Below are 529,118 nucleotides of genomic sequence, written 5' to 3'. Positions count from 1 at the left end.
AGCAAGCGCAAGGCTGTTTGAAGTCAACAAATTGCTGTAAAGCCCAGGTCTTGAGCGTGGCGAAACTTGAGGCTGACTCGTAGACATGTGCTTGTGATCGAGTCCTCGAGATCCATGCTGAGTTCAGTAAATATCCACGATGGGAGCTAAGTACAAGTCACGATCCCTGGAAATCCTACGTTTGAGTGTGCCCGTATTACCTAATGCGCGTAGGTATAGTATACTACAGTGATTGGGATGACTGCCAGCGTCTCTGTTCCTTGAAGAGTGGCTCACTACCACTACTCAGCGACGAGACGAGACAAACCGAGAACACAGGTCTAAGCAACTTTCAAAACCAGTCTACTAAACCCTGTTGATCGTGGCTAGCAACCTACTCATGTTTCTAGTTCATGTAACCCACGTCTTAAGGCTACAGAGGGAATAATTGCACAGAGGTTCCACGTGCAGATCTGCCGAAGTCTTCCATCTGCTTGTGTTTTGACTCCATTTGAGCAAATATCTACAACCAGGAATACCAGCCTTTCCTCGCCTTTTTCTCTTTCAAGCCGCTAACTGTTGAGTGACCCCGAGTCAACTTCAGTTGGAACTACTAGTACCTTACCTATGCTTTTAGGGTGGCTCGGGTGGGTACCTCGAGCACGGACAAGTTTCTCTGTGTCCTGTAATGTAACCACGGCTATTGGTTCCGTGGACCTCGGTATCTGATTGAGGTACAATTCCCCAGATCGTCCAGGTTGGGCCAGCCGTGCGAAGTGGAATCCACATTTGAATACCTCTTCTCGTTCCAAAATATAATCCTCTGGGACCAGATTGTATTCAAACCTTTCTATGTACATCTCCCTGTCATCTCTTCCCAGAGTATCAATCAGACACCATGCCCCACAAAACTCTTACTCGTGACGAGGTTGCCACAAACAATACCGAGGACTCCCTGTGGTTTGTTATCGACAGCAAAGTCTACGATGTCACTGATTTCCTTGATGCGCATCCTGGCGGAGAAGCAGTGCTAAAGCAAGGTCGGTCGACTAAGCGTGCCTCGAGTAGTAGATAATAGCTCACCACAACTGCAGTTGCTGGATCCGACGCCACGGAAGCTTTCTACAATCTTCATCGACAAGAAGTTCTCCAAAAGTACTCGGACCTTTGCATCGGCACTATTGATGGCGAGAAGTCAAAGGTCATTGAACACAAACCGGGAGACTTAAGCCCTGTTCCCTATGCAGAGCCAACATGTTAGTGTGGTGATGATTTCGAAGCAATGTTACCTATTCTTGGTAGACTATGATCGATCAGCTGCTTACGTCTCTATTATCTAGGGCTCACGCCACAGTTCAAGAGTCCGTACTTCAAAGACAGCCATCGCAGATTACAGAAAGCCATGCGAATATTTGTCGATACTGAGGTGTACCCCGTTGCACAAGAATGCGAGAAGACAGGAAAGCACATTCCCCAGGAGCTTATCGACAAGATGTCCAAGAAGGGCATATTGCACATGCGGCTGGGACCCGGAAAGCACCTAAATGGCGTCGATTTGATGGATGGTGCTGTGAAGGGAGAAGAATTCGACTATTTTCATGATATGATCGTTGGCCAAGAAATGACAAGGGCTAATGCAAGAGGATTTCAAGACGGAAATTTGGCAGGTATGACTATCGGTCTCACAGCAGTCTTGCAATTTGCGAACAATGAAGCGTGGAAGAATAAGATTGCTCAAGAAGTCTTTTCTGGCAAGAAGAAGATCTGCCTGGCTATTACAGAGGCCTTTGCTGGCTCTGATGTTGCGGGAATTCGAACGACGGCGGAAAAAACACCAGATGGGAAGCATTACATCGTTAACGGCTCCAAGAAATGGATCACAAATGGGGTGTTCTCGCAATATTTTGTTGTTGGCGTGAAGACTGACAAGGGCCTTTCTGTTTTACTCATTGAGCGAGGCCCCGGGCTGGAGACCTCCGCAATCAAGACGAGTTATTCTGCTGCTGCTGGAACGACATTCATTACATTCGATAATGTCAAAGTGCCCGTAGAGAACCTCTTAGGTGTCGAGAACAAGGGAATCCACGTCATATTGTCAAATTTCAATCACGAGCGTTGGATGATGGTCTGTGGAGTTACTCGGATGAGCAGGTCTGTCACATGCATGCATCAAGAGCCAAATAAGATCTCTGAGTGCTAATGGAACATAGACTTGTGACTGAAGAGTGTATGAAATGGAGCAACCAGAGGCTGGTGTTCGGAAAGACCCTTATGGACCAACCTGTTATCCGCCAGAAGTATGCTTCTTTCGCGTCTGGAATACTGTGTTGAAGCTGACCATCTAGGCTCGCCAAAATGATCGCACACTGTGAAGCAAATCAGGCATGTAAGTATTGGTGGTGTTCATTATGGCGATTGGATATCTCAAGATATCGTTGAGAATTATTTAATCCCCTTCCCCCCAGCCCTGACCACATCCCCTTTCCAGCGGTGAAAATCCTAACATAACTGTTTCTTAGGGCTAGAGAATATTACATACCAAATGACTCTGATGCCATACAAGCAGCAATCTACACATCTTGCTGGCCCTATTGGTCTGCTGAAGATGTTTGCCACTCGCTCTGCGCATGAGATTGCCGATGAGGCTGTTCAGATCTTCGGCGGTAGAGCCTTGACGCAGACGGGAATGGGTAAAACAATTGAAATGTTCCACCGGTATGTGAAAGGACATGGATTTTGCCTTGGCGAAAAGGTACATACTAACTGGATCAAGGACCTACAAATTTGATGCAATTTTGGGTGGCGCGGAAGGTAACATTCCCCCTTTGCCTAATTGAGACAGTACTAACATGACTACAGAGATTCTAGGTGATTTGGGTGTTCGGCAAGCAGTCCGTAACATGCCTCGTAGTATGCTGTGAAAAGGGGAGCGAGATGTGCAGCCATGGATGATGGATGTAATGGTAGCTCCTGAAGGCCACAAGTGAGCTGATGCCAAGGAGTCCTATAATGATGGCGTTGTAGAGACACGGTAATGACATTTGGACGTCCGAATCAAGTACTTTTTCTCGGGTTTCAACTGCCGGTCTTCCGGAGTGTCCTGATTGCCAGATGTCTGATAAAGCTGACGCAGCCACCTGCCGTTCTTGACTGCATTTTCGAGATGCTGAACAGAGTACAGCTATAGTTCCCTACTCCATTTGGACAACAGAAATCTGTGATTGGTGCAAATTGCCTCAAGGTTGGAAGCGAGGTGGTTCTTCCCTTCTAGCAATGGTCCCCACTGCCAGGAGTGCATGATTCTCCTCCTTAGCTGGGAAACGAAAGGTGGTAACGAAATCAGCTCGCTAAACCTTGGGGACGAGGAGTGAAGGTTTATACATAAGAACTCGCAGCTTCTCTGCGAAGAGCAAACCACTGCAGAATGAGTAAGCATCAGGGCTATGTTCGTAGGGTATCAAGATTCGAGGCAAGGCATAATAGAAGGCGTACTGCCTACAGTGCCCTATAGCTCTACAAAATGTGTTTGGCCCCTCTTCCTCGGCTGTCGATCAGCTGTCGCGCGAGAAGAGGCGGACGAATCCGTGGGGTAAATATGTGAATACAGGTTGATGCTCTTGAGATTTAGGATTCTAAGACAGTATACCGTCGTTTGAGGTGTTACTTAGGATACCTTGTAGGCCTGCATTAAATACCGAGAGTGAGTGGGAAAGGACGTTTTCGAGCCTATTGCACTCAATTGACGTTGATATAAGAATTCCTTGGGCGTCGCATCGGAGGTCGTGCTTTGGAAGGATCGAAACAGCCTCTAGACAGAGAAAATATCATCTTTTAATTAAACTCAATTTTTAGAAATAACCAAATAACTACGCCTTATATAGTAAAACAAATCCCGGGAATCGATTCCTAGAGGCTTCTTACTCCTATAGTACTAACTTCAGGTTCTCCTTAGCTTATTATAAGTAAGAAAAGTATAGATAAGAAAATTCATATATTAAACTTTAATAAGAAAGCGTATTAACTTAAAGTAGTATATAACTTAGGAGCTAAATATAAGGTTAGTATACCTTATAGAATAGTAATCTTATTCTTAGACTTAATTATTACTTATTTTAAAGTAGTAAAGAAATAAGATAAGTAAGATATAGTCTAAAAGGTAGTCTAGTAGCTCTAAGTTAATATTATAGCTTAGTATAAGTAATAGATTATATTACTATATAAACTACTTAATAAGAGTAACTCTCTAGCTTAAGAGATATATTCTATTATAACTATAGGACTATAGGTATATTAGAGGAAATAATTATACGCGTTAGTAGCTAATAGCGGAATCACTATAAGAAAAGCTACTATAATATCTTTTATATCTATAGTAAGAGCCTCCTAAGTTAATAATATTACTATAAGGGAGATACGACTCGCTATTAATAGCGAAACTATAAAGAAACTACTCCGAGACTAGCTTAAGCTAAATAAGTATATTATTAAGTAAGCTAATATTACTATTACTAGTATATTAAAGAACTATATTAGCTATAGTAATAATAGTAGTTAAGTTACTACGTTAATACTAGCTACCTTACTATAATAGGTAAAGTTAGTAAAGCTAATATATAGTAGAGATATCTTTATATATACTAAGAATATAGCTATAGTAAAAAGACTAATCTATAAAGAGAGGGAATAGTAAAGCTTCCTAAGTAAAGAGGTAGAAGTAATAGTACTAATATAAAGTATAATAGTATTAAGTATCTTAATTAAAAGTATAGATATAATAAACTAGGAATAAACGATTAATACGCTATTCTATAATGACTCGAACCTACTATACTTAGTAAGCGCTATTAAGAGAGTAAAGTAGCTTTTTAAAGTAAAGCTAGGAAAGATATATAATATAATAGTAATAGAATTATATAGTAAGGAAATCGCTAATATATATATTATACTATAGAGAATAATCTAAGAGAGCGCCTCAAAGGCGACCTAATAATATAGCTAAAAAGCTTAAGTAGTATAATACTTTAACTACTATAGCTTTAATTATATAGTATATATATATATACTACTATAAGGAAGTATAGCTTCTATAGATCGAAAGAGCACTAGACTAAGGAATACTCTGAACTAAAAGTTACTACTATATATAAGTATAGTAACTATAAGAGTAATTACTTAATATTCTATAGAGAATATAAGTAGTAGAAGAAGATTATAAAGAGAGTAGTATAAGAAAAGTAATAACTAATAAAGGAACTACTATTTCCTAATACTCTAATACTAATACTATGGGTATTAGAGAGAGGTAGTAGATAGTTAACTCTTCTACTAGTAATACTAATACTATTATACTAGTAATAACACTAGAGTTAATATCGGAGACTAATAGAGGGGATACTATAGATATAGATAGAAACTAGAGCTTACTAATCTTTAACCTCCTAAAAACTCTAAGGTAATATATTCACTTTAAAATACTAGAGAATATAGAAAGAGTATTTAGAGAATCCCTAGCTCTTATAGTAGCGGACTTAGAGCTAGCCCCGGAACTAAGAAGGATACTAAAGCTAGTAGCTTATAAACTCTAGAGCTCTTTAGTTAAGCCTATAAAAGAAAAGGAACTAAGTAATAAGTATACTATAGTAATAAGGCTTAAGATTATTAGTAAGTTTAAAAAGCCTTAAAAAAGCCTTATAAAGACTATATAAGACTACTAAAACTCTAGAGACTTATAGACTCTGAAAGAGATAAAGACTTTAGCTAAGAAATTAATAACTTAATTATTAAGAGTACTATAGTTAATAAAGTTAACTTAAAAGGAATAAGCTTAAGGGCTAAATTAAGAAGAAGTAGAATCTAATATATCTACTAACTCTATTATAGTATTATTAGAGGCTTAGTTAGTATTATTATTAGGCTCTATAGGTATAGTTATATAGTAGAAGACTCAGAATTCTTGCTAATAAGTATATATTAATATAAAATACTTTTTATTCTATAGTATAATATATAGAAATTATATAACATGATAAACCTTCTACTACAAAACAAGAAAACTTAAAAGTATAATATTATTATAATCTAAGAACTATAGCTTAATAGTTATAATAAGAGAGCTACTTATAACTTATCCTAAGGATAATTTAAAGCTTACTTAGCTAATGCTAAGAGACTACTTATTAGCTTCTTTATTTATAGCAAAATCTACCTTAGCTTAATCCGTGTTATAAGAAGAGGACCCTATATAAGCTTAGTATATATTATAGTTAAGTTAAGATATATAATAAAGATAATTATAATATATATATATATATATATATATATTAGTATCGTACCGGTAAACAAATAATAAGTGTATATCGATATATATTAAAATCTAAGGTTTAGTTTAAAGGTATTTAAAAAGTATATATTATAAAGAGTATCTAAGGGTTAGAATATATATTATTTCCTAAATAACTTCTAGTTTGTATCTGAAGGTAGTTCTTCTCTTAATTAAGATTACTTATCTCTTTTAATTACTCTCTATACTTCTATAGTATAAGTCTACGAACTAATATTAGTAAAACTTCTTTTAGAAATAAAAGGTTTCTAATAACTATAAAAGGAATAAAATAGAGAATATAGATATAATAAAGTAATAAATATCTAACTTATATATATTAATAGCTAGAATATCTCCGGTTACTATCTAAAAGTACCTCTTCTATTAAGTAAGATTATAAATAAATTATAATCTATTATTAAATAATATCTTGGAATATAAAGAATATATATAAACTTATAAAGAATTAAATAATATTATTATTAAGTTAATATAAAGTTCTAGGAAATCAGAAGACTAATATTCTATCTAATAGTAGTTAATAATATAAAGGTAGAAGATAATAATAATAGCTAAGTAATAATAATAAATAATATTATATTATATCTAAATTAAGTCTAAATCTAATACGCTTATTTATATAAAAATAACTTTCCCCTTAAAAACCTTCTCTTTTCTTTATTAAACAATAATAATAATAACTATAAGTTTAGAATAAATACTATTTACTTTAAAGATTCTTATTAATTATAAGATTTCTTTAAAAGATATTAAATAAATAAAATAATTTAAGAGTAATTATATCTTATCTTAAGATATAATATAGTAGTAGAGTTTTTTACTAATATAAATTAGTACTAATTCCCTACTCTTCTAATGCTTTTTTAATTATATTCCATATATAATACTATAGATATATTAATTATTAGAAGAAAGTTAGTAAGAGACTATATAAATTTAAGAGTTCTAATAGCTTAAAGTAATAGTATTATATTAAGAATAAGAATAAATACGAACTTATAAGTATCTCTTTTTAAAATCCTATTTATAACTCCTTTAATTATAACTCTAAGTTACTAATAAAAGTAGATCTTAGTTTATATAGCTAATAAATATTATACTTTTACTAATACTCTTACTAGTAAAGACTAAGTTATTATTAAAGAAGCTACTATTACTCTTTAGAATATTATAACTATTACTAAAGCTTTTATACTAAAGGATATACTATTAGCTATATTAGTTATATTAGCAGAGATATATACCTTATATAAAGAAATAGTTAGAATTATAAAATAGAATACTATAAGTATTTCCCTTTTCTTAACTAATTTTTCTTATTTCTTTTTATAAGATATAATTTAATAGCTTATATTATAAGAGATTCTTATAGCTTTATAGTATTTAAGAACTATTAATAGGAAGCAGAAGGCTCTACTAAGAGGTCTAGCTATAATAAAGCGTTATAAGTTAAAGATAAGGACTTATAGTACTTTTAAAGATAATTCGAAAGAAGATTTAGCTAATAGTTATAGTAATTCTAGTTCTAGTTCTAGCTCTAGTAGTAGTAATAGCTTAAGTAGTAGTTTTATAGTAATTAATTAGCTCTTTAAAGAAAAGAAAAGTAGTAATAATACTTTAGTACTTAATTTAACTTCTTTATTTCTTTTTTCTTAAGAGAAAGAAGAAGTTACTAGAGTTAGTAGCTCTAGCGAGAATAATATATAAAAGTAAGAAGGTTCCGGCTTTATTTTAGATTAGCTTTATAATTAGTTCTTTATAATAGTATCTTCTTTATACTTTTTATATAAGAGTAGCTCTTTATAGTAAAACTAGTAATTAGTCCTTATTAAAGTATTATTATCAAGCTACTTATTAGCGCTTTAAATTAGAGAGTAATTATCTTAAAATAAAAGTTATTCTTATTGTTATATCTTACTTTATTATAAAGAAAGAAATAAGTAATAAAAGAGAGTTATAAGGAAATTAATATAGGAAAAATAATCGAATATATTAAAACGCTTTTATTATAAGTCTAAATTAACTTTAGTTAACCTCTTAATTTACTTTTCTACTTTTACTATTAACTAGTTAGTATTAATAAACTATTAGAGAGCTTTATTTAAACTAGCTTTTATTATAATATTAGTAGAGTTACTTGCTCTATTAATCTATTATATCTCTATTAGTTCTTTATACTTATATAATTAATAAATTATTATAATATTAATTATTAAACGTTTCTCTTTTATAGTACTAAGCTTAATAATATATTTATAAAGAGATAAAGAATTAGTATAAACTATAATAAGAAGCCTTAGGAGGCTTAGCTTATTAGTTACTATATTAAGTATAGTTACTAGAGATATTAATATATTAATCTTTACTACTATAGTATATAATTCTAAAGTAAGTACTACTTAAGTAACTCTCTTATACTTTATAGAACTTATATATATTAGGTTACTAGATAAAGAGAACTCTTAAAACCCGTTTAATTTAGTTCTAATAGTTAATATAAAACTAATCTAGAAGCTAAGGTCTTTATTATTTATAAAAGATCTATTAATAAAAGCGTAGATCTTTATAGAATATAAGTCTATAAGAATATACTATAGATCTCTTCTTTAGTTTTTTATTTACTACTTAAGATATAAATTTAAGGCTTTAATATTATTAAGAGTTAGGTTTTAGTATTATACTACTACTAATAAGTCGAATATAGCTTTTAGTTAATAGATTATTATAAGGTAAGCTTTATAAGCTTATTACTTTATATAAGCTTTCTTATAGTCTCTCTTAGTAATATTAACTTACTTAAGCTTTACTTTTTAACTCTTCTAAGATATGTGACGTGAAGTAAGCAAAAGGTGGTTTAAATACTTAGAATATCAAGGTATAGAACCAGAAGGGTTCTGCCTGAAGGTTATATACACGAATAAGGGTTAGTAGCCTGAGGCACTTAAGGTATCACTTGAATTGTCACACTACTCTTTTTTTTTAGGAAAGCTTGTCTTTAAGCGTATAACTTGTATATGTCCTTTTATACCTTATTTGTGATTTTATACTAACCACTTTACTTGATTAAAGGTATTATCACGAACCAGGCTTAGTCTTAGTACAAGTCACGGGTTAGCACTATAATACTAATAGTACTACCAAGTGGATAGCACCAGTCGGTGTTTAGTACCAAAGGGTTAATAGTACTATTAAGAGAATAGCACTAATAAGAGAATAGTACGAATTAGCGAGTAGTACTATACTCCACGCTTATTGTTATAATAATAGTTATATTAATCACAGTAGATATAGGTCACGTGATATGCTAGCTTACTAGACAGGCTTATAGGCTTACGCGCCTTATAAGACATCTTGCACAGCTTGTATAGGAAGTCAGAAGTTCTATATAACAAGTAAGTAGTTTCTTAGATAGTAGAGCTTCGTGCTTAAATCAAATAGCAAGTTTATACTTAGTTTACTACTGCTTATAACGTCTTAATTCCTATTAAGAATCGAGCGTCTTGTTACCTTACTTTATAGCTGATACTAACCGACGAGTCTATACTCACGACACCGACTGAGTTAGAAACGTTACACTTTAAGCACCTCACTTGAAGTATCGTTAGTAAGATATAATAGCCCCTAAGGAAGGATCTGTCGTAGGAGAAAGCTCCTAGACTAGTAAGAAGGAAGATAAGGTTACTCTACCCCGAGTTAACCTACCGGATACCTTCTATAGTTAACGATCTAAGCTAGGACAGTTCGTACTCTAGTACCAGATGTACCTAGCCTTTAACGGAGATAAGTTCGAGGCCGAATCCCTTAAGGTCTTGTAGATCGCCTCGTTCCTCCGTGACACTGTAGCACACTGGATCGAACTAGCTCTCAGCGACTACCTTCTTAACTGATATGTGACCGGAGCTTGCTCTACTACTATAACCGAGAAGAGTCGCGTCATCTTCCGTACTATCGCAGGATTTACTACGGCTATTAAGGGAGTCTTCGGAGACCCTAACGAGAAAGAACAGTCCGAGAAACACCTGCTTAGTATCCGCTAACGAGGATCCGTTTACAAATATACTACCGAGTTCTACTATCACTCTATGCGACTGGATTGGACGGATAGTGGTTTAAAAGCCTAGTACTACAAGGGCCTAAAAGACCATATTAAAGACGAACTCTCTAGGGCCGATAAACCCGATAGCCTAGAGGAAATAATTAAAACAGCTATAACTATCGATAAACAGATCTAGGAACAACAGAAGGAAAAAAGAGGGTATTTTACCCTTACTTAATATAGGAAGCCTTAGTTCCCGGAACGACATAGGAAGAGAGGAGGAAACTTCTAACCCCACTCTAACAATAAACGGAGTTATCATAACCCGATGGAAATAGATAGGGCCGAGAGAGGAGGCAAGGGCTAGGCTGAGAAGCAGAAACGACGAGAGAAGGGCTTATACTATACCTGTGGTAAGGCCGGCTACCTCGCTAGGGATTACTCTCAGAATAAGAACAGAGGGAAAGCCCCTCCTAAAGATAAACGATAATTCGCTTTAGCTGAACGAAAGACCGAGCGCCGCGAAGCGGTAGTGCTCGAACGAGTTAGCGAGGATAACGGTTAGGAGGAAGTCCTGACTGAATCCCTTGAAAACTAGCGAATCAGTGATATAGAATCCCTGGACACCTAATAAGAAAGCTAGGTGACTAATGATCACTAGGCAGACCGGCTACCTATTATTAACGAAAATTAGGCCCTCCGCTCTTATAACAGAGAACGACGAGTCTGGATACACGTGGGAGATAAGCTAGACTTAGCGGAAAAGCGAAAGACTCACGATACCTTAGAGTGAGGCCTTAGTTGCGTTGTTATCTACTGAGACGCTGAGATCATCGTATTCTAAGAGAACACTGAGTATATAGACTAACGATCTAAAAGATACACGGCTAGCCTTATAGAAGAACCCGAGCCTCAGGAATATAGCTAGCTAGACGACTATCTGGAAGTTAAAGATACGTAGGTCGTGACTGTAATAACTAGCGGAAAACAGTATTAGAAGCGAAGATAGTAAGTATAGGAACTCCTCCGATTCTAGAGGACGAGAGAGGAACCTATATAGAGCTAGGTTAACCTTAAGGAGGATATCCTGTACACTCTTATTAGTTATAACTAAGGCTTAAGGAAGTAGATAGACGAGATAACGGGAGAAATCGTCGAGGAACAAAGGGATTTACCTGTAAAACCGCAGGAGTACCCTGATCACCTCGATTACCCCGAACTCGCCGCTACCGGAGAGATGGACTAACTAGTGGTCTAAGTAGAGCTAAATAGGAATATAGCTAAGGCCCTGATCGACTCAGGAGCTATAAGAAGGTTCATTCACTCACGACTGGTAGAACAACTGAATATACTTATTATACGTAACTCACGCCCTTACAGACTCACCCTATTAGATAGGAAAAACGCAGGGGTTAACGGGTGGGTGCGAGATAAAACAGCGAGTATTAAAATGAAGATACCTGATAGTCACACGGAGTACTTATCGTTCGACGTTATCCTAGTTAGATAACACGATATTATCCTCGGAACTATATAGATAAACAGCTATAACCCTAGTATCGACTGGAAAGTAAGAACGCTTACTTTTGATAGATGCAACTGTTGCCGCAGTTGACTATCCGGTGAAAGGGAGGCTAGCGCCGCCTCCTTAAGGATAACACTAATTGACTTTACACGGAAGAGTCTGATTCCTAGCTAGAAGGAATCTGAAGGTTATCCTAGATAGAAGGATAACGTACGGGAACAGCTGCCCGTACCTTATAGGAAGTACGTAAAGATATTCAAGGATCCATAGGACATAAGGGCATTGCCTGAATATTAACCCTAGGACTACGAGATCAACTTTAAAGAAGGGTTTATACCTATTGCAGAGAAGCTTCGCTACTATAATTACGCTACCACGAGAACGCTTAAGGAATAGCGGGAATAAGGAGTAAAGAAAGGATAGATTCGGAAGTCTAAATTACTATGCGCGGTTAACATGTTAGTCGCTAAGAAAGTAGGGGATCCTAAAGGAAGACCTTATAGCGACTATCGTATGATTAATAACGGGACGATAAGGGACATGTATCCTTTGCCTAATACTTAGTACCTGCGGGATAGGCTAGCTAGAGTAACGGTATATACTAAATTGGACTAATGTAACGCGTTTAATTTAATCCGAATTAAAAGAGGGCACGAATAGAAGACGGCTTTTATCTTACCCTTAGGCTTATAGGAATACACGGTGATGCTATTCGGACTTACAAATGCACCGGCCACATACTAAAGGCAGAATAACGAGATTCTGAAGGACTTTATCGGAAAATTCGCAATATGCTACCTGGACGATATCCTAGTCTACTTGAGAACTATCGAGGAACACTAAGGACACGTCTTATAAGTCATGGAAGCCCTACATAAGGTAGATTCTAGACTGAAACTATTAAAGTATGAATTCTCAGTCAAGTAGGTCACCTTCCTAGGATATATTATAAACCTAGGACGGATAAGTATTAACCTAGAAAAGGTCAGAGCGGTGAAAGAGTAGGAGTCACCTAAGAACGTTAAGGATATGCAATCCTAACTGGGATTTGCTAATTTTTGTCGACAGTTCATCTGAAACTACTCTAAAATCGCCGAACCGCTTACTAACCTGACTAGGAAGGGTGTCTCTTTCACCTAGACTAGCTAGTGCGAGGAAGCCTTCTAACGAATCAAGAAGGAATTCACTAAGGAACCAATCCTTTACAGTTTCGACGAGGAAAGGGAAAGTATAATCGAAACCGACGCTTCGGATACCTGTACTAGTGCAGCCCACCTACAGCGAGACGAGGAAGGCCGACTACACCTAGTCGCCTACTATTCCGAAAAAATATCCCTAGCTGAATAAAATTATAATATATACGAGAAGGAGCTCATAGCTATTGTTAAAGTATGCAAATATTGGAAGATCTATCTGCAAGGAGCTAAGTATCCAATTATTATCTATACTAACTATATGAATCTTCGAACCTTCATAACTACTAAGGTCTTAGATAATCGACGGTTAGCTAGGTGAGCTAAGGAACTTGCCTCTTTTGATCTTGTAATTAAGTACGTGTAAGGAAAAGACAACGCTAGAGCCGACGCCCTAAGCAGGCTGCCAGGGTACAAAGGAGACAAGATTTATAATAAAACCGCCTTACTTAAGGAATTAGATAATAGGGACTTAGTCCCCCACATCCGAGAAGCAGCGGCCTTAGAACTTAAGGGACCCTGGGCAGAAACACTGAAGAAAGCTCAGGAGCTTAAAAGGTCTCTCCTAAAGACCAACAACTACACCGCGGTTAAGAAAGGATACGTGCGAGTAAATAGGAAGCTATAGCTCCCGCCTAGCCTGACTAAGGAATATATTTAGGAACAATATAGACTACCTGCATACGGATATTAAGGGGTACGAAGAATATACCTAAGGATTTCGCGATACTACTAGGGCGAGGGACTTCGTGTAGTAGTTAAGGAGGTAGTTGGAAATTGTGATGCCTGTATTAGGAATAAGCTAACTAGGCACGTACCTTATAGGCAGATGATCATAGTACCTATACTACTATAACCTTGGAAATCGATATCATGGGATTTTATTAGACTATTACCTATATCTAAAGACCCGGCCACAGGAGTTAGCTATGATATAATACTAGTTATCATAGAGAGACTTACTAAATACATGAACCTAGTACTAGTTAAATTAACGCTTACGGCTGAGGACTTAGCGCAGGTATACCTTAAAGAAGTAGTCTCTAAGCGTGGAGTACCGGAAGAAATAGTATCCGACCGGGATAAGCTGTTTACATCTAAATTCTGGAAAGCATTAACGAGTTTCCTCGGAACTAAACGAAAACTCTTAATAGCATTTCACCCTTAGACAAATAGAGGAAATGAACGGATGAACTAAGTCGTTGAAGTATACTTACGATACTATATCAACTACTAACAAGATAACTGGGTAGGACTACTACTACTTGCAGAGTTCGCCTATAATAGCTCGACCACGGAAATAACTAACGTAACACCATTCTTCGCTAACTACGGTTACGAACCTGTCGTATACAGAGAACCTAACCTAACAGTTGAGGATAATGATGCGGCTCGCATCTAGGTCCAGAAGATTCAGGACCTACACAAGGAATTATCCTAGGAACTCTAGTTCGTAGTAGAAAGAAACGTATACTACTACAATAAAACGCGTAGCTAGGAGCTAACGCTACAGGAGGGGGATAGGGTTTATCTTTTACGGAAAAACATCAACACGTAGCGGCTAAGCGACAAATTAGACCACAAGAAATTAGGACTGTTTAAGATCAAGCAAGTTAAAGGACCTTTGAATTACGAACTCTAACTGCTGAACACGATGAAGAAGGTATTCCTAGTATTCTATATATCCTTATTGGAAAAAGCACTACCGGGCGTACTACTAGCCCCAAAAATAATCGCAGAACCTATTAATCTAACGCTGTCGGTATGCGGTTCACAGTACGCATATCGCATATCTTGTTTAGACGGGTATATCGACTACACTGAGTTAGTTTGGGATCGCGGGGCGACACATAGTCTTTGTAATTCGCATTTTCATATCTGGTACAGGGTGCTATGATTTTTCCACTTAATTCAATCTGTCGCCTAAGCGTAATATGATCGACTCTTTTAGTTGAGCGTTCGGGTGGTATGATGAAAGAAGAAGACGGCCGTGGGCAGTCGTCGATATTTCCTTAGGTATACTTAAGCGTGAGGACACGCTAGGCTAGAAGGGGGATAGTGTCACGAACTAGGCTCAGTCTTGGTATAAGTCACGGGTTAGCACCATAATACTAATAGTACTACCAAGTGGATAGCACCAGTCGGTGTTTAGTACTAAAGGGTTGATAGTACTATTGAGAGAATAGCACTAACAAGAGAATAGTACGAATTAGCGAGTAGTACTATACTCCACGCTTATTGTTATAATAATAGTTATGTTAATCACGGTGGATATAGGTCACGTGATATACTAGCTTGCTAGACGGGCTTACGGGCTTACGCGCCCTACAAGACGTCTTACACGGCTTACACAGGAAGTCGGAAGTTCTATATAACGAGTAGGTAGTTTCCTAGATAGTAGAGCTTCGTGCTTAAATTAAATAGCAAGTTTACACCTAGTTTACTACTGCTTATAACGTCTTAATTCCTATTGAGAATCGAGTGTCTTATTACCTTACTTTATAGCTAATACTAACCGACGAGTCTGTACTCACGACACCGACCGAGTTAGAAACGTTACAGGTATCTTGAACTATTATAAGTATCTATCGAGTAGTTTTAGAGTCAGGAGGAGTTAGAGCTTTTAAGCTAGTAGAGATTTAACAAAAGATAAGAGAGGCGAAGGTAATAAGCTTAGCTTAAAGAGCCTCTTGAGTCAGAGAGTATAGAGGCAGTAGACTAGTATGTTTCTAACTAATCTGCTAAATCAGTTACTTTATAAAAAGGTCGAAATTACAAGCAAACTAATATTTATTATTAATAAGAGACTGAAGCTGTAAGGCTATCTGTATAAGCTTTAAGTCTATTAAGAGAGAGAACAGACAGGCTTAGCGAAAAGGTCTATAAGTAGTCGGAAAAGGAGGGAGAAAGAGAAGGAAGAGCTAGCTGTAGTTATAGCTAATCCTTAAAAGACGTTGTAGTCATTGAGTTTTACAGTAAGGTGTAAGCTAAGGTTTTAAGGGGGTATTAATACCGTCGATTTAAAAGTTTGCAGGTGAGTCGATTAAAGGAAGAAGAGTTGTTTAAAGGAGGTAGCCGTAAAGTCAGATATTAGTATTTGACCTTAATATAATATAACGTGAAGCAAGTAAAAGGTGGTTCGAATACTTAAAATATCAAGGTGTAGAACCAGAAGGGTTCTGCCTGAAGGTTATATATACGAATAAGGGTTAGTAGCCTGAGGCACCTAAGATACCACCTGAATCGTCACAAGATATATAAAAGCTATTCTTTTCTATAATAATAGTATACTTATTAAATATTAATAATTTAGATTAGTTTAGAACTTATATTAGTTTAGTTATAAAGCTAGCCTAATTAATTGCTTCTTATTTTCTTACTAAGAATATCTTATCTCTTAGAATAAGAGTATTATTTATTTATATTCTTATAATTCTGAACTTATTAGTTCCTTTAATACTTATTAAAAAGCACGAGTTATAAGTTAATATTTCTATTTAAAAGCTCTTTATATAGTACTTATAATATATATTAAACTAATAGTTTCTAGACTTAAGTATATTATATAATAAAAGTACTATTATAAATATTATACTAAGTAGAAACTCGTTAGTAATCTCTGTTAGTAGCTATATAAATATCTTACGAAGAAGCTTTATTACTACTTAAGTATAAGCCTAAGTAATATCTTATATTATTAGCTTTAATTTAGAGTTATTCTAAATATATTCTAAATAGCTAAGTACTATAGCTAAGTATATAATAAGTCTTTAACTAATCTATTAGATTATTAGTAATTAAATTAAGATCTCTTATTTACTCTTATTATTAAAGTATTAAATAATAAGCCTAGATTTCTTATATAAGCTTACTATCTCTTTACCCTTAACTTAGTTTACTATTCTAGACTTAAAGATACACTAGTCTTTTACCTTAGGGTTATCTTTATAAATAAGGATAAAAACACCTCTTTTAATAAGGGCTTTATATTTTACTTAATAGGATCTTTAGAATAGTAGTCTCGGGGTTATAATCTTACTTTTTAATTATAGCTAGATAAAAAGCTCTTAATCTCTTATCTCTTTCTCTATTAAGAACGCCTTAGTATTATATACTATATATATCTTAGTATTATAATTATTATTAATTATTAGTAATCTATCGATCTACTCTATAAATAAGATCTTAATATAAATAAGTTTTAGTATTAATTCAGATATCTTCTAAGTTTATTATTCTTAATATTAAGTATCTTCTAGTAATTTTTCTTTTCTTTACTTAATACTAAAGCTATTTATAGTAAATAGTTAAATAAAAGTAAAATAAAATATCTATATTTTATTATTTTTTATATTAATCTTATAATCCTTATTATTTATTCTTAAGAAATTATAAGGTCTTTTTTACTTTTTAGATTTCTCCCTCTAAATAAGTACCTTATTATTAATCTAAAGATTATAAATATAAGTAGTTTTAAAGCTATTTCAAGTAGCTAATATATTATTAACTTTTTATATAGTATAAAACTTATATATAGCCTTTATAGCTTTCTTAATAGTTACTACTTATTATTTAACTAATAGATTAAAAGGATCTAATTCTGTTATCTTAGGGTATATACTAAAAACTAGTAATATAAAGACTAAGCTATTAAGTCTAGCTATATTATTTATAGCTTTAATAGCTATTTATAAGCGTTCCTTAATGTTAAGATCTTTATATTCTTTTATAATAATTTTATAAGTATAGTAAAGTAAATAGTAATATCTCTCTACTTTACTAATAGAATAATATACCTCTACTAAAATAAGTTTAGAGATAGTTCTAACTAACCTAAGTGAGCTCTAAAACTCCTTAAAGTTAAAGTTTATTCTATAGTTATAAACTGTAAAATCAGGTAGTTCTAAATATATATTAATCTATATAGCTTTAAATATATTAAATATAGATTAAGTAGATACTAAACTAGACTCTTTTCAAAGCTATCTCGCTACCTTAAATCTTATTACCTTATTAACTATATAAAGGGTATATTAATTACTAAATATTATAATATTAATATAAACTATATAGTTAAAGTTAATATTATTATAAAGTCTAAATCAGAACTAATATAAAGTATCTATATACTTTTAATAATACTTATATATCTCTTTTACTTATTATATAATATCAGAATCTAGTATATAACCTACTTAGTTTAAAATATATTATAAATTTTATACTAATAAGTAACTAAATCACTTATAAAGTCTATAAATCTCTATTTCTATTAGGTGATAAGCTAATATATCTCTATCTAAATACTCTAATAATTAGTAATATTAATCTAAAAGAAGCTATATATACCTACTTTTCCGGATAATTTAAGTACTTAATATCCCCTTAAACTAAGGTATTAGTAAGGTTATTATAGTAGATCCCTAGCTTATTAAGCTATTAAAGGTATATTAAGAATAGTATATTAGTATCTATAATTATAAATTCTAACTATCTAATAAGTATATTAATTATAATATTTCCTAATACTACTCTTATACTAGCTCTGAATTAGATCTAATAACGCCTCGCTTCTCTTTTATTAAATATAACTTTTTAGGTTTATTATAAAGCTCGTAACTAATTAAGACTACTTATATTTCTTTTTAACACTCTAGTATTAATTAAAAGACCTTAAAAAACTATCTTAGACTATTAAGTAATAAAAGCTTTTATTATTATCTTAAGCTTAAGTTACTCGATTATATTTTAGAGGATATAAATTACTTTACGCTCCTTAAGGTACTAAAGAACTTACCTTATATTATATTCTATTTTTAACGTATAAAATATAGTAATAAAATATACTATTCTATCTTTATCCTTTATATCTGCTTTAGTATTATTAGAATAGTTATTATTATCTTCTATAGAAGTATTAGAATTATCTTTTTTATAGTCTTTATTAGGTCTCCTGAACTAGTTCTAATTAAGCTCCGAATCTAACTCCTCTTTTTTAAAGTATATTATATATATCTTATAAGACTTATCTATAAGCTTAATACCTTTAGCTTTTTATTCTATAAAATACCTTACTTTTAAAGCTACTTACTTTTAGTTAGAGTAATAGTTACTATAATAGTCTATTTTCTTATAGATAATATATCTTATATAGCCTAAGAATACTTTAAATCTATCTCTATATTTATTCCTTAGAGATAACTTTATCTTTTAGTCTAAGTAATAAGTATTACTATCTATAATATATATTTAAGACTAATTTATATTATTCCCGGAATATCTCTTAGATCTAAATCTAGAATCTTATATTATTTTTACGCTTATAGCTGCGTAAAAGCTATCTATTAATATAAAAAACATCAGAGGTAGCTTAAATAAAGCTATTTTAAATAAGGGATTTCCTAAAACCTCTTATACTAGCTTATTATATAATATTTCGTTATTTTATATACTATTATCTTTAAGACCTAATTAGATACTTTATAGCTCTCTTATGAAGTTTTCTAACTATATTAGAGCTAATTTACTTTTTTAAAGTAGCTTATTTTAAAATATAAAAAAGGTTATACTAAACTATCGACTTAAGTATTAATTAGCTCTCTTCTCTATCTTATAATTATTATAAGTAGCTCGTACTAGCTTATTAAATAAGTACCTCTTATTTTAAAAGTACTAGTAGTAGTATAATAAGGCTTTATCTTAGAGTATAGATAGAAATACCCTATACTATAGCATAAACTCTGCTAATACTTATTAATAAAAGTTAGTAAAATTATAAAGCTTCTTATTAAGATAATCTCTAGCTTTACTATATTAAAGCTTTTTAGTATATATCTTACTAAGGCTTACTAGCGATTTTACTTATTCTAAAGAGATTAGTTCTATAATATACTAACTTAGATAAATAAGCTCTGAATATAGTCTATTTTAGCTAAGTACTTAAAAAGGAGGTAATATCTTATCCCTTAAGTATATTATAAGAGCTAAGGTAGGATCTAGTAAACTATTATCTCTTAGTTTTTATACTAAAAGCTGATTAGTATACTATCTCTTTAGTCTTATTAGAAATAACTCCTTTCTTTTAATATTAATAAAAGAAGAGGCTTTATAGAGATCTTTACCTTTTATAAAGAGTTTAATATATAAAAGTCCTTAAGAGTCCGGATATTAAAATAAAACTTATTCTTTTAAAGGATCACTTATTTATATCCTCCCTTAGCTATTTTAATACTTTATCTTTATATTCTTAAGGGCTATAATCTCTATAAATAGAAATAATATATTAAGCAAGTTTTAATAAAGTATTTATTATATTTAGTTCTCTCTTTAATTATAAGTCTAAACCTTATCTAAAAAGAGGCTAAATAATAAGTCTGGTAGTAGTTTAGTTTCTTATCTATCTAACTAAGTATTCTCTTATACTTAAACTACTATTATAAGAGCTTAAGAAATCTATAATCCCTTTTAATATTAAATATAAACTTAATTCTTTAAAAGATAATCTTAGAGCTTTTATTATTACTTACTTATTATCTTCTTAAAATTATCTGCTATTTAATCTGGAAAGTATTCTTAAAAGTCTTAAAATAATATCTTTTCCTTAATACTCTTCCTTATAAAATAATCTATAAATCCTTAAACTAGACTATTAATATCTACTACTATAAGACTAGCTAAAAGTGCTTTAAAAGCTAGTGTTCTATCTTATATTAAGGTTCTACTACTTCTTACTTTTACTTTAGGTTATTTTATAACTTAGTTTATTAAAGTCGCTATTATACTAGAGGCGATTTATAAGTGTTTTAAAAGTATCTTTTATATCTCGGAAATATCTAATTAAATAGCTTCAGAAATATCTTAATAACTATTAAAGAGTAGCTATTATTTTTTAGTAGTATAGAACTTACTTTACTTAATTTTAATAAGAGTTCTCTAGTTACTCTATAAAGCTTACTTTATTTAGTTTTAATAAAAGCTTACTAATATTAATTTAGTATTATATCTTAAGAGTTAACTTTATTGTATTTAACTTATCTATTTTATAGTATAAAGTAACTACTAATTAGTATTAGTATTATATTAGTAAATAAATAATAAGTATATATTAATATATATTAAAATCTAAGGTTTAGTTTAAAAGTGTTTAAAAATTATATATTATAAAAAGTATCTAAGAGTTATAATATATACTACCTCCCGAATAACCTTCGGTTTATATTTAAAAGTAGTTCTTCTTCTAACTAAGATTATCTATCCTTTCTGATTACCTCCTATACTTCTATAATATAAGTTTACGAACTAATAATATAACTTATATAATATATTAGATTCGTATATATATAGAGTTTAAGAAGGAATACCTTAAGAGAGTATATTACTAGAACTTAATATTACTCTTAAGAAATTCCGGAATAATAATTAAGTAGTAGTAAAAGACTTTAATATATACTATAAGAGGTAGTTTAGAAACCTACTACTTCTAAATAGCTGCCTTACTATAAGGGTATATTTAAAGGTAATAAGAAGTATAATAGTAGATTATAGCCTTGAACTTACTCTCCTAGTAAGTATAGTTACTCGACTAAGAGTAGATATTTAGTCGAATCTATAAAGTACTATAATCGACTTAAGTTAATATAGTATTAAACTTATAGATAGACTAGCTACTTATAAAGTAGTCTTAGAGTTAGATATAATATTAGACCACTTACTAATAAAGATAGTAATCTTAATAGATTATTCTAGAACCCTGATAATCCGCTAATAAGACTATAAAACTATAGACTAAGCGACTTTCTAAAGAATACTATAAGAGCTCTTACTCTTTATAGCTGAAAGTAACGCTATAATCACGCTAATAAACCTTAATAATATTATTAATAAGGTAGTAGAAGTAATATAATAAGTAGTAATATTAGTTATAATAAAGAAGAAGTATACTAAGAGAATAGTCTTAAAGTTTATAAGAGCTTATAAAGAGGTAGTAGATAAAGTTAAAAGAGCTTAGCGCTAGTAGAATAAAGTTAAGAGTATTATTTAAGATATATAGGAGTTTATAATAGTAAAAAGAGCTAAGAAGAAGGCGATTTAAGTCGCTTAAAGAGATATTTATAAGGAAAGAGTATCTAATATATAAGATAAGAAAGAGTTGTAGTTACTAGCGAGATAGATAAGATAGAGAGGTACTAAAGTCTTAGCTTTTACGCTAGATATTAGGAAAAGTAATAGAAAGTTAGTAGAAGATATAGAAAGTAAAGTAGAGGTACTATAAGCTACTTTCTTCTCTTAACTTCTAAAGGTAGACTTAATAGATATATACTTTTATAACTACCTTATACTAGTAGAGAGATAGATTCTAATTAATAAGTAAGAAGTCTGAGAGGTATTAAGAGATACTTCTTTAGATAAAGCTCTAAAAGAAAATAGAATCCCTAATAGAGTCTTAAAGGCTATAATAGATTTTTTAGTTCCGATTTATACTAAACTCTTTAACTAGTTCATTTAACTCTAATACTATTTATAAGTTTAAAAGATTAGTTATAATAGTACTAAGAAAGCCTAAGAAATATAACTACTTATAACTAAAGTTATATTATTTAGTAGCTCTTATAAATATAATAGGAAAAGTTATAGATATTATCTTAGTAAAGAGAATATAATATTATATGGAATAATATAAGCTTCTTCTAGTGTCTTATACTAAGAGCTAGAAGTAGTTATTATATAAATATATAATATACTTACTCTTAGAGAAAGTATATATAATATAAAGGAAATATAAAATAATAAGCCTCTTAATATTTAATATCTCTAGAGCTTTTAATAATATCTCTTACGAAAGATTCTTTTATAACTTCTAAAAGTGTCGCTTACTAGAAGAGATTATTTAGTAGATAGCTAGGTACTTACGAAGTAGAACTATATATATAAGCTTTATAAAGGCGTTAGTATAAAGTTTAAAGTCCTTATTAGAATCCCTAAGGGCTTACTACTATTACTTATCTTATACTTATTTTATAATATAGACTTATTAGAGATAAGTTGTTTAAAAGAGCTAATAATAAGCTATATTAATGATATTAGCTTTATAATAGAAGAAGCTACTACTAAATCTATAGTGTAGAAACTAGAACTCTTATACTTAAAAGTAAAAGAATTAGCCTAGTGATATACTTTAATATTTATATTATAGAAGTATAAGCTTATATACTTTATCTATGAGAGTAATAAAAGGAAAATCTTAGTATAAGATAAATTAGTTAATCTTAGAAATAGTATAGAGATATAAGTAAAGACTTATACTTACTACTTAAGAATTATCTTAGATAGCGAACTAAATAATATAAAGTATATAGAATATATTAAGATATAAGTAGAGAAATCTCTAGCTCTAAGTAGAAAGTATTAAATATAAATATATTAATATTAATTAAAGTAATTATTACTTTATAAATATTCTATAGCTATTCTACTTAGTAGATTTTAAACTCTATCTATAGGAAGAAGATAAACTAAGTAAAATAACTAAGAATACTAGATATCTTATAAAAGAAAGCTCTATACTTAGCTACTAGAGCCTTCCAATCTATAGCTATAATAGTACTTAATACTAAGATAAAGACATTTAATATTAAAGTATAGCTTACTTAGCTCAGCTTAATTACTATACATCGAATTAGAGCTTCCTTAATATACTAAAAGATAAGAATACTAAAGGAGAGAGGTATAATAAGTAAAAAACACTGAAGAAAGTTATTACTTTAAGAGCTAGAGGAGAGTATAAGATATATTATATTACTAGAGATATTTAAGAGACTTAAATAATAAGTACTAGTAGTAGCTAAATCGTAGTAGATTCCCCTTATATATATTATTAAGGATACTAAGATAGTAATAAAGTCCTATAATAAGCTATAGTAAGAGAACTTAATATTATATATATAAATCTCTACTAATAGAAGTAATATTAAGAGATAAGTAGAAGTAGCTATATAAGACCTAAAATAAAAGAAGAGGTATTAACTAGATATAGGTCTATCTTTCTAATTTATAATCTATAGCGCTAAACTATGTAGTATTTAGATAGCGCTAGATATAACTCTAAAAGATAATAATATAAGAAGACTTATTATCTTTATAGATAACTAAGTAGCGATTCTATCCTTAGTATATTCCTAGAAGTAGTCGAGCTAAATAATCCTACGGAAAATCTACTACTTAGTAAACGTCTTTTAGTGTTAGTAGGTCCTAGTAATAATACGCTAGATTCTAGCTTATATTAGTATCCCGGGGAATAAGACTGTAAACTAATTAGCTAAGGAAGCTATAAGGTAGAGGTACTAAAATAATAAGAGCTAGTTAATAATAATAAAGGGAATATATCTACTATAGCTCTTTTAGCTAATCTCGTCGTATAAGAGATAGATTAAGAAGAAGATAAGATACTAGTAGACTAAACACTAGAATTAAGGCGAGATATCACTTCTTTATAAGGAAACTTAGAAGAAGTTCTCCTAATATTATATTAACTAATATATTAATAAGCTTTATAAAGGTTTTATAAAAGCTAAGAGTTTAGTGCTAATCTAGATAAGAACTAATAAAATCAGTTTCCGCGGATACTTTTATATAATTAAATAATTAGATAACCTATAGTATAATTATAAATAAGTATACTAAATAGTTAAATATATTATTAAAGATTATAAATACTTAGATAGATTAAGAGATAAGTACTTTATAGAGGTCTATACTAATATAAAAGTATATCTAAATAACCTCGAGCTTATTCCTAGAACTATAGCTTTTATATTAGCTATAAGTCTTATAAACCCGATAGCTTTATATATGAACTCTCTACTAGAGTAATATTCTATACTTTTATAAGAGGCGGCTAGAGCGGCAATTTGGTGATAATATAATAGGGAAATTTAAGCTCTTTACTAGAGAAGGGCTATAATAATAGTAATATATATTAAAACAGGAGCAGAAGGCTTAGGGAGTATATAAGATTATATAGAATTATATAAGTTTTTAATATTATTTAGATTTCTTTTATTTATACTAGTTTCTTTTATACTCTGATTAGCTCTAGATACAGGGCTAATTAGCCCGTGATTATATATATAACTAGTCTGTAATAGTATATCTGCATAGTGCTAGATAGTAGCTAAATAGACTATAGATTCGAAAAAAAAAAAAAAAAAGCCTCTAGACAGAACCAAGGACGCCGTGTCGAGGTAAAGGGGTGCCCTATTGCTAGATGATGGTTGAAAAATGAAGGAAAACGGCAAAATTGTTATTTAAGGCGAATCGAAGAGCAGTAACCTCAATTCTATTTGCTGCATGTTAGGTTTTTGTCTTGCTTGTTCTGTGTTTAGGTTCAGACGAACATCTCCGCAATAATGTATTAGTAAGCAGGTGGACACAGCCGCCTGCCCTGGAAGAGTCCGTGCTGGGATTTCTCAAGGCTCATAATCCATATTCTTTGTTCATTCCTGGACCAGATCGCGTTCACGCTTACGTCGACGGCATACCATCGCAACACTGCTACAAGCATATTGATGTTACTTCGATAGTCGATTTTAGAGGGCACACTCGAGGATCTGCCCTCCTTGATCTCGATAGTCACGCGGGAAGGTATCGTTCGCGCTCCCATCCACATCGAGTATTTCAACCTCCCAAAACTTCTCTTCGACCTCAACGCGCATACGAACATATCGAATTGTCGAACTTGATCTCATATCTAACACGCAAAGATGGATGCACCTCAGCGTGCGAATGCTGCGCAGCTAGCAGCAAGAAACATCAAGGCAAAGCCGAAAGGGAGGACAGGCCGTACCGTGACAGGGTCCCGATCTGACTCGATACCACAATTTGCCCAACCAGCGCAGAACGGAAATGGACTCTTTGGTGGAAGCATACAAGGCTCAGGCTCCTTTGACTTCTCTGCTCCCGGGGGGATGACTTTTGCGGCCCCTCCATTTGGTAGCAATGCAACACCCTCACCGGACGTGTCAGACAGCGAAGGCCGATTCCCGGGAGATGATAGAGCTATGAAGAGACAGTTTGGAGGTTCATCAACGATGCAGCAGAGTCAGCCGGCCACGGTTCAGTCTGGTTCATTCGGCCAAAGTTCGGTCAACCCATTTGGAACGTCAACAGCACAAGCAGCTCCGGGTGGCAACATATTCTCATTTGGCAGCTCAACAGGGCCAGCAACTTCAGATGCTTTCAACCATGGAAATACGCCTACAAGCAACCTGTTCTCCTTTGGTGGTATTTCACAGCCTGCGCCAGCAAGCCCCAGCGTTAGCTTCGGATCTGGACCACCTGCAGACAGCAAGCCGGCGGGCAGCCCTTTTCAATTCGGCCAGCAAGCCACGAAACCTCAGTCATTCAATTCGCCCTTCAACTTCAGTTCTTCCGCGCCTCAAGAGAAACCAGCGACTCCTCAGCCTCAGAAGTCAGCCTCGCTCTTCAATTTCGGCTCAACAGCAGAACAAAACACCCCGCAAAGCCAAGCACCAAAGTCCCCTTTCATTTTTGGATCGAAAGTAGCGCAGGAGAAGTCTGCAACTACCCCGTTTGTATTTGGTCAAAATCCAGCTCCGGTATCAAATTCTGGCGTGAACTTTGGCTCCCAACCTGCGACTGCGCTTCCTCTCAGTAACCTATTTGGACCCTCTACTTCTCAACCAGTACTGACTCCGAACGTCTTTGGCCCGACTGCACCAACGAGTAATCTGTTTGGAAGCACAACTCCTTCTATGAACAACCTGGGTGGAAGCAGAGACGAAAGCCCAGCATCTACTAGCAACAACTTGTTTGCCAAGCCACCAGCTACTACACCCTCAACTTCTGGCTCACTGCCGACGTCCAACATCTTCGGAGAGCAGCGGCCTCCGGCGCCTAATAACATCTTTGGCGGCTTGAACAAACCGTCGTCCACAGCCAACGGGCTTGGTAGTACAGGCAAGACATTGACAGCAGCGAGTAATCTATTTGGCCAGGCCAACTCCGAGCAGTCAGGAACGAACGACCCTTTCGGAGCTCTGAACAAGCCAGTTGATGAATTCGTGAAACAGCATCAGGGCAACAGTGGCTTCAGAGGTAGTTCAAATAGTGTTGAGAGCGTGACTTCATTAGCGGAATCGAGTTCTCCATTCAAGAAAGCGCCCTCCCTCTTTGGTCAATCTTCTCCTTCAGTAAGTTTCTCGCCCCTCCCTTTCGCTTACCCAAATTCCTGGCTGTTATCGTCCCACCACAATCTGCAATAGCAAGCGCGCTCAATATCAAGGAGCCTCTCGCTAACTGCTCAAAGAACCATAACAACAATGGCGCGACCAATAGCGCCAGGCCACAGAATCTGTCTACTTCAACACCGCCTTCTTTCCAACACATTCCCAAGATCTCTTCTCCATTGACAGACGCTCCCATGGCAGCCAGTCAACCTCCACCAAGCGGGATGTTTCCCAATCTACTCCAGCCAAGCAAGGGCTTACAGCAGGAAACTCAACACAATGTACAGGTGAACTTTCTTGGTTCCTCATTCCCTCTATCAGCCGATCATCCAGCCTTGGCCTCTGGACCCGACCCCTTCAATATCACAGACGAGCAGGTTGCTAAGGTCTTGCCTGGCGACGTGAAAGATGACCCGCAAGTCAAGGCGAACTGGATTACAAAGTACCGGATCGATGCCATGAATCAAGCAATGTCGGCCATGTTTGAAGTGCTCCCTGCAGATGTCAATCCTCGTCCCACATTACTTCGCTATATTAAGCTGCGAGGGAAATTGGTAGAGGAACACAATGCTTGTCAGGAACGACTCAGCCGGAGCGGCAGAAACAGCAGCAATTTCGCAAGAGACACTGCTACCAACCCATTCCGGGTTGTTGGCTCAGCCACTACGGGTCAAACACCTACCAAGCGCAAGCTGATTTTGGATGAAGACCGAGAGAATGAAAATCCTACCGAGCGAACGAAGGAGCAATCAACACAAGGAGAACTTCCAGCTACTTCTGATCCCAAGCCTTCATGTAATGGCAACGTTAGCAGTGCAGCCAGCAATGCTTTACAGGAGCCCGGTTCTGACAAACCGGCGGCCGTCAGTCATAATGGAAATCCATCATCCAACTTCGCCACTCCTTCCCCGATGAAGAACAAAAGAAAAGCCGAAAATCAGATTACCAAGGACACCGAAGAGGTGAGCCCACTGAGACAGATCAAGACACCTAGATTGAATGGTAGTACTGTTGGATCCAACACTTCAAACATTTTCAAAAACATTCTCGACAGCCCTTCACCATCAAAGTCAAGTAGCCCCACAAAGTTCAGCCCAGAAAAGAAGACTGCTCCTCTCCCGGAACCAAGAGAGGAAACTTCTAGGATCAATCCGTTCGGGAAATTGCCAGTGCCCGCCTCGCCTCCTAAATCCAGCTCCTCTCCAGTTGCATCAGCTCCTTCGGCCACATTTACCTCTAAGGTAGCATCGCCATCCCCAAGCGTTTTCGCTCCACTGAACACCCCGGGTGCGAATACAACATTCGACCCCGAAAAATCCAAGACTCCCGGGTTGTTTGGCACTCCAACTCCTGCCGAGTTGAAGACGTTCATTCCAAATGTTGCAGGCCGCGTCCCTAAGAATCCATTCTCCTCTAAGCCTACAGGTGGAACCACGAACGATACCGTGTCGGCAGCAAAGGGAAGCACTCTCAAGCCACCTACCTTCTCGACAGTGCCTGTGGATTTCCTTGCTCAGTTCGGCAAAAAAGCTTCGGAGGATAAAGAGGATAATGAGAAGAAGCTCCTACAGAAGGCAATTGATGCGGACTATGATTCTGATGACGGTGATCTGGAGGATTTCAAAGCGAAATACTATGAGAAACGTAGGAATGAACTGAAGGCATTGGAAGACCTGGCAAAGAATACGCGTAATGCTTTCGTCCCCAACTCTGACAAAGCAGACTCAGACAAGTCTGTTTCAACGAGTTTGACGCCTGAATCCTTAAACAAAGTTGTCACATCGAAGCCATTTTTTGGTCAGAACAGCGCCAATCAAGGTTCGGGAAACAGCGTCTTCAGCTCTTTGAACGTCTCTAGGACTTCAACCCCAGGACCTCTGGGAAGCAGCACCGGTTCTGTTCTTGATGGACATGTATCGACTAAATCAATCTCGTTCGGTGGCAATATTTTCGGCCACCTTTCTGATGCAGATAGTGGGAAGGGCAACGATGCTGATGATGAAAGCGCAGATGAAGAAACTGATGGAGATGAAGAGAATCGAGATCCCAACTATCAGCCAGGTGATGATCCCAGCGGACCGGGTACACCGGCTTCAGAAACCGGAGATGGAATTGCTTCTGCAAAGAAAACGAACCTTTCCAGTAGTTATGGCACTCTCAAGGCAAACCCATTCGGTTCAGGTTCTAGCACACCAGGTGGAAGCCTGTTTGGTAGAGTAGGAAGTAAAGAACCAGCCACAGAAAGGGAGCAAAGTGGCACATCAACTCCGGGACGCAGCCTTTTCGACCGAATTGGAAGCAGAGATACTCCAGCAGAGAAGGAACATGGTGGTAGTACTACTCCTGGGGGCAATCTCTTTGATAGAATCACCAAAGATAGTAATGGTAATCCTGTTCGGCACATCTCTACCGAGGAGAAGGAGAACACTCATCCAAGCACATCCAATATCTTCAAGGATGCTAGCAGCCCCTTCAGCAATCCTTTCAAAAAAGCCACTGGAGCGCCTACCGACCAGACTTGGAAACCAGATAGCCCCATAAGATTTGGCGCAGCAGCAGATACCGAGACGAGTGTTTCAGCACCCACTGTCAGCATCACAACGGCCACACCTACGAAAACAGGCAATTCTTCAAATATCTTTGGCGGACCCACCTCGGCTCCTGCATCCAACTCATTCGGTAGCAAGGATCCAAAGCCTACTCTGTCCAACCTCTTTGGCAGCTCCAGCAGTGCGAAGGGGCCATCCTCAGGAAATGTTGGCTTTGGTTTCGGAGCACCTAGCGTCACGTCCTCACTCTTCCCATCTGCTACTGGCTCTGCAAACACCTCGAGGGCAACCTCTCCAGGCGTTACGACTGATGCGGACAGTGGTGTGGATGGAGATCCTGACGCTGAGGTCCACGAGCAGATCAACCTGACATCTGGTGGCCCTGGTGAGGAGAATGAGAAAGTTCTGTTTGAAGTCCGTGCAAAGGCACTCATGTTCACTACAACCCCTGAAGAAGGTAGCAAGTGGACGACGAAAGGCTTGGGACCTCTCAGAGTTCTCCAGGATAAAGATACGAATGCTGTTAGAATGCTACTTCGTGCTGACCCCCTCGGCACAGTTATCCTGAACAAAGCGCTTCTTTCCCAAGTCAACTACGAGGCAGCGGCAAAGACAGTTAAGCTTCTCGCAAATGCTGGTGATGGGAAGGGCTTGGAGACATGGCTCTTGCAAGTTAAGACAGTGGAGTTAGCAAAGGAGTTGGCAGAGGTCCTGGAGAAGAATAAGTCATTTTGAGAAATGACGTGGATGGTGCATATGGTCATTGGTCCATTCACTGGTTGATCTAGGGAGGGGATCTGGGGTCAGACTTGTATTTCCGCCGGTATCTTCATGTGGGATGCGTGTCTTTCAGTGCGGTGACCCAACGTGGCTCCGTGTTTCGGTTGGACAAGAGGTCATCGAGGACTGCATGGGTGGCGTTGCATAGCGATTGTTTTCTATCCCCGCATTATAGATGTAATACTACGTTCATGATTTTAAGAGAACTTGACTTCGAGCGAAGAAATGGCCGAGTGGGCCTGTGTCCCAACGGCATCTCCTGCGCTTATCTCGATGCTCTGTGTAACCATCTTCATCTTTGCTCTCAGCCGTTCCGTCCTGTCAGAAGGGTTGTCAAATAGGCACTTGCCCATCATGAGTGCATGAGATTCCAAGAGGAGATGCATTTAACTAGCCACAACCAATCCGAATCCTTGCATTCTCTCGATCTTCAGAGTTGACAACTGCCTCTAATAATGTCGAAATTAGACTATTTTCAGGCCAGGGGCCGGCTTCCCAAGCCACCCTAACGCCGCCCCTGAATCGATGAGGATCAGAGTATTCCTCTACCTCTCTATCGTACAAACTCCAAAGCAAGGCGATATCAATTAGAATAACCCAGCTAAAATCTAATTTTGAGTATCGAGGCTCGTTTCTTGACGCAGATTTTGGACACTCTCACCATCATCTCCGAACTCAGTGACGATCCAAAGACAGAATTGCTCCCACTCGATAGCCCACTGCTGCATCCTCTGAGCTCTCATCCCACTTCCAAGTGAAGCTTCCTTGATGCCGGCAACCCATTCTGCTTGGGTTTGGTCCTCGAAAGCTGCCCATCGGACACTGTTCTCAGCCAAGGAGCCGAGACCAGCCAATCCAAGGTTTTCCCAGCCCTGGAGAGCTTGCCAGAAGTCATGGGTCATTCCGTTAGTACCCTGCCCCAGAATAGCTGGATCGTCGTTGGAAAGAGAGCAAGCAACGCCGCGAGAAAGTAGTGCTGGGAGGGGGTGAGACATGACTGATGCGCAGAGACGGAGGATTTCGTTAGAGATCGGACAACTCTCAACGAGAATCTTCTTTTCCTTAACCACTTTACAATAGTCAGCGTGTGTATCTTTGAATAATGTTAACTCTGCTAGTTGGAAATCTGACCACCAAAAGTTGCAGAGTCCTTGAGACTTGATAGAGAAGGGCTACTTACTGTCGATGAGGAGAGGGTGCTTGAAAAGGGAAAATCCATGGCCAATTCTTCTGGTGCCGAGGAGAACAGCGTCAAAGAGGTTCTGGTCAGTATCGTTCCCATCACCGAGTGTTTCTCCCGCGTGGAAGAAGAATGGTAATTCGATTCCCTCTTGAACGCACTGCTTTTTGAACCAGAATAACTCTGGGAGTAGGTCTTTCAGCGGTCGACCCGGATCCTCTTGACCAACCAAATCGTAACCAGACACCAGATGGGGGTATGCGAGTTTGATTGCAATACAAGCGTCCATGTCCTCAACGATCTTTCTAGTATCAAGTGCTCGGAGTCCTGTAATTGATGTCAGCGTCAAGAAGGCAGATATTCGGACCTGAATGCCAGAAGTTCCTGGCAAAAAGCATACCAGTCCAGATCATTCGAGTTCCCCAGAACTCTCTTCCTTCCTCGGAAGCCTTGAATTTTTCAATTTCTTCACCAAATATCTTGAACATCCTATCATATGTCGGTTCTGGCTCTTCCGAGCCTTCGCGGTAGTAGTAGAAGGCAAATGCCAGTCTCAAGTCGACCCATCTGACTCCATCGGCAACTAATTGCTGCATCATTCGTCTCATGAATAGCTTGAAAATAGGCTCGTAGAAGATAATTGAGTTGAGAATGATAAAGCAGGATTGGAACTTCCTCCATACGGCGTCAACACCGTGATGGTGCTCAATCGACTCGTTGAGTGTGATGGTAGTTCTCTCCTTCAACCAGGATAGAAAGCCATTTCTTCCGCCATTTGGGAAAGCATCTGCTGCTTTGGTGAGGAGAATCGGGGTATGTGGCACATATTCAGGACTCCAAATTGAGGCATCAATTCCTGGAATGATTGTTAGTGACTGTCCAGTCTTACGCTCGCGACAGAACTTACCTTTCTCGGCCTTAAAGAATCGGAAGTTGAACTCGCTGATTTCAAGATCCGTTTGGGTGGCCAATGGTTTTGGACTTCGGATATGCATTCCCGGTGTCTTCAACAGAACGTCATACAGGTAGTCGAAATCCACCATAGCATCCATATGGGCGTGTAGCAGAGCGCCCTTTGGCATCCGCCTGATGATCTGCCATAATTTTGTCTTCTCCATCCTCTCCTTTGCCAGAGAGAACATCATTCCAGGGTATACGTTTGCGCCTGTCTCCTGCGCCATGTGGTCTTCGAATTCTGACGTCCATATCGTACGCTTCTCCTCGTCTCGGATCCTGTCAACTATTGCGCAGGCTTCTTTGGCCATGGGGGAGAGGGTCTCGCGGAAAGCATGGTCTATGACTGTCAGCCTGAGTACTAATCTGGTGCGCAGTACGTACCGCTCCGCTGCTTCTTTTCTTCTGTAATCAATGCCTCCTGGCCAGAAAGATACTGTTTGATGAATGGCTCATCTTTCGCAGGAATATCATGTGCAACCTCTGCCCATACATCTTCTGGCATGTGCGAAGGCCAACCAATTCGTCGAGACATGCCTGTTGTGGTTTGGCGGGGTTGTTAAGTATTATGGGAGACTTTGGTTGATGTTGCGACGAGGCACATTTAAAGCCCGTACAATTTATGGCAATTGCTGGTGCTTTACAACACAATTGTCTTAGTACCCACGATGCCACCTTCCTATAATGAGATGGTTGAATCTCATGTTTGAAGATGAATGCCGTTTTAGTATTTTCATGACCAATTTTTGACGGGATCCGCCGATAGCCAGGATAAGACGAGTTATACAGAATTCCCAGGCAGCATCACTAATGTACAGTTCACGTAAACCTGAGAGCCAGATGCGGAACGGGGTATTGATGAATTGTAATATATGTGTACACGAGGATGTTGCATGCCCCCAGCACTCTACAACTTCGCCTTGGTTTGAGCCTTCTTGAGGATAGGTTCCATCTTTGTAGCTTTCATGACATCTCCCTTAACCTTCAGCTTTCCTGACATGAAGAGTCTCTGTGCATTTGCTTTCCCAGAGACCAGCTTGCCAAATTCTTCGTCTGATAGAGAGAGGGTTACTGTCATTGTGCGTGTTAGCTTGTATTCTGTTGCGTGTATACTGTCTTGGCTCTGCTGACTACGCCATTGTGAGGCTTCTAGTCCGAGGAGCATATACCTGTTGGCTTCTCTCCTAATCCCTTTCCAACTTCCCCCTTATTCTTGAGGTCGATGTGCCAACTCTCCGTCTCGCCGGCTTTGTTTTTCAGCGTGAAGGCGAATACGGCATTGGCTTGCTTGACGGCGTCCTTGCGCTCAGCATCGGAGGATTTAAGGGTATCGTTGATTGCATCAAAGGCTCCAGAGGCAGGGAAAGAGTCTATGAAATATTAAAACTGGTCTCAAACGGGGTGTACCAAGATTTCCATGTGTACCGTTCTTGAGAGACATGATGTATTGACGTGACGTATGGTTCATTCGTTATCTGTCGGAGGCTGCAGAAGGGAAGCGAGGGGATATTTAGACGTGGTAGAGAGAATTTGAAGGAGGGAGGGAGGAACAGAACAGCCTGCGGGTGTAATCAACTGAAGTCGATGCAAGGTATTTGTATGGTAGGTAGAGTACGCTGCGGCAATAATGCAGGTAGGATTTTTGGCTTGCTCGTGCCTCTCCGGAACACTTGTACTGCATGTGAAAGGACCTCGGCACAGCTGGAGCACATCCACTGCGGGCCAATCTGGGGTAAGGTAGCTACGAGTATCTAGACTAAGGTAAGGTAGCGAGGTATTTTAGGAAAGCTTGAGGCAGGTCGCAGCGATTAATGAGACTGTCCAGTTACTGTGCTGCAGTTGATATGATCGTTGAGACTAAGGTACTTTAACTGTATTGTAAGAGTGGACAACAGCAGACTGGAGAGTTGATCCTCGGCAGCCCTCGCTGCCTGGCTGCCTCGAACATCAGTTAGGTACCTCCGCAGTGCTGTAAACACAACTTGCACTCCAAGCCGGGACCGATAGCTGCGGACCTGCCATTTCTTTGTTTACCTAGGTCGGTTTGTTTCTGCTCAGGCGAAAACACCATTACAATATCCCGGAACATGTCTCAGCGCCTCACGGCACAGTTACAGTTTCACACCAACAGATTCCGGCAGCATCACAGTGCCTAAGACAAAGGAAGTGGTGTAGATTTGCAGCGTTGTTGCATAGCTCTTGTGCTTTTGGTTTTGCTTTCCCAGAACGGCATTTGGTGTCATGCTTAATCTCGTCAGTTCCTATACATATCTTTTTCTGAAGAACTAAACGTGGAACCTCCGATTTTGACCAGACTGTAACGTTGGTCCTTCACACACTTGTTATCGAACCCATGTTGCAGCTGGAATTCAGAGGCAGGGAAATGCCCAGTGTTTAAGTCTTTAGCCTCTGCAGACCCAAAGCCTGTAGCCTGAACCCTGGCACGCAAGGCTCGATGCAGAAGGACTTAACAATCTTCAACACAGTCTCCCAGCAGGCAACCGAGAACCATGGATGGCGGGCGGCTCTGGACGAGATTCACTCGTAGAAGGCTGGGTATCTGCCGGATACGGCAAGTGGAGAGGCATCTGGTAAGAACGCTGCGGGTGCGTATATGATACAATTAAATGCATAGTCTGCGAGAGACGTGGCATAGGAGACTGTGGATGATTGCACAGGGCAGAGCAGATTGGGCGGCGGCATTCGAAATAGGATACTGGTCATGGTCTATTGGGGGCTTGTATAGCACAGGCATGGCGAGGTATGAAAGGGAGGCTTCCAAATGTCTGAAGCAGAGGAAGAGACGTAAGTCAAGCCAACAGGTATTCTTGGAATATGCCGACCCATAAAAGCTCGGGGCGCCATGAATTGTGCCGGCGAAGGTGACTGGAGCTTGCCTTGTCTTCTCTGAAGATTGCGTTCCGGGCAGAGTACGCCAGTACCTGATTTTTTTTCAGCAAATGCTCGGTGACGTTACTGTCGCAATGTCAGCTAAAGAGCTAAGCTTTTACACATAAGTTTGAATCTGCTGGGCATATGGCAGAGTCTCAAGTGGGACGTCCATACTGGAGTATAAAACCCAGCCGCCTCGCAAACGCCTTTGTCATCGGGTAGGACTATGAGAGTGCTGTTTGTGTCTTGTTGAGCGTCGACTTCAAGGAATATTAGAGCATGTCGGCGCCTGATGATTTGTCATGGGGATTGAGGCTAGACTGGCCGCTGACTTCTGGTAGGTATCGCACGGCCTTGATCGATGTTCTACCTACCAGTAGCTTACCGTCGCCCTGTCACCATTCAGCAGGCCAACTTCCCGCCGTTGTCCCCACATAATCTTTTCTGTCTATTGCCCTAAGCTTCGTGTCCTGCCCAGCGTATCAATATTCATCTTCCTCGAGCTCCTTGATGTAGATACGGGGTTCCCCAGCATTCGGGCGATACTGCTCGAGCTCCTCCAACAGCTCTTCAATATCTCTTCGCACTTCCCCATCAGCATCCAAATCTCCTAACTGAACCTCGTTAGAACGGAACACTGTAGACAGGGAGTTACACACCTGACTTGCAATCTTTAAAGCTTGCTCAAGCGCATTTTTGGCTCCGTAGTAGTATGAACATGAGGCGAAGAGTTGGAGTGTCAAACATCTGGGAACGCGAGGGAGGTTGCGCTGGCGGAGGAGATCCATACACTTCTCTCTGCAGGCAACGTAGCGTTTTCTTTCGTACTCAGTTCGTGCCTGGGGAGTGTAAGCGTTACGATTTGTTTGTGGAATGAAAGACACTGCGTACCGCTTGGAACTTCTGCTGGATCTGTCGCTCACGGGGTGTCTTGGGCTTCTTTGAGCCTCCTCTGTCTCCGTCCTTTGTTGCTGGGCTTGATGGAAAACCACTAGGTTTTTTCTCGCTCTCAGTAGTGTTCGGAGTATTGGCTGGGGGTGCTTCGATGCAGTCTTCGAAGACTTCATCGGCGTCTGGAGACATCATTTTGTTGCTGTCCTGGACTTGTTGTGATCCTGAGTTAATATCGAAGCCGGAGGTGGTTTTGTTGCTTGTTACTTCACCTTATTTGTAGTATCGTGCTTAGGCATTGACGACTTTGTTTGCTCGTTGAACGCTAAAGAGGCAAAAGCTGCTGTCGCGAGCTTAGATTGACTTTCTCGTTGCTGAATTCATCAAGGTAGGATGGCATAGCAGATGAATCTGGTGATACTGCCGAGCTACACAATTGTAAATTGTACAGTTGCAAGAAAAGTAATACTTGACGCTACTTGAAGAGGCCACAAAGTACAGCAATCTTATCGAACAGCGTGTTTGCAATAACTTGGATGCTAACACTTCGGTCTGCCTGCTTGGAGCTATCGTTTGTCTGCAGCAGCAGAAGTCTATGCTCCCGCTTCTCCCATCCAGCTCTCTTGTGCTGCATGTCGCACTTCCCTGGCCATGGCTATCTTTGCCATCATCGCTGGTCGCATCGACAAGATTTTGCGTAGTAGTCGCTCACTCAGCAAGGAATCCCGAGGCACTTCTGGCAGCCTGGTTCCAGGTTCCAGTAGGTCGACGTCGAGCAGATGGACGAATGGCCTCGATCTTCGGCGTAACTCTCCTACCTAGGTGAAGCCGATCAGTAGATACTGACCTTCTTCACAGTCCTGGCAAGCCAGAAGTTGCAATGAAGCGTTCGCGTCAACGAGAGGCAGTGTAAGACTCGTGACACAGTGGGAAGAAACACTGGCAAGCCAGGAGGTTAATTCCCAAGGTAAAAAAATAAGTATAATCAAAGTTCCAGACATTGTCTGGATTTCAGAGATTAAACTGAAAAGAACAGATCTAGAATCTAAGTTAGCAAGAGAGCATCTGAAGGGCAAAGGGGTACTCACACTACACTTGATCTAAGCCAATAGGCAAAGAGAGCTAAGGAAGAAAAAAAAATTGAATCAGGAGAAGGAGGTTGAGGCTATATAGATATTCTATGAGGCCCGTGCTCAACTTGCCTTGCAGCAGGCGCTAGGGTGTTTGTGCTGTTTGTGCTGTTTGCTAGGTTTGCATTGTTTGCTCGGCTCGCTCAGGCACATTTTCTGTTGCAGCTGTCACGTGCTACACCTTCCATGTGCAGTCCCACCTGTGCCACCTAGGTAGGTACCGAGTAGGTACCTTCAGGTAGGTAGGTGTAGTCAGTCAACCAGCTTGAGCGATCACGTAGCATATCAATTGAACGGATTTTTGAAATTAGAAACCTGATACCTAGGATACCGCGTTCTCCACCTAACATCATCGAGACCACTAGTGCTCCTTCCGAGTATTTAGGTACAGGGGAGGACGCCTGATTCACACGTGAAGAAGGGCTTCACTCACGAATCGAACGAATGTTGGACTTTGGTCGAACACCTCCAACTTTCAATTGCTATCCTACATAATTCACGTTGAAAAACGCTATATTCAAAGCTTGCCCGCTCCGATTGCCAAATAAGAATCATATTTCTGTGAAGCATGCTCTGGACGAAACACACACCGAAGACGCAGTCACGCAGTACTTCCTTCAATAGTCAATACGGCATAGACCTCTGGCTCCATACAAACGATCTGAGAGCCGTTATGACCGTTTGGTAAACCACATTCAAAAGGGATAATCCCACACTTGCCCATGTGCTTTATACAACTTTACCATCAGTCCATTCCAGCATAAATCCACTTGCCCCACAAGACGATCTTTGAGGAATGATTTCTTTTAGGCATTTACCAAGTAATGGATCCTAGAAATCATGAATTTTCATGACTAACATTCTTCTAGATGCGTATCAGCCTGGCTCAGAAGAAGTGTGTGGAGAATATCTAACTTTGTAATTTGTGCCTTCTGTGCATCATTTATTCTTGGCCTTACTTCACATAGCATGTTCGTTAGAGTTTCAACCGCCACAAAATGCACGAAAAAAGCTGCTTGATTTTGACATCCTGTATCTGCAGGTGTTCAACTATTACAAACCTTCTTCATATTCTTCAAGCCAGGGGAGGTTCGAGGCCGCTTTCAATAGTTCCCGCCTCCTCTTCCTCTCAGAATCCTCCGGAGCATCCTGCATCTCTATATCAGCAGATTTCGTGGCGCCAATTTTCCTGCGCTCATACCTGAAGTCGGCTCTAGCCTTATTCTCCAATGCCAGCTTCGCTTGCCCGACCTTCTCTGACTCCAGTGTAACTTTGTTATCGGCGGTAGCTGCTCCACGCAGTGCTTTCAGCTCCTTGAGATATCTTTTCTCGGAATTTGTATACAACTGGCCACCCGATATTATCTTCTGAAGCTTTTGATCACCGCGATCCAGTCTGCCACTTAGCTTTTGGACGTCTGATAGCATCTGCCCCATGGGCGGTCTATCTCCAGGACCTTGAAACTCGGCCTTGGGGGCTGGTAGCTTTCTAGATCGCTGGACAGTATATATCTGGCCAGTGAAGAAGTGGTCCAACAAGAAGTAGGCCCGCGTAGGATTTTGAGCATAAATGGAATCGAGTCAGATTCGCATGGCATCGAAGTTGAAGAGGGTGGCAATACATCCTGGCAACGGCTCTCAAGGGCATTCATACGATTCCATGCTTTCCTAAAACCAAGGAATACAGTTTCGGACTGATGGGGTAGAACCATGTTGGCTGTCACAACCCTTCTCTCCTTTCCTTGTGGGATGCTGACAGTGTTAACTCTGGACGCTAGAGTTAGCCCACCAGATCTTAAGCTGCTTTCTATACAGTGTAGCCTGGGCCAAGAATGGAGTACCAATCATCATGTCCTCTCCAGTGATAGCTGAATTCTCCACAAGGTACATAAGGAAGTCAATGCAGGCATCAAACCTCGGTAAATCAGGAGGAAAGTCCAGTGAAAGGCCGACTGGAGTAGCCGGAACTGACAGCAGCGCTATGCGGTGGAATTTCCGATTTTGAGCCTTCACGTCCTTGTGATGGATGGCTTCCACGGGAGGGACAAGCAGCGACTTATTGTACTTGTTGCCTTTCGACGTCCAGAATCTCTCGAACTCTTTATTGAGTAGCGACTGTTCGGTGATAACGAAATCCAAACCAACATATCCTCCGAAGATTAGATTCCAACGGTAATCAAGATGAAGAGTTGTTGATCAGTGTACTGCATTTTGCGCTCGAATTTGGAAATCGAGCCCTGTTCAAAGAAGTCATTGCTGCCTTGCGAGGGGACGACTGTCTTGGACTGGAGCTGATTGCCCAAGTGGAAAATGGCATCATTTTGGTTCGACAATGCCGTTGCCAAATCACTCTCGACAATGAGCACAGTTTCATCTACTCTCAACAACTGGAAGTGGATGCCAAACTGCTTGAGGTGGGCCATAACGGTAGGTCGCGTAAAAGTGAGTCATCGGAATGGTACTACCTCCAGTAAAGAATGGAGCGGACTGGAACTGTCTCCTACTAGAGCATGGTTTGATGCCCAGCCCATGTTCTCGCGAACCAAGTACGAAGTTGCAGGGTAAGGTGAGATACTCGAGGACCTTCAAGCCTGACGAAGTAGACTCTGAAGGTAGTCGCGTCAGTTACCCTCGACCTCATGATGTACGAGGAAGCGAGGCGGAGTAAATAAGGGATCTACCTAGGTACCTAGGTAAGTATTTTGAAGTCACAAATATCATGTGTTTTGTTACAGTATGTGGAACCGGGGGGTGTACTTGGGCCGTTAAACCCAAACAACGCTCGTGGAGCCGACCTGACTACCTCACTTTAAACCCACCTGGGCATATGATTAGGTAAATTAATTATATCTACCTTGAAGGAAAAAGCAGGTTCCGCCCTACCGTGGGAGGCGCACTTTCCTAGAATAATAATCATATCACTATTATGAAATTTTAGTGACTCTCAACTAACAGTTAATTGATAGTAATAAGAAATTCATAATAGTTAAGAGGTCATTATTTCAAGAAATTGCACCTCCCACAGTAGGGCCTGCTTTCTCTTGTAAGGTTGGTACCTACCCAGCTGCCTAGGTAGGTAGGTAGAGCACAGCCACATTTCATGACCGAAACAAAGGGAAGAATCACATGATAAGCAAACAGAGCAAACAGTTTAGCGTCCAGGCCGACGCACGGTCCAGGTAGAATTTTTATATAAGCTCGACTTTCATTCGCATCTTCCTCTCTTCTTCTTTTCTCTTTAGCTCTCTTTGCCTATTGGCTTAGATCAAGTGTAGTATCTGTTCTTTTCAGTTTAATCTCTGAAAGACATCTAAGGATGTCACATTGATTATACTTATTTTTGTCTTCTGCGGGATTGCCTCTGGGCTTGCCTATGCTTTCTCGCACTGTGTCACAGGTATTACACTGCCTCCTGTCGACGCGACCACATTTTTTCATTACGGATTTTGGCTTGTCCAGGGTCGTGAAGAAGGAATTAGCTTTCGGTTTTTAGAAGTTCATGTGGGATACAGAAGTGCTGCATGTTCAAGTGAGATCGAGTTGGGGAGGCAGAAACTTTTGCTGCAGAGGGTGGTGGTCTGAGCCGCGCTGGGACGGAGACTTGGGACAATGGAATGGGTAATATGATATCAAGCTATGGTGTCTAGAATATGGAGAAGAAAGGATAAGTAAAGCCTCAAAATTGTGATGACTGTAATGCTGTTCCAACTATAACTTTGCCTCTCGCAGATGAAAGGAAGCACCGCCCTAAGGACGGCTGTTCAAGCACACCGTGCGACCACACCTGTGAAGTCTCATCGGCACCGCCCAGTCCTTCTGCCCCTCCAAAACAAACAGCTTGCCCATCATGACAAGCTCTGGAATGGTTGATCCCCGAATTTTCGAGCAGCTTCAAACAAAGATCGATGATGACGCCGAGGTCAGAGACCAGATTCGAGCCATTACGCAAACTCTGGAGAGGCAAGGCCGGAATGCGCAGTCGGTTCTGTCAAGAGCCCATTCAACTCCAGCTGCAAACCGTGAGGTTCCCCTCCTTCTACTGAATTCCTCTAACATTCACAGTTGGACCTGTCCTAGTCGCTGCTGAAACCTACATCAGGGAAGAGATCGAGAGCATCAGCAAGCTTGCTGCGATCTCCTCCAATTCCCCATACTACAAATATAACGGCCTCTGGACTCGAGACGTACAGAATGTCATTTTCTCCATTTTATTTTGTGGTTGGCTGGGGGGCATGAGCTCGTACATTAAGGCAGACCAAGGCAAACTCCTCACAATTGAAGAAGTTGGAGCAATTCTGAATGGTGTGCCGGGTCCTTCTGCCACAAAACTCATTACTGACCCTGCTCCAGTTCCTATTAATCTCAAAGACCGAGATGCCTTCCATATTACAATCGAAGAATACCTCCAATCCCTCATAACCCTCATTGAAGAGCTTTCCCGACTGGCTATCAATTCAGTCACTCTTGGCGATTACCAACGACCTCTACAAATTAGCCAATTCGTTAAGGATCTACATGCTGGTTTCCAGATCTTGAACCTCAAGAACGATTCGTTAAGACGCAGAAGCGATAGTATCAAGTACAATGTCAAGAAGATCGAGGATATAGTCTACGATCTGTCGCTGAGAAATCTGGTTCCAAAGGCTGGGGCAGAGACATGACTTGGGGCATTAAAAGAGGAAGTTAATGACTGATGATAACATCAAAAGGCATGGGAGTCTACCGTTGCTCGCATCTTGAGGCGCAATAACATGGCTGATGAGAATTTACAATGGAAGAGCAGCTGGCTCTGGTCAGCAGGACCGCAATTAAGGACTGAAAAAGGCTACGGTTTGCAAAGGAGCAGCTATAGGACATAGCTCATAGAACTTTATAATACAATAAGCAATAGAGCATGGAATTCGGCCATTACGCAGCTCCATACCAGCCATCATTTGATCATTCGAAGCTCAAATTTCTCAAGGTACGGAATATCGAATCTCCGCCCCGAGGTCCGATATGAGGGCTCCAGCGCGTCCCATTTCAATCGTCACTTTTTATTTCAAAGCCAAACAATGCCACTCATTGATCCAGTAACCATGTCGAGCGCAGACGCCTCATCACAGGTCATCACAATAAAACCCTCGTTACCAATTGAGCGTCTACCTAATGACATTGCGCGGTTATTCTCACAAGTTCATCCTGCGATCCTCCTTTCCGCATTCTACGTGCGATTCCCAGCTCTAGTTGCAGACCCGACATCTACACTGCTGAGCACATTACTGCCTCTGGCAGCTGTACAGATATCGTATGCCGTTGTTTGCCTGCCTGCAGTTGGGTCAAACACGAAGTTCGTCAAGAAAGCCAAGCTCAATGCCCCGAAGAAGCCAGTTGGGGATGTTGCGAAGAGGTTACTGGTGAGCTCCGACCAGTCTTCATATTCGTCGATGAATGATTTGCTAATCACACGACATACATAGACATCATTTGTTTCTCTGCTTTTCACGGGTTTCTCCGTTCCCATCCTCTGTATCCTCCAAATCCTCTTCGGCGCCCCTCTTACAACCCACCTTCCGCACACCCTTCTCTGCTCCGCACACATTGCGCTGCTCACCGTCTTCCCTCTCATCTACGTACACGGCTCCGATAGTCAAAAATGGAGAGAAATAATATCGCTGTACAGTCCTATCGACGGGTTGTTTGGTGGTACCGTGGGATGTCTTCTAGGAGCTTGGGTTGGTGCCGTGCCGATTCCGTTGGATTGGGACAGAGACTGGCAGAAGTGGCCCGTAACTATTGTTGTTGGAGCCTATGCTGGTTATGTGCTAGGGAAGACGATAGGAGCTTGGGGGTTGAAGGGAAAGAGGATTGAGCTGCGTTAGAAGCGTGACCCAGAAGGGTGATTTGGGTTCAAACATCATTGAAATGGTTTGACGGAGACCGGCTCTTACTTTTTCAAATCCGATATCCTCCGGCTCAGGAGCCGCGCTTTTGGTCCGTTGCTCTGAATCACCGGCCGTTCTTGCATGCTACTCTTCCGAACTCATGTCTCCTATTGCTGGTGAACGTGTTGATATATTTCTCTTGCCTGCTTCCACTTCGAACGCGACATGTTTTCAATCCTTCCTCCGATGCTCTTTTTCAATTTGCTTTCATTGGAAGTCCGTTTTGGCAAGCGGAATGCAAAGCAAAGCATCCCACCAGCTGACGTTCTGCGTATAGAACTTTCACGCAACGTTGTGTCTGCGATGCTACAAGAGCTTGATCAAAAGTCATTCCTAGTCACTCGGCTCTACTTCTCATCTCTGTTGGTAATACAGTGTCTGTACTACTACCAATTCGGAGCCACACCCAACCTGTTCAGTCACTTCCATGTGGTCGATCAATTTCTCAACAACTAGGGATGTTTCGGCGTTGTACCCTGACACATTTTTGTTTGTAGCAAGTTAGGATCTCATCAGAACTTGAACGACTTCTGACCTCCCTAAGCATGGCAATGCACACTGGGTAATACAGGTCTGAGCTTTATTCTTGACTTTCGGCATTGGTGTTTATCTCGGTCCATTGATGGGTTTTGACGAACGCATGGTCTTAATATTTCGTGTTTGATGCCGAACAGCAAGCTCCTATCACTCAGACAAATATCACTGGATGACGCTCATATGTTCTCTCATGATGTGGAGACCAATCTTGCAAAGCGAGAAGAAATTGGGCATGCCTTTCGAGTTCAATTTCAGAGGCATCTTGAGATCAGTGCAGATGCCTCGGTCATGTAAGCCTGGCCATGATTATGAGGTGCGCATTGCAGATGACTGACTCCGCCCAACTGGGGTCTATACAGAATGCCTCGATTTCCTGAGAGATGCCATGATAAGACAACACAGATCCCGGAGTGAGTGGTCTAGTCAGAGTCGAGGTTCTGCTAATTTACAATTCAGGTTCGACGAGGCCTCATGATCATGCCCGCGCCCTCAAACTTATAAGTGCAATAATTGAAGTGGAAGTCCGCAGCTACGGTGAGGGCGCCCAAAAGCCAGTACCAGCTACACGCCTTCCTATTTCAGCGCCGCTGCGCAGTCCAAATTGAAGCTCACCCAACTCAAACTAAAAACAGCCTGATCACAAGCCTTGCAAGCAGATCAAGATAAAGGTAACAAGCAAGATCGACCAGTTCCAGAGTTGTGAGTGGTTGAACTGAAGAGGGGAAATGCCCCAGGACTGGCTATTACTATTACAAGAACCCTCGTCGGAGCGTTATGTCGGCGAGCCAGTTCGTCACTTCCATCCATTGCTCTAGAACATTGCATGTTTAGAGCGCATGGGCTGCCAGGGTTGGCTATGCTGTAGGTGTATCGTGAACCTGGAATGGATGGGGCGGAACATGGGCTGATAGAACAGCCAATCATTGATCCTTTGGATGAGAGCAACCACAACACCTCCAGCTCACCTCGTGCTGGCTGCCGTCACACGATCATGGGTGTGGATGGCACGCGTATAATATCCGAGATCCAGGCTGTGAAGAGGTCGGTGAGCTGTCTATTCCTAGAATCGATATCTAGGGTAGATAGGTAGGTAGGTATACGTAGGTAGGGTACCTTACCTACTTCTGATATGCGTCGTGGAGTGCGCTCAAAACAAGCTTTCCATTTCCATTGGCTTCATGACCGGCCAGAAGCTAAGGCACCTTAGTAGGTAGGTAGGCTTTCATTCTGTCAACAGCGGCTGTCTCCGTGCCCGTGCTGGTATAATGCCCCCCCCCCCATGCGGCCTTGAACAACCTGAAATTAATGGCTTGGGAGAACTGCAGTTGGGACATGATTCGCCCAGTCGTCTTATCGCCTTGGCCGGCCTCGGAAAATGCTCGACTGCTCACTGCAGGTGCTCACTGGCTCCCTATTTCTTACCTTGCCGTGCCTTGCCTTGCCTTGCATTGTCTTACCTACTCTACGTACCTACCAAGGTGGTAGCCAAGGCAAGGAGACCTCGGTGTTGTCCATGCAGGTGTGCGTGTGCGTGTGTGTGTGTGCGTGCCCGTCCCTCACGCCCGCCCTACTGCTTGTTGTAGGTACCATTCCATCAACCTAAGGTATCGACCTACCGACCTACCGACCTACTGTATCAACCTATCAATTTGGCGCGCGAGCACACCAAGCACCAAGCTTCTTGCCAACGGCCTTGCCGAGATACTAGCTGATGCTTCATTCAACTTGGCTTTCTAGGTGTGGGAACTTACGATTCTGGACCTTCGAGAACCAACTGCACTGCCACTGCAATACCACCTAAACTTAGGTAACTTAGTAAATAAATACACCCAGGTATCCGGGCTTCAGTGTGTAACCTACTAACTTCCATTCCATTCCCACGAGAACTGACATGATGCCATATATAGCTGCCCTCTTGTGACATGATCTGTCAGCTTCCAGAAATAAATATTGTAGGCGAGGCACTGGACTGGCTGATGGAAGGATTCGAAACGTTGTCCAGGTACAGAATGACACGCCGTGCAAATCTGTGCCCCAGGATGACCACTTTTGGCACCAACTTCAGAGCTTCGATGTTGGAAACAGGAAGGCAGATCTACTTGGAGTCTTGGGCCGCTCACTTGCTCAGAGCCATTGTGTTGGATTGGAGGGTGCATGGTGGCTTGAGACGCTGCAGGCGGGAAACATTGGACCAACTCTGCCCAAGAGCCCGGCCAGGGCACGCAAGGCTAGGGTTTAGGATGAATCTCATACGGTCATACCTACCACAGTTCCTGGCGGGCTAAAGGTCTTGTAATTTGTATAGAACTGGTGCTGACCGAATGTTAGTACCCTGTAGCACAAATCCATCAACGTGCTCGTCGCTTCTGGCTGGCTACCTGACGCGCATCGATACGAGGGGATCAAGTAAGTGTATAATATTGAGGTGCGGGAGGGCGACCAAATAATACGCACGCGTAACAGGCCGAGAGCTCAAACTGCAGGTGCAAAGGATCCCTGCCACCTAAGTTACGGCAAGTTATCTGAAGCAAGCAGCGAATCGAGGAGATTCAAAGAATGTGTGCAGGTGTGATTGTGGGTGTGGGTGTGGGTGTGGGTGTGGGTGAACATGAGAGGTGGGCCCCTGTTGGCTGTAACTACCTACTATCTGCCCTGGGCATAGTTGACAGCCCGCACCTGCATCCATCTTCCCTTCCCATCCTCCCCTCCCATCACTAAGGTACCTTTACCTTTACCTTACCTACCTTGCCTATCTTGCCTACCTTGCCTACCTTGCCTACCTTGCCTACCTAGGTAATCACTGCCGGAGTACAAACACAATGCAATGGAACGGAATCTTCTCCGCAGGTCTCGCTGCCCCAGCATGGAAGGTGCTCCCCAGGCTGGTCTTTCTCAGAGACGATCCTTGAGGTGTTACCAGGGCATACACACCTACCCTCCGTACATAAATACCTACCTTAGGTAGCCCGGGCTGCCACTCGGGCCCTATAAGACCGTCGCCTCTCCTCTTCCCGCGACGCATTTCCCTTCCCCACCTCTGCTCCGCTATTTCGACTCTTGTTGGACCATTCCATTACTGTACCATCATGGACAAGGAGACATATGCCGTGAACGAGGCTCCAGAATCGCCAGGCTACAATGGCCACAACAACTATGTTGATCCTGCCACTGGTATTGAGACTAAGGCTGGTCGTATCCAGGAAGCTGCCGACGTCTATGGTGACCTCGCAACAGCTGAGGAATATGGCTATGTGACTCGAGGGTACGTCCATGGGGTCTGATTCTTCTGGGATATTGCTGATCAGAACAGACTGAAGTCTCGACACATTCAGTTCATTGCGCTTGGTGGTACCATCGGGACAGGTCTTTTCCTAGGTATCGGAAGCGCCTTCACTCGAGCTGGTCCCCTCTCTGTCCTTCTTGGCTATTCCTTCACAGGCGTCGCTGTTTATGGAATGATGATGTGCTTGGGAGAGATGGCCACTTGGCTCCCTCTTCCTGGTTCCATCCCTCAATTCTGCGCCAGATATGTCGACGATGCCTTGGGATTTGCAGTCGGATGGAACGTAAGACACCACCTAACCCCAAACCATTCAATTTACAGAGCATCGTTAAAGCCAAAGAAATTTGGTGATTGCTTGTTACATAGCTCACAATTCTTGCTAGAACTGGTACAACTCAGCGATCACACTTTGTGCCGAGATCTCGGCGGCAGCTATCGTCATCCAATATGTACGTATTGTGGAGTGATTATCTCCTCTTTTCAATGTTCCAAGATTTGCGAGAGACTTGTGATATCTCCTTCCTTAAAAATTGATGGTAGAGGAATTGCTAACTCCCCTATCACGCAGTGGAAAGGAGCCGAACACATTAGCGTCGCTGTGTGGATCTCCCTTATTATCGTCCTCGTTATCTGCTTGAACATATTTGCCGTTCAAATATATGGAGAAGCAGAATTTATTTTTGCCAGCGTCAAGATCATCACTATAGTCGGTCTTCTGATCATGGCGTTCATTGTTGACCTAGGCGGCGGACCGAAGCATGACAGATTAGGCTTCCGCTATTGTAGGTATCCTCGGCAGCCCCTCTTTCAATCGTCTGAAGAACGTTCTTGTATTCCCGGTTGACTTTCCCTGGAATGGTAATTGCTGACATTCGTGTCAAACAGGGAAGAATCCTGGTGCGATGAAGGAGTACGACTCAACAGGAGCAACAGGCCGATTCCTCGGCCTATTTTCCGTGCTAGTCAATGCCGCTTTCTCATACGCCGGTGTTGAGTTGGTCGCAGTCGCAGCTGGGGAAGCTGAGAATCCCCGAAAAAATATCCCCAAAGCAGTGCGTCGAGTTTTCTGGCGTATTTTATTCTTCTATGTCCTTGGCTCACTGGCTATCGGAGTTCTCGTTGCATCAAACGACCCTCATTTATTGAAAGCCCAAGCGGATGACCTTGCCGGTGCAGCTCGCTCCCCCTGGGTTATTGGCATCCAAAATGCGGGTATCCCAGTTCTTCCTAGCATTATCAACGCTGTCATCCTGACGTCGGCTTCATCCAGCGCGAATGCCTTCCTGTACACTGGATCACGTTACTTGTTCGCTCTTGCACAGAACAAACAAGCCCCCCGTTTCCTCCTTCGCTGCAGCAAAGCCGGTGTACCATACTACTGTGTTGCCATTACTGCATCCATCTCCGCACTCACTTACCTGTCCGTTAAAGATGGAGGTCCGACGGTAGTATTCAATTGGTTCCAGAACTTGACGACGATTGCCAGTCTGTTCACTTGGTGCTCGATCTGCATTGCATACCTCCAATTCTACAAAGCTCTTGAAGCGCAGTACGTACTCCGCAGGCCCAATCTCTTCTCCTGTCCACCCTCTCGAGGAAACCGAAATTTTCTCGAGACGTATCCTACCCCTGTCATTGCCCAAGATGCAGTTACTGACTCTCTCCGTTGCGTATAGAGGTGTCGACCGGAATACTCTTGTCTTTAAATCTCCTTTCCAACCTTACACCGCTTGGGCGGCCTTCTTATACTTTGCCATTATCATCATCTTCAACGGATTCAATGTTTTCGTTGGCCAGCACCACCAGAACTGGAACGTAACAGGTTTGTTGCCCTACTCAGAGTCCTGAGGTGCAGCGGAGCTAATACACTCGCAGACTTCCTTGCCGCTTATATCGGTATTCCAATCTTCTTCCTCCTCTATGCATTCTGGAAGATCTGGAAGAGAAGCCCCTGGATCAAGTCGGCCGATGCAGACATTACGACTGGCAAGGCAGCCCTGGATGCTGAAGATGGCCAGTGGCCAGAGCAGATCCCAAAGAACATTTTCCAGAAGATCTGGTTTTGGCTCGCTTAGACTGTTGGATTTATCGTGCTTACATTTCTCTTGCAGCTCATTTGAGACGTTTCGGCCCCTTGGTGGAAAGGGTGACATGTAACCAAACTGTCGTTCGCATTTCAAGATTGCTCAAATGGAACGAGCGAGATTTTGAACCTGCGCTGTTCAATAGACAGTGCCAGATGTCCACCACAGCTCAGCTACTTGGTTGTGAAGATTTGCAATTGGTCAGTCATCATCAAACTTAAGGATAATTGAGAATCTGAATTTTCCGCTACTCACATCTCCATCAATGTGCTTCAAATTCGTGGCCATAATCCAATATGACAATCCCTCCGAACGTTGAACGGGGGTGAAAATTCCACACATATTCACATTATGATCTCGGAGACTTGTAGCGGGCCATTGGAGCCCGGCAGATCAACTACGACCAGAGTCAACAGTCAGCGTCCACGACACGACTATTCCAGAGATTAAGGACCTGCTACACACGTCTTCGGCCCAATGAATGAATTACGGGGGCTCTCTTGAGAATTTCGTATCAATAGCGTTTCAAGAGTGAGCTTAAGAGAAGTGCAGCCACAGCGATGTCCAGTGCTCATCTGGAGAAAGGGGGATTCTTTGCACGTGGGTTGCTGCTTGTCTGGGGTGCTTGGTATGGTCTCGGCAGGTGTCAAAGCAACTCATATCCCGAGTATAGCATTCTACCTACCTAGACATCCTTGGAATGAGCGACTCGGACATTGTTTTCATGTCGTTGAGTTTCCATCCTTGAGCAAGCTTTCCCATTCTGACCAACACACTTGGACGTTGACGAAGTCGTCGAAGGTCTCCACATCAAAGCATTACCATGCCAGTCTGTCTGCCATGCACAACACGAGATAATACCATAATTCGTCTCGTGTTCTGTAAATGTTCTAGAATGTTTTATCAAGAATCAGACTAACAGATACATGGCCTGGTCTCGTTCAGATCTAGTCCTTCCTACAGAGTAGAGAAGATACTTGGTCAGAACAATGTCTCTGCTGCTGAAGTCGAGATGAACCCCAATGCTACCTGAAGAAATCATCCATTCCTGAACAGTGGTATCCCAGTAACCGTCCAGTATTGGTGACAGTGTCTTTCGCTCGGAAAAGAACAGGTCATACAATGGGAGATTTCTTCCAGGTGCAGCAGCCACCTGGTGGACTCGCAGTGAGAATCTCATTGCTTATTCTGCTTACAAATTTGTCTGATATAGAAAAATTCGTGTACGACAGGCCAAATCAGGACTCAAACAAGACTGACTGGCTGATCAATAGTCCTTCGGTGTAATCCGACTACCAAGCCTTTGGATCTTCTGTCTGTTGCAATTTGGTCGAAATGGTTATCCCGGCAAAGGTATAGCCGGGTATAGTGATGGGGGTTGTGTATGGAAACTTTTCGCTTGGATCTATGTCGCCGTGGAGAATGTCAATAACGGAATTGCAACTCTTTTGACCTGGATAACGTGCCGCTACGATTGCTGTGACGTTTGGATTACTACCTCAAGCATCGTGTTCGTGACACCTGGCCTGTGTAAGTGACGACAATGGTGTTGTTCGAGAGTTCAACAATACCTTCTCCAGGGCGGTAGTGCTGTCACCTTCAGCTTCAAAAGATGTAAGATCTGCACCCTTAGAAGCCCAAGCTCTCCAGATCATGAGGTATACATCGGGTGGCAATGAAGTACTGTTTTTGATTGCTACCTCTGGGTCACTCGAGATGAGAGTGTTATTGAGAAGGTACTAGAGAAGTGTTCCATCCCGCTGCATACGAATCTTGAGAGCATCGTGGAGTAACAACCTATGTTAGGCGACCGATTCTTCTCTGAATTCAGCACGTTGGATAACACAGGAAAATACCAGAGCACGTACGCTGCATCTTTTCCAACAGCCATGTCCATATTCATGGTTCTGGTCTCCTGCGAATGTGAGAATCTATAATCCGTTTGTCGGATCCCATCGTCATTTCCGAACACTAACACAATTTTTCAGTGCTTTCAGTGAAAGGGCGTCGTTAGAGTTCTTCAAAAGTGTTCCAGCAGCAGCAAGGTCCGAACCACCTGCAGTTGTGCATGATCCTCGCGAGCGTCGACATTTGCAGAACCATAAGTAAAGCTATCGAGAAGTTGGCTGGTCTCAGGATATTTGGATTTGCGCTTTCTGGGTCGATGGGAGGGAAGTCAACATCCTGGCCAAGGTTGAAGTAGGTAATGCAGCATAATCCGGCGTACCATGTCATCCAGGGGCTCTTCCGGCAAGAGCGATTATTAACAGCCACTATCAATTCGACTCCCAGAACGATGGATCAGAGACGAAGAGGCCAAGAGGACCTGGCATATTTCATGTCTAATCCGGCTTGTACTGAGTCTACACCAGCGTGAACAGCACGTCACCGGAGATCTGAGAGTCATCACATAGGGCCAATATGGCTTTAGATATGAAAAAGGGTATTTTAAGCAGGGTTGAAGGGCAGATTGTGCCCTTTCAAGCCACTCATATCGCTTATGACATACCCTTGGAACCCCAAGTCATTTTTGAGAAATCCGTTTAATGCCCTGAGTTCTGGCAAGTACACCAGCTATTGAGACGATTGTACGAGCACATTATCGAAGCTACACCAGCAGCGGACTGAGCTCGCGAACGACCACATGTACAATTCATGCATTTTTCTCGGTTCAGAACCCAGTATCAATTATTTCCTTGGTGTTAATTGCAGAGAGGGCTTGATCTTCACGAGAGAGAAGACTAGATAAGCCGGGAGAGCAGAGAGGGGCCCGCGACTGACCTATCATCAATGTTGGAGGGGAGGGCATCAATGTTCGTTCCATTCCTGTGAACGGATGGGTTTCTTTTGGATCTCTTGCTCGCTTCCAATCTAGTATGCGACCTGTGCTATTCTCGTTAGATTAGTTAATGGTAGCTCGTTCTTCTCTCTTTAGCTCTCCCAATATTGACTCATGACGTTCACCTACCTATTAGGACTGTCCGAACATCCATGGGCTTCCGTCGTTCTGAACCGGAAAAGAATTCGTTGTGACTTTTCCCCGTGTTCCTGTAGGTGTAAGGTATTTGCTGCAATGGCACCAGAAAATCAAGGCTGCTCCACCAGGCTAAAATATTGGATGCTTGGTGAGGCGGCCGGGCCTAGTTGATACTCGCTTAGGCTGCTGCATTGCTGCGGTTCATGTTTCAAAGCAAACACGGCATCAGTCATTCACCAAGTCCTATGGCATACAGCTCTCCTCCGCACAGTTTCCCAGGAGAGATGTTTTCCCGTCTTTCAGCAGTACATTAAGGGTTATTCTGAATCTTCATCTTTTAGAAGAACCAAAGTGTTTTGATACAATGATCGCGACCTTAAACCAAGAATGTTTGTTCCTTGTGCAGTCAAACATAGGTAGGTAGCTAGCATTGCTCTCCACGCCCGCCCGAGGCCGTTCGCTGCCCATGTCCGTATCTTCTGCAATTTACCCAGTCAGGAACTATTTTGTTGCAAAATGAAGTTGCCAGTGTTTCCGCATAACTGTATAGATGCAAGAATAGCGGATCGACGTATGTAAATACAAGTATATCAAAGGTGAGCATTTAATAAACAAGGTTGTGTAAGATTGCAGAGAGAGCGCGTGCGTACTTCGCTGTTGATCTGGATCTTGTCCTCATTAAAGCCGATGCAGAACGAAGCCAAGCAAGTCAAAAAGAGCATGTCTCCCACCACATCAATATTACGGATATTATATACTCCAGATGATATACATATTTACACTTGCCACTGTCGAAATTATGCAGTCTCTCCATCCACACGATTCAATATCTTCACATCCTTCTCAGGATCAGCATTAACCACAACCTCACCCTCAGTCAGCTCAGCCTTAACAACCTCTGTCTTCAGCTCGTCCTTAATGCTCTCCTGCTTCAATTTCCTCCCAATAGTAACCTTGCCCCTCTCAGCAGCCTTACAAAGGCCCCTCAGCCCCAGCTCACACTCACCACACTTTCGTCCAACAGGAAGACAGACAGTCTGTCCCAATCCTACTAACACCCAATTAATCTCATGCCAGAACTCTTTGGGCAACCAAGCCTGTAATGCCAACCTTGATTCCTCCGGCCCCTTCGTCTTATGCCATCCCCAGAGATTCGTAATACGGTGGACATGTACGTCAACGCCAATCCCCTCATGTTTTCCCCAGGCGACGCTCAAACACAGATATCCCATCTTCGGTCCCACGCCAGGAAGTGCCATCAACCCTTCAATCGTGTCCGGTATATCCCCATCGTACTGATCTCTCAAAATATCTGCCGTGGCTTTAATGTACTTGGTCTTGTTGTTGTGGAATCCAACCGCCCAGATCAACTCATTCAAGAGCTTCGGATCAACGGCCAGAATGTTCTCCAGATTCAACCCACCTGGCGCCCCCTCCTTGTACGGCGGCAGTTCGGTGTATAGTCTATTCATGGCTTGGAAATTCGTGGTATCTTTCGTCTGCGAGGACAGCATCAAGGCTATAAGGGTGTGGAATCTCTTCACTTTCGGCGACACAGTCTCTTGTGCCAACCTTTCGCAGCCCATCGTATCCACAGCAGCATGTTGTGCAGCACCGGACGTCCGCATCTCTTTTACAACAGCATAAACCTCAGCCCAATCGTTCGGCGGATGAATCTCAATATCGCCGGTCTCCTCATTCTTGAATTTGCGAGCAGGCTTTCGGACCTTGCGCTCTTTCGCAGGAGAGAATGCGATTGTCTCTTCGATCTCGGTCTTGACTCTTATTTTGCTTGGTGACAACTTCGTGGGGGTCCGAGGGGTAGGACGCTTGCGCTTTCGCGAAGGGATCACATCTTCTATGTCCAAAGGTTCCTCGAAGTCCTCATCCTTGACATGGCCATTGCCATTGAGGCTGTGGGCGAATCGCGAGATGGAGTTTCTGGTGCTTCGTCGTGGCGAGACTGATGTTGCATTCAGGAGTTTTGAGGTTTCTTGAGAGATCTTGGATGTCCGCATATTGAATGAAGGTGGGGCAACTGCAGGTGCAGTGCAGTGCAGTGCAGTGCAGTGCAATTGAATGCGTTCCGATCTGGAGGTGGAGGTGGAGGTGGAGGTTCAGATGGGATGGGGGGTGGGGACTCGGAGAGGGATTTGTTTCGCTTTTGAGCTTGGCTGCAGTTGTATGCAACCCCTGGATGATCAGCGGATCGGGCCGTACTTACAGCAGCAGCAGCAGCAGCATGCCAGCAGTAGTACTCGTACTGTAGAATGAAGGACGTCAAGACTTGACTCGCTTACATACTGTACGTCCAAGCTGGGCACCTGCAATCAAGGATCCACTTGCAAAGGATCCATCCATCCATTCATCTATTCATCAATCAATCAATCAATCAATTAACAAACAGGCACAGCGAAACCCTCCAATGTGGAATGTGGGACATTGGCACTGGTCGATACCCAGATTGTATGTGTGGATGTGGATGTGGATGTGGATGTGGATGTGGATGTGGATGTGGATGTGGATGTGGATGTGGATGTGGATGTTTCCCTGCCTCGTCTATTTCCGCATGAAGCTCCAAGCTCCCATGGCCAATAGGTATAGGTAGGCTGATAGGTAGGTAGGTAACCTTAGTTACAGTAAGCGAACGGAAGCGAAAGATGAGCTGCTTCGGAAGATCTTCTTGTGCTTGCCTTAGGTATTTCGGTACTTAATACCTTGTTTTAATAGGGGAGCCCCAGCTCTTGAAAGCTAAGGTATTGAAAGATGTGTTGGGTGGAATGGTGTTTGTGCAAAGAAGATCGCTCGCTGCTCTTCTCCCGGTGTTGCAGCCACATCCACAGTACAGTCCTTCCCTTCCCGAACATCCTTCCTGGCCTAGAATCTACTGCAGCTGAATTTTCCGACAAAATGTCCGACTAACTTCCCTCCGACATGCGTATCATTCTGTTACCAAGTTTCATACCGTAAAGATGGACTTTCATCAGATCTCTTACATTGTTATTCTCCTATAAGAGCTTCTCCCGTATCTACCAAGATCTTGTATCCGGTCGCTCTGCCGTACGAAAATCCTCAGACGGTTCTGTTCAGATGCTCATCATGGATCTCGATAAGAAGGCAAGTAACAGCAACGAGGCCACGAAATTTCTGTGGCGTCTCTCCCGAAATGTAGCTGAGGCTGTACGATGTGTCCCCAGACATGACTTTCAAAACTTGCTTCTTCTTACTGACCCAAGGCAGTTCCGGCCGCAAGGCCCGTTGAGGGTACCAATCCGTGTCTGCGTTGTTGGTGTTGGTGCTGGAGTTGCAGGACTTCGGTGCGCAGATCTTTTGCTCCGTCACGGCTTCGCTGTCACTATTCTCGAAGGCCGGGACAGAATTGGAGGGCGTGTTACGCAAACAAAGCTCTCCTCTGGTCATTTGGTGGACCCCGGGGTGAATTGGATTCATGGGACAGAGTGCAATCCAGTTACAGATCTCGCAAAAGTCACAAACACTCCAACACATGATTGGTATGTTTGTCACGAGATAATCCCGCGCTAGCAACTTCTAGTCCCTTACATGATATTCGGACATTTAAGGAATAAGAAATGGACGCTGATCCGTGATCAGGGGCGAGGCGTTCAACGTCTTTGACGCAGATGGGCAAGTCTTGGAAGATGGGAAGAAACTGAATGGAGCCTTGTGGGGCATCATCGCGCAGGCATTTTAATATTCTGCAGAAAACACAGCCACCATTAACCCGAAAAAAAAGTCTCCATGATTTCGTCCTTGATAAAGTTCACGAAATAATCCCTGTAAAGGAAGAGTCAAGGGAACGCAAGATCATGATGGAAATGACTGAAATGTGGGGGGCATTTGTTGGAAGCCCAGTGCAAACTCAGAGTTTAAAATTCTTTTGGCTAGGGGAATGCATTGATGGTGGTACGTACTTACTATGGCACTGCTCCCTTCTGGAAACTTTCAATCTCATCGCGAGCTCCAATATCAGATATCTGTGACATTGTGCTCAGTACTGACATGGAGTAGAGAATCTCTTCTGTGCAGGAACTGATCAGAAGATACTGGAAACAATCGCACAGCCGCTCTCCATAACGCCAAGCTCAATCTATCGACCAAAGTAATATCAGTTTAATCTGACTTGGGGAAGGTATTAGTGTTCGGTGAGGATGGCAATTCCCTTGTTTTCGATGAGGTGGTCATCACCTGTCCACTGGGCTGGCTACAGAAAAACAAAAAGATGTTTCAGCCCTCGATTCTCCCAGGCAATCGATGCCATCGGATATGGCTCTTTAGAAAGGGTACACGATATCATCGCAACTGGTAAACTGGAATATTAGCTGGTACAGGTGTATGTAACATACTCAAGAGCCTTTTGGCTAGGCAGCGATGAGCATCCAAACGATATGCCACACACTGGTTTCACTCAGTGGATCGCTCCAACATATGCCAAAGTAACGAATCCACAGCACTGGAATCAGGAGGCTGTTGACCTAGCTACTCTTCCCGGAGATTGTGCCCACCCTACTCTCCTGTTCTACTTGTATGGGGACCAATCTATATCCTTCGCGAACAATCTTACAACAATGCCATCGCAAAAAGAACGAGACGAATACCTAATACAATTCTTCAAGCCGTACTACTCATTGCTTCCACATTTTGACGAGTCTTCAGAAGACTGCACCCCCGTGCAATGTTTGGCGACCACTTGGATTGCTGATGATCTTGCTGGAAATGGTAGCTACACTACCCTACGAACTAATGTTATAGAGCCAGACAAGGACGTTGAGATCATCAAAGATGGCCTTCCGGGCTGTAGTATTTGGTTTGCGGGTGAACATACTGCCCCAATCGTTGCGCTTGGTACTGTGACTGGAGCGTATTGGTCTGGCGAAGCCGTTGCAAATCGGATTGCAAGCTCATATGGCATGTCGGAGCTTGCTGGTAGACCCGTGTCGAGTATTGAGAATCAACATCCAGAATGAGCAGGCCCAAGGAGCTTGGGCAGTCGCTTCGACTGAGCATCGGAGTTCAATGTGCGGCTATGGCTTTATGAGAGAAGGATATGTTGGCTGGTGTGTCGCAATTCTCAGATGAGTCAAGAAAGTAGGGGCAATAGACATTCTCCTTAACATATCAAAGATACCTACTCTACCCTTGATACATGTCACCAAAATACATCTTCTTAAATGTCATCTCATTATCTTGAGAGCGCTAATTGTGTGCGAAGCGGAATTTGAAATGATCAGATAAATGGCACTATTACGGTCAAGTGGCAATGTCCTACAGAGATGCTAGACGCTTGAAACGGAAAGGTGACTATGGCATATGGCACCAGCCTCCGAGTCTATTCCAAAATGAAAGACTCGCCGAAAATCTGCAAACTTAAACAGTTGTAATATCTAAATAAGGAACGTATTATCAAGCGTGCGGGAGAAATCAGACCATGACGCTGTTTTGAGTAACTTCTCCTTGATCCTCAGAACTGTGCAAAGACTTCGAGACGGTTTCACAAGCACGTGGAATTTCTTTATCTCTCCTTTGGCAGTTCCAAGCGGACAAACTCGGTAAGAGATATGCTTAGATCGATATATTTTCGCAGATGCAGCAAAATAAGACGATGCAGAAAAGGTTCAGACGGCTATGAACGAACATCAAACGGCCTCGGACTGTCTCCGTGAGCACTTTTGATCGAATGTGGCAGGGGGAATGAACTCTCCACTGATTGATCTGCGAAACAAAAAAAGATGCATTTGCCATTGCGTGAAGACTCAAGAGCCACAAGGAGCTGCTTGATCGAAAGCTTTACGACAGCTGGTGCAGGATGTATGGCGTTCCCATCACATGCATCTGCCTCTAAGCTGCTGTGACAGGACATGTGGGGCTGGCGCCAGATGCAAAGCATCTATTATCGTCGAAAGACGTTGCCCAGCTTTGACCATGGTGATACCAGACATGCCTAGCAGATGGTGATCTGGTAAATACGTGAAACTTCGAGTACCGCATTTTATGAACCAGGGTAAGAAGGGACAGCTCGTTGGTAAGCACACCACGCCAGATATTGATGCTTTCGTGCAACAACAAACGTGATGTAAAATCCAGGTGCTCAAGAGACAACTTCTGCACCTGGCTGTTGGTGTTCCGAAGATATTTTGGGCTGTGCTGTACTCTACTCTGTAGCATCTGGACTTTACCTTATCGTGGATGAGACAGCAACCCTGGCGACGATCAGCGAGATCCCGGGGAGGAGTGGAGCTCCGCGTTCCAGATGCAACGCATACCTATCGCGCATGTTCCATGAAGAGCGAGCGTGTTTGCATGATCGCCTGTCACGATGGAATTCTGCCCATCAAGATCAAGATCAAGATCAACATCAACATCAACATCAACATCAACATCAACATCAACATCAACATCAACATCAACATCAACATCAACATCAACATCAACATCAACATCAACATCAACATCAACATCAACATCAACATCAACATCAACATCAACATCAACATCAACATCAACATCAACATCAACATCTCGTCCCAGCAGCTGCAGACATGGTGTATATCGGAAACGTGGACTGGCGCCAAGAACTGCCTGAACATGGACGGGGAAGATGATAAGCTTCAATAGATGCAGCCTAGCCCGTCTGCCCGTCTTGGTCTTGGAAATAGGGTGCCTCTTCGTACAGTATGTGAGGCGCTCCTGTCCACCAGCTTCAATGCCGTGTCGCAAACTCGTGTGTGGAATAATGGGAGGATTGAGATGTATGCCTTTTCCTTTTCCTTTTCCTTTTCCTTTTGCTCTTCCTGTTCCTATTCCTTGCGCCTCTCGGTGCGGGAATCGGAAGTTTGCATGGCGGGCGCCATGTCTTTCGGATCACCACGTTTCCGTGTCTTGTTGTCTTGTGTCTTGTGTGTCTTGTGTGTTGTGGTCTTTGTGACTGCCGCAAAACCATTCCATTCCATTCCATTCCATTTCCAAATAAACGCCCGCTGGCTTGGGAAGCCTGGCTCCTGGCTCCTGGCTCCTGGCTCCTGGCTCGCCTGGGAAGCCTGGAAGAGCGGGAAGCACTGCGCTATCCCTCCCCTGGCTAGAGCCCACGAGCTTATTTGGTCGCGTCCCGTCGGGTCTGCTGCAGCCTGCAGGGTTTCTTGGTGGGCAGTGGCACGGTGGGGTAGAGGGTAGGTAAGTTAAGGTAGGCGAGGTAGGGTAGGGTAGGGTAGGGTAGCTCGGGTAAGGTAGGTAGGTACCTTAGGTATCTAAGGTATCTTAGGGAGTTTTCCTCCATCCCATCCCACCATCCTCTTCGTCTCGTCTCCCTCTTCCTCTTCCTCTTCCTCTTCCTCTTCCTCTTCCTCTTCCTCTTCCTCTTCCTCTTCCTCTTCCTCTTCCTCTTCCTCTTCCTCTTCCTCTTCCTCTTCCTCTTCCTCTTCCTCTTCCTCTTCCTCTTCCTCTTCGCTTCCCTCCCTTCTCTATGCGAGAATCCTGCCTCTTCTACCTACTTTCCATTGTTTTCCTGGCACAGGAAATCATCACGCAACAGAACGGAACGCAGCTCGAGAACAGAATGCGACGCGGGGGCACCGCACTCCTGGAATAGAACTTTTGATCCTCCGCCATCTTGGCTCTGTCACCCATTCATCGATTTGCGCGCGCCCAAGTGCTGTAGACCTTGGCGAGCGGCAGACAGGCCCCCCTCCCTTGCACAGACACACCATGGTTGCGACGAACTGACGTTCAGTATCGGCGAAACTTTGGAGAGATTAGCGCAGTCACATCCACTTATTCTTGTCCTTCACCCCATACCCCATGAGAACACGAGCCCCGGGCTTTGCTTTCGTACCTATATCTCTGTTATCCTCACTCTCTCAATACCGAAATGGCCGCCCCAACAGCTCCAGATACTGATCCTCTCTTACCTGAGAAGATGGAGTCGTCGGACTGTGAGTACTATGCCGACATCTCTAGGTCTTGTATTTACTGACCCTCAAAGTCACTTCCGCCATCCAGACATCTGCCGGGAAAAGACCCCAAGCAATTGCCCATCGAGGTTACAAAGCCAAGTATCCAGAAAACTCCATGGGCGCATTCAAGGGTGCGGTAGAGGTTGGCGCGCATGCTATTGAAACGGACGTTCACCTTTCAAAAGACGGGGTGGTGGTACTTTCACACGTAAGAAGCCACTCCACTCCCGAGAGATACTCTTGTTGTCGTGTAGCTGAGACTTGCCAGGATGCCACGCTGAAGCGATGTTTTGGTCTGGACGAGAAGATCGCCAACTGTGATTGGTCTTACCTCGAGTCTCTTAGAACGTTGAAAAAGCCTCATCAGCCGATGCCGAGACTGGTTGATTTGTTAGAGTACTTGACTAAACCTGGATTAGAGGATATTTGGATATTGCTGGATATCAAGGTAGGCGGGTAGAGACCGAGCCTTTGGGGATGAAACACTAACATAGGGGAAGCTTGACGATGATCCTGATGATTTGCTTAGCAGGATGGCTAGTACTATCAAGTCAGTCAAACCCTCCAGGAGGTGGTCAGAGAGGGTTATCTTGGGCTGTTGGAGCGTAAGGCTCTGTATCACAAATCTCCTCAGAGTGATGAATAACCGAGTTCAAGGCTAAATATCTCCCGATCTGCAACAAGCTTCTTCCTGGCTTCCCAATAACACATATCGGCTGGAACATACCTTACGCGCGTCAATTCCTCGAGATTCCTGGAATATCCTTCAACATGTTCCAAAAGATGATGGTCGGACCTGGCGGCAACAAGTTCATGACAGACGTCAAGAAAGCCGAACGTGCTCTCTTCCTCTGGACAGTCAACGACGACAACTCGATGAAATGGTCTATTAGCAAGCAGGTTGATGGTGTGATTACCGATGACCCAAAACGTTACTTGGAACTCTGCCACGATTACAATGGAGAAAAAGTCAGCATTTCACTTAGGGGTTGGAGCACTTTTGTCATCATCAAGTTCATGGTGCCGTTCTTTCAGCTGTTGGTTAGGTACAAGTATGGCACGAGGATGAGTAAGGGAAGAGTGAAGCAGGATATTCTGATTGGTGGTGGACCAGGACAACTTCATGAAAGAATGGAGTGAGTGAATGGCCAGCATTCACATCTTGTGTATTGACTGGGGTTCAGCACACTAGATGAGACATGATGTGGGCATATTGCGGCGTTGATGAAGGACCATAAAGATACGATTGTAATGACTTATGAATACGATACCGATACTGGAATAGGTTCCTGCAGGGGGACGACGTTAGGATACACCATTGGAATGAATCAAGAAAGCTTCCAGAGGTCACTTCCCTATTCACTGCGGCATGATACATGGTCAAGGTAACGTAGTATCCCTCGGCCCTCTAGCCGTAGTCAGTTGATTTACACGCACTTATTCACCTTCCGGCAAACCACTTCAACGATTGAGCATTGTATCTAGCAGGTTCGACGATACAAAATCTCCAGTATCAAAGCACCAAACCAACCAGCTCGACCTCTCAACCCTAGAAACCTTTGTTGACCCAAATTTGACCGAGGAGCCGTAATCACGAAGAGAGACACATAATCACATGTGTACCAAATCACACGCCCGCTACAGCCGCTGTAGCCACAGCCTATCTACCACATCCCACTGCTCTGCGTACCTCTCCAAACCCCGTCTATCCTGCGAGAAGACTAAGACTCGAGATACATATTTCTCTTTGTGCCCGAGGTGCAGAGGTGTGGATGCTAGAGAGATCAAGAAGCCGGGAGCTCATGTTGAGAGTTCGAGCTCGAGGTTGAGATCGAGGCTGGGGTTGAACACGGCTCTGGAGATGAACACCAGAACAGAGAGTGAGGTTACAGACTTGACGATGGCCGGGTGGAAGCAGGCTACAGTTTTGGCGAGTAAGGGTGTTGGTCAAGGAGGCGGTCCTGGATATGGGACTGCTTCTGAGCCTGTCGCCTGGAGGGATAGGGATGAGGATAGAGATAGATACTTAGAAACAGGAGCCAGGCTTCAAGTTTTGGATGGCCGAGAAGAGAGGATCAACGCACAAGGATTCCGATTGCGCGAGAATCACATGATTGGCGATAGCTCTCTCACTGGTGCAGAGCTCAAAGAGAAAAGGAGCGGATGGAAAAAATTCGTTGGCGGCATGGGGTACAGAACAGGTGGCGCAAGGAATGATGAGGTCAAGAAGCAGAGTTTGAAGGCTGTTGTCGATGTGACTATGGAGAAGGAAAAAGAGAAGGCCCAGCGAGAAAGAGACAAGGAGGAAGCTTATGCACAAGCCGCCCTGAAATGGGCAGAACGAGAGAGGGAATTGCAAGCTCAAGGTCATACACTTCCTGGAATTCAATCGCCAGTTCAGAGTCTATCCCAGACTACAACTTCTCGGCGGGAGATGGAAACAACACCAGTGAGAAGCTCACGCGTAGGAAATTTCCAAGCGGTATCTGGATCTATTGAATATCGACCTCCGGCTAGGACTTTGACGCAGATTTCTTGCACAGAGCCGGGAGAAGGAGAAAAAGAGAGACAGACAGTTGACAGAGAGCGAGGTGCAGGTGAGGAGTCTGAACGTGTAATATCGTGTGAAGAATATGCTGAGGGTTATAGGGGGGTCATTGGATCGAATCCGTGGGGTGGGTAAGTGGGGCAACGTTGGGAGAAGTAGGGAGGAGGATGGAGACACGGCTACGATTCTCACAACTTGGTCTATGGTTTTACCTCGAAAACTCGCTGTCTCACAAGGTAGTGGTCACTCTAAAGGTGTCTCTGCGGGCAACACTACGCAAACTGTGGTGAAAATCCCAGAAGAGACGCAACCATAGCGCCAAGGGGAGTTGTCCAGACCTCAAAAAACTGGCCATCCTTTGGGTCACAGATGGTGGAGCACGAGAACTTGTATTATGAATCGAATGTTGAGTCGAATCAAGTGGCAAAATTATTGCCGTCTCGGGAAATCTGATGAGAAGAGGCAGGTAAGAGAAGTAAGTGCTGCTCATCAGAGGCTGGCGAGTCAAGGATGGAAGAGGGCACATCAATTGCGACATGATACAAAGAGACATGAGAATAATTATATGACATATTCTCATGGTGATTATATGAAATCTGAAATGGTGTCTTGAATGTCTCAAAGTCTTGGTGCGATTTCAATACTGACTTCGTAAGCGAAGGCTTTCACGGCAGGAGATTCAACAGCCCTCACCTGATTGCACATTTCTCCCGCTTGCTTTAAGTCCTCTGCATATTACAGCAGAAACTTCAAGTCTCGAAGCTCATTTGTTTTGACTCGACTAATTACCCAATCAAATGTTTTCTGAATCAATCTCGACCGAACAATAGGGCGCCGAATTCGCCATGTCAGTCATCGGTCCGACGAAATAGTCTCTCGAAATCCGATGTCTTAGTCAACGTCTCATATCGGCACCCAAAAAAGAGCCTACATGATTCGGAGCAACTAGCAGCTTGGTCCCCGGATGTGCCATTTGTATCCCCGAATACAAACACGTGATCTTCGCCAAATTCGTGGTGCAAACGCGATCTCGCAACTCAAAAATCGGGAGAAGCTTTCCACGTTCATCAACATCACACTGGACGCTTTTCAATCTCCCACATCCAGCTCTAAGCAGATGCCACCACGCCCAATAGAAATATGCAGATCCCACACCTCCCCATCACCGCCCTCCCAGCATGGTGCAAACTCAACGATGTCAATTTCCTTGACATCCGAGTTCAAGATCTGGGTTGCTCAAAAGGCTTTGGACTCGTCACTTCGCGGGCACTTAACTCCAAAGACGTGTTTGATGTTCCGACGCTGATGATCGTGCCCAGTGAATTGATTTTGAGTGCTGAGACTGTTGAGGAGTGGGGAAAAGTAGATACTCATTTTAAAGAAGTGTTGGATAGGGCTGGTGGGAAGGTATGTTTGAGTGTTGTTTACTATGCTTCGGGGACTTCACGCAGCCAAGCTAATCCAGGGCTTCTTGCGATATAGACTACAAGGGGCAACGTTATGCTTTTCCTGTTAATGCAGATTACGATCGCGGTAAAGCACCATGGGATGAATATCGGCCTGTCGAATCCCTGGACAGAGTACGTGAGGTTACTGCCATCCGAGGTACCGCTTCCTACTCTGTGGACTGAGGAAGAGAAATTCATGCTCGCTGGAACTTCTCTGGAGGTATGTGGGTCGTGCTTTAGTTGCTGGCTCCTTTTGGAAGCTGACACATGGTAGTCTGCCGTTTCTGCAAAGACAACTTCACTTATACAGGAATTTGAGAACCTTCGCGAGCAGACCGTCGATATTTCTTGGTGTCAAAAGTGCTGGTGGGATAACGCGGATCTGACCTATCAATACTGGTTCTTGCTGGACGCTTGTAAGTGTTACCGGGGAGTCTCTTCCCCTTCCAATATTTCCATGATTTAGATATGCACCTACATCCTGCATGGCTCTTGGTAGAGATACCGTATAGTTGGTTCTTGGATTTCCCAAGGGGATGTGGGAGTGTGCCAAATCCTTCTCGAACATCAACTTGTAAACAAATGGCATATTCTTAGAATAGTGTGTAATGTGTAATGGCTAATCTTCTCGCGCTACCTAGGGTACAGATCACGCTGTCTTGAGGTACCAAATTCTGGAGAATCAATGATTCCATGCGTTGACATGGTAAACCACTCTTCACAACCGAATTCGTACTATGAAGTAACTTCCGACAACAATCTGATTCTCGTACTCCGACCAGATGTTCGAGTAGACTCTGGCTCGGAAGTCACCATAAGCTATGGGTCTTCGAAAACCGATGCAGAAATGTTATTCAGTTACGGCTTTATTGACGAGGAGAGCAATGCACGTGGTCTGAACTTGTCACTTGACCCATTCCCAGATGACCCACTTGGAAAGGCAAAGCTGGCTGCCTTCTCGAAGCCGACAACTCTGCGGCTTTTCGAAAAGGAAGGGGTTGTCCAATGGGAGAGCCCTTTTCTCAATTTTTTGTGCCTGAACGAAGAAGACGGTCTTGAATTCAAAGTCCTACAACAAGTTGACGACACTCAAGGCCAGTTGAGGGTCTTCTGGCAGGGATCAGATGTGACAGATGCAACGCACAACTTTGATCTGCTCACAAGCGGCCATCCACTCAAGGATGTTTTCAAACTCCGAACTATTGCCGTGTTACAGGACCGAATTCAGCATCAGCTGGAATGCCTGTACGAAGGCGATCATGCAATACAAGCATTGGGATCTACGGGCTTGGTCTCCCAAGATCGCTTTAAAAGTGCCTTGCAGCTGAGAAAGAGCGAGATTTCAATCCTCGAGCAAGTATTCAGAGCAACAGATAACGAGGTGAGATATGGGGGAAAGGAAGTTACAGATTCGACTCATGTCCCAACTGATGATGCCCACAGAAATCGAGCTTACTAGAAAGCGAAGTTGTGGTACGGTATCTCGGATCGATGGAGGACGAAGAAATACCGGAACTAGCTGCGACCAATGAGGAGGAAGATTTTAGTTGATGAAGTCCGAGGTGGCCCGAGGTGGCCCGAGGTGGCCGTAGCTTCCACGAGGCTGCATGGATCTTATGCAGTACCAGGGCAGGCCTGCGATGCTTGATAACCTAAATTTGGAGGGCCGGAACACCCAGCAGTCGTCCACAGATCGATATGGACTACGAGTAGCTTATGGAACCATCGACGAGGCTTGTCTATGAGCGTATGATTGGACTCGTTGATATCACACAGTCACACTGTTGAGCGAGCAGACTGACAGACTCGCAGCGTCGACTTTCGACAAGGCATGGGGATCTGCAGATCAACAGATGACATTCCAGACGGAAAAGCAGATAAGCCATAGCGTGGGGACGAAGATGAGGGGTACAGCACAGTGTGGAAGACCTTTGGAAGTCCAACAGAGTCCACAGGTGTTCGAGATCTCAGCCCTTGCGGCCTCCAAAGGGCCCCCCCGCCTGATGCAGTTCAAAAAAAGCTTTTGCAGAAGTGCAGCATCGTCACAATGCCCATGGCTGTGCATCGTCTCGAAATGCCGAGGTCTTTCATTGGATCCAAACGAGGTGTGAGGAGTCAAAGGTAACCTAAAATCTGCTACTCTCCGTACTGGATTGTAAACGCCGATAAAGCAGAGGCGAATGGAAGGCGTCCCAAAGTGGGCGGGGCGGGGCGGGGCGGGTCTAAAAGTACCGCAACCTCGGACAGCTGTTTCCCCGCATCGTACTCTACTCTACCTAGGTAGGTACTTTCGTACCTAGGTAACCTTAACTTACGGGAACGCCAAAGCAGCTTCTTCGACGATTTTGCATTCTTTTGGCGGCTTGGTCTGCCCATCCACTGCCCAGCTGTGCTGTCGTCACTCACAAAATTTACATCATGATGGCATCGACGTCCAGAATTCAATAAATGGATCGTGAGGCCACCGCTAACTGAAGCAGGCCACCAGTGTTGGCTTCTTTTCACCAATAGTAACCGCCGCCTCTTCAGGGTACAGAGGATCTTGACGACAGCATAGTGTGCCTCCACTGGGCAAGTTCAAAGCTAACGTTGACGATGGTTCGCCCCGTCATCCCTGATCAGACAGTTAATTTACATCTGGAAGTGTCGTGTCTAGAACCGTGTTTTGCTACTTCCACACCAGAAAAATAGCACTAGAGGAAAGCTATACAGTGGTTAGCCAGGTAGCAAAACTATTACCACGCTCAGTATCATTCTGCTGATATGATTTCGGCATCGACGGCGCGGGTGGAATTGAGCCTGAATCAAGGCCGCCGTCTATTTCAACTCGACACAGGCAGGCAAAACGAAAGATGTTCGAGCGACTAAACGAAAGACAATCTGAATCGCCATGCTTCTTCATCGTAATGTATGTACTGTATGGACGGAGCCATGAAATCGGATATAACGACGGGTCGAGAAGTTCTCGCCACTTGAAAGCAAGATCTTGGAATCCATCCAATGCAGCAACGACAGGCCTTGCCTTGCAGGACGATCTCAACTGCGAATCCCCCAAGCCCCAAGCCCCAAGCCCAAATTTCGTGTGGGGTCGGATGATGACGGGCGCCAAATAGCTGGGGGACGAGGGAACCTGGCGTTTGCTGGGCTGCTGGTGCGTCGACTTCCCACAACAATCTCAGTAAAGTGAAGTGAAGTGAAGTGAAGTGAAGTGAAGTGAAGTGAAGTGAAGTGAAGTGAAGTGAAGTGAAGTGAACAGAACAGAACACTGACTTCCCTCGCTTTCCCCCCTATTATTACCAGTATTTATCGTTGGATCTGCAGCAAAGCGGCGCGGCGTGCTCGCCTCTGATTTTTCTGCACGAGGTTAGAGTTAGAGTTAGAGTTAGACTGAGACTGAGACTGATACGATATGAAAAGAGATCTCAGAGAGTCATGGCCCATAAGAAATCGCACCGCACATTATTTAGTGAGCAGGGCAGAGTAGTGGTAATTTACTGTAACTGACGACGTTTGTTTCTGGCTTGGGTCGCAGGGCAGGCCCCAGAATCGTGGCATGTCTCGACAGCTCGTCAGTTTCTCGCCCAGCCAGCCCGGTGCGCCGTCCAGCGCTGCCCCCTCCCCCCTCCCCCCTCCCCCCGCCTTCTGGAGGAGATGGGATGGCCCACAAATGAATGCCCCCTCCCCGTGTAGCAGCACTACTACTACTGTGGTCTGTACGCAGCGTAGTAGTGCCTCCAGTCCTGAGATGAGGCCCGCGCGGATTGGCCAACCATTCCCCAGGTTGTGCCGTGATGTGATAGGTGTCCCAGTGTCCCAGCTCGTCGAGGACCCATATCATATCCCCCCGGGCCCCTCCATCCCCCGATAATTCCATCCCCACACATCTCTCGCTCTCACCCACCAGTACTCTCCTCTCTTCCTCTCAACACGTTTTACCGGCAGAAACAAATCTCTCGCCTTGCCTTGCCTTGCCTTACCTTACCTTGCCCCATCAAGAAAAACATCCCCGAGCCAAGAGGCTTATCTCTATTGTCACGATTGCTGTGCAGGAACTGTCGGATGGGTTTCGTGTTTTGATTCCAAGCCCGATAGCGCGCACTTGGACGGCTCCCGACAGACAACTACGGCAACGTTCGTCGAGCCTGGGAAAAAGTCTCCCTAGCGACCAACATGCCTGGAATACTGCCCATGAAAGTGATCAAGGTGGGATCAAACTCACAGAGTCGAATCGCACAGGCCTGTGATCGCTGTCGCAGCAAGAAGATTCGCTGTGACGGGATCCGGCCATGTTGTTCCCAATGCGCAAATGTCGGCTTCGAATGCAAGACCAGCGACAAGCTTAGCCGACGAGCTTTCCCAAGAGGATATACCGAGTCGTTGGAAGAGCGAGTGCGCTCGTTGGAAGCCGAGGTTCGAGAGTTGAAGGATTTGTTGGATGAGAAGGATGAGAAGATTGACATGCTGTCCAAGATGCATTCGAACCGACGGCCATCCATGTCATCCGCTCCGCCGTCCGTTGAAAGCCGGAAGGAAATGTTAGCAACCCCGCCAAAAGAAGACATATTTCGTGTTCAAGCGTCGCCGTTGTTACTTGGAGTCGAAAACTCCGATTCATATTTTATGGGCGCGTCGAGTGGTAGAGCGTTCATCGGTATGTCTACCAAGTGTTCAGTTACTGGCAGAAATTAATCGTTTGCAGATGCTTTCAAGCGCAGGATTCAGGAGAGTGGCAAATCACTCGTGGGCCTCAACACAGATGCTTTCCTGAACATTCAAGGAGACTCGACGCCGGTCTCTCAAAGCAGCGGTTCCAGGACTCCCAATGCTCCTCCACGCATGTTTTCCGATCGATGTGTAAATGTCTTCTTCCAGGAATGGGCACCCCTTTTCCCTGTTCTCCACAAACCTACATTCCTTCGTTTGTATGAGGAGTATATGACGAACCCAGAAGATGTTACCGATCCACACAAGTTGGCTCAACTCCACCTAGTCTTCAGCATTGCGGGAATTTCCAGCGATATCCCCGATAAGGAGAACGTCGCACTTTGCGAAAGTCAGTGGCGCCAATGTCTCGAGTCGATTCTTATGGATAACACGCTAGCGACACTCCAATGTCTTATTCTTGCCCTCATATATTGCATCGCTAAAGCCGATTATACTCGTCTCCAACACTACAAGGGTATCGCTGTTGGTCTTTCACATCGACTTGGATTACATCAAAATCAAAAGCGATTTTCATTTGGCGCTTTGACCATCGAAACTCGCAAGAAGGTGTTTTGGACTTTATATACCGTTGACTGGTAAGTTGACTTTGTATACAATAGTGACTATTCTGACATTCCAAGTTTCTCTGCTGCTTTGTTAGGTCTACCCAAGCTCCTCAAGGAAACAGATATCCATGCAGAGTACCCATCCGACACCGACGACGAGTACGTAACTGAAAAGGGATTTCAACCAACACTGCCTGGCGAATTTACCAAAATTTCGAGTGCTTTGGCTCTCTTCCGAGTTTCTCGTATCTTATCAAAGGTTTTGGACCAGAACTATCCTGCCGCTGCGACACATGACCTCTCTCTTCAGTCTCTTCTGGCTCTTGAAGGGGAGCTGACTGAGTGGTCCGATAAGCTACCCAGCCACTTGAAACTTACTTTCGCTCAAGACAAGCCATCAACTGATGTCACCGGAAGCCGTTCTGCGTTATTGGTAAGCATATGTGGGCATAAAACAGTGAGTTTTCGCTAACACCGAAAGTCTCTTGCCTATTACTACATTCGAAGTCTGATACAACGCCCTGCTGTTGGCTCTACTCTTGGGACCAAGTCATCACCATCAGTTATATCTCTCGCCGAATCAAGCAAACACATCATCCAGATTGTGCAACTCCTCGAGGAGAGAGGCATGTCTTTCTCGTTCTGTGTGAACAAGAACGAGATGCTCACCCTTTGTGGATTAAGTCTCCTATACCAAGGGCTGGACCTCAAGCAAACAGGGAAGCTGATGCAAGACAGTCAGCGCCTGGTAACAGTCGTCAACAAGCTACTCGAGAAGGCCGAAGCTCCTGGTGCTGCTGATTTCAAGAAACTCAGCTCCTCGTTGTTCAAAGTTGACACCCAAAAGAAAAGCCCAGCTGGCCGAAGTCCCAGCGTTATGAATGCACCGACAAGCTCCAAGTCCTCCCCCACCGCCACTAAACACCAAATTCGCCCCCATATCTACCGACTTGGCAGTGCAAGCATAAGCGAAAGTGACCTACTATCACAGCAAGAGAAACTCAGACGAGCTACTGTACCCAACATCAACATCAGCATGCGCCAAGAGTACACTCCACATGGACGAAGCTCCTTAGACTCAATTCGTTCCGAATCTCCCATGTCCAAACACGACTACCGAAACTCGGCTACTCATGTATCGACGACCTTGAAACCTCGCTTGCTGAAGAACGATAGACCACCTAATCTGGACTACCTTTCCCTCTCCAATACTCCAGTAGCCTCGCAACCACAGTCCCCCGTTCAATCTCGCGCACAACCACCTGCTTTGAAAGCACACACTCCGATATTCCCCAATAATAGTTACTCGACGGCAAAGTCATCTGGCGTCTCAGTGTCAGAATGGGAGGCTCTTCTCGGATCACTAGACGGCGGACAAACGAACCTCTACGATGCAATATATGGTGGCCCAGCTCTCTCACTTGCCGATACCCACTCTTCAAATTACGGCGATTGGTCTCCAGACTCTCAATGGGACATGACCTCTCTGACAATGAACGATTTCGGAAGTGCACCAGGTGCAGCAAGGAGCGTACTGAGTTTTAGCGAAGAAAGCCTAAGTTCTGGTGAGGATCTATCGACTAGTGAATTGGGACTGGGAGGAAGGCAGGACTACGGACATGCTATGATGGGATCTGGGACTGTGGGAGATGGATATCTGCTTGAGGGGTTGGATGCTACTTTTGGATTATGAGTTATGATTTGAGCGTGGGAAGCTTGGTTGGTGTTTCGGCGTCCTTGAATATGGAACTGGAAACCCGGAACATGAATGGGGAGTTGTTGAGAATGATTTGTATGTTGTGAAGGTACCAGCGGGGAGAGTTGTCAATAGGAGCAGAGCAGTCACAAAACAGACGTTTGAATTTGTGCTGCGATTATCCTTTGAGGAGCGGGTTTGGATCATGCTACGGCACCAAAACGATATTGTCTTTGTCGAGTTTGCTTGGAAATTCTGTCGATTCTGCGACCCTTTCCCCGTGTCTGGTATGGTTTTAAAGGGCTAGATCATCTTCGTGTATATCTAGTTCTCTGTGTAACTTACTCATGAGTATGATATAGTCTATGAAGCAGTAAAGCCTGCTTGCAGGTACCGATTGAATTTCGGCACACGCCCTGAGCTTAAGTCACGATGAGCAGCAAACCATCTTACTAGCTCCAGGACTTTTAGTGAACGCCATACATCGTACGAATAATGATTCACAATTGCCTCAGAGGACGCATCATTTTACCGAATTCCCGATGTTCTGTCTGTCGTCGTAATGAGAAGTTTGCATGTCACAAGGAGGGGTTGAAAAAGAGATGACGACACCAGTTTTGAAGCTCTTAGTAGCTTTCTTGAGCTCGAGCTTGTCTTCAATAATTGTATCTCTCGTTCTTCACACGACACTCTGAGATTACTCAAACCTGAATTCAATTCAATCAATTAATCCTTTACTTCCAAAATCTGCTTATAATGAGTAACAGAATGCTCCCCAACATTCGTCTTATGGCACGAGCCTTCCAACGGGTCTCTCCCGTTACTACCACATCCACATCCCGCCAGCTAAGCAACACACCCTCTGCACAAAAATGGGAAGGACGCCAACCGGAAGAAAATGCAACGCGTCAGAAGGATTCGCATAATGTCCAGCACGAAGCGGTGAAGGAAGGCAAGGCGGAAAGAGCTGGTGTGAAGGGCGAGGAAGGGAAGAGTCGTGGGACGAGCCAGGAGGATGGGGGAAGTGGGGAGAGAGCGAAGAAAGAGTTTCCGGAGGCGCCTGGTGAGTTTTGAGGAGTTCATCCCTGTCTTCTGTCTTCTGTCTTCTGTAACCAGGTGAGAGCTGGCTATCTTGGTCCTTATTTTTGAAATTTGGAATGCCAGTACTTTGCAAGTGAGACCCTTGGCTCTCAGCGGCTTCTGCTAACGACTTTGGAAACTCAACTCCAGGCGCATGAACTTGGCCGGGATTCTACATCTTGCATCGGGGCGGTGGAAGGAATTTTCTCCTTCCAGTCCCCATTGGACATAAGAGCCAAGGCGAACATCCGCATCTGATGATGGAGAAGTGGTGCCATTCCCGAAACTCCTTGTACAAAAAGGCTTGTCAGACATTGGCATGTGTATTCCGGACACTTCTCCTATCATACAATACATTCGACTGTTGCTATTGGAAATACCTTGATGAAACTGTGCTGATATTTACTTTCATGGCAGACACTATTGGTATGCAGGACGAGCGCGGGGGAAAGGCGTAGTCAGATCTGCGGCAACAATAATGCGGGAATGGGCTGATGGCGGGGTTGTGGTGTGATGTTTTCAGACGTTTGGGAGAGGAGAAGTTTGGGGATTGCGGGGGATCGCGGGGTGAGTCTGCGATCCTTGCACTGAAAGAATTATCGGAAGAACCTTCTGGGATGTTTTGACTTTCTAGTCTGCAGGGTTCGCTGTTGGATGGTGGAAAGTGAAGGAAAGAACAGTAAGGGCTGCTCAGCCAGAGCCATGTAAAGATGGTTGCAAGATGGCTTAGATGCTCAAAAGAAGTAATATATTCCTCGCAACCATGCGTATCCCCGAACGCCATTGCTATGCAACCTTTATCCTTGTTGAACGCCAGACTTTTGGAAACTGGGCTTCAAAGTCATGCTCTGCCCACTTTGAAAGAGAGGATCTGTGACTATTAGCAAGAAGCTGGGAATTATTTCAATGGAACGAACATCGTTTTTGCCAACCATAACAATATCATCCTCTGCAACTCTGACTCCACCAGCTCCTTCCACGTAAGCCAACGGCGCGTCTCCAATAACTTTGCGAGCACATTCTGCAACGGTGGTATTCTTCTTAACCAATACGCAGTCTCTGAAAACAGCGTTGGAACCAGAAGCGCCAGATCCGAAGCTCGAAATGTTCCTTACGGGGAATACCGGAACGAGACCAAGGAGTTCGGCAGCCCTAGACAACACCTGCACCACACCCGTCGACCCGAATCGGTAGAGAACCATATCCTTGAGGTTCTCTATGCGGTTCTTGAGTTTCTCGTCAAGCTCCTTCAGTCCGCCACCCGAGGGGTCTCCATCCGCGATCAGATCTTCTCGCGTGTCCACAAACTCGCTGCCTTCCGTGTACTTCACGAAACCCTGCTTGGCCAGTTTCCGGAGAAATACCTCGGAGATAGCGGAACAGAGCACGATAGATTGAGGGTCTTGCATTTTGGCGATCTTGCTGATGTTCTTGTCCGCGTCTGCGTGGTCGATCTTATTGAGGGCTATTACTGTAGGGAACTTCTCGTCTGTGAAGGCATTGACTACCTTGTCAACCGTCTCATCGGACCAATGCTCCAACGGCTCTTTCAACCCCAGCTTGTCCAGTGTTCTGGCGACTACTGTGGCTGTTGATCCGTATCCTGAGAATTGCCCTTGCAGCGTCTCCACTGCCGTGGCTTTGACTGCTATGTGCCGTCTTTTAATAGATCCCCATTTCGCCATCAGATTTCCTCTTATCCATTGCACAATCTCGGATCTCAGCCACACAATGTCCTGCGAGGGATCATACCCTCTCGTGGCCTTGCCTTCTGCATCTGTTGTCCCGCTCACATCGACTACGTGGACGAGCGCATCTGCATGTCGTAGATCGTCGAGGAACTTGTTGCCCAATCCTTTCCCCTCATGTGCGCCGGGAACGAGTCCTGCTACGTCGAGAAGTTCGATGGGAACGGAGCGTCTGCCGTTGATGCACGCGCCGTAGTTTGGCTTGCATCTGTCCGAGAGATTGTGTCGCGCGCAAGCGCATTCGATTTGTAGGTACCCGATGGCACGCTGGGGATCTATGGTGGTGAAACTAGGCAGTGTACTTCAGTAGCTGTATCAGGATCCAAAGGACGGTCGAGCCTTACGGGAAATTGCCTGTCACGAGGTTGTGAGCTCAAAGTCCTCTCTTCATTGCAGGTTTCTCGGGTGGTTCACGCACCGACTTTGGAGCTGGCATCGGTCAAGCTGTTCAAGGTGGTGGATTTACCACTCGAGGGCTTACCGACCAGACCGATTAACGGATCTCGAGGCATAATGAGGGTGGTTGCTAGGGTTTGGAGTCCATTGAATGGTAGGTTGTAGTGGGATGGTGGGGTGTAGAAATGAGGCGATAAGAAATGGAAATTTGTCGGTTAGTGACAAGATGTACCGATCAGGGCCATTGGTATGTGTTTATCTGAGAATAGGTAGCACGGTAAGGTCCTGGACATTGACGAGGCTGGGGAATCCTATCTGCATCACTTTCGTGATCTATGACTGTCTCGGGGACCAAGAGCTCATGATGCATAGCTTGACGGTAGAAGGGCTCAGGTGCGGGTTATCATATGGAGAAGGAAGCAACGGCAATCGAAGCCGAGATTTTCGCCATAGGTATCTCGGTGTCTCAAAGTCTTTCCAGAAGTATGAGCAAACCTCGATCCCCTCGGATGTCCATAAGTCGCGCAAGTACAGCACAGTACAGTGAAGTACAGTACAGTAAACAGACCAAGACTCGTGGCACGGAGAAGGTGCATATTCAAATCGGTCCCAATCACTTGGATATCATCATAATGCTCTTGTAATGGTGCCAAGCTTGTTTTAATATCGCGTGGTCTGTTGTCCAGGCCGTCGTCTGATCTTGGGACCAGTTAATTTACGCCCTACCTACCTTACTTACCTTGGTACCTACTTGCGCCGCAACAAATGCCCATAGCTCGGTACTGTACAGTACTGGGCTTCAGCCCTGGAAGCTCTGGCCCCTCTGCTCTGGGCAACATTATTGTACAGTAAATGTAGTCAGCTGGATGCCGATGATTGCCCAGGCTGGCATTTGCATGGCTCCTTGATCAATCATCATCTACTCGTACCTACTTTTCGGTTTTGGGAGGGGCCAGAGGGGCAGAGGGGCAGAGGGGGTTGGAAAATTTGATGCTTTGGAAGCAGGCGGCATCCTAGTTCTTGGCTGGATTGCTCGCTGGCAGACTGGGATGCAGGCAGGGGCTTTGAAGAAACTGATAATGAAATGAAATGAAACGAAATGTTGAAATGTTGAAATGCTGAAAGGGCTGGGGCTGACCAACGGCATGGATGGATACCTAGGTAAGGTAAGGTAGGTATGCCGGAACTTGGCAGCATGGCAAGTCTTGGTGTTTACCTACCTACTGTACCATAAACTCGTCCTCTCGCCTCGCCTCCCCTCCCCTCGAGGTCCAGGCGACAGCCGCAGTCCACGATTCGACCGATCAGAGTTTGATCTCTCCAGCAGACGCCACCAGTTCGCTCCACATGCGTGCAGAGATACCTAAACTTACCTTACCTTACCTTACCTTACCTTGCCTTACCTTACCTTACCTGACATCCAGAGATCCTGAGCTTTCCCCAGTGGCTGACGGCCTCAGCCACAGGACGAAACGTCTTCTGCTTTAAAAATAAGTTTAAAACTGGGATCGGGACTGGCTGCCATCAAATCAATTTCACGCTTGCGGGAGATGCGACCATTTACTTCGTACCTTGGCACTTGGCTCGCCTGGTGACGCAGTTGTGGCTGGAGCATTCGCCTGGAGGAGCAAGGGTCAGGTCAGGTCAGGTCAGCGCTTTGGATGCCCTCATGACAGAGGATGTAGAGGCAGTCCAGCAGTACTGTACTGTCCTGTACTGTACACGTCTGTTGATAACATTGAATTGGGAAGTAGCGGAGTACAGTACAGCAGAATACAGTACAAGCAGAACAGATCATTTCGACCCGGAGAATCTTCACAGCCAACGCTTCCCACCTCCACCCCGAGTCCCCGTCATCAAGCTGCAACTTTGGTTAACTTACTGTACCGTAATTATGATGATTCGTATATGAGAATGGAGCATAATTTGCCTCGGCGCAGGGTATTTCAGTCAATAGTAGAAGGGTACTGAGAGTCCCCATGTGCCCAGTAAAAAGAACAGGGAAGGCCAGTGGATCGCAGTGATGTGATCTGAGGGCAGGGGGCACCAGGCAGTCCGGAGTCCTGAGTCCTTCACCTTGTCTTGTCTTGCCTTGCCTTGCCTTGCCGACCGCACACGTCATACCTGGGAGCGGCAGCCCGACTCAGCACAGCACAGCACAGCACAGCACAGCACAGGGCAGGGCAGGCAGTCTGTCAGCTCTGCGTTGCTTAAATAAAGGCTTTTGGCATTCCGCATCTTCTTCTTCCCATCTCATCAACAAACCACACCTTTACACCCATCTCAACTCGCAATAGCTCAAAACCAGCTTTCCCTCCCACCCAAGAACAACTACCAAACACAACCTTCACAATGGCATTCACAGCTAGGTAAGCATCTACGAACCTCTAGCCAGATGAGATCATTACGGTTGAGCAGACACCTGCCCTCGCCGGATCGCTGCGGATTTTACTCTGAGCTGACATTTTCACAGCGACATCTGCAAGATCATTCTTGCTGTCATCCTCCCACCTCTTGGTGTTTTCCTTGAGGTAAGTCATGCACCCATCAAGTGCAAAGGATCTTCATGCTAACAAATGTACAGCGAGGCTGCGGTGCTGATCTCCTCATCAACATCCTGTTGACAATTCTTGGTTATATCCCCGGTATCATTCACGCTCTGTACGTACATTCCACCTGCTGCTGCACCTTCAGAACTGGAGTTCCATTCCCCTTCCACAAAAGTTTCCATACTTCGGAAGCAAATGCGGGTGTCGCATTCTCGCAGTCCTCTGCTAACGTTCCTTACAGTTACATCATCCTCAAGTACTAGAGTGCCCATGATGTCTTCTCTATTACGACTTCCTCAATACCCTTGTACCCGACGAAGCCCGCCTCACATAACCTTCGTCGCCCTTCATTCACAGCTCGGCGTTTAGTGGTCTTCAATATCCCAACAAGAGTGGTTCTTGGCACGGCATGTTCGGCATCTGATTCTGGAGGTCTTCTCTGGCGGTACTTGATTACGCTTGGCCGCAGCGAAATTGTCTGAGGACACTGGCTTAGGAAACCTTCAGACTTTGGACATGGATTGTTCCTCTGCCCATGATTGCATACGGCTGGAGGGTTGAACAGTTTTTTGCGTGCCCTTCTTGTTTGGTTTTCTGAAGCAGCAGTTTTTCATATTTTTTCTGCCAGCATCTCTACGGAGTGTGGTAACTGGGGGATAACGGACGGTTTGCTCTATGGATAATTTAATTGATTGAAACGATTCCTGATACCCTCTAAAAACCGTCTTGGTTATTGTTCCGAGCGTGACACTGTTCTAGACTTGCGTTGTAATGGGCTGATCTGATTAAGTTGCGAGCGGAAAGCTTCCATGCTGCAGAGCTAAGCCCTGCAAGAGAATTGTGTCCAATGGTCTTTATTTGTGAATGGGTGAGTAATAGTCATTCTGTGGTTGGGATGACAAGAGTTCGTATTACGAAAGACCTAGTTTTCTCTTCAGTGGCTGGAAATGAGGCATTCACGGTGCATATATGATCACGTATTGGTACGTGGACTGCAATGGGTACTTGAATGATGAAGCTTGCTGTCCTGAGTGCAATGCATGTGAAGAATAAGTTTAACTCATAATAACTGCCATAAGCTCCTATGTGGCCCGGATTGCCCATACACTGTAATTTTTCAAGATCAAGTCATTTGAGAATCCCAGTACTAGAACTCGAAACCAAAAGCTACCCGCTGTCCAGCAATATCCAATTGATTTAATCGCCAGGTTCCCTCAAGAACTCTGGAGGCAAAACTCTATAGCTGTAGCAGAAAACATAAACACATCTAGTAGATTCAATCAATACCTTGTCACAATCTGAGAATACAAACACTGAGGCTTTGACTTGATCCACGAGATCCACGACGCTACTTAGCGAGCCTCGAACTCTTGGCGCACAGCATGTTTTTACCGAAACTTTTTCGCAACCTCCTAAACCCACACCAACCCATCTCAAGCAAATTCGAATCGGCGTAGGATTAAAACTTCTTTGCGACCAATTCCAACAAAATGGCACCATCCACAGTACGTACATGAGACCAGCTTTGCTGTTGGCCCGCCTCTATGGTGAGGTTGTGGCGTGATGCAGTAGGCTAAGTTCATCGATTTACAGAAATCCTCCAAGGGCAAGCAGGCCAAGGTCACGAACAAGGTATGCATAGTCTTCTACCCTCCAAAAGACCTCGCAGATTGCTATATACTATCTCGGATATCTGGGATGGTTGTGACGGAACCTGCGCTGACGGAATGTCAAGTTCATCATCAATGCTTCGCAACCCGCCAGTGACAAGATTTTCGACGTCTCCGCCTTCGAGAAGTTCCTCCAGGACAAGATAAAGGTTGACGGTCGTGTGGGCAATCTCGGCGAGACCGTCCAGATCTCCCAGATCGGCGATGGAAAGATCGAGGTTATTGCGCACACCCAATTCTCTGGCAGATACCTCAAGTACTTGTGAGTCTACAATACACTGTACGATATTATCAGGTTGCACAGACACTGATTTATTTGACTATAGGACAAAGAAGTTCCTCAAGAAGCAACAGCTCCGTGACTGGCTCCGTGTCGTCTCTACATCCAAGGGCGTTTACGAGCTCCGATTTTTCAATGTCGTTGCTGACGCTGATGAGGAGGATGATGAGTAAATGTCGGTGGATCGGATCACATATAAGCCGGATGGGTGACATGATGGGTACAATGGACGTTCACGTTGCATAGATCGCCTTCAATGAAGAGCTCTTCGACCCTCTGAATATTCTGTCTGATGTTTGCCCTTGATTTTGATGTGATCCTAGTTGTGACTATCCTGATTGCAATTGTCGAGAAGTTGCGTGCAACTGGTTCTTGAGATATGGACTCTGATATCGGTACTTTAGAGTCTGGTCACCCGGAGTACTTTCAGCTTGTCTTTCATAAAGCTACGAGTGACAAGGCGAAGTGCTTGCATAGCTGCACTATTCAACCATACCCACGACGCCTGTGACTGAATAGCCCACTCTTCATCGAAGACCTAGACTCCCTCATATGGCTCGGTCATGATCATGTTTCCATGAGCATCAGACTACGAGCTTTGCCACATACCAACATAGCCAAATTGAGATTGTCTAGTCTATTCATACACAGTATATTCAATGTCCGCATGAGTTGTATATCCCAAACGCCTCTACCATCCATCTACCATATCATCACAATATCCGTCAACCATATATTCACATGAGTATCAGCACAAGTCTAAGGCAATGCCCTCATAACACCTTCGAAGGCAACGAGCGCCATTGCGTTTGCAGGAAATGCCCTTAGAAAGCACGGCACGAAACCTCGCCAATATCCTTTAAGCCCATTCTCCTTGTAAACAGCCGTTGCAGCACTCCTCCAATTCGGAAATCTCCTAACCCCATCCCCGAGCCCCCCAGCTAATGGGTCGGTCATGATCCGCTGCTTAACCACATCACTAGGATAACTCGTAAGCCAAAAGACCTGTGCGCTGAGTCCACCTGCCCAGAAGTTGATGGCAGGCGCACTAAGGCTTGTTTTCTCCGACAAGAGACGAGTGAAGATATCGTAACTGCCCCACCAGAAGAAAAAGAATGAGCGGAAGAGGAGAGTAGCAGAGAGACCGTGGTAGAGGCCCGAGAGGCCGTGGAATCGGTAGATTTTCCGTAGGCAGTCAATAGGTCCTTTGTATAGCCGTTCGGATTTGACAGAGGAGTATTGGATTTGCAGACGGGCTTTGATGTGTTCCACGGGCGCAGCTATGAAGCTGACTGTTGCCCCAGCCATGACACCTGCCATTGCATGCCCTACCGTGGGGAGTTTGTGGAGCTGTGAGTTTGGGAGGGGGAGGTCGCGTTGGGCGAAAGCGGAGGGCGAGGCGGCCATTCGGTGCGGGTTGAAGAGGGTTCGGTGGAGGAATTTGCGGTAGTAGGTTAGGGAACCGAGCATGAGGCTATCCATGAACATCCATCCTACTAGAGGAGGCGTGGCGCCTTTGTACAGTCCTGCTACGCCTTCTTTCTTGACTGTCTGGAGGAGGCATTGGAGGGGGCCAGAGAAGCGTGTTGAGTCGGAGGTTTGGAGGCGGACTTTGATGGTGTCGAAGGGATGACCAACTAGATGTTTGAAGTTAGTTGTCTATCATTGGCAATCCTTAGATTGGTTGGTGGTGCGTAGAGGACTTTCAAAGCTGGGGTATGAAATATACAGCTTGGGGTAGATAACGAGGGGAAAGACTTACCTGTAAGCTTCGCAACACCAGAAAACACTCCTGCCACAAAGCCTTTATAGTTGCTCTGGCTCTTCTCCTTCTCCGCCATCTTCTCAATTGCGTCTCCTTTCACTTCATGGTTTTCCTTTTGATGTCGGAGGTAAAGTTAAAGGTGTTGATGGATATTCTGCGAGCATGTGCGGGCCAATCAGATGAGGGTATTATAGATGCACTAGGATGTCATGCTGACAACCCTGTGGGGCGTTCTGCAAGACTTCAACACTTGACTTCATCATCTCAATTCAATGTCCCACAGGTCTTCTGTAACCTATATATTTGTGCCAGGTAATTCATATGGATTTGTGGGTTCTACCTTGCATCCCGGAGCCAAGGTAGGTATCCTTCCTCACTGCTTTCCATTTCATTTTGGATCCTAGATGATGATTTGCAGAATTGGGCGACTCCTCCTAGGTAAGGAGCATTTGGTACTGCGTATAAATTAGGGTAGTCACCTTAGGTACCTACTCCTCGATATCTTAGCAGTGAATTCCTTGGAAAAACTGGGCATACTCCGCTCAGGAGCTCCTGCTTGGTTAATATCATTGTACTTCTGTCCTTCCATTCACTCCTTCCTCTTTGCTTAAGGTGCAATACCTGTGGCTCTCGCTTAATCACCCACCCCGCGTCTCCTCATCTGTCTGTATAAACACAACATAACACCAGTCAGTCCTTTCTCCTCAGTCAGCAGCAACAAAACAACCCCACCGAGAGCACTTCGGTGTGCTGCAGCTTAAAGCTGTCACAGATCTCCCTCCCCCTACTCTGTTGCTACATACTTTACACGACATATCGAGTTATCAAAATCTGACATCGAGGCTGTGAACTCTTTCGAGGACTTCACGATCAGTACACACTCATATCGTAATTCTATGCAACCCCAAAAGCTTGCTCGAACTCCACCATAAAAGAGGCTTCCTCAATTCTCGAACTCCACTTCTCGAACTCTCACTTCTCGAGTTCATAAGCTTTGATCTTTGCTATTGTCCCACTTCTGCTTCCTCGCCCAGTTCTCTCAACTTAGCAAAGCAAACCTCTCCGAACAATCAGGTACGTTTTCCATGCCTCAAGTTTCACCTATGATAGGTACTTCCTCTGCTCATGTGCTACCGTCCCTTATTGAACTCCTAATTCTCTCTTCTGATATCTCAATTCCAGTGTGCGCACCACTTCAGCTTCATTGTTATTCTCAAATTTGGGCATTGTATTGACTTAGAAGCATATCAGGCAATAAACCCCCTGGTCGATTTCAGGAGCAATGTCAGCCAGGACACGCTGCTCTTAAAATCACCTTACGATTCGATTCTAAGACGATTACGTACCTTGAAGGCCGTGCATCTCGGGTCTACGTCTATATTTCTGAGTACGTTTCTTGCATGGTGTTAAATCTACAGATCTCCATGTGCTTGAACTTATGAGGATGTATTCTTCTTAATCTACCACTGAGGCTCTAGTGGCAACTCTATACACCATCGTATTTGATCTATCTAACTGGCATTTTCTTCAGAATTCGAGAGCGAATATTCAGGATGGACATTTCGCAAACAGCTAAACGATTGGCTACCGTCAAGCGCAAGATGGCTCGCAATTCTTCGTCTGAATCCTACTGTATGAAGGCTGAGGCTAGTCGATCCAAGGTCAAAGTGGAGGCTGAAGATTGCATTGAAGCATCACCACTTCCACAGGATCCGTATCACCAAGTATATCTACGTTCAATATCAAATAGAAGTGAATAATCTGACTGGCGTCCTAGGCTGACGATAGTTATACTGAACTTCGAGTTAAGCGCAAGGAACAAATTGCAGAGCTAGAGAAAGCTACACTTCAACGGCTCAAAGTGCTGATCCAGAGAGATGGGGACGTATGCCCAGAATACAAGTCATGGTTAGAGCACGCAAGTGAGTTGCCGCTATGATCTTGTCAAACGTACTTCTTCAGCTTCCTTGGAATGATAACTAACATTCGTCGCAGATGATATCAACATTTTGAGTCAGCTTCCGCGTATTCCCATCGGTCTTCTTGGCTACACCGGGTCTGGGAAGTCCAGCCTAATCAATGCTCTTGTCGACGAGGAAGCCCTCTTGCCAACAAATGGAATGAGAGCCAGCACGTCGGCCGTAGTTGAACTCAGTTATAATCAATCTCATGATCCTACTAAGGCATACACAGCTTTTGTGAGTTCTGCAGCCCAGCGGAATGGGCTGCAGAGTTTAGAATCTTACGAGATGATATCGAAGGCCGCCCTGAGGGAGAAAATCTGCTGGCAAGTTCGACTTCTGACGCGGGCGTGGCTCTTGCAAAGTTAAAGGCCGTTTATCCCAATAAATCTACAGCTGAATTCCTTGAAATGACCGAAGACGAAGTCGTTCAGGACGCGAATCTTTTCGAAATATTAGGCAAACACAAGATGATATACACTGCTAATGCCAAGGAGTTCAGCAAAGCTATCGCTCAGTATATTGACAGCGCCAACAAGACCTCCAAATCCGGCAAATTCCAGTACTGGCCTTTGGTTCGACTTGTCAAAGTCTATATCAAGGCAAGCTTACTCAAGGAGGGACTTGTGCTTGTCGACCTTCCAGGCCTAGGAGATTCTAATTCTGGTCGAGCCTCTATAGCCGAGAACTATGTCAAGCACCTGAAATCTGTTTGGGTAGTGGCCGATATCAATCGAGCTGTGGACGACAAAGTGGCTCAGGACCTTCTCGGGGCATCTTTCAAAAGACAGCTACTTCTCAACGGAAACTACCACGAACGTTTCGTGACTTTCGTATTGACTCGAATTGACAACTTGAATACCGACGAGGTCATCAACAATCTGAACCTTCACAACACGGTCCTCCAAGAAGCTACCGAAAAGGAGATTCGTTTGATGGATGAACTTGAGAAATTAGAGGAGCAAGTTCAAGCTATCGATGACGAGTGTGAGATCGTAGGTTCAAGCACCGGATCTAAACGTAAATTTGCGAGCATGAATGAATCCGCACGCAAAGGTATGCTGTTATTCTTCCTTGGAGTCAATACCGATGCTGACAATGTACTAAAGACAAGAAAAAGCTTCAAGTCAAAATTTCCAGAGTCAGGTCACAGATAAGTGCGTCCAAACTTGCAATGAGAGTGAAATGCATTCGCGAGCGGAACAAATACACTCGGGAACGTCTTGGATCCGACTTCCAGTACGGCATCGCCTCACTTATTCAAGACCTTGCAGATGCTGGAGATAACAATGCGGACAACGTCTTTGATGAAAGCATGTATCATTCCATGTACTCGTAGGCCCGATTATGCTAACCAAGATCCATAGCCTCTGTTTGCTCACACGGAGCGGGCTTAAAGACATTCTGCGTATCATCAAAAGCTTACCAGAAAGCCAATGGCCGATTCAAGAGAGATCCAGAGATTCAAGGATTTCGGAATATATCGGACACTGGCATTCCTGGTCTTGCCGAATTCGCAAAACAATGTACCCTAGGATACCGGGAAGTCGCCGTCGACACCTTTCATACGGAGATGACTTTGTGGAAGTCCGCAGTGATGGCTTGGGCGGAGCAAGACTATCGCGACGCGACCCTCAGCGAAATGCAGAAGGAAGGGCTTCTAATACAGCTTCATCAATATTATGAGAAATTGAAAGAGGTAAATACTTATCCATCTCCCGATTTCCTGGAGCACTAATAAACATTTGATAGAGTGAAAAGCGTGCACGAACCAACATGGCAGGAAATGTCCGACGATACATGCAAAAAAATATTGCTCCACAAATGTATCAAGCCATAGCAGCCGGCGAAGAAAAGGCTACAAATCTAGCAGAGGAGAAGGTTAAATCAGACATGGCGGCGGGTACTTGGAAGGCCATTATTAGGCGTGAGGGCGGACCATACCTCGCAAGCAAGAATGGCCCCTACAACTGGAACGAGGAGCTTGTTTACTCTTACATGGATAGATTTTCATCTCTGTGGACGAGTTTCTTCAAGGACAAGCTGCGATTCTATCATGGAAAGTATTCTAGTATCATGCTGATGGCACTTGACGAGTTTCAAGCCAATTTTGGCACATTCGTTATGGACATATGTGGCGCTTATCCGCCAGTCCAATATATTCTGGACCAGATTCCCCTACAGAAAAGCAGGATCCTACGAATTGTGTCGGATGCCTTAAGTGCAAGACAGGAGAGAGCACATGATGCCCCCAGGACTCTACGCAAGGCTATCAAGAAGCACATGATGCCTTTTTATACCGAGGGACGACAGCAGTCAGGTATGGAGACGATTTTTTATTTTATCAACAAGAGCTAATGGCAGCCAGGAAAGGGTATGCTGGTCCGCATCAAAGTCAGCTTTCAGCAACACTTAGATCAGAACTCTCATCAGATGTACGCTGATGCCTCTGAAACCATCCTGGACGAGCTTCGTGAGCTGAACAGAGCACTCCTACCAGAAACATCCGAGAAAATCCAAAAAGTACTAGCCCAGCTTCTGAAGGCTTTAGAAGAAGCTATCCATAGTGCTACGATGGACGAAGTTGAGCATGAAGAAGTTGATAGCGCCAAAGCTGTTCTCCGTCATCGAATTATCCGGGAGCTTCAAGAGCTGGATGAAAAGTGCTCGCACGGAGTGATCAAGGGAGTAAAAGACTCCGAGGTCATTCATTCGTTTAATCTCCTGGATATCTACGGCTTGGATATGGAAAATGAGTACCTCGAGTTTAATGACGACGATGTCATCATTCTAGACGAAGACCCTTTTAAATCCTGAGAGCTTGAGTTCGGTGTCGTGTAGGAGACTGACAGCTTCAACGTGGCCGTTCATGGATCTTCTCTAACCTCACCTCTCAGTGTCTCGATCTGACTTGCGATTCTATGCATCGATTATACATTTGCGGGCGTTTCCAGAATTAAACACATCATAAAGTGCGCAAGGGTCGCGGGGTAACCGACTGGGGATTCAAATGTACAGCGTGGACTCCTACGACAAAGAGGCAGAGCAGCGTTCCTCTTTTCATCCCTGGCAGAGAATGGCTGAACCTCCAAAAATAAACTCATGGAAAACATTGATTGCGGAAAGGCTACTCATCGCAAATATCAGAACACTCATAACCTGTTGTCTTTCAATTGTGACCTCTCGTGCTGATAAATACTGTCTTAAATGGTGTTACCAGCCTTTTACGGAACACCGCCTAGCCAATGAGATCAGAGATAATATGGTGGCCATGCTCGTTTCGTTGTGAGATGGACACACGCTCGCCACGTATATCAAATGTTCGTCGATCTGGGTCATCGGAGTCACGACTATACCTGATTCTGAAATCTTCAACTGAACGACCTACTAGCTAGGGTTGGCGGAAAGTCTATGTTAAAAATCTAACATCGTGATCGACACGAGAGCTGAACACAACGGAATGCAAACCTAATGAAGCCTCGGAAAATGCAAGTACCATCAACCATGGCCAAGCAGGTATAAATGAAAGAGAGAATCCGCCCACCTGGATGGATCCGCCTCAAGATTGATATGATACCATTATGCAGAATGTTGTCTCGAATGCTTAGATCCCTCACGACTGTGCTGGCATTCTGGCACAGCACTGTGTCGTCCCAGCAGCCAGTCAACTCGCTTGTAAGCCGTCGCTTTACGGAATACTTGATGCCCGCGGCGACCGAAACTCACGAGTTCGCGCGTGTTCCTAACACGAGTTTTGTCTTGTTGTCGCAGATGTCTAACAGCCAACTTGTCAAAATCGAACTTGACCCGGACTCGTTAGAACCGATTGCTCTCCAGTCGTTCCCTATGGGCAACAGTAACTCGGGCTTGCATGGTGTATACCCATCGCAGCTATACCCAGGCTTCATGGTACATATGAATCTTGTGACATGTCTCGAGGATAGAATGAGATGTTCAAGTCTCTTTGAGATGAGCTAAGTATTGATTAGTGGTTATCACTTCAAGCCGACAATCAGATCCTACTGGTGGATCCAGGATCAAATCTCACAACAAAGCCAACCATCATACAGAAAATTGATGTTCCTGAGCCAGGAATTGGCCCACACTCTGTCTTTGAAATCGGCAACCGTGTCTGGGCTGGCTTGAAAGTCGCATCCAACCAGACTGGGAAATATTACGTATTTTCGGTAGATGTCTCCAAGTCATCCACAAATTCATCGGACCCGAAACTTTACGAATGTCTCAAAAGCCCTGTGTTCATCAACGAAGAACCAACCACGAAGTTCATTTATGCTAACCAAGATGCCGAGTCGTCAATCATGCGTATCGACGTTGACAGTGGGAAGACTGAGCAGATACCGATTCCGCCTGAATTTGGTAACACCCCAGTAGGAATGACAACAGCATATGGCCCATTGGAGGGAGTATGGTTTGTTATAGCTGGTGACTCCAGTGGCGGCTTGGGATCTTTTGGCCACATTGATTCTAGCGGTGAGCCAGAATTCTTCCAGCTCAAGGAGCCGCTACTTGGGACAAATGCTGGGCTCTTGCACGTAGCCGACGCATCGAGCCTAGAAGGGGGCCCGGCTTTGTGGCTTCTTTCAACATCGCTACTCAGTAACAAATCGGCAGACGCTTTGATTCGTGTCACATTCGACCAAGGCGTCACATCGATACTTGGTGAATTGTACATTTCCGTGCCAACTCAAAATTCCTGGGTACACCGCGTGGCGCCTATGGGTGATACTGTACTTGTGTCTCAGCTCCATACCTTTACACTGGCGCAGCTCACCTACAAGAACACGATCGCCGGGGAATGGCTCCCGGCTGAGCAGGTTGTAGCAAGTGATTTTACTGATCCCAATGAAACAGGATAGGAAAGAATTTGGTATCGAAGAAGAAAGAAGACATATTGTAATTTTTAAAGATAATTTATGTGATCGTTGATACAATAAGCTTGCGCGCCGACACAAAAGCACATTTGGTAGGTGGCTTGGGCATCTGCCCTGTTTACCTTCTTAAGCGAGGCGAGGAAAGGGGCAATATATCAAGAGAAGTTCACGGTTCTCTTCCATGCGAGAATTGCGCTCGACCAAATGAGCTGAGAAATATCATGCGGATGTTGAAATTCAGCAACCTTTATTTATGTCCAAATATCAACGTCTTATGTATTCATGTTTATATGTAACATCTGCAGCCAAATCGGACGCCAAGGCGAAAACGATTTGACGCTTATCGATACTAGTGGCGGACTCCTCCCTACGGCGAAACTGCCCCTCCATGAATCGTAGCTTCAATGTGTATCTGCATTTCATAGTTGCGTCGAACAGGTGGATGGCCCGATATGCCAAGCTGTCAAAGGGAAAAAGTACCAGATTTTGTGAAAACACGGGTATCATAACTTTTCATTCACGCCGAGCGTCTCCGCTATGCTCCCTGATATGGTCCTTTTCAAGAACGCCGCCTGATGTAACCACGCATCCCTGCCCCAGGAAAGATTACAGTCACTTTAATCTGCTAATCTTATATTCTACTGTCCGACTCTAGTAAGTACGCTTTGGCCAAGTCTTTCGCTAGTCCCAGCCGTAGGATCCGCAAAAGATCCTCCCCTTTCGTACTTGCGGAGACGCCCTGCCGCCAATCCCATCCGCGTTTACTATCGCCCTTCACCAATACTCCACTACTGCTCATAGATTGCTTGAGCTGCGATGCATACATTGAGCTTCCAACCATGGAGAAGCTACTGGTTCCACTAATATTAGAGGTCGATTTCCGCAACATATCCATTGGAGCCGATCCTTTGAGTCCTTGCGCTGATGCAATGACTGTCTGCAAGAACTCTGAGCATACAGAATTGACACGTTCTCCTACAGTCTCAAGATCCTCGATAGCCTTGAGCAGAACATCGATCTGTGACACCGTGATGGCAGAGTCTGTCTGATTTACCAGCACGAGTGCCTCACCGAGCAGAGCGAGGAGAAAATCGACGCTGACAACTGCTCCACGTTCTTCGTCATACAGTCCTCCTCGAATGTTATCATCGGAGCTGGTTATGACCGCAAGGAGGGATGATGTCGCTTCGACTTTGCGCGCAATGGGACCCAGATGTGACTTTGCGCCTGTGTGTGACACGTCTTCGTCACGGAGGTTGTAGAATTTTCGAAGAGTTGCATAGCCACTCAGCATCTTGTGTAGGAGTGCAGCAGCTTCGTCATCCATTTCAGAGATCTTCGTCAATGCATCTTTAGGCGATGAAACAAGGCTTCGCAAGAAGTCATCCAGCTCAGGTTCTGGAGGATACGCAGTTGACTGGATCAGGGAGAAGGAGATAAGTAGATCCAACACGTCCTTGACCTTCTGGACCTTGTGAGATAGTGCGTAATACCAGAGAGCCTCACCGTATCGGTGTGAACCTTCCGCGAGTGTATCGGCGTAGGACTACTCCTGATCAGTCATGTTCAAGAATAACAACTGGTCTCACTTACCTCTGCGATGCGCTCAGCGTGCCGGGTTAGGTCGAGATCAGTGAGCAGCCTCCAAAGCTTATCAACAGTGCTTGAAGAGTCCAGCTTAAAGCCATTCAAGAACAATCCTATCATTTCCACTTGGCGGTCTGTAGAATCGAGTCGACCAAGCACTGCAATAGCAATTTCCCAGCCCTCTCGAGCTATAGTCTGTCCAGAGCTCGTAGAAGCCTTCATGGGACCTCGCTTGGCTAACAAGCGTGCATAGGCGATAAGGGTTTTGTCCTTGACCCCATCTTCCCTAGGCGGCGATGAGTTGTAGCCAAGAAGATCCAGGTCGTCCTGGTCAAAACTTCCCATGTTGATAAGATTTTTCTCTTCTGCTGGAGGCAGCCAGCCACCCAAAGAAGCTATTTCTGCTACTGCGGAAGACAATGGTCCCGACCATCCCTTGAGAAACCCAACAACTGCTTCAACATTGCCTTCGAAAAGTGTTACCAATCCAACTTCAACCATATCCGCACTGTTGACTTTGAAGTCCGTCGTATCTGCCGTTGCAATCTGAAATGATCTACGCAGCTTTCGACGATATGAAACCGCATCAGACTCTCGTGATGCAACACGATAATTGCTCTGCGATCGGCCCAGTGCTACACGTCTGTCATCTCTGCCTTCATCCCACCATACCAGTAGGCCAATGGTAGCTTCGCACCAATCCTGTGCATTTTCGATGATCGCATTGGAGTCACCCATGACCAGATTGTAAAGTGTGATAAGGTTCTGGTAAATATGCCAGGGAACTTTGCTTTCTGCCTTCTTAGCATTTTTGCTATACGTACTAGCAATAGAAGAAGCGCCGAACCCTTCCGGTTCATACAGAGAACCCATCCGCTCTCGATTGTTTCCCTCCGCAAATGTTCTTAACTCCTCCAGCGCCTGGGAGACATGCAGTCGAAACAGTGTCCAGTCACTACTCTTCGTATTCCAGTCCCCGTGGACTGCCGGACATTGCGAAAGTACGTGGGTTGCAGCGCCGACAACCTTTTCGACGTTGGCAAGTGCTGGACCGGTAAACCCAACTTGTCCAAATTGACTAAGGGAGGTTTCTGTTTCATTTCTCGCAGTACTCCAACCGGCATGTTCCAATAGATGCTTAACAGCAGCAACTTTCCCACGAACAAGACAACTAAACGCAGTATCCCAGAATGATCGGTGATTCGACGGACTTGGTAAGTTATTTTGCACCACGTCAAGACTTGATGGGTAAGGGTTATGGTAGTCGTGCATCCATTCCAGCAGCACCTGCGGAAGTGGCACAACTTTGCGATCAAAAGACTTTGATATCTTTCCAGGATGCTGTATCTTTAGGGCGAGACCGGCTAGGAAGTTGGCTTTCTCGAAATCGGATGCTTTAGAACCTGGGCCAATACCTGCTGTATACTCATCGGAATCGTAGACAGCGATCTTGTTTTGGTAATCTTCCCATAATCTGACAAGTTCTCCAGAAACTGTTGTCAGCGTTTCCTCAAGCAAGTCATCATCCTCTGTAGCGCCGATGCCGTCACTAAATAGCCTTTCGATTGTGACTTCGGTCTTGAGGATCAGGTCGTCTGCTTCTTTGAGCTGCGGTTGTGGCATTCGACTGGACAGATCTTTGGCGATGGATTCAAAATATGAGGGTTCTGGTACCGATGCCGATTGCATGATTGAGCTATTGAGTCCAGGCGCCCCTCCTTCCCTACTTCGTTTCAAGCCTCCTGGTGTTGAGCGTAGCAAGTCGGCAGTACTTCGCTCACCAAATCCACGGCCAATTGCTCTCGAGTCTTGAAATCCTGATCGATAATCATGCATGTCCGCATCTTCTTCATAACGAGCGTTATCATCTGCCATGCGATCGGCGTCTTCATCTTCCGCATAGCTTTGCTGACTTTCGTTGTATTGCCCATCGTCTTCCTCGTCCATGTACTCATCCCCCTCGCCTCCCTCGCTGTCCTCAGACGGAGCTCGAAAGCTTCGCTGCGGGGAAGATTGGTACTCATGGCTGAGTCCAGAGCGCTGACCAGGCGCGGCACTTTGAACTGCAGATCGCAAAAAGTTTGGGGGAGAGGAGTTCGGATTGAATGCGGTTTGCTGAGAGAATGAGAGAGGCTTTAAGGGTGTGCCCATGGAGCTTCCGAATGCTGATGGGGGAGGAGGGCCAGCTGGTGTAAAAGACCCAGCAGAAGATGGGGGAGGTCCGGCTGGGGTTGTTGAAGGGTTCGCGCCATATGAGAAGATATTGCTGGATCTTCTGTCTGGGGTTGAAGGCGGACTGGAGGAGAAGGGGACTTGGAAAGCCATTGCGCTGTCGAGGGCTCACCGGTGGAAGACCTTTTCGTGTTGATTAAGGGCGCAGAGCAGGTAGACAATCGGATATCCTCAAAACAGTCATCACCTCCGTGATGTGGTTGGTACCTGGCAGTAGCAGGAGGAAATGTGGTCCAGGTGAAGCGATTGTTGCTACAGTATTGACAGCTTCACCAATGAGGTTAAAATCTCGCGCGACTTTCTTAGCGCAAAACTACGCGTCTTCTGTAAACTTGACGACAACGACGCGCCTACAGCAGACTCACTTCGTTTCTGACCATCTGAGGCCTTGAGACTTAAGTTACTTCTTGAATCTAATCGCACCTGCAGACTCTATCCATGGTTCGATAATGCCTAGGTATGTTAGCAGTCTCCGCGCCGGGTAATCTAACATACTGTCAGGGAAATCATCACGGTTCAGGCCGGCCAGTGTGGCAACAGCAGTGAGTTTGAACCGAATTAAGTATCATCCGCGGCAACTGATGCCCCTTAACAGTTGGCAGCCAGTTTTGGCAGCAGCTGTGCCAGGAGCATGGCATAAGCCAAGATGGAAATCTGGAGGACTTTGCAACTGAGGGAGGTGACCGGAAAGATGTGTTCTTTTACCAGTCAGACGACACGAGATATATTCCACGAGCTATCCTGATCGATTTAGAGCCTCGGGTATGTCTGCAAAAGGAATATGGTTGTTGAGGGTGTCTCTTTGCTGACCTATGTAGGTTCTGAATGGCATCCAGACTGGCCCATACAAGAACATATACAACCCCGAGAATTTTTTTGTTGGGAAGAATGGGGTGGGAGCTGCCAACAATTGGGGAGATGGATATCAAACTGGAGAATTGGTTCATGAAGATGTCATGGAGATGATTGACCGAGAGGCGGACGGCAGTGACTCCCTTGAGGTATGATGGCAAAGTGATTGACATTTGAGCCATACTGATGTTAAGCAGGGATTCATGATGCTTCACTCAATAGCAGGAGGTACTGGTTCAGGTCTGGGTTCATTTCTGCTGGAACGATTGAACGACCGCTTCCCAAAGAAGATCATCCAAACATACTCGGTATTCCCCGATACAACAAATTCCGGCGATGTGGTAGTCCATCCGTACAATAGTCTGCTTTCGATGAGAAGATTAACACAGAATGCGGATTCGGTGGTGGTCTTGGATAATGGTGCCTTATCCCGCATAGCAGCGGAGCGGTTACATGTCCAAGAACCTTCCTTCCAACAGACGAATCAATTGGTATAAATACTTTCCCTGGCTTGAAAGATGACTTACTAATGAGGGATCAGGTCTCAACAGTCATGTCAGCTAGTACGACGACACTCAGATACCCTGGGTACATGCACAACGACCTTGTTAGCATTGTTGCATCGCTGATACCAACGCCTCGCTGCCATTTCCTTATGACCTCCTACACGCCATTCACGGGCGATAATCTCGAACAAGCCAAGACTGTACGGAAGACCACGGTATTGGACGTCATGCGCCGACTGCTCCAACCCAAAAACAGAATGGTATCAACTGTTCCAGGCAAGAAGAGTTGTTATATCTCAATCTTGAATGTTATTCAAGGTGATGTTGATCCCACCGATGTACATAAGAGTCTCCTTCGAATCAGAGAGCGGAAACTGGCGACATTCATCCCTTGGGGTCCTGCCAGCATTCAAGTTGCCTTGACGAAGAAGAGCCCATACATTCCTATGAACCACCGAGTAAGCGGACTAATGTTGGCAAATCACACCAGCATTGCTACAGTAGGTCCTACAAGTCTCCATCTCAATCAAAGCTAATATGTGGTTGTAGCTATTCAAACGAATCGTCAGACAATATGATGGAATGCGGAAGCGTAATGCCTTTATGGAGGGCTACAAGAAGACCGCACCGTTTTCTGATAACCTGAACGAGTTTGATGAGGCACGGGAAGTTGTGACTGATCTCATCGCAGAGTATGAGGCTGCAGAAGATTCAGACTACCTGAATTTCGATGCCGCGGACAAAGCAGTTGCGGGAGAGGCTGGGGACAAGCGAGTCTCGTAGATTCCTATATGGATGGAGCCGAGAATTTTGGGCATGGAAGCGAGGTGGCGTTCTTTGTGATGATTAATGATACCAATATGAAGGATGTCCAGGGGAGTTTCATTCACGTGTCAATGGAATTGAGAGATTGTTTTGATCTACCCATTTTGTCCTTAGGCGTCAATTCTCCACCCCGCTATCAAAAGCCAAACGTCATCCTACAAAACCATTCAGAAAGAGCACCAAGTGGTGCCACAGGGAAGCTTCTGCTCGCTCCTTGCCGATCGGTAAGCCAGGGACCCAGCGGGATAATGTCATACCTACCTTACCTAGCTAGTTCATCAGCTCTTAACGTGGTGGCTACTTGCTGATGCTTTAAGTACAAATATTCCAATCACCCAATTTCCTCTGCTAAGCAACACATACATCACATTCTCAATACGTCATTTTCATACCGTAAGTTCTCACTACACGCAAGATATTTACAGCAGACAATCTAATACAATCAACCAGACCAAAATGCCAGGAGAGAAGAGCAAAGCCGAGATCATCGCCGAGCGCGTTGCAAACCTCCCACTTCCAGAAGACCCTCCAGTAGCCTCAGACTGGAACTCCGCAAATGCAAATACAGTTAATGTCAAGGCCGGTGAAAGACAAGTTGAACTCCCAAACAGCGCGGTTTCGGACACTGGATTGGAGGGAGCGGCCACCAAGGGCAGTGGTGTCAGAGAGGCCGATGGCGCTGGTCTGGGTAATGTTGGAAGGGAAGGCAAGGACAACTTAGATGGGTTGCCAAAGGATGCGACGAAGAAGTAAAAGAGAAGGAGAAGGTTTTGCGAGGTTGTTTTGCGTGTATCATAATGAGGTATCCACAAGACTTGGTGCTGAGCTCTGGAAGGAGACCTCACGTGGATTTCAAACAGCACAATCAACAGGGCAGAAATCACATCCAATTCGTCACATGCCGTACCTTAGTGCATTGGTCGTTGACTATGCAAATGAAACTCTCTTTATGTCGACAATGGAACATGATTCCTTGCTGCCCCTGCCCGCCGCCCTCGCTCATGCTCTCCTTGTCATGACAACGAAAGGTACGTACGTACCTTACCTTACCTTACCTTACCTTACCTTACCTTACCTTACCTTACCTTACCTTACCTTACCTTACCTTACCTTACCTTAGCTCGCTTAGGTACCTGAAGGTCCACATTGAGGTGTTGAGCAAATACCGTACTGGATCATGGCACGTGTCTCCGCCACCCCTCCTTTCCCAGGTGCGGTGCCCCTGCCCCTGCCCCTCTCCCTCCACTGCCCCTCCACTGACGTCTGAGGAGATCTCCCACGGCTACTCGTACTCGTACCCCTCCGAGCCATCCCAGCGTAGAGTACCTGTAAATTTACCTACAGTAGGTATCTCTTAAGTTCTTAACATCGAGAGTTCCCTGGCCTGGACAGGACATTAAATTAGCCAACTCTAGAATTCCAGGTCCAGCTCCATCGCTCTCGACCACTGCTATCTCGCAAGGAACCTGAGCTCTGACTGGCGGCGGGGAAAGTAAATCTACTTGTAAATTACACTACAGTTCTGTACAGCACGTATTAACTTTCTGGGTGATGTCATGGAATGTTGATCCTGTATCGTGGGTAGTGTTAGTGTTAGTGTTAGTGTTAGTGTAGGTAGGAGGCGATGCTAGTCCAGCAACTAGCACTGGGGGCTTGAGAGCTGAGCTGCCTTGATGAGGGGCAGATACAGTATTGCGGTTTGACTTCTGGTTACAGAATTGCTACCTTGTCTATCCATATAAATTCTATTCACATAGGAACCACTCTTCAGAACCATCACAAACCACACAATATATACCCACAATGTCTACTCGTAACCCCACCCATGGCACAAAGGTAAGAAGGGAATCTCGCTTCCCGCCCTCGTTGTCAACAAAGCGAGAGTTGGGATTACGCGTTCTGACATTCAAACCAGGTCACCGACCCGAATGCACCACAGATTCACGAAGGAGCAGGCGCCGTTGCTTCCGACTCCCTGGCAGCAGAGTCGACTCGAGCAGGCGGTGGGTTCGCCGAGAATCGTAACAGCGAGCCCTTAGGAGTCTCTGGATCAAACTCCACATTTGCAAACGAAAACATCTCGGGGCCCAGACGCCTAGACCCTGCTCTTGACGCTGAAGCACGCATGGCCGAAGAGGACTGGGCGGAGGAGAAGAAACTGGGTGCTACTGCTTCATCATACCCCGATTCTACTGGGGGCCAGCGTGGCTCTTCTGGAAGCAGTGGAGAAGACTCGAGCAGTGCTGGGATCGCGCCGTCGTACGTGAACAGCCAGTACCACGACACTGCCGGTCCTAAGGGAAGAAACTTGCACGAAGGTGGTTTTGAGAGCCGAGACGCGAACAACGCCAGCTTCAACTCGGAGATTGGGTCTAAGAACGACCCGAGTAGATTGGCTGAACAAAAATTCCAAAGACAGAATGCCGATTACGATGGGGATGCTGCCTTTCCTAAACAGAAGGGAGAGCTGGAGGACAATGCCTATGAAACTCTGAAACGGGATGCTTCTGCATGATTTGTTCAGCATTGCAAGGAAAAGAAAGTAGGATATTAATGACACTTTGTCAGAACCTTTGGTTACTATCTTATGTAAACACTGTAAATTGTACATCCAGCCAAACAACTTGAACGCCTCGCTAACGATCAAAATAACCATCCACCTTGTCTTTCCAATCTTTCACCATGCCCCAGGATCAATTTCAGTCCCCAGGTCTCTGTTTTCCAAAAATGTCCGGCCCTTGAGTTGCTCTGGAAGGTATTCTTGTACGACTCTCCCTTCCTTATAGTTCGGGTTATATTTGTATTCGTCTCCGTAACCCAGCTCTTTCATAAGCTTCGTCGGCGCATTTCTCAGGTGTATTGGGATCGGTAGGCTGGCAACTCCAGGTTCTCGCAACGCGGCGTAAGCGTTGTTAAGTCCCCGGTATGCCCTGGTACTTTTCGGAGCTAAACAGAGTGCAACTGTGGCATGAGCTAATGCTATCCTACATTCTGGCATTCCAATCTTCTCTGCAGCTGTGTAGGCGCCTGTTGCAAGACTTAACATGCTGTTGTCGGCTAAGCCAACGTCTTCTGATGCGATGACGACCATTCTTCGAGCAACGTACAGAGGATCTTCTCCGGACTGTAGCATCCGTGCCAGGTAATAGAGAGCCGCATCTGGATCGCTGCCACGTACTGACTTATGGAATGCAGATATTGTATCATAATGTTGATCTCCAGCTCGGTCATAGACCAGTGTCTTCGTCAAGGAAGCCTTAATCTCGTCTTTTGTAATTGATGGCCTGGTTGACAGTCCCATAGCCAACTCTAGGAGGTTCAGTGCTGTCCGAGCATCTCCATCCGAGAAAGCAGCTAGGTATTTTAGAAGTTCCGAGTCCACCAAATCTGACGTCGAATAGTTCTGGCCTTCTGCGGAAAGTGCACGCTCCAATATCTGGAGTATATCATCGTCAGTCAATTTCGAAAGAGTAAAAGTCCGACAACGTGACAATAATGCATTCTGAACTTTAAAGGATGGATTCTCCGTCGTAGCCCCAATCAGCGTAACCTGCCCAGATTCTACCGGTCCAAGAAAAACGTCTTGTTGTGATTTTGAAAAGCGATGTATCTCGTCGCAGAAAATGATTGTCTTCCGTCCCGTCAGACCCAACTCTCCCTTGGCCTCTGCAAATATCTTCTTGCAATCCGCCACTCCAGAACTTGTGCTGTTGATCTCCACGAACCTGCTGCCCACCATGGAAGCTATGCAGCGCGCAATTGTCGTTTTGCCCGTTCCAGCACTTCCCCATAAGATCATCGACGGCACGCGATCCTGTTCAATCAAGCTCCTCAGCACACCATGTTCTCCAACCAGTTCTTGCCCGCACACTTGATCCAAGGACGTTGGCCGCATTCGTTCTGCCAATGGCGCAGCTTTTTGGAAGGCATTGGTCTTTGGCTTCTTTGAAGGTTGGGAATCCTCTACGCTTGCTGGAGCGTCCGCCTCTTTCGCTTCCTTCGCCAGAGGGGTGATATCTTCGAAGGATCTCTTCCGCGCGGGTTGAGTTGGAGTAGCCACTCCATTGCTCTGAGCCTTGGGCTGGAAGCTCAAGGTCGAACCAGGTTCTACCTTGGGAGTTGGATATACGGCAGCTCGTTTGGCCGCTGGAGTCTGGAAGAAGGTTGAGACGGATACAAGTGGTTTCTGGGAAGCATTCTGTTGCTGAGTGAGTGGCGGAGAACCAGTATCGAGAAACAATTCGCAGGAGGAATCGATGTGGGCGTTAATGTCTCTTGATCTAACGGCCTTACTGCAAATTGGACAAGCAACCATCCTGCTAGGGCTAGGACTTGCTGTGGCGATGCGAACGAGATCTGTTGAGTTTTTATCTGAAGCTTCGAGACGCGTGCTGGGCAACACGGGTGACGCGTTGAGCTTAACGCTGCTCGTCTACAGAGGCTGGGCTGGACGGACGGACAGCACATGTTCTTAGCGTCTGCTTTCCTGGAATCGCTAATCACTGGCTGCTGGATGGCGTTCCTCCCCTTCCATTCACGTAGCGGATGGCAAGGAGTGAGTTTCAGGACCAAAGAATACCTAGGGACAGGCAGGTAGGCATGATTCCAAGAAATGAACGTACACCTTCTAGTCCTGACCTTCGGCGGTGCCAATTCTATAAGTGCATCGAATGAGGAATGGCTGTCCGACAGATTGAAAACATAGGTACCACAGCATCTCGAAATTGACCACCATCCCCGACTCCAACTCGACACGCTGAGCCTTTGAAGACATCTTCATGATCACTCGAATTGGTTCTATCAGGCAGTATAATTCAAACCCAATCATAACATTGGTCTAGTTTACGAATGGAAGCTACCTACGCGGCCCTCGAGTCACGCCTGTCAGTAAAGCTACTGCACTCCTTAATCCCACCATACGAAGAATATTCAGGTTTTGATCGCAAATATTATCATTCCGTCTCTCACTTTACATCGCGCTATTGTGCATATTGGAAAACTTGGATAACTCTGAATTCCGATCAAACTTCAACATGGCGGTCGGCTTGGGCGTGAGCTACCAGCAGGTCCTGGGTACTCTCTTTGCTTGCTTGGTATCAGGGGCTGTCTATGCTATTATCAAAGGATGGAAATCGAGAGCGTTAATGTACAGATTACGAAAAAATCCCGTAGGCCTTGTAAGTATGGGCAGACCTTCCCATCCTTCCAATGTTTCATTTCTAGTCTGCGACATGCTGCAAGACGACTCACTAGACCAAGCCCATACCCAAATGGAATCCCATAACTGGCCATTTACTCGCTCTTGTGCCGTACCTCTCGCGCCTACCAGCAGATGCACATCAGAATTATGTTCTTGCGGAATTAGGCAATGACTTTCCTCAGTCTGACTCGGCGTATTACTTGGACATATGGCCGTTCCTCAGGCCAATCCTCTTGATCTCTTCGCCATCTTTAGCAATTCAGGCTTGCCAGCAATACGATTTGGAGAAGCCCGAGAGTATCATCGATTTTTTCCAGGTAAGCTCGCGTCCTTGTAGACTCTGAGCAACATCTAGTATGCGGAGAGACTCTAGGAATCTCCTCTATTCTGTCCAATTTGTCACAACAGTGAACAAACTCGGGTTTCTTTCAAATGGACGGAAGTAAGGGTTGATCGCTTCTTGGAGCGATGGAGAGAAGGAAGCAACGCTAATACAATATATCATAGCCGTTTGCAGGAAGGAAAGATCATATGTTTACTTCCAATGGACCGGAGTGGAAAAAGTTGCGTTCAATGTTCAGTCGAGGCTTCAGCGCCAACTATATTCTCAGTCAAATGGATCATATAGTTGAGGAAACGACGGAATTTGTATCCATCCTGAGAAAGCACGCCGAGAGAAAGGATATATTCTCCTTTGATGACCTTCTCTGTAATTTTACAATGGATATCATCGGAGCTGTGACGCTCAACGCCAGACTTCACTCACAACGGCAGTACAATCAGCTGGCGTACGCTAGTACGTATCGGGGGAGCCCGTACTCTCATCTTTTCGAACTCTTCACACTTTCTTGGAGACAGGTCATATCCTCTTCCTAAAATGTCCCTGACCAGGAAATCGCTAATTCATCCGTTACCTTAGTGAGAAGCCAGGTTCGGTGGCATCTTTCTAGTGGCGAGTTCAACCCACTCAAACGATTCAATCCTCTTCGTCCGCTGATTCAGTGGAATAATGGACGTCTGATGGACAACTACATCTCGAAGGAGCTAGATGAAAGACTTGCAGAGAGGCGACGGAGCAAGGAAGCAGTGACACGCTCTATTATTGACATCGTAATAGAGGAATACATGTCACAAAACGAAGTCACAAATGAATCCCAGGCGTTGGACCCTACCTTCAAAAAATGGGCCATTGTCCAGATCCGACTGTTCTTGTTTGCAGGACACGACTCTACGGCAACAAGCTTGTGCTATGCCTACCACTTGCTTTCACAGCATCCAGAGGCTCTTAAACGAATTCGAGCTGAACATGACGAAATTTTCGGAACAGATCTTTCAACTGTCGCTGCTCAGCTATTGGAGCAACCACAGAAGACCAACCTTCTTCCTTATACAAACGCGGTCATTAAGGAAGCTATGCGTCTGTGGCCTGCCGCTGCTGGCATTCGGGAGGGAACTGCGGAAACAATTCTTCGAGACGACAATGGAAACGAATATCCAACAGATGGAATAGCAATCCTTATTCTGCACAATGCACTTCATCGAAACCCAAAGTACTGGAAAGAGCCGGACGCATTCATTCCAGAGCGTTGGCTGGTGGGTCCTGAAGACCCCCTGTATCCTGTTAAAGGAGCTTGGAGACCGTTTGAATTTGGTCCCAGAAATTGTATTGGGCAAACGTTGGTGATGCAGGACATGAAAACAGTGCTTGCAATGACATTGAGAGAGTTTGATATCTGCAACGCATATGCTGAGTGGGACGAACTACACCCAAGAAAGGGGTTGAAAACTGTTTTGGGAGAAAGGGCGTACCCCGTTTTTGTGTCATCCGTTCACCCAGCTGATGGATTTCCATGTAGGGTGGCACTTAGGCAGTAGCACAATGAGTTTAGAACTTTGCGATCGACAAATCCAGACTTAACAGAAGGATTGACTATCATCGTAGAAGACAAGCAGCGTCCTAGTCTTGCATCCTGTGTCCTTTCAGCTGGTGTATAGTGCATTACAAAAGTCAAGGATTGGTCTGAGATTTTGTAAAGGGAAGAGGATGAGCGATAACGAGTTGGAGACTCGGTTAAGACCTTGAGTCAGAAACTTTACAAACAAGGGGCTAGCAACCAGGGGGGGCGGCCTGTAAATCCCCAGATTCGCAAACGAGATTTTTTACTCACATTCTCCACATTACTGACTCTTTGATACTTCCAAGTAAGCCATTGTGGTATCATTCAAAGCAAAGGATGCCCGGGTAGCTCAATCGGTAGAGCGTGTGGCTCTTATAACTGGAATATCTGATTATTCTATCACTAGAACACCTCAAGGTCGTGGGTTCGAGCCCCACCTCGGGCTCGATTCCCGAGGTTTCCAAGTTTGGAAGCTTCTACAATTTTTTTGGGATTTATAGAGAACTCTGAAGATATATTTTCATCGGAATTTTCTTTGCTCCTGGCACAAGCGAGGCTTGATAGGCGATGTTCTAGTCTAAAACGGGCCTGGTGTCTTGGCACCTACATGCGTACTACTGTAGAGGCTCCACTTAAGCGGAAGCTTCCTTCTTGTCGGGTCCTGCATCCTTGCCTCCACTGAATGTTCGTAAAGCAAGACTCACCAAGTATCTCTCCCGGTCTTCTCAGTTTCTTTCGAGCGCAAGATCCTACCTTAATCTCTTTCGCCTTTAGACCCAATTCAATCTGATAGATCGTCCCGTACAGTACATTATCTGGAGGTGTCCAAGTCCTCCCCTCGGCAGATGGCATGGGCAGGGCGGTTCCGCCGTGTCCCCATTCCACACCTCGTCCTGGGCTGCCTACCTCAGGCTTTACTGAAGTCATGCGAACGATGGCGAAGACCCAGTGGCCAACTCCTGAAGCTTCTGCTTAGTGGCAGCAGCCCAGAATACCTGAAGCAACTTTGAGGTGATGTTGATAACGTCTGTACGGCAGTCCTTTTACCAGGTCGTTGACTGGAAGTCCACCATCACCTATCATTTGCCATATGGTTCCGGGGCTTATCGCACATGGCTACAGAGCAGGAATCTTATCGCAATATATAGATATATTCTTCTCCTGTAGCTCGCTTGTTGATCAAAGTGTTGAAAATATAACAACATCAGAGCTGTTCTCCTCCAAACGCAGCCCTTAATCTGGCTGAGCATACGCTTGAAAATAAATTCGCTCAGAACAGAACGCAACAAAGGGCATGTCATTAGAAAGCCTTCTTTAATTCTGGGCAATGATTGAGTGTCTCTGAAGGCATTTAATAGCAACTGGAGCAGGATTCTCGAATTTTGAAACACGCTTGTGTGAAGGCGGCCGGAAGTACACGGCCAGAAATATTTTCTACCAGTGGAGGTCCTTTTCAAGTCACACTATTCAATTGCTACTTTTGTTCATGATACTGTTTATCTCCAGCGAGCCTGCCTAAAGTCGTTTCAAGAACACCCCAGCTGTATAATTCTACCAAATCCAAGTCCAATCTAAAGCTCGCAAAGCCCACCCCCTTTGTCTGCCACTAGGACAACTAGAGAGCAACACCCCGTCATCTAACGTCAGTAGACCCAATATGAAGCCTGAATACTTGTTTTCTATCGCTGATACTTCTTGATTTTTTGATTTAACCAAGAACTTCCTTCCGAGCTTCGTTCTACTTTCTTGACTATCTTGGATCCTTCCAGCTCCAACCATAACGTCCCATATGGCAGAAGATGATTTCCATTGTGCTGGATGATGTTTCAGCAAACGATCCAACCTGAAAATTTTCTGCAGTTCAAAAGTCCACAAACCTTGACGACGGTTTTCGAGAAGTCTCTTACTCCAAAGTTGTCAATGCAACAAACAAAATGCTGGGGTGGCTGCAAGCTGCTTTTGGCAGTGCACCGAGAAGGGAATTTTGAGATTTTGACTTCTTAGGGGTCTCAGACCTTCGTTGCTCAATGGACCAGTATGCAGCAATCAAGTGCGGCTTCAAGCTGCTTTTCCCGTCACCGCGAAACCTTGTCGCGACAAACCTTTAGGCCAGACTCAGTCATCAAATTACTTTACTGAACGGAGCTTGGCCCGTTGATTCGCGATCTCTTTTGACAAGGCCATACATCACACCTGCGGCAGTAAGAAGCCGAGTAACTCTCCTAGCAGATCCTCATGATCCATTCCTGTACGTCAAAGCCTTCAGCGAGGCCGTCAATAACCCAATTATGTTCTTGCATTCATCTGGGTCGACAGGTATGCCAAAGCCGGTGGTAATCACGAATGGGAGCTTCGCGATGTAAGACAATGACAGAAATTTCCCACAGGTTGAAGGAAGGACGATTTATGATCTGACTGTGGGACATCCAGGGCGAAATACAACGGATGTACTCACCATTCCCACTCTTCCATTGGGCGGATTCCTCTACCAGATCATGTTACCGATATATGCAAACAGTATCCCGGTTTACGGGCCACCACTTTCGTCACCTACTGCTGCCTTGGTTGCAATGCCGAGGTCCTAGAGCGGCAGGATATTCGTGTGAGTCTGATTTGTCCCTGTTACCGATCTCATTCATGCGAAAACTTGTTACTTGTTGACTGAAGATTGATTATACTGACCGAGTCGACTTTTCAGGGATCTATGATGCCACTGTGGCTTGTGGGACAGCTTCTACATAAGCCAAAAAGTCTCGCTCACTTGAAAAAGTTAAAGTTCTTTCTCTATCCATGAGGCCTATTATCGGAGAATTCTGGAAAATAAATGAGCAAGTACATGAGGCTTGGGCAATTCTACGCCTCGACAGAAACCGGCCGTGTCAAAACAGCTCGCTCACTTACCAGGTGACTGGGTGTCGATATACTTTCACCTATATATAAAAATTCGTTTGGAGGCGTCTGCGGACGACGCTTACGAACTATTTCTGTTGAAGGATGAGACTACAAGGGAAACCATGACTCTCAATCACAACATTTGTAATCCTGAGTAAAGAAGAGTGGAGAACGGAAGACTTGTTCAGCGCCACGCAATGAAACCCAACTTGTGGCGCGTTCATAGGACAAATGATGACTTTGTGGTTTCTCAGATGGTGAAAAGTTCTACCCAGTGCCAATGGAGACCACACTTCTAGCGCATCCGATGATCTTAGGAAGCCTAGTGACAAGGACCCAGACGGGTTTAAGCTGCTCTCTTCGCTGAGCTCAAATCAGATGATGAAAGTGATCCCCAGGCGTTCGAGAAAGTATGGCCTGCTGTTGAAGACGACAATACTACCGCTCCAGGACAAGGTCGAGTCACAAAATCTCATATTATCATACCAAATCCCAGAAAGCCTTTTGTTCAATATGGAAAAGGAACTGTTGTTCGACGATTGATGGAAGCTTTTTTGCTGAAGAAATTGACAGCATATATTCCAAGAAGCAAGAGGCGCCCGATACCATGCCGCAAATGGTGCTGCAAGCTGCAAGCTTCCTGCCAGATAACATCAAAGGCTTTGATTGTAAGGTTGCCACACGGAGCTTGGCAAGATCCGATATTGGTGATGCAGACAGCTTCTGTGTTTATGGACTCGACTCACTGCAAACTATCGAAGCAGTCAAGCTGCTGAAGTCGGGGCTAGGCGGTCACCTAAACACCACACACCATTCATGGCTATTCCCTAGCACGTTCTACAAGCATCCAAATATCGTTGAACTCGCCGATGTTATGCTGCTGTTTCTCGTACAAGGTGCCGCGCCCCAGCCGCGGACAACAAGAATGTTAGAGATTGATGAGACGATGATCAAGTTTCTGCGAAGATCACAGTCGCCAATCACTACGATGATATCAGGACAAGTCTGTGCCGCCATTACTGGTACAACAGAATATTTCGCTGCTGTGACTCTCTCTGAAATTCTGCAATCAAGTTCGGTCCCCCTAGGGTGTTTTGTCTCAATTAGTCTGCGAAGGCTAAGCAGAAATGTCTATCGGAACAGGAATCGCACCATCGAGATATCACTAGAATCACGTTCCTCGCAGTCGACATGGTATTGCCAAATTTGGGCTGAGTAACGCTGGGTTCAAGACTTGAGAGCCAATTGTGACCTGGTGTTACACAATGCCAGGCAGATTGATTTCAACCAGACAGCATCGTCTTTCGAGGACAGCATCAAGAGTGTTTTGAATTGTTGCCTTCAGTGCCGGCAGTCCACGCAAACCACGAATTGCTTTCATATCTTCTCTCAGCTCCGCCGGGCCCTAGGTTCGTTCCGGTCAGACTTCACGCACTGTTCCCAAGGACATGGTCTTTGATTTCGATACAGAGCTGGAGATGGGATATTCCGAATCGAAGAAAACTGCAAAGAGAACCCTAGATAATGCCGCTACCTCTTGTCAAGTTCCAATCTCGATTCTCCGACATGGGGCAAATCTGCGGCTCCACGAAGCCTAAGGGCTCCCATTGGTCCAGTCGCGCGATGGTTCCTGGTATCACCCAGACGTCCAGATCCACCGGTCTAGTCCCCAGTGGTGTTCAACAAATGGACTGGATGACACTTAAACTGCCCTTCATGGTCTGAAGTTCGGAGTCATTGGCAAACCTTCCTACCATAATGTATTTGACCCTCACAAGACACCTTGGTCAGATCTCATGCCCTGCATCCAGACATAGTGTGGCCCGGGGACGAGAAGTACCCCTTTGACTGAATGGATCGAAGCCTTGCAAGAGCTTGATACTACAGACCCAAAGGAGTTGGACTTGAAGCCGGCTCTCAAAGTTATGCCCTTCTTCTCTTTGGTTGCATTACGTGGACAACAGTTGGCTTTTGAGACCGTATTCACCGAGAAGGCGAGCAGAAGTATGTCCGAGCTAGAAGCCATTGATGCACGACTGGTTAAGATGTTGTTCCATGATTTAGCGTGCTTGGCAGGGGCAGTGTCTGTGCCGAGTGTGCCCAAACCCATATATCCATCTCACCAGTATTCAAGTGGAAAAAGCTGGATCAAATCATACTCGAAACAACAGAATTTTAACGACCTGATGTGCGGTACAGTGCTTGCCATCAGTCCACAATAATGGAGCCGGCGACACTGCAGTTTTGGGTTGCCGCCCAATGGAGAAATCTTCAAGAGGTTGCTGATGATACTTTTTCTGCTGCTAACCGCTAAGCGAAGATACGTTCCGCAGCATATGAACAGGAACCAGTCGGAATACAGTCTCCCGATGGCGAAAAGGAAGGAAGGCGATCCGCGTAGATGGTCAATCAAGTCTTTTTAAGTTTCCAACAATTTTTTGAATTCATGCCAATCTTCCCTTGCAAGAAAGTCATGTGCCACATACCACATGACATCAGCTTTTAGCTCCAATGCTCTAAGGTAGGAGGGTAGGTAGCTAGTAACTGAGGTGTACACCGATTCGGTAGCGCCGCCCGTTCACGTACAGTAACTTTACCTACCTCATTATTGTGGCTTACCTGAGCACTTTCCAGGTTGATTGATGTAGGGTCTTGGCAATATTAATCTCATCTCACCTCATTTTGAAATCATCCTCTCTCTCACGTCTGAACTAACGAACTTGAGGAACTCGGATTTTCCAAGCACAACATTCCTGGGGACACCATGCCAGATCCTTCGGCTTCATGTAGACCGCCACACCGTGCCGTTACGCGAACATACAGAAGACCCTACAAAAAGTCGACTAAGGTACCTACCTATGCCGCCCTCTCACATGATAAGATGTTACTGACACTCTCAGGGCTGCTGCCAATGCAAAGCTCGGAAGATAAAGGTATGGTGACGCATCAGTATAAATATAGAATGGCCTCTGCTAAGAGAAACAGTGCGATGAGACATATCCATGCTCGAACTGTCGGAAGAAGTTTGTGGACGCGACTTGCTGCAGATATACTCCTTCGCCTCTGCTAAAGGAAAGCCGCGCGGAAATTTCACAAATAACTTCCTCCAGTACAAGTAGTACCTCGAAATCGCCTCTCCATCGATCTCTGTCCGTCACACCAGTTGGCGTCAGCTCATCAAACATATTGGAGCTCCGCTTGATACATCAGTACGTTCTCCGAACGGTAGCCGTCTAGTATTTTCCAACTGCTTCAGACGTACTTTACTCTTATAACGTGCTTCCAGGACGAACACATAGGAGTGATTGCTGACTCTCGGATCGGCTAGCTACACCAAAAGCGTATATAGCAGGCCGCCACGAGTCCCAGGGTGTGCACTCTACCACTCACTATGGGACTTCGAGATCCCGCAAGTGGCGTTCTCCAGTGAACTTGTCCTTAACGCTCTTCTTGGGTTGACATCATTAAATCTGCATTCTTTGAACCGAGATGATCAGACACTATCCGCGTCAGCATTGTCGTACTTCCACAAAGCTATCATATTGCAACGGACGGCACTTGATACGATGGATCGACAAAATGCCGAACCAATGATACTTGCAGCAGTCTTACTAGCACACTACAACTGGCTTGCTTCTTGCAGCGACGGTAACCCTCATCCGCAAAAGCTAGAAGTGGAAACATACAACATGTGCAAGGGCATAATGAATTTAGCTCACGAGAGCGGCCCTTGTCTTGAGAGATATAGCGCCATCCCGGACGTTGTTGTCGAATTACCTCCTGGTTCATTGCTTGACCAAAATTTCATGGATCTTGCTTCTGAAGACATGGAGATCCTGCTTAGAAGCCTCCATTATCGCAAAATTCATCAGGAGAGCAAAGACGCCTGTCAGAAATTTGCTGATGAAATAATGCAAATATATACCCTCATCGCTTCTGGTTCCAAGGACAATGCTGGACTCGAGCAGATGATTGTCACTGTTCTGCACAGAGTACCTGATCGCTTCGTTCAGCTACTTGAACTTGGCGATCCCACAGCATTGGCTCTCCTTGCTCGGAATATCATGTGTCTGGATCTTCTTGATGATTCTTCAGCGTGGTGGGTGCACGGAGCTGGCGACAGTCGAGTCCCTCCGAAGGCAGTGAATGGTTTTTGTAGCACCATTCCAATCGAATATAGGTGGGCGATGGACTTTCCCCTGAGAGTTATCGCCAAGGAAGTGAAGATAAATCGGGAGAAGGAAAAGAGTTAAGTCATTCAAACAAATACCAAGACGGCCCCTGAGTAAGCTTGCTTTGGATCTACACATAATTCTTGAGTTGAGGCACCGCATATGAGAAGACATCTTTCGCATCATACTCCTGCTTCAGCGCCAGAACATCTAGACAATTCGAACCATAAAACCTCGACAGAGGCGCCGTGTCTGGCTTCGCGACAGGTCGGTCCAATGAAATGTATGTACCTGGTAGCAGATTACCGCTCTCGGTTTTGCCAAGGGCTACCCAAGTTTCATCAGCCCAAGTTACCGCAGTTTTTCTGTTCTTAATATCGAGGGCGTAGCCTATGATCTCTAGCATGAAGTGTTCAACTCGTGTACCGAACACGGAATTGGTGTGAGAAGTTGCCGATGCACCTTTCAGTTCGTGAACTACAAACATGCAACCAGGATCTTCGGCCATTGTCACCAAGCTGTCAGCAATGACGTCGGCTACTTCGCTCGTGATCCTTCGAAAGCTGTGTGTGTAGCCTTCTCCATGAACACTCTCGGGGACCAACGCAGCATTTCCTTGCAAATATTTAGGAACAGTCGACACGGTAATGGTGTTCATGACAACTGTTGCTAGCGCCCCGATTGTTTGCACCCACGCCTGTCCGGTTTCGATATCTTCGGAGCTCCACATGAGAGCGATACACATGGCTTTACCCTTGGGAGTGTTGAGAATCAATTGCTGTACTACCAACTCAGCAGGCATTCCCTTTGCTGAAAGTTCCAGGTAGCCAGCGTTGAACTTCTTGAAAGTGCTGGTGAGATCTTGAGAATCGAGGATCAGGGATCCTGTCAGAACCTGTTGACATCTTCAGTCCCTGCGCTCGTTATTCCATCGTTGATCCATCTAGAGCAGGAGAGACGTACTTTCTTCAGTGGATAAACCTTGATCTCGAGCTCGACGATAACACCAAACAGACCCCCGCCGCCTCGGAGTCCCTTTAATAACCGCTCATCGGCATCAATCACATCTCCTTCAGCGTTCACGAGCCTAGCACCAACAATCTGATCAACTCCCAGACCCCATTATCTTGAGAATGGTCCGTAGCCTCCATAAGTAGACCAGCCCACATATCCAACAGAGCCCACGGCTCCAATAGGTGTGGCCAATCCCTCTTTATCCAAAGCCGTGGCAAGATCAGATTGCAAAATACCTCCGCCAATCGCTGCCGTGTTCTTGTCACCTGAGATCTTAACATATGATATATCCCGCATGTCGATAGCCAAGGCATCCTGGGCGAAGGCAGCTCCGGAGAGATTGTGGCCGCCAGTACGGATTGTGAATTTGATAGAGTTGGAGACTGCAAATCTGACTAGGGCAGAAACATTAGTTGCCGATTGGGGACGTACAATTGCTAGTGGAATAGCGTCTTGATCACGGGCAAAGATCTTTCGTAGGGACGTGTAGTTTGGGGAGGAAGGGGTTGCATAGGGGATGTCCGGATGCTTCTCCAGGAAGCCCTCGAGGGTGGCGAGGTTAACGTCGGCCATGTTCAATCAAGTAGTGGTGCGATGACAAGAAACAGAGTACTGTAGAATTGAGGATTTTTGGGCGCAGCTGGTAGCGTTCTTATACTACAGACCTACACCACAGCTCAACGGTGTATCGGTGTCCAGCATGTATTATACGATTGGTCTTACCTAATCAAAAAATCGATTGGATTCACGCATGAGCAAATGAGATCACTTGCACGAGCCTAGTTCTTACATCCGCTAACATCAATAGAGAACAGAAAACACTGGTGTGCAGGAAGTGTCCGAAGAGGGGTTGTATTTCGTTGTGGTTGTCGTAAACAGGGGTCACCAAAGGCGAACGCGAAACGAAACTATTGGCCACACAGCGTGATGCCAAGACATTGTAATTGTCAACCCTGAGGTATTCGGTGAGGGCGGTTGTGAGGGTGCAAGTGTAAGTACAAGTGCTGACATACCTATTACGAGTATGGGAAATTTCTTGGAGGTTCAATGTGTAGCCAAAGGGGCGTGGGAGCCGCCGTACTTAGCAAGAAGAAATGCAATGCGAGCCTGTTGGCTTTCGGCTTCTTCTCCATGTCACCTGTGACGTGTACACTTTTGATCATTGTGTTCTTGTAATACATATGAATGAAGGATGAGAAAGAGCCGACATATGTTGCTGCTTTCAAGAATCCAAAACCATCACAAATGCTGCTACAGGAGCGTCTAGAATTGGATCGGCACATTCAATACTTCCCACTGAGTTTCACCAAGCCGGCATCCTCGTTCTCTTTCTTACTCTTCTGACTCCACTCTGGTGCCTCATCAATTCCATCATCCTCTTCCTGGTCGCCCTGCTCCTTCGTGTGATGCACAGTGGTGGTGTTGTGCTCAGCAGGCGAGTAAATTGTGTACAGAATCTTAATACACACATTAGTCACTCGATTTTCCGAATGCTATTGAAAGGACCAAACGCTTACTAGAGGTGAGTCTCCAGTATTGATGAACTGGTGCTGCGTTCCAGCAGGTACCACCATCAAGTCTCCTGCTTCCACATCTTGATCCTTCCCGTTGATGGTAGCTTTGCCTTTGCCCGATGTGAAAGTCAAGGCTTGGTCAACGGTATGGACTTCGTCTCCGATGTCTCCTCCCACAGGAATAGTCATCAGAACTACTTGAGAGTAAAGTCCTGTGAATAGCACTTTTCGAAATTCTCCAGATGATGCTGGCAATCTAGAGGTCATCTTCGGGAAGTAAGCCACTAAGAGCTGAGTCAGTATTACTTTGATCTGCTTCTTGGGCTATATATCCTCACTCTCGTGAGCCGGTGGACTCGAATTTGGCTTCTGAGATGCCATAGTGCGATTTTGTATGTGGATGGCCGCGAATGCAGGGGTCTTGTTGGATATACGTAGACGAGCTCGCAGAAAAAGAGTACGTGGAAATCTTGAAAGGGACATGAAGTGCGAAAAAGGTTGATACTTATCAATCGAGAATGAGAAGGGAAAACAACGGGAACATACGAAATGATTCAGGAACACCTGCGATTTGAGCTGATTGGTGATGTCATGACATCCCTGGATCGCTTCGGGATTCGAGCGTGATGAGGCATGTCATTGAAGTATCCCGGCTTCAAGTTGAGGCTAGCAGTGCTATGTATCCCTGAAGGATACAGAATGAAAATCAGGTACACGAATTGAAGCTATCGGCTTAATTGTGCCCCTCCAGTAGATATCTGCTTCTTCGTGATAGGGTGATGAGAAGTTCAGAAACCTTAGAGAAACGACCGATGTATGTACCATGATCGGGCCGGATCAATGATTAGCCGCAGCTGTTGAATTATTGGGATCTTTCAACATCCATCTGCCGTCTCTCCTGGATACACCACGAACAATGAAGACTTTTTCCCGGCCATTGTTGAGTCTTGTTCGTAATGGCAAAGCTTGGGTATGCTCATCTTGTGCACAAAAGACCCGCCGCAATGTCCTCACGCCATCCTTCAAACCGTCCATAATCAGCCGGACCATATCCAATCCCTCGAAACCCAGACAAAGTGTTGCGCCAACGATGGAGCAATTGCGAGCGCCTTTCCATAAGAAGAATGCTTCAACATTATACTACACTCTCAGTATTATCTTAGGGACTGTGGCCTTTTCGTATGGTTCTGTGCCAATGTACAAAATGGTCTGTTTGTCTCAAACCCCGCCACAAAAGCATAGTTAGCTAATATTCTTCAGATCTGCCAAACCACAGGCTGGGGAGGCCAACCGATTAAAGCACCTGGCCATGGAGGAAGTGATGATGGCGGCGACCCCTCTACTCGACTCAGACCAGTTACATCTGCCAAACGCATACGCATCACCTTCAATGGATCTGTATCGGATGTCATGCCCTGGAAATTCGTTCCGCAACAACGTGAAGTACGGGTCCTTCCAGGGGAAACAGCTCTGGCATTCTATACCGCGACAAATCGATCAGACGATGATATCATTGGGGTAGCGACATACAGTGTGACGCCTGCGCAGGTGGCTCCATATTTCTCAAAGATCCAGTGTTTTTGCTTTGAGGAGCAAAGGTTGAACGCAGGGGAGACGGTGGATATGCCCGTGTTCTTTTACATCGACCCGGACTTTGTCAATGATCCGAATATGAGAGGTATCGAGCAAGTTACGTTAAGCTATACGTTCTTCAGTAAGTTATTCTAGGGATCAACATGTGGAACAGTGCTGACCAGGAGCAGAGGCGAGATACGATAATAACGGGCAACTGAAACCGTATGCATGAGCAAAATTATGTCGTATGTTCTGTAGCATATGCATTGGGTGGCGCTGGGAAACAAACATTGGTGCTGGGCATTTGCTGGCCTTCAAGCATCTATTTCTACTCTACCCTATGCTATCCCTGATACCCTTCTGCCTAGAATCCATGTTTCTTTCACTTCTCCAGTCTCGCTCAGTACAGCAAAATCACCTCTCCTACCAATACCCAGAGTACCCCGATCCTTCGAACCCATCGCATGTGCGACGTTTTCAGTAACACATCTGACCGCTTGCTCAACTGGGATCTCAGCCCAAGCCATAAGGTTTCTTACGCACTCATCGAGACCGATGCATGTGCCGATGAGAGTATCAGTCCCCTCAATTGTCACTTTGTTCCCTTCTTTGAGCTGGTTGAATGGTATCTGGGCGTGGCCAGGATGGATTCCATCAGGGAGACCGGAGAGCTCGATGCTGTCCGTGATGAGAATACAGTGACTGGGTGCGGATCTATATGCAATTCCGACGATACGCGGATGCAAGTGTATGGAATCAGCGATGATGGAGAAATAGGGAGGGCTAGGATCAGTTATGAGACCTGGTCATGCAAATAAGCTGCTTTGCTGTGTATGGCATGATGGGTCAGTCCGACATACCTGGAAGTCCTGGCTCACGATGATGCAGTGGATTCATTGCGTTGAAGGTGTGCGTGATGAGATTTGCGCCAGCTTTCATTCCATCCAATCCTTGTTGGTGGTTCGCAGCGCTATGGCCCATAGAAACATGAATGCCATATTGCTTCGTCAACGAATCGATATGCTTGAGTGCTCCTGGAAGTTCAGGCGCCAGAGTCAAAACTCGAATGGAGTTCTCCAGATTCTCCTTCCCATATATCGATTCAAGTGATGCAGATTCAGGGATGTGCATATTCTTGGCATCATGAGCACCTTTCTTCGACGGTGCTAAAAATGGCCCTTCAACATGTGCTCCGAGTACTGAAGCTGAGTCCGGGGCGCCCTGTGGCTTGAGGAACGGTAAAGCTCCCCTGAAGACTTCGGGTGATACAGTAGGTATCGTAGGATAAAATCCTGTTACTCCGGTTGAAGGGAGGTATCGGGCGAGCTTTCGCACACCAGCCTGATAGGCCACTGGTTCGCTGTAGTGGGCAAAATGAAACCCCAGGGCGCCATTAATCTGAAGTTCCAGGAAGCCAGGAGAGATTATAGTGTTCTTCAAGTCGACCTGTTCGGTATTTGGAGGAAGAGGAGAGTTTGGTATGATCAGTCCGGATGAGTCGATTGTGAGCGGAGTATTGACCAGCGCGCCATTTATGCATTGCTGGCAGTTTATAAATTGCTTTCCTGGAGACATTTTCAGCCCCTTAATAGCTACGTAACAGGTCTTTTATACCGTCAAATCTGGTCATCATTAGTGACCTTAAAATGAAGATAGCAACAATAGCGTTGTGAGGCTTACCAAGGCAACCGAATGCAGGCAGCTCCAAGCCTTTGATGTTTAAGAGTTACAGGGCAAGCTTGGCATCTATATAAACACAAATGGGTTAAGTTGATCTTGTATTGCATTTGTATTGATGAACACGGAAACAGGAACGGGACCGAGTACGCAACGTTACGCAAACGAGGAGAGGCGATGTTACCCCGCTGAGCCCACTATTATCGGAATATTTACGTGACAGGGATTCGACTCTCGCTTCCACAGGTCGTACAGTAGTGGGCAGTGAAAAGGGGTTGAGCTCCACCTCGGGTCTGGCCTGTGCCTTTCAAGTAATCCGATTCGTCGTTTCAAAGGCAGATTTTACAGCACAAAAATATATGGTTCAGGTAATTACCGTGATAGATCTGTCCTGGAAAAGCATCAAAAATGAAAATGCGCTGGTCAGCCACAAACCTCCCAATCGGGATGAAACGCTGCTCGCTGGAATAGCGTCGCAGAAGAGGGCAAGGGAGTGCTCGATTGCCACTTCCATTGTAATCAACACTGCAGGTTATTTGTTCGGCTTTGATTCTTTCGAAATTCACATTACTCATTCAAACTCTTTGTTTTCTATTCTATCCTTGTAGTCGCAGCAGTCTTGATGAGTCGTCAAGCTTGCGTAAAGGCGAGTCTTATCTGAGTGATCTGGCATAGAATGCCCATATGGCGTCTGAAGATCAGAAGATAGTCTCCGGTGGCCACTACTCTGGAAAAGCTCATATACCAAGCAACCAGAAAATTGTGGAGAGTCTCGACGCAAATAAGTAGGAACGGGGCAGGAAAATCAACAAAGGCTTGACCAGTGAAGAGCACAAAGATCATGTCAAAGGAAAGTAGACTACAACAGCAAATATGGGGGTGAGGCAAAGGGGGAGACGGACGAGAGCGAGGACGACTCATCTGGGTCTGATACATGTACAGGCGATCTCACCGTGCACGACTCAACCAATCACGAGGAATTTAGGGACGAGGGGACGAGCAGAGAGCCGGAAACACCTACCAAGAATCCAACAAGTGCAAAGAGGGCTACAATCGAAAACGGATCAGGGCGCGTGGAGAACGCAACCTTAAGGTTGTGGCAAGGGCCAACTGTCTCGAGCGAAGGATCTAGTCAAGCAGATGAGGAATCATGATGATGAAAAGTCAGGACTAAATTGCAAGTATAGGAGACTCATGCAATGGAGCCCAGTACGGCACACACAGCTTACAAAGCATGATGCGAAATTCGCTATGGAGAGAACGCTGAAAAATGGGCACTTTGCAAGGGAAGCAAGCCTTATATAGAGTCAGAGTTTGATTTTCAGTGTCACATAGATCTAGTATTGGGCATAGCAGGGTTTCAGAAGGACCATGTTACGAGACATATGCTCTAAAAGAAGCCAGTATGCGCTGTAGATGATGAATGAGATACGAGTAAGTTCAACAACCAACTGTTTACTGTAGCGAGAGCCCAGGAGCTTCTCGCGTAACTGGGGTGCTGGCCAATGCCATCTTCACTTTGTCATCAGTTTCTGACGACTTGTGACTGTGAAGCTAGACGAGTGTTAATCGTTTATTACATGGCTGAAGAGTATAGTTGCTTTGACGGGAATCGAAGTCTCCATGCTTCATGATGACCCATGACTTTGACATGGACTGGTGTCGGTACGGCAGGCAGCAGGTTATGACGTCGCTAAGCTCGCAAGAAGACACGGCAAAGAGTTCTTTCCTGGAATCCACAGCTGTTACCAATGAGTCAGAGAATACTTGCTTTTTCTCATAATTGATGCAGACAAAGTCTTGAAGAAAAGACTCGTTGCATGTATCTCCAAGCAAGCACCGAACGTGATCCCGCTCCTGATTAGCTCTGTAGGTGCGACCAGACTCCACACAAACCACACTTTCAACGTCACAGATATGCGGTACAAGACATTCACAAAAAGCGAATGACAAGTAAGCCTTTCAACTTGAAAGACTCTAAATTCACCTCTTGAGCCTTCCCCAGAACCAGACCTCAGCATAAAACGATCGCCATGCTCTCTGCCACTCCTAGGAGCCCAGGCCTATCACAATGTCTCTGTCGATGACTCGTTCGAACCACTTCGGCCAGGTAACGAAAATTGGGGATGATAAAAAAGAGGACCTTCTTGACATACGAGAAGCAGATCATTTCTTTTCGAGGGAGCGGAGAGGACGTAGCCTTCTTGATTTACCGATTGAGATACATTTAAGAATTATCAGCAACGTGTGTGAACTGAGTACCCTAAGTCTCAGTCTGACTTGGTACGTCATTCATCTTCCTAAATTACACATTTCAATCCACCAGACGTTCTCCTGCAGAGTGTGCACCGAGTTCGAGTGTTATAGATGGCAAGAGAACTTGGAACAACACTTACGTCGTCCAGTCATCCTGCCACCACTCTCAATCACATTACAGCATCCATCAACTTCAGAACTCAAACTAAGATTCCTCCAGCCGAGAATTCTACACCAGACTCTCCCCTTTGACGCACAGCTACGATCTATCCCTCTCCTCTGGCTCACCCTCCTCCCTCACGCCGCACCCCAACCCAATCGGCTGCCGGCACTGCGTTCCCGTCCTCTATTCCCCAGCGCATTGCGAGTTACACTACCACATCCGGTGCTTCTTTCCGCCTGAGCTCACGTATTGCGGTAATTGCGACCTGTTCACTCTGTCCGAGCAGAAGAATTTCAGTGATTCGAAGGACATTTGTGGGGGGTGCGGAGTGGCATATAGAAGGAGGTATGCTAGGGGAAGGAGGTTCTTAAATGTTAATCAGGGTGAGGTAGGGAGGAAGAGGGGCAGTAGGTTAGTATCTTAGGGCACTATATTGGAATTCGCAGCTGACGACATCAAAGGTGGTTCAATGTATCTGGCTAGTTCGCGACTAATGACTGACTGTGGACAATTCGGGGTTGCCATTTGTATTTTCAGATTGAGATTGCGGATGAAATTGGCAGGGTTGGAGTACATTTTGGAAGTTGAGCACGGCATTGGATTTGGTTGACATAAGCACAAATCATTGGGGGTGTCTGGTACTTGCCAAGGAGTGGACCTTGAAGCACCGATGTCCGTTAGCCTACGATTTGGGATGATGCACAGCAGCCTGTTTGAGAAAATGATCCACATTGACCTTGATCAGGAAACTCCAAGTGAAATTTTCTACTACATGTGCTGAGATCTATTTAAGTCCTATATCCAAGCTTCGTCCTCTCAAACCCAAGCCCCATTGATGCTCCACATACTCCGACTCAAAAAAATAAAGAAACTAGGGGTATACAGCGCTCAAGATATTTCTCACCCCCTGGCCCTATGCACATGCCATCATTTCAATGTCCTACTTCCAGCTCCGACGATGGTGCTTATGATCTCTTCTCGAATATCGGTACAGTAATGTCCGAACATATCATTTTGGTGCAGTCAAGGTGTTCATCTGAACACCTCTCTGAGATTCCTCATCTCCAGTCTCGTTGTACATCAACTTCTCAGCTCTGTTCTTGCTTGTGCGGAACACAAAGTTGGCTTCGTGCCATACGCCTTGGAAGCATACGGCTGGATGCAGTATTGTTAAGCAGCCACAGGCGATGATGATCATTACTCCTTCGAGAATCATGAAAGACACTTCGTCGTCCGTGAAGAGATGGCTGTTGAAACCTCCTGATAGCTCTGCAACTCGATAGGTGCTTCGGATGAAGATGGTAAGTGTTGCGACTGCCAGACCTGGATATTCTTAGCCAATCTGTGTCTTTGAATTGGCATATATATATCATGAGAGCATACCGATGAGGAAAGCCTTGAACAGGAGTGTGTTGACAATGGTTAGGTACCGCGGGTTCCATTGTCCTTGGTGCTTCCGGACTCTGATTCCAAAATCCGTAGCAGCGATAGAGAAGAGTGTGAGAGAGACGACCTGGAATACCAGACCAGCCATCATGATATTCCTGCCAAGATCACTTCCACTCGTATCATCTGCTGTACTGGCGATACCGCCGCCAAGGGCTTGAAGAACAAGACAAATGACATCGCAAGTGACGAAGAAAAGTGTATATGTTCGAGGTTTGAAGCGTGAGAGGTTCTCGCCGTAGATGTTGACGATACGTGCGAGGCAGAGGTAGATCTAGTTGGGTTGAATTAGCGAAGTAAACAACGGAATATATCGGCAAAATTACCGAGGCGCTGAGCAGAGCTGGGGCAATAGTCAAAGTGACAAGATACATGAGGAAGTTGTTATCATTGAAAGGATCATTGTGAAGCAAGACTCGGCCAACGTAACCGATGACTTCGAGGAGCAGACCCATGACCATGGCAACCATGTAGCCCCATGTCTTATGCTTGATACCCAGGAAGATTTGTGCAACGAGGTAGATCCCGAATATCGCTGCAAAGAGCACATTGCCTGGTAATGTAGGGATGTACAGGAAGCTTGCCAAAGATAAGTCACAGGTGTCAAGGGTGCACAAGTTGGGATTTTCGAGAAGTGTCTGATTGCCGTATCCAGTGCCATGGCCGTTTGAGTGGGTGAGATTCGACATGCTGAAGGGATAGCTGGAAAAAGCTCTAGTACTGAGCGTATTTGAAGAAGAACTGGAGGTATTTGGGGGCGAAGTGTGTTCGTGCAGAAATATGTTTTAAGTGTTGTTGTCAAGGAGGCACCAGAACAGTGGTTTAGGGGAAAGAGGGATTGAACGGTGTCTAGAATGCATCCTGAAAATAAAGGGACACACGACTTGACTTATACTTCTCACTGGAGGCAGTGCACTGGATCAAGACAGCAAGTAGCAGGAATTACATACGTGCTGCATGAACTATGAGCCGTCCTTCTTCGCAGTGATGATGGAAGTTCGGTTCCAAACTGACTGGGGCCGCGTATTGATGTCGGCGGGTCGGTGATTGGAATGGTGTAGTTCTCGTTCCATAATTAGGTAAGGCATCGTGAAGCTGCGAGCTGGCCAATAAGAGCGGCACATGCAGCTGAGATGCGCATTTCGTAATGCCGCCCTTGCTTCTCATTCGCGGCGTCGTTCGTGCCCTGAGCCTCCTCCAATGCTTGGTCAATGGATTTTCATTACCAGGATTGTTGCTTCCACAGCGCCGCATTATGTCCTAAACAGATATCTGGGACAGGCGCTGGAAATGGATGTTGCAGATCTTGGATTTGGGCGGCGGAGTACTGAATTCCTTTGTTTGGAACTGCTATGTGGCCCACTGGGAATATGATGATTTCGATGCGACTGTGTCTGCAACACCTGGAACAGCTAAACCGAGCTATGTTGCTGTCAACAGCCCTGACCAGTGAAGTCGCCAATTTCTTTACCTTGCAACACGATACAACATCCATGACCGGCCGGTTTTCCATGTCATCAACGAGCGAAGCCGGCCGGTTCGCTAAAATCTGACAACTTGAGCTTCTGGGTGAGACATCCTGCAAGGCGGGTTGAAATCCATCCGGAGGATGTCAACGTTTCTTTCAACTGGTGCCTACCCATCACTTTAGACGAAAGGACCCTAGAGATGAGGGTGTACAAGTCAGCGACGACATCTGGGTATCCCGTTCTTGGTACATTGATAATTCGAGACAGGCCGGCAGCAAAAAAGCTTTTCGGGGAAGAGGTAAAAAGTATTAACTGGTCGGTATTTAAAAAAACTGTCTCCTCGGCCTTTGGTCTGACCGCGGTCTAGTTAATTTGGGCTGCGCGCGCTCAAGTGAGACTTCTGACAGCGTCATACCCGGCAACCAAGGAGCAAACAGTAAAATTTACCTAGGAAGGTAAGGTTAAACGAGATGATGTAGACCTCACTCACCTTAGGATCACTAGTCACTACGAGTATCCAGCAAAGCTCACAGGCGCAGGTTAAACTCAGGTCTCCTAGTTAGAGGGTTTCTGTAGTGGTGAGTTTCGTATGGATGTTTGAACGGCGCCAAGAAGCTGATTACCATAAACGGCACGTAAGAGAACGTGGATTAACGTGACGACGATATTGAACCTCCAAGACAAATCGCTAGTGTCAATACCAAGATCAAAACTCGTGCCTAGATCCTTGAAGTTACTGGTCTCATTCTTAGTTGCCTTTTTCGCGATTCTCGCTTAGTCTTGAATAATTTTCTGACCTCTCGACCAACTCACCAAAGGAAGTGATCAAAGGCTCCTGACTTAACCAGAATTAAATTCATAAGCACCACAATGTTCACGGACTGTGAATATCGATCGATGCACTACCAATGCTCCCCCTCACTTAAAATCTGCCCATTCGTGCAGGGAACCCAGTTGCGAGTAATTGGGAATTGCTTACGGTTTGTTAAATGATATTTCATAATCTAGAGACATAGACAGGAGCTACCAGTGGAAGTCTTCTCCATTTTCCGTCATGCCAACGCCAGAACCAATACCTCAGGTACAGGGGGTTGAAATGTGGGAATCTACTCGAAAACGATAGCAGCCTTGATGGCCGTCTTGTTCTTCATAGCCTCCAAGCACTCGCCCCATTGCTCAAGCTTGTAGGTCTTGTTGACGATTCCCTCCACCTTGACCTTGCCGGAATCTAGGTAGTCGATGGCGGCGGCTTTTCGAGGTCAGTACTCATTCTGCACTGGACTAAAAGGGAGACTTACGGAACATGTAGGTCTCCGAGAATGAGCCCAAGATGGTGATCTCGTCACCGAAGATCTTGCTTGGTGGCCAAGAGACGCGGGCAGAAGCGGAGTAGACACCGTACACGACTAGCTTACCTCCGCTTTACAACACGTTAATGATACATGAGAAGAGAACATTTTGGGGGGAAAGTACCGTCTGACGTAGTTGATAGCATCTTCCAAAATCTTTGGTGATCCGGTCGCTTCAACGACGATGTCGAAACCGTAAGGGTGGTCGGCCTTGAGCTTCTGGAACTGGACCTCTGGCTCTGAGCGCGAGAGCTCTATGTATTCCTGCGATGGATTTGAGTTTTGATTTAATAAGGAAGAGGGAAAAGTACTTACATCACCAGCACCGAGCTTCTTCGCGAGCTCCATCTTGAGACCTTGGGGCGCCGCAACGACGACGTGGCATCCACCATTCTGGCGAGGTTGTTAGCCGAACACCCAAAGAAGCATATAAAAGCTGGAGGTTGGATCCAATCACACGCAGAATATCAATTTGACGTGATGACATGAAAGCATTGCAGAGACTAAGGCTCTGGAGAGGCAGCACGTTTAGGGAACCTGTATCCATCTCGGCTCCTCCCCTCATCAAACACGACAAAATGATGCCTAGCTCTTCTGCTCTGCTCGCTTGTGTTACAGGGATAACAGAACCTCAAACCTACCTGACGAAGCATCTGAGCCAATACCAATCCAGTGGGACCAGCTCCGAACATGAGTACAGACGAACCGAGCTTAGGAGCAATTTTGTCCAAACCGTGTGCAGCGCAGGAGGCAGGTTCAAGGAGAGTGGCGTCGACGTCTGAGAGGTTGTGGATCTTGAACACCTTGCCAGCTGGGTAGGCGCAGTATTCCGCGAAACCTCCATCCATGGTGACACCATGAGCTTCGAAGTGCTCGCAGAGGAGAAGTTGCCCACGTCTGCAGTAAAAGCACTCATTGCACAACTCGGAGTTGCTTGAGAGTATTCAGTGAGTGTTTGTTTCATGATGGAAGTGTACATACTCTGCAACGACGCGTTCACCGACAGTAAAGCCCCTGACCTCGGCACCAATAGCAGCAACTACACCAACAGTCTCGTGTCCTGCGCACTGTCAGGATCTGAAGCCTTCACAATCAAGACTTTATGTGATAGCGATATTTCCAGAATATGACAGTTACCAATACGAGTCGTGTCCAGGGGACTTCCCTTCTCATCAGGCAACTTTTTCATGCGCAACGCTACCATGTCCAAGTTGTTGAGAAGCGAAGGCGCATACATAGCATGCAGATCTAGCGCTCCACTGTCTCTGAACAGGTTCATGTAAAATGTGCGTGCAATTGTTGTAGGGCATTGCAGGATAGGGGAGAATCAGAGTCCATTCGTGGCACGTACCGGGAATCAGTGGGAACTGCAATAAATATGTGTAAGCTTGTGCTTGTCGGAATGGGGTTAACCAGAAAGAGGCATTGAAGTCATAAATGGTCCAACAAGGTGGATGGTCCCCCAGGACTACCCCCAATTTAAAGTGGAGAGCACCGTAAATATATATGAAGAGGGACCCAATAGTCAACATACCTTTGCAATAAACTCTCCCTCATGGATATGGAGATCTGTACCGCACACCTGAACGACATATTAGGACTTCGGCTTTCTCCAACGACGGGGGACCAAACTTACACCACAAGCCTTGACTTTGATCAAGACATCGTTCGGGCGAAGCTTGGGGAGCGGGACGGTGACAATACCATATTCTTCTGGCTTAGAGTACCTGTTCTTCAAGGTCAGTCATGATTCCGAGGATCTCCGAATAGCTTCTTCCCACACCGCAAGTTTTGTTGAGCTTCATGGAATCTAGGAAAGCGGGGTAATCTTACCTCAATGCCTTCATTTCCTTTGGCAAGTTAGACATCTTGTTTGATTTATGCTGTTCTTGTTGTTTGGACTGTGGTCGTGGGAAGACGTTGCGAAAGAGGCAGTTGAAAGGCTCGAGTAGGATCTCAACAGCTGTTACAAAAGAGGGACGACGACACTCTTGCCTTTTTAAAGCAATCCCCAGTGTGGGAGAGCTTGGACTTTTAGTTCATTATTCCGTCCAGGCTCTTACTCCTTACCTTATCTTGCCCCTCAAGCCCCCGAGGCGCCCCCTCCCTGGCGATCAACCACCCCGCCAGCCCGCTACCTTATTCGCCCTGTCGAGCTGGGAACCTGGAACATCCACTGAACGTTGGCGGGCAGTGGGTCCCCCCACCAAACCAGCCATGAAACCTCAGCCAAATGTCCAAGGCAAGCACCCCACTGGCACAAAGCTGTCGTGACACATTCCAATTGGATCAGTGTCGAAGATCTGAAGAGCACACATTGAGGCTCGTCTGATATGGAATGGCATATTGCTCGTGTGCGGGTGCCCAGGAGTGGAATTGCACATTACGGTTGCCATTACTCGTAAGTCTTCCAACCCCACCCTCCTCCTCTTCAGAGGACAAGCCCATCAGCGAAAAGACACATTCGAACTTCGACGAGTTCGGATGTAGCCTCTTGCTTCCGCGCAGAAGCTGCAGAGACTGACCACCAGGAGCTGTTGGGAGAACCCCCTCTTTCCACTTTGCTTAGCTCCTGGCCTGAACTATAACAATCCAATGGAATGGGCCGATCCAGCCACGAACGGATTTTACATGTCATGAGATCCTTTCAAATGAACCAGATTGCATTTGAATGAGATGTGGGATTGGATGGCACTGGACACCTCCTGTCTTTCCGAGACTTTTGGTCTGCTGGATTATTGCTTTTGCAAAAAGGGTCATTCACAGGAGTCTGGGCAGGAACCGCACAATAGGGATGCCTCCATGCCAGGCTTTGTAATCAATACGGGGGTGGAGAAATACTTGAGGGTTTCATGGGGGTGAGGTATTTAGCTTTTGGTGGCTGTTGTGAGAGGGGAAGTTCGAGCGAGCTGATGAAAATCGGTTACTCCTGAACAGCTCCGCTCAGAAAAGCTCTCACATTCTGGCGTGAGAGGCTGATGGAATGGGGCTTTTCAAAAATGTCCGATAGTCGGATCTTCGTACAAAAAAACGCATTCATATGAGGAGTGATGATCAGCGAGAAAACGAGGGCCGACTGGTTGTATTTTCACGAGAAAGTGACCAGAAAGCTAATGGAAGAAGCTCAATATGCTATCTGACAGTTCTGAAGTGTCAACTTCCAACCTCGACCTATTCGACCCCGGCGATTTCTATCACTCGACTAAACGCGCTACTGTCTAGCCCAACCATTGAAGAATTTTTGGGAATTTCTGTCGGATGCATGAGCAAGCATAACGGAAAACCATTCTAAGAAGCAGGAGGAGCTCCACCACGTCCGGCACCACGTCCGGCACCACGTCCGAAACCACCACGGCTAGTTCCATGTTAGTATTGTGTATGAGCAAAATGTACATCCCATGCAAACTTACAATTGAGGAGCGAACTCTCCAGATGGTGCACCCTCCTTACCCTCTCCACCAGCGTCACGTCTGCGGTATCCTCCTTCACGATCTCCGCCACGGTCACCGCCGCGTCCACCACGTCCACCGAAAGGCTTGCGCTCGCGCTCACCCTCACCACCCATCATTCCACGGGGAGGAGCGTGCGATCGTTGTTGCTTGATGTGGGTAGCAGGAACAATCTCAGCGGGGAGGTGAAGCCATTCGCGGAGGTAGTCGAGACCCTCAGGAGTGAGGGTATAGTAGTAGTATTGCCATGAGAATTGGGTCTTGACGTATCCGCGGGAGGTAAGGGACTGGCAAGCCTTGACGACGTAGAGGTTCTTAGTGTCGATATCGTTGTGCTTTGGGAGGTTGTAGTCCTTCTTTGCGACAAGTACGCCCTCACGGAACAAATACTCGTGAATCTTCTTGCGGTCTGCCTTAGGAATAAGCCTGTAGAAGGTCAGTTACTGAGCATATAATCGAATTATGCGGCTTTGACTGACATCTTGGCGGTTGTCGAGTTTGGTGGTTGGGGAGGAGTTTCAGACGATCAAGAAGTTCACGATCATTTTGGAAGTTTGCTCTGGTGGGATCCTTTCGCGCTAAGAATTTAAACGAGCTGTGGCTGAAGTGTGAGCTGTGAGGCTGCCCAGGCTGCCTAGTTCTTTAACGGATTAGCGCAAAATAAGCCCCAGCCGCACTTGCAATGTGATGATGCATCAGGCCCCTCCAGAAAATCCATCTTCCTCTATGGCCGTTGACACCTCCATCATCTGCAGTGCAAATCACCGCTCAAAATGGCCCAGTCAACTATCAACATTCTACTGACCTCGTTCCCTGGTCTCAGTCTCCCAGCAACTCTCGCGCTTCCGCTCCCCGCCGAAACGTCCATCACAGAACTCCAGGAGCGCATTCACCAACGCCTCCCAGCACACAACAGCCGCCTGATTCTCACAACAATATCAAATAAGCAGCTGCCTCTGACATCTGACGAATCCATCTCTGGTCTGCTCTCTAATTCTCAGAATGACTTCCTCTCACTCCGACTTGCGCTGCCTATGTGCGGTGGCAAGGGTGGTTTTGGATCCCAATTACGTGCTGCAGGTGGTCGAATGTCTTCAAAGCGGAAGCGCAACCAAGGCGAAGATAATGGCTCAAGCAGAAATCTGGATGGACGTAGACTGAGATCAGTCCATGAAGCAAAAGCCCTGGCTGAATATCTGGCGATCAAGCCCGAGATGGCAAAGAAAGAGAAAGAGGAGCGGAGGAAAAGATGGGAGCAAATCGTCGAACTTGCAGAACGTCGAGAGGAAGAGATGAGATCCGGAAATAAGGGCAAGGTTGATGGGAAATGGGTTGAGGATAAGGAAGAAGCGAACGAGAGGACGAGAGAGGCTGTGCTTGCAGCGATGAAGTCTGGAGATTACAAGGACAACTTAATTGAAGTGTCAAAGGCCAGCCCTTCAGGATCAGCCGAGTCGGATAGTAGTGATGAAGCATTGGCAGGAACGAGCTCCAAGGATACCACACCCCCTTCAGAGTCAGCAGCGAAGCCAAAACCCCAGAAGTTCTTTGGTTTTGACGACGACGATGAGTTCATGAGCAGTGACGAAGATGAGGATGAAGAGGAGAAGGAAGCTATTCAGGTAGAAATGGAGGAGGATGAAGAGGTCGAGGAGGAAGCTGAGAAAGAACCAACACCTCCACCTCCACCAGCTAAAGGCAGGAGTAAAGGTAAAGCAAAGGCACCGGTCAAGGCAAAAGCAAGAGGAAAAGGCAGAGTTACGAAGCCTTGAAGAACGTGTATCAATTCTGGTTTGGCAAGCGTGGCGTTCATGGACAGTAGGGACGTGAGGCAGGCGCACAATGAATTGTGCTCAAAGCTTTGATCTGTAGTAAAGAACTATTCCATGTTGTACAAAAGCGATTGTATGGTTGAGTTGTTTCTGGATACATCTGATGTGATTCTTAGGTAGCCTTTAGGTTCACGGGTATTGTACCCTCTACCAATTCCGTCTTGCCCCACCTTTGATCAGGTAGGACAGTCCACCCCCTCCCTATCAGCCTCTCCCTACCCATGAATGTCGGGTATCTTTCACCAAGTTTTATTTACATGCCTTCTTCGTTCCATCGTCCACTATTGCGTTTCGTCCCTATCCCTAGAATACTATAATGAGATACCTCACCTGTCAGGCCGTCTGCCGGTCACGGGTGAGCTTCATATCTAGAAAGCCCATCCTCTCCAATTCTTTTCAAGCCAAGAATCCTCCTCCTCTTTGTAGATTATTCTCTTGTACCTCGGTGAGGCTTTTGATTACTAGCGAGATGACGGATTCGCAGTTTCGGAATGTGAAGATCAATAGGGAGAGGTTGTGGAATGATCTCCATGGAACTTGCGAATGGGGGACGGGCGAGCGATGGGGAGAGTAAGTTATCTTTATTTTGAATTCTTGGAGTACCCATTTGTATCTGTGTCAAATGATTCTGCTGCTGCATGAGTGAGTTTTCTGTGTACTCTGGTGCTATTCGGTCCGTGGATTGTGATCAAGTACTTCAGCCAGCGCAACAGCTGGGATAGCGTTTGCTTATGGCAGTCCACCATTGCTGTTTTCTCGTTAGAAACGGTTCTGTTCACTCCATTCTATCATGCATTGGCTTACGGTCTACTAGAGGAAACACGGACATTGGTATGAAGCGCCTCACATTGACAGATTCGGATAAGCAAGTTCGGGATTGGTTTGTCAAGACAACAGAGTCTCTTGGCTGTAAAGTGTCTATCGATGAGATGGGTAAGTTTCCTAAGGCTTCAGAATAATCTAACAACCAATTCCAACTCTACAGGAAACATTTTTGCAGTGCGTCCGGGGAGGAAAGCTGGGCCACCGACTTATGCCGGATCCCATTTAGATACTCAGGTCAGTCAAGCAAGTACACATCATTGGTAACAGCACTCACATAGATAGCCGACCGGAGGACGCTACAATGGCATTCTGGGAGTTCACGCCGGTATCGAAGTTCTCAAAACCCTGAATGACAATGATATCACCACGGAATATCCAACAGGGGTGATCAACTGGACCAATGAAGAAGGGGCTCGGTTTCCAATCTCCATGATTGCTTCAGGAGTATGGGCGGGAGCCTACTCTCTTGAGAAGGCTTACAATCTTGTTGAGGTTGGCAGCGGAAATGCCACTCAGAAGTCGGAGCTGGAAAGAATTGGTTATCTCGGCTCCCTGGAAGCTAGTTACAAGGGCAATCCAATCGGGGCACATTTTGAGTTGCATATTGAGCAAGGTCCGATTCTTGAGAAATCGAATGGCAAGATCGGAGCTGTAGAAGGCGTTCAAGCCTACCGCTGGGTAAGTTAATGCCGTGCTAGTTTGAGCGAACTCGTGATTTTGGAGCGACACCTTCTAAGATCAGTGAACTAGTTCCTCATCACGGTCAAAGGTGCCGACTGTCACACCGGCACAACAGACTTCACCAACCGTTCAGATGCCCTACTTACAGCTGCGAAGCTGATCCTTTATAGTCACAACAAGGCTACTGAAATGGGCTGCTTAGCTTCGACCGGCATTCTCACATTGAAGCCTGGATCGACAAACACCGTTCCAGGATTCGTCCAATTCTCCCTGGATATAAGATCCAAAGAAGATGCTCTCCTGCTAAGGCTTGAAACGGCGCTGAAAGAAGGGTTTGCGAAGGTTGCTGCTGGTGAAAATATCGGTGGACTGAATTCTCTCGGGACCAAGGGTCGAGGCTGTATTGTGGACTGGAAGCTGGAAACGGATTCCCCTTCAACGCAATTTCATGAGGACTGCATCAGATGCGTAGAGCAAAGTGCGAACGATATGCTGGGGACAAGTTCTGCCCCTACAGTGCAAAGAATGACGTCTGGTGCTGGTCACGACAGGTATGATCCGATGACTGCAGTCAGAGCCACTGACCATTGCTAATCATTGAAAAGTGTCTATACTTCAAGACGTGCCCCAACATCGATGTAAGTAAGCTGATTTCTGCTTTCAGACCTAGGCTCACTAGACTCCCAGGATATTTGTGCCCTGCAAGGATGGCGTAAGTCACAATCCAGCGGAATACTGTAGTTCCGAGGATTGTGGAAATGGAGCGCAAGTCCTACTAGGAGCAATACTGCGATATGACAAACTGAGAGTAGAGAAAGGAGCATAGAAACACATTTATAAGTCCCTTCCCATTGATAGTACTCGCATAGCCTACCCACTCGAATCAAAACGTCCCCTCTATCATTCGCATTTGCGTTCGCCGAAATGACTTGTATGGTACACAGCCCTTGTTCAACTGCTCCTTTCTGCGTCATACGTATTTACCAATCCACTCAAAATCCTTTACTGATCCAGACGAGTAGGGAAGGTTCCGTTGTCTGTCAGGGTAGATGATAAGCCTAGATTACCACTAGAAATAGGCCAACACTAACCGCGCTGATCATCCCATCGTTCACACCAGGCACTTGGGCACAATGACTTATATGCCAAGAAGAACTGTAACCCCTATCAGAACTGCTTCCCATCTTGCTACAACAGCTCATACCTGACGGCATGGTGCAAAATCCTCGCCCTTCGCTAGGATGCACTTGTGGTAATCGACATAGTTTTGCCAGCAGTGCTTGGTCTGGTTCTGGTTCGGGAAGCGGGCATCAAAGCCTATAAACAAGAGGTCAATTGCGTGCATTCGAGCTCCGAGAGGGAACCTATTTACCAGCTGCGTAGAAGTTAGCCATCAGGCCATTTCATTTCGGGGCATGAGGATTGAGGAGCTGTTGACTTACCAGTCACGAACTTGAAGGGCTTGGTCTCACGGTCTGAGTCGGACATCTCTGCGATTGGGCTTGAGGGATTGAGTTGAGGGGTGGAGTTGTTTGTGGAGGAGTTCAATTGGAGAAAGGAAGAGGTGAAGTCGTCGGGCGGCCAATCGATTCGGCTAAGGCCCTAGCGCGGAACCGAAATACAGAGGAGCTTTGAGTGGCCCCGAATTTGGGCGTTGTTGCTCCCTTCAACATCACAAGAATCTATCTACTCTACTGAATTGGCAGCAATCCGCTACCATGCAGCCCACTGCAACTCTCAAGATGTTCCAGCCTACCAGGCGGATGATGGCGATGCCAGTAAGTATCAGCCCTCCAGAACTATCGCATCCAGACCAACAGAGACTGATAAAGCCCATCATCAGAACGAAGAGCACCGCGGTACGTAATTCGAAAATAACCCTTGGGAGCCGCGCAATGGATTGAAGGGATACTTTGCACTCAATTGGCACGATAGAGAATTAGAAAGACGGATAGAGACTGATTCCACTGGCGTTACAGCTCACACCATTTCCCAACGACTACGAACCCTCAAGAAGATTCCTCCGGAGTTGATCCCCCTTGGTAAAGATAACGTCCATAAGATCCACAATATGCATTAACAGAGGTCAGGAATCGTCGTCGGTGTTGCTGTCGGGTTTGCTGGTTACTCCATGGCACGAAAGCTCGTTGTGGATAAGCAGATGCGCCTCTCTCGCCAGAACAGAAAGGATTAGATTGTGTAGCAAAGGGGCAACAGGAGGCTAGATTGTGATTTTAGGGAATGGAGATGTGAATGCTTGAGGGATCCCAAAACAAGAAGCTGTAAGCTGTACAAAGTAAATCAGGGGATCATTTGGTATCAATACAGAGCATCCCAATGACTATGATCCCATGCCTAAACGGCAAGCAATGCATTGGCTATCAATCTGCCACTCCTCGCTTTAACTCCAGGCCATTTTCCGTTCCGCCAACGCCATTGAATTGCATGTGACAACCTCCTCAGTTCCACAGCCTGGAAAACCCTCAAGCTGGTTTGGGACCAGCGACATCCAGTCCTTCCAAGCCCTGCATAGGATCATAAGGAGCATCATCTGCACCTGTTTTTGCTCTATCTGCTGCCATCTTATCCTCTTCACTCACAGCGTTCTCTGCGAGCCAGCCCTCCTGTGCCATGTGAGAACGTGATCAAAAAGTAAAGGACCAACGAGGCCCCCAAGGTTTCTGCCACTCACCTGCTCCCACAAAGCTGTCTTGCTTCCCAGTCCCTCATTCACGTTCTTCGGTGGCTTTGCTGCGGATACCTTGATTACCTTGCCAAACAGCTCGGCTCCCTCCATATTGTCAATGGCATCCTTCGTGTCTTCTGGATCCTCAAACTCTACATGCCCGAAGCCTCTATGAAGCTCGGTAGAGTTTGGCCCGTCAGGTTTTCTGTGCTATATGAGCTTGAATTTCGTTTATAAATTTGCTACGACGGGTAACTCACGGGAGAGAAACATCTGCAATCTCTCCGAAAGGTAGAAATGCCGCATGAAGGTTTGCTGCATTTACCATAGGTGCTAGACCACCCACATAGACCGTCGCTTTCCAACGTGCCTGGTCCGACATCTTCGAAATTTTGTCGTGACTAGAGAACGTTTTGGGAAGATATCGAGCTTCTCATGCTCTTGCACTCACGCTTCCATGGGGCGTTGAGCGATGTCACGTGTGCATGGAGTAGTCCGTAAATCTGGCAACTTGGAACGCTGAACATAGCTCGGATCCTAAACACAACTTCACTTAGGACGTCGCATTTGATTTCCATTTGCGTGTCATTCTCTAGCTGCCGGGTATTTCTTTACGTTTTGTTCTGTTTCCCCGCGACGACACAACGATAATTCATTGAGCAAGCTCTGGTCAAATCAACAGATCGACAGAATGGTACGCCTTCGAGAGATTCCTCGGACGGCAGCTTTTGCGTGGTACCCTGGACCGGATTCGCCTTTGGTAGTGACTGGAACTAGAGCTGGTGCGGTCGATGCAGACTTTTCAGACGAGACAAAGCTGGAGCTGTGGGACTTGAGCCTGGACGACTTGGACCAAGGCGTGGAGCTTCAGCCTGTTGCGAGCATTAGCTCAGAATCACGGCAAGTTTAGTTCGGATATCCTGAGTTCAGACTGACTGACTCCTGTATTTGCTAGATTCCACGATATTGCATGGGCACCTGCGAACGCCGATCACCCAAGGGGCATAATCGCTGGAGCTCTCGAAAATGGCTCTTTGGTACTATGGGACGCAGAGAAGCTTATGAAAGGGGCAGATGATGCATTTATGTCACAGACAACTAAGCATACAGGAGCTATCAAATCACTGCAATTCAACCCCTTGAAGCCGCAGATTCTGGCAACCGCAGGCGCAAAAGGGGAGCTATTCATTTACGACATTAACGATATCCAGAACCCCTTTAGATTGGGCACAGCCGCAGCGAGATCGGATGACCTTGAATGCGTCGCCTGGAACAGAAAGGTGTCTCATATTTTGGCGACTGGTGGAAGTGGTGGTTTTGTAACTGTCTGGGACTTGAAAACCAGAAAAGCGTCTCTCACATTGAACAACAATCGGAAGGCTGTGGGAGCTATTGCGTGGGATCCCAATAATGCTACGAAACTTTTGACCGCGACTCCCGACGATACAACTCCAGTCATCCTTCTGTGGGATCTGCGAAACTCGAATGCGCCAGAACGAACCCTGCAAGGTCACGATCAAGGGATTCTATCTCTGTCATGGTGCCAGCAAGATAGCGACCTTTTGTTATCTTGTGGCAAGGATAATAAGACAATCCTCTGGAATCCACAAAATGGGGAGCGTTTAGGAGAATTCCCTGAAGTCACAAACTGGACTTTCCAGACTAGATTCAATCCGCACAATCCGACCTTGTCTGCTACCGCTTCGTTCGATGGCAAAATCTCTATCCAAACTCTACAGAACACCAACCCTACTACAACGCAGACTCCTGTCCAGGGCCCGGTTGATGGCGAAGACTTCTTCACCAAAGCTCAAACTCAACCCCAAGGTGCTTCATTTTCTTTGACAAGGGCACCAAAGTGGCTGGAAAGACCTGCTGGTGCTTCATTTGGTTTTGGAGGAAAGCTAGTAAGCTTTGGCCTGTTGCCTACAGCAATTGGTCAACATCGATCATCCAAAATCCAGATTTCTAATTTCTCTGTTGATTCTGATGTTGGATCCGCTACCGAAGCATTCGAAGCTGCCCTTGTAGCTGGTGACATTGGCAGCATTTGCGAATCCCACATCTCGAAAGCGAAAAGTGAAGACGAAAAGGCTGACTGGAGAGTCATTGAAACTTTAATTGCTGAGAATCCACGGAAACGGGTTACCGAGTACCTTGGTTTCACAGATGAAGTTGAAGAGGCAAGCAATGGTGCTGCGGATAGCGACTTGGGTGACTCGAAGTCAGGGGAGGCCGGGGAAACTACCAACGGTACTGCTGCAAAGAACAGTAGACTGTCTACTCTCTTTGCAGACGGTGTCGATGGGGAAGACTTCTTGTCGAGCATTGCAGCTACAAAGGGTGCCAAGACTGATAACCCGTTTCATTTGTTCTCCGAAGCCGATTCAAATTCCGAGAAGCAGATCACAAAAGCATTAATGCTGGGCCAGTTTGAAAGAGCCATGACGATTTGCCTGAAGGAGGATAAGATTGCAGATGCTCTCATTATTGCAAACTGCGGTGGAAAGGAGCTGCTTGAGAAGGCACAGTCATCCTATCTTTCCCGGAAAACTGAAGGCCCTAATTACCTCCGCCTACTGACTTCCGTCATCGGCAAGAACTTGTGGGATGTCGTGTACAATGCAGATCTCTCCAACTGGAAAGAGACAATGGCGACACTGTGCACCTATGCGGATCCAAACGAGTTCCCAGATTTGTGTGAGGCACTAGGAGACAGGGTAATGGAGAGTGGTTCTTTCAAGGATGCCTCATTCTGTTACTTAATAGGATCGAAGTTGGAGAAGGTGATTAATATCTGGATCACCGAGTTACAGGAAGCAGAGAAAGCCGGTATTGCAGACTTGAATGGAGATTCTTCTTTTTCAATTCATGCCCGTACTCTCCAGAACTTCATCGAGAAAGTCACCGTCTTCCGCGATGTCACCAAATTCGAGGACTCGGAGCAGAATCAGACCTCGGACTGGAAACTCGCTCCACTGTATGAGAAATACACTGAGTACGCCGACATCGTCGCAGCTCACGGGCACCTGTCAATTGCGGAGAGATACCTCGCTCTACTTCCAACTCAGTATCCGGCAGCAGAAGTAGCCCGGAACCGAGTCAAACTTGCATCAAGAAAGGGAGCTCCAGCAGCTAAACCTACTCAGCCAACTTTGACCACCAGAGCCCCACGATCTCAGCAGGGCTACCAGCCCTTAGGAACTCCTGCTGCGACACCAGCTCGTACAGCTCCAAATGCATTCGCACCTCCAGTTCCCGCACCTGTGTCCAACCCATACGCTCCCCCGACAAACACATATGCCCCTCAGCAGACAGGTTATCAACCACCTCAACAGGCTGGCTATGGAGGATTCAATTCTGGCTATAATGCCCCTGCCGGAGGCTATGGAGCGCCTCCCCCAGCTTTTGGTGCCCCCCCTCCCCGAAATATCACTCCGTCTGGTCCACCACCTTCCCAACGGAAGAATATGGAGCAGTGGAACGATACCCCTATGGTTACCAAGCCACCTGTTGCGCGACGAAGCACACCTGCAGCCGCTCCAATTACTTCGCCTTTTCCCAACCAGCAAGGCCATTCCATGCCTCCACCAGCACCTCCGTATGGGTCAAGAGCAACTCCAACGCCTCCTCCTCCCCCACCTAAAGGCCCTGCTCCACCCCGCATAAGCTCGCCGTTGACGACAGGTCATCCCCACTCGTTCCAACAACCAGGTCGTCCATCTTCAGCTGCTAATCAGTACGCTCCTCAGCAACCAAACTCACCTGCCCAGCAATACGGACATCCCGTTCCAGCACCCACAATTGCTCGCGGCCCATCTCCTTACAATGCACCACCAGCAGGACCTCCCCCTTCGAATAGATATGCCCCTTCACCTGCAGTCCAGCAGTACTCTCAACCGCCGTCACCACAATCTCAAGTTGCACCCCCTCCTCCGGCCGGAAACAGACCTCCACCAGCCAATCCTTATGCTCTAGCTACCAACTCGCCTCAGAATCAATACGCTCCTGCTCAGCCCCCACAGCAAGCAAACCAGGCGCCACCACCTCCCCAAGGACCACCGCAGGGTTCCCGCCCACCAACAGGTCCCCCACCTAGGGCTGCTCCAGCAGCAGCTGCTGCCCCTACTAAGACCAAGCATCCCGCCGGAGATCGATCTCACATTCCAACGAATGCTCAGAGGATGGTAGAAATTTTCACTTCCGACATGCAGCGAGTTGCTTCAAAGGCACCTGCTTCATTCGCTGCTCAAGTCAAAGATACTCAGAAGCGACTGAACATTCTGTTTGATCATTTGAACAACGAGGAGCTCATCAACCCCGATACGATTCAGAGATTGAGCGAACTTGCCGAGGCATTACAAGCGAAGAATTTTGACGTTGCTGCAAAACTACAAGTCGATATCCAACGAGAGAAGACAGAAGAGTGTGGTAACTGGATGGTAAGGCGAATTCTACTCTCAAAGGTTCCAATACTGATGTCTACAGGTTGGTGTCAAGCGTTTAGTCAGCATGAGCAAAGTAACCCCTTAGAGCTAAGACCTTGGAAGGAGCAAAATGGGTGACGGGTCAGTCATATTGCAGTGTGCAACAAAAACACAGATTTGTGCTAGATATTTTCACTGCTTTGACTTCTGGTGATTTTGTGATTCCACATCGCCTGGGAGACGAAAGCTGGCGAACACCATCAACCGAGAAGATTCCTTATTTTTCAAGACGTGAAGCCAGATCCAGCCAGGCTATCTGCAAGATAAATTACATGGATCACTGGATGATCTCAGTGAGTGCTAGAATATTTTGCCAAAGTTGGTGCCTTATTACAGAATCAAAGGTGTATACTGAGAGACGCATTGGCTTCGTGCTGAGGAAGCTCTCCTCTCTCTACGGATACTGGCAGAGCATTGCAAGCTATTTGTGCAGTATCCTATGGATAACATCAGGTACGTCCTGGCCAAGCGCTGTAGCCATGCGATAATTCTTCTGAGCAGCTGCTCAATCAGCCGAGAAGTAACAGCAGTTGCTGCTGCAGTGGGTCTCGGTGTATGATCAAAGAGACTTCGTAGGCTCCCAGATATGAAAGACCTACATGTTCCCTAGACATAGCGAGTCTTTGGTAGGATCCAGGTCTCTTATGCTGCCTGCTGCTTCTCAGCGGCTCATGTAGAGTCATAAGCGAGACCGTGTCAACAAGGATAAGGCCTTTGAATTTGAAGAACCTGCCAGCAATGGTAAAATGTAGTTTGACATTTGGATATGTGAAGAGAATTGAGCCTTGTACCTCCAAGCACAAGGTTGTGCGCTGCCAAATACTTGATGTTGTATTGACCTTTGTCCATGCGGCGGAGCATCAGACAACAACGTACCAGCTCATTTGCTAATGTGGTTTGGAAAGACTCACTACTTGACATAGTCCACAACGATATGTGAACCTTGAACATGGCTGGAATTGAACAGGAGCCTAGTCGACTTGTAAATCTCAACAAGGAACAAAGAAATTGACTTGTAGAGTGTTTGAGAAGAAGGGGGGTGGTCACGTGTCTCTTCAACCTCGATTTCGTGGCTGCACTCATTGGAACACTTGCAGGGCGGCATAGCGACACGGTTCGAAAGGTACCTACATACCTCAGTAACAAACAAACGACAAACAAACGCCGAATCGTCAGTGCCTTTCTTTCTCCTCCCCCTCCTACTTCTCTCGCCCTCCTGCCCTGGTGCGAGCAGCCGACACTTGGCCTGACCGCTCTTGTAGTTGATGGAATATCGTTTCACGCCCAGCACGTACCTAGGCACTCGTAGTGTACTCCGTACAGGGAGACAGGGAGACAGGGGATATAGTTGTAGCCTGAGCCAATGAACAGTTAGTGGTTAGAATGCCGAGATCGGGGCGTCCAGCAGCTTTTTTTTTCGCCTGGTTCCCCTCGATTTTTCATGCCCCTGCCTGCCCTGCCCTGCCCTGCCCTGCCCTGCACCTCCGGACCCAGGACCAGGACCACGCCTCTCCCTCCTCCTCCTCACCCACCCACTCATTACTGGGTACTTACCTACCTACCCTCCCTTACCGTCCTGCACTGCATTGCACCGCACCACAAGGCATGCACTGCAGGTGCACTTTCTTTTCCTCCTCCTCCTCCTCCTCCTCCCCACAATTGAAGTAGAGTCATAAGCAAGCAAACCCCCAAACACCCGCATCCGCCCTGGCATTCTTACTCATATTTTTCATTCTTCCCTCAAGTGAATACAGGACAAAACAAAACAAAACAAAACGAAGCCCATCCTCCTCGTCCTCTCCTCTAATTGCCAAACCGTTCTCCACTCTGCCTCAATCTCATCCACCTGATCGATCACCCTCTTCCTGTTCTTCCATTACAACAATTTCACATCTACACATCAACCACCATGTGCCCTTCGTGCGAGCCTGAAGCTATCGCCAATGGCAACGGCCAGGCCAATGGATCTTCCAATGGAGCCAATGAAGCTGCAAACGGTGTTGACGGTGAGTTCTCCCCTTTGGATCGCGATGGACAATTACTAACCTCAATCGAAAGCTCACCCAGGCTTCACCGCCGTCGAGACCAAGTCAAACCCCCACCCCACGCGACACAACCCATACCAACCCGTTGGCGATTTCCTGAGCAATGTATCGAGCTTCAAGATCATCGAGAGTACGCTGCGAGAGGGTGAACAGTTCGCCAATGCGTTCTTCGACACCGAGAAGAAGATTGAGATAGCCAAGGCCCTGGACGATTTTGGTGTTGACTACGTGAGTCACACCAAGGGAATGTATATACAGCAGGCATGCTGACAAGAGGAATACAGATCGAATTGACTTCGCCAGCTGCATCCGAGCAATCAAGAGCTGATTGCGAGGCCATCTGCAAGCTTGGATTGAAGGCTAAGGTTTGTCGCTTCCCCTAGGAGTTTTGGTTCAATAGGCTAAGTTGAGTAGATTCTCACCCACATCCGATGCCATATGGACGATGCCAGAATTGCTGTCCAAACTGGTGTCGATGGAGTGTAAGTCACAAATACATGCTTCGTATTTTCCTTTGCTGATATGCCTCAGTGACGTCGTTATCGGCACTTCTTCTTATCTTATGGAGCACTCCCACGGCAAGGACATGACCTACATCACCAACACTGCAATTGAGGTTATCAACTACGTCAAGTCGCACAACATCGAAATCCGATTTTCCAGCGAGGATTCCTTCAGATCGAGCTTGGTTGACCTTCTTTCAATTTACTCCACAGTCGACAAGATCGGTGTAAACCGTGTTGGTATTGCGGATACCGTTGGATGCGCATCTCCAAGACAAGTTTATGACCTGATCCGAACTCTGCGAGGTGTTGTCAGTTGCGATATTGAGACCCATTTCCACAATGACACTGGTTGTGCAATTGCCAATGCCTATTGCGCTTTGGAGGCTGGTGCAACCCACGTCGATACCTCAGTCCTGGGTATTGGTGAGCGAAATGGTATCACTCCCCTCGGTGGACTCATGGCGCGCATGATTGTTGCAGACAGAGAGTATGTTATGGGCAAGTACAAGCTGCACAAGCTCAAGGATATCGAGGAGCTGGTTGCACAGGCTGTTGAGGTCAACATTCCGTAAGTTTCTCCCAAACCTTCCTCAGAATTCAAATTGACCGATCAATCAGCTTCAACAACCCCATCACCGGATTCTGTGCTTTCACCCACAAGGCCGGTATCCACGCCAAGGCAATCCTCAACAACCCATCTACATACGAAATTATCAACCCAGCTGATTTCGGCATGTCGAGATACGTTCACTTCGCTTCCCGTCTGACCGGATGGAACGCCATCAAGTCAAGAGCAACCCAATTGAACATCGAGATGACCGATGCTCAGTACAAGGAGTGCACAGCCAAGATCAAGGCATTAGCCGACATCAGACCCATCGCAATCGACGATGCCGATTCGATTATCCGTGCATTCCACCGTGGCTTGAAGATTGGCAAGCAGGTAGATCTCCTCCCTAACATGACCGACGAGGAGAAGGCAATGCTGGCCGAGAAGGAGAGAGAGATCGACGTCCCCGAGAAGAGAGCACTTGATGCTGAGGCCGAGCTGCCTACCGGCAAGAAGGCAAGAAATGGCGTTTCAGCATAAAGACCATAATCTTCTGATCTACCTAAAGATCTCTTGTTTTTGCATCAACTTCGAATCACACGGCGGACTGGATATCTTTGGGACAATGCAGGGTCTGCGAATGTCCATAAATGTTCTCTCTCTTCGTATATGGTTGGCTGGCTGCCCCAAAAGTCTAAAAGTGGAATTCTGCTTAAGATCTATCACGTGGATACCTCAAATCGCTGGCTAGACTCTTGCATATGTTTTCAATCTGCGGGTTTTTGCGGATGGCGTTACTCTCTAGTTAGTTTGTTGCTTCGTTTTGCTGGCTGTGTACATATAACGACTCTATCCAAAATGGACCGCGAGACGCAACGGAAGGATGAATGGATGGATACTTTTGAACCAGATATCCGAGTCACTTGTGAATATTGCATGTATGAGGAACTTCTTATTGTCAAGAAAATGGCGTGAATCTGTGAAGTAGCCAAGTTCGTGTGGAAAGTGTACTCAGCCCTGAAGTGAAATATCACCCTAGTTCAATGTCTGCGTCGGTTCAGAGAACCTCTAGGACCGTGGTCTTATGCCAGAATGCTGATTGATACTCAAGTCGGATTTCCGCCCATCAGCTTTGATCTTAGACATGGTGCCAGGAAATTGATATGTCAAGCTTGATCCTTCTCCAGATGCAGATAGTTCCGGTGCATCCTAGAACCTATCACTGGTAAGAATGTATGAGACTACTAATAAAATTACACTAAAATGGATACATGCGTCCTGCTAGGGGAATTCTGTGGTCCTACTGTGGATGAGGCTTGATGTTTTGTTCATTTGGCCTCGATTAACATGGCATGCTGGGGAGATGATATTCATCAAGTCCCAAATATGCCCAAATGTCGCATCCAAGACACGGTCATGGGAAATAGAATACGGTTTATTTTGAAATTGTATGTATACATTTCCTGTTAAAGAGTAGGGTATCTACGTGTCTGTCTAACATAACTTACAAAGCCGCCCCTCCTACATTACTCCGCTTCTTCTCTGCCTTTTTCACACCCTTCATAGACTTCCTCGGCCGGCCTTGTAACTTCCCCTTGGTAGGTTTACCCGCAACATACAACCACGCATTCATCGGTCTCCTGGAAGCGATAAATCTCCCTTCCGGCGAAAACACCTCCACAGCAGGTACGTCTGCATCGACATCGACAACATCGTCGGCGATCTCAGACGAATCTTCAGACTCCCCCCGTGCAGCCTTTGAAGCACGGTCAAATTCCTCCTTCCATTCGCGCGCAAAAGAACGAACCTCTCCCGGCTTTTTTCGAACCTGCGCAACGAGTTCCACCCATCCACATCCTTCAATCAGGATATCTGTTGCAAGGACTTTGTAAGGCAGATTCTCTGGCCTGATGCCTAATGCTTTGCGTGAAGTGATTGGGCCAGTTCGCTGTCGCGTGACGTCCCATTTTAATGGGAATACTCCTGCAGATTTGATCTTCTCTCCTGTTCCAGAAAGAGATATATTTACGAGAGCAGACTCACGTGTTTGCGTCTGCGTGCCAATTGCTTTCTCTGTCGAAGTGACGTGCGCCTCGATAGGTGTGAATGAGTAAGATAGAAATAAGACATTAGGATCCGTTGCCGTGATGCGTATGAAACCGCCGAGAAGAAGTGACTGCCGTGGACGAATGGTCTGTTGTTCTGGCTGGATGCGTGAGCGCATTACCAGGCTGGAGCGGTGTTCTGGCTGGACGTGGAGCTCAAGGTCCCCTCGCGAGAGGCCGGGCAGATCAATGAGCTCGCCTTTCCCATTACCGAAGGGAAGGCGGATGGGTGAAGCGGTTGTGCCTGGGAGAGAGGAGACGAGTGGCATGGAAGGGTAGTCGACCTCGATGGGGGCTGGGGGGAGGAGGGAAGATGTGTCAAGAGATGAAGAAGCAGAGGATTCGAGTTTATCAAATGCTTCTTGTAGCTCCACATCTACTTCGGATTGAATTGCGGTGCTGTCTGCAGTGTCCGACGTGATTAGACTCTCCGGTTCTACTTCCATGCCTTCCGAGTTTGCCTCCACCATATCAAGCACAATCTCCTTTGTCTCGTCCAGTGTCACGGCTGTCCTCGCAGGCAAGATAGTACCCACCTTCTTGTCCGAAGTCTTTCTCCCTTTGGGAAAGACTTCATGGAACAATTGGCTCTTTCCAACATTGACCTTCCCAACCATCCACCCTGCACCACCTCTTGACCAGATTTCCTCTTTCAGCTCTTTCGTCCACCAAGCCTGCTTTGCACTCACACATCTCACATTTCCCAGGCGAACATCTTTTGCTGATCTTCCCAATGCATCACGAAGAACTTCTCTTAAGTATGGCATCATTTGATCAACCTGTATCTTCAAGGGCGCAAGTAAATCGGACCGTGTGATGATGAAGCTAACTTCCGTTCTTCGTCCATGGTAGAACCTCCCTGTCTTTGACCTTCTGTTCAGCGATCTCTGTGGCGTAATATGTAAAAGTTTCTGTAGTCCTGGCACAAGAGACATGGGGAAATCCGCTGCGTCAATAACATGGTAGACATGGTTGTATTTGTACGGCGATTCGAAAATGGTATCTTGAATAGATTGTATAGATGGGTGGTGTATGGAAACACCAGTTTCATGATGCTTCAACTTGTGGCATCTGTCACATACAGGTGGCTCTGGATCTTGTACTGCGAGGGGTTAGCAGAGGTTCCACCACTTTCATTTCTTGGTGCTGACCTGGAGCTTCTAAATCTCCTAAATTCAAGCTCGCAGCTTCCGTTCCTGCTCGTTCTAGAGCTGCTTTCACGACCTCATCCTCCGCAGATAATTCCTGCGTCGATAATCCTTCTACAAAAGTCTTGACAGATTTCCTGGTCAGAGTATAGTATCCGGGCCCTTCACTATCGACTGTCTGCGAGAGGGCTCCGCAACCTGCGCATTGCTGTGGTAGCTCTTCTAACGGCGACTTTCGAGCTTTCGGAGGTCCTTGTGCTTGAATCGTTGGAATCGAAGAGACGCTTCTTCTCTGTGAAGCTGGCGAAGTGGACTGCGATTGTCTATAAGTACATCGAAGTGGTATTGAAGTCGTCCTCAGGATAGCTGGACAAAGAAACGTCGGTATTTCAGCAAGAGGCATTACGACCTGCCTCGCCACTCGTCGAGCAATGCGTGTACTTGTTGCCATTTTCCATTTGGGTGACTTCTTTACTCAGTGATTCCTGCCTGTGTGAAGCTGGAGATCTTCACAAGGCCCCTAAACTTTTTTTGACAGGGATTCATTCGGATGCAGTAGCGTCAAGGCTTAAATAATTTACTTGTACCTACATGCTGTCGAACGACACTGCAATCGGATCCTGCCAGCACTGAACAGGTCAAGCATATATTCAAGATGGTGGCTGTTATAAAAAGAATGAGAAAGCTGAGAGCTGTGCGTATTCCCTGTCCAAAGTGCTCCCACAATGTGAATGCTAACTTGCGGTATGTAGAAGGTAGACAACTTCTCGAGTCATCAACATGCCTTCACAACCCAATTGACACAGGATGTAGTTACTCGCCATTAGAATAGGTCCAGGAGCAGCAGTTTTACCACCCGAAGTAACGAGGATACATATGGACTTTGCGCGCGATATAGAGGATGGACATTACGGACCCAGGTACAATCTCCTGAGCTTCAACAAATCCATCAACCCTTACTGACATCGCACCCAAGGAAGTTCTGGCGCAACTGTCTCCCTCGATTAAAATACCACAATCCTGCCGTCCCTATGACTGTCAATCGTACGAATGATCAATCCGGCCCCGCGCTCCTGACGATTCACTTCACGAACCCATCAGCAGCAGCAAGTACAAAGCCAGAAATCTCATCCACGACGACGAAGGAGACATCCAGCGCACCTGTAGCAGCTACGAAAGCTGGGCTACCGACGGAAAGAACAGAGGTTGTCAACATGAAGCATAGGCCCGAGTCAGAAATCCTTGATCAATTGCTGGCGATTACGAGAGCGAGAATTGTGAAGCCCACAGCCGAGGAGACGAGACAAATTCAAGATATTGAGGACCAGAATGCTAGAAGTGAGAGGGATGCTATTATGATGGCTGAGGTTAATGCGAAGAGGAAACGAGAGGAGGCTATCTTAATCCAAGCCAGAGGCGACCCCGATGCGTTGCTGGGTTGATTTGCTGAGGGAACGATGATTACAAAGTGCATGGTATCGGCGTTAGCTGTAGAAATATGTGTACCATTACGCTCAAGCATACGATTCTGTGAGCAATTTGTCCTTTGAGAAATTTCTGATGATGCAAGGGTGTTGGGCTGTATCATTGATTCCATGTCACAAAGCTGACCATCAGCTATCACCCAGGAGTGCCAGAGCTCTTCTTGCTAAACCCTCCAAGCATCTATAACGCTATGCCTTAGACTCCTTTTTATTGGAACGCCTTCCATGATGCTTCATTTTAATCCAAACCCCTCGCTCTCATTCACCGCACGCCAAAGCATATGGTCCAGCTTTTCCTTAGAAGAATAACGCCATAGTGACAACATGTTGAAGCACGTCCGTGCAACAGGGAATCTTGGACCATCGTCCCCAAGGCATGATAGCTTAATCACCAGGTTGGTCGCACCCATGGCAGGAATACGATCACTTCCCGTGATGAAGCTCAGTAATTTTCGTTGATCTTTTGGGTTGGCAGCCTCGAAGGACTGCCAAAACCATTGCACCACTGGCTCGGCCTCTGCAGCATTCGGTACCTTCCAATTCTCACAGACCGATACTGCTCGAAGGGAAGTAATATCGAGGGGTTCATCAGAGCCTCTGATGAGAAGCTCAATTTCTTCAGGTCTGAATAGCGACAGAGCGTTCCCTCCACAAACTGTAAAAAAGCCTCTTTTGAACGGTTCAAATTGACGAGCAACAGCAGTGTCAAGAAGATATCGAACATACAAGTCGACGAAATCTCTTCGGTTGGCATTCGTTACTGGTCTCTTACCTCCATCTGGGCAGAGGGGTACTTGAGTTAGCTGGCCATATCGGTCAACATCTGCAACAAAGTCCCGGCAAAAGGTCGCTTCGACATCGCCATCAAATTCAAGGAGTTGCCGAAGACCGCGAGCCAGTGTTGGTCGGTACTCGGCCAAGTCTTCAAGTGAGTATGTCATAGAGGGCTTTGCATGAGATGTTGCGCCGGGCGCAGCTGCAGGAGCAGCAGCGAGTAACTTTCGAAAAGCAAAAGGTGGAAGTGCAACGTCGAGTATAGTAGAGTTGTAGATTGCCAACCCAAGGACAACACCTACAAGGAAGAACTGATCTGTTGTCTCAAAACTGTTCGGATTGAAGTAGCAGAATCCAGAGTCATCATCATAAGAGAACATTCCTGGAAAAATTAGCATACTTGCGATAGTAGCAGAGAGTCCTTACCATGCTCAGGATTAAAAACATCCCTAACTAGGAGCAAGAACCATTCTTTCCGTAGACCACCGGCGTCAATACCTTCTTCTCCTTTGAACTCAATACGTAGACCTTTCTTGATTTCCTCTCCGCCTGTACCCACAACTTCGCCTACCCCTTTCAAACTATCTTCTACTAGACAGTCTCTTCTAATCTTCAAGACCAGGTACTGATTTACGGTCTTCCGAGTCATAATGCTGTCGAAGAATGCCTCTCTGGCCTTCACTTCCATTTGTCGCCTAGCATCGTGTTCCATGATCTGAATCTTAGCCCATATGCTGAGGAAAAAGGGATATTGGCAAAAGGCAAATTTGCCTCGCTTAGACTCCCACGCCTCGAAATCCGCGATCAGATCCGAGTAGTCGAGGAGAGTATTGTAAAAATCGCTCGTTGGCAGGATTTGTCCATGATTATGTGCCCTATCTCGAGCGGCCAGGCCAGCACTATGAGCTCCTATCAAAGTGGCTAATGCGGGGTTTGCTTCCCCACGCCTTGCCAGGCCGCTATTATTTGCTGAAAATACTAATGCCATCACTCTTGCTGCAGCTTTGATTTGCCAATCATCGTTGTAGATTACAGGTTTCGGTTTGCCATCGTGCTTTTTGCTTGACTGACCCGGAGTTCCCAAAGCTGCATGGAGGGCTGCCGAAGTAGCACGTCCCGATCCACCAATTCCAATACTCGGTACAAGATCTGCCGTTGGATCTTGGTCAATTTCCCGTTTCTTACCATGCTGCCTCGTGAGCCGGTATGTGACAAAGCTACCAATCAAATCCGCTATTCTCTGAAACTGGCCATCTGAATATCTTGCGAACCACGAGACAAGGTGGTGATGACATTCGTTTGGCACATTTGACAAAAGTCCCAGAATCCGTTTGATGATGCCCGAATGCTGTCCCGAGCTACCTCTGCTCCCTTCAGCCTTCGCAGGTGTTGTAGCTGGCGCACCTCTACGTGCACCTGTAGCAGCTTGTCTACTAGGAATTTCTCGTTCCCGTTCTCGTGACTTCGAGCGGCTTCTGTTTCTCAGCCTCACTACGTTATGCGTAGGATATAATAGCGGGTTTGCGAGAATGATGAGAAGAAATCGAAGATCGCTTGGCTCTTTCAAAGGTCGTCCGGGTCGTTTGAGCAGACTTTCGATAGCTTTCAGCAGGACCCGTTGGGCATGGAATTGTGCCTCCATTATTCGATCCTCGATATCCTCCATTAATGATTCCGATAGAGATTGGAGCTGTGGTACTATAGTCTCTGTGGCTGATAGCTCATCCAACTTCTTCCGCCACGTTCTCCCTGCGCTGAGAACCAAATGATACCATTCATTTACATCAGACCATTCAACTCGAGGAGATCTCACGGTTACAATATCTGTGGTATCGTTTGAGGAATCTCCAACGCGATGTGTACGTGACCTCTCGGGGCTTCGCAAATCGGATCGATTACCTGTCCACCAGGAGCCATTTTCAGCAAAGTCGCCAATTAGAAGTGTTTTTGCGTCAAGCTCAGACAATTCTGTATCCTTCCGAGCAGTTCGGTCAGACAAAGGAGCTGTCATGTTTCGCCTGATGCCTTCACTTTGAGTCCTTGGTGCCATGCTTGGCCGGACTGTGGTAAAAGAGCTGTTGATACATTCAAAAGAACCGAAAGAGGCAATGATGTAGTCTTCTAAAGGCTTAAAGATATTCCTCGCAGCATCAGGTCGAATCTGCTGCGCCTGGCCCGCTTTGTCTCTTTCGCCTAGATTGCCTGCAGCTCGAGTCCCCGAATGAAGTTCCCTGTTCCTGTGTTCCATGTGGACATCGAGAAAGCTTCCTGGGGAAGACTTTGAGTACTGAAGAGCATTGACTGGGGCCGGACATGATGCGCGTTCGCAAAGATTTGACTCTCCCGGGAATCCGTTCCTTTGAATGATAGGTCGAGGAGGGACATGAACAGCGGTGCCAGTGGCTTGAAACCCGAGACCGCCTTCCTCCATATTGCTTTGCTCATACTTCTGTCTATCTTTACTCAAAGGTGCGGTTTGCCTCATTGGTGGTTCGGGGGAAGACGGGACTGGACTTGAAGTAGATCCTCCATCATGCTGCAGGCGTTCTAAAAGATAGGCTGTAACGCACTGGTCGACAATCTGTCTGGTTCTTCTAAGAGATAATGGATTGACTGGACGCCATCAGTATTTTGCTTGAGTCAGCTGTAGAAAAGCGTACCTTTCTGAGCATGACTTGATCCAGGATATGTACCAGCTTTGGCAGTGACAGGAGCCCGATGTCCGTCCCCTCGTCTTGCCTCCAGCGCAATTGGCTTCAGATCATTGATTGTCAAGCAAACAGTACACCTGAACACCTTCAACTCCTTCGGCCACCGTACCATGGAGTCGCATGTCATGCATTTGCCAGTCGTCAAGTCCTTGTCGGGTACCTTTTGCTTTGGTGTTGGGTTTTGCGCGATGTTTCGAGCTGCGATGGGGGAAACAGAGTCGTCGTCTGTGGACTCGAACCCAGATGCCGTCGCAGATTCCCCATGACGCTTCTTTTTCGCAGAAAACAATGAGGGAAACGGGTGGCTCATTGAGCGTCCATGGCTCGAAGTTCGTGTAGGCTTCGTGGTGTTCGAAGCAGCATGGTTCGAGTGAGAGGCAGGAGGTAGACTGGGAATCCCATATGCATTATTAAGTATATCGGCTTCAGATATTCTGGGACGTAGTCGCGCAGGAGATGCTGGTGGGTCATTGACTGAATTGGATCCCGTCTCTGTTCGTGTGCTGGGCGAAAGCAGTCTGCTTGACCACGGAGGCATTGCACAACTCTGGGTCCTGAGATGCTCGATTGCGGTCGCACATAGAGTGTTGACGGTTCATTGAAGATATCAGGAGAATACCAGGCACATATGCAAGGTTTCAGAACTGTTGCTGATTTGTAGCGGGGTTCGTTTTTGTCCTCGTATTTGCATACTGGGGCACTATGAAGCTGAGGCACGACCGTTGGAGGGCGTGTTTCCCTCCTTTTAGGACGCGCTTGCCCAAGCTTTGGGTTTGCGAACAGGGAAACACCGTTCTACGTACCTATCTCCAACATCACTCTTGGGTTGACAGTGTCTCTGTCAAGAGGGAGATCCTAGTTCACGAGAATCAGTAAATCGACAAAACGTTCTGGGCCTGATGCGGACTGGATACACCCTGGTTTTGATTCGACCGGCTGCTAGATATAAGCCATTCTTCAGTTTGGCGTGATTCTTCGGTAAATAACGCCGACTCACCGACTTTTACTATAGACCCTACTAAAATATAATAACCTAGAATTGTAACCTTTATAACTCTATTAAATCTCTATTGATTTTCTTCGGAATTAGGTTATTTTAAAGCTCTTACCTTAAATATTCGAACCTAAGCCTGCGAGCTATCTGATATTATAGCTCTAAACCTACTAGCTTAGAAAGTATTAAATATCAACTGAATATTATCCTATAAAGTTGATATTAACCTATAAGCTCTTACTAGAGAGTTTAGAATAATATATAAGATAATATATAAGCGGAAACAGACTCTAGATCGTTAGATATTACCTTTAGAATATTATTACTATAGCTCTTTACCTATTATTACTAATAATATAAGTGAATATATTAAGGCGTTACTTAAGAGGGAGCTAGATTTATATTAGGACGAAATTATAGCGTATCTATAGGAGGCTTATAAAGTTGACGTATTAGTTAATTAAGTCTTTAAGGCTCTCTAAAGGCTTAATTATACTAAGAAAGTACTTAAGGTCTCTATAAGTTAAAGGAATAACGAATTAATCGCGGCTTAAAGGCGAAAGATAGTGTTTTAAAAGGCCTAGGACTTATACTTTATTAACAAATTAGCCTATAATAAGCGTATAATAAATAGGCGTAGAGGATAGGCTCTTAGGGGAGCTTCTATAGAGGTTTAGAGAGTACTTAAATAGTTAATAAAGTAGTTGATTCTCTCTATATACTTACTTTATAGTTATTATTAGCTATTAATATACTAAGGCTTAATTACAGTTGAAATCTTCACTAAATAGCTAGAAAAGAGTATCTTACTTAAATACATAGAGCTTAGAATTAAAGTAGTAATAATAGATAACACGTTAATCTATAGTAACTCTTAAGTATTAGCTCTTTATATAGCTTTTAGTCTTTAACTTGAATATCTCTCTTTATATTACCTTTTTTTTAACCTTATTAAAGAGAGCTTCGCAGATCTAAAATCGTAGATTAGGAGATACTAGCGCTAAAGTAAGTATACTTAGGAGGAATTTAAAGGCTTTTTAATAATAACTGTAAAGTTAGTTAAAGTAAGAGCTAACGCTAAACGTAGAGCTAGAGGCCACTTTCGCTATTCAAGTTATTAAAGCGTACTAATTAAAGAAGGTAACGAAGTTAATATAGAATAAGAGTTAATTAAACAGAAACTATATAAAAACTATAGCTATAAATACTACTGAAACTTACTCCTTGTATTCTTTATTATTACTCTTATCTTCGCCTTTATTAAGTTTATTATTTTCTTAAATAAGAGCCTGTTAATTATACTACTTCTTAAATAGCTTTAATTGCTTTTAAATCGTCTTTAAAACACTACTTTTTATTTTAAGCTCTATTACCTCTGAAATCGATATATCTTTAACTATATTAATATCGTATTCTTATTCCACGAAGGTTTTAATAGTAAAATTAAAGTAAGAGGCTACTAAAGCTATAATTGGAGGTATAACTTCACGAAGGAACGATTTTAAAGTAAATAACACCTCTTCTACCTTTAAACTACTATTATAAAATAGACTTGACTTTTGTAGATCTGTTATTAATATAAAGTTACTTTCAACTTATTCCTTATAAAGGTAGTAGTAACCACTTCTTTACTATACCTGATTAGGAAGAGTCTAGAGCTCGGTAAAGCTCGGTAAGACTCGGTGGAGCTCGGTTAACTCTGAAGGGGTTTACCGACAGTTACCTACTTAGTTATACGTAAAGGGAAATAGCTCTACGCTACTACAGGAGTTTACGTTAAGTTTTACATCAAATGTAATTAGTCCTAATCGGGAATAGCCCGGGGAATTTATCTATATAAGCTCAAGCGCCCTCTACGGAATCGAGGGCTCCTCAGCTTAATATTCACGCTATTAGAGAGGTTATCACCTGATCTGTAGTTATTTCGCTTACGTGCTAGCTAATACTAAACTATACTATTATATTATATTAAGCTTAAATCACACTACTAGTAACGGCGTAATAATATCCTAACGACTTATACTTATCACTCTAAGTGAGCCTTTGTTTTTCGACCCTTATTATCGCTACCTTACTAGCGCTACTCACTCGGTTATACGATAATAAACAACTTATACGAAGTTATAAGACTACGCTTGGCTTAGCGTTATTTAAAAGCTGGAATCACCTAGCTTTACTATTAGTTAGAATTACGAGGCTAGCTAAAAGCAGATAAGTACTTATTATTACCTAATACTCTTATATTAACCCTGAATATCTAACTAAGTCACGGGACTTGGCTATACAATCCGACTACTGAGCGTCGTGCTAGTCGTTAAGAACACTCCTAACTCGGACTAGCTTCTTATTCGCTATTAGCTATTACGAGAGCTAATATCCCTCTTAGAAACGTTATTATATTACAACGGCGAATAAGAGCTACTTCAGAGAGCTAAGCGAGCCTATTAGCGTGCTCCTAGCAGCAGTAGAAAAGACTGTTTTTATAGCCTCTATTCTTTAATACGCGCGGCTCCCTGAAAGAACTAATTAAATCCTTAAGTTTAAATATACATTTAACTTATAAGCGTAAAACGCTAAAAAGAGTTATTTTAGTACTTATTACAACGGTTATTATTCTGTAATAGGATAAGATACGCTAGTACGTAACGTAATAGTTACTATTTTATATTATAATAATAAAAAGAGCTTTTATTAGGCTTATACGCTAAAGGGGTCGTTTTTATAATCGACTTACCCTTTAAAAACCCTATATTATTACTTAACGATATCTTAGTTAAACGTTAATCGATTTCCGCGATTTTAGTAGCTAATTAATAGTACGAACTATAAGTTCTTAATACGATACTTAGGATAGTTATAATAATAGCTCTCCGAGTAGAAATATAACTTCTACGGAAAATTAAGACGAATCGAACTAATTAAGAGTTAATAACGAAGCTAAGTTATTCTCCTTAGTTTAAAGTACCCCTGCTAGAGTATAAATACCCGGCGCTAGTAATATAGATTAATCAGAGGTAGAAGAAGCTTCTATAGCTAGACCTAGGTCTCGCTTATAATAAAGAGATTCAGCTAATAAGAGTCTAGTAAACTAAATCGCCGAACTATATAGTATAATACAAGAGTAAGTTAAAGAGAATCGCTTATTACAGCGAGAACTACAAGAGCTAAAAAGCTCTAACTCTAACCCTAATTAAGTAAGAGACGAAAGCCCCTTAAGGTATATTCGTGAAAATACGCTTGAAATAAATATTATAGAACGTACTAGAGGTAAGTAAAGAGATAAGGAAAAAACGCTTATAACACGTATTATAACTCTATCGCCTAATTAACTAATCAGAGAAGCGAATACTACAACTCGCTTTATAACTCAAATTTAAAAAGAGCTTCCTAGAGCGTCTCTACCTCTAATTTCCCCTGTAAATTCCTCTTTTATTAGAGATACAATTAGAGCTACTATCATAGGGGCCCCTAATAAGTTTCCTAGATATAATAACAAGTGGCGTAAAACCGGAAAAATATATAATCTAAAGCTGCTTATAAATAGCGTAGACCCTACGTTTAAGCGATAAGAATTATTAATTATTTCTAAGCTAAAAGTAAATTAAGACTACTTCAACAATAAGTTCACTTATATAACCTATATATATAATATAACAGAGGGTAAAGCATAAGAAGCCTTATTTATAAAGTATAATATATATAGCAGGGATCCTTATATATATTATACAGAGCTAATAGCTGATTTATATAAGATCTTTATTATAAAGTAAATATCGATATACGAAGCTGAATATAATAGCTTACGTATATCATCTACTAACGATTTTAGTGATTTTAAAGCTAAATTCCTACGCCTTACTAATAAGGCTAGAAAGCCTAGGGATTACTTAAAAGACTACTTCTATATAAAGTTATATCCTGATCTTAGAGCTACTATAAAACTTATAATAAACTTTATTAACAGATTCGACGAGTTTTATTAAGCTGCACTAAAATCGCACGAATAAGAGAGGCTAATAGCTAATTAAAGAAGAAAAGAGTCTATTATTATAACTAGTGGCTCTAAAACCTCTAGATCGGCTCGTAGAGAGTAAAGAATATAGAATTGTTATAATAACGATTATATAAAAAAGACTACTGAAAAAACTATAGCTATTACAGCTATAAAGCCTAATTAGGAAGTACGCTATTATAAGTGTAATAAGGTAGGGTATTTATCACCTTAATACCCTAAGCCTAAATCAGGTGATCTTAAAGAGCTAGATCAAGAGGAAGTCGACGAAATCAGCTAATTAGAGAGCGAAGCTAATTTAAAAGAAGAGGCTTAAAACAAGACCCTCTTTTAAGCGAATATAGCGATATAGTAGATCTAACTAACTTAGACCTATTAACGCTAATAGGCGGTCTATACTTTACCTACCCTTATCGCCTTAGTAAAAACAGATATTCTATCTAATTACACTCTTTAATCGACACAGGCGCTAATAGCTTCGCCTTCTTAAATAAGCTTTTTACTAAGAAATTATAATATCTCTTTAGCGTTACCCCTTAATAGTTACTACAGCCTATTATAATAAAAGGCTATAACGGAATCACTAATAATCAGATTACGTCTTATCTCTCTCTCTCTTTTATAATTAATAAGCGTAGAATAGTTAATATGCCTTTCTTTTTACTAGAATTAGGTAATTATAACCTTATTCTAGGCCGTATTTAGTTAGAGTACTTTAAAGTATTACTAGATATAGCAGGAAAAGCCTTGATTTAGCCTAGCGAGCTTCCTAAGAGCGTTAGACCTTTTTATAAGGAAATATCGATTAGACGAGAGTAACTTAAAAAGAAGCTAATCGATAAAAATCATTAAGATAATATTAATCGACGTCTAGAGGCTTAAGAGGCTAAAGAGCTTAAGCTAGTACCTATCACTATAAGTGAGAAAAGGAAGCGAAAAGCGAATCGCCCTAAATTAGTAGCTAAAAATTCGTTTAAAAGCGAGCTACGCGAATAGCTTAAAACTATAGAAAGAGAGTTATTAGGATTTTCTAGTTCTAGCTCTTATAAACTAGTTACCTTATATTATAAACTAGTTACCCTACGTTACAATCCACTTACCCTACTAAAATCGAGAAATCCTACTAGCTCTTCTTTAGATATTTTTACTATTAGCGCTACTACTTTTAGTCGAATAATAAATAGAGATAAAAAGAAGGGAACTAAGCTATTTACGATTAGCTTATACGAAATCGATCGGCTAATAGCTAAGCTTTCCCCTAAGGATTAAAGCGAAATAATAGCGAAAGTACCTAAGTTTTTAAAGGACTTATATAACACTTTTAGTAAATAAGAGTCTAATAAGCTACCTCCGTATAGAGACTACGATCATAAGATAGTTCTTAATAAACCTCATAACTTAAAATACAGTCCTTTATATAATATATCACAGGAGAAGCTAGTCCTAACTAAGGAGTACTTAGAGGATAATTTATATAAAGGCTTTATAGAGCCTTCGAACGCTCCCTTTACTTCACTAGTCTTATTTGTTAAAAAACCAGGGGGTAGCTTACGCTTTTATATCGATTTTAGGAAGCTAAACGAGATTACGCGAAAAGATCACTACCCGATTCCTTTAATCGATAAGACGCTAGCTCGTATTAGTAAAGCTAAGATATTTACGAAGCTAGATATTTAATAAGCTTTCTATCGAATTAGAATAGACCCTAATAGTAAGGAGCTAACTATATTTAGAACGCGTTACGGAGTATATAAGTGTAAAGTACTACCTTTTAGTCTTATAAACGGACCTGCTACTTTTCAAAGGCACATAAATAATATCTTATTAGACTATTTAGACGATTTTTATACTACTTACCTTAACGATATTCTTATATATTCCAAAGATATTAATAAGCACGAAGATCACGTGCGAAAGGTTATTAAAAGGCTAAGAGACGCCGGCTTATAAATCGACGTTAAAAAGAGCGAGTTTTTAGTTATATGAACTAAATACTTAGGCTTTATAATTACAACTAAAGGAATAGAAGTCGATTAAGATAAAATCTCTGTAATAAGAGATTAGAAAGACCTTAGCTTAGTACGCGGAATATAAAGCTTTTTAAGCTTCTGTAACTTCTATTAACGATTTATAGTAGACTATAGTAAAATCGCTAAGCCGCTTATTAATCTTACGAAAAAAGAGGTACAGTTTAAGTTCGATAATAGCTGTAAAAATATATTCGAGAAGCTTAAAAAGAGCCTAATTACAGCACCTATACTATATTACTACAACCCGGAATTAGAGACTATAATCGAAACCGACGCTAGCGACGGCGTAATAGCAGGGATATTATCTTAAAAACACCTAGACAGCGAATTTTACCCTATAGCGTTCTACTCTAAGACTATAGCCCCTGCTAAGTGTAATTACGAGATATATAATAAAGAGTTATTAGCGATTATAAAATCGCTTAAAAACTGGAGATCCGACCTAGAGCGTACTTACTAGCGTATAAAGATCTATACTAATTATAAGGCGCTAGAGTATTTTATAACAACTAAAGCTCTAACTAGTAGATAAGCGCGTTAAGCCGAAGCGCTAGCTAATTATTACTTTATTATTAGCTATTGTAGAGGTTCCGAAAACGCTAAAGCTGATATTTTTATAAGGGACGAAAGCGATACTAAAAATCAAGACGCTATAAAAGTAAAGTATTATCTAAAATCGTTATTATAACCTGATTAAGTCGAAGAGGCTATAAAAGAGGATTTATAGCTAGCTTCTATAAGCACTATTATAAACGACTCCTACTTCATTAATAGGCTTTTAAGAGCTAATAGACAAGAAAAGTCCTATGAGCCTCTAAGGATAGAAGTAAAAGAAAAGCCTAATAGTAACTTCTTACTTAAAAACGAGCTATTATTATATAAAGGAAGACTATTAGTCCCTAACGTTACTAATTTACGATATCAGCTAATTAAGGAGGCTTATAATCAGATCTCTATAGCTTACCCCGGTAGAGATAAGACCTATTAGCTTATAAAGGCTTAATATTATTAGTCTAATATACTAGTCGATATCGCTAACTACGTTAATAGGTGCTACGATTATTAAAGGACTAAAAAATCGACGGATAAAACGCCGGGGTTATTATAACCTTTACCGATTCCTAAGAAGCCTTGGCGCGATATTAGTATAGATTTTACAGAGCTACTAAAGGATCGACACGGCTACGACTACGTAATAGTAGTTATAGACCGTTTTATAAAGCAATCGATTTCTATTACTTGTAATAGACGAATAAACGCTAAGTAGATGGCTACGTTATTTATAAAATACGTTTATTAATACTATAGCGCCCCTGATACGATTATAAGCGATAGAGGCTCTTAATTCGTTTCTAAATATTAGTAAGAACTATATCACTTATTAGGAACTAAATTAAAGCTTTCTATAGCGTATCACTCGTAAACCGACAGTTAAACAGAGAACTATAATCGCTACTTAAAACAGCGATTATAAGCGTTCTTAAATTACTATCAAGATAACTAGTCTGAAATACTACCCTTATTAGACTACGCGCAGTTAATATTACCGCACGCTAGCCTAGGGTAGCTAAGTCCTTTTAAAGTACTTAATAGCTATAAGCTTAAGATATCCTTTAATTAGGAGTAATTATCTAGTGAAGCCGCTAATAATATTAGAAAAAATAATATAGCTGCTATAACTAGATCTAAGACTTTATCAAAGTCCTTAAATTCAGACGCTAGTAATAATGCTAGCTTAAATAATCGTCAAGTATTAAGGTCAACTACTTAATACTTAAGCAAGGAATATCAAGGTAAATAAGTATCCAGACTAGATTCTACGCTAAGTGGGACTAGTTATACGCTAGTGCGGGAGCTAAAGGGTAGCTCTACCGTGTAAAAGGGTAACTAAAGTATAGGGGAATATAGCTCTACGCTATATAACGGGAGCGATATTAGGTTACCAGATTCCACTCAGATATTAATTCCATACTAAAACACGGCAATTCCCGCGTTAATTCCAGGATCCGGATCCAATAATAAACCTCGCTTAGCTCTACCACCGTTCAACGCTAATACGTAGCGTACTAAAGATAATAACATAGTTATATAATACAAACACACTTAAAGGAGTAATATAATAAACACCTCACGGCGTATATATGACATAATAAAGCGTGCGAAGGTATATATAAGTAAAGCGCAGGCCTCTTAAAGAGAGTATATAAATCATTCGAGATAAAATATTAATTTTACTATAAGAGATTATATATAGTTATATATAGAAAACCTTAAGTCGATACAGCCCTTAAAGAAGCTAGACTTTATTAAGCGAGGTCCTTATAAAGTTATACGATAAGTAAGCTACGCCTATAAGTTGGAATTACCTCCTTCGATAAAAATCTACCTTATTATTAACTCCTCTCGATTATAAAAAGCGTATAAGCGAGCTAATGATGAATTAAATATCACCGACGCTATAAATAACGTAGAATATAAAGAAGACGAATACGAGCTAGTTCGTATACTAGCTCATCGTTATTATAATAATATAATATAATATCAAGTGAAGTAGAGAGACTACCCCCCTGATAATATATGGTATAATATAAACAGCTTCGGTAATTCAGCTAAAGCTATATACAACTATTATAAAATCAACAGCGGGAGACCTCTTAGCTAATTAAAACTCGCCTTTAATACTCTATTATAAAATAACGATTTTACTTTTACAAGTAACTATCTTATAAGCGAATCAGAAGCCAAGGATTAGCTAGAACAGCCTATTACAGCTATAACCCCAGTTGACGATTCCGAGTCGACTAATATCGACGAACTAGAGCCTAGATTCCCTGCTCTAGAGCTTACGCCGCAATAAGCTTTAGAAGCTAGCGAATTAGCTTCTTTATTACTGGCGTATTTACTTTACCTCGCTAAGCCTATAACTTGATTCTTTACTAAGCTAGATAGCGTAGCGAACCCCTTTTATTAGGTATTTAACGAAAAGCTCCTAACGCTAGACGCTTATAAGTCGAATTATAAGCTACAAGGCTTAAAGCCTAATAGGGAGCGTATTATAACCTACGTATAAGCCTAGAACTGAAAACTCGTCGAAATCGCCTATATTATAATACAGATAAAGAAAGTTTAGCGAAAAGCTAGTCCTAATAAGGAATAAGCAGTCCAGGAATATCTAGTGAATATACACCATTTGCAGTTATAAGACTACTAGCGTTAAAAAGTACTTTGTTTTATTTTGCTTATTAGTTTGATTTTATACTTATTTTTACTTACTTTTTATCTCTAATATATAATAATCACTTCTACTTTGTTTTTTCAATCGTTTTATTACGCTTTTAGGCTTATAACTCGATTTTTTTAAAGGGGGGGGTGATATAAAGGTAGTAGTAACTACTTCTTTACTATACCTGATTAGAAAGAGTCTAGAGCTCGGTAAAGCTTAGTAAGACTCGGTGGAGCTCGGTTAACTCTGAAGGGGTTTACTAATAGTTACCCACTTAGTTATATATAAAGGGAAATAGCTTTACGCTACTATAGGAGTTTATATTAAGTTTTATATTAAATGTAATTAGTCCTAATCGGGAATAGCCCGGGGAATTTATCTATATAAGCTCGAGCGCCCTCCACGGAATCGAGGGCTCCTCAGCTTAATATTCGCGCTAATAGAGAGGTTATCACCTGATCCGTGGTTATTTCGCTCACGTGCTAGCTAACGCTAAACCGTGCTATTACATTCCTATAGTTAAATATGTAGTAATTAAGGCTCTAAAGCTGTATATTCGTATACTAAAGGAGCTATATTTAGCTAAGGGTAAGAGGCTAGCGAATAGCTACTTAGAGGGTTACTAGTATATAGAGACTACGTCAGAGGGGGCGGTATTAGCGGATATTAATATAAGAAGGTATTTAGAGGCTAATATAGTATCTACAAGAGGTGTTAAGCTAATTAATATCGTTCCAGAGATAACGATTTATTATAGTACGTCTTTTAGTGCTTCTTTTTCCCCCGCGCCTTTAATAACTAAAGCTCTAAACGAGCTATAAGCTCTTTTAAAAAGTTAACTCGATAGAGAATAAAAGGTTTATTAATTATAGTTAATTTATCTTTAATATCACGTCTTTAACACTTTAAATCATCTAAGGAAAGGTAGTAGTATTTACTATTATTAATAAAGTAAAACTTCGTAGTATAACGATAAGAACTGACTTTATAAGCCTATTATACTTAAATAGTAGTTATAATCTCGTATATAGTTCCCTTTTTAGCCTCCTGATTCTTTTTAACTTCCTTTAAAAGATAAGTTATTATAGTATATAGCTTCTTTACTATCGAGCTTTCCTTCTCTTAATATATACGCTTTAGAATAGTAATAACTAGAGCCTTTAGAGTAAGAGAGTCTTTTTAAGGTAGTCGAACTATATTTTAAGGTATCTATATAATACTAAAGTATATTTAAAGCTTTTCTTGCTTTAATTTCCCTATAATTTAAGCTCGTTCGATAAAGTAGTTAAAATCGGCCTTATTAATAATATTATATTCTGTAGGGTTTTAAACGTTTTCACAGGTGCTATACTAGTAAGTATAATCTCTCTGTAGTAGAGAAATACCCCTTAACTTAATCGTAGTATCTACTAACTGTTACGAACTCCTTAGCGCTACGGTTCAGTTAGCACCTATATGATAATAAAACTATTAGTAGTACTATAGGGGCATTAGTACTAACGAGGGGGCGGTACTATCGATAAAGTAGTACTAGCTAGAGGGTAGTACTAGCTAGGGAATAATACAAGGTAAGCGAGTAGTACTACTATATACTTACGCTTTAGTAGTAATAATTACCTAGATCACAGTAGATAATAGGTCACGTGATAGATCCCTAGATCCCTAGATCCCTTTATAGGAAAATAGATCTAAGGATCTAAGGATCTAGTATTCTAAGGGATCTAAGGCGAATAAAGGTTCTATATAAGACTAGTATATCTACTATTAGATAAGAGCTTTATGCTTAACTTTAAATAGTATTCTAATACTTAGTAACTATTTTCCTATCTATATAATACACTTACCTCTTAATTATTAGAGATTAACTATAGCTTTCTGTATTTATAGCGAGTAAATACCGGACTATTACACTTTAAGTACCTTCTCGTTAAAGGTACTGACTTATAAAGATAATATATCCTCTATTAAAGGATCGTTAAATAACTACTTAGCTCCTACTAAGGTCTTTAACCTAAAGAATATACCTAAGATCACTGCCTTAGATCTCTATAGCAGAGACTAATCTAAGCTTAGAGTATACCTTATATAAGTTAAGCTCTATATAAGCTTTAATAGTTACTAGTTTACTATAGAGACTAATAAAGTCCTTTAAGCTTTATCTTTTCTCCGGGGATCTACTTTTAACTAGATTAAGACCTTCCTCTTAGACTATATTCAGAACTGAACTAAGGATAGGAGAGTCTCTATAGTAATAACTAAGGAATCCTAGAAGATCTTTATAACTTTTAAAGGTTTTAAGTATAGGATTAACCGCGTCTTTAGCGATATTAATCAGAACTATACTACTAAATAAAATATCTAGAACCTAAAGTAAGTCGGGTTAGCGACTATATATACTACTGCCTTCTAGTAATTCGCGAATCAGACTAGCTGGAATAACAACGCCCTTCGGGTATAGTATTATAAAGGGTTAAAAGATAGAGTAAAAGATAAGATAGTAAGATTAGATACGCTTATTAACTTATAAGAACTTATTAAGATAACTATTAAGATTAATAACTGAAATTATAAGAGAGCACTTAAGAAAAAAAGCTAATACTACTCCGGAATATATATATACTAAGGAAAAGGAAGTAATAATAAGAAACTATTCTACCCTTAGGAAATAGAACTTAATACGATATTCCGGAAGCTAAGTTATTAAGGAAAGCTATATAGTAGCGGGCTATCTAAGAAAGTTATAAGTAAGTGATAAGAGAAGAAGCTATACTTTAAGTATAGCTTCCCTAGTTATATAGCTAGCTCTTATTAATAAAAGAAGTCGTGGATAGATAAGAAATATACTAATATAATAGGATATAGCTCTTATAATAAACTAATATAATAACTCGCCGCGATATATTAATATATAACTATAGATAAGCTTAAAGAGAATTATATCTATATCTAGTTAGGCGATCCTAATAATAGTAAGTAAGATTCTGCGAGTATTATAGATTAGCTCGAGTAAACTATCGTTAGCACGCCCCTTAAGGACTATATATATTAAGATAATAATAGCTTTAGGCTAAACGATAATATAGAGCTAATACTAAGTAATAGCGAGGAAGAAGCCTAGGAACCTAATTAGACTTTAGAACTAAGGCTACCTTAACTTAAACTCTTAGGACTAAGAGTAGGTGAAACTTAGGAAGTTACCTAAAGAGAAGAGAGCTTATATCAAGTTAGCTATAATACTTACTACTAGACTAATATAGCTACCGGGGTTACTTATTAAGAACTAAGCCTTATTAGCTTAGGGGGTCTACTATAGGGGGTAAGGTACGAAGTAGTCTACTAGGATTATAAGTATATTAGATAGAGAATAGCTAGCAGCTAGGAAGGACTAATAACTTTTATATAGCACTTACTACTCTAGAATACTACTATTCTTAATACTAGTACACTACTAGAGGTAGGCGAGGAATAAGAAGTTATAGTAGAAAACTGATATAATAGGATATAGGTCTATATTAATAATAATAGTTAGTACTATTACGAGATATATAACCTAGTAATATATACCGAACTCGGAATAGGGCTCGTATATAAGATTAGCCTAAGCTATAGTAATCGAAGGGTATAGGAAAGTGTCCTCGATTATAGTATATATTAGGAATATTTCTATATACAGCGACTTACTGCTATTAGAGATAAATATCTTATATTAGAGGTTAAAATTAAGGGAGTTAAGCTTTAGGCGATAGTAGACTCTAAGGCATAAGGGAACTTTATATCTCCTACTATTATACTTAAGTACTACCTAATAACTAAAGTAAAGGATAAGGGATATTATCTAGTACTAGCGGATAGTAAGGTCGCCTCTAATAGACTAATCGAGGTCCAGATTACTTTAGTCTATATAAGTATTACCGGATACTCCGAAATAATCTAATTTAATATCATTAGGATTAGAAGGTATAATATTATCCTAGGATTACTATAGATAGAAAAGTATAACCTTATTATTAATTAGTAGATAAGAAAGCTTAAGTTTAGTTATTACTAAGACTACTATTATTTACTAGGAACAGAAGCAGTAAGTATTCAAGAGGTTAGCGCTACTTCTAAGGAAGAGCTCGGATACTAAGATAAGGGTCTACTAATAAAGGATATACTATTAGTATATAAGAAGTTTACAGTACTATTTAAAGAAGAACGAGGTATTAAGGCCTTACTAAAACACTAGGACTATAATTATCAGATCGAGTTAGAACTAGGTACTAAACTAATATTCTAACTACTTAGGGAATATTCCGCGATAAACTTAATAACGATTAAGTAATATATTAATAAAAACCTAGCGAAGGGATTTATCTAAGAGTCTAAATCTCTATAGGGGAGTAATATCTTATTCGCAGAAAAGAAAGATAGTAAACGATAAATATATATTAACTACTATCGATTAAATAATACTATAAAAAAGGATTATTATATACTACTATTAGCTAAGGAGCTACGGGATAGACTCGTTAGAGCTAAGATTTTCACTTAGCTTAACTTAAGAGAAGTATATAACCTCGTTAGGATAGCTAAGAGTAAAGAAGAGAAAATAGTATTTCGCACTCGTTTCAGTTACTATAAGTATACAGTTATACCCTTCGGCTTAACTAACGTACTAGCTATATTTCAGTGTCTAATTAATAATATTTTACAGCCTTACTTAGACGTAACGTATATATACTATTTAGATAATATACTAGTCTACTTTAAATCAGAGAAGTAATATATAAAGGATATTATAGCTATTCTCTAGAAGCTAGAGGATACCTACTTATTACTTAAACTAGAGAAGTATAACTTCCACGTGAATAAGGTTATCTTTCTAAGCTATATAGTTATTGCTATAAGATTAGCTATAGATCCTAAAAAGATTAAAGTAATTATTAAGTAAACAGGGCCTATAAATATTAAGGAAGTATAATTATTCCTTAGGTTTATTAACTTCTATAGGCGATTTATTAAAGACTACTTAAAAATCACCGGGCTACTTATAAAGTTAACTTATAAGGATAAGGAATTCTACTAGTCTAATAACATATAAAAGGCGTTTAAGGCACTTAAAGCGGCTTTTATCGCGGAACTAGTACTTACTTCCTTTACCCCTAATAAAGAAATATATATAGAGATAGACTTTTCAGACTACGCTATTAGAGCTATACTTAGCTAGCTAGGTAAAGACGGAAGATAGCAACTAGTCGCTTACTATTCGCGGAAACTATCACTAGTAGAACTTAACTATAATATATATAATAAAGAGTTACTAGTAATTATAGATATAGTACGCGAATAGAAAGTCTACTTTAAGGGCGCCGCCTATGAAGTATAAATCCTAATAGACTATAAGAATCTTATTTACTTTATAACTACTAAGGAACTAAACTAATAGTAGGTTCATTAGTACGAAACACTCTTTACTATTAAGCTTCGAATTTCTTATATTAAGGGAACGGAAAATACTTAAGCTAACGCTCTAAGCTAGAAACTAGAATACCTTATAAATAAAACCCATGAATCTTATACTATACTATAGAAGGATAGTGATTTATTAGTTATTAATAGCTAATAGCTAGCTGCGATAGGATAGCTAGTTATAGAGAAAATCTAGAAAGGCTACGCTAATAACCTAGTTATAGCTGAATAGCGACACTAATTAGGCGAAGGGTTCTCCTTCTCCTTAGAAGGAACTCTCTTATTCTAAGGACGAATCTATATACCTACTAGGGATAGGATTAAATTCGTTATGTACTAGTATAAGCTACCTACTTATAGATACTAAGGGGTAGCTAAGATACTATCTAAGTTATCTAAGGAATACTACTTCCTAGGAATAAGGAAGGTAGTTAAAGACATAGTAGCGTCGTGCGATATATATATCCGGAATAAGGTATTATACTATACTCCGTATAGGCTTATAAAGTCACTAATAACACTACCTCGCCTATAGAAATCAATCGCTTTAGATTTTATAGTCGAGCTACTACCCTTGAAAGACTTAGTTATAAGAATCGTATATAATTCAATCTATATAATAACAGATAGGTTTATAAAGTACACGTATATAGTACTAGTACTTAAGATATAAAACATGCCTATAATAACGCAAGTATTTCTTAGGATAATCTTTATAAGCCACGGAATACCAGATAAGATTATCTTAAATAAAGATAAGCTCTTTACTTTAAAGTTCTAGAAAACTCTTATCGCGCTCTTAGGAATAAAATAGAAAATATTAACTATATTCTATTCTTAGACTAATATACAAATAGAATAAATTAACTAGATAATAGAAACTTATCTTTAGTACTATATGAACTATAAGTAAGACGACTAAGTGCAACTGCTCCTACTTACCTAGTTTATATATAATAGCGCGGATTAAGAGACTATTAGAGTATCACTATTCTACGCGAATTATAAGTATAATCCTACGGTATATAATTTACTAATAACTAGTTAAGGGACCGCGCAAGAAGCTATACTATAGGCAGATAAGCTTAAGTAGCTCTATAAAGAATTATTAGCTAATATTCTCTTTATTACATAGAGATCTGCGATCTACTATAACAGAAAGCGTAGTATAAGACTAACGCTTAAAGAGAGAGATAAAGTCTACTTACTTAGAAAGAATATTATAACTAAACGACTAAGTTATAAATTAGATTATAAGAAGCTAGGACTATTTAGGATTACTAAAGTTAAAGGACTAGTCAATTATTAACTAGCTCTACTAAAGATAATAAATATCTACCTAGTATTCTATATATCTCTCCTTGAACTAGTACTGCTAGGAGTACCGCTTACTCCTATTACTAAAATATAACTGATTAATCCGAACGCTAAATATAAGGTAGAGGCTATTCTTAACTATTAGTATTTCTATAGTAAACTAAAATATCTGATTAAATAGAAAGGGTACTTATAATTAGAAAACACTTAGGAACTTAAATCTAACTTCCGCTACCTTAAGCTTCTATAGGGATTTTATTAAAGAAATCTAGGTTTACCTAGAAGAAAGGGGATCTAAGGTTAGGGGCTAGGCCCTTAAAGAAGGATATTAAGTAGGTATTAGGTTTAAAGGTAGGGAACTAAGAAGTAGGATTATCCTTAATAAGCTTAGAGGAAGGCGTTAAAGGGTAAGTAAGAGTCACGGTTTTTCTTATCTTAAACTAACATATAAGTTATTCAGGAGTAAACCTCTTAATATACCCTGAGGTATTATAATTATAACACTTTAAGCGAATATACTCGGAGTATTATTTTAAAATAGATAAATCTAAGAAGCAGGTATAGGAAAGGCTATAGTAGAAGGAATAAGGCTTTACGAGTTACGTAGCACGCTCGATATAGAGCGCGAGCTAAATACTCTATTTTTTCTTTATCTAGGCGACACTCGATTTCTTTATAATACTAGATATAATAGATAAGGAAGATAGTTATTAGTAACTATCGACGTTTCTTAAGGTTATACTTAAGTGTAAGGGACCACGCTAGGCTAAGAGAGGGATAGTATTATAAACTCCTTAGCGCTATAGTTCAGTTAGCACTTATATAATAATAAAACTATTAGTAGTACTATAAGGGTATTAGTACTAACGAGAGAGCAGTACTATTAATAGGGTAGTACTAGCTAAGGGGTAGTATTAGCTAGGGAATAATACAGGGTAAGCGAGTAGTACTACTATACACTTACGCTTCAGTAGTAATAGTTACCTAGATTATAGTAGATAATAAGTCATGTAATAGATCCCTAGATCCCTAGATCCCCTTATAGGAAAACAGATCTAAGGATCTAAGGATCTAGTATTCTAAGGGATCTAAGGCGAACGAAAGTTCTATATAAGACTAGTATATCTACTATTAGATAAGAGCTTCGTGCTTAACTTTAAATAGTATTCTAATACTTAGTAACTATCTTCCTATCTATATAATATACCTACCTCTTAATTATTAGAGATCAACTATAGCCTTCTGTATTTACAGCGAGTAAATACCGGACTGTTATACTAACGTCTTTATAGCTTCTTTAATAGATTTATAAGTAACTCTAACGCTTAGCTTATTTATTACCTTTTTTATTATATTACTTATTCGCTTACTATTAAGGTACTACTAAATCTTAAAGTTTATAGCCTATATTTCAATCTGCGAAGGTGTAAGAGACTATATAATAAGAGGTTCTAGCGGAGGGAGAGCTTACAGAATCGATAAAAGCTTAGAAAGTAAAGGGGGAGGTAGTAATAAAGGCTCTACTAATCCTATAGCTAGCATAACTACTCTTATACTTAAATTAGGTATAGAAGCTGAAGTACTAATAATAGAACCGATAAAAGAACTACTAGCTTAACTTATACTAAGTTAAGGGTTATTTTAAGTACTACTAGTAGTAAAGGAAGTAAAGTACGTAGAGCCTTCTTTTTAGAAGGTTTCCCTTAACTATTTTAAGCTTTCTTTAAAGGTATATTTAAGAATATTAAGTAGAAATAGAGAGGGGAGTTTAAGAGCTTTAAAATAACCTAATTTAGAGGTAAATTAATAGGGATTTAATAGAGTTATAGAGGTTATAATTCTAAGTTATTATCTTTTAGTAGGGTCTATAGTAAAAGTCGGTAAGTCGGCGTTATTTACTAAAGAATCACGCCAAACTGAAGAATAGCTGTAGAGGGGCACTTAAGCAGGGGTAGTCTTCTAACAACACGCTTGATTATTGGTACAGTTTGTCTTATCGGACGGGGTTGCAATAGATATATCCCAGTCAATATTTTTCGGGTCTACGGACAAAAGAAAGGGGTTTCTTCGCTGAATCGGCTTTTCGAAGGTGGGTAAGTCAGTTGGGAGAGCTTGAGATTCCACACTTGCAGACCTCCACAAGCAGACAGCGGTGAGGAAGACCAGGGTTCAGAGATCAACAACATATCAGATCCATCCCGGCTGGCTGGCAAGAGTTAAGTGAAGCAGATGTACATTTTCCCTCATCACCATTAAAGATTTTCCTGGGTTCAATTCTTTCATTCATTCATCCATGTATGAAATCAGCAAACTCGCCAGATTGCTTTTGCCAGGCCACACACCAGGGCAATATCCACCCTTACATTTCGAAGAAGCATAAACGAAGCAAAACTCTCGCTAACACATCTATCTGTATCGTTGGAGGTTGAGGGTGTTGTGTCTCTTCCAGGTCTTTCTGCGGCCAGCGGTTGTCTTGTTGTATCCGTGACCCTTGCCCAAACCACGAGACTTCTTGCCAGTTGCCGTGAGTCCACGGGACTCGCGGTGCTTGTGGACTGGGTTGACGATCCAGTTGATACGAGCATCGCGGCGGATGGCCTTGTGTTGAGGGTCGACGAGGATGACCTCGAAGTACTTGTAGGTGGAGTCCTGGTTGATCCAGTACGAGTTCAATACACGCAAGTTGGCGCAGCGACGTCCGACACGCTCTTCAGCAGTAGACTTCAATGATCGTTGGTACTTGAGTTGGTTGACACCCTGGTTGGTTGGCTTGCCTGCGTAGAAATAGGTCAACATTGCTCTTTCTGACCCAAATAATCCCAGAGAAGTATCTTACCATAGGTGGCACCCTTTGGCACTGGGCGCTTGCGTCCTCCACGGCGAACACGGACCCGGTAGATAACATAACCTTGCTTGGCCTTGTAACCAAGACGGCGTGCCTTATCCGGACGAGATGGGCGGGAAGCACGGTGGACGACGTTCAGTTGTCGAAGCTATATTATGCACTCTCAGCAAAGTTCAACGAGTGTATAGCAAGGAGCATCATAAGATGTCCACATTTGATTCCACGTCCACAATATTTCAATATGTCCGGAGAGCAAATTCGAAGTATTGGTTCGGGTTTCCAATTTGCGAAAGGATCGATTTATCTTACCTCCCAGCATCGAACACGGAGAAGGAAGCGGAGGACATCGGACTGCTTCTTCTTTTGCAATTCCTCGACATACTTAAGGGCACCCATCTGCGAGAAAGCTGTCAGCTTTGCGTTGTTTTAACAATGAAGTTTGAAATCTTTTGACAAGCTCGAGGTTGAATGCGAAAGAATCAGAACTCGAGGTAGAGGAGCGTGGAATACGCAGTGGCAGATCTGAACTAAGGAAAATATTGCGAGTTCCAATCGCGAGCTGGGAAGTTAACTGACCTTGACTGAGAGATGGGGTGTATGGGTGGTTGTCGTGGTTGTCGTTGTAGTTCAGCCGTTGAAGTTCTTCAAAATGGAAAACTGTCGTGGGAGGTGGCTCGCTTAACGTTCTTATCAAAGACTAGCGTCAAGCTTTGACCATTCAGAATATGTAACTAATACGAAGTAGGAAGGCTGCTAGCCTAGCTTGGCGGCAGCTCCAGAGGCAGGACACAAGTCAATGTTGAAACCCTGAACAATACAAGATCAATTTAAGTTTGTGCAAACTACCTTCTAAGTTTTCTTCCAAAGTCTGTTTACTTTCACATCAGTTCAGCCGGTTTCGGGATGATAGAACAGACACAGATGGACAGAAAATAAAGGTTTTACATCATCGGTGCCCCAGATTCATCATCCCCTGACACCGGCAGCTTCTAGAAGACGAAAATGAGAATTGCACAAACATAGTCATTAACAACATCTCACAGATGGTTGAAAATGATTCAATTGTTGTGGCCAAACATAATTGATTATATCCAGCATAAGCTATCCATGCTTTGGCATAAGGTGCCTCCCTACAATACTAGCAGAATGCGATCCTTTGGAATATCCACTAAAATTTCATCTGGAAAATCTTGAACTAAGGGGTATGCGCACCAAGTGAAGAACACCCCAACGCCATACATGAGAATCTTCCATCCATGAACTAGAATACCAGCCAAATAGCCGCTCAAAAATGCTATACATATTTATGTTCATGACTTCTCCTTCTGAAACCATGGGAATTTCTTCTTTCCCACCTCCACAGGTCCCGACGAGCTCTCTAGCTGTAAACTTCGCTGATACGATTCCTGAAGATCGTTAGCATGGAGCAGACAAAGTCAAACACGAATACAAGGGTCTTTACTTCGTCATCTACAGGCATCTTGCAATCCAAAATCAGTTCTCGGGCTGCTTCGTGCTTCGATAGATTTGGATATGGTACTACGTGGCTCTTCATGATAGGCAAGATGACCTCTGACAGAATCTCGAACTTCTTCCAATTGATGCGTTCGTTGTCCGATCCTACAAATGTCCTGCTTCCTTGCTCGGCAGAGACAAGATCCCTTCGGTGAAGGGGTATGAACGGAATCCGAGGTAAGGAGGAATTTTCCCACGCTAGACGATAGGCAAAATGGCTCTTTTGAGTGCCCATGAGTATGACCAGTCTAGCGAAACGCTTCTGAACATCCGCTGGGACTAGGTTTCTCGTCAGTGTCAGTCGATGGATGGCGCTTCCGTTGATGCCGGCGAGGACAGCGGCGAGGCCATTATAATTGTTCAATTGCCGCAGTTTCAACGCAATCATCATGAATTTCTCCAGCATCAGGGCTCTATGCTTCGCTTTGTCTCTCATTAAGATCATGTTCGTCACCCATTTAGCAATGTGATTGAAGTGGTTGATCAATCGGTGGACATTGGTCATCTTCTCCTTCTGCTCCAGAGGCAAGCTGACATGACGTACAAGGTCTCGCAGTCGAATCGACGAGAACATGACCCAGTCTATCCTGGTCATCTCATCCGCAAAGTCGTCGTCCGACGTGTCCATGAAAATGTGGTAGCGAAATTTTGTAAGAGGTAAAGTCCCTTTTGGTATCATCGTAGCCGCTTCTCGTTCATAGTCTTCTACGGTATGAAACGAGGGTGATAAAGATTGGGTAGCTGAGAGAGGACGGCCTGATATGGACGAGTCGCCTCGAGATTCTTTCCGCATCATCTCCTCGCCTCCCTCATCATCGATGTGGAAGTTACCGATCTCGTCCTCAAAATCGCTTTTCGTGTGCGTCCTTTGCCGTACTGGTGAGGAAGTTGGCGATGGCGGTTCTTCATAACCCCCGGCTTCATTCTCCACATCTGCATCTGTCCTGGCCCATCCTGTATCATCATCCTCAAATACACGTGACTGGAGCTGCAACTTCATCTCTTGAGCAGCGGCAGCAAATACAGGATCATTAAATAACTGTCCAATAAAAGCATCCAGCTTGGCACTCGTAGTTGGATTGGCGAAGTCCCCAGGATAATTTGAAACCCATTTTGCGACCACAGTTATAATCCGCAGTTGAGTCGTTGTCCTTGTTAGGTAGTGTATATTCTTGTCATCTGCAATACGTTCCAGTCGGTTGATGATTGCGTTGAATAGCTCTGACGGGGCAGCAAATTTTCTGTATAAGCAGAGGAAGATGTCGGAAAAATTGTTATCAGCCCTTGTCATATTCTGCCCTAAAAGACGGTCTACCAATTCGTCAAAGGTAACTCCAACCACTTTAGCAGGTTTGTCAAAAAAATTGCTGTCATCACGCTGCAGGATTGGGATGTCGTCCGAGTAGCGGTACGACGAATCGTGATCCGATTCTTCCATGTCGAGGAAGGAATTATCGATTAGGCCACCGGCGCCAGGAGACTGAATAGGAGAGCGCTGTCTTAAGACCTGACTACCAGTACTCGACTCAGTGGCTTGAAAGCTGTCATGTCGAAACGCGGGATGCGAAGATAATGGCGGTGCTTCGTGGGGCGACGGTAAGGTAAGCTGCTGATTTAAGTGAGTCCGAAACACGGGTTGCTGTCCCCGTGAAGAATTGTGGGTCGGCGAGGAATACCCTCGGAGGAGGGAGTACTCCGAACTTGCACGACTATGCTTGGAATTCTGACTCAAGGGTCTAGATAAAGGATCAGGAGGTGTCTCCAAAGTTGAGGTTGCTCGACGTCTGGCGCCCTGGACATCGGCAACTGATGTCGTTTGGGCAGACGCCGCTTTACAAAAAGAGTGTCAGCCCTACTCTAGGATTCTTCAATGCGACACGAGCAAACTGGTACACAGAGTTCCACCAGTGCGCGTTTGCGAAGTCAAAATTATGGAGAAGTTCGGATGCCAAGAAGAGCGAATATGGAGAAGCACCCTACTTGTGTGCCCACAAGTACAGGAAGAGCATATTTTGCTGCTGAGAGTGTACAGCAGAGTAATTTGAGGTGAAAGGAAGTAAATATCCAGTGAGGAATAGCAAGAGAAGATCGAGACTCACACAATTGCCCACTCCTGTTCGCCATGATAGCTCTGAGCATGGAAGAGAGGCAAAGTCGTGCACTTTCCGGAACATTCTCAGCTGTTTTGACAGCCTCAACACACGCGTGACAAGCTGACTCCATATTTTCAACATCTATTTGGCGTGCATTCTCAGGATTATCACATTTGCAAGATACCAAGATCGTTGGGAGAGAGGAATGGACGAGGCCGTCTAAAATCATTAGCACATTCACAGCAAGACCTTTCTGTTTTGGAGAGACTGACTTAGAGCTTGAGGTAAGTCAACAATGCTCTCCCTATTCATGACATCATATAGAAGTAGAACACCGTCCATCCGCGGCACAATGTGTCCGTTGATTTGCTTCGGCCATTGTATTCGCACATCGGATTTAATGTCGAAGGACTCGATATCAAGCTCAATCAAGCTAACAGTATAAATGACATTGTCAACGGACATGCGTTGGCTTGAGGCAATGGAGGTCGGCACCGTTCGCGAGCCAAAGGCGCGTTGGATAAGTGTACTTTTCCCAACACCTGCACTTCCAATAACCGCAATGTTGATGTCAGCCATTCCACTCCGTGCTTGGGGCTAGAAAGTATTGCCAGTCAGTCGACGTGCTCACGCAATCTTAAATGAAGGGGAAAATACATTATTGTTCACTGCTGTTTCGATCGAAAGGCCCAGAGGAGCTGTCGAGGGAGTTGCATTTGCATAGGTAGCTGATCTCAGTTCGCGGCCCAGAGACACTGAGTGAGGAGTTTGATAGTTTTTGAAGAACGGATCGTCCTTGATCGAAGCCACTGAGTCTCGGTGGACGTAGGCGCGTAAGTCGTCTTCGAACGGAGGCTGTTCCGTGATTCTGGCTGAAGGTAGAGGGGCAGAACTTCGAGACACCAGGGTTGGTCGCAGACTGGTCCGTGGAGTTGAGTTCGATACCGTACTCGGTATTTTTATCGTCCGCTCTCCTCTTGAGCCTTTGGTAGTTCGATCTCGTTTCGACCTCGTCCTCTCCGGGGGGCGGCCTACATCTTCCATAGCTCTTGCTCTGCTGCTGTACAAGTAAATTGACTCGGGAGGGTGCAGCTTTCGGAGACCATGCCGGACACAGGGGAAATTGAGCTTATTCGCATCGCCTACAAGGCCGACACGGCATTATACTGCCGAGGGAACGGAAACGAGAGTTCGTCGTGGTCAATCAGGAGAAAATATGCTTGTGGCCGACGATGCAGTGGAGTTGTAGAAGCTACGTCAAGGAAGTGTGATGCGTAGAGAAGAAGTTGATCTGGCCCCACCAAAGAGCAATGTAATCCCGCCTCGCGCCTCTCTGTCCAAGACAATGGACAAGAAACCACATCGACCACGACTACAGCCCCAATACAATCGTGTCGATCTTGAGGCCGTTCACGTGGAGCTCTAATTGGGCCTGACAGTCATGGCATTACTCTAGGATGGCGAATGCTGGTCAAATATCCAAAAGAAATCATGCAACTGCAGCTGCTCGTCTCAATTCAGAACATTCACGTGGTGGACTAATTGGCAAAGAGAAGCCTTAGCCTTGGCTAGCAACTACTTCTTCGTGTTGAATCGTACAGTTCAGATTGTGAGACTCTGAGACACCATTATCAGCATCAAGCGGAAGCTATGAAGAAGCCTTCCACGTAGATAGACTATCTGTTGGTATCGGCTCCTCCCAATTGTTTCAATATGTGAAGTGGCCTTGGGGCGTTAAGAACAGCTATTTTCCCATGCCTCGCCTCACCAATCCTATTTATTTCGGATTTGTCTTCAAGTCATATCTCAATAATCGGCTCAACTCATGATAGATCACACGGAACACAAAAGAGGCTGAATCTTGCCGTTCCTCGACAAACTTATGTACGACGCCCTGCATCTCTCTGTACCAAAACCTAGCTTACTGTTCACCTCGAAGTGGAGACTGGAAGGTTCCGATGAAGCGATTCGAGTATAAATTCTTCCAAGAAATACTGACTAAAGGGGACTGACTACAGGGGACTGACTACTGCACATGAAACTTGGGACATAGCTACCCGTTAAGCTTTGGCAGCTTGGAAGTAGTTGATATCATGATCAAGCATGGTCAATAATGGCACTTCGATACGAGAAAGCCAAGCAGATAAGACGGGAGCGTCCGTAGAGTCCGGAAGATATGCAGCTTGCCATCATCGAGTCAGATGTTTTGAAGTTGTCAGATATGAGCCGAGTCTAGCGTTGAGATGTTCCGGACGAGGCGTTGTTGAACATGTGTGGTGTGAAGCCGATGAAAGCACAAACTTCTTGTTAGAACCTGAAGGTGGTGGAATTCTCCGGAGTAACCTTGCATGTGAATCTCGGAGACAGTCTAGCAGGGCCGGACTTCAGAACCTCTTTCGAAAGTTCGTGGTGGCGCGGGGTAAGTTCAGTCTGAGACGATGGGACTTCTCTGACGACGAATGTTAACAGGAAAAGAAAGGTTCGTCAGGTCCGTCTCCTGGTGATAGGTAAATTTGAAACCCTATCGTGCCTTTGGCGTAAGTAGCTCGAATCGCACGCCATGAGGCGTTACTGGCGCAAGTCTACCAAACACCAAGAAGTTGGGTTAAATAACGTCTTGGGCAAGCAACGAATCATTCGACTGGCAGTGGGCAGCCACCAAGCCGCAGAAAGGCACAAAACACTAAGAAAGGACGGGAAACTTGCTTCCGAATCTTTGATAACATGAAGATAGTGGAAACAAAAGTGTGCAAGAACCGTAAAGAGCATTTTTTGGAACGAGTACAAGGTAGTCCTTAGCATTCCAAGTGCGCGCTACAGAAAGTCGGGTTAGTTGTGCAGCGCACTGTACTGTAAATTTCAGACTGAAGAGGGGGGGGGGGGGGGGAAGGGGAAGGGGAAGGGAAAGAAGGGGTAAACTTACTTTAACTGCCGAGACTTCCATTTTTTGGTCATCAAGACCGCCTCGTGCACGGCCGTACAGTAGGTAAATTACCTACCTACCTAGGCATGCAAGTCGAAGAAATGATCGCGTGGTCAAGGTCGAATAATACTGTCACACACCCAGAAAGACTCTAGTCCAGTACCTACCGGTAGTCCAGTAGTCCAGTCCAGTCCGTGAGTCTGTACAGTAACGTCCGTACAGTACTGTACCTACTGTAGGCAAATTTAGGTAGGGGAGCCAGGGATTCTTCCCCACACTCCAACTTTGCATGCCCCGGCGAATTACAGTCGACCATCTCACAACGATCTGTATTCTAGGCCATGGCTCATTTCGATGCCCCTGGGCCGGGAATCCTCATGGCCATCCATCCATCCACCCCTTCTTGCTGAAGTCTCTTCGCGTGCCTCTGTCACCACATCATTCAAGATCAAGATCCCATCCAAGGTCCAGGAAGAGCTCAATCAAATGTTCCAGACATGGGGAGACAACGGCTGCCATCCTTGACAATCGATGCATTCGCACTACCACTGCTAAGTATGCACTGTGCTGCTTCAGGACATTGTTCCAAGTGCATGCCCAGCCCAGTTTAGAATGCTCCCACGCTCCCCAAAATGGAGCGTAGCGAGCTTTGAGACAGCACAGGCAGAGGGGCGAGGGCATCATGCGATGCGATGCGATGCGATGCAGCATCGGCAAAACTGGGGAGCAGACCCAACAGATCTGCGCAATCAATGCTAAAAACGGTCATGAGAATGGGCTTCTCAAGGACGCCGACGCCATATCAAGCGCTTGTTCTCATGCCGAGATCTCGTTTCGGAGGTGGCGCTTTCGCCCAAGAGAGCGCCGCTGGATTCCACGGCTCCAACCGCATCGAGAAACATACCCACATTCTAGATGAGAATAGTACAATAGCTCGTGCCTCCCATGATCCCATCCTAGCTAGCTAGCTAGCTAGCTAAACGTTTGTTCGCCCTCTCTTGATGTTCATCTCTTCCGAAAACTCCCTGGGCAAAGGATCTGTCTTTTGAACTAGCCACCGCTATTTTACCCGACTACTAAACCTTCGATATCTGGAGGGTACATGTACAACGGCTCGCCTCGCCGGTCATCGCTCACGGCCAGGATCGTATTTGCTGGGCTTCATACTTGACTTCGTGCATTTATTTGCTGCGATTCGTGCTATGTATCACGGACTACAGATCCCAAGATCGCCCTAGAACTGCTTTTGTGTCGCCGTTTTCGTTCCTGTGCACCCTTGAATTATTCATATAGTTGGTGTTGTTGCTGCTGGATAATGGCAACAGTGACGAGTTTACCAGCTGCTACAAGCAATTCCTCTGTGAGTTTAGCCGTCTATATGGCAATAAAAGCCAATAATTCAAATACGCATTATAGCAGCTCCCCATGATTCTAACTTCCTTCACAGATCAAGCCCACACGAGCAATGACCCATCCACTTCGCGACCCCAAGGGCAATGGAGGGAAAAGAAAAATCAAGAAAGGAGAGCCATTTGATCCCGAGGAGTTAAGTCGTCGTCTCACGGAGCATCTTACCGAGCAAAAGTTGAAGGCGGAGCAAAGAAGGGAAGCCAGAGCTCTGAAGGCTGCGGCCCTTGCTCAACAGAATGTAAGCCATACTCTTCACAGATTGATCCTGAACTGATCTGCCCCCTCGTTCCGTTCTCTTCTGTTTTGCCCAATGGTCTTGTCATGCAGCTATTCGATCAGAGATGACAGCTAACCTAGCTCAAGGTATATCACCATGTCCCAGCCGTGGCTGCTTTGGCGTTTGAGAGAACAACAACGCCTGAGGCGATGCGACAGGTACACAAGCTTTCCAAACCAGTGATCAAGGCTCAATTGGAGCGGCCGAGTCTCGAAGAAGCTGCCCCAAGACAGCCATTCACAAATCTCCAAAGGACCCAAGCAATGGACCAAGCAAATCTGGAGAGGGAAATGTTACGGAATCGCAATCAATTTCAGTGGGATCATGACATGGAAGAGGCAGCCCATGCAGATATCGAGAGAGACTTGTACAGACCACCGCAGAGAACATTCACCTCAGAGTTCGCGCATTTGAGAGGGAGACATAAGAAAGGTGCCCCGCGCCCATTGAGCACCGGAGATGTTTGCTGGGACGAAGATCTTCCTCATATACCGACAAAATCACAGGTGCCTTTGAAGCCACAAAATGATGGACATGATCGACATGACTGGGCACAACGAGAAGAAGTGGGAGAAATAAGAAAGAAGGAGCGGACGAGTCCATTCTTGCGGAAAATGGAATCTAGTTGGATTCTGATGGGCAAGAAAGATAAAATATCGCCGAAGCAGGATATTGGGAACCTTGGATCGTTGCCAGACGGACATAGGAAGGCTAATTTTCTGGCTCTATTCAAGCGTCATCCAAGCTGACATGACGATGTGATGTATTTGTTTGGCTATGGAGTTTCAGGGAGCCGGGTAGGCTGCGATAACTGCAATATCTTGCAGTCTTGAGATTTGGCAAACTCGGAATGAGTTATGATAGACTAGCCGATACTTTCCATTCATCTTCCGAAAGAAGCGCCGGCTGATCCAGTGATGCCCTTAGATCCTTCGTCTCAGGTAATGGGCGTGACGTCGAATTTCTTCTCGTGGTGAGATGTCGGCCAGAATCTTGTTGTGAGCAATATCGGTAATGTGGTGAAAATTGCTGCCCCGGCAAAGTCCCGCCACAGCGATACATGCATCGGCATAAGGGGAGTTCTACAAACGGCATATTAGCTTTTGTTATTTTCCGAGTCATGTCAGAAGGCTTTCATACAATACCTGTTCGTTCTCCTCACACATGATACTCAAATATCTGTCCTTGGCGGCGCAATTGGAGTGACTACGCAAGACTGCATACCCCAAAACAGCGTCCTATCCTCACAGCTCCCCATTGAGTAGCTGTTCGACAACCTTTTGGTTCTCTGCCGCAAGCTCCTGCTCAACTACCTCCCTTGCAGATAGGCCATTTTCTGGAGAGAGCAAGCGCAGTATAAGCTTTGAAAATTCCCTGATAGCCCTGCCATCCTTGGACCCCGTATTCCTTAAGTCGTCCAGCACCTTTACTCCTTTCTCGAGGCCGCGATCCGAATTCCAAGGCTGTTCCTTCCGCCTGTTTCCATTCAAGCTCTGCTGTATGCTGTGTACTGGCGGAAGTGTAGCTTTATTAATTCGGTCGAGCAATAGCTGTAGCCGTGGGAATCTCGTGAACAGCTCCTTGAGCTCTTTCGACTCGTCCAAAGCAGCAAACGGATTGGCAGTTGCGGCATTCGAAGCATTCGTTGCGCCAGCAATTGTTCCTGGTCTAGCAACAGGTGGCTTCGGCGGTAAGGTTGGATGTGCTTTCAGCTCCACAGTTGGCTTTGGCTCCTCTGCGGGATGTGTCGCTTTGTGAATGGTAGAGCAAGCTATGGAGCAGCTTCAACGGATTAGCTTCAGCTTCATGTCTTACTCCATCATTCAGACTCACTATGGTAAATAGCATCGGCTACACTTGTATTTATAATCCTTTTCGTTACAGACTCCGCAAAGCTTCTTACTGGGCGGCTCAATTGGAGGTGAGGGACTTTTTGCGACTGGCTCGGTAGCTTCACCGAAAGTCGTTGCAGGGAGATCAGTGTTGACTTCGGCCATGCCTAAGCCTGGCAAACTCTTTATTTTCTCTGACTTCGTCAACTCCTCCAATTCCTTCTTTCTGGCGTCGTTGTCATCTGGCGTGGTGATAGACATGTTTGTTTTCTTGAAGAGCTTCGCTGAATCGCCTAAAAAATTGAAGTCGCGTGTTGACGAGGTGAACGCGCATTGCAGGGATCCATCGAAGTTTCGTCATCGGAAGGCGAGAGCTTACAAAATCCGAGAGCCTTACAGATCCAATGAAAAGCTTCTTTATTCGCAACACTTCGACCGCTGCGATATCCAACGCAAACATGGCTTCGAGGAGAGTATCCCGGACTACTGTCCTGTTGTTTACGCCTAGTCGCCCAGCAAAGGCCCTCATATCCCAACACCGCAACTCGGCCAGATGTGTGCATCAAAGCACCCGACTTCCAGCCATGGCAGCTTCAAATGCCCGTACAAGACCGACCTTACATGCTTTACATCAACCTTCAAGGATGCTTCGGCCAGCAGCAGTCACTGGCAGTCGTAGTATATTCATCCAAACAGAGAATACACCCAATCCAGATGCCCTCAAATTCCTGCCGAACCATCCTATTCTACCTCCCGGTCTCTCTTCCCCGTTTCTCGAATACCTCAATCCTCGAGCAACTCTCGCGCCTCCACATCCCTCGCCTCTTGCGGCGCAATTGATGAACATCGATGGGATTACCTCTGTATTCTACGGAGCAGACTTTATTACCGTCACGAAGGCGGCAGACGCGAATTGGGCGCATGTCAAGCCAGAGGTGTTCAGTCTCATTACAGAAGCTGTGACGTCGGGAGCACAGATTGTCAACATTACCGAAAATAAGTCGGGGGAGCAAGGCCAAGATGGGAGCGAAGAAGATAGTCTCAGTTTTAATGAGAACGATAGTGAGGTTGTTGGAATGATCAAGGAGCTATTGGAAACGAGGATCAGACCCGCAATCCAAGAAGATGGCGGAGACATTGAGTTCCGAGGTTTCGAAGATGGAATGGTATTACTGAAGCTCCGAGGAGCATGCAGAACTTGTGACTCGAGTACAGTCACATTGAAAAACGGCATTGAAGGCATGCTGATGCACTATGTGAGTTTTTGGGAGGAGCGCAATCATAGACTAGCAGCTGACAATAACTTTAGATTGAGGAGGTAAAAGGTGTTACCCAAGTTCTTGACCAGGAGGAGGAGATTGCGGCTCTTGAGTTTGCAAAGTTTGAGGAAAAGCTCAGACAACAGAAAGGGCCAGATGCAGCCCCTTCAACCATCGGTAAAGGGTCGTTGGATACCGTGCCAGGATAAAGTTTGGCATCTACTGTCGTCTGTGGGATCAGGTATCCGTAATTCTAATGCTCAACACGTCTAACAATGCTGCAACGCAATGCTTTCGAGACGATCCCGTGTGGCAGTAGGCACGGATTAATGACCAGCTGTTCCTTTTCTCACAGGCTATCACGACAGAGACTTATACACCTCCCGTGCCGCCGGGTGAGCCGAAGTCTGGCAGGTGCTTTGGATGTGGATATGGCTTCAGACGTTTCTTGAATTATATTGCACTTGGACCACCTGTTGTTTCACAGCTTCATAATTATCCATATGAGGTTTCGTGCATTATTTGGCTGCTTCGGATACCCTTCCTTCTGCTTCGACGCCACTGTTCCACGAAGGATGTTGAGGCGAGTATGCTACCAAGCCCTAGAACTGGACGAGATATTGAAGCTCAAAACTTTTGCTATCATCCCGTTGCTAGCTCTTGGACTTGGAATTGACTCAGCACCCGCTTAGACTCCCTCCTCGCCAGCTTCGAGGCAATGGCCCTGTTGAGGCATCCTCAACTCTACAACCACCTCCAGTCCTTTCGGTCAATCGGTCCAATGGCCATCGTCGAGGGGTGCGGTGAAATGATCCGGCAGCGAATCACAACTCTGACTTACTACCCACCCTCAAGCATTCGAGCTGCAAGATCCAAGGGGTTGCAGCTGTAGGATGATCTGTGCCGGAATCCTTGAACAATTTGCAAAATCACTTTGCAATGTGCAGAGCGGCACTGAACAGTCTCCCTCACCAGCACCTCTGTCATATTTAAATAGCTAGTCCAAACACAAACCTTCCGTTTCCAGAACAGATTTCATGAGATTTTTTCTCTCGCTTCCATAGCTTCGTATCTACGTATAGCTCGTTGGATATACAAGTGTCCTTCCTGTGTTGGAAGCTTTTAGTCACGTAGTGCCGCCGTTTTCCAGGACAACCCCCTGCGATGAGATGATAGGCTCCCTTCTGTGCAACGGAACAGGTTGCGATCAGACACTCCCCCGCAATTTTTCAAGGTCGGGTCCTTCGCAAAAGCCAATATGCTTCCTAGCTGAAGTGCATCTGCTGCTCCACTACAGCAAGATGGCGAATAATAGACACCCCCAAGCATCCAGTGGCCACTCACTTAAACGAAAATCCGGGGAAGTTCACGGCGGGCGCCATCAAGTTGATTCACTTTCGGCCGTGCTTGACAGATGCGAGTGTGGCGTCACGGCGTGAGCCCAGAGGGCCAAAGGTCCAGAGGGAGAAAACATGGGCAGCATTATTGGGAAAAGAGGGAGGGGTGGATGGGTGGATGGGGATGGGAGGGGATGGGATAGGGTCCAGGAGAGGTCCCGATCCACCCGCTGGCCGCTTAACGACGCTTGAGGAGAAGCCCAATAATAATTATTGGGGGGGAGGGGAGGGGAGGGGAGGGTGGCGGCAACTATGCTGCTAGTGAGCTACTGTATGGGTGAGCACAACGTTCAGGGTCTAGCTACAGTAGGTGTGATCCAGTGTGGGGTTTCACCCCAAGATCCCCAGATCATTCGGCATCATAAGTGCAGAACTCAAAACACAGCGCACCCGTTTTGCCTCGAGTGGCCGTCACCATCGCCGTCGCCGTCGCCGTCGCCGTCGCCGTCTTCCAGCAGAGCATCGGACTCGGCTTCCGTACGTAAGACGGAAAACCAGATCTCCAATAATCTGTATTCTGGTCAAAAATGGCGGAGGTCTCGTCCTACGCGAGCATATGGTCGTCACCTCACCCTCACCTCACCTCACCTCACCTCACCTCACCTCACCTCACCTCACCTCACCTCACCTCACCTCATCTCAGCTTCCCCTCTGGCCACCCCAGGCCAGGCCATCCCATCCCATCCCATCCCATCCCATCCCATCCCATCCCATCCCATCCCATCCCATCCCATTCTATCTCCCCTCCTCCTCAGACAAGGCGTGTGACTTCACCATGCCCAGCAGAGAATGCTCGCTCCAGAGCAGAACAGAACAGAACAGAACACTAACAGCCACCTCACGATTGGTGGAAAGCGAGCAGGCAAGGGAAGGGCGATGAGGGCATTCCAGTTGTGCCGTCCCAGAATCCCAGTATCCAGATCTAGACTGTCGTACAGTACATTTATTCAGTTGCATACATTTATGGGGAATAGATTGGGGAGCCCCAGCTCTCTCTGGGCCGTATCGCTTCGCTAATTGGGGGGGTTTCTGAGCACGCGAGAGATGGCAGACGACAAGAGAGAGGCAGAGGCAGAGGCAGAGGCAGAGGCAGAGGCAGCGCAGAGGAGATGCCCCCTGTTCTGCACTGCACTGCACTGTGCACGCAACCCGATCTCCTGAAGTTCCGAGCACTTTCATGCATCCAAGCCCTCTCCCATCCCCAGAGCACCAGGAGCAGCCAGGAGCAGCCAGGAGCAGCCAGGAGCAGCCAGGAGCCCTGTCGCCCCCGCCCGTAGCTCCATCGGCTAGTGCGTTCGTAGTGGTTTTTGCAGGCTCAGGGCAGCCAGGGCACCAAGCTAATGTGCTGTGCATCGCCCAACGACTACTCTACATCGCATCCGCATCCTCTTTCTCCTGCTTCTGACTTCTTGTTTCTTACACTGCACGACTGCTCTCTCCTTTCTGGAGAACATCGGCTGGAAACTCCCCAATCCCCTCTTCCAACGGGTCCTCGATTGTGGATCAGCAGCGCCGTAGTACAAAGAGGGACGGACCTCTGCTTCGTGAGGCATCCGGACGGAACCACTGACTGGCGTGATCATACCCGTTCCCCCCAAACCTACGCCTCCCATACTTCCTCTACCTACTCCAGACCAGCTCGCCCTATTACTCCTCCAACTGTCTTCGAACGCGATAGCAGCGGCTCTCGAGAGTGAGCTTCCCCATAACCTGATCATGGGCTACGCATAGCCCAGGCGAACCAAGCCTCCACCCAACAACGCACTTTGCGCAAGAAGGCTGTACGATCTACTGTTTCTTTACTCAACTCTGGTCACCACGGCGAATTAGAAGGTCTTTGGATTGAAAACATAAACTGTGCAAAAGCGAATCCGGCAAATACATTAGAAGGGTTTACTATTTACACGGCAATTGCGGTTGTTTGGATTTGTGGTGAGAGCGCGCCTTGGGTGCAGGTCACCTGCAACACATATTCTGTCCCTCATAGAGCAACAGCTAACATGATCATGGCCATAGATACCACTTCCTTATTTTCTTCTGCGGATTTCAACTTATTGGTTCTAATAACTCGGTGGTGGTAAGTGCGCTACTTCCATGCCGTAACTCAGCCCTTCACATCACCTCCTCACATATGGTGTATCTACCACGAGACAACAAGGAGATACGTTAGCTCTTGTGACAATGATCTTGTTATCTGGGTTGCAGCCTCAAGGTTGAAATCTGATGCTGAGATCAAATTAAACTAGTGTTTAATTCGGCCTCCAACGGCTATGTCCTTGCCTAGGTTACTCAGAGCTCTAAATGAGAGGGCTCCGACCAACACTCTACTATCAGCTCCTAGCGTCTCTGAGAAATTTCAACCTACAAGAACTTCTCAATGCCCAATGGCGTTACGAACTGTACAAGCCACCAGTTGATATTTTGTTCAGTTTATACGTGTGCGCCAAATAGCTCGTCATACTGTAACTGTTACTGTACTTGGCAGACATTTATTTTTCATGACGTTGAGATTTGTCTTGGTTGCTTTGCTGATACAGTACTGTTTCTTCCAGAATATCGGCATAACTATTAATACTAGCTCTCACAAGACTCAAGACAGCGTCAACTGCGATACCAACTTCATTGAGGCCCTCCCCTCTAATCGACCTATACTCTCCTCTCATCACTACTTGGCTTTCATATAACCTGATCGTCTTGTGTACACCTTTCTATCACGACTGAGGCGTCTACTGGCCGTTCACTTTCCACTGGTCATTTTCTACCTCTTCGCTTGGTGATATCGCTCCTCAAATCATCACCTCACGACACTCGTCGTCACTCACTATCTAGTCAGCAATCGCAACCACAACCGTTTCAATCAGAGATCGGAACACTTTAACAAGTTCCTCTTTCAACCTTCGGAGGAGTTTCCGAGATCCTGGCTTTTGCGCCATTCTTTCACCCGGATACTAATTGACCGTCCATATTGCAGACTTTGACTCTGTTTCAAGCCACGGGTATGTGAAGCTCATGAATTACATTTCCATTGCTCCATCTTCCCCATCTTCCGTCAGATCGATGTCATTATGCAATGCACGACCTCCTACTTCCCGTTCACGACTCTCTGTTCGCGGGCGACTGCTTCCCCATACATATCCGCCAGCGTCTTTGGCTTGCCTTTGATGTTTGCTTTTGCAGCAGAGACGTACACTTGGCGTTAGATTTTCAGTTTTTTTGTCTCCGAAGATCACGACCGTAAACACTGTTGCGCAGCTACTGCTTGCTTCACCTTGCGGAAGCTGTCCTCCTTTTTTCCATTTTCAAGCGACGTATCAATACTCGCCCACTCACTACCCATTCGTCATTCACTCACTCAGCCAACCTTTTGGTGTAGATCGAATCTGCCAACTGACAACTTATAGCAACCATTTCTGAATAAGAGGTTCCCATCATGGCCTCCAACGCCGTCAAGAGTGGAGCCGGGGGAGGTAAAAATGCACCTTCAAATACTTCCTCCATGACCTCGAGCAATCCATCGATCTTACTCGATAAGTTCAACGGTCGCCGGTCTACACCTGATTCGGAAGCTCTGGCAAGCTCGGATGATGAGGTTGAGCGACAAGATCATCCCCAGCCAACGGCGCAACCCCAAAAGCCCACGCGTCGAGCTTCATGGCTGAATGATACGACAACGCCCACAGGTCCTCAACCCCGCAAGAGCTCGTTTGCCTCAAGTTCCATGTCGCCAACCACGTCGCATCCTAGTACGCCCTCTGCAGAATCCAGTACATGGGGTGCTCACGGTCAAGGAAGCTCTGGAGTTGGCCGAGGTCACACTACAGTCTCGACTGCATTCCCCTGGGGAAGTGGAATCTGGAATAATGATTCCCGGAAGGAGCCTCCTTCGAGATTGACTGAAGTGCTACCATCTCCGACTTCCATACACCCCCCCTCTGGAAATAGTTACTTCGGCGATATGAATAACACTCAGCGCGATCCACCATCAAACCCCAATATTCCTTTCGCCATCCCCCTTCATCCTACCCCGAAGACCTATAGATCGCAGTCATACTCCGTAGGACAACTTGATCCAGACTCACCGGCATCAATCGCTTCTTCTGGTACGGCGCAAATGTTCACTGGCCGTGGTAGACCACTTCAGCATTCTGGTCTGCAGCACCGCCCATCAAGACCGAGCATGCTTAGCGAGATGTCCAACGAGGGTGGTCTGAGTAACCTAAAGGAGGTTGATGATGACGACGATGAAAGCACGAATGGATCCAATCATGGAGTGACATTGCAACAGTCTAATGAAGCAAAGACGATTGAGATTCTCGCTCGAGAAAATGCCATTTTGCGGCAACAACAGTACCATTCCCGCATCCGACCACGATCCTCAACAAGCAACACTTATGGTTTGGGAGGTTACGGACTCCAGGAAACTCTTCCAGAGGAGTCCGATTACGCCATTGATGAGCTTGAGGAACTTCAGCAAGATATGCAAACAAAAGCTATGCTAGGACGTAGAATGAGCGAGTACGGTGCCGCTGGTCAGCCTCGGATGTCTCCATCTTATACTTCTTTGGAAAACCGCAAGCTTGAGAATGTCAAAAAGGCTTACTGGCAAAGCTCACCTGGATTCGGTGGACTGTCGGATATTCCACAAAGTAGACGTCATTCTTTTGCTGATGTCCCTACTCGGCAAGGCTCGATCAGCTCCGTGGGCGACCCACTTTCTGCTCATGAAAACAGTATTCAAGACACCATATCACCCAAAGACTACCAAAGCAGGTATCAGGATGGCACTGGCTATACACTCAATGATCATGGTATGTCAATCCAGTTGCGCCGCTCATCTCTCTATGAAAACAAGCCCCTGAACACCCTTTTCGAAGAAGGATACAGTGGAATCATTGACTCACAATATAAAACAGCTACATCTTATTTCGGTGGTATCGCAACCCTTCCTAGAAACGTCGATGCTTACGGCGCCCCTGTCTATCAAACACCAGCCTACCCATATGCAAATCCTACCGGCCAATATGGAAGTGGCCGTTCAGCTTCACCACATCGAAGCATGTATGGTGCTCCTCAGCCACGACAGAATCAACTTCTGTATATTGTGCTGTTCAAGTGCTCACGTGCAGATGTGTTCTACGTCCAAGAAGGAACTGGATTAGCTGTTAAACCTGGAGATCTAGTCATCGTTGAGGCTGATCGAGGGACAGACCTTGGCACTGTTGCTCGAGACAACGTTGATTGGAACACCGCCAAGGAGCTCAAGGAACATTACGCCGAAGAGCACTACAAGTGGTTGATGATGTACTCTCAAGGCGCTGCAGGTAATCAGGACGGCACTGGAGCCGGACTGATGGCGGCTTCCAATGGTCTACAAGGAAGTGCTGTGGGTGGTATGGGCCCTCCGAATCAACACGGAATGCAAGAACCAAATCCTGGCGAAATCAAGCCGAAGATCATTAAAAGACTGGCTCAGCAGCACGAGATACAGGCATTACGAGACAAAGAAGGCAATGAGGCAAAGGCCAAGAGAGTATGTATGCAGAAAGTTAAGGAGCATGGACTGCATATGGAGATCCTTGATGCAGAATTCCAAATGTAAGCATAGTTAGGAACGAAAAGGAGGGTCTACTAACTTGTCGCAGGGATTGGAAGAAATTGACTTTCTATTACTTTGCCGATGCATATATCAACTTCAATTCCCTTGTCACCGACCTCTTCAAAGTCTACAAGACGAGAATCTGGATGTCCGCAATCAATCCAGCTTCATTTGCCAGCCCATCGCTTGGCCTTCAAGCTCCAAGCGGTATAGGCCCAGGTGCTGTTGGCGTTACTAGAACCCCTACAGAGAGACGCCCACAAGCCCTTGATCAGCCATCTTACCCACAAGCTTCTCGAGGCTATCAAGGAGCCTTCGCCCAGCCATTTGCTCCTAGTCTTGACCGTAACTCAATGCCGCCACCAACGTTTCAGCCGCCTGGCTATACCTACGGCTATACGCCATTCAATGCAGCTCCACGTGCACCAGGCAGCTTCGTCCCTCTTGACCAATTCGGTGGCTTTCCGTCGCAAGCTGGTTACCAAGGACTTCCGCATCGTTTTCCATCGCCTCCCGAAGCTGCTGATGCAGGGGAATTTGGCCGACATGCAAGTGGTATCCCGACTCCCAATGATGGTTGGGTTTCAACGTTTCAAGGTCTGTCTTTGAACAGTCGTTAGGGAACATTCAACGACAACTAGTAATGGCAGCACTCAGACAAGACTGCAAACCTTCTCTATCTCCATTCATATCCTTGCAGTCTTGCATTCTCTTGGTGTCACCATTTCACATGCATTTCTTCTACCGACCCTCATAGACTCATACGAATGTCCACATTCTCCAGAAAGGACCGTCGCCATAAATTAGATCTCTAGACCTGGACCTGCAGAAATTCAACTTAAAGTGCCCCTTGGGTTTCGTCCCAAGATGGCCTAATTTGTACTTCCAATGACATACAACAGACATAATAACTCGTCGACCCACGCCAGATGTCTCTATTCACCATCTTGTTCTACTCCGGCTTTTCGAACTACATGACGATATCCGACGTCCGATTTCTCGACTGGATGGCCATGTAAAATACAATCTTTCGCCACCACGACTTTCACCGTGGGATCGTGGTGTCTAGTCCTCCCATTACATCAGAATCGAATCTCAGCAACCTAACTGATCCCGTTGGTCCCCCAGACAGATCATTCACCTTCAGAGATCTAGGAATTTTGTTTTGCGTTCCAGGCTCGTCACCAGGCGTGGTCACGGCTCAGGTCAGGTTTGGGTGGCAAGATTGATTGTTCTTTCGTTGTTTCTTTCTTTCTTTCTTTCTTTCTTGTCATTCTTGTCTTTCTTGCACATTGTTCCAGCAGGTGGATTTTCGCGCATCAAGACGGGGCGTTCTTGCTTTTGTGTTTTTGTGTTTTATTTTCCCACAATCGTTTACGAATCTAACGACAAAATGGGTACACTTTCGCGGGGAGAGAGCTTAGATGGATTTCGCGAATCAAAATTCGGGCACGGGTGCCACAGGCAAGTGGGACGGGCATGGGATATTTAAAAGAGAGACACGTTGGGTAATTTGAAAGGATAACGGGCCTTCGACTGATACCTTATTCTCAGAATGGCTTTTGTTTTTATTTTTTTGTTTTTTCTTCTTCTTATATGCGTGCGGGCTTGTGAAGGGAAGGAAAATGCGAAGATAAATAAATCACCTGGCACTAGCAGAATCTGAATGTAGATATGTGCATTATTTCCGATAAGGTGTCTCCGTCTCCCCACTGCAGCGGTCACTTGACATGCGTGCGGTTTTCCTTTCCAAGTTCTTTTCTGGTGAGAGTTCCTTGTGCGACGCTGATACTGTCTGTACCTTGGGCTTGGGCTTGGGCTTTGGCTTGGTGTACTTTGGCAGCGAGCTGGCTGCTGGCTGCTGGCTGCAGTGTGTTCCATTGACACAAAAAGGGAAGGAACGACGGGACGACGCGACGACGCGACACTTCACTTCACTGCAGGTGACTAAGACCAAGATAATCACTCCCTCCATCTTGTTCTGTCGCGCATCGAACTCGTCAACAATCCAACATCTGATCCCTAGCATCGCCACGCAAAAAAGGCAACATGGTTAAAACCACAACGAAGCGGAAATCCGAAAGTGAGTTCCTTCCAGATACCCTTCCAATTTCCCTTTTCACGTACCGCTACAGAGTGGAAGACCGGCGATTAACAAATAACAAGGCGCACTGCCGGCCGGTACAAGCAAGCATCGCAAGACGTCTGCCAGGACGGAAGATGCGTCGGATTCGGCAGTTGGAGAGTCGAGCGATCAGCTGTTCGTTGACCAAGAGCTTGTCGCGCCCAAGCATATCAAGAAGAGCTCTATGAGAACGCGCAAGTCAGAACCAGTAAAGCGCACTTCACGATCAGATGAATACGAAGAAGATGAGGGTCGCATGGGAAGCAAGTATGTGCAGGACCATTCGTCCAGAGACCACGTTTTTGTTGTCATTGAGCTGCCTGGACCATGGGCTAGCTCTCACTGCGATTCCGCCAGCTAATAATGCATAGGCAATTCCTCGCAATGGTGGAGTTCTACGGCGAGAACAAGAAGAACATACGAGCAGCTAAAGCAGCTTCCAACTACCTGGGCACATTGGGGAGCAAGGTTGACGAGGCAGAGGAATCAATAAAGAATCGTCTCCAAGTTCTGGGCATCGAGGCGTATGGACCAAGAAAGCTCACACTAATTTGGTCCGTGAACTGACATTCTACAGAACTAATAAAGATTCAGACTTCACAAAGGCCTTCCAAGATGCATACGCAGCATCGCGCCCACTTCCCCATTCCGCGAGTGATGGATCACAGGTGATGGGCCAGTCGAAAGACGTCTCATTCGCTACTTTATTTGAGCGAAGCCAGGAAATCATTCAGGATGCCAAGCTCATCGTCGAAAAGTTTGACAATGCTCGTCGAAAAACATCTGGGATCAAGACTTCGCAGTTGACGGACAACAACTGGGAGGACGAAACCATGCAAGCTACCCATATTCTGGCGATTGGACACAAAATCGGCTTGGACAAGTACGAGACAATGTTAATGGGATCTAGTGGGCCAGACATTGAGGAGGAGGATTCGGTCTCTGCCAACCTCATATACCCAAATACTGATGGCAACGTGTCCGTTCCCTGGGGAGGCATTGCCAAGAAGGGTGAGAAGACAATGCGAAAGCTGCTTAAGGCTATTGCCATGGAGACAGTATAAAGCAGATAGACTATTACTGATGCGAAGAGATCGGGTATGTTAATGCTTCATGACACCAGTCATTTGCTAGAGCTGGGCAATTTGATAAGCTGTTAGTGTATTGAGATGCATTCAGTATGTATATTTGCAGCTAAAAGACAGTATTTCGTCAATAGCCATTGATGCTGCCTCCTTCTCCTGCCTAACAATCGCCAGCTCCAAAGTAGCAAGTTAAGTGTTTACATGAACAGTCTAAATCTCTTCTCGTTTTTGCAATGTGATGCTGACATGCTTCTTTTCCCAAGCCTAGAAGACCTTCTGAGAAGTCCATTCGAACTGTCTGGTTGCCCTTGGAAGCTCCAAATTAAAATTCCACAATAGCCTTGCTATAACCACACGCAACTCCAATAAACTGAGCTGCTGCCCAAGACAGCCATATCCTCCGATACTAAACGGATGAAATGTATCATAACTATCGTTTCCATATGTAAAAGAGTAATCGGCGGCCTTGGCAGCCATCGCTGAGGGATAAAGTCACCAGCAAGATCAAGGTTCTCCTTCCATCTGAACGTCGAGAGGTATGAAATCCCCACCGTCATATCGTCTGCAATCAGATAGCTTGCAATTATAGCTCCTCCTTTGGGAATCCACGGCTTATGTTGTTCTGATATCGAAGGACGTGGCCGCATCCCCTCTTTCAAGACCGCTGTCAAGTACGGCAGGTCTTTTGTCGTCCGTCTACAGATCTCTGACTCTGAATTGAAAGCTGAGCTGACCCCACTGACCAGTATCTCCATTTCCTTCGCATGAGAAAGCAGATTGTTGAGCGTTCAAGCCAAAAGCAGCGGTCAACGTCTCGCTCTCTGTAACAATCAGTGCCATCGACTTCATTATCCTTTCTGCTTTCGATATCCCTGTTCCTGGCCATGCCTCATTATGTTGAAGGATGTATGAGATTGTGCTCGGTCAATTTGTCTTTCGGTGCAGTCGTGATTTAACGTTCGCTTCCAAAGGGGACAATACCAAGTTGGGTCCGGCAAGTGCTGATTTCGGCGTGATGTGCGATACCAGTTTCTTGGGGGTGGGATAGCAGCTCCGCGCTGCAGTCACTATCATAGCTTCAAAATGGAGAACGACTGTAACCCATGGGTGATAATTCTGCTGCTCCAGACAGCGAATCGATAATCCCCATCCGAGATTACTGATGATGTCTGATGTAGTGCAATTAACCCAAGGCACGATATCAACCACCCGCGCTACAGAACCATTCTCAACTTCCTGCTCGAACTTGCTAACCAAACTATCAACGTAAATGCTGACAATTGGCTCATACAAAGCAATAGCCTTCTCCGGGAAAGCCGGAGCAAGCACTTTCCCAAACTGCGCATGGTCTCCAGTAAAGCAGAAATCAAACTGCCTACATGGAAACCAGGAGGTTTCCCCACTACCAGGAAGGTCGCATGAAAGCTTTGTTTTGGTAAATAGCTGTCCATACGGAAAGGTCGGTGAACGACAGTTCAGAAGGGACTGATGCGAACCACGGGCCATAGTGATCGTGTAGATCCTTTGACAGTGTGGGCAAGACGGCCCATGAGCATATAGTGGAGGAAGGGAGCGTAGAGGGCTCTGGATAGTAGGAGGGCCGGGAAATGCGGAAAGTGGTTGGAAGTAGATATTGTAGAAGGCTGTGCTGAAAACAGACTGTAACTTGGTGAGCTTCTTGTATTGAAGTCTGACTGGACTGGATTACAACGTATTGTCAATATGCAAAATGACAATGAAGAACAGGATTGTATAATAACTCACATTCACCATGATAGCAACGTTTGCAATACAACGACTTCTTATTTTTGGACGTTGAGGGCTGGTCGAAGTACTTGTCTGGAACAAATGATACTGAGCATGTTGCTGACCTTTATTGCCAAATGCAGTTCCAGACGACACGACCAACGGACTTCACCGAGCGTGAAACATCCTTATCTTGTTATACTGGATCCCAGATCTCATGAGGGTCTTTATATGGTTCCGCTGCATGCCGGATGTGCAAAAAACCATAGCCAGTTCTTGGTGAGATTTTAGAGGATAAAGTTAGCCTCGCTAAAGGCCCTGGTATGTAAACATTGGTTTTCACGTGTGATGCCACATTTGGCCAAAATGTCAATGAAGAATCTCAAAACTATTTGTGCCTTCAGAACACATCGTCTCCCTGATCTGTTAATATCGTGTGCTCAAGAATTCAGTGAGTCATTTGTCGCCACAAGATCGTTTCCTCAGAAACGCCGGATTCCGAAGAAATGCACATTGTGTCACAAACAAGACCAAAGCCTACGTCTTCTTCGCTCAGGAGCACGCTTGTAAATGCTACAGTAACCTTGTGCACTGTATCAACGGATGTATCTGACAAAATTCGTCCAAAGAAAATCCCTCGATTTTAGATCAAATGTTGATGAACGCAAACCAGCTAGCATATCCTATCCTTGAGCCTCAGCAGTTCCTTGAATAATTACAGCAGCCATCTGCTCCACTAACTCGCCCAGACATCGTCCCTTTTCCCATTCATCGCACCACGCGGGAATCTGCTCGTCGTAGAACTTCCAGGTCTCTGGTTTCACGAAACGTGCCATGAAGTTGTTGAATTGCGGGTGCCATCCGGAGCCGAAAGATCTAAAAATGCTGGAAGTGTGTCCTCATCCACTTCTCTCAACTCAGCTATGATCAACCCATGCAGCCGCGTAGACATGAATGCATGCCAGAAATCTGCTTTGCTGGTCGAATATGTATATTTGTACTTGAGAACATGGGATGTGAGGTCGTATGCTCCAGATTCGTAGCTCTCTTCCCTGGCTTCCGTGCCCATAGAATTATTACTACACCTTATTCCGAAGTGACAATGCTCAAGAACGTAATCTGGAACCGAGGATGGCTGAACACCATCGACATCTAGGGCCAACTTCCATGAGAAATGATCACCGACTCGTCGTGTTCTTTCGACCTGCAAGGATGGAGAGGGTGATTCTTTGGTGTCTTGCTGAGGGAGGAGTTTCCAGCCTAATTTCCGATACTTTTCGACGTGTGCTTGGATTCTTTCCATCTCGTTGTCATCCTCCTGACCAGTACAGAGTTTGAGCTGCCTGCGAGGCTCAAGGAACGTTAGTTCTGGAAACATCGAGTAAGCTGCATTCCATGACATAAAGTTCATGACGGCAGTACTAGTGAAGCAACCTAGCATACAGCTAACAGGTATACTTCTCGTTGAAATAATTTGTATTTTGGTCTCATTGCCACTGTCTTTTTCGCCGCGAAGATATGTATCGGTCTATGATTTCCAAACGAGTCAGCGCTACAGGAGTGAAAAATATGCCTATATAGTGAATTACCTTATATATTCCTGACAGGTCATAATTATGCTCAATGGTGGATGACTTCTCAAATCGATATTCCTCGTTCTGTGCCAAATAAGTCCCAAATGCTGCCGCTGCTTCTCTCTCAACATAAATATCAAGATCAGAGCCTTTCCAGAAATCATCATCGAAGAACTGAATCACGAAGCTTCCCGAAATCACTTCTGCAGAGTCAGTTTTCTATGTCGTAGAAGCCGGCTGATTAGAGTAAAACATGCATGGCGTTGGCACTGGTAGTTCGCGGAGGATAATCTTGAAAGCTGTACTTACAGGCATTATAACGAGCCATCATCGTCCGGAGACCTTGTGGATGCTTCACAAAGTGCTTTAAGCGTCGATTGACATTCCACCTCTCCTTAGCATGAGCAGCGAAGTCGCCATGCAGACTCTTGGTAACGCGTCGAAGAGCAAACAGAGAAGCAGTGTCCAAACGACAGCAGAGCGCGTTGAAAATGCCATATTGCTCAAGAATATCGAGCAGCGTTGGAGCTACACGCGATGGTGCTGGTTGGTTGATATTCGCCATTTCGAATTTTGGTCCACTATCATGTTCCTAAAACGAAGAGAAACGGAAGGGAGTCGATGAGGTGACAGGTGATCACATGATCGGTATCTCCTTTTCATGCCAACAATTCGTCCGGCAGGCTCAACCTTGGGACTTTTGAGAGATTTCTTGTATATTTGCGCTACGTAGTTCCATATAGTGGCGAATACATGGAAAGTTCGGGGGCAACATTCCAAAATCCGAGAAACCGCGTACGCTCTTTTTATTGCAGTCTGATATGAGGGACAGCTCCTCAAGTTCACATTTATTTCACCCCTTTGGGATGAAAGGAAGCATAGATAATTGAAAGTTGACATTATAGTCATTCACCTGCAGAATCAAGTCGAATTTCCGCAGAAAAGTGATTTATCCTACACCCCATACAATGCAAGAACCATAATGTGGTGAAAACACCATGCAATCTAGTATCATCTTGCCTGCTTCATATCTACGCAAGTTGACCTCTGACAACTCCCAATGGGAACAAATTGGTGTGGGCATCAGTGAAGAAGCCAGCTGGATTAGCCTCGATCTGAGCCAGCTTAAAGCCAGTACCAGTATCCTGTCCATTGGTACCATTTAGGCCGGTGGTGAATGGACCAGTCATACATCCTGTGCTGACACGTTTCTTGTCGTCACCCTGCGGATTGGGGAAAGCAAGACGAGGTGGGCCCGATGCGCCACGAGCTGCCTCATGGACTTTGAGAGTGTTAGCACTGTCAAATCACACTCTCAAATCAAACTCCGAAGATCAGAAACTCGATTTCTAAAACATAAGTCCCAAGGCGTGTCTTCGATCCAAAAGCCAGATGTTGAAGAAAAAAATAGGCAAAGAAAATACATACTGTGAGTAGCAGTGCGAGCGGGTGAAACATATGTGCCTGCTACATTGAGAAGAGTAATTTCCTGGTGGCAGGGTTAGTGTCTTGTCAGAATTATGCAATAGAAGACTCACCCAGCAGATTCTCTCAGTCTTGGAGTTTACTCCGTAATGGAAGTATCCAACAGCATCCGCAGGACCTGGTACAGAAACAGTCCCGTTGCGGACTTCCGCGCCAACAGCTGTGATGTGGTACGTGCTGGTGAATTCCGGTTCGTCTTTCTTGTCATCATCATCACCCTTTGGTGGTGGGTAGTGCTCGAGGTTTTCGCCAGTTCCCTTAGGATAGTCGACATTTTCCCATCCACCCTTTGGTGGTGGATAGTGCTCAAGGTTCTCGCCAGTGCCCTTGGGATAATTGACATTCTCCCAGCCTCCAGGAGGAGCTGGGTAATGTTCAAGGTTCTCGCCAGTACCTTTGGGATACTCGACACTTTCCCATCCGCCCTTGGGCGGGCCGTACTTAATGTCAGTGGGAGCTGAGAGTACCGGTGCTGCGAGGAGCGTAGCGACTGAAGCGACTGTGCTGAACTTCATGGTGAAGTGGTGTTGATAGTGAAGTGTGGGAAACGTAAAATTGCTTTTGGTGGATGTGCACTTAGATTTGTAGGAGTATATGAGAAGTTGTTATGGAACAAGAAGAGCCGTTGAAGGTGGGTTCTGGCTCTCTATATAGAAGATAATAGCTTAAAAGGCAGGCAAAGATCATGTACAACATAGTTGCCGAGTTTTCGAGATCTCAGTGTCGTCACTGAGGCTGAGCACAAGGAAAGCCAAGCCCGTAATCAGCTACGAATATTGACTTCCTGCATTTTGGAAGACATTCTGCTGCTTGGCTAGAAGCAGTCAGACCCTGGCATTGCACAGAAGATCCATTTCCGGAGGACGAAGGTTGACTAAAGCACCCCGCAAATCCTGCCAAGTGAAATACGTGATAAATAGAGACGGCAACATAGGACATCGAGGTGACGGCGGGATAAATAGAGCGATCTTTCAGCATTGGCGTCCAGAGGCATCGTCAGATGGAAGACGCGATCTTTGGAGAGACCGTCAGCCAAGCGCATTTTGGCGCTAAGGGAGCTATTAGAAGATCACCAACCTAGAACCGGAATAAGCTTATTCTCCTAGATCCAGAAACAAAGACTCTTTTGATCTCTGCCAAGAAATGTTTTAGCTCAATCCGACCCGTGGAGCGATAAACGTTTGCCACATCCCGTACTGGGTGATGCTCATCGCGGGGTTTCCATCATCCGAATGCTCGGCGCTGGGCATAGAAAAGAAACATGACAAATTGACAATCGCACTTGCGATGAAGATGTAGGCTTTCTGATGCCATAGGACACCTAATGTAGTCAGGTTTTGTGTAATTTCTTGGATTGTTCCTCGCCTCTGAATTGCTCGACTTGCAACGGGAAAGGCTCGTGAAGAGTGTAAGTGCTCAAAGCATTCGAGCAACCCCACCTCAGTTGCACGAATCGTCGATGTCAAAAACGCATTCCAGGACTTTTGAGAGCGAGGGAACCCGGGGCTGAGCAACGTCCAGAAACCAGTCACCTGCTCTTTGTGCAGCCATCGGCATAGCAACTTCCGACGATTCTGGAGACGAATCGAAATCCTTGGTAATATTTCTTATTTCATGATCCACCATAATATCTGACAAGTAATCGCTCCCGGTGCTGTACAAGATTGTCTCGGACTTTGAGCGCACGGCAGAGCTTCCTCTCCTTCCACCCTAGATCATTATCAAGAAGCAATTGTGTGTAAGCAAAAACACTGGCATCGAACAATGCTGGCTTATCGCTTCCAAAAAACCAGGAGTCTTCTCCAAGTAAGATAGAGAGAGCTTCGAATGCTTTATCAGCTTCGCTGTATAAGTCGTCCATATCTATAACTGGCGTGTGTTTCAACAGTTCCGCCTCGGCTGCACTTCGCAGCTGATATGATATTGATGCTCGAACGATTGGATTCGAAGAAGTTGAAGCAATATAGAGTGGGTATGCGACAGCGTCGAAGTTCAAGGGTTCGAGGTAGAGAGTAAAAAGCTGGGTAGAAGTTAGAATATACGCAAAACTGCAGACGAGGCTGCACACACCCAAGCATTCCGTATTCGGTGATCTAGCAGAGACTGGTAAGCTGAATACCGCATGCTAGAGGACTCCTCCACGATACCGCCATGTTCTGTAGCATAGTTGACGAATTTATTTGAGGGGACAGGAAGGAGCGATTCTTGCGAGCTGTCTGAGCTGCGTACTGCTGGAAGCAGGAATGGCAAGGCACCGGTGGGAGAGGCGTGATTATTCGAAGATATGAGGCGATGGTCAATTCCTGCAATGTTCAAGAAAGTCTACAAGCTGTTAACGTGGACATGTAACGCCCTCTGGAGAAACTACATGAGACGAACCTGCCACTTCAGACAGCTGGGGTTGAAAGATGGTCTCCCCGCAGCGGCATCCTGACCTTTACTGAACACATAGAGACTTGGTGTCCTCGCGGACTTTGGCGCACGTTGTGGGAGCGGATTCGCTGGATATACCACGACTGGGACCAGGTCGAATAACTTCTTGATAGGAGGTGGGATTGAAAATATCTCTTTCAATTTCCCCGTTTGTCGTGCGAAAGACGTCTGGTTATCATCGCTGGAGCTCAGTTCATCTGTCTGGCTCTTCTCGGAAGGCTTTTTGGGCGGCATTGGGGAGGAATTGGAGATCTATCCCGAGTAGTGATGCGCGTTCGCGACTTTCAATGCTGCAAGAGCTAGAAGGTTTCGGGTTATTCTGCCAGCAGACCGCTTTAGGTCGGAGCCACGGCGCCTTGTTCCGAAGTAACGCCCGCGAAGGGCCATGGCCATGTCAGACTAAAGTCATCTACCGTACCCTCCTTAAGGTATCTAGGTACCCAGTAATTTACGTAGAGGTAGATGTATATCGTTCTGTGTAGGTATCAGGTGGAACGGGCAAATTCGAAGAAGCGCAATCACTTTTCAAAGCCCTCAACGAGTCTGCACTATGAACTGCTGTTCTTTCTTTAGATACTGTGGAAGTCCAAGATTATTCGTTATGGCCACATCATTCTTGTTAGCAGAGAGAGTCCTCAGTGGTGCCCACCTGGGGGTACTGTAAGACTTGAATCCCTTGCCTGGGGCACCCTGAATCACTACAGTACAGTACTGTATCCATCTTCATTTCATGACGGTCAGGGCAGTGAGGTGGAGATGGGCAGTGGGGTGGGGTGATGCCCACGTTTTTCGGCCTCATTATTCGCCTCAATCATGCAAGAAGAAGTTGTGCCGACCGATATCATCAGATGTCCCAAGATACCTAGTCAAGCACACATTGCCATTGCCATTGCCATTGCCATTGCCATTGCCATTGCCATTGCCATTGCCATGCCATCCCATCTCAATAATGCAAGAGTCGAGGCTTGAAGCCTCTCTTTCGATTTGTAGCGTGGCTGGCCAGCGCCAGTGCCAGTGTGCGCAGTCTAACCTCCACACTCCACTCCCGCCCCGCCCCGCCCCGCCCCGCTCTCCAGCTCCATCTCCATCTCCAGATAGGCAGCCTGCAGCCTCGCAGAGTCGCAGCGCAGCGTAGGCGGGCGTGCATGTGGGCGTGGGGAAAGCACAGACGACGGCGGACAGTACGGCACAGTACCGCGAGCAGTACAGTACAGTACAGTAGTAGTGGAGTGGAGTGGAGGTGGAGGGGCGGGATTCTGCCCGCCCGTGTTCATATTCATATTATTCATACTCCGTAAAGGAAAGGTTCATGTCAGGGCTGTCTGCACTGCACTGCGACTGCCTGCGGTGCTGCATTCGGCAGTGAGCGCCAACTGATACTGTACTGTACTGTCACAGAGACAGACAGACCACAGACACACAAACAGACAGAGCGAGCGCCTCCTGCAATGCAATGCAATGCACCCTGCTTGATGCGGCCTCTTGCTACCTAAGGTAGGTAGTGCCTGCAACCTCCTTTCTCTCTCTTGCTCCATTTCTCCATTTTACAATAGAATATATTATATTACCTACTGTATCTTGCCTCGTCGCACGACCTCGGCCCCCCCCCCTCTCTCTCTCAATCAGCATCTCTGCGGAGAAACTATTATTTCGAGCCAAGTCCGAGTCCCACCCACATCAAAAACCCCCGGCATCTGCCCTCCGCTTTAGCCTGATCCATTCCGGCGTCAACCCGAGGTTCATAAAGAGGCAGACACCAACACGGCTGCCTTTCTCTCTCAGACTACTAGGTACCTGTTATCGTACGTCGCACGATCACTTCTTCCTTCGTCGAACCGAACCTCACCTCGCCTCACCTCACCCTTATCACGAAGTCCTCGCTCGAGTATAACTGTTGAAATCTCGAGAAGCCCAGGGATCCCGTTCGGATATTCTGTTCGGCTACTGCTCTGCCAGCCTCGAGCATACATATACCGAGTCGCCTCCACCCCACCAAGCCTTTATTTTCACGATAACTTCAAAGATGGAAGCGCCACTCTCCTCTCCCCGCCTGCCCTCGCAGAACCAGGGTTCTTACTTCTCATCTGCGAATACTTCCACTCAATCCAGTGGTCCAACATCTGCACCACAATCCCAGACCCAACAACATCAGCAACAATTACCACAGCCGCCTCCCGTCCAAACTCGAACGAACGACGCAACGTCGCCCTTCCTCCGAGACTTCAATTTGGTAGCCGAGGCAGCGAAACGAGCTCAGATGCAATGTCTGATGCGAGATTTGGAAGGTGTGGCGATTTGATGTGGAGAGCAGGAAGTGGACTTTTCGGTCCGTACTCGGTCGGGGAGGAACTTCGGGACGGAGAGGGGCGAGGTTATTGATGAAAGCTAAGGGTCTTTTAATGCAGGCCAGACCTGAGCTGGGGACTGCTTGAAGGCAACGACTTGGATCCAGTGCTCGTATCTGCGTTCGGATCTTGTCCTCTCGTTTGCCGAGCACAATCGCTAAAGTACTGGTTTGGAGCGTATTAGAAGGAAATGAAGGGAGATCTCGTTCAATCCACACGGAAAGAGGAGGGATTCAAGGGATATCAATCGTGCGATCATTGCAGCATATCAAGGCGTTTTATTATCCGTGGGGTTCCTGGAGTTAACGGGGAATATATATCATATCAGCGCCGCTTCATTTTTTTATATATATTTATATGCTTCTATAAGCCGCAGGGAAGAGGAAAGAGGAAAGAAGAGATGCCATTCTTCAGGCATAGGGATATAAACATAGTCAGCAGCAAAATGTGTTCCGTGTTACCAGACACTAGAATCACTACAATGCAAGTCTCGAATCCATGACTTTTCACATTTGACCACGACAGGGGATGCTTCCCAGCTCAAGCATAGGACTCCGGCTGCTAAAATGGGTTTCATTCCCTTTAATACAATCAAAGATTCATGTATCTGTCCAACGTGACTTCGTGTATCCTTTCCATGTGAGCAACGAATTACTGAAAGGCTTCAATTAATCTGACCGACCTCCGCTGGCGAGTCGCCACATCAATCGACGAGAGTCTCTGGAAAGAAGCAAAATTGACTGCCTCGCCCATACATATCTCAAATAATGTCCTTTCCACTGTGCTTTCAATCTAACTTGAAACTTGAAAGCTAAGCGACCACCCTTCTCGCTCTCTTGCATCAATCTAGTTTCCCAATCCTTGCCTTTCTACCTGCAAACCAACGACACTAAACAGTTTTTTCCAACAACTCCGGAGGTACACCTCACAACCAACAGCTTTCTTGGCATGAAAGATTTTGCAAGCCCATGCCAAACATCCTTACCATCTTGCTCACGCTGATCTCACTTCACACTGGCTCTTTCATCTGAGGGAGCAGGTGCGCCATGATATTAGACTTTCAGACTCGTCTAAGAACGCAACAGCATCACTACAATACCCTACTATATTGTAAAAAGCCTAAAGACCTGTATATTGTCGTTCCAAGTCAGACCATATCATCCGGTCTCTGAAACTAGACTTTATGTGCTATTGTCCAAGAGGACAGCATGCAAGTTTCCTGGCAGGAGGATTTCGACAAGATTACCAGCATCAACAACCGACGTCGTGCAACCGAAAGTTAATCTGGAGACGCTACCTTCCCACAACCCTGAAAACTTGACGTGTCAGTCCATGGCCCTACTCATTCGAGATTTTACGATACCAGAAGTGGTAAGGCAAAGAGATGAAGCAGAAGCACTAGTGTGGATGTAGTAGTATTCCTATTATCAGCATCTAGGTCGTGGTCAGCGAGCAAAGGATAAGCACATGCTATCCATCCATCCACCCATCCAGCCTAGCCACCAGCCAACCAACAATGCTCCAGCCAGCTAAAAGCTCATGCACAGCAAAGGGCTTAGGCAGAAACACCCCTCCATTCCCATTGGCCCCGAGTCTAAGCTACGCAGCGTAATGGTCTGTCAAAACCAGACCGTCCCATAATCTCATGAAGCCAATTGTAACCTGCCGTAAAATCAGAAACAAGAGAATCACCGCTCAGCCTTGTGCGCTTCCTCGCCAGAACCGAACCCCATCCAGATAGACCCGACCGACTACCTGTACGACTGCAAACAAAGAGGAGCGACTCAGATCCAGTACACCGTATCCACAATGTATGCATGCTAGAGCAGAGAGGAAATAAAACAATGAACGCCGTTGAAGAATTTGTCTTCTATGAGTGATAATTTGAAACGCTATCCGCCGATGCTACTGCTGCGAAAGTCTGCTGCCTATGCGTATGCGTCGTTGGTGGGCTTGATCTTGACGAAATCGTCTATACTGACAAAAGCGCCAGGGCCACCAGCTTCTCCGAGCTCTTCGAGAAGGATCGTACTCTGCTGAATCAACTTTTCAAGGGCAGCAGTTGATGATTTGCCCAGAGATACTGTGAATAGTTAGCCTCAAAAGTGCGATAGTGACATTGTGTAGCTCAGCTTACGTAAGATGGCAGAGTTAAGCTCCTCCGCAACTGCTGCTCGTCCACTGGGATCCAGAAGATGCGCTACCTCCTTGGCATTCAGTGGATCTGTGTATGCCATCAATGCAAACGCTTCTTCAAGAGCCTTGCCAATCTCTCTCCGTGGATCATCTTTGTATTCTGCTTGGAGGTCTTGTCCATATTTTAAGGTGTCTTGCAATAACCTGTGATATTCCATGTGATTCTCAGTAGAGTCCTCTGTATCCATTCGGTCCCAGTTGTTGGCTTGACTTTGATGATCGTCTAGGTCCATTCCCTGGGCAACCTCGTCATACCAGTCTCCATTGTGACCATTGCTCTTCTTGACACCATTCGAGTGAGTCAAGTTCTGCATTTCTGCGCCTTGACGAATCATCTCGATGAACCTGGAAACGTTTTAGTAACTTTCTCGCACCAAAATAAGATCAAGTCTGAGGCACCCACCTTCTGCATTTCAGTCGGAATGAAACATGCTCGTTGTCTTTCAGCACATTCGGATAGAAGGCATGGGTGTATTTGAGAGCTTTCTCGATATCGCCTTCTAGTACCGCCTTCCTGATTCCTGTATTCAAGTTAGACCCAACCTCATACGCCTCTAGCAACGAAACTTACGTTGTCGATGGCCTGCATCTTCATCCTCTTTCACGTCGACGCCTTCTATGATGGCATTCGGGTCTAAGCTCAGTGCTCTCTTTTCTGAGTAGACTTCTTCCGCAAAAGCTCTGGCAGTTTCGACGTAGCCGTCGTGTGTGAGGAACTGGAGAACCTACGAGAACGAGTCAAGTAAGCGAAGGATAAGAGAGTAGAGCGCACGTAAACATACCAACGACTGAATCAAGTCGGTCTCACTCATCGGTGGCGCAAGCTTCTCAGTGCTCGTCATCTCAATTTGTTGTCTAATTTGCTTTCTTTCTTGCTGTTTCTCAAAGTCAGTCATTGTGTTCAAATCTCTTGGTTTCGGCAGCAAATCCCTCTCAGGTGGCGGATGTGGAAGTGGCGGAATATCGGCTCTATCATCCTCTAAGCTGTGCGGCCTAGGGGGTAGGTTTCTTTCGATTCGAATGTCACCGGGTCCTCTCAATTGATTGTCGATTCTGATATCGTTCGCCAGTCCTCTGAGACGTTCGCTTGCTGCTCTATTCCTGGCAATTCCAGCAAGCAGACTGTCAGCTGTGATCGTTATCCGCTCTCCATCATTCGACACAAAACTCCGCTGTGAATCCTCCTCAGCCGCCATCTGGGATCCAATAGCTGCAAGTGTTGGGAACAACTCTCCACTTATACGATCTCCTAGATCATCCAAAGCACGCTCACTTGTGGCAATTCGAGTCCACTGTATCGCGCGAACCGGGCTCGTGGAAGCCAACAATGATGCTCGATGCTCGTCGATACCCGCTGCAATACGTATCATGTGCCTTTCGTTGTTATTCAAAGCCCTTCTCCTGGACTGCCTTTGCAAAGTTTGAAGCAGTAGTATTGTACGAGCGCTCCTAGGGGGATTCTCATTTACCGGATCTCCCAGGCTGAAAATAAAGTCGATTGCAGTGGAGCTGGTCCGTTCCAAACGCCAAGTACCGTGGCTGCTTCCTGAGTTGTCAAATGAATGAGTCGACGGTGATATCAAAGGAGGTGGCTCGTCGCCCGAGTCTTCTTGCTCGTTATCAAGAATCTGTAAGTACGCCGCAGCTACTATTTCGGGATTTATTGCTTGTATTGGTGCTTGTCCAGAAATGCTTGAAACAGCCGAAGAGGGATTGCTGCTGTCTGGACCAAGAGAGTTTTGGGGATAAGAAAGATTGTTACTTGCCGACATCATGCCATCTATGTCAAAGACAAATGGACTTTGCCCAAAATTCACTCGGATGTGCTCTCCCGACTTCTTCATACCCACCGAAGGATAGAGTTTCTCCTTGTTTATATCACGGAAGGCGGTACCTTCGAATCATTAGCAAAGATCAAGGCTGCCAACTTTGGCAGTAACGAACCTAGATGATCTCCATTTTTCGTGAAGAAAGCAGAATTTGATCTAAAGTTTATGCCGCATCCTATAATATCTCCAGCGTTAAATGGTGGCCCGTAGTGTTTACCTGAGCTGTTACAGCAGAACGAGTGACCGTCATCTCCGTGGTAAGCCCAAGACTCTGGTTCCCATCCAGGTAACCTTGAAAGTGGGACGTTCTTGCTTGAGAAACCGATGCCAATAGAACTCCTACACGTCGAGTCAGAGATGTAGCCTTTCGAAACCTCTAATATCATTATTGACATACTCTTCTCTCTTCCTTGATATTATTGTCACCTCAAAATAGTAGATACCACACTGAGGAGGCATGGGATGATCCGCCCGTATAGCACAAGCCTCCAGGTCTCGATCGCGATCTGACTTTGGACCCGTGAACTTGACTTCTTGCCCATCTGACAAGACCTCTAACCCTCCATACTTGTCTTGACTGTTCCATCTTGATGGCAACTGAGCCAGGGCTTCATCTTCGATAGGTGGTGCTTTCTCAATCAAGTCATAGGTCATGCCTCGATGTGAAGGGGCGATCTTGGTATGTAGATTTATACTGCTGGCACTTGTGGACAGAGAGCCAGGCTGAGATGACTGCGTTGAGTGCCCTTCCTTGTGTGCCGCAACCTTCGACCTGTGCGCATCCTCCAACCGCTGTACATATTTCGACCCCTTGAGATATGATGGCGTAAAGAACTGATCGCCATGTCCGCCACCAATACCGCCGTACCCTTGCCCGTTAACCAGAGGTCCAAAAGCGCTGGAGAAACTTGGTAATTGTCCACCACGCCCCCACGACCCAGAACGCCCATGCATACCCCCATTTGTATTGGAGTCCATATCGTATGCTCGGGAGTCGTGTCGCGAGTGGCCGCTCAGGTTGTGGTAGGAGGTGAAGTCGTAGCCAGGGTCGGCTTCGGGGTGTGCGAGGTGGGCAAATGCCCCTGATCTCATCACTTGTGAATATTGATGAGGGCTTCCTACAGCTGCACCGGAAACGACTGAGGCGTAAGATGACCTTCGTGGCATGAATCCGGACGCCCCAGTTGGCATGTTGGAGCTTGACATGTCGAGGCTGTCAAAGCGTCTTATTTTGGCCCTTGGTCGGCTATCAAGGGGGACGAGATTGCAGAGATTGCAGCAATAGATGGTTGGCAAACGGTTTCCAGCTCTGTGACTGTTGAAGACGCCCTCAGATCAAGGCCGGATTGTGGTTGGGGGTTGTAGGCGTGGTGAATGTCGTTTCATGGCCAGAAGACAGCGGTAGTTTCAAAATAGATTACGGATAGCTCTACCAAAGCTGCAGACTAGCATACGCATTCATTTTGATATGTTATTATTTTGGAAAGTTGAGAGTTTTGAGAGATGTTAGGAACATATCATGAACGATGATGGGAGGCCGATGCGGTTGCGACTAGCTTACAGTGGTGGGTCTGATCACGAGACGGTTCGAACGACATATTCCGTTCTCAATAGAAGTAGTAGGATGTTAGAACCTTTCGGTGAAACTTTGTTTTGTGGAGTTATTCTCCCAAATGGATTGCTTATTTTTAAATAGGTTATGGTTGTTGAATGTACTATGGACAGTCGTCCTCAAGGTCGGTAACCCGAGCCTGATGCGTCAGTCGGACCCTTGGATATCGGACAATGACAAGACTCACACATTCCATTTACATTAAGTACATTTGAATGCTCATGTCTAAATACACTCGTTAACTTTATCACGAATTTAGGAAGTGTCACTCGATTGCGGTTCCACCCGTGCTGTTCAGTAAGGAATAACTATCAGCTGCAATCTAGACTAGGATGTGAACCCCCTTCCTTCAATCCACCTTCGTCCTCACAATTCCTCCATTCTGGAAGATCCAGCTTGGTTTTTTGCAGACAGTAGTTTGTCCCCAGACGTCAAGGGTCTTCTTCCTTTCCACAGTTCAATTCTGCTCAACACTTGTTCGCGAAGAACCACAGCTTGAACGATGCGAACTGCTGTGACCATATATCTCCAAATTGCCGTGATATTCTTGGGACGACTACAAATGGTCTTCTCCAGCCCACCTTTGAAACAGGTAATTGCAAAACATGGCCTTCAAAGTAGGTTAAAGCCAACAATGCCCCGACGAGAGGTCATGTCAGAAGTGTATAGCCCTCGAGCTTCTCATCAAACGCGTATGCAATTCAAACGTAGGCCACCTGCAGCTTCGATATAGCTTGTAGTAAGTGAAGCAAAGGCCCAAGTAGAATACAGAGGCAATGTCAGACGACACAGTTTCGGCAGTGAATGCTTCGTTCAACTACTTAGCTATCCCAAAATTCCGGAGGTTGAAGAATAGGGTTGCATTGCAGGGGCAAGACGCGGGAAGGGCACAAAATTGCGAGAACAAGAGGTGCAAAAGACAAAGACATCACTGTACATGTCTTACCATGAGCTAGACAATGAAGAATAAAAGTAGTGAGCATGAAGACTGTGAGACCCAACTAAACAACACCTGCGAGAGAACATTCTTGCTTTTGTTCTTGAGCACTCATACAGCGATGCGTATTTGTAGTACAATGCGAGCCTGTTCCACTACCAGTTCCAGCCAGTGCCAGAGCCGAATAGAAAACGCCATAACTGCCACTCCCGTTCACTGAGAGCACCCATGCCTTATAATATCAACGCCCCTAATTTTCCTATGCCCATAAAGTAATTAGCCGGTCGGTAGTAAGAGCTTAACTCCCAAGTAACCCTCTAAGTACTTGAGACCCGACGACAGTCATTAGTAGAAGAGACTTGGGCCACATTATCTGCTCAATCCCACTGTGTATGATAAAGTTGTTTTTGTTGTTGGAAATAATGTACTGATACAGTTCTGAAGAAGAAAAATCTATGGTCGGATTACATCTTTTAAGCGGAAGTCTCGACGGCGGGAGCTGGTGTGACAGGTGTGGCCGAGGAAGGTGGTGGAGGAAGCGAAGGGGCAGGCGATGAGACGAGGTTGCTGACATTGCTCTTCATGTCGACATCGACACCATTATTGCTCTTCTCGCTCTTCTCGCTCTCCATCTGGCTGTTGTCCTTGTTCTCCTTGCTGCTGCTGTCCCCTGATGTAGAGCTCTCGGAATTGGCTTGGATAGTGATTCGGGGTGGTGCAGTCCATCGTGGAATCTCCCACACAACACCAGTGAAGCTTTTCAACTTGAACGACCCCTTCTGCCACTTGCGACATGGCTTTCCTGACCGGTCGAGAGCGCGAAGACCGGCATTGATCGCACCCTGGTTGGCTTTTGGTCCGAGTTTGTGGGCTGCGGTACCATTTGCTGCTCGAGGCGCGCTGGCTGAGTGATCGATTGAACCGTCCTCTCTGTAAGAAGGGTGCATTAGCAAATTGATTCTCGTAGAAGATCGAAGCTAGATGAGCAATGGCATGGCCATCAAGTAAGATAACAGATGATGATTTATATGCGTGAATAAACAGTGAGGTAGAATATATACTTACAATCTTGCCTTCTTTTTGGGTCCTGGCTTGCCTCGAGGCTTAGGGAGCCCATCAGGACCTAGAGCTGGTCCAGATCTCTTAACACCTCTCTTCTTGACAATCTCCGTAGGAGGGGGCATCGAGGACGGGACAGGAGTGCTAGCAGCAATAGGAGTGTTGGCGGCAGACTCGGAGAGAGCGTCGCCATTCGTGCTGTTCGCGACGGGCAGCGTATTGGCGATGGTTGAGGACGATTCCTTTGATGGGGATTCATCCTTCTCGACCTTTGCAACCTTTTCCTCGGCGACCGGAGCAGGTCCAAATCGTGTAAGGAGTTTGGGCGGCAGCTTCAGCGTAACCATCATGGTCGCCTTCGAGGATTTTCTTCGGCCGCTAGCAGCAGCAGTTGTCTTGGTTGAAGGTGTCATGGTGGTTGTGCTGTTGGATGAGGAAGAAAGGAAGAGGGAGGATGGATGACGAGAGAAATTGCCGTTGGTGTTTGTGGACAGGGCTGGCCTAGCTGGTTCGCTGGTTCGCTGGCTCTTTGAAGTCGTCAGTCTGTCCCAGCAGCACTTCTGGAATTATTGTCCCCGGCGACGACAGGACGCGGCGATGCAGGAGAGGTATCGCGATGATGCGTCGGGGCAGTGGTGATTACGGATGAAGGGGGGGATGGAGATACGAGATGGATGAAGAAGGCGAAGGAGAAGGCGAAGCGGAGCGCCATTCTCGAGGTCTCAGGAGGGGAGTCAGGGCATCTTCTAAGAACGAACCGCGCCGACTGACTTGAGTGAGGGTTTGGCGGGTTTGGCACACTTTCCACGTTGCTGGGAAGGAAGTACTGGACGATGGGGGCACGGGGGCACGGGGCACGGGGCCAATCAGAGGCGTGCTGGGGCTGGTGGTGCCGCAAGCGAGCGATCCTGAACCAAGACGTGAGCCAGAGCCAGACCTCCCGACCTCCTCTTCCAACCACCACCCCGCCCCGAAAGCCTTTGTTGCCCCTACCACTCACTCCTGCCCACCCTGCTTTGTGCCACCATGGCCCACGACATCATGTCCGAATCAATTATTCACAGTACTTATGCCAATAGAGGTCGAAAATGCACCGATCGAGTGATTCACATGAACATCTGTCCCTACTTCTCTACTTCTCCTGGCGTTGCTCGCATCCCAGGAGTGGCGGGCCTCGCTCCGTTCCATCGTCCATTCTGTTGGCTTGCTTGCTTTCCACGGGACGCGCAAAGTTTGAGGACTGACCGATCTAGGCAAGCATTCGGAATCTTATTGTCAAAGTTCCCACTTCTTCCGTCGGACGACTCTCTTCAGGTTGAAAGGAAGGAAAAGCCAGTGGAGGCTTCTCTCTCACATCATCCGGATCCGGATTACATCAAGCGCATCCCATCCTATCCTACCTTGCCTAGGTATTCTATCCGGCGAAAGGGGAGGCGTAATCTCGGACAATGTACGCCACGCTGAGAGGAACCTAGAAGATTTGATTGATGCGAGCGACATTCTTCGGATCTCGAGCACGCAGCGCTGAGAATCGAGAGGTGTCTAATTCAGGGGCTGGGGACAAGTAATCCCGCATATCTGCCTTTCAGCTTACAGATCAGCAACCACACCAATGCAAGACTGTGAAATTGGCGATGCAGTGACCTTTCAGGCAGCTGGACGGGTGATTTACGATGTTTCTGTTATCTCATCCACGACTTCCTGTGCGGCCCAAGATTTACTGGAGATCACAGACACAACTACACCAGCTCTATTGAAACAACCGAAAGAAATGCCCCAACGCAGAGCAGAGGCATTTCGTTGACTCTACGGATTTGCGCCTGATCACCCCTTCCATACCCCAAACTCCCCCATTGACTGTCGGTTCATGATAACCTCCCATCCTGTGTGCAAAGAACATTTTTACAAAACTCCCAAACCGTTGATTATCATCCTTTATGCAAGCCAAATCATCACCGGTGCCCAAAGAGTTCAAATTCATCCTCTTCATCATCAGCATCATCTTCATCGCAGTCTCCCATTACTGAATCCTCATCTGATTCTTCATCGTCCCCCATTTCATCTTCAATGTTCTCGAATGAAGTAACACTCCGTGGCTCATCCCGCCCCCAGAAGTCCATATCATCCTCATCTGCTGAATCGTCACTCTCGACAGCCTGAATTGGAACGGGCTCGTTGAAGAAACCGAGTCCTCGGACCGGAGACACAGATCTGCCTATGCGTGCTCGTCTGGCGTAAGGCTCATATCTATTCGAGTCCCCTGTCGATGACGAAGACATGTGAATATGTGCGGAGTGCCTTCTGTGACGAACTGGTCCAGGAGGATGGTTGATGGGCGACAGGAAATCCCTATTTGGATGATCGGGAATTGGAGCCTGGTCGACTTCTCTGCTTTCAATCGGTGGCACTTCGACCGCGGGATCGCTCAAAATTGACAATTGAGCGGTGTTATAAGAATCGCAAATAGCACATTTCAACCCGAGCCAGTGGTAGGTGACGGCGCTCTTCGCATAACAGTCGTTGCACGAGACCATGGCCTTCGTGTCCCGAAACTGGGGGGGCATGGGTTGGGCATCGATTGCTCTGTCTAGATTGCGAAACTGTGTTTCCATATTGACAGTACTCTTGCTGCATATGGGACATTTATAGGACGACTTCATATGTCGGTCGTAGCATGCTCTGTGGATCCCATGCCCGCAGAGCATGAAGACAACAGGCGAAGGAGAATCAAACATGTATTCTCCACATATAGGACAATCGCAATCGGAGACTCGTTCAATGCATTTGTGGGATTTCTCGTTAGCCATCGACATACAAGTACCACAAGTCTAAGACTGTCAGCAACTCAACCCGGTCATGGACTTGGGGACTATGATACCTTGCAGTGAAAAACATCCTTCCCCAGACCACGGCCTTTCCTGCATATTCCACAGTCGTTACAGTGGTATATGTTCTTGTCGGCATCGTTATCCCATAACTTGCAGACACCGCAGTAGTACCATGCGGTTCTCTCTCCACAGTTGACACAGAACTCACCAGCTCGCTGAGCACACGAGCATATCATACAGAGCATATTCTTTGTAGCTTTCCTATTCAATATATGATCTTCGGCTTCATCATGACACAATCGACATGTGTACCACTTGTCACATGCAGAGCATTGCAGCTTCACATTACGTTTGTAGTGCTTGCAGCCAAGTACTTCGACCTCGTCCTTCATAATCACATTCCCGTCATCGTCTGTTTCTGGTGGATCCGGAGGAGCATAAGTCCGCTTCAGATCATCTTGGGACAGGTGAAATGTGTGTTGTTGATCTGCATTTGCTGGTTCAGGAGCCCCGTTCATCTGCCATATGAATGAGCTTAGTGAACCGGGTGTTGTAGGCCTCTCCTGACTGATCATATTTGTTCGAGAAGGCGCTATGGGCTGCTGTTTCGCATGAAAAATCTCCTGAGCCTCAAAATACTGCTGTGTAAGAAGTTGATGCATAAATCGAGCTTTTTGGTCCCCTGAAATGTCCATAGACTGTATTCGGATTATTTGCTGCCTCAATGCTCCCATGCCATCATCTTCAGGCAAAGAGCTGTTCCTCGGACGATTATTCGAACCAGACTGGACTCTATCCTGTGTGCTGCGCCTAGATGGACCCTCAGCAGGACTCATCCTCGCACTAATCGCATTGTGGTTGCTGAATGTAGTGCTTGCAGCCGAATTTGCTCGAAATCTGTTCGGAATTCCAAAGGACGGGTTGTCCGACATGTCATCGTCGATCTGACCATAGTCTGATAGCAGAGATGATATTCTCTGTGGCATGGCACCACTAAGTACAGGTGGCGCACTTGGGGGTCTCCTCTCCTCAAGAGCCCGAAGCTCGGTATCAAGCCCTCCATCTTCTTCGATCGGGGACGATGTCAAGACCGCCTCAGTTATCCTTGCCGAACCATCACCATCTCCAGATACTGAAGCCCCCAGGGTCCCCAAGCGCTCAGCTATATCCTCAACAGCGACTTCATGGGTGTCTTCGAGAGCGGCTCGCTGATTCGTGACAGGGTCAACTTGACTGTCTGGAGGGTTCGAACGGGAGAATCGGCGGGCTTGGCGTAGAACTGGATTGATGAGAAAATCGGATACAAGAGAGCTCATTTGGTGGGCATGTGTCTCATCTGGACATCGGCAGGTATTCTGTTGTTCTGGAGAGATTGTTAATGTCCTGTACCCAACTATTTGGTCGTCTCTATGGCGGCGGAGAGCTGCCGATGACGCTACCCCCCTGCTCTGGCTTTAGCTTGTTTTGAACCCATCCTCCGTGCAAGCACGTGTTAGACGGACAGCTTGCAGGGGTCGTGCTTAAGGGAGGTGAACCTCAATATTTGGAATGGATTTATGCTCCGTTAACTCTAGAACTGTGAGGCCAGAAAGAACCGTTGCCTTCACCATAATGTCGAGTCCGAGCTCCACAGAGCTGATTCATGCATATCGTCAACTCTACCGCGGCCTCCTCCATGCCGTCCAATTCTCGAAACCATCCAGATATATTGCGCGCGACCAACTGAGGAACGCCTTTCGCAAAGGAGACCCAACTACCTTCGACCAGCAAAAAGTAACTCGGACAGTGGAATTCCTCAATTATGCAGCTCAGGAAAGAGGTCTTGAGCACAGAATTATCAAGAATTTATTTCTGACGAAATATTGGGAGAAGAGGGAAGAACACGTGCTGTCAGTATCACCACAAAGAGGCTGAGTTCTTCTGGCTAACACTTGACAGACAAAAAATGGCAAAACTTCCCGCTCAGAAGGAAATTAGGAGGACAGCTAGGACGCATTATGAGATGACCCTGGCTATGCTCAATGATAGTATGGGGCTCTGTTTGCGATGAAACTTTGACCTTGGAGTAACTAGATTCACACCTCTCGTTACCAAAGACTTAGGGTGTGCTCCAGCTATAGAGCTGCAAGGTCCTTTATCCACGGAGAAACATGACCCTCACCAAGTGGCCACCTAAATCAGAAAGAAGGGCTACCAGGTTGAAGGGGTGTGGATGATATGAAGCTCCTGGAGTAGTAGGGAAATGATCCATGTCTAAGCTGAGAGTGCATATTGGACACATGAGATTGCGGTAGCCGGAACAGGGTAACAACACTGGATTACTATGGATATACTTGATGACTTGGAATTCGGGGTTTTTATCAAATGCCACCAAGAGGCGATTCTGAAGAGTTATTTTTGGTACTTATTTGATGTGTCAAGAGCGTTGTCATAAGGCCCTGTAGACTTGACATTCGTCCTTTGTCTGTTCTTGGCAGATTTGCAAGCCTTCAACCTGCCTGACTTCATCCCTCGCAATGATCTGCCGCCTATAGCTTCTTCGACCTGTCCGTGGCCTACTAATCCTTTCTCAGGGGTTTCAAGGCTCTACAAAGATCTCCCCAGATACCGTACATCTCTGTGCTTCAGCTCTGAAATCCTATTCCAAGACGATCGCCGATTTAGAAGGTTGTTCTAATGCTCATATCGTAACTTATGTCATCTTCCAATCTCTATATCGATATCTGTCATTGATCACCGAGGTGAATCTCCCTCCTTGTCTCTTCCGCATCCTTCCTCAATTCCTTGACGACAGACTGCCATAACATCAGCCTACATATATGGAGAACGATAATAAGGGCCTTCATACCGCAAGTGCTTCTGGATTGACGCCGTTTTCGATCAACGAGATGCAGATTGAGAGTGTCTGGCGATCGAGGTCCGCGTTCTAGACGTAATCAGGTACTGTGCTCAAGTATGCGCCAGAGGGCAAACCAATAACGTTGAAATCTCATGGAAGACATCGATGACTTCAAGTGCTTGTGCAGCACTGGCCTGCTTATCTTTCTTGATATCCGGTTCGGCAGGCATGTTGAGATGTGGTGAAGTTAGGTATGGAACGGTTTTGTTGTGGTTCCCTAAGTACCTACTCTACCTTAGCCTATGATCGACGATGAATGTGGCGCGGGACGCGACTCCGCATTCGGATCCTCAACACCAATGGGCACCCCGCATTGCTGACAGGAACGAAGATAGCCCCCACGTCAGTATTAATTCTACTCGTAGCTTAAGTCATCTCGGCGGTGAATTTGCTCTCGTAAGCTGCTTGGAGGATCTCATATATCTGATCGTCACTTCTCACATTCTCATCTCTTCTGTCCCATAGACATTCGGCATTATGTCGATCTCCTCTGGTTCAACGATAAGACCGGCCCTCACAGGGTCCTGCCAATGCGGCAAAATCACCTACTCCAGCAGCGTGCTCCCATCAAGTCTCACAGCATGTCACTGCAAAACATGCCGAAAGTTATCGGGAGCACCCTTCCTTACATTTGCCAGCTTTCCCACCTCTGCAATCACGTACAGTTCAGATGTTTCGTCCCTGGCCAAGACGAGCTACTCGGAGCTGGGGGACAGAGCACATTGTTCTGGCTGCGGAACCCCGATTTCTATGCGGTACAAATGCCAACCTGAGAACATAAGTATCACGGCTGGAAGCATTGATGAGGAGAGCTTGAAGGCTCCTTTGCCCAAGGTCTCTCAACATATTTTTCTGTCCGAAAAAGCGAGCTGGTAGTAAGAACTCCTGATTCTTTTGGGCTCTTGTTAAATATTGCATGAGTATAGATTGACAAGAAAGTAGTGAGATGCCAGGAGACGAGAAGGAGAAGTGTCAGAAGTTTGAGAGGTTCTCGACGAACTTCCAGAAGAAAGTGGACGGTTGGAAGAAAGTGTTCTTGTCACCAGGATTAGGTTGAAGTAAAGTCTTTAGCGAATCATAGGGTAGCATCATGCTGAGAGCAAAGCCAGATCGTATTGAAACTTATCGCGAGCCGTACGAACCAAGGTACTGCGCCCGAGTGGCAGGGATTGCATAATCAATAATCCATCGACTTATACCAAACTTCCAATATACACCGTACACCAGATACTTGTTTTGTACTCATCCCTGTCTCAATGCTCTCATCCTTTCACTGCTTCGACGAACAATTCCCGCATTCCCTTAAGCAGTACTCTCAGGTCCCTACTTTCGTTCAATTTGTCCAACACTCTCTCGATCTGCTCCTTCTCCAACTTAGGCTTGCAATATGGAATTTCGTATTCCCACTTGGACGTATCCAACTCAAACCATGCCTCCCTAGTCCAGTCCCTGTCATCAATGTGTGTGAACATAAACTTCAGTCGGTCGTTCAACCCCGCTCCTTCAAGTGTCATGCACAAATTAGAGGTCCAGAAATCCATCTCTGGTATGTTGAATCGGGATTGCGCATCGATATGTTGCGCATGAGCGCGCTGTGCTGCAAGACGTATGTCAATTTGTTTCTGCGTGTCTGCAATTTGCTGCTTTAGACTATCTCGAGTTGCAACATGGCCATCTCGTTGTGCGCTAAGGGATGCAATAGCCGTCTTCATCTCGTTGGTCTCGGCCTCCTCTTTTGCAACTGTCTGTTGGTGGGTGCTGGATTTCTGAGAGAGGATCTCAATGTCTCTCCTCTTCATGCGCTGGTCCTCTGTGGATTTGTTAGCTCCATGTCGCCCGCGTTTGTGTCAAAATACCGACCTTTGAGCTCGGCAACGTTCATGCGAAACTGATTTCTCTCCTCCAAGACACGCTTGCGGCCCTGCTCAATAAAGGCATCGAATTTGACTGTGAACTTCGTCATACGGTCGCGCAGTTCATCGAATCCGAAATTGATACTTGGCAAGGAATCTGCCATTGAAGGCGCGTCTGCGGAGGAAAGAGGGGGCCGCATTGCGCTGGTAGAAAGTGATGGCTCGAACAATGTAGACATTTTGGGCGTGAACAGTGCAGTGTTTTCTAGTGATGTAGTTGGATGCGAAGGTTGTGTATGTTTCGAAATCTTGATGCGCAGGTGTTTTGATTCGCGTTATCGGTTGCCGAGGGGACCAGATTGAACTAGACCCAGATTGGTAACGCGCTCCCGCTCGATAAAGACTGAATAAATTTCTGAGGCGTCCGAGTTCACTCTTGAACATGACTTTGAAACCGGTCGACTTACAGCGCATGAGTACCGGCATCGTGATTTGATACACAACACATCGAAATGAATAAGATAGTCTTTTCTGAAGCTCGAAGACCTCAAAAACCAAATGGCTGATCACCGGGTTACTGACTTGGCTATTGGTCACCCTGGTCAGGCAACTTATGATACCGAGGAACAGGAATGGAAATTTTCACAAACATTAACAGACGGTTAGTTATGCTAGATCAGAGTCCATACTTCTGCTCACATTCTGTAGGAGTATCTATCAAACAGCTTCTTCCGTTCAAGGAGTGGGTTCCTCCTTCCGACCACATTCCATCCAAGGGTGATGAGAAGGCTTCACTCGTTATACAAAATCAAACGAGATGGCTGTCCAAAGCTTTGCCAGAAGCGATTCCTGCAAAGTCTATTGCAGCTAATCTTGTCCGGAAATCTTGGGAAGCATCTTCCGAGATTTCCAATGAGCTTGGCTCCCTCTTGGCCATTGGGTACGCCCATGATCCAGAGCGCGTGTCTGGAATCCGAAAACCTCAAATTATAGCTATGTCCTGTGGCGTAGCAGGCCATGTGCTTCGATTTATCAGACCACGTGTTGAGACCCGCGGTTGGGGAAAATCAAGCGGCGCCAGGCTTTCATTTCTGAATGTGGATTTCCTCGATGCCGGGCACTGGATGGGCACTGGCGGCACCATTCGTCAGATTGTTGCAATAGAAGGCGAGAATGAAAAGGATTGTTGGTTTGCGGTGCGTCAGGCTACTGTTATCACACTTTTCCGTCCCATCTATGGCAAAATCCATAAACATCCTGTGCCCACCGGCTACTCAACTTTTGCGTCGTCCATGTTAAACGCCAATCCAAGAACCTCTTTGACAGCTCAGAGAACTGGATCTAAGAGCCATGCTGATGTCACATTCAACCCGTGGTTCTCTCGCCAAATCGCAGTGGTTGACACCCGCGGCTACTGGACTGTCTGGGAGGTTGATACAAGAAACAATCATAGCAAAAACACATCTGAAACCCTGGTCCCCAAGAAGGCTGGAGGGGTCTATGATTGCTGGGCCAATGACGGATTCTTAAAGGTGCCGTCACTTGGTCATTTTGATGGCTGGTATCGAATTCTATGGGCGTCCAACCTCAACACAATCGTTGTGTCTAACAGGCGTCATGTTACGGTCTTTGATGTCAAGGCACAATCAACACCACTTGGCCAGGTGGAATTATTCCCTGCCGGTAACAATGACTGGATCATTGATATCCAACGTTGCACCAACAATATGCATTATTTGTATGTTCTGACAACGACCCGGATATTTTGGCTGGAGATCATTCCGGCAAGCGAAAACAATGATGATCATGTTGAGGCTGGGGGTAGAATACTTTTGTCATACTTTCACTTTATGAGTGTCGATGATGAAACTCTTAAATTGGCTACATTTGCTAGTGCTAAGGGTAATGCTTTTTTCCATATCCTGGCAGGGATTGAGCTGATAATATCCAGTATCTGTTGCCATAATTTCTGCAAAGAATCAAGTCGTCACCTACTACGACTTCCAAAAGCCTCAATCCCAGGGCCGTTCTTCGTCAAGTGGCACATTCAGTCTGCTTCTGTCCTCCGATCCAAATGGAGATCGGAATATACTCCTCCACTCGGTCAAATTTCTACCTTGTCAGCTGATGTTGAGCGCCAATCACTTTTCTGGACCAGGCCCGAGGTATGCCGAAGATGGCGTAGAGTTTTTTCAGCTTTGGGCAATCACAACTGACTTGGGTCTACTCTCCACCTTGACTGCTGTAAAACTTCATGGAACCAAAAGTCGTGTTGTTATAGCGCCAGACACGAAGCTGCTCCTATCGTCCCGGTTTCTCGGACCCAAGTTCGTCAATGAGGATGACGATTTTGTGGTTCCTGATGAAGTGCACTCGAAAACTATGTTCAGAAACAAAGCAAGCCACTGCATGTTACACCCGCCTGAGAAAGATGATCTTCGCTTCCGACTAAATTGGAGGAGAATTTTCCAGAAAGTCTTTATTGATAAGCCGCCTGAGGAAGACCTGCCGACTCATAATCTCGACCGAGAGCCGGGCTTGGATTTCCCGGAACTTCTTAGCCTTGCGGCTGATGACATTTCGCAAAGAAAGGATCTGGAAGAACCGATGAGCATCACTTTAGCTGAGATAATTGGAGATCTGAGGCAGAACGAGGACCTAGACCAAGCTTCTCCAGTTCTTCTTGCCTTCTTAGAATCTTTAGAACAGGAGCAAGACCCGGAGGACCGTTGGAGATTAACCGTAAAGGATCGCACAATGGGCACTGGTATAATGTTTCCGAAGAATGTGGAATCTAAATATCCAGATCCGCTTAAGATTTTTGATCAGCTGGTCGAATACTGGATGACAAGTCTACCAATCGACGTGCCTAATCTTGTGCGGCACGCAAAGTTCAAGGTCATTCGACAATTAGCCATGGATCTATGCCTCAACTCAATCGGAATATCCCTTCAGGACAAAGCTTTGGATCACGTTGCGAAATATGCGCCGATGGATCATGGAATTGTTGCAGCTTCGTTCAGCAAAGATGGTTGGCTCACCAGGGAAAGTTCCCCTCTGGTGTTCTCTTCACAGCTACTCGCTACGCAAGATGAACCAGGTTTGACCTTACCCACACCCATCCAGACTCCGTCGCTATACTCCCAAGCTACATCGACATCTGGAATCATGGAGGACCCTGTAATTGCAAGATTACGACAGTATGCGCCAACTATCAAGGCAAAAGCTGAGTTCGGCGCCAGTACCAATGGATCCGTACTGTCCCATTGGCCTTCTGCTTTGGCAGACCCTACTGAATATTCCTACGAAATGGCAAAGAAGGCATGGGCCGCTGCAAATACCGGAGAAGATGACGTGCGTTCTAGCAGGAAAGTAAAAGCAAGAAGACGGAGGAGGACGGAGGAATTTGTGAAAGCAATTGAGCCAGCTGTATCGCGACGGTTGACCTTGACGGCAGGTAGCCAGCCTGCTATCATTGAAAAGATGTTCAGCTCACAAGGAGTTAATGAAGTTCCGATGACACAACCAGACAGAGGCACTTTTGGAAGTAGAGCTGTACAGCAACTTAAGAAAAAGCCAAAGAAAGTAAGGACGGCTGGATTCAAGTAGCCATAAATTGGTTGCGGCCTTTGTAGGTCATAGAATAATTTTTGGGGGGAAAGAACTCTTGCTTCTTGCTTATATCTGAAGTCTTTTCGCTAGTTAGTGAAGTTCCGACTATAATCAATGTTACCCTTCATTCTAGCATAAAGCAGCACTTCCAGGATTGCCATGTCTGAACAAACCGTCGCACTCAACATTTAGAGAAGCGCCACCAGCAATCAAGCCGCAAGACTAGGGAGCCGGAAAGCGGACTATCTCGTTCAAGGCACTGAATAAATACCTAGCTTGCTGGTAAGAATCGTGGCTTTCGTTTTGACTCTTGAATTGTGACATTGCGATATGTAGGCAGATAAATGGCAGTTTGTTTTTGCTATTGCCCCTCATTTACCCCGCCAAAGCTCAACAAAGCTCTCCCAGAACATTCCCCAATATCTACCACAAACCACGAACTCACCATGTCTGGCCACTGCCATGACGAGCACGACCACTCAGGTCACGGTCACGATCATGCAGGACACGATCATTCTGATGACATAACCCCAGCTCTTCAATATTCGCTATACCAACACATCAACTTCGACGACATCACCGCACTGAACGAAGCAGAAGTCGGTTCTGGAAAGGCTATCGTCAAGAAAACATGGGCGGAGAGATTGGAGTCCGAACCCGAGCTTGTTAGCGATGCTGATGAGCAGCTTCTCATCCACGTTCCGTATGTTAGAAGCTATTCTTCATTTCAAGTACTTTGAGTACTTTGGTCCTTGCATACAAACGATGAACTAACCATGCAAACACAACAGCTTCACTGGCCAAGTAAAACTTCACTCAATCTTGGTCCGGACTTCACCCTCTTCCTCCGCGCCCCAAACCCTCAAAGTTTTCATCAACCGTGACGACCTCGACTTCTCGACCGCCTCAGACCTCTCCCCAATCCAAGAATTCAAGCTTTCGCAGACATCTGAGGTACAAGATATTCAGGTCAAGAGAGCATTGTTCGGGAAGGTGCAGAGCTTGACGTTGTTTGTGGAGGATAATTATGGGGAGCATGAGAGCAGGATTAGCTATCTGGGATTTAAGGGAGATTGGATGCAGTTGGGAAGGGCTCCGACGAACATCTTGTATGAGGCCGCTGCGAATCCGAGTGATCATGCCGTGAAAGGGACCTCGATAAATCAAATGGGAAGTCATCTTGGGGGAGGGCATTGAGCAGGTGTTTATGTCAAAAATTTCTATGAAATTGGTGCCAGACAAAGATAAGTCATACATATGGTTAGTTGCTGCCACTGCTTCTTTGCCACGTCACTCATCAGCACAGAAACACTGCGATGATGCCACTCTGCTAGAGAAGCTGAAAGCATAGAATGTTAGCTCGACAGAAGAATAGGTGAAGCGGTTCTTCGTAGCATCTTTTGAGAATTTCTTGATGTTTTTTATAAAGTTTCATCAACTACATGAAATCACTCAAGTAACCTTCCTCACGATTCTGGTTGTTCGCCTCATCCGAATCCTGTTCTTGGAAAAGCTCATCATAGGCATGGTCCTTCTGCCACTTTTTCTGCTTTCTCTCCTCGGCTACTCTGGCCTCTTCTTTCTTCTACAACAAGACTTAGCAATGCAATAATATGCTGAATGGTGGGTTTACGTACTCGTTCTAATCTGGCGGCTTGATCTTTCTTCCTCACAGCCTTCAGCTTCTCCTCTCTCTCCATTTGCAAGTCTGGGAACTTCTCGACTTTGGTCTTGTTGAGACGATTGACGATTGGGTTCTCCCGTTGTGGAACGAGGATTCTCTTTACCTATGGAGCTACTTTTGAACAAGGTCTTCTCTAGAAGCATTTGGAGACAAACATACCTTCCGAGGATCCTTGAAGCCAACTTGACCAACTGCCATAGAGCCATCTTTCTTCAAATTTGACCATGGAGTGTAGATAATTGTGACATTGTCCTTCTTATTGCCTTTGAAAGGAATTAGCATCACGTGTCTCATATTTCGAAGCTCGTCTGTGACAAACCTTCAATTGAATTGGCCTTTGTAAGCTGTGCACAATCGGTCAAGACTCCCTCATCAATAGACTCCCAGCTTTCGCCCTCTTTCATGCGAAGGTAAATGTGTGCGCTGGATAGTTTGTCTGCGTGGAACCATACATCCTCTTCAAGGCCATATTTTATCAAATCCTCGTCTACAAATCGCAAATATGTAAGCAGATACCCGAGACACCGCACTTTGCCAAACCGACGGATCAGGTTTACGTACTCTCGACCTTGTCTTTCCCAGCATAAATCTCAGCGGAAGGTGATACCGTATTGGATGTAAAATAGTAAACCATGGTGGCTCAACTTGAACACCGCTCTCATCGCCGTTCCATGTCCATCAAAAGACAAAGGCAGTTTTGGCTACCGAGGAATTTCTGATACCTACTGTATTGAGTGTCACGCGCAATTCGGCTGCCGTAGTCACCCCTGTTCGCCAGAATATTTACTCAACTCCAAGCTCGGCAGCTTCACAACCTCACGCCAGTCATCAAAGCCCACGCATCATGGCACCCAAGCTGCCGACAAGCTGGGCGCAACTGCCACCATCATTTCTCCTTCCCGACGCATTCCTCCCGTTGACAGCAAAGCGCGGCGTCAAATATGGCTGGACGACAGCACCAGCCCGAGCGAAGCCAGCTCGATTCAACCAGAAGACTGCTGGTCTACCAGTCCTCGAACACTCACCTGCCGCGGCACTCAAACGGAAAGAATTCACACTACCATTGAGGACGGGAGCATTGGCCGTCAAGAAGGGTATGACCGCTCTGTATGATCCCGAGACGGGAGTCAGGACGCCTTGTACGGTTCTGCAGTTCGATAGAGTGCAAGTGGTGTCTCATAAGACGAGGGAGAAGAATGGCTATTATGCGGTTCAGATTGGAGCTGGATGGAAACATCAGGATAATGTGACGAGGCCGTTGCTAGGACATTTTGCTGGTGCGAATGTTGCCCCGAAGAGATTCGTTTCGGAGTTCAGGGTCAAGAATGAGAAGGGTCTCCTAAAGGTTGGAGAGACCATTGGACCGGAGTGGTTCCTTGAGGGACAATTCGTTGACACGAGATCGGATTGTAGAGGAATGGGATGGGCAGGTGGAATGAAGAGATGGGGGTTTAAGGGTCAGCCTGCTTCGCACGGAAATTCGAAAACGCATCGTGCTATGGGATCTTCTGGTGCCTCGCAGGGAAGTGGTTCGAGAGTTTTGCCGGGAAAGAAGATGCCGGGTCGAATGGGAGGGAATCAAGTTACGATACAGAACATCAAGGTGTTGAAGGTGGATGCCGAGAAGGGGTTGTTGATTCTGAATGGGTGTCTTGCTGGACCAAAGGGATGCATTGTTAAGATCCAGGATGCGATCAAGAAACCATGGCCCGTTATACCAGGAGAGGAGATCAAGGAGGAGTTGGAAACAGCAACGGCATAGAAGAAAATCTTTGTACAGTAGATTATTTGTACAATACATGTGGCATAGACCTGGCGTTTGAGAAGAAAATCCCAAGTACGCCTTTGCAATGCATTCAATCCCGTTCTCTTCCAAGCATACCGTCCCAGTCCAGTTTCCTCAACATTTTGCCTATCTGCAGTCTCGCTCCTTAAACATCTATGATAAGTTCGGCGCATAGCTCCCTCTCCCGACCTTTTTCGGCTCGTCCTCACTAATTTCAATGCCCTTGAACGGATCACTCCCATCCAACAGATCAATCTTCCTCCCATCTTTGGTCTCCAAACTCCACTCCGTCGTAACAAACATGCCCTGCCTTCCCAATCTATGACTCTTAAACCTCATCGTGCCACTCTCTGCACTTCCTTTGACTGCAAAATGAATATCGATCTTGCCGTGCAACATGTTCATCTCGCCCCAAATCCACGGCATCTGGCTCTTGAAATATATCTCTTCACCTAGGTATTCGCGTGCCTTTGGGGAGGTGCGCAGAGCGTACATGGTCGAAGAGACCACGCTGCTGGAGGACTTTTGGTAGTTGAAGATGCCGAGGGTGGAGGAGATGAGGATTACGAGGAAGATTGGGATCGTGCGGACCCATTTCATGCCATTTTCGGGGATATCTGTATTTCGTGTTAGTCCACTACGACTTCTGTCTTGTATGTGGAGGTAGTAGGAATACATACCAGGCAATTCACGATCAGCTCTCCTTGCCATTAACGGCCCATCACCAGGTTTCGGCGGCGCGATCAAAGTCCTCTTCTGTGGCCTTAGATTCCTCGAAATGACAGGGCTAGCTCTAAAGAGCGCCCGCGAGCGCAGTAATCGCTGAAATGGCAACATCTTACAGAAGCCCTCGTCGGCGAAGTGCTGTTCTGGAGCTTGTGGTGGAATCGACTGTGAGTGGTTCGACTTTTTGGTGTTTGCTTGGTTTGCTTTTGGCGAGGCTGCCAGGATTTTATCAGATTTCGCATCTCTTGCCTTGCGTTTTCCTCAACAGCCAGTCTTAGACTTCAAAGTGCGAAAATGGCCACAGCAAGATTTAGAAAGACGTTTAAGTATCCAACGGATACGGATTCCGAGGATGACGGTCCGGAGGCGATGGATGAAGACGGTACATTTCCCCTCTCCCATGGCCACTTTTCAGCCTTCTCTTATTCTTACAATACCTTCACATAATTCGAAGCAGAGCAAATATAGCAAAGGCACACCGCGAGTTCATAATCAAACTGCTAATGTATCAACAGAACAAGACCATCTCATCCAAACAATGCAACAAGATAACGCAACCCGCAACGCCCAATACTCACTCCTCCTCCTAGCCATCTCCCTCCTCAGCACACTCCCATACATCCGCACCCTCTTCACACCCCACACAGCACTCCTCTCACTGCTTAGCATAACCTCGTTGCTCTCTACAGCCTACCTGATCCACATCCTCCCACCTCACATCACAGGCCTCCAATACCTCGATAAACTCAACAGCTCCTCCTCATCCTCCTCCGCGCCTCGCAGTCTCGCCTCAAGGAAAGCAGCAATGTTGCAAGCTGGCGGCGGTGGCGGACCAGTCGAGAAGTACTTACCCTTGTTGAACTGCGGGTTGTGCGTTGTGCTTGTTGGTTTAGGAGGTGTCGTGGGGAGGAGGTTGGAGGCGGGTGGAAGTGGAAGCGGGCTTTGGTGGGGGTTTGAGTGGCTACCTGCAGGTGTTTGGGGAGTCACGGTGTTGGCAAAGTGGGTTATGGGGGGTGTGGATCCCGAAGGAGAGCTGGGGAGTTTAAGATATGAGTTGAAGGGTGCGTAGGGTGGTGAACATTGTTGCGTGAGAAGAGACTTTGATAGTCATGGGAATGTCTCGTATTGCGAGGAGTATGGAGTCTGACATGTGAAGATGATATGATGTTATGTTGGCATATACGTGCCTCTAGATACTGCGACGGTGGTTCTGGATTCTCAGTCTTTGCAAAGCAGAAAGGCTGATCCATTGTGCATGCCTCCAGATGTGAGCTGTGTTGAAATTGTCCTCATTTCTGTCCCTGAAGTGAAATCACATCAGCAATATCATTTACCTACTTTGAAACAACAATCACCTCACATAGATTGTACTAGGTTAGTTTCCAATCTCATCGCAGCGCCACGTAGCCAAGTCATCCATCCCTCACAATGATCACTCGCTTAATTTCAAACACTTGTTGGGACGACAACAAAGACAAGATTTCAGCGCTCTTTGTACGAGCATATTCTAAGATAAAGCTAAGCAAACTTTTATCTTCTCTTATTCCACCCCTTACATATCAATGCTTTCGTTGAACCGCAACACACCATTCGCTTTCAGAACTCCATCAATACCTTCTGGTAATCTCGGGAATGGATCATCTAAGATCCCAAAGTCTACTTGTTGTTCTGCAGATTTGTCTATAACGAGTACGAGACCTTGTGCTTTGATTGCTTCGACCAATGCTGGTACCATGTCCTACATAATCATTAGTACTCCGTTAATCCGCAAGGATGTAGCGCAGGCTTACCAGTAGCCGGGAAGAACATATCAAGCCCATGAAATTGTTATTCTGAGCTATTCTGACGGCTTCCTTGATGGACGTTGTTCTTCTCCCACTACTCAGAACCGAAGATGCAGGTGCCGATTCACCCTCGCGGCCCAAGTCATTACACAAGAAGACTGGGTAGTTTGGTTGCTTCCAGTTTAGAGCCGTGCACACTGTAGGGTTAAACGAGCTGAAGACGATGGATCTCGTGGCATCTGGGGTTTGCTCTCGCAATGTCCTCGCGTGGTCAAACACGACTCCTAGAATTGCGTCGCCGAATGTGTTGATGTTCACTGTAGGACCAAGTCGCAATGCCTTCTCTTCTTCCGCGGATGGATACAACACCTGTAGATTGACGTGCATCCCTGAGGGTAGAAGTGCTAGGGCATCTTGCAGCGAGACTGCAGAATTCGATAGCACGCGGTGCACATCAGCGATACTTTCGAGTGGCTGATTTGGTAGGTCTAATAGATCTCCGGCTTTGTTTGCGTGACGTGAACTGGCACTGATAAACTGAGCATATGTCAACCTGCTGACCGGAAACTCGATGTCCATGTAGTCCATGGTCCATCTCGGCCAGAGAACTGGCACTCCGTCACAAGTATGCTGCACAAATAGCAGGACATAATCCCCTGACAAACTAGACCCAGTGATGAAAGCACTCGGTCTATGGTCAAACTGGCTGGTGGCCTTCCAGTAAGTTTCGAAGTCGGTAATTTCCAAAGGCTTCCCTCGGAATGGTTTAATCACTTGGAAGTTGAAAGTGATCTGTCCGATGGCTCTTAGTCTGGGGTCGAACAGAGGTAGAGAGCAATGGCCGGAACTGCTCATCAGTGCTCGGAAAGTACTTGGGAGTGCCACCGTTTTCGCAATGACTTTAGCACCATATGTAGGGAATACATCGAAGTCGATGGCAAAAGAATCTAGATTATCAACTTGGAAGGAAACGAGGCGGGTATCTTCTTGAAACGGAAGTAAAATGTTCTTCGGTATTAAATCGGATAGTTTCGAAGAAATGGTGAGACGGGCTGCAGGATATTTGCTGTCGTGGAAGAAGGTCATCGGTTGATCGCCGTTCTCGTCAAAACTGATTTGAATGAAGGTCTTCGTATCGAGGAAGTTGTGACCATATCGTCGAAGTGGGATGATGGGGGGTGGTAATTCGAGATCGGGAATGGCATCGACATCCAGACTCATAGGAGCCGGCGCACTGCTCCCAGTCAAAAGGGCAGTTGTTTGTGATGTTTTCCGACCACCTCGCACATCTGTGGGTATCGAAGAGAGGAGTCTCATACACTCTAAATGGCCCTCCCATGCTGCGTAGTACATAGCGGAGAGTTCTTTTTCATCCAGGATGGTCGTTTGAACGCCGACATTAAGTAGAGTCTGCATGCAAGGTACATTGCCTTCGCTTGCGGCATGGAAAATAGGTGTCCATGAGTACAGCTTGTCGATTTGGTTGAGATTTGCCCCGTACTCCTTTAGTAGGAGAAGAAGTTGCGGTGTTTGTCCTGAACGGGCAACGAGATGCTGTGGATATAAACCTTCGGCATCTGGGAGAATATTGGCGCCATGCTTGAGTAGAAGTTCGACAATAGCAACCGAACCATGCTCGCAGGCCAGATTCAGCGGAACATGGTCTGCATCAGATGTGGGGTCGATTCTAGCAGATCGTGCCAGGAGTCTCTCAGCACATTCAAAGTGTCCATGGATGATGGCGTGTATCAGTGGCGTAAAGTTGTCGTGGTCGATGAGGTCGATGGTAGATTGATCCGCTTGCTCACGTCAATTGAAGATCCCACGGAATGTTTAAATAACTTACCATTCAACAAAGCTTCAACCATATCCAGGCGCCCGTGCATACACGCATAGTGTAATGGAACACGTCCATACACATCAGTTCGGTTCACGGCGACACCTTTTTCCAGTCCGACTCCTAAGACAAACGCATTACCATATATAGTTGCTTGATGGAGGCAGTTGCGTTCGTTGATATCATCTTCGGATTGCACATCGACCAGTCCAGTGTCCAACAAAAGTTGTAATGAGTCCAATGGTCCTTCGTTGATTGCTGCGAGAAATGTCCTAGTTATCCGCTCTAGCAGAGCAATGTCTCGGGAGCCATTCGGGTCGGCAGTTTTTAATCGCAACAGAAGGTCTTTGAGAGGCTCAATATTACCAGAGATTACTGTCTCGAGTAGGAGCGTATCGGCGTCACCCTCGTCAGTCCCCAACAGATGCTGGCTACTGACAATGTGGTCCGGACTCCTTTCGAAGCTCACATTATCGCCTTCAGACCACGCACCAAGCTCCTGTAAACTCGTAGTAGCTTGATCTGACAGCTCACTGATGACAGTTGCATTGAAGAATGGTTGAACCTCGACGGCGCGCGAAAGGTAGAGCTCCTTTGTTTTCGATTTAGAAGTTTTGTCCCATTTCTTCAAAATCTTCGAGAATGCAGTTCCGTTGATTTCGACGAACTGCTGAAGCTTGTTGAGATCGTTGCCGAACTGTTGGAAGCCTTCCTCAAGGGTCGTAAACTTGGCGGAGCGTCTAGATGTATTTTGATTTCGCGACTGAAGAACCTTCTTCTTGTCCAAAAGAGTCTTAAGTCTGATTTTGAGCTGGTCGGGTTAATCGTGGCGATCCGACACTTAGTAAGAGAATCCACATACCTCGGCCTCCTTCTGAAGGTAAAAGGCATTGACTTTCTCTAACTCACGCTCCTGATCCGCCGTCAGCATGGCGAATGAAGAAGCCTAATGCATTGTTTGACTTACAAGTTGAAAGAAGAAAGATGCTTTGTTAGCCTGCAAGGCCGCTTGAGAATCGACGATACCCGCCGAGCGGTGGACATCATTCAGGGCCAGGAGAGTGGGTGTCGCAGAAAGCTTTTTGATGAGCTGACAGCAAAGAGTTAGCCCACATGCAGCGCCTCTTGGACAGAAAGAGCGCATGAACAGCCTAATACGACATTGCTTTTTCTTTGGTTGGTGAAGGCAAACGCGGACATCAACATACCTTCTTGAGCGCCTTGTAGTTGACGAAGCTTGCTGCATACTCCGGGACCTCGAGCTGCCTTTTCTGAATCTGCTTGCCGAACTTCCTAATACACGGAGATGCTATCAGTTTCTCTCGCCTTCTCTCATGTAACATACAACAGCTGGAGTTATGTAACATGCAGCGTGCCGGAGAAGAACGTACATGGTGCGGTGTTGGCACCCGCAGAGCCCTGCGGGGGCTGGAAACGAGCGAGAGCTTGCAAAAGAAGGGGAGGGAAGAAGTGGTATTTCAACAATCCAGTAGCAGATAAGGTCACATGCAGGTGTTCATGCTCACTGGTCTGGACTCGACTATTGGAAGGACAGGACAGGACAGCACTGCGAAACAGAGTTTAAAGAAGCAGCTCAGGAAGTCCAATATGACGTCGAATCCGAGTTTTGGAGGTCAGAAGGTGGGATGAGGGTCCAGGGTAGGGTAGGGTAGGGTAGGGTAGGGTAGGGTAAGGTAAGGTAAGGTAAGGTAAGGTAAGGTAAGGTAAGGTAAGGTAAGGTAAGTTAGGTGAGGGAAGGTCGTGTCGCAGTGCAGTAGAGCGCCAGACTGACAGTGCGAACGAGCTCCAGGCCGCATGTGACGTTTCCGTTGGCAGGTGAGGCTCGCTCTAGTGGCTCCGGCGAGTGGATGGCCAGCGTCGGAGCACTGTGCTCTTCAGTACTAGGGATGGCCTAGCCCTGCATGCATACAGTAGAAGCTGTCTGCAGTGGGCAACAAGTGGGGGTTCAACGATGGATAGAGAATGGAATGGAGCTGGTTGACGAGGTGGATGGAGCGGTGCGGTGCGGTGCGGTGCGCAGAGTTGCTCTTGTTTCGTCTCAAGAGAGGTTCTCGGTCTCGGTCTCGCCTCGTCTGTTTTCCTGTTGACACTAAGGTACGGATATCTAGCTCAATGATTCAGTCAGTGGGCAGGGCAGACACTAGCACTACGTATACGTACCGCAGCGTCCTCAAGTGACAGTTCCCGAATCGTCGTCCAGCGGGAAAACCGAAGAGGTCTTAGTGAGGGGTAGCAGCGGCAGCAGCATGCTACAGTACTGTAAGAAGAGACAAACAGAAATATTATTGCAGATGCAGATGCAGATGCAGATGCAGGGTGCATGGGCAGGCGAGGCAGGGCAGGCAGGGCACCTGAGTGAGGTGGTTCAGCCGGCTCCACAGCATTGCAAAAGGAAAGAAGCCTCTCGCTTCCGAGGGGCAGGGGCAGGGGCAGCCCATGGATTAGGATTGGTTCTGCACGCCCCTCAGTCCCCAAAATTTTCTTCTTTCGACGGATTTCAGCCAATGATAAATGACTTTCACCCCACGTGGGCGCAAGGCTGACGTTTTCCGAGATGTTAAGCAACAGGCAAGGCTGCCGCTGGCGCTGCCCCTCTCTCAAGGCACTCACCTCACAGGACCTGAAGACTTGACTGACTACTACGAAGGTACCTTACCTACCTCCGTACTTATGTAAACACGCAACAGCCGCATCTTGAGTCAAGCAATGGACCTTATTGTGAAGCCATGATTAATGACCGGCTGCCTGGGTTTTAAGGCACGCTGGATGATGTCGAGCGACCTACTCCCTTCCGCCCGCTCTACAGGCATGAGCCACAGGGGATGTGGCAGGCGAGTCTAAGTCATGTGATAGAGAGAAATGCCATCCTCATACCTTAAAGAACCTGTGCATGTTTACAGCAGCTGGCGAGAGCATGCATCTGAGTGTCTGTTAAGACTTGTGCATGTTAGCCCCATCTCTGTAACTCTAGGTCTTTTTTTTTTTTGGAGAGGTCGTTCGATTTCTTGCAAGACATTAGGTACCAGCTTTGGGGCCGTTGCAAACCGACTCGCATGCCACCCTTTTCTTTCACATTCCTGCCCTCTTAGCTATGATCTTCTGTCCCCGAAATTATGCCTTTACTACTATCCAACGATCTGTTCATACAATCTCTGTCTGCTGCGTCTTCTTCAAAGGCGAGATCTTGATTACATGATCAGTCAGCACTTAAGAGCCAGTGCCTATCATCAGAATACACTTGATTGGTTGCTGAAAGTGCGAGCTCTTAGTCCCTTGAAGATACGCCGCTTCCTTCCCACTACACACCATACTTGACCGCAATAAGAAGTCCTTGAAAGGACGCGAAATCCTTTCTGTCATGTTTCGTAATAGAACTTGATGCACAAGGATGTATGGCGAAGAACTTAATGAAATCACTGGCTCCGGTGGACGAGGTGCGTGCGTCGGTCAGCAATACGGTGACAAATTCATGTGCTCGAAGAAATACACTTCCAGGTTGTACATGGGACGATTAGAGTTGACCAGGTCGTGTGCCGTTGCGCTAGGCGTATAAATGTAACCTCCCCCACGTCGAATGTAGGTATCTCCTCCCATATTTTTCCTTCCCGTCAAATGCTCCAGCCAGCAATCATGGATGAATCATCGTGGTTACACAGCGTTATCTTGGGGCTCAAGACACAAGCAAAGTCATCTCCTTATTTCACGACGTTCCTCTTGATTAGCCTTTCGGTGCTCTTTACACGCCTGAGAACTGGATTAGAGAAGTCGAAAATTCAGAACCAGGTCTCTTCTTCCGAAAAGAACATTCCTATACTGCCGTACTGGATACCCTACGTTGGGCATGCTACTGAATTTGCCTGGTCCTTCGATGATCTGCTTGCCAAAGGACGGTCAGTTCCGGCCCTATCCTGCTCAAGTCATTGGTGGCGTCGCAGGTATAATAGAGTGCTCAAATCGATAGATATCTGCGGGGGGGGATGGTTCCAGAACTGAATATTGATTGATCTCTAGGGACACAACCAAAGATGGAATGTTTGGTCTTCATATGCTGGGATCGAAGCATGTAGGTGTTCGGGCAGTAGCCATTGGTCCCTAAACATCTGGCTCAGGAATACTTTACCCCCGATAGTTCTCTCGAGACACACGCAATTGAGTAATTACTAACCTCCCTATCATCGCAGTATATGGTCCTTATGCCTTCGCTTGTCCATCAGTTATTCGGCAAGCGGTCCACTGTTCTCTCTGGACAAGACTTTCTAGGGTGGATTTTCACGAAGTATTTTGGCGATGGTGGAGCAACCGCAAACATGGACTCTAAAATGTTTCAGACAGTCCACCAGAGTATAAACTCGTTACTTAAAGAACCATTTCTTTCAAGCGCCACCGAGAAGACCGTTCGGCTCGTTGAAACACATACACCGACTTTGATCTCATTCGGTTCCAAGGCTACGGCGCAGGCAGTATGGGAAAGCATGGCCAATATTGTTCGAGATGGAAAATCGGCTGAGGTGGACCTTTTTCCGTTGATGATGAATTTCGTTGCGGATGTTGCTACCAATGTTCTCATGGTGAGTCCTGTTACGTCGGCGTATCCAGTATTTTCTTCTGGTCACTTCTCTGTACCACGAAATAGAAATGAGCTAAATCGACGGATAGGGAGATGCATTTCTCAAAAACAACCCTGGAATTACGCAAGACCTTTGGGAGTTCGACAGCAAGTTCAATGCTCTGCTGAATGGCATACCAGGCATAGCCCCCGGTCTTGGCAAAGCGAAAGCAGCCAGGAAAAGGCTGAACTCCGCCATTTCCGAATGGAATCATGCGGCGATGGATACAATGAACGGAAAACAGGTCGATGAGAAATGGACGGACATGTCTGATATCTCCGAGTCAATGCGGAACAGACTTGTGTCATTGCAGAACATCGACGCACCTGAACCGTTTGCTATCGCTCAGAACTTAGCGATTTATTGGGGCTTAATGGTCAATGTAAGTTTGAAATGTAGTTTTGGTAATACATGATGGAGCAGTTGACATAGAACAGGCTAACAAAATAAATTTCTGGATGTTGCTTCATATCATCTCTTCCCCGAAGCTGTTTTCCACCATTCGAGAAGAGATCGCGCCGTTTGCCAAGTTCGCCTCTGATGCGGAGCATTTAAAGGTGGACATAGACAGCCTCTTGAAGCACTGCCCAGTACTCAAAGCCACCTTCTTCGAAACAATGAGATTCTACACCTCAGGACTCTCATACAAGAAAGTTCTTCAGGATGTGATATTGACCGAAAGCGCGGAGGACGCTGCCACGTTTGGCAAACCAATGCCGCAGACTTACCATATAGCGAAAGGAAACTTCCTCGTATGTAGCTCTTACTATGTCTTCTAAAGAAGCGGAAGAAAGAATCATGTCCGAACACTTGTAAAGTACTTTGACTCACTCATGACATTTAGGTCATACCACACGCAGTGATGCAAATGGATCCACGCATCTGGGACCGCCCTACCGAGTTCAACCCTCACAGGTTTCTCGTTCCCGACGGAACGACTCCGAATAGGATGCGCGCAGAAATGGGCAATTTGCATTCGTTTGGAGGCGGGGCTTCTGTCTGTAAAGGCAGGTTCTTTGCAGAGCGAGAAGCGTTAATTTTTACTGCTGGCCTGCTGGTCACATGGGATTTCAGTCCTGTTGATGGCGGTCAGTGGAAAATACCTGGGAAGTCGTATAATGGTACTGGAAGCGCGAATCCGAAGGGCAATGTACGGGTGCGGATGAGGAGACGAGTGTAGTCTGGCGTTGGGAATTGAAAAGGGAGTACTGTATCGAAATCGGATACTGGTTGTCGGTTCGGTTCGGGTAAATGCATATCATCCTGATTGATCTGGTATAGTGTGCAGCAAGACGATGATCATGTTCCATTTATGACTCGGCTCTGTACATGTACATGCTGAAAACTTTGGCGAACGCGCAGTGAGCAGTATCTGATTTGACTTGTTTGATTCGATAAGGACTTATCAGAACAGGACACGTAATTGTACTATTGCAGGACTCAATAGATTAGCCATGTTGAATAAGAAAGAATGGAAACGTCAAGGTGTATATATTTAGCTGGCGTTCAACATAAGAGGGCGGGTCCCATATATGAAGCTATACCCAAACGCAAACCGGTAACCAAGATGCGCTCGGAGCAATTCACCAGCGGTTGAAACACAGTCAGAAATGTTACAGCTTCATAATGTCTTGAGCATACTGCCAACCTGCGGCACGAGCGATATTTCCAAGATCGTAAGCCGCTTGCAGCATGTGCATGGAGTGCTGGTATGAGTCGAGTGGTGGTACAGCAGTGGCTTGCATTGGGTAGAGATGCGGGAAGCATGCATATTGGGTGTGTAGCAGCACCCAGGCAGGGACATCATGGCCCTGTCGAGACGACATGGCAATAGTACGCTAGGTACGAGTAAATAGATAATTTGACAACGAATATTCGCAACTTGCTCAAAGACTTTCAATCATTGGAAGTCCAACAGTTATCATATCAGGATCACGGGAATTCTCCAGATGTTGTAGGTAAGGTATCCCTAAAGGTGTCTGCTGTGCTTTGTCCCCGGGGCGTTCCGACAAAGGGGGTTGATTTCCGCGGTAAGCGAAGCTCCAATGACCTCACTTAGCGGAAATCCACCTCCACCTCCACCTCCAGGGCCGCCCCTCCACCCTGCCTCCCTGCCTCTACCAACCTTAGCAGAGGCAAGCTTGAGCTATTTGCTTGTGAAAAGGGGCGCTTGCTGACCACGGATGATCCCTACTTCTTCCTGTTAGGGAGAGCTGTTGGTCTTGTACCTTGTACCGTACAGTATTGTACAGTACCGTGCCATATCTACTATCTCTCAACCCCGCAATCTACAATCTATCAACATTCCTCGATCAACATCCTCAACTCCCACCCCTTCGCGGCTGCGAGACCGCAGTTGACATCTTTCTGTCCGATCATCGAATCGACAGACTAATGGACTATCCTTGGAATTGCTTGGTATCCAGACCGCGCTGAGGAGACTCTGTCTCCCTCGCAGTGCCCCTGTACGCTTGAAATGATGGCTGTGAAGCCTGGTCCGCGAGACGAACTAAAGAACGATGGAAGTCCTGCTGCTATTTCTCAATCGAAATATGGAGGTCAGAAGAAATGGGTCAAACGTTATCGTACTGAGGTCGCGGCGTCAATGTCGTCGATTCTAAGTACTTTCGTTGCTGTGAGTGCTCCCTCTCCTCGTCCCTGTTCCCCGTGACCTTTACCTTTACTGATACTCCATAGTTCCCACTGGACTCAGTCAAGACACGAATGCAGACCTATAAGTACGAGAGTTTCACGGATTGTGTCCGACACACATACAAGACGGAGAGGTTCCGGGGATTCTTCCGCGGCGTCACGGCGCCCATGGCAAGTGTCACTCTTGTCCGTACGATATCATTTTCCGTCTACCAAAGATCAAAATACACCTATGCAGAATGGTTCAAGCGAAATTTCGGGGTCGATCCCCTCGTGCATGTGAATACACCAGGCACATATCCAAATCTATCTACAATTGCTTGTTTTGGAGCTGCAGGAGCGACGGCTGGGTCTTTCATCACTCTGGTAGCATGTAAATTAACCAAAAAAAAAACACGTAAATTGAAAGTGGGCTAATCGTGTCCTAGGTCCTTTCGAGTTGACCAAACTCAGCGCCCAGGTCTCTGTTCTTATGGCTGATAGGAAAGTTTCGAGTGTTTCCGAACCATCAACCGGAAGAGCTATAGCTGCAAGCTACCAGAACAAAGGAACCTGGAAAACAGCGAAGAACATCGTGAAGCATCGAGGATTCGCAGGGCTGTATTCCGGGTTCAACCTCCATCTCCGTAGGTACCTCGGTTATCCCTTTGGATTCTGCACTGACCATTGATAGTGAGGGATACTCTAGGCACAGCGATTTATTTCATGACATACGAGAGCAGCAAGCAACTTCTTACAACTTACCGTGGTGATAAGTCCCCAACCAATCCTTTTGCTGTGGTAGTAGCCGGAGGGCTATGTGGCGTTGCGTCCTGGGCGTTGATATACCCGATTGATTCCGCGAAGAGCATCTACCAACGAAACTGTCTCACGCACTGCAGAGGCGAGAAAGTCAAGAAGGCACCGAAGATACAGTTTTTCAACAAGAGGATGTACCGCGGACTTGGCGTTTCGATGGGACGAAGTTGCGTCGTGAATTCGATTTTCTTTTCTGCTTTTGAATTTATCAAGAAGCAGATAAACTCCATAGAGGACTAGATTGTCCTTTGTGTTGATATTGCAAGGAGCATTTTCCGGTGTTATGGTACCTATTCTTGTACACAGCTGGATTTCAGGGGACTTGTGCCAGCAGCTGGGCACTGAACAAGATGCGGGATTTTGATATGCGAAGAGTACTAGGATGGCAAACAGCAACAACTAGGCAGCACGTGGGATGAGCTTTTCTGTGGAGTTCAGAAATAAAGATACCAAATTTATCACAAAACCAAAAGACTGATTCGAAGCGTCCTGTCATGTATGATACCCTGACCCCCCTTCTGAGTTCAACAGTCTAGCGTCTTTTGAGGGCATTGCTGTTTGAGTGTTATGGACCATATATTCTGGGATCATATGTTCAATTGTGAGAATATTGTTGCCAAATCAGAAAATCTTGATTAGTGGAATGCCTCCTGAAGTCTTGCTGATCTGTAAAGAGCAGCAAGACTTTGATCGTCAGACCTGCACAATGAAACCGCCGCGAGGTAGGCAATCAAACCGGGAGGGAATGACTGGTCTTAGCGTTGCAAACAGGTATTGTCGCACAGCTTTCAAGATACACTGCGTAAAACAACCCATCTAGGCAATCTCACAATCACAATACCTTATTGTTTACTCCACACCTTGAAACTTCTCATGCCAGGTAATAACAACTATCCAGCACACCAGTTTTGGCAAGAAGCACGTGATAGTTTACGTTTGACGCTAAGGTAAAGTCGAGGCGTCTTGTGCGCCCGAGAGTTCGCCCCGTCATTCCTTCCAAGATCATTAACTTTAAAGAACACGTTCCTTGCTATCCACCACGCAAAACCTGCTGGTGCATACATAGGAGACTGTATCTGACTGCCAGCGCTTTACTTGCACTAACCTTGTGAAGTAGACAACTATCATCCATGGTAAGAAGCTGAATATCCGTCATCAAGATGGTGGGGAAGAAGAAAAAGGCGGCCAACCGCGCGAAGGCGGAGGCGGGCACGGCAACGAAGGCTTCACGCCGTGGAGGCAACAAGCAAGAGCGTCGAGCTCAAAAGCTTGAGAAGAGAAAGCAAGAGAAAAAGAACATGACAGCGGAGATGTGGGCAGCGCCCGCGCCCACGCATCTCGTGGCAAAGCTGGATCTGCCGAAGGTCCAGTCCAAGTATCAGTCTTATTTCGAGTTCGCAGACAACCCAGAAAAGAAGCAGAAGAAGTTGGAATTACAGGTAGGTTTTTTGGTCACTGTGAATTGACTGCAACTCATTCTCCCCCCACCAGGTCACCAACCAATCTCTCGACAAATACCCCGGATATGCATTCGTTGCTGTAGGAGATCCCATTTTGACCAACGCTTGCAAAGAGCTTTCTCGGGACCAAGGTGCAATGATTTTTATTGTTTCGGTATGAACGCTCTCCCTGTGTAGTATACTCGTGTCTGACAGGTTTCCTTAGTCGCATATGCAAAAAGAAGACAACACCAAGATATCGGAACATGTCCATCGAACAGGTTACTATTTTCGAGAGTCTATCGTTGAACAAGCCCGGGAAATTGTTGGCGAGACTGTCATCTCGAAGCCAACAATTTTACCAAACACAGTGGAACCCATACCCGAATCACAAGAAGAGATCAACAAGCAAGCTGATGGGGCGATACGAGATCTTTTCCCCAGGATACCAAATCCCGACCGAGTCATGATCATTGAACATGCGTTCAAGAAGGTATGTTTCAATTCTAGTGATTCTCGAACATGGTGCTAATTGTTTAGGGTGCTGTTTTCCATGGTGAGCCAACAGTCGGTTTGCAACCCGGCATTCCCTTGTCACGCCGAGTACAGCTCGCAGTCCTTGCCCATATCAGACATACTCACACAAGATATGACAAACTCCTCAGGGAGACAACCTGGATGAATGCTCGAAAGGCAGTCGAGCCTGTGTGCTTGGACGTCCTCATCAAGTGGCGTGGGGACGAAGAGACCGGACGAGATCAGATGGACGAGATACTTCGTGAGGTTGTGATAATAACCGACTCGGAAAACGAAGACGATAGTTCAGAAGAAGATAGCTCAGATGAGGAAGGTGAAGTCACCTCCTCCAGCTCCACCGAACCACCATCCCAGCCCAACTCCAGGAACCAACAAAGACCCCAGATGACATCGGCTATACCAAGTTCAAAAATTACAGGTCTGGCGAACCGAACTAACCAATCTGCGATTTCTTCCCGCACCAGAGCCAAGGATCCTAGAGACAAGAAAGAGCAACGTGGTTTCAAACGTTACCAGGCTGCCTGGCAGGATGCCATCAATAGGCGACAGGCTCCTCGTTCCCATACTGGAACCCCGTACCAAGAACCAGAAATTGACCGACCGCGGTCAGTAGTAGCAACGCAAGTCCCTGGTTCTCGTTATGTACCAAGCGAATCATCACGACTGGTGAGTAGAGGCCAAATGTTCTGCATCTATACTTTGCGGGAGGACTAATGAAAGCAGGAGTCGACATATACGCGGTATAGGCCTTCTGGAACACTGAGAAGTGAGGTAAATGTTCCCCATTCTGAGCATGCTGTGTACTACCAGGATGTGCCACATCAACAACACCAAGGACGCTCTCCAGCTCCACCATTCCAAGCTGTCCCGAAGCACTACGGGACTACTGGCTCCCAATACCCGGCTATGGGAGGTCAACCGCCACAAGTAGTGAGACGGTCCCCAGTAAAACATGGTCTTCAAGACTATCTTGTGCCTTCCATTGAGACAGCTTCTAGCGATGTCTCGTCTCCTCGTATACATGAGTGGAACAGGCCTCGTGGCCATGATATCAACCACCCACCAGCGGCTGGACCCCGAACTCATACACCTGCGCCTCACCATGTGATTGTCATCGACGATGACAGTCCTCAGGTAAAGCGGCGCCGTGTAGTTCGTGAGGATGAGTCTGGCCAATTTAGGCCTCTTCCGTCTCGTGACCCTCCTTTTCATGTCCCAGCTTCACATTCTGATTCATTGACATTGAGATCTTCGTCTGTTCAACCCGGAGTTCGCGTTTCCACTCCTATCGCTCGACACTCAAGAGCACCGATTCAATCCACTCAAGGTTTGTTAAGGGACACAGAAGCCTTCTATACAGATCCTCTTACTGGAGAACGGCTTCCTATATACGACGCTCCAGAACCTGGGTTTTTGCCAAAGTATCCTAATTCATTGAAAAGAGGTGAAGGTGGATTCATTACGGTTCAACGGGAAGACGATTATGACATGCGACCCACGGGTCATCCACAAGCTCATGATGATCTCTATCACCGTCGGCCGACCAATATACAGAAGGGCAGTGAGATTTCTGATTCATATGCCTCTCGTAGCAATGCTCGGCATCCTGAGTCTGTTCACTATTATGAGCAACAAATGAGGCACGCCTCACCGGCAGTCTCTGCGTCTCATCAACCATCTCGTTCTATTGACATGAGCTCAGGTTCTGGTGGACCAGATCAGAATTTCATACAAAGTTTTTCTCAGTCTCGCCTTGATGGCCCCTCATATTCAAGAGATGGTTACAGTATTGTTCCTGCAAGATCTCAACAGAGTGTTGCTGCTCATAGCAATCTCCCCTATCATCAGGGACATCAAGCTGGGTCATATTTACCAACCGCTTCAAGTCGAGCAAGGTCTCCAATCAGATATGTGGAGAGACCTCCGTAAGTCCCAAATATTTTTGTGCTGTGTGAATTTACTGATCAAGATTTACAACCTAGGCAAGTCCAGGAGCCATCACAACAACCGCATTACTATGATCGCGATCATCCGGCTCGTCAAGGTCGTCACACCTACTGCGAACCACCAGCCCCTGTATCAGAACGACAACCGGCTTCTTTTGAGGAAGTGCCAGTGTATGTTAGGACGCTACCTCCCGCGAATAAGCGTTCGGTGATTTACCTCGAGTAAGGACATAAGTAGAACGGGGATTCAATCCCTGTATAAAGAAAGCAATACGGAAGCCTCTAGCGACTTGTGATGTAACTTAGGTGCAAATGGGCAGTGGAGGATGTATTACGTTACAGGGTCCCACGGAGTTTTTGGGTGGTTAGATGTAATATACCCGCAAGGGAACTGGGCTCGCTTTTTGCATACGGCTCAACAATGAGGTGGACATTGGAACAACATATTTTGGGCAGCAGCATCTCAGTAAGGAGTACATGCATTTGGACGGGAACGGGAACGAATGAGCATTTTTCGGCGTTAAGAGCTCAATTGAGGGACGATACCCACAGTCTTGGATGCATTTCAATAGGTGCAAGCAGCTTCAATTGTACGTAGCAGGCAAATGGGAGAGATGCGGGAATTATGGAAAGTTCCAGATCAAGAACATTAATCACAATCGTTACTTCTTAATCTGACAGTCACTATATGAACAAATTGAAGCAGTCATCTCACTTTCTAGACATTTTTTCTTGGATGTTTATGTTGGAAATCAAGTTCCTTCCGCTAGGGTATTGATCTTCGATAAAATGATATGTACCTGCCCCCAACGCCTTCCAATGCCCGTAAATTGAATCACTAATCCAATATTTATGCCAACATTGCTACCCTTTGTTGTTCTTCTCTTTCCTGTTGCCTCACCTTCGCCCTCTCCTTTCTTGGCAAGTCGGTAGTAGGTACTTCTGGCAGAGGGATGCCAGTGACCTCGGCCTCGAGCGCTGCGAGTTCATCCTCCACTTCATCTTCGTCTTGATTCGATATCTTTCCGCCGAGCATATCACTCACCTCCTATACATGTATTAGCCAAGCTCGCTGTATCGAAAAAATGTCACTGACCTGCTGATACGCAACCGCTTCAGCCGTCTCTCCCATCAGCTTCTCAACATGGTCCAGCCCTCCCATCTCCTTATGTATCTCCTGTAGCACACTCGTCCCCTGTTGCAACCCAAAGACAACATCCTTCTGCACTAAAGCAAACTCCACACTGCTTGTCAATTTCTCCAGCTGCTCTAGCTGCGCATCCGTCTTCTCGAGTAATGATTCTTGGTACTTCTTGCGCCGCAAGGCCAGTAATGCTTTCGGTTTGTCGCCCTTAGCAAGCATCTGCTTTGCTATTTCCTTCTCTCGGTCGGTGAGCACTGTGATGCGGCGCTGATATTGGTGTAGCTTGTCTCGCTGGTTCTTCATGTCCAGGATTGCCCTGTCCTTGATATCAACAACGTTAGTCCTCACCAAGAATGAGCGTCTTCTTACTTATCCTGGGCGGAAATCTTTGATGAGCTTGCTGAGTTCCCCATATTGGTCGCTGGCCTGTGTATATTGATCCAAAAGCACGCATCAAGCGCATGTCGCAAGAATGGAACAGAGACAAGTCATGAAGCCCAGATGTGTGTACGCTGCCTCGGCGGCGTCATCGGCGATATGCTCGCGTGCCAGGATAAGGAAGCGATAAGAACGGCAAGTTCCGGCGCAACCCAAAATTGTTTATATTTTTTTCTGGGGTCGAGAAATCACTCAACTTCTGAGTTTCAGTGGTGACATTTGAAGGCCAGCCACGAGTTATCTTGTTCCTAGATATGATGGTCTCAAGGGGTCCAAGATCCAGCTTGACTCAAGGTCTTGACAAAGAGGTATTTGACCATAATACTTCACCGTCAAAGCTCCTTGATCCGGTGCTGATACCCCGCTAGATCTACCAGGTCGTTCGCAAGCTGGCCGATGAGCAAGCACAATTTGAGAATGGCGGAAAACGGCTCACTACTTCAGTTGTTTACGACAGTATCAAACGATCAAATTCCAGTCTGAAACGAAGAAGCAAAAAGCTATTAGAGGATTCCATCGATCGGGTATTGAATGTCATGAAGGAGGAGCTTGACGATGACAGTGACTCTTTAGATGGAGACTTCGACGGCATTGAAGAGCCCGTACCTCAATTGAAGGTGGGTAAACCATTATTTCCGACACAGCAGACTTCTGACAGAGCTAGGAACATAATATTATGAACAAGAGCATAACTCGAATGTGGGCCAAACCGAGCTCTGCCAGCATGACTCCTATGAGAGAAGGAACGCCGCCTCTGAACGGGACCTTGACCCCAAGTCTACCTATTCAAACCCTTCCAGCGGTGGAAACGGATTCACCAGCTAAACCGGAAAGGCAAGCAAATGGAGAGCCCAGCAAAAAACGGAGAAAAGCGGATACAAGGAAGGATGTTGACCGGTCGCCTCCAACCGATGTGTCGCTGGAGAACCTTGGTGGAGTTGGGCCAGTAATCAAGGAGCTTACTGACCTGGTGGCCATCCCCATGTTGTATGCGGAGGCATATATAAAGACTGGCATTCAACCTACAAGAGGTGTGCTTCTCCATGGACCTCCTGGATGCGGAAAGACGATGATTGCAAATGCTTTTGCGGCAGAAATTGGAGTGTCCTTTATTCCAATTTCTGCGCCATCTTTAGTTGCTGGCATGTCTGGAGAGTCGGAAAAGAAGATCAGAGATTTGTTCGAAGAAGCGAAGCGGATGGCCCCATGTCTAGTGTTCATTGACGAAATCGATGTTATCATGGGCAAGCGAGAAAGTGCACAGAGGGAAATGGAAAAGCGCATTGTAGCTCAAATGTTGACATGTATGGACGATATGGCGTTGGAGAAGACTGGTGGAAAGCCAGTCATTATTCTGGCAGCTACCAACCGGCCAGACAGTTTGGATCCAGCTCTTCGCCGAGCTGGGAGGTTTAACAAGGAGATCAACCTGGGTGTTCCGAATGAGGAAGCCCGTGATAAGATTCTTCGAGCTTTAACGAAGAAGCTTACTATGGCAGAGAATTTTGACTACCGTCGGCTGGCCAAACTGACTCCTGGATTCGTGGGAGCGGACTTGAATGATGTCGTTTCCGTAGCAGGTACTGATGCTATGAAGCGCATGAATGCTGTCTTGAAGGAGCGAAGTGTGACAGCTATGGACATTGATACAACATCCCCAACACTGGATATTCCATCTTCACTTCTGGAGCTCAGGTCTCTGGTTGCCAATGCAGGAGAACTACTACCAGATGGCGATTTCTCAATCACATACGACGACTTCTTGACCGCAATCCCAAAAGTCCAACCATCAGCGAAGCGTGAGGGGTTTGCAACTATCCCCGACACTACTTGGGCACATGTCGGTGCATTACACGAAGTTCGTGAGCAGCTAGAAATGGCAATAGTCAATCCCATTCAAAGCCCTGGAAGATTCGCACGCGTGGGCATCACCATGCCAGCCGGAGTCTTACTCTGGGGACCTCCTGGTTGCGGCAAAACGCTCCTTGCTAAAGCCGTCGCGAACGAGTCGAAGGCAAATTTCATCTCCATAAAAGGTCCAGAACTACTGAACAAGTATGTTGGAGAATCCGAGCGAGCTGTAAGACAAGTCTTTGAGCGCGCCCGCTCTTCCGTACCTTGTATCCTATTCTTTGACGAATTGGACGCTCTGGTGCCTAAGAGGGAAGATTCGCTTTCTGAAGCCAGTAGCAAGGTCGTCAACACTCTCCTGACAGAGCTCGACGGTCTAGGAAGTAGAGCAGGAATCTACGTGATCGCCGCAACCAATCGCCCTGATATGATCGATCCCGCGATGCTCCGTCCAGGCCGTCTTGGTCTCTCTGTCTTCGTCGACCTACCCACCAAAGAAGAGCGCGTCGAGATTCTCAAAGCGCTGTACGTCAAAGCACTGCCTGGGTCACCAGAAGAGGAACTAGCTGCTTTGAAAGACGTTGCTGAGGATGGGAGGTGTACAAATTACAGTGGTGCTGATCTGTGGAATCTGCACCAAGCAGCTGGTGTGGCAGCTATCCAGAGGGAGAAGAAGTTGGGTATTGAGACGGAGGATTTGAGGATTGAGAAGGTCGATTGGGAGGTTGCGCTTGGGAAAGTTAAGCCGAGTGTTAAGGATGCAGCGAAGTATCGGAGGCTTAAGGAGAGGGGTATGCAAGGTTGAAGTGGATTAATAAGTAGAATAGATTCATGGTCTTATTTGGTTGATTCTCTATTCTCTAGCTGGTTGTCAATGTGATAATGCAAGAGTAGTCGTTCAAGTATTTTCTTGACCATCACTTGGGGTCAAGCAAATTAGATGCGTCACCCTCACTTGCTTTATGCTTCCAATATTTCAACCCTATTTTGCGGGTTCAAGCCTCTTCCAAGCAAGGGCAGAGCCAATGGTCCAAATGAATCAGTCCCCAGTCCTCGTTTGACAAGGGAAGTAAACAAACCCTGCGACATGCAACAAAAAAAAACCCTTGAATATTCACTTTCCCATGGACAGACGTGAACTCCTCAGCAACTATAAACATCTTCGCTTAGCAAAGTAAACATGCCTGCGATGTGCAACAAAATGCTGTTCAGCTAAGCTAATGGAGTGAATACTGGATTGAAAATGAATTCCGCATCACCGAGGCTGAATGGCTTTGCTTACGGAATGTAAACAACACTGCGATGTGCAACAAATGTCTTTTGGTTTGCAGTAATGGGTGGATGACTGTAAGTGAACTCCTGGCGCATGAGTTGACTGTGAGAGGTGATGCTGGGCGCTCAATTGGTGTGGATTGATATGTTTCGTAGACGCGAAATTGATATAGATATAGTAAGCGTTACCTCAATTTCAGAGTTGCAGAGAGCCTAGCTATAATCCATAGCTTCTGCTGATAAGATGACTGTTGTGAGGGCTCTCTGATGTTTAATTCAGAGCTGCATGGCCAGGATGAACTGCAGAGAGTGGTGGTTGTCCCAAAGATTTTGTCAAATAGTAGCTTATCCAAGACCACAGCTCAAGTACTCGGGGTTCGACTAGAAGTAGCTATGCGATTCTAGAAACGAGAAGCGATGCCGAGATCTCATGTGCTTTGTCCTGGCTGATATCGCCAGACTTCTATGAAGCTCTGAACATGGAGCAGGATTATAAACATCTGAGAACAACACTCTTCTTCCGATCTTTTACCACTACCTTTCTATTGCAGCGCTTCGACTGTTTAGAAATCGAAAGGATGCTCCAGAATTGGTCATGGGCAAGGCTTCGAAGTCGCTACAGTAGAAGCGGAAACGGGAGACTCTTCGATGTAGCAAGAAAGATCTTCATTTTTCAGAGCTGTAATTGTTGGAAAGCTGGGTGAGCAGTTCAACGGTTAGCTCATTCTTCTATCCTATCCTGCCACATCGCAAATTCCAAAATGGCCGTAACATACCAACGCCAAGTTGACTGAGCAGATCAAAGAATAAACATTTAGCACATGAGAAAGTTAGAAACATCTACACAAACGATCGACCAAAGTTGCAATTGCAAGTTGATTCATAAAATACTTTATGTCGTATTGCATTTTGCACAATGCAATGCTTATTCTTTTCTTTCATCCACCTCCAGCTGATACTGATGCATTTCACAATATTCTGCATAGTACCAGTGCTTTTCTCTCCCGCTCTCCCAAGTCCTCTCCCCATTGAAATCAATGCTTGTTTCCGCCATAGTTTATCCTCTACCCTCCCTTCACATCTCATCTCAAGCCTTCAATATCTCAAGATTCAAGCTCCAAAACTTACTCAAATCGACGCCTCTGTTGTATTCTCCCCCTCAAACCCCAAAGCCCTCAACTTAACCAGCCTGGACTTCTCCCTCTTCGCCTCCTGCGCCTTGCGCTCCTTGGATAACCTATGCACCAGCTCGACCTCGGCCTTCTCGTAGCCCGGCGGCGGGTCGTCGTCCTTGTCTAGATCAATCTCGCCGAGCAGGAGGACGTTCTCGCCGCGAACGAGGAAAATGCCGCGGGGTATGTCGGCGTAGAGACCTGGTTGCGCGGTTTCACCGGGTTTGGTGGGCGTTGATGTCCGCGAGGAGTTGGGAGGGGGGACAAAGAGTCGTTCGATTGTTGACTGGAGGACTAGATTGGCTGAGGGAGGCGTGTGTTAGATTGTGTGTATATATGTGGAGTCAGTTATGGTGGAGGGAGGGATGTACCAAATTGATCCCAACTGCGGAGTACACCTATTAGTTTCCTGCCGTCGCGGAGGGCTACCATGAGCTTTTCTGTATATTTGGTTAATGTTGTATCTGGGTGATGATTCGAGAAGTGAAGAGAAAAATGATCGGAGCTAAAATGAGTTCTCGAGAGGCAAAAAGAGAAGCCCTTACTATCTGTCAAATCTAGCAGCTGAGCAGCAGTTGTGAACATCTGCGGAGGCAATTGCTGGTTCTGCGGCGAGGGGCCGAGTAACTGCTGCTGTTGCTGCGGCGGCCCTCCAGCATTATTCTCGTCCAGCGTGAGGTTCTCCATCTCCAGCTCCCTTGCTTGTTGTCTGCTGGAAGTCTTGGTGTCAAGTCAAGGATATGTCAAGCGAAGGAGAACGGTGGAAGAAGTGAAATGGAATGGTCAAATGAAGAGAGAGGCGGTCGCTATTGGTTGAAACTGCGATTGGGCTGGGCCATCACGCGTGCCTGGCTGCTGGATCGAGTTGAGGTGATGGGAGACGCGTTGGAGATGGACGGGATTGTCAAAATGACGATATCTCGGAGTGGGCCGACGGACAGACCTTCGTTTTTGATAGATGCACGTGCTTGCTGTTTCCGGAGGAGGATTGTTGAGGAGATTTCGGGGTCTGGGATCGGCTTTATCGAGGATAGTTCATACTGTGGGGTGCTGCAAAGTCGCTCGAATCATAGTAACTTGTTGTTGGTAAAACGATTTGGCTATTATGCTTACCTTGGACTGCGCACGTTGTGATTTGAGAATTTCTCCGTCGCTTAAACATTCGGCGTTGAAGCAGTCAACAAGAGGCAGCATTTTGGTTGGTTGAGGAATTTCAAAAATTGATCATGTCGTCTAGAACTGAGAAATTTTGAGATTTCAAATATGATCTAAATCAGGACTCGAAATTTTCTTTTCGCAATGCCTTCTTAGGGTTCAGATTAATTTGTAAAGCAAGCTCTAATGCTAGCAAATAGCACGCCTATTTTGCCTCTCGCGTCTCTCCACAGAAGTAGCAATACATTTGTAATGCAGGGCCGACATGTCCACATGCGGACCTTCCAGTGCGTATTAATAACTCCTCGACGTATTGGCCGCTATCTGAAACGCCTGCAATGCAAAGTGACAGAGAGAAAAATATACCAAGTCATTTTGGGAGGGCGCTTTTGGGACTGTATAGCAATAGAATGAATGAATGGCCATGAAGGAATCCCAATTCAAAAGGACAGCCAAAGTCATCAAGATCACGGCAGAAGTCCATTCCGTCTTGATTTGTCTTCTATGCAGTTTTGAAGAAAGCAGAACAACTTGGACTCAACAGAAGCAAAATAAGCCCACGCTTCGTATGAGATGACCCTTGAACCAAAATCTGGCTGGAATTTTCACCGCGTATTCTTCTTTTTTTTTGGTTTCTTGTGTCGAACCCGGTATCCTATAGCTCGATCATAGTTGGTGCACTGTGCGACTTCGTATATTTCGACTTGATGGAAGGGAGAAGGAGGAGGAAGAGGTGGAAGAAGAAGTTGCTGTGCGCCGTTCTATGAACTGTGATAGAACAACGGGCCCGCGAGGCTACCTGGCAATGGTGGAGCGTTTGAGAGCTTCTAATAACTCTGGGCGGGCTTTGAGCGCTTCCGATGCCTCTGCGAAGTTTGCCCACTGTCGATTCCTCTTGTGCTTCTCTGGCCACTCTGTCTCCTCACTTGTGACAGTAACCTCGTAGAATTGGTAGAGCGCCTTGGGGGCCTCTTTCGACATCTGCTTCGGGGCTCGGGTTTCCATGATGGTACCAAGATCGTAGTCGACTGTGCAGACAATTCCGGCCTCTTCCCATGCCTCGCGCTGCGCGGCTTCGGTACACGATTCATCAGACTCCCAGCCGCCCTTTGGCAGAACCCAGCCTGCGCGTCGAGTCGATTGGATCAGAAGTACGTGGGTTTTCGCGGCATTGAGAGGTACCACGCCTGCGACGAGACGTTCTCCGGTCTCTGCGTAGCCTAGAAGAGCGAAGGTGGTGAGCAAATGGTCGCGCCTACAAGAGCTGGGGGGAAAAAGTTTGCCCCACGTGCAAGCAACTTTTCTTTCTCAAAGAGGGGAATTGGAGGAGTAAAAGGACTATAAACTTACGCTGCTTTGTTCTCCCTACCCGAGACTCCATGGAGCGACTTGCCGCCATGATGAAGGCCTTGACCTTCGTTTGGGTGCGAAGGCACAAGAGCAAGAGGAGAGCGTGGTTGCAAAGGTCGGCTGTGGGATGGAGGGTGGGCTTCTTAGTGCTCGGGAAGCGTCATTCTCTTGGTAAGGCGACTGGCGAGTAAGTTTTTTTTGGCGACCCCAAAATTGTCGACAGGTAAATGAAGTATTGACTGGAGTTCTGCGTAATGTTGTAGAAATAAGAATGATATGAAAAGAAGAGAAGGAGAAGAAGCGGGTGGTGGTGGGCGAGGAAGGGCAGTTTTGCAGGTAGTGAGTGATGTGATATCGAACGACGAAAAAGACAGGGCATGAAATGAAATAGCAAGACCGCCCACCGCGCAAACCAGAATGCCTACCTTTCTACGACCAACAGAGCGCTAGCTAGAAGGGTCCAGGACTAGCCGGCTCACCAGTTCAGTAATTCACCGGAATATTCCTCTGACCGGCCTGCTCTGCTCTCGTGTGCCCTGCCAGTGCCAGCCTGTGCCAACAGCTGCTGTTCCGCTGGCAGGGCAGGGCAGGGCACGTCAATCGAGTAGTGGGACTACTACTGGGACTGGGGACTAGGACTGTACGAGTACTAGAAGCAGAAGCAGAGGCAGAGGCGAGACGAGCTCAGGCGGCGGCGTCGGCGTCGTGCCAAAAAGAACGGAGACAAATTGGGAGAGGAAGTGGGATAACACAACCACAACCCCCCCCCGCTCCCCTCTCCCCCCAGCCAGGGGCCTGCCAGTCCCGCTAACTTCGTAACGAATAAGGAGACCGATACCTTGTATTTCCGGGCCTTTGGTCCTCTCCTTTTGAACAGTTGCTTGACCTAAGTTACCTAGCTAGGTATGTACCTAGGTACCTAAGTATTTACCTGTCCAGTCTACCCAGCTATTTACCTAGGTACGTAGGTACCTAAGGTAGGTACTGAAATATATTCACTCGCAACAAGTGCTCTCGTTTACTGCCTTTGTCATATTCGACATATTTGCACGGGAAGGAATCCTTCATCAAGGTTTGCACTTCTGTTTGGGTCCGACTCGTCTAGCTCGGGCTCGAAATCTCACTTCTTCCAAGGAGTACTTAATAAAGTCAGGTAGGTTAGGTAAATTACATGACCTATTCTCTGTCGAGGGGCCGGAAAAGGATGAAGTTTGGCAGTAAATTACCACTACTGAAGCCAGTAACTATCTGCGACTAGGTAGAAGAAGAGCTTGAAAACATGCTTGTCGTGGCAGAGTGGGAGTGCATCACCGTGCAGCTCGTCTTAATGCAGTACCTAGGTAGAGTAAAGGTAACAAGCACTGTGGGGGTTCATGGCTGACTTCCATTCCCTGCCTAACTTCGCAAGTATCCTGTGAACTTTAGGTAAATTACTCGTCCTCTCCTCTCCTCTCCTCCCAACAGCTCCCTCTCCTTCAGATCTTGGGTACTGAATTCGGATCTTCAGCCCATCCCACCATTCCATCCCATCACATCCTTCTACGCCCGCCTGCTGTTACTCGCTCGTCTCTTCGCCTCCAGGCCCCTTACGATAGGTTGCTGCTGTGTACTGTAGGGTAAGGAATCGGCGGACGGCGAGGTTGGATCCTAGTACCCCGCCTGCCACTGCCACTGCCACTGCAACACCACGGAAGCAAGATGGGCTAGAAGCCATTATTGCCAACCACGATTTGCAGCACTCAGAGCACTCAGAGCAAACTGGGCTAACGAGTTGAGGCGACCCAGCTTAAACTTACCTGCCCTCGCTGCCCTCCCTACCTATGGGAAGCTCCCGACGGTTCCAAACCTCAGTTGGCCGGGCTTGGTTGTTGTGCTACCCTAGGTACCTTACCCTGCCCTACCTTACCTTTCCTTACCTTACCTTACCTTACCTTACCTTACCTTACCTTACCTTACCTTACCTTACCTTACCTTACCTTACCTTATTTCAGGCGATGCGGCTGCGATCACGATACTTATACTCTCGGCTTCAACAGGCAGCTTCGCTTCGAGCTTCTAACTTAATTACAGTAATTTACAATATCAATTACCTTAGGGAAGGTACGGTAAATTACCTACCTAGCACAAACACAGCAGTCTTCTGATTCAGAGGCAAGAGTCAGGGTTAGAGTCAGGTCCAAAGCAACAACGGGACTCGGACCAGATCTACACCTTCACCTTCACTTCCATTACGGCCATCTTTTCCCCTTGGCCACTCAGCTCTGCTCACCGCAACTAGACTTCCTCACTACCTACCCTCTACCTTACCAACCTGCCCTCCCACCGCCTTGCCTTGCCTTGCCTTGCCTTGCTTTTCTTGGTGCCTCCTGGTGCCTGATCTCGGATTGCCTTACTGGTAATGCCACTCACTATCTTACCTCCTTTCACACCGACCGCTCTAGCCGCAAGTCTCGAGTTACTCCCACTCCCACTCCCACGGTTCTCACGATAATCCCTCCATACTAAGGAAAAGCATCCAGCCTCGCTAGTCTTCTCGAGTCACCAATCTCGTGCATGTGCCTGCGCCTGCCTGGCTGAGTCTGACTCTTCAACTAGGTAGAGGCAGGCTTCCGGCGCTCTAATTATCACCATACCTTATACTTCCATACCCTCTTCATCGAAAAGGGTAGCTTTTCTCAAGCTCAAGCAGTCCCAAAATTCCGAGTACTTGAAGCGCCATATCAGATTCGTCGCCGCGTTGCTGTCCGACCCACCGGTACGAGTAAACGGTGCATAGATACCTTAGCTGCTCTGCGCTGCGCTGCGCTGCGCTGCACTGCACTGCACTGCACGCAAACTTTCTGCAGCTCACATCTGCGTCCTCGCCAGTCGGGGGTCGCCTGCAGTGTCTGCACCATGCAGTCCCAAGCTGCGACGTTATTGTCACCTATTGGTCAGTCCACCTCCCGTTCTCGCCTGCTTGAATGCTTCTCCAATTGTTTGGCCTCGTGGTCGATCGTTTCGATGTCGTTGATTTAGACATCTTCTGGAAGGCTTTTCTACCCTGGTCCGTATGCGAGGCACATCCCACTCTCATGTGCAGCGCTACAACGCTATTACCAGCATTGCGATGTGCTGCTGAGTTATCGATCTGAACCCTGAATTGTCCTTTTTTGATTGGGGCTGGCCAGTCGCCCTTCTCCTTCTGAGATCGATATTACACAATTGCAGTGACTGATCATGATGCCGGCCCAAAGTCATCGCTCCAAAGCAATCGATACTTTAACTGCTGCATGGTACAAAGTCTTTCTTGGCAAACGCTCCTGCAAATGCACAATTTATACCGTGTGTACTGCAGTGCTTTGAAGGGTTTTGATACCCGACAGCATTTGAGGGACTGAGATTTTGGCCAGTGGCTATTATCTATTCTACCCAACTTGATATGTCCGCAGCTAAAGCATCTCAAGACGCAGTGCACTGCAATAAAGTTCCTCCTGTTGGACAGAAAACTGGGTACGATGGCTGACTTGAAGCAGGATATAGTAACAACAGATGCGGCTATTGCTGCAATAAATCAGGAAGTGAGTTCCGGACACGTAAACACCCACCCTCTTTGTCAAAGAGTATCAGAAACCCCAAGGACACATTTCCTTCATTCCCTGTTTCAATATTTCGAGCATTAGCATGGCCTACAAACGTTTATCCTTGCTGCATATGGAGCCTAATATTTACTTTTTACCTTCCTTTTAGGCTTCTCGTACTATGTAACCACTACTTCCTTGACTGCAAAGTTCTACCAATCTCTCCTTGACCGCGGCTGGAGGAGATCTGGAACCCTGTTGTACAAACCGGACCAATCTGCATCTTGTTGTCCACATTATACAATCAGACTAGACTCCGACCAATTCCATGCCTCGAAAGACCAACGACAAGTCCAGAACCGGTTCAACAAGTATATTCTGGGAGATACCTACATCAAAGAGGCTGCCAGGCGTCATCCACTATCACGCGAGCAAGCCAAGAAGCGTAACAAGGACTTCAACGTTGCGGAGCGTGTTCATGAGTGCGAAAAAGAGCAGGTGAAAGTGCCGCCTGAGCCTGCCCATACCTTGACTGTCACGCTTGAACCAGATAACTTCACGGAGGAGAAGTACATTTTGTTTGAGAATTATCAGCGCGTTGTGCATCACGAGCCGCCTCAAAAGATCACCAAGCACGGCTTCAAAAATTTCCTCTGCTCCTCGCCACTTCCTAGAAGCGAAGAAGTCTTTGATGAGGGGCGGGTACGGCGACTCGGATCGTACCACCAGTGCTATCGGATTGACGGCAAGCTCGTTGCTATCGGCGTGCTCGATCTCCTCCCACAATGTGTGAGTGCCGTCTACTTCATGTACCACGAGTCGGTCCATGAACACGGCTTTGGTAAGCTTGGGGCTATGAGAGAGATTGTCTTAGCCAAGGAGCAAGGATATCGATGGTGGTATGCAGGTTTTTACATACACAGTTGCATTAAGATGCGATACAAAGGAGATTTTTCTCCACAGTATATGCTAGATCCAGATTCTTATGCTTGGGATCCCCTCGATACCGAATTGAAGAAGAAACTGGACAAGACGAAATTCTTTAGTCTATCACGCGAACGATCTGGTCTCGTTGAAGACTTGTCAAACACAACGAAGCAGCCGCCGCATATCACAGACACCCCAAACGAAGCCAATATGGTTGACGACTCCGATGAAGATGATCCTCCACTCTCAGACCCAGACACGCCTTTATTTGCACGCTCCATACCTGGAATTCTCACCATAGATCAGCTTCAGCATCAAGTTGACTTGGACAGCATCAATATTCAAGTGAGAGGCCTGCGAGCCGAAGCTCAGCAGCTTCTCTGCTGGGACACAAGCGACATAAACAGCTCGAGCTCCATAAAATGTATTATCGCAGAGCTTGCTGCGGCGGTCGGCCCTTCGTTGGCAAAAGAAATGGTTGTCAGCTTTCGTTGATGCTCGACGAGTACTCTCGGTATTCTGTAGCGTACTGATAAGAGGAATTGGTGATCAGAAGGTGGGTTGTTGAAGATGCGCATTATACAAGATATTGCTACAGATACCTTGAGTGGCAGGATTGATCATCTTTACGGGGTTACGACTAATGATAAACGACAGCAAAGGCCAGATTTTTAGGTCGCTTCACTCAGTTAAAAGCATGAAAGGAGACACAGCACAGGACGGAATTGCGAAACATTTTTTACACAGCTCCAGATTTTACAATTTCCCTGACTTCAGGCACCTTTTGCTCCAAGATTTCGAGTGCTTCCTCCCACACTTGTTTCTGCATCTTCTGTCCTTCAGGACCAAGGATGTTCTTCTGTACCGCTCTTTTGATAATTAGTATTTTGCCTGCAGCCATGGAACACAAGTGGCATTTGGGTTACTTACACGAGATACTCCTCATGCGACTGAGAATCCGAAATATATTTTCCATTCTCCTCTTTCGTCGTTAAGGCAGGGACAACGAGTCTCCTCGCACCACCTTCTGTACTTTTCATTGCACCCGCCATGAAAATGTCAACGGCCACACCCATAATGGCGCTGGTGATATGTTCCCGTCCCAGCGAGCTCTTGACCATGCCAGGACACATAGGGTTGACGACCGTTTGGACTCTGTTACAGGCTCTCAGTTTCAGATTGTTTTTCGTGGTGAGGAGAGACGTACGTTCCGTCTTTATCAACGGCCAGCTTCGCAATTTCGTTCACGCAGTATTGGATTAGCAGTTTACTAATTGAGTACATGTTCGGAGATCCTTTGGGCCAATTCTCTTCTCGGCTGAAGTACGTGAAAAAGTCTTTCTGCGGCCATTTCCCGGGGGAGATATCGATACCTGGGTGATGATGAGCAGCTTAACATGGCAATTCCGGACCTACGACAGAACTCCAAAATGTCCGCATGTCAAAGTCTCAGATGGATGGGCGGGACGTACCTCTATGTAAGCCACTCGTTACTACACCAAGATGTCCATTCCCCCTTCCAGCAACCTTCACCCAGGGTAACAACAAGATGGCCAGCAATGCAGTACCCAGACAGTTTACTGCAATACTCTCCTCGTACCCCTCCTTCCCTGTTCTGAAACTCGTCGCTAGAAGTCCTGCGTTCAACAAGACGTAATCCACACTCTTCACCTCCTCCTTTACCTTATCTGCAAACTCCTTAATACCAACAAACGTGCTCATATCCAGAACCCTCACCTCAACCTCACCGGCATCTTGCACGTGAACTTGTGTCTCTATGGACTTCTTGGCCTCTTCGCCCTTGGCAAGTGTTCGGCCTGTGATGGTCACTTTGGCGGCGCCCAGGTTGAGGAAGTGCACTGCGGTTGCCAGACCAAGACCAGATGTGCCTCCTGTGACCAGAACGGTGTGGTTGGTGAATGTTCCTGGCGGTGGGAGAGGGGAGAGGCAGAACTTGTTGGCGTAGATGAGTTTGGGGAGTTTGAGCATTTTGAGTTTTGTAAATTTACCACGGTATGGAAGAACAGGACAGGGCAGGCGTCTTCGCCAGTGAGAAGGTTGGGTTTGGAAGGATGTAATACCAAGGTATCAGGCTTCAGGTGCAGGAAGGATTGAACAACAGTGGGATCTATGACAAGATGCCAGTTCTGGGAGATGCTGTCCCATTTATATCTAACGAGCAAGTGCTGTTACAAATGCGCAAGCAGTCCTGTATTATTATGCTGCTCGGAGACATAGTGAAATGTGGGGCAACAATTGTCCCGGTTCTGAGCCTTTGCTTCCAAATCCATTGCCATGATCAGCAAGTGAGAATGAGACACTTGTCCTTGGAAACATAATTGCTCCGCTTGATATTAGTAAATTTGAGAAGTGGTTTACTATTTGTGGTTTACGAATGAGCAAAGAGGGGGAGACACAATAAGCGTAATGTCTTCGCAGCCTCGTCACGTAGCCTTGCGCTAGCGGCCGCGGCAGTAAACATTTTGAGCTTGAAGCTTCAACTTGCTTCCAGCGACTCCCCATACAATACTTTGTTTCGCGCCTCAAGGTCCATTGTACTGAGAGGAACTGGACAGTGAATTCCTCAAGGATAACAAAGAGGCCAAAATGGCACCCTCACCGACGCAGCAAATCCTGCTCAGTCCAGCAGAGCTCTCCTACCTCCACAGCTCCCTCTCCCTCACCCCACCAATCCGCCCCGACAGCCGCGCACCTTCTCAATTCCGGCCGCTAATCGCAGAAAGCAATATCCTGCCAGGTACCAATGGTAGTGCGCGGATATGTTTCGCGGACGGCACGGAGGCAATTGTTGGTATTAAGGCTGAAGTCGAGAGGTCTCGTCCGAGCTATAGTATTGTTGGTGAGGAGGTGGATGGTGAAGGCGGGAAGGAAGGAGAGAAGGGCTTGAATGAGTGGGTGGAGATTGCGGTCGAGATTCCGGGATTTAGGGATGATGATTCGATGCCGGTATTTCTGAGTGCGTTGCTTGGGGAGGCGCTATTGGCGGATGGGGGGTTTACGAAGAGGCTGTGGATCAATGAGAGGTTTCATTGGAAGTTGTACCTGGATGTGAGTTTCTCTTGCTATATCTCGGATTTGGGAAACTATGTTAATCGTGTGGAAATTCAGATCTTACTGCTATCACAGCCGCTATCCTATCCTCTTCCATTACTTTCACTTACTACCCACTTGGCACTGCTCTCTACCAGACTCCCGAAACTGAAGTCGGAAGGCGATGAGGATCCGCTGTTCGACGATGACTGGGATGCTTCCGTCTATGTGTATCCTCGGGATTCACAAGCTGTACATGCTCGGCCGCCGGTTACGCTACTTGTCATGGCTGTGAAAGACAACATCATATTTGATCCGAGTAAAGAGGAGCTTGCAGTTGCAGAGGTGGTTCTGGCTGTATCCGTTGGAGAAAGGTCACAGGGTCGGGGTGGAAGTGGCATGGATATAGACGGAAAGGCGAGGGATTTGAGATTATTGTCGGTTCGGACCATTGACCCACCATCGAGGCTGACGGCTCCTGGTGTGCCCAATGCCTTGAATACGGCTACAGGAGGAGCTGCGGCCATGACAGAGCAAGCTGCGAGTCAGAGGGAGACGATGGAGGATGAGGGAGTATGGCAACCACCTAGAGGAGGTGCAAAGAGGAAGTTAATAGCTGCTATGATCCAGAAAGTACTAGAACATGGAGGGGTAGCTGAAGAGGTATTAGACGGCCTTGATGCCGTTGAGTTGGGTTAGTTGTACAGTACAGTTTTCTACAAAGATACCCACCATATGCAACCCATCCTGCTCCAAGTCCTACCAAATTCCGAACCACTTCTTCAATGGTCGCTTTTCTCTCACGACCGGCTCACTCTGCCTTTCTCCCTCCACACCTTCAGCACTTTCAACAGGCATACCAGGTCCCAGCAACTGTTTATCGGTTTTCGCGGTCCAGCCTCCAAAGCTCTCATCTCTGTCCAGCCCATGCGCCTTCCTGTACGCAGCCCTCTTTGCAACGTCCTCCACCTTGCGCTTCCGTCTCTCCATTGTCTCCGCAGTCACATAATCCGAATTCATCTTGACGACTTCCAGGAACGTTCGGAAGAAAGCAATGGGGTGCACGAAGAGCTGTGACCATGCGGGGAGCATGTCTGCGAAAGGGGAATTGCGCTTGAAATTGGTCACCCAGACTGTGCCTGCCAACCCGAATAATGTGCCCTGCGCTCAATTAGCTTCGAAACGTCTCCAATAGCTATGTGGCAATCAATGTTTGATATGGGAGGCTTACGAGAGTGATATACAAGTGTATAGCTCTGTTATTGACAAACCAATGCATGAACGTCCCGTCCGGCGGCATCATATTCGGGTATTTCTTCGACTTCTGCGCTGCTGATTCTTCCTCTGACAATTGCGGACCTGGGTATCGCGGCGCTTCTTTTCTCAGACGTGCGCCATGAGATGGAGGGACGAATTTTGTGGGCTTCTCGAGAACGAATTGCTTAGCAGGTTGTTTTGCTGGTGCTTTCGGTTTGGGCACTTTTGAGGCATGGCGGATGGTGAGGGCTGTTGAAGAGGGAGTTGAAAGTCGAGTGCGCCATATTGATCCTCTTTGAGGCAATAGGAAGCGTGGTATTGAAGTCGTGGGAGGCATTTCGGTTGATGGCTGAGAGCTCTGTGACGCTCTTGATTAATTTTCAAGGTTTCATGGTCAACTTGCTCTGGCTGGATCTGACATGACTACGGTCGCCTACAAGTCCACCTTGGGTGGGACAAAGCCGAGAATCATGCGAGAAATCTGGGACTGGAGACTGGGACTGGGACTGGGACTCTGGGACTGGAATTTCTCCTCCGGACGCACCCGGGCTTTTGCAGGCTTGCTCCAGCCGCGAACCAAGAAATGTCGGCTTTGACAGGGGGCTTTACAGTCTAGCGGTGTTCCGCCAATCACAGGCCCTCCATTACAGGGCGAGCTCCGCTTATTCAGTTCATCTGCAGTGCCTTTGTGGCTGGTGCTGGCACAGGTGCGCTAGGCTCTAGCCTTGGATCTCCGTGTCATCTGTCGGCCTGGTTGGGAGCTACCAAAACTTTTCTTCCTTTCTCCCATCCTCCAACTAATATTTAAAACCTCATATCCGCTCGCTCTTACTACACACCACACTTTCTTCCACGCCTCACATTCTTTCGACCCTCCACCTTACACACCTTTTAATACTTCACAATGCCTTTCAAGGATGGTACGTTACTCCTTTGCTTTGCTGTTGTTGCTTTTCCCGTCTGGCAGGCTGGCTTTGCTGGGCATGAAAGGGGTCACGTCACAGGGCGAGCGGAAAGCCATTGAGTTGTGCGAGCAGGATGGGATGATGCAAGAGCTGGACTGCTGGTCAGATGTATTATGATCGATGGGTCGACGGTTTCTAGTTATGATTCAAGACGTTCTGCCGCGGTTGTTGGGGGTACTTTCGTCCTGCACGCCACCCGACAGATCCGACCTTGGAACAGTCATGATACCACCAACGCTTTATCAAACTCCGAGATAGTTGGCACAAGTGGGCTAAGGATCGAGGGGATACATCTGTTCGAGTAGTAGCCGCCAATTCTCTCTTCTCTTGGTTGCCGCCAACTTGCGACCGGCGGTTCGCCCTGATTTCCTCAATTCAAGACATAGGAGAAGAATTCTTGCTGACGGAATTTTGATTACAGGAGACGCTAAGAAGGGTGCCAACCTCTTCAAGACACGATGCGCCCAATGCCACACTCTCGGTGAGGGTGAGGGAAACAAGATCGGCCCTAACTTGCACGGTCTGTTTGGACGCAAGACTGGTTCCGTTGATGGCTTCTCATACACCGATGCCAACAAGGCAAAGGGAATCACATGGGATAACGATACCCTGGTATGCACAATGTCTCTGGAGTTCTATTGGGGAACTGTACTAACGAATGCCATAGTTCGAGTACCTTGAGAACCCAAAGAAGTACATTCCAGGAACGAAGATGGCATTCGGTGGATTGAAGAAGGACAAGGATAGGAACGATCTGATCACGTACGTTTGCCTTGTCCCATACCTATCGTAGTGTAGAATTCGGGAATACTCACTAACACAACCCACAGCTACCTCAAGGCAGAGACCAAGTAGACGCGGCTGGACTTGTATGATAGAATAGACACTTGTACTCTAGGTTAGATAGCATTGATGGGACGGGTTGCGCTGCAGCTGCGTGCGCGCGGCGCCGTGCAATCAAATATCAGATTCTCCTCTTTTCCAGTTCTCCAGCACAAGACAGGATATGAACGGAGTTTTCTCTTTTTGCTAGACGGGCTTGGGTTGAGTGTAGGTTGATTGTAAATATACATACAAAGCGTTCTTCGTTGTTCCTTGGGCACATGATCTGTTTGAATTATGCGTGATTTTGTTGTGTCGATGATTTCATTACTCGCGAGTTATGCTGTTGCTGTGGAGCTCAACTAGTGGTTTTGCCACTTTTCATGATTCATGTTTGGCCATGCGCATTTACCGCCGGGATTGGGATATCCCATACCTCCAGGTTGAAGCACTTTGTGTGACCTCGGCCGTCGGTTTATTGATCCTGATATGCTGTATTTGTTGTGGTTCCATATGACAACTTCGTTTGCAAAGGCAGCTTTGAACCTGTTCTCATATCATCAACTCAGCTATGGCATTTATGGTCATTTAGGTCGAACCTCTGAATGTTAGACGGTGTACGATTCAATGGTTGTCTTGATGACATCTTCTATGCCCGGGTATGTCTCAGCTAGATAATCATTCTGGCGACGGAATTTTGCCAAAACGTGTTCTCCGCGGTTATTTCTCAATGCCAGTCCAAGCAGAGGCATCTTACTGATGATCCATTTGAGTCTGGCTGGGTGACTGTCGGTAAGACTTAATTACTTATGTTCTTCTAAATGAGGAGCAATTTGCAGGTAAAGTTTTCTTTGGTGCTTTCCCCCTTGAAGCAAAACTACCAAGTCTGAGTAAGCGAATCTCCTTAGTGACAACAACAACAAGTTACTTCAGCATTTCATTTCTAAGCATAATTTCCCAAGATTTCTTTTGTGGATGAATAATTTGGGTAAGTCCCCCATTCTCGGCTGTTTGAAATGTCTCGTGTACATCAGAGAAGTCTACCTAGACTTCTTCATCAACCCGCAATGAAAATGGCGAGGTAGCCACTAAATAACGCACCTGGCACCTAGAGTCAACGCTCCTTCCTCCCAAGAGACTTCACCTACTCCTTCCTCATACCACTAGGCCACTAGGCCAAGAACATCGGCTTCCTGGCTTCCTGGGCAAAAAAATGGAAGCCGATGTTCTTGGCCTCCTAGCCTTCAGTTTTTTGCCTCGCTTCAGTTAAGATATGATAAATCTCATGAAGTAGCACGTTATTCATGTCTTCATGATCGTTTTTACCGCCTCGGCCCTGAAGTCTTTTGAAAGAAGCGAAAGCGCTGTCACACCTTCGGAAAGCTCAAAAATTGTGGTCGGTTTAGGCAGACATGACTGTTCACGTATTCGACAGCGGAAGCACATTCACATTCTTGCAACCTTGTAAAGCCCCTTTCAACAGAGACCTATGGCATCATCACGACTGGCGACGATGATGTCTTCCAAAAGCAGTTCAATTGTAGCTCAAGGGATGTCAATGCGAGAAAACTTGTACATTTGTTCTATATTTTTGTTGTTGTTTCGGGTAGCTTTGAACAGAAGGAAATGTAAACAAAATTGCAAAATGAGAGGGGAATATCCTCAGCTTCGTATGCAGCAGGGTAATGAGAACGACAAATGAAATTTAAAGACAAAAAGCATGGGGTATATTAAGCCACCGAACAAATGAAAGAATTCGAATCGCCAGCCACGGTCTGTCCATTCTGTCTCCTCCCAATTCCTGCTCCCAACACCATACTTTAATTTTCCCGATTCAAGCTGCAGCCAGGCACTATTACCCAATCCCAATTCCTGTTCGTTCGGTCCAGAAATCGATCATCGGGGCCCGGCTGTAGTAATATGCGTGTATCGTTCTATGCAGCCGGAGTTGCTTCGGCCACGACAGCTGGAGCAGGCTCCTCGGAAGCGGAGGACTCATTACTCTTCTTGGCCTTCTCTTCCCACTTCTTCTTCTTCTGTGATTCGCAGGATTGTTAGCACTAGACTCTTCACTTTACTCGCTAGCAATTCTCAACTCGCAGTCGGAAATACAAATAGGCTAGAGGAAATAATTCGGAAAAGAAATGAAAACAAACGAGCAAGCGACAGTCAAATCTAACAATGAGCAGCAGAAAAACAAGTAAAACCGAGGCCAGAATCTCATTTGCAACCCCGAAACACTAAGGAAGAAAATACTAACAGCCTCAGCCGTCTCCCTCTTCTTCATCTTCTGCTCCTCGCGCATCTTAACCTGCTTCTCTTTGATGATAGCTGGGCCAGCGCGGACAGCGCTCCACACGCATTTGGAGCCCTCCTTGATGCTAACACCCGCGGCAGCGAAGTGCTCTTTCGCGGCCTTGAAGTCCTTGCGGGCGTAGGTTGCGCGGCGTTTGGCGCGGTAGGCTTTTTCTGCTTCGGCGGCGCGCTGGTACGAGGTTTGAGCTTTTTGGCGGTCTGTTCGGAGGTTCAACTCTGTTCCAGACGTTCCTGGGCGACCGGAAGCGCTGGCTGGAGAGCGAGGAGAGGTTGGCACTGCTGGTGCTGCTGCTGCGGTTTCGTCGGCCCTGAGAGTAAGTGTTAGTGTTTCCGCTTTAGGTGATTTTGAGCAGCTGCCGTATCTTTGTCTCTCAAGATGGCAGGTAAAGAATTTAATCGAAGTTACAAGACAGTGTGTATCTCTCGACAGTACTTACATTGTTGTGGTTGGTGGAAGCTTAAGATGGGAGGGATATTAAGATAGACTATGAACAGGGTGGAAAGGAGAGCGCAGAATTGAACGGGAATCTTGGGATACTTATGGGCTCCCGGGGACAGGGAGAGATACCTGAGAAGTTAAAAAATCCAAGTCAAAATTTAGATGTGATTACCGACTCACGTAGTCTCGCCATATCCACTGCCAGCGGCATTGGGTCAAGAAATTATCTTTTCATGCTGCACGCGCACCTGCCAACGATTGCACACCTGACAAGGAAAACGCGGTGTGAGTTACAGTTTTGCCAGCAAGAAATTGCTAGTTTGGGTAATCATGCATTGACGATGAAGGAAACATATCCCTGTTTGGGTATCTATTAAGCAGGCGAGGAAAGGGGTCGGGTGGAACGGAACAGGGAAGAGCGTGGAGCAACGTGATGAGAGTCATTCGGAACGCGTTCTCGGTTTCTGCATTGTTTTGGAGAAGGGAACTCCACGTCGAAGACGTGTTGGTTAAGAAGTGCGGGTGATGATATTGTCAGGGATGGTCTGCACATATGAAAATGCCGAGATCCAGCCGTTGTCCAAGCTTCAAGCCGCTGACGAACGAATTGTTTGATTCAACGATTGTAACTTTTTGATCGTGATCTTGGGGACGAAAAGAACTACTCGAAACTTCGAGCTTTGAACATCCTCCGGACTCTGAATGGGATGAAACATTAACATGAGTCGAGGAGGCTGTTTTGACACTAATATTTGTTCCCACGAAACGATGTCGTCGAGATGAAATGTCACAAAAACAACACAAAACGAGAGTGCAAGGTGATCTATCGGTGTATTGAACGTAGGAATTGATTATCCAGCGGCTAGATCGATATGGGCTTTTTTGCGCGCTCCGTTCGACTTTTCAGCAGTCTGCTTCTTCGAATAGAGTTGCTCGGCCTTTTCTAGCGTCGTCGAGTTTGACTTCAGCTTATTGATAGTCTCGATATACTCGTCGTATGGGTCAGAATCAAATACAATTCCACCTCCTGTAAAAGGATATCAGTAATGCGGCTGGGGTAGGCAAATATGGAGCAGAAACGTACCAGCTTGCAAGTAAGCCACACCGTCCTTCACCACCATGGTCCTCAATGCGATGCATGTGTCCATCTCACCTTCAACTTCGTTACCCTCGGCGTCCACGCTAGCATAGCCAAAGTATCCGACAGCTCCGGCATATACTCCACGTTTTTCCTTTTCCAATTCTGCAATGAGTTCCATTGCTTTGACCTTTGGAGCTCCAGATACAGTTCCAGCTGGAAATATAGATCTGAACGCATCGAACCTTGTCATACCTTCCCTCAAAACACCAGAGACTTGAGAAACCAGATGTTGCACGTGGCTAAATTTTTCCACGACCATCAACCGGTCTACTTTGGTAGTGACTGGGTCACAGACTCGGTTGATATCATTTCTTGCAAGATCGACCAACATGACATGCTCAGCTCTATCCTTCAGCGACTGTCGCAACTCATCAGCAAGCGCTTCGTCCTCCTCGGGGGTTTCTCCTCTCTTCACGGTTCCAGCAATTGGATGTGTAATGACTCGACCGGCCTCTTTCTTCACCAAGAGCTCTGGTGATGCACCAACTATCTGGAATTCGGCGCAATTAATGTAGAACAGATATGGCGAGGGATTGACCGTCCGAAGATGTCGATATATATTGAACGGATGTAATGACGTAGGCCTGGCAAATCTCTGAGATGGAACGGCTTGAATAATATCCCCAGCTACGATGTGCTTCTTCAAGTCCGTAACATGCTTCTCGTAGCCAGCTTGACCAATGTTGGAGGTAGCCTGTTGACCAAGCTTGATAGAAGGCTGCTCAGGCAGGATCTTTTCGTTTGAGTTCAGCACCTCCACAATCTCATTGATGGCATCTCCTACTTGCTCATAAGCTTCTTGAAGCTTCGACAAATCCTTCGGAACCTTTAGGTAGGTGATAACTTTGATCTTCTCATAGAAGCCGTCAAACGAGACGATCGTATCAAACAGCATGAAGAGTGACTCCGGTACTTTCAGTACATCCTTCATGGGCCTTGCTGTCTTTGGCTCAAAATACCGTACGCAGTCATACCCTACATAACCAATTGCCCCGCCAGTCAAAGGTGGCAGCTTCAATTTTGGAACGTGTGCTACCCGACTCTTCGACAGCTCCGCCTCGAGCAACGGTAGAGGGTCAACAGATTCGCCATGTCCTTCTCCTGTCTTGATGATTTTCCTGGGTCCAGCACCAACGAAACTGTATCTTCCAACCCTCTCCGTTGCAGCGCTCTCGAAGAGGAAGGAGTATTCGGACTTTGAGTGGGCGGATATTTTAAGGTATGCTTCAGAGGGTTTGATCAGGTCGGAGGGTATTTCTGCGAAGACTGGGACTAGATTGGGAGGATTGGGTTTGCCGGCTGCTTTCAGTAGAATCTCTCGGATGGTCTCCAGGGACGGTTGCAGTTCTTCCTACATACCAATCAGCTTTCCATTGGTGAGTGTGAATAGAGTCATACAGAAAACTACTTACTCCCACACCCATTGTGTCTGTTTTGGGGAAGCAATTCCAGATCTGAACGGGGATTGCTGATATTATTTTCGGGCGGCCGAACGAAAGCAATGTCTATGAGTTTTGCGCAAGGTTGAAGGGAGAAGTGAAGGTACGGGTTCAAGAAGGTATCCAGAGGAGTTGTGTCACTTGCAACTCACTCCACAGATAAATTTCCCGACAAATCGGCTTACAGCGGCCGCTAGCGTATGCAGTCCAGCCCAGCCTGTATGCGTGTCTCGCCTGTCCAGCTCCTGCTCCCCTCGCCAACGACTTGTTCTCGCTTGAATGCCTCAAGCAAGAAACAGCTCATGAAAGTGCTATCAGTGTTGGTCTGTTCTGAGCATCTAGTTGACTTGCGACCTGGAGACTCATATCAGCAGATCAGAGATCGATACAGTCAAGAATCACCCTTGAGCTCCGAGCACCCAAATTGCACTGCACCCCTCGTATCAGTTCGAATCAAACATCAGATGTAACTCTGGACTACATATCAAATGTCCTATCACCTAGGAATAGCCCACTTCCCGGTCCTCCACCGCCAACTTACATCGCCGACCAGCGCTTTACTTCCAGAATCACTAACTGAAGATCTTACGCAAGATAGCAAGGATGTCTTGATTGATAGGCTCAGCGACCTGGTACTTCGTCTCTCGAATGTTACTTCTCTTCAAGATGGCGCAGTCTCAGCTATCCACAGAGAGGTTGATAAGATTGAAAGTCTGGTGAAGGGAGTTGAGAAGGCGAACAGTCCGGACCACTTATTGTCAAGGGAGAAATCTGGACACTCTTTGAGCGAGGATGATTTCTGGGGGTCCCCAACTCCCTCCCAAAGACTGAAAATGCGAATCCCAGTCATATCTCAAAACTTGTCACCTAAATCAGTATCAAAACCCGAGTTAGAGATGTCTTCAAGTCGGGCGGTTGAAGTGGCTAAAGCCGCTGAAGAACTTGCCACAAACTTGGCAAGTACTCTTGAGAAGCTGCTGGTTAGAAAGGAAGAATCTGATGTGAGAACTGGTTCGTCATCAATGATCTCATTTAGTGACTGATTCATGAACTCCAGCGTATACACGATCTACTAGTTACACGAGGAGAGCGAGCTGCGGAGCGTATTTTGGATCTTGAATATCGCATTGCAGAAATGTAGGTTTTTATTACCAACTTATATGTTCAATTCCTAAATATGGTTCTCAGGGACGACAATTATCAAGCCAACCAGTCAGAACTCAGATTTCTCCGGATCCAGCTCCAAGCAATTCAGGTCCAGTGTACGAACTGTATTCATCGCCACGACGATGATCCTGAGCTTACAGACAGCATCATGAATTGGAAGATCGACTGGGAGAACATTAACGGGCACGCTCAAGATAGGCGACAGCAGAAGAGCCAGGTACCATTGATTCATCAGATGAGTGACGCATCGACATTTGTTGGTAGTCTTAATGGCACTTGAATACTCTGAATGTCAGTTGCCTATTTCGTGGCATCCAGTCACTTTGTCCGAAATTGTACGACTTCCAGATAAATTTGTTTGTTGTGTATATGAGCCATTGTGTGCTGGATGTACTTCTAGCAACTTCCACTTCACTGGGTATATCTACTCAATTCTTCATCTCACAAGAAACATTCTTCACACCAAAAATCTCAAACTCCATGGCGAACTTCACCTCCAAAGTCGAGAAACACGTCGACGACATAATCGCCAAACACGAAAAGACCCAAAAATCTCGAGAACGGTATACCAAGACAGCTCGAGATGCCAAACGCAAAATCGCGGCCTCGAAAAGCATGAGCATTCCAAAGTGGGAGGCGTATTGGGAACTACTCGATAAGTGGAAGAAGCTTGCGACTGATAGGGATATTGAGCAGGAGCTGCATCCTCTTGGATTTGCGCCGCCTCCATTGGATCTACCTCCCAGACCAGTCCGGCCGGATGACTTGGAGGATGTGTATGCCACACCTTCTGGTAGACCTTAGTGATTGTCTTAAGCGGATGGACTTCTGAATGAATAGGCACTGCATTGTGTAATGAGGGACATATGATGTAGTTCTAGTCCACAAATAAACGTAGTAGGTTGGGCATGGTATTGTAAAGAGTCCATTTTTCGAAGGCAACTTGTTCCTGTCCTTGTGACAGATGCTTTTTCACCTCACCACGTGAAAATTTTCCGCCTCGTGATGACCTCGTCCGAGTACTGCCCAACTCTCTGCTCACAACTCAGCATCGCACTCCTCTGCTCCTTGTCTCTTTCCAGCGCAACCCAGTGAATCCTCGCCCACTCAGGAACCTTCCCATCTTCCATAAACTCCTCCTCAACAGTCATAGCCCACTCTCCCATCTTGCCGCCAAGAACACTATCCCATACACCCTCCCTCCTAGGGTTTTCTAACAGCAGTCTCACAGCCTTCCGTCGAATCGTCGGATCTCTGCATTTGAAAGTAACCAAATACAGCGGGATTACGACTAGCGAATCGAAAGTAAATTTGGGTTGTTTGGATCTCGCATTCTGGACCGTGAGAGTGTATTCAGCTAAGTCAACGACATCTCGGAATATGTCGAAATACTGATCAAACTCGCTCTCGCTGTCCATGCAGATGGTAACCAAGCCGATCCACAGGATTTGCACATGCATACGCGAGACACTTGCGAGGAAGTAATCCTCGCCATGATCATGAGCATGGTCCTGGAATTGCATATTGAGCCGACGCCAGAAGGGTGCGTCGGCTGCTTTCCAACGAAGAACGTCTGTCATGATGCGTTGCTGGATGGATACTACGTGCGGGATCTTGACACCCCACCAGCCGTGCATGGGAAAGTATACTGGTGGTGGTGGTGGGATGGGAAGGGGTATCTGTTCGGAGAAGAAACGCATCGTTTGCCGGACGAGAGCATTGGCGTATGTGGCTGCGTCGCGGGCAGAGGTGAAGACTGAAGGCATGCGATCTAGGAGTTTCCTTTCGCCACTAAGAACGATGGCGTGCCGTTCTGGTGTGGATTCGCTGGAGAATGATATGGCCTGACTGTGTGGTTAGCTCTGTCGTTTGTGAGTTGGATAAGAAAGTGTTTGACTGTTTCTTCAAGCCGGGAAACTCGGACAGTACTTGTGTACGTCGTCATAGTTCCGAATGGTGACACCTGCTAAAGTTCTTGAACAGTCCTGAGAGAGAAGCAACTTCAATGTCCCAAGCACAGCTTGCCAAGCACAGCTTGGACATCGGAAGTCAGAGTTTCTCTGAATTCTCAGGTCAAATTGAGATCGATAATATTTTTTGATGGATATTTCCTTTGGAGGATATGACAATATGGACATTTGCCAGATGCGTGCCGGGGATTTTGTCACAAGTTCAGAGCGTCAACCAATATGGGCTTCTTATATTGACGATTATACACCCTCTTGTTCGTCTGAATACATCTGAAAATGGAAAGTGTCTGCCAAAGCCTCATTGAGAGGAAGCAGCCAGTTGAACTATGGGAAAAACAAATCAAAATCGAACTCACCTGAACATCAAGTCTTTTGAAGACTCTCACAAGCCCATCCTCAACAGTATCGGACATTGCAGATTCCAACCCTACAAACCTTCTCTCGTCCTGCTCGTCAACCTCCTCCTCTCTCCACGCTTGGATAAGCTTAAACCCCATCTGAATCTGCCTAATCGCCAAATCCTGGTTCCCATTCCATGCTTCAAAGCACATGATCACCAGGCACGTCAGCAACGTAGTCCGTAAATCTTGCTTGGTCGTCAAAGCAGCTTGCCGCATTTCCTTAATGGCAGTTGCATACTGCTTCAGTGCGTTTTGGTGGTGCTGAAGAGGCGTCTCTCTCCAAGCATCCAAGGACATTGGGGAGAAGTCCTGTAGACTCCGAGCAGCTAAATCCAATGCCCCCAGTGCCACAACGGCATGGCGAATCGAAGGCTCACTCTCACATGTCTGAAGAATGACCTGCCTCAAGGCCGTTGCGCTTGAGTCGAAAGTAGGCAGGATATCATAAGCCGTCTTGTTGCAGAAGACATCGAAATATCGACTTTCTTGCGCGGCGCTGAAGAGTGAGGATCCTGGGTTGTTGAGAACAGGGAGTGGAAGGGCTGCGCTTTGTGATCTGGGCAGAATCAAGAAATTACGCCCTGGCAGGTTGGCTGGGTTGTCAAGAAAGCCATACCCATCGCAAGGGACTCCAAAATTTATACAGCGGAAGCAAAAGGGTCTCTCTTCTCCGCACTTCACGCGACGTTGTCTATGTGGGATTTTAGCAACGGTGGCAATACAGCAGCATGGGATATGTGGATGGATCGACCTACTTGCAAGTTCTGCAGCCTGATTTTGTCTTCGGCAAGCCTCTTCTTTTGGGCTTCTTGATAGCTGGGCCAGAGGTGCTAGACATCCCTCAAAATTATACAATACCGAGAATTGACAACCAGGGAAGTGTGGTAAGGTTGATTGAAATATAGAACGCTTGTCAGACGAAATTTAGGGTAACTTTCATAGAACATTAACGACAGTTCTAGTTAGTACTGTTAGCCTTATCCGTTCTGGCTGCCACAGGTTCCACAACATATTCGGTGCTGACAAACGCTGCATCTTACTTCTCGGCATTCATGTACTCCCTGCTGATCAGATTGTCCGTCACCTTCTTGCTTGCTAGTCTCGGCCATTATTGATGGATTGGAAATGCGGACATATCGATTTACGTCACCCAAGGCGGGCTGGTACATCTCCACTGCTTGTTGTTGTACTCGTTCATAAGAGTGCTGAAGTGGAACAGAGCGGATGGGAGCGGAATGGGAAAAAGAGGTGTGATGTGTGATGTTGAGCGCTGCTAAGTGCAACGCTGACTGGCACAACATTGTCCCAAGCCGAAGTAAACATTGACACAATTACAATGATTTTATTTTGCTTTAGAAATTAAATTATCACAATCTGTTCTATAGGTATGTATGTCAAATGACAGGGTATCCGGCCGCCCATTCCAAACGCCAGCAAATATGGACAAAAACTCAAGGAGATATGCGCCAAGTATAGACAAAGTAGATCTCGTAATGAGTGACCGTAAAATCGTACAGCACCATGGCTGGTTAGAGCCCACTTTCCATCAATATTTCCCTCAAAGCATCATGGTCCACAACCTCTGGCTTGACCTTACTGGGTGCTTTCTCGATCTTCTTCACGAATCCTGGTATAGGGCCCTTTTGATTGATACCTGATGAACGACCCATGAATGCCCTCAATGGATCAACATCAGTTGTGCTCACAGCTCGTTGCTGAGGCGGCACAGCCAGATAGGAACTTCTCAGATCGCCTGAGGACTTTTGAGGAGTCACGCCCCAGCGGCCGAATACCCAACCACCGAGTTTAGTCTTGATGCCCTCGTTCGAATTGTTCGACGAAATGGACCGAGAATCGCTGCTGTTCGCCCGCATGCTTTGGAGATATGTAGCACTGTCGCGAGTCTGACGAGACATGGTTGCCCGAGGAGTTACCATTGACGAGCTCGTAACAGTATCCATAGAAACAACTGTGGTTGGAGTTCCGAATCTGGTTCGTGGACGGATGAGAGCGTTGCCATCTCGGATTGTGATCTGCGAAGGTCTTGATTTGAGTGTGTGAATGTCGATTCCAGATATCGACAAGATAGACTCATGTGATGCCGAATGGCGAAGCCGTGGTTGTAGAGACGCCGTCCAGTGTTGTTCCTGTTCATTATCGGCGGAAAGATACTCTGTATCACGAGACGTGTCTGACGGAGTCGCATCATTCTCCAGCGAGGGTGTGGGCTGAAGAGCCGCGAGTTCGTCAACATCATCGTCTTCCTCGTGTATTACATGAGGCTGAAAGTTGCTTGCGGGCATGAAACTTCGTGTTGACACTTCCGAACCTCGTTTACGGTGGTGAAGAGGCTGGAACTGTGGCGACAGAGGATCAATACTTGACGATGGAGAAGTAGGCCGAGATGAGTCGATGTCCAGTCTGTCGAGCCTATCGAAAAGTCCACTGTGGCGATACAACGACTGAGGAGAACTCGGCACTGATGAAGGGGCAAAGTCGGACATCTGCCCAGACTGCATTGACCATCGATTATTTGGTGTGATCGGAGCTGGTATTGTAACAGAAGTTTGTGACAAAATTGCACTGGCAGAGTCCTGCGTTCTGGGTGTCCTGGGACTCTGAATTCCTTTGGGAGGAGTAAATAGTGCCGTGTTGAGTGAAGTCCGTTTCTTCTTTGGCCGACGAACCTCTTCTTTCTTTGGTGTGTGATAGTGGTGATGGATATGTAGGGCTTGAGAAATGACCGCAGGTTCCTTCTCCTCTTTGGGCGCGAGTTCTGCTCTCAAAGTCGGTGGGCCAGATCCATCTCCTTTATCCTCCACCACAGGCTGGTGCATGAGGAGCTGTTCCCTCAAATGCTGTACCTCATCATTCGAGTTCATCAGCATCTCTCTTAGCTCCACAATGCCCATTTGCAGATTGGCATTGTCCTGCAGGATGTCCTTGACAAAATGCGAGACAACATTGCTCCCATTCTTGCCGTTGCCAGTTGTGGCTGCCGCTGCGCTTTGAAGTCGTCCAGCAGCTGTTTGGAGTGATGCTTCGACGGCTCGCTGCCGTTCCATCCTTCCCATAACTTCAACATGTTTCTCTCTCTCCTCTGTGGCTTCGCGCTCGATCTTATCCAGCTGGTCCTGAAGAGTGAGAAGCCTGCGTTCCGCAGATCTCCATCGTTGAATCGCCGACCTTTCTTCCTCCTGACTCGTGATTATCGTCCGCTGCAATACGTCTTGCTCCTGCTCCAGTGCTGCCAGTTGCATCTCTAAATCATGAGTTCGAGATGCCAGTAACTCCAGCCGTCTTAACTCCTGGCGTGTCGAGAACAGCGTGGCTTCGAGTGACTTGATGCGTGTTTCGGACTCGGCAGCAGTCCCATTCAACCCCTCCAACTGATCCAGCAACTCCCGATTTTCCTCGACCGACTTCGCATTCTCCTGTTCCAGTGCTCTCTTGTCGGCCTCAAGTCTCTCAATCTTGGTACTCATATCCAGTCGATCGCGTTCCGCATCCTGCATGTATTGTTCATGTCTTACAAGCAAAGCCTGCAAAGCGAATGTCAGCGATTTGCTCATCTCGACGCGCTGTGAACGGCCCAGTCTAGTGAGTTAATAATCTTGCAGAACTATCCACAGTCATGTACTTTTTCGCAATATGACCTGGGATATTCCATGTTGCGCATAATCTCCCGGCGGAAAAGAATGGGGGGACAAGGAATGCATACTTGACCCAAAGAAGCCGCCGTCCGAACTTCTTTCTCGAGATCGTCTAGGGCAACTGTATTGTGTTTAAGATAAGAGCAGTCGGTGCGACCACAGCAGCAGCGCAGGCTGGGTGTCGTTGAGCAGCATGTCGGAATTGCGCTGATTAGGGTCTCGAGTTCGTCCTCCTCGGGCTCCATGGTCGCGTTAAACAAGTGCGACGTTGCGCCGTTGCATAGTTGCGAAGACGTCAACAAAGGGAGAGAGAAGTGGGAGGGAAGGGGAAGGGGAAGGGGAAGGGAAGGACAGGTCGCCGGTGCGGTGCGGTGCCGAGCCCTTTTGTTGCAGTCGGTTGAGGTCGTCGAGACTCGAGAGGTAGAGAGGTAGAGGTAGAGGTAGAGATCGCAGAATCAGGCTGGTTGGGTCCCTTGGGGTAGGTTTGCAAAAGGGTCACGATGGAGGAAATGACTGGCGGAGACGTCGGGGAGGGCCACTGGCCAGGCACTTGGCCGGGTTGATTGGCCTTGAAAGACACCACTTCCAGGGATGCCTGGTACCACGCTGCCCACCACCACCACCACCACCAATCTACGTCACGTCCCCCCAGCCTCCTCCTCCTCCTCGCTGTGAAGGTTTTCCCAGCCCCCGATTTGTTGAATGTCAACAGCTCGCGTCGGAGTCTTCCTGTCGACATTTGAATGTTGTGAATCAACGAGACTACTTTGCCACCTCAAGGAAGTTCATAGAGCCCGATCCTAGAACTGGTACTCAAGAATATCCTTTTGCGAGAAAGCCGAAAACAGATAAAACCGATCGTCAAAACAAAACCAAGAGCAAGGGTCCTGTTCCCGGAACATCTGGTGTGCAAGTGAATCTGTTTACATTGTGTCGTCTGACAAACGAGGATTGCCGAGCTGCGAAATGGAGTTCTGAGGAAGCACATTCGCGTAATCCGAGAGTCCTCCAAGATGAGAGAATAAGGTGAATGGCACGAACAGAAAACAGTATGAAGCAAGATTGCCCGTATCACAAGTTGAGATTACCTGTAACTGCGCGCTGAGATAAGGCTTAGATTGCCATTCCCGTCCAGAGAGAAGCATTATGTGCCAAGTTCTCAAGTTCAAGATCTTGAAGTATCCATCTAGACATTGCGTCTGTCCAGGGGTGGTCCGTTATCTTACGAAAGTCCACTTTACAAGCGACATGCATCACTTCGAACATGGGATCTTCGCACAGTATTTTACGCTGGAAGGTTACACGGATAGGTTGTGGCGACAGGCGTTTATTATCGAAATACATGTTGTTTCGCTCTTTCACCTACGAACCTGCAGGAATGACTGTATACTCTTGCTAAACGGTGCACTTCATCTCCCTCCGACCATTAAGCACCCCAAGGACACAACCACACATGTTCCAACACGTTCCAACACAAGTGTTGGATGACCAGCTACTTAGCCAATTACCACTGACCAATTCAAGCCGAAGCTCCCCTCTCCCACGCCATTTTCTCTCGATGCATCGACCACATCACGAAGTAATAAGACGCCAATGCCCAGATTGTGAGGTAAGCGAAGAGGACACCCAAAGACAGGCCAAATGCGTAGTGAAATCTCAGTTTCCAGATGACGGCTGACAAGCACCCGAGATAGATTATGACGCCAGAAATCCACCACCACGTGAGGTATGTGAACATACGTCTGAAAGCCTTCGACGAGTCGTAGCGAGCGTTGTATCGCACGCGGAATTCGCGATCTTGCAGGCCGTCAACAGCGATAAAGTCCTCGGCTGCGTAGTAGATGAAAGGCCGCATCGGAGTGCCTCGTGCATGCGAATTGATGCCAATGGGTAGCGGGATGGGGAAAACCGATATCAGCATAACGCAGCCGAGGAAGGCCATGAGGAATCCAGGTGAGTACAGATACAGCTGTGGAATTTCCAGGGTGCTGCCGACTACGAAGGGAATGAGGGCACATATCATCGAGACGCCATACACCCAGGATGTTGCGTCCAATTCCCACTTTGAGCGCGAGAGGAGAGGAGCGCAAAGCTCGCGGTATCTGAGAAGACGTGCAACTCGAACGATTAAGATATAGAGCTCGCCGAACCCGAAACTTATAACGGCGTATCCCAAGATTTCTTCGTCGTACTCAATCTGTACGATGGAACAATTACCTATTGGTTGGTTTTGTCGACGACATTCTCTATTTCGTTGTCGAACTCGGGTGTTGTACTGTTGAATGAATCAGTGACCGGCTCATCAATCGTGAAATAGAGTAAAAGCATCCAAAAGGCTTACCCATGCGTAGTATATTATTATCGGAACTACGACGTCGAAGAGGATGATCATGAAGGGTCCAAGGGTGATGGAAAGGTGGTCCCTAGAAACACGTCCATTAGTATTACTTGCAGACTATATGAGCGGAGCAAAGCTTTGTTTATTTTCAGGAATCTGAGACATTCAATCCTGGTTCTTAGATTGCTGGTTTAGGGAAGGGTGACTTACGTAGGCTTTGGATTTTTCTGTGCTAATTTCTCAAGTGGTGGACGTATGGGAGGTATCGGTGCTGCCTTAGGGTCGTCTAACCCGTCAACAGTGGATTCCATTCCATCGACTGTTGTAGCATCCTCGCCCATGAAATCGGAAGATGCAGATGGGTCACCTGCATTCGGATCAACCTGGCTGAGTGGACGGATCTCATCCTCTTTCTCTGCTCTAGCTCTTGCCCTGTCCTGGGCAGCTATTGCCCCAGCTATCTCTTCTTTCTCCGGATCCTCATGTACACTTTCCAGGAGATTTGCTGAGTTCTCTGGGTGTATGTTATCATCTTCTGGTGATCCAATTGCATCTTGATTCGCTTTTTCTGGGTCTTCTGGCAATGCTTCGTCATGCCCTTCTGCTTGGATCACACCCGCGTCCCTCTCGACTGTTGCCTCCTTCTGACTGCTCCCAACTCCATTACTGACAACTTCCGGGGCAGACATTTGGAAACGGATCTGTATGAGATTATGACAGAAGAGAAAAATAAATGCAAGAAAGACAGCTTACTTGAACAAAAGTCAAGCTAACGATCTTCCACTTATGAAACGGAACAGATAAGCTTTTCAGAAAGTCAAGCGGTATAGCTTACTCGTGTACAGTGCCTTGGCTTCTAGCTCACTCGGTCTGTCTGAGAGCTGCTAGTCTCCCTGCATTGCATTAACTGGAAGACTCTTTCCAAGTTCTAGAAAGCATGGAGACGCATTGGTGCCCGAGAGAGCTGGGCTTTAGCTAGCTTTAGCTAGGTGTGTTGGAGTTTGGGCAGAGCTGTAAACAAGCAGATGCCACTTGGCCGGTGTCCTTTTCAGTGGAGGATCGGACATGGGAAAGCATCTTTCTGGACCATGATTTGGTCTTTTGGCATGTGCATGTGCAAGTCGAAACGTCGGATCAGTCGAGAACCTTGCGCTGGGTGGCACTTGAAGTCTCAACATGGTGAAGTTAGAGTTCTCGGTAAAGGTGTGAAACTGCCGAGACTACAGTAAGTAGCTGGCTGGGTTGGTGGCACTGCGGAAGATCGCTACAGGCTTTTCGGGTGGATCTTGCAGGGCACTCCCCACGTCCACAGTGGGCGTCGGTGTCGTAACTTTGCCAGGACCTATCCCGTCGCTGTGGACAAACTTGGTGGAGCGGAAGTATATTTGGAATACAGCTATGTGATTGGTATTATTGCTTCTGCTTCTGCTTCTGTTACGAAAGAGTATCTCACAACTTGAATACAAATAGCACGAGCATCGCTCAATTTGCTATCAAGTGCAAGTGCCGGCAGCTACAATCATCTGTACCGGAACTAATGCTCCAGCAGGATGTAGCTCAAGCCAGCCCAGACAAGGGGTTTACCCCTTGAAATATCCGTCTTACCAGAAAGACTCCTACTCCCGAACTCTATCGCTGGCGAGAACAAACGTGCAGTATTTCGACCCGGATAATTGGGCAAAGTTACGTTCGGCTTCCACTCAGACGCAAAAGCACCGCAAGCCACAAGGGAAACCGTAACAGCGGATTGCTTCACCCTTAATCATGCCATATCTGTTCATCCTTTATGTATCCTTTCATTAGATCCTCAATGTGGAGATGTGCACAGTATTTGCTCTTTTCTTCTCTATTATGAGGAATTAGGCAACCGGTATTCATTGTTGCTCTCGCCAGGTTTGCTGATTTGTGCCTTGTGGTCTGTCTGGTTTTACCTGCATAAGTCGCAGCAAGTCTTGACCTAATGTTGTAAAGGGAATATAACGGCGGAACAGCGTTGATTGGACTGAAAGCTTCTTCTTCTTTCTTTGAATCAACTTCTGAGCATTTGTTATGTAGACTCATATGTGGCCTGCCACAAGTTGGTGAAGAGTCATGAATAGCGATGTCGGTGTATATCTCGAAGTGGCGGTGTATTTCTTCTACCAGAAAACCCTCAACTACCAAAGACTGAGCACCACAGCGAAGTCTGATATCCCTTTTCCATTGACTCTGACATGCACCTACTTCTTTTAGGACTATTTGAGAATGCCCCAAGCAGTGCCAGATCTACCACCAGCCCGCACGAAGCTCGCATGTGAACTGGTGCCAGCTGATTACAGTACAGACTTTTCAAAGAAGCGAATTCGGAATGTCCCAACAACTCATAAGAGGCAACGGATGGAAATTGGCACTGGATTGGGATACTTCATTTTTTTATTATGCTTGCAATGCCATTTCCTCTCTACTTGCATGACTGCCACCTCTCCACGCATGCTTAGGATCTTGCGCCTGCTTCTCCTCCTTGATATCACCGACATTTCCCCATCCACCGCCTCCAGGAGTATTGATGATGATTCTCTCTCCAGCCTTCATAGCTGCTGTATTCTTGCCACCCATATTGATCCACCGCTCTTCATACACCGCATCATCGACATCGTCTCCAGATCCGTTCAACGTCTTATCGGACCTCGCAGGATTACTCGTCTCAACCTTTCGGACCCATATATTGAGACCACATTCTCCGTCTTCACCTCCAGCGAGTCCGTAGGGATGGTATACTCTCCTTTCGCTTAATATTGATACCTGGACTGGTATTCTGAACTCGATATCTCGGATGACGCCATCTCCACCACGGTGCTTGCCAGCTCCTCCAGAGCCAGATCTCAGAGAGAATTCTCGCAGAAGTACTGGATACCGTCTTTCGAATACCTCTGCGTCTGTGATTCTCGTGTTCGTCATATGTGTGTGAACACCTGAAGTACCTTCCCAGTCCTTGCCGGCTCCACTTCCTCCAGCGATTGTCTCATAGTATCCGAAACCTTTGACATCTTCCTGTCCTTCAATGTTACCACCAAAGCCAAAAGTCAAGTTGTTACAGTCTCCTTGGGAGGCAGCACAGGCTTGGAAAGCTTTGAGAATCACATCTGTAACTCGCTGTGAAGTCAAGACGTTACCTCCGACAACCGCGGCTTTGTCCGACGGCGAGAGGAACGATTTGGGTGGGATTAAGACGTTGATGGGCTTCAAACATCCTTGATTCAGTGGGATGTCCTCGGATATGAGGCTGCGGAGACAATAGATAATCGCGCTATATGTGACAGCTTGTGGGGCATTTGTATTTCCTGCATTATATTAGGACAATGGGCGAAGGTCGATCTGGAAAGGAACGTAAGATCTTACCATAAACCTCAGGCCCAGTTCCAGTAAAGTCGAAGTCTGCCTCCCCTTTTTCAGCATCAATCGTGATCTTAAGCTTGATCGGGCTACCATCGTCCATGTAATCCACAGCAGTCAGATCCTGCCCTTCAAATCGCTTGCTAACATCTTTCAGAAGATTCCGGACGCTGAGCTCCGCGTTCTCCTGGATGGCAACCATATAAGAGTTGACAACGTCCTCGCCGTACTCCTCAATCAGGGATGATATCAAGTTGATTCCCTTCATATTTGAGGAGATTTGTGCTTTCAAGTCGGAGATATTATCAGACAAGCATCGTGTACCACTGCAGCCCTTGTGTTTTGCAGGCTCCTTCAGGAGCAGCTCGGTTATTCGCTCCTCATTAAACTTCCCAGCACTGACAAGCTTCTCGGACTTGATAGCTGCGCCCTCTTGGTACAATTCTCGAGAATGTGGCGGCATGCTTCCTGGTAAAATTCCTCCGATGTCCGCATGATGGGCCCGGGATGCGCAATAGAAAAGAATGTTCTTCCCGGCCTGGTCGAAAGCTGGCGTGATGACCGTGATATCCGGAAGATGTGTTCCGCCAAATTCTGGATGATTGGATACGAGCACATCTCCCTTAACCAATTTCCCTCTCCATATCTCGGCTTGCCGTTTTACGCATGTCGACATACTTCCCAGATGGACAGGCAGATGTGGTGCATTGGCAACCAAGCCGCCCGTCGAATCAAAGAGGGCACATGAGTAGTCAAGGCGTTCCTTGACGTTTGTACTTACACTGGTTTTCTGGAGAGCCCGACCCATCTGCTCGGCGATGGACATAAAGCGATGAGCGAAGATACTCAACATGATGGGATCGGTGTCTCTTCTCATCTCGGGATTAGAAACTCTAGGTCTTTTTCAGTATTTAAAGTGTCCACAGACATTTGATGGTACTCACTCTTTGTTGCTGAGCCCCTTTTCGCCAATATTGATTACCACATGTGTCTCAATGATCAGCGCCGAAGTATTTGGAGGCACCACGATTGTCTGGGTACCATCGCATAGAATAGCTGGTCCTTGTATCTTATCACCAACATCAAGATCTTCGAGTTTATAAATTGGGCTATCCTTTCTCCCCCCCTCGAAGTAGACTTTTGATCGCTTGTACTCTTTTGTGCCTGACTTGACGTCGTTGGGCTTGACCTCCTTCAGCTGCTGGTCCACAGTCTTACCCAAGTGCTCAAAGCTCTTTCCAATACCTCGCACTCGCACATCATCAACTATTATGTCTCGGTCAAATGTGAATCCGAATTCTTGCTGGTGCTGTTTGACAAATGCCTGAGAAAAGGCATTTTCGTCTCCGCCAAACTCCTTCTGAGCTTCTTGTTTTGACGGCTTGACGACCATCAAAGCAGATTCCGTACCTCGATATCGCATGTTGAGATACTTTTCGAAAATGATAGAATCTTCTTCAAATCCCTGCTCCTTCAAGGCTGCTTTTGATTTCTCTTTCAATTCCTCGATTTTCTTCATCAATGCACCTTTCGCATCTCCCATATCTGCCCAGACCTTCGACTCTGGCTCTTGACGTTCCTCAACGACATCTGCGAGTGACTATTTACCAGACGCGGGTCAGTATTCGTTGAATAAACGGAGGGTCGATTGACGAAGTTGTTCCGGATGGTGACATATTTTGAGACGGGACCTACCATGCCATAAGCGGAAAGAACAGAAGAGTAGCGATGCACCAAGGTTTGACGAATGCCCAGACTCTCAGCAATAGCAACCGCATGCTAGTGGACACATTAGTACCGATCATTTTCGAAGGGATCAAACGTAGAGGGAACATTGAATTTGATATTGTGACACCGATCTCAGAGATCCGGTCCTTCCAAACTGTTAAGAAACAGGAAGGGAAATGCTGACCTGTCCACCAGCACCACCAAAAGTAGCTAAGCGATGCTTTGAAGTATCATGACCTTTCGCTTCGGTTAGTGACCGAATGGGTCTTGTCATGGTCTCGTTAGCCACGGTCAAAAAACCGAATGCAACCTCGTCAACACTCATGGTCTTGCCTGTCTCCCTGTTGATCTGCTCTGTAAGCTCTGTCAACAACTTCTCACTTGCTGACACATCAAGACCTTCGTCTTCGTTTTTGCCGAAGATCTTTGGGAAGACGTCAGGCAGCAATCTCCCAAGGAATAGGTTTGCGTCTGTCACAGTTGCTGGGCCGCCTTTACGGTAGCAGCCTGGTCCTGGGTGGGCACCTGCACTCTACTAGAGATCAGCCGAGGAAGGAATGATATGTGAGGCTGTACGTACTTCTGGCCCAACAACGAAGAGACCGTTTCTGAAGAATAATCTCGAGCCACCCCCTGCTGCAACAGTATTTATATCCAACTGTGGAGATTGAATGGTGACACCTGCGGTAGTGGTTTCAAAAACATGCTCATATCTTCCAGAACCATACCTTGACACATCGGTGGAGGTTCCACCCATATCGAAGCCAATGACTGGTGTTCTGGTCTCCGCATCGTACGAGGTAAGAGCATAACCAACAACGCCTCCAGCCGGACCAGAGAGAATTGCCTTCAGCCCAGAAAACTTATCAACGTCGACAAGGCCACCGTCTGATTGCATAAACTCGCATCTAGCACCTCTTGATCCCCTTTCAGTCTTTACACTCTCACTTCCCAAGCCTCCCTCGAAGCCTTTCTGGAATCCTGCGATATACTTCTTGATGATGGGCGTCAGATATGCATCTGCACATACGGATGTTGCTCTCGGGACCAGCTTGATCATTGGCATGAGCTCATGGCTGAGAGAAACATGCTGAAAGCCCATATCTCGTGCGATTTTGCCAACTAAAGCTTCCTGGGACGAGCGAATTAGCGTGTCCCCAGGCCACAAGTGAAAGATTCAAAGTCATAAAACCAGCCGATCACTTACGTGGTCGCTAAAGGTATATCCATGCATAAGGCATCTGCAGGCTTTGTTAGTCGGAAACACGCGTACATATCAAAAAGGATCTCTCAAAACGCGGCACTATCCCTGCAAATACTTTTTGAATGACCTCGAAATGAAGCTTAAATACTTACACTGCTATGCTCTTGATACCCTGGTCCCAAACGTCCTGTAATTGTTCCCGAATCTTTCTTTCGTCCGGCCGTTGCAATATGCGAACCGCTTCGGACGATAAACCTTTCACAAGAGACATATTCATATCTGACTCCTTAGATTCTACTTTTGTAACATTCCGTTCTGGGTCCTCAGCGTAGTCTTCTAACGTCACTCTCTCATCAATCTCTACGACTTTCTCGTATAGAACATCCGGCTTTCGGATTGCCAGATCAAAGATTTTCGGTCTTGATTGATTACCAATTTCCAGACAGTCTTTAAAGCCCTTGGTCACTACCAAAGCTATCCTCTCGCCTTTCCTCTCCAGTAATGCATTTGTTGCTACTGTGGTTCCCATGCGTATACTCTCGATTTTGGTGGTATCGAGGGGCTCGCCTCTGGGAATGTCTTTGTTCAAGAACTTGGACAGGATTCTTCTGATCCCCTCGAGAGGGGCATCTTCGTAGTTTGATGGGTCTTCGGAGAGGAGTTTAATGATAATGTTGTCTTCCATCTTTCCAGATCCGGGGTTGGCTACGCAATCAGTGAATGTCCCGCCTCGCTATCGCAATTGTCAGCAGGGCAACATAGCTAAGCGGAATTTGGAGATGTATTTATCTACCAAGGACAGGCAGAGGACTTGGTTCTTCAATACTTGAAAGACATTTGAGTACAGATCGTTGCAGCGAGCACAGAGAATAAAGCTCGTCTTACATCAATTGCTATCCGCACCCCATTCTGTTGCTTCTGAAAGCCCATTCTGTTGCAGTGAAGCCGAGATGAAATCGATGAGGTCGATTTATGATTGGAAATGACCGTATTAGAAGACGCAGCAACAAAAATAATTACTTGTGCAAGGATCTCTCATCACAAGTTCAACAAATTCTCAAGAAACAGATGACGACGGTGGAACGAGGAATACATGTCAGAATATCCTGACCGCCTACATCAGTTCGCTCCAAGTAGATTAGCTTTCGTGGGAGAGGGACAAAGGTGGGGGTTAAGTACAGCTCCAATTGCATCATAATCATGTGGAGCACTTCACAGAGGGCTGGCGGCTAAAATTTAATAACCAAGAACCTACGCGAGTTACCTCCACTGAATGGTCTATCTGGTGGTCTACTAGAACGGAGTGTGTCTCTGTAGATGTTGTTACCTGGCTAGCCATCTTCACGTCGGATGATAGTCTCTTTGGGGCTCTAGAGATCTCGACGAAGTCGATTGGATTTACCTCCTTTCACAATTTTCAGAGGTATGAGCAAGAAAGAAAATGGCTGGAATTTCGTTAGCATGTTCATTATCGGATCCTCATTCCACGTATATCTAACGCCAATACCTCCAACGCCGAGCCGTCCCATGAATCTATGCTCATCCGGACTTCGCTGAACTCCTTGCTGTCCCTGCTGGCCTGCTTGACTTCTTCCGAACAGGCTGATAGCAGTCGTTGAAATTCATCACTACACCCAAGAATCTCATGTCCACGTCGGGTTGGTAAGCCAGGTCACCCAGCAGCAAACACACCCTGGATTTGAAGTGTCCCCCTAAAGATTGAAGCCGCTCTTGCAGAACGGGAAATTCATCAGGTATGATATCGTCTGGTATCTGGGCCGGTGTAGAATCGGGGAGATGGCGAGGTCCACGGCGGGTTGTCGCAGGAGTGTTGACCAATAAGCCATCTTCATCCTCTCGTCTCATCTGGGCTTCCTGTCGGACATCAGCACCTTGGCGTCTGGTGAAGTCCGAGACTGCCCAGCTATAAAGTCCATCCACAGCATCTCGATAAGTGAGCATAAGCCGAAGAATCTCCCCGAGCTGTACCATAAAAGTGTTCTCGTCAACTTCCCCGTGGTGCTTCTTCTTCGCTCCTAGAAGTCCTTTATGTGTGATGGCATTCAAGTACTTCGTGTGAGCCTTGATGATATCGTCCAAAGTGCATCCTTCCTTGTGGATTGATGTTTGTAATTCATCCCAAGAGCTTTCAATGACTTCGAACAAAATGTAGTACTGCAATTGGCCAATGAAATGGATCATCTCAGCAAGAACGCCTCTGGTAAGTTTCCAAGCCTTCGCCACGTTCTGATCTTCACCCTGAAGAACACCACGGGCACCAGTCATACACTTTCGCCAAGTCGATGCAAGAGCAAACTCAACACGCTTGATTCGCCACAAAAAGTTGAACACTTTGAGGTACTGACGGTTTCCCCATTCCGTGACAACCACATCAACAGGGGCGTCAATCTTGTACTCCAAAGTGAAGCAGTCCCATCCAATATCTCCGTGAGAGAGCTGCAGCATCCGAGCATCCAATCTACGAAGTACCTCGGGAGAATCATATTGAGCATTAGAACCGCGAATGGCATGTTCAAGTTGCGCTGTCAACGTGTGACGGTATTGAGCCCCTGCAGGTCGATCAAGGTTAGAAGAAAGTGATTCCATAAGAAGTGCGATGAAGTCGCCCTGTCCTAGGAGGATGTAATTCTTAAGTGCCTTCAAATGCTCAAACAGATGGAATTTCTCAGACATCAGATGAATGAGACGTGCCATGGTTGTCTTGTAAGCTTCATCGATCCAAGTCTCAAGTGTGGCGGTATCACCGTATCGCAACTCCTTAGAAGCCGCCTTGGAATATTCTTCCACCCATTGAGAGTCCCCACAACCGTATCGGATAAAATTGAGTGATTTGCCAATCAAGAAGACCTTTTGGGCAAAATCTTGTGTGATGATAGTCGGCACCATGTCCTCGTTGAGCTTGTATTTGTCCTCCCAAACACTGCTAGCTCCTCCTCGACTCCTGCTATCTGGAGTATCATTGACCGCATTTGGGTCTTGCTCAGAAACGAAGAATTCATGATAAGGGTCAGAAAGTTCTCCATCGTAAATCCAATGCCTCAACATGTCATAAAAAGGTCGAGTGACATGAGTAAGCAGCCGTTCTGCAAATGCCCCGACCATTGGATCGCCGTGAGATGAGGAGAATCCATGTATCAATGAAATCAGCTGGCCCCCTTTTTTGCTTTTCGACTCTTCGCTTATCAGGCTCATCAATCGTAATCCCATAGTCGCTTCGCGTGTCCAAACAACACATCGTTTCAAGGTCACTCCAGCCTTCCCAATGCCACCCCTTGGCTCTTTCTCGTCCAGAGAAGATAACGCTCGCCGGATTTGACCTTCCAAAGTAGCCACTAAACCAAGGTATGATCTGAGTTCTCCGCCAATCGCGGCCCTCAAACTCTGTCCTAGAAGTCCTCCGCCGGGAGATTGAGTGAAGGAAGAAAGTCCTCGGTATAATAGTGATGGCTCTGCTAGAGTATGGAGAATAGATATAATAGGGACTGGCAGCGTGGCTGGCAGTATGACGGTCGAATCCGAGGAGAATGGAAAATGGGTTGATGATAGGCCTTGGAGAGTGAAGGGTAAATCTCGCAGCAGCGCTGTTTCCGGAGGATCGATTTCAACATAGTTCTCAGCAAGAAGTGCCGTCTTCAAAGCAACCCCTTCTCGTTGCAGAGCTGCAGATCTGGCAAATGCTTGTGCCTCCTCCTTCCTATCTCGCTGACCACCCTCCCGTTCTGGGATTTTCTTCAAACCCTCTGGCGCAAATGCTTCGGTTAGACTTCTGTCCTCACTCTTTTGACCATATTCTGGCGACCTCTGAATATCGCTCTCCAAATTCCTAGGTCGTCGTCCATTTTTCACGGGGCTTTTGAAAGGGCTTGTAAGGACCGGCAGCGCCTTTGGCTGATGATCGCTCAATTGGTATAGAAAATACAGTACGGCCCATTTCTGATTGATGACTGGTATGGAGAGCAGTTTGCTGTAGAGATTCGTGAATCGGAGGGCTTTGTCAGGGCTTGGATTCGTCTGTATTAGTCGCTTTTTGATCAGGTCTGATGCTTGATTCACATCCGCAATGACGGCTGGGCCTCTTGAGCTAGATCTTGGAGTCAATTAATGTGCTTCTTTGTTCCTGGGTATGGAAGTACCTTTGCAGAACCTCTGTAACGAAATCAACCGCATTGTTTTCCCGCTCCTGTGCCGATGCGGGATCTTCACCAGGAATCTCAACCAAAAGTCGTCGCACTAGGGAGTTGATGCCGTTGCTAACGCGCTGCTTGCGGGACGACATCTCATTATTGCGGTGAGGAGCGCAGGTGGAGTTCGGGGTCGGTATTCTGTTGTTATTTGCGCGTCGCCTTTATCGTTTTCTGGGGACGCGACGAGGGTGGTGCAGCCCTGCAGGTTCCCCATTTTTAGCGCAATGGGACCGTCACAAGCGAACTGTCGTCAGACCTCACCTCTCCAAAGGTCCTCCTAAGGAGCAAAATCCACGATTTGTAGCCATCGACCACGACAGCAACAACGCCCCGTTTATCTCCGTTTTACATCGCTGGAACTCTCTGGCTTCACAGATCTCATGCACTTCTGTTCTTGCCCCAAATCGCGGTGCAACGGCCTGTTCAGGCGCGCCTAATTCACGATGCCTGACATAGACCCTTCCGCATTGATGACTTCGAGTCGCATATCCACGACGCCGATTCTGCCTCCAAAGACCATAAGTGCATCTGCGCCGGTTGCGCCGAAAGTTTCCAAAAGCAACCATGTTCCACCTCGTATTGATCTCGAACCGCTCTACACGGCACTCAAGAGTGCAATAGGCGAGTATTGGGGGACATATAAAGAATCTATCAGCCTTTTTGTTATGGGTTCGTACAAGTTGTTATGATGTTTTAGATTCTCGGAGGAAACTGCGCCTTTGCGCATTTTGGCCAATTGCTAATATTCCCCCTACAGGCCAATTGAACCAAAAAGAACTATCCGAGCGTATCGACAGTTTCCTTATAACACCAACCGGAGAGATAGAGCATCTACATAATCAGTTGGTCTCAGCCATATACGCAAATGTTACAAGAGAGATGCCAGATCATGGCGTGGCCAGTTGGGTCAGCGCAAATGATAAGCCTACGACAGGGGCTGGGAGCAAGCCGGTTAGTGGAGATGCTGCAGAGCAGCGACTGAAGACCGAGGTCATGCAGTTGCCGAGTCGCGATAGAAGGAGACTGAAAGATCTCAGTCAAAACGATGTAAGCAATTTTCGTCTATGCTACCTATCACCATATACTAATAATGTTGTTAGTTTGATCCTCGCCTGGACATGGCCAACATTTTCGGAGAACAACATAGGCCAAAGCCTCCACGATCTGTAGATCCTGTTCCAGCGAGTGCGGGCGGCCTGAACAAAACAAGTAAGCAGTCAAATTTTCTGCGCCAAACCTTCATACTGACTGGAAACAGACTGGGATTTGGAAATCCGGAAGCGATACGCTCAGCCTCTGGCTTCGGAATCAGGAGAGTTTCCAGACACCTCTACTATTGAGTCGCGAATGCTGCCTATTTGTTACGAGACTGGTCTTGTCTCCGGACATGTGCCGGATGCTGCTCATTTCATGTCCGTTGCAACGGAGACTTTCATAAAGGAGGTACTATCGTCGGTTTTCAGTAAAACGAGAAGCAACGGTCCTGGTGCTAGTGGCAGCGCAGGTACCGGAGGTGGGTCCAGTTGGATTCAAACCCACAAATATCGGGCCCAGCTGGAAAGAGAGGAAGAAGGTTCATTACGCGGGGAGATTCAACGGGATAAGAGTGGCCTGCTGCCCATAGAAGCGAAAGCTGCTAGCGAGCGCGGACCTCTTGGAATGGCGGACTTCCGTACGGCTCTTGAGTTGGGTGATTGCGGGCTTGGACAGATGCCTGTTGTGGTACAACAGATCATGATGGGCTATCGCGAGGGGGAAGTGGAAGCCTGGGATGACTATTCCTGGCCTGAGACTTACCCCAAGATCTTCGATCAAGACCTTGACGGCGACATCGAAATGGGAGGAATGCATAGTGCCAATGGTATTAATGGTGTAAATGGCCATTTCGATGTAGAGGATGATACTTATGGCTGGGAAGGTGGTGAGATGGAGGACAAGACCTCACTCGACAGCTTGCTAGATTCCTGTCTCGCAATTGGCTCTTGATCTCGCTGTCTCCGCGAGTGTTGGCATCGGTGGCGTTCGCATTGCTATTTTGGGAAAGTGCATAGCATGGCAGGTACGGAGTTCATGGATCTGGACTATGTACAGTACTATTTGATTGTAAATGGGTGCATAGGTTGTGGCGTCTGGGTCAGGGATGGAATACTGTACTTGGACGATACCCTGGTTTGATTTTGAGTCGTTGAACATATAACGGCGAATAAAACGATTGATATCAAGTCATGTAGCTGAATAATATATGACCTGAATTACATGCTTCCAAGTTCGTATCGGGAAATATTACAAACTGAATACTGTTGTTCAAGTGACAGTAACATGTCTCAAGAAAGCTCTGCCAAGACCTTCGAGGCTCAGCCTCGTCAGGGATCGTTGTTTGCGTCAGCCTGGCCCCTCGATGTTTTGGAGTCAACTCGCATGGCGACTTCAACACACTTCCAAGCTGACCCAGACAACTTACTTCACAAAGACGGCATATCCAAAAACAATTGGCAACTCCCTGAAGTATGTCGATCACCGTTGACAGAATTCTTGCGGCATCCCCGAACACAGAGCGTGGCCGACCGACTCAACTCAGCGCTGATCCGTCAGGAGAAAGAATTGCATATGCAGTAAGTGTTACAAGCGTACAGGCGCTGAATTCTCACTGAACATAGCCCACAGTCTGGAAAATCCATCTTTTTGAGATCTATCGACGATCCATCAATAAGCAAACAATACACCGCCCACACCACACAGACATCCGTTGCGCGCTTCTCGCCCTCCGGCTTCTATGTTGCTTCTGGAGATGTTTCTGGTACGGTAAAGGTTTGGGATGCTGTGGAGGGTGTCAATACAAAAGGTGCGACCCAAAGTGATTGATCCCTGCCTGCGACTGACTGGCGGCGTCAAGGCGATTACCACATTATATCTGGCAGAATTAACGACATTGCCTGGGATGGAGACTCTCAGCGCATTATCGCTGTTGGTGATGGACGAGAACGATTTGGTCACTGCATAACTGCGGACAGTGGAAATAGTGTGGGCGAAGTCAGCGGACACTCTTCAGCTATCAATTCAGTTTCCATTCGCCAGCAACGTCCCCTTCGAGCTGCTACTGGAGCTGACGACAGCAGCATGGTCTTCTTGCACGGCGCACCATTCAAATTCGCCACCAAGCTCGGAGGTTTTCATAAAGGGTATGTCTATGGAGTAGGATTCTCGCCGGATGGGAATCATCTTGTTAGCGTAGGGGGCGATCGTAGGATCCAGCTTTACGATGGCAAGACAGGAGAAGCTACCATACAGATCGGCGAGGGCGAACACACAGGTTCCATATTTGCTGTTTCGTGGGCTAAGGACTCGAAACGTGTCGTCACAGCGAGTGCAGATCAGACGGTTAAGCTGTGGGATGTGGAAGCTGGCAAGGCTGTCCAAACTTGGCGATTTGGAGAAGGAAACGTCAGTATTCCGGATCACCAAGTTGGTGTTGTCTGGCCTACTGGACGAAGTGACGGTATGGTTGTCAGTTTGAACTTAGTCGGTGACCTCAACTATCTCGTTGAAGGCAGTCGAACGCCTACCAGAGTTGTTCAAGGCCATAACAAGAGTATAACTGCGCTCGGCTCGAGGCAAGACACAAAAGGACAGACTTTCTGGACGGGGAGTTTCGATGGCCGAGTTTGTTCCTGGGACGCAGAATCGGGTATCGGTTCAGCCGTCGATGGGGAGACGCACAAGAACCAAGTCACCGCTTTCCAGACCACATCTGAGAGAGCTTACAGCGTTGGCTGGGATGACACTCTGAGGATTGCGGATTCAAGTGGAAAAACATTCCTTGGAGAGAGTTCGAAGTTATCGGCCCAGCCTAAGGGAATAGCTTCAGCAGATGGCCGCCTATTTGTTGCCACGGCCAAGGGTGTCGACATTTTTGCGAAAGATACACTTGTGGGCAACGTGCCCGCTAAGAATGAAACTCCTACTGCGATTGCAGCTTCAGGATCGCTCGTCGCAGTTGGTGACGATGCGAATGTCGTGCAGATTTATACCGTGGATGGAAACAACAAGCTAACGGCAACGGAGAAGCTTACACGGTCAACGGCACAGATCACAGCATTGGAATTCTCACCAGACGGATCGCTCCTGGCCGTCGGAAACTCATCAGGAAAAATCGTCGTGTATGAGACCAGTTCTTGGGATGTCAAGACAGACAGATGGTCTGCTCACACCGCGAGAATTACAAGTATTGCATGGAACTCTACAGGCAATTGTGCCGCGAGTGGTGGGTTGGACACCAATGTCTTCATTTGGAGCCTCGCGGCTCCGGGTAAGAGAGTGAAGGCTGCGAATGCGCACAAAGATGGTGTGAATGGTGTCGCGTGGCTTGACGGTGGGAAGAAGATTGCAAGTACTGGTGGAGATGCTGCTTTGAAGATCTGGACTGTTTCGGGGGTTGAGTAGAGTAGATTCTGAGTCAAGGTAGAGGAGGATAGATCGAAGACCAGATTAATCCACGGACTGCGATATTTATGACTGTCATGAGAGGACGAGCAATGATACCGTCAAGAAATCAAAAGAAAGAAATACACGCGCCTTAATGCCCGATTTGAACTTTACCTATATGGTTCCATGGGCTTGGTTGATGTTTAAGGTATTTAAGGTGAGGTAAGGTAAGGTACAAGTAAGTCTCGCTCACTTGCAAACTCACAGCGGATCTGCTTGTCGGCGACTCGGCATGGCCCGTGAGGGTGACAGTGCATGCACCTGCAGCATAGGCTTCCGGAGCTCTCCCAGGCGTAAATTACACGGATGCCCTGTCCAAGTCAGCACATGCGCCACACCAGAATCCGGGGTACTACCTCCGTAGCTTCGGGAAGGAAGCTACTGCACACGCCGCCATCACCTGTACCTACTAGTATACTATCTACTACCCAGCGAGCCAGCCCAGCCGAGCCAGCCCTGTAACCTTAAGGCCTAAAAGTCAACATCGACCTTGTCTTCTCTTCTCTTCTCCTCTCTTCTCTTCTCTTATCTTCTCTTCTATTCCCAGTTCCCGGCACGGCACTGGCGAAACCGCGACCAGATCATGCAAGGATCATTACAGTATGAGCTCTCCATCGGCTTCTGATGGCCCTGCGCCGCCATCGAACCGCAGATTCTCGCGCCCAAAGCGAGGTGTACGCATCCCCGACTCCATTCACCCAACCTCGGACTAACATTCTTCGTAGAAGCTCAGAAATGGCACTTTCATTCTCCCTGGGACGGGTGAACGTGTACGGCGTCAAATAACCCTCCGCAACCCCTCGAATTTCGATGGCCCGGCCCGCACCAATTCTGGAAGCTCGATTCTGCCTTTGCGACGGACGTACTCCCAGGCGGGAACTTTTCGGACGGCGGTGGATAATTCTATTGAGTCTTGGTGGGAGTTCTGGGCATGGCTACATACGTCTGCTGCGAAGGGTATCCTGAAGAGCTCTCTGGCGTATCTGCTGGGAAGCATGGCTACGTTCTTACCGCCCATTGCCAACTTCCTGGGGCATCAGGACTCGAAGCATTTAGTCTGCACCATCACGGTCTATTTTCACCCGAGTCGATCGCAAGGCTCGATGCAAGAGGCTATCATACTCGGATTAGGGGCTTTCTTCTATGCCGTCTTCGTCTCCGTTTCCAGCATGGCTACTTCTGTATTCTTCGAGTCGCAGCTGGGAATGATTGAACTTGTAGGTTTGAAGACGAGTCTCTCCTGCACTTTCAGGAACAATTTCGTTGAATGTTGCTAACTACATCCTTCACACAGGGCTATATCATGGTACTCATTGTGTTCATCGGAGGTGGACTGGGGTTCGTAGGGTGGTTCAAACAACGATACAATGCGCCTCTAGTCAGTGTGAGTTGTAGTCTGGCCTCTTTGGCCATTATAACAGGTACATACTCTCATCAGTCGCAGCATTCCAAATTTACGGAACTCCGTACTTATGGAACAGGAACTGCGAAATTATGTTACTAATGACTTGTTAGTAATAACCAAAGAAAACGCTATTCAAGTTGGCGTATTTTCGAACGACAAGATTGTCCAGGTCATGAAAATGATTCTGATGGGCATGGCATCAACAACTGTTGTCAGTCTGCTACTTTGGCCAATTTCAGCACGCACAGAATTGAGAGAAACTATGATCGGCGTGACGGACTCTTTCGGAGACATGCTTACAATGATCACTCGAGGTTTCCTCAGTGGTTCCGAAACAGATTTGAGATCTACAACGTTTGTTAACGCTCAGAAGAAACACAAGGCTGTCTTCACGAAGCTGAAAACAAATCTGAAGGAAGCCAAATATGAACACTATCTGCTTGGCACGGAAGAAGAATACAAATTACAAGTGAGCCTTGTAACTTGTATGCAGAGGCTAGCACAGTCAATTGGTGGGCTGAGAAGTGCTGCGTTGACTCAATTTACGCTTTTGAGAGAGAGCACAACTTTTGGTAATGTGACGCCGCTTGCCTCTACACATTCACCTCAAATTGAAGGCTTGGTATCTCCTACGAGCAATCGGCAAGATCGCTTTGCAGTTTTAACAGCAATCGAAGAGGCCTCAGAAGAGGGTAGTGATGCAGAAAACCTAGACGATGATCCTCCAAGACGTTTTGAGCGGCAATTCAGTAATCTGAGTTATAGTAGCTCTACAATGCCGTCCGTACGGACGCCATCAGATATCTTTTCCCGTTTCATTGTGCACCTCGGTCCTTCCATGAAGTCGCTGGCATATACACTCTCCCAAATTCTACAAGAGTTGCCTTTCGGAGATGGACCTCAATATGAGATCAAGATCAATGATCATTTCAAGACCAGCCTGACCGAGGCATTGTATGTGGCCATATTTCTTCTCGTAACATCGTTGTTTTATGATATAAGTACTTATGCTCGTATAGGAAACTTTACAGCAGTGCTCGAGCCGATGCTCTGAAAGCACTGTACAAGAGCAAAGAACTAGACCGAGACAGGCCAGAGAGTATCCAAGCCGATTTCGAAGAAGTTGCGGCAAGTTGCGGCCACTTCAGTTTCTCGCTTCAAACTTTCGCAGAAGAGATGCAGACATTTTTGTCAATCCTCGAAGATCTGAAGGAATGGACTGAAAATGACAGCGCGAGGTCGTGGAACTGGATACGGTTCTGGAGGAAGCCGAAGCCACAAGTAGCTGATGGTCCAAATGCGGTACCCGAGGAGCAGGAGAGGCTGATTCAGCAGCCTCAGGAGGCAATGCTTCCGAAAGATCTCCCTGATCTTGTGCTTGATAGACGTGAGACACGACAGTGGCAAGCCCCGGCGGAGAACACGAAATGGGCTCTGTATCGGAGAATACTGAACATCATCATGATTATTTCCAGAGACGATGGCAAGTTATCATCCGTGAGGCGAGGATCACCCAGCTTACATCTCCATAGTACGCTTCGCCGTCAAGGTTGGGATAGGAGCTTCATTGTATGCAATGTTCGCCTTTATCCCATCGACAAGACCATTCTATCAGCATGTCAGTTCAATTTCCTTCAAGATAGAACCTGCCGTACTGACGTCCAGCACAGTGGCGAGGAGAATGGGGACTCCTCTCCTACATGTTGGTGTGTGCTATGACGATTGGAGCTTCGAACACGACTGGATGGAGCAGATTTATTGGAACATTCATTGGAGCGGCTATAGCTTGCTTCCTTTGGAGCATAACCCAGGGAAATGCGTTTGGACTTGCCTTGTGCGGATGGCTGGTCAGCTTGCCCTGCTTTTACATCATTCTTGTCAAAGGCCAGGGACCATTTGGACGCTTCATTATGCTAACCTACAACCTATCCTGTCTGTACGCTTACAGTCTGTCCATTCAAGATGGAGACAACGATGACGATGAAGGAGGGGTTGTGCCGATCATCACTGAGATTGCCTTACACAGAGTTGTCGCTGTTATCGCAGGATGTGTGTGGGGACTTGTTGTCACGAGAGTCATATGGCCAATTTCCGCTCGCCACAAATTCAAAGATGGACTGTCGCTACTATGGCTTCGAATGGGCCTGATTTGGAAACGGGATCCTTTATCGACTGTGCTGGAGGGCGAGTCCCAAAACGAATACATGAATTTGAGGGAAGAATTTGCCCTCCATCAATATCGTGAGCATCTAATCCCTGCTTCCAGAGCTCTCCGCTAATACCTGAAAAGTTCTCCGACTAGATACACTGCGCACTGCAGCTGCCAGTGAATTTGAATTGCGAGGACCATTTCCTTCCAAGCCATACGAACGGATCATGGAATCGACAAACAAAATGCTTGACGCCTTTCATGCAATGAATGTAGTCATCCAGAAGGATTTGACTGCTAGTGAAGGTGAAACGATACTTCTCAAGTACACAGCAGAAGAAAGAGCGGAGCTGTGCTCTAGAATTAGCCATTTATTTCAAGGTGACCGAACCAACTCAAGCCGGACGGCTAAGCTAATCAAGTAAACAGTCCTTGCCAGTTCTCTGAAACTTGAGTTTCCTCTCAGCGACGCCTTGCCTAACACCTCAAATGCACGAGATAGACTGCTCGCTAAGATTTTCCAATACAGGAAGAATTCCACGAGCACGGAAGATGATCCAAATAAGCCAGTGGTGAAGGACGAGGACTATGAGATGATCTATGCCTTCATCTTGGTAACGGGCCAGCTGAGCGAAGAGCTCAAGCGCGTAGAGAGGGATATCGAGGACCTTTTTGGCGTTATGGACGAGAATTTGTTCAAGTTGACTTGAGGACAAGGCGCTGGTGTAGAGACGAGTATCGGCAGAAGAATTAAGGCTCGACAATAAGTAGGCGTAATTCACACCGCGGTGTACAGCGAACCGCATGAGATTATTCTTTCACTGTAAATATCATGAATTACGGCTCCCTATACCATGCAATGCGATACCTCCTTATACAGTTTGACCGTCTCATACCATACAAACGCCTCCCTCATTCCCATGTCAAGTCATTAAAGTCTGGATATCAAAACATCGCTTCCCTAACCTTCCCAACCTTATTCCGTATATCATACTCAACCCACTTTGCAACGCCTCTCCGCCCAGGCGCCACAATACTCCCTGGATTCATGACATGGCAACCCTCATACGTGACACAGAAGGCTGGGGCTTCAGTATCTGCTAGGACCATCGCGCTTGGTAACGGGTAGACTTGCAGCGAGCTGGCATAATCCCACAACACAGGCCTAATACCCAGACCAAAGGGAGCTAGATAGCCCTGATCGAGGATCGTCTTCACCAGTTTTCTTGCGGCGTGTAAGTCACTGGAAACGATCTCGTCTTCGGTAGGCTGTGGGACGTGCGATGTTGCGGCTTCGACGTCATTGTCAATCTCCATCTCTGCGGCCGGACTTGTTGCAGTTGCTGCTACAGGTGGTGTACTGGGCATAGTCATGTCCTCATCATCGTCTGCTGCTGTTGAAGAAGAAAATTTGATTGCTGTTCGCCGCATTCGACCAGTCATGTTATCTCTCAGAAGAATGATCTCGTGGGTAGGCCCGAATATTGATAGGCGCGACGGATTGCTTGTCCAGATCGCTTCACCATCTGTTTTCCTCCCGCGATCCTTCTCGGCCTCCGCATTCGCGGTAGCGAAGGCTCGCTTGATACGCGAAGTAAACATGTCTGGTACGCCTTTCCTGGGGAGGGGCGTGGCGGCCCCAGCTGAGAAGGACGACGCCCAACCGTCATTGTCGCCAGGTACAAAGATGAATGTTGCGGATTGCAGAAGAGTCGGATAGTCGGAAAGGGTCTGAGCAAGCCCATCGAAATATTCTTTATACTCGATACTACCGCCGCTGCCTCCTCGAGCCATGACTGCGTGCTGGACGAAGTTTCCTATGAGAACGAATGTCATAGGAGTATCCTCTTCTGGCTCTGCAGCATACAGTCCAAGAAGCTTCTTTAACGCTTGTAGAGCTCGCGGCTGATCCAGGTTCAACTCTCCAACGATAATCATCCGCCCTCGGCCACCCAGAGCTTCTTCTACGGACGATGTGCGTAGCAACTTCTGTTCCAATTTTCGCATTTTGGATCCCACAGCACGCTCGCTGCCAACCCCAAGGAAGTCCACCCATCCAAACCCACCACCGGCCGTCAGGCCGCCCTCTCCATCGGATCCAGTGAGGCCGAGCGTCACCTTTCTCCTTTCACAGGGAGGTCCACCGATGAAGAATCCAATGAATTTCCCACCGATGGTACCCCCTACACCACCGACACCGCCAAGTCCACTGCCGGCATTGTGGTCCTCTTCTTCATACGTCCCATCAACCAGTACTATCATGCCAGGTGCGAACCATGCGCCATCTTCTGGTATTGGTTTGGCATGAGTAAGGTCTAAGGCAATACTTCCAGTCAAATCATTGATTGCCAATGTCCCTGTCGGCGATATGGTTAGTAGTCCAAGAAGCATATGACTGGTACCATTTCGGCCTAATAGATTTGCAATTGGCGTCAATTTGTAGGCTTGCTGAGTTGTTGCCAAAGAAGATGACGATCTTTTCAGAGTAGATTTGGTTGCGTCAAATGTCGGTGTCTGGAATGATTCATTTCTGAGCAGTCGTTGATGGATGAGATTGTACCTATTACGGAAGACTTGGGTTTTGTGCGATGCTTGAGGTAAAAATGACGGCTTTGAGGTATCTCTGAATGGAGGTCAGCTTTTGGTATAAGATTGGAAACTGGGTGCACACCTATCAAAGTGCTTCTTGCCAACATTATATACCAGCCTCGGTTGCTCAAATGCATCGATCACTTTGAGCCATTTTCGAGGATCTCGTAACCCTTCGTCGTCCTCTTCGTCCTCCACGTCCAAATTAGACATACCTAAACTGGACTGACTATCCTCTCTTCTCAAGAGACTTGGTCTTATGCCGAGTCTGGTATGTGAGACTTCTCCATTCTGTGAAGAACCTAGGACAAGACTGTTTTGCCTGCTCAGCGAGGGAGCTGAAACTATCCTTCCCCCCACCATGCTTCCTTCCAGATTCTTGAGTATATCCTTCAACTCGGCACCTTCTCCGTCAACTATCACCCCGCCATTCCTATTTTTCCAGCTCTTTGCAACTTCCTCCAGCACGCGTTCCGCTAACCCTTCTTCTCGCCATTCTGTTCCACAATGTCTGCCTATGAAAGTGGCTAATATTTGAAGCGCCGATGATGTTAAAGTCAGGCTGTGCTTCTTCGTAAATGTTCGAAATGCCAAAGGTCGTAGGGTGGCAGAAGGAAGTATCACTGGCAATATGCTGGCTTTGGCAGCAGGGGGCGCGACATTAAAGGGTCTGATGGGATGCACTGGTGTACCAAACGCTGGAGAAGATGAAGGGATTGGAATCGAAGGCGCTGGTGTTGCAGGCTGTCGAAATATTGGCGCAGCCTTAAAGTGATTTGGTCGAGACATTCTTGTTGTTTTGTAAAAACCGAAGCCGTTGAAGTTGGTGTGCATGGGATTCCAGACGCGTAGACGCGTAGAGTGGTTTCGCGAGGCACACCATTCCCTGTTCCTCTCTGTGGCCTGCTCCAACAATCAACCTTCGTGCGCTGAAAAGTCACCAAAGCAATTCAGTCGCTTCACTTCACTTACCATTGCGATTTCCATCAATCACCTCGTCCAAACGATTCTACGACCCTACGAAGAAGTTTATTCCTCTTTTCGCAGAGCGATCATCCGATTCAAGTCAACAATGGCAGAACCAATAGAGCCACCTACCACCATCTCAGAGGAATCCTCCTCCGCAATGGAAATCTACAACAATGTCAAGGTATCACTCGCAGATCTATGCGCAAAGGGTACGGCACAATATGCGCACAAGAACTTTGAGGAGGCTGCGGAGCTTTATGCGCGAGCTGCAGAGCTGCAAGCCGAGCTCAATGGTGAAATGTCTCCTGATAACGCGGACATCCTGTTTCTCTACGGTCGGTCGCTCTTCAAAGTTGGCCAGAGTAAAAGCGATGTTTTAGGTGGCAAAGCTGGAGGTGAGAAGAAGAAGACAAATGGAATGGCGAAGCAGAAGAAAGTTGAAGCGCCCAAGGAAGACCCAAAAACGGAGAGTGAGAAGATCACCGAGGAAGGCGTTGCCATTGTCGCTGGCCAAAATGGTACCGCTGAAGGAGCTGTCGATGCAAAGAAACCCTTATTCCAGTTCACTGGCGATGAGAATTTCGAGGACTCTGATGATGATGCTGAGGACGTAAGTTTGGAATGTGTTGTGATTTCAATCAAATGCTAATATGCAATTAGCCAGAGGAGGGCGAAGGTGAGGAGGAGGAAGAAGAAGATGATCTCGCTGTTGCATTCGAAGTACTGGATTTAGCGCGGGTTCTATTTACGAAGAAGCTGGAACAGCCAGAGGACGGTGACAGTAAGGGAAAGGACATAGGAGATTCTCCCATGACAAGACATATCAATGAGAGACTGGCGGATATCCATGACCTTTTGGCTGAAATATCTCTCGAGAATGAGAGGTACGTTGTGCTATTTAGTCCGAGTGCATTACACTTTACTCACTACTTCTAGATTTCCTGGCGCAGTAACCGATTTCAGAGCAGCCCTAGGTTACAAGCAAGGAATGTACCCCGAAGAGTCTGAGATCATTGCCGAAGCTCATTTCAAGCTGTCTCTTGCCTTGGAATTCGCTTCAATCACCAGAACCAAGGATGAGGATGGCGGAGAGCCAACTACCGAGTCTGAGTCGCATCTGGATCAAGGCATGAGGGATGAGGCCATCTCGGAACTGGAGCTGGCTATTAAGAGCACTAAGCTCAAGCTTGCGAACAAGGAGGTCGAGCTTGCTGAGACCTCGTCCCCTGATGACAACGAGGTCACGCGATCACAGATTGCTGAGGTCAAGGAGATTGTCGCAGATATGGAAGCTAGAGTAAGCCGTGGAGACTGACCAAGAGCTGTTACAGGTTTGATGCTAACATTTTCTAGCTTACTGAACTGAAGGGCCCAGCAGTTGACGTCAAAGAGGTTTTGTACGGACCAACCAGTCTTGCGGGAGTAAACAATGCCGGTGGCATTCTTGGAGCTACTTTAGGGGACTCTCCGGCAGAAGCCGCTGCCAGAATAGAAGAGGCAAAAAAGACAGCAACTGACCTTTCTGGCCTTGTTCGCAAGAAAAATAAGCCAGCAGAGGCAGAGGTGGCACCCGCAAGTACGACGACTGCTAATGGCACGAATGGAAAGCGCAAAGCAGAGGATGATGCTGGAGAAAGCGACAGCAAGAAGGCCAAGGTCGAGGACGTCCCCGATGCTGAGGTTGGCGCGTAGGGGGAGTGCCTTTTTTTATTCACGGGACGGTTGGATTGCCTTGCTAAGATTATGACTGTGGGGATGGAAAATGGGATGGCGTTTGATACAGGATACCAAAGTTGCATATGGTTTCACTTGCTGGTTGATTTGCAAAACCATTAGTGCACGTGATAATTCCACACTCAAATCGAACACTTCCTTGTGGTTCTTGCAGCACTATTCATTATTCTTCAAACAAGGGCTGGCCTTGTGATTGGAGCTTGGAGATGCTCGTACTATCGCTAACATTAGCCGCGCCGCAAGGTATGAGCCTCATGGAAGCATGGCTTTGGACACATATGTCACTCGTGGGTGCATCAAATGTGTGCCAATCTCAAATCGAAGTTCGAGATGGGTTGCTGACATCCACAAACAAAGTGTCCATCTCAGGTGCTCATTGCACCGTAGCGCTAAAGGCTGCGAGCGCTCATTGCGTGTTCGGGCTGGTTTAGAGCCACGTCAACCTTCACAATAGTTTGGGCGTTGAGATCGTCGGAACAACGTCGCGTATGAACGAGTTTATCGTGACTTGATATGTTCATCGTTCACCCTAGATCATCCTCGAGGAGCAGCGTTCGACGGTGTTGTACTTGCGCCTCCTTTTAAATGGGACGTAGAACCTTTGAATAGTGACTGCCAGATGAAGGCTTCACTCAGTAGAAGTTCGATGTCTTTCTCGGTCCAGTCTCTCGTGGGTAGTGCTTGGAGAAACATCATCACTTCTTGGAAGTCCATCTTTCGTAATTTATCCGACCATTTGACAAGAAATGCTACGCAAACGTAGAGATGGAATTCAGAGAACCCTTGTTCTTCGGCCTTACTCAAGTTAATACAAATTTGGAAAAGGATTCGGTCAACATACCATATATGTGTCCCACATCCTTATAGTGTTCTTGACACTAATCTCCCGCATGAGGAGGCAATTCATCCACCTGAAGCTGAATTGAATGAACTCAACGCTCTCCTGCTCCAAATGTTTTGCAAGAGGCTCGTCTATCCTAGCTGTCAAATCATGGAGTGCCGCGACTTGTCGTTGAATACCGGGCTGGGCAAAAATGTAGTTATCCTGGATGCCGTCCAGCAGCTTGGTAATACACCAAAAAGTGTCGGCTTCCACAGCGTCCAGTACGGCTTTTGGAAGTTGTCCTGGATCCATCCCACTCTCAACATCCGAGTCTGTAATGTAACTTGCGAGGAAGACCTGCCAAAAAGGTGTGACAAGGTCGTTGATGCCTTGTACGTAGCCACTCGCAGGATGCCGCACCGCCCATACATAGAGGATCCGTTCCAATGATCGCTGAGTGGCTTCATAACTGTAAAGTTCCAAGTGAGGGTTTGTTCGAGGCACATCAATACTAATCTGATGCCATATTGCTTCATCCAGACCCCGTATCTTACCAGACTGTCCAGAACTGTTCCCACCCCTCTCAAAGGCCTGCCTCACTCCGTCGAGGTATTCTTTCCGCTTACGTTCTAAAGTCCCTACACGACGTTCACTGCTCGTTGGGAGATAACCAAGTAAGAGCTGCCACGTCATTGCTCGCACTTCTTCTGGAACACCAGACCATGCTGCAGCTCTCAATTCCGTCAAGCTGATTGAAGTTGCTTGAAGTATCTTCTTGAATTTGTTGATTCTTGTTATACGGGCCGAGTGCACATCCACGTCTTTCGGAGTAGCATTTATTGGGACGGGCGGATGGTTTATGAGGTGTAAAGAATTGGCGGGATCTCTGAGAATTTCCTTGTATTGTGGCCGTAAAATCTTGCCCTCGGATTTCTTTGCGACTGGATAACTAGGTGTTGGGCGCTCAATGGCAATATCGGCACTATTTGAAAGCCTCCTGGTGCCAAATCCTCCAAACCCTCCCTGTAAGCCATGGCCAAACTGCGATATATTCCCTCCATTGTCGATGCTAGTCTGCTGCGGGCCTTTCTTGCTCTTCCGTTTCATGCTGGATATACTGGGTAATCCAAAATCGTCCCCGTCATCGTTATCATAACCGTACTCATCATATTCGTCCGCTTCATCGTCAGCGTTCCAGTCGTTATTCGTTTTCGACAAAAAGTCTGTGTAGTTTCGTCTCGGCGGGGATGTAAGGCCAGCTGCTCCACGGTTCAGAGGAGGGGTATCGCCCCGAGACTTGTGCGATGAACTAGAAGGGGGTGTTCTAGGGCGTGTCGAAGACGAGGACAAAGATCTACGCTTAATATTAACAGCATTTCGACAAAGTGGTGGTCAAACCTTACAGATTATCGAACCTCATCATATCGGCATGAGAGTATGAGGCTCCAACAACCAGACCAGGATCCCGTGCAGACTGCTTCTTGGGAGACGCATCACGGCGTCCTTCTGCGGCTCTAGTCCGCCAGAAAGGAGAGGAAGATCTGGCATTTCAAGTCAGCCAACAGTTCGCGTTAGGATCTCTGTGTGCCCCGCTTTGATGGTGTCCTCGTAGGTGATGCCAAACAGGAAAAGTGTAGCATACTCAGATCTCTCTATCAAAAATATGGCATGTCAGCCTATATCCAAAGCCATAATTGGGTAGAGTCGCAGGGCATTCACTCCACGTTTCTTGGTGGGGGGTTCGGACTGACCAACTTGGACCATCTCCTTCATCTATGATCAGTTTGTTTTCTCTGAAATGGAAATTTGATGAGTAGACTGACCTGCTGCGGGGGCTTCTTACCGCCATTTGAAGAAGAAAACATATTTACAAGCTCCGAAGACCTTGGTTATATGCTTCATTCCTGAAGCTTCAAAGAGTGATCGAGGAGCCCTGACCTCACCCATAGAGCGTCTAGTGAAGCGGCCGCCGGCAAGTCCCGCCACCGAGCTCTGCTCCAGCCAAATCTCATCCTCAACTCACTTCAACTCTGCCTGTATTATCACCAACATCACCTTCACCCCTCTTTTTTCTCTACAGCAATCCCGAGTTTTTCTGAATCTAAATCTGCCTCTACTCTTCATTTCTTTCTCCCTCTATTCTTGTTCTTCTAGGACAGTTTCTGTTTCTCTGCATACAATCACTGGCTTCTTTGAAAGCCTCCCTTCCTCCCATTCGAAAGAACCAACGAGGCAAACGATAAACTCACGACCACGGCCCACTCTTCATTAATTATCTAGCAGATTTTCCAGAAAATCAGACTACCAAAATGGCAGAACCCGACAACTTCGAGGAGGATCTCTTCGCCGATCTGTACGTATGCCTAAGACGCACTACATTCTCAGCTTCACGACTAGCCCTGTGCAACGAGCAGCGAACGTCATATACGCTATTCCCATTAGCATGCCCTCACCTCTCACACTCTGCTACCTGTAGCTGTCCTATTCACAATACTGACTTATTACTCAGGTACACCGATGAAGTTGCCGCGCCAAAATCAGCAGCAACCGTAGCTGTTTCCAAGGCTGAGCCCGCCCAAGAGGAGGTGAAAGCCGAAGAGTCGCACGACCAGGTCGAACAAAATGGTGATGGAGGAGAGGAGACTTACAATGGTGGAGATCAAGACATGGATGATGAAATTGATTTCAACCTGGGCCAAAGCAACGGCAATAGCAACAATTACGATGCTCCAGCCATCCATGAAGCCCATGGACCTGGCATCAAGGAAGACGGGTAAGATATTGTGGGATTTTTCTTATTGTATATCTTCAAGTATTTGAAAATGACCGGAGGTATATGTGGCCTCCTCCGTCATAGCCTACCTCACACATGAGGTCTATCTGTTGTCTATCGTCGATACATTGTCCTTGGACACTATGGATACGGACTGGGCTGTTTAGGAATGGATTTTGAAGAGCCATGGGCTGCTAGTATCGCGAGGGATGGGGATGATCTGATGACCTTGGGAGGGGATTTGGTACCTAGGAGCATTATGGTGATGTCTTTGCGACACGGGACAACTATCTATCGTTGAAGTTACTGTGCTGGCTGGGTATATGAAGGATGCCAGAACGCACTGAGGTACCCTGGAAGGCCAGTGGAAACATGAATGGGACAGCCGCAGCGGGAAACGCTTACGAGTGTTGAAAGGGTTGCAAGGAAACTGATATCGACTCTGCATTCGACATCAACAGTGGCAATAGTCAAGCCTACTACATAGCCTATTGTCGAGATAATCTTCATAGAGCATCAGAGGAGGCCACAGTTAGGCTAGAGCAGAAGGCAGCGCATAGCGTTCGACGCCAGTACCTAGCATCACGATAGCAAAAGACACGATTGTTCTTGGATATCTTGCAGTGTCATTCTTCATTGCATGACTTCTCCTGGATTCGCAGTGGTATTGGCTGGCAAGTTACTCAGGACGCGTGACAGTGGAAGTTCTGCTGTCGAAACAGAACGGATGGACATATATTCTCTTGGACTCTACCTGCCGATTTTATCAAATCGCCCTTTCAACGAGTCGATAAGTGCTGTTGCGGTCAGAGGGCGAAATTGTCCGATTTCCACGACTAGCCACCCAAGCGAAGCAATCCCCCATGTGTCAACACCAAGGATCTGAGATAGCAAAGCCGCATTCTGATTTCAACCAACCCAGGAACGGCAACCCTGGGCTTCTTTTTGTTAACTTTTCCATGTTGCCGTGTCTTGCAGTATCGTTCTGATTCACTTGCTAACCACTACGACTTTGTAGAAAGATGTTTATTGGAGGTTTGAATTGGGAGACAACCGATCGTGAGTAGATCCTAGCGGTCTCACCCCTACGCTTCATCTGACTGGAAATCACAGAATCGTTGAAAGATTACTTCTCTCAGTTCGGCGAGGTTCTGGAATGTACTGTAATGAGAGATGGAGCGTCCGGTCGTTCAAGAGGCTTTGGCTTCCTGACGTTCAAAGATGCCCGTACCGTTAACATTGTGATGGTGAAGGAACACTATCTCGATGGCAAGATCGTAAGACCCGATTTCCAAACTCCTTCCAATTCTTTACGTCTCTACCCTTCATCAGAACCTTCCTCTAGCAAAAACATAAACTCACACGCCCGTTGCAAGATCGACCCCAAAAGGGCAATACCACGAGACGAGCAGGAGCGCACTAGCAAGATCTTTGTTGGTGGTGTCAGCCAGGAGGCCACCGAGCAAGACTTCAAGGAATACTTCATGCAATTCGGCCGAGTTGTTGATGCCACCCTCATGATGGACAAGGACACAGGTAGACCACGAGGGTTTGGATTCGTCACATTCGATAGTGAAGCCGCAGTCGATGCCTGCTTGGACTCACCACTCGAGATTCTTGGCAAACCAATCGAGGTCAAGAAGGCCCAACCCCGCGGCAACATGAGAGAGGAAGAAGATCGTGGTGGCCGGGGAGGGCGATTTCGCAAGGGAGGCAACGACGAAAGCCAGAACCCTAACCAAATGCAGCAAGGCGGTAGTAACCAGATGGCACCTGGTGGAATGACCCCCCAGGTTATGGCTCAATACTGGCAACGTATGCAACAATACTTTGCCATGATGCAACAACAAATGGCTATGGGCGGCGGACGTGGTATGCCCATGGCTGGAGGTATGAACCCAGCTCTGATGATGCAAATGCAGCAGATGCAAGCCATGCAGCAACAGATGCAACAAGGCAATCGCAGCCAAAGCCCGCAAAGTCCCGGTGCTGGCATGGGCGGTATGCAAGGCATGAACCCAGCTATGATGCAGCAGATGCAGCAAATGCAACAAATGCAAATGCAAGGTATGGGCGGTGCTGGCATGGGTGGAGGAGCCGGTATGGGTAATAGCTATGCTGCTGGTGGAGGCAGTAATCCAGGAGGACGTATTGGTACGCCAGGATACAACGCTTATGAACAGCAAATGTTCGAGCAGCAGAAGTATGAGCAACAGCAAATGCGACGAGCTGGTGGTGGACGTGATCAAGGCCAATATGGACAAGGCGGAGGTTATGGACAGGGTATGGGCGGTGGACCAACATCGTGGGAGGGAATGTATGATGATGTTCCTCAGCCAAATGTTCCTACCGGAGGTGGAACCCGTGGAGGATTCCAGGGCAATCGTGGTGGAAGCAATAGGGGATCAGCTCCTCCTCAGACTGGACCACAAAGTGCTCCTCCAGCAAATGCACCAACTGGACCGAAGAATGCTGGGAAACCTGGTGCGAATTATCGGGGTGGTGGCAGGGGAGGCAATCGTGGTTTCCATCCATATGCTAGGGGGTGACTGGGTTTGGATTGCTACTTCTGGGCTAGGGTTTCAAAACTGCTCATGCACTGTGGCATGATCATTGTTATTTGTATGATGCATATCACCATGGGGGTGAATTAAAAAGATAATTTTCTCTAGCGCTATGAACAAATTCAAGGACGCTCTCACTCATAACTTTGTAAATCCTTCTTTTGGGGGCTGCAACCAGTTTTTTTCGTCGTAGACTGCTCCATCTCCTTCAATAACATGGAACGTGTAAATGATCCTTCCCTTCTTACTGACATTCTTCTCGCTTTTGTGGAGCAGGTTACCGTGGATGAGCACCAGAGAACCGGCCTTGACCTCTCCTAGCACATAGTCCCCTACACTATCCTCTCGTCCATATTCCCCGCCAACCGGGAATTGTAATCCCTCATTATCAACAAATTCTGTACCCGAGCCATCTTGCTTTCTCACAAACCTCTGACTGACGCGAGCACTCTTGTGACTGCCTGGAAGGAAACTCAGACATCCGTTCTCGACAGTCGCATCTTCCAATGCGTACCAAAACCCAACTGCACTGGGTGGATTCGTGTATAAGAATGTAGAATCCTGATGTGGAGGGACTGCTCCGCCTATTTCGGGTTGCTTGCATATAACCATACTTTGAAGACATTGCGGTGTGCGAAACCCGATAGACTTAGCAATAAGCGCTGGAGAGTGTTGTGAGGATGGTGAGAGGAGAGAAGCGAAGGGTGGAGAGAGCGCGTGTATATAGTGTCCTATCTTGTTTATAGCTCGGGCTTTGGGTTTGGTTAAATTGCCGTCAGAGTCGAATGCATCTGACCTGTTAGTGGTGATATTTTGAGGGCTTGGGGGGCCCACCTTCTTCGAAGAAAAACCTGATCTTGTCGCCGCTACTCAGAAAGTAATCATCGCCGACATGGTCGCTCTTCTCTCCTGTAGAGAATTTTGTCATGGGATGGTCGGAGAGCGAGAAGTTATCCAGGAGGGAGTGAGTTTCTGCGAGAAGCTCGGAGACTTTCTCAGGAGATAGGGCGTTCGGAAGGATGAGGTAGCCATCTCGCTCAAAAGTTGCTAGCTGCTCTTTTGTGAGGCCTTGAGCTGTTGACGTGGCATCTGGAGAGGTTCGTGAAGGTGCCATTTTGATAGTTGACGTTGTCAGCAGAGCGACGCAGGTTGAAACGGGCTTGTCTTATCGCAGCTGCCCCTCCTCCCCTGATAACAGAAATCGAGGAAGTGTTTCACCGGCGCACTGCGCCTGGTACAGCGGCGCATGCGCAATCGATTTTTGGTAGGGGAGCCTGGCGCATGCGCCTGGACTATAATCTTAGCAGCGTAGGCTACCTTTACTACGCTGAAGAACACTGAAGTGCTAACGAGAGGTAGCCTATAAAAATCCTAAGACGTTGAATAGTAAATACCTTACTTAAGTAAAAGGTAGATAAAGTAAACCTTTATATTCTTTATACTACTTACTACTTACTTTTCATAGAATATATACACTTTTATTAATATTCTTATTATTCTTATTGTTCTTAGGATTTTATTAAAAGTTATGTTTATTTATACCTATGGACTACTTTTACCCTCTATACCTAGAATTCAAACTTCAGCGCAGCGGGGGCCTTCTCTACTAATAAGGCGAGTAGAACATACGGATTAATTGATTATCCGTGCTATGCGCTACTAAGATCCTTAGTTTAGGCGCATACGCCAGGCTCCCCTACTAAAAATCGATTGCGCATGCGCTGCTGTACTAGGCGTAGTGCGCCGGTGAAACACTACCTCAGAAATCGCGTGTTATCTGGACTGGACGCCAGAAGCAAAAGTGGGATTGGGCATTTAGCGTCACATTAAGTCACCCTACATCCCACTAAGGACACAAATATTGAAAGGCATTCAAAAGTTAATAGCAACTCTGTGGGAAACTATCTGCTCTTCGAGATTGAAGATTATTACTACCTAGGTAAGTAAGGTAGTTAGTTAGTTTCCATGTTTACAGTGCTAAACGAGCCGAGGATTGCCTCACCTCGGAGCAAAACTTGATTTGACAATAGTGTTTTTATGTGAGATGTGCTTGCTATATAGTATACAATACAGACTGAGATAAGACTCCAACTGTCTGTTTCTCTGTTACAAGACAGGGGATGATCAATCATACGGTAACGAGATCAGAACCGAGACTTATTTTTGCCCAGGTAGAATTGATTGATGTATTCCTGGCAATCAACGCCATGTTGAAGAACAAAAAGTAATCGAAAATCAAAACAGACAAAAGTTTTTAGGCGTGGAACGCCTTCGTGTGCCGCCTGTGAGGTTCGAACTCACGCAACTTGCGTTAATGGTGATTCTTCAAGTGCAATGCAGATTTAAGTGCATACTCTACTTAAAACCATCGCCTTAACCACTCGGCCAAAGCGGCCAACCACGTTGTGAGAGTAGTAACTTGTTATTTCGTCATATAAAGAAACTCAATCTTTGCTAGAAATTTCAAGTTTGGAACGCCTTATGGTTCGTTGGGATGGTGGATAGGATGATACTTCCACGGCTGATGTTGATAAATCACACCAGGCGCTCTTGGTCACGGTGGGCCCGCCCTGCCGCCTTACCATTCCCTACTTCAAATACGAGTGTGCAGCTTTATACGAGTAGTATGACATAATACAACGAGATTCCTCTAGAGTATGAGTTGACAACCAGCTCCTGGACCCTATATGGCCTCTGTACAATATTTGACCTGCAACCCATAGAGTGAAAGGGCTGAAGGCAAAGGGCCAAAGATAAATGGGTGAAAGACAAAGGCCTTAAAGGACAAAGGTTCAGAGCAAAAGACCACCTGCAGGTAAATATCTTGCAAGCTCTTGCTATTGAGCCGTCCACTAACCATGTATGCTGCTGGTAGAGGAACTCACAAATGTTTCGCGAGTGGCTGAAAGAAGTGGCGCAAAAGGTACAGTAAATCTGCAGTCGTAGTCTTCGACAAATCCGAATTTAACTGTACAATAACCTGCTTAATACGTAGATTAAGGGACAAAAGGTAAGGAACTATTTCTAGGTGCTTGGGTGTTTAGAAGTTAACTATTTACCTTCGTCGCTTATATGCTTTATTTACCTACCCTTCAGCCACGAAAACACATGAGAACATTTCATAAGCTGGATACGTCATCTTATCACTGGATACTCGAACTAGCCACGTTCAGGAACATCTCGTTTCCGCGGCTCGAGTCTGTAAAACTTTACGAAGCGTGTTGTGAGCGACACAGGGTGTTTACACCAGAGGAGTAGGATCCTCCGTTAAGAGTCGACCATGCTTTTGGCGCAGCAGATATAGAGTTGCATGTGTCTGCTCGCGCACCGAAACGATAAGTAAGGGTTATCAGGCAGAGGAGAACTGAGTATTTTTCGTCTGAGCGCTGCTGTGATCCATTTCCGTAGCGCAGAGTCTCACACGTAGACTTTCTGGACAGGCCCTGCCTCTTATGTCGGTCGGTGATATCAAACTCGTTGTGGCATCAAACCCAAAAGTAGCGAGGATTGCAGCTGCAATATCTGCGACGGGTATGATGAAGTAACTTCCAAGTACTATGAAATCCTTTTCAGAGAGGCCGGAGATTGAAAAAGACAGACGGAGCCCTAGGTCTTGATCATGTAGACCTCTCTATTGTCAAGCAGAAAGTTTCAGGTGAGTCCGCTTGTCTCATCCCAACTGCCTCAATAACATCTAGTCCTGCTGCCGTTCGGGTGTGAATCCCAGTTCTAATGAGTCATGTAGACCGCGTCATACTGGGCTGTCAAAATGGCAGCTGGATCTTGACCCTCCCAACCCCTGGAGTATATCTACTATTGTCTGAGGGCTTGTAGAGACATGTGGATCTGAGATTGAAGTACGTTATGCAAACAGTTGATATGCAGAGTAATCTCAGGGATCTTGTACCTACCAAAATGCCCGATGGAGATTTGTCGGGTGCCTCTGTTGCTTTAATTTTATGGAAGCCATTTCTCAAAAAGGCCTGTAGTCATCTGAAAGTTTGTCTGCTTCCTTGTTCGACAGTTTCCTTCATTGAACAAACAGTCCTCCTTCTATATCAAACATTGATTCAGGAGTTCCTAGACATGCGATGCGGTGACATATCAGAAGCCTGCTGACAAGATATCTTTTGAGAATGATATGGGAGGAAAAGACTTAAACTTACTCTACAAACCTCGAATATCTGGAACTGGTTCCTGGCCCTTTCAACAGATGATAGTTTGCTGACTATTACCATCGAAGGATAGTAAGTACTGTTAAAACCCAAGTATAGGCTCTTCGTTGTGCCCTTTGGCTTTCCGCTCCATCCTTGGACCTGTCAGGCTCAACTAAGATCTCTTAGCAGCCTGTGTACATGGCAAGTCAAACGTATGGAGTTCACTGAGATCCTACCCACATCTGCTACTCCACAAAAGAAATTCTAGTATTCACTTGATGATGTCCATTTTGCCCCAAGTGAGAACGCTGTCCTACAAGATTGAGTTTCATGTTTGAGTGCTGACCAGCGCATCAACGAGCAGAGGGAGCTTTGTCAGGAGCATTTAGAAGTGACTAGTCTTTCAATGTGAAGTGTCAATAATTTATGCATGCAAAAAGTCTTATACGGGAATGAATCATACAGTCGTCCCAATGCCTATCATGCAGTAAATACCACGAGTACCAAACCGCCTGCTCAAATCGGACCAATACCAACGCCAAAATATGCCCCCCTCTCATGCCACTAATGCCCATATCTCTCGCTGGGAATAAGCTCGTAGCCTCCTTCCGAAGGAAACACAAATGCCGAGAGTGAGATCAATGCTGCGCTAATAATTGCAATGCTCCAACTGACAGTGCAAAGTATCCAAGACTTGTCCAACTTCCATCCCACGAAGAAACGGTCATCGTTATCAAAAAGATAGGCCTAATTCCATTAGCAAAATACAAATATAATCCATGACACACTTACCACAATAGCCATACCCGCACACTGAACAATACCAACAAGCACCAACATGAAGGCTAGCACCTTCCACCCAGTCTCCCTCTTTTGCCTCCCACCTCCAAGAATTATAACATATGCAACGATGGTACCCAGTTCCAAAACGGCTGCAAAAGACATCAAGAATCCCACTGACCGCCACATCGAACAGAAATACCTGTCGCTTCCATGACAGTCTTCCTTCTGTGGAAAATGTGTGCAAGTATTACTCGTCGAAGAGCAGCTTTTATGCAGCCCAATCGTCTTCCTGTAATGTCCGCCCGATGGAGAATTGACCGAGTAAGTGACCCAGTCCGGAATGAAAATCGCTGCGAAAGTCATGGTGGTGGCTAGTTGAGGTCAGTGATGCGTCCAAAATGGAGTGATCCACAAATCTTACCTGCCATGAAGGCAACCAAAGCAGTGTTATAGACAAAAGTCCTCGTCATGGTGACCTATATCCTCCCCTCCGCAGCCCGTAATTTTTTTCCAGTCCCGAGGAATCTGCAAAGAAAGAGGAGATCTGGGTAGAGGGAGTGGCTGGCTTTTTGTTTGCCAGGCGGGGGTCAACTCCAGCTGCCTAGAGTGGCGCTGTGAATGCTGATCTAAAGCTGCGAGCTACAGATGCAAGTCGCGGTCAAAAACAGTAGCTATGCACAGCGCTGGAACAAGTTTGATAAGGACACTTTCGACCAGTTTTGGCATGTGGGAAAGCTGCGGATAATCAAGATGGTATTGTGAACGGGAATCGAAATGTCAATTCATTGGTCATAGTTGTCTCAAAACGCGCCTACGTCAGTTAGAGGCGTGAGCTGCATATGCGAGCTTTTGTTCACGAGGCACACTTTTCATAATCGGATATTGCTATTGTTGCCTTTCTTTGGCTCCAACTGATTGTGATATGCACTTGAAAGGGTATTTGATTTGTTATCGTGTTCCTTCCCCTCCGCTGGGTATTTTTGCCACGAAAAGCATCTGTCCAGCCTCCCAGGAGCTCTTGGCGACCCACCTAACGCTCCCCCTCCTACAGAGTGTCGTGAAAGCAACAACAGTTGCTCTAAGGCGATATGTTTGTTTATTGATATTCTAATCAGACAATGTAACGTCTATTCGCTTTCACTGTCCTCGCTGCTGTCGGAATCCGAATCATCACTATCTCCTTCTCCGGTATCGGACTCGGACGATGAACTGGACGAACTGGAAGAAGAAACCCCCTCCTGTTCATTCTGAGCTGTGGATTCGTCCGAGCTGCTATCTGAATCGCTACTCTCTGAGCTCGAGTCCGAGTCATCAATCGTAACGACCGTTCGCTGCTTTCTCTTCCTGGCCACTTTTTGCGGAGCTTCATCCTTCACTTCGAGACCTTCCTGAGGCGCATCGCCACCATTGATCTTTGCTGCAATTGTCCCACTTGGCTCTGGTGTTGATGCTAATATAGCAAGAATCTTTTCGGTCCTCATCCTCTTCGCGACTCTTCCTTCCATTGCTTTGTCTGAAAGGCCAAGTAAGATGCCCTCCTCATATCCCATCTCCTCGGGTGCATTCGCTGCCGTCATTGTCGCGACATACTCCTCCATAGCAATATCATACTCTCTTTGTCTCTTTTCCGGATGTACCATGCTTTCTGGAAACCCTCCTGGGCCAACGTCGTTGTCCTTGACCTTGAACTCGATGGCGGTATCCCTTAATCTCGTGCGTACTCCTCCTTGAAGGCCTTTGACGTATTCGTAGAGAAAATGTACGTGGTCTGAAGGAAGAATGCCGATATTGAAGGCGTGTTTGAGTAGATGGTTTTGATGGTTCTTGTTGAATTTCCAAGAGTCTCGGGATTCGCAGTATTGCCTGAGGTATTGGAGGAATGGGCGAGAAGATGGCGTAGGCTGTTTGACAATCTTTGAAGGTTTTTTTGTTTTTGTGGTTCTTTCCTTCTCCTGTGCTGGTTTCACCCTTTTAACTCTTCGTTCTTTTTCGTCAAGTTTCGTGTCTATCTCTACTTCAACTCGTGGTGGCTCTGGAGTATCAAACGCTAGATTTGAATTTCCGAAAGTAAAAGCAGGATCCTGTGCTTGCTGTTCTGCTTTCCAGGAGTTGAACAGTTGCTTTATGCTATCACCGTCCTCATACTTTGTCTCTGGCGTGAACGTGACAGACTTCTTTCGCAGAAGTTGAGGGGTGAATGGTTCTCGAGAAGACTCGATTGAGGGCTCAGAGTTCTTCTTCGACTTCTTGGAGGGTGTGTTGTCTTCTGCAGTGGTTCTCTTCCTCTTGACTGTCTCGTCCACGGGCGGGGAATCAACAAAGGGAGAGTCTTGAGCGGATTTCAACTTGAGACCTAACCGTCTCCAGGCGGGAATGTGGGTGGCAGACGGCATTATTAAGACCAGCGAATGCTTTTTGTCGGTACTGCGAGACTTTGTATCTTTAAGCCAACGCAGGGTAATTCCTGCGCGGCATCAGGAAAAATAAAACTCTCTTATCTGTTATCGTATTAACAGTGGGTACCCAAAAGCAGCGCCCATCGGAACATCTGGACAGCACTCCTACTTAATCTTCTTCAGTTGATGGTTTTAAACATTCTGATTTCAAAGTGGGCATTCAGTCCCAATATGCCATCTTAAAGCCATTTTTTCTCTGCTTGGTGAACCTTCTATCAATGATGGCAATCAATGTTGACAACCCTTCCGGGGCCGCTTTTGAAGGCTGGCAAAGTCACGTGACTCATGAACGCAGGCGGCAGGCAGGCAAGGTGTCGCGCGTCTGGGAGCTTGAGCTCCTCGAACGAGAGCTCATCCTACACGCTCGCATTCCATCTACATCAACACCAACGACTCCGCACAGTTACTGCCACTTCTCTCGGTCAAGCCGAAAGCTAGAGAAGTTCTCCAACCGCACCACACCTTCATACCCTCGATCGGTCAAGATGTCGGGTACGTTGACATTCTAGCCTCCAGCCGCTTGAAAGGACCATAGCTAACTAGAAACTGCAAACAGGCAGTGCAGGTTACGATAGACACATTACGATCTTCTCAGATCAGGGAAGACTGTACCAAGTTGGTATGCATGAGTACTGAGATTTTTGGCCCTCAACAACGACTGTGTCCTGTTCAGCTTCTACAGTCCTTGAGCCCCCTTTGGACCTGGACCTCAGCGTCGCATCAGAAGTGCCATGCTGATATTATGGGGATAGAATATGCTTTCAAAGCCATCACAGCTGCGAATATCATGTCGATTGGTGTCAGAGGGAAGGATTGTGCAGTTGTCCTGTCACAAAAGAAGGTTCCAGTAAGTATACACAGGGGCGGTTCTATTTTGGGTACAATGTTGATATATGGATGACATCAGGACAAGCTCATCGATCCCTCGTCCGTCTCTCATATCTTCCAACTGTCACCCTCAGTGGGCTGTGTCATGACCGGATCTATCGCCGATGCAAGAGCCTCTGTCCAAAGAGCCATTGGCGAAGCCGCCGAGTTCAGATACAAGTTTGGATACGAAATGCCCTGCGATGCCTTAGCCAAACGTATCGCCAACATCAGCCAGGTCTATACTCAAAGGGTAAGCTGACTTAATCGGTCCGCTCAGCACTGTATCGGATTCTTTGACTTACAGGAACATAGGCTTACATGCGTCCGTATGGCGTTGCTACAACATTGATCTCATTGGATTCCGAGTTAGGCCCGCAACTGTACAAGTGCGACCCGGCGGGATACTATACCGGCTACAAGGGTACTGCGTCAGGTCCCAAACAGCAAGAGGCGTTCAATCATCTAGAGAAGAAGCTCAAGAACAAGGATTGTGCAGACGGCAGCTGGGAAGAGGTAGTGGAGCTCGCCATTACCACCTTGAGCACGGTCCTCAGCGTGGATTTCAAGAAGGGCGAATTGGAGATCGGAATCGTGGGTGGACCGAGACAGGATGGGAAGGAAGGTACCGACCCGGGATTTAGAGCTCTGACAGAAGAGGAGATCGACGAGAGACTGCAAGCAATCGCGGAGAAGGATTGAGTTTCGACATGACGATGATGATATCCAGGAAAGCAATTTAGCGTTCGGCGTCACCGACAGACCGCTGGTTTTCAAACGGCTCTTTGCTACTCTCAATTGCAATACCGTGTATTAGAACAGAAGAAGCATTGGCGTGAAGCCACATCTCTTCCACGTTGTGTCATTAGTCTCATCACATTTGGGGAAACCAAAGGCGAAATGGCCTTTTCTCATTGGCGGTATATCCTTGGGATCGGACACCAACACAGCCTTCATGTGGCTTGACCTGAAGTGAACATGCAGTGATTCATTCTGACCGGATGCAGGAGATGCAGCCTTACCGCAGGAGTGCAAACCATACAGAGCGCAAGAGTAGCGCCAGAACCGCGTGCAGAGCAAGTATTGACGACACTACCCAGGGCTGTCTCCCAGGAGGAGCCAGAATCGATGGCTTCTGCTGCCACGCGATTGCTAGGAAAGCAGAAAGACGCACCGATTCGAACCTTGTATGGCGCAGTCAACGGTGCCTATGCCCGATTTGACTGCCCTGCAGCTCAGCTGTCCACAAGCGAAGGTCTAGCGGTCGCAGCCAGGGCCCTGGACACTGTAATTGGTTCCAGTCTGCGCTGGACGGCCACGCTGGGCCTACGCTTTTGTGGTGCCGTGGCTTGCTGAGGTTCCATCTCGTTGGGTGCTTCGTCGCTGAGCTTCTCACGCGAGACCAAGCGTCCTTGGCACCCTGCCATAATGAATAGAGCAAGGAGCCTCCTCAACCCCTCCCTCTCTCGTCTCTACCAACTTTCGTTGCAACCACCTTCGTCATGCAGCACAAGATGAAAGTGCACCTCTAGTTACAGCTCGGTAGGGTTCTCTGTAGCTTTGAGCTCGCAAGTGTCGAGTTGAAAATAGCCCCCATTGCGTGGGGCTTCTCCAGCAGTTCCTGACAGCGGCTCCAATCGATCAGATGGCACGCTTGCAATGGCTGAACAAATTGTGGATAGCTAGCAACAGTAAAGTGCCGATAGGGGTGAGTCCTCTTTCAAGATGCACGATACTCTGTTCCTGCGTATCTTCATATATCTCCGTGTGGCCAACTCTTCCCGCCATCTCAGACATCTCAACGGCGATCTACCAGCTATCCACTCTTCCACACCTCTTTTCATTCGTTTCCTAGCATCGATATTATCTCTTTCCCTATAGTCCTCATCTTCCATACCCAATCACGCTCTTTCGAAATGGCGGACGGATGTGAGTTTGGATATTGCTTTCTTTCTCGTACTTTCTTCCGGTCTCTCTCATGGTGGAGAATGTAACTGTTTCAAATGCTAATCAATTCAACAGTAAACGACCAAAGGACTGCTCGGGTAGCAGATCTCCTGTCTGATTTTCGCACCCTTCAATAGTACGTTGCTCGGGTGGTTGACACTTCTTTCGAGATGTCTCTGGAAAACCCTATACTCAAAATCTTCTCAAGACAACCATGAAAGTGCAAGCACTGATCTGATAATTATCCAGCTATATCGCTGCTGCACCTCTCGACCCTGAAGATCCGGACGACTGTAAGTGTCGATACTTTCCTTTCTTGAATGTCTCAAAATCTTCTGGGTGCAAGTTCGACCCCTTCCCTAATCGTTTCCCTGATGTAGGAAATGCTAAATTCTCGACTACTTAAGACTACACAGAAGGATATGCTGCTTTAAGGCAATGTTCGATTGATGGCCAACACATTTTGAACTGTGCGGCAGAGACGCGAGTTCCCAGAGTACGAGGTGGTCCTGAAGAGCAGGCAAAGGCCGAGCTACAGCAGTATGTTCAATAGAAAAGTCTGCCCGATGTTTTCCTGCTGATTGATCATGGCAGGGTTATGCTTGACGCATACGCCCGTCGTCACGAGGCGCAAAAGATCTATCTCAGACAGGGTGCGGCTCAGCGCTGGATCGGTTGGCGGGATCAAGTTCTTCAAGGAGAACGTCCACATACTGGCCATACGGACCAATTAGCAGCCTGTGACGCGCAATTACGAGTTGTAAGTAGTCGAAACGGGTTTTACCCACTACGTTCTCTCGTTACAGGTCAGCTTGGCAAGAATCCTTGGGTCCCAGAGGCAAGATCTCTCGGATCGGCTCCTGCGATTCAGCATGGCTTGAAAAGTCTCTTGGCGCTCTTCAAGCAATGAAAGCTGTATATTCTGAACGCAACTTTATTAAGCGAGCTCTACTTACCTTGTGGGAGTTCAATGAGAGGGTACGTGTGCTGACTTGGTGAAAATAGGAACTCGCAGCGATCACAGACGATTCCATTTATTCGGACATGCGGTCGTCAGACTATCAGATGGGTCGATGGACACTTGAAGATCCCAGCCTTCGACACATCCAAAGATGGGTCAGAGCCAGGCGCTAGGCATTACATCCAATTTGAGGGTGCAGTGGGCCATGGGTTAGATGGTAATGGGCTATGAATCGGGCAGGAACAAGGAATTCTAGTAATACTGCATTTGCACGGAGCAACGGGATATCGCACAAGCGTTACATTTTGGGTTTAAAACAGCGGGCATTGGCATATGAAGGCGCTTATATTCTTTCGCGGTGCAGGATGCCAGCAAATTCTGTTTCGTAATAAAAGAGAGCATTGCCAGGCGCACATGTTTTGGAGAAAGGATATCGCGAGAGACGCAAAGTCGTCTCGAGGTTTCATAGAATATACGAGTTTGATACCCAGATGGAAAATTACATCATTACACAACACCAATTCTTCACTTCGTCTTACTCTGGACACAAAGACCAATCCCCGCTAGGGAGAGGGCCATCCCGATCCACGTGTCTTCGCTGAGGTCAGCCGATGCTCTGAATACTTTTGGACAATCTTACCTCGGCTGATGACTTTCCTGTCAACATACCAATCACCCAGGACCGTAAACAGAAACGCCAACGACTTCGACAGAGTTAGTACTATTGACGATCTCCGTCCCCAAGCATTGGTATCAGAATCGAAAGCCTAGATTTTGGGAAGGAACCAGGAAAGAAATTACTTACGTTAGTGATTGGGACAGTCAAGCTCAATTCTAGAAACCGATTAGCGCAAGCCTCAAAGTCTCCGCCCACGCCAGATAGGAACAATCTCCTACTAAGTAACGTCCACTGAAGTCATCTCTATCGAACCTACGTCCAATGGCAAACGTGACTAAGTAAAGCAAGAGCTGGAACACAATCAAGTTCTGAACTTACCAGCCTTCCCGATCAACAAGAAAAACCAAATGCTTCCCGTCAGGTTGATTACCAACGGTATCGCATACCGGGGGTTCCTCAGGAGATCCACCACTCCAAAGAACGCTCCGTAGACTTTGGATTTGAGCCAACTGTTTTTCACAGCTGGAGAGTCGAGGATGGAGTGAGCAGGCGGGGAGTGCGTGCGTGCTGCGGCTCGTATGAACGGTGTTGTAAAACCCCATGCTACGCCCACCAGGATAAAAGCGAATATATACCGGAAGATGTGGTCTGCATCGGTAGGTATAGGTTCTGGGGTGTCTAACATTGTGTTGTGATGTGTCGAGATAATTATGGGTGATGGCTTGCGAGAGTGACCACAGTCGGTATTGAAGGACGAGCTCATAGATTCGTCAGAGGCCCGTAGCGCGACATGTGATTTCAGGGGCTAGGTGCCTATGGAGCCGAAGTGGGTCTGTGCCCCCTTCGGCTTTCTGGCGTTTGTTTTCTTTTGGCTCGGGTAATTCAGTTCTGCAGTGGAATGTCCCAGGACATTGTAACACAGCTAAATCTCATTTCCAGACTTGAGTAGAGGTACTATGAACGCAATGCTAGCAGAGAGAGCCATTTAGTTGCCTACAACCAACGACAAGTTTCGAATGGAGCAATTTTGGCTTGTTAATCTATGTTTCTATCTCTATCTCTATTTTTATTTCTATTCTATTTCTGTGCTAATCTTACGACTACCAACTTGTATTATGTCTATTGATTGAATGCCACTCGAACAGCTTTCTTAAAATACCTTTACAGTAGAGAGTGTGCTCATCTCTACCTCTGGTACGTCTTCCGCATCTCCAACACCGATTATCACAGTTCCATATTTTCAAGACCAACCCTCACGGCAGTCTTCAACACTTCCAATGGCCACTTCATCGCCCACTTCCACTCATCTCCTACCAAATTTGCCATTCCCAAGACCTCAAACTCAGCAGACCCCTCGAGCCACCAAGACTCGTCTACATATTTAAACAAGGCGTAAAATCTAGACAAAATGGCAATTGCCAGCGGGTCGCATTCCTCCAGATATCCCACAAAATCTCTTGAGATTCCATGCGTAAGCCAGGTGAGACGGCGCTGTATCCAGCGCATCTCCTCGTGATATCCAATGCCGTCCTTGAGCCCAGCAAGGTATTCCAAAGTGGCGTCAAACATAGCTTTTTTCTCAGCTGGAATTGAAAGTGAAATCGATGAGTCCCAGCATAAGAGAAGTTTGTCGGAAGGGAACTCTATTCCATGAGAGTTTACGTGTGGGGCAGATGTTTCGATGGGTCTGGGTATTGATTCACCTCTCAATTCGGGTCTTATATCAACCCACTTCTTGGCGCTAGACCCCACAATGACCTGATAGGTGCGATAAAATATCTCCTTGGTCCCTCTTTGCAGATGCAGAAATTCAAGCGGCAAAGTATAGGGTGGTGGGTTATTTCCCAAGCATCGGTGTCTGAGTCGGGCATTCAGTCCGAGAAGAATGGATGATGTGAAGACTGCAAGTGCATTGTCGCCGTTGATATTCGACAGCTCGTTTCTGTAGCCCGATAATGACTCGTCGATGTACTGAAACGTAGCTGTCTGCAATGAGACGTCATTTGGGTTGTCTGTCAGGAGATGGAGAGCAGCGAGTGCAAGTACAGCGGAGTAAACGTATGGATGATCGAAAGCAACGATTGGGATCTCCACTACCCACATCTCTCGTCCGGCTTCTTCTTCGGCCAAGGGCATCGCGTGACAGGTAGACGTTGAGTAGTGATGAAAGAGTCTCAATTCCATAGCTCTTGAAGTATTTTGGGATTGGAAGCTGGCAATTGAATCGTTTATTGATGCTGGAGATACGGCTGAAGAAGGTGTTCGTGCTAGAGGTGGGGAGAGAACCTCAAATTCGCATTCTTCTCCTGGATTTGGAAATCTCTTGACGCACTGCCCACAAACGGGTCTACTTTCATCACACTGCATTCATTCAGTGAATCGTTAGACACGTAAGTAAGGGAGGATAATTTTTACTGACCTTTATTTTCCGTGCCTTGCACACCTTACAGCCAAGTCTGCTTTTCCTGTGTGGTCGCTGGGTTCTTTGAGGCTCCCCAGACGTGGTCTCCCATGGTAACGGCAACATTGAGAAGCAGAGCTGTCAATACACAATTCTTGCTGTCTGCGTCAACTGAATACAAGGCTGTCGAACAGAGTTTTTGGTCACCTCGTTGGATCTGAGGGCGATTGCGGAAAGATTGATTTGGCTGAATTGAGCATTTTAACGAAGGCAGATCAATCCAATATATGAAGCCAGAAATTCGACTCATTAAGAACTTCGATAACGGTGCCAGGACTACTCAGCTAATTCGCTGAATGGTGGGGCTGACAGGCAGGCAGTGCCAGAAGAAGACTGACAAATACCTGCACGATGACAAAATTTAAGCATAGTTCGGAAAAGCTAGCGAGAACATCTCCCATGAGACTGGATCGCAGAACTCGCACAAAAGCAATAATCACATAGAATCCTCGTGTGGCTGGTGTATACCTGAGCCTTCGCAATCAGCTTTGTAACCGACCTTCCAATGCTCGACATCCAGGCGAAATTTGGCCCATTGTCAAATATCGCTTCGCTGGTGCCTGAAATGCCACACAGCCTTCGCTGATACATTTTCCTCCGTTATCAGATTACTTCGGTCCGTTTCTTTCCACGATCGTAAGAAGTACATTCTAGGATCGGAAAGGCCGTTGTTGAAAAGACGCACTGACTGCGATTTGTTGGAAAGGGTCGACAGGTGGCAAGATCGTGGCAAGAGCATGGTCGCCAGGTCTACGGGTTCGAGTCAACAAAGCAAAGGAACAGCTTGACTGAAAAGATTCGCATTCTCGCTTGAGAAGATAGCATAAGCAAGTGACGTACCGAGTATGTTACGTTTGCAGCATGGCTTTTTTTATGACAAGGACAATCCAGCGGCCTGCCCTCTATTGCGACTTCTGAAAGCAACTGATCTGCAAAGTCATGCAATCTATGAATATTGTGTGATCGAGGTGGTTTTGTAACTTTCTCTATATCAGCTCCTAGCCGAGAGACTTTGAAATTGATTCAAGACTCCAGGGTAGTTTCCACGAGACATCGCAGTCGTTGAATGTAGTTTGTCTTCGGTACCAAATAGGGGTCCAATTTTGTCGTGGTCTTTCTTTTCAGTTCCGTCGCTGTGGGGACGTGAAATACCGAAGAAGTGAAGATTTTTTTATCAAAACAATAGCTCGAACAGCTCCAAATGTGCCTTTCGATGCAAGTTGCGCTTCGGAGTGGGTTTCTTTTCACGTGGCGAGCGGCGTCAGCTCATGTTTATCCTTGATTTTGAGTCTTTGACCAGCTTCACGATTGCCCCTGCAATTGAGAGTCTCGGATCCGGATTCAATCAGCCTCACCAGATGAGCACATCCCATATTTCCTGGATATCATCTGCCCCCAACAATTGGGACCCGGGCGAGTGGTGTCATGTCTGCATGGGAGTTTTTGTCAGCATGCAACATAAGTGGCCCAGACATTGGCTGTTGAAAGCAAGAGCTACAGCCCAATAGCAATGTGTCCTTCCAAAGGGAACGATGGCAAATAACCTCTGTCTCAATCTGCACCTCAAATCGACACTGCAGGTACTCGATGCAACTCGTGTGCAGGGGGGCTAGCTACCCGAGAAACCGACCTGGTCAGCCTCAAGTCTAGGCCATTTTTTGACCATCGTAAGCCTCAACTGGGAATGAAATGAGAGCTTCGGATCTCGCATTGATGCAGTGACGACTCCATGGCGGACAAATTGATGTGATTTTGGTGTTGATGGTGATTTTTCAATCGTATAAATACTAGAACATGGCATAGGTGGAGTGACCACGACCACCTCATCACCGTCCTCCGCCGCTCTTTAACTTCATTATCATCACACATCATGAAGGTTTCATCGGTCTCCTCGATCACATTTCTTCTCCCCGGGGTGTTTTCTTTTAGCACTTCCTCGGACTCAGCCACTCGCACATGCCAAGACTACATGATCCAAGTTAATGCTACTTCTCAGGTGTTGGTACCCAGCTATCCTCGCTTCGAAAACGACTTCGATGTTGTTGATTTCGTGAACAACCTTCTTAGTCGAGACTCGAGATCATCGTTCATTCCCTTCTCTGGGGCGAAGAACGTCACTGGATCGTACGAGATCGCCGCAACTATTTGCAGTCCTTGTAAAAGTACTCAAAAAGAGAAAACGCTCTTGCTTGCTTCGCACGGCCTTGGTTATGATCGGAGGTATGTTCACTGAGCGAGCTCTAGAGCTGCTACTAACGTGCTATAAGGTATTGGGATTCTGGTTTGGAGTCTGCAAATTACAGTTTTGTAGACTTCGCCGTAGCCCAGGGTTATTCGGTATTCTTCTATGACCGACTTGGCACAGGGAAATCTTCCAAGTATGATAGTTTCCTGACCAAAAATACGCAAAGCTAATGATCGATGCGAATAGAGTCTCTGGCTATGATGTGCCTCAGTCCACCGCTCAACTTGCGATTTTGCAACAATTGAGCTCTCTCGTTCGAGCTGGAAACTACACTGGCTCATTCGGAGCACCCTCCAAACTTGTCCATGTTGGGCACTCATATGGATCTCTCATCTCCAACGGTCTTATTGCAACTACACCTGGACTCTCAGACGGCGCGATTCTCACTGGAATAGCGTATACACCAAATTCGGCAACTTTCCTTAAAGCATGGGGATTTCGCATTGCAGCACTGCAAGCACCTGGAAAATGGCCTGGCCGGGATAACAACTATATTACTGGCGTGGATGCAGCTGGAAATGCGGCAGCATTTTTCCATGGGAACAGCTTCAGCAAAGAAATGGCGTGGTACGCGGAATCTATCAAACAGCCTGTCGCTTCTGCCGAAATCCTCACCTTCACTTTGCTCCAGCAAAGAGCTCCTAAGTTTACAAAACCGCTGATGGTATGTACATCTCACTTGCCATAGCCACCTTTTTAATGGTCATTAGCTCCTAGCTGGTGAATTTGACTCCGCTTTCTGCGATGGTAACTGTACGGGTGTGCTTGCACCACCTGTTTTGTCGGAGTACTTTCCCAACGTGACGGATTTCCAAGCCGTTGTACATCCCGCTGTTGGCCATGGAATCAATCTGAGTACGTATTTCATCTGAGCTTGCTAGAATGCAGAAAATTGACTCGTTTTAGGCTATAATGCGACAGGAGCATACGCGGTCATGCTTGATTATTTGAAGAAACATGGATTGTGAAAGAGAATCTTTCAAACGCACGAAATTGTTGCAATTAGAACATGAGTTACCTTAACGAACGATTCGAAACCTCCTCGAATAGTGTAAATCTGCAGAAATGATGCAATTAGAAGTTTTTGTTGTAGAAAAAAAAAAGATAATTTCTCCGATTCATAGGTTTTCCTTGTTTCCGTTTCGCTTGCATCACGCTGTATGAGAAACTTTCCCATTCAGCTCAGTAAGGATCATTTGAGCCACTCTTGGAGGCACAGCAAACCCAATCCCCGCCTACCAAGTCGTTCTGATTGACCAGTTCATGTAAGAGCCCACATGTTTTGCTGCGCACGAGGAGGCAGAGAGGCTCAGTCTAGGCCGCCAAGTAAGCATCACGAGAAGCTTGCGTGGACGCGTACCTCCTAAGAACAAAGGATTTGAATTTGTAAAAGAAAGCTTGAGCGAGTAAAGGTCATGGCTTTGTTGACTCTCTCCTTGTTCGTAACTTGTTACAAGACTTTCGTCAAGGTCCAAAGAGACCCTCACGAGCGTTAAATCAAGGTGAAGAATTATTGTAGTTGAATTGTGAGGTTTGCCTCATACGAGACAACGCAACGCTCAAAGTTTCCACTGATCTGCAAGATTTACTTCAGGGATCTTGGAGAGCACGTTTGTAGAACATGCCAAGATAAATTGCCCGTACAGTCGTCGTCGCCATCAACTGATGACGACCGCTTTCATCCCCTGGCCCCTGACTCGCTTGACGACCGCATAGCAACCAACCCAAACCAACACGCGGGCTAATTGGCCGTTCCTGAAAGCTGCGGGAGCAGGCAGGGCAAGATTTATGGACGCTTGCATCGATCCTAGCCTACTCTTACCCAGTGGAAAAGAAGTAAAATCTAAAACTGTTGGAATACTGTAAATCTATAGATAATAATGTGGAATTATGCACTGGGGAGGATGGTTCTTTGAGAGAGTTAGGGTCGCGAAAATACCTATCCCAGCCCCAGCCACCGACCGACCCGACCTGGCCTCCAAATTCCTGCCTCCTCGATTTATTTCTCATACTACTGCCCTGCGCGCACCATTCTGTAAACCTGCATCCGCATCTGGACCTCTTCTTTGCATCTCTTCCACCTCCCTACAGCTTCTTCATGCATTGTTGATGTGCACATAATTTTCAATCTTTTGATTCATTCCCGCCATGCTAGACTAGAGCCTCGCTATTCAGCCTCGTAAACACGAGCCAAAACAAAGTCGGACGTCAGCCGAGCTTTCTGCCTCGCAACAACACCATTCACGACCAAGCAAAAATGGCGAGCAAACCGAAGGTCAATGGCCTCAACGGCGCCCATACAGCGGGAATATTCTCTGATATGACCGTGGACGGTCCCGAGATTGGAACACTTGTGCTTATTGTTGACCGTGCGAAGAACTTGCCCAACCGGAAGACCATTGGCAAGCAGGATCCATATTGTGCCGCCAGACTTGGGAAGGAGGCAAAGAAGACAGATACCGATCGTAGGGGAGGTCAAACGCCACGTTGGTAAGTTTATTCGTGCCAGCACTGCCTATTTGCTAATAACTGTATAGGGACCAAGAGCTCCGATATACCGTTCACGACTCCCCCGACTACTACCAGTTGAAAGTATCGGTTTTCAATGATGACAAGAAGACAGACTTGATTGGAGAGACATGGGTCGACCTGAAAGAAGTTGTCATCCCTGGCGGCGGGCAGAACGATCTGTGGCATAATTTGAGTTGCAAGGGCAAATATGCGGGAGAAATCAGGATCGAGATCACATACTACGACTCGCGACCGAAGCAGGAGAAGCCAGAGAAGGTCAGACAAGCTGCCACGAACGGTATAGATGATGGGAGCAGGGACTCTCTTAAAGGACCTAGACAACCCAGAGTTGCAGTAAAAAGAAGACCTCTGCCATCCGACCCTATTACTGGGGCACCAGCTTCGCCTGTCGCAGTTCCAGACCATGCCCAAACTCCACCTCGAGGCTATCCGCCATCGCCTAATATGACACCGGATCATATACAAATGCCTCCAAGAGGCTACCAGAACACGCCCGGAGGCATTCCAGACCATGTTCATACACCGCCAAGAGGATACCAGACACCACCAACTGCGATCCCTGAGCATGTACATACGCCTCAGCGAGGCTATCAGTCGCCCAACTATATACCAAACCAATCGCCTCTCCAGACTATGGAATATGCCACAGCACCAGGAAACTACTCTCCGTCTCAGGGCTATGATGATGGCTCCATTTCAAACATGAATGGGTACGGCCAGTCTCCAGGAAACTTCACAGCCGCTTCACCATCACAAATACCGCCAAACGATCATTACGAGACCTATGATGCAGCTTCTAGGAGTGAATACTCTCACAGTAACTCAGCCGAGCATTACCGAGGAGATGAAGATCACAGTGTCCCTCGAGATATGTTTAACCCTCGCCAACAGCAAAGTCCTTATGAACTCCCTCAGCCGGACGACTTTGGTTCCCCTCCAAGTCCTGGCGGGCCTCCTCCGCCTCCACCAGCACACAGAACCAGGGCTGGGAGTGGTCATGTCAGTCCGCACCCATTAGAGTCTCAAGGAAGCTATGGATTTTCTCAAGATAATCGGTCCCCAAATCCATATGGCACTCCAACTCACGAAGGCCATCGCCACTCTGTACCATCTCCATCACACAGCAACTCGTACCAAGCGTACAGTCCTGAAAAGACGCAGGAGCAGTTTCGGCGATCGGCAAATGGCGGTTATCAACAGTCTCCTCCTCGTCATCAGTCTTATGATTCAAGGTATAATGGGGACTATGGTTCAATGCAGCCGACAGTGGAAGATGCACCACCCTCTCCTGGCGGAAACTACTCTGGGCTCAGACACGGATCGCGAGTTTCGCAATACGATGAAAAGCGATACGATCAAGTCCCCTCACCAGCACCTCTGAATTTGAGTGGCCGAGGTAGTTCTGCGTCGGGGAGGAATAGCAAGTCGAACGCACCCACACCAACTCATCAGTATTCGAGCAGCTCCATCGGATATACGAACGAGAATTCTCAGAATTCTCTTCGTGGCCGATCACAACCAGACATGTCGGTCTCATCCCGAACATATTACAATCCAATGCAGCAACAGGATCACCATCGGCGCCAGAGTGAGGATCCGATGGGTAGTGCTACAAGTTATCAACGACCAAGAGGGCAGTCAGAAGACCAGGCTGGAGCTTCGTTTGCCTATCAGCGGCAGCGAGGACAATCCGAGGATCAAATGGGGATGTCTAACTATTCACTTCCTCCTGTGCCAGCGACATTGGTTCCTGGCATGGATCCTATGATTGCACAAGAGATATCAGAAAGAATCTATGATGAGAAGCGAGCGAGTTACAACCAGGTTACGGGCAGTTCGGCTCGAGGGAGATACCACGATTCGCCCCAGCATCAACAGAACAAGCCCAAGCTTTTGTCTTATCAGGAAAACGATGCTGCGTTCCTACCAGCCGCTGCCACATACGATGATCGCCAAAGTCGATTTTCCACGGCAACGGTCCCAATAGTCAAGCCTAGAGCCATCTCTCCCGATCCTCGGCCTATGAGGAAATCTGTCAGTCCCTCACCACGACCATCCGATGACACGAGAAGGTTGTCGGGTATCCCTTTCGGGCCGGATTCTTACAATGCCCTGAACCCAAGTCTGGCTGGCTCGGCTTCTACTCCATCACTTAGTGCGGCATACGACACGAAGGTCGTTGACCCTGATGCAAAGATTATCACACATGACGGGCGGGAGATTGATCCAAGTGATCACATCCCCGAATCAAACTACGCGCCCCTGCTAGAATCAAAGGGTCCGAAGTACGCTTCGCAACTTCCAGATCGAAACTACAGACCACGACCGAGTGGCCTTCAAACAGTTTCGGCCACTGGCCGCCGACAATTGAGACAGGCTGGCAGACCTCAGTCAATGGCAACTTCATCGCCTATCTACATGACCAATACCCCGCCTCATGATCCAGCAACCCCTACTGGCCGTAATCGTCTTCAGAAGAAGGCAAACCGAATGTCGGGTCATCCAGTACAAGGTTCAAGTCCATTGGCTCCTATTACTCCGTATCAGGACAATACTTATGCTCAACGAAGTCTTCCAAGATCTCATTCGACCGATTTTCAATCGAATGAGAACTATGCGCCTAATTATGGAGGAAGTCCTGGATACAGAGGTACTACAGGTCCTCCACCCATTCCTGCAAAGGTACCAATGAGTATGAGTGGACCCCCGCCACCACAACCTAGTGGTGGGGACGCCTGGGCTCTTCTAGAAGAGATGAAAAGCATCGATCTGGGACATGGTCGCGCCAGACGTCGGGGCTATTAATCTTTTGTAAAAACGTTCGATGACGGCATGTCATTCATGTTTGTGTACAACTACCTCTTTTTTATGTTATAGAATCTAGGCTTTCTGGGTAGACGTCTTCGGCTTTAATACTTTGGTAGGAAGGTTTGGGCAACGGTGGGTCACTGAGGATTTTCTTGCAGGTAAAGCTTGAAAACTGGTTCATATGGCTTGCATGGTTAATTGGCGTTTTGGACTTGATGAGATGGTCGGGAACTATATTGGGTTGGTAGAAGGAAGTTGCGGGTGCAATCTTCTGTGTAATGAGTAAATGTCAAATGCCGAACTTTTCAAAAATCCTTCGCTTCACCACTTCCATCGCTCATTTCAAAGTCATGTTGCGTCACTCATAGAGTCAATATATTCCGCTTGTGCGAACCTGTTTTTGCTGCTATGGGGCAGAATTTCTCAAATTCGAAGGTATGCACAGATACTTTCTGGGATATCTTCGAGCGGCCTCGCAAGATCGGCCTTGATGATGATAGCTTCTGACTAACCAGATTCAGCCCCATGCTCCGCTACAAGAGACAGAAGAACTTTTCCCTTAACTGTGGCCCGTTCTCCCGGAGAACAAATGAGACCTTCGAGGTCTGAATTATCATAAATAATGCCGCTGCTCCAGCTCGGTGAATATTTTAATACCGATCTGCTGTCCCGATAATCCGTCAAGTCTAGCCACAGACATGGTGCAATGATTATGGGTCTAAAAGACCAAGCCAAACCTATTCCCCGCACCGTTTGCCCCGCAGTTCTCCAATGATATTTACTTTGCCAAGCATGTCTCCTGAGTCCGTGGTGTTCTCACCCTTGCTCCTCTCTGCTACTTGTAATCTTACCTTGGGTCTGTTTGTTGAATAGCAACACTGCTTGTAACAGACGCATCTTTAGTGGGCAATAACCGGACCCATTGAAAGTTTCCATCATTATGACTTCTCGAGTAGAGCAGAAAACATTATTCGCCTGCCTCTTTCAGACCCTTTTCATACCTCGGCAAAGACACCATTTCGAGCCTCAGCCGAGTCAGCTTGAGCTCGCTTAGCTATTTCATGGGCAGGGTCAGAAAAATGAGACGAAGCAGCCCCAGCCGCCCCAGAGAAATGCCATGGGTCTACTCCATTGTTCCGACCCGGGATTAGGAAGCGTTGAGATATTGGGAGCCCAAGTTGAGTCTTAGACCTTTCTAGTCAAGAATTTTTGGGGCATGTTTACTTTGCCGTCGGTTCTGACAGTGGAAGAGTATGATCAGAAGTGTCCCAAGTTAGTACTGTTAGACATCAAACCAAACAAAGATTGTAGCTCAATTTTATTCTAGAGCATCACAGATAAGATGAACTTGCATGGATTTGCTTAACGTCTTAACCTCAATATAGGAGCATCGGGGTTCAGACGGATTTGGTCGTTCAACCCTGCTCCCTTGGCGCGTCATTACCCACCTCAAGGAGGAGCTGTTTGGCATCGCTCCTGGCTGTCTTCTACTAGATTGCTTGGAGATCTTTAGATTACACGCTTTACTTCGTTCCGGACCTACTGAACATTCCGTAATGGACCCCTTCCGACAGCGCATAGATGATCCCTATGGGATGGACGTGCTTGGAATGGCAAGGTACACCTGTTTAGTCTTGGGAGGGGGGGGGGGGGGGGGGGGTTTCCAAGATTTGGGCAAGCGGCGTGCCCAAGGTCTCATTAATGCTTGAGGATTTTTCTCTTAAATAGCTCCTATCCCTGGGTTGCCTCTCGTTTGAGGGAGATATAGATCAAGTATCCTGTCACTCGTCCAAGAATTGCTGTACACTATCGCCAAAATGCAGCCTAACCAGATTCTTGCAGTCTTAGCCGGGACTTACTCATTACTGAACACTTCTGCGTGGGTGACTAAAGATCTGTAAACCCCATTTTACTGGTTCTAGTTTCTAATCGGTTGTTACACAGGTGGCTAAATGAAGTCCCAGTACCAGACGCTGTTTATGGTTCTGCACCAGTTGGCATCTTAACTTACAGCAAGTCCGGCTACATGTCTGCTACAATCACCTCAACAGATGCCGAGGATAGACCAGCAAATTTGACATTTCCTTTTAGAGATGGTCAGTCAGACGCCGATGTAAGTAGAATCCTACATCTCTACCTCAGACACCTCAAAAGTTCATGACCTAGCAACATGCCATGGCATTTTGAGACATTGCGAGGGTTTTATTTCTTCATGATGCAAGAATTCATTGCTAACGATTATGAAGTGGGCTCTTGTCGGAAGGCACAGCATCGGTTATGCTGGACCACTTCAGATCAGCACTGCTATCCCAGCAACACGGACTCACGGCCAAGTCATCCACGGCCCATTGACAGTTGCGAACGTGCCTTCCATGGCTGGAGCGAGCCATGTCCGTAACTACACACTTTTCGATAACGGAAAGACCCTGCTCATCGCTTCGCAAAGAGATGCAAGCAACAGAGGAGAGTTATGGTGGAGGCGGCTGGATTAGGACGCCTCCCACTGGCGATGATTGGCGAGGATTTCTTGTAAATATTTTGATAGTGGATGTGAAGGAGGAGACACATGCCAGAACAGGACATTCAGCAAATTCATGAAGTTCGCTTTTCCCGCTTGACGAAACTTGCAAGTTCTGGAGTTATTAAATCCAATGCACCTTGATCTTAGTCCCAATTTACACAACCTTCGTCTTTTTACCAAGCACATAATTAGCAGTTTCCTAGGAGGTCAAGTTTGTAGTATTGGGAAAGGTCTCATCGAGCAGCTTGCATTTCTTGCATCCAGCATTGGCAGCACCGTTGTCTTCGGCACACCAGACCAGCCGGATAGGTTTAGCGAAGCGCCATCAGGACTCCATGGGCAGACACGCTCCTTTCAAATCTTCGCAACACCACTTCATTCCCGGCTCCTTTCTCATTCTTATATCTTTATTTCGCCGAGGTGACTTTGACTTGAGGATGATCATGGCTCTCGCCACCTCTGGGCCTCCACAGGTTATCGTGCAGATTTCTTTAGGTCGTAATGCTTTCTCAGATTGGCTGCTTTGGCAGCCTCTTGCAAGCATAACTCGCATGGGCCGAAGACTCTACCTAGATCCTAACTCGAATCGCTAAGTCACACGCCATCTGTTCCGGAGACACACTGGTGGCTAGAATGTATATCTAAACTTTATCCTGCATCCTTCTGACCTGGCTCGCAGACACTAGGTAAAGAGGCTGTGATAGAAGCAGGTCAAAGGAACCAACAGCCACCGGGTCCTTTCCCAATCGAGCAGCTAAACCTACATTTGGGAAACCAGGCATCAAGAATCACAAAGTTGTTGAATCTCCAGTATTTGCCAATGATGTTTTGGTCGCATGTTTCATCACCCTGCTGGGCCGTTCGCTGTACCCCGATTCGGTCGAAAATGGATTGCATAGAGGACTGGGAGCTTTGCTCTACAGTACAGCGTTCAAACTATATTAAGCAAGTCCTTTCTATTTCGACATTTATGAGAGCTCTTCTGGAAGGAGGACGAGAGCGGACTTCATTTCTCGGATTACATATATACCCTGGAGAGCCCAGAAAGATGAGTGAGGACCAATACCACCCGGCCACAGCTGCAAAATGAAGCTTTGCGCTAGCTACGATGTATTCAATTTCGACGCAGACGACTATGGTGAGATTGAGAAGTCTGAACTTTAGAGAGAATGGCAGACTGGTTTTAGACCAGGGGCAGTCGATGTTTGGGAAAGTTCAAGACTGGCACTGTGTCATTCCTCCCGGACCTGACAGCCTTCGTGGAAATATTCCATCTGTAAGTCTTGAGGCTACAGAAGATAAGCGGTGATTATCATGTACAGTGTACACACAAACATTTCGATCTCTATGGATCTCTCGAACTTGTGGTGTTGAAGTGTAGTGGTCGACCACCTGAGGCGAATCTTTATCGTGTGCCCGATTCTATAAAATGTCCTCTAGGAATTGTTATATTGTGGCTTCTCCCTTTCCACTTCTAACGTCCGGCAAAGAGCTTCTCAAGAGCTGGGTCTTCTATTTTTGGTCATCAGGGGACTCTTTCTCACGCTTGCCTGCAGCGAAACCAGTGTTGGTGTGCCAGCTTGCGTGCCTCGACCTCAATGTCGACCAACCCAAATCCTAATCATTACAAGCATTTCTCAAATCATTGTTATCTATTTGTAGTTACACAAATATTGGGATTCCACGTAGCCACTGGCTCAATACTGCAAATAAGTAGGAATATCTCAGACAAAGAGAACAGAGTCGTTGGCATCATGGACAAATGCAATAGGCGACAGGAAGGTGCAGACCGTTGGGAAGCATTCTGAGGGATACCTTCAGCTCAACAATACTGAAAATCCAGGTCTTGGACACGATCAAAGAATGAGCGACGCACAAGCAACCGCTTATTTTTATTCCGGGGTTGGTTTGGACTGCGAAATCGGCTCCCAAGCGAGACAAACACAACAAACGAGGCTTGAGACAGAACCGAGCAAGCTTTCTTCCAGGAAGGCATTTGGCCAACTCTAAATCAGCTGACGAAGCTTGGAATCGGCAATTTGAGGCAGGCATTGACTAGGATGTATAGTGATCATATAAATGAGAGTGTTACCGAGTCTATTTCCGAGATCCAACGAAAGCTCGAAAGATGCCATTTGAAATTGGGCCAACTCGGCAGCCCTCGGGGCATGCTACGAGAGCAACGAGACTGTATGATTGCACGAGTGTCTGAGTTTACCAGGCTATCAACAGATGTTGTAGAAGGAAATTACCACCATCTGCCTATCGACATATCAGCGAGAGTTCGCGGAAACGTACAGAATTCGCTTGAAGACTTCATAGTCAAAATGGACGCAGGTGTCAGAGCGTCGTCCCCATCAATGAGGCAAGTATTGACATTGCGAGATGAGAATACATGGCGAGAGTCGATGCTTGACATATCAACACATAGGAGCATCCACGAAGTCATACGCGATAGTCGAGGCAGGGAATTCCATGGGCAAATTCAAGCCGAATGTGCCTCAAGTTCTCCGGACATCCTATGCTGACCTGTGGGGCTCAGGAGCAGTCTAATTGATCCAGACTGTGGTTGAAGACCTAGGAGGCTCGATCGAAGTGTTTCTTGGAAGAAGCAACTGAGGACTAAAGAGCTTCAGAGCAACGCGAAACCGTGGCTTCAGGATGAGCTGTTAGGGGCAGAAACTGACGCAGCAACTAAAGAACTGGCAAATGGCTCGAAGACTAGACCAATATTTGGACTCTTGTTCCGCGACATGATCGTCTGAGAGCCTCTCTGAAATGACGCCATGACTGAAATGGCAACATAAATTGCAGTAACTGCAGGAAGTAGAACAGATTAAGCAGCTACTGTATCGCACTTAAAGACTGATATCAAAGTGTGGCTATTGAACAACCCGGAAGTGGACAGCGTCCTACGACCTGGCATGTACCTAGAAGTATGAGGTTGCTAGTAAGTACAATCCTGTCCTTCACTTCCCAGTCCGCTTTCTTCTTCAAGAATCTTTTTCTCAATGACCTTCTACTAACAAAAGCTTCTCAGTGGCAAGGTTCATCGACCACGTTGGACCCCAGATTGTTGAGAGACAGCTCCTTGGCAATAGCAGTCCTCTTCGCATGTTCACTCCGTCATGCGTTTTGACCATGGCAGAGGAAGACACCGAGAAGCTGCAAAGGATTGCCGATAACAATTTTGAGAGAACTGTGGAAAGAGAGGACTTAAGCCAGGAGATTGCTACTCTCAATGAGGCGCTGATTGAGGTACGGCGCCATGATATTCTTCGCCCTTCTGCAGCAAGTAGGACATCTGGTGCACAAAGCCTGTGAGCTGAGATGAGCGGACCTCCAACTTAGTTGCTGAGCGAGTCGTAAGATTTGTGCAAGTCTATTTTATCTAGTACATGTAGCTGTAGTCTTTCAAAGCCAATACCACTCAAGAAGTCTGCGCCGAAACTCTTCTTTCTCAACAACTTTCAACCTCGCCCCTCCCTGTAAACATCACTTCTTCCCCAACGGACTCAGCAACCAACTCAGCTCCTCCGCCTTCTCCCCTCCCACAAGCTCAGCCAAGCCCTCCGGTGCCAGAAAATCATGATCCACAAACTCAAACCCCGGCACCACCGTCTCACTGATCAACAAGCCCTCACTCTCCTCTCCACCCTCCACATCCGGCAGCAGAAAACTCGCCTTGAACTTCCCCCCTTCAACAATCCACTGCAGCCTCTCCCCTCTCTCAACATTCCCTCCAACCACAAAACTCTCCACTCTCTTCTCCTCCCCTTCTTTCCCCTCGTCCGCGTGGATAATCACGTACCGACCCCGTCCGCGGTGCAGCGTGTGCACTGTGCGTGCTGAGTTACGGTGGAAACCGCCTTGGGGTCCGGAGGGTGTGAGGAGGTAGAAGATAGTTGTTGAGAGGGAGCGTGTAGAGGGGTCGAAGCCTGGGCGGGTGGGTACGAGACCGGATGTTGTGGATGAGGGTTTGGATGGGAAGGGGGAGGGGATGGTGAGTGGGGAGCGGTCGGTTTCGATGTAGTAGCCGCCTTCTATGTGGGGGACCATGTTGAGGCTTTTGATGAGAGTGGTGAGAGAGGGAGGTTCTTCTGCTGGGGTGCTGAGGGGGTTGCGTGGTGGGAAGGAGGGCTTCAGAGGTGACATTTTGGAGGGGAAGATGGGCTTTGGGGGATAGATAGAGGGATAGAGACAGAATTCGAGATAGTCTGAGGTCTGTAGGTAAGGAATGGTAGGTAGAGACAGGGCTGAAGTTCTTGACTGTGAAACGAAGTCAGAAGTGATACAATCCCGTTAAGCTCGCTGACACGTCGTCGTCAGAAATGGATGGATCCATTGATAAGCAGATGGCAAACAGATAAGCACTTGAAAGATCCTGTCAGCAATAGTGGGGTGACGATGCTGATGAGCTGGAACATTTCTATTGACTTGGGAACTTCATATAAACAAATAGAGAGATGAAGAAGAACGAATGCGCAAGCTTTGTGGAGGATTTGGTTGGACGAGGGACGTGATGCAAGATATATAAATCCACAATCCATGACATGAATTGTGTACTTGATGCTGTGAGACCAAAAAAATGTCGTTGAGTAACATTGGATCTCCTGTCAGCAGCTCTTTATTTTTCAAAGTGTTTGAAGCTCAAAGATTTGGAAGGAAGCCGGAATGAGCAGACTACTGCTGTGTAGCCACGGAATCCTTAAGCTATTTGGAGTGCTAGGTAGAAAGCGGACAGACCCATCACGAAACCGAATTCATCTGAAAAATGTGGTTGTCATAGACCATCAAAGATAGGATGAGGTGGTACTTCCTGCTTTTAAAGCAACAAGAATAAAGGGAAGGATGAGAAGGTAAGGAAAAGCCGTGCAGGAAGTTATTACCTGATAGAACGAGACCTTGCCCTCTCGTGCCCTGGCCTGCCCGTGATCTGCCCTTAAGGAAACCTTCCACCCGGATTGCCGGCGACCCACTAAAACTCATAGGATGAGGTGACGATCATGGATCCCGTCGCCCAGTCGCCCAGCCTCCCGTCACCTCCCAATACTCCAGGTCCCAGTATTACCAAGTACTGTAGCAGAAACCAGCAGGCCATGCATTTCTATTCCTACAGGACTCAAATCAGTCCAGCCATGTCCATGTCCATGTCCATGTCCATTCCGATTCCGACAACCCGTAGCCGATGCTCTGCTTCGGCAACGGCTGCCCGTCACAGCTTCCAAGCCGGCGATCAGCGAACAAGAGGAATCTTCCTCAAAAAGGGCCGAGAAGGTCTGCATCCAAGCCCCCAGAAGACGAAGACGGGAGGGGAGGGCTTGTGGAGGGCCTCGAGGGCGGAGAATGATGAGGGACGAGGCCTGGAGGCTTGGAGCTTGGGCGTGCTTTCCCCGCTGCGGGGCGGAAAGGTAGGAATGCCGCATGAGGTGGGCGTGGGCGTGGGCGTGGGCAAGTACTTTCGTACCTAAGCTGGAGCTTGCATGCGGGTGAGCGAGCGAGCGAGGAGGGGAGGCGGAGGGGGAGGGCAGTTCATCGCATCATCCATGGCAGTGCAGTGCAGTATTGCAGAAATCCTCCTGCGTCTACTGTACTGTAGCTGCTTGAGGACGTGCAAAAGTCCCGTTCACCGAGAGTTTAATGTTATGTACTGTGCTGGCTCTGCCTATTTCATTTCATTCGGAGATATCTAGGTTCAGAACATTCATACCTGGATGGAGCAGCATTTCGCCTCCCTGACTTCCAATCTCTTCGACCCCGCGGCAATGGCAATGGCAATGGCAATGGCAGTGGCAGTGGCAACAGCAAACAACACGACCCTTCCCAACGACTGTCATACAGTCAGTCAGTACTCTATCAGTCTATCCATCAGCCACGGATGGGAAAGCTGGGAACACTGTACTGTACTGTACGGTACGGTAGGCGTTCCTGAACTTGGAATGGACCGTCCAATTGCCATGCCAGCCTGGGCTGACCGACTAACTCAATACAGTACCTTAGCCCTGCAAGTGACCTGGACCAGCACAGATACAGTATGGGCAAGTTTAGCCAGCCCGACCCTCGCCAACCCCAGTCTCCAGAAAGAAGGCTCGGAAGGCGCTGTCATCCTTGGATTGGAAGACCTGCGTCATCCAAGCTTGACGTCCAGACTTTTTTTTTTGGTCGCTGATCATGGCGGGGAAGACTGCCTGGCCTGCCTCGCCTGCCCATGGAGTGAGGATTGGGTTTAGTAGGTAGGCAAGACTAGGTAGGCAAGACTAGGTAGGTAGGTAGGTAGGTAGGTACCTTAGGAAGCTGTCGGTCCGAATTATTGGAATATCATTAAAGGGTCCTGGTCCTCGATTTCCCTTTACGTTTTTTTTTCTTCTTCTTCTCCATTCTTACTTCTCTCCATCAGACCGTACAGAACAATGGTTGGCATCAAGAAGGCCTGTGAGGCAGCAGCTTCGCTCGCGCTCGTTCTCTGCACTAGGGTTTCGGCAGTAACTGATTTCTCGCCCTCAAGTGGACTTTCCGAATGGGACCAGAGTGACTGGTCTCTGACCGCAAACACTTACATTCCCGGTCAATTCCAGTCTCGATTGTCTCTTTCTAACGGGTAAGTCCCAAGTCCCAATTGCTGGTAAGGACGATGCTAACTGAAGGAAGATATACTGGAGCATCCCTCGCGGCTGCTGGGCCTTTCTTCGAAGTCGACAAGAATCAGACCAATTCTACTGGCACACAACCCTCAAATGGATGGCCGCTATACAGTGCTAGAATTTCCTTTGCAACCATCGCGGGATTCTTCGATGTTCAGGACAATGCAACGGGGACCAATTACCCGTGGCTGAACCAGTACGGCTGGGAGTCATTCATTTCTGGAATTCCTCATCCCTCAGCCATCGTTTTCAAGTTTGGCGACGACTACTTAGATGCTACCGTTAGCAACACAACAATTTCCAACTTCGCCTCCAAGATCTCCTTCAAAACGGGCATTGCTGAATGGGCCTATACCTGGACACCAGAGACCTGCGGCGCCTCCTTTAACGTGTCTTACACTGCCATCTACAGCAGAGAGAGACCCAATGTCCTTGCTGTGAAGGCGACCATCACCCCATCTGCGGATATCAGCGGTACCGTAACTGATTTATTGGATGGTCGAAGTGCTGTACGATCATATCTGAACTTGAAGGGTATGAATGACGATGGCCAGACGATCTATACCTCAGTTCACCCCAATGGATTGTCAAACGTCACAGCATGGATCATTTCTGCGGCCAAGTTCGCAAACGGATACACCGATCTAGCCTCAAGAGCCGAAGCGGACGGTAGCTTTGTGGGCACAAACGAGATGACCATGGGCCAAACCTTCAATATCAGCCTCAAGGCTGGAAAACCTGCCACATTCCACAAGTACGTTGGTATTGCATCAAATGACAAGTTTCCAGATGCCGAAGGCACCGCTCGAACTGCCCAGAAGTTGGCCGAGAACGAAGGATGGGACGCACTCACAACCGAGCATGCTGAGGCATGGGGCAAGATCATGACCGAGGACTCCATCGATAACTTCACAGACCCTGTGACTGGGCAATTGCCAGATAATCCTGACATCAAGCTTCTTCAGATTGCATCTGTTGCGAACGCCTTCTACCTCCTCCAGGCACTTCAGCCCGACGGAAGTGGACTTAACGACGAGAGTATCTCAGTCGGCGGTCTTGTATCGGATTCCTATGCTGGACTGCGCTTTTGGGATGCCGATTATTGGATGGCAGGTGGTCTCAACCTCGCATTCCCCGGCTGGAGCAAGCAGATCAGTAATTTGAGAATCAAGCAGTACGCACAAGCTCTAGCCAATGCAGCATTCAACAACTACCCCAACGGATCTGCACTGTATTCTTGGACCACTGGACGATATGGTAACTGCACCGGTACTGGACCTTGTGTAGACTACCAATATCATCTTAACCACGACATTGCCTTCAACCTCATTCAAGAGTATAATATTACCAAGAACGATACTTGGTTCAACAACGGCCCCAAGCAAATCATCGAGAGTGTCGCTATTTCGGTGTCCAACCTGCTCGAGTTCAACGAGACGACTCAGCGTTACGACATCTACAACATGACAGATCCTGACGAGTATGCCAATAACATTGACAACGGAGCGTTTACTCTTGCTTCCTCATCCGAGTTACTGAGACACGCCAACGAACTCCGCTTCGAACGCGGTGATCCAATCAACGAGACATGGCAGACCCAGGCAGACAATATTGCATACCCTGTGGCGGACTCATTGATCACCCTAGAGTACTCGACCATGAATAATAGTGCTGCAGTGAAGCAAGCAGATATCGTCCTGATCAACTATCCTTTGGTATACAGCAGAAATTATACCGACCAGCAGAAGCTGCTTGATCTGGACTACGTGAGTCTCCCTCCACTGTGATGTATATGTAGTGACTAACATAACAAAGTACGCCAATCGTCAAAGTCCCGATGGGCCAGCCATGACATACTCCATCTTTGCTATCAACGCAAATGAATTGTCACCATCCGGCTGCTCGGCATACACCTACACTCAGAATGGTTTCGAGCCCTACCTCCGAGCGCCATGGTACCAATTCTCGGAGCAAGTCAATGATGACCCCGATACCAACGGTAACACCAAGCCAGCTTTCCCCTTCCTCACAGGCCATGGAGGAGCCAACCAAGTGGTTCCATTTGGATTCCTTGGAGTCCGAACAACTCGCCCACAGCTGTACATTGACCCCTCGCTCCCTCCTCAAATCCCCTATGTCAGAATCCGGACCATCTTCTTCGCCGGCGCAACATTCACCGCAACCATGAACAGCACCCACACACAATTGACTCGCATTCCCACCGACCCCACGGTCAAAGTCGTAGATATCTCTGCCAACACCACCGTCCAGGTCGAAGTAGCATCTCACGACGAAACTAGTGCTAATACCATGTATACTCTTGCTATCAACCAAACCATCACCGTCCCCAACCGCCTCTATTGGCAGAAACTCACCACTGAAGGCAACATCAATCAATGTCTCCCCGTCACCACCGACTCTCGCTACGCACAAGGCCAGTTCCCCTTTGCTGCCATCGACGGCGCGACCGCCACCCGCTGGCAACCCGTCACAAACGAGACGGCTTCCATAACAGTCAACACGTCTACCATTGCCCCAAAGCTCATCTCAGACATCAAATTTGACTGGGGACTCCGTCCAGCGCGCTCAGCGATCGTATATCTCGGGAACACGACCGACGGCGGTGTAGCTGATACAGCGAACGAGGTTGAGATAGTAATCAATGGCATTGCGCCGAATCTGCCATTTGATGCGGAGTCGGCGGCAAATAGCACGGATGAGGTTGTGCCTGTTGTTGGGAATATGACGACGTTCAGTGTTGTTGGGGGACAGTGGTCTGGAGATTATGTGAGGTTGGTAATTGAGGGTTGTTGGGAGCAGGATGGCAAGGGGGCGACGGTGGGAGAGTTTGAACTTATTCAAGCCTCATGAGTGAGTTAGTTGAAATGGATGGACTTGGCGTTAGAGGAGGGAAATGAATTGGACTGGCAAGGATATACTTAATAGCTAGTCTCTAATTTAGGATAACATGGTGACATACCTTGATCCAAATTCAATCCTTTTACCTACATCTTACATAGATCTCTGAGGTCGTCTTATTTCTGGCCTGTATCTGCCCTTCCTCCCAGCTCTAGCGAGAAAAGCCCAAATTGGAGCGGTCATCCCTGAAGCTCGGAAGGTTAGCGTTTCGCTCAGTGATCACCTCCCTGGAGCGACTTTGTTGACATTGGGAATCCATCTCCACCAAGTAATCTACTCATGCAAGCAGTGGAGGCCACGACTCAATTCTCAGTGCTTCTAATCATTAAACAAGTGAAAGCAGTGAGGCATCCAGAGCTAATACCTTTTCACCTTTTGCAGCTCATAACTATTCCTCGCGTTGTTCTGATATCGGAAGATTCCATTGAAGAATGTCTCATAGGTTCAAGGGCAAATTCGAATAACGTCACCTGCAAACGCATTCTTCTATGTGCGGTAAGTCTGGTCCTCCTGCGACGAGTCAGGCTCGTGGAATATATCGCGCTCGAGTTCCCTGCATGGATTCAAGTGCCTCGTATCCCGCAATGACATCCATAACATTTTCAAAAGTCAGGTACTCATGTCGTGGTGTGTTCCCAGCAAGACCCCTTCTCCAGTCCTCCTCGTTTGACCTCGCTCCCAAGTCTAGGAAATGCTGGGCGATTTCAAAAAACTGATTTTTCACGGCCCAGTCCAGAGGAGTCAGACCGCTGGTATCGACTGAGTCAAGATCTAGCAGTCCTCCAATCAAACAGATGTCTTCAGAGCATGTGCTTTTGGTGATTAAGAACCTGGTAACTGCCCTATGGTCCCAGGCCCAAGAGATCTTTGGGCCTCTGGCTAGGAGTATTCTGGCTTTCGAGTATTTACCATTTTCGATTGCTGTTATGGTCATGGACTTGTGGTTGGAGGCCGATGCTAGATCAACATCGACACCAGCGTTCAAGAGATGTATCAAACTGTCATTCCCATCTACTTTGGTGATGGAGTACTCGAATGCAATCCGCACATCTCGACGGCTATTGAGACTTTCTCTCCAATTGCATAGGTGCTTGAGAAGGACCAGGACAATGTTGGGGAATTTGTTCGTCACGGCATCGATCAGTGGCGAAGGACTGGTGTCCTTGATAATCTTTGACCTGTATTTCAGAAGAAGACTAATCGCTGCCTCGTGGCCATTTCCAACTGCTGCACACAAAGGATCGAGGGAGTCGTCGTCAGCATTTGCACCTGCCCGCAAGAGCATATTTGTCATCAAAAGGTGTCGATTCGAAGTTGATAGAACACTCAAATAGAGCGGTGACCTCTTGGAGCTGTCTTGGAGATTGATATTTGCTCCAGAATCCAGTAACAACTTGGCCAACCTTTCATCAGCACGCTCTGCTGCGAAACCTAGGGCGGTTTTAGAATGCCGAGTTGAGTTGACGTCTACACCTTTATCTAACAATCTCTTCGCGTCGTTAACATCGCCGCGAGCTTGGGTAGATGGGTTGGTCGTAAAGTACTTTTATTACGTTGGGGCTCCACCATGTCCACTTCGCTGGTCCTATGAGCGAGTGCCGCAGATGTTGAAACTTGACCGTTGTATTCTTCGTTGTGCTTTATTTCCTTTGCGTTCGCGTCAATATTGATTTTCCCCTCGGCAATTTTGCTAGCATCTGATGCCTGAACTTTTAGGTCAGGGCTGCTAAAATGCACAGGCTCCGTCAGCAGAGTATCTGATTTGGGAGATTTCTGACCCGATACAAGACTCCAATGGGCGGCGGTCGCATCATGAGAGTATATCGATTCGTGATCAGATGCAATAGTCTGTTCCTCGAATGCCCCTGATTGAATGGCAGTCTGGAACCAGTCCATGATGAAGGACTTGTTGGCGTCGAAAGCCATCACGGAGATTCCGATATTCTCAAGCTCCTTTCGTATAGCTCGCCAAGTCTCCTTTTCGTTCGGAGCAAGTGACTCGACCGTTGCGACGGTAATAACTGAGCCCTCATGCTTGCCATCTTGAAATTCTCGTGCTAGCTTGCTGAGTTTTCGCTCAACTGCTACTTGGGAGGTCCTAGCAAGAAGATTAGCAATTGCCTTATTTCTGAGACCTTGTTCAGCCTTGCATCAAGAAAGTGGTGAGTAGCATAATGTTTGAAGTGAGCCTCGCTCTCAACTCCGAAATGTCGTTCGCTCCCCATCTCATTCGATCCCAAGTCCTCCGGCTCTGAGACCCCAGGCTGTCATATTTCACGATGAGAGCTTGCAAGTCTTGAAGCACAGACTGACAGCCATTACTAATTGTAGCAAGGCTGTGTTGTTTAGATTCCGTCAAAGGCTCATCGGCAACGGCTTCTTCCACTTCTTTCAGTACGGCATGAAGAGACAGTACCTCGACTGATATATTGTTGAAACTTTCTGGCGCGTCTTTGCATGATTTGTAGACTGACCAGGCTAGCTTACCAACAGCAATGAAGTCGCCTATGCCGAAGCCAAAACTCATGGTGCTTTGGAAAGACCACAGAGGCCTTCGGGAAGGATACTAGCTAAGATACGGGACGATGGATGACCGATTTGAGAGAGGAACGGCCTTATCAAAATCCAAGGTGACTTGAAAAAGTCTAAGATAACTTTGAGAAGAGGAAACTCAGCCTCAGCCGTGTTGTTTCCCATTTTGTCCTCATGGTTAGGTAAGCAACTTCAGCTGTCTAGAGATCATGTGACCTTCAAAATATCACCAAAATATCACCAAAACACCTCTTGGATGTGCATGTACCATGTGACTCGGTATAAAGAGCGAATTTGATGAGTGGGGCTACCTCAAAACTTCTTCGAGAACCTCCTTGACAAGATTCAGATCCCTCTCCACCTCAACTCGGCACGTGCTCACAGCTATACGACAAGCAGGCTTGCCATCCCACTTGGTGCCTGAGACGTAGATCTTTTTCGTAGCATTGATTCTCTTCACCAGATCCGCATTGGCGCTCTCGTCCGTAGCTCTGAACAAGACAATGATATGAACATTGTCAAACTCCCCATTCGTGTTTGCACCCGTAGCTAATAACTCAAAGTTCTCAGAGTCAGACAGGAATTTGGAAACTCCTCTAGCAAGTCGAACTTGTCTCGCAAACATTTCTGCAAATCCATCTCGTCCGTAGGCGAGGAGGACAGCGTAGACTGGGAGAGCTCGGAAGCGACGAGAGTTCTCGAGACCGTTGTTTAGTGGCGAGGGGATGGATGATTGCCCCGCGGAAAGGTATGCTGCGTTCGGATTCTGGAATGTTGAGGAGAGTATGGTGTCTGAGCGAGTGAGGAAGAATCCGCAATCATAAGGCTATGAAATTAGCTTGATTCCTGGAATTAGAATAGCAGTACGAACCACGTTGAGCATTTTGTGAGCGTCGCCGCAGATAGAGTCGGCAAGCTCGATACCAGATGCGGAACTTATCAGGGTATGAAATTCGGCTTTGTGTGGCAGACATCTTGCAAATATGCCAAAAGCTACCCGGGATCAGTTGGTGATATCATCGCAGTAGAGGAATTGGTTTTGACCTACCTCCATCCACATGTAGCCAGGCCCCATATCGGTTACAAACTTCTCGCACCCTCTTCATCGTCTCAAGTCCGTCGGTGGCAAACCTTCCAGAATTGACCTCTCCCATACTCAACGCAACAATACTGACGACTCCTTCCTTGGCCCCATTTAATTTCCGCTCAAGTGCATCAATATCAAGCTTCCACGGCTCATCTTTGCTAGTGGCAATATCCCTCACTGATGCCCTTCCAATACCAACAACGCTCGCCGCTTTGTACAACGAGCTGTGGCCCATGGTAGTCAAAACTTGGATCTCTTTGATTCCAGCCTTTAGACAAGCACCCAAAAGTCCGTTTTCTCCAACTCCACCACTCTCGCCTACTACTTTCAAGCAAGCATCGACGACAGCTGCTCGACCGCATGCTAAACCTAGGATGTTGGCACCAGTAGCGCCAGTGGTGAAAGTTTTCCCATTCCACCCATCTCCAAGATTAAGCAGCTCGACGAGCAAGCTCAGCGCCCTGTCTTCCACTGCAGTTGCAACACTCTGGTCGGATAAGTGTACTTGGACATTCTGATCGAAGGCGGTGACTATGTTGTCGGCGACTTCTGCGATAGGGAAGACGCCTCCCGTGACAAAGCCATAATAGTTCGAGGAAGTCTTTGGTCCATTGAATCCGGGTGTGAGATCTGTCAGTAGGTGTGCTTCGGTCAATTCTTCGCCCAGGCCGGTGCCAGGGAGTGATGAAGGGAGGCTGTCTTCTGCCTTCTTCAAATTAGACAGGGATGGAAGGGTGTCATTCGGTGTTGAGTCTATAATTGCTCGGATTTTATTGTATGACGAGGACACCGAGAATGACATGGTGAACTAGGACTCCGCGTCCTCTCGTATCGGTGCCGCACTTGAGATAGGTATTTTGTGAGAATGCCAGCAGGAAATAAATAAATGTATGATTGAAAGGTGGAGACCTAGTCAGTCACCTTGACCTCTGCGACGACCTAGGTCCTGGTCAACATTCTTTATATCGCCGAGCAGACCTTTATTTCTAGTTCTAGGTTTGGACCTACCTACCTAGGTAACAAGCTCTGAATCGGTTCTACCTCTCAATCGCAAAGTCCCTCATTAGGTCGAAGTTGTTGGTAAGTTTTCTGTAAGCGAGAAATGACAGGGGCAATCTTACGCAACAACCTCGGGTAAAAGCAAGCGTGGTGGTGCAGTGAAGTGCAAAAGTAAACAACAGAGATTCTGCGCCATCTGTGTCATCTCTTGCACCGTTTGGTAGGATACTTTCCCTTCGTCTATTTTCATGCTCTCACTGTAGTATTTATGGTTCACGGTGGTAGCAGCGATTCTTGGCATTCTGATGCTCTTATGAATCGGAGAATTCTCAGCAGTGCTAGCTAGCTCCCGCTGCGGCGGTTGTGAATAGAACGCCAGCTTCGCTGGCAGGTAAATTTACTCCGCTCCGTCATCTTCTTCACAAGTCGGCTCGGATGATCTTTACCAAGGCGTTTCTGAGTTGCCGAAAGAGTCGTAGCTCACCTGCAAGAGAATCCCGACTCGGCCTCTTGCCCCGAGAGGCCATCATGGAGACGGCATTGATGAGCGATTTTATCGCCTGCCTGGAAAGACGAGGCGACCTCTACGGCGCACACCACACTGAGGTTGCATGCAGCAAACAGGCTCCCGACAATCATTCTCTAAGCTGACAAGCTGCATCTATCCGAGTGTCCGTTCTGCATGGATGCCATGGCAGATCGTAGTTGGTCAGGGTCTGGAAAATAACTCAAACCGGGGATCAGCTGGGCCCCAGGAGGTGGGAATACTTTCCGCGTCGAAGGAGTTCCAAATACATGCAATGCAAAGCGATGCCGCTACACCATGCCGAGGAGATTGATCGACTTCATCTGTCCTTCCTAGACCGGCCATGGTGCTGTCTGCCGTCCCAGGCAGTTTGTATGTCCACTCGAGCCACTCTCTGATCCACTGGCCTTACTGTACTTGCACTTGCAAGAGTGGTGGTGGTGAGGGGTAAGAAGGGTAAGACAGACGTAGACCATCTGACGACCCGCAAGCTGGGAGCATCTCATCCGGGTTCATGCAGCTCGTTGGGAAGGGATGAATCATGGGTCATCATGGGTCTTCAGTGCTTTCATCACCTTCCAAATGAAAGTCGAGATATCACTATCTTTTCGTGGGGTCTGGCCACTAACAGCCCAGCTAGAGTTGCACAACAGTTCGTCCGCCTGCAGAGGCTTATGGGAGTGTCCAGCCCTGAAAGCCGGGACCAATTGGACACAAACAACATCGCTTCTTTGCGCGCTTCAATAGGTCTGTCAAGTCTGTTCTGTCTCTCACCCGCATCCAACGCAGTAAGGGCTAGCTTACCAGGCGGCGGCATGCCTACGAGTAGTGCTGCGCTCCAGGGCAGTGATTCGACCCTCGGGCGAGTAGTGGCCGCCCCAAGACCCCAGCGGGCCGGGAACAGAACCAAAACCAAGCTGCTGGATTTTTCGTGTCTCCCGCCATTTCCCAGCACAGAGGCTCGGGCCTGCCGCAGTTCACCCACACCCACACCAACACCCACACCCATGCTGGAGACCTTAAAACGAGCCGTCGTACATCGTATTGCGCAAGACTACGTACATTGCTTGCTTGCTTCTGCTGACCCAGCCTGTCGGGTTCTTTTATCCTCCCATCTTCATTCGTTGTTCATTCCCTCATTACGGCTCATGCAGAATTTTAATCTAAGAGCGGTGTGTGCCAGGCAAATCGTAAGATAAATCGAAAAATCTCGAGAGGGTCGTGAAAAACATTCCTCCGTATTCCTTTTGGCGCCTCACAGATCAAATATGCCTGAAGGCAGTACCCAAAATTCGCCACGAAGAACTCCTGAAGAACCGATGCAAGCAGATGTAAGTCAGGTCACGATATTGGTCATCGAAATAGAGCAGTTCTGATCTTATGCTGTCACCAGTCACCAACAAATTTCTCGAGTCCAGATGAGTGAGTTCCCAGTTATCCGGAGACGAAAGTTGCACAAAACTCATCTGTCGTGTTTGAATCATGCTGAACCACGTGCTAACCATCGGATTAGGATGTCACAATCTATTGACAGCACCGTACGCGTTTTCCAGGAAGAGAATGGAAGGACATATCACGGCTACAGAGCAGGATGTATGCATCGGACCGGTTCTTGACACTTCAGTACTTATTTTCTCTAGCATATCCTTATCCAAACGACTGCAATGAACGAGACCGGCTAGACATGCAACATGCTATGCTCAAGTTTGCTTTTAAAGGCCGTAATCACTTTGCGCCATTAAAAGACCCTAAAAGTATTCTGGATATCGGGACTGGCACAGGTATATGGGTGATGGAAATGGCACGAGACGAATTTCCAAATGCTCAGATAGATGTAGATACCTCTCTCCTTTTTACCCCACTCTCAGCACAACTTATTACCATTCATAAGCTTATGGAGAGCCTTGGGCTGATCCATGTGTTACCTACCTAGGGAACAGATCTCTCACCCATCCAACCAACGGACGTTTATGACAACGTTCATTTCTTCATCGATGACGCCAGCGAAGAAGACTGGGCAGTCCAAGCGGCGTCCTATGATTATATCCACACTCGAGTGCTTCTAGGATCGTTTGGAGATTTTCGAGACATCATTCGGAAAGGCTTCTACTACACCAAGCCGGGAGGTTACATGGAGAGTCAAGAAATCTTCCCGACGCCTTTCTGTGACGATGGGACGATGCCTGACGATTGGCCTTTCCTGGAATGGTCGAAATATTTCGACCAAGCCGCAAGTAAGAACTCCGATCCTGCTCGGAGAACCATCGTTTTCTGTGAAAGTCTCAACTAACATTCATCACTAGCCATGGCAGGCCGCCCAGTCCGGATAGCCCACAAACTGAAACGATGGTATGAAGAAGCTGGCTTCGTTGACGTCCAAGAAAAGATAATCCGAATACCCATTAATCCCTGGACAAAAGACAAGCATGCGAAGACTCTAGGCAAGATGTCAGAAGCGAACCTGATAGATGGCCTTGGTGCTTTCACTCTTGGACCTTTCTCCCGCATGTTTGGGTGGAACAGCACGGAAATAGAGGTATGGGTCACTTGACTGTTGTTGTTATAAGACCTGGGACTAAAATAATTGCAGGTTTATCTTGTAAATGTCCGTAGAGCTGTGTCAGATAGACATGTGCATGCTTATTTGAAGATTTACGTGGTTTGGGGACGCAAGCCTAAGACGTCGAAGAAATCGGGGTCCTACTCATGACATGGGCGAGTCAATCCCGCGGTGGATGAATGCTGGTTTATGACGTAACGAATTGACGAATGGACGAATGAATGCGAATGGGATGCTTCATCAAGCGTGTATCGTACTTCAACATTTGGGTTGCATCGCATCTGGCCTCAAGCGAAGGGCGCAAATTGGCTGCAGCGATCTCTTCCCAGCAGTGTATAAATCAAGTCTGCATCATCTTCTTCTAATTAATCGATTCTGGTAGAATAAGCAGTAAAATTGATTCGTTAATGAGTACTAGTTGATTTAAATGTGCAAAAATTGGTTTACATTGCGCCATTTTAGTGGAAAAGTGCTGTGGAATTGGTCGAGACATTGAATGCACTGTTTATAATACTTCGTGGTAGACTACCAAGAGAAGGGCTGGTATTGATGGAGCAAGCAATGTATCTACACAGCGCGTGAATCGAAGGGGGCAACTCGAAATCAAATGAAACATTTGGAAAGCAACGACTCTTGATTGAGTAGATCAATGAGTCCATCCATCCCACGATAAGACCAGCTGGAAAAGCTCACGCTGAAGGATTCATATCGACAAAAGCCATCATTCAGGCATGAGCAAGCATTCAATCTTCCACCCCTTCCGAACGCCATCTGCACTTCTCGGCTTTATAGGGGTCCAGCATACCGCTAAAGGATTCATAGACCCTTCTTCAACGATGAAAGGACGTACTCTATCGAAACGAACAGTGATTATCTTCAAGTCGGGAAACGTGGAAAGTATACCTTCCGTCAAGGATGTCGCTGTTGAAAACGGGTATAACCGCGCTTGCAGCCGTCTAATCTTTCTCCTGTCTTCTTCCTTGACAAGCTTACCAAATGCTTCGAGAACAATGTTCCAGTCGAGGTCCTGCGGATCACTCATTGACCGCTGCGTCAGGCTGAGGGTGTCCAGCTCGAAGTTGAAATATCCGAACGGCAATGTTCCGTCCTCACTCTGGAAGAGACTATAGGATTTCAAGGCTATTTCTCTTGAAAGTCGACAGGTATGAAGGAGAGGTGGTATACCTAGTCGTGGTCTCAGCCTTTCGTAGTGTTTGCAGAAAGACCAGTTTTCGTTGTCGTCAGCCCATGCGAGGTGTCTGAAATCGACGATCCGAGGTCCAGGCATGCTAAGCTCGAAGATGGTGATCTGAAGTTCTGTTGGTAGGTGTCGAAATAGAGTGAAGAAGTTCTCTGGTTCGCTGCCAGCCTGACGGACATGTTGCAGCTCATGTGTTGGATAATGTGACGAAAACATGTTGCTTAGATGTAACATGATGAACAATTTCAAAAAGAAGTAAGAGAGCTCGGAGTTAAGTACTTATTGATTAGTACTCCGAGGGGGTCCGTTCGTGACTGATGGATAGCCTGGTGGTAGTAGTGATTCAATTAACTGGAATGTATGCCAGAATGTCGTCAGGAAGAGCTTACCCAACAAGATTTGGGGCTGATGAACGCTGCCCACTCACCTTACTGTTCTCGAGGAAATCAGATATTCGACGAGTCTAGAGCGCTTTCAAATCAGAAGCAATTCTGCCTCGAGCGCCCGAATTTTCGGCCTCCCATGTCGACGCCACCCACGTTGGATCTTTATATGTCTTACCTGCTATGGCATTATCTTCTATCAGCTTCCATTCGGGATCGAAGAATTCGCCTTCTTCGACAAACACGATATGCTTGAGGTGATGGAACTCGGAAACTGCCTCACGAGCATTCGGAAGTAACATCGATGTATGGAAGAATTCCCGGTTGCACGAGCCAAAGGAATTTGACTTGCTAACACTGTTAAATAGGGACATAGATGATAAGATATTGGTCCCTAAGTCGATCTTCTTTCCAGATGTATTTTCTGTTATCTTCAACTCGCTTTGAATGACGAATTATGTGTGTAGATATGGTGCAATGACATGCAACCGGGACAGACTCTCCATTACCCTCATGCTAAAGCAATACCTGCTCCCAACTAGTACCAAATACTATAATATAATTCAAGAGACGCAAGCTACCACTTACTCAAAGTCTATGTCTCCTGCACATATTACAAGCCTGAGGATGGCAGTGCTCGTATCGAAATAGATATGACGGCAGCGTATGACGATATTTTTCACAATGGTGTCTTCGGCCAACATACGGCCACGAAACATGTGCGCGGTTATGCCTATCCTGAAGATCTTCCACGACAGCAGCCAGCCGTGCCTGCCGATGTTCAGGAGGCTGATGGACTTGGGCAGGCTGGGAGCAACGACTACTTCGGCTCGAGCATAAAGTCTGTGTTCATCCCACTGCTTGCGGCGACATGTATTCCAAAGCTCGCCGCACTTGTAGCAGAACTGGGCACCACATAGAAAATTGGTCGAACAGACAGTAATCTTTAAGTATGAGAGTTCATCCAGATGATGGAGATAGGTACGAACGCCATATGATTACCACTTGTATCGAGCCCCACCAACCGATGACAATTATAGCACCGCTGCCACTGATTCTCCTTCGCCGCATTGAGCACCAGCTTCAGCGCCTCGTCCTCAGGACAATTGCCGCCATGCTCGGCACCTTCACAGATCACACATATTACCCCTCTCACATGCCTGGCACGTCGCCTTCTCCTCGACAATATAGTTCCGTTCTCATGAACGAGGAGCAGAGAGGATTAGAACAGTAAGTGCGATTCGGTGGGTCCAACTCGATTTTTTTCGCTGAGTAGCGATGTATGATGTACGGAGTGAGGTGGATCCGAACTTTGATGGTTGGTATGATGGGATGGTGACAGCAGCAGGGCGTAAAGAGCGTCTCGTCTGTCATTGGGGCTTTAAAGAGGTCTTGGAGACAGGTACGGCAGTATTCGTGGGGACATGGAGCGCGCCGAGTTCAGTGAAGGAGATGGACTCGTAGCAGGCGGTGCAGTGGCGTTTGGGGACTTTGGACGGTTTTAATGCTGCCCATTTGGATGTCACGGCATCTGGACATGTCGGCGATGGTGTGGGTGTGAGACCCTTGGGTATTGCTTACTTGAACCAGAGGACGAATGGTAGGGCATAGGGGATTCGATTCATCCTCCGAGTCTGAGTCTTACTCCTCTCCAGCAGCATAGACATACAATGCACTCAGCTTCTCCAGCATCTCGTCGTCCAAACTTCTCGTCCTCATTTACAGCAGTTTGGGTGATAGCGAGAGGAGCTGCATTACCACCAAATCGCAGCGCAACTTGCTGCTTACAAGCTTCTAGTTGTTCCTGCGAGAACGACAAGGCGAGGAAACTTCCATTTGTTACGCATGATTGAGCTATACTGTATGTCATCTGTCGATCGGCAATGATAATTGCATTCCGTTGTAGGTCTCCGTTGTAGGTCTTCCTTGCAGAGTTGGAGCGCCACTTCGGTATCTGAGACGACACTTTCAACCCCTTTGCCTTTGCCCTCGCAACAAGAGAAGAGCTCATCGCTATCTGCTATTTCCAGTTTGAGGATCGGCGCTACGGTTTCTGAACCCATGGTGTCAAGACGTTCATTGTGAGGTTTGGTGGGCGCGTTATCGTATTTGGAATCGTTGTCGCTTGACATGTAATTGGAGAAGATACGAGAAGATGTGGGAGAGAAGTATCAAAGGACGTATAAGCGATTTCGAGGACAACGGAATCAAGGGCCACTGTTAGGTAGATGTCCCAAACCGTCCAAGCGAACGGGTGGACTTGATCTTTCAAATCAAAGTTCCATCATATGTCGTTTGCAGCTCTTACACATGCCTTGGAAGCAGAAGACCGTATTAGAAAATGTAGATGCAGGTGTCCGCATACCAAGAGTATCTCAGCTTTGAGAAATTTTCGCCTGACAACCATCAAACAAACAAACAGAAATCAAGGCCCACATCCCCTCCCCGGTAGACCCTTGCTATCTTCCCCGGATTTATATGGGTCTGCGACTCTGAAGTTTGACGAATGGCCCCACTTGCCAGGAATAAGCTTCAACTTGAAGATCAAGTCAGGGAACATGACACTGATGACGACAGACCATAGCATTTACCAAGCTCCCATGCTCCATAGATAATAGTATATAATTTGTTACTTCTGCCGCCAATGAAAGCAGACAGCATAAAACGATGAGGCCTAGAAAGGATACGTATCCTTCGTTCTCTGAGGACTTTGCCAGCCTCGAAACTTCCGCACATTCATTTCCTTGACCTTGGGGGGGCTTCAACATGCTCCTCCGCCATCTGCCAACAATCCTCGTAAAGTGAACCAAACGGTTAGACTGGCAGGCTTGTTCCCCACTATTTCAGGCGATTTCGTGTAGGCAGAACAATGCCGTTGGTGTCGAAGCGTATAATGCCGGTGTCATTACCAGCACTTCCGTACTTTGCCCACCTGAACTCGACTCTTGTATCATGTTATTACCCATTTTGTTGTATTCCTACCTCTCTCAGGTATTCGTATGTCCTCTGGTATCTCCTCCAAGCCCATGATGCCTTTCGCTAAAGCTCCTCGACGATCCTTCTGATGGAGAATGGTCGAGCACAACATCCTCGAATGGGATTTCGCTCAGTGGCGTTTTGCCATCTGAAATGACCGCATCGTCCTCTTCTTGCCTGACATGCCGAGCTCCGCCAGCGATGTGTTGGTGTTGAGGTGGCACAGCTTCTTCGTATTGAGGAGGAGCATCGCCTGCGGGAGGCGCATGGCTAGGACTCATCGTATTCAGCGGGACTGGAGGCTGAGAGCTGATGTCTTGTGCTCGCGAGCCCTCGCGACGCTTCCTGCGTCTTGCACGCAGACCGCAGCATCCGCAACAATACCACACGGATAGAGCGACGATGACAATAACACCAATGGTAATCGCAACTCCCACTGCAGCCTTTGTCCCATTCTCCAGCCTTTCAAACAAGCTATCATTCCCATCATCGCTGCCGGGGTAGCCGCTGGGAGTCGGAGAGGATGCTGGGCCCAAAGGACTTGGGGTGTAACTCGTCATCGTGTTCAATACTGGTGTGATCTGACTAGACGTGGAAGTATCCGTCGTGCTGGTGCTGCTACTTTTCTTGGTGAAAGACGTGAGGAAAGTTGGGAAGTCGTCGTCGCCGAAGATCGAAGTTGGGAATGATGGTGGAAGCCCAGTCGTAGGGGAATCATCCATTGCAGTGGTTCTGTCTTCTTATTGTTTGTGTTGCTGTATTGTGAAGCCTAAAGAGGGAGGGGAATTGTCACCGGCACAAGCTTGGGAGACTTGGAGCTGGGTTGATTATTTTCTTTGGGGGGGATGCGATTCCACGATCAGCTAGCTTGAGCCTTGGTGCCAATCAACGCGATAACGCGAGCAACTTCCGGGCTCTTAAAAGAGAGATACTTGTGTTCGGATGGCAGAAAAAAACGGGGATAGAAGCAAAATCAAGGAAAGAGAAGAGAAGAAAAGGAGAAGAGATCGAGGAACATACTGTGCGGCACGAAGACTCACCGCAGCACTGCTCTCACTCATGTTTCCGCCCGGCTGAAATGATGTTAGGGTGCATCCTCTGGTTGTCTGCACGCCTAGGAGGCGCAGCGCTGTTTGTGAGTGGTGAGATTTCTTGCTCGGAACCTTGTTCAGAGCGCCGACATGCAGCGGACGGAATTTGTTTGTTCTGTATGGTGCCAAGAGTCCGTAATTCCGTGGTGAGGGCTACCTGCGTAGATATTGCTGATCGAGAAGTGAAAATGAACAATGGGATTGTAGATATTGAGCTGGTGGTAGGAGGCCGAGTGAAAGGAGTCGTTGGAAAAAGAGAGTCGGAACCTCGAGGAACCATTGAAGTCCTACAGGTGCACGTGACGCTAGGTCGTGAGAGGACCCAGGAGCTAAACACTCTATTTGCTGTCCCGGACTACCGCCAGGTCAGAAACCTAAGTCTACAAACTTGTGAACACGTTACATCTAGACAATTGGCACCGCATTCCACTTGGCTAGCAAGAAAGAACTTTGTTCAGATAACGGCTCCGACGTGTGAAATATGAAATTCAATAGTGGCTAGACCTGCTACCTGCCTATCGGAGATCTAGATACAAACCCGCAGCACGAATAGAATTACACTGCTACGAGGCCAGATTTCTTCAATTACATACACTTGCTGATTTCAAGGAAGGGCGAAAAGGCTGGTTGTGACCTTTCCTGGACACATTCAAGCAGGCAGGTCTTCAGATGAGTTCCACTGCCCGAAGGCTCTGAGGACAAGAAGTAAATCCGCCAGTTTCGGGGTACTCTTGGTGGTAAAGTTCGTGATCCTCCCAGATTCATCTCTACTGACCTGATTGCATCCGAGATATGCTCTTGTCCTTCGAATATACTTCCTACTGTGGAAACCTAGTGAGATGTAACCCAAGGAACTATTCTGGTTTCCTTTGACATCACCCTCGCTTACTTTAACCTCTGCCAAAATTTACACACGTTTCCATCAGTTGTCTTTGCAACAACCTTCGAAGATGCCATGCCCAATTATGCCGCTAGTAGTCCCACTTCTGAAAGCAAATAACTGCTATTTGACCTTGTCTCCTCCTGTCGTTCTCCCTTGCTTTCATCATCAGTCGCTAGGTACAATTGGAAGTCGGGTGTTGTGTCCGATCACGTGTCATACTCGCCTAATGCAGACTTCCAGAGACCATGCAGGCTGAATCACTTCTGGACGGCGGCCGTCGAGCCGACCAGAAGTGAACAGCGTTGGTAACCATCCAATTATCCTCTCAATCAATATTTTACCAAGGCCGGTCCGGTCCACTGGTGAAAGCTAATGGTCATCGGCCCAGCCTCCCCGATTCCTTCTTCCTACTTCCTTCTTCCTCTCTAGCAGTGTGACGACAGCAACGGCTGGTGCAGGATATCGGCAGAAATACAAATACACCAGCAGGCCTCGTATACCCGTCAACGAGGGAATACCTAGGACCTAGGCAGTGTAGAGTGGCCCCAAGGACAAGGCCATCCGGTGAGTTCAGCAGAGTGATTCGCTGCCTGGAAGGGGGGCTGGAAAACGCTGCATACGTTTCATGCAGTCGTGAATCGGCACTAGAAATCCAAGGCTCTCCGCGGGTGTGATTCGAGGACTTGGTCGTGATCCATCCCCATACAGTACAGTACAGTACAGTACCTATGAAAAGCAAGGCAGTCAGTCGCCAGGAAGGACTGCCTCTTTTGCGTCAGAGAGAGGCTTTATTAGTACTGGTGTTATTATATCCCGGCAATCCCAGTCTTCTGGTCCCAGTAGTTGCAGCATCTGCCAGTTCCTGTTGCCCAATTAAGCGGATTAGAGCCGGCTCAGGTTGGAACTCTCTTCTCCTCTCCTCTCCTGAGTCTCCTCTCCTCGCAGACGACACTCGACCCCACTGCACTCCTGCGTCCCCTCCGCCCACTCACTCCCCCTCGACCCCGTTGATCTCGCTGACCTCGCCCTTCCTCGTCTTCTATTCGCGCCAGATGTCCTCAGGAACGTCCGAGACATACATATCGCAGCGACAGGAAGCCCGTCACGACTCACGACAGGAATAGGAACCTTCGCACCGCGGTCTCTTACAGCACCACCTGCGCACCGTCGAATCCGACTCGCTAATACGCCTGGACCGAGCCACCTGAGAGGCTTGCTGCAGCCTGCGCGTGCAGACGATCACCGAATCTCCTGAAGACTTCCACTCCAGCCCAGCCCTCACTCCTCTCTCACACCCGTTTCGTCAACACCGGCCTCTTGCGCCTCTCCTCCTCATCGCGACCCCCCTTGATTTCTTTTCTGGTATCGCATTCAATTGTTCCACAATCACTCACGACTTTTACGACTCTCGTTGCCGCAACTTCCTGCAATTCGCGACTGGAAGCAGCGTCCACGAGGCCGGGACAACAGAACAGCCATGCAACCTGCCGCAATTCACTATGACCAGTGATGCCCTGCTGAGACAGACCTTGATGACTAGCCGATGACCCACGATTAACCTTCATTTCTTTCTGATCCAATTTGACGCGGCTTGAATGCTCCTCACACAGACGAACTGGCTCAGGATGCCGGCGCGCGAGCTGGGCAGCTCCTACGATGCTCCGCATGGAGCTCAGGGCGTTGGAACAACTTTATTGAAGAAACATAAGATATTACCTCATCCTCGAGAGCCCGAATACCATCCTTCAACGCCTGCGGCGAAGCCACGCGATCTTTCGATAGATACAGGAACATCCTCTTTAACAAGTTCAGATACATCGAGTCCAAGGACTTTGAAACATGCATCCAGAAGAATCGGAGTTCCTGTCTTACCTCCAACTCCTCCCACCCATTCCCGTCAATCTTCCGGGTCTCATCCAACGCTTGCTCCCGCGCCTAGATTTGATATAGCCTCTATCAAGACCTCTGCAGATTCCCCATCTACACCCAGCACGCCACTCAATCAACAGCAAAGCCCTCCTACTCCCGATGTCACACCCCCTCGGGCAATGCCATTGGCATTTCGCCCCCCCATAAGCGATCGATATCCTTCTTCCCGGACAGATTCCTTCAAAACTGCTCGAGAAAATCCCTACTCCTCAGACGAGGATGAGGCTTCGACAGTGAGGCCGGTCCTTCCATCCGCAAGGACCTCAGCAGTCGAAGTACCACAGATTTCACAGAAGCCCCAGAAACGCAAGGAAGTTGGATTGGGTCTGGGTCTCGAATCAGATAATGAGGGAACAACAACGCCAAGACCGAGAGTTGATTCGCAAGAGGAATTTGTTGTCTTTGATGGAGAATGGGGTGCTGCTACTGATGTAAGCGAAGTAGAACGAGAATGGGACGACAACCTTATGAGGAATGTGACAGTTCGGAAAAGGCCTGGTCGAAACATGCAAAAACTTCGTTTGAAAACGGATGGAGCTACGGACAACGTAATAGAAGACGATCTTGTATCCCAAACAAACGCTACAAGAGCTGTCAGAAGCTTGCCTCTCCAAGAGAGAATCGCTAGGCACCGACTTGCCAGGGACTCAGCTGATCGCAGTTCCACTGAGAAATTCGCTGAACGTATTGCTTGGCCAGCAGCTGTTGCTGATCCAGAGTCACCTTCAACACCAGACGTACGACGATTCTCAGCTATGTCTGGCCGATCGCTTTCTTCTGCTGTTGTTGAAGCTCTGGTCGTAGACGCTCCTCCGCTCAGACGAAAGACTCTTCGACATACCAAGAAACACCTGGGCCTCAGAGACTTTAGCTCTGACCAGTCATCGCGGAGCTCAGCGCCAAATTCGGTTGTATCGAGCGAACCTCAACATCGACTTCATCATGCTGCCGCAAGGATACCAGAGCGTAAACATCGAAGTCTTGCATCCAACACCACTTTGAGCACGACATCATCTAGCGGCAGATCCCGTAAAGAAATAATGAACAGTGGAGGAATTCCAGTTGTAATTGTTCCAGAACGACGTTCTTCCAGCAAATCAAGAACCCAGTCACTACGATCCACGAGCAGCAGGAAGACCAAGAGAAGCATGTCATTGAACTCTGCGCCCCTATCTCAATCCTCGAAGTTCAACGAGCCTGGATATTTCGACTCACGTCCACCTAAAAAGCGGACAATGTCAGAATCGGCCGGGTCAGGCAACGACTCGGTACGTACCATAGACTACCCTCCAAGTATTCCTACGAGGAGGTCGTCTCTTTCTGCTCCGACCAGCCGGAATACTTCGAGGGCGGGGTCTCTCACGGCGGAAAGCTTGAATGCCCACAATATGATTCTGAAACAGAAGCAGGACGCAGCTACTGCTGTTGCTACTGCTGCTGAGGGGTCTGTTCAACCTCAACCCCATGCAGAACTTGAACGAGATATCAATACTCATACCCCACACCGGCTAAACGTGGACCACAACGGTGACCCGTTCTTTGGGAAAAGGCTCTCAACTCAAGTGACACCGTTTTCACAGACTTCTTATGAGACTGCTGGGACTACTGCAGAAGTCTCAGAAGCTTTGGCTGTCACGATATTCCCTCACCAGAACAAATCAGTTCTGGTCGTGGAGCACAGAACATCAGAGGAGAATTCACCACCAGCTCTCAAGCCTGTTGAGACATCTCAACCCCCACCGAAAATGGCTGTCAATGGCAAATCAACCATAGGCCCTGTCACCCCTCCTCAGCCCACTCATCCCATGGACACCATCGACTCCCCGCTCCGCAATCCTCGTGATCCACCGGAGCCTCCTGCGATAAAATTCATTCCACCTACGCCTGCTGCTCTTACACCTGGACAAGAGGAAGACCGCCAGTTGGGCTATGATATCGATGAGCGACCTCTAAGCTCAGACAGCAAGCCAAAACGAAGCATGTCCTTGATGCGCCGTGCGTTCAGCAATCGTCGCTATTCGGAAACCTCTGCTCAGACGCCGGGCCTTCTGAAACGTACTTTTTCGTTGAGCGGCGGCCGTAGAAAGGAACTGGTAGATGGCTCAACGCAGACTTCCAAAGAGCAAGCAAATCCATCGACACTCTACCCCTCGGTTGCCGATAGACCTGCAGATGCCGGCAAACTACATCCATTCTGGAGACCAGCTCATTTCTGGGACGACCTTGAAGATCGGGATAGTCTCTATAGCGATGAATATGGGTACCCAACTGTCGACAACAGACCACCGCCTCCAAAACGGACTCTCAGCCAGAAACTTAAACGTACTTTTGCTATCCTTCCGATTGAAGATGATCATTATGACTATCAAACCTATGCTAGAGATCGTAGGACAGTGAGACGTACACCCAGTGGCAACATGCGTGTGGTCAAGCAACGAAGCAATTCGTCGCTGAGGAGAGATGGCAATGACAGGAGGACATATTCTGAAGTTCGTCGCCCCGTAAGCGGTCCAGCAGAAGGGACCTTTGGATACGGTTTCAAAGAAGGCAATGGAGGGCGTGTAGCCACAATCCCAGGTTTAGGTCTCCGAGTGGAATATGTAGGCTGGAGTGGAGTGAAGAACAAACTCAGCGAACGGAGACGAGAAGCACGGAGCCAGAAACTCCGAGCAACGATCAGCGGTCCAAAGGTAGTCCAAAGCGGGATAGACGATGTATTGAGGAGCAGAAAATAGGGCGGGGCATTGAGAAACGATATGATAAAGGAGTAACGGCGGTCGGCGGTCTGGGCATTCGAGACAATGGGGTTCGGCTGGGAAAGGAACAGAGGATTGTACTATCAAAGGAGAAAGAAAGAAAGAAAGGCAACCAGAAAAATATCAGTGCAGGCGGCGGGCGATTCGACTTGCTCTTCTCACATTTTTTGCTCTGCACTTCATACTTGTACTGTATTCTCGCGATTTGTTTTTTTTTCTGCTACGAGAACGGGGAGAAGAGAGAAGAGAAGCAGTGTCGCGCACTATAACGACGGAACGACTTTATGAAAAGGATTCTGGGGAGCAATGCATGCACAAACGAAAACTTCATGATAGGAAGAGAGATGTTCGAGGAAGACGAGGATTGATTCTGGCTGATATTTGTCTTGTTGCTATGGGGTGAGAGGCTTGTACGTGATCTAAAAGAAATTTGGAAAGGTAGACTTGTGATGATTGAATGATATGAACTTTTTTAACCCCCGATTCAAAAGGATCGCAAGATTGCAATTGAAGTGGTACTGCCAACGATATTCAATGTCTAGTCCTCAAATTCTTTACGAGAATAGTATTCATTGGCAGGGAAGGAGTTTGAAGAAACGTAGTTCTTGCAAAGTACTTTTGGGCAAGAGAGTAGATACATCAACATCTCTAAACAGTTCTTTTCGTCTTTTATTTGTTTCCTGGCAGACGAAGCTCGTTCTTAACGAGGAGGTCAAGGTCTGTTGATCTCCACCGCGAGAGATAGTAGTAGCGCGGGGGATCGGAGCTAGCGGCCGCGTGGGCTGGAAAAATACTGTTGGGCCATCTCTCCCACCGACATTCAGATTCCCTAGCAGCACCTAGTCAGAGACGCATTTCAATACTCAGCAGCAAGAAATATAAGATCCAAGATGGCGCAAGGAACACTGAAGTCGAAGAAGCTCACGACGGCGACTGCGAAGTCTACGACTAGAAGACCAGGCGTGTTGGGTCCGAAGAAGGGCTCCAGGACGATTGCGCCGAGGAATCAGGTTCTCGTTAGGAATGCGAAAATGACAAAGGTTTGTGCTTTTTATACTTACTTTTTCGCTAGCTCGAAGACGGGGACTTATGCCAGAGGATTGTACCTCACGATGCGCTTGAAGAGTTCTGTGTATTTCAGGCGACTATTGGCTGACTGAAATCTTACAGAAACATTCTGCAGGATTGACTGCTATGACAGAGCGTACGCTTGGTGCCAAAGCAGGACATTTGGAATTATTGAAAGGAGGCAAGAAGAATAAAGATGCTAAGGATGGGAAGGATAAGAAGGGGAATGATGTTGAGGTGAGGAAGGGAGGGAGCAAGAAGTTTGGTTGAAGAAGGGAATGGGGTGTGAGGATTGGGGATCATTCCTGTGATCATATTCTTCTTGGATTTGATGGTCTTGAGAAGCTTGGATTGGTGCGGAGGGAAGTTGTGGTCCTGGGAGTGGCAATAGCCCGTCCGGAGAGGAGGAGAAGGCATGGACCCCGTGGTGGACAAAGGTGTACTAAGCTGTGAGAAGAAGTGTACACACCTCAAGGACCAGTATTGAGTGCCCTGTGGACTTTTGGCAACTAGCCTCACTGTAGCTGCTCGACGATAAATGGGCACACATCTGACGGAACGCCAGATATCAGAATCATTGAACGCTTTACCGACCCCCATGTAATTCATACCCACGTGCTGTGAAATATGATTATGTACTTAACAATCCTGAGAAGTATTTCGTGGAGGATCTCGCTCGCGACTATCTTATATACCATATTCTATATTGCCCAGAAGTTGCTTATATTTTATAGTTTGAAAAGCTTATGGACTGATATTGCAGCAAATACGCTTAAAGACGTACAGGTAGATTGGTTGTACTTGATATCTTGATATTTGGGGTATCGAAAATGTCCGCGGACATATTTGCACATTTTGGTCTCTCTTACCCCGTCAAGTAGATCTTTGTGGCAACTGAAGCTAGCCTAGGGCACAGCACTTCGCCCTAATGTGGCTCATTGTCCTTGACGATACTTGGACTTGTCCAATTCCCACTTCAAATCATACACCTACAATACAGGATGGATCCTACAGCAAATAAGTCCGCGGCTAAAAGACAGCAACGGAAGGCAGAAAGGAAGACTCGGTCGACTTTGTCATGTGAAGCTTGCCGAAGCAGCAAGTAAATATCCACTTTTCCAATGTCTCTAAACCTTTTCAGATGATCACTAAACTATCTCATAGGCTTAAATGTAATCGTGAGCAGCCCTGTCAAAACTGTACTGTCAGAGACAAGGCAGCGGCATGTGTCTATCGAGGAGAAGCGGCTACGCAGCATGGGAAGCGTAAGGGAAAAACTGGTCAGGCAGAGGACATGCAAGCGCGTATCAACCGTCTAGAAACGCTAGTCACTACTCTAGTTGATCAAAATCAACAATTAGGTGGAAATTCATCCTCCGGAGGGTCGGGGAATTTACCCTTGGAACGGATCACGCCTAGCAGTTCAGAAGCTTCTGATAACGACAATGACAAAACCACTCAGGAGATTCAGCACGGCGTTGGAATCATGCAAGTTGATGAGAAGCAATCCATATACAAGGGTTCTACACATTGGTATGATGTGCTGGAAGAAGTATGCCGATGTTTGCTCTCGAGTCAACACGGTACTGACACAGCTAGTTAAACGAGCTGAAGAGCCTTTGGGGAGAGATGAAAGAGACTCATGAGGTGGCTGCACTCTACAACCCATATGCTTCCGACGCACCAGGCTTGCTTTGTGGGATGGCAAGTCCAGTCAGCAGAGAGGAGCTGATCGCTACGATTCCTCCGAAGGCTGCATGTGACAAACTCATGGCACGATTCTTCGATGACGAGAAGTCGCCTGTACCAACATTCCGTATGTTTTGATCCGACTGTCTCTTCGATATACTGATAAATCCCTAGATCTTCTACACAAACCGTCTTTCATGAGGCAGTATGAGGAGCATTTTGCCGATCCTTCGAAGACCCCCGTGATGTGGCTCGGTCTTTTCTTCTCGATGCTAAGCCTTATAATGTTCTCATACTATTGTAACAAAGATGAGCCTCCCGAGTATGAAGGTACTTCAAGGTCTTTGTCTGAACTTTACAGGGTTCGGACTGCACAGGTGAGCAGATCTCCCTTTTGAATCTGGACATCTCAAGAACCACATGCTCGCGAGGCTCGTCTCAATATGCCAAAACTCATTATCTCTATTTCTTTCGTTATCAAGATTGACAGAAACTAATCCTCTCTGTAGTGTTTGATGATTGGGGGTAAGTTAAACTGCATTGCTGTCTCCTATTTGCGGAATTGCGATGACTGCTGATATGTATCGGCCAACTAATGACTTTCATCCAGATATTACCAAATGTGCCCCCTTCACCTTGGAAACCTTGATCTACAATAGCATGGCTGAATGGGCTCGAAAAGCCTTCAGTGAAACGAGAGTTTGGATGATGGTTGGGCTAGTCGTGAGGGTTGCCTTGCAAATGGGATATCACCGGTCAGCCAGCTTCCTTGTTGAAAAAGAAATATTTGGCTAAAGAGTTTACAGAGACCCTTCACAGTTCCCCGATATCTCCGTTTTTCAAGGAGAAATGAGACGCCGATTATGGCAGTTTGTACATCGAATGGACTCCCTGACCTCGTTCCTTACTGGCCTACCAGGAATGATTCGCAACTCGGACATTGATACAGCTGAGCCAATCAACATCTATGACTGGCAATTATCGGAAGACATGACAGTACTTCCTCCTCCACAACCAGAGACTGAGCCGACTCCTGTGTCATACCTGCTTGCAAAAGGCCGTATTCTTCGATGCCTAGGACTTATCGTGGACTTCTTAAGTGCACTAGGTCAATACCCATACAGCGAAGTACTGAGGTTGGATGAAGAAATGGTGGCGTCCTTCGAAGCCACTCCACCGTACCTCAGAATGCAAGGCACAGAATCTGCTCATGGTTCCGCTACCGAGTCTCTCATCAACAGACGTGTACAGCTGGTTTTCCTCCATCACCAAGGAATGTGCGTGCTACATCGCAAGTTTTTCATTCGTGGTAGAAGCGATCCCCGGTTTGCGCCATCTTACAATCGTTGTATTAGCTCTGCTGTAGCTTTGTTGGAGTTGCAAGACTTTTTGTACACTTCTGCGAATGCATCATTCTTGATAGCAACACACTGGTATCGAATTTCATACACCAGCCACGAGTTTATACTTGCTGCCATGATCATCGTCCTGGATATCCGACATCGAAAGATGGAAAGGGATGATGGGCTCGATGCACAGGTGATTTTACAGCCAGAGTGTCTGTCGGTACTTCCCAAACTGTACAAAGCATACCAAATATGGAAGGATGAAGCTATACGAAAGCGATCACCGGAAGCTAGTAAAGTCTCTCAAGTGCTGTCTAATCTCTTGGGTCCACTGGGTTTCTTTGAATACATCAATTCACAACCTGAATTCGTCCCAGAGATTCCAGAGATGGACCCCCAACTTATGCCGTTGGCACCCCTTGGTGGATACGGCGTCATGCCCGAGTCTGAAATGAACATCGACTGGGTAAGACATACTGTAATACCCATACTGAATTCTTTTGTTGCTAACAGCTGGCAGAGCGTTTGGGACTCGTTCATTGAAGGCACAAGTTTCGATGATGCATATGGCGAGATGGCATTCTGAAGAGTTGGAGCTGCTGAAGCTGTTGGAAGCACGTTGTTCCTTCTCTGATCTGGTCAGATCATCCGAAGATACAGTTGGCTTACATGACCATAGTACAGCAAAACTCTATTCTCCAGTCTCTACAATAACTTCCTTCAACTCATCCGAATTGCAATGAGTGTGGCCAAATTTTACTCCCATGAAACGGCTTTAGAACCAGAGAGTCAAGCCATACGTGACCTCCCTATTGAACCCGTTGCAAACTACATAATTCCAGGCTGTTGAGACACCACGCGTTGTTCAAAATGCTCAACTTGCAGACGCTCGTGATATCGTACTCGCGAATCTCGCATCAAAGTAAATTGGAACTGTTTGGTAAAGCAGGCTACATATATGAGACAATGCGGTATTGACACTCAATACAGGTGCTTTCCGCTTGTATGTTAGATGAAACTATACTGTATCAAAGCATTATACAATGTCACCCGCGAACACTATCCGCCAGCCATCGACATCTGCAGAATTGAGATCCACTTTCGACAGATTATTTCGCGTTTGTGCCTAAGACATTAATTCTGGCCAAGGACTTAAGCAAAATTTCCATAGACTCTACGTGTGTCATTTCTAATATGGCAAAATCGAGTATCTGATCTTAAGCAGACGGGCTCGAAGCAGGACGGGAGCTGTGCTCTATGTTCGATGGCACCGATGCCCAGAACTGCTTTTTCATCGAAGCTTTATCTACACCTACTTCGATAACAGGCTTTCCCCACTAGGACGTTTACTTCTCCTGGAGCCCAGTGCTAGAGATATTGCATGTTCTGGGCATGGCTTGTTGTGCAAGGACAGGGTGAAAATTGAGTTTTTTGGCGGGGCAATGACGTTTGAGGATGACATGTCCAGCTAAGAGGCTTCTTGGCCACTTGTTTGAAGGACCTAGGCCAAGAATTGTGAAGGTACTTGGGACAGTATGTTCTGACCTGTCCTCAATATCGTACACTCGGTCATTGATCAGACACAAATGACCACCTGTCACTCATGCTACATTCGTGGGAGTGGAGAACACGGAACAGATCAAGAATCTCAAAATCAATAATTGCACGGGAAATCTCTTCCCAATAGAGGGTATCAAAGACAAGCGCAGAATACGATGTGTGTTTCTCTAAGCGATGTGGCGTCGTCACGTGCTTTCTCTGTTTGTTTACTTTCATCTCCTGACTCGTTCTGTGTCAATTGTTGAGATATTGGTTTGAACTACTATAGCATTAAAATATCAGCTATTATGCTAGTAGTCTCCAGATGCCACCAGCGTTTTCTATGGCTTTTACCGTCCACGCACAGAGCAGGATGTGGAAGCTGCTGAGAATTATTTGTTTATCATAGTGGAAAAGATTAATCCAGCGACTTTCATAGTACATTCCAAGGTAGACAGTCTATTCCTGGGCCTCACATGACCTTTTTAATTACGTATCGAGAGACCGGGGAACCAATGCAGCCATATTCCAATAGTGAGGAGGAAGCAGGGCTCGGAATCTGAATCGCTTTCTCCTCAGCGTGGCGTCGACCTAGATTTAGCGACACTGCCAGAAAAGAGTGCGGGACGCACGCTTTCACCTCAGCATAAAATCACCATCCATATTCTCGAGATATAGCGCCCGTGTCACCGTGCGCTGTCTTTGATCGAGATCGCACCCGAGGAGTTTTCTCTCGCAGCGACAGAGATCTCCTGGAGACGTCCACCCCAGTCGCAAAAATGTCCCTCTCGCATGTCACCTCTGCAATCGTCACGATGCCCTCTCGTAACAAGATCGATTCTTTCCATCTCTTCATATATGACTTCCCCAGCGTGTTCGCAAGACAGTTTCCTAGCGCTACAGCCAAAGGCATAGGTATCATCCACGAATGGGAATTTCACTTTAATCAAAAGAGTACGGATTCTTTATGTTCTCGTAGCAACATGCTAACGTATTACAGATCGAGCAAACATCCGGCCGAGATTTGGTACCAGTCTGCTTGGATTTGAGCCTGTCGGGAAGGAATATCTGATGCCAGCGCCAGAGGTGAAGAAGGAAATATTTGACAGCAGAAAGGGCTTTCCCGCTTGTGGTCTCATCTTTGAAGTCAATAGCATTGACAATATGGCTATCGAAAGGGCATTCGCAAAGCAACACCGCCAACGAGTTCTGTGCAAAGCATGGACATCTCCAGCTCTAGGTCAAGCCATTGACTCGAAGTCTGTTCGCATTGTAACCGCCTTTGCAGATTTGCATCACACTCGACAGGGTGGCAACCCACTTACCTTCATGAGCCCAGCGGAATACCATAGATGGATGGAGACACTTGGTATATACACTCGCAATGGTATGCCCAAAGTTCTTCGGGACTTTGTACTTAATGTGGTCAACGGAAAAGCCACCAACAAGTTTTCTCCGATTTACATCAATCCAGAAGCTTATCCTATCGATGTCACCAAAATGATTCGAAAACTCAAAGAAAAGCGTGAGCGCGATAAATCTCACAGAAAGCAGCTCCCTCCCACAGCTACCAATCTCCAGAAAAACAACTTCACGAGTACTCGTACGGTCGTACCTACTATCCAAGCGAAGAACTACGAAGCCAGGATTAGCGGTCATTGCGACGAGGAGCATATACAAGACCAGATTGTCAATGTCTACGAACAACCTCTCCCTGGCAAGGCCGCTAATCTTCAGGAACAATACTACAGAAACCATGGCATACTCGCACCTGCATGCCCATTCAACGACCATCAAGCCAAGGTTTACGAGGATTATCACGATGAGATTTTGCGTAGTCAGGTTGATGTTGACTTTCAGGACACGACGCATTTCAAGGCAACTGTCTCCTACTGGGATCGGATATCTGAAAGATGCGACGACGGACTCGATGTTCTCGATGCCATTAAGGAAAGCCGTAGTCAGCGTCATTGGACACGTCCAAACACTGCTGAGCGCCTTGAGGCAGGCGAGGGTGAAGGAGAAACTGCACTTCCACAACCAAAGCCAAAGCCAGCTTTTAGTGTGGCTATGCAGAAGCCCACCGATGCAACCAACAGTAAAACTACAGATTTGACAGAGCAGAAACCCGCCACTACCATAATTAATGAGAGGCAGCGCCCACAGACTGCACAGGCTTCCCACCTTGCTGTACAGCCTCCGGTCAAGAAGCAAAAAGTCCAACAATCAGGTCCATCAAGAGCTCCCAAGTGCCAATTGAACCAAACTCTGGCTTCTTTTACAAGCACGCTCATCCCGACCCAGCAACAACGTCCCACGAAGTAGATGGTGTTCTGGTCGTCTGGGGATTCAGAGAAAGGCTGGTCTGGGTGATAGGTATTCAAGAGTGCCACTTGTAGCCCAAATCAATGAGATTTCGTTATCATGTTCCTTTTGCCTACTGCAGCCCTGGGTTTAACGTCATCACTCCTGTCAAAAACCCAGCTCAGTTTGTTCTTTGCATGTCGTTCCACCACCACGTGGATATGCTTTCAATTCCAGAACGGAAGCGGACAATCCGTTCAGAGAACTCTCACTGAGACTCTCCACATAAAGTAATTCTGGCAGTTCAGACACTGAAAGTGATACCTGAGCAAGATAGACCTATTCGAGTTTGAGGGTGCCATGATTTTGGCTTAGAAAGAAATCAATGGCTCCAAAATCGAGGTCCTTCCGAGTTCTTAAACTCGTTACCAATGACGAGGAATTCAGGATCATCCTGAGAATAAACAGTCATGCCTCCCAAACACTCAACGAAAGCCATCCTCGTTACGGGAGTACATGGCTACAGTGCGTTCTCCTCTAGCAAATATCTTTCTTCATTTTGACACATTCTGGGCCAAGGACTGAATTCCTACTTCTATGTCCCTAAATAGACTTCCTATTCTCCAAAACTGTTGCCAATCCTCAAAGTCCTCAGCCGGTCACACGATTTCTCTTGCCTTCGTCCGAGCAGGATACAGAACCTATGGCCTTGTCCGCAAGGGATCATTCCTGCCCACTCTCGTAGCAGAAGAGATAATTCCACTCCTGGGCTCCCCTGCTTGTCCGGACTTTCTCCCCTTCCTCGAGAAGCATAGTTCAGTCTTCGATGTTTTTTTGTCTCAACTACCGAACAAATTCTTAATTACTTCCCACACTATAATGTTACCTTGGTCCACACCCTTGCAGAAGCTACCCTTGAGAAGAAAGGCAGCAAACCACTTTTGTTTTTCACCAATGGCTGCAACGACTACCTCATGTCATCATATCTGCCAGACCTGGATCCACACACGGAAGAATCACTGCTCAACCCACTGCCTTTTGCCGTCAATCGTGTCAACTGTCCGAAGAATATCCTTGAGAATGCTGACGTGCTTGATGTTGTCGTATTGAGATCGACAAATGTTCATGGCGGCAACTCAAGCTTTTACGGGTTATTCTTCATTGCGGCTGAACAGGCGAAAGAGAAATCTGCCTTGGAGATCGTTGAGAATACGGAGACAGTGTTGCATGCGTTGCATCTGGACGATTGTGCAGATGCATATGTGGCGCTGGCTGAGCATGCTGATAGAAATGCAATCAGTGGGCAGTGCTACAACATCTCAGCAGGAAATTGTGAAACCCTGAACGAATTTTTGAAAGGGGCTGTTGGAGGAATATGAAATCGAGGGCGGGGTAGAACTTGTGGATAGGGGAAGGCAGAAGCACACCCGATGTGAACTTTGACAGGATGTTGATGGGCTTCAGCCAGTGGGTTGGAGTGAGAGACTGAGAAAGGAGACTGGGTGGACTGATACGAGGTTGCTGTTTACTGAGGGAATACATCAGTATAGAACTGCTTTCGAGGAGGCGAGAAAGAAGAGACTGAGTGTTTTGCGGGTATCTGTAAAGAAGTCAGAAATCATTTTGTGGGCCAGTAATGTAGGTAGGGTTGGGTTCTAAATCAGGCTTTTGTTTCAGAAGTTCTTGGAAGATATGGTGGTATAGACTTACAACTTAGACAGGGGCTCAACATTGCCTTCTGTGGTGAAAGGGCAAGGCCTGGACGGAAGGTACGATCTAATCAAGGTCCCCATATATGGAATTGGTGTACGTGTCTCTATCTTCACAATTGAAGATTATTAATGACTTCTCGGGGCGAACAGCCCATGAGAATCAGAATTTCATGCTTTCTGGTCCATTTTCTGATGGCTTTCACACTTGACAAAATTGAGGGATTTGAGCCTGATGATTTGGTCTGGCATCAAATCGCCGAGTCCAGTTCATGGTGTCATCCCAGAATTGGGTGTGGAGCCAGTGGACGTTGTGTTGACCGGAAGCTGGTGTAACGAGGACGGAAAGCCATGTTTTAAACACTTTGGCCTCTTTTTGGTCTAATTGTTTGGGATAATTATAGCACATCGAGCCCTGATCACTGTTCTCTTCTCTTGTACGCTTTCTCTGCCACGGTTCGTCCGATGTGTGGTGGAGATTTTGATCTTCTTGTTATTAGATAGCTAGAGTATGAAGGCCATCAGCATTTGCAGGCACTTGAAAGGCAATGTCCGCATGACCTGCCTTCCCTGTTGAGTCAAGCAAGTATCAGTTGAAAGGGAAGGTCATTTGAAAGCTACGGCAAAGTCCTCGTAGGTCCGGCAGATATAGCCTCAGTTGACCTGGATCCACTCAACTGGATTACAGCCACAGCTCGTTGTAGTTCCCAGCTGAGGATCTCCTCCGCTTAACGGATGATTTGGGTATTTGGACACAACAGTCTGGACCCGTATCGTGGGATCTCTCCCTTCGTGGTGCTGCGAGGCGTCTGTAGTGCTACGTCGAGCGCAGTCAACTCGGGTCTGAAGTCCAGGCTCAAGAAAAATGACCATGTGGAAAGTAAGAAGACATCTATCTGGACTCGACATACATAATATGGCGATCCTCCCCATCTCTGTCACCTATCACCTTTCAGCATACTTCACGTACTTTCGGTTTTCGCTATGCGTTCCACAACCTTCGTCTCTGCTTGTGCAGCTCTTGCTATTGCAGCTCCGCGTCCTCAAGATATCCAATTTGACCTCGTCGACAGCGCATCAGATCCTGAAATTGTTACTCCACCCACAGATATCGTAGTCGATATTGTTGCCGACCTCCCAGCAGCATTTGCTGTGCAAGTTGCCAATGCTACTGTAACTGATGTCGCCCAAGCCAAACCGAAAGTAAGGCGTAGATTGCAACAACGCGATGGCGACTGCAGTCCAGAGCCTGCTGGCACTGGCACCCACGTGTTGAGGTAAGATCTGGTTGTTAACATAGATCTCATCACCATTCTCATGCTGAGCCATAGTCCCGACGACTCACCAGAGTCCTTTCTGGCCCACCAACCTTTCAAAGACGATGCTGTCAATGCCGCAACTGAAGCCAATGTACCTCAAGGTTACAGCCTGGCTTTCTCGAACCTCGAGGCTTCCAGCCAGACAGTATCCTATCTTGGATTAAGAACACAGGATAAGTATGATCCCATTGCTTGCGCCAGCTACTGTGATCAGCACTTGGGATGTTTTGCCTTCAACCTCTACTATGAGCGCGACCCATCAGTCAGCCCCAACGCCGCGAATTGTCCAAATCCAACATCTTTGACCAATATCAAGTGCGTTCGATGGGGTGTACAAGTCACTGAGGTCACAGCAACAAATGATGAGCAGCGAAGAAGTAAGGGTCGCTATTGTGCTCAAAAAAATCGCTAACTTGTTCAAGATGATTTCCACGTGGTGATCTCTGGCTCAAATGGCTACAATAAGAACGCTCCACCTGCTTCACAGCCAGGATTCAATGGTCCTGTGAAGCTTGGAGGTGCTATCAGCGCCCCGAGCGACCCGATTACCAACATGAACACTTACATGGGTTACAAGTTTTTCTCTTTCGATCAAGTCCAATCATTCCCGAATGGAGTCGCAGCCTGTACCGCCGCCTGTACAGCTCAAACTGCTTACAACTCTCGCCATCCTCCCAAAGCTCCTGCCAAGCCTAGTGTATGCAATCAAGCTGTCGTCTACGTTCTGAGCCAGAACAATCGGCCTCAAGGAATCTATTGCTCCATGTACTCCGAGGAGTGGGCGCCCAACTATGCCACCAACTATGGGCAGTATAGAGGAAGTGACTACTGGAGTGTCAGCTCAGCTTACGCCTATACCAACAGTACCTATGCAACATCGTATGGGCCGATTTGTGCAATTGGAGGATGCCCATCTGAATCCTTCCAGGGCGGCAATTGCGGAGGATACGGAGCCGGCACTTGCCAGAGTATACAGCCTTGATGCTTGAAAACCAGGTATAAGTAAGCTAGAGTAGATTGATAACGGCTCTGAAATATTTAAATTTCGCATTTCAAAAAAGAGAAAGAACAAGGAATGTTACAGCGAAAATCATCATCATAGGTAATATAACCCGACGCTGTCTGGAAGAGAATTCAGCTCTGAGATACCTCCCCTTCTGATACACGATTTGCGCCCTCACTGAAGAGCATCGGTCGGCAACAAATGCCCCTGCATGCTGATACTGTAGACTCTTTCTGGACAGGTGGCTGATAAACCTTATGTCTCCAGACTTTCGCATGGACGTGAATTTACCTTCAAAACGTGGGATGGGCATACAGTTCCCTCTGGGGAACAACCCGTTTTGATAATGCAGGGCGTGTCCTTGCCATTCGTCCAGCAACCCAGGCCGCGCCATGCCCAGCACCCAGCTGCCTCGCGATGGCCGCTGCCGAGATCCATACGTCCTACTGTACATAATTTCTCCAAGGATAAGCCTCCGTCCCAAGACTTTTCGACGCGCAACTCTAACAGGCAACACTTTGACGTTCCAATGTTTGTTTGCTTTGGAAACCCCCCAGCGGGATCGCAGGATCCACAGGTGGTGTTGGGTGATCCTCGGTTCAACTTTTCCCCCGTACTCGTCGAATTGCTTCAATCAAGTGCCCCAAGCAGACCAGGCATGACGAGCAGTTAAGCATAACTGTTTCTTTCTCCTCTCAAGGTATTATTACCTCTCTTGCTTCGTATTTCGTCTTATATTTCTCGTAGTCCCTCTCCAAACGCTTTCGCTGCTTCAATCGAGGTTCGGATTTGGTTTGAACAACACACTTTCGAGCGCGACGACTGGCAAAGACTTGTCTACAACCCTGAGTCGGTCGACAGTAGCTCCAACTTGGAACAGTGTAATACATATAAGACGAGTCCGCGCGATGGCAACTACTGCCATTGACCCCGATACCAATGGCGATAATGCGAACGAGACCTCCCTCCTCCTCCCGAGAGATAGCCTCCCCCAAATCCCCGCCACATCCTCGTTCGTCCACCCCACACATTCTATCAATGCGATCATAGGCATCCTATTCACTATTGTATTTGTACTTGCCTTTGGGTCGACAATGATGGCAGTACCTGCCATGCGATTAGCTGAGAATATCATCTGCCACCATCATTATAACCAAATTCAAGGGCCAGGACATATTGGGTTCGGAGAGACCATTGATGAAGGGCTGTGTAAAGGAGACGAAGTGCAGAAGGAATTGAATGTTATATTTTCAGTGATACCCGTGCTGGAGGCGATACCATGTAGGATTTAGCTATGGCTCCATACAATTAAGTGCTAATGTCGTGCATAGCGCTGGTGACTATCTTTCTCTATGGGCTGCTAGCCGATCGGTAGGCAATACGCATCCTCTGTATGAAATGAGGACTAACATGTCATAGGATTGGCCGCAAACCTGTCATTATCTTATCACTTGTCGGATTGCTTCTGAACGCGTGCTGGGACATTATGGTTATGTGGTTTTGGAAAACTTTACCTTTACGTGCCATATGGGCTGATGTTATCTTTACTTTTATTGGCGGCGGGGATTCTGTATCTTTGATGGTATTTTATGTAGGTATTGGACAAAACTCGATTCCCTTTTCAAGGTGTCTGAAGATACCCCACTGACCTTTCTTTCCGTCTTTCAACATATCTCCACCAAATATTTACTAACTTTCTCTTCACACAGGCCACCATAAGCGATATAACTACCGAAGAAAACAGGCATTTACACCTGAAATCACTCAGTGGTGCACTTTGCTAACAGGTACAGGTCCAACATATTCCTACTCGGCGCCTGCTCTGGTCTTCTTGCTGAACTCGTTGGTCCGTCTGTAGCATCGACACTCATGACGAAGTCGCCATGGCTTCCCTTTTTACTAGGCCCTGTCATCATACTGTTCGGCACCTTGATGATTTTGTTTGTTCCTGAAACTTTACACCTACGCCCTCGAGTCAGAGAGTCCCTTACGGTTACAATGCTCTCGACTGCCAAATTCGATAACTCGACATTCTTTAGAGCTGTCAGATCACAAGCTTTGAACAGGCTGAAAGAGCTCTGGGGATCTATGGCAGTATTACAATCGTTACCTATTTTCCTGCTTCTGCTTGCCTTCATCAGCCCTCCATTTGGACTTCTGTCGATAAATCTCTGCCTCCGTTATATATCAAGACGCTTCGGTTGGACACTCAGTGACGCTGGATTCCTCCTCAGTCTCCGAGCCTTCGTCAACATCATCCTCCTACTCATCATTATCCCTATATTCTCGCATATACTTGTCAAACGATTCCATCTTTCCCCTTAGAGCAAAAGACCTTCTCCTCGCGCGAGCTTCTGTCATTATTCTAGTCGTTGGTGCATTGTTCATAGCAGCTAGTCCAACAATCGGCTTGACAGTTCTGGGCATAATAGTTTGGACGTTGGGAACTGGTTTCGTTAGTATCATTCGATCAGTGATCACGAGTTTGGTTGATCAGCAACACATTGGGCGTTTGTATGCCGCTGTATCCGTTGTGGAAACTACCGCTTCGTTGATTGCTGGTCCTCTACTTGGAGCTTTGTATACCTTGGGCTTAAAATGGAAAGGACCGTGGATCGGGCTTCCGTTCTATTGCCTTGCGGGTATCACATTCTTCAGCAGCGTTGGCGCTTTCACATTCTCGTACTTTGAAGAGGAGAAAGACAGCGCTGGAATCGATGTACTTGGTGAAGAAGAGAGATAATCGGTCGGGAGTGTCTAGATTTCCAGATTCGGTGTGAGACCGGACATTCGCAGTCTATACGTATTGTCTGGAATGCTTTTCGGAAACAGCGCGTATCGCGTCTTGAATTTCAGGATATCATTTCTGGACCTTGTTTGAGTCGAGTAAAAATGCATGCAGGATTGCAGCATCAACAGAGATCAGACGCAAATTTTCAAAGTCACTCTGAGGTGTTCACCATATTCGATCGATGTCAAAATGTTTTTGTTGAATTGGTGGATATTCGCGCCTGGGTGATTGGTGATGATCAGATGGACTGAAACTTCTCAAGTTCGCTCAAATGGATTCAAACCAATTCTTGATATCAGTGCCATCCCATTGTCAGCTTTGAATTATTGCATTGAAGATAAGTTGCTGAGAATGTGCTGCTTCACTAAACAACATGCCTTGCGACGTCACCTACGAAGGGAGGAATTTGGATGACCACGGCCGACAAATTCACGTTAGACCACCACGCTATATTACAAGAAACGAGACACTTTCCACACATATAATGCTCTAAACATCGTGCGTACGAAGCTATGTACACGTCAAGAGACCAATACACCCTAGTTTACGACCTCCGTTTTTGGCGAGGTACTCACGCAGAAATCAAGGAAAACCCATCTATACCTTACAAACACCACTTATGCCCGCCTAGCATGCCAGATTCCAGCAAGATAACAATCAAGAATCCGAGTTTTTAGATGGATGGGATTGTTGGAACTGTCGTCTTGACGACCACTGGCAGTGCTCCATCAGGAATGGCTGATGTTTCTGCGGATGCATCCCAGTAGAGGCCATAAACACCATCGGTGGTCGAGTTTTCAGCCCAGAACATCAACTCTAGGTCCGATTCGCTAGCAGAGTACGCAACTGACGTTCCGAAAAGAGAGAATCCGACGTTCACGGCACCATCTGGAAGATATCCATCCGATGAATAGCCAACCTGGGAGAAGGAACCAGAAGTAGGAACGATGTACATGGAAAGAGTCTCATTGAAGGAAACGGTAGAAGATTTGGGTTTGATTGTCCATGGGATCGTCGAGTCCGAATTATCAATCGTGAAGGTGACATTGGTAGATACAGAAGCGTCGGATGGGCCAGTAAGTCCGATGTAAGCAAGTCCTTCCCGGAAGTCAGTGACGAACAGATCGACGAAGGGAGTGGCTACTTACCATCTGCATAGATAAGAGGAAGCCCTGAGCCAATGCCATAAGCATAGAGAGTCACGCCCGACACCGACTCACGCCTCAATATTGCTGCTGCATTGGCAAGGGAGGCCAGTGCGATCAAGGAGGCAATGTTGGATTTGGTGAAGAACATGTTGAACGAAATCTGAGTGTAGAGAACAAGATATACTTCAAATGATAAGATACGATGACTTGAAAACAAGGAGAGAGAGAAGATAGTGGTGCTCCATTTGCAGACAGAAGTCAACCGCTACTTATCTGCGCATCAAAATGCCGATTGCTTGGCAAGAGGAGAATGATCACGAATAGGAAAAAAGAATATCCCTGAGTATCCTAATCCTGATTGCCTGACGCGTGTTGACTCTTATCGAACCAGCCTGGCCTATGTCCACCTCAGCGAGGCTGAGGCGTCAAGGGTGTTGATGCTGCGTCCATCCCAAACCTGGGAAAATCCTGCACCTCTCTATCGGGCAAGAGTCTTCGAATGTCCTCAGTGCATCCTGCAACATAGCCGAGGGGATCATTCGACATGGCTTCCCTTAGGTAATCCTTGTTGTTTCGTGGCCGGGACCTAAGGATGAATGTCGGTCCTGTTCATGGTCTCCGCCATGTGGCTCGCCTAGCGACCCCTTTCTCCAATGCCAAGACCAAAATAGAAACAATTGTGCTCCGTGCCCTCCAACACTCTTCTCTCAGCCTACTCCGAGATCCATGTCTAAGTGGAATACGTACCCCAGGATAAGCTCGGCCTCTTTTGTTTCAGACGAATATTCAGCCTGCGTAACACCGGACACGCAAGCCGGCAACGTTGAGTTTCACGACTTCTCGTTGGGCCGATGTTTCGTTTGGCTTGACTAGCCGACCTTGCCTGACCATATTTACTGTTTTAAACTTACCTGCTCCACACGGGCCTATATTTGCCCTGCGCTCAACTAAGCCTTCTGGAGAAGTTGCGCGGAAATCGAAGCTTGGTCAGTAAGTCAACCTGGACTTACGCTATCCAGGATGTCATGTCTGTTTCGATAGTTATTCGGGTTCAGAGAAAGCTTAGTATTGTTAGCAATTCTGATTGAATTTTGAAATATGGGCCACGCGGTGGTCTCTTGATGAGAGTGTCCATAATTGGCAATGGGGTAACTTGGGGTGACTGCGGATAGCTCGAACTGGCACCGAGCAGAGCGTATTATTGAAGATATATAAGAGGAAGATTTGCCTCCGGAATACGATCATCATCATCATCCATCGATCTATCCTCTTCTCTCTCCAGCAATATCGACTTCTCTGCTTCGCTTCCTCGCTATCTGTTTCATAGTCATCTCTCTTTACTGCACCTCATTATGCATTTTTCACTTTCTCTTCTGGCTTCCCTAGTCTTCCTTTCAGCCACTTCAGCAGCTCCATCCGTTTCCCGCGACGCAGGAAGTCTCAGTAAGAGATGTACTAACTCTGCAAGCGACCGTTCTTGCTGGGGAGACTACGACCTTACCACAGATTACTACACTACTGTGCCTGATACCGGGGTGACTCGAGAGTACTATCTTGAACTCGTCAATACTACGGCATCCTTAGATGGAGTTGAGAGAATGGCATTGCTTGTCAACGGAACCTTTCCTGGTCCGACTCTATTCGCAGATTGGGGGGACACTGTCGGTAAGTAACTGGTTTTCACCTGTCAGATATCAGCTAACAAAACCGTAGTTGTTAAACTGTACAACGGGCTAGCAAACAATGGAACAAGTCTTCATTTCCACGGTATCCGCCAGAACTACACCAACCAACAAGATGGAGTTGCTTCTATTACGCGTGAGTACTAAGTGCTGAGCATTACCACTTCCAAAGTCCCACGTTCATTTTGGCGACATGTCTTCTCAGTATATCTAGCGCTTACCAGCTGCTGACTTTTCTACCAAATAGAATGCCCAACTGCTCCAGGAGATACAATCACTTACACATGGAGAGCGACTCAGTACGGCTCCACTTGGTACCATTCTCATTTCGCTTTGCAGGCGTGGGAGGGTGTCCTTGGCGGCATCATCATCAATGGGCCAGCCACAGCAAACTATGACAATGACATGGGCCATATATTCCTTAACGACTGGACCCATGAGACTGCAGATACAATGTACCATGTGGCTGAGACATCTGGACCCCCTACACTTGACAACGGCTTGATCAATGGCACGAATACTTACGGAACTCTGGGTGCACGTTTCAACACCACTGTTGTAGCTGGAGAGTCTTACAGAATCAGACTCGTCAACGGTGCAATTGATACTCATTGGAAATTCATGATTGATGAGCATGAAATGACAGTCATCGCCATGGATCTCGTGCCAATTGTTCCGTACACGGCAACCACCTTATCCATCGGCATGGGCCAACGATATGATGTTGTGGTCACAGCTACTCAATCATCTGGAAACTACTGGCTTAGGAGCATGCCTCAGACAGCGTGCTCCGATAACGACAACACTGACAACATCATGGGAATATTCATGTATGACAGCACAAACACAACCGAACCCAGTTCCAGCGCCTACAGCTATACCGACTCCTGCAATGATGAAGACATGTCTACTCTCGTTCCATATCTCTCCAAGACTGTCTCTACTGAGTCAGAAGACGATGATTTTGCGGTCACAGTCGGTAGAAGCAACAATGTGTTCAAGTGGTACATGGTGGGAACCACTTTTGAAGTCGAATGGGAAGATCCAACACTTCTCCAAATCTACGAAGGCGACACCAATTATACAACCTCATCCCATGTGATCGAACTCCCTACTGCAGATGAGTGGGTTTACTTCATCATCGAGACCACCCAGGCAGTTCCTCACCCAATTCATCTCCACGGCCACGATTTCTTCGTCATTGCCCAAGGCTCAGGAACCTACGACTCATCCACTGTCGCCTTGACCACTGACAATCCTCCTCGCCGAGATACCGCCATGCTTCCAGCTTCGGGTTACCTCGTCATTGCCTTCGAGACTGATAACCCAGGTGCATGGCTCATGCACTGCCACATTGGATGGCACACATCTGAGGGTTTTGCTCTCCAGCTCGTTGAGCGTATCGATGATATCGCTGCTATTACTGACTACGATACCCTCAACTCTACTTGCGCTGCGTGGAATTCCTATGTCGACGAGTCTGGCGTTGAATCCGAAGACTCTGGAGTGTAAAGCGTCTGCTCTTCGTACTTCCCATGAATTTCATAAAGTACACGATAAAAGATTCATAGCTTTTCCTATGATACCCTGTAGATTTCTTTTGTTCTGGAGTGTTTGGGGAGTAAGAAGGATTTGGAACTCGATCGACGGAGATAAGTGAATATGGAGTCCTGATTTGTTTCCTCTTGTCATTGTTCCTTAGCTCTCCTCAAAATTACCCATTGGCGACGGATTTTGACATAGTTCCCAACTTTCAATTCATTTTTGTGGCCATCTGTTCTACGTCGATTGTGACATGAAATGCCACGGGTAGGGACGGGAACCGGGGAACCTGCAGAGTATTGGCAAGTGAGAACACCTAAATAACCATCGTTGCGATTTCCTTCTCAACACAACAAAAAGAGAAGCGATCAAAGGTTGAAATCATTTTCTAGCCCTGTGTATGTCTCTGACTCTTTTTTTAACTTTAAAACAAATCGTTGCTGAGATATCCGACGGTTAGGTGTATCAAGGTCATGCCAAAGGCCATCAGCTCCTGACCACATGTATAGGATGTGATCCACTGTATGTCTCTCTCTTGGTTAGCGAAGCTACCTGAATGCAGCTCTCTTGATCTTGGCCGACTTCCCTTTGGGTTTAATCTCGGCTTCATAACGAGTCTGCAGCACAAGAGACCGAATCCTATCATCCTCGGCTTGACTAAATACAACCAAGATACTCCAAGGCATCTCTGACGCCATTCATAGATCGCCAAATCTTCGTCGACCCATGTTTATAATATCTATTCTTGCGCAGCCATCCAATCAAATCTTCTCGGTCCCTTTCCAGCCAGGCTGCTCTAACCTCGATACCCTCAAAACACTGCTCCGCATCGGAGTCGAGCATCTAGAAGAAGTCAGTTCATCGTATTAGAAGTACTATGTACTGAAGAGCTCACATTCGAATCCATGCTTTCCAAATATTTTCTTGCACCTTCACTGTATTCTATTTTTGTCAAACAGTCTAATACCATTTGGCCAACTGGAGCGATCTTCGCTAGTGTCAACCCCGGGCATTTTGTCCATATGTCAGAGGCTATGAAGCGCCAGAGTGCATAAATTCCCTTCCTGTGTGTTGACAGTGATTCTAGTGCTGGCCGCAAGCCGACATCTGCAATTATTTCCGGGCTTGTGGCGAGCTGGATAGTCTTCTTGATGCAGGCGTTATTTTGGCAGTAGCCCAATGAACGCATGATGTCCTTCCTCGTAGATCCACTTGAGGTTTCGAACCTCTTCAAAAGTCTTTTGTACTACTCAGCTTTAGAGATGATGTCTTGGGCTTGCAAGAACGATGACCTCACCTCTTTCTTACCACCCCGCTTCAATACGATCTCGAAGACTTCAGCACGGATATTCGGGTTCAGCATCTTCCCATCACCAGCAGTGAAGTTCTCGAACATAGCATACGCATCAGCAACAACTCTTTCATCCCCGCCGGAATTCCCAAATAAAAGAACATTTAATCGCAAATCTTCCATACTTTCGTGATCGTTGAACTTCCCCTTCCAGTACAAACATCTCTTTACCAAATGCCACTGAAAATCCATAAAAGCATTTCGTGTAATGTGGTCTTCGAACAACAACCTTTTGGATATCTCTCGTAGTGTTGCAATTATAGCAGTCCAAACGAATAGGTTCGTTTCGTCTACGAACTTTTGCACGAGACTCAAGAAATGGGAAGTCTGTAGACCAGCATGCCCTGCGAAAGCAAGAGCAGCTGTGTCGAATATCAACCCGATACGATCTTCAACTGATAGTGTTCCCCTACAGACTTCATCTCCTAGTTTTTCTAATCTTGAGATCGAGTACGCCACTCGATAAAATCCAATCTGTCCAGGATTGAGCTTGTAGAAATGTAAAGGCAATTCGATTGTCTTAGACTGTTCGTCTAGGCGCTCTCGGAGTATTCCTTGGCTAGTGAGAATATCGAGGAATATTGGGTACGAAGTAGTATTCTCAATCTTGCTCAAGGAGAATGGGGATTGTGTAAGTGTGATAGTGCTATCTGCTTCACTCTCTTCCACGTTGATCACGGGATAACCCGCGTTGTCCGTCCAGCTCTTCATTACAGCACCAATGTCTGAGCCACTGATATGACTTAGAACTTCCCATAGATCCTCAGGATCACCATTCCCATACGCTTTTTGCCGCATGAAGCGACGGATACCTTGAAGGAATTTATCCTTTCCAATATGTCCGGCGAGCATTCTCATTACACTGACACCTTTCCCATACGTAATGGGGTCAAGATGTGTGCCAGCACCTACTAGTGCGTGAGTGAAGTGACTTGAATCAGCACATAATGCTCTCTGCATCTTCTCGGATACGAAGTCCTGCGAGGGCAATGAATCGAAAAGCCGTTCTTGAGCCATGATTTCTGCCCAGTCTGCCAGAGCTTCCTTCAGCCAGAAGTTCTCCCACGAGGACATCGTAACAAGATTTCCGAACCATTGGTGACCGATCTCATGAGCAATTAATTGGGCACAGGACATCTTCTCTGCCACAGTACTGTCAGGACTAATGAACAGCACAGCAGAAGAGACTGTCACAAGACCCCAATTCTCCATAGCTCCAACACTTCCTGGTACTGCTAGGATATCGAGCTTCTCCAAACCGCATGTCAGCCCGAAAATTTGCTCGTAAATAGCTAGTACCCGAGCGGCGACGTCAAGAGCATATCTGCAATGCTCTACTTCATAGTTCCGTGGAGCGTAGGCTCGGATTGGAATTCGAATATCATGATTTTCGATCGAGTTGAATTCCCCTACCGCGAACGCGAGCAGATACGTTGGTATTGGAGGTGTGCGACGAAATTCAACCGTCTTTTTGCCTCCAGTTGTCACTGAACTTTCGGACTCGGACTTGATGGGCATATTTCCAAGACATGTCAGATGGACTGGAACGACTACTTTGACCGCCCAGGTAGCTTTGAAGCAAGGTTCGTCGAAGCAGGGAAATACTGTCCTGGCATGCATCGGCTCGAAGAGAGTGGAAAGCATCCCCGATCTGTGAACTTCTGTCGTATGAAAGCCTATCCCAGTCTTATTGAGGAAGCCCGAAAACTTTTGGTAGATGAATATCCGTGATTTGGAAGGCAAAGTTTTCTCGAGGAGTATGGAAAAGGTCTGTAGCGTGGAGTCTCCCCCAGTATCTGAGACCTTGATGGGATCGCCTTTTCCATCGAACAGTGTCGTGCTTCTAATGGCAAGCTTGTGTGAATTGATGGTTATAACTGTTGTAGGTTCGTTGATCTCGACTTCGATAGTAATTGAGCCATCAAACGTTGCACTCTCGATATACGGGTCGATACACAACTCGTAGTGACTTGGCTTTAAACTCCGAGACAGAGTGTGGCGTCCCATGATGCTGCAGAAAATGAGGAATACAAATAAGAAACGGCCAGTGAAGACGACTCATCGAGACTGGGGGTTGGGCATGCTGGGTCTATCCCATGGCCTGGAATGGAACAAAGGGATTGGGGTTTCATTCCTTACGGACAGGGCGAGCAACAAGAGCATTCTCGCTGAAGCGAGGAGATTTCAAGAACAAAGCATCTCGCAATAGAATCAATCAAACATATGTTCCTGAGTTTGTTAAGTTGTATCTGCAACAACAATGATTCGGATCATTTTTGGAATCATGTGAAGGACGAGTAGCGTGTAAAAGTTGAAAGTGTGCTGAGAGCATTCATCTTGTAGATTTACAACCAATTCAATTGACATAGTACAACACATTCTGCGCCACGAAAAACTAAAAGCAACAAAACATTACTGGGACTTTGGCATATGATTAGGGAGCACCAACCAAACCAGGAAGACTGTCCGCCGACTCATCTGATTCTTCAGAGTCGTCAGATTCATCAAATTCATCAAAAAAGAAGGAATCAGACTCAGTTTCTATGTCGGTTTCACCGGAATCAGACCCGAAGCCAAAATGCGCTAAAAAGATTTCTTTGAAAGGGATTCCACCCTGACAAAATGGCGAATTAGTGCCGTATTCTCTGAACCAGGGTCCTTTTGGCATCATTTCGAATTCGTCCTCGGACTCCTCGTCGGACTCTGTGGAATCGCCACGTTCTCGAACACACGAGACCCAGCCTGTTGGATACTTGTCTGTACGCTCGACGACAAAATCTTCGAGGGCGTCTGTGACGGCTCTTTCTATTACCCAGGTTGAGTCCAGATTCTCATTATCATCCCAGAGCCCGTAATCTTTCTTCCTAACGTCTTCGCCGTGATACTCATGGAGCCCAGTGGACATTCGAAACTGTTCTAACGATAAACGAGTCCGGAGACGATTGCAGAGCGACTTCATTGAGCCCGTGTACAGACCGCATGCAAGGAAAGTCACACTTTTCAAAGTGTCCGACTGGGACGACAGATACTCCACATAGTCGTCCTCGTCAAACTCCAGAAAATAAAATTCGACTTTTCGCAAAGAGTGCTTCTTCCTCCAGCCTACAAGGTCGCGCAACATCAAGCCGTGGTCGAGGGTGCAGTCTCCACGTTCCCCGGAAGGCTCAATGAAGATAGCCTCAAGAGATGGCATTAGATCTATGAGCTTCCCGGAATAGCCTTTTTTCAGTACGGAGTTCAACGACGATTGGTTCATGGTATCACCACTGTCTCGATCGTAGCAATCGGGCATGATCCACTGAAAATCCCGGATATGCCTCAGAACAGCTTTCGCGCAGGCCATGTCACTCGCACTGAGGTTCATGAATGAAGGGCTCATGCTATGTGGATAAGATCGAGTGCCGGAATCATTCGTGCCACATAACTTCAAGTGATTGAGCTGTAGACCAGCGGCATCTCCAGCCCGAAGGAGGTACTGGAGTTGAATCCGCCCACAGTCCTGGAATCGGCATGCGTTCGACCCATCGAGGTAGTTGAAGCCTTCAGGATCGGTTACGTAGTGGAGCCCTAGTTGTTGGAAGCCGTGGCTTTCCGGATTGCTGCCATCAGGGTGATCTGGGAAACCAATCGTGACAGACTTCAGAGCTGGAAGATTCTGAAATGTATCTGTAAGCATCTTGACTCCTCGTCCAGACAACTCCAATTGTTTCTGGGCCTTTATGAAGGAATCTATGTGTATGGAGCTCTTGCAATCCCAACCACAGCACACTTCCCCGTCAACCATGTGTTGACAACCTACCCATCCGTTCCTTTCGTCCACAGGAAGAAGCTCCAGGCCAATTCGAAGCGTTTTGACGTAGTGGCGGAGGTGTGCTTGTTTTGAGATTTGCAGAAGCCTTCGAAAGGTCAGTTTCAGATTTGTTTTTTTACAATAGGAGCCAGCAGTGACTCACATATTCAGACTATGCTCTTGGATGAATATCGATACATGCCGGAACAGTATCGGGGCTGAATCTGACGCCAGGCTCTTGCAGGCAAGGCGCAAAGCCTTGATTGCGGCTTGGTCGAGATACTTCAGGATCTCGGTGGTCAATTCCAGTGGAAGTCGATTCATTATGCTGTTGCTTGCGGGTCCTATGGATTATTGACTCGGGTTTTATCGCGGCAGTGATGAGATGTGCGAGATGCGGGATGTTTGTTTAAATATAGGTGTTAGGTATGTTTTGAGACGACGCGGGGACGCGCCCATATCGCGCCGTACTGTAAAATGACGTACTGTACAGTACAGTACAGTACCGCCTCCCCTTCCTATCAGCTGCTCTGCCAAGCTTCTACACTGCAACAATTAAAACTCAATTACACTTGTTCTTTTTAGGTTACGAAATGTCCGAGACCTTACTCTGGCTCCCCAGATAAGTCCAAGTCGGATATTTGAGGGCCACTTACATTATCCGGTTGAGCTGGAAGAGTGGAGTACTTGGTGGTTGAGGGCGGTGGATATGCTGTGGACCTGTACCGTACCTAGGTAAGCTCCGAGTCGTGAGATTTGCTCTGATGAAGAGTTCACGAAACCACATGCCATGATCCCTCGGGATTGTTTATTGTTGCTCCTGTTTCAGTGCTTTGCTTGAGAAATGACTCTTTCTGAAGCGATCAAATGACAAATAAGCCAGGCTTGAAGATAGGTCAAGGTCATGGGCAGCTCTGGGAGGTGGAAAGCAATTAGGATCGGTAGGAGGTAACCTGGGCAGCATGACATGGAGTCAAGCTTTGTTTATTCCAGACCAAAACCACTTTACACAGGTGAGAATGTCCTGTCCTCATCCATTTCATTGGCGTGTTGACAAATTAACAAAAAAGACATGATCCATGCCCACAAGCGACTCTCTATTTACTTCGACGTCTGAAACCAATGAACATAATCCATCAATAGTCGAATTTCCAACATCGTTCCTCATACTCTGAACCTGAAGCCACCTGAATTGATCGCGCCTTCGACACGAATGCCCTGCTCTAACTTCCTATTCAATCTCACGAGAATAAATCGTTGTGTTGTCGCAGCCAAAATTGCCATCAGGGCCATTGCGCAGTTGACGCTCATCGCTGTGATGTATCTCGGCTTAGCGGCATCCGTGTACATATAACTGGCATATATAGAACTGGTGTTGGAAATTGCGTTGATGAAGGCGAGAGCAGCTGCTCGCTTAGCGGGTGGACGAGGGAGACTGTTACTGATCCATGCCCTGTGATGAAAGGGCTGTTAGCAAGTACTCATTTACTCATGTCTCAGGAACGCTTTTGGGAGTAAAATGATCTTGAGACACTCGACTGGGGGAAAATAGGCACTGATTGATCAACATACAACGCTACAACATAGCCGGTGTAGACTCCTGGGACCATAAACATCATTGCTACGTAACGAGGGGCCGTGGAAGTAGTTGCTGCTGCGAGGATGTAGGCAAAGATGGCAAAGAGAAGTGGGAGTGTTATGTGGAAGAACCGTTCGCCGGTGCGATCTGAGAAGAGTAAGCACTAAATCTTGACTTAGAGAATAAAACCCTCCCACCTGCATGCCACGAGTTCAGGAATGTGGTAATGACCGCAAGAACATAAGGAGGAGCAGTCAATAGTAGCGTGTTCACGTCATTCTGGCCAAGAGTCTTGACGACAGTTCTGAGCGACGTTAGTCAAAAACCAGCTTCCCAGCAAAAGAAGCTTACGGGAAAAAATTGGTGACAGTTCCTGCAGCGACGATTCCAAAGAGGAGGAACATCAAAACGTATGTCTTGATATCGGAGAACGCGAGTTTGAGCCCGACAAGGAATGACTGGTGCTCGCTATCCAACCAATCATCCTCTCCAATATCTTCTTCAAGACGCCAAATAGCAAGTTGCCGTTCTTCATCTGTGAGCCACGAAGTCGTTCTCGGAAAATTTGGTAGCACCCACTAGACGGCGGCTAGGTTAGTGGAGGCTCTTGATCTCGAAACAGAATCTTAGATTGTGGTGTAGCTATATTGCACAAAAAAAAGGGAGGGTTTGATGACGTCCACATCTATCACTTACAAAGGCTGCAATGGCAATTCCTATCGTGACGGCACCTTCGATGATAAACAGCCATCGCCATGCCCCAAGTCCATGGAGACCGTCCATGTTGTATCGAACACCAGCTGCGATGAGTCCCGAAAATGCACCGCTGATCAAAGCTCCTGAATAGAAGATTGCAGTTCGAAAGCCCAGTTCCTTGCGAGTATACCAACACGAAAGATAGTATAAACATCCAGGCTGTGATTATTTTAGCAACGCCGTCAGTCGGGTCATGGATGGCGAAGAACTTACAAAATATGCAGCCTCAACAAAACCAAGAAAGAAGCGGCAAGCAATGAGCCCACCGTAATTCTGACATGCTGCCGTTGCAGTAGATATAACTCCCCATACCACCATACATATGGGGAGATAGATTGCTGGCTTTCCGATCTTGTTCAAGAACAAGTTGGACGGTACCTGCATGAGAAGATACCCGACAAAGAGAATTGAAACCGATGTCTAGTGATGGGTCAGCCTGATTTTGCCATTCATATTGGGCAATTGACACACGTTGAATTCCACTGTAGACAGGCTCAAGTCTTCCATAATGCCAGCTAATTTCGCAGCTGCGATGTTATTCTAGCAAACTGTCAATATTGAAGGACCTGAAGTTCTAGAGTGTATCTTACACGGTCCAAGTAATTCATGATATACCTGAGCAGATATGACATTAGAACTTATTTCAGATTTGTGTCAGTAGGACAAGCTGGGAATTTTCGGTAGAGTGTTTTGAAGAACTTGGGTCCGTCGTAAGAAGTCATGACCTCTTACATTAGAACGATCATGGGCATGATTCGAAGATCCAGTTTCCTTCTCAACTTAAGCTCTGTGGCCTGCCTCACTTCAGGAGACATGTTACGTATGAATTCTGGTGCTCGGTGTTCTCGGGGAGCAATCTCTGCGGCTGTCGCTGCCTTCCCATCATGATCAACGTGTTGGCCATCGATTTTATCTGAGCTGGAATCGAGGTCGCCAACAGGTATGCCCTTCTCGAGATTATCATGGGTGGTCGCCATCTTGGCTAATAATTTCGGTCAATTCTCGAGACAGTTTGACAAAATCCGATGTTTCTGGGAAAATGGAGTCGCATTCAGGACAAAGAACTTAGTAAAGAAAGCAGGGAAATAATCAGGCTCTTTAGAAGTGGGAGGAAGAATTTGAAGAAGTGCTGCTAAACATTGCCCAGAATCGTCGGCGTTTGATAAGCTATGCCAATCATACCAAGGATAAAGCCCTCCACGTCAAGTCCGCGAATTTGGCCGACGACTATGCTTCCCCAGACTTTAGCCAGCCAGTTGTGGGAATTATTCGGGGAAGAGCCCCACAAAACGAGACCACTGAAGGCGGGGTAACCATCACAACCCCAGCCTTCAGTCTGTGATCGACACGGCTTTTGAATGGGTAGCCGAAATATCGTGTCACACGGAAAACGGAAAACGGAAAACGGATAACTGTTGCGGCATATGAACCAAAAAGAGATGTCATTGCATTTTGTTCTGCCAAGTACTCGGTGGGGTTTTTGATGAGGGCCGGCACCTCAGGCACTCGCTAAGGCCTTTAGTGAGAGAATCGCGCTAATATTCTACAAGTTAGTTACTTTCTCGCATCGCGACACTTTAAGTGAATATCCCTTTCTAGCTATTACAGGTCAATCTATTTTGTAAAGAGGAGTAATTTGAATCTTTAATGAAAGAAAAGCCTATTATAGAAACAAAGATATAAAGGTTGAAAGTTGGTGACTTTTAGTTGTATCTCGCTTATTCAATTTGCCCGGCCCTCATCAAAAACCCCACCGAGTACTACTAGCTGTCAACAACTTCGTGTCCAAGTCATAGTTAGCACCTCTTCTGGTGTAAGAGACTAGATGGACTTACTCGTCATTTGAGCATTTTGAGCGCAACTTATTGATCACTGCCATCGGCATTTCGACCTGTGCTCCGGTCCGTCCAGTTTGAGATCACTAGTCGTCAAACGGTCAGAAACCCCTTTCAGTGAAAGAGGGTATGTTGACCTACTGATTTCGCTTCGTCATCTCATTGATTTCTTCAGCCATCGCCAATGACTGTCAACTATGAGCACAAGATCCGACCTCACGTACTGAGCGAACTCACTAATTATTTCCTCCTTCTTGACGAATTTCCCGTTTTCTCTCTGCAGCTTTGCTTCTGCTCGCTTCTTCCAAGCTCTCTTTCGCCCAACTCGTGTCAGTGGGATGGGTCTCTTTCTGTGCTTTCTCTTGAAGGCTGCTTCTCCTCTCTTGATGGCGTCTGCCGCTTTCTTGTCTGCCTTGGCTTGGACCCAGGGCTTCTCCCAGTAGTTGAATCTTTCCTCGGGTTCGCCAAGGGAGAATCCATCATTGGGAACGTCCTCATCATCGAAGTCGAAGCCTTCTGCTGGGAGCAGGTCGTTCAGATCCGATACCCCTGGAAGGACAAAAAATTAGTGATGGAACAGTTATACGTTCCTGGAGAGTACGGAGCACAAGACTGCAGGGAAATTTGGGAAGTAGTAAATGACGGCTCTCCGGGTACCTTACAGTCGTGCATCCAGGGGGTTAGACCTGGCCTGAGACTTTGAACCGGTTTTGAGACACGCTTTCGACGTGGCGGGGTTAGTAAACCTGCAAACAGACCGCGGCCATTGGGATAATCGGGGGAAGGTCTGGTATACAGACGTGTTCGTTGGCTGGCCAGCACGTGTCGCTCTTCCGGGTTGAGAATTGGTCGTTGCATTACGAAATTTCGTGCTGTCTATTATATGATGGATGGTCGTGAGAGGGTATTATTCATGTAAAAGAGAAGGACTGTGTGGGCTTGAGAGATTGTGTGAATGCGTGTGCGTGTGAGAGATAGGGTGTGGCTGGACTGAAGAGATTGTATCTGGAAAATCAAAAGCAGTGGATAGTTCTACTAGGAGAGTTATATAGCGTTGCAGGTGTTGAGCAAGAACAGTAGATAATAGAAGGTAACCACAATAGGATAGAAAGCGACTTCTGCCCAAGAACCCATGCTAAAAATATTATTCAATTTTGGGACGGACAGAATTAAGCGAAGGGAGCGGATTCACCACTTAGTGATATTGAGAACTGGACTGGAATCATCATAAAGCCGCAAATTATTTGACATCAGGAGGTGCAGCAACATAAGCTTTATGTTCCTGGCCTGTAATGTATTCAAAAAAAAAATCCCCTCGGTGTATGGCTCAAAATGGCAAATGTATAGTGCTCACGTGACCAAATTGGCATAAGTAGATATGCTACGCCTTGCTTTGACCGACACAAAATTCCATAGACAACAAGCGAATGCACAACTATAGCTTCGATTCTATTACCAGAAGTTTTTGCAGCCCTTCCTTGAGGATGGAGTTCATTCCACTCGCCGCCGGTCTTCCACTCTCTCGATCGACAAAGACATGAACAAGCTCTCCCACCGACTTCACTTCCTCAACTCCGCGCTCAAAGAGGGCAATCTCGTATGTGACACTTGTCTTACCAAGCTTCTTCACACTAAGAGCGAGTTCTGCGATGGCGGGAAAGGCTATTGATCCAAAAAAGTCTGCATGAGAGTGAACGACAAGCCCGTATCTGTTGCTGTCAGTGATTGATTATATTCAAATCAGCATTTAACGAGGGAAAAGGTGACACGTGTTGAAAACTTTTCCAGGTAGTAAATTGGCTTGCTCAACTTCCAGGGAAGTCTTGGCAAGACTCGATGCACCAGAAAAATGGAGATATTTAGCCAATATGTAACAGTTCAAATAGCTTTAAAAGAGTCGAATTTCGGTGCTGCCTCATTTTCAAGAAATAATGAAAGTGGAGTTCCTTACTGCGAGGACGTCCTCGGATCTTGACCACATTCTTCAATCAGGTAGGTATTGACTACAGAGTCGTACCTGGACACTACTATCAGCCATTCGGCCGAGCATAGTTGAGGTAAGAGTGCTTACAGGAAGTTGTAAATCGAGTTGTTCATGTGATCGTACCTATAAAATGAAAGATTAACAATCGCAGCCATGTTCACGATGGATTGAGAGGGAGGAGGCATGTCGTTCGGTGGAATTTTAGACATTTGAAAAAAGAGATATATGGATTCCAATCGCTTACATGTCGTTGTCTGACCTGTAAACATCTTAGCTTTGATCATGACGTCCTTAGCTCATTACATTGCCTCCTACCATCTCGTTCGATACTCAAGAATATATCCATAGTCTTTTCTTCGCCGTTGTTTGAGCTCAGCGACAGACATCTCTCCTGATGAGTCTGCTTGTGGCCTTATGATACACACGTCGTGGGGGTGAAGTTCAAGGGTTCATGGATGAGAATCACTTGGAGCAGCCCTGCATACCGAGGCCGAGGTGACGAAGTATAGCCGAATACGCGCTAAGGCAAGCAGCCCCGGCTCGCCCGGGTTAGGAATAGGTAGGTGGAAGCGAAACTAGCGGCCGCCAGTTCCCGAGCAAGGCAGGGCAGGGCAGGGCAGGCGGCAGGGTACGAGTATGAAAGTAGAGGACAGTAGTAGTAGTGGGGGACAGAGATGGACCACTTCGTCCCTCGATAGTCGACTTTGGACACTTTACTTTCGAATCGATGCTTGCGATGCCATGAAAGGGCGTACTACCAAGCTTATTGCACAGCGTTGTCTGCCAGTGCCCTGCTTAGCCTCAGAGCCTCGAATTGTGATTTGATGGTTGATAACCTTCAAATCGAGTAAATAGGTACATGGTGACGATGACAAGACGACAGACGACCCACGAGACGGTGAGTGATAGTGCGACAGACACAATCCGGAACGAAAGGGTGGAGTTGGTTCGATACCACTATGGATACTTGTTACAGATCTGATGAACGTAAGGGAACCCTCCTTTTGCGTCCACATATTGCGAAGGCTAACACGGAGAGTGGACCATGAAGCTATTTTGGACCTGGTGATCATCTTTCGGTAAACCATGCTATCTCGCCTGCTGCTTTCAGGAACCGCCAGAGTCTGAGTTTGTAATGGAAGCTTCGGTGGAAGAAGTTAGAGAAGAATAACCCGACATTGCATAACACTTGGAAAGTCTCTTCGTCGCTGCACAGGCACATAACTCTGATTCTGTCATGGTTGGACCCAATCAAAGTTGGGCTTGAGTCAACACACTGCACGCTGGGGCCAAGGACATGATTCTGACGAGGATGCGGCTTACAGGAACACTTAAGGAACGATTAATGTGCTAGCTTTTTGAGCATGTTGAAACAGGTATGCCTTCGTTTGCACTGCCACCATTGCCTCCAACTGTTTGACTTTCTTTGACTCTTAGTCAGAGCGTGCAGCATGTCTCTTGCAGACCTGCGGTTTCTCCCAAGTCGAAGTCTAATCAGTGCTGAGGTGTCTCATGCGAGCCAGCAAATCGAGGGTTCTGGTGGGTTCAGATGGAGGGTCCTGATTGAGGGGGTTTTACGGAGGGGTCTTGGGGATCGGGGTTGAAGGGTCCAAGTGTGCATATCCACCAAAGCTTTGCAGATCCAGGGTTCAATCCAGGACAGCACCCGCAGTTCCACAGTATAAACTTGTCGCAGCTAGCAGTATCTAAACGCCTCCGGATACTTCGCAACTCGGACACGTCTTATTCCCATTCCCTTACGATGAAGGGGACGCTGTGTCATTCTTCTGAAGTGCAGTGCCAGCAACAGCACAAATATGCCATTCGCCCCACGGATATGAGGATCCTTTTGGCATTTGATTTATGGTCCCTCGCCTCAATCCGCTCAGGGACCCAATCGAGGGTCGAGATTAGACTTTGTGACAGTGGCTAGCGAAACTCTAAAATAGCGATGCCAGCACCACGTTCCCGATCGTTTTCGACATTTCCTCATGAAAGCCATGCCCCAGGCATTCTTCGACTAAGCTAGTCATCTCACTTGCTCGAAGTACGGCAATAAGTCAAGGATCGCAGGTCTGTCCGCCGCCGCGATACTTCCACTTTCCTTACTTTTGCTATCTGTCTCGTCTTGAAATGCACCATCATTCCTGGAATAAGGCTATCCGTTTCCGAGTGCATCCCGCCCAGCAGCCCAGTTTAGTTTCCCTTAACATACTATTATCTGCTAAGATTGGTCTCTTCTGTACTTGCAACCTATCTTTCACTTTGTTGCTTGGATCTGAATCACTCACTGCCTCACAACGGATTTCGTGGGAAAAGCCTGCACTCCATGGGTGCGTGGAGAACACTCTATCATACACTTTTCCGCGTGGATCTTAAGGACGGCAAGCGATAGAAGTCCATGAATCTACATGGTAGCATGGCAGACGGGCAGCCCTCCTACACTCCTTCGAGAGAAGGGATGGAAAATGGAGATCAAACAATCAGTAAACCTGGAGCGAAACGCAGAGGTACGGATAGAACGCGCAGCTCCCAGTACAGGTCTTCATCGTCCTCGAAAACCCCTTGATATTCGGCATTATCTGACAGCAGTAGCATCTCGCGCTGGAACTCGAAGTGTTGCTTCTCTGACACCTGAGCAACTTGCACGAAAGCGGGCAAATGATCGTGAAGCACAGGTAAACCTGCTTTTCATAGGTCATCACGTACATTTTCAAGTTCGGCATCTCAGGGATTCTTCGTGCAACTCCTTTTCCCATCCAGAATTTCTTCCTTCCAATCATGTATGCTAATCCACCCCGTGGGGAATAGAGGTCTATCCGTCAAAGGACAAAAACCCATATCGAGGAACTAGAACAACGGATTCGAGACCTGTCGCAAGACCAAGATGCCAGAGATTTTGAACAAATTAAGAGACGGAATGCAGAGCTTGAAGAGGAGCTGAGGCAGCTCAAAGAGTTACTAGGACGGTCAGATGGCAGTATCGCTTCATCTCCAGAGCTGACCCCCTTGTCGTGTAAGTACCATAATATTTCCAGTTTCAGGGAGGGCGGAGGCGTCGCATAGTGGAGAACATCGAATGATAGCTCGCTACGACCGTCCCAGCCCTTATCCCTCATCGCAAGCCTCATGTCGTGATTCAAATATGCGTAATCATATCAAACTGATCGATCGAACTAACTTTCGGTGAGATAAAGCCAGGTATGGCATGGATATCGTGGAAGAAGCCCATCCATTGGCATACTCTCCAAGCTGGAGTACACAAAATATTGGGGGACCTGGCTCGCCATATACGTCTTTCCCAACCACAAGCGCAGGCGACCTACTATCCTCGTTTGCCTCAGACCATTCAGGATTGCCATCTGGTTTCTCGGATCCAGGAAGTGCACGAAGCGAAACATTCAATGAAGCAGATATAGCGTACAAGGACCTCACAAGCTCACCAACAGTGCCGGCTTCTATCAATCGCAGAGGTGCAAGCAACTCTAGGCCACAGTTCGGCCGAAGCAGATCGTATCCACATGGACGATTTGGTAAAACATATTCATAATTTTCAATGGGCTCTTACTGACTTTGTCGCAAGGGATGCCAACAAACAACGCGCCATTGAGGATGACCGGCGGTGTAAATGGAATCGGTCCGTCACCGCTGGCGGGCCAGCCTATATCTCCTGTGAACAGGTCACTAATGATGAATGTTAATGGACAGCGCCAGCCTCCACCTCCGACAAGCCATCCTTTGACCTTGAATCAGAACAAGCCTCGTTTGGACTCAAATGTCCCGCCACAACAGAACGGCACAGCGTATGGAATGTCTGAACCTATGAGCAACGGGGCTGGTCATCACGCTTGGGAGCTTTCCCTGCAATTTTTGCCCCCTACAGGACCAGTCGACAGCATTCTCATCAGCCTTCTACAGCGTCAAAGGAGTATCGCTACTCAGAGTACACCTGGCAGTCTGCTCGTCGGACCATATCATCCTGATCTGAGAGCTCTCCTGAATCCGGAAATGTCTAATAATATCCACCCTGTGGCTTCAATTGTCTCCAATCTTTTTCAGAGAATCGAGTACACTGGGTTTGCTGAGAAAGCTGCGGCGTTGTTCCTAGTGTATCACTTTGTGCAGTGGCAAATTTTGCCCTCACTAGAAACTTATCAGAACTTGCCAGACTGGTTCTGCCCACGGCCCTCGCAAATGATCACAGCACATCCCTTCTGGACTTCACTTGTATGGCTGCTTCTACAACGACAGAATTGATGTGGATACTGACTCGTAATATAGGCAATCTGGGGAGAACTTCGAGATGTCATGGTCGGAGACCAAGAGAAATATGCGACGGAAGAATTTATGAATTTGTATCAGAACTGCATTAGTGTGAATTGGCCATTCCGAGACGAAGACATACTGATGTTTGTTGGAGAGGAAGTGAGGGTGACCGATGCCTTCATTCGCCATATCGAAACCCAAGCCAACTGGAGCTTGAGCGAGCCGTTTCAGCGAAGATACCCGGAGTTGAGGGACGTTTGCAGGTTTGCCGAAGGTTCTGCTCCATAGATGAGCAACGATCATTAATGACGTACTTGAAATGGGTTAGAGAAAAATCAAGGCGGTTTTAGCGATGGGACTCTTGGGCCTGGCTGAATGGGAAACAAGCAATATATCAAAGGAGTTGGGGTCTGTGCCGAATAGAAAACAAATTGTTAACAAATATTTGCTTCGTGCACAATAGACGCAATTGTTAATAGAGTACAACCCAGCAATCCCTGCTTCACCACCAGTAGCGAAGCAACTAATGCAGTCAGACATCTTCCAGCTGCTGGCTGCGGACTATTTGCTTCCCCTCTTCTTTGTTGCACAGTGCTCTCTCATGTTATTGGCTTGCGACCACCCCACGGCTTCACGGGTTCATCTTTAGCCGCAAGGTCCTGTCCCATCTCCAAGTTGTTCCTCAAATCTCTTCCAACGGAACAGGAAGTCCTTTTATGCAGGAGAACCGACAGTCCATCGAATTTACTATTGTTACAGCTGCCAGATTTGGTTCACGATGTATGGTGAGCACAGCAGAGAAAAGTTCTAGCATTCAAATTAGTCCCACTCCTTCGAGGCTTGGGGATTCCCTCCACTCTGATCAGTAATACTGAGGTGGGTAACTGGCCAATAATTGCTTCCCAAGGCTACACAACTTCGCGTGGTTATTGCTAACACTTCAGGCAGGAGCACATCTCGCAAGATCGATGCATTTGTCAAGCAGCTTGACATCACCACGCGCATAGTTCGATATCTAATGCAAGTTTCGTCAATATCTATCTTCTTAGGCAACAGATTCGGCCAAACTCAACACATTCCAAAAATCTCACCCGAGATCAAAACCATCACCTATCCAAAATGACATCCTCACTTCCACCCTTCCATCTCCTCAATGCCCCAGACACTCGTTTGCCCGGTCCGTCATCCACATCTTTCACCCTCACCCCACCTTTAACATCCATGACGGACATATGGCGCAAACCCGGCCCACCAGAAATAAACACATTTAACGCCCCAGTGATCTACAAAATCATCAACCTCGCCACCTTCCAACGTGTCCGAGTAACCCTCGCAGGAGCATGGGACACGCTCTATGATCAGGGAGGGCTTGTTCTCATCGTTCCTGACCCAGAATGCTCTCAGAACGACGCAACTGAAGCGGCCCGGAATGGCCAGTGGGTGAAAAGTGGAATTGAATTCGTGGACGATGCCCCAAAAGTTGGTTCGGTAGCCTGTGATCGTTGGGCCGATTGGAGTCTTGTGACTGAAGGGATTGTTCCAGCATCTGGAGGAGAAGCAAACTCAACTCAGGTTACGATTGAAATGGAAAGGAGACCGACTGACGATACCCTTTGGGTTTACGTCGTCCAGGACGGCAAGAGGTCTGGGGTGAGGGAGGTGACTTGGTTATTGAGTCTCGCTAAGGATGAGGATGGAAAGCCGAAGGACATAGAGGCTTGGGTTGGTGTCTATGCTGCTACACCTACAATTGTTGAGGACGCGAAGCCGCTGAATGTCAAATTTGAAGGGTTTGAACTTGAGCTGAGGGAGCTTTAGTCAAGCGACGGCCCTGATCTATTCGAGCTGGAATTGGGTAGGATGATGACTATTTTCCTAGTCCTTGATTTCGAGTGGAGAGAGTAACTGGCGAGCAAGATACTTATGAGGAAGCTCTTGTCTGCCTTTGTAAAGTCAGCAATCGACATTGAGAAGAAGTAACACTTCAAGGAAATTCAATATTCCACATATCATAAAGTTTCCTGCCGTAATTGAAGTAACTAGACTGAATCGTCCAAACATCGTTGATATCCCAAGGTTAGACAAATACAATACTAGACAGTCAGTATATACCTAGTTGCTATCGCCGGGCAGATGCAAAATGCCTTGGCTTGTGAAGAGGGAGTGATACAGTAACCACATGGACCAGTAGATGATTCAGCCGCATAGGAAGCATTCTGTTATCAAATACGATGTCCGACTTCCCAAATTATCAATACTTCTTGTCAAGAAGATAAAAATCTGGACTCTATCTCGGAATAGCAATTTTTGAGCCTCTCTTCACGAATCTAGGGCGGACCCCGTGACTTGGTGTCAGACTTCAAAGTCGCGTCGCACCCCCCCATAAGTTCATTCGAGACGCGACTAATACCATCCAATGCATCCAAGCCCCCATGGCGCACGCAAATGATCAGGTTGATGGGTACACTGAAGATGGTGATGAAGTTACTACGCCGGAGGAAAGAGGCACAGCTATGATAGGCACGGATGAGTACATCAAGCGTTCGTCGACCCTGCTATCTCTCAATGCCACTGACAGTCCCGTAGTCGTGCGACGCAGGTCCCATACAGACACAGAATCCGATATCGACACGGCAGGTATTGCGCCTTCTGATTTCAAGAAAGGAAAGCGAAAATCAGGGGAACGAGTTGAGTGGTCTTCGAGCGAGGGAGAAGATGCCTACGAGAAATTCAAGAACAGGAAAGCCGCGAAGAGAAAGAAACTGGCAGCGAACAAGAAGAGATTGAAGGAGAAAACAAAGGAGATAGTAGAGGGTAGAAAGAAAGCCAAGAGTAATGGAGAGCCATCGAAGAAAGAACGGATGTGGGGAGACGAGTCTGAATACGAGATGCTGGATGACGAGATCCCCGAATACTTGAAGAAACGCCGGAAGGAGTTTGATGTGGACCACACCCAACGCCACGAGGATGCTTTGAAGGTTCCGCCAAGGTACGAGGATATTTACTTCTCGGACGATGAGAGAATTGCGGAACTTGCTGAGCGTCCGGATTTCCCACCATCTGTGGCGCTGTCCAGAGAATATAAGGATATTGAATTACCCCATTCAGCAGGAGTTATCCCAGCTTCTATCGCTCAATACCTGAGAGACTATCAAGTCACTGGCGCTGGGTTCTTACATGAACTATTCGTCTACCAGAAAGGTTTGATTCAAATTTGGAAGTCTCAGGTCCAAAGACTAACAGCAAATTTAGGTGGCCTTCTCGGTGATGATATGGGTTTGGGTAAGACTGTCCAAGTTGCTGCATTTTTGACTGCAGCTTTTGGTAAGACCGGAGATGAAAGGGATGCGAAACGCATGCGGAAGATGAGAAGAGCCTCAGGCAAGCGATGGTATCCCCGTGTTCTGATCATCTGCCCAGGATCGCTGCTTGACAATTGGAAGAATGAACTTGAGCGATGGGGATGGTGGCATGTCGATAAGTACTATGGTAATAGAGGCGAAAGAGAATCTGTTGCACAGGCCGCCAACTCCGGCCGTCTGGAAGTTGTCATCACTACCTACACAACATATAGAAACCACATGGAAAAGCTGAATCAGACCGAGTGGGATTGTGTAGTTGCCGACGAATGTCATCAGCTGAAGGAGCCGTCTGCTGAGACTACCAAAGCCATGAATCAAGTCAATGCGTTATGTAGAATCGGGCTCACCGGCACGGCCATTCAGAACAAATATGATGAGCTTTGGACCTTACTTAACTGGACCAATCCAGGCAGATTTGGTCCCTTGTCAACATGGAAGTCCAGCATCAGCGTTCCCTTGAAGATGGGTCAGTCGTACGTATTCTTAGTCTTCACTCCTCTATTAATGCTAAATCCAGTAGACATGATTGTACCAATCATCAACTCAAACAAGCTAGGCAAACTGCTGAGAAACTTCGCGACAATCTCCTACCTCAATTCTTTCTTCGCAGAATGAAATCCCTCATCGCTCACCAGCTCCCAAAGAAGACAGACAAAGTCGTATTCTGCCCCATGACGAGTCTCCAGAAGGAAGCATATGAACGCTTTCTTGAGAGCTCTCTCGTGGAAACTGTCAGAACGTCAGGGGATGTATGTGATTGTGGTAGCGAAAAGAAACGCGGATGGTGTTGTTACGGCACCATTCCAGGGTCAGACACATCCTGGCGGGTAACATTCCCCTCACATACTTCCTGACCAAGTCGCTTACTCTTTTACAGGCCATGGTGTTCCCAGTTATTATCACTCTTCAAAAGCTATCTAACCATCTCGCTATTTTGCTGCCCAGAGCTGATGACCCACCTGAGAAACGAGAGCGGGATTTGGAATATCTCAAAGGCATGCTTCCAAATCACTGGAGAGAGCTTTACGAAAATCGTGGATCTTTGGCGACGCTGTCCAATCCAGAATTCTGTGGAAAGGTTGGCCTTCTGCCCTTCTCTCTCTTCGGATCTTGCACTAACCTTTTTATCAGTGGGCGATCCTCAAGAAACTTCTCAAATACTGGCATGAGAATGGGGATAAAGTCCTCATATTCTCGCATAGTGTCAGGTTATTGGAGTTGCTGCAATACTTGTTCAACAATACCAGCTACACTGTCAGCCTCCTGAGCGGCAAGACCAAAAATGAGGATCGTCAGAAGCTAGTCGACATTTTCAATGCCGATCCCAACCAGTTCGTGTTCCTGATCTCAACCAAGGCTGGAGGTTTGTAATCCTTGAAAATACCACCATTTATTTTACTAACTTCTGTAGGGGTTGGCTTGAACATCACCAGTGCCAACAAAGTAGTTATCTTCGACCCGAATTGGAATCCCAGCTATGACCTGCAGGCTCAAGATCGAGCGTACCGAATAGGACAACTACGGAACGTCGAGGTCTTTCGTCTGGTGTCTGCTGGTACCGTTGAGGAGATTGTGTACGCTCGACAGATCTACAAACAACAACAAGCGAACATAGGGTACACTGCCTCAACTGAACGTCGCTACTTCAAAGGTGTCCAGAACATGCCTACTCAGAAGGGTGAAATCTTCGGCTTGGATAATCTCCTCACGTTCCACGCAGATAATGTTGTGCTTCGGGATATCGTTAACAAAACCAACGTTGCAGAGGCCAAACGAGGTGTAGCGATCTTGGATTTCGACATGGATGATGCGGCAAATGACGAGGACAACCCCCTCAAGGTTGATGATCTTGATGATGAAGATGGGGCTATGAGCCAACTTGCAGCTCTCCTGACGGAGGATGACTCGAAAAAGAAAGCCAAGCCAAGACCGAAAACAGACCCAATACAGGCAATCCTCGCTGCTGCTGGGGTCGAATACACGCATGAGAACTCGGAAGTCGTTGGCTCGTCCAGAGTAGAAGCAGAACTGAGTCGTCGCGCTGTGGAGACCGGCAACGATGCGGAGTATGGCGAGCAAAGACTTTTTGATGACTCACAAACTGGAGATACTAGTCCCGGCCGAATCCAGTACAAGTATCACCCACCTAATGAAGTAAAGCTTAGGCAATTTTGTACGATGGCCAAGGAATTCGGCTTTAGTAGTGCAACGGAGTTTGCATTCGCTGTGGAGGGCATGACGCAGAAGCAGAGAACGTACTGTTTGGAGAGATTTTACCTTAAGAGAAAAGAACGTATGGTGGAGTTGGAGCTGAACGAGAGCCGACTGGAGGGCGATGGCAATGCTCCCAGATTCGATATGGATGCAGAGATGGAAGCGGAATTAGAGGAGGCTCGGGCTGTGGAGTCAATGGCTGTGGAATCATTGGCTCTTGAATCAAGCATTATGAAAATGAAGACTGTGACGGCGGCCGTTCCAGCGGACGTGGAGACAGAAGACGATGATGACGATGAATTATGAAGGACACGGATGATACCCTGGGAATAAACGGTGTTTGGGTGTGTATATACAGCAACGTGCTGCTACCTTGTGAAAAATCTATTTATACGCTTGGGATGTGTCTATGTAAGATTACTAAAGTACTGGGTATCTCAAACCCACCCATGAATGCTGATAATACAAAGGAATTATTTAATCGCTTGCGGTATCCTCGTCCTCACTGCGCGACTTCATCTCCTTCAATCCTCCCTTTCCCTTTCCCTTTCCACCCTTCTTGGCCTTGACACCCTTACCCCTCAATCCAACTGGGACCTCCTTTCTCACCTCCCCATCCTCGAACAACACGCCGATATCGGCCCTTCGAGCAACGACCTTCTTCCAGTTTACTTTAGAAATTCCACCGTTGACGTCGCCTTCAGTGACGACGTTACCAGTCTCTGTACGTGCCCAACGGATCTTGGGCTCAGCCTCCATGATCTGGCGGAGGTTGATGTGGATGGAGACATCGGCGTCACTCTTTGGGGCTCTAACTTCGGAGCCATCCTCTTGCACGACGATGGTAGCGAATTGGAGGAGGGCCTGGCCGCCGGCTCGCTTAATACCTCCGGATGCGAGAATGAGAGGGTAGTTGGGGTAGGAAGTCTCGTAGACGATGAAGTCTGGGAGATCTTCGGTGGTGGTGGTGAGAGGGGTGAACTTGGGGGCTGCTGCGGCAGTGGGGCTCATGGGTCCGGAAGGAGTGGGGTTGGCCTTGATGAGGTAGTTGGAGGAGAGGGGTTCTTCGGTCTCAGGGTCTTCGTTGTTTTCTGGCTTGAGCTTGAGACTGAAGCGGGATTTGGAGGTTGGGGACTCGACGAAGTCTTTGAGTTCGGGGAATGTGACTTCCAGGGAAGAAAGGTTTGGTCGTTGGAGCTGTGTTGCGTTAGATACATTGCTCTGGGGGATCAATTTCCAGACTTACCACTTGTTCACACTCTACCCAGCCTTCGGAGTCAGCTACAAGCTTCTCCTCACCTTCATCTTGCTCTTCGCCCTCCTCAATTGTTCGCTTCAAGACCCAGGTCAAGGCCTTGGATATCATGCCCTCGCGGTCGTCAACGACGCTGTATCCTCGGCCACGGCCTTTGGTCTTGGACACACTTCCGCCGTGCTTACTACGGCCGTGTCTGGAAGCATTTGGGGAGATTGGAGAAGGATCCATGATCTCACGATCAAGGGAGAGATTTTGAAGGGGTTGAAGAACTGCGGCGGCCATCGTGAAGATTGAAAGAGGAATGGTGTTGAGAAGAGAGAATTGTTGGTAGCAAAATGGGGTATTGAATATTGAAGAGGATTAAGAATCAGAGGCAGTAGAGAGAGGAAGTTTATGAAGTGAGATAGGAAATCAAACGGGGAGACATGTAAGATATATGGAAAAGCAGTCCTGCGTCGGAGGGAACGGTGAAACTGGACCTTCCCTTCCTAGACCCGCGTTCCATGCAAAGTTGTCAACAGAAAACGCGAAGCTCGCCAATGCCAGCGTGCTATTGCAGAGCCCAGCCAACCGCTTCGCGCTTTCACATTTACCCATTCTCTTGCTTGCATATCGATGCACCAAGTCATAGGTACTTGATGCCTCCGTTCGTGTCTAGCAGCGGGGTCGTTCCTGCAACGTTCTGCAAGTCTGAAGCTATACACATGGCGGTGTGGATCTCGTATGACAACAAAGCGATTAGCCCACGGCTCGACCCGCAACAGGACGCGTGCGAGTCTCTCATGCGTGCGTTTTGGGGTCTGGCGGGTCTGTAGATGGCGAATCGTGAGGTTGAAGACGAGGCGGGAAGAGCGGTGTACAAAACCTCGCTTACTTGCTTCCACGAATAGGACATTAATCACGTGCTTTGTCCGCCTGGGCGGTTCTGGCGGATGAAAAGGGGGAGTTTCGGGAAAGGCGTAGGAAGAGAGCCATGTGACGGATTTCTTGCAATTTCAGTTCTGTTTTGGGTAGAGGGGTAGAAGAGGGGTAGCTACATCGGATCTCAATGCAGGGAACAGCTGTAACCAAGATTTGTGTGCTGTCACGTCTTTAAATTTCCGACGTCAATGTGTTGCTGTGCTCCACTTCGGTACATAAAGTCGCATGCTGGTGAGCCTGAAACTGCTTTCGACTTCAGAGACAGTGAAAGTAAAGGCTTGGATATCTGTACAACCGTAACATAACTCTCAACAAACCGCGACTTCTAGGTCTTGTCTGTCAAGAATTTGAGGAGAAGCAGGCTCTCACTCCCACAGCGACAAGAAAAGTTCGTTTACGTTCTTTGCAGCGGCTCCACTAGTCATCACAAAGTGAGGTGACTCCTATGAGCTGCATCATGTAATGTACCATGCGCGGTGCGAGTTGCTCCTCTCACCTGCGTTGCTATGCTCCACTTCAAAGTAAATGCCGAATCCACAGAAAGATGTGGAAGCGTACAAGAAGGCCCAACTGTCTGCTCAAAGTAAGAAGCCCAACACCGTCGAAGTTGACTCATTTGTGGCAAGTTGGACTTCGTCATGAAAGGATTTGGCCGAATCAACATACATCCGGACACGCAACTGATGCCAGGAATCGAGAAATAGCTGACGATACTGTAGGAGCCAGCGCTTGATGGGACACTAGTCTCTGATAGAGGGCACAGATGGTTGAAGTTGATAAAATATCTCTTCCAAACCTCGGACCCTTAAAACATAACCGCTCTTACAAGGCGGTCCTGGTCTCTCAGACCACATAGCGCACCCAAATTTACCCCGCAGCTCCATCCCCCATGTCCTCGATCGTGATGGCAGGGGCAGCTGATGTATTCTTTGAAACCAAGCCCACTCTTGGGTTGGTATTCAAGATCAACCTAATCCTTTAACAAGATCGAACAGTTATGGATCAGTCTTATACTCATACGACATGTTGCTATTCCGCAGCTTTTAACCACTGCGAGTGGCAGAGTCGAAAGAGCTAAGGCCTAAAGGAAACAATCAAGAGCTCAGACATGCTTGGGTTTTTACATGCCTTTGAAACGTTACAGTGCCCTATAATGCTGATCAGAAGGCTCAGAGCGGGAAGAAGTAGACGTGACAAAGTCTCCAAGCAATCACACAACTTTTAACGACAAATTCATTCACGATTAAAGCCCTTGGAATGCATATCGTGAAGATAAAACGAGTGAATTAGTCAGCTCGGAAACATATGACAGTCTGAAATAGATGGCAGCTTTTGGGCACTCGCCGATCCAGAAGAACACATTCAGATGAATAAGGAGAGATTGGTAACTTGGTTAATACAATATCAAGACGTCCCATGCATGCTCAGGTGACAGCTCGACGAAAGAGGACTTGATGCCGCTACGGAGGATTTCAGCGGGTGACGGTCACGCTACCCAGAACGCCACCATCACCAGCCACCTTCAGGGGCTATCGCCAGCATTGACATCTTCAGGTGGCCATCGTTATTATTGAGCCTCCACCGACGACGATGATGAGTCTTGGTGAAAGATCTGTGCTTGGTGAGACTCACCGATGTTCTTCTTGTAGAATTTAGGCCTTTCCGCAGCTTGGCAGCACCGTAACGCTTTGATGCCAGTTCTGCTGGCCGAGATACCCAATATTTCCTAGTGACATCCGGCTGAAGCTGAGCTGAGTGAGGGGAGTGAAACAAGGCCAATCCATCTATCTGTATGGTCCTGTGGGAAATCCCCAATTGAGGAAATCCCTCAATACTGTACATTCAGCCACGGAGTTTTGGCGGCGTGGCTTCTTCTGGATGTCGGTGATATCGCCAGCGATCTGCCCAGGTAGAAATGCCGGCCTCTGTATCTGAAAGGCCATGGAGGGTCGCGTGTGGTGCCTGTATCGAGCCGATTGCGGCATGGAGGCTGTGTCAAAGTAACGGCCTTCTAGACCATTTGACGGCATGTCCACCCCAACGCATGAACTTCAAGCTCCACAGTGCCTTGTTTCGGTGTCCCTCGTGCATCTAAGTACAACATGATCGTGAGTGTGAAAGTGCCGATTCTGAGGTATCTTTAATGAGCTTGTGATGATGATTATCGAGCGAACTGGTTCTTGGGACGATATGATGTTTTTCCCTGGGAGGCAAAAGGAGCCTGCACATTTTACCGACAGGCTGGCCAGTCATGCAAGGCTCCAGGGGTTTTGGCAGTTCAGCGTCGCTAAAGTTTTGGGCGTCGCCACTAAAGTGATAGCGCCAATATTGCCTTCCAGCCAGAGCTCTGACAAAATGTTATCTGATGCAACCTAGCCTTCCTTTCTTCTTTGACAAACAAAACATAACATGTCTTTTTGCTGCTAATATCCATCGGAATCAGGGCAGGATAGTTAGGATAATTTTGTCAGTCACGGATCGCAGGACTGCATAGGGAAGATTTTCAGACATACTGTATCGACAACGGTTCAGGGACATCATGGCGACCTCACCTCGACCAAGGTCACCCGCAAATTATGGGGCAATCGAAAATTGCGATACGGAGAGCACCGACTCAAATGATATTTCACCACACGGTACGGATTACCAAGACCAGGCTCTCACCAATGTTCACCATGAACCATCCTTTGACAGAGCTCGGCGACGGTCATTCATCGCGGAAGACGAGGATCCTCTTCAAATCGAGCCGCCGACAATGAAGAAGAAAGAGGAGACAGTGACTTGGTCAAGTCTACCACACAAGAGCCAGTTGGCTATCTTGACACTCGCAAGACTTTCGGAGCCATTAGTTCAAACATCACTAAGGGTAGGTTGTTTCTTCTCCTATCGAGCACACGTGACCAAATACTGATATCAAACAGTCTTATTTGTTCTATCAATTGCGATCCTTCGACAGAAGTCTCCCGGCATCAACTATCGCCTCTCAAGCAGGTATCATGCAAGGTTCCTTCGCTGCAGCACAACTATGTACAGCTATGTTATGGGGACGATTTTCAGACCGTGGTGGTCGAAAGCGGATTCTTCTCATCGGGTTATCCGGAACAACGATCTCATGCCTTGGTTTTGGCTTCTCGAGAAACTTCTACCAGGCTCTGGTGTTTCGGATGCTGGGAGGAGCTTTGAATGGCAACGTGGGTGTTATGAGGACGATGATCAGCGAGATTGTGAGGGAGAAGAAGTTCCAGTCAAGAGCCTTCCTGATTTTACCTATGGTGGCAAACATTGGTAGTATCATCGGGCCAATGATCGGAGGTATCACATCTGATCCTGCTGGCAACTTCCCGCTGATATTCGGCGGGAACTGGTTCCTTGAAAAGTTCCCTTACGCGCCACCCAATTTGATCAGTGCGACGTTCCTCTTTTGTGCTGCCATGGCAGTGTTTTTCGGCTTGGAAGAGGTTAGATCCTTGACAAATGTGGTTTACTATGTACTGACAGCTACTAGACACATGAAGCTTATGCTCACCAGAAGGACGTCGGTATTGCTTTCCGCCGCAAGGTATTTTCAGCCATTGGCCGCTTCTTTGGAAGCAAGAAGGAAGGCTATGAACAACTTGCAAGATCGGAACCTTTCGGTCCCAACGGCCACATTATTGAGTACGATCCCGACACCAAACCACGAAAGAGGATTGCACCGCGATACAAGAACAAACTTCCCTTCCGTCGAATTTTTACTTACAACGTGGTCTCAACACTCCTCTGCCATGGTTTGATGTCCCTCTCAATGGGCACCTTCCAAAATATCTGGTACTCCTTCCTCTCAACACCCGTCTACGATCCCGAAAATCCACCAGAGAACTACACTCCTCACCTCCCCTTCATGTTTACAGGTGGTATCGGCCTCCCACCCCGTTCCGTCGGGTTCGTCATGGCAATCTTAGGATCCATCGGCATAACCCTGCAACTTTTCCTCTACCCTCACGTCAACCAACGCCTCGGTACCGTCCGCTCCTGGCGCATCTTCCTGTACTGCTTCCCAATAGTGTACACCATTGTTCCGTTCCTTTCACTTATCCCCTCGACGACACCGCCCCCGAGCCAGAAAACCGGTGTTCCTATCTGGGCGGCTCTCACTTCCCTCCTCTTTGTACAAGTCGTTGGTCGAACGTTCGCGAGTCCCGCGACGACCATCCTCATTAATAACTGCAGTCCACATCCCAGTGTCCTTGGTACGATCCACGGAATCGGCCAGAGTGCAAGTAGTGCTGCGAGGACGGTCGGACCCGCGCTTGGTGGTTTGCTGTATGGTGTAGGATTGAAGAATGGAGTTGTTGGCGCTATGTTCTGGGTGTTGGCGTGCGTGGCTGTGTTTTCTATCATTGCGAGTAATTGGGTGAGAGAGGGAGATGGTCATGAGATTCGGTTGGAAGGGGATGATGAGGCTGAGGCAGAAGCGGAGGCTGAGAATGCGCCGCTGCTGAGGAAATAGGGAGTCAGGATTTTGGATACAGTGCTTGTGTAAGCTTTTTCTTGTTGGACCCTTGGAGAATGGCGGGTGTGCATTTATTGGCGTTATGGTTTCGAATACCCTTCCTAGAGCTGCTTATGTAGACAGGCAATGTATTAGAGTAGATGTAGATTCAAATAAATACGAATATTCGATACCGCACTAAGTCACCGCCACGTCCTTGTATCTGTGTCTGCACAATAGAGATGTTGATCTGTTTGTTTCGATACCCTCGGAAAGCTCGGCATTTAAGCGAGACTGTTTACGTTGGTGGTTGACATAATTGGCGCTCCCTGCATGGTGGACACGTACTGAATTCTTAGATACAAAATTTCAAGCGTCAACAGTGTATCCAAATCCATGGGACCAGGCGTAAGCGGTATTCATTTTCAGTCTGAAGCCTCGCATCAGATCATAAGGAGGCACCTGATCGGTGCTGTGCAGCTCCACTTCCTCCATGATTGACCAGTGCAAGTGAAACCGAAGCCGCTGAATTCTTCGTCGACCTGGCGCTTAACGTAGACATGGATGTAAGGGTTTAGATTCTAGGCATCTGATAATGGACTTTATGACCAGGTGATTGGTAAGGTCGCAGATCCTGGAAGCGGTGTCGCTATTAACAAACAACAGATACCATTATCATGTCCCAATCTTTGAACAAGGGTTTAAACCATATTTTGTATCAATTTCGGAATCGGCAGGATCCACGCATCTCCAAAAACTTGTATCAAACCCTGACAGCCGATCACAATCTAGTCATAAGTCCAGACCAGGGATATCATTGTACAAAGACCATTCAGTACTTTACCCAAACGCCACTACCCTATGCCCGTGATCCTCCAATACGCCGGTCAAATGTGAAACTCGTTACCCGGTCCTCAAACGAACTGTCTGCCCTGGACAGACTCCTGATAGATTGGAGGGTGATTTCGTTGCTGGTAATTTATCTGACTGAGATTGATATCGCTCGAAGCCTCCGAATGGTGTGCAGCCATCCAAGGCTGTGCTTGATATCCGGTTGGCTCATCGGCAAGTGCATTCTTCTTGTGAATGTTCCGGCGGAATCTCCAGAATGCGAACGGGCCAGCGAGAACGATGACCAGGAGCACGCATGCGAGAAGAGCCCAGTTGTATTTAGGGTTTAGAGCCAAGGGGAAGCCCAGAAAGCCGTTGGCTATTCCAGCTGGGATAACGACTCTTCCGAGCCACAGATGGATCGGTGCCAGCTTTGTGGTCGTTTGTGTCAACTTGTACATTCTGTGGTGGAGGAACCCGAGGACGAATTGGCCAATCATGGCTGCGATGATTATGATTCCAAAAATTTGGTGCGCAGAGTTGAAGTTCATGGTCTATAACTAGTGTTAGGACATGGATCGACGGATGGTTGAAGAGAACCTACTCGGTTATATTGCATGCCGGCTTTGATTCCCACTCCTGCACCAATCAAGGCCACAATTGCAGACGCAGTTTGTGCTACTCCGTGCCATTTCGGGCTATTCAATATTCGTAGAATCATAACAGCAACTGGCATTATCCCCACAAATGCTAGGATCATCAACACAGCATGAGCAGGAGGGGCAAAATCTCTGTCAGATTCATCCTTTGTTTGCTCTGTCCCTGTACCGTCCGCGAATTGCATTACTGGCACGCCTTTGATTCCAACTGCCTTCGTCAAATCCATTGTGAAAGTTCCATATAGATCGTGTCGCTTGATATCGGCTGTCAGGGAATTGCTCTTGAAGTTTCCACCGGGACCAGTCGCATAAATGAATTTGGCTGCTGTGCTTGTAGGATCGATCGACCCCCCTTTCCACGAGCGGCAGTTTCTACACATGGCATTGACCGTATAATTGCCATTCGAAATTTGGGTGCCTGTAAGCACCTCGACTGTGACATTCTTGGTGAAAGAGGGTTCGACATGACCGTGTGAAAGCCGCGGACTGAGGGTTACGTTTTTGCCCGTGGAATCGGAGTACGCCATGAAAATTAGGGAGTTTTCCATCTTATCACTGCCGAACCCAATAGCCTGAAGGAGTCAGTCTTGTTATTTATTACAACAGAGTGGTCAGGCTGCTCACGACCCATGTGCTGACGCTCGGCGCTTGGATCGTGAAGTAGAGATCATTGTTCTCGTCTGCTTGGGGGACATTGAGAGCGAAATTGATACTGCCGTCTTTGGCATTGAACTTTGTGCCGACTGTCGTGTCAACTGCCGCTGTCGTGGAGAAATATATTGATGCTGTTGATGAATGTTAGCTATGGAATTCTGGGCGCGTCTTCCTGGCGACGGGGTCCACACTGCTCAACCTTGGGAACGACCCCCAAGCTTTACGTACCCACTGTTACCAGCTCTAGGAAGCTTAATCGCACCATCCTGTCCTCCGTTATTTGAGTGCCTTCTCTTCTTCAAACGATATTCCTCGGTAGTGATGCGATGCTTTGTCTGTCGCGATAAGACGGAGATTTATTCTCGGAAATGAGGGACGTGAGGTGAGGTCTTTATTTAACACCACCACAATTTAGCATTTCTCCCCACCACCCTCCTCCCTTGCTGCATCACAGGGGCGCGCTTCAGCGTGTCGCTCTACTGGACCAGCCTCACTGGCCGACGCGCGCTCACTGAGCTTCTTCAGGCACAGACGCTGGGGTCTTGAAAGGCTGGCGCTAAAGAAATCATCGGCCAATCAACACCAACCGGTCTCATACCGGCTTGGTAAAGCGATGCAGATGATTGGGTGCTATTTCGGTCATCAGGGGCAGATTGGAGGCTGTGATGATGTATCTCGATGTCAATGCGAGTATCTTGTGGTGGGAAGTACGCACGCATTTCTGTGAAAGTACGGCGTTGCCACCGATTGTGCCTTTGTCGATTTAGAGATGGGTCGATGAAAGTGCCAAAATGCTCTCCTGACATGTGAGAATAGAAGGAACCTAGGTAGCGAGTCTCAGACCGAGCAGCTGCTTCTCCGAGGTCGATGGAGGTCGACATATCTATCTTTGATGCCGTGGAATCAGACCAAGATGGCAAGCAAGCGCTGCCGATGATTCTCCCTTGGTATTACTATTAGCTGGAATCAAAAAGGGATTCGGACTTAGGTCTCTGTCGCAATAGCAACGTTCTGTCTTCATCCTCCGATTCTCCTATCCTGTTTGCCATTCTGAGCTGCAATAGGGCGGTCTATCGTGTCAAGTGGACGCTGGACATTGCAAACTTTCTATTTGTTTGGACTTGTGGCTCTTGAGGATTTTCAAATCGAAATTTGATATCGCCAGCAGCATGTCATTGAGAGGCATGGCGAGTCCGCGCGTCTCCCTCGCTCCTGCAAGGTTTCCTGTACCATATTGACCAGCGTTGGGTAAGTTTGGAGCCGCCCTTTCTAGTCCTGGCAGACACTTAGTACCAAAGGACCAAGTGATTCTCTGGGCCATATTTTAATATGTCAACATTAACATCAATTACGATATATCAACTTCATCATCAACTCTACCGCCAACATCATCGATAACAAGACAGTAACCCAAAAATCTTCAGTTAGACCTAATTCCGGAAACGGAATTCAACCAATAATGGGCCGCACTCACAGGTATCGTCCATATCGCCACCCAAACGGCTGTAGAAGCGCGGCTTTAGCTATGCCATCTGCCTCTGAATCCGAGTCAACAATATCTGCCGACGAAACTAGAAACAAAACTCGACCACCAGTTTCAGCCCGTCGCCACAAAGAGTACAAAAGCAGATGGGAATGCAAATGCTCATGCCATGCGAGTAGAAAGCAACGCCACCGGACTCGTCAATTCAGGACCTCCAAGCACTCCAATTTCAACTATCCAAGTCCACCGTCGAGTCCGGATAGCGGTGAAGCACGGCGAAATGCAAGACGCACGGCGGAAAGAAGACCACTACATAGGACATGCAGACCAGGCCAACGTGAATCCTACCCATCTCAACCATGGAGTTCAGATATTGGTCAGGCATTGAGGGACGCTGGACGTAAGGCGGAGGAAAGAGCAGCAGCTTGGGCTAAGGTGTCACGTCGACCCAAATCCGTCACATCAACCCCACCACCGAGTCCAGATACCGCCCAGGGATTGCCAGCTGCAGGACGCAGGGAGAGAAGAGCACCGAGTAGGGGCAGAGTGTTGGGTCGAGGAGATGACAGGATTATGTTTTCAAGAGAACAGACGATAAGAACGCCAGCTTCATCAGAGTATTCGAAGAACATTCCAGTTGGTGAGAGGTACTGAGCTCTGCGAGATTGTCTTGGAACTTGTGCGCTATTGTACTTCGAAAGAAGCGAACCGTGTCATCAAGAATTTCAGGGTACCTTCCAGAGGAGGCGTAGGTGACGAAGCTACTTACCCAATGGCGCTACTTATAAACTAGCTCAGTGACGGAGAGAAATGAGAGCGCATCTGTGACACATAAGTTCTTTGCTTGACTTGATTATTTACTTCTAGGCGCGATCCTCGCGTAGTGATGGCCGCCCATGACTGTGCTTTCTGCATTATTTTCCCAGAGGCCGTTGTTGAACACTTGGGTCAACCACACTGTAATAAGTCTCTCAGAGATCCTGAAGCCCTCATTGCAGTCTCCTACTCTTGACATGGAGGGACTAGGATTTGGAATGTGCAAGTCTGCCAGTCGGATAGAGCTCCCAAAATAGAAGTCCGGTTCAAAGCCAAGCTAGTCAAGCCTCAGAGCTCATCGGCAAACCTTCCCCATGCAACCTTGTCCGACTCCGACAAGTTGGATGATGAGAATCACGAAATCGATGGCGGGATCATGGCTATCGTTGGTTTCTTCTGGTAGACGTGCTGTCGGGTTTAATGGACGGGTTATTTATCCGGTCCGATTGTGACTTATAAATTGCCCACGAAGCCTCACCAGTAGCTACCCCTCAATTTGCCCCTCCATATCCTTCCCCTTCAACAAACAGAACCCGATACAACCAGATACCACAATTGACAGCACACAATGTCTATCGGCGTAGCAATCATTGGTAGTGGCATATTTGTGACGGAACAGCATTTGGTAGACCTCGATTCAATGTTATGTTGGTTTGTAGCTAATCCATCTCCAGCCTGCAGTCAAAGCAAGCTCAAACCTCACTCTCAAAGCCATCTTTTCACGAAGCCTCAAATCCGCCACAGCACTCAATGCCGGTGTCGACCTCTACTCTGACGATTCAGGCAGTGGCAAGACCTACCACGACCTCCTCCTCCGCGAAGACATCCACGCCGTAATTCTCGCCCTTCCTATCCTCACGCAGCCCGAGTTCATCGAAGCAGCCCTCATTGCAGGCAAGCATGTCTTATCCGAGAAGCCCATCGCAGGCGATGTCAAGCGCGCAGAACAATTGATCAAATTCTATAAGAGCGACAAGGTCAAGAATGGCGCGACGTGGGGTGTCGCTGAGAATTTCCGCTTCTTGGACTCTTTTGTGTTTGGGAAGAAGGAGGTCGAGAAGCTGGGCAGGATCTTGGGATTTAGGACGACGATGTTTACGCATGTCAAACTTGGAGGAAAATACATTGGTTAGTACCTGGGCGCATCCATATTGAATTAGATGCTCGAGAGCTGATAGATATGGACAGAAACTGAGTGGCGTAAGAAGCCTGCATATCAAGGAGGCTTCCTCCTGGATGGTGGGGTTCATTTCACAGCTGCTACGAGGATGCTTTTGGGAGACTCGGCAAAGCCTACGTCGTTGACAGCATACACGCATCTCCTCCAAAAACATCTTCCACCTGTTGATACGGTTGACTCGATATGGCAGACCAAGTCTGGTATTTCAGGAACATTCTCGGTGTCTTTTGGTACTTCGCTATCGGGCAGCGCATACACCGTGGCTTGCGAGAAGGGAACTGTAACCGTCAACAGAGGAAAGGTTACTGTCACTCTGGTGGAGGGTGACAAGACCACAGAGACCGACTTCAGTACCGAGGGTAGTGGAGTCAAGCAGGAAGTTCTGGCTTGGGCTCAGAGTCTGGTTGACGGCAAGCCTCTCGAGACACAGTCTCCCGAGGAGGCTTTGATTGATTTGGAGATTCTGGAGAAGATGCTGAGGAGTGGTGAGCAGAATGGAAAGGCACAAACCTTGCAATATTAGGTGCTGGTCTAGGAGTGGGTGGTAAGGTAATAGTATGCATGGCATGCATTTGCTCTGATGGTAGTGCTAAAGCTCGGATATCATATTGCACTGCATTCGAAGCTAGTAATGGTTGTTTGAGTATTAATTCCCCTCTCCTTATAAGAAGTAGGCAAGTACGTGGCTCCTACGTCCTTTCTGATCGTATGTCCTTCTACAAGCGCTAATAGCATTGCAATCCGCGATATACACCCAGTCTGTCAACTACATGTACATCACTTGCTCTCCACTTCGTTTTGCCTCTGCTCTTACACGCTTTCCAAACACTTTGGGCATCCAGCAGTCTTCCCAAAGATGTACATGCCATGTCCGACAACCAAACACTCCAGCACTCGCTCATGCAGAACTTTAGAAGTACAAGCATGCTCCTCGTGGCTGTAAGATCCACATGTTACGCATAAATGGGGACTCTCAGCAGAAATGGACAGCACATTCGTTGCGGCAACGATCGGCTTCTCATCACCTTCGTTGTCTTTCTCTTCCTTACTACGCGGAGTCTTTCTGATCTTGACACCCAGTCCTTTCGGCGCGTTCTCTTTCTTCACGACAGGCAGATTTCTTGGCTTCGTACCAGGAAATCTGTCTTCCTCGTGCGGAACTGCATTTCATTAGGACTATATCTTGCTGCTATAGATAACTGGGAAAGTGCTTCTATTTTCATAATACGTACACAAAGTATTCCACAGCCAGCGCTGAACCTGCCACTTCATGACCTGGAGCTGCAACCCAGCATGCTCGTCCTCGAAGAGCATGTCTTCGCACAGAGCTCTCGCACGCGCGATTTCGTCGTCGCTGTGTTTGTATGCATCTTGCTTTGCTTTGGAGAGGAGTATCGGAGTGATAGTTGTATAAGGCTCGACCTCAGCCGCGTCTTCGTCGTCCTCCATGTTTGGTGCTTAGCGAGGGTGGAGGAGATGTTGTGTTTGTGTTACTATGTGGTGTTTGAAATGTTGCTTCTACAAGGGTGGAGTTCATCTATATCGATCTGAATGATGTTGGAGACAAATGGAGGATGCGAGACGTTCTGCGATTCCTGTTAAAAGTGAATGGCTATTTGTCAAGGAACTGTTGTTCCATTGCCAATGGGGTGAGTTGGTGGAAAGTCACGTGGGTTATACACTTCACCGGACGAGCCAGTGCTTTTTTCTACCTGTCCTCTTTCTTGCAGTTGAAAATGATTATCTAATACTCTTACTTGTGTCAATAAGTTTCCATCGTTTCTTCATACGATGCTTCTATATCAGTCTGTACAGACTCAACCATGCACAGATGTAGGTACATTTGATAACTGCGGGAGGGTGAGTCTATGTTCTGAGGCACTTTTCGACACATCTAGACTCATGAATGACAGACAATAGTTACTGCAAGGTGGACGCTACTTGTATTTATATGCTGGGGACCGATTCAAAAGATGGCTATTGACCTCGCTTTATCCTTTTACAACACTTATTTCTTGTCACTCATGTCCTTAGGGACTGGCTCGTAAATGACGGTATGATTACCGCGATAAACCCATGAGTTGTGCCCTATCGAGTTTATCGAACATGAGCCTAAGAGATAGCTCACTGGCAAACTCGGGGTTTCCACTCTAAAGCTATCCTGATACTTTGATTAACCCTCAAAGCCTACGTGAAGCACGAGGAAAGAGATTAAGTCAAGGTACGGAAGCCTGGGTATACTCAACGACAGACCTGTCAGATCACTTGTTAAATGTGGAATCTACAGAAAATTTCCTGGTGTACTGTCTGGACTGAGTTTCTCCTCACTTCCGATATTTTTGAAGTTTTCTTTCGGACTGCCTGCTTGGTTTCGTCTTCAAGTCAAGGGGGGTTGCAGAGCGTAAACGGGACGCATATTAAACAGTAGATCTTTAACGAAACACGCTATAGATCTTTTGAAACCTGGTACCTTTATTTACTTGCTCTGCCAATTATGACAGTCTTAGAGTCATGTTTATGGAGGTTGAAATTATCGATTCGTGACAATGTGATAGAAACAGTGGATGTGACAAGCTGGATAGATCATGACGGAACGACCTATTTGGCTTGACAGGAGAATGGAGCCCATGCACCAAATTGAGAACAGCAACAGAACGTGGCACGTCTTCCACAATAATCCACAGAGACATTAATACCTACAGTACTTGCCGGTAATCACAATCACATCTGCGGCCCATACAAGAATGTGCACCATCAATGGGTCGGTCCGCAACGTTTCAAGTCCAGACCTTTTCTATTCAGATGACCAGCGTAGAGTCCTATCTATCGCAGGTCGATTAGCTATTCTACCAAATATCGCGGAGGGAAGCATGCGTTTATTGACTTTTGTCTCGGTTCTTTCCGCAGAGCTTTCACTACGGTGGCAACGGCTCTCTATTCTAATGGAAATATTCTCTATAAATATGGAGGTATTTTATGGAAAATCTTTCCATAGGAATAGAGAGTCGTCACTTATAATTATGGAGAATATTTCCATGATTATGGATTTCATGCTATACAAAATGAAACATGGAAATATCTACAAATCTATAAATCTATAATTATGGATTTTCCTCTATTTTTAAATATTCAGTTCTATAGATAATATTTAAAGTTTCCTAGCCCTTACTTCCCCACTTTCCTACCCTTCTACCTCTTTATTTCTATACCTACTGTAGAGACTTACCGTGAAGACCTACCGTGGAGACCTACTGTGAAGAGTAGAGGTATAACGTAGAGAGTAGAGAGCGACTGTAGAGAGTGGAGACTTACCGTGGAGAGACCTACTGTAGAGAGAGATGAAGAGACTTACTGTGGAGAGATTAAATTAAGAGACCTACCATAGAGAGACCTACTGTGGAGAGAGATAAAGAGAGAAAGAAAAGAGAGGGGGGGCGAAGGGGGCGAGGGGGGATCATATGGAAGGATTAAAGTTTAAGTATGAAACACGCTTTGATAGAGAAAGTAGGTTCCATAAGTATGGAAAGAATTTCCATGATTGTGGAATAATCTCCATCCCTATGGAGATTCTTTCCATGCCAATGGAGCTGTTGCCACCGTAGTGTTTCCGTCCAAGCGCCTCCTGTTCTCCACTTACTGTAGGTACAGAGGTACTGTAATCATCAGCGTCAGGTAACACATGATCGAGAGGTGAATGCCAAGCTCACAATGAGACCGCGAATTGTCTGCTTCGAGCTTGGTGGGCCTTGAGCGAGCTGCATCCCTCCGGCAGAGGAAATTGTCTACTTCATACGATTACTCTCAACATCCTCTAAATCGTCTGATTCCCCGATCGCAGGTAGCTTACAGTTCCGAATTCCCCGCATCACCAGCTATTGAGTCACGTTGCTTGGTATTTACAGCAGATGACTTTCATTGGTCGGCACGACGACTATCTCCTCGTTTCTTCCAAGGTTATGTCCGATTATTACAATGTGCTCGAGTACGCAGGTACTACGGACGTAACCCCCCATGCTGACGACTTGGCATTCACCTAGCATACTGGTTTACTTTCGAGAATTTCCAACCTATATGTTAAGGAGAAGATCGCAATCAAGCACGTAAATACCAAAAGCAAGAAAAAAAGAACAGAACTCTTCCGTCTGCCTCGCCATCTTCAGAATGGCTTCCCACAACCCAGCGATCCAAGTCCTTTCAAGACAGAACTATGAAGATCAACATATAGTCTGCCTTCCCAACGCCTATCCCCTCGCACCACTCAAGCCATCTTCGATTCGTGTCAAGCCCACCATCATTTCTCTGACCACCAACAACTTCAGTTATGCACGTTTTGGGCACATGCTCGGATGGTGGGATATCCATCCACTTCCACCTTTCATACCAAAGGAGTACGCAGATCCAGAGAGCTACGGTAGGATCTCATGCTGGGGATACGGCGAAGTCATCGAAAGCAATGTACCCAGCGTCGAGAAAGGCACACAAGTCTTTGGCTACCTCCCCATCGCAGACTTACCGGTAGACATGGAGATCAAGGTTAGCGACACCGTCACACAGCAATTCATGGAAATCAGCAAGCATCGAGCTCATGTCTTGTCAATCTACAATCGGTACTACATCTTCCCACCGTTCAAGACTGAAGAAGAGAGACTACAATCTCGGGATAGCCAAGGTCTCGATTCAATCTTTTTCCTCTTCGCAACAGGATACTGCATGAATCGTTTCCTCTTCCCTTGGAATCCAGCTGAGCTTGTTACTCCCTCTGGTAATCCAGGCGATGGCTGGAATCTCCAAAAGGGAACCCTTGGATCCAATGCTGTGGTGCTTGTCTTCTCCGCAAGTGGCAAAACGGGTCTCTCCTTTGCTTACAACTTGAAATATGGACGTCCTGCTGGAAAGTTGCCACGCATGGTTTGTGGCGTTGGGTCGGCACGGTCAAAGAGCTTCACTGAGAGTACAGGCCTGTATGACAAGGTTTTGACCTACGACATTGATTCTGGTGATCTCACTTCCGAATTGGGTCTGCATGAAGACTCAAAGATCGTGATTTGTGATTTTGGCGCCAGAGGTGGTGCTTCCAGAAGATGGGTAGCCAAGCTGAATGCGACGTACAAAGATGTCGTACAGCTAGGCATCGGTGACGAGTGCGTGTCTGTTACTCCAGAACAAGCTACTGCATCTTTCTTGGCTAGACACAAAGCTGGTGGAGATGCTAAGCCAACGATCAACGCTTCAGCCATCAAAGATCAGGCGATGGGAATTCTTGGAGAGCAGAAGTATTATGATGAGTTCTGGAAGAAGTATAGGGCTTTTAAGGAGCAGGGTGCTGTCCAGGGTCTGAGATTGGTCTGGGGAAATGGAATGGACGATGTGGGAAAGGGTTGGGAGAGCCTTTACAAAGGCGAGGTTGGCCCCGATGAGGGGTTGGTATTTGATCTGGGTGGAAAGAGTCCTGAAAAGCTTTAAGGTTGATCATTGGTAAGCACCCGACATTATGCTAATTTCTAGGTGAGAGAGAGTTGTCAGAGGCAAGTCAATCCCATATTCGTTTCCCCCGAATCGCTTTTCCAATTACTAAGTGGGCGCTAGACCCTGATCATTGAACTTCCTGCATCGGACATCGACATTTCATTCGCATCAACCAGCCCTCTGCATCAGGTGGAGGACCTCTAATCCACGGACTCTCCAGGAGTCCAATGCAACATGCAGCTAATTTAATCACAAACCTAATCAAATCTCTTTCAGCTAAAGGTTCCTTTCACAGTTTCTCCAGGGTATTTTATGCCAGATAAATGGCAGTCGTCAAGGTCGCGACTTCCTTGGTCTTCCTTGGTCGTCCTACCGTCCTGGCCCGTTGTTTGAAATCTCACACCGCACCGAATTATTCTTCTTCTCTCAAGTTCCTATCCCTGTACTAAAAGTTTTCAAAAGTGCCAGCTCTTCTCGGGCACTTTTGCCCGCTCTTATCACCTTCCATCCTCTATCCCTATCCCTCCTCTTCGAATCTTTTGCTCGAGCCGTCTCACAGGCTCACCATATTTCCTTAGAGAGAGACTTCTCTATTCCTACAATTCCGACTTTGTTCATTTGATCGCTCACTCAATTTTATGTCGCTCTCTCCATGCCGCAATGCGAGGTTCTGCCAGGTAACTTCACTTCTTGGCCGACTGCCTGGATGCTCAATCCATTCTTCGAACAAACGACACGATGTCAGGCAGTCAGTTGACGTCAGAAGAGTTAATTGTACTGCAAGGAAACATCATTTCAAAAAGCTATAGACCTGGATATGTGGTCCTGTCGTACTTTATCAGTTGTCTCGGTGCTTTCACAACATTGGAGATTATGATGAGGCGCACAGCCTCGAATGGCTGGTACAACTGGTACGCAGGGTCACATCAATGCTTTCAGTATACTGATAGATCCTCTAGTTTTCTGATTCTCGCAGCCTCAATATCCATGGGAGGTATAGCTACTTGGTGTATGCATTTCGTTGGAGACTGTGCTGTTGTGCTCGGACTTGGACAACCCCAGATACAAATAATCTTTGGCTCTGGATTCACGGTGATATCAATCTTCATACCCATAATCATCCAGTTAATTGCCCTGTGGATAGCTGGGTCCAATGAAGCAAGCATCCCTCGCTCCATTCTGGGTGGTGTGCTCGCTGGTCTTGGAGCATGCGGCATGCATTATCTTGGCCAATACGGAATTGTGAACTACGACAGCATATTCGATGTTGGATACCTTGTTGGCGCAGCGGCACTTGCGATTGCTGCCAGTGTGCTATCTCTCCTGTCTTTCTTTATGCTACGTGCTCATTGGCATGCCTCTTGGTGGAAGCGAGCCCTCTGCGCAGTCTTGCTGGCCAGCGGTATATCTGGCATGCACTGGCTTAATTCTATTGGAACAACCTACCGACTCAAGGGATGGGACAAAGATTTATCCGATAATATCTCCAGGAGCACAGTAGTAACAGTAGTCATTGTTTTGGTATCATGCACCTGTATATTTGTGATACCTGCTAACCGTTGCAGTCTATCGTTTGCTGCACAACTTTGATTTTCCTAACTCTACTCGAGCAATCACGTATGTTAAGAGCGGCAAGAAGAGCAGAGCAAGTGGTCCTAGCAGCTGCCATCTTTGATGATCAGGGGAGACTATGCGTCACACACGAAGGCTTCCTGCCCAGACAGAAAATAGCAAACTCGTGGTTCGAACGGGTTAGTCAGAGTACATTATCACCATGCTCAAGGCTGACTCTATGAAAGTCTATGGATGACGTCTTTGGTATTGCTCACCCCGTGTTTCAATGGATTTTTAGGGCAAGCCATAACTGGGGCGCGATTTCACACCTCATTCCTGGGATGAGGCGTCACCTACTTCGCACCGGCATAAAGGCTCGTATGGGCTCCCTAGATGACAATACCCTTTTCAATGAAGAGGGAACACCGATAAAAGACTATTCAATTGTGTTTCGGGAACTCTTCTGTGTCGCAGCTGCCGAGCTTGCTGCCGAGCTCCACCTGCCGGTTGAGAGGTTGGGCGTTCTCTACGACGAAATGGTGATCACCGGACTCGGAGCAAAAGCACTGGATAAGAGCCACAAAAGCGTTACCACCATAGCCAGCTCACTGATAGATCTCGAAAGAGAAGGCAAAGAGGGATCTTCGCTTGGCAAAGGTCAGCTCCTGTTCCTTGTCAGCAGGGTCGAGAGACTCGAAGCAAGCAAGCTTGAAGCTGTTGGCTTTCGATTTGCTCAACCTGAAAGTGTCATCACAATTATCGCGAATAGCCTCCGAATGGGGCCTCGAAGTTTATCCCGTCGTCTGGATGTCATGCGCTCATACTACACCGACCATCACATTCTGGAGCCGGGTGTTCATCTTGGATGTTGTGGTATTCGTGCATCGCTTGCAGTTGGGAGGCGTGGATTCGACATACTTGTAAGACGCGATGCCAAGAACCAACTTCCAACCATGCAAGCCCCATTTGACACTCTGGAGCCTTGGCATATTGAATACCTCAAAGGTATGGACTCGAAGCCGGTTTCGGTGGTGGGGAAGCAGCTCTACAAGGACTCAAAACCGAGTAACAAGAATCCCCAGGAGCGCCAACTGGCAAAGAACTTACTAAGAACACTTGAAAACCTCAAAGAAGAGATTGAAGATCCTTTATTCAACGATGCTATGCTGATCTCCCAGCCTTTCAGCATACCTTGCCGTGGAAAGGACAGCAATTCACTACCCGGAATCGCTTCGCTAATCGCCTTTAGAATAATCCTACCACTTCACAGTCGAGCTCCAGGAAGGAAACTGACCTTTACACCACTGAATCTTTTCAAGACACAGCAGCGAGTGTACGAAAATTCTCCAGATCATGCTTACTTTAGCAAAAGCGTCTATAGAGAATTCGTGCCGCTGCTTGACCTTGCGCGGTCTAATACACCAGACTATTTCAATGCTGAACACAATTCAATCCACTCTACCGGAGGGAGAGGTTCGACGGCTACAAGAAATAGCCGTAATGATGTCGTGATGGGAGAACATATCGATATGTACGGAAACTTGCTGCCGGAGCCCTCCACCCAGCCATATCGCGGCCCCTCGAAAATTAGATTCTGGGACAGACCGCGATCTGTATCTAGAAGCAGAGGCGAGAACTCTTCTGGCCAATTTTTGGAAACGTCTGATTCTAAAGACAATGATCACCTCAATCCCGGTCAGCACGTCAAAGCAGGTGATGACTCAGGTTCCCAACGTCGTTCTAGCGTAGGTAGTTCACAACGTAGCCCAGCACAACCATTGACTTCAACGCCACCGGTCGCCCTCTCCTACTACTTGATACCAAGCACAGAAATACAGAGTGTGGGGCCGAAGGAGCAATTGACAAGCCCAGCTCTCAAAACACCCAAAGGTCCTGATGACGAATCGCCAGTGTACATTGATGAGTTGTTTGCGTTGACTGTTGCCAAGCGGAAAGTATGATGCACATTGGGCCAGTTTGTTACTAGGAGGGGTAGAGATTGTTGTCCTTTGGATACACGAGAGACTAATCAGTTTACAAAACCAAGATCGTGTCCCAAGCTGCCTTCATTGGAACAGAACTGTATCATACTTCTTGGATTTTATACATGGGCAGGTGGGACTTTCTGGAGATTCTCCAAGGGTATGAAAATTGAATTGTGCAGAACAGACTAGTTTCGGTGCTCCTCAAGTTGACACCAGCTATTTCCTCGCAATATTGGATGTCGTACTCCACCCTATGGGTCTAAGAGCATTTAATATTCGCTATTTTAAGTCATGGTCCTTGGAGAATGCCAATCTGAGTGAATCTTCAATAATTCCCATATATGGTGGCAACAGCGCTTTCCCCCGAGATACGTACGAAGGTATGATTTCCACGGAGCCTTCAACATGAGTATCCAAAGACAGTACAAACCTTATGTAGCCCCTAACTGCTTCCAGTTCCGCAGAATTCAACACAAACACTTGTGCTATTCTTAGTCTTGCTGATCTGTTCTAAAAGCATAAATTGGCGAACGCTTGCTTCCATTATGTCTCAGCACCCTCACCAAGATTATATCGGCTTCTAGATTTCTGTTTGAGCGTAGTTATACGGGAATAAAACCCACCAGGTAATGTACACCACTGCTAGTCACCATCACTTGCGGATCTCATACTGCTCAGGGCAAGAATTTTTCCTGTACAACCTCCATTATGCAGTCTAAGACACATCTCTCAAGCGGCATTATCTGCTTGATTGAGTATCCAGCAGAATTTCCCTAGCATGGGAACCTCTCTTTGGTCTTGGTGATGGCAAATAAGGAGGTAGGCTCATACGAGCTTTAAGTCCGCTTCGTCTGTTTCTAAGGGAGCTAGCTGTACATGCTTGATCTACTGTATTGAGGCGATTGGGATCCTTCAAACCGGGGAGTCTTCTTGTGCTGGAGGACTGGGAAGCTCAAATAAGCCCAAAGATCATTATTAAAACTCGGTGAAACCCTCTATGTCTTCGTTCCCCCGGAAGTCGATCTTGCCCATATGCATCCTCAGGGATCCAAGAGTCGATGCCCTGTTGCCAACGGTGGACAGAACCTTCACTTGGAATGACCATATAAAAATAGTAGCATGTTGGTCAGATCCTGCTCTGTATTGCATGGCAATTTTGGTGGTGGAGCATAAAAGACTAATTCAGCATATATTGATGGCATAGGCGTTCTTGAAGAAGAGAGAGGGAGATTCGGAACACAAAATAACTGTGCTGGATTATAGGATGTCATGTGTGCGCTACTTCTCACTCGGTGTTCCGAATGAACCCGTGTCGCTTTCAATGGGTTCATGACGTTAGTACGCCATCTGGCCCAAAACTTAGATGAAAAAGGACACCTTCCAGCAATGTTTACATCAAAGAGTGCTGAATAGGCGACGATGAAGGCATTACCGAGCCAATAACAGGTCATCTATTCATCATAGCCTGGACCGTGCCCTGATCTTATCGATCAAAAACAAATCTGCCCCGCGTCGACAGTATTTCCACGTCGTAGATGACAAGTCTTGTCTATTCTTTCTCCTCAAGCTGCGGCAATAGCAAACATATACGCAGACATAAACAATGGCATCCTCGACACATGTCCGAATAATCCCCCTCGCAGACTTCAAGCCCATCTCCTCGTCGCGCGCCTGGGTCTCAATTCCAAATCCCAATGGCCTCCCACTCATCGCAACCGCCACCTCCGACAAGACAGCCCGTGTATACTCTCTGAAGAACTTCACACTACATTCCACTCTCGAGGGAGGACATGCACGCTCCGTACGGTCCGTTGCATGGAAGCCAGTGACTAAGAATACCGGGACTCTGTGTCTTGCGACTGGCAGTTTTGATGCCACGATGGGTATTTGGAGGAGAAGCGAAGAAAGTTTTGCGGGGAGGGAAGAGGAGAAAGAGACCCATACGGCGCCGGAAGACGAAGATGCGATCGAGGTCGAGATTACAAGTGACGGTGCTGCGAAGCCAGTTCCAAGGTTGATACAAGGCGACGAGTCGGAGACGGAGGACGATTGGGAATTCGCGATTGTGTTGGAGGGGCATGATTCTGAAGTCAAGACGGTTGCGTATTCGCCTTCAGGCCAATGGCTTGCGAGTTGCTCAAGGGATAAGAGTATTTGGGTGTGGGAAGAGATTGGCGAAGAGGGCGAAGATGAGTTTGAGACGGTTGCGGTGTTGCAGGAACATACAGCGGATGTGAAATACGTGTGTTGGCGGAAAGACGACGGTAATGGAGAAGTTCTAGCGAGCGCCAGTTATGACGATACGATACGATTTTGGCGGGGGGATGACGAGGGTGAATGGAGCTGCATAGCTGTACTAGAAGGACATGAAGGCACAGTCTGGAGTCTTGACTGGGAACCAGAAGCCAGCCAGAAGAACTTCGAGTCCGAATCCCCACAACAGCCAGATGATTTCAGCCCTAGGATACCCCGTCTCATATCTGCCTCTGCAGACTGCACAATTCGTGTATGGACCCAAGCTCCTGCCCCTCCTCCACCGAATAAACCTTCTTACTTTAATACCGGTATCCCATCAACTATGCGTGCTCCACCTTCGAACGAAACTTGGGATTGCACGGCGATTCTCCCAAAAGTGCATACCCTACCTATATATGCGGTTAATTGGAGCACCAAATCTGGACGAGTGGTATCCACGGGCGGAGACGGCAAAATTGCTATCTATGAAGAACGTACGAAAGGCAGATCTAGCGTGGGGGGCGCTATTGAGAGAGAATGGGTCGTTCTAGGTGTACTGGAGGGAGGCCATGGACCGTATGAGATTAACCACGTAGCGTGGTGTCAGCGGTTCGATGTGGGAAGGAAGGAAGCGGGCGAGGAGATGGTGATTTCGAGTGGTGATGATGGCGTTGTTAGGGCTTGGGCGTTGGAGGATGTTCCCGCACCCACAACGACACTTCTTACGGTCACTTCTTGAACATTGCATTCTACATTCAATTAATGGACGAGGATTGGAACTGTGAGACGGAAGATCATGCAACTGGTGCCTACGGCCTTGGTAAATGGATTCGGGAAAGGATTTGGATGGCAAGGTCGGGATGGTATGGGTGGAAGTTCCACAGGGGATACAATGCATAGCGACTGGCGCCCCGGAAATATCTTTTGGCAAGATAAAGGTAAACGCATAGGTAGACGGAGACGATTATCTCAAATGATTGAATATGCCGTTTGAGCGAGCAAGCATCGAGTGTCAGCCATAGGGAACACTTTCCAATGGTTCACCTCCACGCCGCTTTTGAGGACGACAACGCCAAAGTTTTAGTCTCACTTTGAGGGACACGAGCTCGAGGATGTAGGTAGCGTTCGGTTATGAATTCCTACGTAATTCTTCTGCTGCCTACTCTTGATGAAACATCGCTGATGATGCTGGATGACAGCAAACTAGGCAACCTTCCCCACTGTCGTACATAAAGTTAGGTTGAATAGCTACAAAGTACATGGATGCTTTCCTGTTTGATTTTCAGTATGATTGGCTCAGTCTAAGATGATACGTCTTTTTGCCTGTTGTACACGCATCCGTCCCAGGCAGTAAGCACATGAGTTTAGTGGTATGAAAGAATCGGATCATCTATCTAGGAGACAGCAAGTCCCGGGGCGATGTACTGGTGACTTTTCTGGTGGACGACTGATCAAAAATATCGTCCGGAAACGGATGGGCACGGTTACTTCCTTTGACTCCCTTCCATTGGTCTCTACAGAATTTTGACAATAAATGGCGCTTGAAGCAGTGAAAGCCGTCTCCATGAATAGAGCTGCAACTATGCGTGATTCGAAAGACCACGGTTACCGACCTTCAGTTAGTGATGGAGGTGAAATTCAAGAAAGATCAAACAGTGAGTCGGGAATGGGAAATCTTTCAGAGCCTTTGAACTTCCAAAATACAAACATCTCTATTTGAGAGCTTCTTCAAGTTATAAAAGCTTTATTTTTCGAAATTCAAAGATTCTCCGCCTTCTTCAGTCAATATCGTGTGTTGGCTCTGATGAGCTGTTGTACCGCTGGGTGGCAGGCAGGCAAAACCGACTAAAGAATTTAATAGCCATAATGGAACAGCTACGAAGCTGTCATCGATAGCTGACGGAGGATACCCTACAGTGATTGGATATGGCCGTCTCCAAATCTGTATCATGATGTGCTATCGTTTGGTTTGGAATGGGAAAGGTGACCACTGTAGTAGGTAATTGCGATGCTGGAATTGGCGAGAGGAGTTGTGGGTTTGACTGGGAGGTGGGCCAATGGAGGGAGTTGAGCTTCGGGTAGTGGTAGTAGTGGAAAGGGTAAAATTAAGAGGAGGGGAGAGTGAAAAGAGAGATATGAAGAGCATCGGGGCTGGAGGAGAAGGGATAAGATTCCGATGATAATTGACAGGTGAGATAGGTAGGTGAAGCCATGTATGCATTGAGAGCCGGTGGTGGTTTTGGGATCTTCTGAATTCGGGGATGGGATCTGGGTAAGGATTTCTTGATGAAGATTTCGTTGGCGTTTATCTTGAGGAGTCTGTTGTCTGATATATGGAAGGAGAAGGAACAGTGCCGCTTTGCCTTCGGAGACAAGAAGTCTAGCATATGCCGAGGAGTCTGCGGATTTTAGGAAAGGAGGCGGGGTTTTGTTGACATTGTTAGAGCAGAAGCGAGAGCGAAATTGAGGAAACGCCTCTTAATATGCGTTCACGGCAAGATGATGGTCACGCAGTAGAGAGATTGAGGTTGAGGTACTAAATATTATTCTTCATATTCCATCGTACCCTATGCACACACAGTCACACGCCATTCAATCTTTGAAGTCGGTCTCTTAAAATCATCGATCGATCAGATCAATGAGCACCCAGACACACATATGCAAATGCACCATCCATTTCCATCCACATAACCAAAACGATTCCAGTTCCAAAACATAGCAGTCCCCCCAACGCCGTTCCAATGTATAATATTTGGTGTTCGTCCCCAAAAGAACGTAGACACTCGAATCAGTCATCTCTCCAACACCCCCAGCGCCAAACATGAAAGTAGCGCTTCGTCCCATCCAGATGTGTATCCAAAATATGTAGCAGAAAACCTCCCCCCATTTTGCCCCCGGATTTTTGTGTGCGTGTGTCATGTGATATTTGTTGAGGAGTGGATTATGTCGTGGATGATGAATGAATATGCGTGCATGCAAAACCAACCCCCTTCCCATTCCACTCCAACATCCTGTGGTGTTGAAGAATTTGTGAAATTTTCCCGGCCTCGATACTCATTTTACCCCATCCGAAGATGCGAGCGGTATCGAGGAATGAATGCCTCATTGCTGATGAACAAGCAGAACAATAGTAATCAATTCCCAACGCCCGCAATGCCAAACAATAAAACGCTCAAATTGCAGAAGTGGGGTATTCATGGGCGGGACTCATCACAATTCCCGGCTCGGCAATCTCATCAACCGAAATCCGTCGTTCTCGTGAACTCGAGAGATTCAAAACTCTATAGAGCAAACTCTTTCTTTTCCCTGCGGAGTACAAGCCGCCTCCTCGATGTCGAGGTCCTACAGCGCGACCACCGCTTGGCAATCTTCGAGCGACTTCTCGCTCCCAAGCGTGGCGACCTTCAATACTGGTCTTGCGGTCAAGTTCTTCTTCCCAGCCGTATATGTCAGAAGAGGTTGTGGTTGTGGCGGATTGGATACTGGCTGCAGAGGACATCATGCTTGCTGCGGAGCTAGCAACGCTGGTGTCCAATGTCAATGCACCATTACTGAATCGATCGTCAACGAGAGTGCTTGATGCAGTGGTCGTGGTTGCCAAGCTGGTCCTCGATTCGTGACCTATCGGGTGTGCGGATATCCAAGTTCCACTGTCCTCCTCAAAGTCGAAATCCATTGCCGTCGTTTCTACCGATGTGTCCAAGGCCGTTTTGCTGTCTCCGGTAATTGTAACTTGATGGATCTCTTCTTGCTCTGGCACTTTAGCTGGAATGTAAAACGGTTGCAAACCCGTAACTCTTCGTTTCGGAACCTTCAGCACATCCCTATCTATTCCATTCACGCAATTCGGATATCCTTTTGCGGCCACGCCGTTCCTCGTGATAGCTTCTTCGTTTCTCCCCACTGCTTTTGTCGATCTTTCAAACTTCGAAAACTCCTCTTCGCTTCCATGGTACAGGCGTTGAACAGCCATTGCAGACGTCAAAGACGGACGCCGGCCAGTCAAATCTACAGGGGATCCAGGATGAGCTTCGAGCACCGGAGACTCGCTACCTTCACTAAGCCTCAAACTGGTTCCCCCGTGTACCATAGGTGCTCTCTGGCGAACTTCTCGATGATTCGAATATCCCGCGACGGGATGCTCCATCGGAGCAATGACAGGAATGGGGATAATAGAAAAAATATCATTCGGTGACGACGTGACCTGTCGCCCTCATAAAGCACTCGATCCATCGTCGCCCTCCCTTCCCATTGGATATCGTGAACTGCTGGAGCCTGAACCGTGACCTGATCGACTCTTCTTCCATCCGAGCTTGGCACCCATCTTCTTCCAACTGCTGTTGCCTTCTCGAGCGGTTCTTGGACTCGTACCAGGCGATACGTCAAACGTGATATTCGACGTGGGGGGTGTGTTGGGTGGAGTCATCGGCTCCAGGGCTGTGGTAGAGGGAGATGGTGAGTCGGTGCTGTCGTCAGTCATAATTTCGGGCCCTTCTCCCGATGACGTGCCAGAAGATCCCGAGAGGTACGTTGAAAGACGTGCAACTCCAGCCCGTCCGACGAGAGCTGCGGTCAGATGAGATTGGTGTGAATGTCGAGGGGAGGGTCCATTGTGTGATTGAGCCACAACGTCATTTCCAGAAGGTGGGCTTCCATCTCTTCTATTCCTAGATTTCGCGGGTGACAGTGACCGCTCATCCAAAGAACCGGACATATAAGCATCTGTCATTGACTCGTCTGATGCCCAAGGACTTGAGTATGTCTCCGGACCACGTGATGGCGCAACAGAATTGAGGAAGGGGACAAGAACGGACTCATCCATAAGCTCGTAGATTATCTTGACGGCTGGGTCAAGTTCGGCTGAGTCTGGAGGTGAGTGTTCACAGGGTAGTGATAACAGGTGGTCTCGAATATTGGATGGAAGGTTGACCTCCCTTGGTCCGTTCGGGGCGATGTACGCGTCCAGTAGCTTTTGCCATAACATCCGCACGTACTCACATTCTGGACTTTGCGGTGACACTGGGGTGTGGGGGTCTCTGTCCACCATATCTCGATAATGCTTCTCGTATCTCTTGGCGTCCATAGTAAATTCCAATGTTTCCAGGCAATGGTTTTGCGAGAGGTACTGCATAAATGCAGTGAGAGTCCATGGTGGCGGTGCGGTGTTCGACAGAACTTCTTGTAAAGTTGGTCTTCGAGGGCAGTATGGACCTGAGGGTATTGCTAGACTCAGTGGCCTTGAAGGCAAGAAATCTCCAGAAGACATGAAGCCTTCGTCGTCGGCGTCCCAGTCCGAGAGGACCGACGAGCAGCGCGGGGATGTTTCTCTGGATGGTTCTATTTTCAGATGCAGCGAAGGAGGCTTTCGGCTTTTCGACCTTCGCATTGCGCTTCGAAGATATTTCATGGGCACACGAGGAGTCCTGTCGTCTCTTCCGTCCGCCTCAAACGGAGTATTATACCAGTCGACTGAGACAATTCCCAATCCTTTGCACCAAGTCCTTTGTGTATGTTGGAGCGGTCGTGAAGAGACAGAAACTGATTGTTATGATGTCGAACACATTGGTCTCCGAGAACTGCAACTACTTGTACAAGAAGAGCATCGAATGTAAGTTTCGTCGTCTGTTCGAAAGGAGGAACGATGGAGAGCCTGCCGCCGATGCAAGAAACAAAGAAATGTCGTAACGTCGTTGGATGCAGGTATCCGTCAGATGCCGAGTCGTCGCAGATTCAAGTCCAATGACTGGTGGTCTCTTACTGAATACAAGCGGGTATGAACAGCTGGTGATGTCGGGTGAAATTCTTCTGGAACTGGCGTCTCCGAGCGACGGGAACGTGTAATCTATGGTTACAGTGGCAAAGGATGCGTGTGCTGATAGGTAAAATCTTGTGCTGAGTGTGTCTGCGGAATCGGTGTACTGCGGTGTGACCTGCCGAACCAAGGCCAGGCTGGGAGACAAGGACAAGCAAGACCTTTTATTGAAACAGGACGAAGGTTTTCAAGGAGCGGCTGAAGTCTGTAACAGAGCTTCGGGTATCTCTAAGAAATGGAATAGCAACAGCACAAACAGTCCTAGGAGATGGATATTGGCGAAAGGATATCGTGGTCCGTTCAGTTCGTAATCAGTCGAATGTCAAGTCTCGTGGTGGTATTGATCTTGTCGTGGTGTGGTTGTGTTGGAAGTGGTGAGGAGAATAATGGATTGGTAAGGTGGTTCGAAGGGTGAGAGAAGGAGGGCAGTGCAGACTTGGTGCAAAGCTTAAAGCGTCGATGACAGGCGCGAGAGGCCAATTATGACGGAGGGCGTTGAGTGTGCAAGTGGATATTTTGTTTCCAGTGGACTACGAGTTTGGGTATGATTAATGATTAGGTTGGCGTAGGATATGGTATGCTGGCCTGGTCTGACTTTGTTTGACCGTTTTGTTTGTCGCTGTTGATGGGTGGTGTGTCTCGTGAGTGGCTTTTGCCTCGTACGTTCTTTTTCTTCGGGACGTCCACGACAAAGAAGAGCGCGAGGCCGTTTGTTTCAAAGGCGGACGCAGAGGCAAAGGGGCCAGCAAGGTGCCAGAGAGAGCAAGCCACGCATGAGTCGTCGGCAGGGAGAGGGCAGCGGACAGGGCAGACAGTCGTGATGCCTTAGATTAGGCGTCTTTGGGGGGGGGGGATTGTGGTTGATTCTTGGGCGACTTGACTTTGCGATGCAGGCTCAGCGGCGTTGGGTGGAGAATCGGACAAAAAGGAGGAGCCAGAGAAAGGCTACTACTACTGTACTGAGGAACCTAGCATCCAGGATAGAACCTAGGACCTAGGAATAAGCCCAGACAGCGACTGAGGGAATGGCGACAGGACAGGCAGGTGGATGTGGATGTGGATGTGGATGTGGATGGATGAGGATGAGGAGAGCAGTGGATCTGCGGATTGGCATGATGGAATAGGCGTGGGCGTGGGTGTGGACGTTCAAGCATCGACCCTGTCGACAAGAGCTTAGCAGCGTTTGAGCGGCGGGCCCAGGCTGGATACAGTGGATAGGCTGTCTGCGATCCCTACTAGAGCGCCCAGCAAGGCCCAAAGTAGCGTCCGTCTGCGCGGCCTACAGTAGTGGCAGCTAGTGGTGCGAAGTGACGAAAGGGAGGGCTGTCGTGCAGTAATTTACAGTACAGACTGTACAGTACAGTGCAGTGCAACAGCAGTCCAGCATGTGGTGTGTTCTGTAAATTATGTTAGAGCTGCAATGGGAGGACAAACGGCAACGTGAGCGAGTGGGGAGATGAGTGCTGTTGATGTCTACAGACGGCTTGGGGAGGAAAGGGGAAGGGAGATTTGGGAGGAGGCAAACGGACACGCCTAGCCTAGCCCGAGACGAGGAGAGGAGAAGAGAGGAGAGAAGAGAGAAGAGGCACAGGCGGGGGAGGGATGTGGTGGGCCTGTGGCTCGCTGCTCACTGCTCACGAGTGCTCCAGCAAAATAATGCGACGCCAGACCTGAGACGGCGAGAAACAGACCAAGCGAAGCAGCCCTGAGCAGTGAGCAGTAGTGAGTAGTGAGAACAGAGCGGCGCTGGGTCAGGATCATGGATCATGGATCATGGGTCATGGATCATGGATCAGCTCCACCATGGAACAATCGCAGAAGGGCGGCGAACAGTGTGGGGCGGACTAGAAGGCGCGCTACAGTAGAAGACTGATTGCTTGGCAAGGCAAAGGGGGCGAATGGGCACAAGATTTGCAGCCCTGGCAGACATAGCCTGCACTATCTTGCCAATCAGCGCCGTCGGGAATGGCACCACTGTCCAACGCGGCATAGCATCGAAGCAATCTTTTGCTTCTGTAGCCGGGATGGTCAGCTCTATACAAGGGTACTCCATGTAGACTGCCAAAGGCGGCGCCATTGGCCTTCTGTGAACAGGCCAGAAGAAAAGAAAGGACTGGGGAAGACAGCCGGTCGTGACCACGCAAAACAGACTAGCTCGCTGGGCGCTCTTCGAAGCTTCCCTTTGCGCCCTTCGACCCTGGCCTTGGCCTTGGCCTTGGCGTGCTTCCGGAGGAAAATGTGGCCGATCGCGAGTCTTGGACCGATACGATACAGTACCTTAATGGCCAGGGATAGAATGGAAGCAGGGGACAAGACACAGTGCGTGGAGCTGGAGGATGGCAATGTGACTCTCTGCGGCGGCGGCGGACGGGAATAATGGGTCTTAAAAGAGTAGCAATCCGTGGCGCCAAAAGGCGTGTGTGTACTGTATTGAGGCGGCGATGCGACCGAGAAGGAGGAGAAGGAGGAGAAGAAGATATCGAGAAGCTAAATTACAAGTTAGAGTTGAAATGTAGGAGGTGGATCAAAACTTTCACTAAACTCAGGTAAATCTACATGCCGGAATACGAAAGTTCAGGATATATCGGCACTTGCCCTCCATCTCGGACCGAACAGGACGAGACCTACCAGGTCCTGTGCATAGGGTGAGAAAATACTATGCCGACGCCATACAGGAGTTTGATATCCAAAAATCTTCAGGAGATATAATATTTATTAAGGTACAGTACCAGGCAAAGCGTCTCAACCCCTCCCATTCATGCTCTCCAAACCTCTGGAGCCGCTACATGATGAAAATTGTGTTACTGTGATGCCCTGTTCGCCCCCTCAGGATTTCCACATGAAGCAGCCTCCTGCAGCCTTCCAGAAGCCCAATGCCAGAACGGTACCAAGCTTTCAACCTGAAGCATCAATGCTATTACTGGCCGGTACCGCCAGGCCGTCTCAACACCATCAGCGATATCTCTCGATTCTCCTGTTCGATGTGCCTGGCTCTCCCGTCGCAGAGCAATCTATCTCCCGACATTGCAATATCGTGATCCTGATCCCAGAACCGCTCGCTGCTTTGTGTCTGCTTCTCTATCACCTGGTCCAGAGTAGTTTCTAGTTACGCAAGTCCCAAGCAAGCTGGCGATGATGACGATTAGCTTACCTGTCCCTTTTCTTCTTATCTTTCTCACCTCAACTATTCCCCTCGATCACTGCCACGTTAGACGATGTCGATGTTATCTTCTTTCGGAATAATTCATCCAAAGCCTATCTTAGTCTGTGAAGATCACATTCCTTAGCTCTTAGCACATGAGCAAATCCCTTTGAAAGTTACCCCACATCGCCCATCTGCCGAACACCAACTTGTCAACGTCAAGTGCCGAGAAAAGTATCAAAACCACATGTTGAGAGTATCAGTTCCCACAGCTTATGATGCATCGGGGTTCCTATTTGATGATGCTTGCGATGACCACTCAGCTTTTCTGGATATCACGGCACCCAAGCTTGCTAGGCTCTCTTCCAAACCCCTCACTCAAGCACACCACAAAAAAGACGACAACCACTCTCGTCAGCGTACAACAAAGTCCACAGCGTCCTTTCTTCAATTGTGGCATCATGACCGCTTTCAAATATCGGCGCACACTCGCCGATCTTCATGCGCGACATCTCATCTAGCGCACTTGATTGATTACCTCTCTTCTGAAGTCTTCGTCTCCTCATCCTATCGTTCGAGCAATCAAATTAAACATGCATGCCTGTCCTGTTTACACTTTAACGAGCCAGAGTCGAGCTACGCCACTGTGAGAAGGTGAGAAGGGCCCTGTCCGGATATATCACGGTAGATCAGCCTATGCAGCGTTTTATTTCATCCAAGGTAGCCAAGCAGCGAAGACCAGCGGATGAATATGAGAGGCTCTCTCCTCTTTCTCATAACGACCTCAGCGAGCGTCTGCGCCGACGAATCATCCCCGCTATCCACTACTGCAACTGCTATCTTCCCCGGATAAGCCATTGATCCTCGCGGTGTTGGGACTTGTGACTGGCTGAGGTCTCCAGCATCCAAGACTCGCGCTGGTGCGATTCCGGAAGGTTGTTATCAAGTGGCATCATTATTTAATCTTACATACCGCACAATTGGCCATCTGGTAGACAACCATCGCAATGAACACCCCTGAGCGAAAAGCTTATCTGGTCGCGAATATCGAGCAGTCAGATCACACTTTTGTGTATTTTCTCGCTTCGTGGAGGAATGAACGAATAAGCGATTGATAAGACATGCTCATTTAACCGAAACATGCCTCGATCTACCAATAGTGTGCCTTTGTACAAATTGATGGTGAAAATAGCTATCTCTACTGCTGTGTCGTTGGTACCGCGGTAAGGTAAGCTGGCATGCTTGGTTTGATTTATCTGCTCTATTCTTCTCTACTACTTGACAATCACTTGGCTTACTTTCTCTTGGAGGTCCCTCGCTGCCCTAGCAAAACCATAATCTTACCTCATGGTGAGGGGTTCATTCATCATCAAGTCCCAAGAAAAGACATGCCGTCCGGTCGTGCCGCTGCCCTTGCGTCCACACAACGAGTTCTTGATTTCTCTTCAACGGTCACGAGCATGCGTGTTACACGAAGTCCAATCAACAAACGGAACAGACAAGCATGGGGGCGTTTCTTACTGCTCTAGATCTGCCATCCCCTGGCTGAGGTTGTATCCAGCCGCCTTCCACCTGGACCCCAGTTCGTAAGATCATGGATACGGTAGGTTCAGACACGAGATAAGGGTTTTGGGAGTGGTGTTGATGAAATTTGATGATGCTGATGCTCGTGGTGATGATCGATTGGAAATAATAAGCACCATCAACGGACTTTTGCCTCTGATCGGCTTCGATAGCTGTCCATCGCGTTAAGGACTTTGATGATATGTTTCTCATACCTTTCTGATTGCTCATGGAGAAGTCGGACCTTACTCATCCTCTCCTTTTTTGTGGTTGGTCTCATGCAAGCGAGACAAGCTCATCACAAATGTCATTTTTTAGTGAGACTTTCACGCCTCTTGAATCCCTCCCTGAACCCAATACAGGCTACTTCGCCCAACCAGCCTGACTGTACCGTTCCTTCCGTACCGACAAACAGCAAGCAAGCTGCCTCGAGCCGTCGGGCGTCAACTCGGAAACCCAACTATCCAAGCATCGGCATGCCAATCGGGATGGCCTGCAATCAAGCTCTTTTGCGCGCGGCTCCGGAAGCTCTATATGCTTTTGGGTCTGTTTCATCGGGAGGGCTCAAAAGGGAGGATTATTGGCGTTGTTGTAAATTTATTTGGCTGCTCTTGTTTGCATCCCGTCACTTCTTGGTTTCGGCTTGTCTTGTCATGCCGTGCTCATGCCAAGAGAGCAAGCACTCACAGTCAAGTATCAGCCATATACTTTAGTGTCAATAGTCAAGCAAAACACACACAAGATCACGAAATCCACATTGTCGACATAGATGTTAATCTTCTCTTGCGGAGGTACAGAAATGGTTTCGCCGCATGGCAGTAGTTTTAGGCGACAGCTAGCTGATGATCTTACCCAATGTAAGGAGTATTCCACACAATCTTCTAGAAAAATTCTCCATATTATTTTGTTCTGGAAACAGTGGGGTTTCTGCCGATCGCTCACTATCCCCGTTCTGACTCCCAGCATTCCAATGGAATTAAACAACAGAAGACAAACTTTGGGAAGGCACAGGACAAAGCCCAATTGGAGGTAAATGAAAAGCCTCAAGCGGTCTAGAAAGCAACATAATAATTTCCACTCTGACCTCACGTCACCTCACCGCCATCACTAAACATGTAGAAAATCCCAAGCACGGACAGCTCAGACTCCATCGCCAAGCCCAGTCATCCCTTCTTCGCCACCTCATCCCCTTCTAGAAGGACACTAGAACACGGGATGGACGCGTGGCGCTCTTCTAGAACATTGCCGTAATCAGCGGATGCATGCCTCCATACTCCCCTGTAGGTGCGTGCATCAGCCCGACCATCAGCACCCAGCACCCAGCATCACGACCAGAACGCCAGGAGCAACAGCGTCCATCCATCTCACCTATGTTTGGCTTTGTGTTTGTTTGGGTTTCGCTGCAACACCGCTGCAAGCCTGCGCGCGGGCCCTGTCTTCCGATTCGATTTCAGCCAGAACCGTGAACTTTTACCCTGGGCTATCCCTACTACTCGTCCACTTTGGGCTTGGCCGGAAGAGCAGGAGGCGTTTTTGCTTTAGGGCTCCGGAGGAAGAAGTGAGTTTGAGAAAGGAAGGAAGGAGGGAGGGAGGGAGAATCATGGGAAATGGGATCCATGGAGTGCGAGATCCGGCGTGTCCGTTGATCATGGGGATGGGCCTGGTGGGGCTAGGTTGGGAGAAGACAGGGACCTTCTTCATTCATACTTGCGGATGGAAGTATTGTCTTTGGGACAACAACTTTTAATTTTAGCTCCCACTCCAATAATGCGGCCGTTCTCACTCACAGACATTTATTGGTAAGGAGAAAGGCCAAACAAACGCCGAGGCAAAGGGCAAAGATATCCGATTCCGGACGCGCGCCGGCAGGCAGGCAGGATACGATGGCTTGGCCGGGGAGGAGGAGAGGGAGAACGCAAACAAATGGAAACGGCAAGCTCTACACGTGCCTGTAGGTACCTGTCCCAGCCCTGCCTGCACAGTAGTGCCCAAACCAACAAATCGTGCCCCATCCCAACATCAAGCCTTGTGAGGAACGGGAAGGAGGGCATGCAAGCGAAGATGCGAAGAGATGACATACGCAAGGCATGTGGATCGTGTGGGCCATAAGCTGAAAAAGCCCGAACAATCCACTTTTCTAAGCAAGGAAGGAAGAAAGAATAACTCTGGTTGAGGGAACACCAACATCATCGTGCCGTACGTACTACAGGCCCAGGCCCAGAGGCCTCTTGGTGCAAAGAAAATTTTCATAGCTACAGTTCATAGCTCAGGAACAAGCCGTTCTCAGTACGAGATTCTGAGCCGACCTCGTTTCGAGTTCATGGTGTGTTTTCTACTTCTGAGTCCCTTTGTGATTTTGTGCCGATGCAATGCGCTTTTGGTGCTTTTGATAAGGGGCCGGTGGGCCACTTTTGAGGTTTTATAAACGCTCGTTCTTCAATCTCTGTCAATACTTTACGTTATCGTCGCATGTTCTTTCCAGCTCCCAGCTTGGCTTCTCTATCCATCCAGGTGGTCCACCTCGGTTTGTGTCACCGAGTGTCACTATCCCATTTCAGCCTGCTCAGATCGGGAGGCAAAAGTCATCAGCTCACCCATGACTTATCCGTTCCGGTATACCGTACATTCATTTGTTGATTCACATACCTAATAACCGAGTGAGCGAGTTTGATGGATGGGCATACTGGATCTGGGATCTCCGATACCGCCTGTCGGCTGCAGATACGGTCTGACTGGTGTTCACTCCGTACGGTGTTACACGGTGTTTTCTCTGTTGGTGTGAGAATAAGCTCCTTCTTCATGAGGCTGACTTTGCCGCTGCCGAGAGTTTGGCGTCCAGCATTGTGGATGCATAGGTCTATCTATGTTAAGCTCCTGTCTTGTTTTGTCTTGTCTTGTACTGGGAAGGCCATGCGAGGTGCTGGCTGGACTCACCAGAGTTTTCTGCAAGTGGAAATCAATAATGCAAACGTGCCATGTGGTTGGGTGTACAGTGGATGCTGTATTCCAAGTAAGCTGAGGGTCGACGGAATGGAAAGGGCTTACAAAGAACCGAGCCAAGGTGCTGGCCCAAAATGATTTTATTTCAGGAATTGGATTATAATACGAGGACGCTTGAGAGCGGTGAATGAGTGTTCTCCTGCTTACCTTCTGGTGGTGGATTCGTGTAGTGGATTGTGATTACTATGTATGTCATGTTCAATCATCAATGGGAGTTCTCCGGATCCCTATTTGAGTTTATGTTTCTCATCAAGTGTTGACTCAAGCAAAACTTGACATGAGATTGGATCCACAGGTATTATTACTTTTCCATCTCATCACTCTCTGACATCTTGTGTCATAGCACCTTTGCACGTACTTCCGCCATGTTCACCTCAGCCATCAAAGGGGCAAACACGCTAGGTTTGGTGATTTTTTGGACTTGAACGAGATGATGAAAGCTTCTGGTAGAAAGAAGGTGTTCGGTGAAGATTATGGACGGTGATAAGACCATTTGACCATGGTTAATTCTACATTTTCTTTGCCTTCGTTGCGTGTGCTTGTGAGTTGATGGTGTTCGCTCACTGGCGAAATGAGATAAGTTGAGGTCTCGCTGCTGTGGGCTATTGGCAGAGTAGTCATTTCTTCTTGAAGATCTGGCTTTGTTTTCTGTCACTGTACAGCCTTTGCAAATCTCTGAAAAACCTCTTGAGTTTCAGAAAGAGACTGCAGCAGATACAAACAAAGTCAATCCTGTTGAACCATGCAGTACCTCGCATTCGGCGACTGGTTCATAGTATTTGTTGTATAATCGTCATGGTTTCTGTTATTCCATGAAATTCTGTTTGATCTTGGCCTGTTCTCTGCACGCTCGAGGTAGTGGCTCCTTCCTGACTACATCTGCCGCGAGTGCTACATGGAAATGTAGCCTTGACGAGGAAATCCATCTTCAGATGTTCGAAGTGAGAAGCAACTTGATTCCTCGTTAGACAGGGTATAATTTATAGATACTGGGTACATACTCTCGAACCAAACAGCTCACATTGTCGTAAAGTCACGATTTGAGGCTTCGTGCATTGCAATTGAGATTGTCCCGTTGTGCTTTCCGTTTCTGTAAGCAGGAGCATTTACTGACCTAGCGTCCTCCATGAATCGCATTCTGTACCACTAAACACAACTTGAGAACCAGAACTCGAACATCGCGGCCTTTGTCGCCGACCGGACCGCATTTCATTCCATTCGTCGAGTATCTATACACTATGCCTGCTCTCCTCATCAAGTCAAGCTGCTGCAGCAGTCGTGCACCTCCCTCTCCCGATGCCGTTCCTGCCCGACCAGCTGTTCAAGCTACCAAATCAGACAAACGAATCTCGAAGGATCACATTCCCTCATGGGCCACCGTCGATACCACAGATCTACGAGCCGTCTTCGAAGCAAATGAGCCAACGGACCTATGTCGTGTGAAGCACATCTCCCATAAGAGTAGCGCGAAATTCAGAGAGCTTCTCGAAGGAGACAAGTTTGTCACCGATTCTGAATCTGAGAAAATTACAACGAAGAAGAGTTCCAGCACGTTGAAGGCCGTAACCCAGAAGCTGAAGAAGCGTTTTTCTAAGGATGACGGGCTGACGAAGCGCCACTCGAGAAACAGTGTTGGCACAAGTGAGGAAGAGATTGAACGTAGAGCAGAGCTGAGGAGAATTAGAGAGCGAAGGATTAGGGAGGAGCTTAGCAATGAGGGTATTTACGATGACGATGCAAAGTCTGTTACTTCACCTCCCAGCACACCTCTCAAAAACGATCGTGCTTCGGCCTGGATTCCTGAAACTTGTGTACCCATGGCGACCTTGTCTCCACTGTCTTTGCCTGTCCCGGAATTGGATCCCCTTGAAGCGTGAGTCTTCCGTCTGTTAGGCATTGAACCATACTAAAGTATCCAAGCGCACACAAACTACTAGTTGAAAGCGATTCATTATCTTTGAAGACACCCAGACGCCAGACACATCCAATGACTCCAAGTACAACTATGGTCAATTCAACTGCCTCAATTTCCCGACGGCACAGCTCCCCTATCCTCTCTGAATGGGATCCTAGTGGCCATCATGACGAGCCTCTTGTCTATATACCTTCTCGAAAGCAAAGTTCTATTGCGCAAATGCCACCAGCCCCGATCATATTGGCCCAACGGCTTCCGAGCCTAACAGATCCGGTCACATCACCTTGGCGTCTATCATTCTCCACAGACAATCGAGGGCAGCACCTTCGAAAGCTCAGCCAAGGGCATACCGTCCCCGCTACCATAGACAAAGAGTCATTGGGAGCCGCCTCTCTTCCTTCAACGCGGTGGCTTCATAGTCAAGGATTGAGATCTCCATCGAGATCTCTTGGAGATTTAAAAGACCCCAGCACCGAAAAGCTTTCGGCTCCAGAGGATGGGATCCAAGCTAACCAAGATTTTGGAGATGTAGACGGTGTCAAAGACGCCTCTGCAGTTATCCATTTGCACGATATGCAGATATCAAGACGCCTTGCGTCAAAAGGTCTCCAAAGTTCTGCTTCGTCTCCTCAACTGTCTAGCTGGGGATCACACCAACGTGGTATCTCCAATATTAGCAATGCCTCTCAACATGTGATCAACGAACGAGCTCTTTACTTGCGTAGTACTTCGGATTCAGCTCCATTAAGCGAACGCATTCCTCAATCGTGGGGTGCTGTTGTAGAGCATCGTACATCATCCATCTATCCATCGGCCGCAACTAGCATGCACCATTCTCGTGAGAGCTCATTCCTGGACATTTTCTCTCTCTTCCATGGCAATGACCCCAACGGTCGAAAATCTCAAGTGGCTCCAGGTTAGGATTCCTGATCTTATCGGCTATTTTTGCTGACTTCCCTTCAGAAGCAGAAGCACATGCCTGTCCTTCTCTGCTCAGTCTGACCAGGTCACCTACAGCCAACCTCTCTTCTGCTAGCCTTACCGCGCCTCTGGCACGATTCCCACGCACAAGCCCTGACGACAGTTCTCTTGTCGCTTCTGAAACCGAGTCCTTTCGCGAGCGTGAGGCAGAACTTAGTGTTGTTGAGGCACGGTTTGCTTCTTCTGAGTTCATACGCAGTCGAACTGCGCCAGTATCTAGCAAGTTCACGGAGGAGTTCCATGTAGATTCTGACATCAGCGGACCTCAATCGCGGAAACTCTCGGTTTTCAATCGTCTGGCAAAACTTGCCGTCAAGACTTATGACGGTTCCTCGAAGATGGAGGAATTGCTAGATATTCCAATTCCTAACTTTGATGCCGAGGCACTTCGTACTCCGAAGACCCCTGGTGGTGCGCAGATAACCCCAGGTGGACCTGCGACTCTGATGAGTCCATTGGCAGAGCTTGATGATTCTGCGTATCTGTGGGGAAGAGCTATAAAGAAAGACGGCAGAGCTGAGCAGGTAGGAGATAATCTACACCTCCCGAGCCGACAGAAGACTGTGGGACGAAAGAAAAGTGCCATTGAAGACGAAGTGCCAAGGAGTGCCTTTGGAACCTTGATCGGGTTGAGAAAAAGCAAGAAAAGGAAAGTCGATATCAATGACCATAAGAGTGCGGCGGAAGAGTATGATGAACGATTTCAGGAGCGTTTGGCTGTCAAAGAACTGGTGATGGACTCTTGGGAGGATGAGATGGCTGCAACAGCGGCTAAAGCTAAAGCGAAGAGCAAGACTATTGTCAAGAAATCCAAGAAACCAACAATGCCCGACAAAAGGTACCCACTTACTTGGTCCCGTTACAGCTCTGAAACTCGAGATGAACGGTGTATTAATGCTGGAGCTGGAGACCAGATTGATGTGAAGGATTTCGCTGTTCTCGGCCGCAAGGAAGACGGCGAGGTCATTTGGTGCCTTGAACATGATGATGACGGCCATCATGCCGAAATAGCAGACATTCGAAAAAGGTTTCGGGACAAAGTTGGGGATAGAATCAGGCACAAGGCTTACAAGTTTGATACCGGTGATGAGCAATCTCAACAGACTGGCGGACGGAGGGGCAGTCTGACAGTTGCTGGCGAACTGGAGTATCCCGAGTTAGAAGTTCTACCTTTCACTCTCAGGACGGAAGAGCAGATAGAAGCCGACGTCCATGCAGAGAAAGAGGCGGAGAGAATACAAAAGGAGAAGGAGGAAGCTGCAAAGAAACCGCATATTCCAAAGTTAGCGTTCAGACACAAGGCAAACGACGGAACACTGGATATGGATGAGCAGACCGTCAGCGAGAGCAAGATCAATATTGCCGATCCAAGATTCTATGATGACTGTGTAATTCATCCCATCTTGGAAGTGACCGAAAAGCAAACACTGGAACGATCTCAGACTCTGAAAGTGACCGGTGCTGAGAAGAAGAACAAGTATCGAACTTGGAGTGGAACGGATTGGGAGCCGTACCTGGATGCCGCAGGAGGTTTTGGTAGTAGCCGCAGGAGCAGATATTCAAGTATGGGCACAATGGTGCTGAGGAAGAGTACGGACGACCATTACAGGGACGTTCAAAGAATGGAGAAGAGGGAGAGGGAGAGGGTCCTCAGTGTTGCTCAGGTAGCTTGGGGTGGTCGACACTGATTTCTGATAGTGCCACAGGAGTGACTCGTGTTTACTTATCGACGATATCTTAGGGCGCATGCATTAGTGGGTGTTGGAAAGAGGTGTACATTTAGGCATATTATTCTTTGGTAGTGTCTTGTTGTTGGTGTTGGTGAGGAGGAAAATTTGGTAATCGATCATTCGGCTAGCCGAGCGTGAGCCCGGATATTATGGGCCATGAACTTCATTGTATTAATACTATACGTAATTATAATTCACTTTCGATCCTACCTGTTGTCTGCAGAGTGACGGCCGGTGTGCTTGCTGACGACCGAGTCATGTCCTATATGTGAAGAATGTTTTCTCATCAGAGTGGGCTGGAGGAGGTTGGGTGATCAAATATAATTTCAGCCTCACCAATTTCCACGTCACATTGCAGAAACTGAACTCCTTGTGAGGTGCTATAGTCTACATTGTCTATAGGGTCAACATACACTTGCATGGTAAGGACCAGCTTCTCTGTGGTATGAACTGGTTCGGTGGATTAGAAGAACATGTCTAGCGGCATTGTCAAATCATATTCAGTTGTTCAGCAGCCTTGCTCATCACACGCCGAAGAAAAAGTCTCAGGTGCATCCACATTTGCGAAGTACTCCAATCTCGTTCGGTGAAGGCTGGGAAAGTAAGTGGAATATGTTCGGAACTGAAGTCGAATTCGCCAGTGGTCTCAAATGACAGAATTGCTCATCCCAACCTAATAGATGCGAGATAACGCTGTTCACATATCCACAGTTTCTGTCATGGGCTCACGATGCGGTGAGAGGTAAGTGAGGCTTCAAAAGTGGAAAGTAGGGTGAAGTTCGGCCCCTCAAACGGTTCTGCAAGGCTAGGTTGACGAATAGGAAGGACTATGGACCTGCAGACTTTGCTCTCGTCACTTGGAATGTACTTAGGTGATATTCAAATGGCTGATACTTTCCCTTTCCAATGAAGTTGTGGATTTTGAAGAGGCAGGTAGTGTCAAGGATTCAGGATGTTGATATCGCTTCGGTTGTCTTCAGCTCCACTTCAAAATGGGGGGGGGAGAAGTTGGTTATCGGCTGGTTTACCCAGTTGACTTGCTACAAACATGAAAACTGTAGGGTCAAGTGAGAGTAACTGTTGAGTCAGCTCAAGAAAACAGCGGAAAGGTTCACCCTTCGGCGGTTTTTCGTCTGGTCATAATACTTGCTGGGATACAGCGTGCATTGTGTGCGCGCTGGAGCCAAACGGTCGAAAATAATCTTCAAAATCAAAGAAAACTTTGCTACATTCTTTTTAACTTGATAGCAGGATAACAGGGGCTACTATGGCAGACCCATTCGAAACCACTACTTCTGTCTAATGCAATGCCATCGAATCCGAGAGGCGAGGTATGGTTGGAGAGATATTTCGCATGAAAATATATGTATTGCTACTTTGGTTCCCCATTGTATAATTGCTCGATCTGCGATACATGTAGGATTGTATCAATATGTCGTCTCAACAAACGGTCTACTCAGGTGACTCTTCCTGCGAGGTATGGATATCGACTATAGATCGATCCATAGGTGGAATTCGGACAAGAGTCCGCCTGGGTTGCTGCGTTGGGGACCCGTAGCGACTAGGGAAGATGTAGCGAGCATATTGCGATCGATGCAGAAAGTACGTGTTGGTCCCCAAAGCTTCTGTAGCAGAAAAAAAGAGGAAATGTAAACTCACGTGACTTCTAGACCATCCCGGCCTCAACTCGACCATGTGGGCATTGCAAAGAGATTTCTTGGCCGTTGCTTCTAGGCATCGACAACGATGCAGGATTTGTTCAAGTATTTCTATCCAAAGACGGGACGGAACACGACTCTCGGCATCGTAACTAACACAATCGCATTATTCCTTCGAAACTATGGGCGAAGGGTAGTCCTTACACTGAGGGCGATGGGCAGGCATCCGAAGTCGGGAGGTCCAGCCATCAATCAATTCGATCATCATGGGGCTGCTCGTCTCCTAGCATCAGTCTTACGACCATTCTTCATTATTTGTTATCTGCATTTTGTCGAGATGCCATCCCGGTGGCGTGTCGCAGAAGAGGTTGGCGGTGGTTGACGCAGAGCTGGGAGGCGTGGCAGTGAAGCTTCGCTTCGAGGGTCATCCTGGCGCGGAGCCCCTTTATGAGTTGTTCTATACATCCAGAAACCACACCTCCCCAGCTGCGTTTCACCATCTCACTCGCATGCACTCTTGTATGGATGCCCGATCTGAACTTTGAGTTGACGTCAGTCACGTCACGCTTCCTTGACTTCTGATGACTTTCCGCCCGAAATACGTCTGTGCCATTTCTTGTGTTGATCTGCCGCTCTCTGGCGAGACCACAACCAAGCACCGTCCCCCCGGGTCCACGTTGGCTTGCATTGATCTTCGCGGGGGATTTCCTTGAACTCCTGTCTAGAGTTCCAGTCCCTAGCCATTCGGACTCATGTACTGAAAATTTGACTTCTACATTCTGTAATGCATTCTATATTACATGCTTGTAATGCAGGCATACAAGGCATGTCGAACCTCGAGGCTGTGAAATGGCGGTGGCTCGCAGTACGTCGGTGGCGGGTGTGAAGGTTTTTGGAAGCAGGGAAAATGCGAAAGCTCATCTGGCAGGTATCATCTCAGATGCTGGCGGCTGGATGAGTGGGTAAGTGAGCAAATGGGTGAGCAGGATTCGGCAGCATGAAACGTCTATATTACTTTGACAGGTCCCATTTCCTGCAGTTGAAAAAATCTCATTAAACCTATCTCCTATTCTTGAGAGCAACTTTATAGATATAAGTCCTCGGTCACATTTCAGTCAAAATTGAGCAGGCACTTAGACGAAGACCATCCAAGACTTGGATACCAGGTTAGTATATATCCTCCCACTCTCCCATACTTTCAAAGAAGTTCAGTTTAGACGTGTAGACACATCTTCAGACTCTGGTCTCGACTTCTGGCAGTAATCCAATACTAATCTACTTCCTAGCTCCTATCCTCCTCCCCGCCTTCGTTGTCAACATGCCAGGCGACGGCTCAAGCGAGCTTCCCGTTCACTATGGCGGGAAGACAACGGATGGAGAACTCATCAAGCGTCCCACATCACCAGCGCTTCCTCCAGTTTCGCCCATGCGAGCATATCATCAACCACGAATCGGCTACTCTCCCGAGAGGACACCCATCGATCAGCCTTTCTCGTCCGAAGATCCTAGAGGTGGTCTCAGACGCAGACCCAGCAATCAAGCACCACTTAGAAGACACTCGGGTGGTGAATACGACCGTGAACGACCTTCATTTTCCCAAGACGGGGGATCACGAAGACCTTTGAGATCCAGGGATGACGGCTATTATCGTGACGAAGACCGTGGACATTCTCGGAGAGATGAGTACCACCCCGACTCGCTCGAGCGTTCAAGACCACCTCGCTCATATCGAAATGTTGATACTTGGGACAGAGTCCCGGGCTCGGCGTCAAAACCATATTTTGAGGAGACCAGAACTGATCGAGACTTGGAAGGTGGTCATGGATGGCATACTGATAGGAAGAGAATCAGTGATGAAGAGAGTATCGATGGGTACAATTACGATGTTCATAGGAATGGTCGCCCATCGCTCAACTTCAAGAGCCTAAGTGCTGAGGAGAAGGCAGAGGTTATGAGGCTTCCTTGGACACAATGGATGAATAGTGACGTGAAGAATCGTAAGTCGCAGTCAAGGTGTTGAAAGGCTTCAACTAACTTTCTCACAGACTTTGTGGCTACTATTGGAGAATTTGTGGGAACTACTATGTTCCTCTTCTTCGCTTTTGCTGGAACGCAAGTTGCCAATATTCAATCTGTTGCCTCGACGGACAGCTCCTCAACAACCAATACTACATCCGGTGGTGCAACTGGTTTCAACGTCTCGGTCTATCTCTATATCTCAATTATCTTTGGCTTCTCGCTCATGGTCAATGTGTGGATCTTCTTCCGTATTTCTGGAGGGCTGTTCAACCCAGCTGTCACCCTTGGTATGGTTATGGTTGGAGCCGTGCCTGTCGTTCGAGCAATCTGTCTCTTCTGTGCTCAGATCGCGGGTGGTATCGCCGCCTCTGGAATGGTACTTGGTCTTTTCCCTACCAAGTTGAACGTTAGAACCACCCTAGCTGGCGGTGCGAGTATCGTTCAAGGCGTCTTCATCGAGGCTATACTAACTGCCGAGCTGGTCTTCACGATCTTCATGTTGGCTAAGGAGAAGCACAAAGCTACTTTTATTGCACCTGTGGGCATCGGACTTGCTTTGTTCATTGCGGAAATGGTTGGTGTTTACTACACAGGCGGATCGCTGAACCCCGCTCGCAGCTTTGGACCTTGTGTCGTCACTGGTGTATTTGACAGGGAGCATTGGATCTACTGTAAGTTGTTCACAGGTCTGGTACATTCGAGCAGTGCTAATAAAATCACAGGGGTTGGACCAATGGTCGGCACATTCATTGCTGTCTTCTTCTACAAGTTCATCAAAATGCTTGAGTACGAGATGGCTAATCCGGGTCAAGATGGCGATGCCAAGAACGATCCTACTCAGAACGAGGAGAAGAAGGCCGAGATCATGCAGAGAAGGGAGCAGAAGCGATATGCCAGATCCCAGTGACGAAAGAATAGAACAACAGACGCGCACACGAATACGATTTGATGTCTTTCTTGTTTCATAACACTATGTTTTTGGCGCTTGAAGGAATGAACTAGGATGGGGTAATGGGAAGACATGACTGTTACGTTCTAAGTTTGGTGATTTGAGCTAGTTATAAAGTGCCTGTTTGATGGAGGCAGAATAATGAAAGTGGAAATGCAAATCTCAAACTGCCATGTTACCATACGACAACATCATTACCCGTGAAACGCCCGCTACTCAAAGAACCTCACACGACACCGCTTCAACTCACAAGAATCCTGGTATGATCGCCTTTCTGCCAGCAGTCTTCTCCTTGCCAAATCGCTCTTCGTACCACTTCTTTCCCTGCAGCGCTCTTGGCAACATCGCTGCGATTTCATTAAGTAGGAATGTCCTCGCAGGGACACAATCCCATCCTCCGACAATCCAAAACCCAGTCCACTCGATCCACTCACACAAGTAATGAGGATAGAAGATCCAGCGAAAGAGCCCATTTTCGGGAATCAAGTAAACTTTATCCACCCCCTTCTTTGCCGCCTTACCTTTCCCCGTACTCCGCTCGGCTTCTTTGGATGCTGCTTCTTGGTTCCTAAGGGCTGCTCGGCGGATCTCGCGGAGCTCATCATCGTGAAATGCGTTGCCCATCAGGCCGAATGCCCAGAGGAACATCCCGAACTCGATTCGGCCACCTGCTTTATAGGTGTTGCCATAACTTTGCCAATCGAGGCGGGAAATTGGGCCATGACCTCCCAGCCAGGACCCAATGGAGAGTCCGTTGGTAATTTGGAAGCTTAAGGCAGAAAGCCAAACGAGGGGATGGATTGGGGACATTGAAGGAGCGATTATTGGGAAGAGGATCGCTCGGTAAAGGTAGTGGATGATCTATTGTTTATAAGTAGGGGAAGATGATATACTTAATCGCCAATTGAAGCACTAAGACAATGAAGATATACTCACATAAAGGCCAGCCATGACCTTATTCTCCCATGGTATTTGTGCCATACCAACTTGAGCAGGTAAGGTACTCATCACATACAGCAGCGTCAGAGGTCCTGGAAGCTCCATGGTCATCCAAGCAATCTTCCCCGGAATATTAAATCGACTATTAGTCGACGTCTTTCCTGCCCCATACCATGGCTGAACCCATTGCAAGATTGTTATCTGTGTTCCTGATCAGCACCGCTCTGGGTGTGCCGCTTATTCTTGATTCAAGGCTTACGAGCGGAAAGAACTGAAAGAGATGGACAACAAGCTGGTAGTTTTCCCTCGATGGGGGTAACCAGTTTTGAACGATCGCCATGATTGTAATATGATTGCAATAGAGGTGTACAGTTGCTGGAAGATGTGGTGAGACTGGAAAACTTCAATGTCGTCAAGACTATCCATATCCAGAGTGCACGAGCAGCCGGGCTCGCCGGACAAACATGCAGGTGCCCGTGGGTGTCAGCCTCGCCTCGCCCCCGCTCCAACCCCTGTGGTATAACGTCCCACCCTACCATTCCGCCCACCCCCCCATTCCGGCCACCTCGCTTAACTCACCGCTAGTTCTTCCTACCTACTTCAATAATTATTAATTCTATTATTCCTTAATAGATTTCTTTGATATTTGGAATATAAATTGATCTTATTATGAAGCCTTAATATACTAAGTATGACGTTATGTGTGCACTTAGGGACGTGGCAAATAGTAAGTCCTTACGGAAGGTATCGCTTGACTAGGGTGTTCTAAGGTCTACACTTCGTAACTGTAATATAACGACTCTATCATATAAGGAAGCTGCAAGTTACTTGCAAAGACTCCCTATAGTAGTAGAGAATCGTTTAACTAATTGGGTTCTTACTTAAGAGTCTCTTAGCTATAGAGTTATACACGTATAGATTCGGGTTTTTAGAGAGAGGCTTTGTAACGGTCCGGTATTTACTCGCTGTAAATACAGAAGGCTGCAGTTGATCTCTGATGATCGAGAGGTAGGTGTATCACGTAGACGGGAAGACAGTTACTAAGTATCAGAATACTATTTGAAGTTGAGCACGAAGCTCCTATCTAATGGCAGACGTGCCAGTCTTATATAGAACCTTCGTTAGCCTTGGATCCCTATGGGTCCTATGATCCCAGGCTCCAGGAACCTTGGACCCTATGGTTCCAAAAGCTCCATGCCATCACGTGACACATGGTCCCGTGATTTCGTTCCTAGTTCTTGGCTTCTCTGTGCAGCAATGCTGCCGAGCCTCAGGGCCAAGACACACGTGATACTCCTTCTGAGTGCGTTCGTAACAGGCTTCTAGCTTTATAGGGAGACTACTAACTACTTAGGAAACACTGGATAACTCGATTTCTAGCACGTAACCCTGTTCTAAAGACTAAGAAGTAAATATACGTTGATTCTATACGTGTTAATTGCGCTTGTTCTAAAGTTATATAGCTATAGTTCTAAAAACTAGAGATTCCAGCTATTAAAGTGATTCCAGCTTACTAACGATAGAATATAGACGAAACAGGTGTTATAGAAGGTTATAGTCTTAATAGACTTATTATAAGGAGTGCTGAATCTCGTAAGATATAAGGGAAATAGCTAGGTACACGTGTTTAGATGTTAATTATTAAGTGTATATCTGTAACAGGTAGTTCTATATACTTAGCTGTAATATACAAGGGAAAATCAGTCTAATAATAGTAGTTTCTGTCTTAATTAGACCTATTTGATTAGTGGCACTTTACTACTACTGAAAATAGGTAGATAACTAATACTATAGCTCTTAAGTGGTTAGAGAAAGTCTTTATCCTTTAAACGTAACCACGTGACGATTTAGTAAGGCTTCTTATTCTAGATAGCTATAGGAGTTACGAAACTACGGAATTCCTTTGGAAATACCTTAAAAATAATATCTACCTTCTGTTCCTACCTGTATATATGTCACATGTTCTATAACCTCTTAATCTAACGGTTTTCTCTGTTCTTAAATGTTCTTACTAGAAAGAACTTCAAAAGTTGAGTTCTCTAATTGATTCTACTCTAATTAGTAAGCGCAATTTCCTTATATGCTATTATAAGGCACGGCAAGAGAGTTTTACCCTATCTAATATTAAGGCTAGGTAGAGAACTATAGGGTTATAGCCGGTATTAGTTGTAAAGCTATTAATAAGCCCTTTACTATTAGAAAATAGTAATAAATCGATAGATCTAACTTCTCTAAGGCCTTAAGATACGCTAGTACTACTTATAAAGGTTTCTAGTATATTAATTAAGATATAGACTCCGAAGGCTGGAAAAGAGATCTACTTATAACTATACTCCTTGATAGCTAGGTTATATAACTAACTTTTAACACGTTGTTTGCTTTTTAGGAAGGTTTTAAAAGGATTTGATAAGAAGGACATGAATTAGGGTAAGTAAATATGAGGATTAAAGAGTTAGAGGCACGATTAGAGCGATTGAGACTAAGGAAAAAGAGGAAGGTTCAAATAAGCCTGAATTCCAAGTTTATTATAACACGTGCTATCAGGGAAGCTTAAATTGCAGCTAGAGAATATTAAATTGTACCTATAGAACCGGAATAATAAGGAGAATTATATTCTATAATATCTAATTAAAAAGATAACATAATGTAGAGTTATTAAGTGTTGAATAGGAAATACGGAATGTAAGCGAGGTGGCCGGAATAGGGGGGTGGGCGGAATGGTGGGGTGGGACGTTAAGTAACGGGATGGGATGGGATGGGATGAAGCCCTGAAGCCCCCCGCTACCTTCGCCTGAATCCACTTCATCAGCCTCGCATCTGAAATGTCCGATTGGACATCATCCATACTCGCAGCTTCGTACGTTAAGGTACATAGGTACTCCTCATCGAGCTCTGCCAATATTAGGTCGAATTATCCTGACACAAAATGAGCACATCTCCCTCCTCAGACTCCGATCAAATGCTCGCTCACTTCAGACAAGCCCTCCAGAGCTTCCGCACCTCGAACGCGCCGTTCCGAATCCTCTCCTCGATCCCCAAACCTCTCAATTCAACAACAGCCCTTCCCCCACCTCCGCCTCCAAAAACCCTCTATATCCTCGATTCGTCCTTCAACCCGCCTACCCTCGCCCATGCCCGCATAATTCTCTCCGCCCTCCATTCCTCCACATCTGAATCAACCCCTCACCGTGTTCTCCTTCTCCTTGCCATACAAAATGCGGACAAGGCTCCCAAACCGGCGTCTTTCGAAGCGCGATTGGCAATGATGGAAATATTTGCACAAGATCTTCTCGTGAACCTCAAGACAACGTCAAAATCTGCACCCGAAACAAGTGAAGTTGGGATAGATATCGCAGTTACAACACTCCCATATTTTGCAGATAAATACCCGCATATATCGCCATCAGAAGCATACCCGTTTCCTAGAACGGAACAAGTACATTTAATAGGGTACGATACGTTAGTCAGACTGCTTGATACGAAATACTACCCGCCATCACATAATCTCAAGCCAATCCAGCCTTTTCTGGAGAAACATAGATTGAGGGTTACGTACCGGGCTGATGACGAGTGGGGTGATCGGGAGGCGCAGGATAGGTACTTGAGAGAGCTGGGCGAGGGGAAGAGAGAGGATGTTGGGGGCTTAAGAGAGTGGGTTACGGAGAAGAGGATTGAGATGGTGGAGGGGAGGAAGGATGGCGAGGAGGTCGTAAGTAGTACGAAGGTGAGGAATGCGGTTTCGAAGGGCGACGAGGAAGCTCTAGGGAAGCTCGTTACGACAGGTGTGAAAGACTGGGTGTTGAGAGAGGGGTTGTACAGAGAGTGATGTCTGGTGATCATGAAGCCAGGCGTCAATGAGCATAGACCTGTTAAAATCTAAGACTTAGTGAGTCTGCGGGATACGACTTGCTGCTTTCCCTTCATCTTTGCTTTAACAAGAAAGCGTGCTATCCGAAACTTCTCCTTCAGGACATACGGAAGTCCGTATGGAGGTCTTTATGACTTTGAGTATCCTTGAAGGGATGTGGTTTGGCAATCGGCATCATTGAAAGGGTTTCCCTCAATGGTATGTTCTATATTCGCAGTAATGTCGGCTGCCTGCCGCTTTGGGGTTCATTCTGTTAACGAACTGCCCTTGGTCTCCTTTCCAAGTCTTTGAGCGCTCTCTAAACGGTCCTGCATGATGCCGTCTCACTATTAAGCTTGACCTTTGCATCACCAAAGAACCTCTTCCCTACTTAAGGCCCAACTTCGTCTTAATTCTCCAGCTATTACTGCCAGAGATCGATTGCCATCACATTTCCAAAGTAAGTCTATGACCGAATCAACCGCAATTACAAGGATCGCTCTAATCGTCCAGTTAGGATACCCGATGCAGATGAGCGACCGCAAGTCACGCAACAAACGGACCCAAATGGGAGAAACAACCACCACCGCGATCGGGCTCGCAGAGCAAATCTCCCAGAAAACATCGAGATTCATTCATTCCAGCAACCATCGTGATCTGCTGGACATTTTTAATGCCCTTCGGTCCAACGGAGTCAGTCACTAGTAAGTCACGCTGGTCTATCCTCCTCCCAGGCTCGTTTGCAGTACTAACTCTTCATTCCAGTGTCGACCTTCCCCAGATCATCGTCTGCGGCTCTCAATCCTCCGAAAAGTCATCCACCCTGGATTCACTCTCCGGCATCACCTTCCCAACCGCAGAGGGTCTTTGTACCCGCTTCGCTACTGAATTAATCCTCCGCCGAAGCGAGAAATCCGAGATCAAAGTCCAAATCCAACCTTCTGCCAGTAGGACTGAGGAGGAGCGAGTCAAGCTTCTGAAGTTTCATGAGAAGGAGAGTGGGCAGAAGAATTTTGCTAAGATCATTGAATCTGCGAAGGCCGAAATGGGCCTCACGGGAACTGGTCAGGGTGCCAAAGTCTTCAGTACTGATGTGTTGAGGATTGAGTGTACTTCGCCAACTGCTTCTAACTTAATTTTGCTGGACCTCCCTGGCTTGTTCAGTGCTTCGGATAAGAATCAATAAGTATACTGGATTACCTCCTTTTTATGAACTCGTCCATGCTTCGCTATAATATCCTGCTGGTCAATCATCCTGGAAGCATTCTTCGAGTGGCTAACTCTATCCAAGTCAGAAGGTGACGTGGACATGGTACGAGATCTCGTTGTCTCATACATGAAGCAAAAGCGTAGTACCATCCTAGCCGTTGTCGCAGCAGACAGTGCTTTCGCCAACCAACCTGTCACCCATTTCGCTAGACAGATTGACCCTGCCGGAACCAGAACACTTGGCTTGATCACGAAGCCGGACAAGATCGACCCAGAATCAGATACCGAGAAGTATTACAGTAAGTAAGGATTCATCGCTACTGAATCTTTCCCCCACACGACGATTCTGGCATCCCGAATATGCTTAGCTGATCTGGACAATTAGTCGAGCTATCCAAAAATGAGAATGTCAAACTCACCCTGGGCTGGCATGTCCTCCGAAATAAAAGCCACGCTACTGCCGATGAAACATCCGATCAGCAAAATGAGAGAGAAGCTGCATTCTTCACAGAATCGGGTTGGAGCAAAGTTCTTAGTCCATCGCAACTTGGTGTAGCTGCATTGAAGGACCGTCTGCGCAGTGTTCTCTGGAAGCAGCTCAGCGAGTCGCTACCCGGCGTGGAAAGCGATGTACAGAAGGGTATCAAAGACTGCACCAGCAAGTTGTGCCAGCTTGGGCAATCAAGCAGCACGACGAAGGAGAACCACAGGTATCTCCCTGGTATCAGCAACCAGCTGTCCTTTATGATACAAGCAGGTATCGATGGTGTTTATGCCGATCCGTTCCTTGCGTCTTACCCTGGCCAACATGATGCTTTTGATCGACGTCTCCGTGCGAACTTCCAGAAGACTTTGACCTTTTACGCTGGAAAGAAGGTCCTTCATAATCACGCTCTGGAGATAGTCGAGGACGATCAAGAACCTACACGCCGAGTCACGTCAAAATATCTCATGAGAAGCGACTATTTGCAAATAGTCAAAGATCTCATGGTCGAGTGCAGGGGTCGTGAGTTACCAGGCACATTCAACCCTCTCGTGGTCGGAGACCTCTTCAGCCGACAATGCAAGCCTTGGGAATCCATCACTCAAGACCTTGCCGAGCAGGTTCAGTGAGTTTCTCCTACGTTCTTGTCGTCCCGACTGTCCCGAAACGCACATATTTCCAGCGATTTCGAGTCTCGTTTCCCGTCTCATCTATTTCGGCTTTTTTTCGCCTTCCCAACTTACAATTCTTGATAACAGTACTGACAAGTATTTCTTTTCCCTAGTGAAGCTGCAGCGACTACCTTCAACTAGCGCCTCTCTGAATTGTGTGATGAGAATACCAGATCTCGATTGATGAAGGGCTTGATTCAGCCCTCGTTGTCAAATCTCCGCCAAGATCTAAAGCAAAAATTGGATGAACTGCTCAAGCCCCATCTCTCTATTCACCCGATCACATAACAACGATTATCTCACCGGGACTGTACAAGACATCCAAGGCCGCTGCCATGACAGGAAGTTCGCTGCTGCTGCAAAAGCTGCCTGTGGTTATACCGTAGAGTCTCCACAGGAGAGTGTAGACGAAGTGGCATTGTATCATCTCCTCACAATGCTAATGAATGGAACCAGACCAGATGTGGAGGATTATTCCGTATCACTCGCTGCGGATGTTGCTGCGGCTTACTACAAGGTAGAGTCACTGTGTCCCCTCGCTTGACAGTTCCCAACACTAATGTATCTCAGGTGGCACTGAAGAAAGTTTATCGACGATGTGAGCGTCAATGCTGTAGAGACATGCTTTGTCCAACGTCTACCAGGAGTGTCAGTTCTCCCCTCATTACAACTTGACCTCTTCCCCCTAAATCCGCTAGATCCTACCTCTCTTATATCATGTATAGACTAACATATCTCTAGCTTCTCCCCTCACGTTGCCTGGGAACTCTCCGACGAGCAGGTCGATGAACTGGGGTCTGAGGATGCTCGCACTGTCACCCAGCGAGCTGAGCAACAGAAGAAGAAGGAAGTGTTGCAGAAGGCATTGACCGACCTCGATGCTTTCACTGCACGTTCTGGAGCTGCAAAGGCATGAGAATCGGGAGCAATTGGTTTCGGACACCTGATGTTTTGTAGGATAGATAGACGCGATTGGGTAAACGGATACACCAGCTTCTTAGAAGTTTGGACTTTCAAGGCATTCAAAATAGATTGTACCATTAGATTATCAATATTAATGTTCCTGAGAACATCTTACGTCTTCGGTCTTAATCGTCTTGTAGGCAGGTGCTGAGTCTATTCCACGTCCAATATATTGCACAGGCTTCTTTCGTTCCCTCCCAACACTCTCAGATAGAACTTGTTAGTTTCGTAACGACAACGCGATGGTCTTCTAGGCAATACCTAAGTATCAACGGTGAAGCTATTCTTATCTTTGCCCGAATGATAGCCCATTCAATACAGAAGCTACGTGACATGAAATGTGCATTGCTAGGTTTAGCGAGTGTATGGAGTTTACCCGGTAAGCCACTTACAAACAGAATCATGAAGATGAATGCAAGGGAGAACGATCTTATTGGAAGTAGCGATGCTTCTTCTACATTGAGAGACTTCACATCCTTGCATTCACTCTCTGTTTCTCCATCGCTGCTGTAGACATTATGGGGAAGTGGCGTTCCAAGCAATTTCGAAATCGAGATCAGTCCAAAGAGAAAGCACGTTCTTACTACAGAGGGCAGTCACAAGGCACTCGATACCTTACAGAGGAGCGTGGGATGGCTGCTGGATCATGAAAGGCAATGCCTTTCTTTTCTAACATCATCTGCCAAGATACTATGATTAATAACCGTAGCAGAATGTCTTGATGGTATATACACTGGCACTACTCCAGAAAGATATCTAGAGACGGTCGCTTGACCTTATTAGTCAAACTGCTGATGAATACAGAGACTTGCACGCTTGGATATAGCACACTGTTCAGTCCTTATTGCACAGAGACATACTGCACATGACATGGACTTGCAGATTAATGGAAGCTCAGAAAGCAATTCAATCAGAAATCAAACTTATGCTCTATATCCACATAGACACAGCGCGGTTTTGGTGGCCTCACGTGGTGTGCGCTAGGCTACCTAAAGACACGAGACCAATTCGTAAGAAACACCGTTAGTGATATTGTGACAGCTGATATGCTATCATTAATGACCGAGTCCATCAGCCCATGGATGGCGCCTGGTCGAGGTGATCCGGTTATTAGTAATTCTCAGCGAACTTAGGATGGTCAATGGCTAATGTGCGCTGTGCATCTGCATATTCATGACTCCTACTGTCTGTGAAGATTATGGAAAGATGCAAGAAATGGGAGGACGATATGAAATCTGCACGATGAGAATTTAAGGAAACAATTAAAAGTCTGGTGGTGGTGGTGCGGCACTAAGATGGCTACTTCCTTCATAATGACTGTGTGACATGACACATGAGAGGTACCCTACCTAGGTAGGCACGGATCTGCCCCACGGTGACGATGGAAAAGGAAATTTCGAATAAACAATAGAAGATAGAGTAAGATAATTGCTAGTGAGAACTTTGAATCAAAGTCAGAGGGAGATTTGATGAATTGAAGTTACATGCAATACTGTAATGCAGTAAGCTTCGTGGCCGGATGAGGAAAGCGGGGAGGAGACTTGGAAGTATGTGCTCGAAGGAGGAAGCCGTGTGTTGTTCGCGACAAAAGTAAAAGTTTACGATTTTCCGGGAAAAAATACGAGGAATAGCAAAGCTAGATGCTTTTAAAGTCGTCTTGAAGTATAATATTGGGTTGAATTGAGATAGCAATTCCAAGGATGCTGGCTCCACGAACACGTGTGCGAAGGCGTGACTTCCCGCCATGAACGACGAGGACGAGGTAAAGGGTGAACCGCAACCGAGCAAAGAATGCACTAGCATGCTTCAGCAATATGTGTCCCTGCTGCCGACATCCCTGGGCAGAATTTCCAGGAAATTTCTAAAGAAGAGAAATAAATGAACGGTAATGACAACAATAAACCTTCTCAGAAAGGTTGACTTGGTCTGATCAATGAGAACCCCGCCCAGAACCTTGGGATCATTTCCGCTGTCAAACTTTCCTTTCGCGTCGCTTCGGTTGCCACTCTCAAGTCTCAACCATGGCCCCAACGTCAAAAAACTTGCAACTATTGGCCTGGCCACTACTAGGCCACACACCTCATCGACAAGGCTGGTGGTGTCCACGATCAACCCTGTGAGATGCTGCTTGCAGCTTGAGCAGGGAAAAAGAAACTTCGATAAGATCAGTTTGAAAGTCTAACTCAACCCCACCATCTCGTCGTTATCGCCGATTCGTCATGGTGTTTTGCGATTCACGATTCACGATTCATGATTGCCAGTTGTCTGGACTCTGGACTCTGGACTTGGACTCACGGCCAGAATGCAGAAATGAGGAAGGGATTTTAGCCGTCGCGGGATGGCGGCTTGGGAGGGATAGAGAGACGGGGAGTCCTGGGTGATCTCTCGTTTGTTTCACGAAGGTTTTTTGATGAAATGGTGGGATGGGGAGATGGGATGATGGCTGGTGGGTGGTGGGTGCAAGGAATGACTGACGGATGTTTGAGTCCTGGAAAGCGGAAGGATTTCTGTTTCGTACCACGGTACCGTGAGAACCGGTTCGGCATGCTCGCTCAACTGTGATTGCTTACCTCTAGGCTCTCGGTCACCTTCCCGGTGGCAACTTGCAAGGCGACGTTCCAGAAACTGTCAGATGGTCTGGATAACGGCATAAGCCAGCGGGCAACGCAAGATTCCGGGCGGGGAGGAAGGAAGAAGGTGGGCGTGGGCGTGGGCGTGGGCGTGCGTAGGTATTTGTTTCTCGAGCGAGCGCTTGCCAGGCTGCCAGGACACCGAGAACGGTGAGGTCTGAACTCTGAACTCTGAACTCTGGACTCTGGACTCTGGACTCTGGACTTGTCAAAGTCGTTGTTTTTCAGGGGTTCAAAAGCTTGGCGGAGTGGCGCCGGATACGGCCAATGGGGCGCGTTTCTCTCCTTGCAGTGGCGCGGTTTCAAGATCGCACTACTGTAAGGTACTGGTACTGCAGTGCAGGCAGGTGGGTAGACGAAAGACGAACGGGATGAGGTGCAGCGGGTCCTGGCGTCAAGGAACATTGAACACGCAACCATTATTACCCTACTGTATGACTGCAGTGCAACTGGTTTGGAAACAAAACAAAACAAAACAAAACACACGACTAATAATACTAGAAAAAAAGACATCACATCTCATCACAGCAAGCGACAATCAGACGTCAAACCTTATGGTGACTCTTGGCAACCCCGGCTTCTCTCGCTTCGTGGATCACTGATGCTATTCCTATTCCAGGACTGCCGACGGCTGGCAATCCACTCCTGACGGGAACTTGGAAGTGGGAGGAAGGGAGGGGAGGAGAGGGGACGCCGCCGGTGGATTGTAGATTGAGGATTATTGAAAGATGAGATGCACCACCTGCGCTAGGTCTATGCAAGCACGCAACTCACGCATGCGATGCATGGTCGCGCCTTAAACATCATACCGACCGACCTGACAACCTGACAAGGCCTTCTTACCTACTCCGTACAGTACCTACTCCGTATCATCATATGTAACCATGGGCCATCGGCCACGGTTGCGGCGTCCACGAATACGCTCGGAAATAATTTCCGATGGGTCCGATGGGTCCTCATGCACTGGGGGATGCTGATCTAAATAAGATTCAACACGAGGAGAGGTGATACTACTGTAAGGCCTGGCTGCTGAATGAAGCTTGTCAATATTGGATGGTGAGTCAGCATCGTCAGTAGAAAGGTAAATGTTCAATTACGAATTACGAGAGAGGAAAGGGGATTCCTCTGCAGTTTACCACTCCTTCTACTGCTACTACAGTACTACCTACTGTCACCAGACCAAGGGAGGGAGGTGTGGTGTGGTGTAGTGTGGTGTGGTGTCAACAAAGTTAAGGTGGGCTGCGTTGCGTTGGGTGACGCCAAGTCGAGGTCACTACTTGGGGTCGAATCAAGTCGAATAATAATAATAACGAGGCTGTTGCTTGGATGCTTTGTATTCATCCCAATGCGTTTCAAGCTGTAGCCACGACGAATCAGCGGGCCTGGGGACCTGAATGCCCCTGAAGACGGTCCCAACTTTAGAATCCTCCACGCAGCCAGCCGAGTGCTGCGCCTGTCCGTTCGCCAATCAGGCCGCCTATCTCGCCCCCTAGCACGCCGACTCAATTTTAGCTCGACCGGGTAGGCCATAGTTGGCCCGCTTAATCTTCTTATCCGCCTCCTCTCGCCCCCTCTCGCCCCTTTTCCAACCTCTCACGGTCGTCGGATGGCCGACTTCTGCATCCTCGAGTCTCTCTCTCCTGGCTTCTGCCGATGCACCCTACCCTCCAGGCTCCAAGCCCCGTCGATCTCCTTCACGGTGCCTGGCACTGCCTGCAAGTGCAAGCCCTGCCAGCGTCATGGGGATGCCCTGGCGCCTGCACACAAATCTCCGTCTAGCTTGCTTCCCCCCTGCTTACCGTAATCCCGCGCTTCCCTTTTGTTCTTCGACGCCCCGTCGTTCTGGTTCCCGACCTCTCTCTCTCTTTCCTCTCCACCAAGATTTCTCTTGACCACTACAGTCGTTACAGTCATTCTTTGCAATAGTTCTCTTTCGTTCTCAACTTCAGTCATTCTTTCCCAAGAGATCTTTGTCGAGTCGACTGACATTCGTTAAGACCACTGTCCATACTGAGAATATCTGACAATCTACGACGTTCAACGACCGTACCAAAATTTGAAGGGAAGCAATTGGAGGAATCTTGATACCTTTCGACTATCTATATTTCAAAATGCAGTTCACAACTGTTGCTTCTCTCGGCCTTTTCGCCGCCTTGGCCTCTGCTAGCCAGCATGTTCCTGAACACTTCTACCAACGTCGTCAATACAACACCAGTGTCCCATCCACCACTCTGACCGTCTACGCAACCCAGGTGTACACAATCACCAGCTGCGCCGCAACAGTCACTAACTGCCCAGCTGGGCAGGTCATCACCAGCACTGTCGCTGCATACACAGTAAGATTGGAATATGAAGGGAAAAGGGGTGACTGTTGACATGTGTTTTAGACTGTTTGCCCAGTTGCACAGGCCTCATCCGCCAGCGCTGCTGTTCTCTCTTCCTACTCCGCTCTAGCCTCCAACACCGCAAAGGGCCCCGTTTCAACCCCCAAGGGAACTGGATACCCAACCAATCCATACCCAACCACCAAGGGCGAGGTTGTCTACCCAACTGCCAGCGGATCTGAGAGCGTTGTTTTGACCTACACCCTTGGATCAGGAACCTCTACCACTGTTGTTACTACCACCATCAAGCACACTCAGACTGCTACCGTTTACGCTACCAAGCCAGGATCCCCGGAAGAGTCTGGACAAGCCATTGCTGGTGTCCTAGATTCGCTCGATGAGCTGACCACCACCATCACTGGTAAGCGAGTTTCTATCTTTAGCCAAGTATTTCCGTTGGATCTGGTCGAGGTTTCTGAAAACCAGCTCGATACTTGCGTCGCTTTTACAATCTGAGACCAGGCCCACTAATACCTTCTGATAGGAACCTCCACCAGCACCCGCTACGTCACTGTTGTCCCAGCTGCATCTGCCGGTGGATTCCAGGGTATTGCCGGCTCTGCTCAGTGTGTCCCAGTTACCGTCACTGTCGTAAGTATTCACAAAGCAGAATCACATGAGCAAATACTGACCAACTTTGTAGACCCAAGCTCCTGTAACCGTCACCTTCACCGCCCCAGCTTACCCAACCAACACCGGCGCCAACTATGGCGACGTTACCAATGCCCCAAGTGCCAAGAGCGTCCCAACTGAGTCTGCACCCAACAGCGAGATTGTCTCCTTGAGCACCGCTACCGTTATCCCAGTCCCATACGTATGTCAACCGCACTTCAATCTGTAAGAATAACAGACTGATCATTATTATAGTCCACTGGTGCCCCATACGGAAACGCCACCATCTCCACCAAGACAAAGAAGTGCTCTTCCGTCTTCCCATCCGGCGCTGCCATCCCAACTGGAGGCTACTCAGTCAAGCCAGTTGAGTCCTCCAAGACAAAGACGAAGTGCTCTTCCGTTTTCCCATCCGGCGCTGCCATCCCAACTGGAGGCTACTCAGTCAAGCCAGTTGAGTCCTCCAAGACAAAGACGAAGTGCTCTTCCGTTTTCCCATCCGGCGTTGCCATCCCAACTGGATACCTAGTCAAGTCTGAGTCTGCTGCCCCGAGCACCCCCTCCAGCGCCTAGGGTGTCGTCAGCTCCTCTGCTTCAGCTGGATACCCAGTCAACGCCTACCCAACCTACTAAACGCCTCGTCTCATTTCGATTGATCTGAAGGAGGAGTTTTGTGAAAGAGGGGGGGACCTTGGCTTGGATAAATCTCAATTATGATTCTTGCGCTATATTAGACTTTGTTTTTCTTGTGTTTTTATATGCATATGTTTGCCTCTTTCTTGACGTTGTGATAGAGAAGGGCGGACGAGTTGAAGGAAATGGATCCGCGTCTGGATGTGCCAGGAGGGCGTAGTGTATATACGTTAGTGTATATCTCTTGCACCTTGCTGTATTGTCTCCTGCTGCTACCTTGAAACTGTGTGCATTGTCTTTGACTTGAAGTCAAGGAGTGAAAAAGATGGGACGGGGACCATGCGACGAGATGATGGTTGCATCACCAGCTGGTTTGGAAGGGCGTTTTGATCGATTCTTGATTCTGGTATATAGGCTGGTAACCTAACCTACCTTATGCTAGATACGTAGGGTTTAGGAAACAAGCGATTTCACTTAAATTACTGATTAAGAGAGAGTTTAAAGTGAGATATGCTTCCGCATATCCTTCCCCTGCCATGCACTGTGGCATCCCAGCGCAATGTGAGGATTTATTGATCTGAGGATCTGATGATGCAGAGATACTCCTGTGTTGACGATCAGTGTATTTCAGGACGTTTCATCTTGAACATGGACTCGAGATCAAGGAGCGTGGTTATGAGACATGGATGGCTGCCGATTGTGGCTGATGGGAATACGATGCTGCCATGCGAATGATGTGTCGGAACTCGAAACGAGGTCTGGTCAGAGTGTAAATGTCGAGACTGTTTTTCAAGAATATTTTTCATATTGTTGAGGGATTGTTCAAGTAGGAGATTGAACTGCCTCAGTGTTGAACTGTAAATAGCTTCACTTTCACATGACCCATCTAAACCCCAGAATTGATTTAACTTGGTTTCTATTTCGAGCCTGTCCAGACTATCCATCTAGCCCTGTGATGACGAGGGATCCAAACCGAACCAAACCAAACAGACCCACGCCGGACAATCACCCAGGACCAGATACCAGCTGCAAGCGAAAGGCGGTCAAAGTGCTAACAACATCCCTCGAGATCCGGGCATGGCCATGAGCCATTAACACAAGACATCTCGTCATATTTCCGTATCACTGCTATCACATGGATTGTTTCAACTAAGCATCAAGCGTCAAAGCATCATAAACTCGAACGTTACGTGAAGCTCAGCTGAGCCGTTATAAATCTTAGAAATATTAGAAAGAAACAAATGAAGAGGAGGCAATCAATAAAATGATGCTTCTCGCTGCTTCTTCCCTTGCGGTAGTTTGATGCTCGGTAATCATCGTGGCTAGCGACGGAAGCAGCCTAGCACTCACATCCCGCCCGCAACCAGCTGCCCAAGCGCACCCAGCGTTCTGTTTGTGAGGGTTCCATTGCGTTGCGTTGCGTTGGCTTAGCTTTGGTGGTCCAGCAGGGAAAGGCAAGGAAGCCAAAGACTCGGTCGAGGCCTCTTACGACATCTTCAACCTTCAACCTTCAACCAGCCTCCTTCTTTTCCACATTCTCCCTTCTCTCGACCTGCGCCTGCACCTGCACCTGCACCTGCACCTGCACCTGCACCTGCACTGCCCGCTGTCTGCTTACCTTACCCGCATTCGTTCTCTTCTCTGTACTTCTCTTTGGGCATAGCTTGTTCTGCAGCCGTCATCGTTATATGGACTTCACCCCACACCTCGTGCTTCTCTTCACCAGCCACCAGATACACTCACTTGAACCCGGCACTGCGGCATACGTGCGACAGACTTGACGATAGATATTCGTATAGAGAGACGAACTCCTCTGTTATAAGACGACGTCTACCTTTCAGACAAATACAGCATTTCATGATGCGTCGCGCTTCAGAGAACCTCAGCGACCCTGATCGCAACCTGGCAGAGTCAACAGGCCCTTCCGAAATCCCCGAGGACATCCCCGAAGACCTCGACCTGATCAACGAAGAAGCAATCGACCATCGCATCCATACTCCTCCTCCGCGCATAGCTGCACGCTTCTACCGCCCTACGACCAACCGTCGCAAGTCCTCCGCCGCCTCGTCCCGGCGCAATTCGATCTCCTCTGCACACTCACACCAGTCACAGCTCTCTAGTCGTCATGGAGGCTCGCAGAGCAACTATATTGCGCAGCACTTGCGCCGTGCATCGATCATTGAAGACAGAAAGGCTAGATTGGCGGACCGAGCTGCACACGCGGAGAAAGTACGTTTGAGGGCTGCTGTTGCGAAGGCCGCGCCAAGAAGTACCACGAACAGCGAGGAGAGAGCGTTGGCTGCCCAGCATGCAAGGGAAAAGAACCTTGCGGAGATTGTGGCCGCCTGTGCTGAGGAGGTTAAGAGAGCGAAGGGGATTGCGGAGACTATGAAGGAGAAGAGAGAAGCGGAGGGCAAGAAATTGAGGAGGGAAATGGAGGAGAGACTCGCGGAGGCTGAGAGGAGGAGAGAGGAAATCCTTAGCAGAGGGCACTCCTCGAAGAGAGGACGATCTCTGAGTCAGCCACGGAAAAGCACATCACCATTGCCCTCTGTTCGTGAGAGTATCAGCGAGGAGACAGCCGCATTGAGGATCCAGCAGAAGTGGAGGGTACATCGAAGGGCCAGAGCTCTGAAGGACTTTGCGGCTCTCGGTCTCACAATCGATAGCGTACGCGAGACAACCTTCGAAAATGTGGTCGATTTATTGGCTCAGGAGAAGGTCCTTGTCGGCACGGCCCAGATCCTTAGAATATGTGGATTGAAGGAGGGAGAGACAGGCTCAGTCAACGAAATGACTGCAGTCCGTACTTTCCTCAGTGCTTTCCTCATCCTCGGCCATCCAACCCAGGTTCTCAGTGGAAAGGTTGACATTCAGGAGCAGGAGCAGGTGGGAGTGTTACCAATGCGGAGAGATGATCTGGCTAATCCACAGTTGCAGGACCTCGTAGCAAAGGCTCGAGATTTGCTCATTTCTTTCGAGAATGTGCTGTCGCGCCTGAACTCTGCAAATAGCTATACGCCTCCGCAGACACAGCTTTCTACTCTGTCAGAAGTATATGCTACTTTCTTCAATGCTTTCATTGCTTGGAAAGCTAGAGATTCAACGACTCTCATAGATATGATGGTCCTGCAGTTTGTGGAATTGGATTCCATCTGGCAGTCTGTCAAGGACAGTACTGAAGAAGCCGTGACGGACTCTTACCGAGATGGCATTCGAGAGAATCAACTCAAGCTCATGGTGAGAATCAAGAGACTTGCTGGTGCACAGCAAGGCAAGAAGTTGATTACGAATGCTATCCGAGAAGCGCGGAAAGTCAAGGCTGTGAAGAAGCCAATTGGAGACTCCCGGCCTCGTGCTGCCGAGTCTGTTGAGCCCGAACAACCTCCTTTGGCTGATCTGGCAGCTTCAGAGAAGGCGGTTGATTCCCAGTTGCAGACCTTGACACCTCCGCCTACTCCTCAGAGATACCAGAAATCGTACGCTGATGAGCTTCGCATCGCCAGGCCAATACTGCCTCCGAACAGGATCGTTACTCACGAAATTGCCATCAATCGTGAGTATCGTATCGACGAGGACGCTCTTGAAGAGAGAACCACCATCATGCAAGCAGTTTTTGATAAAATGCGCCAAGAGATTGCCTCGGGAAACAGTGACATCTGGGTTCTTGCTATGGCAGAGAATATCAGAACGAGACTTCAGCAACTTCTTAAAGAGGGCAATTCCACGCATCAAATGATTGGCGAAGCACTCGACAATGAAGTTGTGGCTCGCGAGCTGCAGGCTGGATCCTTCTCTTATGAGAAATTCTTTTCTTTCATGGCCTCGCTTCTTCCCAAACTCTGTGCTCCATTCCGTGACGCGGAGATCAAGGAGGTTGTCGAAAACAAGATGCAGAATGGAGACGTTGTAGAGCGCCTACAAGCATTAATGCACGGTATCGATCTTATGCAGCTTGATTATGCCAACTTCATGCTGCAACAGGCTGCTCCAGCTCTAATCAAGAATGCAACAGAATACGAAACTTCTATCTTCGGCCAGATCTTAGAGGAAACAGCCAGCAACCTGCCAGTAACTGAGACTGCTTGGAGAGAAGCCAGGACCAAAGTTGTTGCTGAACATGCCAAAAGAGATCCGGAAATGGTCAACTTGACAAGGGCCCGACCCACTCCTGAGAAGATGTATACACAGATGCTTGTGGACGTTTTCACGTCACTCGACTATTCATTACCTATTCCAGAGACTCTTGAACTGGACTTGAAGCGCATAACTCGCATTCGAGCTGACGTGCTGCGCATTGTTACTTCCGGTGCAATTCTCCTGCAATGCAAGAATATGCTCAAGAGAGACGTCCGCAGCCAGTGGAAAACAGAAGCAACACGCATCTTCTCCGTCCTCGAGAACGCCAAGACACCCGAGCAAGCCAGCCAAGGCATCCAAGCAGCTCTCGAGTCCTCACGGAGCATGCCCGTTGCAACAAAGAACCACATCAAAGACCTCGTCCTCCGTATCGTCACAACATCCGCATCCTCCGTCTCAGGGGCCATCGAGCTCCGCGACCCCGTCACTAGACTCCTTATGACAAGACTCAGAGGCCACATCCTGAGCAGGCTTGCCGCCAACACGGAGAAGGAGAAAGTCAAGAGCGCGAGTACCGCGAGTGAGAGGCTTGCTAGTCTGGGATTGCCGGAGTTTGTGCATAGGGTTGGAGCGATTGTCGAGGAGATGGCAAGGGTTGGAGCGCTCGACAGAGAGAGTCATGGGATTTGGTACGAGGAGATTGCCAAGAGGGTGGAGGAGAGTGAGGCTGGCGCTGTGACAGCGTGAGGTGGTTTGGGATGAGTCGTTTTGAAAGTCTCTGTACGATGATCTTGGCGTTTTTGGGAAGCATAGGTTTCATTGATTGCTAGATCGGTGCATTGGGTTGGGTTGGCAGGCGTTATTGGATTGGACATTTATCCTCGAGACGAGATGCTACGATATGGATGGGTGGAGTTAATGGACTGGGCTGCGAGGATGATCGGATGATGAGGAAGGGGCAAGAAGGCACTATTTGGTTACTTCATGATGACAACGATTCTCCTTTTCCGCTTACTCAGTTTACTCTGATCAGGTCTGTTATGGTATTGGGTAGTAGGCTTTTTTGGAACGGACAGGATAGAACAGGGCAGAACTGCATTTAGCTGCATATCTATCTACGGAGGTTGTATTCTTTGCGCAGAGGATGGAGGCCTAGAATGAATGGGATATTAAGATCGTTGCACGTACTCGCTCTTTCCGGCTGTACGATTGATATTTGATGTGCCGTGATATAGATATGGTCATGTGAAACGTGAATAATGTTTATTGCATTTGTAGAGTAATATACTCAAGGCGTTAAGATCATATCACATTCTATGGATTCATCAGTGGTCAAGTTGTCATCACATGGGTCCACACCGAGGAAGCTTGTATTGGTTGATGAGGTGGGTATCATTGAGGAATGGTATGTGGGTAGGTAGCCGGATAGCAGCTCGCCTGTTTTCTGAAAGACAGGAGCGGCTAGCCAGTGTACACAGACAAATGATGTACAAGTTGGCAGTAAGGCATTTAGAAAGTCCCACGGCACCCTGAATACGCCTCTATCCCTTCTGCAAAGAAGTAGACGTCTCAAAACTCCCTTACGCCTGCTATTCATGCCTGTCCTCTTTCGCTTGTACACATGAACTAGCCCTTCATTAGGCGATTCGCGCATCCGTTTCAATGGGAGGGGATTAGAGGCATGTCCTTTGGAGAGTATTGTGCAATATCCATCAGTTGCTATAGGTGTTGAGTTTAAGGGTATGCTGATTTGGATTGGATGTCGAGATGGTGCGTTTGTATAGGAAGGCGCCCAGGTAGTTGGTGGAAGGAAATGGGCCTATGTGAATTTCGTGTGGATGATGTCCGGGTTCTCATGCCAGTCGTCGATGCTGACCCACATCTGTATTTACCATTAGCCGACTCATCCAAGTGCCCCCTAGTCAGACACACCATGGAGCAGATGAACGTACCTTTCTGAACGTGCTTAGCCCAGCCAAAATACTGCCTCCAATCCAAGTCGAATATTTCCTCTCCGGCGGCGCAAAGATCTTGATCCGCATATCCTTTACAGCCAGCCTTTGCACCTCGTGCAGTAATCTATCTCCAAAGCCTTTCGTCAATGTACTGCCTCCAGAGAGTACGATGTTGCCGAAGAGGGATTTGCGCAGGTCTAGATCTGTGCGGTTAATGGCATCGACGACGATTTGGTGGATGCCAGGGTATTCGAGGCCAATGATCTCGGGGTCAAAGAGGATTTCTGGAGCGCGGAATCTTTCCTGGCCGATCTTTGGGATATTATTATTTCTGCGAGCTGCGCACAGGAAGGAGCTTTTACCTTGATCTTATTACCATCTGGTAGAGCGTACTCTACCACTCTCGAATCTCCACCCATCTTCCCTGACGACGCAGCCCACTCCTTCTCCTCTTTCTTTGGATCTGCCGCTACGTAACTGACCTTCTCCTTGATCATCCTCACAACCTCCTTCTCAGCACTAGTATGGAAGACATATCCAGATTTCCGTAGTAGCAACTGCATATATTCCGTCACATCTCGTCCCGCAACATCTATCCTCCGTATCGAACTCGGCATGGCGAACCCTTCGTAGACAGGAACAGCATGAGATACACCATCACCAGCATCGAGTACTATGCCTGTTGTTCGGCCGGAGGCGTATAAGGAGAGGACGGCTTGGATGGAGGTATATAGTGCTGGGACGTTGAAGGTCTCGAACAGGATCTGCGCGGCCGTGTCGCGATTACTTCGTGGATTGAGAGGTGGCTCTGTTAATAAGACTGGATGCTGCAGGTTCCATTGTTAGCCAGTACCCTGATACCAAAATCTTAAAGCATCATCGAAGGGATCATTTCCAGTAGATCATGGCCTTGCTCCTTGATAATCCACCTCCAGAACTCACCTCTTCACTTAAAGTCTTCAAACCCTCCCCATAAACCCATTCCCAGATTCTCTCCATATCATCCCAATCAGTAACAATGCCATGTTCCAATGGATACCGAATCTTCAGCAGCCCTCTCAATTCCTGTGCCCGCTGCCCTATAAACACGTCGCCTTCCAATGCGCCAGCCAACACCCGCAGATGCTTCGGCCGGCCTACGAAGGACGGAAAATAGCATTTGGGGAGGTCGTCGCCGGCGAATCCTGCACGAATTGTGCCGGATCCGTTGTCTAGGACTATGGGGGCGTTGTGAAGGAGGTCTGCCATGGTGAGATTTAAAGGGAGGGTGGATGCCCTTTGCAGCTGGCCTTTTGGAGCTCAGGGCAAGGCTGGAAATGTGCGGTTTTGTGAGGTTATTGCGTCCTTTTGTAAGTTTCGAAAGTAAGATCTGGATAGACGTCTTTTAATGGTGACTGGGAGCTGGTGGGCGATGGTGGTTGGTGGTTTGCGACCTCCAGCTGCGGGAGAGGTTCGCGTCTGCCAAAATCTCAGGTACGCGATGGTTGATTGAAATGCAGGGGAGCTTGATTAGGCGAGATATCTTGGCATTTAGCAGTATTCAGCTCCAGCACAATGTCAACAATGGAAAGCAGACATGTGAACCATCATATGATGTACGTTGGCCATATTAACCCGTAGGTCTTCCAAAAACCAACACCTGTAAAGTTTTATTTACCTTTGGATTTGAGGTTCTGCCACGGTCTCTATTTGCACATGATGCTTCCATAGTCCATTCAACCGGTGGAAGTCTTACCGAGCCCCTGAATCAGAATTGACAGTAGCTCCTGGTATCATGTTCATCATTAAGGTGACCGTCAAACTTAGGCAACGGTGAGGCCAGTGGAGAATCGCCCGATCACGGACGCGCGAGGATACCAAATTCTCTGTCGTAGGCATGATTCTCACAAATATGATTTTGCTTAAATGTCTGGGCTACCCTAGCCTCAAGCTTCTCCAGTAGAAAAAGAAGATAGAGATGAAGACAAATAGAAAAGCTGCCGTGAACCATCTACATTTTTCACATCTCGAACAGTGAGATGCTATGAGTGAGTCAAGTACGGAGGAACCAGAAGCACCTACACCTCTTCCCTTCCCATCGCAACATTTGCTAGATCACCAGCCTCATCTTTTCTTCTCCTCCCCGTGATAGTTTCACACTATTCTTGCCTCTCACCCAACAAAGCTAGCCCTCCCAGACACCCGTCCTCACCAAACTCAAACTCCGATTACGTTAAAGCCCGCCCCTACTGTAGAGCTCTGGGGTCTCCACCTCAAAAGGGCATGGTGGCACAGGCCTCGCTTCCCCGCATACGCCTCAAAGCGTGCAGCACCAGGGCAGTTTCTGTTACGGCATCGTGAATGCAAGGCTAGCATTTTGCAGATCTACAGAGGGCATGGGAGCCAGTGCTAGCTTCCGGTGGTGGCATGTGTGCTAGTTGTTGGTCTTTTGGGATTGGTTTCCACTGGCTTGAAGGAGGGACTGGATGATCGGGCAAGAGCTGAGAGAGTCGGTGTGTGTCTTGTCCTTGCTTTTGCTTGAAAATCAAGCAGCATTCAGGAGTGTTGGTGGCATGTTCAGGCAAGGGAACGAACATACTCGTCACTTACTCAATGATCTATCCAGGGTTTCAGTATGGCCTGAGCGAGTCCAGCAATGCACTGGTCGTTTGGCCGCATGTGTCGTGTCTCCAGCTCCAGAGGCACAGGGTGCACCAGCGCTACTGGTTAGCCAATAATCCACTTGGCCAACAACTTTTTGTTGCACGTCTTATTTTTGCACTTCAGAATCTTCCGCGGAGGGCGATGCCAGACTGGAGCGGTTCTTTCGACGGACGTAGGGGGATTTGCGACATTGGGTGGGAAATGAGACGTCGAATTTGTCTCACAGGTGCGTTTAGTTGTCATGTGTCACTTTCTAACGTTAGTCAATGTCAAAGCAAATACGATTTCACAATTATATGAATGTGAAGAGATGAGTGGAAGATTTCTCATCTTTTATTACTATCTGCTATCTTATGCCCATCCAGAGACCAAAATTCATCCCTAAATCGGAACAAAGTTCTTCAAAATACAGTACAATGACAACAAGATTGTCGGGTATATCAAAAGAGTTGGGGTATATCCATCGCTGTCGCTGTGTCGCCGCTGACAAAGGAAGAGATTCAATAAAAATCACCAGGACAGGAAAATCCGGAGTCATGCCAGCCAGAAAGTTCTTCCATCCTGAGGTCCCAAGCTATGTTTCGTTTTCCGTTCCGCAAATTCAAAACCTATGTAACACCCAATGTGGAACCATGACCAGAGATGAACGCCGTGATGATGATGATGATGCATACGCCTGTCGCTTTTCTTATGTTTTGATGTTGCGCCGTGTAGAAAAAAAAGTATCCTTATGAAATCATGCGGGAGTCAGAACCAGCCCGCTTGAATGATGCCGCCCATGATGATTGAAAGCCGAGCGCCGTTCGCTGAACCGTAGGAGTCAAGAGAAAATGATCTAGCGACGATCGAGGGTGTGGCTCAAGCGACCGAAGAATCCACTTCGTACGCTGCCATTGCTGTCCGAAGAGCTGGATGAGTCCTTGCGGGATGTCTCTGGGCGAGTGGAGGACCAGTTGCCGGCTCCTCCGCGTCCAATATGGTAGACAGCTCCGTCCTTCATCTTCTCCTCGCGAGTCTTCTGGAGTTGCAACTCCTCATCAAAAGAGAAGATGGCACGCTCGGAAGGGCTGTGGATGTTGCCTGCTCCTCCACGGCCGCTGCTGAACTTGGACTTGCTCTTTGGCAGCCCGTTCTCGAAGAGAGAGGCAGGGCCACGAGCAGTGCTGCCGTTGGAGGTCTTTGGCGCCTTGAAGTAGTTGCCAGCTCCTCCGCGTCCTGCGTGTGCGTAGTGGTTAACGCTTGGGTGAGGCTCAACGAGTTGAAAGTTGGATGGCATTTTGGTTTGTTTGGGTGGGGAGTGGCAAAGAGGAAGTTGTGGTGAGGATGGCAGAGTGTCTGAAGTGTCTGGTGTAGCTTGAGAGTGAAGCTGTGAGCAAGTCTTGCAGTGAATACGTGACTTTGGGGTGATTGCTGTGTGGTGAGTAGTGTTGGGCAGTTTGGTAGCAAAGCGGACGAAGGCTCTTATACCCTACCTGGCCTTCCTTCCCCCTCATCGAGTCATTGCTGAAAAAGCTTTCAGGTCTTTCACGATGTTTCGACGCCTAGACAGCTTGCCTCCCAAAACTGGTCGTCGGGGCTCTCGGCCCAGGAGCTAGACCCAGGCGGTGCCGCTAACTGGCTCGCTTGGCGGGGCGATTTCGTAACAGAACGATGCGCGTGATGTTTGATTTGATAAATATTACCCCCTCAAAACTCCTGACTGGAGGGCCAGGGATGTCCTAAGAGCATCGTGAGATTTCGTCAGCGTTTCTGCTTGCTGGTTTCTCGGCTGCCTCGCCTTTGTCTGCGGTGAGCGAGGAGTGCAAATTTATGGCATGACCAAGTCCGGACGGCCAGATTCCATTCCAGGACATGGCAACGTGCTCAAGGCTATGGAAGGCATCATTTGACAATAAAGACCGGGCAATAATTTTGCTCCTTGCGACTCCTAGACAACGAGGGTCTTGATCACCAAGAGGCGTCGTTAGACGTCTGATTAATCTCCCCCCTCTGTCAACAAAGTTTTTTGGCCTTCAAGCTTCTCATGCATAATCGCCTCAAGATTAACATTCTGTCTGGTCTTCTCAATTAACTTCGTAAGGTGCTTGACCCAGCCTACACCCGGCAGTCGAGCACTGAATTGTGCAAACAGTACCTAGTGCAGTGCATGGCATCTGAGATGCAGCTCCCCATAATTCGGCCCACCAGCCAGTGAAAACTCTGAAGAGCCTAAAATAAACCAGTACTGTATGATTTTCAGGTACAATTATTGAGGTGCAGGTGACACGCATACCCGCCTGTAAGCGGAGATGGATCCGCCAGAAGAGAAACTAGCACCTGGCTAACGGTGATGTAATTTTCTGGGGAAGGGGTCGTGCAGGGCACAGCCAGGGCGAGGAAGGCAAGGAAAGGGCAAATTTTCACGCCCAGTAGTCCAGCGACCGACTTGGCATAGTGAAATGGATCCAGGAATGGAAATGAGAGCGCTAAGAGAAAATCTTCACAGGGCTTGTCCTTTGCTGGAGGCTGGCTTTGTTTGACTGAAATGCGGGGAAGGAGAACTGAAGCTGAAGTGAGGCCAAACAAGTCTTCGGGCTGGCTTCCATGCATAACCTGGCGGTAAGGAACACTCGGAGCCGAGCGATAAACAGTCACGAGTGGTCTGGAAGGAGCCTGGAAGGAAATAACAGAGGTCATGAGGCATGGGCATCATTGGACAAAGACCACATGGTCTCGTTGTCAATGCAAGGACTGGGTTGCCGCTCGCTGCGGACTTCAGGTCAAGTGCGTGTGTTTCCCATTGTACCGGTACAAGGTCACAAGGAGACATCGCACAGGAATGTACCTAGGTAGCTGATTGTTTGAAGGCGTTGACGATATCCTCATGTGACGGCGGCAGCGTCAACAACAAGTGGCCATTGCGTGAGGAAGACTTGGCTGGACTTTCAAAGGCATCTGGAATGCTCTCTCGCAGCAGGCATTAGCAAAACAAATATAAAGTGGACAAATTGACGAAACAACTCTTTGCCTCTCATGTGGTATTACTGTAATGGATGATTTACGACTGCAAAACTACTGTTGGGAATTGATGGGAGCGCAAGGGTCTTGTTCAGTTCTGTTCACGGCGCAACCGAAAAGACGGGTGGGTCATGGTCACGTGTAACTCGCTTGCCTTAGTGTACACTAGCGCAGGTCGTGGAATTCTCTCCCATAAAAAGCTCGCGTTCTTTGGAAACTCTTCTATCCGCAGACCACACTTCAATGAATCATTTCTAAAGGTTCGTGACGAGAACAAACCCTCTACCGTCAAAATTCTAACCATTCACACAGTTTGCGTCCTCTTCTGAGCTCCTTACAGTTGCTTCAGACTCGCACCTGCGACGATGAGCCATCTCCTCGACGCCCAAGAGTGAAGCCGTTCACTTTCGCACTGTCCGCAAAGATGGCGATTCCAGCTCGCTGGTAATTGTATAGAAAGCGGTGATGATCTCGGCCCTTTCCTTGTGCGCTTCGGCCACGGGGTCTGGGTGGGTGTTGATGGATGTCTGAGCAGTCCTTTTTGTTTTTTCATTGCACACCTTGATTTATCAAGGTCGCGAAGAAGAACTCTTCGTTACGCGCTCTGTGGGGCGTCCTTAGGTGGGATTAAGGCTACTTCGGCTTTGTCCTTCCTATGAAGGAGCAGATACTGGCAGGTGTTGACTCGTTCCAGGTGTTGGGTCGTTCTGTAGCTGAGCAAAAGCATTGATGTACCTTTGATACTTGTCCCGATTCCTCAAGATTCTTGGGAATGTTTTGGTCTGGTAGTAGAGGATGGGCGTATTAACGCCAAATAAAATGAAATCACGACGCGCTATTGAATTGTAGGATGTAGCTCAGAAGCCATACCTAGCTAGTCAGCTTCTGACATGCCGAGTAGATTCTGATTTTCGGTTTCTGAGAGCTTACCTGCTGAGAATGACAAGTAATGCTACACCATCGGTCGTTTGGATAAGACTTGAGTCGTCGAACAGCTGCTGAACAGCAGATTGAACCCTCAACAAAGTGGTGCTAACAAATTGATGTCACTTCAGAACCCGTCCACCAACCCCGGCGACTTGGTGCGGTCAGGATGCAGCCAGGTTAGTGAATCGCATTTGCTCTAGCAAGTCACTGAGCGAATTGCAGGCAGCAATTCCGAGTGAATGAGGAAAATATTCACCTCATGAGAATCAAACATGCTGTAGTGCGTTGGAGGAAGGAACGATGAGAAAATCTGCGCGTGGCAACCTCTGTTGGTGGGGTGGTGACATGTTTGTGAATCGACGACATTTACTCAGGTTGGCAACTTGCAATGAAAACGAGCAGTCACCTACTGCTCCTCGAGATCAATCAATGCACCTTCTATGACGAGCTGTGGCAGCAACGAAGGGCACGCCACTAAATTGGGTGTAGTCCAAGTACAAATGCCTCCTCGTATTCAAATTCTTGTGCTGGTCTTCTATGTTGGCCTCCGGTGTCAACAATTGCGGCACATTTTATTCAATCACCATCTAAAGTAGCTTATAACTCCACCTCGTACTCTTGTTGTTCTCGAAATTGCTCAACCACTTAATCCGCAGCCCCACGACCTTCGAATGCCTTTATCATCACTGTCATTCACCCGCTACGTTCTGGCAAGGATTTGAAGAATCCAGCACTACGAAACTTGGACGGTAATGAGCTCCTTGTTGCACCCGGTCAATACCTCTCATGGCACCGCGTGGTCAACAATTCGATATGCCTCTGTCAATAGCCAAACACAAACAACACCAGCATGTTATCAAGCTTAAATTTACCGCTCATATCGGCATGTGGGCACTTGAGCCAAAGCATATGATCGTCACGGTGATCTACTGTGCTGGATCAACACAAGAGATCAAAGAGCACGATAAAGACCACCGATCAGCGATCATTCTCCGAAGTTCATTGATGACGGATCGTCACTCCCATCCTCATATCCCCGAGCCAATTCAGAGTCAGCAGAATAGCTGACACGAAAGCTCAGCTTGATCGTCAATGTGGTTTCATCAGCCACCAAGATGAAGGGAAGCTTCCTGTCGTCAGACTGCCAATTGTTCCACGACTCTTTCCGGTACTCCGTCGCTTCCGGTCTTTACTGCTATTGATGGACGTTCAACTTTGTCTCTGGCAGAGCATGAAATGGATGCCACTCCAAACTATTCGCTGGCTCACGACGATATCGGAAAAAGGTCTGGCTGCCATGTCTTTGTCTGATAGTACAAGGCGACGATGCAAGTCATACGACAAGGACAGCCCATGGTGGGTAACAAATGTTGCTAGATTTTAACACGCCAGTCATCCATCTAAGTGTCAAGTGACTCAGCCATATCAATAGACGCTCCGAATTCTCAGTACAACTTTATTGTGAACCTAGCTACTTTGGGCAGGCCCTGGCTTATATTCATAGCACCTGAATTACTTGCAAACCAAATGGTCGAGCCAAGCTTACGCTTGGTGAAAAGATCTGCTTTATGCCTAAAGTGTCACAAAGAAAAGTTGCCCGTCAACAGCCTGGCAGGATGATGATACTCTCCTAGCTAATATCTGGTAGGATGATAGCAGTTTATGACTCAAAGAATTGCAGTAGAATTTGGACACCTTCAAGTCAATCCCCTGTCTGCGACGACAGGATTCTTGGTCCAGCGTGTAGTTGCGTCATAGAAGCAAAGTCCTCGGATGATCTTGATAACAATATCAAGACACGGTCGAGCCGATATCATCGGTTGAGTAATGGATTTCGTCTGAAGATCGAATGTGGGGGGTTCGGTGTGCTGGCATCCTTAACATGCAGTGCTCCGAACATTCGGCAGGTTCAAGGCTCTCGCAAATCAGGGTCGCGAGAATACGTACGATGTATAGACAACTTCTATGACAGGGGAGAGTTTTGGATCTGATCGATGGCGCGCTTTTGGGGACATTCAATAAACAGCTGCCAAGTAACTCATGAGATCTAGCTCTACAGTCGCCACTGTGTCGTCTGCTTGTCCAATAAGCACGTCCATACATCAGCGTGTCTATCTGGCCACGCTATGCAGCCACAGAATCGCCGCAGCCACTTGAAATGTTCCAGACTCGAAGTTGAAATTGTTAATCAGAAACTGGGAGGTAGATCTACCAGTCAAGTTCTGAACGCTTCAAATCGGCATTATCTTGTACCACTATACCTGTACCGAGACGTCCACATGATCTTGCTTCTTGCAAAATGTGTGTCTTTTTAAGGAGCGAACACCCCCCCACATTGCGATCTCGAGAATGGGCACACAGCATCCTGAAAGTACCAACAGCGAAAAATAGCAATAGGAATAGAGTTTTGACGAGAATAGCCAAAATCGATGCAAAATATACCCCACGGTAACACGACAGAATGACATGCCCGTGTTGTTTCCGTGCTGGAAACCAAACCTATCATCTGCACAGTCGCTAGGACGGCCATGGCACTCGATGGCAACGAAACGACGTGCCGAATCTCATCATCCGTACCACCTTCCACAACAGCAAAGCTATCAAAGGCTACCATCGCCTGGGTCATTATCGAAGATAATGGCTCGCCAATGGGAAAGTCAACATGCACTTTTCTTTGCATGAGCTGGCTGAGCGAGCAAGATACAGAACCTGCAGCAGGGCTTACCGTTATTGCAAACGGACGTCGTGGAACGTTCGAAAGATACCTGAAGTGAACCGCCGGATAGAAGGAAGAAGGAATGCAGGTCAGCAGGCTGCGATATGCAAGCTTGGCAGACTGACGGGATGGCTCTGGGCGATATCTGGTGTGGTAACGCCGATAGCAATGGTTCAGGGGCCAGAGAGAAGATAAGTGGGGAGCAATCGCAATTCTAATGCTGTGTCTCATGGCGTATCCCACCTCAGATGGCCATGTCTATGGCACCCAACTACGGAGATACCTCCGTCCTCGTACCACCTGGCCTACGGGCTGCAGCAAGTGAGCCATATCCATCCAATCTCACCTAACACAACGAATGGCAAAGTAATGAGAATATTTAAGCATATCTGATCTTGCTGGTAAATTCTGCCGAGATTGCGGCAGATATCTAGGGGTTTGAGCGTCACAAGGAAGAACGTGTAACATTCCAGAACTGTATCTGTAATGGAACTCAAGCTAAGCTGTATGTGCCCAGTTGGGATGCCACGCACATGGCATACTCTCATAATCCTAAATTGTAATGGTAATGTTTTTTGGGGGTACAGGCACTGTCCGCGTGTGGGAGAACCAATCGCAGTCATAAGAACAGCCAGTCAACAAGCTTGATCCTGTTTTGGGGTGTTAGGTATAGTGAGTATTTTGGTTCTGACAAGATACATGATAACGATCGACTATATGCTAAAGTTGCAGATACAGGGAGACAGCAAGACTACCGATAAGCAACAGCCCGCGTGATGACGCTTCTGGTCCCGTACCCCCTATCCCCAAATGGAACCCCCATGCCGACCCAGTCAAAACGAGCTCGGTATCACGACACCAGCTACAGCCGGTCATGACCCCCGAGATCGGAAAATGCTCTAATAAGCCTACGAAGCCGAAGTACAGAAGCAGAAGCAGAAAAGCATACAGTAGTTATGACATGTTTGCAATGAAATATAACAGGACTGGGGCAACAAAATAAGCGAAGCGAGAGTTCTAGCGAACGACGACCTCGGATCGATGCTCACTGAAACTTCACTCCACCTTTCCTCTCCTCCTTTCATCCATCTCGCCGGGAACTCCAGTGTCGCCACCGCTATGAGAGACAAATGGAGACAAGAAAATGGAGGAGCTCATGATAGCCGCATGGCAGAGCTGGTCACCTTAATGCCAAAGATGGGCTGGGCTTTACAAGTATTCATAGTCGACAGCGCTCGCAATCATGGCAGTACCCGAGACCGAAGGGTGGCCCGAAAGGTACGAAGCGGTCTTGATAATCACTCCAGTTCCTCCACAAGTTGCACAAGTTCCAGAGCTATGGAGAATTAGCTCAATGATCGCACGGATGCATATGCGCAACACTCTGGCTCAGGTTTAAACTTACGTGCGTCCACCTGCGCAATCAGGACAAGTCACAAAATCCATATCGCTATTGTAGCTGTTGATTTTCACCATTCCAGCGATACTGGGTAATGGAACATCGGCGTAAAGAAGAAGTGCGGAAGCGGACTTGGACGAATCGATGTGACTTGGGCAGGGAACCATCACTGTGCCGGCACCTTTACAAGTCTTGCATGTTTCGCCTCTAAAGGTACAATCAATGAAATGATTCAGTCACGGTGAAGCGTCGAGAATATGGAAGTACTTACTTCGGAGCATGCCCCCCACAACTTTTGCAGGTTTGAACGACATAACCACTGACGCAGCCACAGTCATACATTTGAGTAGAAAGCATACATAGAGCCATTGTGCGATGGTAAGATTTGCCTTTGAGAAGCTTGATGACTGTGATAACAGAAGAATTTCGTATAGAACTGGCAGGTAGGAGTTGAAGAAGTCTTTGGTCTCCTGAAGTAGATGACCAAGGTTCTGATTTGGGTTTGATATCTCGAGAAGAACTTGTTGTTATCTTTCCCAATTCAAAAACCCGAATGAGAAGAAATATTGGGCTCTTCTTATACTTCAAGAGGCTCTCAAAAACCCTCAACTAGCAGCATAAGTCACAGCTAAATCAGCATTCGCCCGCATCTCTCCAATCTCGCAACCATGGGCTGACTCTACTCCACATCCTCATCGTGACATCAATCATAATTTCCCTCATTGGGTGTAGACTGACAAGTGATTCCAACCCCACCCCTTCCTCCGAGATAACAGCCCAGGTTGAGGCAAAAGTCGAGACAGAATCTCCCGCACCACTCCAATCACTACAAGAGAAGCTATCGAGAAATCAGGGGTCTCATCACCTCCCCAGAAGCCGAAATCGAAGATGGACTGCATCTAACTACCTCAGAGCGCCTCTTTGCGATTGGAGACAATAGCAGGGCCTCACCACCCTTTTTCTGAGCAGCTCCTTGAATGCGGGAAGCAATACTAGCGGATAGACATGCATCCCAGACTAAGCCTGCGTCTTTATCTTACGATGGTCTGCTGATCCGCTCATCGAGATCTCATTTTTCGCAAAGAGAAGCCATGGCCGGGGTGTTTACTTGCTCGGGATTCCCAATGTAATGGAGACGAGGAAAAGAAATATAAGTCAAGCGTGGTTAAGCCAGCTTCTAATTGGTTCAAGCTAAGGGTTACACGATGAGCGAGCCTGCTAGTAGCTAGTATGTCTCAAAAGAAAATCGTTGTGGTGTGTCCCGAGGGTATGATAGCTGTTGTTATTGGAGGACAGAATGTGTTCGTGTGCGTCGGCGTCGTGGGGAGAAAGAGCGTTAGACTATCAATGGGACGGGACGAGGAGCGGAGAGGGGTTCACTTCTTGTGTTTCGGAGATACAAGTCAGCTCATTGCCTCGAGTTTGAGCTTGAGCTTCAAGCATCGAATGATACTCACTTACTGTGATTGGACCTAAGACAGCAACAGACAACCAATTCCTATCACTCGTGTCCGATATCCCAAGCTCGCCGGCTTCGGTGGAACTCACTCTGCTGCTCTGGCACTTCCAGCAGGGAATAAGATAACGTTAGTGTCGTGGGACAGATTCGGTGCCAAAATCATGGTATTGTATCGAGGAATCCTGCACCTTCCCGTTGGGAGAAGCCTGAGAAGTGGATGCCATGCAGGAAAGGGGTTGCGCATTTGCTGTCTCGGTAACACGGAAATAAGCGAGCTCATGTTGTGTTCCCCAACATGTTGTACGACCAGCACGCCAGACGATTCAGGGACTGCGAGTGGGTATTTCAGCTGCCGCAGTTGAGAACCATTGGATCAAGTAGTGTATTCGCTGGCAGAAGGCAGGGACCTGTGAGATCTCACCGCAGAAGAAAACCTGACAGGATCGTCCTCGTCTGCCTAGCTCCATTCTCCAGATCGACGTTTCCCCGTGTATTCGACCACCCACCTGTGGGATCGACAACAAGTAAGCCTTCGTGTCGAAGACGACGACAACAGATGGCCATCAGGAGACACACCTATTCTTCCTTCTTCGGCAACACTCCTGCGAACTGAGTGAGCAAGTTAATCCCATCCCAACCCGAGCTGAAAGCCCAAGAAAGCCCTGTGCATCATTGGGCAGCAGCCAGGAAAGCTCCGGTTTAAACATAGCACACACCTACACACCCACACCTACACAAAGGCCGCGGAAATTTTGTCACAATATCGCTTACTCCGAAAACGCAGGCACAATCAGATAGAGTCCAGCCACCAGCCATAGAAAGCTTCCACGTTCGAGGCGTTTTCGATGGCGCCATTGATAATCACACTAATGTACGCGTGCAGAATCTACAGCGATGAATGCATGAGAATGATCGCTGCGTAGCTTAGATCTCTGAAGCCAAGCCAGAGAGAAAAGTTATCTGCTCGTACCGAGAATGCCGCTGCCAAGGTTAGTAAGGAACTGAGAAGAAGCAAGTTTCACGCTCCAACTTTCCACGTCCCACGCTCCAAGCGTCGGAATTTGATAACTCGTACTCGGGGCTCTCTTTGCGACATGCCCAGCTAGCCGACTAGCAATGATTACCTCACCGCTACCGTTATTCGAGGCTTTTTGGTAAGCCACAGAGACAGAGGCATGTGAAACGATAGCCACATGGAGAGGGTAGCAAACTGTAGCAGACCAGGAGGGATCTTTGAGACGGTGGACGTCACTCTGGTTGATTATTGCCCTCTAAGTCTCTCGGGGCGTGATGTATGGTTGCAATCGGCTCTCTCCTTGAAGGAACGATGGTCCTAGATCTAGATAAATGTCTAAGCTGATCGACATCGTTGAAGCTCTCGGCTCTCTGAACTTGAAGCGAAAATAAATTTACCTATATGATGATAAGTTGGCAGAAAGTTCAAGATGTCAAGAACTTCCGCCCATTGCTTTGGAGCCAAGGGTAGTTCGGGAGTCTGGGAACAAGGCCATCAAGACTTAAGCCCTAGAGTAGCATTCGGGGTATCGTACGATTCTGCGACAGATAAGTCTCAAAATTGAAGAAGGTATTTCATTGATGCAACTAGTGCCTCTTAAGGCCATCGGATTGATAACAAGGCCGTTGCACAGTCAAACCATAGCGCCTCAATAGCGCCGAATTGCAAGAAGAAAACATATTGACCAGCCTAACAAACACCGTCGTAGTTGATGACTTCCGATCCCGTAGGAAACCCCGATCCCCTATCCTTGACTGTAATATGAATTCCGAAAAGAAATGCTACCAAAAGAGAAAGAAACTCCCGTCAGGCGGACATACTCTGAGACATCATTGCCCAATCTCACATCAAGTCTGGAGCGGTTGCAACAAGTGCAGCGAAAAGTGTTGCTCCTCCGAGAGCAACATAACCTGCGTTCGCCAAAAGCTTTTTGAATCGCTTGGTTGGTGGAGCTTCCACAACGTTGGAAAGATCATTCGATTTCTCTCCGCGATGCACAGGGACCGAAGCGGAAGCCTCGGGAAGGTCACTCGTAACATTCGAGGTTGCCCAATTTCTCAGCTCCTCGTCGGTAACATTAGAAATGTTATCCGACTTTCGCTTCAGGCTGCTTGTGCCAAAAAACGGGGTTGATGACTCAACAATGTCAGTAATCTTGATAGCAGACCGGGCATTGTGTTGTATGTTTGAAGTCAACATCATGGTGTCCTTGCTCGTGTTGTAGCTGAAGGAACTCGTCATATCAGGCAGAGGACTGGGAGTGCGCTCCAGTATCGGAGACTCATCGGGCTTATCCAGGAAGGAACAATAGTCGCGGGTGGGAATGCCAGAGACTACTCTTCTTAGACTCTTTCTATTTGTATTGCCCCCAAAGAACTTACCAGCATTGCCTGAACCTACAAAAGTTGGCATTGATGGCTCCGCTTCAAAATTTCCGAATCCTGTGCTAGCAGTAGCGAACGGAGTTTGCTCAACTGCTGGTTCATTCCATCCACTGAGGTTACCAGCACCTGCATGGGACATGACTGGCATTTGTGCACCATTTCGAGGATTCGATGGTCCAAGGAAAGCTTCGATGGTTCTGTTTGATGCTTGAAAGGCATTCAAAGACTGGCCTGGCTCTCCCGATCCAAACCTTGCCTTATTAACCTCTCTTGCAGCGAAGAACGCCGACTTACCACTCTTCTCGCCAAGAGCCTGGGGTGAGTAGTCTCCGGAGTCTCCTAGATTACAGATCCCGGCTTTCTTTGTCATATTGGCACTCTTGACCATAGCAGCATCTGATGGACTTGGCTGTCGGACGATTGAGAACGATCCTAGGAGACTTCCCTGCGTGCTGGGCTCACCGACGCTGGTGAACACTGTGTTGGCTGGCAAGTCCATTTCTTGAGTCAAGGTAGGCAGTATCAGCGAAGATGTTTCCTCTGCTTGAGCCTGTTCTTCGGTCTCGTTCCCTCCCTCGAAGTCGGGGGCATCCTGGTCAGGTACAGTGGAGTTGGCACCATAAAGAGCCTTCATGCCTTCAGCGCCGGCCTCACTCAGACCAAACTCACTCTGGTCGTCGTTATTGTCGTTCTCGTTATCGTTATCATTGGTCGGTAGCTCGATGCGGGTCCGGACGTCTGAAAGGCGTATTACTGGGCTTTCATCGGTTGCCACGGCATAACGAGTGAGGTTGCTAACCACGGCTGGCTTTGGTGCAGCAATTGGTATTTCTTCATCAGATCCGGCGTCACTGTCCATCTCCGAGTCTTCCATGGATCCCTCGTTCTCTGAGTCTTCAATCTCCTCCGAGTCGTCTTCAAAGACAGCATTAATCCTAAGTCGATCAGAGTCTCTTGAGTCGTTGTCCTCGAACTGTTCGTCAAAATCCGATGAGAAATCTGCATCTCCCTCATCGTCCGAATCGAGAACAATCGGGTCGTTACCAGCATATATACCAATGCTCATAGGACCCGCACTCTCAGCTATGTCACTTGGCCGGCCAGACATAACGTTCATCATACGTCGCTCGGCATCTGTCTCACCGGTAAGATCGACCTGGTTGGAAACAGAGCTGCGAGGGAAATCTTCTCCTGTGAGGTCAATGGCCCCGGCAGCTCGGGATGGCTTTTTGGGAATTGATTCGATCGACACGCCGTCCTCACTACTATATCTTTGCTCTCGTTCTCCCATTTCAATGTCGTCTTCGCTGAACTCATCGTAAATATCTTCTCCGTCTTCTTCAACATCGGAGGACTCCGGAAACGCGAAGGTGCTCGCGGCCCTAATAGACCGTATGTTAGCTGTTGCAAGAAGGTAGTAGGTGGGCGGGGGGTCTTACTTGGAGGAGACAAACTTGTGGCTGACTCTGAAAGAACATGCCGGAAAGGTCTCAGGACCACGTCTGACTTCAGCCCCAAACACGAGGACGTCACCGTCAGTGATCACCGTTGGTGTATCTTTGGGAAGCTCGAAGTTGTTCAGGTATGTTCCATGCATAGAACCAATATCCTGAATCGTAACCGACTGAACACCATTAGCATTGTTTCTGTAATAGACAGAAATAGGAGAAAGTGTACTTACCATATCATCAGGATTGAACTCGATGGTTGCGTGGTTGCGAGACATTACAGGGCTGTCAAACCAGGCATTGTCAATGGCAGCGAGTATTCCTTTGGTGACACTCTTTGATGCTCTGCCAACAGGAACAGTATTATCCTCGGCACTGAGGGTGAGGTATCGCTCTACGATGGAGAGGTCGCCATTCAAGGCTGTGAGGGTTACTTTGACTGCAGTTTTGTCGGCAGGTGCATGGCATGGAATAGCACAGGAGGTCGACAAGATGCTGGGAGGAGCTCGCAGATCTGGAAGCTGATGATACTGATCACCATATACCTCGTCTTATTTCTGAGATAGAAATCGAAAGCTTCAAGTCCAGGCTGCCGCCCTCCCGTTGCCTATCTCTGCTTCGAGTGTGCAGCCTCGAGGATACAACATACCTTGATGATCCATTTTGGTAGTTCAGATAGAAAGTCCCAGCTATCTAACGTAGATAGACCGACGATGGACAGTAGATGAATGGGCTGGTAAACGCGTGAAGTGCCCGGTTACGTAGTAAAGGTGATGTTGGTGGGGTCGAAGTGAGGTGTACGACGGAGCCAGCGGACGTGAAACGTCAGGGTAGAGTAACGGCAAGATCGAGTCGACGCTTCGGGCGGACTTGACTTGGTATCTTCGAGGTCAAGCCTCACCTGCAAAGCGAGGGTGTAGGTTTGAGGCAGATACGATACGAGTAGTGGTTCGTTTTGTACTGACGAGATGAGGTTGAGGAAGTGAAGTGAAGACGAGGAGGGGCAGATGTGACGGGAGGCACCAGCGCAGCTGTGGAGCTGCCTCGCCAAGGCCAGGCCGCCTGCGATAAGGGAAGCGACATCTACAGTACCCCAACCCAACCTGAGGTACTGAGGTTCCCTCCGAAAGCACTCCTTTCTTAAGGTAAAGGCGGCGTGCCTCATCACATTCACTCTGTCAACTTACCAGGAACATATGACGGGCGCAGAGGAGACAGAGCGGAACAGCTATGTAAGTCGTTCCTTAATGCCGTCCCTTTGTCTTACCATCGAAGGTCATCAATCGAGAATCATTAATACAGCACGTCGTTGTCGTCTCGTTCCGTAAGGTAGTCTAGGCAAGCTTGCACCCGGATTTAGCTCGGTTCCTTTCGCTCTGGCTACTCTTATCTTAGCCGCTGCTCGGCATCCCCACTGCCAGTACGGTAAGATAACTCGGGGTAAGTGCTGGTGCAGGTGGAGCTACCTACCTAGGTACCTTACCTAATACAGTACCTATTCAGCGCGGATCCGCATTCAACTTAGCCATCCCGTCCGTCACAATGGAATGGAAAACAGAGTACCCACTCCACCGTCATTCTATTCTCCTCCCATCACCCACCTCATCCAACTCACAAGAATCAGCCTACCATTCATTAGGTGCCTTACCTACCGCCTGCTCTGCCTCACATTACCCAGCTAGTTTTATTGTGACTCACAGAGATTCTTACATGGAGGAATTATTTCGCACCACGCCACAGACACCATTCCACAAAACCTGGCAATAACGCACCACGCCTGCCTTCGAAATCCGACCAAAATCTTGACCGCAAACAACCCCCGCACGCAGTCGCGCCCGAAGACTCCAACCAGCGACGAACACTTCTATCACAGTTGCAGCATTTGCAACAAATAATACACAATGCACGATTTAAGACGCCAGGCGCTCGAGTCGCATAAGACCGTCTCGAAGAAGGCCCAGTCACGCATTTCCTCCCGGACATCCTCGGCGGCGAATTCGCGTCCAAACTCTCGAACAGTCTCTCGAAATGTCTCGGATGATGAGGATGGTAATCTGAGTGATAGCACAAATTGGAGGTGAGCGTAGTTGGATGAAATGTCGCAAAGTAGCACGTACTAACGTATTACCTTCAAGTGTCAACTCGATAGATGATATGCTTTCCGCGACCCTGCCCGAAGACGCTACAGACGTATGGATGCAAGATCTTGGCGATCGGGTGGAAGAGATCATCGACAGGAAGAGGAGCAGTGTCCAGGGCAGAGAATCAGCGCTCGCAACATATGTCCACATCCTCATGGGGCACTATGCATACGATCAAATACATTCAAAGACTTCGGAGCTGTTTCCAGCATTGCTGAAAAGTGTCAAATCGGACAGCGAAAGAGAAGCATCCCTTGCTTTAAGAGGTTTGTTATGGTCCATATCAGATTCTGCACTCCTGCTAAATCTTCCGCAGCTATTGCTCTTTCAATAATTACCGTCCCCTCAGAAACAGTCTATGACTCTATATTTCAAACTCTCAAGCGTACATACTCCGACTCCGAGTCACTCGCCGTAAAGGCGGTAGCAATCCATACACTCAGCGCAGCCGCAGTTTTTGGCGGGGCATCAGACTCGGAGCTCGAAGAAATAATGGACGATTTGCTCGAGATTGTGGAGTCCGACGGTAGTTCAATTGAAGCAGCAGACAGTGGCGAGGTTGTGACAGCCGCTTGCGAAGCATGGGGATTTCTGGCAACATCAATAGACGATATGGAGGAAAAGACAGAAGTGGCCATGGATGCATTTGTAGAACAACTGGAGAGCAGCGATGTCTCTGTCCAAGTCGCAGCCGGAGAAAACATTGCTCTTCTATTCGAGAAGAGCTATACAGCACGGGAAACGGACGATGGGCCAGCCAGTGACGAAGAAGATGAGGAAGGTTTACCCATTGATAACACCTTCGTCAAGCGCTATGAAGTCTACCGCCAAAAAGATCAGCTCAAACATACCCTCTCCCAGCTTGCATCCGAGTCGTCACGCCGAATCGCCAAGAAGGATCGTAAGGTGCTCCATACGAACTTCAGCGACATCCTGAATACAGTAGAATATCCCTTCCGGGGACCGCGATATCAAAACGCTATAAATGAGGAGACAGGCCGCAGATATGGCTCCAGAATGGTGGTTCGCATTCATAAGACCGGTACCATGAAAATAGATGCGTGGTGGAAGTTGCATAGATTGCAGGCACTTAGAAGAGTTCTCGGCGGGGGCTTCGTAGTCCACTACGAAAACAACGAGGTTGTTTTTGATAGTCTTCCCATCATGATCTCGGCATCATAGAAAACTCAACAGATCAGATGAGAAGACGTGGGGTTTGAAATTTGGCGTTGTTGAACTTGGAGTCTGGGGACAAAAAATTGGACTGCACATTTATGGAACATTTTGTTTACTTTGTTTACTTTGGAGGACACAAAAAATACCCTGGTCTATGTTTTGGCATTTTGGGCATAGTATGGTATCTGGGCATTAATGTTCACAGTCAATTGTTACTGAAATTGTACGGTGCAGTCAAGCAATAGAAGGCTACACAGACAAATTCGTTAATATTTATCGTAATCCCTTTTCGGAAAATGGAAAAGTGTGTACGATCTACAGTACGTGCAGTTGAGGGGCATAGCCCTAGATAAATTTACTTGCAGTCAGGCCCAAGATTGATATCACTGACGGAACAGGTGATTAGCCGCCAAGGCTGTCGGCTGCAATGTCTCTTCTGCACCATGGCATTGCTTCGCAGGGAGGCTGCACATGTTGAATTGAAGGCACATCTATGGTCCAAAGATTATCATAGACCTTATAGACCAAACAGACAGAGCGAACGTCCAGAACGGCTAAATAGCCGAGGCTGAGGCCTTAAGATGGAGAAGCTCCATAAGCTATTCATGGACCCAGATGTTTGTTATCAAGGGTATCAGGTCTCACTTTTGTGTCGCAGCGAGATATCATCATTCGGGTGCATGGGGGGATTATCCGCCGCCCTCGATTCACTACGAAGTTAGCAGCAGTTGCACATCTTTCACCAAAGGCCGGTTTTATGCACGCATCCATCACGTCGTTCCGATCACACTCCAAATCGAGTTCTCAACTCCACGCCACGCTCACGATGTCTCATATTCTCATCAAACCCAAGCCATCCTAAATAAAAATTCATCAAAGCTCTTGTGCTCCGTGAAGGTGCATAGTCCCTAAACAAAAACTCATATCTCCATAGCAACGAGGCTGAGGATAGATAAAACGGCCCACCTGGTGCACCGTCCTACTGGGCGGCAGCACCATCTGTTGCCCCAAGCTTCATCTAGAAAAGCTGCCGGTGCTCCCCTGTCACCGCCCGCAAGCTCAAACAGCTGTGACCTGTTGAGAGCAAACAAACCTGAATGAGGCTTGACTTGACTTGACAAGAGAGAGAGGTCCAATGATGCTGTACAACTCCTTTTTGTAGCTGTGTAAGGGATTTCGAGGCCCGGCCTGTCCTCAAATACAGGAGGGTCCAGCGTAGATCACAAGTTCTGAAGATGCAGGAGTACATTAGTCCTGCAGGAAAGCGCAGTCGAGTTGCTGCACCTGGTGAACTCTTCCCAACCATTGGCCGGAAATACGTTTCGAGGGGCGAATATAACACCGCCACGAAATCGCTCCTCGTAAGACAAGCAAGGCGAGGGGAATCACCGAAGGATTGAGAAACAGCGAAAGCAAGAAGGAAAGAAAGAAAGAAAGAAAGAAAGAAAGAAAGACAGAAAGACAGGAAAGAAAGAGCAGCGTCTGCATCCATTCACTCGTCCGTCCAGCAATTCGGCTGGACGATTGGACGTCGTTATTCTGCAGCTCCACGCAGAATAATCGCCAAATCAGGCAAAGGCCCCCTGGCCCCTAGGCCCCTACCCTAAACCGATAGTGCCGCCAAAGCTCCCAGGCCATTGATTCGCTGGGTCGTCGGGCAGTCAACACAACGACCAGCGCATCATCCTGTTTCCCTTCCCCAGCCCAGCCCAGCCCAGCCCAGCCCACCAAATAACTTCGACCTCGACCTGTCTTCCTTACTGCCTCTGCCTCTGCCTCTGCCTCTGCCTCTGCCTCTGCCTCTGCCTCTGCCTCTGCCTCTGCCTCTGCCTCTGCCTCTGCCTCTGCCTCTGCCATAACAGAGCTGCTATTGTTGCCGAACTTCGACCCGGCTCGCCTTCGACCGTTCGACCTTGTCATCAACCATTGGCTTTTCTATTTCAAATCGATTGGACCTTGGATCTTGGACCTTAGACCTTCCTTCGACGCCGTGGGCTTTTCTTTTCCCGCATCTGTACGACGACCGGGTTGCCTCAGCTGGGCGAACCCCAGCGACTCGGCCTACCTCTCAACATCCCCCAAAAGTCACCAGCCTCTCCCAATACCTTGTTCCACAACGTCGTCGCCAGCAAACGGCCTTTATTACTTCTCATGCATCCTCTCCACCATTCGGCTGACCTTTGAGTTGCCAGAATGGGTGCCGATCGAAAAGGTCCTCCGTTACCTGCGCCGACGGAGACTGATAGCACCACTGGAGGAACAGAGCTTGGATCGAGGATCACCGACAAGAGCCAGTTTACACTGCCAGAGGACGGAAGTCCTGTCACGATATCTACACGGCGCAAGAAGGGCGACAAGGACGGACACGGCCTTAGCACGAACAAGTCGCAGACATCTCTGTTGATTGAATATTTTGAAGGTGGAAAAGGCAGTCAGGCTGACTCTCGTCGACCATCGGTACGAGTCAAAGTACGACCATCCTCGAAAAGCAGAAGCAAATCGTCGAATGACCACATCCAAATCACTGAGCGTGGGAGCAACCGCAAAGCTTCCTATACCAAACGAATTCAACTATCGCCGAACGTCAAGAGCGACAAGTCACTGGTGCTAGAAGGAGAAGGCGACGACCACAGCCTACACTCCTACCGATCGGCTACCGAAGAGTCAAACGTTACCTCTCGAGGCGGTGGTCCAATTGAGGTGGAGATAATGCCGAGAAGACATGGAAGTCCGTTGATTCCCACTGGCGAGAGCTCATCAAAATATGTACAACAGAACACATCCGACATATCATCCATGCCTGCAGACAGCTTTCTTGATGGCAAGTCTAGAGAACCAGAAAGGAAGCGCAGTCGAAGTCTTTCTCGCGGTGAAGCATTGGCTGTCAGAGCTGGTGCTGGCTTGGTCGCTGATGCAGCTGCTGAAAAATTGAGAACACCCTCGCGCCGAAGAAGTCGAAGCCTCAGCCGTGAGCGAATAGTGGCCCAGAAGGCTGTGGAGAAAGTACGAGGAGACAAGTCGGAGAGGCGGCGCAAACACAGTAGCAGAAGTCGAAGTGTTAGCGGAGAACATGCAACAGAGAGTGTAAGATCCCCACGACGAAGATCCAGTCGAACCCACCATGAAGAATCTATGGTATCAGGAGGAGACTCCAGCTTGCTCAATTCTCATCTAAGCGGAAAGTCCGGCGATGCATACTCCTTCCGGTCCGGTACCTCAAAATCCTCCATCAACAATCCAAAGCTTCTTGAGACGGTTGAAGATGCTATTCGACGACTGATCCTTCCTGAGCTCACGGCACTCAAGCGAGAGCAGAGTAAACACCAAACTCGTGATCGGGATCGAGATCGCAGAGGCTCTATCACTTCAGGAAGTGGTATTTCTAGAGACTCCAGGGAGGAGACTTCGAGTATTCGACGACTTTCAGATCGGGGCAGCGATGCTTCTGGCAGACCAAAAGTCGTCCTCAATGATACTGAAGTCTTGTCTGGAAATACCATCAAGGGTCGGAAAGACAGAAACATCAGTCGTGTGATGAATGATTCTCCAAGAAGCTTCGAGCGAGAGACTTCAGAGGAGACTGTGGTCAGGGATGGAGAGAGAATTCATAAAAAACGCAGCAGCGATGGGCACAAAAATATCAAAATGGCAGCTGCTGGAGCTGGACTCGGTGCGTTGACGGCAGCTGCGTTACACAAGCATCAATCAGAGGAGTCGCTCGAAGAAGATCGAAAAGAACGACGAAGAAGAAGGACGAAGAGCCGCAGTAGGAGTGACAGTCTTGCTGAAAGCTACGAGGAGCATAATTACGAGACTGTACCACCACCGATGCCGCTGATGAGCGATATCAATGCTTCAGAGATAACCAGAAGTTCTATCTTGTCGGCAGAAACGGAGAGACCTCATTCAGCAAGTCAAGAGAGAGTCACTCAAGTTCGTGAGGTGTCTCGAGGTGTTGTATCACCGGCATCTAGCACACCTACGAGAACTCCAGTCCAGCTTCAGAAAGGTCTTGGAACCCAACACTCCAATTACTCCCGTGGAAATCTGAGTCTCCATGATCTCCCAAGTCAACAGCACGTCCAGGAAGAGGAGTACGAATTAGACGAGCACGGACGGAAAGTTCCCATGCAGTATTCGCCTGACCGCGAGGATTCTTTTGTGGAAGATGAACGCAGTGGAGGCAAGGGCCGCGCATTAGTAGCTGGTCTCGGTGGTGCTGCTGTGGGAGCCGGTTTGGGAGCTGCTGCGATGCATCATCGTAATGACAGTGATGTTCACCACGACCCAGAACTTCTTGAGGATGACCATCACGACTACTACCAGAATAATCAAGAAGTGCCTCCACCTCTACGATATGTTCCCTATGCCCAGGAGCGTCGTGGTCTGAGTCCAATACAGAGCGTCTCTGGCTACACCGAAGGAGACCCAGATGTCCAACACAGAGATTCAAGATTAACTCACAGCACGGGCTCTTACTCTTCCCTGAACAAGTCGCCTCAGCACGCCCGATCTGGTAGTAGATCCATGAAGTCTCTCGACTCGCTCGGCAACGTGCATGGAAACCGACACGACTTCGCAGAAGTGCGACAAGGAGGGCTTACCGACTCCGAGCTTACCCAAGATGGTGAGTACTGGGAGGAGCAACACCGCGAGAATGACCGAAACCGTGATCTTGGATCTCCAAGTAGTTATCGTATTTCTGGATTGGATTACAAGCACAATTCGAACTATACCGACGATAGCGTGGATCGCCCACAATTGGATCGTGTAGCTACAGGTCAGAATGTTCGCGGTCTCGGGGCAATCCCAGACTATGTGCACACTCCTATCGCCGTTGAATCTGCGGTTGCCTCGCTAGTAAACGAATCGGAACTCACCAGAGATTCTGCATTTTCTGGAAACGATGGTCAATATGATCGCAGAGGCTCTTATGCTTCGTTCGAAGATGGATCCGAGAGGCATTTCACAAGCCGTGGAAATAGTCCCGCCAAGCACGATGCCTCAAGAAGTCTCGAGTATGATGAATCTGACCAGGGTACTTCCAGTCAACGAAATAGCCCTTCCAAGTACGTCGAAGAGTATGATATTGATGAGCAAGGTCGGAAGATTGCAATGCCAAAGTACAAGAGTCACAAGGCAGAGCAAGCTATTGCTGCCGGTGTAGCAGCCGCTGTTTTGGCTAGCCGTAGCAAGAAGCATTCCGATGCCGATCAGATCAAGTATGAAGATAGACTGGAGCATACCGGGGCGCCTCTGCACATGTCCTTTAAGGAACGAGCAATGGAGGGTCAAGGACAGATACCATCTCCTCGACACAGCATCGACGTCCCCCTGAGCGAGACTGCGAGCCATGAACAACTCAAACTGGGTGCCAGCGGACTTCCTGACATGCATGATCCAATGCCCGAGATTGGATATGGCGATGGAGAATCGGAGGTGGATACAAACCCTTCTATCATTCAGGGACCTGGCGGAACTCAAGAGACGACCAGAGATCATTGGTCTGGAAAGGCAACACCTCAAGAACATATGGACACTGCCTCCAGCCACGACCGTAGATCCGATTCCAACCTCAAGGCTGCTGAAGCTGCTCTAATTGGTGCTGCTGTAGGAGCTGGAGGAGCGGCGGCCATTGCACACCACAACCGAGAACATAGTGGAGATCACGATGATGAGTGGCAGCGAACATCAGGAGAAAGGAAACGTGATACCCTTATCACAAACCCATATGAAGGAACAAGTCCTATTGCAGCCATTGGAGGCGATCTTGACCGCGATCTTCTAGGCCAGCCAGGATTTCAAGGTCTCAATAACAGTTTCGCCCCCGCCACTTTGAACTATCAATCTGCTCGGGTTACTTCTCCTAAAGATGAGGGCTACATCTCATCCGCACCTAATGCACGCTCTCCTGGCGCTGCTGCTACACCTGAGCCAAGAATCAAAGGAGTTGGCTTTTTGGACCAAGATGCTGACGGTGGAGCTGATGAAATGGTGGGAGAAGATCCGTTTTACACCCCAAAGCATGCTCGTCACCTCAGTGGTATGTCTCACGGAATGGGATCACCAATCTATGATAGCGCAACTGGAAACGGCATTGACCGTATCCAATCGAAGGACATTGTTGCTTTGATGGATCATGTAAGTAGTCCTATGTCTTCTTATGAAAATCACTAATCATACGCAGCTTACTGTTCGTGATGCCCAAAGAAGCGCCAGAGATACCGAAATTCTCGTCACTCTCGTTCGCGCTGCAGCAGAAATGCGAAACTCCTTTGAGGACATGAAGCGTCTGCTTGCTGATACAGAAGATGTTATCATCACTGAGGTTCAGAGTAACACCGATAAGTCTCTTCAGAAGGCTATCAATGGCCCAAGACCTCAACCTCAAAGCGGTCCACGCTCTATCCGTCAGGGCTCACAAGATGAAATGTTCGATGACATTCCCAACAAGAAGAGAAATGTTTTCAGAAGAGCACTCAAAGGATTGAGCATGAAAAGCTCCAACGATCTCGGGAAGATCGAGGAGATGTTGGTTCAACTGTTGGGTGAGGTGGAAGGACTCAAGGTTGCTCAAGGCCTGAAGGTTGACAGCCACCCTGGAGAGTCCTATGATGATCTTGGACAAGAAGGTAATTATGATGATCGAGGATACGAGCCCGAAGGAAATGCAGGAACATCCACTGCCAGCCACGCTAGCCAGTCTGGTCATTTGTCTATTCCTCATTCACGTGGAACAAGCGCCACAAGACTATTCGACAACCGCAAGTTTTCCGATCACCGCATCAGCACTGTACCAGAGGGTGATGAAGAGGAGCTCGATCATCATGAACAAGTCGTCCTAGACAACCAGTTCGAGAACAACGAACAGCTGCTCACTCCGACTCGGGAAATATCTCGTGGTGGCTCAGCTCCGCTCGGCACACCACCCCAACAATATGTTGCGCCCGCTTCGCTGAGCAACGAGAATACACCTCGAACCGACAAGAGCAAAAAGCACAAGTCAAGTAGCTCTTCTGGCTGGATACCTAAAGTTTCCCGTTGGTCTGAGACAACTGCTTCCACCGTTCTCCGTGGATTCAGAAGTAGTGGACGTAGCAGCGGCCGCAAGGGAGAAGAGCAGTACCAAGATCCTCCGTCCCGGTCTGGTTCCGATCTAGGGAATTACGCAGATAATGACCCCTACGGAGATGACAAGCTTCATTCCGGGTTCTCTCAAGATCAAATTGACCAGCAATTCAATGAGAATGAGCCTCCAGCATCACTTTTACCACCTGAGGATCCCAAATACAAGGCTCATCGTAACTCGCTTAACTTGCAACATCCTCAACCTCGAGTCGGCCCAACTCATCGTTACCAAACAGCCTTGGAATCACAAGCCGATAATTTCGATTCCCCCATGTCTCCAAGGTCCCTGGATTGGGGCTCTCAGACAAGTTTAAATCGGCTACCAGCTCAACAGACGAATCGATACAGCAACGGCACAAATAACACCGGGAACATGTCACCGGTCTCTGATGGCGGCTATTCCAACGGCTCTGCATCAAATCAGCCTCCCCAACGCCCACCCAAGGAGCCACTGGCCCCAGAACGACCACCAAAGATCAGAACCGGCAAGCTCCAAAAGCCTAGCCCTCTCAGTAACGAGCACTTGCCCGTGGACTATGATCCAGCAAGTTCGCCGAGGTCTGCTACAAGATCAATGCCCACGGGTGTTCCTGCTAGAAAGCCAACCGGCCCGCGAAGTATGAGTTCAGCTTCAAGGAGCGGCGAACTAAATAGAGACGAAACAGTAATCCGTCGAAATAAGAACAGAGGTATATAAACTTCAGTCTCTCAAGATATACCAAGAATAACCTTCTCCAGATACATTTGGCACGATAGCGAGTAATCAAAGCGGCGAGTCCGAAACCTTCTGAGCAAATAGACTTCGGCATAATATCTCACGATAACGGAACATGTTACGCTCAACAATTCCTCCCTCCATTTATGAGTGTTACTGGATAGCATCTCATCTTCTCTCTGGGTGGATTGTTTGCACATACGCATGGGGATCTTCTTTTTTTTGGTGCTTTCACTGTTTCTATTTTCAAACATATAGAAATGGATGATGGATCATGCCTGATTGGCTGATCCATCTGGTATTGTCAGGATATTGGTCGGAAGCTGGAGCTAAAGCTGCAGCAAGGTACTGACAGGGGATGGGACTACGGAGGAAGGGGAGATGGGATACCTTTGACGATGATACGACGACCTATGACGATTTTTCTTCTTTGCTTGATCAATCGCAAAATCTGGAGGGGACGAGGGGAGAGCTTGATGCTGTGGAGAGTGTGATGATAAAAAAAAATGTATATACCTTAGGCTTTAATGGATGGTGTTTACAGCTTCTCTCAACCGATATTTCTTTTTCTCAGCTCTCTGAGGCATATGAAAACCGTAGATCTAAATTCGTGCCAAGACGAGATGAAGCTTTCTATACCCGGCGGCTCGGAACATGTTTCGAGGTTCGCTGCCGCTTGTTTCCTCGTTTGTGTTCTTTCGGTAAGCTTGCCATGTCTGGTGGCGTGTTTGGGCTGTTCCCAGTATATAGATACAACAAAACCACCATCCGAATATTGACTCGATTCATACTATGACCTCTTGGACGAGCCTATATTTTACCCTTCACCTGACAGCTTTTCGCTGTTCGGTACTCGGATGGTCAGAGCACATTGTTTTGAAACAACGGCAAGCATCATTCTCGGGAACCGGACGACGAATAAGATTCTTAGCAAAACAGATAGTTGATACAGATACAAATGCTTGGTGGCATGCATCGATGCGAGTACCAGGATACTTCAAAGCTTGTTCAAACATAATTGTAGCAACATTCAGCTCAGCCCCTACGTCAATGTTCGCAGAATTTTGAACTTGGCTCTTATCTTCACTCCTTTGCTAATTAGAGCAGGTCTTTGCACAATGCTTACTTTCAAGCTAACATCTTTACTTTCTCTATTCGACCTCGCTCATACTACGAATGTATTTGAGTCCCTGCACAATGTACCAAGAGGTTGGGTACAAGTCAAAGCCGCCAGCGGTGATGAGAGCATCAAGCTTCGATTATCTCTCAAACAACAAAACCTAGCTACATTCTACAGCAAACTGTTAGCAGTCTCCACTCCAGACCATCAACAGTATGGGAAGCATTATTCCGGGCATGAACTCAGGAGCCTCCTACAGCCCACGGATGAAGCCTCAAACACAACGGTATTTTGGCTTCAAGATAATGATATCACGAATGTCAACCATGAGGGTGAATACATACTGTTCTCCACGACTGTAGCGAAAGCCAACACTCTCCTCGGCACAACATTCAACTGGTACACCAACCCGGTCACATCCAAGCCTATCCTTCGAACACTGTCCTACTCAGTCCCAGCAGAAGTAGCGCCACATATCAATTTCGTACAACCAACAACTAGATTCAGCTCCATTCAACCACGATACTCTAGGTCACAGATCAAGTACCCAGCCAACATGAGTCCAGCCAAGTGGGCAGCCACGCAGGTTAATGCTTCATGTGCAAGCATGGTGACGCCGACATGCTTGCTGGATCTGTATAATATGCATTATAAAGCTGATCCAAATAATGGTAACACGGTGGGCTATGCTTCGTTTCTGGATGAATATGCGAGGGATGCGGATACGGTACAGTTTGCGCAGGCGCTGGCCCCGTATGCAATCGGGCAGAGTGTATGTTTCCCCTTCCAATCTTCTTGTCCATCTGCCCAAGATTGACTTGTATTTCCTTTGCTCATGACTGATTGTCACGTACAGTTCAATGTTGTCCAACTCAATGGGGGACTCAACGACCAAAACAGCGCAAACGACAGCGGCGAAGCCAACCTCGACAACCAGTACATCATCGCCATCAGTTCACCCACACCAGTAACCGAGTTCTCCGTCGGCGGTCGCGGCCCTCTCATCCCAGACGGTGATCAACCAGACCCAGCAACCGCCCAAAATGAACCTTACCTCGACTTCCTCATCTCCCTCATGGCCTTACCGAATGATAAAATCCCCAATGTACTTTCCATCTCATACGGCGAGAACGAGCAAGAAATCCCACCCGCTTACGCAATACAAGTCTGTAACATGTTTGCGCAGCTTGGTGCGAGAGGGAAGACCGTCGTTTTCGCTTCTGGTGACTCCGGGGTTGGGAGTTTCTGCCTCACGAATGATGGGTCTAATAGAACGACTTTCAACTCACAATTCCCCTCGTCTTGTCCGTACGTAACGGCTGTTGGTGGTACGACATCTGTAGATCCAGAAGAAGGCGTCTTCTTCTCGTCAGGTGGCTTTTCCGACCTCTGGGCGAGACCGGCGTATCAAGAAGCTGCTGTGACGTCGTATCTGTCGAAGCTTGGGGAGAAGAATAAGGGGCTGTTTAATCCAAGTGGGAGGGCTTTTCCAGATGTCTCGGCGCAGAGTAATAACTTTACTATTGTTGATAAGGGGATAATGGGGTTTGTGAGTGGCACATCAGCAGCTGCGCCGGTGTTTGCGGGCGTGGTGGCCATGTTGAATTCCGCAAGGATTAGTCAGGGGATGCCGCCGATGGGGTTTATCAATCCGGTAAGGATCCATAGCCCCCTATTGCTCCGACCTCAGATGGTGAAAGCGGTAAAACTGACAAGCAGAATAGTGGCTCTACTCCAATGGTACTTCAGCAATGAACGACATCACGACTGGCGCATCAACAGGTTGCAACGGTCTGACACGCTTCAACGGTAGTCCAAATGGAAGCCCAATTGTTCCTGGCGCGAGTTGGAATGCGACTCAGGGATGGGATCCAGTTTCTGGTATTGGGACGCCAGATTTTGGGAAGATGTTGAGTTTGACTTCGCCGGGTGTGCCGAATGAGGGGGCCGTGAGGATGCGGAGTGGAATTCGGTGGGAGGGATTGGGAGAGGTTGGGAGGCGTAAGCGAAATTAGGTTAGCGAGAATGTAAATATTGCTGATGGAATAGCTGTAAGCGGAACATTGGGGACATGATACTTGTGCTTTTCACAGCAGTACGGTTCTATCATGCATCAAGGCTGACTGTTACCAAGAACACATATTATGAACATGTACAGGCAAGCTGTATCGACAAAGAGTGGCCCAACCAGACCGGTTTTGTCAATTTCATGAGAATCCACTCTCTCTGATCTCTGTTTACACCAGAACAATAGTCGGGCTCACTATGGTAATCATCGCCTCCCAATTCCCACTAAAAACACAACAAAATAGGCTGGACTGGAAAGTGGCGGTCCAATAATTCACGTGATTCATGCCAGTGCTGAACCACGCCATGATTCCCCTCTTCCTTCTGAACGCTAGAAGGTAGGCTGCCAGTCAAACGCGCAACTCATCGTGAATCTAGTCAAGAATCTACCTTCTCAAGAATTTTTTCAACCTCCCAAAATCGAGAAAACAAACAACCACAAGCCTAAGCGCAAGGCACTATTTAACACACGTCACACAGACTTCGCTTCGTAACTCGGCTCTGCCTTCCCCAGGCTTCTCGGCTCACCCAACAGCAGTGCCTGTGGCGGGTCTTGGCTAGGTACCTTCCAAATCGCACTGAACCGCCAAACACTCCTGACACGCTTCCAAGACTTGATCGCCAACCCATAAATCAAGCATTATCAAGCCTCGGTATACTTTAACCTTTCCTCGTCTTCGTCTTCTTTACATTTATTTATTCTGTAATTTGAACATTTAATCACATTATTGATTCTTTTTTTTAAAAAAAAAATAGTCTAACATCGAGGCTCAACATGGCGCCACATAGCCACCATCACAGCAGCGCTGACGACCATGGCCACGATCACGGCCATGCGCAATCCAAAGGGTTGAGCAAATCGACGCGCTTGATGATAATTATTGGCATCTCTTTCTCTTTCTTCATCGCAGAAATATCAGGTAATTGCCCATATTCTTTCATTCTATCATTTTATGAATCACGAGATAGCCCTCCCACGCTATATTCTTTGCATCGTGCGAGGACTTTCGCTGACCATAGGTACTGCAGTTGGCTTTTACACACATTCATTGGCTCTGGTAGCTGATGCATTTCATTATGTATGAATATTCCTCTTCTTTTCACTCCTTATCAGGAACGTCGGCTCATGACTGGGATGTATAGATGAATGACTTAGTAGGATTTATTGTAGCTCTGGTAGCTGTTAGGGTAAGTGGCCTTGTGCCTTGTATCTCTACGATGTCTTTCGATTCAATCATTGACGAGGTTGGAATAGATCTCAATGAAAGAGAAGACACCAAAAGGGCTGTCATTCGGATGGCAGCGTGCGCAGTTACTGGGAGCATTCTTCAACGGAGTCTTTCTCTTGGTATGTCTATGGATTTCCGTCTCTCAATAACTATTTAGAAAAATTGACTGACTTGGTGGGTACAGGCGCTTGGTGTCAGTATCTTCTTACAATCTATCGAAAGATTTGTGTCACTTGAAAGTAAATATCAGCTCGCTTCCGCGCTTCCGCGCTAAAGCAATTATTGCTGACGTCGTACTTAGGAGTAGAGAATCCCATGCTGGTTCTTATCATGGGATGCGTTGGTCTCACATTGAACATTATCAGCGCCATATTCCTCCACGGTATGTATCCTTGGCTAGTTGAAATATCTTAGACCACTACTGAAGGATCCGCTCCAGAGCATGACCATGGTCCCTCCTCTCTTCCAAACATGGAAGAGACAGAGAGTACCAACATCGAACTCACGGATGTATGTAGTCTCTATTCCTCGATATTTCTCGCCAGGAACTAACAGTGATAGTCATGCAACTCCCATAAAGATCACAGACATAAGGTCGACTCGAGTAAAGCCGGCCATGGTCACGACCTTGGCATGATGGGTGTCCTCGTCCATGTGATTGGGGATGCGCTCAATAATATTGGGGTCATAATAGCTGCTGCTGTTATCTGGCAGGCCAGATATGAGGGCAGGTTCTATGCTGATCCTGGTGTGAGCCTTGGTATTGCGATTATGATTTTCGCCAGCGCAATTCCGTTGGGTAAGACCACATATCCCACGTCCTTCTATTATGACGGAATAGCTTGGAACGCGGCAGCTAACAAGGCACAGTCAAAAACAGCGGCTCAATTCTGCTCGAATCTGTCCCACTCGGCGTAAATCCAGATGACATCCAACACGACCTGGAGAAGGTGTCTAATGTCCTCTCTATCCACGAACTCCACGTCTGGAGACTCTCGCAGCACAAGGCTCTCGCCTCCGCTCACGTTTTGACATCCGACAACTCGCTGAGCAATTTCATGGTGCAGGCCATGCGCATCAACGAGTGTCTCCATGCATATGGCATCCATTCGACGACTTTACAGCCCGAATTAGTAAGCGAGCAAGAAATTGAAGGAAGAAAGAGCGGTGTTAGTGGAAAGCGAGAAGATGAGATCGAAGTAGTTGTGGATAACGGGAAAGCTTTCGAGGTGGGTGAGTCGACTGCAACGAGAGAATCGAGCAGCGCGGCGGATGTAAGGAAGAGAGTTCTGAGTCAGGTGAATCTGGTCAAATGTCGGATTGCTTGCGGGACTGTGTGTGAAGGATTTACCTGTTGTGCGAAATAGAGCCAATTAAGCTGTTAGTATAACTAAAGTTCTTTGGGTCCAAGCAGTTACTCATCTTGCAGGAAATTCGTGAAGAACTAGATTAGGAGTCGTCTACCTAAGCTCGCTCTCTTTGAAAAAGAATAGTTCGCTCGACACGGCGGGCGAATCCAAGATGAAGCGGATGAGGTAAAAATAACCCGAATTTCTGATCGGATGGCTCCTGGAAGATTCATGGTAGGTGGAATTTCCGCAGGGGAACCGCCATTCGATGAGACGTGATGATGTTATACGACTGTACTTCCAGACCATTTGATGCAATCGTATTTCACGCGTAGTGAAGAGACAATGGTTTCATCTTGTACGGATAATTAGGGTGCAATGAGATTTCAGTTTCTCAGTGACTAGAAAAAGTTTTGATAAGGCTGACGTGAATTACTATTCCCAAATCTCGCTTATTTCATCCCGTTTGTTGACTTACCCTAAAATTGCCAAGAAAGACAACGATAAGAGCAGAATACGCTAAGCGAACCTCATCTATTAAACAACCACCCATTCCTCTTGCCTCTCAAGGCTTGCACACGAACAAGCTGAATCTCATGTTCCAAACGTCAAGAGCTACCACGAGGAAAGTCGCTCGCCAACATTGCCGTAATCTTCGAGGATGAGTAATTTGTGCTTCCAACGGATCCCATGATTATCTGTAGGCTAACAAGTTGTGGCAAACGCCTAACAGTTACTTTCCAGTCCTCGTGACTGCGAAGACTGCCTAATTTCTCGGAATCCTTATTCTGTCCGAACGGCCAGCCATTACGTCCCTCCAGTCAACTGCTGCTTCCAAGATCAGAAGAAAATATTTAAAAACCATAGAGCTTGGTCAACAGCCAATCTTCGAAACTTTTTCAGGGCATCCTGTGTCGAGCGAAAAGGTAGAGACACAGGATTCAGTGCTTTCTTCTTTCCCAATATCAGTTTCTTATTCATCTGCGGTGCATTGATATCCCATATCATCTTTCCGGTCGTGAAATTAAGCAGTCGTCGCTCGGTAACCACATCCTCACCGGGTGTATTGTTGGACACTTTGGTTGGCACCATCTCCCAGCCATCGTCCATAGTCCAAGTCCTGGACTCACGACACACGTACAGAAGAGCAGAGGTGTTTTGGCGGAAATACGATGTTCTTTAGGCCCAAACATGAACTTCCAAGTTCCGTTTGGATCTCCGTACACATCAAGGCTCCAGTCTATACTAACTTTGCATTGCATCCGGAGGATATGAGGCTCCTGCCAGAGCATTGCGGCGTACTTGATGATTAGATAACGGCATTCCTGGGCAGGTACGGAAAGAAGTGGAACTTCGTCGGCGGCACTGGGTGCTTGTCTTGGAAACACCTTTCCTTTTTGACGGTGATGGGAATGACTTTCAGTGGAACCGGCGCGGGAGCTTTAGGGATCAATTTTGGAGGCTGCTTTAGAGCATACCATGAGACAGCCCATGGGTCCGGGAATTTCAGTTGTGCTTTTCGGAACTTGGCTCTCGCTTTTTTCTCTGCTACTATGATTTTGTTCTGTAGAAATTTTGCTTTTATATCTGCTGCTTCGATCTGCTTTTATATCTGCTGCTTCGATCATCTCTTGTTCCGAGGGACCAGCAAGATGCTTGAGGTCGGCTACTTCTTGATCGTCGTCTATGTTTTCCGCATCTCCTGATTTTCGCCTTGGAGAGGGTTGTTATTGTTGTCGCGTGGATCTCTTGCCAGAGGAGATTCCACTGGTGGAAAAGACATTATGAACTATCAGGTTGAAAGAGTGTTCTGAGTCAGCGGAATAGATGTATTTGGACAGGTTTTTCTGAAATTGTAGGTGTAGAGTTCATTTCAGGAGAATGAGGTAGGCTTTGCTGCTATAAGTAGAGCTTAGAATACTTGGCCACCGTAATCACATTCACGTCTCGGTACTCCGACCAAAGGATCACAAACTCCATTGCGCTTTTCCGTGAATGTCACAGTGTCACCGTTTGGGACACAGCAGTCAGGACCAGTGCTTCGTTGTCATTGACGTATCCGCCGTAGAGCCGGTGAGTCTTATTAGGATAACTGCTTGGTGACTTAATTTTGTAGGTAACTAGCGGTAATTGTTACACCAATAGTGGAGCAACAACAAACGTATCTCCTCACGATAGGGCTGCGAATCGTGATGGAGTTTAATCTCATCGCTGATACACGAAATGGATACCTGACAGAATCCAGCTAATGGAGTCGATCAGTAAGAACATTGGCAACAGCATTTTAAGGGGAATTTGCGCCGCCGCTGGAATTTCCCTTTTCGGAGACATTTGCGGACGGATTTAAGGTGGTGATGGTTTGTAAGAAGTTGTGGACTACAAGCGAACTTTTGCGGATGAAGTGACAGTTTTTGGTCTTAAGGACTGGCCGTTCGAAAGAGAACCCCAATACAGTTGATACTGGGATACTGGCAAGGACCCTAACGACGAGGGCAAGCAGCCGCGAAAAGACTGGCACGCCGCTGTCGAACAGTTACCTAGTTTCCAGAAGTTCAAACTCATGATACGTGGGACAAGGAAGTACTTTAGGTGGTGGCACGATGATCGGTGCGAAGCTGATTGGTGGGATGGCTGTGATGGTGAGCATGTGATGAAGATGGGGTTAGAGATTATGAATGAGGAATATTACTGGGAGGTCTCGCGTCTCGCGATCACTAAGCCGGAAGTCTCGATTGTGGAGTTGAACGAGCAAAGGTGCTGTAGATACACCAGATAGAGATTTGTCGTATTTTAGTAACGGTGGTCTTTTCGATAATTTATTCTGAGTTCCATGCTATCAACATGCAGGCAATGCAAGACCAGGTATTCAACCACGCTCAAAATTCACTCGCTATCCAAGCTCTCATAACGCCTCTAGCCAGAATTTTCCAGTGCCCAAATGTCTCACCCATGCTATTTACAATCCCTTCCCTCCCCACATTCCACATCTAAACCACCTCACCACTCGTCCTCCTCCGCATGAATTTGGGCATCTTCTTCCACTGTCTCTTATTCAACGGTCTCTTCTTCTCATCACTCCCCGCATCACCATACGCACTCATCCTCCCCTTCCTCCTCCCCGTCCTAACATCCCGCCTACTAGCACAGCAACAGCTCATACCGAGATGGATCAAGAACCCGAAAATGCTGAACGCAGACCCAGTCCACATGAAGCCAAACATCTGCTCGCCGATACTGGCGCTGATGTTCAAACTTGGCTGCGAGGTTGCTACATTGCGGAAGATCACTGCCATGACTGTCGCGATGATGGTTGCGGCTGTAGTGAGTAAAGCAGCAATGAATGTCCAGATGGCGAAGGGGAAGGACCACCATCTTGATTTCAGCGTGATGGGAGCGATGAATATGGAGAGGAAGTTCATGCATATGCCCGTCAGGTAGAAGCCGAACATGACATGGGAAGCAATCCTGATCAGGCTCAATATATCTGTGATCTCCGCTGGAAGAGCGATAGTCGCGCCAGCGAGAAGCTCATTGAGCAGGATCTCGACAGGGTTGAACCAGTAGAGTGGTTTGGTGTTGGAGCAATATGTGATCCCCTCATCGTTGTAGCCTTCGCAGAAGTTCCAGAGTCCGACTTGGTAGAAATCGTGGAGGCCGAGGGAGCGGGCGAGAGAATTGACGAGCTGGATGTCGTTTGCGGAGGCGGGGATGATGTTCGTGAGGTCGAGGGAGAAGAAGTAGGTATCGCGGATTACAGGCTTGTTGTTGATGTTCCCGATGATCGTCTGCGGAGAAGGTTAGAGTCAAATGGTTGATTTAAGGTTGTACTCTGCAGGGTTTTAAGCTTACCAGAATTAAGAATATTACAGAAATGAAGAAGAAGAGGCAAGAGATTATTATTGAGATCTTTCGTGTCTTGGTGGCTTCCTTGATGTCGACTCCAGGTGTATACGTGGGTGTCAGAGTCCGCTCTGAATTCTGCTCCGGTGCTGCTGCTGGAGCATCAGAAGCTGCAACTCCGTTTTCCTGCACTGTTTTCTCCTTCTGCCTGCGAGCAGCGAGCGATCGAAACGTCGGAAGAGCCATGATATGTTAGTTGGCGTCAAGCCAAAAGCGGAGGCGAGGGCGTGAATGCGGTTGAGGATGATTATCGCGACCTTTCAACAGCGAGCATCACACGCATCAGCTGGGAGCAGATGAGGACGAGGAGGTTAGTAGTGTATATCAACACTGCGACAAACTGCAAAACGACATCATCACGGGCTAACGACAAGGATATCAGCCCCCCATTGCGCGTCTCGACTGGTGCAGTGGGGTTCTTGGCCCCTGGAGCATGCTACTCTAAGACAGCCACCGATGCATGAGATCCACAGCCATGGCTTCTGGACTGCCGTCGAGCAATGTCAAATAGCTGCAGATATGGCCGTGATCCCAGTCAAGGGCCGAATAATTTGGACTCTGTCGTGGTGACCATTACTAGCCGGAGACTGTGCGTTGGCAACAGTAACCTTTTTTCTTATTTTTGTGTCTCAACGTCATCTGAAGCTTGGGAGGGAAACGTTGATGGTGATTCAGTTGGGCGACGGGAGGCTTGAGTGGCTGGGCTAGCAGGGCAGGGCATCTACTGAAGCGACGCAGGGAGGGCTCACTGGCTCAGGCTTCGAAGCCCCTATGACCAATAGTATTCCAGGGTACTCGGAGTTGCGAAGACGGGAGTCTTTCCGGCTCTCCTGTCTAATTCCGTATCATCCTTGGGCCGATCTGGTCCCAGCGACAAAGGAAAACAGTAGTAAAGTTGCAACACCAAACAACAGTATATTTTGCTTTCAAACGCAATCGAAACGAGGATAGAAGTTTAACAGCAAGCGAGAATGCAGAACGTTTGTTCCGTCTCTTTGGATGAGTCTGGGCAGTAGAAGGTAGGTACATACCAAGATTCTTGGCCAGATATCATCCCGAACCCTTTTTTGTCTTGAACACTCGTGGCAGAGTGACAGCAAGGTCTCAGGCCTCGCACAGTACCCGTCTGCCGGGATGAATGCTCAGCCCCTCGTAACCCAGCCTAGAAGCCCTCGGAGTCTCGCACCCTTGGTCTCTGAAAGTAAGAAGTAATTCAAATGTCTGGAGCCTCCTCTATTTGCCAATATTTGCAACCATTCTCAAGAGTCTCTCGTTTTCGCATTTTCTCCCCCTTGGCTCCAGATCTAGAATATCCAGGAACGGCTCTAGTGCCTCTCTAGTCTGCCGGCTAACATCACCTCACATCTCCCCGCCGCGCTGCCGAAGCCAAAATCGACGTCATTGATCGGATATTTTAATCCACTCCACTCTGTTGAGACGACGAGCCTGCGGTTTTGCGTGGTGGTAAGAGTCTACCTAGTCTAGCTTTTTGGGTTGACGCGGGCGAGGACTTCCTGTGCCTCTGGATATTATTGTCGAACCTTCCTCTCTCTGGTCGAACCTCGTAACATTCGTTTGTGGTGGACTTTTGTTTGTTTGGAGTCCCGCTCCATTTGGGAGAATTGATCCCTCTCGCTGGTATTCCCTACTTGAGTATACATCCTCACAGCAATGCTCTTCTCAAGCGTCCTTCGGTATGGCTTGCTGTTCGCTCTTGCAGCATCCCAAGATGTGCTCACATTGAGTGGGACATCTGAGGGTACAGTTTCAGCAGCTCTCCCGACTGGAACATACATCTCATATTCTTCGACCTTGACCAGACCTTCAACATCAGCCATTACCACATCTGCCATTGTCACAACAATAAGCAGCGGGTCTACCATTCGAACAACAACCCTGGGCTCAACAACACTATTTGGCGTAGGCACAAGCATAATAACTGCTAACAATGAAACCGCCAACGCAACGTCCACGAGCGAAGACTCCCAACTCTTACTCACTGGACGACCGCAAACAACTCTCTCCGTAAATGGGACCATGAATGGCACAGCGACTGCAACGACTTCGACTGCCCCTCAGCCTACAAACACCACACCCTGTAACAACTACGTCGAGTTCTGTGGCCGAAGTTATGGAAATATTACAGAGGTAGCTGCACACAATTCACCATTTGTTAGGCCTGGAAATGCAGCAGCAAACCAAGCTTTGGATGTGACTACACAGTTGAACGATGGAATTCGTCTGTTACAGGGACAAATGCACTTCGTAGGAGAAGTTCCACATTTCTGCCATGGCTCCTGCGATGTCCTCGACGCAGGCCCTATCACAGAGTACCTTTCAACAGTCTACGATTGGGTGCATTCGCACCCATACGACGTAATCACCATCCTCCTCGGAAATGGTGCCTACAACGCCGTAACCACCTACCAGCCCTTCATCGAACAAACCAACCTCCACAACTACGCCTACGTACCCCCAAAGATACCTATGGGACTCAACGATTGGCCCACCCTCGCCTCCATGATCTTGCAAGGGAAGCGCGTGGTCTTCTTTATGGACTACGAAGCAAACCAAACCGCCATCCCATGGATGCTGGACGAGTTCTCACAGATGTGGGAGACGCCGTTTGATCCCGTCGACCGCAACTTCCCCTGTACTGTCCAACGACCACCGGATCTTCCCGAGGATCAAGCCAAGAACCGTTTGTATCTCATGAACCACAATCTAAATTACGACATCAATCTCCTCGGAAACTCTATCCTGGTTCCTAATATCCCGCTTTTGAACGTCACGAACAACGTTACCGGGTTTGGGAGTTTGGGGAGTGGAGCTGAGAACTGCAATTCCAGCTGGGGATTCCCGCCGAAGTTCTTGAATGTTGATTACTATAACGTGGGGAATGGGTCCGTGTTTGAGGTTGCAGCGAAGTTCAACAACGTGACGTATACGAGGGAGTGCTGTGGATTGCCTGTTAGTGCTGCGACGGGAATGTATGAGAGGACGACGTGGTTGGCGATGGTTTGTGCAGTGGCTGCGGGTTTGTTGATGCTGTGATGAATACCATGAGTGGTAAAGACAAACCACATTACTGTTAAAATTGCTTTTTGGAATAGAGCATGGTTGGATTGGTGCATTGGCAAAGGCGTTTTGGAGATAGCAGGTTTGTATTTTTGGGTGGAGGGTTGTATAAATTTCAGCTGTATATGATAATGTCTTCACATAGCACTCCACTAAGGACCCTACGTTCCGTGTGTGTTTGGAAACTCTCCGTTTTCGCGCTAAGAATCTGATTACAGAAGTGCCTGCATACGTTGAATGCTGAGTGGCAACTATCTTCTAGGCACTACATTCTTTTTTCGATTCTGCAAGAACTGCTGCTCAAACTACCTAATAGTTGTTTCCCCTGTGTAATTCTGCCGGCGCCTGAGTCCTCGAATGTAAAGGAGGGGAATGGGCTATTACAGCATATAAAGTAGGAATCATTTTGGACTTTCAGCGAACCGTACGTACACATCTCCATCTCAAGCTTAGGCGTATGAGTGAACATCTGACAATCATGTCTGATCTATTACAGTAATAATGCAACAGCGGAGAGCAGCTATATTAAAAATCATCAGCTGAACAGCATAACAAGCCAGATAATATTATGGCCCATTTGGGAGATGACATTTACAGTTTCAAGGCTCTTCATTCAAGAATCCAGTTTTCTATCATTCTTATATTGCGTTCTGTGTTCTCCATTCGTCCCGTCTTGCTTTTTGAGGACTTCTAGGCTGAGTGCTGAGTGTGATTCTTGCAATATCTAGCTCGGTGAATCTAAAGTTATAAGTAAAGAAGGTTTTGTACAAGTCTTTCCGTTAGCTATCTGAGCCAAGTTCCAAGACTCCTTTGGATATTAGGGCAGACTGCCTGACTTCTATTGTATTCCGAATCAAAGACAAGCAGGTGTCGCTTTTTATTGTGCCAAGTGAAACCAACTCATTAACCTCTCCGAGTTCCAATGCCAAGTTTTGCCACGAATTATATCGCACTCTTCCAAATCGAATTTTCAGGTTGCCAGAGACTCTCTGGCTGCATACTTGAGCCAGCAAGCAATGGCCAAAGGTCCGAGACCAAAGAATCAATGGCGACCTTGAACCGTCCCGGGTATCCATCCTCCATCTGCGCACCATCGAAATCATAGCTCACATCCACAGCCCAAACCCACGGGTCTTTGCCCTCAACAGGTTCCAGTAATGAGGCCATAGCCTCCTCATCAAGCATCAAACACATCCCAACATCCAACCCAGGGCCAAAATCCCCATTCTCCTTCACATCCGCAAAAGCCTTGGCGACATCCGAAAAACTCACACCGTCTAAATCACTATCGTCAACAAACATTACCATCAACCTTTCCGCGACCCTCTCCCGGCCAGCACACCCCACCAAACCCCCCTCCAACCCCGCATTGAATTTCTCTTGCCACTTCTCCCACCTCGCATCATCAGCATACGTCGCACGGAAACATAGATATCCAAAGTCCTTGAGCCGCTCATCTTCGACAATCTGTACGTATGGGTCGCGCTCGGGTTTGGTCTTTGGTGGGGCGGGGGGAAGACCAAGGGAAATGCGCTCGAGACGGCGGGATTCGGTAAGTTGGGCTGTGAGGACAAGGTCTCGCGCCGAATTACCTGCGGATGACATGTAATTGAGGTCCAGTTTGTGTAGAGTCTTTGACGAGTTAGTTGGGAAATAGAAAGAGGGAGGGAGGAAGATACTTACGTCTGGAGGTAATTGCTGGATGTCGGAAAGTGTGGCAGACCCAAGCTGCTCAGCGGTCCAGCCTGGTGGAAGGTATGTCGACATTCTTAATATACCGTGTGACGCTGAAGGTGGGAAAATCAACTGGGTGTTTGTATGGCGACTGAAGTTGGCTGGATGTCCATACTCAAACGCCCCATGATGTAAGAAGTTTGAATTACCTAGGTAGGTATATTGGGATGAATTTCCTTGTTATTAGCGCCTCGGTAAGGTTACTCAGGCAGTGATACCCCTTTTATTCAAGCATGGAATCATTCTTCCTTACGAATATTAGAGGGAAGTATCCAATCTCAAAATATTGCACACATTACTCGAAAAGGTTTTATTTACAACTGAATTCAATTCTTACATTATTTGATTCTGACTATAGATTTCGAATGAGAAAATTACAGAATATTTCCTCCATGTAATAAACCCACGATTTATCACATTCGTAGCAAGATTAGCCTGCTTCGCTTGTTGTGCTTCTACATCTCGTTATTTGTCCTAGATTGGCCGCGTGTGTTCGTCTTCCGCCGGTAGTTCTAGAGTGTCCCTTCGGATATATTGGTTTCCTGCTGCTGTCTCGCAACATGGCTTGGTGGTCCTGTATATAGGTGTCTGAGTGGACCCACTAGTCTTTCCAGGAGCAGTCATCTCATCCTTGTTCGTGTATCATATGAGGACGTTCTACCTTTGCTGGTTTACCTTCCAGAAGTATTGAGCTCAGATGGAGGAACTTCCAGCACACGACTCAGCGATCCTTTCACCTTCTCCACCCCAGGATGGTCCATCCAACAAGGCCTCCCCTCCATCTTCAACGAACACCAAACCGCCTTCATGAACCACTCCATTCTCCTCCCCACCCACTCATTCCTCTCTCCAAGTCCAGCAGCAGGCCGTCCCCGAATCATCGGCACCATCCTTCTCTTCGCCAACCTCTTCGCTGCTGCCGAACTCTGCAAATCCCTGCCCACCCCAAAATACTCATTTATCGCCATACACAGTGCCGTGATCTGGTTATTATGAATATCGTCCACTTCAATCAAATTGGGATAGGTCTTGCTCGACAAACCCTTCCAGATCTTGCTGAAGAGTTTACGATGCGCGGGGACGGCATCGGCGATTATGCTCTTAGATGGATTACCGACGTCTAGAATGTGTCCGATACGTTGGGTAATGGTCCAGGTGCTTTGGTGCATGCTATTTTCGGTCGAGACGCGGTCGGTGGAGAGTTTTGCGAGTTGATCGGTTTCAAGGTAGGAGGGTTGGTCGGTGTCGGAGTAGGATCCTACAGTGGGGAGGCGGCGGGCGGGGATGAATGCTGGTGTTAGGGATGTGGGCTTTTTGTGAGAGGTGAGCTCCGGGAGCTTGGGGAGAGTGGTATTGAAGCTGGAGCTGGTGTCATCCGAGATATCTGGAGTGTCGTCGTTGTCGCCGTCTAGAGTGGAGTTAAATGGTACGATGCTAGGTGCGTTGAGATCTAGAGGTTCGTCTGTTGCGGTGTTGTTTTCTTGAGTCGCTTCTCTAGTGGATAGATCTCCGATGGCCAATTCTCTCTTCTGGATTGTTGAATTGAAATTAGGAGCATGATCTGGTACCCTAACCAAGACTACTGACTTTGACCCAGGCTGGATGAACGTCTCAATCGGAACAGTTGACAAATCATTCGGCAGACTTGCTGGGTTCATCATCCATATATCATCAATTCCATTATACAAAAAAACATACAACATCTGCCACTGCTCATCCGTGAGTCTCGGCTTCCACTTAAAGCGATCCATCTCATGCGACAACTCCAGGATAATGAGCTCTCCAGGATTCTCAATTGTGAAGCGATTAATATCCTTGATGATGTCCACCATAGTTCGACCAAATGCACCTTGGTACCCAAGCCCTGGTACCATGGAGAGATGGTTGGTGTACCATTTCCCCTTTCGTAGAGCAGGTCGTATGTCAAACCATCTTGCCCCGTAAACAAGTTGTTGGTAGATATGTACGGACTGAGTCTGTGTATTGTGGGCAACGCCACCGTAGTGTCGCGTTACTTGAGACATGCCAGAATCGTGACTAGCTGGCATTGAAATTTCGCGCAAGGATTTCGTTCCGATGGTAGAGAGTGTAGCTTGCTGCCACGCGACAGGAGCATTGGTCGACACATACGACCCAGTCTCATTGCCTGCCAGCACGAAGAAGACGCTTCCGTCACGTTTGTATCCGAGAGTGATGAGTGAGCCGACAGGGTTACCGATCGAAGAAAGCTCATCACCATACTGAATTTCGATTTTCTTGCCCTTGTTCTGCCGTGCTTGTACAGTAAACGAAGCGGGTTCAGGAGAATCGACCAACTCGTATGTAGCTTCAGCGCCACAGTCGCCATTGGGGCCGTGGTCATACCACCATTCAATGTACTGTTCTTTTGTGGTACCGGCCGGAATTGTGAGAGGAAATTTCCAGTCCATGTGGTAACTGTGTGTATACGTGAGTTTCCAGTCATAAGGTGTGAGGTTGGCGAGTTCGACGTAGCCGCCTGGACCTGCAAGGACGACTGAGGCGCTTGAGAGGAGGCAGAGGAATGCTCTGGAGACGAGTATGTTGAGATGCATTTTGATTATGATGATAATAATCCGAAAAAGATATTGGATTTGTGATCTGGGAGTTTCCTAAAAGGTCTGATGAAATGATTGCGCGAAGGACCTGCAATAGGTATAACGAGAGGATAGCAGATATGAAAATGGTTATTGTGGAAGATTTCTAACGTATTGTGAAGTTCGTATGAAAGAAGGAAGGTGTAGAAGTTGAAGCATCAATCGCTCTGTTATGTACTTTTGCACCAGTCCAATTGTCAATTTGCTAGCCCGTTCAGATACCAATCCTCGCTACCACACTTCGTCACGATGTCCCGGCACCTAACCTAACGAACCCGCGCCGTTCAAAAAATCATCGCAACGGCGCTGTTATTCAATCATAATCACCGCCAGCTGGTATACAAGATTATCAATTCTTAGCTATTACACAGCAGAGCCGTGTTTACAAATGAAATTTGGGTTTCGCTTAACTTTAGCGGGTTCAGCTCGCTTCGCATGTTGTTTACATGTTCTCGATCTAGCTTGCTTGTGCAAAGACTGAAAGCACATGCGGGTGTGAGCGGATTGAATTGTCTGCGGATCAGGTGATAGGATCAAGCCGATATTCAAACCTTTTGCACTTTGCAGTCTTATTTCATAAACCAAACTCAAATTTCTGATGGAGGATGATCAGCAAACAAATTTCCTAGGGGACGAACTTTGTGTGTTTGTACCTCAGCTCGCATGAACTAAGCGACATTGATATTAAATTGAGTTTGAATTTATTGTTCAGGGTGAGGAACTTTCACATCTAGAGGCCGCGTGTGCTCGCATTTGAGTTCTCGCATTTGATAGTAGTGGCGAACCATGCCAGGAGATCTCATCAAGCAGGTAGCTCATGATGGGAAATTTCAAGTCGCCACGCGCATTGCCATTGACCGCCCGAAAGGAATGTAAATAAATTGCCAAACAAACGGAGGTATTATGCAAAACAAGACCTCTCCACGACCGTTACCCAACATATCCCTGATTAAGTGGCAGTATGTGACCAGCCTCAAACATCTGTATTACAGAAGATCTACAATTAATGCAAAAGTCGACTGCCCCTACCGCTGCTGCTGGGGTCTTTAGAACTGAAAGCCAACGACATCATGACAGCACATTCGTCCTCCTCACCATTGGGCTGCCAAGCACAGCCCATTAAAACCGAATTACCGGTCATCCGGCGAAGCGAAAAGTCCCCAGCATCCTGCGCCTATTTTGTGGAATGGCAGAGAAGCCACGGGTAAATATAGGCAAGATAGGGGGGATGTCAACATCGCTTCATGGATCTTGCAGGTGCGGCTGCAGAAGACGTTGCTCTTGACTCGCGGCGCCGGAAAACTTTAAGGTCGTGTCACACCAAAACGGGACGATCCTCCACTAAAAAAGTTATCTGAAGCGGGGACTTGGTTCTCGAGTTTTGAGTTTTTCGCTATCGCTTCAGTCCGCATGGTGAAAACATCGGCTGATGAGGACTTGGCTTGGAGAAAACCTTAAACTTGGGGTTTGCGCGCTAAACCAGCCGAATTCGTACATGTACATGTCCCCGACAACAAGGTTCAAGCTTGTATTTTCCCGCTGCAAGCCTCAAAATGGTATCATGGCTTTGTCGAGTCGCCCATGGGCTTAGAATAGACCCTAGCCCTACGCCTTATTACCTTTAAATTGACCTACAATCACTCGTAAGCTCGTGCTTGAGTATCAAACTCAATTGCAGACCTCGCTAACATTTTCCTAAATCATCCAGCCAGCCTCAGCTTCATGATTAATCGGTGAGAACGGTGTAATGTTATTCTCAGCGGTGTAGCTCTTGGTGGCAATATCAAAAGGCAGATATATCGCAATGCGAACGATAGCTGTGAGGAAACCGAGTCAGCGTGGTATGGGATCATCAGATTTGTGGTGTGGACCATGTGAATCGACGTTCTTGGGACCCGGTGATTCGGACACTCAGTCGGATATCTCTGCCGATACCCCTGCAAATAGTCTTGGGAATATGTTGCTCTGACAGCTTGGCCATCCAACCGATTCTAAGAACTCAGAATATCATGTTCTCAAGCCACTGGAGAACTTAGTCGGATTGTCGGAAAGCTGGAACGGGATACCTCCTTCCCCAGTCTTTGGGGCGAATCAATGGAGGATTGTGGCGTTGATCTGTTCGATATTGTTCGATATATTTTCCAATAGGCCATGTTTGCCTGTCTTGATTTCTTTGGTTTTCAAGTCTTATGTCCAGACACGTTCTGATCGCTGATCATAGAGAGGCACAGCACGGCACATCAACATTCGCATAACATGAATCGATGTAACTAAGACTTGAAATTTCCGATGCGCCATGGATTTACGAGTCTCGACATCTCTAACGGCAGTGAGGGTTGGTTCTCTTCTGTCCCCATGATCTCTCTGCCGACAGTCTGAGACACACTTTCTAGAAGCTTAGGGGCTTCAACCTGCAACCGTCGTCGTTCTCAAACAAATCGATTTGTTCTTAAGCTTCTTGGGACCGGAGATATGTCAGTTTTGAGGATAGCTGTGGCTTATCGTCGAGTTAAAAGGCCGTGCATGCGCGGGGCTCCGAGTCGGAGAATTGCATAAGAAGCAATCATCGAAATCCTGGAGCCACAGCCGCCGGCAACTCAACTTGCACTTGGACGAAACAATGGCTTCTTTCGGTCGCGGGCCGCGAGGTGATCGATAGTTCCACTAATTTCTGTTCGGAGGCGAAAAAGTCAAAGATATGATTTAGTATGGATCCAAACGTAACTCTGCTACAGTACGATGCTGAAGAGGTTAAGGTTAGTAACAGGCAATGACGAATAGTGGGTGTGAGGGGGTGCAGGGAGCTCAATGGAGATCGTGGCGTTAGAGCAGATCTGATACTGCAAGGAAGAGCGGGAACACCTGGAGTTTCCCGTTCGACATCTATCTATCATTTGAACGTCGATGAGCAGAATTCTTCTGTATCAGGTTTCAAGATGTGACCGGGCTAGCGCACAGAGCTACACACTGAATAATCCTCAATACACATGGACCGATCGAGGCCAAGCTCTCCCAGCTCGGCACGCTACTGAACCTTACTGTACCCTTCGTACAGTAAATTTACTACGAGTCTAGGAGTAGAGTGGAGTAGATTGATAGCGCGGAATTTTGGCGCATCTGGCAGCGTCGCGGAGGGGTGAAGCCCGTTGCCTGCTGCCTGCTGTCTGCTGCCGCCGAGCTTGAATACCTACCTAATGAGTAGATTTGCAAAGCATGATGTGATATTCGTAAGAGGAAATGGAGTTGCGCTGAAGCCTTGGCTTGCGCTGAGAAGGTTAGGTAGCCTAGGCTTTTTAGTTGGCTTTGGACGGCCGCCTCTCTGGCTGGGACACTGGTACCGCTGTCAGATTTTGAGCCTCTATGCTCGGAGAAAGTTTAATATATTGTCTGCATGAAGTGCAGAAAACAATGCACTGCAAGGCAAGGACGATAGCTAAACATCAGTGGATCAGTAGTAGGACGGAGATCCGTCCCAACTTTGAGTTTGCAACCACAGAGCCGAGGCATCAAGAGCTTGACGGGGGCGAGATAGCCAATGCAACAGCTACTCATGAGTTTTGCTGCTGTGAATTGGAAGACATACGATACGATACGATACGTTGGCGGGCCTGGGCATATGGGCTAGGACAGGATGGCTGCGTCGAGCCACTCGGAAGTCACCCGAATTCAGCTTGCCTGCTTGAAGTTGTTGTCAGCGGCGACGAGGATGGCCTGAGTTCTGCAAGTGAGTCCCCGTCCCCGTCCCCGTCCCCGTCCCCGTCCCCGTCTTTCCTGCCCCTCACTCTCACAAGTCGCACCTGAGAAGTCCTATCAAAGCCTTCCAAGGGCGCCAATCGATGCTCCCCACCGCATCGTGACCGTTGCTGAACAGGGACTGCTGGTCTAGCTTTGTACTGCAAGTCAGCCCAGGTCTTGTAAGTTTGGCACATTACTCAGGAAACTAGGGCAAAAGATGGAGACGAATAGCAGTGTCTTTCCTTGTCCAGCCCCCGGCACCTGTCTATCGAGCTCGTCTGGTGAAGTAAACACAGTCAAGTGCAGCTGGATTTCTAAGAATATAATACTTAGTCCAGCTAAGGCCACCAGGACTAGCCCGCGAGCCACCAGAACTGTCCCTAAGCCTGTCTCGGAACCTAGCGAGACCGTCCATAAGGTAGAACACAACACAACAACCGTTGTGTTTGTTCGGCCACTTCGACTTCGTGACCTTGTTGTTCCAAGCAAGTACTGACCTCGTTCCCTTACTTTATTGTAAGTTACCAGAGAGCGTGAGTAGTGGTTGAGATGCGAGAACGACTTTAGCCTGCGGATGCGGCATCTTCGCCGGCTCCGCCGCTTCCCTGTCATGTCATGTCTTGTCTTGTCTTGACTTCCATTGTCTTGCCCTGCCTGGCCCTAAGTTGCTGCTCGGGAGTCGAGTGCAGCACCCATATCCATATCCATATCCATATCCATCCCAACCCTTCCCAACCCTGCCAACCCTGCCCTGCCATGCCCCGTCCTGCACTGGCCGCTCGCCGCCCGCTGCCCCTGAACTATCGCCTCGACTCGACACACCTCGCCCTCGCTCGCTGGGTACTGTGCCGTAACGTCAAGTCAACCTGCACTGCACCGCACCACTACGCTACTGTCTGTGATGCCCAGCCGTCTTCGTGACACAACACAGGCCCATCGCCATCGGCATCGCGATCGAACCCAGGCCCTCGCAATGTTGAATTATTGATTGCTGGAGCATTTGCTCCTCGAATAGAACACATATTGTGGCTTTCTAGCTTTCTCCTCACTTGCCGAGGTCCTCTTCCCAGATTGTCGCCGAGACGAGACCCTCTCAGGGGTCGCCTCGATACCCACAGTCAAGGCTCTTGACAGAACAGAACACAACACTTGCACCACACCGCACCGCACCGCACCGCTCCACTCCAGACAGATGCCTCCACAGATCTTTTGATGCTCTAGCTCCGTGTACACTACTGTACTACACTCATATCCACATCCACATCCACATCCACATCCAGATCCTGGCCCGCGCCTGTTATGCTCCACTGCCCAAGCGTCTTACACGCTATTCCCGAGACCTGACCTCAGTCAAGCCACTTCCTCTCTCCGCCGGCCGGGCGTGGCTTCTGCTATCGTTCCATACCGGGTTGTAGCTCCAAAGAAAGTAGCAGGCCTCTGTTAATACCAGTTTGGAGCAGGCTGCATAACGCTTATTGTGAGTTGTCATTTTCTGTGCCCTTGCACGTCTCTCCTCCATGGGTGCTCTACCCGCTGCTTTGTAAAAAAGAACAAATAAGAGGCGTGCCCAATACAAACTGCCCAGTCGCATTTTTGTAGCCCTACCTATCTCAAGGTCACACAACAGCTGATGCGATCGGTACTCTCTCTCCAACTCCATACGAACCCCTCCACTGCAATTTACCTGCTTATATATACTTGCATCACTTATACGTTGTTCTCGCCTCATAACAAGCACCCATCCCCACGATGCATGTCAAAGACAGTACAGACCTTCCTATCTCGTTTCCTTTCCAATTTGCCGCTGTCGACGCTACAAGCATCTCATGCAGCACTACAACTTCTCCATCAATGAGTAACAGTGGTAGTTACCATGGAGCTCCCAGGCAGCAAACAATAACAACAGTTGCACAAGCTCTTGAAATCGCAAGAGACACCCCGGAGGGGGCACAAGATCCGACTGTTGTGACCATTCTTGAATCTGCACTGACAGAGATCTGGAGAAAGATTGAAGCTCATCCGGCTTCTTATGTTATGACAAGAGACGAATTTGCTGTGTTTAACTACTTCCAGAGTCGCTTCTGTGGACAGCATCTTGCTGCAGCAGCAAAAAAACGATACTGGGATCATTTGGAGCTCACCAACGGAGCTTAGTGGGGGGTTTTCCTATCAAGGCCGGCACGAGCACTTGTCCGTTTCCAACGCCATATTTCTCTGGAAGGATCGATTTTCACGCACAATGTTCTCAGTCAGCAGCGAACATATGAGCAGCGACTCTCACGCCAGTCGATTCGACAAAGCCGAAAATTTCGAATCCGACGTTGATTCGGACACACCAAAGAGTCTGGCCTTCGCGCAAGAGACGGCAACCTCTCGTACTATTCTCTACCCTGTGCGCTCCTTCAAGACCTTTGTTCTGGCTCTATCGGCATCTATCGCTGTTCTTATCTGGCTATTTGCCGAATGTGTGCCATCTATTGAGTGGCAGACAGTGGTATCTTCACCAACATTTGATCTCGTCAAATATGCAGTCCCTGCGCCTTCCGCAACGGCATCGCCTTCGAGCGTCCTGGAGGTCTTCCAAGTGTACCAACCTGTCCTCACCCCATCTGGCATAGTCGATGAGACTGTTCTTCAAGATGAATCAGAGAACGTGGCAACCATCGCTCAAACAGCAGCGCCTAGCAGTTGCGAGAATCTTCTGATGGAGCATTCTTTTGGCTTCAGTTATGGAATTCCATTTGTCGGTAAGTGCAAATTTTTTCTATATTGTGCATGCAAATGCTCACCAGACAGGAAATTATACGCCTCCCAGTTGCAAGTTCAATCGCGTTACTATGAACTTCACGGTCACCTCCAGAGGACGTCAGTTTGACAGACTCGCCCTAATGTACTTTGGCGACACTGAGGTGTGGCGGACTTCTACCGCAGAGCCCACAGTCAATGGTATCCGTTGGGAGTACATCAAGGACATGTCAGAGTACTTATACTTCTGGAACTCGCCTCAGACCATCATATTTGACCTCGGAAATCTGATAAACGATATCTACACGGGTCCATTCAACACAACACTTTCTGCGACGTTCTTCATGAGCCAAGATACCGTTGACCCGGCTTCGTTAATCATCCCCATCTCGGCGAGAAAGGGTGCGGCAAATGCTGCAAGTGTGTTTACATTGCCCACCGACAACGCAACCAATACTATCATATTTCCAAGAAACGCCAATCGTGCGGTCTTCTCGGTTTCAGCTTGCGGACAAGCGACCGAGGAGTTCTGGTGGAGCAATGCTCTGCAGTCGGATGTCAATACATTTATACCCGTTGTTGGGACGCTGTATGGGTATTCTCCTTTCCGTGAGGTCCAAGTTTTGATCGACGGCCAACTTGCCGGTGTACATTGGCCCTTCCCTGTCATCTTTACAGGAGGCGTTGTTCCTGGTCAGTGAAACCCGTCATCGTTAGCGGCTTGGTTCAGAGCTCTTATGTCGGACGAGCTATGTGAGACAGTAGTGCAGTTGTACTAACTCATTCTGCAGGCTTATGGCGGCCCATCGTTGGAATTGATGCATTCGACCTAAGGGAACATGAAATCGACATTACACCTTGGCTACCTACACTCTCGGATGGCAGAGAACATACTTTTGAGATCCGGGTGGTTGGTATTGTGGATGATGGAAAAAGTGGCGGCTCATTGACCGACTCCGTCGGTAATAGTTGGCTAGTGACCGGAAAGGTCTTTGTATGGCTCGACAGCGACTCAAAGTCAATAACGACCGGAAAGGCACCAACTACGCATCTCCCGAAACCAATAATTAGCCTTTCACAATCGCTAACACAGAACTCTACTGGCGCAAACGAGACTTTGGTCTACACCACGGATGTCAAACGAACCATCTCGGTATCAGCTCAGGTCACCACGCAGAACAAGACATTTCTTTCAACATGGACGCAATCGCTTTCTGTCACCAACTACGGTAAATATATTGCATTTGGAGCCGTGCAGCAAAACAACCATACAACATCGGGACTAGACAAATCAACAGGAGGAACACTTTACAGCTCATCATACAAGTACCCGCTATACGCCAACAGCAGTTACATCGTACAGCCTGGCGGCAACTTCACCATAGCAGCAGAGCTCATGTTGGGCCTCGATCTGTCTACTCACGGTAGACCCGTATTTCCAACTGGACTTCAACCCTTTGCTCAGCTACCCCGCACTGCACCTCTCGTATCCGGATTCTCAGGGACTTCTCTGAGCACTAGACAGAATGGTACGGCATTCTATTTCGGTGCCCCGTCTGTTGGTGTAAGCAGTGGGTTTGGAAGCACCGCCCAGGAATTTACGTTCAGGGGGCTGGATTTGAGTGGAGCTGTTGCGGACCGAGAGCTTTATTATCGGAGCGTGGAGGCTGTCAATTCCACTGTTGTAAGGGATTTTGAGAGTCTGATTGGCACCGAGGTCCGAAGCTACGACGTACCTGTCCATAATGTTGGAAAGCCACAGCTAATCAAGGGTACTGTGAGTCCCAAGGCAGCCATTGGGAGGGGGGCCGGGGCGCCCAAGCAGTTACTTGTGCAAGCTGGTGCCACATGAAGATAGAGGTGGGGGTTGGCAATTGCGGCGGGGCCAGTTAATGGTGTGTTCTTTTCTTGACATTCGCTTGAAGGCTTTACGATACTGTACATTTGGCAACTGCGGCGGAGCCAGTTGATGGTGTGTTCTTTTCTTGACATTCGCTTGAATACTTACCGATAGAGTAAATTTGGCTTGGGGTTGTAAATGTGTAATTTCATTCATAAAGAAAACGACGAAAGTATACTGTCTAGATCGCACTAGATAAGGAAACAATGAATGAAATCCACATGCCGTGATGCTGGTTCCGACCGAACAAGAGTGATATAATGCGGGATTTGAACAACGATCCCAAAGGGGCACTAACATGCAACTCTGGCTGGCCACTTGTTACGAGGCACTTGTCATGCACAAAAGCTGTGGGACTTGGCCCAATAGCCGGTAAATAGTGACACATTCAGCGTAGCGCCAAAAAGAGATGCCTTGGAAGGTGATTACGAGGTGCTTTGCAAGACAGAAATCTAGGACCACGTGTGATCAAAGGCTGCAGTGCTGTGGATCGTGAAACGCAGTGGGATAGTGGATGAACCTGCCTGATTAGGATTCTCTCGGAATTCATTCCGACAAATCGCCTGAGTTCAATATCACGATTTGCCCAGCACGTCATGTCGGAAACAACTTTGGTATTTCGAAGGTGGTGGTAGGTGATTGATGATTCTATTCATCATCTCTCATATGCTTGCCCGCCCATACATCCGTGTCAGACACATGACGAGCCATGCATTCGCAAACCGCAAAAGAATAACACCCCATTTCCCAATGTTGTCCCGTATTGCGCAAAACCCATCGATTCAATTCGGAAAACAACCTGCTTCTCTACGAACGGGGCTTCTCCTTCTTCTCCTTCCACAGCGCAGACAGACCAACACCGGAGACCTTCACGACCTTGAATCGAACACCAGGAATATCTCCCTTCGCCTTTCCCTTACGACCGAAACCAGCGAGGAGAACTTCATCGTTCTCATCGACGAAGTTGAGACAACCATCGTTGGGGACTAGATGATTAAATCAGCCATTTTGCTCATTCCCATCCTTTCACCTTCCGCAAATCTGTCCCTCTTCCCACGTCCATCTCGACCATTCCTCCCTCTCTCCCTTCCAGACATCTGTAGAAATAGCAGCCCAAAACGTACCGAATGCAGTGACCTTCTTTCCGTTCTTGATCAATTGGACTCTGACACACTTTCGGATGGCGGAGTTAGGTTGTTTGGCCTCAACACCGACCTTCTCGAGAACTATGCCCTTGGCATGGGAGGATCCTCCGAATGGCGAGGACTTGAATGCGGTTCCGAGAGCACGCTTCTTGTATGAGAGATCTGCCCATTTTTGCTCACGTCGGTGGTTGTGGAGCTTGCGGGCGGCGTTGAGACCACGAGGCTTTCCTTTACCCATGATTGCTATTGCAGATGTTAGAATTGGAGAACAGAGGTTTGCAGGCGTTGGACAGGAAGGTGATGAGTCGTACCGGTTTATGGCGATAATGGGAGGTTAGTATTCGGATTGTTGGTTGTCGTGTCGTCGAGAATCTGGTGAAGTTTCCGACAATTGGCACGGTGCGTTCTGAAAATCGCTTAATTTTTAGACTTGCAGGGGCGGCGAAAAGAAACGCCGGTCCGGAGAGCTTCCCAGCTCGTGCGCAAAAGCAGCGACGTGTGCATACCAGTCCTGGTCAATTTAAATGAGAATTGAATCATTCAGAAACTAGATTCCAAAACTAGTTCTACTTCACAAATACAAGATAAACCACACATCTTCAGAAATTTGTTCATCGGCAATTGCGAAAAGAGTTGATTTGGGTATCATCGTCCAGGGCTAGATTCCCTCTTCAACGCCGCTTTGCGAGGCTCCACCAGCCTCAACTTCGACCTCCCCTCCTGACTGCAACTTGCCTTGTAGCCATGTCGCAATCACCAAAAACGAAGGCCAAACAGCTACGAGAACCTCCCCCATCCCTGTTTCTTGGGCCTCCCTCCCAAAATGCATCTCATGTATCCCTTCCAGGGGTTACAGCAGTCCAACCTCCCAACCCCTCCTCCTTGAACCCATCTCGAGCGCCCCTCATCCGCCAGCGTTCTCAACGTATGCCTGGAAGAACCAATCTCGATGGTCCACCAGACACAGCTTCTGTTGCGGCATTGCCCCGTCCAGCTCTCCCTCGGCGGCAGCAAATCTCAGAGGGCAAGAAGCAGGCGGACAGAACAGATGCGCTTTGGGCGGAGATGCAGACTACGTTGGAGGAGGTGGAGTTGAACGCTGTTAGTGGCACGCATGTATTTGGTGCTGAGCACAGTAAAGCTCTGGAGGGGTTGAGAGCTGCGCAAATAGAGCTTGCACAAGCTTGGGCGAGGAGCGAAGCTGATGAAGCTATTGAGAGTACAGACAAGGGCAGTAAGTCAGTTGGAGGAAAGGGCCTGGCACTCGGAAGTGAAGGTAGGAGTGCACTAGATACACTAGGGAGCACCGTTCCCAGTGCGAGTGGCAGACCAGGAAGCAGTGGTATTGCTGTAGGTACAGCGCATTCGATGGGAAGCAAGATGGAAGAGGAGACCGAAGCAGATATTCTGTTGGCTAGGAAGAGGAGAGAGGCCAACGACCGGTATTTCCAGAGGGTCAACGAAGGCGTACTTGATGTGGTTGCTAAATTAGAAGAAGTTGCCAACGCCATGAAAGCAGTTGAGCAAGAGAGTAGGGATATCTGGGGTGAGAATGACAGTGCAAGGACAAGTCTTCATGAATAAGGGATATGATTTACTTCTGGCATAGCAATGGCGTTTGGAGGGAACGGAATTGATCGAGGCTGAACGCTTCGAATTGTATGATATGGCGGAAATACCGCAGTCCCGGGCTTGCCCTCTAATATAATAACACTTATGCTCCTGATCAAGCCATTGCCTTATCTCAAATGCCTTTTGCGTATCCATCCAACCTTGCCTCCCAAACGCCAAATCGTGTGTCCCAACCTTATGCGCCGATGAACAAGCGAACCTAAATTTGTCAGGAAATTCCTCTGTACGATCCAAAGTTCCCTTACTGCAAATATTACACAGCATACACTTATGTATGGACTTAATCGCTCCCCAATCCTCGCGCATTTCCAGGCAACTCCCACCACGGGCCTACCAAGTATTAGCTTCCTCTCTTCCCAAAGCAGGTATCCGGATTTGGAACATACGAGTCTTTCTTCCTGTCCATAAAGGCAGGGAAAAGTTGGTGGCAATAGGCGGCCGTACAGATGAAAAGGAGGAGCACGAGGAGTGCGGACTGAAAGTTGAATAGAGCAGTCTGTAGATGTCTTAGCTTAGCACTAACGAGAGGTGAATTCGACAGCCAAAGCTTTGACCTCTCGTGAGCCTTTTCAACATACCATCTTTGCGATTCCTGCAATCACCAAGAGTGTGGTGTTGTTGCAACGTGTTTGCACTGCCAGTTGCCTTCCACCAAGACAATAATGTCCTGAATGCGTGTCAGGACACAAGTTGCAGTATATGATTGGCACTACTGTTGACGCTCGAGCCACAAGGAGGCTCGGGCGCCATATTAAGACCGTGCAATTCGCCCAAACTAAGATCGTCCACAATTATGACCAGGGAGAGAGACCTCAACCAAGAGACGACACCTTCACTGTTGATCCCAGAATTGCTGCGAGAGCTACCATCGCAACTTCTTGGATTGGTACTGCGAACGTTTCTGCCTCTGAGGCCAGCGATTCAAATCTACACATCGTCGAAGCGCCAATCCAAGCCAACGCTCTCCTCTCAGTCAATACTGGCAAGTGTCGCCAGGCAAGCAGCAAGCTTGCTTCAGCAAGTCCGTTCGCTACTTCTGGAAATACGATTTCAGTTTCCGCAACAGACAGCATAGAGATAGTGGAGATTGATTGTGCTGAGGAACAAAGCAAGCCAAGTACCGCACAGAAGTACCCAGAATCTAAGGAGCGTCGACAGCGCCTCAAATTCCCCGACTACAATACGAGACTCTCCCGGCCAGCTGCTCGCCCAGTGGGAGAACACATACGCCCCAAATCCACGCAGTTCCAACCTATAGAAGCTCAGCGACCGTTGAGATCCGAGCCACTTGTTGCGGGTGCAAAACAAGCAGAAGAGAAAGCAGCCATACTCCCTACGTTCACGCAAACTTTGCACCGAACATTCCCACTCTCCGGATCAAGCGTAGGAAGTAGAAAGCAAGCGATAGAGAAGGAAGTCATAATCCCAAGCTTCTCACAGACTCTACAAAAAGCATCCCCCTGTTCAGGACCCGGCCAAGAAGGTGAAGATCAAGGAAGTTCATTAGACGACGAGATCAAAAGAACCCTACCTCAGCAGTACCTACCACCATGGAGCCCAGAGCGCGTATTGGGAAGAACAGAGGCCAGCAAAATTTTGCTGACCAAGACCGTGAGTTGCGGTCATCAATTTTGAAGCCCTCTTTTAATCATTCCTAGTCCAACACTTCCTCTTCGCTCACGGAGACGTCCCCAATTCCCTTGAATCAACCAAGCGCGTCCTCGACGAACTTCTTACAGACTTCATCACCGAACTCTGCTTCGAAGCCCATCGATCCGCTCAATTGTCAGGAAGACAAAAGATCAAGCCCGACGACATTAAATTCGCTTGTCGAAAAAACCCGGAATATTTGGGCAAAATTAACGAGACTTTCAACAAGAAGACGGCAATAGAGGAAGCTCGGAAATTGCTCGATCAAAACGATGACAAAATCACGAAATCAAATGTGAAGGCACTAGAAGAGGAACCACTGGGAGACGCCGACGATGACATGGATCTTGATTCTCGCACAGTCGGTGGTAGAAGTAATGTTACTGGTGCCGGGAGATGAGATAATGGCATTGATGCACGGCTGATCGATATCGACTTGGCTACGATTTTACAAGGTTTTTGCGGCACATGGTCGGTCTGTGGTCTGTTTTTTTGCCAAGATCTTGAAGGAAGTGGACTGAATGGTGTAATTCAGAATTGTGGCATATATTTGCGGTGGCGTTTGAAGGCATTTATGGCGTATGGGGAAAATACCCGGCTAGAAGCCACTGCTACCTTTACGGATAGTCGACTAAACAAATACGAAGCATCTTCGAAAAGCATATCAGACTTCTCATAGGAAGGCAGGATGAGTGACAGCGAGCTGCATGGTCACATAGCGCTGCAGTGAAATCCCTCGCCTCGCTTGGATGTTATGTCCTTTTCCAGAACCAAATGCAACAAGAGAATCCTAACAGTTGACCAACTACTCAAAGATCCAACTACAGGTACAGTCGCGATACCGGAGCAGAAGTCAGCCTCCGGCTTGGAGCTACATCTTCTTGAGCCAATGACGATGACCCATCGCTATCCTTGCAACCCCCACCAATTCCCACTTCAATCCCCCACAGCATTTCCATTGTTGCCCATCAAGCCCAGAATCCGCTCTTGGTCCAATATTCAGATGCAGGTGCGTACGAACAAGGAATGTTTCTATATCTGCGCATGGCTTCTTCGTACGGAGTACAGTAGGCAATTGCTCAAGTGTCATTAGTCACGACACAGGGCATGGCCTAGGCTTTTTCAATCGTACCGAATGTTTGGATGATCCGGCCTTCTCATTGATCACTAGTCTTGAGGCTTACACATCCTCGATTAGGGAGCTCGCAGTCAAAGGCCCACATGTTTCTAGTCTCTCATTTGTTAGTCCAGATGTTCCCGTCTTCACTAATTGAAAACTTGTGTCCGATCCTTTCTTAGTCCAGTGTGACACAACCTGTCTGTCTTTCAAGCTCCCCCCATCTTCGAGGCTGACATTTCGCCTTCTCCTCAACTCCACCTTTGTCGTTCATTTTACCATATCTCATTGATTCCACGTACTTTACTCCTGCAAGAATATCACAGGCATCTTTGTAAGACTTAAATAGGCATAGCATACGCATCGGGGTTCTTTATTGGCCGGTTGGCTTCTGCAATGAATCCCAGTGATCATGTCACAACGCTACGCGCCACTCAATCAGAATTCTACGTCCAATTACGATGATGAAGATTACCTAGAATCTCTCCAAAACATCCCGTCTAATTTTGACCTGGCTCTGAACGGCAACGGCAACAATGGAGCGAACCGAAATTTACTCTCGCCTCAACCATCGAAGGGAGCAGATGCTTCGCTGTTGGAACCTGATGCTTTACGGAGGTCGTCAATGAGTACAATCTCGTCAATGGGCGGAAGTAGGAATCGAAGTGTGTCGCCGTATCCAGGCCATCCATCCACGCCGAGAACGTGGAGAGAATCTCTGTGGAGCTTTTGGGATCAGAACCAAGGTCTTTTCCTTGTGACATTCTCCCAGTTATTCGGAGCCCTGATGAATGTCACAACAAGGCTTTTAGAACTTGAGGGGGAAGGAATGGATCCTTTTCAGATCTTGTTTGCGAGACAGGGACTTACGGCCATTTTCTGTACCGCATGGATGTGGTATGGCAAGGTACCTGACTTTCCACTTGGTGCAAAAGGACTTCGTGGACTGCTGTGTGTTAGAAGTTTGACGGGGTTCTTTGGGATCTTTGGGATGTACTAGTAAGTTTTGAGAAGATTATAACACCTTTGAATAGGACGCCCATCTGATATAATGTCAGTTCACTTCAATATCTACCTGTGGCAGACGCCGTCGTCATTACCTTCCTTGCTCCCTCCGTAGCAAGCTATGGCTGCTACCTATTCCTCCGCGAGCCTTTCCCTAGATCAGCACAATACGCCTCAAGCATCTCCCTCCTCGGCGTCGTGCTCATTGCCCGTCCCACCTCATTTTTTACATCCAGCTCCAGCTCCAGCACAGACTTCACCACAGCCTCCAACACAACCACAATATCCACAGATCCCACAGATCCGTCCTCCTTCCCCGTTCCCACATCCTCTCAACGCCTCTCCGCCGTAGCGATAGCCATGATCGGCGTCCTCGGCTCCGCTGGCGCCTTCACATCCATCCGCTGGATTGGAAACCGCGCACATCCCCTCCTCTCCGTAAACTACTTCTCTATCTTCTGCACCGTAATATCCACCCTCGCCCTCTCCCTCGCAAAACCCCTCCACCTCTCAAACACGCTCCACTTTGCTCTTCCCGCCGGCCTCCGGCAATGGAGCATGTTGATTTTCCTTGGTGTCTGCGGTTTCGTCATGCAGTATCTGTTAACGAGGGGACTTGCAGCGGGAGGGAGAGGTAATGGTGCGAGGGCGACGAATATGATTTATACGAATATGTTATTTGCGTTGGGTTTGGACAAGTTGGTGTTTGGGCAGAGTCCTGGGTGGTGGAGTTTGGCGGGGAGTGGGCTGATTCTTGGGAGTGCGATTTTCGTTGCTGTGAAGAAGGGGCAGGCGCAAGGGCAAGGACAGAGTGAGTGTGCTGCTGGGGAGAGAGGGACAGATGTTGAGATGTTCGGGAGACGTGAAAGTGCAAGATCGGAGGAGGAGATAGCTATGCTCGGTGGAGCCGAGGATGATGAAAGTGAGGAAGAAGAAATGGAATTTGGACCTGGGCTCGAGAATGGTAGTAGTAAAGGAGTTATAGAAGCAGGGCGTTAGGCGGACGTCCCTCGTTCTTGAGCGATTCCCCTCCGTGGCCTGTTCTTGCTGCGGAAGTGCATATTTTCAAGCCTTCCGCAGCCTTGCATGAAGATGGGGGTTGAGGCATTTCCCAAAGGCTAGTGTCTGGTTTGACATTAAGCATGTGGAGTGGCGTTCGAGGATTGATTTGGGTAATGGAATGCGGTGAATACCAACTAGGTTACTTGGGGGTTCTGGATTGAGTTACTTGAAATCCATAGAAAAGATGCACTTTGTCGATGTGAGTTGCCCTGGACATGTGCGTCTCTCAGGTTCTGTTAACTACCCCACGACTATGTCTTTGCTTCTGGAATTGAGGTCATACTCCTACGGCCAAGTATTTACTCAGGTGATCATTCGCCCCTTGGCTCGATGAGATTTGTAATATAATGAGATCAATGATTGGCGAAGGAGGTACCGGCTTACATAGCGGAGAGGATGCGGGTGAGTTTTTCTTGCATTTTATGACTATTTGGCGTTCGATCCTTTCAACTCGTCATGCTCAAGAATGATGAACTAGGCTCAGATGCCAATGCCCGTTTGACCTGCCACATTCGGCTGAAGCTGGACGCAAGTCAGCTCGACCAGCTGAACAGTGCGCGTGTGATCTCACAACCCAGCATCAAGGCTGCATTACCGCCCTGTGGATCTTTCCACAACGAATTCCCGAATAGGTAGGTTTCGAAATAGCTTAACAAGATCTGCCGTCATGGTCCTCTGACATATTGCTAGCTGTAAGCTGCAAGATATGTAGCAATATCTGGCTTTATGTAGAGACAGTATACTTGCTAATTCCTTCGATTGTTGATATATCCGAAATATGTATTAATTCCGTTGTAGGAACCCTGCAATTGTTGACAATGAACTGAACGGTTTGGGGGGTTCAAAAGACTTAAGCGAAAAATAAAGGGGCTAACAGGTGAACAACTACAACAGTATGAGATCTGACCTACTCATGTTCACCTGCTCAACCTTCGGTAGGTTATTCTATGCCATCCATATGAGGCTCGAGGCAGTTTGCTGAACTCGTCTTGATGCGATTTTGGGGAAATGTGAGGGGAGTACGATTAACATCCAGCATTCATCTGAAGACATCCATCCCTCTCATGACACGACTTTTACATGGCTGTTGAGCAGTGTTCCAAGGCTTTCTACATGCAACTGGATGAGAGCAAATTTGTGCTGCAAGTAAGGGGGCATTCTCGCTCGAGACTCGGGTCACCTCGGAGATCATGGTCGTATCTGCGAGAAGTAACCACGTCAAAAGGAGATTTATCTCACCATTCTCCAGTCGTCAGTTGGGCGAAGTGGTACTGGAGATGAGAAAGTACACTCCAGATTGCATATCTTTGATGCCCCGAGAGGAGATACATCAACGTTGCCAGATGAGTAGCTTGTTTAACATGCCGGCAGTTGGTAGTGCTGAAATCTGTCAGATAGTAATAAGCAATTGTCGGGAATGTGGAAGACCTGACCATCGTTCGCCTTACAAAATCGATTGTGCTCGAAGTTCATATGTAAGCCTCTCCAATTTGAAGCAATTGAGGCTGTCAGACAGGACACATCGCAAGGACTCGACGTGCATGCTGAACGAGGAAACTCTAGGCAGAGTGTTACACGGCATGCTGCGACAGAACATGAGGACGCAAAAAGGCTGTATGAGAAGAAATGGTCTGAGAAGTTACAGATAGCGAGACGGTGACAAACATCGGACGAATGAGAAACATTCGCATGACCAAATGAACAATAAGTTTTTAGTGCAAGGCGGTGTGGTTTCGTGGATAGCCATCGTGATCTGCTGGCCTGTGAACCAAGGATCATTCTTGGATTTGTCGCAAGCCCTGTATCTGATCAAGAGCAACAAAATAAGGTCATGAAAGTTTGCCGAAGGTTACTCATGCCTTATTATGATGCGATGAACAGAGAGCCAAGGACGTACATTTACCTGCTGTTGATCTCTCGCCTCGCGAAAGTCGCTTCGAGGGTGAACCTTGTCACCCAAGGGACGTTTGATCAAACCTAAAATAGGGGCAAATTCGAAGGAAAGAACAATTTAAAGATCAATGCGAAACGTTCCATTGCAAGGTCTCGACGCACAGTTTAGCATCGCTATGATTGCGCTTTTCTGGTACTTCAAATCATCTCCTGTTTCGAGATTTGAGAAGGCCCTTGTAGAAACAGGGGGATGCTCGCTTGCGAACGGTTTGTGGGTTTCCGAGGTTTGGGACGAATTGGCCCAATTTTTGTTTCCTGAACAAGGCTGAATCTGATTCCAATTTCACGATCTGCACGACCGCTTGGTGAGTTGTCTCTTAACCCTTGCTGCTATTATCTCAGGTAAATCAGACCCTCCCTAGTGGTAATTCCGCGCGCTACCCTACATAACCTATAGTTAGTATAATACTAAGTAAATTAGAGTAAGTTCAAGTAAATAAGCTAATTAGAGAGTAGAGCTTTAAATTCCTACTAGAGAGTCTAAGGGAAAATAGTATTCTTTTAGTAGCTTACATAACTACTTTAGTAGAAGAAATCAAATATTATAATAATAACTCTAAAGCTATACTTTATCCTTTTAACTATAGTTAATTTCTTCTATTAAAAGCGTATTTAAAAGATATTATAATTATCTACTTTCTATAGTAGTTTTTTTTAAGTCTTCTAGTTATATATAATTAATTATAAATTAAAAAAGCTATATCCTTTAGTATAGCTTATAACCTAAGTACCTCTTCTTTACTACTAACTTTATACTCTAGTCTTAAACTACTTCCTTCTTTACTTATAATATAGCCGGTCTTATAATCTCTAAATACACTTTATACTAAAAGCGATCTCTCTAATCTACTATCTAATCCGCTTCCTTACTTTACTAATAAGCTTTCTAATCTAAAGTTAACTCCTCTTAGACTTTATTTTAATAATAACTCTAATTCTAAAGATAATATATAAGATAATATAAGAGGTAATTCTTAAGTACGAATAAGAAAGCTAAGTTAGAATATTAAAAGTCTAATACTAGATAAGGTTTTCGGAATTCTTCGTAATAAAAGATAGAGTCTTTATAATTTCTTTAATATATTCTATTTAGAGGATAATAGTTAATATATACTAAAGAATTAACAAATATAAATAACTAAAAAATAGTATAATATATTCTATAATATTATAAGCTACTTAATAATCGCTCCTTTTACTTTAAAGTAAATAGATATTCTAGTATTAGAGTTCTAGTAACTTCGTTATATTTAGTACTTTAGTTAGTTTAATATTAAATAAGTAATAGATAAAATAGATTTTAATAGAGTATTATCTGTGATTTAGGTAGCTACTTCTTTATAAACTACTTTACTATAATCTTTACTACTTAATTAGTAAGTATATTAGAAAGAGTATAATTAGAATAGAAGTACTAAGCTATCTTTACTTAAGAGAACTATTATTATAATTACAAGTATAATTTCGTTTATTTAGTCTAAATACTAGTTTAATTATATCTAGTTCTTATTAGATCTATATCTCCTTAGATCTAGTGTAAAATAATAAGTAGTTAAGATTTTATCTAGCCTTAGAATATATTATACTTATTAGACTAGGAATTCAAGAATAAAAGACCTTATAGTATTTACTAAAGTAAGCTTAAACTAATTTATTTATTTAATCTCGATTTATATTAGAGGCGTTTATAAGAAGAGTAAGTATTATCTAATATAAATAGCTTATTTATAACCCTTTCTTCTAATTAGTTTATTTACTTTAATTTACTTTTAGCTAAGTGTAGTCTTACTTTATTTATATTCTTTTCTATAACCTCTTACTTTCTTATTAGTTTACTTACTTTAACTTACTTCCTAAGTAAGGATTCTAGTATACTACTATAATACTTTAAGTCTTCTACTATACTAACTCTTTTAGATTTTAATTACTTACTTTAATTTACTTTTATTCTAATTTATTATAGTTATAATTACTATTACTTAGCTGAAATCCTTAGACTATTATTATTTATAATAATATTAACTTCCAAGATATAAAGTAAGATAAAATACTTAAGTATATTAAGCGCTAATAATTATTAATAACTATAGTAATTATCTTCTATCTAAAGCTACTAGCTACTAAGCTAACCTAGTTTATATATAACTTAACTATTCTCTTAGATTAGAAGAATATTATCTTTTCCCTTAATATTACTAATATAGACTATTCTCTTCCTATAATAATAACTCTCTTTTTATTATTATATAGCACTAGATCTCTAGATTTAGTACCTTTAATTAAAGAATAGATTATAACTTTCCTTCTTATAGATACTATTTAGTATTTATATCTAATAGCTATTAACTTTATATATACTAAGTATTAAAGCTTATTCCCTTATCTGCTAAGAATTAATCGCCTTCCGGTTTATAAAACTAAATATTATTAATTTAGTACTATCTTTAAGGATAAAGGAACTATTTCCGGTATAATAGGTATTTATAATAGTATATTCTAATAGTAGCTGTATTTAGATCCGGATATAGCTTTTAATTCTCAGCTCTAGCTTCTTTATAGAGATTAGCTTATAGCTTATTATATTAAGTCTATAAAAGACGAATAATAGCATATAAGATAAGTATATAACTATCGTGATTAGTACTTTAGAATTACTATATAATTCTATATTTAAATAAACTTACTTTATTCGATTATCTATATATACTAATCCTTAGCTCCTGGGACTATAGGAGATATATATATAATTTAGTGTAATATAAGCTCATAGAGCTAAACTCCTATAGCTAGGGAAAGTCTAAAATATTATATCTTAGAGTCTCTTATTACTTAAAGCTTTATAGCTAGAGTTCTAGCCTTATTTTATAAAGCTTTTATAATAGATAAATTACAAGATAATATTAAGATAAACCGAACTTATTATTAGAACTTTAATTTAATAATTAATAGTCTTAGTCTTAAAAAGTTCTTATTTATTATTAAGTCTATTTAACTTTAAGTATTTATAAGAAATATATAGAATAGTAAATATCCTAATAGTACTAAATATAAAGACCTAACTTTCACGATTATATATTAATATCTTTAAGAGATAGAACTATTCCTTACTATCTAATATAGTATTAAATACAAAGATATTAGTATTCTTTATTATTATATAAATCCTCTAATTATTACCTTTCTAAGGGGCTATTAAATAAACTACGCCTATAAGATATTATACTATAGATAGCTACTTAAAGACTCTATCTATACTCTCGAGCTTTAAAAAGCTATATTAGTATCTAAGCTAGTTAATTAGTAAGAGGAGCTAACGAGCTTTAAGCTAATTAACTTATCTCTTAAGTACCTGAATAGTATAATAAAAATCGAAATAAAATATTATAAGAACTCTACTTATAATATTAATATTATATTTAATCGTGTTTATACTACTAATACTTCTATTTATTTTATTTAGTTAACCTTAGAAATATAAGTTAGAGAGGATATACTAATAAGCTATATAACTATAAATACTTCTAATAATATCTTTAATCGAGCTTATAAACTATTAAATAATAGGTTTATAATACTAAGGAATAAGCTATTACTTATAGGATTATTTAAGTCGGAAGATATCTTTACTAGAGATATAGAATTACTTATTAAGAAAGTCTCTTATTTTAATAAAGTATATACCTCTTAGTTATAGAATAAAGTAGGGACTTATTTAAATAGTACTACTTAGTTAACTACTAAATTAATAGATATAATACTAGAGAATAAGATAAAAAGTAATAAGATAGTCCTTAGAGTATAATAAAGTTTATTTCTTTATAGTTAAAGCTTTTAAAATATAACTTCTTCTATAGAGAGTAAAGGTTAAGGTCTAGTCTTAGTACCTTAATAATATAATAAGATATAAAATATAAGCTTACTTAAGTAAATTAAAGTATATATAAGTAAATAGATTACTTAGAGTATATTACTTAGCTTAGCTATAATTCCTATTATAATATATTATAGATAATAGGTATAGTTATATAAGAGTAAATATTATCTTATACTATAATAGGCTCTTAGAAATAGTTAAGTAGGTCTAAATCTCCTTTATTTTTTAATTTTATTCCTTTAAAATCTAAGTAATATTATATTATATTATATTATATTATATTATATTATATTATATTATATTATATTATATTATATTATAATAGTAGTAGTAATAACTATAATAATAATAATAGTAATAATAGTAATAATAATAGTAATAATATCCTTTTAAGCTTAGGTGCTTTTATACTAAATTAACTTCCTAGTCTTAAAAGAGACTATTCTATATCTTACTTACTTCTTTCTTAAAAAGACTACTAGACTTAGTAGTTTTTTATAAGTTAAAGAGCTCTTTTACCTTTAAAGTCTGATACTTATATAATATAGTAGTACCTCTACTACTACTCTTACTCTAGCTCTAGCTCCTACTCCTACTACTACTACCTCTGCTCTTACTCTTACTCTAGCTCTTACTCTAGCTCTTACTCTAGCTCTTACTACTCTTCCTGCTCTTACTCTTACTCTAGCTCTAGCTCTAGCTCTAGCTCTAGCTCTAGCTCTAGCTCTTACTTTAGCTTTAGCTCCTACTTCTGCTTTAGCCTTAGCTCTAGCTAAGAAAGAAGATAATAATAACTTTAGTAATAGTAGTAATAGTTAAGATAAGTAAGTTTCCTTATATACTCTCTAATACTTTACTAAGTATTATTTAAGCGAGTAAGTTATTAATACTTAAAGTAATAACTTTAGTCTAAGTAGTAAAGAGAATAAAGATAAGGATATAAAGATAAAAGATACTCTAGTTATATAAGTATTATTAGAACTTCTTTTCTTATACTAAGTTTTAACTTATTTAAATATTTACTAACTTTTATAGTGTAGTTATAGTTATAGCTATACTAGTAGCTATTAGTGCTATTTTATCTGCTGCTAAGTACGCCTAGTAGTAGGCTCCTATATTCGTAAGAATACTATAAAGAGGTTAGAGACTTCTTAGCTATATAACTATAGCTTAGGACTTCTTTCTTCTAACTATAGTTAAAGCTTAGTAATATAGAATATAATAATAGCTACAGGTTATAGTAAGCCTTACTCGGAACTAGCTAGCTTATATAGTTAGAATTATAGAAACAGATTATAATAAGAGAGAGATAGAGCTTTATAACTAGTATACTAGTTATAGCTATAAGTATTAGAGATATTCGTCTTTAGCTAAGAGTAAGGTCTCTAATATAAGAGACACTTATACTTAGTACTAAATTAAGCTATATAAAAAAAGCTATTTACTCTTAAATTATAATAAGAGAAAGCTTAAGTTAAAAAGCTCTTTTAATCTATTAAATAAACTAAAGTCTATCTTACTAAAGCCTCCGGGCTTAAGTAAAAGACCTAGATCCTCTAGTATACTAATTATAATTTAAAGGTCTAAGGAATACTTAGGAATATACCTTAAGGATAGTAACCTTTATAAATAATACTTTATACTTATATATTTCTTTTATTTTTATTTTCTACACGTATTACTTTATATAAGTTTCAGATCCCTATTCTTCTAAAATAGCCCTTTAGGCTAGAGGCTTAGAAATATACCCCGGGGATAATAACCTTTATAAATAATACCTTATACTTATATATTTCCTTTATTTTTATTTTCTACGTGTATTACTTTATACGGGTTTCGGATCCCTATTCCTTTAAAATAGCCTCTTAAGCTAGAGGCTTAGGAATATACTCTAGGGAGTATAAACCTTATAAATAATATATTATATTAGAAGTTTATATTATTATACTTATTCTCTCTACTAGTAGAAGTAGAAATATAATTACTTCTCCTACTCTTACTATTAGACTTTCTTTTAGCTAATATAAATATATTATATATTTATAAGAAGCACTAAGAAGTATATACTTAACTAGTATAATAACTAAGGATATAAATAAATAAGTATAGGATAATCTATCGGAAAAGCTAGAGCTAGAAGAATATTAGAATAAGCGAATTATATAGCTATATAATATAAGATATATATTATTCTAAGAAGATTAATATAAAGAATAAAAGTAGATTAATATTATTATAGTCTAGAGGCGCTTAAGAACTTACGCTTCTACTTAACTACTTAGGCCTTTAACTTCTAAAAGAAGCCTACTAATAGAATTAATCTATAAAAGAAGAAAGCTTATCTTTAGAACTAATCTATTTATTAAGGAGTAATAGATAATAAGAGAGGCTATAATACTAAGGCTAGTATTAGGATTTAAAGCTATAGCTATTTAACTTAAATATAGCTTTATACTTAGTACTAAACTAAAATACTTATCCTATAGCTACTAAAGTCTAAGCTCTAGTATATTATACTATATCTCTTTATAATCTCTATCTATTTAAGAATAAATAAATATTAGGATATAAACCTAAGTCTCTTAGTCTTACTACTTTCTTATCTAATTAATACTTATCTATTTAAGGGAATATAAGTAAGTAAACTTATAAGTATACTTTAAGAAAAAGGAGGTTAATTAGATTATCTATTAAGAAGTAGAGGTAATTTAAGATAAAATAATTAGCGTATATATATTAAGTATATCTAGAGATAATTAGTTATTTAGTCCTACCTTATATTTAAATGTTTTAAGCGAGGCAGGCTAGCTTATTAATAGCTATATCGAAATAAATAGAGTAAGTAGATCTAATTAAGGCTTTCTACTATAAGCTTATTGCGATTAGTCCTTAGATAGGACTAGTCTTCTTAATAGTAATCGGATAATTTAATTAAAGTTACGAGGGACTAGTTTATATTATCTTAGTTTAAGAGAAATAAGGGCCTATTCCTTTACTAGGTAACTAGGGCCCTTAGCTACCTCTTATACTTAAATATTAGTATTAATAGTTAGCTTAAGATAGTATAGTAGTATAATAATATAAGATAATAGATAATAAGTTAAATAGGTTATAATAATTAAGTTACGGCGATACGTCTTATAGTACGGCTAGTATAGAAGCTAGCCCTTAGCGTAGTATATATAGATAACTTATATCGCGCTTATTAGCTATTACTAGAAATATAAAAGTAATAAATAGAAAAAGAGATAATAGTTATCTAATATAGAAAAAAATAATAGTTATATAGTATAAATAAGGCAGCTTTAAATAATACTTAAAATAAGTAAGTAGCTATACTAAAGGTTTATTAATACTCTTTTATAATATTAAGTAACCTTTTTATAGTAATAGGAAGTTAAAGTCACTTATAGTATATTATAAAAGGATAATAAGAGATAGTACTTTAAGTACTATTATAAACTAACCTTAAGTAATATTAAAGTCTAACTTTAAAGTTCTATAAAAGCAGATTAGTTTTATAAAATAATAAGGAATATCAAAGTATAACGTACTTATTAATATTTATAAGGTTACTTTTAAGAGAGAGGAGAGCTACTAAAGTAGCTTTAAGATCAATAGATAGAGCTAGTATAAAGGCCTTAGGATAATAGAGATAAGCTATTAAAGTAGCTTTAATTCAGCGAAAGTAGAAAGTAAGATAAGCTATTAAAGTAGGTTTAATTTAGCGAAAGTAAAAAGTAAGATAAGCTATTAAAGTAGCCTTAAGATAAAAGTAATAAAAAACTAAGAATATAATTAGCTTAATTAACTATAGTTAAAGAGAGTACTTCCTAAGTTAGCTAAAGCTATTATATTAATAGCTTATAACTTAATAGAGGTAAATAAGATTATTCCAGAGATACTTTAACTCTTTTACTTACTATTTAATAACTTAGAAAAACTACGAAGTAAATAAAGTAGCTTAATATTAATATATAAAGTATAATATCTTACTATATTACCTTTAGGATATAATAGTATAAAGCTTCTAATAGTAGAGTTAACTATTTTGTTAGTCCGCAGACCTTTACTATGGAAATATAGGGGGAATCAGGGGATATAGGTAATCTTAGTTAGAGGGTGGATTCCTTTTATAT

General features: G+C 46.8%; 178 protein-coding genes and 2 non-coding genes across 194 annotated transcripts in view; 97 read left to right on the top strand and 83 right to left on the bottom strand.

Annotated features, from left to right (window-relative positions):
- The window catches only part of ONS95_004063 (uncharacterized protein), a 3,910-nt gene extending 61 nt beyond the window's left edge, over positions 1-3,849 (top strand). The window contains exons 1-8 of the mRNA XM_058497406.1: positions 1-1,019; positions 1,074-1,235; positions 1,320-2,130; positions 2,190-2,276; positions 2,325-2,365; positions 2,499-2,694; positions 2,753-2,790; positions 2,839-3,849. The exon at positions 1-1,019 is cut by the window's left edge and continues 61 nt beyond it. Coding sequence (XP_058353349.1) covers positions 878-1,019; positions 1,074-1,235; positions 1,320-2,130; positions 2,190-2,276; positions 2,325-2,365; positions 2,499-2,694; positions 2,753-2,790; positions 2,839-2,900 — 1,539 coding nt within the window. The 5' untranslated portion in view covers positions 1-877 and the 3' untranslated portion in view covers positions 2,901-3,849. The remainder of the gene's footprint in view (positions 1,020-1,073; positions 1,236-1,319; positions 2,131-2,189; positions 2,277-2,324; positions 2,366-2,498; positions 2,695-2,752; positions 2,791-2,838) is intronic.
- A 21,416-nt stretch (positions 3,850-25,265) lies between these two features.
- On the top strand, positions 25,266-30,793 carry ONS95_004062 (uncharacterized protein). The gene is made up of 2 exons (XM_058497405.1): positions 25,266-27,283; positions 27,400-30,793. The coding sequence occupies exons 1-2, from the start codon at positions 25,835-25,837 to the stop codon at positions 30,601-30,603; spliced, it is 4,653 nt and encodes a 1,550-aa protein (XP_058353348.1). The 5' UTR covers positions 25,266-25,834; the 3' UTR covers positions 30,604-30,793.
- Positions 30,794-31,256: 463 nt separating this feature from the next.
- ONS95_004061 (uncharacterized protein) lies at positions 31,257-33,317 on the bottom strand (the record flags this gene model as incomplete). The annotated part of the gene is made up of 5 exons (XM_058497404.1): positions 31,257-31,717; positions 31,829-32,155; positions 32,229-32,684; positions 32,736-33,122; positions 33,167-33,317. 5 exons carry the CDS (start codon positions 33,315-33,317, stop codon positions 31,257-31,259), a joined length of 1,782 nt encoding a protein of 593 aa, XP_058353347.1.
- Positions 33,318-33,689: 372 nt separating this feature from the next.
- Positions 33,690-34,223, bottom strand: ONS95_004060 (uncharacterized protein; the record flags this gene model as incomplete). Its single annotated transcript, XM_058497403.1, has 3 exons — positions 33,690-33,853; positions 33,952-34,152; positions 34,208-34,223. 3 exons carry the CDS (start codon positions 34,221-34,223, stop codon positions 33,690-33,692), a joined length of 381 nt encoding a protein of 126 aa, XP_058353346.1.
- A 1,933-nt stretch (positions 34,224-36,156) lies between these two features.
- ONS95_004059 (uncharacterized protein) lies at positions 36,157-36,760 on the bottom strand (the record flags this gene model as incomplete). Its single annotated transcript, XM_058497402.1, has 3 exons — positions 36,157-36,288; positions 36,334-36,513; positions 36,566-36,760. The coding sequence occupies 3 exons, from the start codon at positions 36,758-36,760 to the stop codon at positions 36,157-36,159; spliced, it is 507 nt and encodes a 168-aa protein (XP_058353345.1).
- A 1,988-nt stretch (positions 36,761-38,748) lies between these two features.
- Positions 38,749-39,132, bottom strand: ONS95_004058 (uncharacterized protein; the record flags this gene model as incomplete). Its single annotated transcript, XM_058497401.1, has 1 exon — positions 38,749-39,132. One exon carries the CDS (start codon positions 39,130-39,132, stop codon positions 38,749-38,751), a length of 384 nt encoding a protein of 127 aa, XP_058353344.1.
- Positions 39,133-40,949: 1,817 nt separating this feature from the next.
- On the top strand, positions 40,950-42,660 carry ONS95_004057 (uncharacterized protein). The gene is made up of 2 exons (XM_058497400.1): positions 40,950-41,714; positions 41,758-42,660. The coding sequence occupies exons 1-2, from the start codon at positions 41,543-41,545 to the stop codon at positions 42,354-42,356; spliced, it is 771 nt and encodes a 256-aa protein (XP_058353343.1). The 5' UTR covers positions 40,950-41,542; the 3' UTR covers positions 42,357-42,660.
- Positions 42,661-42,773: 113 nt separating this feature from the next.
- GPI11 (Glycosylphosphatidylinositol (GPI) anchor assembly protein) lies at positions 42,774-43,556 on the top strand (the record flags this gene model as incomplete). Its single annotated transcript, XM_058497399.1, has 2 exons — positions 42,774-43,091; positions 43,155-43,556. 2 exons carry the CDS (start codon positions 42,774-42,776, stop codon positions 43,554-43,556), a joined length of 720 nt encoding a protein of 239 aa, XP_058353342.1.
- A 3,686-nt stretch (positions 43,557-47,242) lies between these two features.
- ONS95_004055 (uncharacterized protein) lies at positions 47,243-49,514 on the top strand (the record flags this gene model as incomplete). The annotated part of the gene is made up of 7 exons (XM_058497398.1): positions 47,243-47,418; positions 47,467-47,722; positions 47,823-47,888; positions 48,008-48,221; positions 48,325-48,988; positions 49,116-49,261; positions 49,315-49,514. The coding sequence occupies 7 exons, from the start codon at positions 47,243-47,245 to the stop codon at positions 49,512-49,514; spliced, it is 1,722 nt and encodes a 573-aa protein (XP_058353341.1).
- A 2,471-nt stretch (positions 49,515-51,985) lies between these two features.
- On the bottom strand, positions 51,986-52,588 carry ONS95_004054 (uncharacterized protein). The gene is made up of 2 exons (XM_058497397.1): positions 52,492-52,588; positions 51,986-52,406 (listed from the first exon to the last, which is right to left on the bottom strand). The coding sequence occupies exons 1-2, from the start codon at positions 52,514-52,516 to the stop codon at positions 52,195-52,197; spliced, it is 237 nt and encodes a 78-aa protein (XP_058353340.1). The 5' UTR covers positions 52,517-52,588; the 3' UTR covers positions 51,986-52,194.
- Positions 52,589-53,024: 436 nt separating this feature from the next.
- Positions 53,025-55,349, bottom strand: NTG2 (DNA N-glycosylase and apurinic/apyrimidinic (AP) lyase). Its single transcript, XM_058497396.1, has 2 exons — positions 55,194-55,349; positions 53,025-55,129 (listed from the first exon to the last, which is right to left on the bottom strand). Exon 2 carries the CDS (start codon positions 54,516-54,518, stop codon positions 53,298-53,300), a length of 1,221 nt encoding a protein of 406 aa, XP_058353339.1. The 5' UTR covers positions 54,519-55,129; positions 55,194-55,349; the 3' UTR covers positions 53,025-53,297.
- A 250-nt stretch (positions 55,350-55,599) lies between these two features.
- Positions 55,600-56,212, top strand: ONS95_004052 (uncharacterized protein; the record flags this gene model as incomplete). Its single annotated transcript, XM_058497395.1, has 3 exons — positions 55,600-55,680; positions 55,741-56,012; positions 56,113-56,212. The coding sequence occupies 3 exons, from the start codon at positions 55,600-55,602 to the stop codon at positions 56,210-56,212; spliced, it is 453 nt and encodes a 150-aa protein (XP_058353338.1).
- A 694-nt stretch (positions 56,213-56,906) lies between these two features.
- Positions 56,907-57,485, top strand: ONS95_004051 (uncharacterized protein; the record flags this gene model as incomplete). Its single annotated transcript, XM_058497394.1, has 1 exon — positions 56,907-57,485. One exon carries the CDS (start codon positions 56,907-56,909, stop codon positions 57,483-57,485), a length of 579 nt encoding a protein of 192 aa, XP_058353337.1.
- A 183-nt stretch (positions 57,486-57,668) lies between these two features.
- ONS95_004050 (uncharacterized protein) lies at positions 57,669-59,544 on the top strand. The gene has a single exon (XM_058497393.1). It carries the CDS (start codon positions 58,705-58,707, stop codon positions 59,131-59,133), a length of 429 nt encoding a protein of 142 aa, XP_058353336.1. The 5' UTR covers positions 57,669-58,704; the 3' UTR covers positions 59,134-59,544.
- A 218-nt stretch (positions 59,545-59,762) lies between these two features.
- Positions 59,763-60,012, bottom strand: ONS95_004049 (uncharacterized protein; the record flags this gene model as incomplete). Its single annotated transcript, XM_058497392.1, has 2 exons — positions 59,763-59,956; positions 60,006-60,012. 2 exons carry the CDS (start codon positions 60,010-60,012, stop codon positions 59,763-59,765), a joined length of 201 nt encoding a protein of 66 aa, XP_058353335.1.
- A 370-nt stretch (positions 60,013-60,382) lies between these two features.
- On the top strand, positions 60,383-61,607 carry ONS95_004048 (uncharacterized protein; the record flags this gene model as incomplete). Its single annotated transcript, XM_058497391.1, has 5 exons — positions 60,383-60,446; positions 60,497-60,675; positions 60,736-60,915; positions 60,968-61,072; positions 61,125-61,607. 5 exons carry the CDS (start codon positions 60,383-60,385, stop codon positions 61,605-61,607), a joined length of 1,011 nt encoding a protein of 336 aa, XP_058353334.1.
- A 760-nt stretch (positions 61,608-62,367) lies between these two features.
- Positions 62,368-63,331, top strand: ONS95_004047 (uncharacterized protein; the record flags this gene model as incomplete). The annotated part of the gene is made up of 2 exons (XM_058497390.1): positions 62,368-63,064; positions 63,117-63,331. The coding sequence occupies 2 exons, from the start codon at positions 62,368-62,370 to the stop codon at positions 63,329-63,331; spliced, it is 912 nt and encodes a 303-aa protein (XP_058353333.1).
- Positions 63,332-64,155: 824 nt separating this feature from the next.
- Positions 64,156-66,014, top strand: ONS95_004046 (uncharacterized protein; the record flags this gene model as incomplete). The annotated part of the gene is made up of 5 exons (XM_058497389.1): positions 64,156-64,422; positions 64,498-64,683; positions 64,738-64,879; positions 65,105-65,844; positions 65,907-66,014. 5 exons carry the CDS (start codon positions 64,156-64,158, stop codon positions 66,012-66,014), a joined length of 1,443 nt encoding a protein of 480 aa, XP_058353332.1.
- A 2,619-nt stretch (positions 66,015-68,633) lies between these two features.
- Positions 68,634-71,426, top strand: ONS95_004045 (uncharacterized protein; the record flags this gene model as incomplete). Its single annotated transcript, XM_058497388.1, has 4 exons — positions 68,634-69,114; positions 69,163-69,763; positions 69,809-70,166; positions 70,215-71,426. The coding sequence occupies 4 exons, from the start codon at positions 68,634-68,636 to the stop codon at positions 71,424-71,426; spliced, it is 2,652 nt and encodes an 883-aa protein (XP_058353331.1).
- Positions 71,427-72,197: 771 nt separating this feature from the next.
- ONS95_004044 (uncharacterized protein) lies at positions 72,198-72,667 on the top strand (the record flags this gene model as incomplete). The annotated part of the gene is made up of 2 exons (XM_058497387.1): positions 72,198-72,492; positions 72,660-72,667. 2 exons carry the CDS (start codon positions 72,198-72,200, stop codon positions 72,665-72,667), a joined length of 303 nt encoding a protein of 100 aa, XP_058353330.1.
- A 683-nt stretch (positions 72,668-73,350) lies between these two features.
- Positions 73,351-74,769, bottom strand: ONS95_004043 (uncharacterized protein; the record flags this gene model as incomplete). Its single annotated transcript, XM_058497386.1, has 4 exons — positions 73,351-73,380; positions 73,427-74,546; positions 74,602-74,611; positions 74,676-74,769. The coding sequence occupies 4 exons, from the start codon at positions 74,767-74,769 to the stop codon at positions 73,351-73,353; spliced, it is 1,254 nt and encodes a 417-aa protein (XP_058353329.1).
- A 2,236-nt stretch (positions 74,770-77,005) lies between these two features.
- Positions 77,006-77,465, top strand: PMP3 (plasma membrane proteolipid Pmp3; the record flags this gene model as incomplete). The annotated part of the gene is made up of 3 exons (XM_058497385.1): positions 77,006-77,022; positions 77,127-77,184; positions 77,238-77,465. 3 exons carry the CDS (start codon positions 77,006-77,008, stop codon positions 77,463-77,465), a joined length of 303 nt encoding a protein of 100 aa, XP_058353328.1.
- Positions 77,466-78,692: 1,227 nt separating this feature from the next.
- On the top strand, positions 78,693-79,325 carry RPL22 (60S ribosomal protein L22; the record flags this gene model as incomplete). Its single annotated transcript, XM_058497384.1, has 4 exons — positions 78,693-78,707; positions 78,796-78,834; positions 78,938-79,134; positions 79,199-79,325. The coding sequence occupies 4 exons, from the start codon at positions 78,693-78,695 to the stop codon at positions 79,323-79,325; spliced, it is 378 nt and encodes a 125-aa protein (XP_058353327.1).
- A 514-nt stretch (positions 79,326-79,839) lies between these two features.
- Positions 79,840-81,165, bottom strand: ONS95_004040 (uncharacterized protein). Its single transcript, XM_058497383.1, has one exon. It carries the CDS (start codon positions 80,638-80,640, stop codon positions 79,912-79,914), a length of 729 nt encoding a protein of 242 aa, XP_058353326.1. The 5' UTR covers positions 80,641-81,165; the 3' UTR covers positions 79,840-79,911.
- A 1,305-nt stretch (positions 81,166-82,470) lies between these two features.
- On the top strand, positions 82,471-83,247 carry ONS95_004039 (uncharacterized protein; the record flags this gene model as incomplete). The annotated part of the gene is made up of 3 exons (XM_058497382.1): positions 82,471-82,641; positions 82,695-82,839; positions 82,913-83,247. 3 exons carry the CDS (start codon positions 82,471-82,473, stop codon positions 83,245-83,247), a joined length of 651 nt encoding a protein of 216 aa, XP_058353325.1.
- A 41-nt stretch (positions 83,248-83,288) lies between these two features.
- ONS95_004038 (uncharacterized protein) lies at positions 83,289-85,695 on the top strand (the record flags this gene model as incomplete). The annotated part of the gene is made up of 5 exons (XM_058497381.1): positions 83,289-83,934; positions 83,988-84,191; positions 84,246-84,577; positions 84,631-85,198; positions 85,247-85,695. 5 exons carry the CDS (start codon positions 83,289-83,291, stop codon positions 85,693-85,695), a joined length of 2,199 nt encoding a protein of 732 aa, XP_058353324.1.
- A 771-nt stretch (positions 85,696-86,466) lies between these two features.
- Positions 86,467-87,755, top strand: ONS95_004037 (uncharacterized protein; the record flags this gene model as incomplete). The annotated part of the gene is made up of 2 exons (XM_058497380.1): positions 86,467-86,787; positions 86,868-87,755. The coding sequence occupies 2 exons, from the start codon at positions 86,467-86,469 to the stop codon at positions 87,753-87,755; spliced, it is 1,209 nt and encodes a 402-aa protein (XP_058353323.1).
- Positions 87,756-88,401: 646 nt separating this feature from the next.
- On the bottom strand, positions 88,402-91,682 carry ONS95_004036 (uncharacterized protein; the record flags this gene model as incomplete). The annotated part of the gene is made up of 2 exons (XM_058497379.1): positions 88,402-89,316; positions 89,364-91,682. The coding sequence occupies 2 exons, from the start codon at positions 91,680-91,682 to the stop codon at positions 88,402-88,404; spliced, it is 3,234 nt and encodes a 1,077-aa protein (XP_058353322.1).
- Positions 91,683-92,038: 356 nt separating this feature from the next.
- Positions 92,039-93,730, top strand: TUB4 (gamma-tubulin; the record flags this gene model as incomplete). Its single annotated transcript, XM_058497378.1, has 7 exons — positions 92,039-92,046; positions 92,091-92,131; positions 92,185-92,351; positions 92,408-92,590; positions 92,639-92,932; positions 92,983-93,447; positions 93,497-93,730. 7 exons carry the CDS (start codon positions 92,039-92,041, stop codon positions 93,728-93,730), a joined length of 1,392 nt encoding a protein of 463 aa, XP_058353321.1.
- A 77-nt stretch (positions 93,731-93,807) lies between these two features.
- ONS95_004034 (uncharacterized protein) lies at positions 93,808-94,525 on the top strand (the record flags this gene model as incomplete). The annotated part of the gene is made up of 3 exons (XM_058497377.1): positions 93,808-93,996; positions 94,043-94,165; positions 94,223-94,525. The coding sequence occupies 3 exons, from the start codon at positions 93,808-93,810 to the stop codon at positions 94,523-94,525; spliced, it is 615 nt and encodes a 204-aa protein (XP_058353320.1).
- Positions 94,526-95,575: 1,050 nt separating this feature from the next.
- Positions 95,576-96,287, top strand: ONS95_004033 (uncharacterized protein; the record flags this gene model as incomplete). Its single annotated transcript, XM_058497376.1, has 2 exons — positions 95,576-95,608; positions 95,688-96,287. 2 exons carry the CDS (start codon positions 95,576-95,578, stop codon positions 96,285-96,287), a joined length of 633 nt encoding a protein of 210 aa, XP_058353319.1.
- A 162-nt stretch (positions 96,288-96,449) lies between these two features.
- ONS95_004032 (uncharacterized protein) lies at positions 96,450-98,087 on the bottom strand (the record flags this gene model as incomplete). Its single annotated transcript, XM_058497375.1, has 1 exon — positions 96,450-98,087. The coding sequence occupies one exon, from the start codon at positions 98,085-98,087 to the stop codon at positions 96,450-96,452; it is 1,638 nt and encodes a 545-aa protein (XP_058353318.1).
- A 718-nt stretch (positions 98,088-98,805) lies between these two features.
- On the top strand, positions 98,806-100,847 carry ONS95_004031 (uncharacterized protein; the record flags this gene model as incomplete). The annotated part of the gene is made up of 4 exons (XM_058497374.1): positions 98,806-98,949; positions 99,032-99,289; positions 99,480-99,768; positions 99,892-100,847. 4 exons carry the CDS (start codon positions 98,806-98,808, stop codon positions 100,845-100,847), a joined length of 1,647 nt encoding a protein of 548 aa, XP_058353317.1.
- A 361-nt stretch (positions 100,848-101,208) lies between these two features.
- ONS95_004030 lies at positions 101,209-101,315 on the top strand. Its single transcript has one exon. It is a non-coding gene; the product is annotated as a tRNA-Lys (tRNA).
- Positions 101,316-107,328: 6,013 nt separating this feature from the next.
- ONS95_004029 (uncharacterized protein) lies at positions 107,329-108,015 on the top strand (the record flags this gene model as incomplete). Its single annotated transcript, XM_058497373.1, has 1 exon — positions 107,329-108,015. One exon carries the CDS (start codon positions 107,329-107,331, stop codon positions 108,013-108,015), a length of 687 nt encoding a protein of 228 aa, XP_058353316.1.
- Positions 108,016-108,064: 49 nt separating this feature from the next.
- On the bottom strand, positions 108,065-109,521 carry ONS95_004028 (uncharacterized protein; the record flags this gene model as incomplete). The annotated part of the gene is made up of 3 exons (XM_058497372.1): positions 108,065-108,829; positions 108,898-109,035; positions 109,102-109,521. The coding sequence occupies 3 exons, from the start codon at positions 109,519-109,521 to the stop codon at positions 108,065-108,067; spliced, it is 1,323 nt and encodes a 440-aa protein (XP_058353315.1).
- Positions 109,522-110,075: 554 nt separating this feature from the next.
- Positions 110,076-111,367, bottom strand: ONS95_004027 (uncharacterized protein). Of its 2 annotated transcripts, none has more exons than XM_058497370.1 (3): positions 110,801-111,367; positions 110,466-110,746; positions 110,076-110,405 (listed from the first exon to the last, which is right to left on the bottom strand). In XM_058497370.1, exons 1-3 carry the CDS (start codon positions 110,943-110,945, stop codon positions 110,232-110,234), a joined length of 600 nt encoding a protein of 199 aa, XP_058353313.1. In that variant the 5' UTR covers positions 110,946-111,367; the 3' UTR covers positions 110,076-110,231. The 2 variants fall into 2 exon arrangements, with proteins under 2 accessions (XP_058353313.1, XP_058353314.1); XM_058497371.1 differs by having other exon boundaries at positions 111,009-111,367.
- Positions 111,368-111,378: 11 nt separating this feature from the next.
- COX11 (Cytochrome c oxidase assembly protein cox11, mitochondrial) lies at positions 111,379-112,328 on the top strand (the record flags this gene model as incomplete). The annotated part of the gene is made up of 3 exons (XM_058497369.1): positions 111,379-111,669; positions 111,723-112,176; positions 112,226-112,328. 3 exons carry the CDS (start codon positions 111,379-111,381, stop codon positions 112,267-112,269), a joined length of 789 nt encoding a protein of 262 aa, XP_058353312.1. The 3' UTR covers positions 112,270-112,328.
- Positions 112,329-112,375: 47 nt separating this feature from the next.
- Positions 112,376-113,612, bottom strand: ONS95_004025 (uncharacterized protein; the record flags this gene model as incomplete). Its single annotated transcript, XM_058497368.1, has 2 exons — positions 112,376-112,839; positions 112,898-113,612. 2 exons carry the CDS (start codon positions 113,610-113,612, stop codon positions 112,376-112,378), a joined length of 1,179 nt encoding a protein of 392 aa, XP_058353311.1.
- A 477-nt stretch (positions 113,613-114,089) lies between these two features.
- On the top strand, positions 114,090-116,864 carry ONS95_004024 (uncharacterized protein). Of its 2 annotated transcripts, XM_058497366.1 has the most exons (4): positions 114,090-115,667; positions 115,720-115,997; positions 116,191-116,544; positions 116,595-116,864. In XM_058497366.1, exons 2-4 carry the CDS (start codon positions 115,786-115,788, stop codon positions 116,614-116,616), a joined length of 588 nt encoding a protein of 195 aa, XP_058353309.1. In that variant the 5' UTR covers positions 114,090-115,667; positions 115,720-115,785; the 3' UTR covers positions 116,617-116,864. The 2 variants fall into 2 exon arrangements, with proteins under 2 accessions (XP_058353309.1, XP_058353310.1); XM_058497367.1 differs by having other exon boundaries at positions 114,090-115,997; positions 116,191-116,864.
- Positions 116,865-117,142: 278 nt separating this feature from the next.
- On the bottom strand, positions 117,143-118,268 carry ONS95_004023 (uncharacterized protein; the record flags this gene model as incomplete). The annotated part of the gene is made up of 3 exons (XM_058497365.1): positions 117,143-117,456; positions 117,517-117,853; positions 117,906-118,268. The coding sequence occupies 3 exons, from the start codon at positions 118,266-118,268 to the stop codon at positions 117,143-117,145; spliced, it is 1,014 nt and encodes a 337-aa protein (XP_058353308.1).
- Positions 118,269-120,154: 1,886 nt separating this feature from the next.
- ONS95_004022 (uncharacterized protein) lies at positions 120,155-122,265 on the bottom strand (the record flags this gene model as incomplete). The annotated part of the gene is made up of 10 exons (XM_058497364.1): positions 120,155-120,297; positions 120,347-120,468; positions 120,522-120,661; positions 120,713-120,790; positions 121,039-121,330; positions 121,379-121,457; positions 121,749-121,764; positions 121,932-121,979; positions 122,034-122,124; positions 122,231-122,265. 10 exons carry the CDS (start codon positions 122,263-122,265, stop codon positions 120,155-120,157), a joined length of 1,044 nt encoding a protein of 347 aa, XP_058353307.1.
- A 1,420-nt stretch (positions 122,266-123,685) lies between these two features.
- On the bottom strand, positions 123,686-124,564 carry ONS95_004021 (uncharacterized protein; the record flags this gene model as incomplete). Its single annotated transcript, XM_058497363.1, has 3 exons — positions 123,686-123,752; positions 123,808-124,272; positions 124,524-124,564. 3 exons carry the CDS (start codon positions 124,562-124,564, stop codon positions 123,686-123,688), a joined length of 573 nt encoding a protein of 190 aa, XP_058353306.1.
- Positions 124,565-124,619: 55 nt separating this feature from the next.
- ONS95_004020 (uncharacterized protein) lies at positions 124,620-125,618 on the top strand (the record flags this gene model as incomplete). The annotated part of the gene is made up of 1 exon (XM_058497362.1): positions 124,620-125,618. One exon carries the CDS (start codon positions 124,620-124,622, stop codon positions 125,616-125,618), a length of 999 nt encoding a protein of 332 aa, XP_058353305.1.
- A 529-nt stretch (positions 125,619-126,147) lies between these two features.
- ONS95_004019 (uncharacterized protein) lies at positions 126,148-127,778 on the top strand (the record flags this gene model as incomplete). Its single annotated transcript, XM_058497361.1, has 5 exons — positions 126,148-126,248; positions 126,493-126,611; positions 126,664-126,737; positions 126,786-127,181; positions 127,254-127,778. 5 exons carry the CDS (start codon positions 126,148-126,150, stop codon positions 127,776-127,778), a joined length of 1,215 nt encoding a protein of 404 aa, XP_058353304.1.
- Positions 127,779-128,186: 408 nt separating this feature from the next.
- Positions 128,187-128,672, bottom strand: COX12 (Cytochrome c oxidase subunit 6B; the record flags this gene model as incomplete). The annotated part of the gene is made up of 4 exons (XM_058497360.1): positions 128,187-128,221; positions 128,276-128,339; positions 128,389-128,501; positions 128,627-128,672. The coding sequence occupies 4 exons, from the start codon at positions 128,670-128,672 to the stop codon at positions 128,187-128,189; spliced, it is 258 nt and encodes an 85-aa protein (XP_058353303.1).
- A 230-nt stretch (positions 128,673-128,902) lies between these two features.
- ONS95_004017 (uncharacterized protein) lies at positions 128,903-129,378 on the top strand (the record flags this gene model as incomplete). The annotated part of the gene is made up of 4 exons (XM_058497359.1): positions 128,903-128,962; positions 129,028-129,043; positions 129,164-129,226; positions 129,275-129,378. 4 exons carry the CDS (start codon positions 128,903-128,905, stop codon positions 129,376-129,378), a joined length of 243 nt encoding a protein of 80 aa, XP_058353302.1.
- A 289-nt stretch (positions 129,379-129,667) lies between these two features.
- Positions 129,668-130,252, bottom strand: ONS95_004016 (uncharacterized protein; the record flags this gene model as incomplete). Its single annotated transcript, XM_058497358.1, has 3 exons — positions 129,668-129,808; positions 129,877-130,075; positions 130,131-130,252. 3 exons carry the CDS (start codon positions 130,250-130,252, stop codon positions 129,668-129,670), a joined length of 462 nt encoding a protein of 153 aa, XP_058353301.1.
- A 34-nt stretch (positions 130,253-130,286) lies between these two features.
- Positions 130,287-134,461, top strand: SEC31 (protein transport protein S31). Its single transcript, XM_058497357.1, has 3 exons — positions 130,287-130,770; positions 130,826-134,312; positions 134,359-134,461. Exons 1-3 carry the CDS (start codon positions 130,562-130,564, stop codon positions 134,401-134,403), a joined length of 3,741 nt encoding a protein of 1,246 aa, XP_058353300.1. The 5' UTR covers positions 130,287-130,561; the 3' UTR covers positions 134,404-134,461.
- Positions 134,462-136,266: 1,805 nt separating this feature from the next.
- Positions 136,267-137,998, top strand: LYS1_1 (Saccharopine dehydrogenase; the record flags this gene model as incomplete). Its single annotated transcript, XM_058497356.1, has 6 exons — positions 136,267-136,363; positions 136,416-136,630; positions 136,687-136,767; positions 136,817-136,884; positions 136,934-137,476; positions 137,527-137,998. The coding sequence occupies 6 exons, from the start codon at positions 136,267-136,269 to the stop codon at positions 137,996-137,998; spliced, it is 1,476 nt and encodes a 491-aa protein (XP_058353299.1).
- Positions 137,999-138,962: 964 nt separating this feature from the next.
- ONS95_004013 (uncharacterized protein) lies at positions 138,963-141,162 on the bottom strand (the record flags this gene model as incomplete). Its single annotated transcript, XM_058497355.1, has 2 exons — positions 138,963-140,665; positions 140,715-141,162. 2 exons carry the CDS (start codon positions 141,160-141,162, stop codon positions 138,963-138,965), a joined length of 2,151 nt encoding a protein of 716 aa, XP_058353298.1.
- Positions 141,163-141,366: 204 nt separating this feature from the next.
- On the top strand, positions 141,367-142,153 carry ONS95_004012 (uncharacterized protein; the record flags this gene model as incomplete). Its single annotated transcript, XM_058497354.1, has 3 exons — positions 141,367-141,405; positions 141,525-141,631; positions 141,688-142,153. 3 exons carry the CDS (start codon positions 141,367-141,369, stop codon positions 142,151-142,153), a joined length of 612 nt encoding a protein of 203 aa, XP_058353297.1.
- A 275-nt stretch (positions 142,154-142,428) lies between these two features.
- On the bottom strand, positions 142,429-146,218 carry HUL4 (putative E3 ubiquitin-protein ligase; the record flags this gene model as incomplete). Its single annotated transcript, XM_058497353.1, has 3 exons — positions 142,429-143,351; positions 143,396-145,582; positions 145,630-146,218. The coding sequence occupies 3 exons, from the start codon at positions 146,216-146,218 to the stop codon at positions 142,429-142,431; spliced, it is 3,699 nt and encodes a 1,232-aa protein (XP_058353296.1).
- Positions 146,219-165,113: 18,895 nt separating this feature from the next.
- Positions 165,114-165,948, bottom strand: RPL15 (60S ribosomal protein L15; the record flags this gene model as incomplete). The annotated part of the gene is made up of 3 exons (XM_058497352.1): positions 165,114-165,481; positions 165,544-165,700; positions 165,862-165,948. The coding sequence occupies 3 exons, from the start codon at positions 165,946-165,948 to the stop codon at positions 165,114-165,116; spliced, it is 612 nt and encodes a 203-aa protein (XP_058353295.1).
- A 646-nt stretch (positions 165,949-166,594) lies between these two features.
- Positions 166,595-172,023, bottom strand: ONS95_004009 (uncharacterized protein). Of its 3 annotated transcripts, none has more exons than XM_058497349.1 (4): positions 169,433-172,023; positions 169,167-169,379; positions 167,015-168,897; positions 166,595-166,958 (listed from the first exon to the last, which is right to left on the bottom strand). In XM_058497349.1, exons 1-4 carry the CDS (start codon positions 169,737-169,739, stop codon positions 166,863-166,865), a joined length of 2,499 nt encoding a protein of 832 aa, XP_058353292.1. In that variant the 5' UTR covers positions 169,740-172,023; the 3' UTR covers positions 166,595-166,862. The 3 variants fall into 3 exon arrangements, with proteins under 3 accessions (XP_058353292.1, XP_058353293.1, XP_058353294.1); XM_058497350.1 differs by having other exon boundaries at positions 169,167-169,757; positions 169,818-172,023; XM_058497351.1 differs by having other exon boundaries at positions 166,595-168,897; positions 169,433-169,757; positions 169,818-172,023.
- Positions 172,024-172,090: 67 nt separating this feature from the next.
- ONS95_004008 (uncharacterized protein) lies at positions 172,091-174,519 on the top strand (the record flags this gene model as incomplete). The annotated part of the gene is made up of 3 exons (XM_058497348.1): positions 172,091-173,443; positions 173,531-173,731; positions 173,857-174,519. Exons 1-3 carry the CDS (start codon positions 173,399-173,401, stop codon positions 174,517-174,519), a joined length of 909 nt encoding a protein of 302 aa, XP_058353291.1. The 5' UTR covers positions 172,091-173,398.
- A 260-nt stretch (positions 174,520-174,779) lies between these two features.
- ONS95_004007 (uncharacterized protein) lies at positions 174,780-176,217 on the bottom strand. Its single transcript, XM_058497347.1, has 3 exons — positions 175,604-176,217; positions 174,911-175,552; positions 174,780-174,852 (listed from the first exon to the last, which is right to left on the bottom strand). The coding sequence occupies exons 1-2, from the start codon at positions 175,861-175,863 to the stop codon at positions 175,015-175,017; spliced, it is 798 nt and encodes a 265-aa protein (XP_058353290.1). The 5' UTR covers positions 175,864-176,217; the 3' UTR covers positions 174,780-174,852; positions 174,911-175,014.
- A 29-nt stretch (positions 176,218-176,246) lies between these two features.
- On the top strand, positions 176,247-177,811 carry ONS95_004006 (uncharacterized protein; the record flags this gene model as incomplete). The annotated part of the gene is made up of 2 exons (XM_058497346.1): positions 176,247-176,858; positions 176,912-177,811. The coding sequence occupies 2 exons, from the start codon at positions 176,247-176,249 to the stop codon at positions 177,068-177,070; spliced, it is 771 nt and encodes a 256-aa protein (XP_058353289.1). The 3' UTR covers positions 177,071-177,811.
- A 3,877-nt stretch (positions 177,812-181,688) lies between these two features.
- On the top strand, positions 181,689-184,474 carry ONS95_004005 (uncharacterized protein; the record flags this gene model as incomplete). Its single annotated transcript, XM_058497345.1, has 3 exons — positions 181,689-183,066; positions 183,172-183,853; positions 183,901-184,474. 3 exons carry the CDS (start codon positions 181,689-181,691, stop codon positions 184,472-184,474), a joined length of 2,634 nt encoding a protein of 877 aa, XP_058353288.1.
- A 1,429-nt stretch (positions 184,475-185,903) lies between these two features.
- Positions 185,904-187,043, top strand: ONS95_004004 (uncharacterized protein; the record flags this gene model as incomplete). The annotated part of the gene is made up of 4 exons (XM_058497344.1): positions 185,904-185,937; positions 186,021-186,246; positions 186,351-186,503; positions 186,557-187,043. The coding sequence occupies 4 exons, from the start codon at positions 185,904-185,906 to the stop codon at positions 187,041-187,043; spliced, it is 900 nt and encodes a 299-aa protein (XP_058353287.1).
- Positions 187,044-187,988: 945 nt separating this feature from the next.
- On the bottom strand, positions 187,989-189,038 carry ONS95_004003 (uncharacterized protein; the record flags this gene model as incomplete). 2 transcript variants are annotated; one of them, XM_058497342.1, is made up of 2 exons in its annotated part: positions 188,829-189,038; positions 187,989-188,723 (listed from the first exon to the last, which is right to left on the bottom strand). In XM_058497342.1, the coding sequence occupies exons 1-2, from the start codon at positions 188,835-188,837 to the stop codon at positions 187,989-187,991; spliced, it is 744 nt and encodes a 247-aa protein (XP_058353285.1). In that variant the 5' UTR covers positions 188,838-189,038. The 2 variants fall into 2 exon arrangements, with proteins under 2 accessions (XP_058353285.1, XP_058353286.1); XM_058497343.1 differs by having other exon boundaries at positions 188,936-189,038.
- Positions 189,039-189,180: 142 nt separating this feature from the next.
- On the bottom strand, positions 189,181-190,961 carry ONS95_004002 (uncharacterized protein). Its single transcript, XM_058497341.1, has 3 exons — positions 190,694-190,961; positions 190,400-190,584; positions 189,181-190,338 (listed from the first exon to the last, which is right to left on the bottom strand). Exons 1-3 carry the CDS (start codon positions 190,947-190,949, stop codon positions 189,631-189,633), a joined length of 1,149 nt encoding a protein of 382 aa, XP_058353284.1. The 5' UTR covers positions 190,950-190,961; the 3' UTR covers positions 189,181-189,630.
- Positions 190,962-191,415: 454 nt separating this feature from the next.
- Positions 191,416-192,384, bottom strand: ONS95_004001 (uncharacterized protein; the record flags this gene model as incomplete). The annotated part of the gene is made up of 3 exons (XM_058497340.1): positions 191,416-191,666; positions 191,813-191,873; positions 191,923-192,384. 3 exons carry the CDS (start codon positions 192,382-192,384, stop codon positions 191,416-191,418), a joined length of 774 nt encoding a protein of 257 aa, XP_058353283.1.
- Positions 192,385-193,481: 1,097 nt separating this feature from the next.
- Positions 193,482-194,536, bottom strand: ONS95_004000 (uncharacterized protein; the record flags this gene model as incomplete). Its single annotated transcript, XM_058497339.1, has 3 exons — positions 193,482-193,889; positions 193,940-194,191; positions 194,249-194,536. 3 exons carry the CDS (start codon positions 194,534-194,536, stop codon positions 193,482-193,484), a joined length of 948 nt encoding a protein of 315 aa, XP_058353282.1.
- Positions 194,537-198,044: 3,508 nt separating this feature from the next.
- On the bottom strand, positions 198,045-202,157 carry ONS95_003999 (uncharacterized protein). Of its 2 annotated transcripts, XM_058497337.1 has the most exons (8): positions 201,070-202,157; positions 200,788-201,011; positions 200,610-200,737; positions 199,626-199,718; positions 199,415-199,568; positions 199,247-199,364; positions 198,785-199,188; positions 198,045-198,730 (listed from the first exon to the last, which is right to left on the bottom strand). In XM_058497337.1, exons 1-8 carry the CDS (start codon positions 201,876-201,878, stop codon positions 198,576-198,578), a joined length of 2,085 nt encoding a protein of 694 aa, XP_058353280.1. In that variant the 5' UTR covers positions 201,879-202,157; the 3' UTR covers positions 198,045-198,575. The 2 variants fall into 2 exon arrangements, with proteins under 2 accessions (XP_058353280.1, XP_058353281.1); XM_058497338.1 differs by having other exon boundaries at positions 198,045-199,188; positions 199,626-200,737.
- A 1,537-nt stretch (positions 202,158-203,694) lies between these two features.
- Positions 203,695-204,693, bottom strand: ONS95_003998 (uncharacterized protein; the record flags this gene model as incomplete). Its single annotated transcript, XM_058497336.1, has 2 exons — positions 203,695-204,151; positions 204,287-204,693. The coding sequence occupies 2 exons, from the start codon at positions 204,691-204,693 to the stop codon at positions 203,695-203,697; spliced, it is 864 nt and encodes a 287-aa protein (XP_058353279.1).
- Positions 204,694-206,232: 1,539 nt separating this feature from the next.
- ONS95_003997 (uncharacterized protein) lies at positions 206,233-208,424 on the bottom strand (the record flags this gene model as incomplete). Its single annotated transcript, XM_058497335.1, has 2 exons — positions 206,233-207,108; positions 207,159-208,424. The coding sequence occupies 2 exons, from the start codon at positions 208,422-208,424 to the stop codon at positions 206,233-206,235; spliced, it is 2,142 nt and encodes a 713-aa protein (XP_058353278.1).
- Positions 208,425-208,719: 295 nt separating this feature from the next.
- ONS95_003996 (uncharacterized protein) lies at positions 208,720-209,158 on the top strand (the record flags this gene model as incomplete). Its single annotated transcript, XM_058497334.1, has 2 exons — positions 208,720-208,997; positions 209,047-209,158. The coding sequence occupies 2 exons, from the start codon at positions 208,720-208,722 to the stop codon at positions 209,156-209,158; spliced, it is 390 nt and encodes a 129-aa protein (XP_058353277.1).
- A 676-nt stretch (positions 209,159-209,834) lies between these two features.
- ONS95_003995 (uncharacterized protein) lies at positions 209,835-210,177 on the bottom strand (the record flags this gene model as incomplete). Its single annotated transcript, XM_058497333.1, has 3 exons — positions 209,835-209,903; positions 209,957-210,034; positions 210,082-210,177. The coding sequence occupies 3 exons, from the start codon at positions 210,175-210,177 to the stop codon at positions 209,835-209,837; spliced, it is 243 nt and encodes an 80-aa protein (XP_058353276.1).
- A 1,092-nt stretch (positions 210,178-211,269) lies between these two features.
- On the bottom strand, positions 211,270-212,143 carry SPC25 (kinetochore-associated Ndc80 complex subunit spc25; the record flags this gene model as incomplete). The annotated part of the gene is made up of 2 exons (XM_058497332.1): positions 211,868-212,143; positions 211,270-211,817 (listed from the first exon to the last, which is right to left on the bottom strand). The coding sequence occupies exons 1-2, from the start codon at positions 212,097-212,099 to the stop codon at positions 211,270-211,272; spliced, it is 780 nt and encodes a 259-aa protein (XP_058353275.1). The 5' UTR covers positions 212,100-212,143.
- A 275-nt stretch (positions 212,144-212,418) lies between these two features.
- Positions 212,419-215,469, top strand: ONS95_003993 (uncharacterized protein; the record flags this gene model as incomplete). The annotated part of the gene is made up of 3 exons (XM_058497331.1): positions 212,419-212,521; positions 212,569-213,762; positions 213,812-215,469. 3 exons carry the CDS (start codon positions 212,419-212,421, stop codon positions 215,467-215,469), a joined length of 2,955 nt encoding a protein of 984 aa, XP_058353274.1.
- A 449-nt stretch (positions 215,470-215,918) lies between these two features.
- On the top strand, positions 215,919-216,669 carry ONS95_003992 (uncharacterized protein; the record flags this gene model as incomplete). Its single annotated transcript, XM_058497330.1, has 2 exons — positions 215,919-216,175; positions 216,264-216,669. 2 exons carry the CDS (start codon positions 215,919-215,921, stop codon positions 216,667-216,669), a joined length of 663 nt encoding a protein of 220 aa, XP_058353273.1.
- Positions 216,670-216,910: 241 nt separating this feature from the next.
- CCDC25 (Coiled-coil domain-containing protein 25) lies at positions 216,911-217,790 on the bottom strand (the record flags this gene model as incomplete). Its single annotated transcript, XM_058497329.1, has 5 exons — positions 216,911-217,057; positions 217,110-217,259; positions 217,316-217,419; positions 217,476-217,643; positions 217,718-217,790. 5 exons carry the CDS (start codon positions 217,788-217,790, stop codon positions 216,911-216,913), a joined length of 642 nt encoding a protein of 213 aa, XP_058353272.1.
- Positions 217,791-219,095: 1,305 nt separating this feature from the next.
- Positions 219,096-219,779, bottom strand: ONS95_003990 (uncharacterized protein; the record flags this gene model as incomplete). The annotated part of the gene is made up of 2 exons (XM_058497328.1): positions 219,096-219,559; positions 219,623-219,779. The coding sequence occupies 2 exons, from the start codon at positions 219,777-219,779 to the stop codon at positions 219,096-219,098; spliced, it is 621 nt and encodes a 206-aa protein (XP_058353271.1).
- A 183-nt stretch (positions 219,780-219,962) lies between these two features.
- On the top strand, positions 219,963-220,737 carry ONS95_003989 (uncharacterized protein; the record flags this gene model as incomplete). The annotated part of the gene is made up of 2 exons (XM_058497327.1): positions 219,963-220,050; positions 220,184-220,737. 2 exons carry the CDS (start codon positions 219,963-219,965, stop codon positions 220,735-220,737), a joined length of 642 nt encoding a protein of 213 aa, XP_058353270.1.
- On the bottom strand, positions 220,095-225,666 carry PHO81 (phosphate system positive regulatory protein pho81). Of its 2 annotated transcripts, XM_058497326.1 has the most exons (8): positions 225,471-225,666; positions 224,681-225,414; positions 224,498-224,582; positions 224,257-224,379; positions 224,152-224,202; positions 223,299-224,100; positions 221,459-223,251; positions 220,095-221,406 (listed from the first exon to the last, which is right to left on the bottom strand). In XM_058497326.1, coding segments are annotated over exons 2-8 (3,042 nt in total). In that variant the 5' UTR covers positions 224,683-225,414; positions 225,471-225,666; the 3' UTR covers positions 220,095-221,220. The 2 variants fall into 2 exon arrangements, with proteins under 2 accessions (XP_058353269.1, XP_058353268.1); XM_058497325.1 differs by having other exon boundaries at positions 221,026-221,406; positions 224,498-225,414.
- Positions 225,667-227,494: 1,828 nt separating this feature from the next.
- Positions 227,495-229,097, top strand: ONS95_003987 (uncharacterized protein; the record flags this gene model as incomplete). Its single annotated transcript, XM_058497324.1, has 4 exons — positions 227,495-227,878; positions 227,967-228,299; positions 228,355-228,669; positions 228,762-229,097. 4 exons carry the CDS (start codon positions 227,495-227,497, stop codon positions 229,095-229,097), a joined length of 1,368 nt encoding a protein of 455 aa, XP_058353267.1.
- Positions 229,098-230,396: 1,299 nt separating this feature from the next.
- ONS95_003986 (uncharacterized protein) lies at positions 230,397-231,607 on the top strand (the record flags this gene model as incomplete). Its single annotated transcript, XM_058497323.1, has 4 exons — positions 230,397-230,552; positions 230,615-230,942; positions 230,998-231,195; positions 231,243-231,607. The coding sequence occupies 4 exons, from the start codon at positions 230,397-230,399 to the stop codon at positions 231,605-231,607; spliced, it is 1,047 nt and encodes a 348-aa protein (XP_058353266.1).
- Positions 231,608-232,527: 920 nt separating this feature from the next.
- On the top strand, positions 232,528-235,515 carry ONS95_003985 (uncharacterized protein; the record flags this gene model as incomplete). The annotated part of the gene is made up of 6 exons (XM_058497322.1): positions 232,528-232,806; positions 232,859-232,981; positions 233,033-233,299; positions 233,347-234,009; positions 234,067-235,268; positions 235,326-235,515. The coding sequence occupies 6 exons, from the start codon at positions 232,528-232,530 to the stop codon at positions 235,513-235,515; spliced, it is 2,724 nt and encodes a 907-aa protein (XP_058353265.1).
- A 471-nt stretch (positions 235,516-235,986) lies between these two features.
- VPS20 (Vacuolar protein sorting-associated protein 20) lies at positions 235,987-237,049 on the bottom strand. Of its 2 annotated transcripts, XM_058497320.1 has the most exons (3): positions 236,803-237,049; positions 236,386-236,749; positions 235,987-236,337 (listed from the first exon to the last, which is right to left on the bottom strand). In XM_058497320.1, exons 1-3 carry the CDS (start codon positions 236,844-236,846, stop codon positions 236,140-236,142), a joined length of 606 nt encoding a protein of 201 aa, XP_058353263.1. In that variant the 5' UTR covers positions 236,847-237,049; the 3' UTR covers positions 235,987-236,139. The 2 variants fall into 2 exon arrangements, with proteins under 2 accessions (XP_058353263.1, XP_058353264.1); XM_058497321.1 differs by having other exon boundaries at positions 236,386-237,049.
- A 76-nt stretch (positions 237,050-237,125) lies between these two features.
- Positions 237,126-239,527, top strand: ONS95_003983 (uncharacterized protein; the record flags this gene model as incomplete). Its single annotated transcript, XM_058497319.1, has 3 exons — positions 237,126-237,179; positions 237,240-237,488; positions 237,536-239,527. The coding sequence occupies 3 exons, from the start codon at positions 237,126-237,128 to the stop codon at positions 239,525-239,527; spliced, it is 2,295 nt and encodes a 764-aa protein (XP_058353262.1).
- A 1,264-nt stretch (positions 239,528-240,791) lies between these two features.
- LSM1 (SM-like, degradation of cytoplasmic mRNAs and positively regulates transcription initiation) lies at positions 240,792-242,250 on the bottom strand. Its single transcript, XM_058497318.1, has 2 exons — positions 241,538-242,250; positions 240,792-241,469 (listed from the first exon to the last, which is right to left on the bottom strand). The coding sequence occupies exons 1-2, from the start codon at positions 241,851-241,853 to the stop codon at positions 241,123-241,125; spliced, it is 663 nt and encodes a 220-aa protein (XP_058353261.1). The 5' UTR covers positions 241,854-242,250; the 3' UTR covers positions 240,792-241,122.
- An 866-nt stretch (positions 242,251-243,116) lies between these two features.
- Positions 243,117-243,720, bottom strand: ONS95_003981 (uncharacterized protein; the record flags this gene model as incomplete). The annotated part of the gene is made up of 2 exons (XM_058497317.1): positions 243,117-243,541; positions 243,672-243,720. The coding sequence occupies 2 exons, from the start codon at positions 243,718-243,720 to the stop codon at positions 243,117-243,119; spliced, it is 474 nt and encodes a 157-aa protein (XP_058353260.1).
- Positions 243,721-244,851: 1,131 nt separating this feature from the next.
- Positions 244,852-248,653, top strand: ATE1 (Arginyl-tRNA--protein transferase 1; the record flags this gene model as incomplete). The annotated part of the gene is made up of 5 exons (XM_058497316.1): positions 244,852-245,553; positions 245,663-245,771; positions 245,828-246,603; positions 247,187-247,231; positions 247,401-248,653. Exons 3-5 carry the CDS (start codon positions 246,567-246,569, stop codon positions 248,651-248,653), a joined length of 1,335 nt encoding a protein of 444 aa, XP_058353259.1. The 5' UTR covers positions 244,852-245,553; positions 245,663-245,771; positions 245,828-246,566.
- Positions 248,654-248,897: 244 nt separating this feature from the next.
- On the bottom strand, positions 248,898-250,517 carry ONS95_003979 (uncharacterized protein; the record flags this gene model as incomplete). Its single annotated transcript, XM_058497315.1, has 4 exons — positions 249,631-250,517; positions 249,366-249,531; positions 249,089-249,313; positions 248,898-249,027 (listed from the first exon to the last, which is right to left on the bottom strand). The coding sequence occupies exons 1-4, from the start codon at positions 250,145-250,147 to the stop codon at positions 248,898-248,900; spliced, it is 1,038 nt and encodes a 345-aa protein (XP_058353258.1). The 5' UTR covers positions 250,148-250,517.
- Positions 250,518-250,765: 248 nt separating this feature from the next.
- ONS95_003978 (uncharacterized protein) lies at positions 250,766-251,908 on the top strand (the record flags this gene model as incomplete). The annotated part of the gene is made up of 2 exons (XM_058497314.1): positions 250,766-251,227; positions 251,288-251,908. 2 exons carry the CDS (start codon positions 250,766-250,768, stop codon positions 251,906-251,908), a joined length of 1,083 nt encoding a protein of 360 aa, XP_058353257.1.
- Positions 251,909-251,968: 60 nt separating this feature from the next.
- Positions 251,969-252,803, bottom strand: ONS95_003977 (uncharacterized protein; the record flags this gene model as incomplete). Its single annotated transcript, XM_058497313.1, has 2 exons — positions 251,969-252,370; positions 252,441-252,803. The coding sequence occupies 2 exons, from the start codon at positions 252,801-252,803 to the stop codon at positions 251,969-251,971; spliced, it is 765 nt and encodes a 254-aa protein (XP_058353256.1).
- Positions 252,804-253,262: 459 nt separating this feature from the next.
- Positions 253,263-254,540, top strand: CYC1 (iso-1-cytochrome c). Its single transcript, XM_058497312.1, has 2 exons — positions 253,263-253,386; positions 253,853-254,540. Exons 1-2 carry the CDS (start codon positions 253,371-253,373, stop codon positions 254,110-254,112), a joined length of 276 nt encoding a protein of 91 aa, XP_058353255.1. The 5' UTR covers positions 253,263-253,370; the 3' UTR covers positions 254,113-254,540.
- Positions 254,541-256,187: 1,647 nt separating this feature from the next.
- On the bottom strand, positions 256,188-257,219 carry ONS95_003975 (uncharacterized protein; the record flags this gene model as incomplete). Its single annotated transcript, XM_058497311.1, has 3 exons — positions 256,188-256,289; positions 256,514-256,877; positions 257,185-257,219. The coding sequence occupies 3 exons, from the start codon at positions 257,217-257,219 to the stop codon at positions 256,188-256,190; spliced, it is 501 nt and encodes a 166-aa protein (XP_058353254.1).
- A 640-nt stretch (positions 257,220-257,859) lies between these two features.
- Positions 257,860-259,573, bottom strand: TRP2 (anthranilate synthase component 1; the record flags this gene model as incomplete). Its single annotated transcript, XM_058497310.1, has 3 exons — positions 257,860-258,035; positions 258,093-259,500; positions 259,562-259,573. The coding sequence occupies 3 exons, from the start codon at positions 259,571-259,573 to the stop codon at positions 257,860-257,862; spliced, it is 1,596 nt and encodes a 531-aa protein (XP_058353253.1).
- A 503-nt stretch (positions 259,574-260,076) lies between these two features.
- ONS95_003973 (uncharacterized protein) lies at positions 260,077-261,035 on the top strand (the record flags this gene model as incomplete). Its single annotated transcript, XM_058497309.1, has 3 exons — positions 260,077-260,589; positions 260,646-260,725; positions 260,777-261,035. 3 exons carry the CDS (start codon positions 260,077-260,079, stop codon positions 261,033-261,035), a joined length of 852 nt encoding a protein of 283 aa, XP_058353252.1.
- Positions 261,036-261,235: 200 nt separating this feature from the next.
- On the top strand, positions 261,236-261,559 carry ONS95_003972 (uncharacterized protein; the record flags this gene model as incomplete). Its single annotated transcript, XM_058497308.1, has 1 exon — positions 261,236-261,559. The coding sequence occupies one exon, from the start codon at positions 261,236-261,238 to the stop codon at positions 261,557-261,559; it is 324 nt and encodes a 107-aa protein (XP_058353251.1).
- A 173-nt stretch (positions 261,560-261,732) lies between these two features.
- Positions 261,733-263,964, bottom strand: ONS95_003971 (uncharacterized protein; the record flags this gene model as incomplete). The annotated part of the gene is made up of 3 exons (XM_058497307.1): positions 261,733-262,599; positions 263,082-263,817; positions 263,882-263,964. The coding sequence occupies 3 exons, from the start codon at positions 263,962-263,964 to the stop codon at positions 261,733-261,735; spliced, it is 1,686 nt and encodes a 561-aa protein (XP_058353250.1).
- A 484-nt stretch (positions 263,965-264,448) lies between these two features.
- On the bottom strand, positions 264,449-267,386 carry ONS95_003970 (uncharacterized protein). The gene has a single exon (XM_058497306.1). It carries the CDS (start codon positions 266,696-266,698, stop codon positions 264,656-264,658), a length of 2,043 nt encoding a protein of 680 aa, XP_058353249.1. The 5' UTR covers positions 266,699-267,386; the 3' UTR covers positions 264,449-264,655.
- Positions 267,387-268,298: 912 nt separating this feature from the next.
- Positions 268,299-270,300, bottom strand: ONS95_003969 (uncharacterized protein; the record flags this gene model as incomplete). The annotated part of the gene is made up of 3 exons (XM_058497305.1): positions 269,328-270,300; positions 269,121-269,202; positions 268,299-269,054 (listed from the first exon to the last, which is right to left on the bottom strand). Exons 1-3 carry the CDS (start codon positions 269,804-269,806, stop codon positions 268,299-268,301), a joined length of 1,317 nt encoding a protein of 438 aa, XP_058353248.1. The 5' UTR covers positions 269,807-270,300.
- Positions 270,301-270,888: 588 nt separating this feature from the next.
- On the bottom strand, positions 270,889-276,490 carry ONS95_003968 (uncharacterized protein). The gene is made up of 8 exons (XM_058497304.1): positions 275,574-276,490; positions 275,425-275,458; positions 274,798-275,349; positions 274,402-274,749; positions 274,185-274,268; positions 273,434-274,089; positions 272,496-273,382; positions 270,889-272,437 (listed from the first exon to the last, which is right to left on the bottom strand). The coding sequence occupies exons 1-8, from the start codon at positions 276,104-276,106 to the stop codon at positions 271,533-271,535; spliced, it is 3,999 nt and encodes a 1,332-aa protein (XP_058353247.1). The 5' UTR covers positions 276,107-276,490; the 3' UTR covers positions 270,889-271,532.
- Positions 276,491-276,960: 470 nt separating this feature from the next.
- On the bottom strand, positions 276,961-279,718 carry SPC98 (Microtubule-nucleating Tub4p (gamma-tubulin) complex component; the record flags this gene model as incomplete). Its single annotated transcript, XM_058497303.1, has 2 exons — positions 276,961-279,523; positions 279,576-279,718. The coding sequence occupies 2 exons, from the start codon at positions 279,716-279,718 to the stop codon at positions 276,961-276,963; spliced, it is 2,706 nt and encodes a 901-aa protein (XP_058353246.1).
- Positions 279,719-279,882: 164 nt separating this feature from the next.
- On the top strand, positions 279,883-281,871 carry HFI1 (transcriptional coactivator hfi1/ADA1). 2 transcript variants are annotated; one of them, XM_058497301.1, is made up of 4 exons: positions 279,883-280,295; positions 280,384-280,673; positions 280,727-280,835; positions 280,885-281,871. In XM_058497301.1, the coding sequence occupies exons 1-4, from the start codon at positions 280,070-280,072 to the stop codon at positions 281,610-281,612; spliced, it is 1,353 nt and encodes a 450-aa protein (XP_058353244.1). In that variant the 5' UTR covers positions 279,883-280,069; the 3' UTR covers positions 281,613-281,871. The 2 variants fall into 2 exon arrangements, with proteins under 2 accessions (XP_058353244.1, XP_058353245.1); XM_058497302.1 differs by having other exon boundaries at positions 279,883-280,673.
- A 262-nt stretch (positions 281,872-282,133) lies between these two features.
- AIP1 (WD40 repeat-like protein) lies at positions 282,134-284,066 on the top strand (the record flags this gene model as incomplete). Its single annotated transcript, XM_058497300.1, has 3 exons — positions 282,134-282,238; positions 282,291-282,468; positions 282,520-284,066. 3 exons carry the CDS (start codon positions 282,134-282,136, stop codon positions 284,064-284,066), a joined length of 1,830 nt encoding a protein of 609 aa, XP_058353243.1.
- A 644-nt stretch (positions 284,067-284,710) lies between these two features.
- Positions 284,711-288,372, top strand: ONS95_003964 (uncharacterized protein; the record flags this gene model as incomplete). Its single annotated transcript, XM_058497299.1, has 9 exons — positions 284,711-284,782; positions 284,834-285,325; positions 285,403-285,529; positions 285,624-286,467; positions 286,533-286,996; positions 287,046-287,131; positions 287,184-287,754; positions 287,804-288,043; positions 288,092-288,372. The coding sequence occupies 9 exons, from the start codon at positions 284,711-284,713 to the stop codon at positions 288,370-288,372; spliced, it is 3,177 nt and encodes a 1,058-aa protein (XP_058353242.1).
- Positions 288,373-288,484: 112 nt separating this feature from the next.
- On the bottom strand, positions 288,485-291,088 carry DPB2 (DNA-directed DNA polymerase epsilon, subunit B). Its single transcript, XM_058497298.1, has 2 exons — positions 290,334-291,088; positions 288,485-290,285 (listed from the first exon to the last, which is right to left on the bottom strand). Exons 1-2 carry the CDS (start codon positions 291,083-291,085, stop codon positions 288,608-288,610), a joined length of 2,430 nt encoding a protein of 809 aa, XP_058353241.1. The 5' UTR covers positions 291,086-291,088; the 3' UTR covers positions 288,485-288,607.
- On the top strand, positions 291,089-294,014 carry ONS95_003962 (uncharacterized protein). Its single transcript, XM_058497297.1, has 4 exons — positions 291,089-291,830; positions 291,881-292,104; positions 292,157-292,517; positions 292,574-294,014. The coding sequence occupies exons 1-4, from the start codon at positions 291,324-291,326 to the stop codon at positions 292,910-292,912; spliced, it is 1,431 nt and encodes a 476-aa protein (XP_058353240.1). The 5' UTR covers positions 291,089-291,323; the 3' UTR covers positions 292,913-294,014.
- Positions 293,489-295,681, bottom strand: GYP1 (GTPase-activating protein; the record flags this gene model as incomplete). The annotated part of the gene is made up of 6 exons (XM_058497296.1): positions 295,601-295,681; positions 295,529-295,544; positions 295,420-295,429; positions 295,181-295,318; positions 293,796-295,131; positions 293,489-293,749 (listed from the first exon to the last, which is right to left on the bottom strand). The coding sequence occupies exons 1-6, from the start codon at positions 295,640-295,642 to the stop codon at positions 293,489-293,491; spliced, it is 1,803 nt and encodes a 600-aa protein (XP_058353239.1). The 5' UTR covers positions 295,643-295,681.
- A 129-nt stretch (positions 295,682-295,810) lies between these two features.
- Positions 295,811-299,246, top strand: ONS95_003960 (uncharacterized protein). 2 transcript variants are annotated; one of them, XM_058497295.1, is made up of 3 exons: positions 295,811-296,130; positions 296,287-297,609; positions 297,664-299,246. In XM_058497295.1, exons 2-3 carry the CDS (start codon positions 297,573-297,575, stop codon positions 299,097-299,099), a joined length of 1,473 nt encoding a protein of 490 aa, XP_058353238.1. In that variant the 5' UTR covers positions 295,811-296,130; positions 296,287-297,572; the 3' UTR covers positions 299,100-299,246. The 2 variants fall into 2 exon arrangements, with proteins under 2 accessions (XP_058353238.1, XP_058353237.1); XM_058497294.1 differs by having other exon boundaries at positions 296,287-297,827; positions 297,927-299,246.
- Positions 299,247-299,252: 6 nt separating this feature from the next.
- Positions 299,253-300,228, bottom strand: ONS95_003959 (uncharacterized protein; the record flags this gene model as incomplete). Its single annotated transcript, XM_058497293.1, has 2 exons — positions 299,253-299,905; positions 299,949-300,228. The coding sequence occupies 2 exons, from the start codon at positions 300,226-300,228 to the stop codon at positions 299,253-299,255; spliced, it is 933 nt and encodes a 310-aa protein (XP_058353236.1).
- Positions 300,229-301,390: 1,162 nt separating this feature from the next.
- Positions 301,391-301,509, bottom strand: ONS95_003958. Its single transcript has one exon. It is a non-coding gene; the product is annotated as a tRNA-Leu (tRNA).
- Positions 301,510-303,615: 2,106 nt separating this feature from the next.
- ONS95_003957 (uncharacterized protein) lies at positions 303,616-304,567 on the bottom strand. Its single transcript, XM_058497292.1, has 4 exons — positions 304,476-304,567; positions 304,064-304,425; positions 303,735-304,018; positions 303,616-303,671 (listed from the first exon to the last, which is right to left on the bottom strand). The coding sequence occupies exons 1-3, from the start codon at positions 304,522-304,524 to the stop codon at positions 303,836-303,838; spliced, it is 594 nt and encodes a 197-aa protein (XP_058353235.1). The 5' UTR covers positions 304,525-304,567; the 3' UTR covers positions 303,616-303,671; positions 303,735-303,835.
- Positions 304,568-304,705: 138 nt separating this feature from the next.
- On the bottom strand, positions 304,706-306,562 carry ONS95_003956 (uncharacterized protein). Its single transcript, XM_058497291.1, has one exon. The coding sequence runs from the start codon at positions 306,445-306,447 to the stop codon at positions 305,182-305,184; it is 1,266 nt and encodes a 421-aa protein (XP_058353234.1). The 5' UTR covers positions 306,448-306,562; the 3' UTR covers positions 304,706-305,181.
- Positions 306,563-308,299, top strand: SCL1 (Proteasome subunit YC7alpha/Y8 (protease yscE subunit 7)). The gene is made up of 3 exons (XM_058497290.1): positions 306,563-307,357; positions 307,418-307,630; positions 307,693-308,299. Exons 1-3 carry the CDS (start codon positions 307,136-307,138, stop codon positions 308,077-308,079), a joined length of 822 nt encoding a protein of 273 aa, XP_058353233.1. The 5' UTR covers positions 306,563-307,135; the 3' UTR covers positions 308,080-308,299.
- A 994-nt stretch (positions 308,300-309,293) lies between these two features.
- Positions 309,294-310,458, top strand: ONS95_003954 (uncharacterized protein; the record flags this gene model as incomplete). The annotated part of the gene is made up of 6 exons (XM_058497289.1): positions 309,294-309,306; positions 309,400-309,460; positions 309,574-309,617; positions 309,732-309,864; positions 309,919-310,084; positions 310,330-310,458. 6 exons carry the CDS (start codon positions 309,294-309,296, stop codon positions 310,456-310,458), a joined length of 546 nt encoding a protein of 181 aa, XP_058353232.1.
- Positions 310,459-310,810: 352 nt separating this feature from the next.
- ONS95_003953 (uncharacterized protein) lies at positions 310,811-311,589 on the bottom strand (the record flags this gene model as incomplete). The annotated part of the gene is made up of 4 exons (XM_058497288.1): positions 310,811-310,878; positions 310,926-310,989; positions 311,091-311,119; positions 311,283-311,589. The coding sequence occupies 4 exons, from the start codon at positions 311,587-311,589 to the stop codon at positions 310,811-310,813; spliced, it is 468 nt and encodes a 155-aa protein (XP_058353231.1).
- Positions 311,590-311,923: 334 nt separating this feature from the next.
- ONS95_003952 (uncharacterized protein) lies at positions 311,924-314,316 on the bottom strand. The gene is made up of 3 exons (XM_058497287.1): positions 314,206-314,316; positions 313,324-314,115; positions 311,924-313,265 (listed from the first exon to the last, which is right to left on the bottom strand). The coding sequence occupies exons 2-3, from the start codon at positions 313,429-313,431 to the stop codon at positions 312,129-312,131; spliced, it is 1,245 nt and encodes a 414-aa protein (XP_058353230.1). The 5' UTR covers positions 313,432-314,115; positions 314,206-314,316; the 3' UTR covers positions 311,924-312,128.
- Positions 314,317-315,235: 919 nt separating this feature from the next.
- Positions 315,236-316,578, top strand: ONS95_003951 (uncharacterized protein; the record flags this gene model as incomplete). Its single annotated transcript, XM_058497286.1, has 5 exons — positions 315,236-315,585; positions 315,633-315,743; positions 315,797-316,274; positions 316,321-316,465; positions 316,517-316,578. The coding sequence occupies 5 exons, from the start codon at positions 315,236-315,238 to the stop codon at positions 316,576-316,578; spliced, it is 1,146 nt and encodes a 381-aa protein (XP_058353229.1).
- A 2,008-nt stretch (positions 316,579-318,586) lies between these two features.
- ONS95_003950 (uncharacterized protein) lies at positions 318,587-320,947 on the top strand (the record flags this gene model as incomplete). The annotated part of the gene is made up of 1 exon (XM_058497285.1): positions 318,587-320,947. The coding sequence occupies one exon, from the start codon at positions 318,587-318,589 to the stop codon at positions 320,945-320,947; it is 2,361 nt and encodes a 786-aa protein (XP_058353228.1).
- Positions 320,948-322,767: 1,820 nt separating this feature from the next.
- ONS95_003949 (uncharacterized protein) lies at positions 322,768-323,442 on the top strand (the record flags this gene model as incomplete). Its single annotated transcript, XM_058497284.1, has 3 exons — positions 322,768-322,829; positions 322,895-323,063; positions 323,197-323,442. 3 exons carry the CDS (start codon positions 322,768-322,770, stop codon positions 323,440-323,442), a joined length of 477 nt encoding a protein of 158 aa, XP_058353227.1.
- A 3,524-nt stretch (positions 323,443-326,966) lies between these two features.
- On the bottom strand, positions 326,967-327,626 carry ONS95_003948 (uncharacterized protein; the record flags this gene model as incomplete). The annotated part of the gene is made up of 1 exon (XM_058497283.1): positions 326,967-327,626. One exon carries the CDS (start codon positions 327,624-327,626, stop codon positions 326,967-326,969), a length of 660 nt encoding a protein of 219 aa, XP_058353226.1.
- Positions 327,627-333,551: 5,925 nt separating this feature from the next.
- ONS95_003947 (uncharacterized protein) lies at positions 333,552-334,316 on the bottom strand (the record flags this gene model as incomplete). Its single annotated transcript, XM_058497282.1, has 1 exon — positions 333,552-334,316. One exon carries the CDS (start codon positions 334,314-334,316, stop codon positions 333,552-333,554), a length of 765 nt encoding a protein of 254 aa, XP_058353225.1.
- A 194-nt stretch (positions 334,317-334,510) lies between these two features.
- Positions 334,511-335,558, bottom strand: ONS95_003946 (uncharacterized protein; the record flags this gene model as incomplete). Its single annotated transcript, XM_058497281.1, has 2 exons — positions 334,511-335,129; positions 335,182-335,558. The coding sequence occupies 2 exons, from the start codon at positions 335,556-335,558 to the stop codon at positions 334,511-334,513; spliced, it is 996 nt and encodes a 331-aa protein (XP_058353224.1).
- Positions 335,559-335,870: 312 nt separating this feature from the next.
- On the bottom strand, positions 335,871-337,452 carry ONS95_003945 (uncharacterized protein; the record flags this gene model as incomplete). The annotated part of the gene is made up of 3 exons (XM_058497280.1): positions 335,871-336,389; positions 336,435-336,556; positions 336,612-337,452. 3 exons carry the CDS (start codon positions 337,450-337,452, stop codon positions 335,871-335,873), a joined length of 1,482 nt encoding a protein of 493 aa, XP_058353223.1.
- Positions 337,453-339,443: 1,991 nt separating this feature from the next.
- Positions 339,444-340,885, top strand: ONS95_003944 (uncharacterized protein; the record flags this gene model as incomplete). Its single annotated transcript, XM_058497279.1, has 7 exons — positions 339,444-339,506; positions 339,569-339,597; positions 339,689-339,768; positions 339,816-340,009; positions 340,109-340,409; positions 340,479-340,711; positions 340,766-340,885. The coding sequence occupies 7 exons, from the start codon at positions 339,444-339,446 to the stop codon at positions 340,883-340,885; spliced, it is 1,020 nt and encodes a 339-aa protein (XP_058353222.1).
- A 233-nt stretch (positions 340,886-341,118) lies between these two features.
- ONS95_003943 (uncharacterized protein) lies at positions 341,119-342,626 on the bottom strand. Of its 2 annotated transcripts, XM_058497278.1 has the most exons (4): positions 342,498-342,626; positions 342,364-342,399; positions 341,639-342,287; positions 341,119-341,586 (listed from the first exon to the last, which is right to left on the bottom strand). In XM_058497278.1, the coding sequence occupies exons 3-4, from the start codon at positions 342,168-342,170 to the stop codon at positions 341,552-341,554; spliced, it is 567 nt and encodes a 188-aa protein (XP_058353221.1). In that variant the 5' UTR covers positions 342,171-342,287; positions 342,364-342,399; positions 342,498-342,626; the 3' UTR covers positions 341,119-341,551. The 2 variants fall into 2 exon arrangements, with proteins under 2 accessions (XP_058353221.1, XP_058353220.1); XM_058497277.1 differs by having other exon boundaries at positions 341,119-342,287.
- A 346-nt stretch (positions 342,627-342,972) lies between these two features.
- Positions 342,973-343,239, top strand: ONS95_003942 (uncharacterized protein; the record flags this gene model as incomplete). Its single annotated transcript, XM_058497276.1, has 1 exon — positions 342,973-343,239. One exon carries the CDS (start codon positions 342,973-342,975, stop codon positions 343,237-343,239), a length of 267 nt encoding a protein of 88 aa, XP_058353219.1.
- Positions 343,240-343,940: 701 nt separating this feature from the next.
- On the bottom strand, positions 343,941-344,330 carry ONS95_003941 (uncharacterized protein; the record flags this gene model as incomplete). The annotated part of the gene is made up of 1 exon (XM_058497275.1): positions 343,941-344,330. The coding sequence occupies one exon, from the start codon at positions 344,328-344,330 to the stop codon at positions 343,941-343,943; it is 390 nt and encodes a 129-aa protein (XP_058353218.1).
- Positions 344,331-345,306: 976 nt separating this feature from the next.
- ONS95_003940 (uncharacterized protein) lies at positions 345,307-346,017 on the bottom strand (the record flags this gene model as incomplete). The annotated part of the gene is made up of 1 exon (XM_058497274.1): positions 345,307-346,017. One exon carries the CDS (start codon positions 346,015-346,017, stop codon positions 345,307-345,309), a length of 711 nt encoding a protein of 236 aa, XP_058353217.1.
- Positions 346,018-348,864: 2,847 nt separating this feature from the next.
- Positions 348,865-351,933, top strand: ONS95_003939 (uncharacterized protein; the record flags this gene model as incomplete). The annotated part of the gene is made up of 1 exon (XM_058497273.1): positions 348,865-351,933. The coding sequence occupies one exon, from the start codon at positions 348,865-348,867 to the stop codon at positions 351,931-351,933; it is 3,069 nt and encodes a 1,022-aa protein (XP_058353216.1).
- A 911-nt stretch (positions 351,934-352,844) lies between these two features.
- Positions 352,845-353,292, top strand: ONS95_003938 (uncharacterized protein; the record flags this gene model as incomplete). The annotated part of the gene is made up of 2 exons (XM_058497272.1): positions 352,845-352,994; positions 353,125-353,292. 2 exons carry the CDS (start codon positions 352,845-352,847, stop codon positions 353,290-353,292), a joined length of 318 nt encoding a protein of 105 aa, XP_058353215.1.
- A 621-nt stretch (positions 353,293-353,913) lies between these two features.
- Positions 353,914-357,076, top strand: ONS95_003937 (uncharacterized protein). The gene is made up of 8 exons (XM_058497271.1): positions 353,914-354,124; positions 354,187-354,574; positions 354,622-354,838; positions 354,886-355,088; positions 355,221-355,236; positions 355,322-355,466; positions 355,518-356,523; positions 356,578-357,076. The coding sequence occupies exons 1-8, from the start codon at positions 354,024-354,026 to the stop codon at positions 356,641-356,643; spliced, it is 2,142 nt and encodes a 713-aa protein (XP_058353214.1). The 5' UTR covers positions 353,914-354,023; the 3' UTR covers positions 356,644-357,076.
- Positions 357,077-358,375: 1,299 nt separating this feature from the next.
- Positions 358,376-359,921, top strand: ONS95_003936 (uncharacterized protein; the record flags this gene model as incomplete). The annotated part of the gene is made up of 2 exons (XM_058497270.1): positions 358,376-358,550; positions 358,597-359,921. The coding sequence occupies 2 exons, from the start codon at positions 358,376-358,378 to the stop codon at positions 359,919-359,921; spliced, it is 1,500 nt and encodes a 499-aa protein (XP_058353213.1).
- Positions 359,922-360,874: 953 nt separating this feature from the next.
- Positions 360,875-361,279, top strand: ONS95_003935 (uncharacterized protein; the record flags this gene model as incomplete). The annotated part of the gene is made up of 1 exon (XM_058497269.1): positions 360,875-361,279. The coding sequence occupies one exon, from the start codon at positions 360,875-360,877 to the stop codon at positions 361,277-361,279; it is 405 nt and encodes a 134-aa protein (XP_058353212.1).
- Positions 361,280-362,593: 1,314 nt separating this feature from the next.
- ONS95_003934 (uncharacterized protein) lies at positions 362,594-363,910 on the top strand (the record flags this gene model as incomplete). The annotated part of the gene is made up of 3 exons (XM_058497268.1): positions 362,594-362,886; positions 362,941-363,305; positions 363,351-363,910. 3 exons carry the CDS (start codon positions 362,594-362,596, stop codon positions 363,908-363,910), a joined length of 1,218 nt encoding a protein of 405 aa, XP_058353211.1.
- Positions 363,911-364,839: 929 nt separating this feature from the next.
- On the top strand, positions 364,840-366,256 carry ONS95_003933 (uncharacterized protein; the record flags this gene model as incomplete). Its single annotated transcript, XM_058497267.1, has 5 exons — positions 364,840-365,212; positions 365,263-365,302; positions 365,351-365,522; positions 365,641-365,675; positions 365,725-366,256. 5 exons carry the CDS (start codon positions 364,840-364,842, stop codon positions 366,254-366,256), a joined length of 1,152 nt encoding a protein of 383 aa, XP_058353210.1.
- Positions 366,257-367,395: 1,139 nt separating this feature from the next.
- Positions 367,396-368,018, bottom strand: ONS95_003932 (uncharacterized protein; the record flags this gene model as incomplete). The annotated part of the gene is made up of 2 exons (XM_058497266.1): positions 367,396-367,820; positions 367,871-368,018. The coding sequence occupies 2 exons, from the start codon at positions 368,016-368,018 to the stop codon at positions 367,396-367,398; spliced, it is 573 nt and encodes a 190-aa protein (XP_058353209.1).
- A 1,204-nt stretch (positions 368,019-369,222) lies between these two features.
- Positions 369,223-371,064, top strand: ONS95_003931 (uncharacterized protein; the record flags this gene model as incomplete). Its single annotated transcript, XM_058497265.1, has 3 exons — positions 369,223-369,535; positions 369,584-369,688; positions 369,800-371,064. The coding sequence occupies 3 exons, from the start codon at positions 369,223-369,225 to the stop codon at positions 371,062-371,064; spliced, it is 1,683 nt and encodes a 560-aa protein (XP_058353208.1).
- Positions 371,065-371,751: 687 nt separating this feature from the next.
- On the bottom strand, positions 371,752-374,452 carry APE2_1 (Aminopeptidase 2 mitochondrial; the record flags this gene model as incomplete). The annotated part of the gene is made up of 3 exons (XM_058497264.1): positions 371,752-371,937; positions 371,990-372,340; positions 372,392-374,452. The coding sequence occupies 3 exons, from the start codon at positions 374,450-374,452 to the stop codon at positions 371,752-371,754; spliced, it is 2,598 nt and encodes an 865-aa protein (XP_058353207.1).
- A 427-nt stretch (positions 374,453-374,879) lies between these two features.
- ONS95_003929 (uncharacterized protein) lies at positions 374,880-376,559 on the bottom strand (the record flags this gene model as incomplete). The annotated part of the gene is made up of 2 exons (XM_058497263.1): positions 374,880-376,341; positions 376,399-376,559. 2 exons carry the CDS (start codon positions 376,557-376,559, stop codon positions 374,880-374,882), a joined length of 1,623 nt encoding a protein of 540 aa, XP_058353206.1.
- A 557-nt stretch (positions 376,560-377,116) lies between these two features.
- Positions 377,117-378,893, bottom strand: ONS95_003928 (uncharacterized protein). Its single transcript, XM_058497262.1, has 5 exons — positions 378,511-378,893; positions 378,166-378,392; positions 378,012-378,118; positions 377,808-377,961; positions 377,117-377,688 (listed from the first exon to the last, which is right to left on the bottom strand). The coding sequence occupies exons 1-5, from the start codon at positions 378,595-378,597 to the stop codon at positions 377,400-377,402; spliced, it is 864 nt and encodes a 287-aa protein (XP_058353205.1). The 5' UTR covers positions 378,598-378,893; the 3' UTR covers positions 377,117-377,399.
- Positions 378,894-380,033: 1,140 nt separating this feature from the next.
- Positions 380,034-381,263, bottom strand: ONS95_003927 (uncharacterized protein; the record flags this gene model as incomplete). Its single annotated transcript, XM_058497261.1, has 4 exons — positions 380,034-380,330; positions 380,406-380,593; positions 380,643-380,954; positions 381,068-381,263. 3 exons carry the CDS (start codon positions 381,261-381,263, stop codon positions 380,577-380,579), a joined length of 525 nt encoding a protein of 174 aa, XP_058353204.1. The 3' UTR covers positions 380,034-380,330; positions 380,406-380,576.
- Positions 381,264-381,840: 577 nt separating this feature from the next.
- On the bottom strand, positions 381,841-382,574 carry ONS95_003926 (uncharacterized protein; the record flags this gene model as incomplete). Its single annotated transcript, XM_058497260.1, has 3 exons — positions 381,841-382,114; positions 382,357-382,422; positions 382,477-382,574. 3 exons carry the CDS (start codon positions 382,572-382,574, stop codon positions 381,841-381,843), a joined length of 438 nt encoding a protein of 145 aa, XP_058353203.1.
- A 2,226-nt stretch (positions 382,575-384,800) lies between these two features.
- ONS95_003925 (uncharacterized protein) lies at positions 384,801-386,943 on the top strand (the record flags this gene model as incomplete). The annotated part of the gene is made up of 5 exons (XM_058497259.1): positions 384,801-385,067; positions 385,201-385,405; positions 385,587-385,922; positions 385,973-386,616; positions 386,671-386,943. 5 exons carry the CDS (start codon positions 384,801-384,803, stop codon positions 386,941-386,943), a joined length of 1,725 nt encoding a protein of 574 aa, XP_058353202.1.
- Positions 386,944-387,774: 831 nt separating this feature from the next.
- ONS95_003924 (uncharacterized protein) lies at positions 387,775-388,473 on the top strand (the record flags this gene model as incomplete). The annotated part of the gene is made up of 1 exon (XM_058497258.1): positions 387,775-388,473. One exon carries the CDS (start codon positions 387,775-387,777, stop codon positions 388,471-388,473), a length of 699 nt encoding a protein of 232 aa, XP_058353201.1.
- A 462-nt stretch (positions 388,474-388,935) lies between these two features.
- ONS95_003923 (uncharacterized protein) lies at positions 388,936-392,537 on the top strand (the record flags this gene model as incomplete). The annotated part of the gene is made up of 6 exons (XM_058497257.1): positions 388,936-389,196; positions 389,242-390,490; positions 390,538-390,844; positions 390,895-391,095; positions 391,149-391,380; positions 391,429-392,537. Exons 1-6 carry the CDS (start codon positions 389,088-389,090, stop codon positions 392,535-392,537), a joined length of 3,207 nt encoding a protein of 1,068 aa, XP_058353200.1. The 5' UTR covers positions 388,936-389,087.
- Positions 392,538-392,591: 54 nt separating this feature from the next.
- ONS95_003922 (uncharacterized protein) lies at positions 392,592-393,871 on the bottom strand. The gene is made up of 2 exons (XM_058497256.1): positions 393,478-393,871; positions 392,592-393,428 (listed from the first exon to the last, which is right to left on the bottom strand). Exons 1-2 carry the CDS (start codon positions 393,769-393,771, stop codon positions 392,709-392,711), a joined length of 1,014 nt encoding a protein of 337 aa, XP_058353199.1. The 5' UTR covers positions 393,772-393,871; the 3' UTR covers positions 392,592-392,708.
- A 3,078-nt stretch (positions 393,872-396,949) lies between these two features.
- Positions 396,950-398,899, top strand: ONS95_003921 (uncharacterized protein; the record flags this gene model as incomplete). Its single annotated transcript, XM_058497255.1, has 3 exons — positions 396,950-397,276; positions 397,332-397,868; positions 397,916-398,899. 3 exons carry the CDS (start codon positions 396,950-396,952, stop codon positions 398,897-398,899), a joined length of 1,848 nt encoding a protein of 615 aa, XP_058353198.1.
- Positions 398,900-399,073: 174 nt separating this feature from the next.
- On the bottom strand, positions 399,074-401,515 carry ONS95_003920 (uncharacterized protein). The gene is made up of 4 exons (XM_058497254.1): positions 401,254-401,515; positions 400,996-401,156; positions 400,317-400,943; positions 399,074-400,266 (listed from the first exon to the last, which is right to left on the bottom strand). Exons 1-4 carry the CDS (start codon positions 401,288-401,290, stop codon positions 399,796-399,798), a joined length of 1,296 nt encoding a protein of 431 aa, XP_058353197.1. The 5' UTR covers positions 401,291-401,515; the 3' UTR covers positions 399,074-399,795.
- Positions 401,516-403,892: 2,377 nt separating this feature from the next.
- ONS95_003919 (uncharacterized protein) lies at positions 403,893-405,027 on the top strand (the record flags this gene model as incomplete). The annotated part of the gene is made up of 3 exons (XM_058497253.1): positions 403,893-403,949; positions 403,999-404,452; positions 404,513-405,027. 3 exons carry the CDS (start codon positions 403,893-403,895, stop codon positions 405,025-405,027), a joined length of 1,026 nt encoding a protein of 341 aa, XP_058353196.1.
- Positions 405,028-405,314: 287 nt separating this feature from the next.
- On the bottom strand, positions 405,315-405,953 carry ONS95_003918 (uncharacterized protein; the record flags this gene model as incomplete). The annotated part of the gene is made up of 2 exons (XM_058497252.1): positions 405,315-405,664; positions 405,737-405,953. 2 exons carry the CDS (start codon positions 405,951-405,953, stop codon positions 405,315-405,317), a joined length of 567 nt encoding a protein of 188 aa, XP_058353195.1.
- Positions 405,954-408,317: 2,364 nt separating this feature from the next.
- Positions 408,318-410,248, top strand: ONS95_003917 (uncharacterized protein). Its single transcript, XM_058497251.1, has 3 exons — positions 408,318-408,342; positions 408,542-410,029; positions 410,091-410,248. The coding sequence occupies exon 2, from the start codon at positions 408,666-408,668 to the stop codon at positions 409,965-409,967; it is 1,302 nt and encodes a 433-aa protein (XP_058353194.1). The 5' UTR covers positions 408,318-408,342; positions 408,542-408,665; the 3' UTR covers positions 409,968-410,029; positions 410,091-410,248.
- A 460-nt stretch (positions 410,249-410,708) lies between these two features.
- ONS95_003916 (uncharacterized protein) lies at positions 410,709-413,550 on the top strand (the record flags this gene model as incomplete). Its single annotated transcript, XM_058497250.1, has 4 exons — positions 410,709-410,881; positions 410,930-411,467; positions 411,536-411,721; positions 411,770-413,550. The coding sequence occupies 4 exons, from the start codon at positions 410,709-410,711 to the stop codon at positions 413,483-413,485; spliced, it is 2,613 nt and encodes an 870-aa protein (XP_058353193.1). The 3' UTR covers positions 413,486-413,550.
- Positions 413,551-415,112: 1,562 nt separating this feature from the next.
- Positions 415,113-416,483, top strand: CIA1 (Cytosolic iron-sulfur protein assembly protein; the record flags this gene model as incomplete). The annotated part of the gene is made up of 1 exon (XM_058497249.1): positions 415,113-416,483. The coding sequence occupies one exon, from the start codon at positions 415,113-415,115 to the stop codon at positions 416,481-416,483; it is 1,371 nt and encodes a 456-aa protein (XP_058353192.1).
- Positions 416,484-418,916: 2,433 nt separating this feature from the next.
- ONS95_003914 (uncharacterized protein) lies at positions 418,917-419,891 on the bottom strand (the record flags this gene model as incomplete). Its single annotated transcript, XM_058497248.1, has 1 exon — positions 418,917-419,891. One exon carries the CDS (start codon positions 419,889-419,891, stop codon positions 418,917-418,919), a length of 975 nt encoding a protein of 324 aa, XP_058353191.1.
- A 66-nt stretch (positions 419,892-419,957) lies between these two features.
- ONS95_003913 (uncharacterized protein) lies at positions 419,958-421,151 on the bottom strand (the record flags this gene model as incomplete). Its single annotated transcript, XM_058497247.1, has 1 exon — positions 419,958-421,151. The coding sequence occupies one exon, from the start codon at positions 421,149-421,151 to the stop codon at positions 419,958-419,960; it is 1,194 nt and encodes a 397-aa protein (XP_058353190.1).
- A 4,901-nt stretch (positions 421,152-426,052) lies between these two features.
- On the top strand, positions 426,053-434,068 carry ONS95_003912 (uncharacterized protein). Its single transcript, XM_058497246.1, has 4 exons — positions 426,053-429,448; positions 429,605-431,134; positions 431,182-432,092; positions 432,140-434,068. The coding sequence occupies exons 2-4, from the start codon at positions 430,500-430,502 to the stop codon at positions 433,843-433,845; spliced, it is 3,252 nt and encodes a 1,083-aa protein (XP_058353189.1). The 5' UTR covers positions 426,053-429,448; positions 429,605-430,499; the 3' UTR covers positions 433,846-434,068.
- Positions 434,069-435,162: 1,094 nt separating this feature from the next.
- Positions 435,163-438,591, top strand: ONS95_003911 (uncharacterized protein). Its single transcript, XM_058497245.1, has 4 exons — positions 435,163-436,711; positions 436,832-437,542; positions 437,591-438,235; positions 438,287-438,591. The coding sequence occupies exons 2-4, from the start codon at positions 436,864-436,866 to the stop codon at positions 438,469-438,471; spliced, it is 1,509 nt and encodes a 502-aa protein (XP_058353188.1). The 5' UTR covers positions 435,163-436,711; positions 436,832-436,863; the 3' UTR covers positions 438,472-438,591.
- ONS95_003910 (uncharacterized protein) lies at positions 438,592-439,875 on the bottom strand. Its single transcript, XM_058497244.1, has 3 exons — positions 439,712-439,875; positions 439,450-439,653; positions 438,592-439,374 (listed from the first exon to the last, which is right to left on the bottom strand). The coding sequence occupies exons 1-3, from the start codon at positions 439,790-439,792 to the stop codon at positions 438,760-438,762; spliced, it is 900 nt and encodes a 299-aa protein (XP_058353187.1). The 5' UTR covers positions 439,793-439,875; the 3' UTR covers positions 438,592-438,759.
- Positions 439,876-442,378: 2,503 nt separating this feature from the next.
- Positions 442,379-443,278, top strand: ONS95_003909 (uncharacterized protein; the record flags this gene model as incomplete). The annotated part of the gene is made up of 1 exon (XM_058497243.1): positions 442,379-443,278. One exon carries the CDS (start codon positions 442,379-442,381, stop codon positions 443,276-443,278), a length of 900 nt encoding a protein of 299 aa, XP_058353186.1.
- Positions 443,279-443,866: 588 nt separating this feature from the next.
- Positions 443,867-444,485, top strand: ONS95_003908 (uncharacterized protein; the record flags this gene model as incomplete). The annotated part of the gene is made up of 2 exons (XM_058497242.1): positions 443,867-444,003; positions 444,065-444,485. The coding sequence occupies 2 exons, from the start codon at positions 443,867-443,869 to the stop codon at positions 444,483-444,485; spliced, it is 558 nt and encodes a 185-aa protein (XP_058353185.1).
- Positions 444,486-444,608: 123 nt separating this feature from the next.
- ONS95_003907 (uncharacterized protein) lies at positions 444,609-445,804 on the top strand (the record flags this gene model as incomplete). The annotated part of the gene is made up of 3 exons (XM_058497241.1): positions 444,609-444,807; positions 444,894-445,617; positions 445,777-445,804. 3 exons carry the CDS (start codon positions 444,609-444,611, stop codon positions 445,802-445,804), a joined length of 951 nt encoding a protein of 316 aa, XP_058353184.1.
- Positions 445,805-445,907: 103 nt separating this feature from the next.
- Positions 445,908-446,452, top strand: ONS95_003906 (uncharacterized protein; the record flags this gene model as incomplete). The annotated part of the gene is made up of 3 exons (XM_058497240.1): positions 445,908-446,180; positions 446,234-446,311; positions 446,405-446,452. The coding sequence occupies 3 exons, from the start codon at positions 445,908-445,910 to the stop codon at positions 446,450-446,452; spliced, it is 399 nt and encodes a 132-aa protein (XP_058353183.1).
- A 4,915-nt stretch (positions 446,453-451,367) lies between these two features.
- Positions 451,368-452,825, top strand: ONS95_003905 (uncharacterized protein; the record flags this gene model as incomplete). The annotated part of the gene is made up of 5 exons (XM_058497239.1): positions 451,368-451,592; positions 451,644-452,001; positions 452,125-452,231; positions 452,284-452,454; positions 452,508-452,825. The coding sequence occupies 5 exons, from the start codon at positions 451,368-451,370 to the stop codon at positions 452,823-452,825; spliced, it is 1,179 nt and encodes a 392-aa protein (XP_058353182.1).
- A 1,304-nt stretch (positions 452,826-454,129) lies between these two features.
- On the bottom strand, positions 454,130-460,633 carry RO4 (Actin-like protein). Of its 2 annotated transcripts, none has more exons than XM_058497236.1 (3): positions 459,863-460,633; positions 458,918-459,747; positions 454,130-458,847 (listed from the first exon to the last, which is right to left on the bottom strand). In XM_058497236.1, exons 1-2 carry the CDS (start codon positions 460,166-460,168, stop codon positions 459,118-459,120), a joined length of 936 nt encoding a protein of 311 aa, XP_058353179.1. In that variant the 5' UTR covers positions 460,169-460,633; the 3' UTR covers positions 454,130-458,847; positions 458,918-459,117. The 2 variants fall into 2 exon arrangements, with proteins under 2 accessions (XP_058353179.1, XP_058353180.1); XM_058497237.1 differs by having other exon boundaries at positions 454,462-459,232; positions 459,283-459,747.
- Positions 454,743-457,712, top strand: ONS95_003904 (uncharacterized protein; the record flags this gene model as incomplete). Its single annotated transcript, XM_058497238.1, has 1 exon — positions 454,743-457,712. The coding sequence occupies one exon, from the start codon at positions 454,743-454,745 to the stop codon at positions 457,710-457,712; it is 2,970 nt and encodes a 989-aa protein (XP_058353181.1).
- Positions 460,634-461,878: 1,245 nt separating the features above from the next.
- On the bottom strand, positions 461,879-462,990 carry ONS95_003902 (uncharacterized protein). The gene has a single exon (XM_058497235.1). It carries the CDS (start codon positions 462,837-462,839, stop codon positions 462,399-462,401), a length of 441 nt encoding a protein of 146 aa, XP_058353178.1. The 5' UTR covers positions 462,840-462,990; the 3' UTR covers positions 461,879-462,398.
- An 8,644-nt stretch (positions 462,991-471,634) lies between these two features.
- Positions 471,635-476,052, bottom strand: ONS95_003901 (uncharacterized protein). The gene is made up of 4 exons (XM_058497234.1): positions 475,559-476,052; positions 472,898-475,348; positions 472,475-472,615; positions 471,635-472,400 (listed from the first exon to the last, which is right to left on the bottom strand). Exon 2 carries the CDS (start codon positions 474,750-474,752, stop codon positions 472,920-472,922), a length of 1,833 nt encoding a protein of 610 aa, XP_058353177.1. The 5' UTR covers positions 474,753-475,348; positions 475,559-476,052; the 3' UTR covers positions 471,635-472,400; positions 472,475-472,615; positions 472,898-472,919.
- ONS95_003900 (uncharacterized protein) lies at positions 476,053-478,485 on the top strand. Of its 3 annotated transcripts, XM_058497231.1 has the most exons (4): positions 476,053-476,141; positions 476,185-476,986; positions 477,045-477,316; positions 477,367-478,485. In XM_058497231.1, the coding sequence occupies exons 2-4, from the start codon at positions 476,811-476,813 to the stop codon at positions 478,230-478,232; spliced, it is 1,314 nt and encodes a 437-aa protein (XP_058353174.1). In that variant the 5' UTR covers positions 476,053-476,141; positions 476,185-476,810; the 3' UTR covers positions 478,233-478,485. The 3 variants fall into 3 exon arrangements, with proteins under 3 accessions (XP_058353174.1, XP_058353175.1, XP_058353176.1); XM_058497232.1 differs by having other exon boundaries at positions 476,053-476,986; positions 477,045-478,485; XM_058497233.1 differs by having other exon boundaries at positions 476,053-477,316.
- A 1,199-nt stretch (positions 478,486-479,684) lies between these two features.
- Positions 479,685-480,083, bottom strand: ONS95_003899 (uncharacterized protein; the record flags this gene model as incomplete). The annotated part of the gene is made up of 1 exon (XM_058497230.1): positions 479,685-480,083. One exon carries the CDS (start codon positions 480,081-480,083, stop codon positions 479,817-479,819), a length of 267 nt encoding a protein of 88 aa, XP_058353173.1. The 3' UTR covers positions 479,685-479,816.
- On the top strand, positions 480,035-486,623 carry ONS95_003898 (uncharacterized protein). Its single transcript, XM_058497229.1, has 3 exons — positions 480,035-484,367; positions 484,414-486,043; positions 486,093-486,623. The coding sequence occupies exons 1-3, from the start codon at positions 480,420-480,422 to the stop codon at positions 486,143-486,145; spliced, it is 5,631 nt and encodes a 1,876-aa protein (XP_058353172.1). The 5' UTR covers positions 480,035-480,419; the 3' UTR covers positions 486,146-486,623.
- A 110-nt stretch (positions 486,624-486,733) lies between these two features.
- On the top strand, positions 486,734-489,600 carry TPP1 (polynucleotide 3'-phosphatase). The gene is made up of 2 exons (XM_058497228.1): positions 486,734-487,961; positions 488,046-489,600. Exons 1-2 carry the CDS (start codon positions 487,188-487,190, stop codon positions 489,000-489,002), a joined length of 1,731 nt encoding a protein of 576 aa, XP_058353171.1. The 5' UTR covers positions 486,734-487,187; the 3' UTR covers positions 489,003-489,600.
- Positions 489,601-492,031, top strand: ONS95_003896 (uncharacterized protein). Its single transcript, XM_058497227.1, has 12 exons — positions 489,601-489,817; positions 489,869-489,909; positions 490,013-490,176; positions 490,286-490,335; positions 490,400-490,444; positions 490,512-490,604; positions 490,670-490,724; positions 490,787-490,867; positions 490,925-490,995; positions 491,047-491,284; positions 491,356-491,865; positions 491,915-492,031. Exons 3-11 carry the CDS (start codon positions 490,032-490,034, stop codon positions 491,850-491,852), a joined length of 1,275 nt encoding a protein of 424 aa, XP_058353170.1. The 5' UTR covers positions 489,601-489,817; positions 489,869-489,909; positions 490,013-490,031; the 3' UTR covers positions 491,853-491,865; positions 491,915-492,031.
- Positions 492,032-493,240: 1,209 nt separating this feature from the next.
- ONS95_003895 (uncharacterized protein) lies at positions 493,241-493,540 on the top strand (the record flags this gene model as incomplete). The annotated part of the gene is made up of 1 exon (XM_058497226.1): positions 493,241-493,540. The coding sequence occupies one exon, from the start codon at positions 493,241-493,243 to the stop codon at positions 493,538-493,540; it is 300 nt and encodes a 99-aa protein (XP_058353169.1).
- A 1,019-nt stretch (positions 493,541-494,559) lies between these two features.
- ONS95_003894 (uncharacterized protein) lies at positions 494,560-496,624 on the bottom strand. Its single transcript, XM_058497225.1, has 2 exons — positions 495,684-496,624; positions 494,560-495,619 (listed from the first exon to the last, which is right to left on the bottom strand). The coding sequence occupies exons 1-2, from the start codon at positions 495,918-495,920 to the stop codon at positions 494,822-494,824; spliced, it is 1,035 nt and encodes a 344-aa protein (XP_058353168.1). The 5' UTR covers positions 495,921-496,624; the 3' UTR covers positions 494,560-494,821.
- Positions 496,625-496,852: 228 nt separating this feature from the next.
- ONS95_003893 (uncharacterized protein) lies at positions 496,853-499,329 on the top strand. The gene is made up of 2 exons (XM_058497224.1): positions 496,853-499,236; positions 499,309-499,329. The coding sequence occupies exon 1, from the start codon at positions 497,406-497,408 to the stop codon at positions 498,786-498,788; it is 1,383 nt and encodes a 460-aa protein (XP_058353167.1). The 5' UTR covers positions 496,853-497,405; the 3' UTR covers positions 498,789-499,236; positions 499,309-499,329.
- An 87-nt stretch (positions 499,330-499,416) lies between these two features.
- ONS95_003892 (uncharacterized protein) lies at positions 499,417-500,869 on the bottom strand. Its single transcript, XM_058497223.1, has one exon. The coding sequence runs from the start codon at positions 500,577-500,579 to the stop codon at positions 499,755-499,757; it is 825 nt and encodes a 274-aa protein (XP_058353166.1). The 5' UTR covers positions 500,580-500,869; the 3' UTR covers positions 499,417-499,754.
- A 91-nt stretch (positions 500,870-500,960) lies between these two features.
- ONS95_003891 (uncharacterized protein) lies at positions 500,961-505,145 on the bottom strand. The gene is made up of 3 exons (XM_058497222.1): positions 504,851-505,145; positions 503,815-504,792; positions 500,961-503,756 (listed from the first exon to the last, which is right to left on the bottom strand). The coding sequence occupies exon 3, from the start codon at positions 503,117-503,119 to the stop codon at positions 501,218-501,220; it is 1,902 nt and encodes a 633-aa protein (XP_058353165.1). The 5' UTR covers positions 503,120-503,756; positions 503,815-504,792; positions 504,851-505,145; the 3' UTR covers positions 500,961-501,217.
- A 1,989-nt stretch (positions 505,146-507,134) lies between these two features.
- On the top strand, positions 507,135-511,557 carry ONS95_003890 (uncharacterized protein). Its single transcript, XM_058497221.1, has 4 exons — positions 507,135-508,373; positions 508,904-509,643; positions 509,693-510,334; positions 510,433-511,557. Exons 2-4 carry the CDS (start codon positions 509,136-509,138, stop codon positions 511,491-511,493), a joined length of 2,211 nt encoding a protein of 736 aa, XP_058353164.1. The 5' UTR covers positions 507,135-508,373; positions 508,904-509,135; the 3' UTR covers positions 511,494-511,557.
- Positions 511,558-512,348: 791 nt separating this feature from the next.
- On the bottom strand, positions 512,349-512,924 carry RPS23 (40S ribosomal protein S23; the record flags this gene model as incomplete). The annotated part of the gene is made up of 2 exons (XM_058497220.1): positions 512,349-512,527; positions 512,666-512,924. 2 exons carry the CDS (start codon positions 512,922-512,924, stop codon positions 512,349-512,351), a joined length of 438 nt encoding a protein of 145 aa, XP_058353163.1.
- Positions 512,925-513,430: 506 nt separating this feature from the next.
- ONS95_003888 (uncharacterized protein) lies at positions 513,431-514,270 on the top strand (the record flags this gene model as incomplete). The annotated part of the gene is made up of 1 exon (XM_058497219.1): positions 513,431-514,270. The coding sequence occupies one exon, from the start codon at positions 513,431-513,433 to the stop codon at positions 514,268-514,270; it is 840 nt and encodes a 279-aa protein (XP_058353162.1).
- A 747-nt stretch (positions 514,271-515,017) lies between these two features.
- Positions 515,018-515,825, top strand: ONS95_003887 (uncharacterized protein; the record flags this gene model as incomplete). Its single annotated transcript, XM_058497218.1, has 2 exons — positions 515,018-515,701; positions 515,787-515,825. The coding sequence occupies 2 exons, from the start codon at positions 515,018-515,020 to the stop codon at positions 515,823-515,825; spliced, it is 723 nt and encodes a 240-aa protein (XP_058353161.1).
- A 43-nt stretch (positions 515,826-515,868) lies between these two features.
- Positions 515,869-516,368, top strand: ONS95_003886 (uncharacterized protein; the record flags this gene model as incomplete). The annotated part of the gene is made up of 2 exons (XM_058497217.1): positions 515,869-515,929; positions 515,977-516,368. The coding sequence occupies 2 exons, from the start codon at positions 515,869-515,871 to the stop codon at positions 516,366-516,368; spliced, it is 453 nt and encodes a 150-aa protein (XP_058353160.1).
- A 1,129-nt stretch (positions 516,369-517,497) lies between these two features.
- ONS95_003885 (uncharacterized protein) lies at positions 517,498-519,089 on the top strand (the record flags this gene model as incomplete). Its single annotated transcript, XM_058497216.1, has 2 exons — positions 517,498-518,084; positions 518,144-519,089. The coding sequence occupies 2 exons, from the start codon at positions 517,498-517,500 to the stop codon at positions 519,087-519,089; spliced, it is 1,533 nt and encodes a 510-aa protein (XP_058353159.1).
- A 519-nt stretch (positions 519,090-519,608) lies between these two features.
- ONS95_003884 (uncharacterized protein) lies at positions 519,609-520,017 on the top strand (the record flags this gene model as incomplete). Its single annotated transcript, XM_058497215.1, has 2 exons — positions 519,609-519,784; positions 519,951-520,017. The coding sequence occupies 2 exons, from the start codon at positions 519,609-519,611 to the stop codon at positions 520,015-520,017; spliced, it is 243 nt and encodes an 80-aa protein (XP_058353158.1).
- Positions 520,018-529,118: the final 9,101 nt, after the last annotated feature.

The sequence above is a fragment of the Cadophora gregata genome (assembly GCF_030347475.1).
Source record: "Cadophora gregata isolate MNR1 chromosome Unknown scaffold_13, whole genome shotgun sequence".
NCBI classification, from domain to species: Eukaryota; Fungi; Ascomycota; class Leotiomycetes; order Helotiales; family Ploettnerulaceae; genus Cadophora; species Cadophora gregata.
This window is presented reverse-complemented; position numbering and strand designations above follow the sequence as displayed.

Bases quoted from the DNA above. Each gene is read 5' to 3' on its own strand.
- ONS95_004050 (XM_058497393.1), top strand. From the start codon at position 58,705: ATGAGACAGCAACCCTGGCGACGATCAGCGAGATCCCGGGGAGGAGTG.
- ONS95_003893 (XM_058497224.1), top strand. From the start codon at position 497,406: ATGCTCTTCTCAAGCGTCCTTCGGTATGGCTTGCTGTTCGCTCTTGCA.
- ONS95_003891 (XM_058497222.1), bottom strand. From the start codon at position 503,119: ATGCATCTCAACATACTCGTCTCCAGAGCATTCCTCTGCCTCCTCTCA.
- ONS95_004002 (XM_058497341.1), bottom strand. From the start codon at position 190,949: ATGGCGAATATCAACCAACCAGCACCATCGCGTGTAGCTCCAACGCTG. The intron at 190,585-190,693 runs GTAAGTACAGCT...ACTCTGCAGAAG, and splicing joins GATGGCTCGTTATAATGCCT to TGATTTCGGGAAGCTTCGTG. The intron at 190,339-190,399 runs GTAATTCACTAT...TGGAAATCATAG, and splicing joins ACCTGTCAGGAATATATAAG to ACCGATACATATCTTCGCGG.
- VPS20 (XM_058497320.1), bottom strand. From the start codon at position 236,846: ATGGGGAACTCAGCAAGCTCATCAAAGATTTCCGCCCAGGATAA. The intron at 236,750-236,802 runs GTAAGAAGACGC...TATCAAGGACAG, and splicing joins AAGATTTCCGCCCAGGATAA to GGCAATCCTGGACATGAAGA. The intron at 236,338-236,385 runs GTCAGTGACATT...ATACATGTATAG, and splicing joins AAGCGGTTGCGTATCAGCAG to GAGGTGAGTGATATGCTCGG.
- ONS95_003970 (XM_058497306.1), bottom strand. From the start codon at position 266,698: ATGAGCAAATCGCTGACATTCGCTTTGCAGGCTTTGCTTGTAAGACAT.
- ONS95_003956 (XM_058497291.1), bottom strand. From the start codon at position 306,447: ATGCCGTCTGCCACCCACATTCCCGCCTGGAGACGGTTAGGTCTCAAG.
- RO4 (XM_058497237.1), bottom strand. From the start codon at position 460,168: ATGGCAGACCTCCTTCACAACGCCCCCATAGTCCTAGACAACGGATCC. The intron at 459,748-459,862 runs GTGAGTTCTGGA...TGGAACCTGCAG, and splicing joins TGAAGACTTTAAGTGAAGAG to CATCCAGTCTTATTAACAGA. The intron at 459,233-459,282 runs GTAAAAGCTCCT...AATATCCCAAAG, and splicing joins CAGATGGTAATAAGATCAAG to ATCGGCCAGGAAAGATTCCG.
- ONS95_003920 (XM_058497254.1), bottom strand. From the start codon at position 401,290: ATGGTGCGATTAAGCTTCCTAGAGCTGGTAACAGTGG. The intron at 401,157-401,253 runs GTACGTAAAGCT...ATTCATCAACAG, and splicing joins CCTAGAGCTGGTAACAGTGG to CATCAATATATTTCTCCACG. The intron at 400,944-400,995 runs GTGAGCAGCCTG...TGACTCCTTCAG, and splicing joins CGAGCGTCAGCACATGGGTC to GCTATTGGGTTCGGCAGTGA.
- ONS95_003890 (XM_058497221.1), top strand. From the start codon at position 509,136: ATGTTCTCAGTCAGCAGCGAACATATGAGCAGCGACTCTCACGCCAGT. The intron at 509,644-509,692 runs GTAAGTGCAAAT...CTCACCAGACAG, and splicing joins TTATGGAATTCCATTTGTCG to GAAATTATACGCCTCCCAGT. The intron at 510,335-510,432 runs GTCAGTGAAACC...CTCATTCTGCAG, and splicing joins TACAGGAGGCGTTGTTCCTG to GCTTATGGCGGCCCATCGTT.
- ONS95_004062 (XM_058497405.1), top strand. From the start codon at position 25,835: ATGGATGCACCTCAGCGTGCGAATGCTGCGCAGCTAGCAGCAAGAAAC. The intron at 27,284-27,399 runs GTAAGTTTCTCG...AACTGCTCAAAG, and splicing joins TTGGTCAATCTTCTCCTTCA to AACCATAACAACAATGGCGC.
- TPP1 (XM_058497228.1), top strand. From the start codon at position 487,188: ATGCTTACTTTCAAGCTAACATCTTTACTTTCTCTATTCGACCTCGCT. The intron at 487,962-488,045 runs GTATGTTTCCCC...TGTCACGTACAG, and splicing joins CGTATGCAATCGGGCAGAGT to TTCAATGTTGTCCAACTCAA.
- ONS95_003928 (XM_058497262.1), bottom strand. From the start codon at position 378,597: ATGGACGGTCTCCATGGACTTGGGGCATGGCGATGGCTGTTTATCATC. The intron at 378,119-378,165 runs GTAAGCTTCTTT...AACGTCGCTCAG, and splicing joins ACTGTCACCAATTTTTTCCC to AACTGTCGTCAAGACTCTTG. The intron at 377,962-378,011 runs GTGGGAGGGTTT...TACTCTTCTCAG, and splicing joins CCTGAACTCGTGGCATGCAG to ATCGCACCGGCGAACGGTTC.
- SEC31 (XM_058497357.1), top strand. From the start codon at position 130,562: ATGGTACGCCTTCGAGAGATTCCTCGGACGGCAGCTTTTGCGTGGTAC. The intron at 130,771-130,825 runs GCAAGTTTAGTT...TGTATTTGCTAG, and splicing joins AGCATTAGCTCAGAATCACG to ATTCCACGATATTGCATGGG. The intron at 134,313-134,358 runs GTAAGGCGAATT...TGATGTCTACAG, and splicing joins AAGAGTGTGGTAACTGGATG to GTTGGTGTCAAGCGTTTAGT.
- ONS95_003957 (XM_058497292.1), bottom strand. From the start codon at position 304,524: ATGACGAGGACTTTTGTCTATAACACTGCTTTGGTTGCCTTCATGGCA. The intron at 304,426-304,475 runs GTAAGATTTGTG...GACCTCAACTAG, and splicing joins TTTGGTTGCCTTCATGGCAG to CCACCACCATGACTTTCGCA. The intron at 304,019-304,063 runs GTAAGTGTGTCA...TAATGGAATTAG, and splicing joins GTGCGGGTATGGCTATTGTG to GCCTATCTTTTTGATAACGA.
- ONS95_003917 (XM_058497251.1), top strand. From the start codon at position 408,666: ATGGCTTCCCACAACCCAGCGATCCAAGTCCTTTCAAGACAGAACTAT.
- ONS95_003911 (XM_058497245.1), top strand. From the start codon at position 436,864: ATGCCAGGCGACGGCTCAAGCGAGCTTCCCGTTCACTATGGCGGGAAG. The intron at 437,543-437,590 runs GTAAGTCGCAGT...ACTTTCTCACAG, and splicing joins GAATAGTGACGTGAAGAATC to ACTTTGTGGCTACTATTGGA. The intron at 438,236-438,286 runs GTAAGTTGTTCA...ATAAAATCACAG, and splicing joins CAGGGAGCATTGGATCTACT to GGGTTGGACCAATGGTCGGC.
- ONS95_004009 (XM_058497351.1), bottom strand. From the start codon at position 170,204: ATGGAAGATGTAGGCCGCCCCCCGGAGAGGACGAGGTCGAAACGAGAT. The intron at 169,758-169,817 runs GTATTTTCCCCT...AATACTTTCTAG, and splicing joins AAACAGCAGTGAACAATAAT to CCCCAAGCACGGAGTGGAAT. The intron at 169,380-169,432 runs GTCAGTCTCTCC...TAATGATTTTAG, and splicing joins TGACTTACCTCAAGCTCTAA to ACGGCCTCGTCCATTCCTCT.
- ONS95_003962 (XM_058497297.1), top strand. From the start codon at position 291,324: ATGGCAGAACCAATAGAGCCACCTACCACCATCTCAGAGGAATCCTCC. The intron at 291,831-291,880 runs GTAAGTTTGGAA...ATATGCAATTAG, and splicing joins CTGATGATGATGCTGAGGAC to CCAGAGGAGGGCGAAGGTGA. The intron at 292,518-292,573 runs GTAAGCCGTGGA...AACATTTTCTAG, and splicing joins TCGCAGATATGGAAGCTAGA to CTTACTGAACTGAAGGGCCC.
- ONS95_003898 (XM_058497229.1), top strand. From the start codon at position 480,420: ATGGGTGCCGATCGAAAAGGTCCTCCGTTACCTGCGCCGACGGAGACT. The intron at 484,368-484,413 runs GTAAGTAGTCCT...AATCATACGCAG, and splicing joins TTGTTGCTTTGATGGATCAT to CTTACTGTTCGTGATGCCCA. The intron at 486,044-486,092 runs GTATATAAACTT...AACCTTCTCCAG, and splicing joins CCGTCGAAATAAGAACAGAG to ATACATTTGGCACGATAGCG.
- PHO81 (XM_058497325.1), bottom strand. From the start codon at position 224,656: ATGTTACATAACTCCAGCTGTTGTATGTTACATGAGAGAAGGCGAGAG. The intron at 224,101-224,151 runs GTATGTGGATTC...TAACCCGACCAG, and splicing joins ACCTTCAGAAGGAGGCCGAG to CTCAAAATCAGACTTAAGAC. The intron at 223,252-223,298 runs GTAAGTTATTTA...GACGTGAGCAAG, and splicing joins GGTTGAAGCTTTGTTGAATG to CGGATCAATCTACCATCGAC.
- ONS95_003943 (XM_058497277.1), bottom strand. From the start codon at position 342,170: ATGTTACATCTAAGCAACATGTTTTCGTCACATTATCCAACACATGAG.
- DPB2 (XM_058497298.1), bottom strand. From the start codon at position 291,085: ATGCACACCAACTTCAACGGCTTCGGTTTTTACAAAACAACAAGAATG. The intron at 290,286-290,333 runs GTGTGCACCCAG...ACCTCCATTCAG, and splicing joins GGCAAGAAGCACTTTGATAG to AGATACCTCAAAGCCGTCAT.
- ONS95_003901 (XM_058497234.1), bottom strand. From the start codon at position 474,752: ATGGGAGAACGAGAGCAAAGATATAGTAGTGAGGACGGCGTGTCGATC.
- LSM1 (XM_058497318.1), bottom strand. From the start codon at position 241,853: ATGGAGAACCTCACGCTGGACGAGAATAATGCTGGAGGGCCGCCGCAG. The intron at 241,470-241,537 runs GTACATCCCTCC...CGCCTCCCTCAG, and splicing joins CCGCAGTTGGGATCAATTTG to CCAATCTAGTCCTCCAGTCA.
- ONS95_003937 (XM_058497271.1), top strand. From the start codon at position 354,024: ATGGATCCTACAGCAAATAAGTCCGCGGCTAAAAGACAGCAACGGAAG. The intron at 354,575-354,621 runs GTATGCCGATGT...TGACACAGCTAG, and splicing joins GGTATGATGTGCTGGAAGAA to TTAAACGAGCTGAAGAGCCT. The intron at 355,467-355,517 runs GTCAGCCAGCTT...AAGAGTTTACAG, and splicing joins TTGCAAATGGGATATCACCG to AGACCCTTCACAGTTCCCCG.
- ONS95_003910 (XM_058497244.1), bottom strand. From the start codon at position 439,792: ATGGCGATCGTTCAAAACTGGTTACCCCCATCGAGGGAAAACTACCAG. The intron at 439,654-439,711 runs GTAAGCCTTGAA...TCAGGAACACAG, and splicing joins TCTTTCAGTTCTTTCCGCTC to ATAACAATCTTGCAATGGGT. The intron at 439,375-439,449 runs GTGAGTATATCT...TATAAACAATAG, and splicing joins AGGTCATGGCTGGCCTTTAT to ATCATCCACTACCTTTACCG.
- ONS95_003892 (XM_058497223.1), bottom strand. From the start codon at position 500,579: ATGTCGACATACCTTCCACCAGGCTGGACCGCTGAGCAGCTTGGGTCT.
- ONS95_003894 (XM_058497225.1), bottom strand. From the start codon at position 495,920: ATGGCTCTTCCGACGTTTCGATCGCTCGCTGCTCGCAGGCAGAAGGAG. The intron at 495,620-495,683 runs GTAAGCTTAAAA...CCTTCTCCGCAG, and splicing joins CTGTAATATTCTTAATTCTG to ACGATCATCGGGAACATCAA.
- ONS95_003912 (XM_058497246.1), top strand. From the start codon at position 430,500: ATGCCTGCTCTCCTCATCAAGTCAAGCTGCTGCAGCAGTCGTGCACCT. The intron at 431,135-431,181 runs GTGAGTCTTCCG...AAAGTATCCAAG, and splicing joins GAATTGGATCCCCTTGAAGC to CGCACACAAACTACTAGTTG. The intron at 432,093-432,139 runs GTTAGGATTCCT...ACTTCCCTTCAG, and splicing joins AAAATCTCAAGTGGCTCCAG to AAGCAGAAGCACATGCCTGT.
- HFI1 (XM_058497301.1), top strand. From the start codon at position 280,070: ATGCCTGACATAGACCCTTCCGCATTGATGACTTCGAGTCGCATATCC. The intron at 280,296-280,383 runs GTTCGTACAAGT...TTCCCCCTACAG, and splicing joins TATCAGCCTTTTTGTTATGG to GCCAATTGAACCAAAAAGAA. The intron at 280,836-280,884 runs GTAAGCAGTCAA...GACTGGAAACAG, and splicing joins GGGCGGCCTGAACAAAACAA to ACTGGGATTTGGAAATCCGG.
- ONS95_003960 (XM_058497295.1), top strand. From the start codon at position 297,573: ATGTTTATTGGAGGTTTGAATTGGGAGACAACCGATC. The intron at 297,610-297,663 runs GTGAGTAGATCC...TGGAAATCACAG, and splicing joins GAATTGGGAGACAACCGATC to AATCGTTGAAAGATTACTTC.
- SCL1 (XM_058497290.1), top strand. From the start codon at position 307,136: ATGAGTACTGAGATTTTTGGCCCTCAACAACGACTGTGTCCTGTTCAG. The intron at 307,358-307,417 runs GTAAGTATACAC...GGATGACATCAG, and splicing joins TGTCACAAAAGAAGGTTCCA to GACAAGCTCATCGATCCCTC. The intron at 307,631-307,692 runs GTAAGCTGACTT...ACAGGAACATAG, and splicing joins GCCAGGTCTATACTCAAAGG to GCTTACATGCGTCCGTATGG.
- ONS95_004040 (XM_058497383.1), bottom strand. From the start codon at position 80,640: ATGTTCATGGATAGCCTCATGCTCGGTTCCCTAACCTACTACCGCAAA.
- ONS95_003902 (XM_058497235.1), bottom strand. From the start codon at position 462,839: ATGCCATCCAACTTTCAACTCGTTGAGCCTCACCCAAGCGTTAACCAC.
- ONS95_003896 (XM_058497227.1), top strand. From the start codon at position 490,032: ATGGCGCCACATAGCCACCATCACAGCAGCGCTGACGACCATGGCCAC. The intron at 490,605-490,669 runs GTATGTCTATGG...TGGTGGGTACAG, and splicing joins TCAACGGAGTCTTTCTCTTG to GCGCTTGGTGTCAGTATCTT. The intron at 491,285-491,355 runs GTAAGACCACAT...AACAAGGCACAG, and splicing joins CGCCAGCGCAATTCCGTTGG to TCAAAAACAGCGGCTCAATT.
- ONS95_004007 (XM_058497347.1), bottom strand. From the start codon at position 175,863: ATGTCTATCACCACGCCAGATGACAACGACGCCAGAAAGAAGGAATTG. The intron at 175,553-175,603 runs GTGAGTCTGAAT...AATCCGTTGAAG, and splicing joins AGCCGATGCTATTTACCATA to CTGCTCCATAGCTTGCTCTA.
- ONS95_003922 (XM_058497256.1), bottom strand. From the start codon at position 393,771: ATGGCCGCCGCAGTTCTTCAACCCCTTCAAAATCTCTCCCTTGATCGT. The intron at 393,429-393,477 runs GTAAGTCTGGAA...AACGCAACACAG, and splicing joins GGGTAGAGTGTGAACAAGTG to CTCCAACGACCAAACCTTTC.
- ONS95_003900 (XM_058497231.1), top strand. From the start codon at position 476,811: ATGCACGATTTAAGACGCCAGGCGCTCGAGTCGCATAAGACCGTCTCG. The intron at 476,987-477,044 runs GTGAGCGTAGTT...ATTACCTTCAAG, and splicing joins AGTGATAGCACAAATTGGAG to TGTCAACTCGATAGATGATA. The intron at 477,317-477,366 runs GTTTGTTATGGT...AATCTTCCGCAG, and splicing joins AGCATCCCTTGCTTTAAGAG to CTATTGCTCTTTCAATAATT.
- ONS95_003999 (XM_058497338.1), bottom strand. From the start codon at position 201,878: ATGTCAAGCTCCAACATGCCAACTGGGGCGTCCGGATTCATGCCACGA. The intron at 199,365-199,414 runs GTAAGTTTCGTT...ACTTGAATACAG, and splicing joins AGATGCAGGCCATCGACAAC to GAATCAGGAAGGCGGTACTA. The intron at 199,189-199,246 runs GTGGGTGCCTCA...AAACGTTTCCAG, and splicing joins TTCCGACTGAAATGCAGAAG to GTTCATCGAGATGATTCGTC.
- ONS95_004024 (XM_058497366.1), top strand. From the start codon at position 115,786: ATGTCTCTGTCGATGACTCGTTCGAACCACTTCGGCCAGGTAACGAAA. The intron at 115,998-116,190 runs GTACGTCATTCA...AGATTCCTCCAG, and splicing joins CTAAGTCTCAGTCTGACTTG to CCGAGAATTCTACACCAGAC. The intron at 116,545-116,594 runs GTTAGTATCTTA...ACGACATCAAAG, and splicing joins GGGAGGAAGAGGGGCAGTAG to GTGGTTCAATGTATCTGGCT.
- NTG2 (XM_058497396.1), bottom strand. From the start codon at position 54,518: ATGCGGACATCCAAGATCTCTCAAGAAACCTCAAAACTCCTGAATGCA.
- ONS95_004057 (XM_058497400.1), top strand. From the start codon at position 41,543: ATGACAAGCTCTGGAATGGTTGATCCCCGAATTTTCGAGCAGCTTCAA. The intron at 41,715-41,757 runs GTGAGGTTCCCC...TAACATTCACAG, and splicing joins TTCAACTCCAGCTGCAAACC to TTGGACCTGTCCTAGTCGCT.
- ONS95_003952 (XM_058497287.1), bottom strand. From the start codon at position 313,431: ATGTTGCCGTTACCATGGGAGACCACGTCTGGGGAGCCTCAAAGAACC. The intron at 313,266-313,323 runs GTCAGTAAAAAT...GAATGAATGCAG, and splicing joins GCAAGGCACGGAAAATAAAG to TGTGATGAAAGTAGACCCGT.
- ONS95_003968 (XM_058497304.1), bottom strand. From the start codon at position 276,106: ATGGAAGACAACATTATCATTAAACTCCTCTCCGAAGACCCATCAAAC. The intron at 275,350-275,424 runs GTAAGTGATCGG...CGCTCGTCCCAG, and splicing joins GATATACCTTTAGCGACCAC to GAAGCTTTAGTTGGCAAAAT. The intron at 274,090-274,184 runs GTAGGTCCCGTC...TCTGGTAAATAG, and splicing joins TTCTTTCCGCTTATGGCATG to TCACTCGCAGATGTCGTTGA.
- ONS95_004027 (XM_058497370.1), bottom strand. From the start codon at position 110,945: ATGTCCCTTTCAAGATTTCCACGTACTCTTTTTCTGCGAGCTCGTCTA. The intron at 110,747-110,800 runs GTGAGGATATAT...CTCAGCTCTTAG, and splicing joins GAGTCCACCGGCTCACGAGA to TGGCTTACTTCCCGAAGATG. The intron at 110,406-110,465 runs GTAAGCGTTTGG...GTGTGTATTAAG, and splicing joins ATACTGGAGACTCACCTCTA to ATTCTGTACACAATTTACTC.
- ONS95_004054 (XM_058497397.1), bottom strand. From the start codon at position 52,516: ATGGATGTTCGGACAGTCCTAATAG. The intron at 52,407-52,491 runs GTAGGTGAACGT...AGAATAGCACAG, and splicing joins TGTTCGGACAGTCCTAATAG to GTCGCATACTAGATTGGAAG.